Consider the following 576,716-nt stretch of genomic DNA (forward strand, 5'->3'; position numbering starts at 1 on the left):
CTAGTCGACATAACAGCTGTCGACCTTGTAAATTCCACTATCCACGTCAACCCGAAGCGTGGCGAGCGGCGGCGGTACGCGTCCTACGACCTTTTCATACCCCCACTATCCACGTCGGCGTGGAGTTGAGAATAGAAAGTGTGGCGAGCCACCGAGCCCGAAGCGTGGCGAGGGGACACGGACACCTGTGAAGCCCGCGAGGGGACGTGGATACCTGTGAAGGTATCCGCGTCGCCTCGCGGGGCTCGGTGGCTCGCTGCGCTCGCCACACTTTCTATTCTCCACTCCATGCCGACGTGGATAGTGGGGGTATGAAAAGGTCGTAGGACGCGTACCGCCGCCGCTCGCCACGCTTCGGGTTGGCGTGGATAGTGGAATTAACAAGGTCTACAGCTGTTATGTCAACTAGTGTCATTGTGAACAGGTTTAGGAGTGTTTTAAACAGTGCACCCCTATGTACCCCTACACCCTACCAAATTCAGACACATTACCTTCTGAATCCAGATAACCCCCTTCTTAGCGGCTTGCAAGGACTCGGGATTCAGACGCTAAAGCGTCTCAATTGTAGCGTGTACATTACGCTACGCTGATAGTGTAGCGCTGCAATGAGAACAGCTAGAGTGGCACGCGCACAAGCTACGCTGGTAACGTAGCGCTGAGAACAGCTAGGATAACAGCTAGAGCGGCACGCGCACAGTTAAACAGAGACTCTGGCAGGCTGCCAAGTTTCTGAAACAGACTGTGCGCGCGGTGGCGCCGTGAAACTACACAAGTACCCTTCAAACCATTAATCAGGGGGAGGGGGCGCGGTGGCGTCCTGGATACTATAGCCAGGCCCCCTTCTGCCAGGGGGCCCCCAGGGCCGGTATAAGGATTCATAGCAGCATGGACGGTGTAATGGTTACTGCCTCACAGCACTGAGGTCATGGGTTTGATTCACACCATGGTCCTAACTGTGTGGAGTTTGTATATTCTCTGCATGCTTGCGTGGGTTTACTCCGGTTTTCTCCCACAAACCACAAATATACTGGTAGGTTAATTGGCTTCCAACAAAATTAACCCTAGAATGCCTGTGTGTGCGTGTACATGTGGTAGAGAATATAGAATGTAAGCACCACAGGGGCAGGGACTGATGTGAATGTTTAATATTGAATATTCTCTGTAAAGCGCTGCGGAATATGTATGTTCTGTATAAGAAACGGTTAATAAATAATAACTGGCACCCTAGGCAAGATTTCAACCTACTACCCACACCCTTCACTGACACCAATACTCAATTTCTAGTCCCTCAAGTGAAAGTGCGGAGGTGGAGTCTAAGGGGGTTATTCTAGTTCACTCTTTCTGACAAATTCCTTCTTAGATGGACAAAACCATGGGCCTTATTTTGGTTAATTCTTTCTGACAAAATCCTTCTTAGATGGGCAAAACCATGTGCACTGCAGGTGGGGCAGATGTAACATGTGCAGAGAGAATTAGATTTGGGTGGGGTTTTACTTCAAAGTGAGATCTATATTGCAGTGTAAAAATAAAGCAGTCAGTATTTTCCCTGCACAGAAACAAAATAACTCACCCAAATCTAATTCTCTCTGCACATGTTACATCTGCCCCCCTGCAGTGCACATGGTTTTGTCCATCTAAGAAGGATTTTGTCAGAAAGAATGAACCAAAATAAGGCCCCATGTGCACTGCAGGTGGGGCAGATGTAACTTGTGCAGTGAGAATTAGATTTGGGTGAGGTTTTACTTCAAAGTGAGATCTATATTGCAGTGTAATAATAAAGCAGCCAGTATTTACCCTGCACAGAAACAAAATAACTCACTCAAATATTATTCTCTCTGCACATTTTACATCTGCCCGCATGCAGTGCACATGGTTTTGTCCATCTAAGAAGGATTTTGTCAGAAAGAGTGAACTAGAATAAGGCCCTAAAGCACCATAAACACTAGTCTAGGCCATGTTAACAATATTGGCTGCTGGTGGCCTATATTGTATGTATACAATGAAATCGCCCAGCGATGTCACCAGGAACAGCTGAGCATGCAGGTAGTTGGCTATATGGCCAAATTGACTTACATGTCAGAAGACGGCAGGGGAATTAATGATGCGTGGGAGCACACATTGCTAACGTTACTGAGTTCACACACTAGAATATATAGTTTAGATTCGAAGGTCCTTTCTGAGCGGTATCTTTTACTATAGTGTGTATGGGGCTTTAAGGTGCTCATACATTGAGCCAATTCCGATGGATCAGGCCGTTAAATCGGACCAAATCGCCTGTCCCTGACATGCCGTCAGGTCCGATGCGCGTTCCTGTGCGGCGTGGGGCAGCAGCGTGGTCCGTGCGGCGGGCAGCAGGTTCTGTGATTGTCTGCGGCGGTTTGGAGCTACAGTAGCTGTATTTTTGACGGGTGCTGGGGCGGGATGCTGAATTTTGAAATGACTGGCCGGACGTTCATTGGCTGAGAGAATTCTCTTAGTCAATCAGCTGCCTTCCATCTGATTGCCTGAGAGAATTCTCTCAGCCAATGAACGTCCGGCCAGTCGTTTCAAAATCCAGCATCCCGCCCCAGCTCCCGGCAAATGCTGCTACTGTGGTTACCAGGCACCGCCACTTCTCGGATGGATCCGCTGCCACCATTTGCTGCCCGACCCCCACTGCCACCATTTGCTGCCTGTAACGTCATTGCACGCGCCTGATTCTCTCGAGATCCAGACCACTATATAAATAGTGAGCATCCGGCGCCATTTGTCACTCGTGATTTGAGCTTGTTAGAGAGAGTAGGATAGTCTGTGTGCGGAGCTTTGTTAGGTAGGTTAGGGAGCTGGTTTTTTTTGCTGCTGGGGCGACTGCCAGTGCCTACTCGTGCAACTGTCTGCTCTGCTCTCTGGTGGTGTGTGCTCTGCACTGCCAGTGGCTGCCAGTCCAGACAGTACCTGGCCACTTCAATCAGTAATAGACATCTGTATATACTCCCAACTGCCCCCCCCCCCATGCAGCGGGACACCGACGGCGTTTAGCGAAACAGTTGGGAGGTATGCTGCTGGTGCATAATTATACTGCCGTATATATATCTCTCTGCTGGTGCATAATAAATGATTAATGATTATACTGCTATATATTTATGATTATACTGCTATATAAAAATAATATCTCTCTGCTGGTGCATAATTAATTATACTGCCGTATATATAATATCTCTCTTCTGGTGCATAATTAATAATTAATAATTATACTACCGTATAAAAATAATATCTCTCTGCTGGTGCATAATTAATTACACTGCCGTATATATAATATCTCTCTGCTGGTGCATAATTAATTATACTGCCGAATATATCATATCTCTCTGCTGGTGCATAGATAATAATTATCCTGCCGTATAAAAATAATATCTCTCTGCTGGTGCATAATTATTATACTACCGTATAAAAATAATATCTCTCTGCTGGTGCATAATTATTATACTGCCGTATAAAAATAATATCTCTCTGCTGATGCATAATTAATTATACTGCCGTATACATATATATATATATATATATATATATATATATCTCTGCTGGTGCGTAATTAATAATTATACTGCAGTATAAAAATAATATCTCTCTGCTGGTGCATAATTATTATACTGCCGTATAAAAATAATATCTCTGCTGGTGCATAATTAATTATACTGCCGTATATAATATCTCTCTGCTGGTGCATAATTAATAATTATACTGCAGTAAAGAAATAATATCTCTCTGCTGGTGCACAATTATACTGCCGTATAAAAATAATATCTCTCTGCTGGTGCATAATTATTATACTGCCGTATAAATATAATATCTCTCTGCTGGTGCATAATTAATAATTATACTGCCGTATATATAATATCTCTCTGCTGGTGCATAATTAATAATTATACTGCCGTATAAAAATAATATCTCTCTGCTGGTGCATAATTATTATACTGCCATATAAAAATAATATCCCCCCCCCCCCCATTACTATTACTTACCAGCGATGGGGGGTGCCAGGGCCGCCGACAGGGGGGTGCCAGGGGTACAGCTGACCTGGGACCTGGCCTCTGCAGGGGCCCGGGCAGCTGCCCACAGTGGCATGGCACCACCACCACACCCCCACCACACACAGTATCCCCCACCCGGCGCTGGTGGCCAGGCGCGCACAATACACAGTTCAGCCTGCAGAGCGCCGAGCCCCTCTGTATCCTAGGCTCGGCGCTCTGCAGGCTGAACTGTGTATTGTGCGCCTGGCCACCAGCGCCGGGTGGGGGATACTGTGTGTGGGGGGGGGGGGTGTGGTGGTGGTGCCATGCCACTGTGGGCAGCTGCCCGGGCCCCTGCAGAGGCCAGGTCCCAGGTCAGCTGTACCCCTGGCACCCCCCTGTCGGCGGCCCTGAATGCAAGTAGTAATGATGACGTAGACGATGATATGCCATCAACATCGTCTGCCAAGACCGATGTCCAGTGTCAAAGTACGGGGCATGTAAAATCCAAAAAGACAAAGTTGAGTAAAAGGAGGACCACAAAAAATAAATTCAAAACATTGGAGGAGAAACGTAAAATTGCCATTGTGCCATTTACGACACGGAGTGGCAAGGAACGGTTAAGGCCCAGGCCTGTATTCATGACTGGTGGTTCAACTACACATGACCATGCAAGCCCTCCTACTCCCCCCTTTAGAAATTTGAAGAGATTTCATTTGTCATCAAAAACACAGCAAACATAGCAGTATAAATCCCACTCCACTGATGGTGGACACCAGACGCACGTCTAACACCAACATAGCTGTCAAGGCCGCAGTTACCTGCTTTGCCATAGGATGACTGCTGTCGTATTTTGTCCTCAAGGCAAACGACTGTTGGACGGTCAATTGCTTAGTGAAAGACGTAGCGGTCTTACGACTTCCACTCTGGGATGATGACCGCCTCCCTGAAGCAGCAACAGCAGTAGTGGCATTAGTAGGTGTAGCACTGCAGGAGGATGTCTGCAGGAGGATGTCCCTAGGTGGGATGCTAGGACCCCTGCTTATTGGAGGTTTACATAAGCAACATATGGCAATACATTTGTTGATTCGAATAAAAAAAATTCCAGACCGTAAAGGTAGATTTATTGGTCCTCTGCCCAGGCATGACGATGGGCTTTTTCATCCCATGGACAACAACTGTTTCCCCCCCTGGTGCCTCATTTAAGCAAACCACCTCAGCATCCTCCTCATCAACTTTCTCCTCAGCGCCAGCTACATCATTATCCTCCTCTCGGTCTACAACATTGACACTTTCATTATCTAAATCAGGAACTGCACTGTGGGTGATCCTTCCAGCATATGCAGAGTGAGTGCAGAGTGAGTGCAGAGTGAGTAAGTGCTGAAAATGATGGAAGGAGCCACCTCTTCCCGTACAGCGATGGGAAGGTCAGGCATCGCAACCACCAACTCCCTTGGACTCTCCTTTGGGGTTTGTGATAACATGTCTTCTTAAGTAGGTCAGGATATTGTCATCTGAAGGGGACCGTGACACGGCCACGGTTCCTCCTTCATTTTCTCCCACACCTGTGGCTGCGAGGAAACAGCTGCGATTTCCCACACAACCCGCTGAAGTGGATGCAGGGCAGGCAGGAGGGAGTTTAGACATCTGGTCCGGACTAAAGGACCTGCCAACGATTGCTGACATTTCTACTGTCGCTGCATTGGATGCTGTCACCATTGAACAGTGGAGGATTACTTTGGTGACAGCATCCAAGTAGACATGTCAGACAGTCCTTACCTGTACTTTGCAGGAACAAAAGGCAGTTTGGAAGCCCCTGTACAAACTGGCTCTATTTTACCTGAGTTGTCCCCCCTCCAGTGTGTACTCCGAAAGCGTTTTTAGTGCAGCGGGGAACCTGGTCAGTGAGCAGCGAAGGAGGTTGCTTCCGCAAAATGAGAATGAGAAGATGTTTATAAAAATGAATTATCAATTATTCAATGAAGACCGGGAATTGCCTCCAGAGATTATAATGGGACCTGGGATTGTGGAGTCCAGCGGGGACGAATTTATAATCTGTGAGGATGAGGAAGTACACACTGAAGGGGTCGAGGAATAGGAGGAGGAGGATGATGAGTGACAGTGACATCTTGTCTCTGTAGAGCCAGTTTATACAGGGAGATATTAATTGGGTTTTTTTTGTGTGGGGGCCCAAACAAACCAATCAATCATTTCAGCCACAGTTTTGTAGGCACTGTCGCTAAAATGTTTGGTTTGTTAAAGTGTGCATGTCCTATTTCCGCAACATAAGGGTGGGAGGGCCCAAGGACAATTCCATCTTGCATCACCATTCATTAATCCCACTGCTGAGAGTCATTGATATGTGAGATAAGTGGGCTCGTCTTTAATCACATACAACTATTTGCGCTCAAGTGGTAATAATCACAGAGCTGACCAATCCCACTGCTGAGAGTCATTGATTGCTGCACCAATCGCCCACTGCTCCTTGGCTGGTCGTCACCTGTGGTCAGAAGGTTTGCAGCTGTTGCATTACTGCACCAATCGCCCACTGCTCCTCGGCTGGTGGTAACCACGATCAAGTCATCACCATTCATTAATCCCACTGCTGAGAGTCATTCATATGTGGGATAAGTGGACTCATCTTTAAATGCATACAACTGTTTGCACTCAAGTAGTAATAATCACAGAGCTGACCAATCCCACTGCTGAGAGTCATTGATTGCTGCACCAATCGCCCACTGCTCCTTGGCTGGTGGTTAACACTATCAAGCCAGATAGTGGTCTTATTGGATATTAAACTGACAAAAACAGATACACAGTCACAGAACTCAGTGCTGCACCAATTGCCCACTGCTCCTCAGCTGGTCATTGCCTGTGGTCAGAAGGTTCCACCCCTTTGCAGCTATTACATTGCTGCACCAATCGCCCAATGCTCCTCGGCTGGTCGTCGCCTGTGGTCAGAAGGTTCCACCCCTTTGCAGCTATTGCATTGCTGCATCAATCACCCACTGCTCCTCGGCTGTTGGTAAACACAATCAAGCCAGATAGGGGTATTTTTGGGGCCTAGTTTTTCAAACTGCCATCCTGTATGCTGCTGCAGTGCCACTCCTAGATGAGCTACGTGTTTGTGCCGCACACTTGTGTGGCTTAGCATAGTTATCCAGCTACCTCGGTGCAAATTTTGCCCTAAAAACAATATTGTGAGGTGTTGAGTATAGACTGGAAATGAATGTTATTGCGGTCAATAATAGCGTAGGAGCAAAAAAAAATGGTACTCTTTACCTAGAACGGCGCCCATCGCGACCATCGAATGCACTAAAAAACAGGTGCGATGCGATGCCCGCGATGGCCGCGATTTCCCATAGGGACCAATGTTAAAAGTCAGATTGGACGCGATTTTAGTGTTCAATGCCTCAATGCCCGCGATTTTTCCATAGGAAACAATGTTAAATGGGCCACAGAGCCCTAATAGTCCCCCTGAAGTCTGAAATGGCCCCCACAATTTTTAACGGCACCCCACGATCAACGTCAACCCGAAGCGTGGCGAGCGCAGCGAGCCCGCAGGGGGCGGCGGTACGCGTCCTCCGACCTTTTCATACCCCCACTATCCACGTCGGCATGGAGTTGAGAATAGAATAGTGTGGCGAGCGCAGCGAGCCACCGAGCCCGATGCGTGGCGAGCGCAGCGAGCCCCGCGAGGGGATGCGGATACCTTCACAGGTAAACGCGTCCCCTCGCGGGCTTCACAGGTGTCCGCGTCGCCACAGACACCTGTGAAGCCCGCGAGGGGACGCGTATAACTGTGAAGGTATCCGTGTCCCCTCGCCATGCTTCGGGCTCGGTGGCTCGCTGCGCTCGCCACACTATTCTATTCTCAACTCCACGCCGACGTGGATAGTGGGGGTATGAAAAGGTCGGAGGACGCGTACCACCGCCCCTCGCGGGCTCGCTGCGCTCGCCACGCTTCGGGTTCACGTTGATAGTGGGGTGGCGTTAAAAATTGTGGGGGCCATTTAAGACTTCAGGGGGACTATTAGGGCTCTGTGGCCCATTTAACATTGTTTCGTATGTAAAAATCGCGGGCATTGAGGCATTTAACGCTAAAATCGCGTCCAATCTGACTTTTAACATTGATCCCTATGGGAAAATCGCGGGCATCGCGTCGCACCCGTTTTTTATGTACCCGCGATGGCCGCGATTTTTTACCCCCGACGCCCGCGATTCTAATCGCGGGCGCCGTTCTAGGTAAAGAGTACCAAAAAAATTCTGCGATTTTAGCAGTTTTTATGCTTTTTTTTTTTTAAATCAGAACCCAAAACATTTAGGGGGCGTTTTGGCAAAATCAGTTAGAACCCAAAACCTGAAGGTAATCAAAACCCAAAACGCGAAAAGTCGCCGTTACAGAACTAGAGGTTCCTGAAAGACAATAATACATACTTGAGTGTCTATTTAGCCCCAGCCAATTCCCTTCAGTCTCTTTGCTGTTATTTCCAGCCCCCTTCTGTCCCTCCAATACTTGCACTCCGTCGTATCCCCCCACTTTATTGCTCTCCAAGGCTGAGTACTTAAGGTGCCCTTACACGCACCGATTCTGCCGATGCAATGTGTGCTATAAGATGCGCGCTCCTGCGGCATCTCATCGCACAGTACAAAAAGTATGTGCTGCACATACTTTTTGTACTGTCTTTTTATCGCATCGCATGCACATCGCATGCACAACGCATGCAATGCGATGCTATTTTAGCCCAAAACGCACAGCAGAATTGGTGCATGTATGGGTACCTTTAGACCTTTTACCTTCTGTTCCAGTCAGGCTGCTCCTCACAACCTGCAGCTCTCCTCCAGTGACGTGATAAGGAAAACAAACTTTATTGTGAAGCAGTAGAGCAGATGGTCTAATCATGGTTCTCTGCCATTGATGACAGAGATGCTCCTATGTTTTTATTTTTCTTGCCTGCTGGTGCTTAGCCCCGCCATCATTTTATGGCTTAGCCACACCCCTTATCTGATTGGCCTGCCACCTTCCAATGGCTGGCAAAAGCCATTGAAAGGTGGCCATTGGAAGTTTCCTGTCAATAGATTAAAGTAAAGTACCATCCAACCAGCTTCTGTCTTCTTTCTTACAGCATGTAACATGGCAATTTGGAGCTGATTGACTGGCACACCCTCACTCTTGAGGCTTTAATACATCTCCCTCTTAATTATTTGTCTCCAGGGATGGACCTGAGGGATGGACCTGAAGCATCTACATGATGGGAGAATATCAAACAAGTTATGGCCAGGGTGGAGTTTGTCCGCCACGATCTTCCTAGCGCGCTTCTTGACCCTGCTTAAGTATTATTCAGGGCTTGGCCACATTCGGGCAGTCGGGTATTTGGGAGTTGGGGCACTCAGGTGTTCTGGCTTGGCCACATTCATGCAGTCAGGTATTTGGGAGTTGGAGCGCTTGGGCAATTAAACCCTCTGGCGTGCTTTGGTATTTGGGGTCCTTGGGCATGTTTGGGGTGGTCGGCTGTTTAGAGACACACCAGGGTGTTTGGGCGGTCTGGCATTCAGATGCTTGATTGCTTGGATGTTCGGGCTCCTAGGCGATCTTTGAGGGAGCAGAGGCGGGTGGTGCGGTCGACGGGGAGAGCAACACGTGTTTGGGGGAGAGACGACAATGCACACCTACATGTCACTGGCATGCACGGAAATCTTCCAGGGGAGCCCGCACCCCTTTATCAAAATGTACATTTTACATGAAATGTTAGTCCAGGACTGATAGGTCGTTCAAGGGAAATCTTTAGATAAATCTTAAAATCACGTTTTTCTAGTGTGTGGGCACCTTAATGCCCCATGCACACTAGGTGATATTGTTCAAAAGCCCTTTGTGGACAATATCGTCTACTGTGTACACTCCCTATCGTTAAATATGCGCACTCCTGCGTCTAGCATGTCTGGACGAGGAATGTCCTCAATAATGATAGCCATGCTGCAGCACAGCCGTCGCTCACCATCGGCAAGTGTGTATCAGGGATGGCCATCGACCATCAATGATTTTAAATCATCAATGGTTTATGGCCGATGTTGAATACTTTTGCCTTCGATGAGGGAAAACCATATGGTTTCCCTACATCGATAGCAAAGGAGAACCAATGTTTTTTTTTTTTTTTTTTAAGGTGCCGGGACACAGAGCATAGTTCCAACCCCAACACCCGTAACCCCGTCCACATTCTGATTAGCTCACGGGCCATTAAGTAAAAGATAATGGATAACCATCAATAGCTAAAACTATTGATGGTTATCCATCACATACTTTATAACTATTGATGGCTGGTTGCAGAATCACCATCGATAGCAACTGCACTACAACAGGCAAAGCAGTTATGGTACAATATAGAGCAGGGCTGGGCAACACCGGCCCTCCAGATGTTAATGAACTACACATCCCAGGATGCTTTGCATTAGTTTCAGCATGGCCACATTACAAAACTAACGCAAAGCATCCTGGGATGTGTAGTTCCATAACATCTGGAGGGCCGGTGTTGCCCAGCCCTGATATAGAGGGTGAAATTTAAAAGGACGAGAGATTCAGAAAGTGAGAGAGTTGGTAAGAAATCTCCAGGTTTTTTTTAAAGCGGCAATCATTTACACTGCAAAATCAAACTGGTTTTGCAATGTAAATGATTGCCGCTTTAAAAAAACTGGAACGTTCTTATCAAATCTCTCGCTTTCTGAATCTCCTATCCTATTAAATGTCACCCAGTTAGTTACTCTAAACTCTGAGGCCACACGCAAAATTTCATCAAACACGGTGTTAGTACAGCCACTGCGCCTGCGCCTACGTCATGCTCCTCGTCTTTGCTGCCAAGAAAACGTGGGCGGAATAAGGAGTATGCGCACGCGCGGATCTGTGCTCACGCATGCGCCCTGCTCCCGGCCAGGGTGCTAGTCTGTGGGCGTGATTAGACTGCACATGCGCTCCTATGTGTGGACGCATGCGTCCTGCCCCCGGCCACAGTGCCAGTCTGTGGGCGGTGTCGGGCCACACATGCGCAGTGATTCTGCCGTTTGTTATTGTGGGCGGTCTGTGTGGATGTGTTTTGCGTGAGCGGCCGGTGGGTCTGTGTGGGCCGGAAATCCGTCAGAGAGCCGCTCGGAGAAGAATCTCACCGGAGGGATTGAAATCTGGTGTCAGGAGAGCGGGGAGACGCCGGAAGTGTCTGCAGCTAGGCCGCGATCGGAGAGACGGCCTGACGCCCTGATATGGATCCTGAGAGACAGTGAAGAGACGCAGGCAGGTGGCACCCGGGGATAGGGACGGACGGGCCTGGGACGACACTCGGGATGTCCTGTTACTGGTTAGGGGTCACTGTCATAGGGGTCTGCGGCCTACACAGCGCAGAGGGCCAGGCCTAGGCGTCCTGTGTGGGGGATGTGCCAGGGAATCCCTGGCTGCCAGGCCTGTCATATGGAATGTTATGGTCCTCTGTGTGTACTATGGAAGAATGGACCTCCCATTATGTGCGTCATATGGAAGTGTCCCCCCGCCCCCACCTTATGTATGCTATATATATCCGGTAGCAGCTAGTTCCCCTTCGCCGTAAGGACCTGGGGAGGAGAGGGGGCGGGAGAGGGGGCGGGAGAGGGGGCGGGAGAGGAGGAGCAAGGTCAGAACAAGACAACTTTTTTTTGAGCCGACATGTGCCGACAGGCGGTATTTCATGCCCTACCATCCACTAGGGCGTGGAGGAGGTTATTAAAGCTGTGGCGAGCGAAGCGAGCCACCGTGCCCGAAGCATTGCGAGCGAAGCGAGCTATGCGAGGGTCCATTTGGGTCCCTTCTTCTGAACTTGCTCCTCCTCTCCCTGCCTCATCTCCTCCCCAGGTCCTTACGGTGAAGGGGAACTAGTCTCAACCATATATATCCATCTCTAGAAGTATGCCCTTCTGCTCCCCTATGTGTGCATATGGAAGTGGGCCCCTCTCCCCCCTATGTGTGCATATGGAAGTATATCCGTCCATCCCCCTTATGTGTGCATATAGAAATATCGTCGCCCTCCCCCTTATGTGTGCATATAGAAATATCGTCGCCCTCCCCCTTATGTGTGCATATAGAAAAATCGTCGCCCTCCCCCTGTTGTGTGCCATATGGAATTATGTCTGTCCATCCCCCTCATGTGTGCATATAGAAATGTCGTCACCCCCTCCCCAAAAGTGTGTCATGTGGTAGTATGTCTATCCCACTTGTATGTGTTATATGCAAGTTTGCACCCCCCCCCCCTTTATGTTTGTGTTATGAAAGTCTTTTTTACCCCTTTTATGCCTGTCGTTTGAAAGGGTACCCACTCCTCCTTTATGAAAGGGTTCCTTTTCCCCCACCTCGATGTGTGTTGAATAGAGTGGGGGTATTTCCCCCCCCCCCCCCTTTATGCATGTCGTATGAAAGGGTATTGCCCCCCCCCCCCCCCAATGCGTGTCGTATGAAAGGGTACCTCCCCTTTATGTGTGTCGTATGGAAAGGGTACCTCCCCTTTATGTGTGTCGTATGGAAGGGGCACCTCCCCCCTTATGCGTGTGATATGGAAAGGGTACCCCCCCATGCGTATCATATCGAAAGAGCACCTCCCCCTTATGCATGTTGTTTGAAAAGGGTACCTCCCCTTATCCATGTTGTTTGAAAAGGGTACCTCCCCCATATGTGTGTGGTATGCAAGAGTACCCCCCCCCCCCCCTTATGCGCGTCGTATGAAAGGGTACCTTCCACCACCACCACCTTATGCGTGTGGTATGAAAGGGTACCTCCCCTCCCCATTTATGCATGTCGTATGAACGGGTACCTTCCCTCCCCTCCCTCTTTATGCATGTCGTATGAAAGGGTACCTTCCCTTCCCTCCCCTCCCTCCTTATGCATGTCGTATGAAAGGATACCTCCCCTCCCTCCTTATGCATGTCGTATGAACGGGTACCTTCCCTCCCCTCCCTCTTTATGCATGTCGTATGAAAGGGTACCTCCCCTCCCTCTTTATGCATGTCGTATGAACGGGTACCTCCCCTCCCTCTTTATGCATGTCGTATGAAAGGGTACCAGGCTGGCATGGCAATCCAAGGATGTTAGTTTTCCAACTGTTGCTGATCTGTTGGATGCCTTTGGAACTTATCTATAATAGAATTTCAATATGGTGTGTTCTGCTACATGGCAAGCTTTATAGAATGCACATTGTTTATGAACAATTCTATTTTATGCCCTAAGAAACTTGACATTGTACGCTAAATAAATACCACACACTTTACAGTAAAATTGTACAATTAGTTGGGCTTTGATCACCTTTGCATAATACTTTTGCATGTGTGGGAGTCATGTAAACCAATGTGATCTGAGTTAAATGCTCAGCTTGCATAGACTTATAGTTGGATAAATGGGCACTGATTTCTTATGGCGGGATGCAGACAAAATCCCGAATGGGTCATAATACTGCCAAGGATAAAATCCCGACAAGGACAAAATCCCGACATTTAAAATCCTGTCATGGTCAAAATACCGACATATAGAATGTACAGGTGAAACAGTCAACATGACTTTTCGTCGCAAGGTCGACATGGGTTTTTTCACTGTTTTTTGACCCGACGTGTGCCGACAGGTGGTATTTCATGCCCTAGCATCCACTAGGGCATTGTGGGAGAACAAAATAGGGTGCCGAGCGCAGCGAGGCACCGTGCCCGAAGCATAGCGAGCGGCTGCGGTTTACTTTCAACTGTGTCCATGTCGACCGTGTCGACATTCGGGTCAAAAAACAGTAAAAAAACCCACGTCGACCTCGCAACCTGTCAACAGAAAGTCATGTTGACTGTTTCACCTGTACATTCTATATGTCGGGATTATGACCCATTCGGGATTTCATACCGAATCCCTTATGGCAATTACATTTGTAGCATGAGTTGTAATGACACAATTCTGCGCAACCAGTGAGATTTATACCACTTACACTTCACAACCGCTGGATAGAACTGGGTCCGGCACTTCCACCTTAAACCCATGTTGCCCATTATACACAGAGTGATCCAGGTTTAATCCTTTTTTGGGTATGGGTCATAGGGTTGACAATCAAAAGGTCGGCCACTAATGGTCAAAATGAAAAAGGTCGACATAAGTTTTTCTCTCTCTTTTTTTTTTTTGGTATCTATGTTGACATATGTCGACATGGACACTGTTGACCTATGGCTTGCTGCACTCACCATGCTTTGGGCACACTAATATATACTCCCTCTTTGCCCACTGGGATGGTAAAGTATAAACAAGTCGGTTTAAAAAAAAAATCATAAAAAACTCATTGACCTTTGGTGTGGAGCCCTGGGGTTAGTTGGAGGCTTTTCCTAGCATCTCCCTACCTTGGGTCTCTGTGGTTCCCTGCTCGTGGTCAGCGTCTCTGCTGCGGTCTTTGGTGACGTCACCTGCCGGCACCTCATGGTTGCCAAGTCTCAGAAAAAAAAAAAAACATAATAAAAAGATATAAAAAATTATATCTGATTGAAATAGATATCAAATGCAAAAGTGCAGATTGAATGTAAAGTTGAATGGAAAGGCCAAATCGTAAGCAAAGTAAATCGATGCGTGTGTACACACCTGGCTTCCACTAATCTGCTAAAAATCAGGCTGGAAGTGGTCATCGCTGATATCTGAGACCCTCCAAAAAAACGCCAGTACACAACTGTGTTTTCCCAAACACAACCAGAAAACACCATGTTTCTTCCTTTAAGCGCTGGCTTCCTTTCAATCAAACTGCAACTTCTATGCGCACTGATATTTAGATGCGAATTGACGCCACAAAATATAAACACTGCACAAAAGCAGTTGCTCGATAATGGAATGGATTGTGAATTCCCTCGATCAAGCTGCATGTGAAGATCACAGGGGATGTCGCTAGCGACTTAGGGAGCACGTGTCACTAACGATGTAGTGGGTACACACTGGATGATCTTAACGACATGTCATTATCAGAAATTGTGTTTATTATCGTCTAGTGTGTACCAATGGTTAAGGTTTTTGTGTCATGGTAAGTAGGCTATAATAATCACTATAGAAATGGTTATGGCTTCACCCGCAAACGTATCCAGCTCAATCCTGTTTTTAAGTCCTGCACATGTGTCAGCTCTTTTGATATAAAGAACATTTTAAGTTGCAATTTATTTTTAAATGTGGTTTCACAAAACTTGTGAAAAGATGGGAGAGGCTGCATGGCACCCATTAATGCACAGTGAGATAAGTAGTGATTAAAGGGAGTTTTAAATAAACTACAATGTTATTTGCTTCACATCTTCCTTTTTTTTTTTTTTCTGTTCATGTGCAATATTTTTCCGTTTTTTTTTTATTCTAGATTGTTTTGCATAATGGTTGTTCCAGTGGAAGAGGCTGAATTTATTTTCGATTGATGGATCACTCTCTTAATGTGTGACTTCACAGTGGGGCATATTTAACTGTCTATGGGGGATTCCCGATGCCAGAAATGGCGGCGGAGCCCTATTCAATTCTGTCGGGGAAGAGAGCATTGAACAGGGGAACGAGCCCAACTTCACAAGCTGTTGGGCTCATTCTGCGGGGAATTGACATGCTCCCAGACGCAGCTCGCCGATTCCCGGTTGGTTCTCGCAGCCACGCCCCCTTCTTGGCACTCGGCAGGCAGGATATTGAATCCCACCATTTTTAAACTGACTGGTTTATACCTTACCATCCCAGTAGAGTGGTGGTTCCCAACCTTTTTTCTCTCCCGTACCTCTTGATTGGGCTTTTCATTTATGAGTACCCCCTCCTCTCAATTTAAAAATGTCCATAGCACACCCAAATTTTATAGGTAATGTATTGCTACACAACGTAAAATTAAAATATTCCCTCATCACTGATTTGAATGCAGGGTTCTAGAATGAACACTAGGCATAAAAACTCTTTGGGGGGCACGTAGTTGGTTTTCGCCAGGCTTCCACTAGATGGTTATTCAATTCAATTGTTGCCCCATATGGTTATGCAGCGGGGGACATGTTTCGGCTCACAGCCTCCTGGGGTTTGAGCAGAAATGTATGACGGTTGTCCTAACCTGAACTTTAGACTGGTTTAACTACTTTGCATGGTTGAACCTGGTTCTAATAGGTATACACCCACAGCATATGTCCCAAGGGATGGGTGGACAATTGAATTGCTCAGAAGGGCATCCAAAAAATTTGAGTACTTCCCCCTTTTTAACCTTTTTAAAGAAGTTCTGGGCAAGGAGGATGACGGTGCATTGGAGTGTGCATTGTTAGTGACATAGCAATCTGATCCACTGGTTCAACAGACATAGGGCTATTTCACACGCTCCGGCTCCTGCCGGACGGCGAAATCCCACACGGCCAGGAAGCCGTGCCGAACTAAGAAGTTCAGAATGGATGGGATGGCCACAGCCCGGCAGCCATCCCTTTCAGTGGTTGCAACCGGGCGGCCAGGCCGTGGCCATCCCGTGTGTATGGACACAATAGTGTCCATTGACAACTACTTTGCATGGCACAGCATTTTGCCATCCAGCAGGAGCCGGAGTGTGTGAAATAGCCCATATTGTCTAGTTTGTGTACCCAGCATTACAGTTGTTGAATTTGGTTTAAACAGAGAAGGAACATCTTTAAAACTGTTATGTATGGGGCACCTGTTCCACCTATAAATGACAGGGATTTAAAACGGCCTTGTGAATTGGGTGGTGTGGTTCATTAGGTTAATGCCATGCAACAGAGTCAAATGCCAGCTTTTTAGCTTTAATTGTTAGAGCTGCGGTTCCCAATGTCCCGGCTGACAGACTCCTCTAATCTTTTAACCAGTGATCCGAGGAGTCTGAAAAATCAGTTGAATTGTATGTTTCTTCGGGATACGGTCATTAGGTCGACATGGGCTAGGTCGACAGTCCAAAGGTCGACATGGGCTATGTCGACATGACATTTTTCACATTTTTCTTTGAGCCGACATGTGCCGACAGGCGGTATTTCATGCTAGGGCGTGGTGGCAGAATGAAATAGTGTGCCAAGCGGATGCGGTGCATTTCAAACTGTGTCGATGTCTACATTCGGTCAAAAAAACTGAAAAACCCAATGTCGACATTTTGACAGTCGACCTAGCTACATGTCGACCTAGTTGTTGTAGACCATACGATCCACACCCATGTCTTCAGACTCCTTGGATCACTAGTACCTGCATTCTGAAACATAACTGCACACTGATTTGAATGAGTTTCCTCCCATAGCTATTCACAAGGCGCTGAATTAAATTGACCCGTGTTGGCCATTCTACAGTAACTGACTGGGGTGCTGTATTAATTTTGTTGTCTGATGGCGTCCTAGAACAAAATACACGTTGAACAGAGTTTTTAGTACCTGATGTTCCGACAACTCTTTTAAACTGGATACATCAGGTGTTGGGCGAAATTAGGATTCAGAGTCACGCTGCAGAGGGTAAGGGGGGCATGCAATGCTCTACCGCTATTTCCAATGGGGGGCATAGCGGGAGGTCCCTATGTAATGCTGTCTTTAGTGACAGCATTGAAGAGGGATCACAGCAGAATGATCCTGACTTTAGAAGCTGTGGGGCTCGTTCTGATAACGGCCGTGGATTGTCGCAATCCCGGCCACAGATCGACAATCCACGGCCGTTTACATGGACACGCCCACTTTCTGACGATCGGCAGGCAGGACATTGAATCCCGTCTGCCGATTTGCTGTCGGGCAAAACGTAAACTGGCCTGGATCACGGCTGTCGGGAGGGATCGACAGCCATGATTTTGGATTGCATACCCCCCTAAGACTGGTGGAGAGTCGCACTGCACATGGGAGATGGACTGCTGGGAGGAGGTAGTCCGGCTGTGGTTGGGGGTCTGTGGGTCGCTGTTTCCGGTAATCCGGCACCGTGTTGGTACGGACGGTGGCGGATTATCTGTGGTGCAGCTGTAGTTTGAGAACACCTGTGTTAGGGGACTGATGCATAGGAATGAATGGAGACTTAGGAAATAGCGGTTGCAGTGCATAAAAAAATTCTAGTTTTGAGTTTCCGTTCATTACTGCGCCTGAGATTAAGCAATGAAATTCCAGATTTAGAAACTGTCATTTTTATCTGATGTAAAGTAACAAATGGAAGCTCAGAGCTTGATAATGCATCATGCTTTGAATTGCAGATCTGTTCATTCATTAAAAGATTTGCATAAGAATATTTATTCATCTTATTTATGTAGGCACCACAGAAATGTCAGTGCTGTGAAAAGAATATATAATCTCATATTACTCCTTGCCAAATGGAGGTTACAGTCTACATTCCCTAGTACACAACGCATGTATTTTGGTTAGTCAGAACCCAATTATCTCGGTATTGTTGGAATGTGGGCAGAAACGTAAGCATTTGGATTAATCCAACAAAAGCAGAAATAACATGAAAACTCCACACAGATAGAACCCGGGCTTAATCGAAGCTATGACCACAGTGCTGTGAAGTGCTGAAAATATGGCAGCATCCTAAAAATATCTTCTGTGTTTAAATATATTCTTGTGCTCTCTTATAATAGTGTTGGGATACGGTCATTGGGTTGACATGTCTTTACGTCGACATGGGTAAGTTCGACAGTCAACATAGGGTTCTTCACTGTTTTTTGAGCCGACAGGTGGTAGTTCATGCCCTAGCCAGCATAGCAAGGCACCATGCCCGAAGCATGGCAAGCCGTGCGAGGGGACACGGTGCTACGTTTTAGTGTCCGTGTCGATGCGGAGCTATGTAGGGGCATTTTCTAAGCGATTTAGTAAGATCGCTTCGAAAATGCCCGGGGATTGCTACATGTGTAGGCACCATTAGTACATCTGGTCCGAAGGGGGAATCAACTTGTTCCATGATAGGCGCTAATTAATATGCACCAGACAAAGTGGTTCTGTTGTATCGGGCAGCCAATAATTGTCGTACCCAAAGAATTGTTGGCATTTACCATAAGTCTTGGGGAGAGAGAAAGTATCGGCAAGTCCCCTCCTACCTGCTATGTTAGAGGCTGTTTTGTTGGTACATTATTTCTCTGTAATGCTTTAGTGTATAGGCCCCATTATTCACTATCGCATTTATGCCCTATGGCAGTGGCTCCCAAATTTTCTTGACCAGGGGGCCCGAGAATATCAGCATTTGTTCAAGGCACCCCTAGTCAAAAAGTTTATTTTAGATAAATAAAATAAATAGTGCTTAACGGTCACCCTCAGGTTCAGTTATGTGGTGGGGAAAATAGCTGTGGTTGTAATTGTCCAGATATTTTATGATTGCCAGCCACCAGCACAGGTTTGCCTATAACTTTGAGCATAAATAATTTGTTTTGGATTTTTTTTTTTTTTTTTTTTTATTATAGCAGAGTTTTTCGTTAACGGGGCAAAGCCGAAAGGGGCATCAACAAGGTTTATTAACATCATCTTGTCCGCTGAAACGAGGGAGTGCACCCCCCCCCCCTCCCCCCGATGTCCCCTTGAGGAGACATAAACTACTCCTACTACTCAATGGCTGCTGGGAGGAGGTAGTCCGGCTGTGGTTGGGGGTCTGTGGGTCGCTGTTTCCGGTAATCCGGCACAGTGTTGGAACGGACGGTGGCGGATTATCTGTGGAGCAGCTGTAGGCACTACTCAACGCAAGATCTCAAGCGCATTACAGAGCAGGCAGCCCTGTCCCTTTGTTGGGGATAGGGCATTGCATTCCTGCAGCTGTCAAAGTCGATAGTTGAGGGACGGAACAGTGAGGTAACAAACACAGGTGATCAAATGAGTAAGGTAACAATATCTCTGTTTCAATATAATTTTCCAGCCAGTCCAGAGTAGCTTTCCCTCATGGCCATTACACTGTTCCTCATATGTCTCATATCATATTTCTGCCTCAAAAGAGCACATCAGCAGCTGAAATTCATCACCAACTTGTCAAGTTGTAAGGTGATAAACATCTTGTCATGGAATCAGGATTGGGGCTTATGGGTTAGTGAACCACCCTTGTTCAAACTCCACACAGAAATGGATTTGGTGGAAATTGAACCCAAACCTGATTTTCTGCTGTATTATAGGCTAGAACCTTTGCTTGGTGACTGGGAAATAATAATGATGCAGTCACAGAAAATATAAATACCTTTCACTTTAGTCATTACAATGGCAAAGAGCCAAGTCCTACAATACATTGTTGGTTATGATGGTGGTAGTCTATACGCACAATGATTGATGATCATTCATGTTTATTTTATAGCACTTATATTTCTTTGTTACTTTTGGCTTACTGCCTGGGTTAAGTAAACTTTCCTGTTACATAATTGCTGAGCAGGCAGCTTGTGTTCTATTTAGGTTTTTTGTATTAGATTGAGTGGATTGTGGAGCTTTCCTTTTTGATCAACTGTAATATAAACCTTTTACAAATGGGTTTTTGGAACCTATTTCTAATTAAAACTGAACTCCGTAAAAAAAAAAAAAAAAAAAAAAAATATTTTTACAGCATTCCCCAATACTTTTTTTTAGAAGAACACGAGATTTAAAATAAAAAGCTAACTATTCCTCACCTCTGAGGTGAAGTACCGCGAGTGACCACTAGAGGATTGTCGACGGACCAGATTACTCCTTTGTGTGCTGAAATGGACTTTCAGGGACTCTGATTTGTTTCAAACTTGCTCGCTATGGAGAGGGAGTTGTGAAGACAAAGATTGGAGGCAGGAGAACATTGTGACTGGGGTGGACTTTGTGGGCTAAAAACGGTCACAGCTTAAAGTGAAAGTACACTGCAGAAGTCCATTTTGTCAGGCTTTTAACTAGTGAGCTATTTCTTGCACTCTTTTTACTGGTGTAGAAAGTTTAGGATCATTAAACTACAAAATATAACTTTTATGTAGGAAAGTAAAATGTGGTATTCAGCCTTTTCCTCTCAATACAAATCACGGTACTTGTGTCCTAGCACGGCGCTCACGATTATGATCGTAGTACATCTTATACCATCGCATGCAATATAGCGGCATGCGATTCGTTTTTTAATTGTACAAGAACCCTGATGGGTGCTTTCAATGTTAAATGCACCCCCATTGACAACGCCACCCCTACTATTAACGCCAACCCAAAGTGTGGCAAGCCCGCAAGGGGCGGCGGTACGCGTCCTCCGACTTTTTCACACCCCCACTATCCATGTCGGCGTGGAGTTGACTTTAGATAGCGTGGCGAGCGCAGCAGGATTACTTTACATGTATTCCGCGGGGCTCGCTGCGCTTTCCATGCTTCAGGCTCGTATTCAGCGTCCCATCGTGGGGCACGCCACGCTTCGGGCTCGGTGGCTCGCTACGCTTGCCACACTATCTAAAATCAACTCCACGCCGACGTGGATAATGGGGGTATGAAAAGGTCGGAGGACGCGTACCGCCGCCCCTCGCGGGCTCGCTACGCTTTGGGTTGGCGTTGACAATGGGGGTGCATTTAACATTGTAAGCACCCATCTGTGTGCTTGTACAATTAAAAATCGCATCGCATGCCATTTGCTGACATGCAATGCTATGCGATATTTCGTTGTACAAGCACTCCTGTTAATTTAACATGAATATCGCATCGCACACCACTAAGTATGTTATGCGATGGGCGCCGTACTAAGAAAAAAGTACCCAAATCACCTTCGTTATCGAGTTTAATGGTATTTGTGTTTCTATTAAAACTGTATAGTCCAACAGTACAAGTCTGCAAGCATGACACTCACTCTGCCACGTCCTATTATAGTAATAAATGTACAAAGGAGCGAAGTGCAGGATATGCGGCTTTATAAACAGTCTTTTCAGGTATGTTGTTTAGTTTAAAATGACGTAGGCTCATATATTAATGTCACACAGTGGCTGTAATTGCCCTTATTGCACAGGGAATGCACTTCAGCTTATACCCCGTTCTCACTGTAGGCAAATTCCCTGGTCTAGCATGTCGACCCGGAACTTTGCCTTTTAACACATTTTTTTTTGCAGTGTGAACAGTTCGCATACCCGGATCTCATACACGGGTAAAACCCTTCTTTTTACCCGTGTTTGATATCCGGGTATGCAGACACGGGTTGGCCCGTTCTCACTGCATAAAAACCCGCGTTAAAAGGCAAATTACCGGGTAGAACTTCTTCACCTGGGAATTTGCCTTGCAGTGAGAACGGGGCTCCGTCCCCGGCATTTTAATGCCATGTAAAAACCGTGTATTTCTCACTCGCAGTGAGAACACGGTATTATGTGATTTCTCCCCTGCACATCTGTTGCCTTGCTTTCTTCCTTTGTCTGTCTGCGACTGGTGTAGGAGGAGCAGTTTTATCTCCAGAGTTCCTTGAACTTTCAACTGTGGAGTGTCTGCGTGTGATAATGCTTTCCTGGTGACACACTTTCCAAGACTGAGCTGCATTGTTCTTAGAAGTGCTGGAAGCAGTCTCCCTTAGCTTGCTCTCTCTCCCGTTCCCATACGCGTATTTCCGAATGAGATGTCGATAAGATTACACTACTTTATATGGGTGTATTCTCATATCTAACTGATTTTTGGATCAGTATGGTGCTCCAGGCATTGTGAATACTGTGGCGTGTGAGTATTTGATTGGTAGAGGTGCGGTTGCATTGGGAAAAATGGTCACAAGGTGTGTTACACTTCTGTGGGTTGTGTGGGAAAAGTTGCAGTGCCAGCGGACATGTTCCGAAATTGCATGTCCCGTCTATGCCAGAGAATTTAATTCCTCCCAGAGAAATAAAAGAATTGGTGATTGATGCTCGGCGCAGATCATCCCATTTGTGTTCTAATCCAGTACTGGCTGTGACATTGTTGGTCCTACACATGTATATGAGTCACCTAGTCTATGCTGCGCCTTTGTGAGAAGCCTGTATGTGTGGCTCGCTGTTTGTTATTGCAACTTGAGCAATGCCTGGGAGTTTGGGACTATGCTTAAATTAAGGCTGCCTGACGACGGCAGGCGGCAAAGCTAAATGACTGTTCATTGTTTGGAATAGATACATATGTGATAACTGACTGGTGCTTTTTTCTTTTCCACAGTTTCACTGTAACTCATTGTAAAGGGAACCAGCATGGGCGCGAAAGAGAAACTGGAAGCCATGTTAAATGTGGCGCTACGTGTACCCAGCATTATGCTGCTAGATGTCTTATACCGATGGGATGTCAGCTCCTTCTTCCAGCAGATCCAAAGAAGCAACCTCAGCAACAACCCTCTCTTCCAGTACAAGTACCTGGCACTCAACTTGCATTATGTTGGTACGTGACTCCTGACTCCTTCACCCCCTACCCCCGCTGTTCATTATTCTTTGTTTTGTTTAAAGGTTGCCCATACACGGTGCTCCCGCGGGCATCTCATCTCACAGTGCAAAAAGTATGTGCTGCATACTGTCGGAACCCTATACCACACCAACTTTTTGTACTGCCTTCTGATTGCATGCATTGTGATGCGATCCAGACCATAGCGGGTGTAATCATTGCGCCGTGTATGGGCACCTTCAGCCTTTTTTTTTTTTTTTTATTGACATTAATGTTTTAATGCATAAAATAATGAATCCTGTATAAGAAACCTTGATCAGTCTTGTTTTCATGCTTTCTAGCATTAATCATGTTTTTAGGCTTTGATTTATTTTACATCCTATATAATAAAAGGCTTATACTCTGTGGGGGGAATGAAAGTGTTTTACGCACTGGCAGCCATTAGATGGCACACTACAGAGGTTTTCATGGGTTGCTCCTTTCAGACGCGCAAACAAAGCCACTGGCACTGACATTACTGTTAGGATATTTAGACATTTTGGCAGGCTGATAACTAGTCATTAAATACATGTATTACATAATGGAAAAGTGCTTTTCAGAGAAGCACACACGGAAAAGGAGGAGTTTAGCATTAGCACTGAGCATGCCACTGCCTATAAATATTTTAAATAAAAGCACAATTTTTTTTTTTTTAAATACTTTTTTTTTTATTTTAAAGAAGGCAAAGCGCCATTCCAGTAGTCACAGCATAATAAAAAAAAAACAAAACAAAAAAAGTGTTTAAAACATATTTTGGCATAAACCAGCCAACCCTGCTTTGGGTGGAATTTGAAAAGGTGGAGTAATGCGGAGTCAAGAAATGCAAAATGTGCACAGATTTGCTATTATATGGACATTTTAAGCTTTCAGGAAATGTTTGGTTTGTTTAAAAAAGGGTGTAATGTATGTGAGCACAGAATAAATAATTACTGGTATCGATGTTGGAATCTGAGCAGATCAAAAAGCTCAATATCGGAGAGGATTTAAAATGTGGATCAACAAACTAAATCAGCGGTTCCAAACCTTTTCTCTCTCCTGTACCCCTTTTTCTTCATGTATGAGTGTTCTTATATTAAGAATTAGCGGAGGTGTAGTGTGCAGTCAGCAATCGGGTCCCTCTGGGTTTGGCCGCTGGCTGTTTACTGTCTCCGGGGTTCCCGCTAACAACTGTAGGATTAACCTGGCTGCTTCCTCCACCCGTGTCAGCATGGGGCGAATGAACGCTGATATCTGAGGGCAGCGCGGGTAGCTCCCAGTGGATTGCTGTTCAGGCAAAACCACGACACTGATGACACTGCAGACTGAACCGGAAGTGATGCATCGTGGTTCATCTCCATGGCAACGGAGACTACTTCCTCCTCTTCCGCCATTACCAGTATTATTTTCAAGTACCCCCAACCACTCTGCAGTGTACCTCCAGAAGTACAATTACCCCATGTTGAGAACCACTGTACTAAATAATACTAATATATAAACTATGTAATGTACCCTATATTACCTCCATCATTCCTCTCTTTGGGGCAGATGTATTACGCCTTAACAAGAGATAAATGCAAGGGTGATAAAGAGAGATAAACGTCCAGCCAATCACCTGCTAACTGCTGTGTTACAGGCTGTGTTTGAAAAAAGTCAGTAAGGAGCTGATTGGCTGGACGTTTATCTCTCTTTATCACACTTGCTTTTATCTCTTGTTAAGGCTTAATACATCTGCCCCTTTATGTCTTAGCATCACTTATCAGTGGCTATAGGAGACTGCACTGGATGATTGTGTCGGTAGCAATATTTATTTTATTGGAGGTATATATTTTCTAGATAGTTTTTCTAGCAGTTCTTGTTTATGTATTGGTTGTGACTAAAGAGGCTTATCCTGGGTGCATGTGCTAATGGTTTCATACACCTGTAGGACCAAATTGCAACAATCCAGTCAGTCACTCAAGGGGAATGACACTCTGGATAACATTGTAAGCTGGACCACACTTTTCTTCCCCCTTCAGTAGCTAACTGACCTTCAGTGGGAGTCCTCACCCTACAGGAAGTTCCTTTCTGTCCCCTCAATTCCAATCTACCTTCTACTACTTGTAATTAACAGCTATGTTGTTAATCACCTTTGGAACACATATGGCGGTATTAAATCTTGGCTGATATTTCCGCCAGGGGAAATAGCGGCCATTACCGGAAGCATTGAAGGCGGGTTCTGAGAAATCCGATCCGACTTTAAAAGTCGGATCTGTATTGTTGGAAACACCCGCGGGTTGTCTGATTCACGGGCGTTTTTTAGCAGTCCGCAGACGTTTTCGCTGATTTGCAACTTTTCAACACTCGATAGTCCGTACATTGAATACCGACTGTCGAGTTCCTGTCGGGAGGAAGGAATTACCGTCCCGGATTCCGGCTTTCGGAACATCCCGACAGTCTGAATCCAGGATTGAACTACCCGATAATGTTTTCAACACCAATTTTTCTGTGAGTGAGATGAAATATAATTGCTGTTATTTGCATCCTATCCTATTCACTCCTACATTAAAATAGTAGCTCTGGATATCTTTACTATACCCCACTTTTCCCTTTTTAAATGAATCTGAAGTGTGAGTACTAGTGGCGCCTACCGAACACTTACATGTGTTTACAAAAATGTTTATGTCAATTTTCCTGCTCCGAAAGACTCCTTTCCGTACCAGATGCCAAACCTGTTATTCCAGTTACTTGGGAAAATTTCAACACTGAAAAATAAAATCTGTTTGGCACCTGACATGGTACTTGTTAGAAAAAGACAAATCCTTAAATCAAATAATATGCCGGTAATGGTTTACAGATACCTGTGTAAGTATCTCGGTCAGAACTACACAGCCACAAGTTCACCATAGTCTGGCTTCCTCTTACTATCCTAACTTTTATTTTCATTTATTTGAACCACTATTGATCGAATAACCAATAAATATTAGTGAACACTTTGATAACACTAGTAGTTCTATATGAAGAAGCATATTTCAGTGGTTTTCAAACGTGGGCATTGGTTCAGGTTCGGTTATAGCGTTTGCCATATAACGAAGCGCTCGCATAATACTAGTAGCCCCCTGTATGCGAAATCCTTCTGAGGTTGGCCATACTGTATTTCAGGCCGCTGAGCCTCCGTAGTCCCTACCCCACAACGCGGAGTCATCCCAGGCCACCATCATCCCATAGACCAAGGTCGCATTTTTCGTTTGCATATTGACGAAAATGTCGATATTTTTAGTAATCTGCGTTCTGTACTGAGTTAGGCCGTTAGTTCTTAGGACCCCAAACTTTTTTTTCCAGATCACCTAGCAGGGACACGGGTGTATTCATTACACACAGGCACATTTTTATAGACAAGTGGAGCTAATTATTTCACTTGTGGTTTTGCAAGGAAACCTAGAAAACAAAAACGGTTTGGCGCCCTGAGGACTGAGTCTAAGAACCTATGCTATTATAATCTATTGATATGACCCCAAATCCTCTTTGCACCATATTAAATGTTCATAAGGTGGTTCAGTAGATGCTGGGTGCCATCCCCAGAAAGTTTCATATGTAGGAGTGGATGAGCGGCACTCGTGTTCTTTGAATAATCAGGGATGTAACAATAGTGCTGGAAAGTTTACTTAAAGTTGCACACCATCAATATGCGATGCCACCCGCTTGCTGGTGCCAGGATATAAACCAGAGGTTCCCAAACGCAGTCCTCAAGGCACCCAAACGGTCCAGGTTTTAGGTATATCTATGGCTCAGCACAGATGGTTAAATCAGACTGACTGAGTTACTAATTAAGTCACCTCTGGCCAAGCCAGTATACTTAATACCTGGACTGTTGGGGTGCCTTGAGGACCGTGTTTGGGAACCTCTGATATAAACATATAATTGGATGGCAGATAAGAGCCTATCGAGTCTGTCCATGTACACGCACAAACTTACACACTAGAATTAAATATTATTTTTTTTTGTCCAGAGCCAATTAACCTACCAGTATATTTTTGTAGTGTGATAGGAAACTGAAGTACCTGGAAGAAACCCACACAAGCACAGGGAGAATATGCATACTCCATACAGTTCTGTTGTAATACATTTCACTGTGTGTGCTTACAAATGTGCCAATGTTGGCAGACTCTGAGTGCTTTGGCAGTACCCTCACCTCTTCAGTTATCTCTGGCCCATCCATCATGCTTCATAGAAATGTGCTGATATATGCAGACTAGGCCTACACATGGGCAATTTCAGGGTATTCTCTAAGCGATCTGCCAAGATTGCTTAGAAAATGCCCCTACATCGCTCCGTGTGTAGCGGCCGTAGCATAGGCGCTACTGCCCGGTGAGTAATATCCATCTAGATTGCCAGTCAGGGACAGTGTTCTCACCAGAGAATACTTAGTGTTCATTCTAGCACCCGCTATCTTTGAAAACCCATGCAGTTCCTCTTACCCGTCTGGGGTGTCGCTATCTGCTGTGTAGTGCTTCTAGCACAGTGTGGTCTGTATATCAGCACTGATATGCAAACCAGACCTGTGCTAGGAACACCTCAGCAGACAGCGACACCCCAGGCAGGGAACAGGAACTGCATGGGTTTTCAAAGATAGCGGGTGCTAGAATGAACACTTAATACTGGCCCTGAGCGATCGCTCAGCAAAATCTCTCCTTGTGTAGGCCCCATTAGGTTATCTTGGTAATTCATGCTCCAATATAAGTAACCTGTCCTCCTGTAGTGGATGCAGGATAGTTCTGTAAAAATGTTGCTACAAATGGAAATAGACTTAAGTGAATTTTTTTTTTTTATTGGGAAAAATGTATTTTGGAATTAACCATTTTGTGTTTGCAGATCACTCATGTGGCTTAAGCCAGGTAGAAAACAGGTGACCCCCATCCAATATATGCTGTGTAATGTGTTATTGGTTAGAAGTGTCTTTCATTTGTTAATGCTGGACCTGGGGATTTTCCCATCCTGTGAGTAGCACTCACTGAACATCTTTGGCTGGAGTAATCTTTACAGAGCAGAAGATTTGTGAAGCTCCTTTTTGTATGGACGGCCGGGGCTTACAGTGAGGGTCACCCCCCCCCCCCCCACCTATTGCACTAACCAAATTTGTGAACTCATTTACCTAACACAAGGGGCGAAATGTAATAGGGTGCGTTTTTTTAGACATGTGCGATTTTTGGTCAAAAACGGCCGAAATCGCACATTTTCCGAAAATCACACATTTAATAGGTTAAAAATCGCGGTAAAAAGCGCACTTTTTACCGCGAAATCGCACATTTTAAAGATGCGATTTTCAGTCACACTGAAAATCGCATCCAGATGTTTTCCCATAGGAAACTATAGAACTCGCATATGTAATAGGATGCGAGTTCTAAAGTCGCATATGGGACCTTACCAAAAAACGCAAAAAAAATAGACCAGCTTCTTGCTGGCGATTTTTACAGAACCATGCACAAATCTGTGTGATCTGTGCATGGTTCTGTCCAAAAAAAGGCTAAAAGTTAAAGTAAAAAAAAAAAACGGCGTGGGGTCCCCCCTCCAGAGCATAACCAGCCCCGGGCTGAAAGAGCCGGTCCTGGTTTCATAAAATCACAGGAACAAACAAGTTGGGGTTCCGTGCATTTTATAAAACCAGCACCAGGCTCAAGGGCCGGTCCTGGTTCCCAAAATACGGGGGACAAAATGACTAGGGGTCCCCCGTATTTCAAGAACCAGCACCGGGCCCAACCAGCCAGCAGGGTAATGCCACAGCCGGGGGGAGACTTTTTATACAAGTCCCCCCGGCCAAAGCATTTAGCCCTCTGACCGGTCAGCATGGGCAGGGGTCCTGGGGGAGTGGGGACCCCCCCAAAGAAGGGGTCCCCCCCCTCCAGAACTTACCAGCCCATGCTGAAGCCCGGGGCTGTCCTCGATGCCCCTGGGCGGTGGGCATCGAGCTGATATTTGGTGTAAAAAAATAGATAAACTATTGTTTTTTACTGTGGCACTACAAGTGCCAGCAAGCCTCCCCAGCAAGCTGGGACTTGGAGAACCACAAGTCCCAGCCTGCTGGGCATTAAAGGGCCCGCTGGCACTTGTAGTTCCACAGTTAAAAAAATAGTGCACAAAACACACTGACACACATTTTAAATAAAACTTTAATACACACATTACACACATACTAATACTTACCTATCTTCTTCCCGTAGGTAGCCCTGGTCCTGATGTCCTCCGGTCCTGTGTCGGCGTTCCTCTTCATGTCGACGTCCTTCTTGAAGTCGACGTCCCTGTCGGCGATGGCGTCCGGTGTCCGGGTCCGACGAAATCCATGGAGGAAGCTGTGGAAGGAAACCATACTCACCTGTCCCAGCGCGACGTAGTCCAGGTAAGGGTCTTGGAAAAAAAACAAACCGACACCCGAATCCAAGCGGACACGACGGAGACGCACGTGTGTTTGTTTACATCGTGCGGCTCCGCCTCCCGAATGCCGCTATTGGCCGCCTTGCGGCCTAGCGGCTCCTGATTGGCCGCTAGGCCGCAAGGCGGCCAATAGCGGCATTCGGGAGGCGGAGCCGCACGATGTAAACACCGTGCGTCTCCGTCGTGTCCGCTTGGATTCGGGTGTCGGTTTGTTTTTTTTCCAAGACCCTTACCTGGACTACGTCGCGCTGGGACAGGTGAGTATGGTTTCCTTCCACAGCTTCCTCCATGGATTTCGTCGGACCCGGACACCGGACGCCATCGCCGACAGGGACGTCGACTTCAAGAAGGACGTCGACATGAAGAGGAACGCCGACACAGGACCGGAGGACATCAGGACCAGGGCTACCTACGGGAAGAAGATAGGTAAGTATTAGTATGTGTGTAATGTGTGTATTAAAGTTTTATTTAAAATGTGTGTCAGTGTGTTTTGTGCACTATTTTTTTAACTGTGGAACTACAAGTGCCAGCGGGCCCTTTAATGCCCAGCAGGCTGGGACTTGTGGTTCTCCAAGTCCCAGCTTGCTGGGGAGGCTTGCTGGCACTTGTAGTGCCACAGTAAAAAACAATAGTTTATCTATTTTTTTACACCAAATATCAGCTCGATGCCCACCGCCCAGGGGCATCGAGGACAGCCCCGGGCTTCAGCATGGGCTGGTAAGTTCTGGAGGGGGGGGACCCCTTCTTTGGGGGGGTCCCCACTGCCCCAGGACCCCTGCCCATGCTGACCGGTCAGAGGGCTAAATGCTTTGGCCGGGGGGACTTGTATAAAAAGTCTCCCCCCGGCTGTGGCATTACCCTGCTGGCTGGTTGGGCCCGGTGCTGGTTCTTGAAATACGGGGGACCCCTAGTCATTTTGTCCCCCGTATTTTGGGAACCAGGACCGGCCCTTGAGCCTGGTGCTGGTTTTATAAAATGCACGGAACCCCAACTTGTTTGTTCCTGTGATTTTATGAAACCAGGACCGGCTCTTTCAGCCCGGGGCTGGTTATGCTCTGGAGGGGGGACCCCACGCCGTTTTTTTTTTAATTTTATTTTTTTACCCAAAATCGCATATATGAAAATGCGCACATTTTCATGACTGAAAATGCGCACATTTTCATGACTGGAAATCGCGGCAAATCGCATTTTTTGCCGCTAATTCGCATCTCATTACATATGCGAATTCGCGGCAAAAAACGCGATTTTTAAAGGTGCGATTTGGTGCGATTTTTTTTTAGTCTAAAAAAACGCACCCTATTACATTTCGCCCCATGTCTTTACATGGTTCTGTCTCCCTGCAGGTTATATCCTGAGTGTTGTTCTTCTGACTTTACCTCGACAGCACCTGGCCCAACTGTACCTCTACCTTGTTACTGCTTTGCTGCTCTACACCGGCCACCAGATTTCCAGGTGAGGAGACACTTCCTTTGTGCCGGCGCCAACAGTTCAGCTCGCGCCCCTAGCTGAAACCCCTGAAAAAGTGACTCCGTTTTGATGGCTTCAATTTGATTAAATTTAGCCGCTATACCTGACCATAGTTCGTGTGATCAGCACAAACAAACAACAGCAATTGAACATCGCCTAGAGATTTCCCGGGAGAGGGGGATAAACTATTGAATTCCTCCTTAGGGAGTCAAGAAATTTAACAGACTCATAATTGTGTCTGACAGTCACCCTTCGTGTCCTGGTGTTTTACTAAATGTGCAGAAGTTCATAATCACTGACCCACAAGCCCTGTATCTCCTGTTGGGCATGATGGACCACAAATGTGTAATCTCTCCACATGCCCAGAAGTGTGCCTATGGGCAGTATTCAATGAGGATTTTCGGCATGTGCAGAGAATCCTGTTTGGGATTCGCTGCACAGTCGCGGTGTTCGAGAGGGCTGGAGCATTCGCTGACAGCCCTCCCTGTCGCTGTATTCCCCGGAGAGCTGGCAGGGGACTGGGGTAGGGAGCCGCTGCACTGCTCCCACTCGGCATATGTAATGAGCAGGACCAGTGAATATATGAATATCTAATAGCACTGCAGTCCTTTCCAGATCAAAAATCCAAAAGGGAGTCTTTGATATACAATTTATCTTGAATCTTCGGGCGCTAACTTGTTCCACTATACCAGGATTGGGGAACCTTCGGCCCTCCTGCTGTTGTTGAACTACACATTCCAGCAGCAGGATGTGTAGTTCAACAACAGCTGGAGGGCCGAAGGTTCCCCATCCCTGCACTATACGGGCTGTATTGTAGGGGAGAATGGGGGGTGTTCAGACCTTTCATTTGTATTACATTGTGTATACTGCCTTTAGTGGCTGTGAACATATCAAACCCACGTTCCTTTTATTTTAGCCCTGTAGGTTGTTAGGTAACATATTTAATGGAAAGAAAATTGCCTACTGCTAGTGAGCTTCTAACTGTGCTTCCTCGTTGTGTGTGTCAGGGATTATGTCCGCAGCGAGCTGGAGTCCGGATATGAAGGTCCTATGCACCTGGAGCCATTATCAATGAACAGGTTTATCACTGCTCTAGTAGGTGAGTGATGTGTAGCTGCAGGATATTGTTGTATAGGAATAAAGCAACGACATGTTATTTAGCACACCAGAGGTTGCTATTCACCTTATTAGATCACAGCTCATCTACATCATACAAGTGACATTCTGTACATCTCTCCTAATACAATGTCTGTATGGTGTAAATGCAATGATGTGCATACCTCTGATCACATCCTGGTCCAACACATGTGAGTACGGGCATGGTTACAGCTGTGAGATGTTCCCTCTCCTCATTCCACTTAATAAGATTCTTACCTGATTGCCGCTATTGCCCATCCCCTGATGGCCGGCAATCGGGACTATTAAGCACATTTAAACCTCTTGTTTCCCTGATCTCAACTGCATATCGGGAACTTTTATCGTGAAAAATTTTCCCCGATGGATCACCAGTCATCGGTGGCAGCCGAGCGATGGTTATGGTCTGGAAAATAGCGTTAGAAATATGGGGACCCTTTTAGTTTGCCGATTTGACATTGAAGTGAGAATATGATGCTGAAAACTTGTTTTAATGGTCCATGGTCATCATTGTGTTGCAGGCCAGCTGGTCGTTTGCACTCTGTGCTCCTGTGTGATGAAGACGAAGCAGATCTGGCTCTTTTCAGCTCACATGCTACCCCTACTGGCTCGTCTCTGCCTTGTCCCTATTGAGACTATTGTCTTCATTAACAAGTTTGCCATGATTTTCACCGGACTGGAAGTGCTGTACTTTTTGGCGTCTAACCTGCTGGTACCCTTTAATCTCGCCAAAACGGCATACAGGGAGCTTGTCCAGGTAAAACTACAATGTCCTATGGGTAATTGCTGTTTTTTAATGTCGTTTTGCAGTAGTTGTTGAAAATCTGTTCTAGCAGTTATTGTTTTTTTAAGCACTGTATAGAATTGAATATTAATTTCTGTGGGATAGGGTCTGTTCTAGTCATAGAAAGGAATTCAGATGTTCGTTTTGGTGGCTGTTAGTGCCGGTTGTCAGTAATTTAATTTGATGCTCTGTTTGGGGGTGGGGGCATTCTATTGTAAGGGAGACGCAAACCCTTTGGCCACATATTATTCGTGCACTATAAAGCAAGGCGGCTGGAAGACCCATTAGGTGTGATTCAAGATGTACACAAATGCGTACGCAGCAACACTGCAAAAATGTGCAAATTCTGCAGCTGCCTGGATTTATATTGAGATGCCCACCTGGGTACAAAGATGCACCATCCGTCGCAGATCAGTCGATTATAGAAGTTAAGTAGCCCTTTGGTCGCGCAGCATGGCTGCAGAAAGAAGACCTGAGCCATTGCAGCGGCGTATGTGATCGCAGGCTCAGGTGGCCCCTGGCTATAACTCACTTTGAGAATAAATCCACTGTGACCACAGTCACAATACCATTGCGGGATATGCGCGGTGCCACTTAGACATGTGCGTGTGGCCGATAATCGCTCTACTGCGTACAAGTCGGATTTATGTACATCTCTGAATCAGGACCGTTGTACTGTGTGGTTTCATACCTTTGCACAGTCCAGGATCCAGTTACTGTGCTTCCTGAAGGACCGTGACTGCCCTCTCCTGTACAGGCTGTATAGTTCAGTACAGGAAACATGGCCAAAAGGAAATTGTTCTCTGGAAGGGGAAGCCACATATAAATCCAATACAAGACCGGAAGTGTGGCACATGCACAGTCATAGCAATGGTTAAATGTGTGAGCCCACAACAAATGGCAATCGCCACAGCTAATAACCCAGTGGATTGTTTTTTACATGAGATAGCAAATGTCAGTCGTGTTGTGTTTTTTGTTTTTTTTTCTCGAACCCTTCCAGTGCCTGATTCTAACCTCCCCCACCCATAGCCTAACCCTAATGGTGCCCATACACATATGCAATATGCCGTATCCGATTGCATCCCTTTTTTTCTGACACCCGATGTTGTATGCCACCTGCAATGCCACATCGGGTGCTGGAGGAGGGCGGGTGGCTGTTCAGGAGGGCTGGCAGGTGGCAGTAGTCAGCAGCTGGCGGCAAAATTTGATTTAAAAAAAAATATATCAAAAGACTGGGTGGCCCTCTGATTGGCTGAGAGAGCTCTCAGCCAATCAGAGGCCTCCCATTCAGGCAGCCGCTGATTGGCTTGTGAATAGCATTGACTCTTTTAGCTGTAGTAACTTTACAGAGTAGTAGATTTTTAAAGATCCTTTTTTGAAATATTTTTTTCACCTTCTGCCTCACGCCAGCCCTCCTGCACAGTGCTTCGGTACACCAACACCTGCCGCTAGCGCCCCTGCCGCCCACTGCACGAAACCGCCGCTGGCGCAACTGCCGATTAAATATTATGTGCAGCACATAATATCTATCAACGCAACATTTGACCGGCAGGCCCACGTATCGCATTCGTGACATATTTGATGTGCATACAATCCATCAATTTAACGCACAGATACAGTCAAAATCTAAGGATTTGTATGCAATATGGCCCTAGTGTATGGGCACCATAACAGTCAGCATATTCAGAATGACGTTTCAAATGACGACATTGTAATCGTCGACCATTTTGCCATTCTGAAAATGTCATGGTGAGGTCGACTGTTTTCCGCGTTGATATTTAAATGTTGACATGATTACTGTCGACTGTGTGAGTGAATATCAGCGTAACATAGTTCTCTTTAACTGTTTTATTATTTGATCATTCTGGATCTTCTGAAAACACCCAATCTCCTATTTGTCAGACTTGAACCCTTTCTGTTTATGGGAAACCTGCCCACTTGCAGTGGCTTACAACAAGCAGGTTAGAGGGGCACAATGGCTATCTATGCATTGTAGGTTTTCTACTGCAGGTCTCCTTTGGGGGCTTAGCAATGGTTTTACAGAAGCTGTTATGTCCCTTCCAACAGGAATGCTCTACAGAATCTCTTAACGTTTCCATTCAACAAAACAAGAGGACACGAAGTACCTGCTTTTATTGGAATTAGAAAGATTTTAGCAGCCACTAAGCTTAAACACTACTTAGAGTTCTGTTTGCAATGTATAATAAATAGTAACTTATCACTCAAACATTAGCTCGGAACTTCATGCGTTAGTGTTGATGTGCTAGAAAATGTATGTAAAATGCTTGGATGGGCTTTACAACTTTTATAAGAGGCGTTCCTGCACTGTAATTTTACCCTAGGTTGCAGTGATACTGGTCACCCATCATATTTTGTGTTCCACTACAGGTGGTGGAAGTCTATGGTCTCCTCGCACTAGGAATGTCTCTCTGGAATTGGCTTGTGGTACCGGTGCTGTTCATGGTATTTTGGCTGGTCCTGTTTGCACTCCAAATCTACACCTACTTCAGCACACGAGACCAGCCCACATCTCGTGAGAGGCTGCTGTTCCTCTTTCTTACAAGGTATAGTCAATATTTTGAGTACACTGTAACCTTTGGAATTTTTGTTACATTTTGGGAAAAAATAAATAACACTAAAGGTGCATGAACACCGGGCGTTTTTTTTCCCCCAGCGTGTATACACAGCGATGATCGCTAAAATCGCTCAGTGTGTATGCCTCATAGAGCTGTTTACAAAAATGAATTTGAGGTGAGATTGGGATGTGGTGTGGTATGACTGCCTGACAGTTGTGATCCCGACAATCAGTATACCGACATCGGAATCCCGACTGCCGGTGCCCCGACAGGGGGGGGGGGAGCTCCGAGAAGCCCCTGTCAGCCGGGATCCCCCCTGTCTGAGCACCGGCCAAGCATATCCACATCCACCCTTCACCCATAATTGGATTGACCCATTGGTACGGTTATAAAGTGTTATTTTTGGGTGTTCATAGAGTGGGTGCGATTAAGTTCCATCACATGTCCTAAAATAATCAAAACACTTCAATCAATTCTGCTGTTTCGCAATCCCATAAACAGTTAAAAATCTTTTTGGAATAAAAAAAAAGGTTTGAGACTATAATCCCTGCATTGGGCCCCAAACCTTCCCAGTTTTGACCTCCACCTGACTCCGCACAAGTGTTACTTGGTTCCAAACATCCAGCTCTGTAGGAATTCTCTTTATATCTATGAAAATGCAGCAAAAAATTGAAGCAGTAATCCAACATTTTGATGAATTTGGAGAGGTATCGATTACCCAGGTAAACAACGTTTATACCAAGGTAATTATTGTAAGCAACAGAAAATCAATTGGGAACTTCTACCAGAGAACTGCCATCATCTCTTCACCTGCGACCGTAAACATTCTGGCTGACTTACAACTCTAGAGCCCTTATCATACTTCTTAATCTAGAAAAAACAGCTGTTCTTGCTCCGCTCAGAACACCTGGCAGGGAAAGCTGTCAGGGGAGCCGTGTCCAAGATCCTACCGAAGCTGCTCGTGATCTCTTATATCCATCACCCAAGATGATGGCTGACAACCTGCTTTCTATAATCCGTTGCTGAGGTGCGGCTGATGCAAAGCAGATAACACCAGCGACCTGTCAGGCACAGACCTCAAGTTCTGGGCTGGAATGTTATTTGGTCAGAGTGTAATATTCATTGGCTCGGCCGGCTTATCACATTCCAGAGATTAGTCTGGATATGAACTTGCAGCGTATGTTTTTGTGAGTTGATGAGAATCCGCGAGTTCAATTGGTTAACACTTAATTAGAAATTCACGCTTAAAGGTGAAGTTATACTGGTTTTACAAGTACTGATCATTATCCCTTGTGTTTTATAACCGGCGCGTAAATCGTATGGGCTGCAGTAATACTTCATACAGAGTACGTGTTTATTATAGATGACTGTTAATATTGTTTTATGGATGGTATAGCAGTAAATATATATTAAGGGGGTTATTCAATCTTGGCCGCTATTTCCGCCGGTGGAAATAGCGGATGCCGCCTATTCTGTGCTGCCGTTTCCTACAGCATTGAAGACCGATTCCAACAAAACAGATTTGACTTTAAAACAAATCTGATTTTTTTGTCAGAAACGGCCACGGATTGACGAATTCATGGCTGCTTTTTAAAAGTCTGCATTCGTTTTCGCCGATGTGCCCACTTTCCAACACCCGAGAGCCGGAAAATTGAATTGTGGAGTTAAGGCCCCCATACACTATGCGATTTTGGGACGATTTCATCCGATTTCGGCACTTTGTGCCGATAATCGGGTGAAATCGGCCCAAAATCGTAGGTGTGTGATATCTGATCCGATCCGATGCGCGGTCCCGTGCGCATCGGACCGGATCAGGGAGGTCGGACGGTCTGTACATAAGATCACGTTCGACCTCCCTGTATGCATATGCCTGCCACCTGACAGGCATATGCATGCAGACACCGGGCAGCGGGTCCCTGAGCACCGGCGAGTGCTGCTGACTGACCTGGCCGGGCGGTGGTGGGGGCGGGTGCGGTGAGCGCTGCTGACCTGGCCGGGCAGTGTACTTACACATAGCAGCAGCGGGGACGACGGGCAGCGCAGTGGCGGCTATTATATTTTTAAAATACTTGTCAAATGACCGGCCGCTCTCTGATTGGCCGGAGAGCTCTCAGCCAATCAGAGAGCGGCCGGTCATTTGACAAGTATTTTAAAAATATAATAGCCGCCACTGCGCTGCCCGTCCCCGCTGCTGCTATGTGTAAGTACACTGCCCGGCCAGGTCAGCAGCGCTCACCGCCCCCACCACCGCTGGCCGCCCCCACCACCACCGCCGCCGCTGCCCGCCCCCACTACTGCCGCTGCCCGCCCCCACTACTCCTCACCGCCCTGCAGCTCCCCGGGGTTTTTTTTACATGGGATAAATCGCATGCGATTTATCCCATGTAAAAAATGGCACATCAAGTGCCAAATTGTATGTGAGCCTCCCGGGGAGCTGCCGGGCGGCTCGCAGGTAAATTGGGTCCGACTTGTCCCTAGGACAAGTCGGCCTAATGTATGGGGGCCTTTAGAGTCAAGCTGAGCTAAACTGGTCTGTCGGAATCCCGGATTGAATACCCCTCCTTGAGACAGTGCAATCTAGTTCCTAATCTGTAACAAACTAGTTTTAACTAGTTCCGATGGACGGGCCAAAGGTCATGCTTATGCAATTCTCAAAAGTTTTGTAAAGTGAAAATGTTTTTCATTTAGTGAACCCTTATAGGCATTTATATCACCCTTCGATGATATGGCTGGAAATGTCTCGGGCTGAGCTACACTACAGGAGCAGGCTCTCCCGAAAAATTTCCGTGCATGCCACTGTAAATAAAGGGTGCGCCAGTGGTGCCTCCAGCGGTGAACCACCGGCGTACCACCATTCCCCCTGTTGCCGATCCTCCCTGACGCCGCTCGGGCAGGTTCGGCTACGCTCAGCTGTTTGTGTGTTCAGTAGTCCAAACACAGGAATAGACTAACGGCTGAGCACCTGGACTTCTCCAAGCATCTGCAAACAGCTGAAGCTGGCCGCCAGCAGCCCCAGGGGAGCACGAGTTGCTGCAGATGGCAGCGGCTGCCCCTTCTGTGGTGAGTATTTCTGGGGCAGAACAAACCTGCCATGGTAGGTTTGTCCTGCCCCATGAAAACCCACCACGCAAGGGGGTTAAGGGAGTCTTTTTAGTTTGTTGCATTCAGTGCTGTAGAAAGGGGGGGGGGGGAGTGGGTACTTTTTACCTGGCACGGGTCCCGTGCCCCCTCCCCTGCTGCAGAGACCAGGCAGTAGGAGTAGAGAGCAGAGGTTGCCACAGCAGCACAGCCTCTTCTCAGTGCCGTCTGCTGAGCGGGGTAGAGAGGCAGCAACCTTTTTTTTTTTTTTTACAGGTGCATTGGCATGCCCCCTCCCATTGACCACGCCCTTTTTTACCGGGCTCCCCGGCGCTTTTAGCGGCCCTGGTTGTATTCCGAAAGTCATAAGCTTTCCAACGACCTATCACAAGGTCTGAAAAACCACAGAAATAGCATAGACCCTTATGACCGCATCCTTAAGGGGTCATCCCATTTAACCCATTTTTGAACTTGGATTGTCCCTTAAAATGATAAGTGTGCGAAAGTTTGAAGACAATTAGTTAATCTATACACACACACACACATCATTAAATTATAGTTATGTAGATGTGTGTTTGTGGATACTGAACAGAACAATTTCAACAATGGCTCCGGTGTATCTTACATATAAAGGCACATATCCTTTGTTTTAAGAAAATAAAGCAATCTGCGTGAGAAAATGTTCTCGCATAAGTCTGTCAGGTGCCGGAAGCCGTCCCATGCAACCCTGGGGAATGAAGAATATTGAGACCACTGGAGTGTCCCCTTCACCACCTTTAGTGGTCCCAGTAGAACAGTCAGGGGGTCCTCTTCGCATTATGCTTTAGTAGAAGTACTGTATGTGTATAATATGGACACAGCCAAATGGACTTGGAATTTCTTTAGGCCGATTAGAATAGGTTTCCCTGGCTGACAGAATCCTGTGGACTTCCTGCTTTGCTATTGCATCATACCCCTTTCACATTGCAAACTAGGATCTGATCCGGGATTCAACCTAGGTCACCCATTATACAGCAGGCAACCTGGGTTTAACCCTTCTTACAACCCAGGACAAATTGCCGGGTGCTTTCACATCGCGCCTAGACTCAGGTCCATACGTCACCAATCCAGCAATGGTTATGGTATAGTGAGTTGACAATGTCTAGGTGGACAGTCACTAGGTCGACCACTAATGGTCAACAGTGTCTAGGTTGACACCTATAAATGGTCGACAATGACAGAAGGTCGGCAAAAGATTAACATTGCCATGGTCAATACTGAAAATGTTGCCACCGTTTTTTTGTGTCCATGTCGACGTGGGAACCGTATCATTGTGCCGTGTCCCCTTGCATTATTGTAAAGTACAGGTGAATGAACCAATTTGGTCTCAACAAGGGATGGGGAACCTTTGGCTTCCAGCTGTTGTTGAACTACACATCCCAGCATTCTATTTGGCCGTGCTAAAACTTGCAGGGCATGCTGGGATATGTAGATCAACAACAGCTGAGAGCCAAAGGTTCCCCATCCCTGGTCTAAAAAAACAAACAAATGTAAACTCGTCTCAACCTTTTCATTGTCGACCATGTCAATGTGGACCTAGGGTATTTTGACCATTTATAGGTGTTGACCTAGATGTTGCCGATGCAGGGACTGGATACCCCCGGCAATCATCCCGGTACGAGGTGCATTTTGAAACGGGTATAAATTGACTGATTTAATCTCTATTGATGTGGTTAAAACAATTTTCATTTGTGAAACTGATATAAAGGCTTGTTTATACCTGAGTGAGCTTTTGCAGTGTTATCCTAGAGATGGCAGAACCTATTGAAGGGCAAGATTTGGTTTGAAATGTAGCACACAATGGGCGTGATTCTGCACCGCTCGCTAAGCAGCGGCCGTTCGCAGCCGAACGCCCCACCACCACAGAATCTCCTTGGCACAATGTGAGCGGATGTGTCCGCTAGCAGGGGTATGGATCATCACCAGCATTATGGTCGACATGTGTTTAGGTCGACATGAAAAAGTCTACATGGTTTTAAAAATTATTATTTTTTTTACTGTAACGTCAACATAAACACTAAAACGCATCGTGCTTCAGGCACGGTGCCTCGGCACACAATTTTATTCTCCCACCATACCCTAGTGGATGGTAGGGCATAAAATACCGCCTGTCGGCTCAAAACACAGTGAAAAACCCCATGTCGACCTAATGATCCTGTCAACATTACCTATGTCGACATAATGATCCTGTTGACTTAGGTCATGCATGTCGACCATCATGCTGGTGACCCAATGATCCCCACGTGTGCGGCCATTAGCAAGACCATCAAATGATTTCTCCTGCCTTCGGTAATAGTCAGTATGAACGGACTTTTATTTCCTCTGCAAAGCGCAGAAGACAGGACGGGCCCTAACGCCATACTGGGCGTTCCCCTGGTCCAGCCCTGTGCCCACCCCTGGCCCCTCCCTCCTGTGTAACTCGCCAAAGCCGTTCGCTGCCTGGGTTTGCACATGCGCAAACTCAGACCACCAAATTTGGGTGATTAATAGTGTTCCTGAATCGGCCCCAACGTTCACAATTGCAACAAAGTGGTGCAGCGTGAAGTCTTCCTACCTCACTGCGGCCTTTATCTGTCCAGCGCTAGAACGGAGGTTTGTTTTCTTTCAAAATTTATTATCGAAAATGACATTGAGATGAATTTCTTAAACTGTTTTGAGTAGAGTGTAGCATGAAGAGGGATAGCCACTGATAACATGAAAGCAGCTGGAGGTGTGGAATATACATGATGGAGGTTCTCTTTACCAGAAATCATGTTTTTCTTGGACTTCTTCTTGATGATTAATCCCCCATATAATTGATTTTCACTTTTTCCTATCATGTATTACCCTGAAAAGCTCGCCCGTCAGAGGACACGAAGCACAATTTATTGCGTCATTGGGATTCACAGAACCTTATCTTAAGACTCCCCATCAGACATCTTCCTCATAAATCCATCCCTGTCTGTGGTGTGGTCCGGCCTCTTGGCAGTAAACAGTGTTCTGTGCGCTACGTGACCCAGTTACTCTATATTGGCCTGCAAATGTGCAAACACTTAACATCGTTTGTCAGATGCCAATGTTTTAAGCCTGCAGAAAAGTTGACCTGCATTATTTTTTTATTATTATTTATTAAGTTTCTTATATAGCGCACACATATTCCGCAGAGCTTTACAGAGAATATTTGAACATTCACATCCGTACCTGCCCGAGTGGAGCTTACAATCTATATTCCCTACCACATGTACATGTACACGCACACACAGACATTCTAGGGTTAATTTTGTTGGGAGCCAATTAGCCTACCAATATATTTTCTGGATTGTGGGAGGAAACCGGAGTACCCGGAGGAAACCCACGCAACCACGGGGAGAATATACAAACTCCGCACAGTTAGGGCCATGACCTCAGTGCTGGGAGGCAGTAATGCTAATCATTACACCAGGCATGGCCAAACTTTGACCCTCCAGCTGTTGTGCAACTACAAGTCCCATCATGCCTTGCCACAGTTTTGCTATTAGGGAATGCTAAAACTATGGCAAGGCATGCTGGGACGTGTAGTTTCACAACAGCTGGAGGGCCACACTTTGGCCGTGCCTGCATTACATCATCCGTATTGCTGGTTGTCTGTGTAGAGGGAGATCTGTATAAAGCAAAAGTAGTTTTCTGGAAAGGCAGGGTCACGTCGCTATTTTCTGGAAAGGCAGGGTCACGTCGCTATTTGCATGTTCATTTCTAAGTGACTGAAGAAACTGGTGGTAGACACTTTATTCTGTAACGTTTTATGGTGGTATGATTTTAGTTTTCATAGTTATTGTTTTGGTTGTAGAGCTTTCACCTCATTGTTATTACCCAGACTTGTCTCACCACTGTTGGTACATTGCCGCGTAGTGTGCTGGTAAAGAAGTCATTGGTAATCATGTGGTCTCTTATGTTACTTTCCAGCATTGCAGAGTGCTGCAGCACACCGTACTCTCTCCTGGGTTTGGTCTTCACGGTTTCCTTTGTGGCTCTTGGAGTGCTGACCCTCTGCAAGTTCTATCTGCAGGGGTATCGAGCCTTCATGAATGATCCTGCTATGAACAGGTGAGCACATGTCCTAAGATTTCCATGCATCAGTCTCTCGGTCATTTAGTTATGGATTGAAGGATTGGAGCCATTTGTACACAATACCGTCATTGCAGACTAGCCCTTCAGTTCTGCCGGGTGTGGTATATGGTCCCGACAGTCATTAGCCCGACGTTGGGATCCCGACTGGCCGGACTCAGACAGCGGGGCAAGCGCAACAAAGCCCCTTGAGGGCTCGCCACGCTGCGGGCACGGTGGCTCACCACGCTCTTCACCTATTATATTCTCCCTCTATGGGGGTCGTGGACCCCCACTAGGGAGAATAGCCGGTGGCCGTCGGGACCCCCAGTGTCTGGGTTTTGACTGTCGGGATACTGCCGTTGAGGTAATGACTGTCAGGATCCCGACTGTCGGGAAACTGTCCGGCACCCGTTCTGCCGTGGGGTATTTGCTTCCATGTATTTGACTGTTCTTTACTTTTTATAGGCATTTAGCTCCTCAGCTTTATAACCAAATCTATTCTGTGACCCGGTTCTGGACAGGAAGAAATGTAGCTGCGTGGTGCACCTATAGAAGATTTATTAAAATGTAACCTTTATTCATATTTGGTTAAAAGTATAGCGAAAGAAAATTACACAAAACATAGAAGACATACATATTCTTGTTAAAAAAGGATATAAGTTATCCTTACAACGTGGGGCCCCACACTCCTTATTAACAGTTTCCACTTTGATTGGAGTGCATACACTGTCTAGAGGGTATATTAAGTATTATTTATAAATATGTGGCGGACAGTGAACTTATAGATCTCAGCTGAGTTCAAACTGGATCACCCCAATCATTGGGGAAAGAGCGGTGCGACTCCAACCAGTCTGTCAAGGTAGGTGTAACACCCTTCAGTTAGGGTATACAGTGTATTTGGCAGCGTGAAAATACAATTCAAATAGCAAGTGCTTGTGTTTGGGGGCACCGGTAGCCGCTCAGTATGCGGTGCTTACACGCTGACTGTGCGTATCAATAGCAGCGCTGATCCCACAGTCCCTGGAGTGCGGTGTGCTCTAATATGACACGCCGTCTCACAATCAGCAGGACTGTGTAACAGTTCTGATACGTTAAAGTAGGTAGGAGTGCGCCCTCAGCCAACGGGCTGTACGTTCACAAGACCGCTCGGTACCACAATTTTAAACTAGACAGATCAAAATTTTGTACATTTCAATGGGGGTGGGGGAGTGGGGGTAGCCCACGAAGTGTACGGTCGGCGTACGCTTAGCTAGTGAGCTTCGTTGTGGTCCTGACGAAGCTCACTAGCGAAGCGTACGCCGACCGTACACTTCGTGGGCTACCCCCACTTCCCCACCCCCATTGAAATGTACAAAATTTTGATCTGTCTAGTTTTAAATTGTGGTACCGAGCGGTCTTGTGAACGTACAGCCCGTTGGCTGAGGGCGCACTCCTACCTACTTTAACGTATCAGAACTGTTACCCAGTCCTGCTGATTGTGAGACGGCGATTCATATTGGAGCACGCCGCACTCCAGGGACTGTGGGATCAGCGCTGCTATTGATATGCACAGTCAGCGTGTAAGCACCGCATACTGTGCGGCTACCGGTGCCCCCAAACACAAGCACTGGCTATTTGAATTGTATTTTCACGCTGCCAAATACGCTGTATACCCTAACTGAAGGGTGTCACCCCTACCTTGACAGACTGGTTGGAGTTGCACTGCTCTTTCCCCAATGATTGGGGTGATCCAGTTTGAACTCAACTGAGATCTATAAGTTCACTATCCGCCACATATTTATAAATAATACTTAATATACCCTCTAGACCAGTGATTCCCAAACTTTTTGAATCACGGCACCCTACAGTATCAGAATATTTTTTACGGCACCCCTAGGCCAAAAGTTTGTTACCTAGCATTTCAGAAATAAATATTACATTAAATAAGTGATTAAATTTTATCCTTAGGTCCAGTTATGTGGTGAGGAACATTATTCTCTTCTGTTTACCCACATATAGAATAGAATTCCTTTATTCGTCTCACAATGGTGAAATTTCAGTGTTACAGCAAGGTGCACTGATTTTGCCTATTATATTGACTATAAATAATTTGAATTGGTTCTGGACCACCAACCTGAGGCACCCCTGCAAGTGGTCCGAGGCACCCCAGGGAGCCTAGGCGCACAGTTTGGGAACCACTGCTCTAGACAGTGTATGCACTCCAATCAAAGTGGAAACTGTTAATAAGGAGTGTGGGGCCCCACGTTGTAAGGATAACTTATATCCTTTTTTAACTAGAATATGTATGTCTTCTATGTTTTGTGTCATTTTATTTCGCTATACTTTTAACCAAATATGAATAAAGGTTACATTTTAATAAATCTTCTATAGGTGCACCACACAGCGACATTTCTTCCTGTCCAGAACCATGTATACAATCAATTGATGTCCCGTGGTAGCACACCCTCATCCGTTACATGAATTTATGCCACCAGACATTTATTGAGGGGCCACCATTTGATTCAATTTACTCTTCCTGTGCGACTACCATTTCTTTCTCTCAAATATACTATTCTGTGACCCGATTTAACCCTAAGTGCCAAGTGAATTTGTCAAAATAGGTGTAAAAATTGTCAAGCAAACTGTTTTATTTATACTAATGAACTGTAATGTTACCTTTTATAGGAAATATATTCTTTTTTTACACTTTTTTTTATTTGAATCTATATAACAAATGTGAGTGACGCTGCCATTTTTAGCAGATATTTTGCATCTCTCCAACGCAAAGGGTTAATGCAGCACATCACTAAACCGTTGACATCTGGAGCAACCATTTGTGAAAATCTAGAGTAAAGCTGCCCAGCTGTATCTGTCTCGTGAAAGCGGATTATTCAAGATCATGATGTTTGTTTTCTTGTCCTAGTGTGAGCGGTTTGTAACAGGCAGTCTTCTCCCACTCCAGGGGTATGACGGAAGGGGTGACTCTGCTGATCCTTGCCGTGCAGACAGGTCTCATCGAGTTACAAGTAGTCCATCGAGCTTTCCTTCTCAGCATTATTCTGTTCATAGTGGTGGCTTCCATCCTGCAGTCTATGCTGGAGATAGCGGACCCCATCGTCCTGGCTTTGGGAGCATCACGAGACAAGTGAGTAGCGTAAGGACATTGCAGGGCCCGGCGTCCCACAGTGCAGCAATATGTTATACAGTATTTAATCTTCCTTTTATTCTGTAGGAGCCTGTGGAAGCACTTCCGTGCTGTCAGCCTGTGCTTGTTTCTCCTGATATTCCCTTCCTATATGGCCTACATGATCTGTCAGTTCTTCCATATGGATTTCTGGCTCCTGATTATCATATCCAGCAGTATCCTCACTTCTCTGCAGGTACAGGGGATTCTTCATCTGTATAACTAGTCTGGGCTAGCTAGATGATAAGCTGATCCACATTGAGGATGCTGCACAAGGTTGTTGTATGGAGCGTGTCTTGCACGTCCCACAGAGCTGAGTGCATGCAAGCACATAGGATACAGGGACTTCTCTCCACTGGCAGGTGATGCGGCTTTGCTGGCTTCTTAGAGGGCAGTTACCCATGTCGGAGTTCAGAGAGAGAATTGGTAGAATTATGCCTTTCTTCAAACTGCTCTTTTGCTTCTAGTATATTGTTGATGCAAGTGTGAACTAGAAATGACTGGTGCCAAGCAAAGCCCACAAATAAATGTGCTTAAGCCCTGATTTTAGTCTGTTCGGTCCCCGGCGTATTTGCATGTGCCTTCAGCGACTTGCACAGTTACTGAGACATTTGCACGGGGTGGGGGGGTCTGCTCGGGGTCCCCATGCAAACGAAGCAGGCAGCTGCCTGTCTTAAGACGTCAGCCGCCCGCCCCATTCTCTGACCGGAAGGAGCAAATATAGGTCAGTCGAGAATAACATATTTTTGAACAGGGGAAAAAAATAATATTTGATGGTCGGCGACCATTGTATGATTTTGCCTCCGCACACATCCTTGTGAATGGATGTTTACGCAAAACATCTATTCACAAAGCGGCGGGGATGTTTGGACGGCGGCAGGGGGTAGGCATTGGCTCGCCCCGCGGGTGGCGTTGATTGGCTCGCTAAGCAGTGATTTTACGGAACTTAGTGAGTCATCCAGAATCAGGCCCTTAGTTCTGTTTACATAGTTTTTGAACAATCGTTGGCTGGCCCTAATAGTGTTCCCAGTAGAATGGAGGCTGGACCCTGACATGCACAGAGGGTTTCTCTTTGCAAACGCTCCCAAAAAGCAGGTATGGTCGGGGTGTAACCACGTCGGTGTCAATGTGTGTGATGTGCCCAGGATTTTCGCAGGTGCAGGGCTTCCCCCAAGTTCTCTTTATGCTATGCACATGCATATATTCACTGGTGGCAATTGGAAACCGCTTCTTTTTCCACCTGCAGGACTCTGCAACTCACAAGTGGGGACAGCACTGTGTAGTCTTTTACCTGGCTGACATGGGGCTCTTTCAAGTTCCCAATACCTATGCGTACACGTACTGTATTGGTCACTACTCTTAAGCTGGGTACACATTAGACGATCTCGTCCATTAACGATAGTTCTCTATTTCCCTTGAACTGGCTTGGTCTCACTTAAGAATCAATATAGCGCCTAAACAATATCGTTAATGATATCGTTCGGTGACCTCCTCCTGACACGGCTCCAAACATGAGCTCGCTGCCAATATAGGGCAGATCACCACTTTATCACTTCACCAGGCTTGATACATCTGCCCCAGTGTCAGGATTTGTCTGCGTAATGACGGAGGGGGTCATTAACGATCCGCGGGAGCGTGCATCATTAACGATGTGTGTACACATTAGCTGATGTGCACGAAAATAGCATATCGTTAATGATAATTGGCTAACGTGTACCCAACGTTAAAGCTGCCACAGATGTAATTTTAAGAAACCTGTACATAAATTGATGCAATGAGGCAGATGTATTAAGCCTGATGAAGTGCAAGGTGATAATGCACCAGCGGTGTTTAAAAATGACAGTTAGGAGTTGACTGGAGACTCACCTTGCACTTTATCACCACTTTATCACTTTACTAGGATTAAAACATCTGATCCAATTTTAATTAATTGCAGTAACAATGGAAACATTGTCTGTGTACAATTTTTTAATTTGCATTTAAACAAACAGAGAAAAAAACTCTAATACAAGTTCCTTCGGTAGGTAAAGTGCTCTGAATCCATTAACACATATGTCCATTAGGTTCCCTTACCATGCTTTGGTAGGATAATTGGATGTACATTATCTAGTTCTTCTCTATCCACCACCCTGCTGTGTCACCGCTTATTTCCAGTTCTCCATACGGAGGTAGCATACAATATCTGGAAGACCGTACATAATCCCACTCTAACGCTCCTCTCTCTCCGCAGGTACTGGGCACGCTCTTCGTCTACGTTCTGTTTATGATTGAGGAGATCCGTAAGGAGCCAGTTGAAAATATGGACGATGTGATTTATTATGTGAACGGTACCTATCGTCTGCTAGAATTCCTAGTGGCATTGTGTGTGGTGGCCTACGGTGTCTCAGAGACTGTCTTTGGGGAGTGGACCGTAATGGGGTCCATGATCATCTTCATTCACTCGTACTATAACGTCTGGCTGCGGGCACAGCTTGGATGGAAGAGCTTTCTGCTGCGCAGGGATGCTGTAAATAAGATCAAATCCTTACCTGTCGCCACCAAAGAGCAACTGGAGCAACACAACGACATCTGTTCCATATGCTACCAGGTGCGTAGCAGTACAAATCTCAATCTGTTGTTCTAGGGCTGATCTTTGTATAATTTTAGGTCAACTTTATATGCAGTAAAAGTAATGTGCAGTAATGTGGCATTTATTACCTATTTCTGTGATCTGTATGGTACAGTCATACAGTTCATTATCTTGCGGACTTATGGCTTAGGAGACCCGAAAGTAGTAATGTTCTCTATATGGAATAATATTGGGAGGGTTTCATAGCCGACAGGATAGTGAAGGTCCGTTTGCTGACACCGTAATTCCGATTGTTTAAATGCCTGACAGTTGGGATCCCGTTTGAAGGGACTATTCTCCCTTGTTGGGAGTCCACAACCCACATAGAGGGAGAATAGATCCTGTGGCTAGAGCAGCGAACCCGCAAGTGGCTTTTTTGGCTCGCCCCCATGCCAGAGTACCACGTTTGGGATTCCGATGTCGGTATACTGACTGTTGGCCCGTCACACCACACCGATCCGTAAGTCTGTACAGCTTCTGTAACCATGGGAACTACAGGAGTAGTCCAGTTTTTTTCCATGGTTACACAGATGTTGCTAAGGAAAGTGAGACATTCACAGCTGATCTGTAAAATATCCAGCTAATGTGAACATTGAGCCATTCTTTAAAGTTGTCTAACCCAGAAATATTGACTTGATACCAATTTTTACTTAAAATCGGAATTATTTATGAATTGTAATTTCGTCTTTTTTGGTTTGTCCTTGCAGGACATGAATTCCGCCGTCATCACTCCCTGCTGTCATTTTTTCCATGCCGGATGCCTTAAAAAGTGGCTGTATGTGCAGGAGACCTGTCCTCTATGCCATTGCCAGCTAAAGTCTCTGTCTCAGCAGTCAGGGGCTGAGCCTGGTGCAGTTGCAAATCCCGCCCCAGAAGTCAATACAGTCCAACCACAACCAGTAGATGTTACCAGGGGGCAGGTGGCGGAAGCTCCGGCGGAAAACCCGCGACAACAGAGCACTGTAGAAGCGGAGCAGGCAAGAGACACTAACTCCCCCGAGCCTCCAGAGAGTAATCCAGAACAGACAGTGGAGGTTCTGCATAAAGACAATGAAGGGCAGGCTGACCGATCGTGTCTCAGTAGGGCAGCAAACAATTCCAATACACCACAGGACGAAGACTTTAAAGAGAACTGTTTTTCCCAAGCGAGTGGCGTTTGCGCAGGATTCTGATTGTAAGCTTTGCCTCCCAATGGGACTTGTCATTTCAAAGCCAAACCCCATCCTTACCACATGCAGCATTCTGCGTTCCACAAAAGGACTTTAGCACTGACACTCATCAAATCGTATGCAAAATTTTCCCATGTGGATTTCGGTTCCTTTTTTTTATTTTCTATGTTTCAGTGCTGAAGATAATGAAACCATTCTTTCTGACCTCTGCCAACCACTGCCGATGGATGCCGATCACTGCTTATGTTGGTGGGTGCTCTCAATGGGGAAAAGTGTTTGTTTTTGTTTTACCGGTTTTATCCTCCCCATTACTGCTAAAAAAAAAAAAGTTCTGAGAATTATGGCAGATCATCTTTTTATTTGAAGTTACGAGGATTCAAGGCCATCTACATCCACACAGACGGCTCCGATCATGTTTTCTTTCCACAGAATGAACTACAGCATGGGGGGAAGGAGTCGACTCCGCCAGCGTAATTCCTTAGAAGAGGATGCTGCACACTTGCATGCTCACTTGCTTGCACTTGAAGTATACACAATCGGGGAATTTAACGAGGCAGGGACATCACTGGAAAGGTGGACCCTGCACATCATTTTTTTTTTTCTTCCAGTAGTATTGCGCCACAGTGCCATTCAGCCCTTATATGAAGTATTTTTGGAGTTCAGGTGACCACTAATTTGTGGGATGAGCTTCATATCACAGAAGGGGCAATTGAATCGCATTACTGAGGTCTTGTAATAATAAAAAAAAAAACATACAGTGTTAATGGCAATATTTGCACTTTTTGGAAATGAGTACATATCTCTTGTGTATGATCAAATACAGCAAATGCCATATTGAGGCTGGCCGTAGAGCTAGCACTTTGAGATATATATTTATAATTTTAGTTTTTTTTTTTTTTTGGTTTCTTTTCATATTTTGGCCCTGACCAGAATGTTGTGTTCAATTTTTACATTGATCTTTGCTTTAGGTGGAAGGAAAAAAAAAAACCAACAATTTTTTTATGTGAATTTTGATAAAAAAAAACAACAAAACAAAAAAAAATATTAATTTATACTAGTACACATTGGCTGTAAAAGGAAAAAAAAAAGGTTGAGGTCAATCTTTCTGATGTAAAATGTGACTTTTTATTTTAGATAACAGTTTAATTTGCTCTTTTTTTAGTGGTACATTTGGATGTAGACTGACAGACATGGCTGAATGTCTTAATAAATTATATTTAAACATGCGTTACCTTTTGGGTTTTTTTATTCTGGTAAAGAACCGCAGTGTATTTTCTATGTGTGTGTCTATCATGGAAGCAGAGGAGCAGTTGGTGCATGTTATTTGGGTGTCACTGGACTGGTTGCAAACTCTGACACTTAATCTCTCATTGGAGACCAGACTCTGATATTCTGCATGTGCAAGTTTCGATGGTGCTGTGTAAAGGTGCATAAAGTAGGGGGTCAGTCCGTGCACAGATGTATGTATGCACAACACTGGAAGGGCTGATACTAGCATTAGCATAAAGTCACAGATGTTACTGCCTCAGAAGATGCTGAAACAATCACGGCAGCATTCAATGGGTGCTTATTTCTTTTACATAGTAATATTCTTCTCACCAACTGACTTTTTCGTAATATGGAATTATGACTGCAGTAACAATTTTGACACTGACCCTCACTTTCAATTATAGTTTTGGGAAGTGTAATAGAGTAATTTGCTTGCTCTGCCTCCCCTTCTTGTCTATCACCAGCTCCAGTGATTGGCCAAATCAAGATACAGAACATTTCCACTATTTATATTTCAGGCCAGTCATGCAGGTTATGAAGAGAGGCAGCCAGAAGAAAGCACTGAAGCTGTGAGAAATCCATTGTTTAGGCCAGGCATGTCCAAACTATGGCCCTCCAGCTGTTGTGATAATACAGGTACCATCATGCCTTGCCACAGTTTTGCTATTAGGGAATGCTAAAACTATGGCAAGGCATGCTGGGATGTGTAGTTTCACAATGGCTGGAGGGCCATCGTTTGGACGTGCCTGGTTTAGGCAAATGTAAACAAACTGGAGAGAAGTGTAGGCACCTTTACAGAATATGCAGATACCAATAAGATACCACATGAGCTGGATGCAGGAATGTTATGACAGATTGAAGATTGTTATGGCAGTACGGATGGTGTAATGGTTAGCATTACTGCCTCACAGCGCTGAGGTCATGGGTTCAACTCCCACCATGGCTCTAACTGTGCGAAGTTTGTATATTCTCCTCGTGTTTGCGTGGGTTTCCTCCAGGTTCTCCGGTTTCCTCCCACAATCCAAAAATATACTGGTAGGTTAATTGCTCCCAACAAAATTAACCCTAGAATGTCTGTGTGCGTGTATATGCGGTAGGGAATATAGATTGTAAGCTCCACTAGGCAGGGACTGATGGGAATGTTCAAATATTCTCTTTAAAGCGCTGCGGAATATGTGTGCGCTATATAAATAACTGGTAATAAATCAGTTAAGAAACACTGGAGATGATCAGAATAGAGAAATGCTGTAGTTAACCGACCCAATCGTGGTTACGAGCACACGCCTTCAATTATCATATTGGTCGGCCATAACAGATAATATTGTCCATAGTCTCCTTAAACACACTTACAACATAGTTCGCTGCCACCAACCCTATAGGTGTTGGATTATTAACTGACTCAGGGAAAAGAGTAATGTCAGTAGCTATAATAGAGGCCCGTTCGCATACCATTCATTAGTCTGGCCAGTATTTTACATTGTTAAAATAGAATGTCTCAGGTATAACATTAACCCTGCATGCACCATAGGAAACAGGAGAGAAATTCACACATATAAAAACTGGAAACAGGCATAGCAGACCGTATATAGAAGCAATGTATAGCATGTTCTTCAATCCGGCCAAGTGTCTAAGCCCCGCAAACGGAGCGGCATAACAGTAGTCCTGTTCCAAGATCCGAGAGGAGAGCGATGATTCGTCAGCCTCATAGCATTGGTAAATGGACCTGTGTTCCACATAATGTAGAGTAGGAGGAAACCCCAGAAGATCCTTAGTGACACAGTAGCAACCAAGCCCGGTTAGGCGGCACTTCTCTGCAAAGCAGGGCACCTCTGGGGGGGACAAGAATCAGAGCAGCCAGCAACAGGATACATAGAGATATCAGGAGTGGAAGAAGATGAGGGGGTCCATCTCAGTCCCCTCAACCCATTGAGTAGAATCCAAGGAGGACAACTGAGCAGTGAGGGAGACAGTAGAAAGCAGCTGACACAACCTTCTTGACGAGGCACTGATTGCCCGGATGAGGTCAGAAACGGAGACAGCCATTTTATAGATAATGTGTAAAAATGGGTATATCCGGCCAAAGCTGTAAGGGACCAAAGTACTGTAAATAACTGCAACAATGAGAAGGTGGCGGCTAGCACGCCACCCAACTCCTCTCCACTGCAAGTATATTTACGGGTCACAGATAGTTGTTGCAGTAGCATAAGTGGAGGCAGGGTATATGGTCCAAGCAGCAATGTAGAAGCACCACTCCTTTCTATGCCGCAGCCCATTGTGCGCTGGTGTAGGAATTCACAAAATGGACGATGTGCCACGGAGGGCACAGAAAGTGGTATGCCGCCTCCGGACTTATAGGGAGCAGTCCAGACGCCCCTGGAGGGCACAGGATTCCTTGAGCTTTAAAGGAGGAGACTGGAGGAGGACCGCCCACCTTGTCTCCGCAACTCACCCAGCAATACTGCACTGGGAGCGGGAGGTACGCGTCCGGATGTTCTGCACGTGTGGCGGCAGGGGATGCTAGGCCGCAATCTTCCACCGGGTCACGCCGTTTCCATCCTCGACGGTCGGTAAGGAGGAACAGCTCACAGTTGTAGCAGTCTTGTGGGGCAAAGTTTGGTGTCACCCGGGCATAGGATGGGATATTCAGGATAATTAGCAGGGGAGCACAGACACTTCACGTCCTACACGCTTGCTGCCCATGCTCAAGCATTTTTATGGAGTACGTGTGATGTCATCTCCGGCCCTGATCAGCTTGTTTCTATGGCATAGGCTGAGTAGGTACTGGGTTACGCAGAGACGGCACACAGTGGGAAAATCATTTGACGGTGAGTGAGTTGCTAATAGATTTGCAGCCAATCGCTGATCTGCAAAGTATTCGCAGCCTTGCACAGGTTGGGATTTCACAGGTCTGAACCACCCCCTTAAAGCAGTAATGTTTAGTAAGATTAACTCGACCCAGTTTTGCATCACTACCAATGGTCCTATAAATTTGACTGCTAACCTGTCATATTCTTGAAAGTTTCAGAATCCTACAACCTATTACATATGACACATGGTATCCTTAGTAGCTTAGGCCCCTGAAAAAGTAAATTAAGTAAAATACCTATATGAGATGTATCATTGTTCTGAGACCAGAATAGATGAGTAGTGTTAATGTGGGAGGGAATGGGGAGTAACGTACTACATCCTCTGTAATAGTAGATGGCATTATTTCCACCTCCACCACAGTCCAGCACAATAATTCCAATAGAAAAGTCCACCCCACCACGTCACCAAGTCAATAGATGATGTAGGCGGCGCTAATGTCACTGACAAGCCACAGCGACCTCCACCTTTCTCAGGTCCTGACGGATCCATGGGTCTCCTCCACCTGCAGCCCCCTCCTCCTGCTACTCAGGTGGCATGTGTCTCCTCCCAACAGCTTCCTTTCCCGGCACTGTGTGTGATTATCAGTGAAGAAGGCCCACTAAGACGAGCAAGCTCTGTGCATGCTGAAGATCAGGTGAGAGGGAGCTGCTGACTGATGATGATGATTCATACATAGGGTGAAATGTAGTAGGCTGAGAGATTCAGAAAGTGAGAGATTTTGTAAGAAATCCCCAGTTTTTTTTCGAGCGGCAATTATTTACACTGCAAAATCAAACTAGTTTTGCATGGTAAATGATTGCCGCTTTAAAAAAACTGGAACTTTCTTACCAAATCTCTCACTTTCTGAATCTCTCAACATATTAAATTTTCCCCTTAGTGTGTGGACCAGCTATGTAGCAATCATGCATGGTCCTTAACCTGTTTCTCTGCTGACTGGCAAAAAACAGTTTCGTCAGAAGGTGGAGATATGAATCATTGCCCATTTGGGCTAAGTGACTCATCTCTAGACAACCGAGGTAATGCTGTTTTTAAAGTGCTCACAATACTCTATATATGCTATTGGCGCCAGGCTCAGCGCACTCAGAATACCAGTGGTCATATTGCCTGTTTATATAAGGAGAGGTTATGCATGACTCTAACCGCTTTCAATTAATTATATGAAGCTGTTTGTATGGAAGTGGATTGGATATTGCACAACTATAATATCCATCGTATCTTTAAAGGTCCATACACACTGGGCATTTTTGTATAACGATGATGGGGAAAATCGCTGATCGATGATGAGCATAATAAAGAGGTTTAGTTTTTATATATATATATATATATATATATATATATACACACACACAAACAATGAAAATAATATAAGCATGTAACAGCCATTTTGGGTCATCAAATCCAAGGATTATTCCTCCTATCTAAATAATAAGAACCAGTCCCTGCTCATTCTACACAAGAGAGTCCTAGGTGTGGCAGCCATCTTGGGTGTGCTGCATAGGCTATAATGTGTTATTAGCAATACATGAAAATAAGACCGTGGCGTAACTACAATTTGGGAGCCCCCTCGGCCACTAAAATGTGTGCCCTCCCCTCTCCCCTTGCCACTGCATCTGCCGCCTTGTCCATGGTCCGTTCTCCTGTCTGCGGTCCCGGCGCGGCACTCCTCTTATTAGAATGTCACATGCAAAATGGCCACCACCTTACAACAGACCGTTATTTAGGATGCAAGAGAAGGTCGCCGCCTCTTCTAGCATCCATAATAACTGTCTGCTGTAAAGGGGGCGGCCATTTTGAAAAATACATTCCAACAGGAGCCAGAGGAGTGCCGGGTCTGCAGACAGCAGGAAGCTCTGCTGGTCCCGGCCGCAGCAACAGGTAATCAGCAGCAACGGCCCCATTAACAATAGCTTCCGCAGACCCTGCGGCGCCCAAACTTACCTAGCGCCTCCATGCCACCGCGGGGTCTGCAGAGCTATTGTTACGCCACTGAAATAAGACATACAAGGGTAAAATGAAAAGTGACTGACATTATTCCCACTGCAGAATGAGGAATATGGTCTTACTATTTAACTGCTTTATCCATCGTCTCATTTACAACAATTTTAAAGTGTGGTGAAGGGAAATATCAAAAGAGGTTCCAGTCACGTGCACTACTTTACTTCTGAATTCCATACAATATATGTGTGAAGCCCACATGGATCGCTGACACCTCAGGGAGGACCTGATAACTGTGGGCTGTGGTAAGGGTTCCAGTGACATAGACTTTATTGTGGTGCAAAATACACAAATGTAAAATTCAAATATCTAATATCATAGTTTTAATCAAATTTTCTGATATGACCATTATAAATAGAAAACCATAAAATGCGGTGGTATATTAGCATAAGCGCTGTAGCACCAATGTAAATCAGGGACAACATAAACCAAAATCAAATAATATTGCATCTGTTATCAAATAAATCCTGCAAGGTGCATGGGTAATGGCAGCTAATACAGTCACCAGGTATAGGCAGCCAGCACTGTCCATGGTGGTTAACTACAAAATTGTATGTTCAGAGATGCTGGAATGATATCCTTAAAGATGGGAAGCTCCATGGTGATGGTCCGATGGCATAGTTCCACTATTATAGCCATGTGGGAACAGGTGAGTGTGTAGCCACTGTGGTACAAGGCAGGAAGCTGCTGGTGGTACATGAGCGGGGAGCTACTGGAGTGACAGATGGGTATAAGGACCATCGCTGTAGGTATTGTGTATAAGGGACACTACTGTGTGGCATAAAAAGCATAAGGGGTACTACCGTGTAGCGTAATAGACCTCCAACAATAGAGAGCATAACAGTAACTAGTGCTCTGCATGGAATCACAATTTGGCAATCCTAGATATAACAGTTTAGTTAAGGCCAACATTTTTGTTTCTTGATGTAATAGCATTTGCTGAGACCCCTGCACATAGGTTGGGGTCCCCAAACTAGAACAGCATATGTTTCCTTAGATCAAATGAGTTTTAGGGGTTTCTAATCCCTATCAATTTGCATATTAAGCTGGATGATAAATCTGGTGTTTTAGAGACCAAATTGTGATGAGTGAGGATTACCAACCAGCCTTTTAAAACCCCCTCCCCTACCCCCAAATCTCGTGGACCGATACATGGATTTTTGTCAGTGTCTTCTGGATTGTAGGCTCACAGAAGAATACAGTGTTTTTTTCAAGTGCTTGCTTGTGGTGACACCTAGTGGTTCAGTAACGGTATGGCTGCATTCAAAATTTGTTCAGTGGAAGAACTTTTGTGGAAGTTTAAAGAGAAGATCATTGCAATATGAGATGATACAGTGAAATATACATGCCCGCCATCAGGAATTTTGGGTCCCGGGACTCATTTTCTGTCCGGGGGGGGGGGAGGGGGGGACCCGGCTCCTGCTCCCCATCTCCCCATCTCCTCTTCCGCTGAGCTGCAGCCCGGAGGTCCTGGAGTGCAGGCTTCTTCAACTCACGATGCCGGCAGCCAATTAAAATGCAGCACCGGTTGGTGAGACAATCAGAGCTTGCGTACGCAAACTCTGATTGGCTTAAAAGCCGGTGCAGCATTTTAATTGGCCACCGGCGTCCTGGGTTGAATAATCCTGCACTCCGAGACCTGCTTTGTTCAGCGCAGGCAGTTGAGGGGGTTGCGGTTGGCACAATTAGCTGCCCAGGCCCTACCAGAGGCCGGGGCCCGGGACAGCTGTACCCACAGCACCCCCCTATTGGCGGACCTGGAAATATACACAATAGGTAAGTGCTATTCCACCCCACTGATATCAAAAAGTACAAAATACTGTAATGTGGATAGTGGTCATACTTTACATAAGGGATGGGAAACCTTCGGCCCTCCAGCTGTTGTTGAACTACACATCCCAGCATGCCCTGGTACAGTTTTGCTATTTGGCCATGCTAAAATTGTGGCTGTTATACCGCAATTTCTCCAACCAGGATAAAGTCCAGAGATCAAACAGGGGTAGTGAGTCGGAACAGCTGAATAAGGGGGTTGTGTATTAGAAACCCCAAAACCCTTAACGCGTTTCTGTTATCCAGTCAACAGTTTCTTCAGAAGGAGCTTCATTACCTCTGCACTCGGCACACTTTACTGTTATCAAAGTCCATGTGGATGGTAAAGTATGAACAAAGTACAAATACATTGAAAACTCATGTAGACCTTTTGTCAATGTTGACCATTTGGTGTTGGTGTAGACCAAGGGTGGCCAACCGGTCAGAGGTAAAGAGCCAAAAATTATCTGTAGTCAAGCTAAACAGCCAACAACATGCGCGCACCAAAAAAGGAGTGTGGTCGATTTGGACCCCTTGGTTGGTGTGATACACATACAGTATGCCTCCAATAGTGCAGTGCCATATATACATATGCCCCCAATAGTGCCAGATACACATATGCTCCCACGGTGGCAGGTATGCCCCCACGGTGCCATAAAGCTGGTATGCCCCCACAGTGCCACAAACTGCTATGCCCCCACAGTACCACAAACTGCTATGCCCCCACAGTGCCACAAACTGCTATGCCCCCACAGTGCCACAAACTGCTATGCCCCCACAGTGCCACAAACTGCTATGCCCCCACAGTGCCACAAACTGCTATGTCCCCACAGTACCACAAACTGCTATGCCCCCACAGTGCCACAAACTGCTATGCCCCCACAGTGCTAATTTCCCAGCAGCAGCACTCACCGTTGTTGCTGCTGCTGCCGGGCGGGGAGAGGACAGTCTGGCATCTCCCTGCAGTCCTATCATGTCGCCGAGGGGAGGAGAGCACAGCACAACACACCACGCGTCTCCTTCCCCCCTCACTTCTCTGTGACTGGGCCGTCCGCCAATCAAAGTTCGTGGCCAGCTCCTGATTGGCTGCCAGCACGCGAGCTCTGATTGGTGGATGGCCCAGTCACAAGGATGCACAGTGAGGGGTAGGAGAGATTCCCACCCTGCCGTGTAGCACTTGCCCCTACCACCTGCACGGCACCCATCGCTGACCAGCCCCCCACCGCTGCCTGCCCCTTAGCACCCGCTGCTGTCCGCCCCTGCACCGTGCCCGAAGCATCGTGAGCAATGCGAGGGGCTGCGGTTCACTTAAAACTGTGTCCATGTCAACTGTGTCGACATGTGGGTCAAAAAACAGTAAAAAAAAACATGTCGACTTTTTGACTGTCGACCTAGACACTGTCGACCTAATGGTAGTGTCAACCTTTTTGCACGTTGACCTTTTTGCTTGTTGAACTAATGGTGGCGACCTAATGGCTGTCTATCTTTTTGCTGTAGATCCCTTGTCCCGCTTCTGGACAAAACCATCTGCAGGTGGGGCAGATGTAAAATGTGCAGAGAAAGATAGATTTGGGCAGGGATTTTACTTCAAACTGATATCTATATGTATATGCCGAGTAAGACTAAAGCAGCCTGTATTTTCCCTGCACAAAAACAAACTCACCCGAATCTAACTCTCTCTGCATATTACATCCCCCCCCCCCCCCCCCAAAAAAAAAAATGCTTTTGCAAGTGAATCAGAATCAGGCCCATGGGGTATTGGTTCTAGACTCTGAGATTACACTCAAAGGGGGATATTTAAATAGTTGCAGGTGAAATAAAATAGCCTTTTTCCATCACCTAAAATTGGGGTTTCAGACCCACTGATTCTATATAAACTGCTGAATAAACTTGTACCACACTGGAACCCCCGATTTTGCAGTTTTCTCACAGACTGAGAAGTTCAGTTCATCATCAGGCATTCATGCACAAGGTAATTCCTGCCAATTGAATTGCTCTGGTACACCACACAGGGTTAATTGAATATCCCCTAAGGCAGGCATGTCCAAACTGTGGCCCTCCAGCTGTTGTGAAACTACACATCCCAACATGCCTTGCTATAATTTTAGCATTCCTTAATAGCAAAACTGTGGCAAGGCATGATGGGACTTGTAGTTTCACAACAGCTGGAGGGCCATAGTTTGGACATGCCTGCCCTAAGGTTTCCTGTAGCTAAAAGACACAATTTGAAATGAAACGGAACAGGTAAAGCTTACCTTCACTGCCCAATCTCACCGATCAGAAAATACCAGCACATCATTTACAGTAAGCAGTAAGATGACTTGGAAACCTTTTCCCGAATCCTCTGGCATAGTGGGGAGCTTATTACAATGCAAGTCTGCAGTGTCGGGTGTTGCAGTGTAATCATGTCACCGTAGTCCCGTCCACTGCCTATCGGTAATGTAAAGCAGGGGCATTTGGCCTGATTCAAACCTGATCGCTAGGTTTACCACCTCATCCCTTTAATTCCGGGCACATATTAATTACACAGGTTCTGAGGCTGGCTGACTTCAAGACTCCATTTCACCTAGCTTTAATCAGTCACAGTACCTGTGTAATTAATATGTGTCCAGAATTAAAGGGATGAGGTGGTAACCCTACTGATTGCATACCTTCCAACATGACCCTCTCCAGGAGGGACACAATGCTCTGTTCCTGGACATCCCTGGTAATGTATGATTGCCATCACCTGTGGTGAAACACCTTTCTTATCAATTAACCTGTTCAGCACAGGTGGTGGCAATCATATATCAAGAGGGAAGTCCAGGAGCAGAGATTGTGTCCCTCCTGGAGGGGGTCATGTTGGGAGGTATGTGTACGGTTCACAATACACATGCGCGAGGCCATCCTTCGAAAAAACAATTTGATGGTGAGCCTGTTAGGAAGGATTTGGGACCTATTCACATGGGTGCGAATGGATATGCACCCGTACACTAGGGTTACCAACTCATCCCTTTAATCCGGGACACATATTATTTACACAGGTTCTGTGGCTGGCTTTCACCTGGTTTTAAACTGCCACACCTCAAGACTCCATTTCACCTGGTTTTAAACTGCCTGTGTAATTAATATGTGGCCCGGCATTAGCATTTTCTACGTCAGGGCGCCTGCGTGTCATGGCGTCAGGACGCTGCACCTGACCCGGAGGAGGGGAGGCCGGGAGGGGTAGGGGTGGGACTGGAGTGCTACTTAAGCAGAGAGCTGTACAGAGACAGTCACGTGGTGATTGTAGGAGTTGGATTCCGTCCATGCTGTGCAGAGGTCCAGCGTCACACAGTGCAAGGCAGCCAAGATAGTGAGTGTTTTTTTTTGTCTATGACTTCTGTGCTGGGCATTACGGTGTTCGTGTGTGTGCCACAATGTGTAATAATGGGCATTACGGTGTTGGTGTGTGTGCCACAATGTGTAATAATGGGCATTACGGTGTGTGCCACAATGTGTAATAATGGGCATTGTGGTGTGTGCCACAATGTGTAATAATGGGCATTGTGGTGTGTGCCACAATGTGTAATAATGGGTATTGCGGTGTGTGCCACAATGTGTAATAATGAGCATTACGGTTTGTGCCACAATGTGTAATAATGGGCATTGTGGTGTGTGCCACAATGTGTAATAATGGGCATTACGGTGTGTGCCACAATGTGTAATAATGGGCATTACGGTGTGTTTCATAATGTGTAATGCCTCCTTTTTGTGATGCCACGCCGCCTCTCCATGAGGCCACGCCCCCTTTTTCGCCGCGCGGCTTCGCCATGCAAGGGTCCCGCCTACTTCAGGTGGGCCTGTGTGCTGAAAAATGCCAGGGACGATTTCTGGTCCCAGTCCGGCCCTGGCACTGTCTCACTCTCAGCTCCTTCTTCAGCGGCACCTGCAGTGTGTGACTGGCTGGCAGTAGGCTTTGAGCTGTGTGGTGCCGGATATATCAGTTATTGTGGATTATTCAGATAAACAACAGCACTATATATTTTTTTAATTTATTTAACTACTACTATACTTTATTTTTAAAGTTGTTTTGTTGTACAGGGCCCCCGCAGAGCGTAATCAGAACCAATAAACAAAACCTTCATCCAAATAATCACAGTGTAAAAATAATTATTTGTACACACATTAAATATTGGACCTGTACCACCCAAATGTTACCACTAGATGCTGCTGGTGTATTACGGAAATGCTATTATATACATACATCAAGAATGTGAAATGAGAGTTAGTGGATTATTTCCTGCCTACATTATCTGTTCAGCTCAGTCCTGGTTTGTTTGGTTTGACCATTAGATGATTTCTCTCCCCTTCGGAAATAAAAGTCAGTCTAAATAGACTTTTATTTCTGTCGGAGACCGCCGAAGAGGGGACGGGCGTTGCTGTCATGTGACGTCAGCCCCCCTCCTCTGGCAGGCATCGGCCTGCCTGCGTGCCCAGCCTATTCATGTGAATGCTAATAAAACCCTGGGCATTCTCCTGCTTTGGCCCGGTATTCGCCCCCACCCACCCCCTCTGTAGCGTATGACTCGACCAGTATTAAACTTGTCGAAAAATGACTTTTACTATTTCACGTACATCAAGGGCCAGATTAAGCCTTCGGGTGGCCTGGGTCACTTTAGGCAGAGGGGTATATACCACATGAAAAGCCTGTATTTGTCCCTTACTCTGTAGGACTATAGGTGACCTGACCTCACAGGCTCAGCACTGCCACTGATTAAAAACCCTCCCATGATGAGGCTGCTGCTGCTGTCCTCCATGGGACTGAGAAGCATGTGATGAGATCCACCAATCAGAGCTCAGCACAAACCTCTCAGCCTCTGCCCTCTTGTGCAAAAGGTCATGGGACTTAGTCAACTCACAGTAATGCACTGCACACTTGTGCAGTCAGTGTGCCTTGGCTCACAATGCTCAGCACTATTAATCATTGTCACATTGACAGACAGGTGAAGCTGCAGCACAACCCCACTCCCATGCACAAGCCTTTAGATAAAAAAAAACGGTACTTGTTTCCTAGCACGGCCACACCGATTTACATCGGGGTGGTCGTGTCGGAAAAATCGGGTTCGATTTTCGACCCGATTTTTTCATTGAATGAAATGTAAATCGGGTCCCTGGGACCCGATTTTACATTGGATTCAATGTAAAATATTCCCAACCCCCCCAAATTTACTGGCGTACACCCCACCCCACGATAGATGCCAACCCGAAGCGTGGCGAGCGCAGCGAGCCCGCGAGGGGCGGCGGTGCGCGTCCTCCGACCTTTTCATTCCCCTACTATCCACGTCGGCGCGGAGTTGAGAATAGAATAGTGTGGCGAGCGCAGCGAGCCACCAAGCCCGAAGCGTGGCGAGCGGACGCGTATACCTGTGAAGTTATACGCGTCCCCTCGCGGGGCTCGCTGCGCTCGCCACGCTTCGAGCTCGGTGGCTCGCTGCGCTCGCCACACTATTCTATTCTCAACTCCGCGCCGACGTGGATAGTAGGGGAATGAAAAGGTCGGAGGACGCGCACCGCCGCCCCTCGCGGGCTCGCTGCGCTCGCCACGCTTCGGGTTGGCGTCTATCGTGGGGTGACGACGGGGACATCTATAATGTGAAATGGGTCATATTGGCCCATTTCACATTTTTCACATTTTTTCACGATTTCAATGTTAAAAAATATTTTAACATTGAAGCCTATGGAAAAATCGGGCGCATCGCGTCGGGACCAATGTTAATGGTCCCGACCGACGCGATGCCCCCGATATTTTACCTTTCCCGACACGATTTCAATGTTAAAATATTTTTTAACATTGAAGCCTATGGAAATATCGGGGGCATCGCGTCGGTCGCGTCGGGACCAATGTTAATGGTCCCGACCGACGCGATGCCCCCGAAATTGTGTCCTAGCTGGCAAAATGGACCTGATTTCAAAGGAAATCGGGTCCATCTTATGGATCGTGTACCTTAACTTAAAGGTACACGATCCATAAGATTGTGGCCGTGCTAGGAAACAAGTACCAAAAAAACTAGCTAAAGGAGGGCCCAGGGGTACTAACCTCACCTTAATCTGGCCCTGCGTACATGGGGTTAATAAACATGAGCTTGCCATCAAGATTTGAATCTTGGTCCCAGGGGCGCCGATAGGTTGGCTGGGTCCTGGTAAAATGGAAGGGGCGTGGCCACCAGGAGCGGGTGTGGCTGCACCCCCATGGGGAAAAAAAACATGTAATTTGTGTGGGATGCGGGCCGGCATCATCATCACTCACACAGAGGGAGAGAGAGCGTGTGCTGAGCTGGGGAGAGAGGCTGTGCTGCGGCGGCAGCATCCTGTCACCTCTCTCCCCACTGCCTGCCTCTATGCAACAAGGGAGGGGAAGCAGTACTCGGAGCCCCACAGCAGACCCTGGTCTGGGTAAAAAGTACCCGCTCCCCCCCTCTTGGTGTCACTGTTCGATTGTGGACTCTGAGTCCACACTGCAGGTAGACGCTGTTACACAGGTTACGGAGTTAGACTTATTCCTGCAGACAAACGGACCTGGATGTCAACACATCAGTGCTGATCACCACACCCATCCGTTTCGTCGTAGATTTTGTCAGGGGATAGGTCTGTTCTCTCTGGCTATACCCCTATCCGTCCATCTATACCCCCATATGGTGCTCTGTTTATGCGTATATACCTCTTCTGTCCATCTATGTCCCCACTGTCCATCAGTCCATCTATGTCCGAACCATCCATCAGTCCATCTATGCCCCATCCGTACGTGCATCTATGCCCCTGTCCTTCCATCCATGTATGCCACCATCCATCTGTCCATCTATGACCCATCCGTATGTGCATCTATGCCCCTGTCCTTCCGTCCATGTATGCCACCATCCATCTGTCCATCTATGCCCCCCATATGTCAATCTATGCCCCTGTTCCTCCTTCCGTCCATCCATCTATGTCCCTGTCCGTCCATCTATACCCCCATATGGTGCTTTCTTTTTTTCGTCTATGCCCCCAGGGCTGGCTATTGCCGGCTGGGAGGACCGCATGCCGTTTTTACTTATTTATTCTATCTTTTACACAGGGCAGCATTGCACGTATCTGACCGGTCCATGTGAGGCTGCCGCATCGTACGTATTTGACTGCCATTAAAAATAGGAATGAGGATAATACGGCACCTGAATAATCGGCGATCTTAGTAAATTTCCCCCAGAGTGTGAGTGAGGGAGACAGAGGGAGAGAGTGTGAGATAGACATATAGGGAAAGGTACAGTGTATGTAAAGCCGGGTACACACTGGGAGATTCTTCTAAGCAATTTTGACTACATTTGTCTGAATCACACCGTGTGTACACAGCGGGCGATAGCGATGCGCGGCCTTCTGCGTCGCTATCTCCTGGCCAAATAGATACTGCAGGCAAGAATATTTTGAGTAGACACTATCGTGTCTATTTGGTGGCACATGCAGGCTGTACGTGGTGACATCATCATATGCAGTGACAATAGACATATCAGTAATTGTAGTGGGTGTACTGTGTTTGGAAAATCTAGTATCTTTGTTTGCGATGGACACAAATCTGCAGAGGTGCAAAGAGCTGTTGGTGATAAAATTGTCAGCTCAAGGGGAACGTGACATGGCAACATCTCTTTCTTCATCTGCCGGAGAAGACCACTGAGCTGTTTGCACCTCTGCAGAATTGTGTCCGTCTTAAACAAAGATCGCTTTAAACCTAGGATCAAGTACAGTGGACAAAATATAGTGATCTGATTCAACAAATACCGACAGGGGGCCAAATGCAATAGGGTGAGAGTTTCAGAAAGTGAGAGATTTTGGGAGAGTTTTCCCCCTTTTTTTAAAGCAGCAATCAATTACAATGCAAAACCAGGTTGATTTTGCCATGTAATTGATAGCTGCTTTAAAAAAACATGGGAAAACTCTCCCAAAATCTCTCACTTTCTGAAGCTCTCACCCTATTACATTTGGCCCAGTATCTCCTGCACGCCCCTCTCATTTTAAAAAAAATTCTGCACCACCATCAAATTAATTGTGTGAGCAAAACTTGGGATGTGTTGGAGTTTGCCCAGATGTAATGCTATCACAACATTGGTGGCAATGTCAGATAGGGCAGCACGGATGGACCTCACAGCGCTGAGGTCATGGGTTTGATTCCCATCTTGGCCCTAACTGTGTGGAGTTTGTATATTCTTCCCACACTTTCATGGGTTTCCACTGGGTACTCCGGTTTCCTCCCACAATCCAAATATTTTATTGGCTCCCAACATAAATTAACCCTAGAATGTCTGTGTGTTCGGGTACATGTGGTAGGGAATATAGATTGTAAGCTCCACAGGGACAGGGACTGATGTGAACGTGCAAATATTCTCTGTAAAGCGCTGCGGAATATGTGTGCGCTATATAAATAACTGGTAATAAATAAAGGAGGAGCAGGCCCTGCAACAAGGGGAGGCCCCGCCAATCTCAGGGGCCCAAGAGCATGGCTGCAGCAGTGATGTCGTTCTGAGTATTGTGTTCCCCCGACTCTTCTGTGCCCCTGGCTACCTGTTCATTACCTCCAGCCGCTCGTACATCTGATTGGTGCCCCAGCCGCTCGCCCATCTGCTCTGCGCACCCGACCACCTGCTCTCTGCAAACTGCCCGCTCCGCCATGTGCTCTGCCACAATCACCTCATTAGCGTGGTCATAATCATGAACATCCTGGCTGCACTACCCCCACTGATGCCGACTGCCCCCGTGGTGCTTCTATGCGGAGGAGCGCAGGCTTCTTCTACCCCTCTGGCACAATCCGGCCATTTAAAATGAGCTGCGAGATCCGATTGGCTCACCAGCCAGCGCTATATCCGAAACTCCCGCCGGAGGGGTGGGAGAAGCCTGTGCTTTAAGTGGAAAGTGGGTACAACGGCATCTCTGAGGACAATTATGACACTTATTAAAGTGTTCTTGTACAGTCTGGGAAATACTTGACTAGTGAAGTGGAATCTAGATCGGGGCACAGTACATCAACTGTCTAACAATCACTGCACTAATGGTGGATGTTGTGCGCACCTCTAATACCAGCATCATTTTTATGGCCTCAACAGTCCGCTTTGCAACTGGGTGACTGCTGTCTGACTTCATCTTCCCTTCAAAGGACTGTTGAACAGTCAATTGTTTTGTTAAAGTACTACAGCAGCAGTAGACATAGCGCTCAAGAATCATCAGGAGGAATCCCGTATACGGACTGCTGATGGCGGACGGCTCACCCCCTGCACATTCCAGCATCAGTGGTCTGTCAACAGGTGGTGACCACTGAGTGGGGTGGCTGGAGCGGTCTGCAGCAGGATCCTAGCCAGCTCCGGAGAGACACGATTCATTCAGGTCTGAGGTACAGTACATTTCCACCTATGGCATTATTTCATCATTGAGGAGAGCTGCCTATACCGACTGCACTAATAACAATGTTTGGGGACGATTACAGTACCTTTATTCAGGACTTCAAATTTTCATCATAAAATTCACAAAGCAAAGGGAGTGTGTATGTGTGTGTGTGTGTATATATATATATATATATATATATATATATATATATATAAACTGTAGATGAGGTGGCACTCCCAATACAAACGTCCTAATGTGAATAAAGTATTCAATCTCCGGTGCCCTCCTAGATGCAGGATGTGGAAGCCTGTAATGTAGTCGGGGGTTGGCGGCACTCGGAACAAAAAAGCAGACCACACGCTAGGTGTAAACCAACGTTTCAGAGCTCGGCGGCTCTTACGTTGGTTTACACCTAGCGTGTGGTCTGCTTTTTTGTTCCGAGTGCCGCCAACCCCCGACTATATATATATATATATATATATATATATATATATATATATGACAACAAATCTCTAAAATTGCGCTATTAAAATACAATTTTCAACGGTCGCTGCTGACACTCTATCCCCTACTAGTTGGGATAGAAAACACCAAACCACACCTACAATAGTGTCCTCAGCGCCCTCAATCAGTAATGTCCATCATACATTTCAATACATAATACAAAATATATAGTAAAAAATACACTTGTAGTAGTTCTTTTATAAGAAGCTTTTTTCTTTTTATTTTCAGTATATGTGACCAATACCCAACGCGTTTCGTCTCGTTAGAGACTTCATCAGGGGTTCATGATCTTAGAACTAAACTTTGACCCTTCGGGGTCCAAAAGGTGAGAATATCACAATTCAGAAAATAGGACCGTATTTAGGGTCCAGTTGAAACACCTCAGATGATGATGGGTGTAGCAGAAGCCTTCTTATGATCTCAAAACAGTATGATACTTATATACTCTGATGTTTTGACAGTTTTTATATATTTAAGCTTGAATTGGAAACTAATAGGGCAATTTCTCCTCATATTCCACAGTCCAATTGTATAATATCCAGGAAAACAGGATTTTCATTCACTGTGTCTGTGGGTGATGTGCACTCCTTGGGATCCAAACTGCATCCAAATATATACTTATATTCTGTAACACTTGGATGTTGAAAATTTCATATTGCATAATGCATATATAAATTCATTCATTCATTTTATTGTTATAATTAATCATCCAATTGTGTGGCGTTCTATAAGATATATGCACAGGGGTGAACCTCTGTTCATAATTATCTATTTTAGTCTTAAGGAATACCGTATAGTAGAGGAGACAGTCATGCCTATGACATTGCCTACAGAACTACTTCCAATTCTGATTGAGGAGGCATTTGATGATGAGGGTGTTGGTGATGTGGATTGCAGGTGCTTGGACGTAACAGAGAAAAGGGTGCTAGGTGTTGATGGACTAATTACGCTCTTAGCCAAAGTTTCGAAATTTGACTATGACTTTGATGAATGCGCTGCAGGTGACCTATAAGGGAGGATGTTCCTAGGTGGTTAATGTCCTTGGGCCAGATTCTCTAAGCTTCAAAAGTGATAAAATAGAGAGTGATAAACAGCCATCCAATCAGCTCCTGCCTGACATTTTCAAACACAGTCTGTGACGAGGCAGGTAGGAGCTTATTGGCTGGCTGTTTATCACTCTCCATTTTATCACTTTTGAAGCTTAGAGAATCTGGCCCAATGTTACCCCTAATTACTATGGCTTTACAAAGGCTACATATGGCTTCACACTAGTTGACTGTGTAGATGCATCTGATGCATCTTGGTCTTTGTAGTACCCAGATATGACATCACTTCCGGTCACACGGCTGGCCAGGCAGTCAGTGTTAGCCGGAGCTGGAATAAAGACACACCTGATTGAAGCTGCACAGGTGTCCATGAGTTTCCTTGATACGCACACATCTACAGTCTGGATTTGGGTAAAAAATAAATAATTCTATACAGAAGAAGTGTTTATTTTTTGGTCTTTTGCCCGGGCATGACAATGGGCTTTTCATCCCAAGAGCAACAACTGTCTCCACTGGTATTACATGCCCTCTACGCCATTGAGCATCGGCATCAGCAGATCATGTTGACAGACTTGCATTGTCAATGTCATGACTAGTGGCATGACTTCAGTATTAGTAGTAGGAAGTGTTTCCTCATCTTTGAAATTTCTTGTCCTCCAACACAAAGCAGCCCTGGACGGATACAGCAGACTTAGCAACACCCCACTCCACCCCCAGAACCACAGTAATGAGGATAGGCACGTCTGTAGAATACCATACCCTCCAACTGTACCGAATTTGCCGGTACAGTACAGTTTTTTAATGGTCTGTACCGGAAAATAAAAATTGTACCGAATGTACCGATTATTTGGCTGCTCCCCCCGGCTCCTCCAATATGTCCCGACTCCATCAGCCTCCTGGCTCTGGGCTCCTCCGCTCGGTGTGACACTGGTGTGCCGCTCTCCCCTGGCCCAGCACCCATTCTCAAGAGTGCATTGTGGGTCCCATGCCAGCGTCATGACATCACGCATTGGCACCGCCGACCTGGCGCACTCAGGGGAAAGGACTGTCTTAGCCCTCTCACCATGCACAGTGAGCAACTTCTGAGTGCGAAGCTGCCTGAGGCTGAGCTGATCAGTATGGGTTGCGGTGGCCAGCGCATGACTGGGTGTCATCAAACCGAATCATCCTTTTCAGAGCCTCAGAAGCACATGAAGCCAGCACTGACTCACTACACTGCAGCAAGCAAGGTGGCTGCACTTATTCAATAATATTTAAAATCTTCTCATCCTCTTATATCCTCTTCATTCCATCATGTGCATACCCTCCAACATAGCTTGGCTCCCCCCTCTTGTCCTGCATTTTAAATACATATATCTGAAAAAATGCCCAGTATACATTCAGAAAGGGGAGGTGACCACGCCCCTTTATCATGGCCACGCCCCCTTTCTGTATGTGTAATGATTTCTGCCCTAAAAATGTTGGAGGGTATGGAATACACTGTACACTCTTGGGAAGTTTAGGTGGGTCCGGTTTTCTGCCGAATTAATAGTCTGTGAAGACAAGGATGTACACACTGATGGGGGTGAGGAATTGGAGGATGAGGACAACATTTTGCCTCTGTAGGCTCTACCAGTTGTGGCAGACCCTGTCACTGAAATGATTGGTTTGTTAAACCGTGCATGTCCTGTTTATACAACAAAAGGGTGGGTGAGAGGGCCCAATGACAAGGGCAGGGCCGGCGCCACCAGTAGGCAAATCTAGGCATTTGCCTAGGGCGCCGGCCACTGGAGGGCGGCATTTGGCCCCCCCGTGCCGCGGGGGTACCTGTCCTGCGGCGCTGTGTATTTAAAGCTGGCGGCGGAGGCAGCGAGGGGTCCCTGCAGTCAATAAGAAATAACGAGCGCTATCCACCGGGCTATGCGGAAGCGCTTCTGTTGTGAAAACACTGTCCGCACGCTGATTGGCTGAGATTCAGCCAATCAGCGTGCGCCGTGCGGCCAGTGTTTTCACAACAGAAGCGCTTCCGAATAGCCCGGCGGATAGTTGACTGCAGGGACCCCTCGCTGCCTCCGCCGCCAGCTTTAAATACACAGCGCCGCAGGACAGGTACCCCCCCTCCCCCGGCACCGGGGCGTCCCCACCCCGTCTCGCCTGGGGCGCTCCGGTGCCTTGCACCGGCCCTGGACGAAGTCGGGATCCCGACTGTCAAAACTTCGACAGCCACCTGCTATTTTACCTCGTGGGGGTGAATAGAATAGGTGTCTCGCGTAGCGAGCCACCGAGCCCGCAAGGGGCTTTTTTGCGCTCGCCATGCTGTCTGCGTCCGGCCAGTCGGGATCCCGACTGTCGGAACCCCATACACCACCCCAATGACAATTCCTTCTTTCACCTTTTTTCTTTGCATTACGTGTTATTTGGCATAATTTATAAAACTGCCATCCTGTCTGCCGCTGCAGTGCCACTCCTAGATGGGCCATGAGTAGGTGCCACCCACTTCTGTCGCTTAGCTTAGTCATCCAGCTATCTAGTGCAACCTTTTGGCCTAAAAATAATATTGTAAAGTGTGAGGTGTTCATAATTGCTGATTTCCAATCAGTGGAAATGTTTACTATAGTTTTTAATAATAAAAAAAAATACAGATCCAAACCAAAACCTGCACAGGTGGTTTTGGCAAAACCAATCCATATCCAAAACACAGAGGCGATCCAAATCCAAAATACAAAACCCGAAAACTGTTCGGGTGCACACCCATAAAACATCAAAACCCGTATTTCATGTCTGCATTAGATCTAAGAAAAATACATTGATGAGAGTATGGAATAATCCTATGTGATGCTGGTGTCCTGACCACCAGGATCCCATCATCCTTCTGATATTGTAATCCTAGGAAGACGATCTCTTTGCAAGTTAAAGTAAAAAGGAATTAAACCGAAAGCACTAAACTACCAGATCTTGATCTTTCCAAATACCCATCAACAATCTCATAATCTTGTCTCCTACAATATTAAGGGAACACGTTTTCTGTGTTTCTTGTACGATCAGCAATTTCATGTAACTGTGCCAGTAATCAGGCCGGAATTGTGACATTAGTCAAAGGTTGGATCATTGCTAGACATGCACACAAAAGCGCAAATTCTGCCATTTCGCGGGTCAATGGGTGATTATGTTGTTAGCTGACTAGTGATGATCAGCCAGGTCCCCATTACTTATAAAGTAATACTACAGTGTATGGAAAGTAAGACTGCAAGACAGGGGAAGTCCTATTCATATTTCCCAGGCCAGCCGTTCTGCGTTTGTGAGCTCATTGTGGAATGCATTATGGGGGATATTCGTCATGGACTGCTAATTATACAATTTGCAAATAGAGCGATTATCCAATGACTGTGGTTTGCAGGGTTCACAGTTCCTAAACACAAAGTTACAGTTCGAGTGGCAGGAAACCGGCATTTGTGGGTGTAAAAGTGATGTTTTCTGGGTGCACGCCTGGTCACAGGGGGGGTCAAAGGGGACAGCTGACTTCCCCCCCCCCCCCCCTGCTCAGCCGTCTGACAGCTCTGATCCCTGAAGTGTCAGACTTGCAGCCCGTCTGGTAGCAGCTCAATCAGCTGCTCAGACAGCCACACTACCGTGTGTGGATCGCACAGGGCCAGCGCCACCACTAGGCAGCTTTAGGCATTTGCCTAGGGCGCCGGCCACTGGAGGGTGTTACTGAGCCGCCAAGGAGAACATGTCCCATAGAATGCTGCCAAGGACGGCAGCAGTACATCCCAGCAGGGTGCAGGAGCGGGGAACAGGTGAGTGATATCCTGGTTTAGGATATTTAATTGGTGGGAGGTAAGCCCCTTCCATTCAAGATTGCATCGATTTAAATTTGTATGGTTTTCTAAATCACTCACATGCTGGCCAGTGGTAGCTTTATCACTGGGCACATGAGGCATGTGCCTAGGGGTGAAACTTGCTGGGGGGGGGGGCGGGGGGGGTGGGCAGAGGCACAGCATGCACATTTGCATGAGAGCCCTGTTAGGCCAATGGCCAGAGGATGCCAGGTGATTCTTTCTTTTCTTTTTTCTTTTTTTGTTGTCATTAGATTTATTTAAATTTTTTTTGTAACTGGTGAGGGAGTTGGGGGCAAATGTCAGTAAATTTTGGAGGTGAGGATGAGGATGAGGTTGGCGCGGCTTTGGCAGTCGGGAGGCATCAACGTGAATTGCCTTTACAAAATGGGAGAAACTAATAATGTTGTGCCTAGTTGGCTGTCTTAAAGTCATATATTCAAAAACATGGCACAGTGCAATCTTCTGCGTATCAGCCATCTTTTGACCTCACCCAAAAGATATCCTTTGGCATGGATGGATGATGTCATCTTCATGGCTCCGCCCCCACTAGACAGGGATTGTTTAGCGTTTGGCAGTGCTATGATGATCTAATTTAGTGTAAATCACTTTACCGAGTCCTCCTTGGTCCGTCACATGTTTTGTTAAAGTGGGTGGCCGAGGGGGCGAGGGTCTAAGAGGATGCAAGAGATTTATTTTTGGGAGTCTCCTGGCCATTCCGGAGGGGGGGGGGGGGAGTATGCTCTACATTGGGGTAACAAGGACAAGAGGTACTCTGCACGGAAATCTGGGTGTGACTTAGAAGATGCGGATGGGATGTGGGCGTGGCTCTTTGGAGCCGCTGAAATGTAAAACAAGAACAGCAAATGTTATAACCAACAGTACACAACATATGCACATCAGGAAGCCGGAATTTATATATACAGTAAGGACATTTTAATCCTCTGTGATTAGGATTTATCCATTACGTTATTATTTTTTTTCTTGTTTCCTAATATGGAAAAGCAGATTTGTAACAGTATTTGTTTTCCGCGACCTGTGATGACCCTCACTTCCTATTTTTGCAACAACTCTGAACAGTGCAATGAGAGGCCTCAGTTTTGATCTTAATGTACTTTTGACTATGTGGGGGCAGAAAGAAAACATTGTAGAGGAGTTTAGCTGCAGCGAAGCCAAAGAACGTATCCTGAGCATTCCAGTCTGTAAAGTCTCCAATCTGTTGTTCTATAAGAAGAGAAACTACTGAGGCAGTTGCTGAAGGGAAACTTCCTCGCCATGACATGTGTTGGGAAATGTTGGGATTGGGAATCATTATAATGCAAAAGAAATATAAAACAATTACATTTTCTAAGCAGTATAATCTACTATATTTCAGTGTGATATGAAAAAACGCTATGGAAGCCTATGCATCAAAGCACAAAGGGCGAGATTTATCAAAGGATAAATTATGGCCAAACCTCCGAAAATGCAGTTTTCAGAGGTTTGGACGATATGCACCAAGCCCGGGATTCGATACAATCCAGAGTTTTTACGCGGTGGGCAACGTCATTTTAAAATCAGCTTTGCCTACAGTTTTTTGCTGTGAGGGATCCAACCGGATCCCTCCCAGCATCCTCGGCGGCATGCACTGCACAGATAGGACTCCAGGTCCAAAACCCGGAAGTTCTATTATCGCAAAGGAGGCTTTTACCGCAAGAATGCTGAATCCTCAATGCATACAGCGTTAGTAAAGGCTGGCATGCATGCGGAGGCTGGTGGCAAGTATTGCAACATTCTTGTGGTGCTTGCTGCATCTCGCCCAAAAAGAGAGGAGGGGGGGTACTAAGTTTCCGTTTCAGACCCATTCGTAGGGGTCCGAATTCAGCCCCGGCTTCGATGGTGGGCGGGTCTGCGCATGTGCTGAACCCCTGTGTGAATGCCTTCCACGACTATCACACTCGCCAAGGCATTTGCAGGGGAAGGGGGCAGGCAGGGGCGGAGCAGTATTTTATGGGCATCCCCATGAAAATGATGAGTGCTCCCGGGAAGGCAGGTGTGGCGTTGCCTGCTCGGCGCAGGCTGCTGATGTCATAGTATTGGTTTGGGGTGTACACTGCGCTCGCTTAGAATGGTTAATGTTTTGGGCGCTGCTTAGCCTCAGGGGTTACCCGCTTCCCCTGTGGGTCATAAATGGAAACAAGGATGGGTTGGGCTGAAGCGCTGCCCCTATGTGTAGTACTGTAATAATGAGGAGAGGTGATTTCTAGGATAAATAAATGCTTTTATTTGAAAACTAGGTGATTCATCGCGCCCTACGGGCGCTCTTCACACCGTCGTAAGGGGCTGCGCCCCCTTAATTTGTGAACGTTTGTATATGAGAAATATGGTTAGAATTGTATGAAAGATGCCCTGTATTGCAACTTAGGTGTCCGCGATTCGCGGGAGGGGGGGTCGCGGAGGGTGCCGCGAATTGCAGGAGGGGGGGTCGCAGGGGGTGCCGCGAATTGCAGGAGGGGGGGTTGTGGGGGGGTGGATGCTGCGAATCGCGGGAGGGGAGGGATTGCAGAGAATCGCGGGAGGGGGGTCGCGGGGTGGGTTGCCGCAAATCGCGGAAGGGGGGTTACGGGGGCGGGGGTTGCGGCGAATCATGGTAGGGGGGGTCGCGGGGGGTGTGCCGTGAATCACGGGAGGGGGGGTCACGGGGTGGGGTGCCGAGAATCGCGGGGGTGTGTGTGTGTGCCGTGAATCGCAGGAGTGGGGGTTGCGGGGGGGGTGGGGGGGTGTGACGCGAATCGCCACAAGAAAAAATCAAGACAGAAAGGTCAACACATGTAAATGTTGACATAAGTGTGGCACTTCATTGGTGTCCATGTCGACACATGAGAATGAATATGAAAACATTCAAAAAATGAAAAAAAAAAAACTTCGAAAACTCATGTCAACCTTTTTCATTGTCGACCATAGCCATGTCAGTGTTTTCCATGTGCAATTTAATTCTGGAGCTGCCGCGAATCGCGGGGGGGTGCCGCGAATTGCGGGAGGGGGGGTCGCGGGGGTGGGTGCCGCAAATCGCGGGAGGGGGGGTTACGGGGCGGGGGTTGCGGCGAATCATGGGAGGGGGGGTCGCGGGGGTGTGCCGTGAATCACGGGAGGGGGGGTCACGGGGTGGGGTGCCGAGAATCGCGGGGGAGGTGTGTGTGTGTGTGCCGTGAATCGCGGGAGTGGGGGTTGTGGGGGGGGTGTGACGCAAATCGCCACAAGAAAAAATCAACACAGAAAGGTCAACATATGTAAATGTTGACATAAGTGTGGCACTTCATTGGTGTCCATGTCGACACATGAGAATGAATATGAAAATATTCAAAAAAATGAAAAAAAAAACTTCAAAAACTCATGTCAACCTTTTTCATTGTCGACCATAGCCATGTCAGTGTTTTCCATGTTCAATTTAATTCTGGAGCTGCCGCGAATCACGGGGGGTGCCGCGAATTGCGGGAGGGGGGGGGCGCGGGGTTGGGTGCCGCAAATCGCGGGAGGGCGGGGTTCACAGGGGTTCCGGTGGGGGGTTGCCGCGAATTGCGGGAGGTGGGGGGTCACGGGGAGTGCCGCGAATCGCGGGAGGGGGGGCTCCGGGGGGTGTGACGCGAATCGCCACAAGTAAAAATCAACACAGAAAGGTCAACACATGTAAATGTTGACATAAGTGTGCCACTTCATTGGTGTCCATGTCGACACATGACAATGAATATGAAAAAATTAAAAAAATTAAAAATAAATCTTCAAAAACTCATGTCAACCTTTTTCATTGTCGACCATAGCCATGCCAGTGTTTTGCATGTGCCATTTAATCCTGGGGCTGCTGCGAATTGCGGGGGGGGGGGGGGGGGGGTGCCGCGAATCGCGGGAGGGGGGTCGCAGGGGGGTGCCGCCAATCGTGCAAGGGGGGGTCGCGGGGGGGTTCTTTTTGCCGCGAATCGCGGGAGGGAGGTCGCGGGGGGGGGTGTTTTTTCCGCGAATCGGGGGGGGGGGTCACGGGGGAGGGTTTGCCGCGATTCGCGGGAGGGGGGGGTCACGGGGTGGTGGTTATGCCGCGAATTGCGGGAGGGGTCGTGGGGGGGTTCTTTTTGCAGCGAATCGCGGGGGGGGGGGTCGCGGGGGTGTTTTTGCTGCGAATCGCGGTAGGGGGGGTCGCGGGGGAGCGGGTGTTTTTGCCGCGAATCGCGGGAGGTGGGGGGCGGGCGGGGGGGAGGTTTTGCCGCAAATCGCGGGAGGGGGGCGCTCACCTGGTGGCTGTGGAGTAGCAGTGCTGGGCAACATGGGAAGGCAGTGGGTGTCTGGCACTGTCTGTGGGCTCACTTGGCTGGTTCTCTGTCACATACCTCCCTACATGACCCTCTCCAGGAGGGACACAATGCTCTGTTTCTAGACTTCCCCTTAATGAATGATTGCCATCACCTGTTTTAAACAGGTTAATTTCTCAGAAAGGTGTTCAGCACAGATGAAGGCAATCACACATTAAGAGGAAAGTCCAGGAACAGAGCGTTATAGACACAGACACCCACTTTGAGTGACAGATGTAGCCAAATATATAGGAGATGTGCAAATAATCACTGTAAATTGGCATGCGTGATGGGAAAAGGATGTTCCCAGTCGTAACTGGAATGTCTTTTCTCCAAGGTGAATACCCGTCCGTCTGTCACTGTTTAAGAGCCCCGAGGGGAATGAGGGTGTCAACGGACCCCTTTAAACCATAAGCCCAACTGGGCTTATGTCTCTTTAGGCAGTTAAGTAATGACAGTTTTCTGGGTCAAAAGGTGGTGCAGTCTGGCACAACGGTGCTTAAGTTTGCAGAAGTGAGGTATAGTCTTGCACCAAGTGCTTAAGGTATGCAGGAGTGTAAGGTAGGTACGTACTGGGATTTAGCGAGGTGCGGCGTCCCGCTTGCTCGCTTCTTACCCTGTGTGTCCTGTAGTTGGAATAGCCTTCCGTGCTCCTGCTGAGTGCGCTCTACCCCTCTGTATGCGCAGCCGCGCTAGATGGGGGAGCCTGTCTGTGGGTCTGGGGTGACGCTGCAGCCGCAGCGCTCAGGTCCCCGTTGTTGATGTGTGCCTGCCCGGCTCCACTGGCGTCGGTCTGGACGCGACTTCCGGGTATCGGATCCCGCGAGATCAGCGTTGATCCCCGGAATTACGTCAGACGATGCCGGTGTGCTTGACTCGCGTCGGAGGAGACTTCGCCGTTGTTCTTTTGGTTTGCAGGGGATATATCTCTTGATGTACGGTGCTGAATGTCTTTGTATCCAACGCGTTTCGGCCAGTAGGCCTTTTTCAAGGATGATTATTACAGTACTGCTGATGTCATAGGACGTCAGCGCCCGCCCCATTTTTGGCGTTCAGCAGCGGAAATAAAAGTCAATTTAGACTGACTTTTATTTCCAAAGGGGAGAGAAATCATGCAATGGTCAGCGACCATCTAGTGATTTCTTTCCCCTTCGGCCGCATGTGCGGGCAGCACTGGGGGGGGGGTTTGGGGTTCGGTGTGGCTGACAGTCTCCTCTCCAGGCTTCTCCTAGAGAGAAGACTTTAAAAATAGGCAACCCTGGCATGGTCACGCCCCCTGCAATTAGGCCATGCCCCTGGAAAATGACTTGGGCCTAGCCATGCTCCCTTCTGACCTGGCCATGAAGACAGATGAAATATGTGGTTCTTATTAGTGTATTTTGTTTCTTTTGTTTTGTGATGGTGGGTATTGTTTTATATTTATATTTTAAATGATCATGGTGCTACATTAAGTAGCACCATGATATTATGAGGCATTATAAAGTGGAAGCTGGGCATGCCATTGCTAGGGGGACCCTGGACACAAGTTATATAGTTGCCTATCAAGTTCCCAGAGTTACCTGCTAAGAAATTGGGTCTGACCCATTTCCAGAGGGGTCATTCCATTAAGTGTCTGATGTGCGTAGTGGATGGTATAAGGGTAAGGGGCACCTGTAAACTGGCAAAATCTGAACTGTAATATGTAGAGATTTATTATTTATTTATAGTTCTTATATAGTGCAGCATATTCCGTTGCACTTTACAATTGGAAACAACAGTGATGTTGGTATCTTTACAGATATTCTTCCATTTGCAAATATAGTAGCTAGGCCTAGTCTTTAGGTTGTCCTAGCATACCCATGACCATACTTTATTTAATCCATAGCATACCTCTCAACTTTTGTCCTTCTGAAATTGGGACCTGCCACGCCAACGGTGCAGCAGACCCCAAAAGGGGGCAGAGTTGACGGATGATGGGCATGGCCTCAAGTAGAGGGGCAAGGCCTAGTGCCGCAACCCTCTTTTACATAATTTTCTAAAACAACTGGATAGCCCCCGGCTCCCTCCCTGCCCTGAATAGACGGCAGCAGCGGTGATCCCCCAACTGCCCCACCCACATGCGGGGCATTGCCACCCAGGCGCGGAACAGTCTCCAAATAGCGGGCAGTTGGGAGGTATACCATAGCATCCACAAAGTTCCTGGGAAACCACACTACTGTGGGGTACACATCAGAACAATTTGGCCCAAAATGGCCCAATTTAGATACAATCTCGACCGATTGTATGCAAATTTGGCATGTTTTGGGCCATTTCAGATCCGATCCCAATTCAATGCGTGGGTCGTACGATCATCTTATGACCCGCTCACGATGTGCATCGTTGTGTTGTGTACCCAGCATTAAACTGATTTATTAAAACATAAGGCTGATTTGATTTAATTAGCTGCAAATGACCCTCCAATCCATTTGTAATTGGAGGGAGAGTGGAATTAAGTCCTATGCTGCACATACTTTTTGTAATAGATCTCATCTCATTGCATTGCAAAACCTATACATATTAGATTAATTTTTTAAATTAGTCTTATTGTGGTCACATTCTCTCATGCACCCTGTTTTAGCTAAGACTCCATAGCTTATGTTAACCATTTCCCTAGATGATTAGTGACAGGTGTGTTGGTAACTGCTCACATATAAAAGCACTAGGTGATTCATCGCGCCCTACGGGCGCTCTTCACACCGTCGTAAGGGGCTGCGCCCCCTTAATTTGTGAACGTTTGTATATGAGAAATATGGTTAGAATTGTATGAAAGATGCCCTGTATTGCAACTTAGGTGTCCGCGATTCGCGGGAGGGGGGGTCGCGGAGGGTGCCGCGAATTGCAGGAGGGGGGGTCGCAGGGGGTGCCGCGAATTGCAGGAGGGGGGGTTGTGGGGGAGTGGATGCTGCGAATCGCGGGAGGGGAGGGATTGCAGAGAATCGCGGGAGGGGGGTCGCGGGGTGGGTTGCCGCAAATCGCGGAAGGGGGGTTACGGGGGCGGGGGTTGCGGCGAATCATGGTAGGGGGGGTCGCGGGGGGTGTGCCGTGAATCACGGGAGGGGGGTCACGGGGTGGGGTGCCGAGAATCGCGGGGGTGTGTGTGTGTGCCGTGAATCGCAGGAGTGGGGGTTGCGGGGGGGGGTGGGGGGGTGTGACGCGAATCGCCACAAGAAAAAATCAAGACAGAAAGGTCAACACATGTAAATGTTGACATAAGTGTGGCACTTCATTGGTGTCCATGTCGACACATGAGAATGAATATGAAAACATTCAAAAAATGAAAAAAAAAAAACTTCGAAAACTCATGTCAACCTTTTTCATTGTCGACCATAGCCATGTCAGTGTTTTCCATGTGCAATTTAATTCTGGAGCTGCCGCGAATCGCGGGGGGGTGCCGCGAATTGCGGGAGGGGGGTCGCGGGGGTGGGTGCCGCAAATCGCGGGAGGGGGGGTTACGGGGCGGGGGTTGCGGCGAATCATGGGAGGGGGGGTCGCGGGGGTGTGCCGTGAATCACGGGAGGGGGGGTCACGGGGTGGGGTGCCGAGAATCGCGGGGGAGGTGTGTGTGTGTGTGCCGTGAATCGCGGGAGTGGGGGTTGTGGGGGGGGTGTGACGCAAATCGCCACAAGAAAAAATCAACACAGAAAGGTCAACATATGTAAATGTTGACATAAGTGTGGCACTTCATTGGTGTCCATGTCGACACATGAGAATGAATATGAAAATATTCAAAAAAATGAAAAAAAAAACTTCAAAAACTCATGTCAACCTTTTTCATTGTCGACCATAGCCATGTCAGTGTTTTCCATGTTCAATTTAATTCTGGAGCTGCCGCGAATCACGGGGGGTGTCGCGAATTGCGGGAGGGGGGGGGCGCGGGGTTGGGTGCCGCAAATCGCGGGAGGGCGGGGTTCACAGGGGTTCCGGTGGGGGGTTGCCGCGAATTGCGGGAGGTGGGGGGTCACGGGGAGTGCCGCGAATCGCGGGAGGGGGGGCTCCGGGGGGTGTGACGCGAATCGCCACAAGTAAAAATCAACACAGAAAGGTCAACACATGTAAATGTTGACATAAGTGTGCCACTTCATTGGTGTCCATGTCGACACATGACAATGAATATGAAAAAATTAAAAAAATTAAAAATAAATCTTCAAAAACTCATGTCAACCTTTTTCATTGTCGACCATAGCCATGCCAGTGTTTTGCATGTGCCATTTAATCCTGGGGCTGCTGCGAATTGCGGGGGGGGGGGGGGGGGTGTGCCGCGAATCGCGGGAGGGGGGTCGCAGGGGGGGTGCCGCCAATCGTGCAAGGGGGGTCGCGGGGGGGTTCTTTTTGCCGCGAATCGCGGGAGGGAGGTCGCGGGGGGGGTGTTTTTTTCCGCGAATCGGGGGGGGGTCACGGGGGAGGGTTTGCCGCGATTCGCGGGAGGGGGGGGTCACGGGGTGGTGGTTATGCCGCGAATTGCGGGAGGGGTCGTGGGGGGGTTCTTTTTGCAGCGAATCGCGGGGGGGGGGTCGCGGGGGTGTTTTTGCTGCGAATCGCGGTAGGGGGGGTCGCGGGGGAGCGGGTGTTTTTGCCGCGAATCGCGGGAGGTGGGGGGCGGCCGGGGGGTTAGGTTTTGCCGCAAATCGCGGGAGGGGGGCGCTCACCTGGTGGCTGTGGAGTAGCAGTGCTGGGCAACATGGGAAGGCAGTGGGTGTCTGGCACTGTCTGTGGGCTCACTTGGCTGGTTCTCTGTCACATACCTCCCTACATGACCCTCTCCAGGAGGGACACAATGCTCTGTTTCTAGACTTCCCCTTAATGAATGATTGCCATCACCTGTTTTAAACAGGTTAATTTCTCAGAAAGGTGTTCAGCACAGATGAAGGCAATCACACATTAAGAGGAAAGTCCAGGAACAGAGCGTTATAGACACAGACACCCACTTTGAGTGACAGATGTAGCCAAATATATAGGAGATAGTGTGCTGTGAGCCTTAGACCAGATAGCATGCCTGGAATCAAACATTGATGTGATAGCTATGTGTATTGTAGCCATTTTCAGCGATAGTGTTAGGACCTGCAGAAAAGTGGGGTCCCGTGAAGGACCCCACTTGATAAATGCATTGATCAATTCATGAACCAAATCTCCACTATTTATTATCAGTTAATTTAGTGTGTGCAGAGCCCCTACAATGTCTGTTTAAACAATGTGGTCACAAGCCAAAGGGCACCCCAAAACTAGGAAAGGTGAGTGCCGATGTTTAGTGTATATATTGTTTATTAGATTCATTTTTTTAATTAGTCTTATTGTGGTCACATTCTCTCATGCACCCTGTTTTAGCTAAGACTCCATAGCTTATGTTAACCATTTCCCTAGATGATTAGTGACAGGTGTGTTGGTATCTGCTCACATATAAAAGCATAGTGTGCTGTGAGCCTTAAGGTGCGTATACACGGGGCAATATGATCGCTGGCAATATATTGCTAGCAATATATTGCTCAGCAATCATATTGCCCCGTGTCCCGTTTTCATCTGCGACCAGAGATGGTCGCAGATGAAAATTTAAACACTGCTGGGTGAAGAGGCAGGGGATGTCGCTGGTCGGAGGAGCATGTTCCTCCGACCAGCGACCATTCAGGGGCTGAAAACGGGAGCGTGCACCCGGCGATTTATCGCTGGTGCACTCTCCAATCACTGGCAATATGGTCGCTCAGCGACCACATTCCCAGCGATTTCAGCCCCTATCGCCCCTGTGTGTACACAGTATTAGACCAGATAGCATGCCTGGAATCAAACATTGATGTGATAGCTATGTGTATTGTAGCCATTTTCAGCGATAGTGTTAGGACCTGCAGAAAAGTGGGGTCCCGTGAAGGGGGCTGCAGGCTTAAATGCATTGATCAATTCATGAACCAAATCTTAACTATTTATTATCAGTTAATTTAGTGTGTGCAGAGCCCCTACAATGTCTGTTTAAACAATGTGGTCACAAGCCATAGGGCACCCCAAAACTAGGAAAGGTGAGTGCCGTTGTTTAGTGTATATATTGTTTATTAGATAATTTTTTTAAATTAGTCTTATTGTGGCCACATTCTCTCATGCACCCTGTTTAAGCTAAGACTCCATACCATATGTTAACCATTTCCCTAGATGATTAGTGACAGGTGTGTTGGTAACTGCTCACATATAAAAGCATAGTGTGCTGTGAGCCTAAAGCTGCCCATACACGCTGCGATGCGGGCTGTCCGATGTGTGCTTTGAGGTGCGCGCTCCCGCGCACCTCATCGCACAGTACAAAAAGTATGTGCTTGCACATACTTTTTGTACTTAGGTTTCATCACATTGCATCGCATTGCATTCACAACGGATGCACATGCAATGCAATGCAATGTGATCCATGCTAGTACAGCACGGAAAGCACGCCCACAAAGCAGCGTGTATAGCAGCCCATACACGCTGCGATGCCGGGCTGTGCGTTCTGTGCTTTGAGGTGCGCGCTCCCACGGCACCTCATCACACAGTACAAAAAGTATGTGCTTGCACATACTTTTTGTACTTAGGTTTCATCAAATTGCATCGCATTGCATGCACAACGCATGCACATGCAATGCAATGTGATCCCTGCTATTGAAGCCCACAACGCATGCCCGCATCGGGACGTGTATGGGCTACTTTAGACCAGATAGCATGCTTGGGATCAAACATTGATGTGATAGCTATGTGTATTGTAGCCATTTTCAGCGATAGTGTTAGGACCTGCAGAAAAGTGGGGTCCCGTGAAGGGGGCTGCAGGCTTAAATGCATTGATCAATTCATGAACCAAATCTCCACTATTTATTATCAGTTAATTTAGTGTGTGCAGAGCCCCTACAATGTCTGTTTAAACAATGTGGTCACAAGCCATAGGGCACCCCAACATCTACTTCTTATCAACTGTGTCATCATTGCAAATTCGCCTATATTGACCAAGATCAGTTTGTGTTAACTCAACGCTTTGGCAAAACACACTGGATTCTAGCTGTACAATGATTTCTATATAATTAATACCCTTTGTTAAATATTAATTATGTGCATCTGAAATACTTTTTTTTGTATTAAACGCAAATCAACTCTGCAACTTCCATCACAAGAGTTAAATTTCCAGGGGTGGATCAGGCCTAAGCAGGGAATATTTCCTCATTAGAACTGTGAAAATGAGTCAAAAGTCTGTGACTTACATGAATGACGCACTGGTCACCCAGGCAGGAAGCTGAAGATAAATCACCCATTTCTCAGATGGATTTCTACTCCACTCAGCCCAGTGTAACATTAACCAGCTTGCCTTGAAATACATGTAATGTACAGTACGCCATTCGTGTTAAGAAGCATTATAATATACCTTCGCAGAAATCACCTTGCCTACCATAAACTGGTAATCCATCTTTTAATTACACACATGCCGTTTAGAGCTTTGATTTTGTGTTTGTGTTGGATCTGTAACAATTTGATCTACAATTTAGCTTTTCTCCTTGGCTACGGTCGCTTTCATTAGCACTTTGTGGCAATCTGATTTGATTAACATTTATTTTCTAACAAGGAATAGGCCTCGATGAAAGCCGGAGAGTTATTAAAGTGCATTGATTTTTGAAGTCTCAATACGAAATCGAGCATTCCTGCTTTCTGGATGAAATCATCCAGTTAAATTGTGTGTAAATCCTTTCTGTGGTCCCCTCCGCAGATACATCATTCCTAATGGGAGTTTGGCAGCAGCCTAGGGATAAAACTGCAATTTCCAGCCTGACCTCTATAAGGAATGACTGTCAGGAGATTCTAAGATAGCCTAACGCCAATTCCCCCCACACGTGCGCACACACACACAATCCCCCCTACGTGCACAAATACACACAAATATAAAGCATCACACCGTACAGTGACCCGTGTCGACCCGGCAACAACCCGGGTCGGACCCGGGTTATTTGAGCGGTGTGAAAGGGGTATTACTCTTGAGGATATGAAACTAGCAAACCCATAGCAGTATAATAAGTATTAATATATAATGTTACAAGGTTTAACACATAAATACATAAATAGTAGACATCCCTTTAACCAAAGATGTAGTAATCAAGTGTACACACATATATATATATATATGTAGGTGTATATTTGCATGTATATTTGCTTCTAAGTAAAGATGGACTCATCCATAATTTGTACAGGTGGAATCAAGCGTGGGACTGTTATGTGTCCTGATAAAAGATGCTGGTTTCCGTTTCTCATGCAGTGCCGGGTAAAGGTAAATAGCAGTTTATCTGTAGCTCTGAGGGGTTTATACAACTTCCACTCAATAAATAATGATGCTGATTAGGGTATTCTGCTGGTTGCTCACATCTCCTGAGGTAACACAAATAATCCTTACTGCCTGGCTGCCTCTATAGCATATTCTTCTTGTCACTGTATAATCCCTCCTGCTCAGTATACTGGGCTATCGCAGTGAAGATGGCTGAGGAATGACCTTGGTCTCTCACTAGTCATTTCAGATCAGCCCTAGTATATATGAGCAGACAGCTTGTAGTCTGGTGTTAGGGTACAGGGCTGACAATGGAGTTGAGCAGGTACTAACATATCCTGGTGCTTGGTCCAGGGCCGGCTCTATCATTTGACAGTTGCCTAGGTCAGTGGGATCTGGGGGCGCCAGTAAGGGTGGGCTGCACTAAACCAAAAATGCAGTAAGAACTCTGTTATCGGGTTTTTACCTCATTTTCATATGCAGGAAAACCCGCACGCCGGGTTTTCACTGCCCCGCACATAACACCACAACCCTCCATGGATCCCTGCCGCCCCCCCTGTTGGTCCCCCGCCAACCCCCCTCACCTTTGTTTGGGCAGCACAGTGCTGTACTGCCCGGACCAGTGACCGCCTCCTCCCTGCACTATACATCCTCTTCTGGGTGCAGGGAGGAGGGGGAGAGCTCTTAACGCAAGAGCTGTCCTTTGCAATAATTAGCGCATATGTTAGTGCATATGCGATCATTATCTCTGCGGTAGCCGGCAATGTGCGGTGAAGTGGGGGCGCGGATGTTAGTGCATCCCGCCCTAAGTCTGCCTTTCACAAAATGAAGGATGTCTATGAAGAAGACATCCTTGTTGTTCTGAATGCAGGTGGTGGTTGTGGAACGTCTAAAACACCACCTGTACACTTTATTGCACTTGAGGGGCTGGAAATTGTTTATCGGTGTCAATGTGGGGTTGGGGGGGATTTTAGAGGGTTATGCTTTAGAAGATCTACAATGTCTATATCAACAATCACTAAGTCGACCACCCTTGGTCGACAGTGAGTAGTTCGACACCTAAGAATGGTCAAGTTTGATATTGACAGAAGATCGACAAACGCATAAGGTCAACAATGGGAAGGTCCACAGTATTTTTCATGTTTTTTTTGTCCCGAACGTTGACACTGTCAACATGGACACCAACGAAGTGTACCACACCCCCTCACACTATTTTATTCTCCCACCACTCCATAGTGGATGGTAGGGCATGAAATACTGCCTGCCGGCACATGTCAGTTAAAAGAAACGTAAAAAACTCATGTCTACCTTTGACTGTCGACCTTCCCATTGTCGACCAAATGCGTGTGTCGACCTTCTGTCTAAGTCGACCTTGGGTCTGTCGACCATTTTTAGGTGTCACCTACTCACTGTTGACCAATGGTGGTTGATCTAGTGATTGTCAACATAGACATTTTAGACCCAGTGGCCAGATATGGACCCCCATGAAAGACCCTTTCAGGGGGTCCATCTCTTCTACCTCTTTAGCACTGTTCTGCCATACAGTACCCAAAGGATCAGTAGAGAAGCCATTTTATAGCCTTTCAAACTAACTTAACTGTTCCCCTCTGTCAATTGCAGTTGGTTTTACTGTATGTGCCCTGCAACTGGCTCCGCAGTCCTTTCTCCTCCCCCTGCTGGCCCCGGGTTATACTGGCCAAACACAGTAATTAAAACAACATCACTCTAGTGTTCTAATGGTACATTGCGTTTGCTAAACGCATTAAAAGACTAATGAATGATTAGAAAACCCTTGTGCAATTATGTTAGCACAGCTGAAAATGGGTTAGAGAAGCTATAAAACTGGCCTTCCTGTGAGCTAGTTGAGTATATGAAGCATCACATTTGTGTCAACGATTATACTCTCAAAATGGACAGAAAAAGAGAAGTTTCATGTGAAACTCGACAGTCTATTCTTGTTCGCCGAAATGAAGGCTATTCCATGCGAGAAATTGTCAAGAAACTGAACATTTCCTACAATGGTGTGTATTACTCCCTTCAGAGAACAGCACAAACAGGCTCTAACCAGAGTAGAAAGAGAAGTGGGAGGCCCCGGTGCACAACTGAGCAAGAAGACAAGTACATTAGATTCCCTAGTTTAAAAAATATACGCCTCAGAGGTCCTCAACTGGCAGCTTCATTAAATGGTACCTGCAAAACACCAGTGTCAATGTATACTGTCAAGAGGAGACTCCGGGATGGTGGCTTTCTAGGCACAGTGGCAAAGAAAATGCCATATCTGAGACTGGCCAATAAAAGGAAACGATTAATATGGGCAAAAGAACACAGACATTGGGCAGAGGAAGATGGGAAAAAAGTGTCATGGTCAGACGATTCTGAAGTTTGAGGTGTTTGGAGGGTAAGTATACTTCCATCAGGAGGCTGGTGTCGGTAATATATATAAATATACACACACAGGGTTTGTATAAAAAGTAATGAGACCTATTTTTTTCTGACGTGACTGTATGTCGCAGCACGCATGCTCCAGGCGGGTTCAATGAAGGTGGAAGTCAGCTTCAACACGCACCAAGCGTAACTCACCTACAAGCTTCCGTGCAGTTCGTATCGTGGTTTTAGTGGACCCCTTTCCCTAGACTCGGTTGAAGCTTAAAAATGCAATGTTCTATCGAACAGCATTAAATTCTGTGTGGGACTTGGAAAATCGGTTATGCAGACGTTGGCCATGATCCAGAAAGTCCACTGCTGCCAATTTGAAGCTGCACCATGACAATGCACCAAGCCACACCTGCTTTGTAGTCAACGACTACCTTGCCCAGAACGGCATTGCAACTCTCTCCCAGCCCCCCTACAGTCCCGATCTGGCCCCAGCGGACTATTCTGTTCCCCCGAGTGAAGACAGCCTTCAAAGGACACCGCCATGGGACCACAGCAGAGGTCAAAGCGGCTTTGACGCGCTGCTTGAAAGACGTTCCGGAAAAGGACTTCCAAGGCGCCTTCCAAGCGTGGACAACTCATTGGCAAAAGGGTCTTATTTTGAAGAATTTTATTTGTTTGTAGCGATATCTTAAAAAATATATTTTTTCCCGAATTTGGTCTCATTACTTTTTCTACAAACCCTGTATATACTGTATGTATGACTGTGCTCACATCTCAGTTCAGTTTTTCAAGCTTTTAAGCTCAGTTCTCCATTTGACGTTTGCATTTTGCTCACTTTATGGCCTCTGTGTGATCCTGGACATTTAATTTATAGATATACTCTGGCTGAATACAAAATGTATCGTCATCTCCTGGAGATTTATAGTATTTTTTTCCTTTAATTTATAGGATTTTTTACACTTTTACTGGTCTGGAATTATGTGCTGCAGGAGTTAAGATGTGTTTGCAACAGCATAGTGTCAGATCCAGGTCTGAAAGATATATGACAAATCCATAGGAATGGTCCAATTTATGGAGGATACAGGGAAGAATTTGCGTTCAGTGAGAAGATGAAACAACATTGCCCCTGATTGCCTTGTCTGCGATGTTTCATGGGAGGTCTCTGTGTTTTCATTCATGCAATGTTCTTTGTACACAGGTTTGAATAATAATAATTTCCTACGCTTACTACTAAATACGTTACTACTTGTTACATATCTATAGGTTAATCAGGGTTGCCTACCCTTCCGGAATGGCCGGGAGGGTCCCGGAAATCATTTCTCCCTTCCGGCCCCCTGGAAAGGGGGGGCAATCATCCTGCATTTCCCTCCATCTCCCGCGAACCCCCCTGCAGGGGGGGGGGGCACTGATCAAATGACACAATCGCAGCATTTTCGCCTGCAGTGCAATGCCTGAAATACCGGCATTGCATGGCAGGGGGGGGGGGGGGGGGGGGGGCTAAAATGACTCTAGACACACCCCAGTAAGGCAGCTGTCCGTGGCTCCACCCCCAAACCACCCCTTTTTTCTCCCGGCGATGGTCCCGCCCCCTGCTTCACTGAGCTGGCTGCCCTCTTCCGGAGGGCAGCCAAAAAGTCGGCAACTATCAGGTTAATTGAGTGTTTCCCTGAAGGCACACTAAGGGTTGAATTTACTAAGATAGGAGTTCTATTGAAGATGGGATGTTGCCCATAGCAACCAATCAAATTCTATCTATTATCCTAGAAGGTGCTAAATAAAGAAGTAGAATCTGATTTGGTTGCTATGGGCAACATCCCATCTACAATAGAACTCCTATCTTAGTAAATTTACCCCAAATTGTCCAGGTTTTAAGGATATCCATGCTAGAACACAGATGGTTAATTCAAAATAACTGAAGTACTAACTAAGTCACCTGTGCTCAAGTATTTCTATCCTTAAAACCAGGACTGTTAATGTGCCTTCAGGACAGACTTTAGGAAACACCGGATTAAATAGTTCATATAGATTGTAAACTCTCTGGATTAAAGGCTTCTTTAATGTTTCATTGGTTATGTATTACATTGCCTATCATGTAATACTACTTATCCGACCCCACCTACTTGTGGTTGTAATGACCATTGTCTCTAGTTGTTATATTAGAAGGTCTGATACATCTTTGCAATTGTGTGATGACACATCAGTGAAGATAGTTGACAAATACAGGTCATCTTGCAGAATGCTCACAATTTAGGCCGCCCACCAATATGGAGTCCCGAACATCTCAGAGAAGAAGGGGAGGTGCATTATTCATGTTGACATGCAGACAATGGTAAGTATTGCCTGCAATCAGGGGTTAAAGTGATGGGAATGGGGTGGAACTCTAATGGTGAGGTGGAACATTTTAAACTCCACATTGGCCCAGTCATTTTCACAGAAAAGCATTCTGGCCCTGTCTCTGCCTAATGGGGGGAGGGGGGTAATTAGGTGACATAGAGAAATGAGTTCCCCCACCTCTGCATGACCACTTTAAGCCCTGCCTGCAATTAAAACCAGCTCTCTGCCCTACCGCTTATATTATCTCCTTTCAAAAAATATATTGGGGAGTCATTCAGTTTTGCAGGTCAGAAAACCCTGTAATAAAAAAGAATAAAGAATAAAAAACCTGCCATTATCATTCCTAAACAGAACATGTGCTTGCCGCTCAAACTATGACAACTTCCCCTATCCAAACGACCACTTCTGGAAAAAAGAATGTGTGTCTTTTAAAGTTTAAATAAAGTTTTTATAGAATAAAAAGGAACCCCCTGCAAGGGGCTTACATCCTTGTCAAAGAGTGAACAACTCGAAACGCGTTGGATGCCGGGAGCGTGAGCTGAAAACACACTGCCCGAACTTCCGGTTTCAAGAACCGGACAGAGGACTCGAGAGACGGAGACGCAACAAACAACTGTGACGGTGCTACACCAATCCCCACAACAGAGGAGAGGTATTGTAGGGATAATGCTGGCCTGTTCACACATGCGTGATCCCTAGAGCCACCGGTACAATATAATATAACGCAACCGCAGCTAGCGCAAAAAAAGGCTGTAAACATTTTAACCCACTAACCTCCCTGTTCCTTCCTAACAGGCAAGCATATTGTTCTTTAACTCTTAATATTCCGTGTTTATTATTTTATACAAGCGCCTTAAATTTTTTTCAAAATTGTGCATACCTTATTAAGGCTGCTGAAAACATAGCGCAGTGATATACACCATTTCCAGGTCAGAACATGCTACACTTTGGAGTGGAAAAATAAAAGTTAACTGTAAGGGTGTTAGCCGTATGCTTGGTGACTAGATTAGGATGAGGAAGATTAATTGGTTCATTAGCTCCAAATATTTTGGGGGAAATAATGTAATTTGAAGCTAGGTGTTTATAAACACAGCCAGCCAACCAGCTCCTACTTGTCATATCACAGACTGTGTTTGAAAAATGTCAGGCAGGAGCTGATTGGCTGACTCCATTTTATCACTTTTGAAACTTAGTGCATCTGGCCCTTTGACTGCCATGTATAGTCCACACACCTGGAGGTTTGAGAGCTACTGAATGGTTATGTAGGTATGCAGTATAGCAGATATATATCACAGGCGCAGTGGCGGAACTTGTGGGTGATGAGCCCAGGTGCAAAAATATAATGTAGCCCCCCTCCTCTACCCCAATCCAAATTCACCATATGCTACACAGCAGTGGGTGACAGGGAGAGGCAGAGGGTGACAGGAAGAGGCAGAATCTAACAGGGAAAAACAGTGGGTGACAGGAAGAGGGTGAGAGGGACAGCAGTGTGGCCCTTTAGTCTTCAGGGCACTGCACCTGATGCCCCAATTACAGTTCCACCTCTGCACAGGCAGGTGTACACAGGTGTATGGTGCAGGTACTTATCGTTATCCTGCAGCTGCAGCGGTGACAGTATGGATGGAGGTCTCTATGCAGCAGGCTTGAAGAAGAAGCCTGCACAGCGTGCTGGCTAATAGCTGTGAAGGGTCTGTGGGGTAAATCAGCGGGGCTCTGGCGCTGCCACCACTACATGCAGAGAAGTCTCTGAGGTGGGCGGCAATTGACATGTCCCCTCTCTGGCGGGGATAGCTGCCGGACTCAGGGCGTGCTGCACACACAAACAGAGCCGTCCTGTCACTGTCACACTGCAGGGGCTCCGTCACACTACACAGCACGGGATCCCTCTCACCCAGGGCAGCGGCTGCACAGCTAGGGACACAAACAGAACTGACAGTGTCGGCTTCCCTCCCACTGAGGTAACTGAAGGCGCACTGGCTTCTGACTGGAGGGCGCGCTGTCACTCAGGGTGCAGCGCGTAGGGACTGGGACCGCCCACCAGTAGGACAGGGAGCGCAGGGGGACACATTCAGCCTGGAGGCTGATGCTGCTGCTGCAAGGAGACAGGTGCTAAACGCACATCTTCAACACAATCATAGTGCAAAAGATGTAATTGTACACTTGTCACTAATGATGACAATGGCATTTGGCACATATTAGAACAATACAGGGTACACAGAACTAGACATTATTATTATTATTGTATTTTATTTATAAGACACCACAAGTGGTACTCAGCGCCGTACATTGGGCTGGTTGACTTTTCTGGTTGACTTCGCCCACAAATTTGCACGGGGACCAATGGTTTGCATTTCTGCGCATGTGCATACTCTGGGTGCGTGCAAAGTCGGCGAAAAGTCTGTTCGGCGAGTGCACGCTTCCAGCCTTGCGAGTGGGGGTTGGAGAGGGGTGTGGGGTGCCGGCATGGCCGTTCCCATGAAAACACTGGGCGTACACATGCTAATACATTTGTGACACAGGTGCGGGTGGGGGGACAGCTGACATAACCAGATGTCAGCTGCCTGCCCAATTCCCTGGAATTCTACATGCATATGGTTCTCCAGACTGCAGAGAAGTAGCTGGAGAACAGAGGACTGGGCTGGAACACACGGCTTGGGTCAGAAGCACACGGCTTGGGTCAGGAGCACCTGGCTTGGGGTAGGAGCACCTGGCTTGGGTCAGGAGCACACGGCTTGGGTCAGGAGCACACGGCTTGGGTCAGGAGCACCTGGTTTGGGTCAGGTGCACACGGCTTGGGTCAGGAGCACTTGGCTTGGGTCAGGAGCACTTGGCTTGGGTCAGGAGCACTCGGCTTGGGTCAGGAGCACACGGCTTGGGTCAGGAGCACACGGCTTGGGCAGCGGCATAACTATAGCACCGCAGCCCCCGCCACCACGGGGGGGGGGGGCGCTGTGCATGTGGGGGCGCCGGGGCTGCGGTGCTATAGTTACACCCCCCCAATCCCCCGCAGACTTACCTATCTCGCTGGTCCCGGCGGCTCCGTTCTTCTGCTGAGGACCACCACAAAATGGCCGCCCCCATATAGCACACAGTTCTCTGAAACTGTCTGCTGTATGGGGGCGGCCATTTTGTGGTGGTCCTCAGCAGAAGAAGAACGGAGCCGTCGGCAACAGCGCGATAGGTAAGGCTGCAGGGGATTGGGGGGGGTTTGAATGGGCGGCGGGGGATTGGGGGTGCTTGGCGGGGCGGCGGCGGCGGGGGGGGCGCCCCCCCTAACGCCGGGGGGGCGCCCAAAACTTAGTTACGCCACTGGGCTTGGGTCTGGCGCACTCGGCTTGGGTCAGGAACACACGACTTGGGTCAGGAACACACGACTTGGGTCAGGAGCACCTGGCTTGGGTCAGGAGCACTCGGCTTGGGTCAGGAACACACGGCTTGGGTCAGGAACACACGGCTTGGGTCAGGAACACACGGCTTGGGTCAGGAGAACACGGCTTGGGTCAGGAGCACCTGGCTTGGGTCAGGAGCACTCAGCTTGGGTCAGGAGAACACGGCTTGGTTCAGGAGCACTCGACTTGGGTCAGGAGCACACGGCTTGGGTCAGGAACACACGGCTTGGGTCAGGAGCACCTGGCTTGGGTCAGGAACACTCGGCTTGGGTCAGGAGCACTCGGCTTGGGTCAGGAACACACGGCTTGGGTCAGGAGCACTCGGCTTGGGTCAGGAACACACGGCTTGGGTCAGGAGCACACAAATTGGATCTAACTGCATTTTAAAGGGATTACAGACAAAATGGAGTGCTGAGGGAGAGAGCACAAATTGAAAAAAAATCCTATTCAGCTGCTGTACCACACATCTCTGCTGGTCGTGGCCCACAGGATCCTTAGTGGCCGCCCGGCATCCCTGTTGCCAAGTGACCAGCAGGGAGTGCTTGTCAGAAGTGACGGGACTTACTGGTTTCCTATTAACAGCCCAAACCTGCAGGGAAAATGAGCCGCAGCGAGTTCTGTTTCACATGGGATGTTGCTATGGGCAAACAGTCAGATACTATTTATTATCTTCTAGAAGGTTCTAAATAAATAAGTATAAGGATTCTTATAGGTGCCCATAGCAACATCCCATCTGAAATAGACATTGTGGGGGAAATTTACTAAAGGAAATTTGTAAAAAATAGGTGTATTTGTATCCAGAAATACACTTATTTTTGACATTTTCTATCCCGAAAATATTTCAATTCGTATTCGTATTGATAGCACATCAATACAAATACGAATTGCCGTATTTTCGGGATAGTAAATGTCAAAAATAAGTGTATTTCTGGATACAAATACACCTATTTTTTACAAATTTCCTTTAGTAAATTTCCCCCACAATCTCATAAGTTTATGGTTTACATCAGTGGAATCAGGGGGTTTTGTTTGTTTGTTTGTTTGTTTGTTTGTTTTAAATGTTTTAATTACCTATATGCTGTTGCCATTATTGAGGTTGTCTGATCTGTTTTATATGACCCTTTTGTATTACATTTATTTTGAAATATTATTTGTTACATTATCAGAAAGGAAAATGTCTAACTGTATATCTGCTGAAATGAGTTATTATCTCCCCGGGGCATAAACACGGTTTCTCTTAATTCTTTCTATTATGAATGACATGCTGTAAATTGCAGCTTTGTCTATGAGACAGAACAAAGGCCCATACACATTAGTTGATTTTGAGCTGAAAGCAGTTATCTTTTTGCTGTTTGAGCTCAAATGTATGGCCGGGTGATGCGCGGTGAGCGCTAATGGGCGCTCCTGAATCTTTGCTGGAATACACTGTCTGTCATCCTGTTTAACAAAGTCGTTCACCCCAGTGAAAATCGCTCAGAGCATATGCAGAGAGTGATTTTGTGGTACCCGGTGGTGGGGCTACGCAAAAGTCACAGATCTAGTTTAAATGTATTATTACCCCTATAGGTTAGTCTGTCTTATGTACCCCTCTGGAGCAGGTTGAAAAGTTTCTATATGGGCAGTACAGATGGTATAATGGTTAGCATTACTGCCTCACAGCACTGAGGTCATGACCTTAGTTCTCACCATATGGAAAAGGCCGCATCAAGAAGCGCTGTCTAGGCTGCTGCTCTGGGGGGAAGCCCTCATATGATAACAGGAAAAGAGAAAGGGGGGGGGGGGGGCAGGGGCAGCGCTGGGTTTCACCAAAAGTATTTATATATACAATGTATTATAAAAAATATATATTTAATAAAAAACAATGTAAAAACAGAAAAAGAACATTAATATATATATAAATTGGACTGGTATGTAAGATGAATAAGATTTCCTAACAAGAAAAACTAACATTCTAATAAATGTAATGTAACGTTTCATATAATTTCATTCGACACGCATTACGTACCAGTACAAAGAGGTGTGTGAAAACATCTAGAGAGAACATATCCATAGTAGATAGTGTTTTTTTCAGATCCTCTAGTACAGGTAAAATGGAAAGCACGGTTAGAATAAAAGAGTCTGATACCATTATTGTAAATATACATTTCTTTATTAACAGCAGGACTATGGGCCTTATTCTGATCCACTCTTTCTGACAAAATCCTTCTTAGATGGGCAAAACCATGTGCACTGCAGGGGGCAGATGTAACATGTGCAGAGAGAATTAGATTTGGGTGAGTTATTTGTTTCTGTGCAGGGTAAATACTGACTGCTTTATTTTTACACTGCAATATAGATCTCACTTTGAAGTAAAACCTCACCCAAATCTAATTATCTCTGCACAAGTAACATCTGCCCCACCTGCAGTGCACATGGTTTTGCCCATCTAAGAAGGATTTTGTCAGAAAGAGTGGATTAGAATAACCCCCATATCCGGACTATATTTTACTAATGGGGAAGTAATCTGACTTTCATAAATAATATTATATAGCAAGAAGGCCTTTGTCATTTCCTTACAACCAGTAGGAGTCCAAAAGGTATGATAACTTATTTTTCATTTGAGAGCATTAAACCATGTGGCCCTTGCAGGTTATTTAAGTCTACTTTCCTCCTGATATAAAAATATAGACAAATAAATGTACCTTTTTTCCATGATCTGTACATCTTTTCCCTATCAATCTCAGTCTGATTAATTGTATATGAAATTGAACATTATTACCTATATTAATGTCTTTCTTTATGGCATGATGAATGCTTATAAATATTGTTCTACTTTTTTGTAGATTTGTATAACAAAAACATACACCCCCGATGAAGTCTCGTAGTGAGACGAAATGCGTCAGTTACATGTTTTCATCTACTTTCGGAGAAAATTACTCTTATGACAAGGCACTACCATGAAAAGCCTGTTTTAATGTTTGTATTTTGATAAAAGTTTTAGGTACTTGTTCAGTTTCACGGCGGCAGTTACGTACTTAGCGTAGCGTCCCTTTCAGAATAGAGCTTGTGTTCCCGCGGCAGCGTAGTGTGTTCCACGCGACCAGCGTAGTCAGTCAGAAGTAGCGTATTAAGCTTAGGCAGTACGTATTCAGCGTAAGCGTCCCTGTCAAAATCGGCGTGGTGTGGACAGAAACAGTGTCTATTTCTAGCGTAGTCAGAAACAGCGTCTAGTTCACCATAGTCAGAAGTTGCGTCCCTATCAGAAACAGCGTGTTGTTCTCGCGTCTAAGTCAGTCAGCTGGTAGATTGAGCGGTATGCTTTTAGCGTAGTCAGTGAGCTGTTGCGTAGTCAGTCAGCTGGTAGATTGAGCGGTACACAGTTAACGTAGTCAGTCAGCTGTTGTATTCTCTGAGAGGCACATGTATCAGAGACATGGCTGCAGAGAGGCAGACAATTTTTACTCCAGACTAAGGAGGAGTCAGTGGAATTCCCTCAGGGGCAACATTTCCTGCCTGAGACACAGACCTGCCCCAATGGGCACCCAATGAGGCTCAGTATTAGGGAGCGGATGTGGCGCTGCCAAATCCACACCTACGGAAAAAAAGATCAGTCTGAGGGCTGCACAGTGGTTCAGAGGGTGTCATCTGACCTTCGTTACCCTCATCCGCTTTATATTCTGCTGGGCTGACGATCTGACTAGTGTACGTTTTTGTCAGTGACACCTCTCGGTCTCCCAGGCCACCACTGTGCAATATATTAATTTAATGCAGAAGGCCTGCGCTGTTGACCTCCTGTCGCAGCCTCAGCGACAAATTGGCGGCCCAGGCACCATTGTGGAGGTTGATGAAAGCCTCTTTGTGAAGCGCAAGGCCAATGTTGGACGCATGCTGCCCCAGCAGTGGATCTTCGGGGGCATCTCCAGACAGACCGGAGAGTGTTTCTTGACGGCAGTCGAGAGGCGTGACGCCAGTACCCTAATGGCTGCCATCGAAAGGCACGTGCTCCTGGGGACAATGATTTATTCGGACTGCTGGAGGGCCTACATGACGGACCACCTGGAGCAGGCTGGGTACCAGCACGCCCAGGGGAACCACTGCTACCATTTCGTGGATCCGGAGAGCGGGTTCACACTCAGAATATAGAAAAACTGTGGGGATCCTGCAACTGGCGCAATAAGCGCCAAAGGGAGACTGCGCAGTATCAGCTGGACTCATATTTCCAGGAGTTCATCTGGAGGAAGACACTGGGTGCAGAAGACCCCTTCAAGCGCATTCTGCAAGCGCGGCCCTGCTCCCCCAGGCAGACAAAGGTGAAGCCGCAGAGGCAACTGCGTCGACTTCGGCTGCTGTCTCTGACAATACACTGTCAGAGGAATTACTTTTTATCTTTTTTGGTGTATTTTACCTTCTTGTTATTGACTGTATTGTTCTTTAATCATTTTTTCTTGAATCATTCTCTTTAAGTTAACTAAAATCAAGTTAACAGTTAACACATGTCCTCATTACTGTCTCAGGTGCATGATTTCGGAGGTGTGAATGTGTTCCTGAAACACCGCCACTATCCATACCAGCCCAAAGCGTGGCGAGCGCATGCGGGAAACTTCACATGTATTTCATGGTTCAGTGGTTTGCTGCGCTCGCCACACTATATAAAATCAACTCCACACCGACGTGGATAGTGGGGGGTATGAAAAGGTCACTAGGACGCGTAACGCGTCCCCTCGCGGGGCTCGCTATGCTCGCTACGCTTCGGGCTGGCATGGATAGTGGAATAAAGAAGGTCGACAGCTGTTACGTCGACAAGTGTCATTGTCAACATGTTTAGTAGTGTTTTTCACACTTTTCCCCCCAAGGTCTTTTATGAACAAATGCTGCACCCCTATAACCCACTTAAATTTAGACACTAGAGCGTCTGGTTTGCCGGCGCTGTTCTTAGGCGCTGTTCTTAGGCGATGTAGTTAGACGCTGTACTTAGACGCAATAGCATCTAAATTTTAGATGCACCATTCAGACATTCCCTTTGTTAGCGGTTTGCTGGGGTGTCTACTTTACACACCCCGTCAAACCGCTAACAAAGGGGGTGTCAGAAGGGTGCGTCTACAATGACCTGTGAGCGCTGGGCTGCCGCGGAGTCACTACGTTTACAACGTAGTTCAAGGCAGCCGATGAGCTACGCTGATAATGTAGCTACCGGCAGCCAATGAGCTACGCTGATAATGTAGCTACCGGCAGCCAATGAGCTACGCTGATAATGTAGCTAGCACAATTCTAGAAATTTTGTGTTTTATATATACAAGGGACCTTTTTTTTTGCTTGGTCCTCTCACTCGTGTTTTCTTCTAAGTGGATATTCAACATAATGGACCAATATAATCAGAGAAAGTGATGGCCCCTGATGAAGTCCGCAAGGATGAAACGCGTTGGGTTGTGTTGAAAAACCATTGAAGATCCATGGTGCAGCGTGCATTAAGGACTTTTTTAATAAATATTATCAAAAGGACTCTTGTGCTTATACCTTCTTTTGGATTGGGTGAAATTAGCACCGGATTGTGCTTTATATTTCTCCCTTAAACCGGAGGAGCGCCTGTTCACTAACTATTTATATGTGTGTGTGTGTGTGTGTGTATATATATATATATATATATATATATTGTATATGCAATGAAATTAAATTCCTTGGGGCAGAGCCGGCACTACCCGCCCAGCAAGTCCTGCAAAGCAGGGAGGCACTGCGCTGGATAGGCGATCTCCTACAATTCTGATGTGGACTGCTGCTGTCGGCTGCCGCAGCCTGCGCCTGTCTGACTATGCATAGCAGCGGTGCCGGCAGCATGAAGAGCGGGCAGCACCAGGTCTCTACTCTTCCTCAGCCCTGGGCACTGCGTCGTCTCCTCTCAACATATCCAGTCTGTGGCAGGCCGTATAATCAATCTAAAATCCTACAACGTAGCACTGCTTGCATTGCCGAGAGGCTTTTAGATTGATTATAAAGTCTGCCATAGACTGAATAAGTTGGGTGCTGTGGGAAGCACAAGAGACCCTCTGCCGGGACCCCAGGCAAGCTGCTGTACATCTGGAGGGGCAGAGGGGTGTCCCTATCTGCATCAGGAGGCCCTGACACTTCATCTCTTTCTGTCCTGTGTCAGGTCAGATACTTCTACACCAACTTGTGTGTGTTTTGGTGGGGCACAGGAGGGATGTGTGATGGGGCACAGAAAGGATGTTTGTGATGGGGTCAAAGGAGGAATGTAGAAGGGAGGGCACAGAGGGGATGTGTGTGATGGGGGGGGGGGGGGCACAGGGGGATGGGCAGAGCCTGCAGGACCCAGTAAGTGGGTTAATGTGTAATGGGCAATACAGTGTGCATAATCCTGGTGCAATGTGTTTAAGTGGCACTACTCTGTTGTGTAATGTGAATAACGGACACTACTCTGTGGCGTAATGTGAATGGGTACTATTACGTGGCCGCACCGCTTGCCCACGTTCTAAATTATACTGTCTGTGTTTTTAGTGTGTGTGTGTGTTTGGTGGTGGTGGCACCAATTCCTTTTCTGCTGCAGGGCACTAAAATGTCAGGTTGTGGCATTGCTGCTACTGGGAACATTATGGGGCTGATTCTTGGTCACTCTTAGTGAAACTAGTTCAGCTCCTGCCCCGATGGTCGGTGTTTCATTTCTGCGCATGAGCAAACCCCAACTATCAGGGGGCTGTGGCAGCGCCGGTACATGGGAACGCCCAGTGTTTAATGGAAATCCCCATGAAAACGCTGGGTGTTCCCATGGGTATGTGTGCTGACGTCAGCCGCCAGCCCTGTCTTTGTCGTGGCGCTCTCATATATACAGTAAGTCAGTCTCCGCTGACGTGTGTTTGCGAAGGCAGGAGAAATCATTAGACGGTCAGCGACTATCTAATGAATTCTCTTGCTCCGGGCACATGGGAGGGGATGTGTCATCGTAACATATCTCCTCACATGGTTGCAAGGGGAAATGGCGGCAGGGGGGGCGGGTATTCACCGGTGCAGCTTTGCCGCTTACAAGTCAATTAGAATCACTTCATGTGTATGAGGCACTACTAATACGGGCATTATACAAACTTTTTGCAGCATTTGCCTTCGGCACGCGCTGTCTCTTTATAAAGCATGGGAGGGCACCGAACACCCTAGCACCGGCCCTGCCTTGGGGTAATGGATGGTGGCGCTGCCGAGACACAGCCGGACATGCATATAGATTCATATGCATGCCCCTGTTCCCTGACCACTGGAATAGACAATAAAAAACAAACAAAATAATTTTAGATACAAATCTTTAAAAACATGTGTATGTGTATGTGACGCGTTTCGAGGTATACAGGTCTGCTTCCTCAGGTAATGTGAAAGGCCCAATGCTCTCTTTTATTATTGTGGCAATAACCAAAGTCTGGCACTTATATTCTGTGGAGTATATCAAATGAATCCTTCACAATTCCTCTACACCCTTTTCACATCATTTAATCTAATTGGCTTCTGCGTTTTACACGAAGCCCAGTATAATAAAAAACACACTCTTGAGTCTACAAACTCATCCTGTGTTATCCATGGCTGATTTATGATGACTCATAGCTACAATATATATTTAAAAATTTCAATAATGTACCAAAACAACAAAAAAAGTTTAGCAGTGAATAAAATAGAAATAAATGTAAATGGATATACTAAATTCAATAATGGATGTGTCATTTTATTGGTCAGCATTCGCAACGCTCCCTTTTAGAATTTGTTACATTCATATGGGACCATTCCAGTCAGACCAGCTAGTTCTCGCTCTACCTTGCTTACCTGTTAATTTAATTGGCTTTGTTCATTTCTATGAGCCTTGAAATGAACACGATAGGAACACCACTGAAATGAGTGTGCCATTGAAATAGCTGGCAGAAGCTCAAAACTGCTAAAAACTTTACTAGCGAAATCTACTATCAGTTAAAAAAAACAATAGAAACACCACAAATTGCATTAATTTTAAGATCATTTTTTGAGGATTCCTAGAAATAGATTTGAAAAAGGCAGAACAGTTGTCTGTTACTTCTGCGATAAGTGGTCATTCATTGAGATAAATGTCTATTTAATTAAAATCCTTAAATCTTATCCAGTGAACAGTGGAAATAGTCTGTGCTTTCTGAAAAAGGCTACAAAAATAAACAAATTTGTCTAGATGGCATGAAGAGATTGGCTTAAAACAGTAGGAAAGCCATGCACGTAATATAAGATGCAATGAGGTCTGTCACATTGCTGGCAGAAGTGAGTACAGTATTGCAAAATCACTTTAATGCAGTGCCTTCAAGCAGCCTGTAGATGGCGCTATATGCTTAGATACATTTGGAAACTGGCCAATATCAACACCTCTTAGTGGGTGTATCACTGCTGAACACTACATGTATTGTACAGCTACTCTCAGATACTCTCACTGATTTAAACAGTGATGCATATGAATAGTTCTTCCACACTCTAACCGCTTTTCATAGACACTAATAGCAACATAAACATCTGTCACTTTATTATGTTCTTTTAAAAATCCATACTATGAAAGGGCCACCTTCTATGTTACATGAATGAAACATTTATGGCGCATTTGATTTTATAACACATTTGAAACAAAGGACGGCGCATTACTGTAAGCTAGAACATAGTACAGAGTTGTATTTAATGTTGATTTATCTACTTTCAGAATTGTCTAGTTTCTATTTTATTTCTAAATCGGTTGATTAATTACAGCTCAGCAGAATAACATGGGGGCCTGTCAGCATTAATGGTATATGGCACACAGAGTATGATGTCACAGAGTCTGAGACAATCTTATAGGCTGGCCATGTCACATGACTGACACTGACACTGAGAAGGGGGGGGGATGGGTGTTACTAATTACTTGGGCCCTGGCTTGCTGGAGGTGCTTGGCTGCGTCCCACCCTCTCACTCCCCCCTGTATTATACTTTCCTTGATCCAGGAAGCTGGTCCTAGCAATACCCCTGGGAAGATGGCACCACACAGTGATAGCAGACTTTGGGGTTGTGTCCAAGTCTAATTCACATGCGCTATCTTTCTGGACATTACTGAGATGTTAGCTCAAGCAGAGGAGAAGGATCCAGCTTCCAGGTCAATATAAGATGTTGTTATGTGATTCGCAAATCCCAACCAGGGCCGGCGCTACCCACTCAGCAGCTCCTGGAAAGCAGGGAGGCGCCATGCTGAAAAGGCGCTGTCTCCCTCCCTGCTCTGCTAAAGCTGCCTCAGCCCTCACTGTCACTGCCTCCTGCACGCTGCCCGCAGCGCCTGTCCGACAGCGGGCGGGCGGCAATATAAAGAGCTGCTCCCCGCACTGCGAGTGCACACAGCCTGCAAGCCGCCCGCAGTGCCTGTCTGACAGCGGACGGCAGTATGGAGAGGCTGAGCAGCTCCCTGCACCACGCACACACACTGTCCTCCTCCTGTGACCTGCCCCCTCTTCCTCACGGACACTTGCGCTGAGGCATGTAGCGCTGTCTGTGAATGCCTGGATGACATGTTATGTCCGGATCCGCCCCCTACCCATTGCTCCCTGTGCCTGTCAGCTGTCAATCAAATGACGAACAGGCAGCAGCGCCGCCTCCCCTTCCCCCTTCACCAGTGTGCTGTGCCATTGCCATTGCCAGTCCTCAACACTCCGCCCCCTCTATCTCCTCCCCTCTTCTTCCATCTCCTCCTTCTCTCTCCTCCTTTCCCCCTCAGTCACGAGAGGGGTGTAATGGTGTCCTCAGCGTCCTGCCTACGCAGATAGAAGAGGAGGGACTACACAAGAGTTAAACAGCAAAAGAACAGTGAGACTTTAATTATACATGTTTATAACACATTTTTGTTTGTTTTTTTATATTAATTTAGACACTTTTTAAATAATGGGCTGGGTTATGTGTCAGGTGGCCATACAATAGCAGCATGCAATGCGATGTGCGCTCCTGCGGGCATTTCACAGTACAAAAAGTATATGCTGCACATACTTTTTGTACTGCTTTTGGATCGCATCGCACACACATTGCATGCATGCCGTGCGATGCGATCTAGCCCATAATGTATGCGATTCTCGCAGCGTGTATGGGCACCTTTAGTGCCTGCAAGATTTTGCGGACACAGCACTGAGATGGTGTATGCCTACATGTACATGCACCCGAGATCCTCCATAGGATCGCATGTTGCATAGTGCATACGCTCCCACAATCGGGCTGCAGCTTGTTGCAATGGCAATGTTAAAAGGCGCAAAATGTATGGTTTGCAGGAGGGCGCCGGACACCCTAGCACCGGCCCTGACCCCAACCAATCTTAACACAACCCCCATAGGTACAAAGGTCAGAACTACCGTTGGTGCAGTAGGTGCAGTAAGTGCAGTGCACCAGGACCCCTGAGGACTAAGGGGGCCACTGCACCCACTGTTTATCCTTGTCACATTCTGCCTTTCCCTGCCTCTCCCTGTCACCCACTGCCATGTTGCATATTTAGAACTTGTTGGGGTTGGGGTGGAGGAGGGGGCCCAAATTATATTTTTGCACCTGGGCCCACAACCCACAAGTTCCGGCACTGTGTAGTAAGTATGCATTTTTAATAGGGGACAAGAACACACCCCTGATTAGGCCACGCCTCCATCCCCCTGCATTCTATGGCCTTAGTGATGATGTGGTTGCTAAGCACATGTCTTTAGGACATTGGATGCAGGATGGTTACATTTTGGCAACCTGTTTGAATTCTTCTGGGCCTCAAAAGATGACAGTAATATACACAGGGCCATTTCACCGGTCTCCAACATGTCTCCCAATTTGTGGGCAACCCTGCCTATAGTGTGTAGAGGCAAGACCTGCAAGCAGATCATAGTACTTCAGCAAACTATAACCCACCCATGACCAAGTAACAGGTCTCTCTGATAGCGTGATACTATATGGGGGGTGCCTGAGGTGACCATGTATGAGGAGTGACTGCACCCTTTGTGAATACCAGCCTTTCCCTTTCTGGCAGCACCCCCATGGCACGCCCGGAGACCCCAAATAGGCATGGACCTGCTTAATATCTGGTTTCCAGGTGGTAACCCTCTCATTTCTAAATCTAGCACTCTAGTTTGATTAAGAATGCCTTGTCCAAAAGTGGCCTAAATGATGTCCCAGGATTAGAAACCCTTAAACTCCTAATGTTGAAGAATGGCAGCATTTTCTGGCCGGTGCATTCAAAGGAAAACAAACGACGGACATTTCTTTCCCTCTTTGCGGAAATTTTTGCTTCTGCCATCCATTAGTGGTGCTGAAGTTTATTGTCTCATAACATAGCAGATTATGTCTCACTGAATATATGTTTATGGGTCATAAAAAGGAATATATACAAATTAGTATGCAGGACGGTTTTACTCTATTGTAATGGTATTCATAATTTTTAACTCCACAAACACAAAATCAGCAGATTTGGGCCCATTAATCCTAGAAATAATGCCTCCGAAGCCATTAATTATGTTTCTGTTTTCTGTGAAAGGAAAACAGCTGACAGAGGGGCCCGTGCCGGCGGATGTTCAGGAACGCTCTGTGGTATACGTATGGCTATATAGTCAGTGGAATATTGTGCTGCACTGGCAAAGTCATGCTGCTATAGGTAATGTGCATGTGGCAATACACAAACGTAATGGCGTACCCTGCTTGTGCCACATACAGTATGTTATAATATATCATTATTAAATGCTAAACCTGTAATAGTGAAAATTATACTTATCTCATATTTAATTATCTTTTGCTGACTGAATTTTGCCCACTATCGACATTAATGGCCATTGAAGTGGTTTTCTACTCCTGCTATTTACTGGGTTAATCATGCCAGTATTACAGGTTATGTCATATTCTTTTCAGTCAGGCTTTTTATATAATATAATATTATGTTAGTTGTGTATTTTCATGACCATGCAATGCAGCACAAAGCTGTTTGTGGATACAGAGCACAGCATACCTGTGCAATATACACCTGGAGCAACCAATATCGCTGCCCGATTATATAAATACACTAGTTAAAAGTATTTCAAAATGTCGGCTTTTGCGATGTGTGCTGTGACAGGTTTTACATTCACTTTGAGCTGTGACAGTTTTTAGCCTACAAACTCTCCACCCCATCCTCAGTCCCTATCTGCTCCTATCTCCAATATGTGTCTTCACAGCTTCCTCTCTCCATATGCAGCAAGTTTTAAACAGACCAGTGTCCGTGCATAAATTGCTTTCACTTTCTGTTATGACATATTTTAGCACACAAAGGAGTAATTTAGTGGTCACTGGTACTACTTCACCTCATAGGGCTGAGAAATAAATATTTATATATATATGGTGCGATTGTCTTGCTATTCAATCCTGATTTGATTTGGGATAGAATCGGGATTGAATCACACGGCAAGCCAAACGCATTTGATTTTATCTATATAGTACAGTTCTGTATTATACAGTCTTGCCTGCACAGTCTATTTCACTGTTCGTTGTACACTAAAGAGGAGTGCGCATCGGATCGTATCTGCACCGAATGTAGTTGAAAACCATCCAATCGATTTTCAATTTGCTTTTGAAATAGTCAGTTTAAGGCAGTGTACATGGTGCAAGTTGCAGGGGAGTATGTGACAAGACTGCGTACGTCACTTCCTTGCAGGAAAACGCATATTGTGAAATATCACCTCAAATAATGGAATATTATTATCAATATTCATTTGTAAGGTTTTCACAAAGCATTGTAGCATCACAGAATGTGGAAAATAGGGCATACAGTAATCAAAATAGGCACGTGAAAAATGCAGATGTGAAAATAAAGGTATTGAGGAATCTACTCATGAGATTAAAATATAGTAAGCATATGGCTCATCTGGGACAAAAAGCACTAGAGACTGGTTCAGTTTAGACGGTGTACTAATTTGGGATCGGCAGCAAGGAATATATCGGTCGCAATGCAGCACCCAGGAATCAGCATGCGTCCCACACTCCTAAGCCCACCCCATTGGCTAATGCTAATGTCCCAGGAGTCCGGGGATGGGTTTAGGATTGTAGGTGCTAGCTATAGACCAGGGTTGCCGACCCTCCCGAAATTTCCGGGAGTCTCCCGAAAATCGGGGTTCCCTCCCGGCCCCCCGGAAGGGTGGGCAACCCTCCCGGATTCAGGGGGTACCCCCGCTGTCCCCCGGATCGCGGCATTAAAATGCCGCAATCCTCGGGTCTCAGAGGAGGGGGCGGAGCTAAAATGACACAATTGCGTCATTTTAGCCCCGCCCCCTCCACGGAGATCACTGAATTCGCTGGTTTACCAGCATGGGGGCGGGGCTTAGTGATGTCATGCTTAAGTCCCACCCCCTGAGCGGCTACTGAATCTCTCCTCTCCGGGCTTCTCCCGGAGAGGAGAATGAGAAAGTCGGCAACCCTGCTATAGACACCACTACAGGTTGAGTATTCCTTTAAGTAAGGGATTTATATCTATATATATAATCTATAGATATATATATACTTTTTAACATACTTACCTGGTCCCTGGTGGTACCCCAATGGTCCCACGGCCTTCACGGTGTCCCACGGTGTCCACAGCGGCCTTCAGGATCCTCTTCAGTATGAGTTTGTAGGTGCACCGACGGCGTCACTGTCGCACCTGCGCATTCATGCAATGCACCCTTGGGACCGGAGATGCTGCGGAAGAGGATCCTGAAGCCCGCCATGGACGCCGGGGGATGTGGTAAGTATGAAAAAGGGGGCTGAGGGGACACACAAAAAAATAATAATAATCTGAAAAAACAAGTTTTCATGTATATGGATACGGGATACTCAACCTGTACTGCTCCCCAGAGGGATCATCAGTACATACAAGGTATATCACATACATGTTAACATGTATATTTACTGTAATTATGTGCTAAGAGGTCATCGTCCCCCCACCCCCTCTGCACTACATGGTCAGCCATGTAACCCTGCTCTGCCAAGTAGGCACTGTCTATCTATACATGAATTCCATAAGTGGACAGCTGTATTTAAGAAGTCTTATCAGGGACAGGATGTAATGCGGAGTAGACATAATAGAATTCTCTGCGCATGTGTACACCAAAGCTCCCACTCTACTGGCATGGGTTCAAGGCCACTCATGGTCAGAAGAGCTTGTACTGTACCCAAGTTTTGCTATTTATATCAGTCCTGCAGTGTTCCCTGGACATGAGGGAGATCATTTTGAGCTGAGAAATGGGTGATTTAGATTTTGGAGCTTATGGGGAGCGACTGTTGGGAATTTAAGAGTGTGGCAGATCCACCTACAAGACCACAAGACCACTGCCATTTCCAAACAGGGAACCACGTAGGCCTGTCTTTCCCAGTAGTACTCAGTACTGCCTAGATCATTTTATAGGGTTTAAACAGGGCTTAAAGTGGTCATTGAGAGGTGGTGGAACTCCTTTCCCCTGACATCAACCACCCCCCCTCCCAATTTAGGCAAACTTGAGCCAGTGCCAGGGTTTTTGGCACCACCTGCAACTATAAGTTTATGTCCTACCTCCCCTTCTTTATGAAGGGACAGTGGTCATACAATTGTACCCCCAATTTAAATGATTTCACACAGTAGCAGAATCGCATACACATTACACCACATGCAATGCCCCTTACTCACTTTTCATGTTACGCTGCACAGTAGTACTCTTTATACATGTATGCAACACAGTAGCTTTGCTTATACACAATGCCCATAGTAGTACAGCTCCTTACACATAATGCCCACAGCAATAGTACCATGTGACAGCTTGAAATCTCATATGCTGTGCCAGAGAAGAAAGCTGCTGGGACAGTCTTTTCTGTTGGAATTACTGTGCAGGTCTGTGCTGGAGGTGGAAGTAGTTGCCCCTACCATTAGAGGTGGTGGAACTCAGTTCCCCCTACCATTAGAGGTGGTGGAACTCAGTTCCCCCTACCATTAGAGGTGGTGGAACTCAGTTCCCCCCAGTTCCCCCTCACTTTAACCCCTGGGAGCAAACTGAAAAAGATTTTAAAATTGCCAAGGAAAATTATACATTTTTCTTATCAAATATATGTTCTTATTTGTTATAATTTCTGTATTTCCAAGGAAGCGGTGGGTGTGGGCAGGATTGGCATCAGAATTTAAGGGCTCACCAAGCAGAGACACCCAGATAGGGGAGAGCAGGTAAATGCTTACTAGGGCAGGATGGGCAGAGGCACATAGGGGAGCGGTTAGATTATACATAACCAGGAGTGGAGGAGGAGGAATGTGTTGAGCACCAGTCCATAAGCACCATGGCCTGGCCACCAAGACTATTAAGATGCTGGACAAAGACCCATATTCTCTCTCCTTCCTATTTAGTAAAATGAACATGATGAAAAATCCTCTGCAAGAGTAGTTGCATGTGCAGCATGCGTGGCCGTCAACCGGAATCTTGGGGCCCTGTACTATGATATTTCTGGGGCCCCCCCGCCAAATCCCAAATACACACTTCTTCTCATGAGCCTCATTTAGGGGCGCATTTATCAACCTACAGCGATGCTGGCGTGGTGACATCGCCGGGCATCGCATTGCGGTATCATGTGATACCGCAGGGATGTATTATTAGAAGGGCCCGTCCCTGCGAAGCCCTGACCCGGAAGCCAGGGGGTCTGCGCATGCGCGGTTATGCGCTGACCCCCGCCGACCCCTGTGACCACACTGCCCCGCTCGGCAGTGCGATCCCGCAGCCATAGGCTGCAATGGGCTATCGCCATATCAGAATGGCGATAGCCCAGGGATGCGAAGCCGGCCTGCCCAATGTTAATATATCGGGCAGCTTCGCATCCCCCATAGAAACCTATGGGGAATGCGGCCGGCGGCGGTGCAGGGGGGATCACAGCAGGGATCGGAGATTCCTGCTGCGGTCCCCCTTTGATACATTTAGGGGATACTTAATATTTGCGGCTAAACCCCGAAAACGGGTGTTTTCGGGGATTTAGCTGCAAATAGGGTTTGATAAATGAGCCCCTAAACCTTTCGCTGCTCCAGATCCTGTTTTCAGGCTGCTTACTGCTGGCTCGTGGCTGCTGCTTCCTGCTGGCTCCCATCTGCTGCTGCTGGCCTGTCACTTTCACAAAAGAACGCCGAGCACTAGGAGCAGGCAGGACAGGTCATTAGCAGGGTGCGAAACAGATGACCCGAAAAGTACAGGAGCCAGAAACTGAGGCCACAGCGTCAGCAGCAGGTACGGCTGTGCGCCAGCCCCGCACACACAGAGTAGATGGCTCTGAGCGCCGATTGGCAGGGCGCACACAGTAGACAGCAGTGGCACACCTAGAGTCAGTCAGACTCAGCCACACACAGATGGTGCACAGTAGACGCCTGGGCCGTGAGGGTCACTGGCAGGTCAGCTAGTACAGGTGGTGGCCATGTTGGGGCATGGAAGCTCTGAGGCCCTTCAGATTGCTGGGGCCCATCACACTTGTCCCCTTTGCCCCCCCCCCCCCCCCCCCTGCCGCCGGCCCTGGCAGCATGGACAGCAGCAGCTGCGGGCCTTGCTGGATTAGGTGGACCATCAGAGCCAGTGGTGAATTTGTCATATTTGGAGATGCATTAGAAACTGTTAGGACTCTAGTGGGGGATCAGCAGACCTGCTCCCTAACTCTGTTGCCCTAACCTGGAGCACATACGTGCAGAGCTAGGCTTCACCTGTAACCGTCCCAGCTGTAAGGGCGACTTAGGTCCGCCCAGACTCCGTTACAGTCAGGTCTTAGGAGGGGACAACCTATTCATGGAGGCAGAACAGGAGCAAGAGGATATCTAGCTAACCCCGGAATGGGCAGGCCTATGACCCCTAAGGCAAAACAATATGCAACAATGCACCGTGGTGGAATAAGAAACTAAAAAGAGCAATAATGACCAAAGGATGGTACAAGATAAAAACCAAATGCAACAATGCACAGAAGATGGAATATACCCTAATAAAACAGCAACAATGCTTAGACGATGGTACCAAAAAATACAGCAATCTCTTCCCAACTTCCTTGCACTTCATGGGGCAAGCCCCACAGTGCAGATGCCCAAGATGGTACTGGAAAACAGGAGGCAAGCGGACAGCTGGAAGAGAGCTAATAACAAGAACTTAGCTTCGGCAGGGACAAGAACTCTGGAACAACAGCTAGGGAGTCCTGAAACCAGGAACACCACTTGAAGTGCGCATGCAGGGTCCAAGGAGCTATAACCGGCATCTGTTTCCAGCAGACGCCGGCCATTTATTCAATTTTTCCGCCCCCCCGTGGCTGCTGATGTCAGCCACGTCGAGCAACGCCCCGATGCCCGGCAGGATGAAGTGGAAGGCCGAAAGCTCGGGCGTTGCTCGTCAACGACCCCGACGCTCCCCCGGCGCACTGCACTCGCCGCCCGTCCCGGTCCTGTCAGCCGCAGGAGAGGATCCGGGACGGCGGCTGCTAACAGAAACCTTGTTTAATGGGGGCTCTAAAAATACTGCTTGTAACAATGGCTGCAGGAGATGTGCACAAATAAACAGTTTGCTGCTTTCTAGAGCTCCCAGTAAAGCAGTTTCATTAGACAATTGAACCAGGATACTGCTTACCTGCAGAATGTAAATCGTTACATCATTTGTTCAACAGGGCTAACAAAACTATAACCTTTCCTATATATTTTTAGTCACTTTCATCTTTCTGCTTTATCCTGCTGGTGTGTGTAATAAAGTGACTCACAGAACAGCTCAGATGCACAGTGTTACAACAAAGAATCGGGGAATAAGAAACAAATAATACAAGGAGGTGAGGATTATAGGAAGGCAAGAAGCAATTATTATATCATCTTCTCAGCCACCTCCATATAGTATATAAGGTGCAGAGTGCACTAGTCACTGGGAATACATCTCACACATCACCTGGAGTCTATCTATCTATCTATCTATCTATCTATCCATAAATTACCTATCTATCGATGTCTGTCAATTTGTTTACCCCATAACTAATTATCTATCTACCTACCCATAAACTATCTATCTGCCCATTTTTCTAGTATATATATATATATATATATATATATATATATATGTATATATATATATATATATATATATATATATATATATATATAAACTATCTATCCATAAACTATCTATCTATACATTTGTTTTCTTAATATATATCTATTTATCTATATATCAATCCATGAATTATCTATCTATCTAATCTATCTATCTATATATGTCCAGTTGTTAACCTCTTTATTTATTTATTTATTTATCTATCTATCCAGGGGCGGATGGGCCCACTGGAACACCGGGCTATTTACCGGTGGACCGGTCTAAAACCCTCCTCCGTCGGGCCGTTTAACATCCTTCCGGGCTGGACCATCCTTTGCGCCTACTGGCTGGGTAAAGCACATTGGACCTCGGGAGTACATGTCACTCAGCAGTGGCTGCATGAAGAAAGCGCTGCAGACAGAGTACAGCACCTTCCTGGACTGCAGCCCCCACATATGTACTCAGCCTACATGTGTTCCCTCTCTCTCTCTGCACGTTCCATCTCTATCTCTCTCTGCGTTCCCCCTCTCTCTCTCTCTATGTTCCCTCTCTCTCTCTGCATTCCCTCTCTCTCTGCCTTCCCTCTCTCTCTCTCTGTGTTCCCTCTCTCTATCTCTGCATTCTCTCTCTCTGCATTCCCCCTCTCTCTCTCTGCCTTCCCTCTCTCTCTCTCTCTCTGCCTTCCCTCTCTCTCTCTCTCTGCCTTTCCTCTCTCTCTCTCTGGGTATCCCCTCTCTCTCTCTCTGCCTTCCCTCTCTCTCTCTCTGCCTCCCCCCTCTCTCTCTGCCTTCCCTCTCTCTCTGCGTTCCCTCTCTATCTCTCTCTGCGTTCGCCCTCTCTCTCTCTCTCTGTTCCCTCTCTCTCTGCGTTCCCTCTCTCTCTCTCTGTGTTCCCTCCCTCCCTCTCTCTCTCTGCGTTCCCCCTATCTCTCTCTGCCTTCCCTCTCTCTCTCTGCCTTCCCCCTCACTCTCTCTGCATTGCCCCTCTCTCTGCCTTCCCTCTCCCTCTCTCTGCATTCCCTCTCTATCTCTCTGCATTCCCCCCCTCTCTCTCTCTCTCTCTGTGTTCCCTCTCTCTCTGTGTTCCCTCTCTCTCTGCGTTCTCTCTCTCTCTCTCCCTCTCTGAGTTCCCCCTCTCTCTGCCTTCCCCCCTCTCTCTCTCTCTCTCTCTCTCTGCCTTCCCTCTCTCTCTCTCTGCCTTCGCCCCCCCTCCCCCCCCCCTCTCTCTCTCTCTGCATGCTTTCCCCCTCACTCTCTCTGCATTGCCCCTCTCTCTCCCTGTGTTCCCCCTCTCTCTCTGCGTTCCCGCTCTCTCTGCATTCCCCCTCTTTCTCTGCATTCCCTCTCTCTCTCTGTGTTCCTACTCTCTCTCTCTCCCTGCATTCCCTCTCTCTCTGCATTCCTGCATTCTCTCTCTCTCTGAATTCCCTCTCTCTCTCTCTGCGTTCCCTCTCTCTCTCTCTCTGCATTCCCTCTCTCTCTGCGTTCCCTCTCTCTCTCCCTCTCTGCGTTCACTCTCTCTCTCTGCATTCCCTCTTTGTGCATTCCCTTTCTCTCTCTCTCTCTCTCTCTGCATTCCCCCTCTCTGCATTCCCTCTCTCTCACTCTCTCTGCGTTATCCTCTCTTTCTCTCATGCCTGCACTTATTTCACCTCTCTCATGGCCCTCAAAAGACTCCACCCTCTTTATTGTCTTCACCCTTTTTGTAGGACTGCTTTCGCAGATTTCCCAGGCTATCTAGCTGTCTGTCTGTCTATCTATCTATCCATCCGCAAATCATCTATTTATATATGTCCATTTGTTTACCTCTTTATCTATCTATCTATCTATCTATCTATCTGTCTATCGATCTATCTATCTATCCATAAATAAATAAATAAATAGGGGTGTACTCAATGTCGAGTCACGACTGTCGGGCTGGCCCGACAGCAGTGACTCTGTCCTGGTCTTGGCCTGCTCGATGCTCATTTCGCAGACGGGATTCAATGTCCCCCCAGCCGAGTGCCGAGAATGGGGCATGTCCGCGAGAAGTGGCCGGGAATCGGCACGCTACAGCCAGGAGCTTGTCAATTCCCAACTGTTCTCGGCAGAACGAGCCCGAGTGCTTGTGAAGTCTGGCACATTCTGCCGAGATCCCCTGTTCAATTCTGCCAATTAGGAAGACCGCATTGAATAGGGCCCTGCCGCCATTTCCCCCATCGGGAATGGCGACTGGAGATTGAGTATCCTCCATTAACTAATCTATCTGTCTATCTGGTACTTATATGTTAGCCGGGCGCAGGCTACGCAACGCTGCCAACGTTTCTTTGGCTATGTTGGCAGCATAGCCATTGCCGGGCGTAGGGTAGGTGTGGCCAGGCGGAGGGGGGAGATGGCGGCCACTCTGCTGTTACTTACAGGGCGGTCGTCGGCCGTGTGTGCTGATGTCCTGCATGGCGGGGGAGCATCACATGGTTTCCCTGCTCCCCCAGCGACACTATGCTAATAGCGTAGTAAACTGCAACTGTCATGGAGGCCGCGATGCGGGGATCCGAGTCCCGGAGGCGGCAGGGCCAGCTGGCTGGTAAGGATAATCACACACACACACTACACACAAACACATACAAACTACACACACACACAAAACCCACTATGCCCACTATCCATGTCATACCCCCAGTGTCCACGTGGGCGTGGAGTTAACTGTAGAAAGTGTGGCGAGCGCAGCGAGCCACCAAGCCCGAAGCGTGGCGAGCACAGTGAGCCCAGCGAGGGGACGCGTATCTGTGTCCCCTCGAGGGGCTCGCTGCGCTCGCCACGCTTCGGGGTCGGTGGCTCACTGCGCTCGCCACACTTTCTAAGATTAACTCCACGCCCACATGGACACTGGGGGTATGACGTGGATAGTAAACATATGATCCTTTATGTGTTAGCAGGGCTCCAGTTACGTAATTTGCATAACTTACATCATTTGTGTTAGTTACGTAGTTTATGTAGCCAGCATAGTGGTGTATTGGTATTCTCAATACACCACTACGCAAACTACGTAACGGGCGCCCAACTAACATATAAGTACCGTCTATCTAAACTAATTATCTATCTATGCATTAATAAACTAATTATCTGTCTATCTATTTATCTAGCTCTCTATCTATCACTCTGTTTGTTTACCTAATATTTATCTTATTGTCCATTTATTAACTTCATATCTGTCTATCTATCTATCTATCTATCTATCTATCTATCTATCTATCCATCCATAAGCTATCTATCTATCTATCTATTTATCTATCTATCCAAAAAGAAACTAATTGTATATCTATTTATCTATCTATCCATCTGTTTGTTTCTTTGTCTACCTTATATCTATGAATCTATTAACTGTCTATCAACCTATCTAGAATGTATTCCCCTCTCATTTCTCTCTCGCACACATTATGACTGCCTGTGAGGAGCTGGAATGTAGTTTATGTAATAAATCTATCCCACTTTCTACAGGAAAATCATCCCGCTAAAAAAAATCAATCCAAGAAAGAAGACCTGGTCTGTACAATCCGAGGACAATGCCACCAGTCTCTGCTCTGACTGTGCTCAGGAAGAAGAGAATCTCCATGAAAGTTAACATATGTTAAACTAGTGACTGAAATGTGTGGGGAGGGTGTTACATGGTTGAGTGCTTTTGCTTTATTGCAATAGCATGTGTTGCTTTGTAGGGAATTGGACATTTCACATTCTTTTGTATATTGGTAAATATAAATGTTTGGAAAACAGCAGAAAGACAATGAACATCTATTTCTAATGTGTAAATCAGAAACATATTACGACAATTTTTTAAAAATAATTTCTGAAGGTTTTCAAAAAATTAGCGGGTGGCTTAAAATGTGACAAAATAATCATGTTTGTGTGAATCTTTTTTTATATCAACACTATTTTTACTGTTTGTTAATAAGCCATAAACTGGACATGCCGACTGCTTCTTCAGTAATGTATTGGACCCCTGTGTTTTGGCTTTGGATATAAAACCATTTTCGTGTTTTGGTTTTTTATCACACCAATAAAATGCTCATATGTTTTGGTTGTGGATTTGGATTTCATGAAAAATAAAAATAATAAAAAATAAAAAAAAAACACAAGTAAGATCTTGTAGTTGTCAGCAGTTTTTATTCAAACATTAGGATTTATATAGTAAAATTTACTAAGATGGGAGTTCTATTGAAGATGGAATGTTGCTATGGGCAACCAATCAGATCCTATCTATTATCTTCTCTAAATAAATAAGAAGTAGAATAAGTGGTTGCTATAGGCATCGTCCTATCTTCAATAGAACTCTCATTTTTGTAAATGTACCCCAATGAGATTAAAATATTTTTTTTAAATTGTAATAATGAATACAGATTGCTTTGCTCACGTCTGAAAATACGATATCCAAAATATTCCAAAATCCAAAAATTATCCGTGCGTCTGACACCTTTGTGTTATGATTATTCACGCATTAAACTATTAAAAATATTGTATAAATGAAACATTTATACATTCTGTGAGAAAGAAATCAGGGGATCACTTTGGCTCTGTCAAAGCAGCTGTTCTATAGGGGGGTGTGACCTTCTTAACAATGCACAAGGCCAATATAGTATAAATTCCTAGTATACGTGAGTATACACTGAGTGGCCAAATTATTATGACCACCCCTCAATACAATGTTGGACCATATTTTGCCCTAAATACTGCATGGATTCTTCTTGGCATGGACTCTATATATATATATATTTTTTCTCCTCTCTTCTTTCTATTTTCCCATATACTGTACGCGGACACTTGGAGTGGAAGGGGGAGGCGGGGAAAAAAAAAGTCATACTAACAGAGAGGTAAATATAAATTATAAAATCATAATGTATTATTACAAAAAAGGTGGCCCCATCCACTCTAGACAAATAATTTAATCATGCAGCAAGGTAGAACCCAATATAATACTATCAGGGAGAGTGAGCTACGAGGTAGAGGAAGGAATAAGTCCTTATGTTTAATATAGGGAAGTAATAGGGTGACACAAAACAGGGTTAATAGAAGATCGCCGCTGAAGGGTTGTATTCAAAAAAAAATTTCTTTTCGTTTCTTGTTAATGTGATGTCTTGTTAGTGTATCATTGTCATAAATTTTGTATACATCAACAGTACCTCTGTATCGGTCTATGCAGGGCCAGATTAACAATGGGCCTGATGGAGCTACAGCTCCAGGCCCACTCTCTAAATAGGCCCATTTTGTAGCTGAGGGCCAGGGCTTTCCAACGAGCCCAGCCCTGCGTCGCTAGCCCCCTGGGAACCGGAGATACCACCAGGCAAACCTAGAACGTTTTCCCAGTAGGCTAACATGGGACCCGCTAATCCCGACCTCCACCCGGTTCCAACGGTTGCCAGTTCCCCCTCCGGCATCATTGGTTCTAGAGATATTGCGGGTAAACCGATTTTTTTTTTCATTTCTGAAATGTAATTTCATGGCTGTTCATGTTGTTTGAGGACAGATTTCTCTGTTACCAAACGGCCCAGTTTCACGGGACCAAAATCATTCGAAGCCTACATGTAAATGTGTCAGTTGGTTCTGAAGATATAGCTGGTTGTTTAAAGGGGGGCGGGGGTGGTTTTCTCTCCCCCTCACACCAGAAAATGCAGGGACTAGGCTGGTGTAAAAGGGGCCAGTCTGGGAATGTTCCTGCCTGATCTTGGGACCATATTTAAGTCCCTGCATTTTCTGGTATTATTTCAAATAGCTGGGACATGCAGTGCTCTGAATACAGCCGAACAGCCCCCTGCTATCTGCCTGGCTGTCAACGGCTGTTATTTCTGCCCGGAAGTGGCTGTCCCCCAGTTACCGCGAGCATGTATTCCCCCTTGGCAATGAGCATGGAACCCCTGGCAATGAACATGTAGGTAAGCAACACTTATGTAGCATAATTTGTAATAGGCATTATGGTGTTTGGCATAATACGTAATAAAGATTATGGTGTGTGGCTTAACATGTAATGGGCATTATGGAGTACATTTTTAATGCGCGCCTTTGGCACGCAATGCCCCTATTTATGAACCATATTGTGCATTATTGCTCAATCTGTTTGGTATAGTGCAGGCATGTCCAAACTATGGCCCTCCAGCTGTTGTGAAACTACAAGTCCCATCATGCATTGCCACAGTTTTGCTATTAGGGAATGTTAAAACTTTGTCAAGGCATGCTGGGACATGTAGTTTCACAACAGCTGTAGGTCCACTGTTTGGACATGCCTGGTATAGTGTGTATTTTCAAATCAATCAAATTTATTTATTTGTCACATACAAAGTCATACATAGTACAATATGTAGTGAAAGTAGATTGGCTGAGGAAGAGTGTAGAGATTGTGTGGGGTAGGTCTAGTAGAATGAAGGAAAGTCCCGGTACTAGGAGGTCTGGTTGAGGGCTCTAATAGCCTGCAGGAAGAAGCTCCTTCTCATTCGTTCTGTGTTTGCCTTCAATGAGCGGTATCGTTTCCTTGATTTTGGCTCAATTCATGTGGCAAAATGTGAATTTTGCCTTAATCTGTGTGGCATAATGTGAATTTTGGCTCAGTCAGTGTGAATTTTGGCTCATTTCATGTGGCATAAGAGGCAAGTACAGTATAAGGGGGTTACTATTGTGTTGCATGATTTGTATAAGGGGTATATGGTGTGGTAAACTTAGGTGTCCACATAAAAGGTGTCTACCAAGTTTCTGAATTCTGTATTTTTTTTATGACTGGAGTGCTGCCTCACCCCGCAAGTATCTTAGGACATCAGCGTCCTGTGGGTACACCCGACAATATATCTCCCTGCATTTTTCCTATGCCAGCCCCCTGCCATTTCCAGGCATATATAATTAGTTGAAAGTATTTACACAAATAGAGGCACACCCATGAGCAGACCACCCTAAAAGAACACTGGTCACGCCCCCACATTATAAGGTGCTGGCCACACCCCTATTATTGCGCATAATAGGCCCTTGATAATTTTCAGCTCCAGGCCCATTTAGACCTTAATCTGGCTCTGGGTCTATGTAAATGTGTATGCTTTGTTTTTACGTGTGTAAATGGAAAATGTTGAAAATAAAGATTATAAAAAAAAGGGGTGTTAGGGTAGGGTTAGGCTGTGGCCCGTTGGGTTGGGTTTAGGAGGTGGGGGTTAGGTTTAGGCACTAGATGAGAGCAGGGCCGGGTTAACAATGGGCCTGATGGAGCTACAGCTCCAGGCCCACTCTCTACATTTTGTAGCTGAGGGCCTGGGCTTTCCAACAAGCCTGGCCCCGTCGTTTTCCCCATAGAATAACATGGGACCTGCTAATTCCGACCCCACCTGGTTCCAATGGGTGCCAGTTCCCCCTCCGGCATCACAGAAGTTTGAGGTTGATCTCAAATCACTGGGCCTTCAACCTAATACCAGGCTGGTCCATATGGGTTCATTGGTTCTAGAGATATTGCGGGTAAACCGATTTTTTTTCATTTCTGAAATGTAATTTCATGGCTGTTCATGTTGTTTGAGGGCAGATTTCTCTGGAACCAAACGTCCCAGTTTCATGGGATCAAAATCATTTGAAGCCCACATAAAAATGGGTCAGCTGGTTGTTTAAAAGGGAAGGGGGGGGTTCTCTCCCCCTCACACCAGAAAATGCAGGGACTAGGCTGGTGTAAAAGGGGCCAGCCCGGGAATGTCCCTGCATGATCTTGGGACCATATTACCAGGTAAGTCCCTGCATTTTCTTGTGTGAAAGAGGTATTATTTCAAATATCTGGGACCTCTAGTGCTCTGAATACAGCCGGGCAGCCCCCTGTTCTCTCCCCAGCTGTCAATGGCTGTCCTTTCTGCCCAGTTACCATGAGCATGTATTCCCCTTTGGTAATGACCATGTAATCCCACATGGCAATGAGTATGGAACCCCTGGCAATGAGCATGGAACCCCTGGCAATGAGCATGTAGGTAAGCAGCACTTATTTAGCATAATTTTTAATAGGCATTATGGTGTTTGTCAAAATACATAATGGACATTATGGTGTGTGGCTTAACATGTAATGGGCATTATGGCGTCAAATTTTAATGCATGCCTTTGGTGCACAATGCCACTGTTTATGGAGCATATTGTGCATTATTGCTCAATCTGTTTGGTATAGTGTTTATTTTGGCTCAATCCATGTGGCAAAATGTGAATTTTGCCTTAATCTATGTGATATAACGTGAATTCCATGTACCATAGTGTGAATTTTGGCTTAGTCTGTGTAAATTTTGGCTCATTCCATGTGGCATAATGTGTAAGAGGCAAGTACAGTATAAGGGGGTTACTATTGTGTTGCATGAGGGGGGTATATGGTGTGGTAAACTTAGGTGAATACATAAAAAGTGCTTTCAGCTTTCAGTATTTTTTATGACTGGAGTGCCGCCTCACCCCGCAAGTATCTTAGGACATCGGCGTCCTGCGGGTGCACCTTTGGAGGGCACCCACCAATAAATCTCCCTGCATTGTTCCTATGCCAGCCCCCTGCCTTTTCCAGGCATATATAATTAGTTGAAAGTATTTACACAAATAGAGACACACCCGTGAGCAGACCACCCAAACAGAACACTGGTCACGCCCCCCACATTATTAGGCACTGGCCGCAACCACTATTACTGCGTATAATAGGCCCTTGATAATTTTCAGCTCCAGACCCATTTACACCTTAATCTGGCACTGGATGAGAGAGTTAGGCTCAAGCTGCAGGGGGGGGGGGTGGGGGGGGGGGTAGTTTTAGGCTACTTACCTGACCCCTGTCGTGATTCCCTCCTTCAAGGTACCAGCATCAGCATCTTGGCCATCGGTCATCCATATTCCCTATAGAGGAATCCATAGTCATAAAGAGGTTTTATTGTAGCTTCAAGTTTGTGGAAAATGGATTTGGCACTGGTGTTTTCACTGAACACAAGCAAGCCTCGTCCTTAATATCACTGACATGCATGCAGGTCAATATGACTGAAGGTCAACATGCAGGAAGGTGGACATGCAGGAAGGTCAATGTGACTGAAGGTTAACATGGGTTAGGTCGACAGGGTCATTAGGTCGACAAGCAGGGATCCCGGTTTCCTCCCATTAAGCAAAAAAAGACATATTGTTTAGGTTAATTGGCTGTTGATACAAATAGACCCATGTGTGTGTTATGGAATTTAGACTGTAGGCTCCAGTGAGTGATGTTCATGATGTAGGATAGCAACTGAGGGCGCCATCACCCTTTGCAAAACATGTAAAAGGGTTTGAATCGTATTTTGAAAAAGGAGCTATATAACTACATTGTGACAGTAGACATGAGCAGAGGGGGATAGAGTGATACAGCATTGGGGGAGAAAATGGGGTGAGGTAAACCACAAAACTGTGATGTAGGGATCGATATTGGAAGTCATCTTTGATTTGTAGGATGGGCATCCGCCATTGAATATTCTGCTGGTGAAGGTAGATAACCATTGCATCAAAAGGAATTGATGGTTGGTAATTCTATACCAACCCTGCATCACGGGCAATTTGCAGCAGGGCTGAGAGCAGGGCTAGCAGTGTGGCTGTGGGCCAGAAGTCAGACTGTCACTAGAGGAGGCGGTGCAGCTGCAGGACAGTACACAGCCGCCACAGCCAGTAACCTGAGTGATACTATGAACACGGAGGATAGTGACACAGACTCATCCCAATCACAACTGTGAGTCCATAGCTGCTGCTGTTGCAGGGCTGAGGGCTGTGCTCTGGTTTTTATTGTCTAAGACAGCAAATTAGAGCTAGCAGTGGGCCTAATGCAGTTGTGATTGGCACTGTGTTGTAATACAGCAGGAAGGATCATTGGGCAGCTGGGGTCGAGCAAGCTGCCCATTCCAGAGGCCAGAAAATCTTTATGCAACCATGAAGATCCATGGACTTTTCTCGCCATCTAAATGGCAACAACATGCCTTTGTTTGGGGAGACTGTCCTTACCCCAAAATGGCATCAGACTGTTAATCGCCAACGGTCTGATGCCGGACTGTGTGCTACGTCACAAGACCCATTTGCGCGCGTGCAGAATGGATCCTGAGTGTGCACAGTATCATAATGCTCAGTATCCGAATTACCCCCAATGTGCTCTGTTCCCTATCAGTAGCCTGGGAGAGGAATAGGATCAAGCAGGCCACAGAGACAGCCTCCAACAGACCAAGATGCCCTGTTGTAGAGAGCAGCAGCCCCGTAGGAGCCAGGGTGTCGCAGCTCACAGCATTTACTGAAATAGATAACAATCGGAACACCATAGAAGCCTTACCATCCGATGGTGGATAACATTGGTAAAAACACCGCCATCAAAAGAAAAACATAAATGTTTGTAAACCATCGCAATTCAATTTCCATCCCTACTATGGTGATACCTGTCAGTGAGAATAGAGTAGAGATTGCCAGTTGGCAGTCCCAGATTGATATTTTGGTCCCAATTGATGTGCTACAAAAAATTATCTCTGGAATAATACTGATATTCCTGAATATCGATACTGTATATTGCGCATGTCTATAGCATGTACGGGACTCAGGGCTGCTGTTCTGGGAGAGGCATCCTGGGTGTCTTTTGATCTGTCAGACTCTCAGAGAATCTAAGAACAGCCTGATATGAATGCAGGAGAAAGCTTTGATGGGAAAGATACATCACAATGGCAGAATTTTATATATGGCAATATATGGCAGAATCTAACAATATACTCAAAGAGCCATATTGGCTCAAATAATGTATTATATTGGGTTTTATTCATTGGCAGGACCTGGGGAGAGCAATTACCTCCTAAAACACACACCCCTTTTCCCATTGGAGTATTATGCCCGTTCAGTAGACTCAGGAGGCAGTGGCCCACACTGCTCATCAGAAATAGGGGTGTGTCTTATAGGGTGTTACCCCCTCCCTTTGATCCGCCAATGGTAGGATTATAGATCGTTCAGATATAGTGGATTTGGAGGCCTTTTTCGGGGTTTTCTGTGGTCCCCTGGCACCATAAATAGTTCAAGAGATGCGGAGGCACCGAAAATGATCATATCAGGGGAAAATATCACCCAAAGCAGAGGTATAAAGCCCATATATTAAAAAGGCAGAGAGTCTCCAAATACAAAAGCCACCAGCAGCCATCAATTGGAGGAATAACTACAGAGGCAGCAAGGCCGAATGAAATAGGAGGATAGAAGGAAGCCAGTAAGCCATGATATATGAAAAGAGGGGGTGAAGCCATAAGTCAGGGAAGGATGAAGCAGCAGAGACGTAAAGCATAAGGGGAAGTGCTGCAGAGGTGTAACTAATAACACTTTCACACAGAAACGTCTGAAAATGCTGGCTTTTATTCAACATTTTCATTGCCGGGTAATTTTGCTGGTCCCAGCCTGACTCCCCACAGAAAAACAAATTGGGTTTTCCTACCTGGTAATTTGCTGAATAACACAGGTATTTCTTCTGTGTGAAAGGGTCAACCTGGGTCAAAAATCCCAGGTCCTCAACCCTGGTAAATTCCTGGGTCGGTGACCCGGAATTTGTAACCCTGGTTTATCTTTTCATATAGAAAAAGGACCCGTGTTGAATGGCAAATTACCGGATAGACCTACTTCACCGATTAATTTGGTTTTCTGTGTGAAAGAGGTATAGGGGGCGCAGAGAAGTTATATAGAGATACAGAGCCATGATAATGAGAAACAGTTCTGTGATATAGAGAGACAGTGCTGTGATCTAGAGAAGCAGTACTGTTATATAGAGAGACAGTGCTGTGATATAGAGAGACAGTGCTGTGATATAGAGAGGCAGTGCTGTGAAATAGAGAGACAGTGCTGTGATATAGAGAGACAGTGCTGTGATCTAGAGAGGCAGTAATGTGATATAGAGAGGCAGTGCTGTGAGATAGAGAGGCAGTGCTGTGATATAGAGAGACAGTGATGTGATATAGAGAGGCAGTGCTGTGATATAGAGAGGCAGTACTGTGATATAGAGAGACAATGCTGTCATAGAGAGAGACAATGCTGTCATAGAGAGAGGCAGTGCTGTGATATAGAGAGGAAGTGCTGTGATATAAAGAGACAGTGCTGTGATATAGAGAGACAGTGCTGTGATATAGAGAGGCAGTGCTGTGATATAGAGAGACAGTGCTGTGATATAGAGAGGCAGTGCTGTGATATAGAGAGACAGTGCTGTGATATAGAGAGGCAGTCCTGTGATATAGAGAGGCAGTGCTGTGGTATAGAGAGGCAGTGCTGTGATATAGAGAGGCAGTGCTGTGATAAAGAGAGACAGAGCTGTGATATAGAGAGACAATGCTGTCATAGAGAGAGGCAGTGCTGTGATATAGAGAGACAATGCTGTCATAGAGAGAGGCAGTGCTGTGATATAGAGAGGCAGTGCTGTGATATAGAGGGACAATGCTGTGATATAGAGAGGCAGTGCTGTGATAAAGAGAGACAGAGCTGTGATATAGAGAGACAGAGCTGTGATAGAGAGGCAGTGCTGTGATATAGAGAGGCAGTGCTGTGATATAGAGAGGCAGTGCTGTGATATAGAGAGACAATGCTTTCATAGAGAGAGGCAGTGCTGTGATATAGAGAGGAAGTGCTGTGATATAGAGAGGCAGTGCTGTGATATAGAAAGGCAATGCACATTTTGTCATATAATATGTGCTGCTAATTCCCCGAAACCCCCGTTTTCGGGGGTTAGCCACAAATATTAAGTATCCCCCGAATATATGCAGGAGGGACCGCAGCATGAATCTACAATCCCTGCTGCAATCCCTCCTGCCCCACTTGCAGTTGCTCCACCCATAGGTTACTATGGGGGATGAGATGCTGCCTGATATATCAACATCAGGCAACATCACATTCTAAGATGACAGTAGCCCATTGTGGCCTATAGGCTACAGACAGCACTGCCAGCGGAGAAGTATGGTCAGCCGTGGTCGGCGAAGCAGAGCACAAGGATTTCATATTTCAAAGCAACCGAAATGATTGCATATTGCAATTGCTTAGTAAGTAACAAGACATTGGTGCCCCCGTCACACTGAATAGTTTTAGCAACCAATCTTGAACACTACATGATAATAGAATTCAGAGATATTGGTTACATATACCTGCGCAGGTGTATGATATGCCCCCAAGCCGCGTCAAGGCTTCTCTGTATATTGGGGGTCCCTAGCGCTATATCTAGGTGCAGGGTGTGGCACCCCAAAAACTATCATAAGCTAGGAGGCCCAGTGCGGCATGCCAGTGAGATACTAAGTGTTAATAGTTAGTGATAGGAAGCCAAAGCTATACATAAAGAGAGAGATAAATGAAATGTAATTAAAATAAGAGAGAGAGAGATAGTGTTAGTGAGGGAAAAGTGTTAATAGAATGTAAGGGCATGCCGCACTAAAGCCACCCAGCCCAACCAGTCCAGGGGCACCACACCCCACACCCTAAATTGGGTCTACAATTAGTCAGCAAGGAGCCACATGATAATGGCTCCTTACTTGGTATATCTGAACTAAGAGCTACCTACCTTGGAGCAACCCCAGACTACTCCATGTGGCATATCAGGACCTGCATCTCCGCCTAATGCAAGCTCCTCTCCCGCCCAGATCGCAATGAAAAATGGTCCCTATAGAGAAGAAGTGCAGGGATAAATAGATGCAGAGCTATTGTAAAGAGTCACATAGCTGTAATAAAGAGATGCCGAGCTGTGATAAATAAAAAATAGTTCTGTGATAAATACAGAAATGTAGAGCCGTGATAAATACAGAAATACAGTGCCGTGATAAATACAGAGATACAGAATTGCGATGTCAAAGAGAACAAATAAGACATGCGGAGATGTATCTAAATTCCTGCATGTGAGAAGAGCTACAGATGTAGCCAGTGTTAGGAATCGCCAATATTCCCTTAGCTGGCGATCGCCGGTGGGGACGCGCAAGCGTCTCACATGGGGACGCGCAAGCGTCTTACACGCTAGCGCCTCCCCGTCAACATGGAGGCGGGGAGCACTTTCCCTGCCCATTATCACTCCAGGGAGACGGGCAGAGTTATGGGGAGCTGGGGGCAGCTGCTGTGGGCATCGGAGGATAGGCAGCGGGTGGCAGAGGGCGGCAAAGGGCTCAGTCAGAATGGGGCGCACGAGCATGCTCTTTCTCCCCTTCTCTAAAACTGCCTCTCTCTCACTGACGCTGTCTCTATCTCTTTCTGATACTGCCTCTCTCTCTCTCTTTCTCTATGACACTGTCCCTCTCCCTCTCTCTCACACACAAACACTGTCTCAGTCCTCTTGACACTGTCTCTCTCTCTCACACACACAGAGTGGAACTACTGGCGGTGCAGCCAGTGCATTGCAATGAAAGGGTCCACAGTTGTGGAAACTACTAGTACAGATAATTTATTAGAACTAGTACTATATACGACTGTGGGCCCTTTCATTGCTGCGCCGCCACATTTACTTGGCGATTTGCATCCATGTATCACTGCGCAGGCCGGATCTCCCCTGTCATTCTTGTGCATAGAAGACGCTGCCCTTCGCCATTGTACAGTGTCTGCCCGGCACCAGTGCCATTGTGAAGTTTGCAGTGGATGGACCAGCTAGCAGCAGCTAATAGTGGTGCATTAAGAGCGGTATTATTACTATATATGAGTATATGATAAATCAATTATCTGGCTCTGCTCTTACAGTATTCATATTGCCCAGCCAGATAATCGCTATATCATATACTCATATATACAGTGGCGTAACTAGAGCCCCGCAGCCCCCACGGTGGCAGAGAGGCGCTTCGTAATTGAGGGCGCTGGGGGGGCTGCGGGGCTATCGTTACCCGCTGCCTCCACTTAATGCCACCGCCGGTACCTGCCGCTGTGCCGCATCAGTCTGCGGTCCCGGCCGGGTCTCCCTGCTCTCCCTGCTCCTGCATTGAAAACTGACACTTAGAAAATGGCTGCCCCCGTACCGCAGAACGTTTTTGAGGATGCTAGAGGAGGTAAGGTGGATGGGGGGGCGCTGTCAAACTGTGCGGCGGGGGGGGGGGAGCTTCAATAATAGTTACGCCACTGCATATATAGCATATACTTATATATCATAAACTCGCATCCATCTAATTGTACTGTCTCTGCTTAATGTTACCTACCTGGCTGTAGCAGTGACCAGTGGCGCTGCTGATGGCTGCCTAGGCGCTGTGCAACTCGGTGGGCATGTGTTCCCCACATGTAATGTCTTAATGTAATGTATGTAATGCCTCCCCCCCCCTTCATCCCTGCTTGATGCTGCACTGTAAATCCACAAAAAATTCCTAGTGTGCGCAAGCATACATGGCCAATAAAGTTGATTCTGATTCTGATCCACCCCAAAGTGAGTAAACACACAAACTGGGTCAGAATGCGTGTCTACTCACTTTGGGCACTGATTCAGATATTATTACTATTATTATTATTATTATTATTATATAACATACAGTAATGTGATTTGGCTCCTACTCTGTGGCATAATGTGCTTTTTGACTCATACTGTGTGGCACAATTGGTGTCAATTTTGGTTCATTTTGTGTGGTATACTGTGAATGTTGGCTCAATCCATGTGGCATAATGTGAATTTTGGCTCATTCCGAGTGGCATAATGTGAATGTTTGCTCATTCTGTGTGGCATAATGTGAGTTTTGACTTATTCCATATGAATTTTGCCTCACTCCATGTGACATAAAGTGAATTTTGGCTCAATTAGAATTTTGACTCATCCTGTGAGAATCTTGGCTCAATCCTTGTGGCATGATGAGAATTTTGACTTATTCCTGGTGAATTTTGGCTCAAACAGTGTGGCATAATGTGAATTGTGGCATAGTGTGCAAGGGGCAACTATAAGGGAGTCTACTTTTGTGTTGCATATGCCTAATGTATTTATATTATCCGGCAGAGAGAGATTTCCGCTATTGCGTTGGCCAGGGGCGTAGGGAGAGCGGAGCCGGTGGAGCACAAGCTCCAGGCGCCGAAGGGATGCCAGGTGGCGTCGCAGGCACACACCGCAAATGACACGCTGTGCCTGCCCGGCGCCTGCCCGCCCCCTTGTCCGTAAGCCGATGTCCGCCTATAGGCATGCGGTACCTGCTAAAAGACCGGCACCCGCCGCCCGCCCGGGCTGACAAGCACTGGTACGCGATGCTGGAGGAGGGCGGGTGGCCGGCTCAGCTGGCCTGGGACTTCAACTCGAACTCGCTTCCTGATTGGCTGGTCAGCGCTGCCTCTGACTATGTGCGTGCTGCACTTACCTGTGCTCCAGGCTTCAGTCAGTGTGACCCCCCCTTATCCCCTGTGGCTGCAGCTGTGCCAGACTGGCTGTGGTTGTGCTCCCCTAAGTTGCCTCCCTGGCCCCTGCTGCCTCCCTTTGCCCCCTGCTGCCCTGCTGGCTCCCCTGGCCAATGTTGCCCCCCGCTGCCCTGGCCTAGAGTATGCAACCCCTGGCATAGAGCATGAGAGCCCCCCCCCCTAAGTTGCCGCCCCGGCCCCTGCTGCCCTCCTACTCACTCTAGAGCATGCAACCACTGGCATCGAGCTTGAAACCCATAGCCTGTAGGTAAGAAAGATTTATGTGGCATAATATGTAATAGGCATTACGGTGTGTAGTAGGCATTATGTTGTGTGGTATAATTAGTACTGGACATTACGGTATGATGTGTAATGGGCATTACGGTGGGTGGCGTTATGTGTAATGGGCATTATGGTGGGTGGCATTATGTGTAATGGGCATTACGGTGGGTGGCGTTATGTGTAATGGGTATTAGGGTGGGTGGTATTATGTGTAATGGGCATTACGGTGGGTGGCGTTATGTGTAATGGGTATTAGGGTGGGTGGTATTATGTGTAATGGGCATTACTGTGGGTGGTGTTATGTGTAATGGGCATTACGGTGGGTGGCAACACTTGTGCGAAACACTTGTGCGAAACACTTGTGGCGCCTTATAAATAAAAATATAATAATAATGATTATGTGTAATGGGCATTACGGTGGGTGCCATTATGTTTAATGGGCATTACGGTGGGTGGCGTTATGTGTAATGGGTATTAGGGTGGGTGGTATTATATGTAATGGGCATTACTGTGGGTGGCGTTATGTGTAATGGGCATTACGGTGTGTGGTAGTATGTGTAATGGGCATTACGGTGTAAAATTATGTGTAATGGGCATTACGGTGTGTGGTAGTATGTGTAATGGGCATTAGGGTGTGGCATTATGTGTAATGGGCAATGGGGGGGGGGGGGGGGGGGGCAAAACATACCCTTGCTCCGGGCACTGTGGCACCTAGCTACACCACTGGCGTTGGCAGGTATAAAAGATATCTGAAAAGTGCTGATAAAAGCTACAGATGTTTGCTGAATGCTGCAGGAATACATTTTTTAAATAAATTAAAGTTATCTGAAGGTGGAAGATGCTGTCAATAATTTTGCAAAACTGTTATATAACATTTATTTGTTTACGATTCATTTAATATGTTGTCTGTCAGCTCTTCTGCCATTCCCTGTTCTAGTACCAGCTAAGACAGCCAGAGACAAAAAGACAATTAAAATAACTTAAAATCCAATTTAAAGGCTTATTTTTAATTGTATGTATTTTTAAGTAATACCCTTTTCAGATGTAACTCGGCTTGAACCCTGGACACAGAACACGGGTTGAAGCCAGGATTTCAGGGGATGGACCCAGGCTGGCTTTTTAGGGGAGGGTTCCAGGGGAAACCATCTGTCAGCTAGGAATGCAGTCAATATCCCATATGTTAGAATGGGTTACTGCCACCTTCAGATGGCAGAAGCTGTGGGGGGTAATTTTGGGAATGCTTTGCATATAGGAAATTTATACATCTGGCAGTATCACATCTTTCCTTATAGAAACCTTATGGGGGATGCGGCTGCCGGTGGAAATGGTGGGATCACAGCAAGTATTGGAGATTTCTGCTGTGATCCCACTGTTTCACGTTCAGGGGATACTTAACCCTTGGGGGTATTCAATCACCCTGTCGGGAGATGGCTGCGGGGCTCTATTCAATGCTGTCTTCCCCTAGCTAGTTTCAGCGCATAGTGTCTAGACTCAAAACCAAATACCAGCATTGAACAGGGTACCTCTGCAAAACATGCCCGACTTTACAAGCAGTCGGCCGGGCAGTAACAAGCTCCAGGGTTCCAGCTCACCTCTTCCCAGCTGCAGCTCACGGCCACGCCCCCTTCTAGTCCCGCTGCAGGTGGGATATTGAATCCCGCCTGCAAATTCTCGGTCGAGCAGACCGAGGACGGGACAGGGTAATGGCTGTCGGGCCAGCTCAACAGACGTGGCTCATGATTGAACCCCCCCCCCCATAGAATGCCAACATCTCTGTGAGCGATGTTAAAAATATCCACTAAAAAGGCCAGCGTCGCTCACATTTGTTATATAAATTCAAATAAAAAAATGTTTCACAGGTCATTATGAGGAATAAACATGTTTGCTTGGGCAAAGTTACTTGGCACTCAAAGGGTTAATATTTATGACTAACCCCCCCAAAATGGGTGTTTTCAGGGAAATACCCATAAATTTTGTTTGATAAATGGGCCCTTAAGAGGGCTCGCAAGTCGCCATGCTGAATTTGTCGACATGTCTGCCGACATTATCACTACATTGCCTTGATAACTGTCGGCATTATTTACCCTCCACATTGTCACACATTGCCTAAAAAAATTCATATTTCAGTTCTATATAAATGTATATTATGGAAAATCGCTGTCCATTTATTTTCTGTGCAACCTGACCCTGACCAAAGGCATATGCTGGAGAACTACAAGTCCCATAAGTTCTATTGAGACAAATATTCATAGGATAAATGGATCCTGTGTGTTTCCTATCTGTGCCTGATTATAACAGCTGGTAAAGTGCAAATATTTACATTGATTTATAGGACACCTTTGTGTGGATGCCTCATCATCTGCCACCAGCCTCTGTGCCATGTGTGCCACCCTCATTAGCATGCTTATGTCACATGTAGCCCCCAAAGCTAATTGCTCCCATCTCCCATCATTGACAAAATCTCTTCCATAGAGCAGGGGAGACCCTCCTCAGGGTGTATTGCATTGCATGTGTCAGATGCCCTTTCCCTAACTAATGGATGCAATCTAAGCTCTAACAATAGGCATTAGTATATACAGCACCCAGCCAGCAGCAACTTTCTCAGGGATAGTAGGCGGGAACCAGGAGGCATGGTGGCAATCTGCAGCATGCTATTGGCTGGTGATGTGAAGGAAGAATAGCACTATGCAGATGAAGGGGCGTGGTTATCAGAGCAGGACACCCCCCTTCTCCCCATGGGGGCTGCTGGGCGCGTGTGTAGCTGTAGCAGCTTTGGGCTGAGTTTTTACTGAGGATTCCACAGGGAAGCAGAGACAGAGGCAGGCAGGGGGCAGCTACCAGCTCAGCATCCTCCTTCCTGCACAGGTCTTCTCTCACTCAGGGGCAATAGGAGACCCCCCTCCCACAGTCATTGTCCCTGCCACAGGCACTGACAGCCCCCCTCACCCCCAGTCTTACCTGGAGGAGAAGCAGCAGCAGCCCAGCAGAGTGTTGCCTCCTGGTTACTTTGTGCTACTTGCCAGCACCGGAGAGTTGGAAGAAGAGGAGCAGCCCCTGGATCCAGAACCTGGTCCTGGATGATGACAGTGGGAGCAGCACATCTGGCACCTCAACTTCACCCCATTGTTTCCTAGGCTGCCCCTTACCCCAGGCAGTGCCCCCACTCCCAGCTGCTGCTGCTGCTGCTGCCGGCGTATTGTTCTGCATCCTCCCATCTATGTGCTCTCACCATCCAGGGGACCCGGACCTCCAGCAGCCTCTGATCCTTCCCGTCCTCTCCGCTCCGACTCCTCCTGCCTGGGAATAGCAGAGGCAGCCGCGTACACAGCGCCTCATCTGCCCCGGCCGGGGTGCTCCTGCGGGGGGATCCGCTAGTACGAGGGGAGCGCTACAAGGGGAGCCGGGGAGGGAGCTTCATGTTCGGGATTCAGGAGAGCATACAGCGGAGTGGGAGCAGCATGAAGGAGGAGCCCCTGAGCGGCGGCATGAACGCTGTCCGGACATGGATGCAGGGAGCCGGGGTGCTGGATGCGAACACAGCTGCCCAGAGGTAGGACAGGAGCGGTCCTGGTGCCTGCAGGGGAGGGGGCCCTGTGTGTATATCATCGCTCTGTATCACGGCCACGTACCCAACACACGGGGGGATCACTGCTATCTATCTATCTATCTATCGATCAATCTATCTATCTATCTATCATCCATTTATGTATATTTATTCATATATATCTATCTATTTATCTATCTATCTATCTATCTATCTATCTATCTATCTATCTATCATCCATTTCTGTCTATCCATTCATATCTATCTATCTATCTATCTATCTATCTATCTATCTATCTATCTATCTATCCATTTCTGTATATTTATTCATATCTGTCTATCTCTCCATCTATCTATCTATCTATCTATCTATCTATCTATCTATCTATCTATCTATCTATCTATTTATCTTTCTATCTACCTGGCTATCCATTTCTGTCTATCCATTCATATCTATCTATCTATCTATCTATCTATCTATCTATCTATCTATCTATCTATCTATCTATCTATCTATCTATGTATCTAATCTATCTATCTATCTATCCATTTCTGTCTATCTATTTATTCCTATCTATCTATCTATCTATCTATCTATCTATCTATCTATCTATCTATCTATCTATCTATCTAACTTTTATCTATCCATTTCTATCTATTCATTCATATCTATCTATCTTTCTGTCCATTAATATCTACCTATCTGTCTGTCTATCTATCTATCTATTGGTATCTATCCATTTGTATATATTCATATCACTATATATCTATCTTTTAAGTTTTGTCTGTTACATCTGGCTATATATTATACCATTAGTCCAATTTATACCTACAGTAACTAAATATGGGTGAGATAAGATACATTAATATATATATATATAAAGTATCAGAAGTGTTCTATCGATCTATCTATCTATCTATCTATCTATCTATCTATCTATCTATCTATCTATCTATCTATCGCTCTATCTTTGTACATAAATACATGCATACATACATATATAAACACACACACACACACACACACACACACACACACACACACACACACAAACACAAACACCTCTTAGTACAGTAAGGTCACTGTAAATTCCGGCCTCTGCTTATGTCCGGACATACAGCATGCCATCTCTTTCAGCACTTTATACATTAGAAAGTATGTTTAAGTTAAGGTAACCCCCCCCCCCTCATTACCCCATGCATGTCAATGCAGCAATACATTTATCAATCCCATAATGTATTTTTTTCTCTCTTGTAAACGATGCTGTCAGTGCCTGCAATAGAGGCAAGGCATTGCGATTTACACATTCCTATAATAATACATATACACTAATAAATGACACTTAAGTAGACAGGGCCCATTTTTTACAGCCTGGCAGTGCCTGAGTATTTAGCTAGAAATTAGTAGCGGTTCACGGCTAACACGATCTGGCTGCATTCACCATGATGGGCTTCGCTGCTTTGTTGGGGCAATGTGTTTCTAATCAGCGCTGAAACCACAATCCACAAATAAATAAACTTTTCATAGACTTGGACGAAAATGAATTAAGTGAAGATTAACTCCGGGATTACAAATATATACATTGTATTTTTTATACATAGGATATTTTGCTTAAATAGACTTTCTAATTTATATTGGAAACATAATCTAGATGAAGTTTTCTATATTCAACATTATTGAGAAAAATAAAAACTACCCTGTACATGATGATACAACAGCTCAGGTTTATATATATATATATATATATATATATATATATATATATATATATATATATATATATATATATATATATATATATATATATATATATATATATATATATATATTGGAAGAGGGGGTTATCATTCCTTATGTAGTGGACGTTTTATAAGTGTGGAATTCAAAGTATTGTGGAAATATTTTATGGTTCGGTTTAAATCAACAAGGATGGGAGCAGGGGTAGGGGAATGTTATATGGTTTGGGAATGTGTGCGCTGGGGATATAAATTAAATCTCTATAAGGTCAGGGAGGGCTTCTGAGGATAGTAATATTTGGGAGAGTGAGAGAATGGGGAGAGGAGTGGGGCCAAGTCATTACTTGAGGGCTATGTGGGTTTGATGGGTAAATAAAATGTATTATAGAATATAATTAATATTACATTTAGACAGACATTTAAAGGGACATTATAGGTACATTGATATGAGATAATGTTGCAGTCCCTCAACACATCTACTGATGGACAATCTCCAGGTTCCTTAGCAGACAGCAAACTATCTATCTATCTATCTATCTATCTATCTATCTATCTATCTATCCATTTCATGATATTATGTACGGATGGGTAAGGTAGAAGTTGGGGGATACTCTGTGCCCTGTCTAACCCTCACTCTCTGGCCACAGTGGCGTGGGTCTGGCCCGGGCACACTTTGAGAAGCAGCCCCCTTCTAACCTGCGCAAGTCCAACTTCTTCCACTTTGTCCTGGCTCTGTACGACCGGCAGGGGCAGCCCGTGGAAATAGAGAGGACAGCTTTCGTGGGCTTCGTGGAGAAAGAGAAGGTAAGAGGACACTTGTGACCAAATAATGAATTCAGCCTTGACCCCTATTAGTTCTATCACCTCTGACCCCAAAACGTCATGCACCCACCACTACACCCCTTGTATATATTTTCAAATATTAAAACTATTCCTCCAAGTCCAAGATATAACAACCCATGTTGTTACTTTTAAGCTAACACATAAATAAAACAATACATATTTATAATACTGAATATATTATATGTATTTACTATTTACATGCATCTCCCAATGCAACAACTACAGTACCTGCCTGTATCATAATTATTCCTGCAGTGGAGATTTTATATATATATATATATATATATATATATATATATATATATATATATATAGTCAGAGTAAGTTTGACACCCTGCAACTCACTAAATTGTCCTCAATGCTAGAACGTTGGTATTATGTTGGATTGTTATTATTTTTACACTATAGATCACTTGTCGTTAAATTCAAATATGAAAGGAACTGTCCTGTAACTGCTTCCTAAGAATGGCAGTATTGTTATTAATAGTCAGAATTTGCTGTTCGCATGGGTGACGAATAACAAGCTTCATATACACTCTGCATTATGGGCTGATGAAGTAGTTATACTGTGGTGGGAATACAATAATCGTGATATTTGTATCCTTAATATCAGGAAACCAGCAGTGAGAAGACAAATAATGGCATCCACTACCGACTCCAGCTGCTCTATAGCAATGGTGAGTGTCTGTGGGCAGCCCCACGTATGGCTCCTGTCCTGACAGTCGGTTACTACAGAGTTAAAGGGAACTTTGTGTTTAATGCACCACTAGTTCGATATATATATGTATATAGGGAAACAGTTATACACTTATCTGAGGAACCTCTGTTAAGGTTTTAATATTTGTATAGGAACTTAAATAAAATAAAGCCTCCATAAAGAATCATTGGGACTTGGAAAAACTTTTCTTTTATTTCATCAAGAAATAATGGCTACTATATCTAGGAATGTTTCAGCAATGACTGTTAGGGGCTTTTTATATATTGGCTTATTTAATATTGTGATTATACTGTTAGAAAAATAATTTACCATATAAATATGTAACAGAGGATACTGAAGCAAAAACTGAAGTGCTGCAAAAAGTGACAGAATATTAAGGAAACTTTCCCCAACTAGAGGATATTATACCCCCAATAGAACATATTATACCCAAAATAGAGGATATTATACCCCAAATAGTACATAGTGTACCCCAAATAGAGGATATTATAACCCAAATAGTACATAGTGTACCCCAAATAGAGGATATTATAACCCAAATAGTACATAGTGTACCCCAAACATTGGATATTATTCCCCAAATAGAACTTAGTATACCTCAAATAGAGGATTGTTTTACCCCAAAAAGACGATATTATACCCCAAATATAACATATTATACCCCAAATAGACGATATTATACCCCAAGTAGAGGATATTATTCCCCAAATAGAGGATATTATACCCCAAATAGAGGATATTATTCCCCAAATAGAGGACATTATTCCCCAAGTAGAGGATATTATTCCCCAAATAGAGGATATTATTCCCCTTTCGGATGTGTCTGTCTATAACTGATGCACCGCGTTATGTTCCACGTAATTCGCTCTCATTACGACTGTACACGAGTTAACCCCTTGACTTCTGATCGGCAGCCAATCTGTAATAGTGTCACCCGCCTGCAAACTTAACTGTTCGCTGTCTATATTAATGTACCACCCGTTTTATATGTGGAGGAAGGTTTTATTACTTCTGAGCGTTTTCCTTTTAATATATATTATTATATTATTATATTATTCTAATATATTCACCAGTGAGATACAAGGTGTAATAGCGATAGGATTGGCATTAAAATATACATCTTATATCAAAACTGCAATGATAAATAGAGAGTCCCGGTAACTTTATTACATAATATATGGCGTAATGTGATTGTATGTTAATCTGTGGATGACAACTTTGGTACTTTGTAATAGTAAGAAGTATTTTTCTGAGTTCACAATGCATGAGAACTACTGTACTGTATGTGAACATGATATATATATATATATATATATATATATATATATATATATATATATATATATATATATATATATATATATATATATATATATATATATATGCAGATCCTAAGATTGATGCATGGTCCTCTCTTTTGCAGGTATCAGGACAGAGCAGGATTTTTATGTACGGTTAATAGACTCCATGACCAAACAGGTAAGATTCCACCATGGAGAATAATAAGAGTATCACTGTATCACTTGCAGTCTCTTGTAACAATGTTTGGGGTCAGAAAGGTTCTGAAAAAAATTGGATCTGCCTGCAATTAGCTAAAGCGAATGTACTCTATACATATGCTGATTCCTGTTACAATGCAGTGGCAGTCTGCAATAACCACACTGGGAAACAAAACCTTTTTTTTGTCGTTCTGAATCCAGAGAGTGATTGTATTATAGATGCGTTTTGGTTCTTACAAATAGTTTTAGGTGGTGATGATTTCCTAGGGACTGGGAGAGGGTTCGCTGTGATGAGTGCTGTAAGGTGGCTCAGTGAGTAAGGGTAGAGGTTGGCTAATGACAGATGGGCAGGTCAGGGTGGCAGTATATGGCATGCTAGCTGAAGCTGAACTTTTTAATGCAAGAATAGCAAACAAGGGTCTGATGTATAATTGCTCAGTGATGCTCAGTTCACACAGTAGAGATTACTAACCTGTAGCTCTGCAGCTGGTACAGGGACCAGCATATCATGCTAGCTTCTAGCCTTGGTTAGCAATGAATGCTGGGGCTTGTAGTCCCACAACGACTGCATATACCTGGTACAGTGAATGGCTAAAGACTCTGGTTCTGCGATCAATAACTCGTGCAAAAGGGACCTTCCCTAAATTGCGCAGCTCTGTATATGTGTGTGTATGTGTAATTTGTGTATATATATATATATATATATATATATATATATATATATATATATGCCCAGTGTTAATTTCCCTGCCGTTCTCTCGACCGAGAGCAGGCACCGTTACTTATCGCCAGTCTGTGACTGTAATCCCGTGCTGTGATAAGTGTTAGCCCAATCGGCGACAGTAATTCATGATTAACTCTTTCCACTCGGATATGAGCATAGTAACCGATTGTGATCCCTTTGCAGACCTGTAGTACAGTAATGAGGTCCAGCGAGAATGTGAGTGGTGTATTTAATGCAAAAAGTAACTAAAAGAACTTTGTATACTTTGTATAATATATACAGTATACAGTCCGCTGATTGTAATGGGTGTGAAAAGTTCTAAGCTGGTTCTGCCTTTGGTGGTGCCAATCTGTATAAGAGCTGGTGCAGTACAGACAGTGCGTGCTCCCCCAGCCCAGTGCAGTACAGTGGGTGCTCCCCCAGCCCAGTGCAGTACAGTGGGTGCTCCCCCAGCCCAGTGCAGTGCGTGCTCCCCCCAGCCCAGTGCAGTACAGTGCGTGCTCCCCCAGCCCAGTACAGTGAGTGCTCCCCCAGCCCAGTACAGTGCGTGCTCCCCCAGCCCAGTGCAGTGCGTGCTCCCCCAGCCCAGTACAGTGAGTGCTCCCCCAGCCCAGTGCAGTGCGTGCTCCTCCAGCCCAGTGCAATACAGTGCGTGCTCCCCCAGCACAGTGCAGTACAGTGTGTGCTCCCATCAACCCAGTGCAGTACAGTGCGTGCTCCCCCAGCCCAGTGCAGTACAGTGCGTGCTCCCCCAGCCCAATGCAGTACAGTGCGTGCTCCCCCAGCCCAGTGCAGTACAGTGCGTGCTCCCCCAGCCCAGTGCGTGCTCCCAGGACAGTGCAGTATAGTGCGTGCTCCCCCAGCCCAGTCTAGTACAGTGCGTGATCCCCCAGCCCAGTGCAGTATAGTGCGTGCTCCCCCAGCCCAGTGCAGTATAGTGCCTGATCCCCCAGCCCAGTGCAGTACAGTGCGTGCTCCCAGGACACTGCAGTATAGTGCGTGCGGGAGAGGGCGGTGCGTTTGATGTTTGCATTGTTATGCATTATTATTAGCGAGCCTTTTTGGGAGATTCCTCTTCTATAAAGCACACCCGTCTCATTGTAGCCTCCTTCCTTCCTGACAATGTTATGCACTTCACATTGTATTTTTGGACTTTTTCTGCAGACTCTAAAGGCATTTCCTTTAAAAGCAAAAAAAATAAAAAAAATAAAAAAAAATCTTGTAATTGCGTTTTTATCCTGTTATCCACCATAAGTGCTGCAATTATATATTCCATATAGATCAGTACATAAGGAGGATGTAACACTAGCCTGCACTTTTGTAATGGCCCTATGATGCAATAACCACATTATCTCTCTATGGCAAAAATATAATATATAAAAAGTGGCAAAAAAAAAATGTTTCAGTGATTGAATATAAACATAACTGGAAATGCTGCTTGAAAATTTTTTTTTGTATATTTATAAATATATAATTAAACATGGGTTATTGGAGACATATAATATACAGTCAGTTCTCTTCAACATAAAGTGCACTATAGCACCGAAATCCTTTATGATCTAGGAATATTACCAACATATGAAAGTGCTTGCAGCGTTTCACAATTGTTCGTTCATTATTTTCATAAACACAGTTGTATTTTCTCATTGCTGTTTATGTAGTGGATAACATGTTTTGCTAGTATTACATTTCTGTACTTTTTCTGTAACTCACACTAGTAATGGCATTGCTTAGGAACTTTTTTTTATATTAATTGTACATTTTAAAATGTTTTTGAGAACAAATATGGTTGGCAGGATTTTCCACAGAAAGGACATTAAAAGGCTATGTGAGACCCCCTGGTCTAGTATTTATATCATATCATCTATCTATCTATCTATCTATCTATCTATAGTTTATCTATTTATCTGTATCATTTTCTATCTAATCTATCTATCTATCTATCTATCTATCTATCTATCTATCTATCTATCTATCTATCTATCTGTCTGTCTGTCTGTCTGACTGTCTATCTATCCATCTATTTGATATCATATATATCTAGAGTATATAATCTCTCTCTCTCTCTCTCTCTCTCTCTCTCTCTCTCTCTCTATATATATATTACTATCCATCTATCTATATTATTATCTGTCTATATCATTATCTCAATCTATAATCTATCTATCTGTCTATCTATCTATCTATCTATCGTCTATTTATCTATATCATTATCTATCTATCTATCTATCTATCTATCTATCTATCTATCTATCTATCTAAATAAATATAGCACATAGGATTGCCTAGGATAATAGGTGCATACTTGCTGATGGCAGTGTTGATGTTCTGAAATGGAGCAGAAGCTGCTTTGTGTGTGCCCTTTTCTGAAATGAGTCCCACACAGACATGACAGATGTGACTAGAGTGGAATCCTGTGAGAAGCTGCAGCCTCAGATGCGTTTAACATGAACTAGTAACCTGGAAAGGTATCTGTGCAGAAGGCAAAGAAGCTGCACTGCAGCGAGGTCAACAGCTGATACTGTATCATTGCTCTGACACGCAAGGAAACAATAGTGTGTGTGTGTTTGTGTGTGTGTGTGTATATATATATATATATATAATCATATATGTAAAAAATATATGTGCACGTAAAGTGTGTATGTGTAAATATACACAGCATTTTAACATTTATTAATTAAGCGTTAACATATTTCATTGCATTGGGCTGAACAAATGGAGAAGTGATACCCCTTTCACATTGCAAAAACCTGCTTTCAACCCGTTTTTCTAACCGTGTCTTAAAACTGGTCAAAAGCCAGTTAAACCCCTTTCATATTGCATGACGTAAAGGTATATTGCAGTTTAAATACCGTTTTGTACCTTTCAGATTCAACCCGTTTCACCCATAGAAAGCCATACAATGTCATTTTAAATGTTTTTTTCCTGCTTGTGGGCGGGGATCAAGTGTGGTTATCATTTGTAGCAAATACCGTTTCTGAGCTGTTCAGACTGCAGGTAAAACGGCTCAGAAACGTGTAGGATCCTGCTTTTAACACGTGTCAAAATACCGGTTTTCTGTAACCGGTAAATTGACAATGTAGCTTTCACAATGCAGCTGGAACCGTTTTAAAGCACTAAAAAAACTGCAATATACCGTGTTACAGCTGCAATGTGAAAGGGGTATGAGAGAGACCTCTTGCAATCTATAGGGACACAGTAGTTGCATTTTATATATATATATACACAGTATATATATATATATATATACTCTTTCCCACTCCTTCTGTTATTCGCCCATCCGTTTTATGTTATAATTTACATATGTTTGTTTGTCATTTATTTCTTCCAATCATCTCTTTACATGTAAAAGTTGTGCCTAAATTGCGTCCATCTTCTCTTTTATGCTAAATTCCTCACCCCCATTTGCACTCTAATTGGTCCTTTACCTTTTCTCTAATTTTGACTTTTTACTGTTTGCTTCATTTTCTTTCTTTCTTGCTTTCTCTTCCTTTTTCAGCTGTTCTCTCCCTAAGAGATTTAGATAGAACGAGTAAAATGTCACCAGGCCTGAGAGTCTGTAGTCACATTCTGTTTATAATCAGTGTAGAAATAAGTATTACCCTTTATTGTAACTTAAATGGACAATTGTATCAGTGTGAATTTCTGCCAATTTAGCGTAAATACTTTTGACGTTAAGTAAATCATCCCTCCGCTAATTCTGACTTTTATGTTCTCTTCCCAACTCTGTAAATGTTTATCATTCCCTCTTCCCTACCCTCTTCACCACACCCCATTTTGTTTCGTATTCATTCCATCTTCTTCCTTTAATCTTCTCATTTTTTCTTTGCCTCTGAGTTCTATGTAGTAGTTGTCATTTTCTGTTGTTGCTAAAAATGCACTTGTTAGGGTGAGTGTATCCTCTTAATACATTATCTTATCTAACTGTGACCTTAAAATATGACCAATGGTGTGTATATGTATTTTCTACAATAAAACAATGTAAGCTTGGAAGCAGGGCCCTCCTATATCTCTGTCTGTCAGTTATCACCTAGTAATGGTTTTAGTACTGTATTCCCAATTAAAATCACAATGGAATATGCTAGCACTATATATAAATATTATCAAACAAGGAATTTTGAACCATGAAAATAATAAACAGTTGTAAACTCTCCAGGTTATATATATAAAGCCTATCTTTAATTTTGAAATATAAGTATTTAGATATACATGTATTCTTCTATCATTTACTTTAAATCAAAATGCGGTTTTCCCTGCTGCTGGGAATCATAAAATGAAGGCCTTGATAAAGTTTCAGTACTTTGAATTAGACCTCAGCTTTCTATTGGTCACATCAGTTAAATGCAAATGACTGCAGCCAATGAGAAGTTTTAATTTAAAAAAAAAGTGTAATTTTCCTGCCTAGTGAAAACAAACTTGTTATTTCATAGGTCTTTTATTCTCAGGGGTTACTATAGATACATTTTTGCAAATTACAGTGCCAAGATGATGGCTGCTATACTATATGGGACTGCTGTCCAAGGTTTACACCAGGTAGTCTGATCATTTAAAAAGAAATATATGCTCACAATCATAAATTGGCAAAATAATGATGTCATTACCAGCAGTGGAAGTTAGTTGGGAAGTGGAGAGAGCATGTCCACCAATCAGGAAGTCCTGTTCATAGTAAAGCCCTTATGTACCAAAGTTATAAGGAAAGGCCTTTATCAAACTGCGTGCCTCGCTGACATAAAAATGTGTGTGGTTACATCCTGTGGGCCTTGACGGAGCGGGCACGTATGTGTGTGTGTGTGTGTGCCTGCTATTCCCTGGATGTTTATATTCTGCCATCATGTACAAGTTTGTGAGGATTTATGCTGCATTGTGACAAATAATTTGTTGCATTGATCTGAGAGGCCATGATCCCTAAGTCTCATCCATCTATAAATACAATTTTGCCCTCTTCCTCTTTTATAGTGTGTTTTTATTTTATAACAGCGAATGAATACAAATAATCACGTAAACAAAGCGACAATTTGCATGCATGATCAGGGTCGGTGTTTGGGGAAAATGTATACTCATCACAGTGGAAAATGTGTTGTTTGGAGTCGGGGGGTGAAAACAAAGATGAGGTTTTTGGAGAGGCTGTCTCAGCCAGATGGCCTAATGTATTTTTCAGTCTGGCATCCCAACTGCTCCCTCCTGTATTACATTCTGCCATTTGTTCTGAGAAATTTACGCTAGAGCTGCTTCAAACGTGAATGGCTGAACTACCTTCAAATATGAACATATTAGCAGAGATGCATTTTATGAATCCCATGTTGATATTTCTGATTTTGCCCACTGATTTCCCGACCAAGTCGGCAAGATGCCAGCACCAAATGACGTGCAAACTCGCAATATAGATTTGCGGATTCGTATTCATTTGGCGAGGGCGTAATGAAAGAACGTAGCACGGGCCAACCAAAACTGCTGAACGTTGAACACATTAATGTGGGAATTTTTGAACTTGGATGTATTTAGAATTTTTTTTATGAAGGGCCCAGACTTCCAAGATAACTTAGCATAACCATATAAACCGCAGATGGAGACCGTTAATCCTTAAAATACATACGGATTCCTTCTGATCAAAAATTCTTAAATAGGCTGTATGGTGGCAGATGGGTTAGTAATGCTGAATAGCTGTACTGGGTCATTGGGTTCATTCCCAACCAGGGAGCTATGCTCTGCTATGGTCTAAAGAAATACTGGTGTCATTAGTAGCCATGGATAAATAGTGTGCATGTGTGAAATTAGATTGCAAGCTCCCTTAGCCAGTGTGTGTGCGTGCTAAAACCACAGTGCATTGTATATTAGTCAGATGCAGCCTTTTTTGCTGTTCCTATAAACACCAGTAAGCGTTCCTAATCGTAATATAATAGAGGGTATGTACTAATGAGGACTGCTGATTCACATGTATTTTATTCTGCTCCTAATTTTCAATCTCTTGGGTCCTGTCTTTCACACTCCCTGCAATTCTGTCTTCCAGCGGGTAATTTGATCCCTCGCATGTTCTGCAGTGGGATGCTGTGTGATAATTCTGTGTGGTTTTATTTTTCCCTACAATGGATGATGTCATTCAGTTCTACACAAGGCACAGTATGACATCATCCTATCAGGGTATAGCAGACCTGTCCTCAGGGGCGACCTGGCTATAAGTGCTGTGCGCTGAACGTTTTCAAAATAATCTTCGTTATTTAATGTGACTCTAATGAAAACCATCGCAGTTTAGGATTAAAGGTCCATCAAGTTTGCATGGCCTTTCTGTACACCCAGAGCCGCAGTTTTTTAATTGCACATATGGTTGCAGTTATAAATTCTCAACACATTCATTTGAGGCTGTATCTGCAAAGGGGTTTGAAAGGAACACTATCGTGACATATAGGATTTTTTTAAAATGTACCATTCTTTTAAATAGAATGTTTTGGTCTTTCTTCATGTGTTTAATTGAACTGGAAACACAATGTGTGCCGGTGGACTGCGTTTATTGAGTCTGACGTGGCAGCTAGAGTAGGTTTCACTTTATGGCATGCTGCGCTCTGTTCACCGAGGAAGTTGGTTTGGAATCTATGAACTATACATAATGCTATCAGCTAACTATTAATAATACATATACCTACACCTCTATACCTAGAATTAATAATACATATACCTACACCTCTATACCTAGAATTGTTTAAATAATGTGTATGTATGTGTATATATATATAGAGAGAGAGAGAGAGAGAGAGAGAGAGAGAGAGAGAGAGAGAGAGAGAGAGTATTTAGGGGTGAATTTATGAAGCTTGGAGAAGTGTTATCTATCCCCATAAAGAACGTTATGAGCAAGGTGATAATGGTTCAGCCAATCAGCTACAATATGTAAATTGACAGGTAAGAGCTGATTGGCTGAACCATTATCACCTTGCTCATAACGTTCTTTATGGGGATAGATAACACTTCTCCAAGCTTCATAAATTCACCCCTGAGTAAGATTGGAGTTCTATTGAAGATGGAATGTTACTATAGGCAACCAATCAGAATCTACTTATTTAGCACCTTCTAGGCCATGATATAATCTGATTGGTTGCCCGTAGCGGGTGCCAAATAAGTGATCGACAGTCAGGATCCCATCGGTCGTTTCTTCGACATCTGAATCCCGACTGTAGGAGCCCTACACTTGGAATCCCGACTTACATGGGCTATTTTTCCTCAAGCCCGCAAGGCGCAAGGGGCTTCAATGCGCTCGCCCCCTGTCATGTTCCTGACATTTGGGAGAAACGACCATCAGAATCCAGACTGTTGTGGACGTATACAACACCCGCCCTTGGCAACATCCATCTTCAATAGAACTCCCACCTTATTAAATAAACCCCAAAGAGAGCAGGGGGATAAACAGGCGGCACTCTGAGGCTATAACCATTGTGAAAAAGTGTATTTCATCAGGAAGGGGGTAACCCCGAAACGTTCACACTTGTTTACATTGGCTACAGTCTCGGAGTACTGCCTCTTCATCCTTCTTCTGTATTGGGGCCTACAAACCCCTAGGAGGGCACCCAAGCAAGTAAAATCAGGTAGATAAAGGAGTACCGGCCCTTCTGGGAAATAGGCATAGGTAATAGTGCCCATAAACTATGAATCTAGAATAAAGCTAATTGAGTAGTTTGGGCTTCGCAAGCAACATGTGTTGCACAATTGCATGTGAAGAATCTCATTGGAGAACACACCTGTGAGTGCAAGTTATTGTATGAAGCTACGTGATGTGATTTCTGTTCCTAGCTAATGCACATAAACTAACTTTATATATACTACACTGTCCTCTGTCTGTCTGTTATATTGCTGTTCATGGTGAACATGTGGTTCAGGAAGACTGCTATACACTGTACATCGCTGGCCACTGGCAGTATAGTGTGCAGCACAATGCAGTTCTCTGTGGCACCATAGTGGATGAGTTGAAGGCCTCAGTTCACTTACAGTACTTACACATAAATGGTCACATACTTGGAAATTTGGGATAAAATATATTTGCCCGAGCTATGCCTAGTGTCACATAAGCCACAACCATTTCATAAAATCACAGCTATTTCTGGTAATCCATTCCCCTTTGACTGCAGTCATTTTTTTTACTATGCCAGGAAAATGAGAAAGGTTAACAAGTAGGGTACAGACCAAGCAATCTCATCTCACGGGAATGGTGTCAAGTGATGACTTGGAAATGAGGCTGACTGCTGTGCCGGGCTTTTGTGGCTACACAATTGGCCCATAGATGTGTTTTGTTTTGGGTTTTTTTTTTTACATGAAGGAAAAACAATAATAAAACATTTTATGTCATTATTTTTTATCATTTATGTTACAAACATTTAGTAGATTAAATTATATGTAAAGTAATAGCATATTTTTTTCATAAAGAAAAACCTCCTAAAGTCCTACAGTCCACACTCCTTTGCGTGACTTGAGTGCAAAAACAGAGCACCTGTGACATTTAAAAATAAATTGTTAAATATCCGCCTACTGTATATGTACTTTAAAAAAAAAAAAACGTGAGTGTTTCTTTAATCAGAGATTGAGACAGGGAGTCTAGGCCTGAACACATTATGGTCTATAAGAAATTGAACTGTACATTCTAAATATTAAAAAAGGCACCTGATACACTAGACATGTGTGAATATGCTGACGTTTATATTTCAGGGATTAACACATCACGATTTGTCATTTTCTATCACATTGGTTGTCATATTGGCTGCGCATGTGCCAGACAGTGGCGGCTCCAGAGGAAGGGCTGCAGCAGAGTCCAAAATTCAAATAGGGGAGCCACACCCAATGCCAGTGAGTCCGTTTTGATTGGCAGTTGGTGTCAGTTGCTGTGCCTACCCTATTTAAATTATTAACTGTCCTGCTGCCCAATCTTTGGAGCCACCCCTGGTACCAGTTCTCTCTACCCTTCCCCGAACAGATTGGCTGGCTACAGAAGGCTACAAAGTGGTATTCCAATGACCTTCCCTAAATGGTGCCTGGAAACAGGGAGCTCTATTGGATTTGGTACTAGGGAACATGAGCCTGCCATATTGTAAATGGAATTGCGGTATATCCCCCTGGATTGACTGGGATGGGTGCTAAGTACCGCCTTTTCCTCCCTCTTTGTGTCGCTGTTTACTCTGCACCAGCAATCAGCCATATGTAACAAATATGGCTCCACAGGAGCAGCCAGTTGCACCTGGCCATACTGTTGCCGTAATAGTTATGCACATTAGCCTGGGCAAGTTTAAATTTTTCCCACTTTCTGCTTCCTAAAGGTCCATACACACTGGGCGATTATGCCCAGCGTGTATGGACAGAGATGATCACTATCTTCGCTGGGGGGAATGCCGCTCAGTGCATACACACTGAGCGGCTTTCCCCCTGCCCGGCATGGTCAGCGGGGGGGGGGGGGGGGGGGGTGGACTGCTTTGCATAGCGCAGCGCTATGCAAAGCCGTCCCCAAAGCTTTCCCAGCGATGATGCAGGAGCACACATCACTGCTCATCGCCGGGCCATACACACTGGGCGGCTTTGAGCTGAAGGCTGCTCAAACTTGCTGTTTTGATCGGCTTTCAGCTCAAAGTCGCCCAGTGTGTATGAAACAAGGTCCAGCATGGAGAATAACTAATGTTTTGTTTCCATAGCTTGTTACAGTTAAAGCTACATTTTTCTTATATATAATGAAGATTTCAACACTTAAATATGACACATAAATGCTTTTTTCCAAAAGATTTTCTGCTGTGTACAGTTTTTAAACCCTGTCCTTAGTCACAAAATACTTTGCTGATAATATACTTTTTATTAAGTCATGTTTTTAGTGGTTTGGCTGGCACTTTGTTGTTGTGTGAGCGACACTCCGTCTGGATAGAGGGAGGTCTCTCAGGGGAGAGTCTTAAAGAGAGGCCAGATTACTGAGATATAGACGCATCATTGATAGCTTTGAAGATCTGAGATATGTAAAGTTTGTTCTGGCAGATATGGCCGTAATGGTTTGCAAAATGTCTTTCTGGAGATTCAACAATTTTATGACTGGAAATGTAGAGCTGCAGATATGACAGAATAATATGCTGTGAGTACTGTTAGATGCAGGGAAGCCGATTTTATCATGTGCAGAAAATTCAGTTTGATGGGGAACAAAAACAGATTAAAAAGGAAAAGGCCTCTCATTAGCCGAAGCAGGGCTTATGTCATCTCTATGATGGGCAGCAGTGTTTGAGGCTTATTATAACCCATGTACGATTACATTTCACAGTTTTGTCTGTGGCACTGAGGGTGTGGTATACAAGATCTAAGGCATATAGGCTGACAGTAAATATTGTGACAAGGAATCACATACATTGGATATAGATGAAGTCTGGGTCTTTATTTTGTAGCAGAAGTAAACAGCATACCAGGTTAAAAGCCCGGCAAACAAGGTTACAGCATCGCAGGGATTTCCACAGATTTCACAGTCAGGGTACACTCCAAAACACCTAACGTAATATTACCGTACCGGCCTATCACTAAGCTGTCTTTCAGCACTGGGACGGGAGCAATGACCACCTGTCCTGGACACACATATAACGCTCCCCTACAGCTGCGTGCACCACAGGTTACTTTCCCAGTTGTAGTCCAAATATATAAGGGGAAATTTACTAAGATGTGTATTCTACTTCACATGTGATGTTGCTATGTGCAACCAATCAGATCCTGTCTACTATCTTCTAGAGCAGGGGTGGCCAACCGGTCAGAGGTAAAGAGCCGAAAAATATCGGTAGTCAAGCTAAAGAGCTGACATCATGCGCGCGCTGAAGGCGCATGCGCCAAAAAAAGGGGCGTCGTCTTTTTTGACCCCTTGGGTGGGTGTGATACAAATATGCCTCCAATAGTGCCAGATACACATATGCCCCCCACGGTGCCTGGTATGCACCACACGGTGCCCGGTATGCCCCCACAGTGCCAAAAAGCTGGTATGCCCCCGCAGTCAAACAAACTGCTATGCTCCCGCAGTGCCACAAACTGCTATGCCCCCACAGTGCCACAAACTGCTATGCCCCCACAGTGCAAATTTCCCAGCAGCAGCACTCACCGTTGTTGCTGCTGCTGCCAGGCGAGGAGAGGACAGTCTGGTGTCCCCCTGCAGTCCTCCTGTCATGTCACCGATGGGAGGAGAGCACAGCACACCACCCGTATCCTTCCCCCTCACTTCCTTGTGACTGGGCCGCCCACCAATCGAAGCTCGCTGGCTGGTTCCTGATTGGCTGCTGGCCCACGAGCTCTGATTGTTAGACGGCCCAGTCACAAGGATGCACAGTAAGGGGTAGGAGAGATGCGCGATGCGCGCTCTCCTCCCCTCAGAAGGAGAAGGGATTCAGGGAACCGGCAGCAGGGGGGACTGGGACAGACGGTGGGTGGCAGGCAGCAGTGGGAGCAGGAGCCGCACTTTACAAGGGGGAGAGCCGCATGAGGCTCAAGAGCCACAGGTTGTTCTAGAGGGTGCTAAATAAATAAGAAGTAGATTCTGATTGGTTGCCCATAGCAACATCACATGTGAAGTAGAATACACATCTTAGTAACTTTCCCCCATAGAGTGGTGGTGTAGCTCCCCTATTTGAATTAACATGAATAGTATACATTACATCACTCGTCTTCTCGACGGCCGTTTCGGTGCTCTGAGCACCTTCATCAAGAGGGGTCATCAAGACACACACACACACACACACACACACACACACACACACACACACACACACATTCACAGGGTAAATGAAGGGATCTAAATTCTTATTCTACACCACGACTCTTTAAATTTCATTTTATTCCACTCTGTTAAAAATTCTATCTATATAGGTGCTAGATGTATTATTATTTTTTTTATTACCATTTTTGTATAAAGCATAGGTAGAGTCTATTGCACTTCTCAATTGTTACATTGTTATTCCATTTGCTTTTTGTAAAATCAAAGACGTGCTTCCACATTTAATGTAAATTAGGGACAGCAAGTAATAAGTATATTTTGAAGTGCTGTAAACACTTATACCTTTTATATCTATAAGAATGACATTAAGACAGCAATAACAACACAAAGAATTCAGATCAATCTCATATATATATGGTAATTTTACAGAGAACCTGTCAGGTTGTAAGTAAAATAATTGTCTTACATTATATATGTTTTAAAAAATAGATTAGAGTATTACTATGATCCTGTATCCTTAGAGACAGGCCTACAAATAATACTCATATTCCACCTAAAACCCAGGTCTGACCCGGTCAACTGAAAAGGGTTTAAAATTATGTCACGGCGGTTTGAAACCCTATACACACCACATGGCTGGTCCTGGGTTTTGGAGGGTCTTCCCTATGCCGGTGCTTGAAGATGACATCATCTCTAAGTGCCGGTGAGCCAACTCTCCATAGGGCTATAAAAGGACCTGGGTGGTAAAACCTTGGTCATCCGTTTAGATTGCACCTTACCCATTGCGTGGCCCGATGCTGGTAGCTACCCAGGTTGGATTTATTTTTTATTTTTCAGGAACTCTTTTTCCACTGACCCAAATTATTCAAGCAGTGCAAACGGGGTAAATCTAATTTTGCTTCTGACCCGGGTTTTATACAATGTCAGGACTGGTCCGCAGCCTAGGGCGTATGGTCTTTATATAACAATATTTTAATATCAGGAAAAAAGGTCAACACAAACTTAAGGTCCACATGGATATGGTTGACACTCAAAAGGTCGAAACAAGTTTTTTACATTGTTGGTGTCTATGTCGATGTATGCGGACATGGACACCACATAAATGTACTGCGGCCATAATAAGGTGTATACACACTGTACAATTTTTTTTACCAATTTTGTTGAAAGACGTTTCCATTGAACCCAGTGTCCTGGACGAAAGATGTTGATGAAAGAAATTGACGACAGACAAACGACGAATGATGATGCGCATACCCGCCAGTTGTTCATTAAGATTGTTTGTCACCTGTGCATGCAGCTCAATTTGGATATCTTCCAAAAAGAGCCTATAAACTGTAGTTAGATCTTTTGTCTTTCGTCTGTCGTCAATATCTTTCGTCAACATCTTTCGTCCAGGACACTGGGTTCAAGGGAAATGTCTTTCAACGAAATTGGTCCAAAAAATTGTACAGTGTGTATGCACCTTATGGCTCTCTACGCTCGCCATGCTTCATGCACGGTGCCTTTCCTTGCGCTCAGCACACTGTTATATTCTCACTATGCCCACTTGGATAGTAACATATGAACCAAGTTGGTCTAAATCCCCAAAAATGGAAAAACTCAAACCATTTGAGTGTTGACCATGTCCATTTCGACGTTAAGCTTGTGTTGACCTCTCAGTGCCGAGCTATGGTATGTCGACCATTGTCATGTGGTCGACCTCGTAACTGTCGACCTAGATATTGCCGACCCAGGGACCGGATATACAGTATATGCACGCAGTATGATCACAGATTTAAGTTATATAGAACAGGATTGATATCATCATTAATGTAACCGTTCCTCTTTCAGAATTTGCCATTAGAAAAGCACAGTAGTTGGGGCGGCTGGTTCCCACCCGTCTGCATCATTAACTTTTGCAATGAACTTGACTTGTGCGCCTGTCTTGACACTGTAATTGCATGATTTCCCATCCTCTAGCAAACATCAGGGATAGCAAACATCATGGGGAGAAAATAAGACAGATACACGTGCCAGTCTGTAGTGGATTGGGGCCCAGATGTGCTACAGGTTCATGTTTTCACCATGCTCTGATGTCTGAATTGAAAGGAAAATTGCAAGTGTCTTGTCGGGAGTCTGACTTGGCTCTTGGATCAGGAGGTGTAAAGCTCAGATGAGAAGTCATGACAGCAATGTCAGTGCATTCACTCCCTGTCTGCTCTAGGTGCATTGTTCTTTAACAACAAATGTTTAATAAGATGCTTGCTGGGGAAGTGAGCTTAACATAGCGATCAAATGCCACTCGCTTGGAAAAGAGATACCAATTATTACCACAATCCTCTTGTAAATCATTCAGATCTAGCAGGAACTCTAGGTACACTGATATGTTTCACTGTCAGCCAACTCGAGGGGATGTCTCTGCTGACAATATCTCTAGTGTGTGGCCTTTATAATAGGTAGTGTGCTTGCCGAAACATTATTAAGGCGACTTATTCATGTTCACTTAGCGTTACATGGCGTTGTGGAGTGGAACAGAACTCCAAACTGATTTAAATTACATACAGCGGGGGGCCAGCCTGGGCCTCAGGATGTTTTTTGGGAAGCCAAAGTATTGCTAGAAAAGTAATTCGGAAAGGCTGTTGTGATAGACGTGGGCTTACAGGCTGGGCTGTGGGCAGATTAGGTTATTTGTCCATTTGTATTCTCTAGAAGTTTTTTTTTGGTACTTGTGTAATAGCACGGCACCCGTTACGTGGTTAGCATAGCATCCATGTCAGAATCAGCGCAGTGTTTGCATGGCCAGCGTAGTTAGTCAGAAGTAGCGTAGTGTTCCCGCTAGTGTAGGAAGCGTAGTCAGTGTCCCTGTCAGAAGTAGCGTAGCGTAGTCAGCGTTCCTGTCAGATATGTGTTCCTGAAACACCCCCACTCGCCAGTCTGAAGCATGGCGAGCGGCCGCTTTACGCATCCCCCCAAACTGTTCATACCCCCACTATCCACGTCGGCGTGGAGTTGATTCTATAAAGTGTGGCGAGCGCAGCGAGGCACCGAGCCCGAAGCGTGGCGAGTGAAGGGAGCCCCGCGAGGGTACGTGGAATACATGTAAAGTAATCCGTGTCCCCTCGCGGGGCTCGCTGCGCTCGCCACACTTTATAAAATCAACTCCACACCGACGTGGATAGTGGGGGTATGAACAGGTTGGGGGAACGCGTAACTCATCCCCTCATGAGGGGCTCTCCCTGAAGTGGACAATAATACTGAGACGCAGGAGCTTCTGAGACGCATCTGCATCTCAGACAGATGGAGCGCCTCTCCGCCGGCATGATCCCCTCTCCGCCAGCATCCACCAGCGCAGGGGACCTGGCGGTTACCAGCGCTGTGTGAGAGGTACTCACTAGGCTTGCCATGGACGCCAGGGACAGAGCCATGAACGCCGGGGAAAGAGCTGGGCTGCCGTGGAGTCACTATGCTAAGTATGCTAGACAGCCATTGGGCTACGCTGACAGCGTAGCTTAGCTTTCGCTGAAAACGTAGAATAGCCGGCGCCGTGCTATTACACAAGTACCTTTTTTTTTACTTGACTTCTCATTTTCAAGGTCCACCGCAAGTTGCAGTGGTGAATTCTCACCTATTGGACCAAATCAGCTATGCTCTGGCGGAGGGACAGCTGTCCGCTATCACTAATACTACTCAATCAGTAGCAGTGACCACTTCTGGGTTTGCCTGCTAGGCATGTGCGACCAGAGTTCTCACATACACACTGCCACAGGGGGAAAAGGCCGGAGGGCAGGGGTGATGCCAGAACTTTGTGAGCTCCAAAGCAACATTTTTAATGTGTCCTTGTTCAATGCTTCTATGCAGTACCGGATCATTTCTGGCACCATCGGCTGGCTGCTTGCAGAAGCCACCAAGAAGCCAGGAAATCTCTTTTCTCTGATAGACATCTTGGTCTCTGCCTTCTTCCCGAAACAGCGGAAACACGCCTCCATTTTCAGAAATGGAGGCTATCTCCAACCGCTCGCCACCTGGAGTCAGCAGTACGGGTCGGCGCATATGTGCAAAGTACTTAACATTGGCACCTTGTGCTATGCGCCGCAGATCCATCAGCACCCAAAATAAGTCCGTAGTGCAACAAGTAGCAGATATATGTAGGGTCTCTTCTTTAAGCCCCCCTGCCATTGCCCTTGCTTTGTTGTTGTTGTATTGCATGTATGGATGGCCATCGTTGCCATTGCCATCGATGGTTGCCATCGATGGCAATTCTGCAACTGGCCATCGATAGTGGTAAACTATTCAATGGATGACCATCAATATTTTTACATATCGATGGTCATCCATTGTGTTTGATTGATTGGCCTGTGGGCCAATCAAAACATGGGCGCGTGAGGCTTTGCGGGTGTTGGGGGCGGAGCTATCGATGGAGGGAAACCATCTGGTTCTCCCCCATCGATGGCAAAATTATTCAACATCGGCCATGAACCATCATTGATTTCAAATCATCGATGGTTGATGGCCATCCCTTATTGCCTGCCTTGTATGTAGCAGATGAGGCTTTGGATTGCAATGCTGTATATAACACACAAATGTAATCATACAATAGGCAAAATTGTGCATTGTGGCAGATATTAGGTTTGGGATTAAAGAGAAGTGTGAAGTGTGTTAATTATATTTTATTGTATTAGTTGTGGTTGTTTTTTTCCCTACAGAATAAAGGAACCCCAAACAGAACTAAGTAAGCAATCCCCAGATCTGTTACATCCGCAGGGGCTCATTCACACTTCCTCACTGGAAAATGGGCGCTATAATTATGCATTTGTCTTGCATACATTGTCAGTACATAAGAAATAGCTTGTGCCTCGTACTATATTTAATGCGTTTGTCTGGAATTAGCAACTAAAAGAAGTGCCTTAACTGCTGGTAGGTGGGAACAAGCCCTATCACTTGTCTCTGGTGATATCACCTAGACGAGCAACAATTTTCCATAGACCAGTAGTTCTCAAAATGTTTTGAATCACGGCACCCTAGAGAAATAGATTTTTTTTTTCACAGCACCGCTAGACCAGAAGTTTCTTATTGACAATATTTTCAGAAAAATGAAGTCATTTGGGTTTATGTCATTCTTATGTTCAATTATATGGTGAGGGACATGATTCACTTCTGTTTGTCCACATAAATTATGATTGGAAGCCACCAGTACTTTGTCCATATATAATTTGAGTTAAGGCCCCCACACACCTGAAAGACACCCAATCATACAATATTGAGGGATTGTATTCAGATTGTGTGCACACAATCGTGCAATGCATGGTACCACGGGTTGGTGGATTGGTCTTCTGATCAGACTTGCTGCATCACTTGATCAGTTGGGATTGGGAGTTGATTGCATGTGCATTTAAACACATGCAATCGGTCGTTTGATGGCTCATGCAACGGCGCCATTTGAGTGGCAGTTTTCAGGCAGTGTAGGTGCATACAATCGATTGTGAGATGACCAGTCGTATGCAGCAGCTGGATTGTACAACGGATTGTATGACGGCTTGTGAGTACATTGTGTGTCCAAAAACTACCAAGGACTGCAGGGGAGTTGAAGGGAAAATTGGACACAATCATGATTGTAAGCAGGTCTTTCTGATGTATGGCCACCTTTAGTCCTGGACCACCAACTCAAGGAATCCCTGTAATAGTCCTAAGGCACCCCAGGGTGCCACAATACAGAGTTTAGGGACCATTGCCATAGATGAACACAGTGTTACTCAGTGTCATTTTTCCCAAAGTTCCATTCTAATACAGTCTAAACTAAATAAAGCAGAGGTCAATAGGATACTGTTTTCTCTATGGGTCAAAATCAATTTCACACTGTGTTTACTGCAGGATTAAAAACCCAGGTTTTACACCTAGAGCTATTCAATTAATTGTCAATTTTACCGTGCGGTAAACCGCAGGTAGTAAGCTCACCCATAGAATCCCCTTGGTACCATGCACGGGGATGTATACACAAGCACATCCCCTCACATGTGGCCAAATGGGAAAGAAATCATTTCACTGTCGCCGACCATCGAATAGGATTCTCTCCCCTTCGGTAATAAAAGTCAGTCTGTACTGACTTTCATTTCTGATGGTGTTCGTTGAAGATGGGGAAGGCATCACCATGCGCATATCCCAACCATCAGCCCCTAAGTAGGCCTGGGGAAGGATATTAGTATCCGAGGTTAGGTTGACAATCACTACTCTATTAAAGTACTTTTCAGCCTATTACACATGACCCATTTTCCAGCCTAATGCTTATAATTGGGATTAAAACTTTTTTCTTTTTACCTGCACAATGCTTTGCTCTATGTGTGATCGGGTTTCTTTGATAATAGTAACCACTTTATTGTGACTTACTGTATATGTGACAAGCTTTGATTTATAGCGACAATTGTTCATTTCTTTCTTGCCAGTTACTGATGACTCGGCCGAAGGTTAAGGTTCAGGCGATTGTATCTGTGAGCCCTGGCATTAAACCTGGTTTTGATTGTAAAAATAACTATTTATTTTGGAAACCGCGATACGTCTGCGGAACATGTTTTATTATTGTGTAGCGGGTAAATTAGGTGGTTTGCTATTACATGTTGGTAAGCTGCGGCTGGGGAATTCTAGCATTTAGGTATTTCCTGTACTTTTCAATATTTTAATCTGGCAGGCCCAAATTTGTAAGACGGAACCTAGATAGGAATTCTCCTTTTTTATTTTATGTAGTGCTAAGTATATTTAAACATTACAAACATGTAAGCATTGCCAATATATTTATGTGCATATGATGCAGTGAAATTTGGAACCGTGAGTTACCATATTAGGGGATGTACTTAAAACAATACTTTACTATACCACAGTGATTACAGTCACCTGTGACAAAGGGCCAGATGCACTAAGCTTCTAAAAGTGATAAAATGGAGAGCGATAAATAACCAACCAATCAGCTCCTACCTGACATTTTTCAAACACAGTCTGTGACATGGCAGGTAGATGCTGATTGGCTGGCTGTTTATCACTCTCTATTTGATCAGTTTTGAAGCTTAGTGCATCTAGCCCAAAGTAATTAATCGATGAAAAGGGTGTGACTGAAATCCTAAATGAACCACTTGCCTGGACGCATATGGGATGCAACCAGAAACAAGTGGTCCCGCCCTCTCTGAGCGCTGGATTGTGGATCACTGCACTGTACTCAGAGCGGACTGGTGATGTGTTTTTATAAGCCCCTATTAGAAGCTCCTACTTCCTGCTCAGAGGGGACTAATCAGTCCCCAATGAACTACATGCCACATGCTCTTCTGCACTCCTGTGCACATATGGGAGGGCAATGGGGAAAAAATGAGGGCTCTCTGGCCACTGGGATAGGGATAATCTGGGATGGGAAGAGGTATTAATGGTGGGTGGTGGGGATTAAAGTGGGCAGAGTAGTGGACAGGAATTGAATGGGGGGGGGGGATATTGACTGGTGACAGTAATATTAGGGAAGGGATGCTATGTGCGGGTGCGTGTGTGTGTGGGGGTGACAGGAAATTTGCTGCAGTGAAGACAATCCTAGGGGGGGGGGGGGGGGTTTGAATCGATATATTGTAAATTTGCCCACAGGGTGGCACTAGACACCCACTTAGCATATTTTATTTCAATTATATTAAATTAGCTTTTTATTAGCTACTATTTATACATATTCCAAAATGTTTGTAAGGTAACTGGTTAAATGGCAAATCCAGGACCAAAGAATTCTGCATCTGGTGGAGAGAACATGTATGACCCACTCACCTTCTTTACCCTGTCAGTTGTTGACAAGATCCCGGGTGTTTTTTCACACACCACATTCTAGCCTGGAAGAATTTGGAGAGAGACCCTGACAACTGCTCAGATTGTATAGGACAGGCAGAGCAGGGCCGTCACAGCAAGGATCCATCTTCCCTCATTCAGGACTCAGAGCGACAGTACATCCATATGCATGTAAGGGGCGTGGCCGCACATGACGAACACCGAGGACTCGGGAGGGCCCTGCATAAAAGTTCCGCGCTGCAGTTGCGCGGTCCCCATTTTAGAGGCGTGGCCTGAGCGGAGAGTATTAGAGGAAAGTAGCTGTACCGCGTGTGAGAGACATGCAGGCAGAGCCCCGCCCAGCACTGGAGCCCCCGCACACGCTGCGAATGGGAATCTCCTGTTATACCCTGAGAACCAGGGGGAAGTCTGTAAAATGGCTAGCTACTCCTCACAAGAGTATGCCTAGTCTGCGGGACATTCACACTCCACCTATCCCTGTGACTACATGCAGTTGTCAGGTTGGTTGTATGGAGTATCACGGCATCAGTAGACTACTACACTACCTACGTAACATAGTAAATAATGACACCTAGTGACCATATATTGCTAGATTAAAGTAATTCAAATTACTTAAATCTGTACTGGTTTTGTGCTTAATACTGTATATAATATCAGGAATGCTAATATATAAGAAACTGTAAATAAATTAATAAATAATTCCAAGAATAAAGGTGAATCTTGAAAGTGAAAACCTGCAAAAAATTGTTGTGGGACTTTTTTATGTTACCCCCACAAATTAAGCTATTATTATTATCCTTTATTATGTGATTGTATATACATATATATATATATAGAACATGTGGGGTGTCCGGCACTCCTCGCTCAATCACATAAACGTGCCCAGGTGCCTTCCCAAGTAGCCTTGCAGCCACTAATACAACCTCCAATACAGTAGGCGTCACTCCAGGTCTTAGGTGAAAAAAACGTGATGTTTATTTATCCTTCTAACGGTCAACGCCGTTTCGGGCAGTCGCCCTTCGTCAGGACCAGAAGAAACAAAATTCAACAGTGCACTGTTGAATTTTGTTTCTTCTGGTCCTGACGAAGGGCGACTGCCCGAAACGGCGTTGACCGTTAGAAGGATAAATAAACATCACGTTTTTTTCACCTAAGACCTGGAGTGACGCCTACTGTATTGGAGGTTATATATATATATATATATATATACTTCCTCATCTTTGCGGCCAACGCTACGCCACCTGTCTCCAACAACTAAAGGTACTTTCACGCCACCCTCCTGTGTCCATGCCATCGTCCTGTGTCCATGACACCATCTATTACCTTTAGTAAGGTTGTGGCGAGCAAAGCGGAGTGAGCCACCGAGCCCGAAGTGTGGGATGGCGAGCCTGCGAGGGATACGTAAGTTCCATAGCGTAAGCGGTAACTGCAAAGACGAGGGAGTACCTATATATATATATATATATACTGTATATCACTGACTACTATGCACACACCTTGTGATGCTAGAGGGAGAGTACATTTACCTACCCAAGGTGCCTATTATATATGTGAGCGCATTCGCACACCCAAGAGTGGTATATCTAATAAAATGGGAGCTGTGTAATCATAGGAAAATTATGTATGGTCATGTGATCTAGTGTGTGATTTCCTGAATTTCACTTACTTACATTTTGTTTTCTTCTTCTAGGCCATCATATATGAAGGACAAGACAAGAACCCTGAAATGTGCAGAGTTCTCCTCACACATGAGATTATGTGCAGGTAAGTGCACTTGTCACCTACTGTCAGGGGTAGCCAGTTTGGAGTCTAAAGTAAAATCAAGAGCCCATCTGATGTCATTAGTTAACCTGAATACTACCAAATGTATATTCATCCTGCATTCAGTATATTAAATAAAATCATCTAATTTATACTTCAAAAATCATGCAAGTCAGTCTCCAGTATAATATAGTTGGTTCTTCTTAATAAAGGCATATAACTTCAGATAAATTAACTATCAATTTAAAATGTATCTTCGTATTTTAGGGCAAATGGAGATTTGCCCTATACAAATGGAGGGGCATTTTATCGTCAAGGTCAAAAATTCAGCAGAGGCCTAGTTCAGCGATTTAGCCACGTTCTACATGTTTTCGCCACTTTCTCCAGATGAAAACGAACGCAATTGAATAGGCAGCCATTGAATTAGTTCCGTTTTATTCGGCTGTTCGAAAAACGGATCTAAATGGATACCCCCCTAAGTTGGAGTTATCATAATATTGGAAAATAAGTGGCAAAAGCAGGAGGTTTACACTGTCGCTATGTTAAGGGGATTCAGTTAACTGGTTGCTACCAGTACACAACACAGAGACTTATTTTTCAGCGGTCAAATGTATGCGACTATGGCTTGTTAAAGAAAGGTACAAAGTTACTGCAAGGCAGTACTGGTGGCCATTCATCTCATCACAACCACTGGCATTATAATTTTCTATGTACGATGCACTTTCGGTTTTATGATCTAATCCAATATTTTCATATATAGAACTCAGCAACATCCATCCATTGTCACATGAACACTTCAACATGCAGTGAAGCGTGTCTGGTCTAAATCAAACTGTCATGGCTTGTATCCACTTAGGAGGCCATTTTGGTTGACTCGCAAAGCAGCAAATTTCCCTGCTTTGCGAGCTAACTAAATGTCATCCGCCGCCCGCATTATCGCCCGCCGTCCGCTGGATGGCGAATGTCCTCGCAGGCATTCGAACGGATGTTTTGCATAAACATCTATTCGCAGCCTTGCGTGCAGGCCCGAAATCATTCGATGGTCACAACCATCAAAGGATTTCTTTAGTGTTCGCAAATCTAAGTCACTCTCTGGTGACTCGGATTTGCAGCGCTCTGCTAGGTGAACAGGGCGGGAAGCGGACATCCGGAGACGTCAGCTGCCGGCCTACGGAAGGCAGGAAGCCGCCCCTGTTTGCATGGGGACGCTAATCGTTTCCCAGCATTTTCGTTGGTACACTGGGCTATTCGGATGCCCCCAGCTCACCTCCGGCATGTACAATCTTTATATCTGCAGGCAGAGGTGTAACTAGATATTCATAGGCCCCATAGCAAAAGTAAATATATTACTTAAACAGCAAAGATGAGCCCCCTTCAGCTCTGGGCCCCATAGCAGCTGCACCACTTGCATCTATGGTAGTTACGCCCTTGACTGCAGGATGTAACTTGATGCACAGTGTTGCCCCCTACTGCTCAGTTTCAGGGGCGGATTTAGGGGTGAGGGTGCCCGTAGGCACAAAAATAATGGCTGCCCCCCTGCCTAATTGTATTATTTTTATTGATTAGTTACAAGTCCTCATTTGATGATTGGCAATTTAATAGAATAATAAAAAAGCCACCAACTGTAACATATTTCTTATTTTTATTATGTATACATATTTACTAAGTATAATATATATGCATGTCCTATCCATTTACACTCTATTCAAGATGGAACCTGGTGCAGTACAGTGGAAAAATTTTGCAGTTACTGGTACATTTCAGACTGACAGTATTATCACAGGCATCCAAGTGCCGCCCCCAAACATGTGCCACCCCTAGGCACGTGCCTAATGGTAAATTCGGCACTGCTCAGTTTCATGCCTTACCGATCACACCCATATGTAATTAGGGAACATCGCCAGGTTCCTGTATTTTAGCATAGCCCAGGTTCACACATTGCACACAGCAGCAGTGTAGATGGACAGGAGCCGCTGTGATTGACAGGCACTAAACACCCACTCCTGATCACACACTCACACACCCACATACCTCCTCTATCCCACTGGTGTGGTTAGCAGTGTTTATCATCTTGTTGGGTTACTTTGCTGATCGTATGGATTTTTCCATTTATAAATACAACAGAAAAAAAAAAGAAGAAGAAAAAATCTCCGCTCACAGCAGGGGAATCATGAAGTAGTTGAAGGCAAATTATGCTATTTGTACAGTATACTTTAGACAGAAAAGCCATATTTAAAATGTCAGGCAGCTAATACCAGAGATTACCATTTGCCTCGCTGCATACAGACTGGTAAAAGATGCTGTTTATTTGCTTGGCGGACAGGCATTAAACAAAGCTTCCACTGCTGTGCGGCTAACGTTATTTACTTAACCTTTTCAGTGCTGGAAATTGCCGCTCAGCAGCATGAATGATTTAGGCGAACGGAATAACTACATTTCTTTCAGAGCACACCAATCCTATCTGCGTGCGTGTAAAGCCTGATATAAGGGTTTGTACAGGTTAGATCTTTCAGCTGTGACGCTGGCCGCGGGAAGCCAAGCTGCTATCGCCAATTAATTAAAAAATATATATAGTTTGTAGATAGCTATAAAGTAATTAAATAAAAAATACATTATTGTTATAAATTACATTAATTGTGTAAATGAAAAAAATGGAAGCAAAACTGACATTAAGACATTAAAGTAAAGAAAAAGTAATAACAGTAAATTAACTTCATAGCTGATATATATATATATTTGTGATATTAATTATTTGAGCACATATTTGGGATATTGTAGTAGGTGTACACAACTGGGATATTATAATGGGTGTAGACAATTGGAATATTATAATTGGTGTACGCAAGTGGTATATTATAGTGAGTGTACACCTCTGGGATATTATAAGGGGTGTACACAATTTAGATATTATAAACTGTGCACACAAGTGGCATATTATAGTGAGTGTACAAACCTGGGATATTATAATGAGTGCACACATGGGATATTATAATGAATGTACATAATTGGAATATTATAATCGACGTACACAAGTGTCATATTATAGTGAGTGTACAAATCTGGGATATTATAATGAGTGCACACATCTGGGATATTATAATGAATGTACACAATTGGAATAGAATAACCGATGTACACAAGTAGCATATTATAGTGAGTGTACACATCTGGGATTTTATAATGGGTGTACACAAGTGGGATAGTATAATGGGTGTACACATCTAGGATATTATAATGGGTATACTAATCTGGGATATTATAATGGGTGTACACAATTGGGATATTATAATAGTTGTATACAAGTGTCATATTATAGTGAGTGTACAACTCTGGGATATTATAATGATTGTACACAAGTGGGATATTATAATGATTGTACACAATTGAGATATAATAGGTGTACACAAGTGTCATATTCTAGTGCGTGTACAGCTCTGGGGTATTATAATGGCTGTACACATCTGGGATATTATAATGGGTGTACACATCTGTAATATTATAATGATTGTACACAATTCGGATATTATAAAAGGTGTACACAAGTGGGATATTATAATAGGTGTACAGAAGTGTTATATTATAATGGGTGTATGCAAGTGGAGTATTAAAGAGGGTATACACATTTGTGATATTATCATAGGTGTACACTTTGGGATATTATAATGGGTGTATACAAGTAGGATATTATAGTGGGTGTACACATTTGGGATATAAATTCAATGTTAAATTTAAAAATGGCAATTCATGGAGGCATTGCCAATAAATTATTATGATGACATTTTGTAGAAAGACCAGAATATATTTAATTTACAGCACAATGCAGGATATATAATGGAACATTACCTCATTAATCCTTAAATTGAAAACACCCTTCTAAAGTTATAGTGAAATTGGATTTAGCGCTGGATTACATATCCACCTCCAAAGAGAGTGAGCCGTATCAGCCCGATCTCAGAGGATGCTGGGAAATGCTGATTTTGCACAAGAGCTACAAATGGAGCTTTGGTTATAAGCATAAAATTAGAGTCTGCTCACTATTAATCAGGCAAGCTAATTGCAATGCACGACCATTTGCCATATGGTGTGAGAGACAGCCTGCTTCCCCTAAGATGAAATCCTGTCTAACCAGACATGAAATAGTGAAAGGCCGCTGTTTGTAAATAGCTTGTTTTAGAGATTTAATCCCTAAACAACTTTCTGCAGGGCTTTCTGTCAAGACTAACAGTGCAATAAAGCTTTGCAGTTATGTGACAAAGAGAGCAAATTTATGGGGCTCTAAAACAATACTTTGGGTTGTGCCTAGAATTCAAATGCGAAGCGTACTCCAGGCTTGTGGTGATTGGCTAGTTAATAACTAGCAGGTAAGGAGTTTCTAGAGTTCAGGTAGACATTTTCCTTATGCGGACTGAGTATAATTCAGTTTTAAGTTTTACCCTCTGAAGTATCTAGTAACTGTTTTAAAATCGTCTTCTATGCTTTTTGTCGTGATAATATGGAGACCAATTCAAATCATCTCTATAAAATCAGGTTTGACTTGTTATATAGATAATTAGGAATGTAGCGTTTAAAAAAAAAAAAAAAAAAGCTTGTGACAAAAAGTGTTTATTTTTAGTCACTGGCACTTCTTCATTTCCCATATTGACGATGTCCAATAACCGGCTAATGTTCATGGAAGATTCTCAGTGTAATTATACGAAACTCTTCATTGAAAAAACAAACACGATGCAATTTGTGGCAGCGTTCATCAAGTTTGCAGCCTCTGAACTTTGCAGGGAGGTGGAAAACATTGACCGTTTGCTTCGAAAATGCCAGGCGCCATCCCCAGTTACTAAACAGAGGGTACTATTTATCTCCTTTCCTGGATAAACACCGCTGTGATTGCCATATAAGGACGTGGCCATCTACAGAGTCAGTGTGCCACCACATATGGTTCAGCCTGGCCACATTCTGCGAGAGACCAGGGGCAGGCATAGAGATGACTTTGTTAGATTCTGGAAGGCACAGAGTGGCGATCGCCAAGCGGGCCTGTTTGGCTAGAGTGAGAAGATGGATTTGTGCCTGCCTTTGCCGTGACATAGCAAGACTTTCAGCAGAAGCCTATATTGCGTTTAGTTAAAGTATTATTTATTATATGTCAAAACCTTTCCACTTTTCAAGTCAGCAGGACAAATTACTTTCCTAAATTACTGCTCTATTAAGGCACACTGTGTGTATAGTTTTATTTCACAGTAAAGATTAATGAAATACGCAATTGTCTTGGCCTTTCCCAGTGGCAAAAGGCAGTCTTTTTAGGTTGAATTACCATGTTCTATATAAACTATTTCAAAGATGAATGGACAAGGGATTGTACTATGCAAAACTCATAAATCTACAATTCCTATTTTAGCCATTGTAGTTATTGATGATTTCCTTTGCAGCAGCCAAAAAAGACGCCTTTGAAAGCAATATTATTTTATATATAAGTGTTGTTTTACTGCTTGTGTTTGTTGATTAGTTTAACATTTTGCTGATCACTTATAAAGATTTTTATAATTGTTATCAGATTTTATGTAACAAAACAGGTACAAATCGCCTCACACATGTGTTCTCATACGTGTTTGCTTCAGCCACACCAAACAGCCCCTCTTGTCGCATGAGAAACTATTTGTTTGTCAAAAATGTTCTAAGATCTATGTTCTAGAGTTTTAGGATTGGCACTCAATAGTTGTAGGTGAGGTCAGCTTCCCGCGGTGCTCTGTCAACGTGGAGGACATCCACTAGCAATATGGACGGTAGAGAAAGGCACTGGGCGGACTTGTCAAAGTGTAGAAATAATAACGGACACGACGGTCACATAGGTTAGCAACATTTTGAGCGCTTAATGCTCGTCTTTGGGCTCACCTGAAGACCAGCACTAAACGGTCAAAAAGTTGCTAAAAGCACTCACCCTGGCTGGATGGGAAATGCTCTGGTGCCATCCTGAGGAATGAATAACGGTCCCCATACATGCTCCGTTGTGGGTGTACATTTTGTACTTAAATAGTACACATCGCATGCCTTGTGCATGCATTGTGCATGCAATGCGATGCGATGAAAAGCTAGTACAAAAAGTATATGCAGCACATACTTTTTGTACTGTACGATGAGATGCGTGGGAGCGCGCATCTCAAAGTACAAAACGGACTGCCGGCAAACGGAGCGTGTATGGGGACCTTAGAATAGCATAGAAATAGCGGCACCCAGAGACTTGGAAAATTCTGAGAAAATTTTATCCAATAAAATAGTTCATGGTATCCAACATTTCAGGGTCGAAATCGCCCCTTTATCAAGTTTCAAAGGTGTGAAGGTGTGCACCTTTGCACCTTGGTAAATGGTCGATTTAGGACCAAAACGTTGAATTGCCGCTATTTCTACGCTAATATATATATATATATATATATAAACTCTTGTGTTTTAGGGGACAGTTGGCTCATTTACCTGAGCTGTTCTAAAACCTAATAAGCCAGCAGCTGTGCTGAAGGAGGTTACTGTTAGTAATTAGCCCCCATGCGGCCCTAACGTGTTTTCTGCCATAGTTTGCAGGTAGCCAGGATGCAGTTAATGTTGCTGCAGTATGATCCTGCTGTCTCAGTGAGACTGACTTTGCAGCATACCCATAATTCTAAAACCCCCTCTTGTTTTTTCCTTGCTCCACAGTCGCTGTTGTGATAAGAAGAGCTGCGGGAACCGAAACGAGACTCCCTCCGATCCGGTGATTATTGACAGGTTGGAACTGCCTTTATTTCTTCCCATTTCTAAACCTCATTACAGTGTAACATCTGCCCCATGCTGCTTCTCAGAGCGGGTATTGTCCTCATGAAGGCAGCAGTGACGTTTAGGTACAGCATATTGCAATGGCATTAGAAGGGAAAGCGCTCAACCATGCAGCACCTTACCTGCCCTTTATAACATCTGTTCCATAATTTAGCACACTGCTTAATTGCTGTTCAAACTTAATAAAGGTTACTTAACCAATCACTGGGAAGTTCTGTAACCCATAGCAACCAATCAGTCATTTTGTTTTTATTAGTCTGGCTTGTGCTAGACTGATCAAAAGTTTGTATAAGTTACAGCTCGTGGTTTAAGATACGCTTTAAAGGGCAGCCAATAAATCTGTACCGTATTCTATTCAGATTTGGCTTCACAGTGATAGAATGGGATCTATACAGTGTATGCTTAACAAATATCACATTGTATTTGCAATTGATGAGTGAAGAAAAGTGGTAACTATATTATTACTATACCTACAATTAATTGTTATGGGTGCACATTAATAATGTCACTTCTGCTTTCTTTATTATTATTGATGATGATGTTTTTATGAATTATTAATTATTATTATTATTATTATTATTATTATTATTATTATTATTACTTGTTTTGTGTAGCTAAAGTTCTGTTGAACACTGGCCCCAAAATAATTTCCCATCACTAGACAGTGAGAACTCCACTGCTTGCAAACAGGTGCATGGAAGCCTGTTCTTCTTATAAAGTCATTGATGCTCAAGCAGGGACAGAATTAAGATCTTCATTGTTAGTAACTTTAGCAATTTCTGTGAAATATAAATCCCACATCTACTATAAAACTGCGCTAGTGATAACTGAGATAGTGAAGCATTTTCGTCTCATAGTTCTTCTTGTCTAGGGCTGGTTTTTCCGATATGCAGTTTGTGTCTAGTGTTGACTCTTTAAACAAGGTGATACTGTTGATGATATCCTGAAATCTTCCATTCATTTAAAGCAATGGATCTCAACTCTAGAGCTCAAGTATCTACAGCAGTGGTGTCAAACTCCAGCTGTTGTGGAACTACACATCCCAGCATGCCCTGCCAGAGTTTGAGCAATCCATGATATAAAATCTGTGGCAGGGCATGCTGGGATGTGTAGTTCCACAACAGCTGGAGGGCCATGAGTTTGACACCACTGATCTACAGCATGTCATGTTTTAAGGATTTACCTATGTAGCAACAGGATATATGCTGTAGTCATAACCAAGTAAAATTGATTCAGTCATCTCTATGACTAAAGGATGTTCTTATAATATGACAAATGCTGTTTTTTTAAGGACTGGAGTTAACTTAAAGCAAATATATCATCCATAAGTTGGAAGACTACAGCAATCATTGTTCTTATTGGCTCTTTGCTGGATACAGATAACATGAATATTAGATGGTGACAGCAATGATTTGGAACACTTGTAATATTCTTACTGTCGTTGCCTAATATATTTTGCATTCATTCAAATTGCCTGGTGTGAGCCAGTATTCAATAGAATGGAACTTAGTGGCAACGAGTGACATGAGGCAAGGTGCCTTCTGCCTCAATGATGTACATTAGCTCTAGTGCATTGATAGTTGCATACTCACCAATCACACATGGCTGCCCTGTTTTCTAGATGGCGCACAACATGATATATTTCATGTCCATGAAATTAAGTGTATTGATAATAAAAGATTAAGGGCCAGATGCACTAAGCTTCAACAGTGATAAAATGGAGAGTGATAGACAGCCAGCCAGCCAGCCAGCCAATCAGCTCCTGCCTGACTTTTTTCAAACACAGCCTGTGAAACGGCAGGTAGGAGCTGATTGGCTGGTTGTTTATCACTCTCCATTTGATCACTTTTGAAGCTTAGTGCATCTGGCCCTTAATTCGAACCCAAAAAAAAATCAGTTACAGTAATCAAATAATGCCCCTTTCCCACTGCAGCCTTAAAACGGTATTTTGCCGATTTTTGAGGGCAAAATACCGTTTAAGGCTGCAGTGGGAAAGCGCCAGAGTTGAAATACCGTTTAAAGTTAAACGGTATTTCAACCCGTTTTCAGAGCAGGGTTTTGCACGGTAATCTACCGTTTAAGATGCAATGGGAATGCATCTTTAAACGGTAGAGATGATTGCTGATTTTTTTCAGCAATCATCTCCGTGTGTGTACGCTGCCGGGCTGAAAGATTAACCACTTTCAGCCCGGCGGTACGCCCCGCTGCCACCCCCCGCCCCCCCCTCCCCTCTCCTGCCATACTCACTTGTCCACGGCGCGCTGCCCCGCTGTGTCCGGCTGGCTGCTGCTGCGGCTGGATGCCGTTAGCGACGCTGGCCGGGTCCAGCCACATGCCCCGCCTCCCTCCGTCCTGCTCCACACGGAGCAGCACTGGCCACCAATGTCTGATTTTGTAAGCCAGTAATATATAGATTGCTGGCACATGCCAGCAATCTATATATTTCTGGATCCACTGGGCACCAATGAAAATCCTAAGCCAGTAATATATAGATTGCTGGCACATGCCAGCAATCTATATATTTCTGGATCCACTGGGCACCAATGAAAATCCTAAGCCAGTAATATATAGATTGCTGGCACATGCCAGCAATCTATATATTTCTGGATCCACTGGGCACCAATGAGAATCGTAAGCCAGTAATATATAGATTGCTGGCACATGCCAGCAATCTATATATTTCTGGAACCACTGGGCACCAATGAGAATCCTAAGCCAGAAATATATAGATTGCTGGCACATGCCAGCAATCTATTTAGCACCACTGGGCACCAATGATGCTATGGGAATGCATCCTTACTGTTAACAGGCAACAATTCCACTGATTGGTTGTTGCCTGTGTAGTGTAGTGTGCTGTAAAAACGTTTTGAAGAGCTAAAACGTTTTACCTGCAATGGGAATGGTACTTAAATGGCATTTGAAACTGTAATCTGCTGCAGTGGGAATGCTAAATACCATTTAAGATTACCTGTAAACTTAAACGGGTCTGCAGTGGGAAAGCAGCATCATAGGTGCCCATTTAAGAAAAAAATATTGTTGAAGTTTATATTTATTGTGTATTGCAGTTTTGTTTTTACTTTGTATTTATTCATATATTTTATCTACCGGGCTTAGCTGAATTGAATGCTGTGTTTTGAAGCCATTCTTTACGTTTGAGGAGAGAAATTCTTTTTCACTATTTTCTTTGTCTGCTTTTTACCTTGGACTAAAATGTTTCTTAGAGGTGGAAGAAGACTACTTGCATTGTGTGATTTGCTCGGAATGTAAAAGTGTGTTTTGAATGCCGTATAAAGAGTTGCTACAAATGTAGGATGATACAATATGTTGTAGACGAGAGACCGACCATAGAAATGGTGACCTGTCTTCCTGCGGTGTGTGCGGTCAGGACTATTCTATTCCAGGTCGTCATCCCCCCCCCCCCCCGTTGATTCTTACACCCTAGCATGGTGCACTCATACAGCCTTTGTTGCAGGGTCATTCATGAATGGATGGGTATGTCTTCACAAACAACTGCCAGCATGGCCAGTCAATCATGGTGGACCTACCTGCTGGTCGCCTGTGTATACATGGAGATATGGAGCTCTGGAGGGAGGGGTGGTGAACACTGAACAATAGGTTTTGGGCCTTTGCGTTCAGTCAAATTGTTAAAGGCGTCTGAGAATCCCGGAAACTGGTGTGTTTGCCGATAAATACATATGTTTAATGTATGTATTCAATTAAATCTGTAATATTGTATACCATATGCCAGAAGTTGGCTACAGCGCTTTGACCTAAACATCCCACATTAATGAGAAATATCAACAGTACAACAGAACAGATGTTTTTGTTTTCTATGTTTTTGTTATATGGTGGCTACATTGTGCCTACATTTATATTGTTGTAGTACTGTATTCACGGAGACCAGGAAAAAAAAAAGTACAATTAACGTAATATGTTGCTCCCCCCAGAAGCAGGAGTTACCTTGATGCATTTCTCGGTTATTAAAGAGACCAGGCACCTTGCAAAGAAATTTCCATTTTTTCTCTTAGTAGCCACATTGAATTAGATGTTGGCAATTAATTAGCAGCAATTGACACTGACAACTCTTTCCTTAATAAATACATTGTAAATTAGTTTGTGGACTTCTATATTCATGAATCTGCGCAGAATAATTACAGGGTAAGATGCAGAGTGGGCTTGTCCTTAGATTATTTACGTTTCACCCAATAGTCTTGTAGGTTTGTGGAATGTGTCTGTCATCGAGTGGGAATGGTATGTGCAAGGAACTAATCTGCCAAAGACTCCCCAGAGGAAACGGCGTCAACTGGAAGCAGAACCAGTTTATGCCTATTTAAACATATGTGTGTTTGTGTGTGTGTGTGTTTGTGTTTGTGTGTGGTTCTTATGTTACATTAACACGCTTTCTATTGTTGCTGGTCTGTTTTATCCCCAGTAGAATACTTTAAAACTTATTTTAAGGGTTTCTGGGATTGCCAAAAAAATGTTGTATATCGGAAGAAATGCTGTTGAGTCTGACAATGAACATGCATTTGTATAGCTGTGACTATATATATATATATATATATATATATATATATATATAAACATACAAATACATATCTGAGCTGCAATGCTCCCTTACTCTGTATATATATTGAGGGGGGGGGGGGGCATTTCATACACACACACACAAACATATACATATATAGTGTTTTAAAGAGAATATTTGATTATTCACATTAGTCCTTTCCCCAGTGGAGCTTACAGTCTATATTCCCTGCCACATGTACACACATTTACACTACAGTTTTTGTTTTTTCAAAGCGTAATCACATTCTTGCCTACTCTACAGGATTGGCCAAATATTTGGTGGTGCTCCCGCCCCCTGGAAACATAGGCAAGGCTTCCAGAGCCAGTCTCACCCCCTTGTAGCCTCCCGCACCACCCCGTCAGCCATCCTCGAAAGTGGGCGGTCCAGAAATGCAGATGGCGCTATTTGTGCTGAAATGCGTCATCGTAGCCAACTTCCTTCACTATACAATGAGGGTAATATAGGCACTGAAAAGCCAGGGAGCGGGGCCATGATGAAGTACCACACCACTCACCCACATGGGGCAGCCAGAAATTCGATAAGTATGACTATTTAACATGCCCATGCCAATAAGCGTTTGAATTAGGGAGGATATCCAGACAGCCTTGGGGGGATTCAAACCCAAGACCACAGTGCTGTGAGGCAATGATGCTGACCACTATGCAAGCTGTGCTATATCTGTGGGACTGAGTTGGGAGCACAGTAAATATTTTGTAATAAAATAATTTAATAACTATTTAAATGTCTCAAAATATATATTTATCTATTTTCCATATCAGGATTTTTCCAATGTTTGTTTAACACGTGTCCCTTTAGTAAATGCTTATCAAATACCCCTATGGTGTGTCCTTTATACTAAGGACCTAATTAATTGTATATATCAATTCAAAAAATACATTTATCTATCTCTCATATTAGCGATTGTCTCCTACAATAAATGATTTATGTTCATAGTTTATGGTTCCGATCTTAAACTTTTTTTTTCCTTTTATTTATATCGCAGCACATTTACCACATATTATTTCCGTTCCTTGCTTGTTTATTATTATTTTTTTCCCCTCTCTTCCTTTCCTTGTTTTACTCTGGGCAGCTAATAGTTCCTGTATTAGGCTTTCTCGCTTTTTAGTTAGGGTTTACGTAATTGGATATCTCGTAGCACTGTCCTGTTCTCATTATAGACCTCTATGTATTAACCCTCCTTGGAGTGTAGAAAGTGCACAGAGCATTAACAAGGACTGACAGTAAAGAGGCATGGATCACTAGGGCGTGAAATTGTTAGTTTTTAAAATATGCAGTCTTTTATACAAGTAGCAAAGTGATTCAGCTTGTTAATTTTTTTTCCATTTGGTGATAGTTTTATTATTTTTTAAGATTATGTCAAATACTATAATACTTTTAGACAAGGTAACAATTACTGGTCCAATAATACATTTTCATTTTCCTTCTTCCAGTGATGCATTAGTTTTTTGATTTTTAATTGCCATTAAAAATATATCAGTACTAGTTCTAATTTAATAATAATAATTATTATTATTTATTTATTCATCTATCTGTGCAGATAATTATTTGTAATATTTATATGTAATATATGTGTTGGTGTTTGAACAAATCATTTATTTTAATTGATGCCTTATGGTTAAAATAAAGCAATTTTACCATCTTGTCTACAGCAGTTACGTTTAATTGTTCCAAGAATGTGTTGGTGGTTGGGCAGTTCTGTAGGCTGCCAACTAAGGTTTGTTGAAACCAAGTTACTGCTAATACAAGGCTGCGCAGCTTTTAGTTTCTTTTCAAGTTCACTTGATAAAGATTATCAATATACACCTAAAGACAAGAAGAGATAAAAGATCAGATAAAATCAGCTTTTGGCAGTGCTTTATTTTCACCAGAAGGCACCCAAAATGATATCAATGATTGGCACATTATACAGTTTGAGTTATCCCTTATCCAAAATGCTCGGGACCAGGAGCATTTTGGATAGGGGATTATTCCGGATTTCAGACTATCTTTTGTTTTTTTCATACTCACCTAGTCCTCAGGTGTCCACAGCGCCCCCTGGCATCTACCGCATCCATGTTTTGAGGCAGTCCCGGTCCCAATCCCACATTGCGCTGGTGCATCAGTGACATCATGACATCAAACGGCACAACTGCACATAAATCATTTTATAAATAATGAGAGAGAGAGAGAGAGAGAGAGAGAGAGAGAGAGAGAGAGAGAGAGAAGGGATATTTGTGTTGACATATGGACTGTGTGTTAGACAAACCATTGGAGCAGTTATAAAAGACGCGCAACATTTGTTCATGCTCTCGCATATATTTATTTACTTTATTATAAATGTGTATCCACTGAGATATTTGGCAGGTTTCATTGTTAGAGAGGGGGCATAGCCCAGCATAGAGGTGTGTGAAAGGGATGATGCTATTCTAACCTGCTCATTGGCAAAGGCCTTGCCTTGGGATCCTCATAGAAGAAAAGAGAAGAAAAAGGGTTTGTATTGGATGCACTCCTTACAGTTGATCGGATAATGTTTGGTAAATTCCTTTTTTATTTAAAAATTGGGAGCTCCTTATGGAGTCAATCATATACCAAATAAAGATAAAAGGAGCTCCCACTTTTTAAATAAAAAATAAATTTACCAAAAATTATCCGATCAACTGTAAGGAGTGCATCCAATACAAACCCTTTTTCTTCTCTTTTCTCCATTCGCAAACGTTTGGGATAGCACCCCCACTGGTGCAAATAAACACACAGTGGACCCCTGCCCAGAAATAAAAGGGCATCAATCCAATGATGTGTGCAGAACTCTAAAAACCACATATCCTTGATCCTCATAGAAGCCCAGGCCTAGGTAATTCCTCAACAATCTTTTTTTCACTTGAGATCTTCAAAGGTATATATATTTTAGAAAGTTAAATATTTAATACAAGCAGAACCATTTTCATTGTTAATTAGAACTGGAACAGTCTTGTCTAAAACCCTGATTATTCAATTGAGTGATGTGTGTATCCATAAACAAAATGGCAGTCATAACATAGTTTCACAACCTTCTTTAGCAGAACCCTCCTACAGTGTTATACAATGAATCATACGCGGTACCTATAAATTTGGAGCCACTGGTTAGGCGCCCAGCACTGATTGTAGGACATCAACCAGTGGGTTACGATATGTGGCAGCCTAGTTCATTTTACTTTTTTCATAGTAAGAAAATATCTCATTTTCAGATGATTAGAACAGGATGTTGTATGTAAGCCTCTGGGTGTTCACACAAAACTGCCACTTTTATTGTGGTGTGAAAAAAGGAACAGATACTATACAGCTTAACCTTAGTGACCAATCAGGGGATGGTAAACAAGACCACTTTCTTAATTTATAACTCCATAGACTACTGTATGACTTTTTTCATGAGGGATAAAAGCCTTTGTAAGTTGGGATCCTGATTGTCGAACTTGTAACAGTTGGGATTCTGATGACGTACAAAGAACCATCCGAATCCTGACTGTCACTGACTTATCCAGCACCCAAATTGATATCTATTTTCAATAGTTTCCAAAAAGAGATTGTACATATGAAAAAAGTGCTTCGGTAAAAGTGCGAGTTGGTATGTGAATTACATTGTGCAGCAGTCGATGGTCTTTATATCTTCAGATATATTGCACAGCTGGCTGTATGTACAGGCAGTCAGAGGACTTGCTGCTGGGGGCTGATGTCTGAGCTGGGCGAGCAAATTCAAATGCCTGCCCAGCGGGGTGTCCTGACCGACATATTAAGGTGGCGATCGATAAGTGTGTATATTTACCTAGGTTGGCTGCTTGGTCAGCCGGCATGTCGGTCATGTGTGTACCCAGCTTAAGCTACGTAGTTTATCTAAAACTAAGTAGCATTGTAACCTGTTGTACATAGCATAGTAATCTGTTGTACATAGCATATTAGCCTGTTGTATGTAGCATAGTAACCTGTTGTACATACTGTAGCACAGTAGCCTGTTGCACGTAGCATAGTAACCTGTTGTACATACTGTAGCACAGTAGCCTGTTGTACATAGCATAGTAACCTGTTGTACATAGCATATTAACCTGTTGAACGTAGCATAGTAACCTGTTGTACATAGCACAGTAGCCTGTTTTACGTAGCATAGTAACCTGTTGTACATAACATAGTAGCCTGTTGTACATAACATAGTAGCCTGTTGTACATGGCATAGTAGCATGTTGTACATAGCATAGTAGCCTGTTGTACGTAGCATAGTAGCCTGTTGTACATAGCACAGTAGCCTGTTGTATGTAGCATAGTAACCTGTTGTACATGGCATAGTAGCCTGTTGTACATAGCATAGTAACCTGTTGTATGTAGCATAGTAACCTGTTGTACATGGCATAGTAGCCTGTTGTACATAGCACAGTAGCCTGTTGTATGTAGCATAGTAACCTGTTGTACATGGCATAGTAGCCTGTTGTACATAGCACAGTAGCCTGTTGTATGTAGCATAGTAACCTGTTGTACATGGCATAGTAGCCTGTTGTACATAGCACAGTAGCCTGTTGTATGTAGCATAGTAACCTGTTGTACATGGCATAGTAGCCTGTTGTACATAGCACAGTAGCCTGTTGTATGTAGCATAGTAACCTGTTGTACATGGCATAGTAGCCTGTTGTACATAGCACAGTAGCCTGTTGTATGTAGCATAGTAACCTGTTGTACATGGCATAGTAGCCTGTTGTACATAGTATAGTAACCTGTTGTACATAGAATAGTAACCTGTTGTACATAGAATAGTAACCTGTTGTACATAACATAGTAACCTGTTGTACATAGCATATTAGCCTGTTGTACATAGAATAGAAACCTGTTGTACGCAGCATAGTAACCTGTAACTAGAAATAAAATAGATGCATCATAGCACACTGCCCTTAATCTGTGTGATACATTATTGATACATTTAATGAAATACATAAATGCACTGTAAGCACGTGGTGGAAGCTATGACAAGCAAGCAGGAAGGTGCTGTGGACCCGGTGAAGGCTTACAGGGCCACCTTTCCACCATCACCGAAGCAGTGTAATCTGCAGCCAGATGAGTTGCTACGGGTTACATTGCATTAGTGCACATTGCACCAAGTTAAATGATCCCCATTTCATTGTGTAAAAAATTGGTGTTACCTTGAAGACCGGACTTGGCATTGTACTGTGGGGGAGATTCACACCCGTTCGGTGGAGGCTGAATTCACTACCCCGGCCGAAGTTTGGGGTTTGCGCATGCGTAAATATGTGCATGTACAAACCCTGGAGTGAACGCCTTTCATACACTCAATAGCAGCCGGGAAGGGAGTGAGCATGGGGCAGGGGCATGGGAACGCCCAGCGTTTTATGGGCGTGCCCATAGAAAAGCCAGGCATACTCCTGCGAATGCAGATGTGCCTATGCCTGCTCGAGGTGGGCGGCTTATGTCACATGATGTCAGTGTCCGCCCCAAACTTCGTCGGGAAGTCAGTCCAAACAGTGGAAACATCATTTGGTGATGAGCGAGCTTGAAACGATTTCTCTTCCTTGCGGCCTCTTGCGAGTGATGCGTAAGTGAACACATCCACTAGTATGCTAATATATGCAGCGTAGCAAGCAGCTCTGAATCAGGCCCTTTGTACGTCTCAGCATCCTAATCTTCTATCTCTAGTCCACCAAATCCTCTGTTGCACTTTTAGGATGTCCTTGTATCAGTGCCGAGTATTTAAGAGGTGTGAAATTTCCAAACACCTTTTCGGGCATGTAACGTCTCTCTCGCTGACTTGGCGAGAGGTCAACTTTTTCGACGTCTCCTGTGAACCCTTATTGTGTGTTTCTGTAGCGTCCAAGGGTGCTGTGAATGTGCCCCTCTGATTTCTGAGAAGGCAAATGCCGTCTAATGATTCAATGATGTCATTTAAAAGGAACGATTTCCGTGACACAAATTCACTACTCCCATTAAAAGCAAGAAGTTATTCCGAGCAGCAAATCATGGCTAGGAGGGGGGGGGGGGGGGGGGTTTCTTCTTTTAAATTAAGATCAGGATTGATTTAACATCCGAATTGTAACTCATATTTGAATTTAAAAGCACAGCTATAAAATTCCTATGCGGGAATGGAATAAATTGTGGTTTTATTACTACAATGGGTATCCCTGTGTCCTAACCTTTTTCCTCACAGTTATTTTAGTTCAATAAATAAAACCTCATTAGTCTATCCCTATTTCAAAGAGTTTATTAAATTTTACAGGAGTAATTAGCATAAGCTGTGCTAATTTTTCTAGAAGACTAATGAGTGAGTTTGCTAATTAGGTTTGCAGAATAAGACGGCATTGCAGAAAGTAGAACGGTGTAAATTCTGTTTTCCAGGCTTTGTCCTGTCAGGATAAAGATGCTTCAGGTGTATAGATGCCGGTTTAGGTGGTACGTTTCAATCAGTCGATAGCTGGAGAGAGAGTACATCAGCACAGTCATTTCCTTCATGCATTAAAGTATTAAGGTAGAAACCAGTGTTTGTATTTTATTTTATTGTTCCCGTGACGACGCTCAGACTATCTGTTTCGGCCATGGTGGTGTAGCGATCACAAGTTCTGACTTATCATTGACATTATATTCGCATTGCTCCAGGTGATATGGCTGCCAGACTAATTCTACATGGAAGCATTCGAAAAAGTACGTCTTATAACACCATGTGGCAGAAATCTCTCCGGATTAAGGGGGTTATTCTGGTTGACTCGGTCAGATGCGAATTCGCACCCTTGCGAGTCCACCAGAACCCGCCCTGGGAATGGTGGTACACCTGCCCCACCTTCGCACGGCGGGTTCGTTCGCCCGGCATGCGAATGGATGTTTTACATAAACATCAATTCACAGGCCAGGGGGAACCTCCCACATCTTTTGCACGCATATCAAAAGTGACTCTCAGATCACTCAGATATGCATGCACATTCGGGAGGAAATGGGTGGGCAGCTGACATTCGGTGATGCCAGCTGTCCGCCCCCGGCGCCCACGTCACCAGTGATTTTCATGGGAACGCACATGAAACGCTGGGCGTTCCCATGGGCGAGTACCGCCGCTGGGAGATGCTCTCATCTAACAACACCGCCCCACCTCACCACCCGATTATGTCACCCTTCCGGCTTTATGCCAGGTTAGGCTGCTAGTGGGAAAGAGTTCGCACCCAGGTACAAAATCTCGAAAAAGGGGTTTCACAGTCACATTTTCAAATGTGCTGTATTCATTCCTAACCAACACATTCTACAGATCCATAGGTGGCCTGGAAAACATGGACAATTGGTCGATCTAGAGGACCAGTTTGGCCACCCATGCCATAACTACTATCAGAACTATCTGCTCCATTATAAAAATGTGACTATCGATTAAATAAGCAGCATCCTATATCAGAGTGTTGTGATCAGCACTGGCCTGGCCATATGGCTCTTCTGCCAGAAGGGTTTGTGGCCAGATGGGCCGGTCATGTTTTAAAATGGCCATTCAGCTCTGCCTCCCCTCACACTGAGACAGGGGCTGTACACGCAACTCCACCTCCTGGTGCTCTATTCAGCCACCTGGAGTGTAGAGATATAAGGGCATGCCATGAGTTCATGCCCCATGAGCAGTGTGCCCCACTTTTATTGATTGCCATAGCTGTTTCAGAGTCCCCACATATTTGTAGATTTCAATAAAAGGTATAAGATTCCAAATGGATGGACATTTAAATATGGCCACCCAGATTTTTTTATGGCCACCCAGAAATGCCTATTTAGCAGCTAAAGTTAAAAAACCGAGGGGGCAGGGCTTGATGATGTCCCCCCCCCCCCCCCCCAAAGCACAGCTCAAAGTCTCCTCGATGGGCTCCTCTCGGCATGCCACTGCAATGTGATACTTAATAAAATTAGTTTACTGTAGGTTTGCAATTTACTAAATAATTACAAGCATAAAGAACTGGACTCTTGTTCGCTATTAAGGCCTGTTAGGACCTAGCTGGGGGTTGCAGCTTTTGGGCAGCAGATTCCTGTTCATGGACCCTGTGGCACAAGCTGGGGCCCCACAATGTCACATACTGTATATCTCCTGTGAAATATAGGTTTCTGGATATTGTGTCTTCATTGTTCACCCCAACTGTGGAAGTCAGAGACTTTGCAATGCCTTCCATTATGTAGTGATTCATAGGAAGAACAATTTCCTCTCCGTCATTCTTATGAGGAACTTTTGTGTGTGTGTGTGTCAGTAGCACCTATGAGTTGGTGAATGGCTGGGTATAATAGATGGAGGTAATGGTGCCAGGGCACACATCCTTAACAAGATATTGTCCAGGCAGTTACCATATGCTGTGGAGGCTGCCTCGTCTCTCTGTTTCCTTTGATTCCTCTCAATAAGATTATTTCAAACACTCTAATCCTGAATCATTGACACGGATACAAAAGACCGGTGACATCTAATAGATTCTTCTTAGCTTTGCTTTGCCTCTTGTTCCGATCCTCTTTCTTCTCTCTTTTCTCCCCTGACAAAAAGCTGACAGACACTTGGGTCCCGTTCCCCCAGCAGCAGCATGGGGGGCGATGCGTCGACTATAAAAGAGGAAAAAGAAGCTGACATAGGTCTGATAAGCTACAGAGCCAAAGCACCATAGATTAAAAGTAAACGCCAGCAAATCCTACCCATTCTCTGGCTCCCCTTCGTCTTTTATTGTTTTCTTTAACCGTTTAGATGCCATAGCAAGGATATAAGGCTCAGACACAATGGGCAAGGTAAAAGAGCAGTTTTGTAGTGCCTCTTCAAGGTGTCTGACCAGTTTCCAACTTTGCGGGAAAGATTTATTTTCCATCAAACTTTTTGTATGTCATCATTGCTGGAGAGGCGGCCATCTTTGTGGGCCATTATGGATGGAAAGACGGCTTGTCAATTCAATAGGCATAAGGCACAGCACCTAAGTTAATGTCATTTTAGTTTTGGATAAGACAGGATAAAGATATATTTTGGTCATCCGCGTACACCAATGCCTCCAATGTAATGCCCCAAACATGGGAAATAAGCTAAGATTTAATATGCAGTGCTACTTGAAAATAAGAAACATCATTTAATTATGTATGAAGAGTGCATTTAATAATAAGTGGCTCAAAACTTGACTGATTAACACCACCTGTGTGCTACTTTATGCTGTGCCCATGTTACACGCCATCTATTGATTTACTTATTTGAGCCATAGATTGTACGTTGACAAGCAGGGCCCTCTTGCTTCTTATCAGCCTGTATTGTAAAGGTGCATACACACTGTACAATCTTTTGACCAATTTTGTTGAAAGACATTGATGACCAATTTCCCCTGAACCCAGTGTCCTGAACGAAAGATGTTGATGGAAGATGTAAGACCAAAGATCTAGCTACAGTTTATAGGCTTTTTTTTTAAAGATATCAAAATTGAGCTGCATGCACAGTTGACGAACAACCTTGATGAACAACTGGCGGGTATGCGCATCATCATTCGTCATTCGTTGCATAAACAATGATTTTCACCAATATCATTCAGAACGGCCAAAATGAACGAAATTGGTCAAAAAAATTGTACAGTCTGTATGCACCTTAACTCACAAAAACACAGGGTTTCGAACTTCTGTTGGCTCTGTGCCCTCCCACCATATGCCATATCTTTTTTTAAATCCACAAGTTCGTGGATAATTGAACCTGACCAAAAAGTGTTTTTTTGTAGGATTCATAACATTTATAGTCATAGAATGTTATCTCCAAACCTGCATTAACAGAGAACAATCACACATGTGATTTCCCAGCATGCAATAGACAGATCACAGGTCATTTCTAATTTTTTACTATGGTTTTAGTGCAGATTTGCACCATTGAGCAGTGCTGGTAAATACCCTTCAGTGTGGGGTAATTGATACAAATTTATAGCTTGAAGTGAGTATTGATTTCACATCCATACAAGGGAGTACTAAGTCAATAGTTACAGGTGCAAGGAGGTGCTTAGCAAGAAAATATTATGGAACCCCGCTTTAGGCGAGGTTTTGATCATAATAACATATAATCAACATAAGCATTTTCCCAAATAGAATTAGGAGGTACATAAAGCACGTCTCAAATAGTTCATATAGTATGCAGGGTTAACATGAAAATGACATCCATATTGGTGGCTTGGCATGGAAAGCTGTGAATATTTATTCTGCACTATATTCCTTCCAGTTTTCCAGAGATTCCAGAGTTTGCTCTTGTGTCGTGTTAGTGTGACCAAAATGATGTATATTATTATTATTACGTCCTGTAAAAGTGACCGGATTATTCCTGGAAAGTATCTGAGAATTGGTACAATAATGAAAGCAGAACCTCATGTATTTTTGTTTGCAATTTACCCCACTCCCCAAATGAAAACTGGGGGCTCCACTGCTGACACCAATGGGAAGAGATGTACAGATGGAGCAGCTGTCATTTGAGCTGCTCCTGGCAATAGCATCGCCAACCACCGTGTTCCTCTATCGGACAGAAGGGGGCGTGCGCACGCACGAGACGCGCGCACGCCCCGTTCTGCCCTCTGCCAGCTCCCTGCTGCTGCCCCGTCGCTGGCCATAGCCCCCATTAACCCTGCCCATCTCCCTGAAGCGCAGACGGGCAGAGAATCCGCTCCCAACCGCCGTGCTGCCAGGGACGTGCGAGCATGTGAAACCCTCACGCATCCCCGTCAGGTGGAGCCAGGTTGGCTGACTCGCGCTCCATCTGTATTAGGGTGTGAAGTCAGCAAAAAAATTGCACTATATCGGAAATGTGATTTTGGGCGTTTTTGACCCTCAAAAATCACACATTTCTAAAAATTGTACCCTTTTACATCTCACCCAGTAATGTAAATGTCCAGGACTCTGAGCTGGAATGTGAATGCATCTGCACTGGCGCTTATAGTGGCTCTCTTAGAGCGTCATGCACAATTTGCATGCACACTGGAAAATTTGCATCCTGGAGAACCAGAAATGTAATAGCATTTTCATATTCCGCACTATTTTCTTTAGCAAGTGATCTCGAAAGGCAGTTTATGTCTGATAGTCAACTTTTCACCCAGTAGACGTGACATGGCTTGTCTTGCACAGTCCCTTAGCAAATAAAAAGTTAACGTGATAAAAAAACTCTTATCTATGTTGCAAAGTTGTTTTGGTTGTTTTGAGGGGGGTTTTTTCACCCTTTTTTTTCTGAGCGCATTAACGAAATTACCATTCCAAATTATAATGCTAAGTGGGACCTTGAAAACAATTTGTTTGCCTGAAACTTCACAGGAGAGAATTGCTTGGAGATCCACATCCAGCAGAGAGATCTTCTCTTCTATAGATGAAGAGGAAAGAAAGATTGAGGACGCATTTGAAGTTAAGCTTCTCTGATGCATTTTGTCCCTAATCCTTCCTCTGTATGCGCTGCTTATTGATCTTCCATCTTCATGACAAGAGCTCACTTGGGTTTTCAAACTCAGCGCTCCATTTTTTTTTTTTGTAAGTGTGTCTTGCTGTCTGTTTGCAGATCGGGAGGCATAGGTACCATACTGTTATTGGAGTGGTACCCAGGTGTGGGCAAATCCTCGGAGCCATGCACTGAAGTTAAGGAGCCTAAAACTGTACTTATGGCATCTAGCTCTTGGAGGATGAGTAAAGTTAACATTTACGGCACATACACTTTTTTGGGGATTTCTCTTGAAGTATTTTTGATCATAATTGAACTGTATTTGACTTTTTTGCACTTTATCTATCTTCCTTCCGTGTTGGTTACTATCTTTTTATAACCTCCTAGCCAGCATTGGGTTGTTTTCCCATAGGAATTGCATATAGGCTGGCGATGGCTGTGTCCAAATGGAGAAGTATGCAACGTCACTCCTGAGTGTGGTTTAGCTATGGGGGGTATTTAATCTGTGTGGATATATCCCGACAGAGTAAATACCAGCACTCACCTATTCACTGCTGCCATTAATGACAGCATTGAAGGGCGTAAGATCAGACATAAAAAAAAAAAATCAGCTCTGTTTTGTCAGAAACGGCCGTGGATTTTCGAGTTCACGTCCGTTTTCCAACAATCCGGACTAGTCGGAACATTGAATTCCGATTGTAGTGTTAGTGTCGGATCAGAAAATGTCCGGGATTCCGACTGTCGGGACTTTCTGACAGCCAAAATCCTAGATTGAATACCACCAATGTCTATGTCCCAACCCATTAGGTCAGCATCAAAAGGACAACATAGAAAAGGTCGAAATTTACAAAAGGTCAACACAAGAACCGGTTGGCATGGGTTTTTCATTTTTTTTTTTTTTTTCAAAGTCCTTTATCAGGCATGTGGCCACATTGGAGTTTATGCCACTGCCTGTTGATCACTATGTAAATGAGCGAGTTGGGCTCTGCTCTAATAAATATAAGCCCCGCTCACAAAATGCTGGCCTCCGTTTCACGCATTGCACTCTGGTGACAGATTCACTAAAATTTCAAGGTCCTGAACTTCTACCATCTGCTGTGTATTTTCCTCAGCTCACTCCATCCACATCTTCTGTCACTTCTCCTCTTCTCACCAACTGCATCTTTTACTTACTCAATCACTCCATCCACCTTTGTTCATTATTTCTGTTCCCAATTTCCCTTTTTACACCTCGTTCCCCTGTGCCTGATCCCCATTCACCGCCTTTCTGCAAGTGGTTTCTCCTAAACCTGTCACAGGCACATTCTGGGAGCGTTCCAGCTCAAACAGACCTACAACTGTATAGATGGAAGAGTTTTGTGCACGGTGCCCTCACATAACTCTGCTTTTTGAAGTATGTAGATGGCAGTGTTGCTGTAACAGAACATACAAGCTGTAAGCGATACGCCTTCCTTTCTCCTCTGACTTTTTACTTTATGTATTCCGGTAAATAATGCTCTCATCTCCAGCAGATGTATTCAGACAGCGCAGGAGGAAGCAAATAAGATCATTTGCTTATGTCTTAAGTGCTTCTTATTTACAGACGATCTGTTACATTACACATACCCCATCATTATACCAGCGAAAACCCTTCATGATCCGCATTAGCACATAACTAAGGTAACAAAAACACTGCACATTAAGAGATGATTAAACTAATTCTCACATATAAACTCCGAGTAAAAACATTTCAGTCTGTTTGTTTGTTGTTGATTTTTACTAGTATCTGCGCTCATGTATAACTTATTAGGTTCTAGACAGGCAGCGAGGGATCCGTGCTGTTCTCATAACCTCTTTTTCTGGGGTGTTTTCTGGTTTTTACAGTGTTATTGGTTTTGGCTTGCGGCGCACACATTTTATGCAAATTATTGGGCCAAAAATATACAAAGGATGCATTTTGTTTCTTTCTTCTTGTAATGGAAGTATTTGACTTTTTATTTTGCTTTTATCGGAAACCAAAACAAGATTACTATCTACTTCACATTGAGAAGTAACATCTTGTGGTGTGTGAGAATAAAACGGGTCTACGAGAAAAGGCAGAAAAATCGCAATTTTTTCTTTGTCATTCAGGACCTGGTGTATCAAACAGCAAAACTGCATTTCAGTGAGGTATAAAACAGCAATTTGGTTTAGTTCAAAACACAGAGTATCGGGCGGGAAAATATTTTTTCCGTCTTGACATTCTCTGGTTTTGTCGTTAACAAAATTGATATTTTGCTAAAGGCAAACAAGTTGCTCCAACCAAAAGCGTAAGCCTGCAGATGGGAGCTTCCGGAAACGGCTATCCACTGCAGGGCATCCTGTGTCCAACCTGAGCGGTGTGTTTCTGAATCCTGCTGAGCTATGTCTGGTGTGGAGACCAACCTGTGCTATGTGCTGGTCTTTAATGTCTGTGGTAAACATTTTTGTTCGCCTTCCTTTCATGCTAGAATATTATACCAACAAAGTTAGGAGATATGTACTGTAGTATGCACAGTGCTTTTTGTTATATATCTTACCTATTATGTATTACATACACTATTATACACACTGTGATGCTAATGTCACATTGATGCCTCTTACATGTCCTTAATTTTGGCCATACTTGCCTACTTTTATTTTCACCTCTCCAGGATAAGCCCGGAGAGGCAACACGTCAGAGGGGCGGGGACAAAGCTGATATCACGTGGCCCCGCCCCATGCCATAAACCTCTGTGACGGAGAGGGGGCGGGCTTAAATGATGCAAAATGCCGCCCCCTCTCCGCGGACCCCCCAATTTGTGATAATTGAATAAGCGAGGAAGGGAGGTGTGGGCCAGCAAGCTGGAAACTTGCCCACCTTCCCGGGGGGGCTGGGAGGCGGACCTGATTCCGATCCGGGAAGGTAGGCAAGCCTGATTTTGGCTTCCTCCTGTCTGTGCTTGTTGCTTGCCTATACTTTGCCCCATATCGCATTTGCCAATGAATGATGCTGCTGGATTTTTTTATGCCAAAAACAATAAAAAGTAGTGATTTATATACTGTATATTTATGAATCATTCTCGCATACTCTTTAAAAAGTATTTGCTCTAAATATATAGCCACTTTGTTTGAAATACTCAACACTACTGACCTTGCGTACTGAGATATGTTGACACTTATTAACTGGAAAGAATTCCTCAGCATTTGACTTGATTAATTTCTGACAAGGGCCCTAGAGCTTCCTCTGTACAGCAGCAAGTATATGTATAATTGTGCAGGTCAGAGTCTGCACTGCCCCTCACAGCCAGCTGTGCACCATACATGCTTATAGGGCCACGTTCCTATTGTGGCAGCATGTGTGATTGTAAGTGTCAGGCCAGGACCCTGCATGCTCCGTCTATCGCTACAAGCGAGGCAGTTTTGTCTTTATTCCCTGATAAGCTGCCTCCCCTAAGCACTAATCAGTTTAATGGAGAGGCCTCCCAAATTGCACTCAGCAGGCCTCCTTCTTCCTGGCAGAGGCAGATAGCGCAGACAGAAAAATTACACACATTATTAACCCTTTGTCAAGGCGCTCCTGACAGAGACACGCTACAGATGAATGGAGCTGTTAATAAGAAGGAGATATCATTACGGCGGTTTAACACAGAGAGCGGATTCATAACATTGTGTGTCTCCGTGACCGCCTCATTGAGCCAAAAAGGAGAATGTCATTTATAAGTAGCAGAGCTTTGTAGCGCTACGTACTCTAATACATGGAGTAAAAGCAAGTAGTTCTTCATAATCCCTCACTGGGACAGGAACAGAAATGTAATGTAATTCCCTGTTGCCGATACGGAATGCGTTCCGCGGGTTACCTATATTTCTGTGTCCATTGCTCTATTGATTTTCAGTCCTACACACAGGGCTGGACCATTAGTTATCCCACCAATGCACTAGAAGCCAGGGATGTAGCAGAGTAATGAGGCACTGTGTGCCTCTATCCTCATTGACCTCATTAACCAAATGGTTGACACAGAAAAAGGTGGACACAGTTTTTTCATAATTTTTATAAAACTGACTTGTTCATATGTTACCATTCCAGTGGGCATAGAGGGAATATATAATAGTGTGCCAAGCACAGTGAGGCACCATGCCCAAAGCATGGCGAACGCAGGGAGGGGAAGCGGTACACATATGGTGTTCTCCACATACTTTACTTTTTCTGGTGTTGACTATACATGTTGACTTTTTCTTGTTTGGACATTTTTTCACTGTTGACGGATGCACGTTGACTTTTTTCATGTGTTGACCAATATTGATCAACTTATTGACTGTTGACCTAATTACTGTCGAACAAATGATCCACACTCATACACATACCTCCCAACTTTGCTGCCATAGAAGCCGGGAATTAGGGGGAGGGGTCCTCACTGCTGTGGGGTAAGACCTCATGGAAATCGATGAGGCTGCCTGGCCTCACCCCTGTTTTCCATCACTGTAAGGATATGCCCAGTGATCTGGGAGTGACTGGACGTACTGTACCTCCAGACCCTTTATACAATGAATAGATGACCTGCACATCCGCATAGCATCTATTCACTGTTCACAGCAGCAAGTAATAGGAGGTCTACCAACTCCCCCAACCATGGGTCTCTGTGGGCTGTGGGTGGAAGGGCGGGAAAGTACTGTGAGGTAAGTAGCTGTGCCACGGCTGCAGCTCTGTGCACAGACACCATGAGACATATGCACCGTGCAATTTGTTAGAGATTTAGATGAATGGGCACCTGCATAAAAATCACCAATGTACAAGAACATAAGCACCACATGTGGCTCAGAATCAGTCCTTAAATGTGAACCGGGATCATTAGAGCAAGGCACTGGGTGATGTCATTCCCATCTTCCCACCTGCGTGCATACAAGTAAGAGGCATGCTTTGTTATGCTGTTCTGTGTGCACTCTTAGAACATATTAGTCACTTGTTACCAGCCCGTCCAAATGACGGAGCTGCTTGGAGCAGAGGCTGTGTAATGCTGATGTGTGTGCGCCACTGAACGGAGCACCGTTGGGAGCCATATTGTGGCTGCTGGCGCACCACAGAGATGAGGAGCATTTTGCATTTATTCTATAGAATGTTCTGTCATGGAAGGTGCAGCAGTGATTCATGGATCAATAGTAAGTGCGGCAGAAAGATAATCTGCCTGTACATCTGTGTCAGTCTCTGACAAATCATGCTACAGTAAGTTGTAACCAGCCATCTTACTGTTCTTCTCTAAGCGGCAACCCATGTTAATCCTCTGCTGGTGTGACAGCGGCATCCTTACGGCATAGCAGGGCCGTCCAGACATTGAGGGGTTAACTCATTATCCTCATGTTTCTAGGCTGTTTATGTTCTGAACTGTGCCGCCTGCACCAGCGACACCTCACAATTTCCTTTTTGCGTTTTCCTTCCCCCCTGTCCTTGCTTGTTATTGGTTATTTATGCAATATTGACGGGGGGACATATTTATTTGTTTTCCACTCTCAGTTTTAGCCCCCAGAATATGGCAGAATGAATTCAATTATCTCCTCTGACTTACCCAGCGCCGCTGAACCCTGTGAAAAACATCTATTCAGGGAGAAGCAAGATTATTTTCTTTTACACTTGCGGGGACGGGAGAATCCGGTCATTTTAAAATGAGAAGCAGCTGTCTGCTCAGAGCTGTCATTTAGCAAAAGTACAACTTTCTCACAGAGGCCAACTTTTACAATAAACTGCGAGGAGCAGGTCGTTTCTCCAGCGGCTCACACACCTCCGCAGGAGGAGGCTGGTTCTGGGCCCCATCCAACATGATGCAGAAAAGCCTTGAAATTCTTAATGGACATGGTGAAATAATTAGTCTTCAACATGCTGGCTGTGCTTGTTGTAAAGTAATTGCTGCCCACTAGGGATGCCAATCAGGGGGCATTTTTTCAATCCCGGAATTCGGGATTGAAAAATGCCCGATCCCGGGATTGGCTTCCCTAATCCAAAAACATACAAATACAAAAACCCGCCCCAGCCACGCGCATATTTACTTACAGATGCGGTGTGGTTGGACGGGTGGGCGATGGAGCCTGTGCAGGTAGACGGAGGATGGAGCCTGGGTGGGTGGCGTCAGGATGATGGTACGTGGGTCCGGGAAGATATGCAGGCAGCCTGGGTGGGTGGGAGGGCGTGCGAGTGGGCGGTCTCATGGAGGCGGAGGCAGGATGTCAGCGCGGTGCACACCGCACACAGAAGGAGGTGGCGGCTGTTGTGTGGCCTGCGCAGCGTGACCTCTGACATCGACACGCTGTGCAGAGCCGCACTGCTCAGGACGGGAGAAGCTGGGCAGCTGCTGAGCACCCGCTCGGATGCTGCCCGGCATTAGACTGCGCATGCACAGTCTAATCCCGAAATCCCGGGATTGGAAACTCCGATCCCGGGATTGAAATCCCAGCGTTTTAGGGGCCACCCTACTGCCCACCTTAGATTAATGGTACAGAGGAGGAGATATATCAAAGCTTAGAGAGATAAAGTGGAGAGTTATGGTTCAGAGGAGAAGATGTATCAAAGTTTAGAGAGATAAAGTGGAGAGCGACAAAGGCCCTGATTCTGGTTAGCTCGGTAAGCTGCAAAGCACCAGAGACGCCGCCCATCTGAAAACCCGCCCCCATCATCGCCAACGATTCCCCTCGTTAACATGCGAGGGGAAGAGTAACGAAAATACATCCCCTCGCATGTCTCCTCTGCAGGATAAATCATTCAAATAATTTCTCCGAGCTACGTAAATGAAAGTCATTGGGAACTGACTTTTATTTGTAAGCATTGGGACGAAGACACGGTGGGCAGCTGACGTGCTCTGACAGATATCGTCCCGTCAGCCGGGGTCACTGACCATCAAATGATATTTCACCCCTTCGGTAATAAAGGTCAGTCAAGACTGACTTTTGTTCCCATCGCTGATCGACAAATACAGAGGGGTGCTGACATCATGTGATGTCAGCCTTCCGCCCCGAGCAGGCAACGCCATGCTTGCGACTGAATCGGCCCCATAATGTACTGTAAGCAATTGGACCCGTGCACGCACTTTCTGTCACGTCTTTGCTTCAACTTCCACATTACCTGCAGCAATGAGACGTGTTACTGCTAGTGCTTGGTAACATGACAATGGCGTTCTATGGGAACTCTTGCTAAGCATAATGTACTGTGCTGCAGGGCACTAATGAGCCCGCTGCTTACATTCTATTAAAGCGGGGTCGAAGCACTAGGTTCCGTCTAACTTTAATTTTTTGGTTTTCCTCAGCACGTATATGTATGAGCCCTTTCGGTTTAAAACCGTATTCAAATATATGCTGTCGCCAGCATTAAGGGGAACTGATATAAATGATTGCGCAGCATTGAAGCAACAAAGTGAAATGAAGACTAACTGTATCTGATCTATAGTAATGCATCGGAAAGGGAGGGGGACTTGAGCTCTTAGACCAGCGGTGCTCAATTATTTCTGTTAGCTGGATCATAGGTGTCACAGTAAAAGTTTTCTGAGACCCCAAAAGAGTTGATTCTCATACGAGTGTATCAGTGGCGTAACTACGTAACACCCCCCCCCCCCACCATTTTATAGCAGGCTCCACACTCAATGGGGGACAGGAGCTACCTGCAGTACACAGTGTAGAACAGCCCGGCGGCACCGCGGCAGACAAGACTGACACAACGGGAGGTTGGTGGTGGGCGGGCGGCTCTCGGCAGGCGCAGGGAGACTTTCTGCGGCCAACAGTGCATCCTGTGACAGTAATGGCTCCCGGAGCTCGTGCGCCGCTGGAGCCACCCTCCCTGTTTCTGATGCCTGATGAGCACTGGCGGCGCCTGCGACAGACCCCGTTGGCGCTTGCTCCCCCAAGCAGCCGCAGGGTCTGCCACAAGGTAGCTACGCCACTGCAATGTATTGGGATTATGAAGTTCAAAACTGATTAAAGGCCCCACATGGATTCTGACCTACAAGTCGTACAACTCATCTGATACTCCAAGGAGGTCATGTCATTCTGGTCAACACTCAACTTTGCAAATTTGTAATGGTGAGCGATTGAATGTGCATGCCACTTATGCGCATGTGCATGCCATCTGTGTGAACGGGTGTGGCAACTGGGTGTTCCCATGGTAATTTGCATGTGACGTGGTTGCGGGCAGCTGACGTCACCGGAAGTCAGCTGACCTCCCTCTGCCCATACCAGGGAGCCACAAAGCTGAGTCAGCAGAGAGTAACTTAGATTTGTGAGCGCTGTAGAAATCATTCGATGGTCGGCGACTATCAAATGATATCTGCCCCACAAGCAAGCTGCGAATGGATGTTTATGCAAAACATCCATTCGCATGCGTGTAGGGAAAATCTGCGTGCGTGCGGTGGGTGGGTGTTTGTGCAGGTGGCATTTAGTTGATTCACAAAGATGAGAATTTCGCAGCTTTGGGAGTCAACCAGAATGACCTCCCAAGTGCTTGTTTAGCTCACAGATGGCGTCAGAAATGTGAATAACAATAATGCTTTGTGTTATTATTTGGTGCGGCATGCCTTAATAAATCTACGTTAAATTGCCTTTTAATGAAACTTGCATGTTCCAGGTTCGGAAGGTGTATCTGATCTACCTGCTATGCCCAAATAGGCACCGTAATAATAAAGCAGTCCTGCCGGCACTGGCGTATTTCAGGGGATGAGAACCTGACAACAGCTCTGTGTAGCACCAATGTATATCACTTGGGCTCCTCTGTGCACTGGACGGGTGTGTACCACAAACACCTTTATTAATGTCCTTTTCATAATGTGATATATTTATGGAAACGACAACGCTTCGGTTTGCACCGAGATCTCCTGCGGTAATCCTATCACACGGCCTCACACATAGCAGCTAAGTCCCTACGTGACACCACTGAAGTCCTTTCAGAATGACATGACTTACAACATTTCTCTGTGAAATCTGCTTTCCTGCCTGTGTGTGGGCCTGTGTCAGTCCTTCCTACTGTCCTGATGCTTCTACAGGAATGCAGCCTACCTTCAAATTGTGGGGGCTAAGCTTGGCTCATAAAAGAGCCTTTGTTGCAATCCATGGACTTTTTAGCATTTCCATGGTGGGCAATCCAATCTAATGGTGGCAGGTACGGAGAAGAATGTACAGCATCTGCAACTTTCCACGTCCTAACTGAATTCAGATGTTCTGAGGTTCCTGGTTTTTCCAGATACAACTAATTGTGTTAACATTTACGGATTCTGGGAAGGCTAAAAAAAAAAATAGAGCTATAAGGGCCGAATATTCAGCTGACGCCTCTTAAATCCTCTCTTGCCAGTGATAAACATTATGGTGTTTTTTTTTTAAATAAAGCTGTATAATAAATATTTAAAAGCTGATATTATATCTTAATTGTGGCTGATAATTAAGATAATGGAAAAACTTGATTGGCAAGCCCTTGTTAATATCATTGAATAATTATCTGTATATATATATATATATATATATATATATATATATATATATATATATGGCTATCTACTCCTCACCTCTATGAGGTGCAGTACCGCCACTGACCACTAGAGGCCACTTGACCGACCAAATGACTGCTTTCTGTGCTAAAAGATGTCATAACGGGAAGTGAAAGCAATTCTTGCAGGGACACTGATCTGTTTCAAATTTGCTGGGTGAGGAGAGAGGGAGCGCCAAAGACAGAGATTGGAGGTAGGAGCAGATAGGGACTGGGGGTGGGGTGGAGAGTTTGTGGCCTAAAAACTGTCACAGCTCAAAGCTCCTGTTTAGGGCGCCCAAACCACACACTTTTTGCATATTTCTTTTCACCAAGTTAGGCTACAAGAAGAAATGTGCCCCATTACCAATCAGGCACCTGATTTGTCTGACAGAGATCACAGCTGGACGGGCATTTATATTTGCCTCCCCGTTTGTGATGTCATTGACGGTGGTTTCTGCGGTCACATAACGGGTAAGCTGACGGTTCTCCCAAACAGACATGCTGGGCCGATTTGATGTCTGAGGACAATGCCATTAACATTGTGCAAACGAGCTGATGAAATAAATCGTTCTGCGGCTGTATGAACGATATATTGCATAGTACATTCCCAGCCTCAGTGATATCATGGTGAGATAATACATTTATATCAAGAAAGAGACGCCAATAAACCATAATCAGGCATTCTAACCCAAGCTGTAACAAACAGATCTGACAATAAAGCAAGAAAGACCTGGGGCCACAGGTGGACAACTCCATGTGGCTCTAGGGATGCCTGTTGGCCATCACTGTTCTAGGCAGACTGGACTGGATTGAATTATCTGCTTACCTTGCAAACTTCCTAGTTAGTAAATCTTTGCAACATTTATGTAAAGCGTTTTATTTTGATAGACATCATTATAGTCTAAAATCTGTGCCCCAGGGGCTATACAGCTGTCAGAATAAACGCAGTTGTGATATGCATGCAGGAAAAGCAAACAATCCCTTTGATGCAGAAAGTGCATGGAAATACAGGCCACGGATGTATCCTCGTCCCCGTGCATTCATGCAGAATTTCCTGCTCAGTAGAATCCAGCCTTAAAGGGGAGGTCTGGTCACCTTGGTATAATTGCATCTCAAGAGGTCCCTTGTCAATTTCCCATTACCTCATTTAACCTGAGAGAAGACCTTTCTGACTGAATTCATTACCCTCCTCCGTGCTAGTAAATAATAATAACACACACAATTCTATATGATTATTGCAAAGATATACTCGGATCATAGCAATACTGACACTGCCTGTTTAGGCGCAGCGCCTGGGGGATAACTGCAGTCTGTTACACTCAATGCTTCTCCTGCATCGTTTGTGTTTAATCATTTGCATAATGTTCATAAACTAGATGTGTAAACCAGAACTTTTATGCAAAGTCTCCAGAGGAAAGGAAAACTTTACTTTCTTTGTATTTAAATTGATGGCATATCGTGTTTTAGTGCCAGCCTCTGTGTCTTATGGCTATCTGGGGTTTCCTACAGTGTACATTTCCAATTGGCAGCATTAAAGCATGCTTGCCTGGTGTGCTAACACTTCTTCTGTGGCTGGTCTCATTTGGCTTGTGTTGCCATAGATAGATAGATAGATAGATAGATAGATAGATAGATAGATAGATAGATAGATAGATAGATAGATAAATAGATACTGTAGATATGATAGATACAATAGATAGATAGATACTTAGATAGATACTTAAGATAAGATAGATAGATAGATAGATAGATTGATAGGGAGATACTGTAGATACGATAGATAGATAGATAGATAGATAGATATGATAGATAGATATGATAGATAGATAGATAGATAGATAGATAGATAGGGAGATAGGGAGATAGATAGGGAGATACTGTAGATACAATAGATAGATAGATAGATAGATAGATAGATAGATAGATAAATAGATACTGTAGATATGATAGATACAATAGATAGATAGATACTTAGATAGATACTTAAGATAAGATAGATAGATAGATAGATAGATTGATAGGGAGATACTGTAGATACGATAGATAGATAGATAGATAGATAGATAGATAGATAGATAGATAGATATGATAGATAGATAGATAGATATGATAGATAGATACTGTAGATATGATAGATACAATAGATAGATACATAGATAGATACTTAAGATAAGATAGATAGATAGATAGATTTGATAGATAGATAGATAGATAAATAAATAGATACTGTAGATATGATAGATACATAGATAGATACTGAATATAAGATAGATAGATAGATAGATAGATAGATTTGATAGATAGATAGATAGATAGATAGATAGATAGATAGATAGATTATAGATAGATAAATAGATACTGTAGATATGATAGATACATAGATAGATAGATAGATAGATAGATAGATAGATAGATAGATAGATAGATAGATAGATAGGTAAGATTAGGAAGCTGAAATGTCATTTGAGTCTATCTTAACAATAACAAATACTGAAATATACATATAGAACGTTTTCTTTCTTTTCTGTGTTCCATAAAAAAAAAGAAAAAATCTATCTACTAATTGCAAATCAATGAAAAGTAAACAAACAATTGAAAGGGAAAAACAGTTCTTACACAAGTATGCTGCAAGCTTATATAAATGTTTTATATGTTCACAGTACTACAATAATTAATGTGTTCTTTTTTTTGTTAAAGAAAACTGTTATCAAAGGTTAGCGTTTAGCGACATTCTAAAAATAAAACTAAGATAGGGAAACTGGTTTTGCTATTGGAGATGCTTTGCATATTAATTATAATGATATTATTTGGCATTTTGGGGTTTTTTTTGTGCCAGGATATAGCAACAGTTACAGGTTACAAAGATCATTAAACAGGATCATGCATCTTGACAAAGCAAATGAATGTTGTAAACAAAAATAAACATAACAAATCGCTGTTTTTTTTCTTTTTTAAACTAAATGATCGCCAACTTTCCTAATTTTAGAAAAAGCAGTAATTGTTCTCTGATCTCCAGTCTCTGATCTAAATGCAAAATATATCTTAAAAAAGAAGGGATTTCTGCTTCTCCCAGGTTCTACATTATATCATCGCTGATAGCTCTGTGTAAACATACACGGCTGTCCTTTTAAAACTGCCTACTAAAGATTTTTTTTTTTTTTATTTGCCAGTTTCCCAGCAAATGACAATCATGTTGCCACTCAGTGAAATTTGGACCGAATTTCACTTCCTGTTTCATAGGTCAAGGAAAGCTGACCCCAGCAGCCGCGCGAAGGTTGCTGCATTATTCATATCATTGACTTTGTGTCAGCTTCCACATTTGTGCAAAAGGATGTTTTATTCATTCATCTCATTTAGGGTCCTTCTCTGCACCTGTTCTACCATTAAGTACCCTGTAATTTGCATTTGATGCTAATTTAGTTTCATATCAGTCTGCTCCCCCTAGTTAATTTAATTTTCCGAGACCCTTTTCATTACTCCAGAAATGTTTTTGCTCTTTGCAGCTCGCATCTACACAAAGTAATTGTATAAAATGCCGCTTTTGCATAGTCTTTTAGAAGTTTCCACTGTTTAGTGTCTTAATTTGTGTAATTAGGCTCGGTTTGATTAATGCTTCAAAGGGTTAAATGAAAATGAAGAGAATCAGTTTGTTCTACAGGGTTTGAATCCATCTGTCTTCATATGTGCTCAGTATATACGCATGTGTACGATAGATAGATAGATAGATAGATAGATAGATAGATAGATAGATAGATAGATAGATAGATGTTTCTGGTGATATCTACTTTTATATAGTGTATGCACAGAATATAGAAATGATTCTGTCATACCAGAATATTTGTTGTCACCTGTGTCAGTGCCATTTTCCTGAATGCATTGCCACCCCATGGAAGAGTTGGCTCTGGGCTCAGAGCCCTTGACTTACGGGTCTGTATGCACTGCCTAATCTGCCCACATTTTAGGTACAACACCTTATCTGTCACAATATATTTCTATATTTGTCATATTGATCGATTGATCAATCTGTCTAGGTCATGGGTCTTCAAACTGTGGCCCTCCAGATGCCCTGACAGTTTTGGCATGCTCTTATAGGAAAAAATGTGGCAATGCATGTAGTTTCACAACATCTGGAGGGCCACAGTTTGAAGACCCATGGTCTAGGTCATATATATCTGTCATTATCACTTTAGAATCATTCCTGGCGGAAACCTTCAGCACGGCAAAGGCGTTCGCCCATAGTTTGGGATGTGGCCTGGTGGCAAGGGGTGTGGTCTACAAGTTGCACCACTCCCACAATGCCACGCCCCATTTTACCACTGTGGGGGCATGACCAGCAGCTCTTGGAGCTGCTGGCCATGCCCCCAGCCCCTCACACAGCGTGTATTCACCAATCCTTGCTGAGCAGAGCAGCAGGTGATAAGGGGCATCCCGCACAGCCAGTGAACTCCCACTGCATTCATTTCGGCATTATTATTATTTATTTATTAACAGTTTCTTTTATAACGCACACATATTCCGCAGCGCTTTACAGAGTACAGCTGAACATTCACATCAGTCCCTGCCCCAGTGGAGCTTACAATCTATCTTCCCTACCACCTGTACACGCACAAACAGACATTCTAGGGTTAATTTGTTGGGAGCCAATTAACCTACAAGTATATTTTTGGATTGTGGGAGGAAACTGGAGTACCCGGAGGAAACCCACGCAAGTAAGGGGAGAATATACAAACTAACATTATATGGTTTACATAAATATGGTCAACATGATCGAAAGGTCAACACACACAACAGGTTAGCATGGCGATGGTTGACACATGAACAGGTCAACATAAGTTTTTCACATTTAAAAAAAAAAAACTTTTTTTAAATCTTTTATTCTCTACCAAAATGCAGGACATTGTCAGCGACATATTATGTATATACTGGACAATTTGAACATTTTACCATCTGTCGTGTCCGAGTCTGCAAAATTGTTCAAAATATTGGGGTAGATGTATAAAGCAGTGATAAGGGAGGAGAAATGATAAATTGCTTGGTACTTTTTTACACCGGCCAATCAGCTCCTGACTTTTGCTTTTTAAACCCAGCCTGTTATTTAACAGTCAGGAGCTGATTGGCCGGTGATAAAGTACCAGGTACTGGATCACGCCTCCTCCCTTATCACTGCTTCATACATCTACCCCTTTGTCTGAAAAACATAAAAAAAATTTTTTAATGATATGTAATTCTGTTTAACATTAAACATTCCCATCCACACATCTGAATTTCTTAGAAGTCAGTCAAAAAATTGCTGTTGAGTAATATGGTAGTAGACACTTCTGGTAATTTTTTTGCCCAGAAGACAAACAAGAAAATAAATATACACGGATGTAATGTCACATGAATGGGGAACAACTGCCCCTTACTTATGCTACAGGGTGCCCCTGCCAGTCTCCGCTGGCAGGGAAAAGGTTAAAGGTTACATTTCTAAATATGTTTGTTTGTTTTAATCAAGTGGGGGATGGCCCTGACTCTTTAAATAACATTTACTGCTTTCCCCAGCATCAACGCAATACTCAAAACAGGCCTGACCTGTGGCACGGGTCACCATGAAATAATATGCCTGTGTAATTTTTAGGTTTCTCATATTTCATCCCCCCCCCCCCCCTTCACCACCTCCAAGCCTGTAATTTTGAATATCAGGCCAGATAGAGAGGGGAACACGGAGGAGAATTTGACAAATTCAACACAAATTTAAAAAAAAGGTCTGTCCTCTTGCTTGAACACAGTTGTGTAGCGTGAAGGTCACTGATTGTATTAGTGTTGCCTAAGTTATGGGGGGCGTCCACAATAATAATGTGGAACCCTGCTAGCTAGCTTCTGCGAATGATATTGTCATTAGAAATGATTTCTACTATTGATGGTTTTGTTGTGCGTCCTTTATAAGGAAAAGTAAATGTCTCTTAATGCTCTTAATTGGGTACAGATGGAGTTCCTCAGATTGTTCGCCAACCGCCAGGACCCACCATCAGACGGAAGGGGGCTCATGAAACGCTTACACGTTCGTTCTATCTGAGCCCTCCGCCACTCCCCAGTAGCTCCCCGCAAACCCCTTCCCCGCTCCCAACCCTGCCTGTCTCTCTTAAGCACGTTGACGGGGACGTGCGTGCGTGTGACATGCTTGCGTGTCCCCGTCAGATGGAGCGCATCTCTGCCAGCTCTCGCCAGTGCAGGGAATCTGGCAATTCCTAGCGCTGACTGGGAGGCGCTCCATCTGTATGTATGCATTATACTTATGATTACACTTCTACAGAATATATCACAGTTATGTTGCTATACAAGTTAAGGTGTGATTCTCAACTAGCGCAAAAGTTCTTTTGAAGAGGGTCCACATTCCTTGAGAGAGGCCTTCTCAAATATATGTCATCCTGATTCATATTTCATTTAACCATATCATTTTATTTGTTCATTCCATTAACACCCTCATCGGCCATATAGGCAAATCTGTATGCTTATAGTTTGCTCATTATTGACTTGGGACACACTGCATAGTTTTCTTTAACACCACTCTGGGGAGATGGACGTGGTCAATGTCGGGGTGATGCACTTCATGGTAAAGAGGGGTCAGGTCCATGTTAATGCTATTTGACACGACTCATTCAACGTGTTTTGTGCTTCCTCCTTTCAGCAGGAAGTGGGCGTTATATGGAAGGGTGACCAACCTTCTTACAAGAATTTTTTTTAAATACTTTATTAAGTCAAAGCTTTAAGATGTTACACGATAATGAATACAATATATATGTCGTACAAAGTTAGGAGAATAAGAAAAAAATCATTAAAACGTATCAGGTTAATGAGAGTAATAAGAATAGTACAAACATTGTGCTAGTACAATGCATAAAAATTATTATCATTCAAAAGAAATTCTAAGGTCATTGAGCAAAATTCATTCTTCATACAGTTCCTCACACAGTTTTCCGAAAACAATGGAATATGGCTTGTCTAGTAGACAGCGGAAGAGTCTCGATATTACTGGCCCAGGTGTCCAAAAAAAAATTTTTTTTGTGTGTGAGTTTCTTTTTGAAGGGAGGCTTCAAGACAGTCCATATGAAAAATAACAAATAACTTATCTCTAAATACTTTCAAAGTTGGAGGGGTTCTTCAATCCGCATCTGCAAAATGGAGGAGATTGCTAACAATAATTTTTTAACTGCTCGAGGGACTCTAGTTCCCCTCAGATAGAAGGCCAAAAATGGCCCAGTCAGGAGTATATGGAGCGTAATTGACTAGTGTTCCATAGCAAAGTGATAAATTTGCTTCCAAAATTTCTTAATGACAGGGCAGGACCAGAGACAAAGGTATTAGTCTGCATGAGAAAATGTACATTTCGGACATTTCGGACATGTTGGAGCCTCCCGACCTTATTACAAGATTTTTACTTTAGACATTATATTGGGGAGATGAACTTATTGTATTAGGTCTCTTTTAAAAAAGTGGTACAGAACTAAAACCAGTGTAGGCAATCTCTGAAAACGGAAATATTTACAGGTTCCGTAAAAAATCTGTGCTGCTTATATTTAAGTGTTCCGAGGGCTATAATATCTTGAGCATTAAGACCTGGTAAGTCTTGATAAACCACTAGGCAATAAGAATGTAATTAACACACAATTTTACATAGAGGCACACTGGACATTATAACCTTCCTACATGAGTTTTATAGGAGTCTCATATGATTATTGCTGGGAGATCCTGCTCATTCCATTATCAAACCATCGGTCTTTGGCTTCCCACCATTCCTCCCTCGCACATCATGACAATGTCACAGTGACATGCAGAACTGAACTCACTAATGCAATCACACAAGGTCATTGCCTGCTACAAGATCAGCATAGTCACTGCCTGAAATACTCTGTGCTGCATGTCACTTCATTGCAAATAATAATATTTATTTATTTAGTATTAAAAAAAAGTTCACAGACTTTTGTCAAATGCAGCTTAAAGCCACATTACATCCTAGGCAAATATGCTCTTAACTTACCCACTTTCTACCCAGCTGGAGCGCTGGGGTTTTCTGCATGGGGCCTCTGGTGAGGTGTAGGGTACCGTTTAGGAATGGTTTTCCTACTGTAGTTGTTTTCTCCAGCTTTATTGGAATTCTTGCATTTCAGTACATTTTGATTAGTTATTGTTTTGTTTTGAGTTGTTTTAGTTGTTTTAACTTTAATAAACTTTCGAAACCACCGGCCTGATTCTGGTTCACTTGCAAAACCAAATCCTCTCTCTAATGGAATCAGGCCCCAAATGTAGTATTGAGGGCCAGATGCACTAAGCTTCAAAAGAGATAAAATGGAGAGTGATAAACAGCCAGCCAATCAGCTCCTGCCTGACATTTCACAGGCTGTGTTTAAAAAATGTCAGACAGGAGCTGATTGGCTGGCTGTTTATCACTTCAGGACTCTGCTACACTCATACAATTACAATAATTATACAAAACTAATCTTCATAATAAGCAACTGATACAACAACTTCTTATATGCAGTGGTCAATAGACAAGTATAAGGCATGCAGCTAATACACGGGCAAATATTACAAGCATTGGTGCATGTATCTTTAAGGAGCGCATAAAACTTGCCGAAAGGAGTTTATAGTTTACCGATTCACATTCACCCTCCGGCAGCCTGCGCATGCAAGGGGTTAATGTGCTGAGGGCTCACCCATGCTGCAGATACTGGTATCTCCATTTGTGTCTCCATAGTGACAGGGAGCGATGAGACCTCTTTATCTGCTGAAATGTGCACCAAATCAATGGCCCATCTCTTTATAGCAGCAGCAGCTAAGGGTTATACTCTCTGCCTTTTTAATGAACCCAGCCAAATTGTCCAATCTCCTCTCACCGGCGCAGCCCCTACTCATCAGTCGCACACAATGTTTTTAATTAAATGTTCACAGGGAGGATGCTGACAGGTTCAGCTGCGGTGCTCTTTCTGCAGTATCTAATTTTATTTATTGTTACACCTATATTTTTTGCCTATTTATTATTGCCCCATATAGTGGCAACATCATACGCCACATTTTACAATCAGATAATGCAAAATGAAAATATATTTTCAACATTTGGATGATGCAGATTGATATCTGTGGCAAATGACTTTCTTTTCTAAGTATTCCTCAGCCAACATGAATCCTGGGGTACACCATTTTTTTGCATGGTTGTGTCTCCTTGGCCAATACTGGGCATCCTCTGCCCTCTGCTCGGCACCCATGTTCCCTACAAATAGTGCAGGAAACCTTTTTCTGTGTGGAAGCAATTTGTGAGTCAGTGCCTCAGTGATGTCACTCATTCCTAGGAAGCTGGAAGGCTGGATACTGGGTCAGCCTACAAAATGGCTGCCTCTTATGTATGATAGCAATGGCTACATTTTGATTATATTCGGCCTAATTCAGACCTGTTCACTAGGTTACGCATATTATCTGTGTCTATCTATGGGCGGTATTCAATGAGCCTGATTCGCCATGTTTTTATGGCGAATTTGTGCTGTTTGGCGAATTTTTGACTAAAACGGTGAATCACCCTATTCAATGACCACATGGCGAATACATTTGAAGGTTTTTTTCGCCATGATTCACCGAGTAGCAATCGCTATCTTTTTATGGAGAAGTGGAATGTGAACTTTTAAAATAAAGTGTTTTGCTTTTTACATTTGGTGTAAAAAAATCAGGAATTTTATTCTGAGGAGGGGCATGCTATTTTTATTCATGTGCTGTAAGCACATGAATATATATTTAATTTTAAAAAATATATTATTATTTTTTTTTTTTTTTACACAGCAGCCAGCAGGGCTCGCCGGAGCCGAGCCGCTCTTTACATAATTATATATTCACTGCACCCGATCGTTACGATCGGGTGTAGTGAATATACGCGTCCCCTGCTGGCACCCCCGGGGGGCAGCCTGTGCTGCCTGGCACCCGGGGAGCCCACCTCCCCCCCAACAAACGTTCTGGGGCAGGCAGAGAGACTTCCATCTCTCTGCCTGCCACCGTCCTCAGGCTCCGCCGCAGGAGCTCATATTCGCCGGTCAGGGGCATCGAGCCCCTGACTCGTTGAATACCGGAGCCGGCGAGGCTCCGTAACGTGGCGAATGTGCAGCGAATCCTAAAAAGGATTCGCTGCACCTCGCAGGTATTCTCATTGAATACCGCCCTATGTCTATTTTCTATGAGGGGCGCTGCTGTGTCTGTCATGTACAGAGGATCATCCTCTTAGTCTAGTTTTGGACATTGCTGCGTATAATTCTAAGCAGACCCTCCAAAGTCATCCTAACCACAAATAATTCATGGAGGACAAAACTTGCGTGTAGCTAGGAGCCAGCCACTAACTATGTTAATGTTCCCTGAGGTTTGGCATCACCCGTGAAAATGAAGTACACAAAAAAAAGGTCTTTGTATACAAACGTTCTGATTGCTTTTAAACACATTCCTTCGAGCACCAATCTGTACTACTCATTTAAGAACACATATCTATCACTCCTTTATAACTGCTGGACACATATCTTGGGGTTTAATATCGTTATGCCTTTAACCATACCTCACATGCCAAGCCGCAGAATTCTGGTGTGGGAATAAAATCAATTTCGGTGATTCACATAACACATATACGAAAGCTAGACAGGAAAGAAAATGGCAAGTATTATTTATCTTGACAAAGAAAGATAAAATTATGATATAGAGGCGTCACTATGGGGGATGCGGGAGGCACCCCAGTCTCAACCACCGAAAGGTGTCATGACATCACAGTGCCAACTCCTGAGCAGTAACAGAAATTGGGTGCTGCACTGTAACACTAAGTGCACAACCGGCTCCTGTTCCTATGTAGAAGACGGCACTGCAGCCAAGGCAGTTTCTGAGGGCAGCCATGATGAAAATGGGTTTGGGATACAAGACCATGTCCACTTTTTCCAGAGCGGGGCCGTACCGGGTGTCCAAACAGATAGAGACGGTGCTTTATAAATACACACCTGAGGGCATATGTAATAGGGTCTAAGTTGGAGGTCCAAGAATGTCCGGCATCCAAACTCGAACCCTATTACTCTTACCTATAACTCTGACAAACTTGAACCCTATTACATTTGCCCCTATGTTAGATTTATTGCCAAATGACAATATCTGCACCCCCAACAACTTTCTACAACCTTTACTATCCACTTTGTTTCATGTCTTCTTTTGTGTTTAAGATTGAACCTTTATTTCGTCCTAGCATGCAGTTGCTTTGCTGTATTTGATAATTAAGAAAATCCACATTGCAGGGTTACACAGAACAGCAGATTCTGCCTCAATGTAACCCTTTGGGGTTGAGTTCTACAAGCACAGTTTTTTTTTCTACTTTTCAAAACATTATGGGTATATTCAATGCCCTATGGTGAGCTATGACAGCGAGCAGTGCCGATAGCTCCCGTCATAGCTCGCGGCCCGTATTCAACTGACCCCCAGCACTCGCTATTTCCATCTTGCTGGGTCTTTTCAGCGAGGTGGAAATGGCAAGAGCAGCCATCAAAATGACAAGGCTCACGGCTATATGCATTCCCTTGCCATTCCACCGGAACATAGAATAGGGGTGAGCGGCCAGCGAGGGTGTTAGACTGTGAGGATGGCTTGTTTTTAAACCCCCTTGCCGGCGGCATTGAATACCGCCCTTTTTGTATGTGAATACATGTATGATATGAGTCAATGGTTATCTCCAAATGTCACATCACAGACGAAGACTTCAATTGAGGATGAAATGAAGGACAGATTGAATGAAATGCCTGCGTTCTTCATATACAGATTAAAATTGAGTCTAAAAGAACTATTCGTAAAAAAAGGTGGACGAAATGGAAGGCAAGGGTGACAGGTTACTTGGACCCATTTATAAAAGATGGACAGTTGGGAAGAATGAGAGGACAAGAAGGTGTAAGAGTGCAAGCAGACAAGAACTCAAGGGAGCCGCTGATGCCTTAGTGATTGACAGCTCTCCTGTTTATTCAGCCAACCTATAGTAGAGATCCCCACAGGGCTGCAACTGATTAAATCAGGAGCAGCTTCTGATCAATACTATTAGAGATTGTTGTCGTTAACTCTCCAGGAGTCAGGGCACGTATCAACTGGCTCAGTTGTTGCTGATTAGTCACTACATGGGTTTGCACATAGGGAGGAATGAAAAAAAGGGGTACGGCTCTTTTACTTAACTACTTCGCTGCCATTTGTGGAAGTGGTTTATTCCATTCCACTAGATCAACTTTTACAGGAAAATAGGATAAATTAATAAGTTAAATAAGCCTTGTACAATATTTCTAAAACATTCTTAAGTGTTTTAATGTACTTCCACAGCAAATATTTGTCAGTGTTCAAATTAAGAATAATGTATATACTCAAACAATAGCCCCTGATTCATTTTTGAATAATTCTTTGATATAACATGTGACCTATCGTTATGGTGTTGCTTTCTACTGGCAGCAGTGAGTGTTTTTAATATGACACTGAAATACATGGTCTAGATTAGGGGTAGTCAGTGTTCACCCCAGGTGCTGTTGAACTACAAATTCCAGCGTGCCCTTCCATCCTTCTGCTGTTGTAGCATGCTGAATCTGTGGTAGGGAATGCTGGGAGTTCTACAGCTGCTGTAGTGCCACCCATGGCTTGCCCATTTTAGCTTTATGAGTCTGAACCCCACTAGTTCTTTACACACTTGCAGACTTCCTAATTATTCGTTCCAGTAGATCTTGGAGGGTTATCCAGGTAGGAACTTTAACGGGGTGCCTCATAGCAAGTGGCATCACCACATCCCTGACATCTACTACCACGATCATGCATTCCTCAATGGATTGCATCACCAAGGACCAAACACTTCTCTGGGGAATGAAATCCAATAAGTTATGAAGTCTGACAGACATTTCTGGCCTGATGATACATCCAATAATACCTCATCATTTACTATGGACAAAATTCAATTAGCCCCCTCCACCCCATTTTTTTCTTTCAGGACTTTATTTCAGATTAATTTAGTCCCCATTTTTTTTGTGCCCCGAAAAAACTTTGATTTTTGCCTGAAAAGTCACATAGAATTTGTGATAAGTTCACAGACCCATGTGCTTTTTTATCAGCCTTTGTAAAAATGGGGTGATTATCGGGGATCTTTTATCATATGCCTAAGGCAGGTGATAAAAAAATCCCAGATGAGTTCCGGCATCGTTGCTTATTGAAAACTCTTACGAGCCAGGCTCTCTTCCCTCTTGTGCTTTCTCCCATGAAGGATTGGGTGGGGTTGGGTGGGGGATAGATACTGTATATGGCTAATTTGCAGTTGATCTAGCTCAACTCAACTTTTTGTGTCATATTGTGGTTATTCCACCATTTGCATCCTTCCCACTGTAACATAATTTGTTCAGGTGCAACTTTGCCCAGCTGGATTTGTTCCTATTTCTCAATGTGGCTCAATAGGGTAGTGTGGCTATCCCATGCAAAGTCTTTACCTTTTACCTATTTCTTGCAACACACAGATTAAGAACGGTGTATACAACTGCAACCAGTGTGGATGGCGTAATGGGCAGCATTGCTGCCTCGGAGTTGAATCCCCTGAGGTCATGTGTTCAGGGGCCGATTGACAATAGAAGTTACTAGGAAGACACCACCTGTGGCCGGAAGTCAGAGGGTAGAGACCGACAGACTGGTGGTGTGAGTGCATTAGGGGGTAGAGGGTACCATGCTGGTGTGGGTGTGTTAGGGGGTAGAAGATGGCAGGCCGGTGATGTAGGCATGTGAAGGAAACATTTTTGGGAGATTTTACCAGGAACCCATTATATTCCCAATCCGCTATTGTCAAATGCAGTAAAAGACACAAAGATGGCTGTAACTGTGTCCATCTCAGAATCAAGCCCTATGATCTTGTCCCTTCATTAGATCCCACCCCCTCCACAGACTCCGCCTCCATAAGGACTGCTTCCAGAAATTTCCCAGGCTGGTTTTCCATCCCAATCCGCCCCTGCATGGGTTAGATTCCTATAATGGTCCTAACTGTTTGGTGTGCTTGCGTGTGTTTCCTCAAGGTATTCTGGTTTCCTCCCACAACCCAAAAATATATTTTTTTGGTTAATTGGCGAGCAAAAAAGATTGAGCCCTTGTGTGTCTACTGAATCTGTGCATGCTAAATTAATAAGCGTTAATTAATAATAATTTTTTGTTAGCAAAGTTTTCAAGGATAAGTTCCTAACACAAGGAAGGTAGTCTGGGGCATTTATTCAGTAATAAAAACAGCGCACATGATCAGCAACAAATATTATAGGCGGGGCTATACTAGTAAATCAAAGACTCTTGGCATCCACTGTATCTGTATGTATACCGGTTCTTTCCTGTGCAAAAAAGAACAAGTAAGTGTTAACGTCTCATTGAATATGCGGCCCTCCTACCGCTTAAGAAAATAAATAAAATAAAATCCATTTTGAAAGGATCCGCTTGAGTCCCTGGGTGTTGTGCAATTTATAATAATAGGTTTACTGTAATGAAGTCTACATGATTATTTGTAGATTATTACGAGGGGCCATGGTTTATTGTATCTGTTCTAAATGTGATTATTTTTAATCACAAGAAGGAGTAAATGCCTCAGTCTAATAGCTATTTCTATTTTATTTAATGATGTGAGTGTCGGCCTGCCACTTTTCCCCCTTCAGTTTTACAGGCCAGTCCCCCAGGAGCAGAGTTGAACTAGAGGTAGGTCTCTAGTTTATGAGCAGTAAATTGAGAGCAATTAGCCTGTGCATTGATGCTACAGAAGGCTGGCAGGGTTGAAATTTGCTATATAACTCCTTCAGGGCCTTTACTATGATGCTGTGGCCTGTGGTCCTCTAGGGGTTAACACGTAGCCCCTTACATGCGCACACATTACACAAAAACGAAAAGCAGAAATTGTTGTTTAAAGATCGTCTTCCAATGATATGTGCAGGCGAGGTAAGGATTGCAAATTAAAATAGAAACAAACAAACAAACCCCCAAATGAACAGAGCAGAAAGGAAGCAGCATATTTTGTTTTGATTTATGATGGAATTAATTGAGGAAAACTGTATGTGTTGTGAATTTAATGGAGTGTGCAGAAGCAGCGATTGCGTGGAGCTGTAAATCACAGGTTAGAAGCCAGGCTGGGAGAGGACACAGCGCAGAGAACACTGGACCTGCAGTTTTGTCCCTCAGTAGTGGTATTGTAGGTAGGCATGAATTAGCCCTTCAGAGGCGCAGATTCCTTGCTATAAATCCCAGGCTGGGCCCAGCACACTCACACTGCGGGTAACACAGCACAGAGGAGAGAGAGAGAGAGAGGGGCAGCCTCTGTTTGTGTTGTTGTTAGCTACTTGGAGATGACTTGTGCCGAACGGAAAGACTCTGGCTCCATATTGTCGCCAGCAAAAAAAACAGAAACTTAAGTCGCACATGTGGTGTGGTGAGAGAGAGGGGGGGGGGGGAGCCTCTTACTTGCCTCATTACAGTGTGAATATGTGGTGGGAAAAGCTGGGAAACATAAGGAAGGAACATGGCCTTTATTTCTGTAAACGTTATTCTGCAGAGGAAAAAAGTTTTACCGTAGAACCTATCGCTGTGTATTACATTGAGCTTTCCAAAAAGATTTTTGCCAATGTTTCTCCCAGTCCATATTTTGATTACAGAGATATTGGCATATTTTAAGGTTTCATATGTTTATTATCTCTTTAATGTTAATATAAGTGTGTACTATTTACATGGCCGGCACATTCGGGGTGAGAAGTATCAAGCCTCGAAGAGAGCTACAGTGGAGAAGTTGCTCAAAGCAACCAATCAGCTTATGTCATTGCAAAGAAAGACCATGCAAGATTAAAGGCAAATGCCGATTGGCCAACTTCTTTAGTTTATACATCTTGATACATCTTTCCCTAGATCTTAATGTAAATGTGGCCATGTGTGGCCTGACACCGCTGCATGCCACTTGGCTACTAAAGTTATTTTCCTTACCTGTTGTTGTGATTATACAGGTCAATAGGTGGCAACATGTTCTTGAACCCACACATTTTTGGCACACATAACAATTCAGGGTATTTCGGATGATTGATCTTAGAGGATCAGGATTGGTCTGATTCTTCTGTTAGCTGCCATTGCTATGGTCCTATGTTGATGATCTCTGCAACCTTGTTGGCTATAGCTGTTGCCATAGATGATGAGCAACCGTCGTGGTTCTCTGATTCCAGGTATCAGCATAATACTAAATAAAAACACTGAGCTGTGCACAGCTACTCCAAGCTGGCAGATAGTTATTATGCAGCACAAAAATTAAAACCCTTCTCCGGAACCAGAATAGGAAGGAGACTCATGAGAAGGGCAGTAGATGATCTTTTTTTAAGACTTCTAGAATGATTAGTCCATACATTGTATATTTGATTTCCGCTGTCTTCTCTTGCTCCAAACAGTTGGGTGGAGCAAACCATCATATTTCAATAGGCCAGCTATAGGAAGACAACTTGGAACACAAAGCATTTGCCTTTCTATGCATGTGAAATGCAGTTTACTCATTTCTGGGGCATCACAGATGGTGTAATGGTTAGCATTACTGCCTCACAGCTCTGAGGTCATTGGTTTGATTCCCACCATGGCCCTTACTGTGCGGAGTTTCTATATTTTCCCAGTGCTTGCGTTGGTTTACTCTGGGTACTCTGGATTCCTTCCATAATCCAAAAATATATTGGTAGGGTAATTGGCTTCCAACAAAATTAACCCAAGAGCGAATGTGTGTGCGTGTGTGTATGCTCCACTGGGGCAGGGACTGGTGTGAATGTTCAAATATTCTCGGTAAAGCGCTGCGGAATATGTGTGCGCAAATAACTGGTTATAAATAAATAATAAATGCATTTCTGTTGAGGTCCTTATAACACTGCCAACTCCACCACTACTCCTTGACAGACACCCTGTTTGCACATTAGGGACACATGTAAAAATAACCTCACAGTAAGACAGGCTACTCAAGACTTTATTTGTTCATTTTATACCCTCAAAATGCTGACAAATTATATCTTGTAGGATCCAGTTACTGATCATTTACGGCACAATTACCCAAGCTGCTACTGTACCAATAAGTAAAATTTCAGAGATATCTCTAAAACATGAAATCAGCATCCACAAATTAGAAAACTGCAAAAAAAAGAACACAATTATAATATTAAAGTTCAAATCAATCTAGTCATTATAACTTTTTTTAACATATCAAAAATTTAGAAATGACTATACCTATTCCTACTAAAGTAATGTAATTTGTGCATTATCTGCATAGAATGTTTAGATTTAGAAAAACATCACAAAAAAACAAATTCACTTTGGCACATCATGGTAACATTTCTGTCAGCATAATCAGAGACACATTTTACGTTGATAAATTAGCCTGTTCAGGCCTGGTTATACAGACACTGAACGACGCCAGAAGGGAGTGAAATTATGAATGATTTCAGCAAACGGCACCAAGGAGAAGTGTAAGAATTAATGGGCTTGGTGAGAGACTGTTATTATCATTAGAATTACTGAAATGTCTTTAACGATAACCTTACTTTGGTAAAAATCAAATTATTGAAAACCGGGAAGACAGGAATTCTGAAAATTAGCCGATCAATTAGTATCATGTTCCACCAAATATCTTTAAAGAAAATGATCTCCCTATTCACAGCGAAAAATAAAAAGCATATTTAGAGACGCGGACGTGTAAGGGTCTCTAACACCCCCTCTCCAGTTCCCAGCATTAATATAATTATTGCAAACCACACTAAAACCCTTTGGGCTTGAAACTCGATGGAGTAAAGTTTCATTTCAACAGGGGGAAAAAAAAAAGTGAAGTCTCCACTTAAGAAAATTGCTTAGCAATTATATGTCACGAGCCCGAGCGGCAGGAACTGGCTTATTCTGATTTAAAACACAACAATAATACTTTTGGACAAGCTGCAAAATTTTTATTGTGGGAACAGTCAAGTATGAGATGCTTTTTGTGAGCGGAAATAAAAGGATGTTTTATCTATCGAAAATATTTTTTTAAAGGCTTTTAGGAACTGGGAACTGTTCTTGAGACTTCACTATCTTCATAGCTTTATTAATCTCGTTTTAAGAACAGTTGATTATTATGTCAGTGTTTTTTCTTATCTGTAAATGATTATACTGTATTTAAGGGTATGCACTTTTGCGATTATTTCTTTTGGTACTCTTTACCTAGAACGGCGCCCGTCGCGGGCATCGCGGGTACATTTATGGCTACCCGCGACGCGACCGACGCGATGCCCGCGATTTTCCCATTGAAAACCATGTTAAACCTGAAAAATCGCGTCGGTCGCGTCGCGGCCGGCCATAAATGTACCCGCGATGCCCGCGACGCGATGCCCGCGATTTCCCATAGGGAACAATGTTAAAAGGCAGATTGACCGCGATTTTACCGTTAAATGCCTCAATGACCGCGATTTTGACATAGGAAACAATGTTAAATGGGCCACAGAGCCCAAATAGTCCCCCTGAAGTCTTAAATGGCCCCCAAAATTTTTAACGCCACCCCACGATCAACGTGAACCCGAAGCGTGGCGAGCGCAGCGAGCCCCGCGAGGGGCGGCGGTACGCGTCCTACGACCTTTTCATGCCCTACTATCCACGTCGGCGTGGAGTTGAGAATAGAATAGTGTGGCGAGCGCAGCGAGCCACCGAGCCCGAAGCGTGGCGAGCGCAGCGAGCCCCGCGAGGGGACGCGGATACCTTCACAGGTAAACGCGTCCCCTCGCGGGCTTCACAGGTGTCCGTGGCGACGCGGACACCTGTGAAGCCCGCGAAGGGACGCGTTTACCTGTGAAGGTATCCGCGTCCCCTCGCGGGGCTCGCTGCGCTCGCCACGCTTCGGGCTCGGTGGCTCGCTGCGCTCGCCACACTATTCTATTCTCAACTCCACGCCGACGTGGATAGTAGGGCATGAAAAGGTCGTAGGACGCGTACCGCCGCCCCTCGCGGGCTCGCTGCGCTCGCCACGCTTCGGGTTCACGTTGATCGTGGGGTGGCGTTAAAAATTGTGGGGGCCATTTAACAATTCAGGGGGACTATTAGGGCTCTGTGGCCCATTTAACATTGTTTCCTATGTAAAAATCGCGGGCATTGAGGCATTTAACGCTAAAATCGCGGTCAATCTGCCTTTTTAACATTGTTCCCTATGGGAAAATCGCGGTAATCGCGGGTACCCGATTTTGATGTACCCGCGATTTACCCGCGATTACCGCGATTGCCGCGATTTTACCCGCGATCCCGCGATTTCAATCGTGGGCGCCGTTCTAGGTAAAGAGTACCTTTCTTTTTTTTACATTTTGTTGATATGATATTTTATATTAAGTGCACAATTGGTTGACGCATAGTTGGCCCCATTTGCATTCACTAAAAAATCTGCTATAAGAAGAGTTTGCAAAGTTGCGCGTTGGGCGTCAACAGTAGCGTTTGCGGCTGGGTTATGGTCCGCGTATGTCACATATACTTATGTCCCTCGTAAAACAATGTTTTGAACCGTGTATTTGCAGCAAATGCTTTCTCTAGTAGGCATTGATGAAAACAAATTTATGCAGAAACTTCTTCACTCATGTCTCCTGTATGAAAAAAAAAAGTTACTCTTAAACATGCTAAGCAATAATAATACGTCAGAGCACTGAAGAAATCACCAGTCAGCATCAGTGGGGCATTTACAATCACCCAATCACAAGGTTTTCTCTAGTGACTGGGACAATTATCATAACCGTATGCTATGTGCACCCACCCTTCCTGTCCACCAGCAAATAATACAGATTTCCCATGCATAAGTATGTCTTTGTCAGGGTCTGCATCTATTAACAATTACACGAACACACTCGACCTATGTTGAAACACCCCTCCCATCCAGATGGATACTAGGGTTAGTTTCGTAATACAGGTTGAGTATCCCTTATCCAGATATCCCAAAACCAAAATATTCAGTAGGTTTTTAGAATATTTCGGGATTTTTTTCCTCCTCGCACCATTTTTCATACTCGCCTCGTCCCCCGGTGTCCACGGTGGCCATTGGATTCGTCTTCAGCAGCATCCCCGGTCCCAAGGATGCATTGCACCTGCGCACATGTGCAATGCATCCTTGGGACCAGGAATGCTTCTGAAGATGAAGCCATGGACACCAAAATTAAGGATAATCCCTTATCCAAAATGCTTGTGCTCCCGAGCATTCCGGATACGGGATACTCAACCTGTACCAATGCAGTCCATTAGGGGTAAATGAGTGTACCCTGATCTTTCTGAACATATGCAGAATCATTTTCCACATGGCACATTGTGCCAACTAACATAACACTCGGCATCATACTTTACGACGTTCCTGCTGTGGCTACCAAGTCGGCAGTAGGCGTGTCATAGCGGTGCAGGGTGCGAATGTGTGATCATGGCCATGCCCCTGCTATACAATGGTTAGATTACCGCAATTGAAAAGTGGGAGGCATGGGTACAATGATGTGATTCATGCAAATTGCGCCAAACCCCCCCTCCCCCACACACACACAAGTACAACCCGCTTCGTGAATGACTTAAGGTGGGTGCTACCAGCTCCCATCTGTTGTATGCATTGCCTGATACCGGTAAAATAAAAAAAATACTTTCCCTGTTTCAATGATATGTTTAAAGGTAAATTGGATTTGAAATAATTTGACAACAGATTTATTTCACAAAATGAATTGATTGTATAAATAAATTAGCCAAAGGCTCCAATCTCAGATTCACATTCTAATATCACAGACACACACATCTCTATGCTAACCTATTTACTCCCCTCTCATGACAGCTGCTGTGACTGTTAAAATGATTGGAACAAAGGAGTTCGAGATTTGCCGAGAGAAAACTGACATCAGACAATGGAACCCGTTGCCATGCCTCAGATCACTGCGCTTATAAACAAACTGAATGGAAAATAATTTTAAACTTGCAATTGCAGGTAAAACGACATCAGTCAGCGGGCCCGGGCTCCTAAACATGTCACCGGCAGTAGTTTACTTTGTGCCTGCAAGAGATTACCCCTCAGGCTGCAGGGGGAAATAACAAATTCTCTTCAGGACATGAAATACGGGAAAGAAGAATATATATAATGTCATTTTTTGATGACCTGTCATCGGATGTGAGCACTATCCTAAATCACCTATAGAAGACCTATAGCTCATGACCATAGTCAGGGCATTATTCTCTTTTAAATAATAATATCTGTTGGATGCTAGTGTTTTGTAGGGTTTCAAAAAATGTCTTTATTTAAATTGTGTATTAAATGTTGTAGAAGATTATATTCAGCGTAGGAAATAAATTGTACTTATAAAATAAAGTCGAACATGAATATGCTAAAAAGACAGCAACAGACATCACCAGCGGCTGCTGCAGCGCTGACTGCCAAGTGCAGTTGGTGTGGTGGTGGTGGTGGGGCACTAAGGGGGCATGTGAAGATGTATGTAACAAACATGATGACAGTATATCACAGCCGCTGTCATGAACTTAGGACTTATTAGGCTTCACTCTACTGAGCCCGCCCCAGGCTCTCATTGGCCAGTATTACAGGCGTCTGGGTGGACTTTATTTATAAAAAGAGATGCATAGAGGGGGCAAATGCTGGTATTGATTACCCTGGCCTAGGCTTTGCAGCAGAGAGCACCATGGTACCATATAAGCATTCAGAGCTCTTAACTATACACTAGAAATTGACAGCAAATAACCATCTAGTCTGCCATTTAGGGTTACAGCAGGGGTCCGGGAACTTTTTTACCTTTTACCCCAAAATATATTTAGATATGCCGACGTTTGCTCCTTGATTTGAAAGGAAGAAAATCATATCATTGTAATACACACTGTACCCCCAGAAATTGATGATACATCCTGCTAGTACAGTACACAGCCTGGCAGCTGTTGATGATAACCATGTATGGCTGTGTGTGGTACAGCCATGCATGGTCATCATCATCATCATCAATGGCTGCCAGGCTGTAAGTGGTATAGCCATTGATAATGTGACGTCCAGGCAGCTATTAGTGTCAGTATTTCAAGATGATATAGTGACAAATTTGTTCCCCTAGACTAGAGATGGGTATACCTAGACATGAGCCTATAACCAGGCAAAGAAACTCAGTGCTGCAGCGGCAGTACAGACTGCGTGATGCCAACATGGCGCAGCAAGTAGTCAACTCTACTGAAGAAGCGGGGAACAGGGCATCAAGCAGGGAAGCATGTTATACACAAGGGCCTGACGCACTGTGTCAGCAGGTCCTTGTACACTACAGTACTGTAACACATACAGCCGGGCATGCATATAGAATCTATATATAGATTCTATATGCAACAAAATGAAATTCCTAGTGGTAATGGACGGTCGTGCCGCCAAGACACAGACGTGAATGCATATAGATTCAGGAATTAAATTTTTACCCCATTTGAGGTAATTTACCCCAGTTCCCTGACCACTGGGTTAGTGTATTAGGGTATGTAGCCTGTTGCATCCTTGCCCTGGGCCTACCCAAAGTCTCAGCAGTCCTGGTTATAGTACATCCAGTACCTTGTAAGCTGACAATACACTCCAATCACCTCGTAACAGTTAGATAATGCAATAAAATAGCATTACCATGTTTAAATTAACATAAATTATGATTATAATACTCTTTTGTCCAACTCTATTGTTTGCTCAATTAGAAATGTAACATGTATTCACAATACCATAAAAAAAGGTATGACATGATGATCACTCTGCAAGCGTCTTACATAGCAGGCTATTGCCCAGAGTGCTGCTATTTAATGAAGTGTTTGTTGACTAGACCCGGTATTGTTAGAACTTATTCTGAAGTGATTCCTTCTTTGTGCTAATGGCTTTTCAGCATCAGTATTTCATGTAATTCCCGAACCAACAACATCTTTTGATGAATGCGTTGTCCCTCTCCTGACAGCGGAATATTGTGTGCAGGAGCTCACAAGACTATACATAGTTATTCTGTGATTATTGTTTCATTCCCTTTGATGCCAGAGGGCCATATAAAACATTAGGCTATGAAGAAGGTTTGGCCTGTAGAACAACAATGGAATTAACCTGTTGAATCCAGGAGAGGCCCGTAACACCCTGGCCTACTTGGAAGGGCACGTTAAATTGTATTAACATTTCCTAAACCTGCAGGTGTTTGCCCTTTACTTACTGTAATGCAGGGATATACTGTGCTTTTTTATCCATGATTATTTTAAGTGGTTGGAACTTTGTGGCACTAAGTTGCTGCTTTATAGGTTCCAGCAGAGCACGGTTAAGACGCCATGGGGTCCAAGGCGATAAATTGGTTTCAGCCCTTTCTCTCCTCGGTTTGTCAACAACAGCCCGCATAAAATGGTTTGACTAATTGGAGACACTCAGTGCCCACTAGGCCTAAAGGTCCCCATACACGCAGCGATAGCAGAATACAATGCGATGCGTTATCGGGTGGAGCGCATCGCATGCGTTTTACATGCGATGCGATGTGATCCGCAGGCAGTACAAAAAGTATGTGCAGCACATACTTTTTGTACTGTGCGATGCGATGCCCGCGGGAGTGTGCATCACATCGCATTGCACACTGCTTATCACAGCGTGTATGGGGACCTTAAGGCAGTAAGCTAGCTCATTGCATGACAATGCTGTTTAGGATCTCAGCAGAGCATGCTGGCAAGTACAGTATAGTCCAATGACAGCTAGATCCAAATGTTAAAGATAAAGTTGAGACGCTTTTCGAAAGAAACTAATCAGCATCTGTTTGACAGAAGCTTATTGGTTGTGTAACCCCTGGTTAAAATGCCTGTATTAAAATTTCATATCCTATGTTAAATGACAGTAAATATATTAACTACATGTAATGTATGTGTATGTTTTTAACAATGTTTATATATTTTGGTATGTTGATGATACTGTGCATGTCATGTCAAAGTTCATTGATGGCAGTGGACTTGTTTGCTGGACACTACATATGTACATTTCACAGAGTTAGCTGACAGTTGAAGAGAGGGTGTAGTGATGGGAGTGCTTTGCCCTGTCAGACAAGGAGGGGCCGAGTGAAAGAGAAAAGGGGAGAAGTACAGTATGTGAGGACTCTATGACAGCGTTGCCGACTCTCCCGGAATGTCCGTGAGACTCCCGGAATCATGGGGCATCTCACGGACTCCCGGAAGAGGGCCCCTTTCTCCCGCAGCAGCTGCCCGTCTCTTGCGCGATATAAAGTGCGCATGCGCTAGATGCCACCGGCGGCAGCAGCAGTCAGGCCAGCTCTTCCGGGATCCTGCGGCTACATACGCTTTCCGGGTCCGGCGGCCCCCTGTCCCTGCTGCTGCCGACTGTGCCTATCCTGTCCCCAAACGGGAAGGAGCAGCGCTGAGCGCAGGCGGCGGCCGGGAGCTCAGCAGCGGAGACAGCAGGAGGAGAGGATGGCCAGTCTCCTGTGTCTGCCGGAGCCCCTGACAGCATTGCAGCTGCGGCGGCTGGACAAACACAAGTACAGCGTGTCCGGCTGCTCCCTGGTGGAAGATGCACATCTGGAAGTGGCTGGTGACGAAGGTGCGTGTCCTGAGTGTCCTGCTAGCTGTATATTTATATATAAATAGCTCATTTTAATCCTTGCTGCTCTGAGGGGTGGTTAACGGAGGTGTTGGGCTGCTTCTTTGTGCTGCCACCTGCACTGAAAGTTGCCAGCCAGCCAGCCCATGACTTTGCCTGCTCTCCCATTACTAGTCTGTCCCTACTACTCATTCCTTGCCCTCCTCCTGACTCCACTCTGCCTGGTCTCCCAGCACCATCCCCACTACACTACTCCTTCCTTGCCCTGTCCCCTGACTCCCCTCTGCCTGGTCTCCCAGCACTGTCCCCACTACACTACTCATTTCTTGCATTCCCCTGACTCCCCCTCTGCCTGTTCTCCCAGCACTGCTCCCACTACTCATTCCTTGCCCTCCCTCTGACTCCCCTCTGCCTGGTCTCCCAGCACTGTCCCCACTACACTACTCATTCCTTGCCCTCCCTCTGCCTGGTCTCCCACCACTGTCCCCACTACACTACTCCTTCCTTGCCCTACCCCTGACTCCCCTCTACCTGGTCTCCCAGCACTGTCCCCACTACACTACCCATTCCTTGCCCCCCCTCTGCCTGGTTTCCCAGCACTGTCCCTACTACCAATCTGGCTCTATGCTTATAAAAATACTGTAGTCGCCCCCTGGTGACGCAAGGCCCGCCCCCTGGTGACGCAAGGCCCGCCCCCTGATGACGCAAGGCCCGCCCCCTGGCGACGCAAGGCCCGCCCCCTGGCTTTTATATTTCTCCCTGAAATGATTTTTCAAAAGTAGGCAACCCTGCTCTATGAAAAGACTGCCCTGTGCTTCATATGGAGAGCTGTGAGGTACCTGTAAGTGAGAGACTGAGGCCTGTACTCTCACTAGGAGAAAGGAGAGGCACAGGAATGCCTCTCCTTTATCCTGACAGTCGGTATTTATTGCCCTACCATCCACTAGGGCATGGTGGAAGAATAAAATAGTGTGCCGAGCGCAGCGAGCGTTGCGAGGGGTTTCGGTGCACTTCAAACTGTGTCCATGTGACAGTGTCAACATTCGGGTCAAAAAACGGTGAAAAAGCCCATGTAGACCTTTTGACTGTCGACATTGACCCATGTCGACCTAATGCTTGTGTCGACCTAATGTCCTGTCGACCTAGACCCACGTCGACATTGACCCTTGTCGACCTAGGCCCATGTCCACCTTGCTGCCTGTCGACCTAGTGGTGTCGACCTAATGCTTGTCGACCTAGTTGCTGTAGACTGAAAGATCCCAACCCTTACATACACAGCCTCTACAATGTTTAATTAACAGAAGGAACGCCGGATAGAGGACACAAGCAGATAGTTGTACGATATAAACCCACTGACTGCAATAGCCACTTCTTTATCAGATCACAGTGAGGAATAATTTTTCCCTAGATGAAAAGGATTTTTGTTTCCATTTCATAAATTGAGGTACAACGCGCCATCCATTAACTTTTATGGAATTGGAGCTCCAAACAAATAGTAACTACCAACAAAGGAACTTTTATATGCATATATACTACTAGAACTATACAACACAATGATCTGTGCACAGACTGAGAAACATTGATATATCTGGCTGTATTGTAAAATGCATTTTATTTCTGTTACCTTCTGTATATTCAAGATATTTGGAGTTGCAGTAATGCTATTGCTCATCACTGGGACTCATCAGCAGATAGTGTAAAGCGGGGGGCTCTGTAACTATTTGGCAGGTGAAGGAGTTCCAGTGGGAGGAATGAGAAAGGAGGGGAGCGAATCGGGTCTATATTGTTACATGTAATACAGTTAATGTATTCATTATTTACTTTTGGAGTCAGTTGTGGAGTTCGGAGAGAGTACTGTTAAGTAAAGTTACCAATATTGAGAACTTTAAAACCCATAACTCTATTTTGGCCTGGAAGAAGGATCACAGTTGCTTTGGCCAATTTTTGACTGAATCTCCATTCAAGGCTTCATACTTTTCTGCCTTAAAATGACAGCCATGCACTGGACTATTGCCTGTTCTGGGTTACCACATGGAATCAAAGAGGTTAATAAAACTCCCAAACCACCTAAAGCCTTTTATTCCTGGAAATCAGATCTTTCACTCTGTTTGTCCTACAGATAAGAAAGATTTCCATAAATGAAGACTTAAAAGATTTCCTTTGGAAATCCCTTATCCTGTTATACTTGTCCCACCATTTCCACATTCCTCGTCATTCTGGCCTCAGTGTCATGAGCACTGGAGAGAAAGCTCGTCAATGAGAGAAATGTTCCGTGTGTGTCGTAGAGTCACATTACCCCCATGTGGTCAGCGCTTTGCCCACACTGATAACTTCCTATAATTATTACAGTAGTGGATCTTGGGCCTTGTAACGTCGTCCATCATAACTATGTAGGGTTTGTTCCCAAGAACCAACTTATTGTGGAAGACCCAAATAATATGCTCATGTCTATTTATGTTTTAATATGATAGTTATAAAGTCCCTGATTTTTGACTTTATCTAGACCAGGGGTGGTCAAACCTGTGGATCTATAGTAGTAATGAATGCAGCATGTTTTAAAATGTGACAGTTAGTAATGACTACAGCTGTGCACCAGCTAGGTGATTTGGAAAACGTGGACCGTTGGTAGATCTCGAGGACCAGTTTGGCCACCCCTGATCTAGACGGTTTGCACAATAGAGACACTTACGTTATAAATGTAACCGTGGGGGTAAAGACTATTCACAGATCAGTGGTGTAGCTACGTTTTGGGCGCCCCCCCACCGTTAGGGGGAGGGGGGGGCGCCCATACCCGCCGCCGCCCCGTCGAGCACCCCCCGCCGCCCCGTCGCCCCGCTGCCTATGCTAACCCCCTCCCCCTCCGTCTTACCTATCGCGCTGGTCCCGGCGGCTCCGTCCGTTCATCTGCTGAGGACCACCACAAAATGACCGCCCCTGTACAGCAGACAGTTTCAGAGAACTGTTTGTTATATGGGGGCGGCCATTTTGTTGTGGTCCTCATCAGAAGAACGGAGCCGCCGGGACCAGCAAGATACATAAGTCTGCGGGGGATTGGGGGGTAGGTAACTATAGCACCGCAGCCCCCGGCGCCCCCACATGCACAGCGCCCCCCCGCGGTGGCGGGGGCTGCGGTGCTATAGTTACGCCCCTGTCACAGATATATGGCCTGATTCAGATGTCCGCTGTAGTCCGAATTTGGGGCATGCTCTGACGCCATGTGACATCAGCTGCCCGCCCCAAGTAGGCATCACACTAGTGGGGGTACACCCTGTGTTTTTCTGGGGACGCCCATAAAATGTGGACGTTCCCCTGCTGCTGCCTCTTGCCCTTCCCTTACTTGATGAGTGTGATACTCGCTGAAGGTGTTTGCAGAGTGGGTTTGTACAGGCTCATATGTGCGCAGACCACCACCATCAAAGCAGGGCCAAATTTGGAGCCGAACAAATGGGTCTGAATGGGACCCAGAATAAGACCCTGGTATAGGAATACGAGCTCCATGTAACAATGTTTGACCATTGTACTATTGTTTATACTAGATGAGAGTTAGGGACTTGTATGTAACAGGACACATTGTCAGCGTTTCCTCAGATGAACCTCTATAGTGATTCACTTAAGGTCACAGAGGAAATGTTACTTGAGTCTAGGACCCGTATACTGGAGACAAAATATATTCTGTCTGACTGTTGTTTGACGTTTAAGGTTTCAGAAAACCATAGAAAGAGAAACAATTCTACTTTTTATTAATATTAGTTGTAATACGACTATCAATAGGAACTGTTATGTACGTCACAGGCTGTGCTCAGTCATACTACTGTGTAAATTACCATCCAAATTATCATAAAAACTTTTATGAAACATTTTATTCAAACCTTATCTCAGATGTAATATTAAGACATTCATCTAATTGCCCACTTGTACATAAACAATACTTTATTAGTTTTGCAAACTCCATTATGTATAATATAGCCATAGTTGTGGAACTGCTTTGATAGAGAGGTATAATCATATGATGGGCACTTATACATAAATATTGTGACAATGGATCACATACACTGGATACGATGAAGTCTTGGTCTTTATTTTGTAAACATGCTTGGGATAGGCATATTGATATACTTACAAAAAAATAAGGATCAAATATGGTTCTTATCTGCCGTCAAATTCTATGTTTCTATGTTTCAGGTAAACAGCATACCAGGTAAACCGACTAGACAAGGATGATAACAGCATTGCAGCATACAGCTGTCACAGCATAGTACAAACTCCTAAGTATGTTCCAGTGGTCCCTACCATAGACCACACCCCCTGCCTATCACCTGGGCTGCTATTCCACCCTCAGGAACCATGACCTCCTGTCCTTGGAACACTTATATCAGAAAGACACAGGTGCTGCTAATCAGCTCAATCCTGATCACATCAGTTAGGAAACCTGGACTGGATCTAATTTTCCTGCTGCTGCTCTAAAACCTGGTCTGGACTTTTCACATTATCCTCATGTGGTAATTTGCTGTATCTTCCACAATATGTATAATGAGATATTAGTTGACCGGCAGAGAAATCTGTATACACCTACAGTACAAGCAAACAGTAATCAAGCTACATATTGATAATTGGCACATAACAATATACTTTCATTCATTAATAGCTAGAAAGGCAAATTCATTAAATCAAAGTAACCTAAAAAAATTAGTCTATAAAACTATAACCATTAGATACCATCCTGTTCTTGTAACATTGGCCAGGTCAATATAGGTCTTGTCAAAAATAGCAAAAGTTAGATTGTAAGCTCTGCTGGTTCGGAGAAGTTTATTTGGGATATTTCCTATGTGTGGCTGTACCCTCCTTGCCCTTTTGTGATAATCCGCCATAAACATGTTTGTGTTTGTTGGAACGTGGAAGAAGAAGAAGAGAAAAGAAACAACAAGAGTAACAAAAACAACATTTCCCGAAGTGATTTACATATAGACATTTACCAGATGACACCTAATGTGGCTAATAGTGAGCACACAGCTACTAATAATGAATCCTGCTGAGCTACAGATCAAGCACAAGGAGAAGTGTCTAAAGGACCTTTCTTATAAGTGAGCGCAGTGTGACTTTGTTCTTGTTGTGTTTCATAAGTAAAGGCAGCAAAGTTGGCGTTGCCGTCGGCATCACTGACACACAGCACTGTGGTCTTGGGTACAGTACCCACCAACGCCCGATCAGTGCAGATATTTTACGTTGTCACTGTTTTTCTGGGTTTCCTACATGTAGTCCTGTTTAATATGTTTGCGCTTTATAAACAACGGCTAATTAATAAATAGTAAATAAGAGGAGATGGCAGCAGATATAATATTATGCAGTATTAATTAAGCTGTGCCAGTAAATGACTGGTAAATTCTCCTGTGAACCTGTGGTTTCACATCAGTCATTGTGACTGTGAGTCAGACATTTTCCACAGCATGAATTTCTCGCAGTCATTACCTACCGATACAGTCCAGTCTCACTGTTGCTGCGTCATCGATTAATGGGGTAACGCGGGCTCCCCAGTGTGGCCTATCCAGCTTCTATGGTTTTAAACATCCTCTCCAGGAGATTCTTGATTGGAGGTCCAAGGTACAAAATGTGGCGATATGCAATAGTAGGTTGTGAGTCACATGATCTAACGGTGAAGGGAGGAGCTATAATGATGTCATTTGCATTAGAGTCCTACCCCACCACTACAGAAGGGAAATGTGCAAGATCCAACAGAGAAGCATACTTTGCCAGAAGTGCGGGGGATCTCCCAAAGATTCATGAGTGCCTCGGACATTCCTGGAGAGTAAACGATTGTAACAATGATGGCCATTGGATTTGCCGACAGAAACAGTGTCTCCATGATATATAGATGTTTCCATGATGTTTAGAAGACAATACTAACCAGGAATCACCCCATTGATTTACAACCCAGTTGTTATCCTTTAAATCTAATTTCTGCCTCAAACATTGACCATTATAATCTAGACATATATAACACTAACTACTCCTCACCTCTATGAGGTGAAATATCACCACTGACCACTAGAGGCCACTTGATGGATGAAATTACTCCTTTGTGTGTTTGATGTCATAACAGAAAGTGAAAGCAATTTTGCAGGGACACTGATCTGTTTCAATCTTGCTGGATACGGAGAGAGGGAGCTGTGAAGACAGTGATTGGAGTTGGAAGCAGATAGGGGGCTGGGGACTTTGTGGGCTAAAAACCCGTCACAGCTCAAAATGAAAGTGCATTGCAGAAGATTGCATTTTGACATACTTTTAGCTAGTGTAATATAAACGCTCACAGAAAAAACCCCACAAATAATCCATTGCATTTTTTTTTTTATTGTGTACATTCCGATGCTGTAACGTGAGTGTTACTGTTAGGATAGCTGCATCCTGTGACAGTGTTACACCTGCCTGGTGTGGGAGAGAATGCGAGCACCATTTTTTTTGTTATAAGTTGTACCATTGTATTTATATGGTCTTAAGAGTACCTTGTTGCCTAGCAACAACACAGATGACATTAAACATTTAAAACTTGGAAGAGAAATAATTCAGAGAAATAACAGCATAGTATGTGTAATGGTAATAACTATGTGTGATTTTTTTTTTTAAAGATTGTAGCTCTCCCGCTGAGTTACGAGTAATTCAGCATGGTGTAATTTTTTATTTTAACCAGTATGATTGCATGCAATTTTTACATAAACACATTAAACAAGGTTTTGTATAGCAATAACTTGGCTTTGGCGTCCTTCAGCGAAGGGTATGCCTTCATATTTCTCCAACAAATGTCCCTCAGCATATATGTATGGATTCTTTTAAAACAATAATTGGAAACAGAACTGAGCTGTTGGGATCATTACAGACATCAGGTTTAGATGAGGGATAAAAGGTGTCTTAACATGAGAGATTGTTTTAGTTGCATAAATATCATCACCCGCTCCACTATGCTTGGTACATCAGTTTTAATCCATGGTTCTTAAAAGCAGATGCCTCCATGTCCTGGCCTATTGCCGATCGTCTATCTGTGACTTTATGCAAATGTTGCTATAAAGCCATTCTCTCAGATGCCCACTGTCAACGCTCAAAGACGCTGAAATACTGATTGTACGTCTTTCGATAAACCTTCAGTTTTGCCATCAACACTTGCATTAGCCGTTTGATAGGTGCAGATTCTCTGTTTGAGTATGGCCGTTAGTTGAACGCCTGTGTACACAACTACCTTCAATGGTACTGTAATGCCACACCCATAGGATGACCCTCTCTCTGTGTCTGCAAACTGACATCAACCAGTCACCGCCCAATACATTTCCAAGACCTTTCTGAGACTCCCGTGTACCTCAGTCTCTGGTCTGACTTTGTTCACACGCTATCTGGATGAACGTGCAGTAGGACATAGACACTTACACAGAAGAAAACATAACTCCACTGTCCACACCGGCAGTGTGTGCAACTTAGAATAAAAACCAATGTGGCATATTACAAACATTTAGAATTGGATAAAAAACACAGCTACCTTGAACCACCCAATTTGCCAAGAAACGCCACTTTGTGGTGAACCACCGCAGATTTTCATCAGATGATGCTTCTGTGGTCAATGAACTGCGACTGTACCACCAAAATCTAGAAAGTACTGTAGTATATGATAACTGTGAGAAGCATTCATTCACTAACATAGAGAATTTAATGTACCGTGTTTGACTGACAAAATGTAAATACTTCCTATTATAGGTTAAAAATGAAAGACTAAGCATCGGTGATTGCTTCTGGTTCACCAATGCTTAGCACGTCTTGCATTAATCTACTTGTGGAATGAATATGTATTTTATATGTTTCCATCAGTCTATATAGAAGCGTAACACTAACTTACATGAAAAATGGGCTCTCTGGAAAAGTTGTTGGCACCACACCAAGCAAATCGCATCAGCCAAAATAATGATATGCAAATGTTATTATGAATAAGTGTTTTAAGGCCTGTGTTAGATTTATAGTCATATAATGCATCTTTCTGCGATTTCTCAAGAAAAATAAACCGGAGAAAGAAATGGAAAGAAAAGTTTTGTTTTATTAATTTCAAAAGCAGAATCCTAATATTCCCATCTAATTAAGTCTGGCTTGTTAATCCATCCACTCTTAAGATTGCAGCAAATCTTTATACATTTGGACAGGTAGCTACAGGAGTAGAATCCCAACCAAGTTGAATGTGTGAACTTTGGTGAGGATGTACTGTTGTGATCTATTACATGGCTTGGATTGGCTATTTCTTAATCTACCCCTCCTACTTGAGAGTTATTTACACATATAGGGTGTTATGAAGAGGAGAAATGCATTGCTTTTCTCCAATAGGTGACACCATCTTGAGATAATACTATCTCTAAGTACCTATACACCAATGAAGCCTTCCTGGGTTTGCTGGATCCCCACCAGGTTTATGTTTTAAACCTGGAACAGGCATCACTAGCCTGCCTGCGAAACAGAAGAACGCCATGGCGAAAGACAACAGTGGAGTGTCCTGATCAGGGTATGTTTTGATGAATACCAGTGGTATCCATATTTAAGTCTCTTCGAGAAGCAGTTACAAAAGAAGATTCCACTGGCTGCAGGGAGTATTAATAAATCAGTTTATCAGTTACAGGTAGTTGTAGGCCAGCTCACTTCATCTCCTGCTTGTCAGCGCGGAACCAGATTTGAAAAATGAACAAATAGATTCTCTGACCCTAGTCGAACAGACCTAAAAGGGTTATGGTGGGGAAGTAGAAAGGGACTGAGGTATATAGGATTTTCTTCCAAACCTATATAAAATATAACGCTTCCTCTCTTGTGTTTTTTTTACGTTGCCACACAATGACAGGTCATAAAATAGATACAGTGCGCAGACACTTGAATTGATTGTGTAAATTTAACTCATACAGTTATGTAGAATACCATATTTAATATTATGGAAGGTAAAACTTTTTTGCTTTTTACAGAATAAAATAGAACTGCCGGTATCCGGCATACCCCGTTGCAAAGTTAACATTTTCAATACCTGTCGATTCTCTAGTGCAAAAAATGTTTATTGCTAAATGATCTTGGCAATGGGATTAATGGCTTGTGACTGTAGTTCCAGTAAAAGATGTAATATGATCCAGGAACAAAATACACTTAGGCTAGTATAAAAATCCATTTCACTGCGAGCATTATGTTCCGGGTAAGAAACTCTTATAAAACCTTCAAAGCTCTCTAATCCTAAAAAAAAAAAATTGTTGCTTTATTGTGACTTTTAACATAAGCAGATTCAGAACCATTTATATAGGGCTTGTCCACTTTCATACACAATGCATTAGATATAGGTCCAGAAGCTGTAGCGGAGTTGGTCCCACCATTGCCAGGATGCAGCACACCCTATTTGTCATGCGGTATCCCCAAGTTTTTGATCAACCATCAAGTTCAGCTAATGTGCACATGCACAGAGCTTCCTCAAACACACACGCACACAGTAAAACAATTGAGGTTGTACTATCCAATAGTTTCCATGCAGTCATCATATCACTGGATGTGATGACGGAAGCCAAGCAACAATACAGATCCAGATTTCAGTTGTCCATCCCTACTGACTTCCCTTTGTTCTGACCACAGTATATTGCCATTATATTGGACTGTCCCACCTCAGGCCTTACTCCAAGATGTCTTATTCCAAGTGGGTTATTAAATTTGACCTGTCAACAGATCATCTAGCACAAATAACATTCCCCTTGAACCCTTTTTTCCCTGCGCAAGAGTAGAGTGTGACGTTACAGAGGACCCTGGCCAGGCATTGAGTATAGTGCATTCTGACAGCACAACTTGGAAGACAAGTTCGTCTTTTAAACTAGTTTGCTCATTCTTGGACCGGCTCTCTCTACACGTCCCTGCCCCACAGCTGTGCAGGCTGGAGGAAGCCTGTGTGTGTGAGAGAACATAGCGCTCTGGGTTACATATTTCCCTGTTTTTACTGGGCAAATGTAAAGGAACAGCTGTTGTTGACTGTATTTGGATTATTACATAAGGGCCAACCAAGTAAGGAGTAGTAGGTTCAGAGGCATAGCAGAAAACTTTAAAATGATTGGGAGTACTCACGTTATATTATGTGGTAGCTAGACAAATATTGCCATCTGTGGATCCGAGCCAGATTAATTTGTGTTTTGCATCCATCTCCATTGGACAATAATCCCCCAATTATAATAGGGGTATGCTATAGACCACCAAATATAAACAAAAGGTAAGAGTCTCTTCTTTTAAACCAAATCAAACAATCCTCAAATCAGGGTCAGGTATTAATTATGGGGGATTTTAATTTACCCGACATTGATTGGAAAAACGAAACAGGTATATCAGCAAGAAGCAGTGGGTTCTTAAGCTTACTTAAAGACCAGTTTATTACACAAACGGTAGAAACTCCAACTCGTGATGAGGCACTCTTGGACTTAGTATTAACAAATAACACAGACTTAGTTTCAAACACAAAAGTAATTGAACAATTAGGGAACAGTGATCACAATATGGTTTCACTGGAAATCAATTCAGTAAATTACATCAAAAAGGATCTGCAAAAATACTAAACTTCAGAAAAGCGAACTGTGATTTATTCAGGGAAGCCCTAACAGGAATCGGGTGGGAAACGGTTATGGAGGGAAAAAATGCAGAGGAAATGTGGGATACTCTAAAAAAGGTGCTTGATTCACTAACTATTGAATACATTCCTAAAGTAAATAAAGGTAAATTCAATAAAAAAAAGCCACCATGGTTGGACAAAAAAGTAAGGTCAGCTTTAACAATAAAACAAGAGCATTTAAATTCTATAAAAATAACTTGAATGAGGAGGCGTTCCCAAAATACAAAGAATCAAACAAAACTTGTAAAGGGGTAATCAAAGCAGCTAAAAGATTATATGAAGAGCGCATAGCCACTGAAAGCAAAACCAACCCAAAGAAGTTTTTTAAATACATAAATTGTAAACGTTTAATTAAGGAAAACATAGGCCCACTAACTGATACTAGTGGAAGAAGTGTTACTGAGGACAAGGGAAAAGCAAAACTGTTAAATGAGTTCTTCTCATCAGTATTTACTAAGGGAGAGCAGACTGTGGAAGGAAAATTTACCACAAACGGGACAAATAAGCCAGATCTCATTGTGGATTTCACGCCAAAGGAAATAGTACTGAGGCTAAGCAAACTCAAAACAAATAAATCACCAGGGCCAGATGGGATTCATCCGAGGGTATTAATGGAATTAAGGGATGAACTAGCTACCCCCCTACATTATATCTTTAGCAAGTCACTATCGTCAGGTATAGTACCAAAAGATTGGAGAATAGCAGAGGTAGTGCCAATATTCAAAAAAGGAAGATCCCGCTAATTACAGACCCGTTAGTTTAACATCAATTGTGGGTAAAGTATTTGAAGGATTTTTAAGGGATGGTATCCAGGAATATTTAGACCATCACCGTCTACACAGTACTAACCAACATGGGTTCGTGAAAAATCGTTCATGCCAAACTAATCTACTAGGGTTCTATGAAGAGGTTAGCAAAAACCTCGATAATGGAAATGCTGTAGATGTGATTTTCCTAGATTTCGATAAAGCATTTGATACTGTCCCACACAAGAGATTGATTAATAAAATGGAGAACCTAGGATTGGGTGAAAATATCTGCAGATGGGTAGGGAATTGGCTATGTAATAGAGAACAAAGAGTGGTTGTGAATGGTGCCATATCAGATACGATACCGGTACTAAGTGGAGTGCCCCAGGGATCGGTTTTGGGGCCCATTCTGTTTAACATTTTTATTAACGATATTGGGATAGGGTTACTCAGCAATGTATCCATCTTTGCGGACGATACAAAACTTAGCAAAGTCATTAAATCATCAGAAGATGTCACCATGCTTCAAAATGATCTTGCAATTCTAGATGAGTGGGCAAAAAAATGGAAGATGAGGTTCAATGTAGATAAATGTAAGGTTATGCACCTTGGGAGACACAACCAGTGTGCAAGTTACAACCTTAGCAGAGAGGAACTGGGTAATTCCATACTTGAAAAGGATCTAGGAGTCCAAATAGACAGCAAACTGGGATGTAGTGCTCATTGTAATGTAGCTACAAAAAAGGTCAACAAAATTCTGGCATGTATTAAGAGGGGAATGGAAACTAGGGACTCAAGGGTAATTATGCCACTGTATAAAGCATTGGTGAGACCTCACCTAGAGTACGGAGTGCAGTTCTGGGCCCCACACTATAAAAAGGATATCATAGAATTAGAAAAAATCCAAAGGCGAGCAACAAAGCTTATTAGGGGAATGGAGAATTTAAGCTACGGGGAGAGATTAAGCAATTTGGGACTATTTACATTGAAAAAGAGACGTTTAAGGGGGGACATGCTTAACATGTACAAGTATATCAAGGGCCAATATAAGGAACTGTCACACACCCTCTTTTCTACTAGAAAGGAATCTAGGACACGAGGGCATGAGTATAGATTAGAAGAAAAAAAATTTCATTCAGCTAGTAGAAAGAATTTCTTTACGGTCAGAACAGTCAAACTCTGGAACTCTCTTCCCAGAGAGGTGGTAACGGCTGGCTCATTAAATGCGTTCAAGGCAAAGTTGGACAAGCATTTACTGGATAAAAACATCCATGGGTACAAATAAGAAATATAATCTGTCTGTAAAATATCAGAACCTACCAAATCAGCAATGGATATCTATACCAGGTTGAACTAGATGGACGCAAGTCTTTTTTCAGCCTTACCTACTATGTAACTATGTAGCGGCAATTGGACATTTCATCATTGGACTCCGTGATTTTGAGGACTATGCCAATCATTCCAGTGCAGGTTAAATTCACTGCCCTTATATGGTACCATGCCCGTTTCTAAATATGCCTTTTAAACATGTCTTTTAATATTAAATTGTTTATCAATTCACTTTATTTTATTATTATTTGAGTGCTTCTTTTCTTTCTTTTTCCTACCGCTCTTATTGAGTGGGCCTCACATCCAAAATAGGTTTCATGCAAACATGTCTGTGTGCAATGAAAATATGGTTGTTGGGTTTTTTTTCGGCCTTTTGGCTAAGATCAACTGTAGTTCTGTCATGTTCTTAAACTGGGGGTCCTGGGTTGGTGGTCCAGGACCAATTCAAATTACTGGTCAATGTAATAAGCAAAACCAGTGTTTGTGGCTTCCAATCATAAAATATGTGGACAAACAGAAGCAAACCCTGTCCCTCACCACATAACTGAAACAAAAGATGACAGTTAAATAAAATTGTTTGATTTAATATGTTTTGTTTCTAAAGTACTCAATACGAAACTTTTGTCCTAGGGATGCCATGAAAGAATTTCTGATACTCTAGGGCACCATGATTCAAAAAAGTTTGGGAACCATTGCTCTAATGTATGGTGAAGGTGCCCCGATTCCTGGCCAAATGGCCAGTTATATGGATTGAATGATGTGAGTGTCCAAATGTTCTTTGTAAAGTGCTGGAGAACATTTAAATAACTGTTAATAAAATAAACAAAAATAAACAAAAATAATAACTGAGTGCCTTCAGGTATGCTGAAAAAGTATTGGTGCAGGATCCATCTATGCACAGTACAATGCCCAACCACAAAGCGATCATTATTCCAGGAAAAAACTTTATTTGTCTTAGCCTTAGCAGACAAGCAATACAAATTCTTATACCGGCTGTAAGACAAGAACAGTCTGCGGACGCTTACTTATTTACTGACTCTAGCACTTAATGCATTATACACTTTTGTTGCATGTTTTCCTATGTTGTTTTTTTATTGTCTGTGTTCTATTTTACCCCTTATTGTCAGCCATTTCCCCGTGTTCTTTCTTATAGGTTCCCTCCTTTTTCAAGGAAGCGGAGGGGTTTATTTTCTAAGATGGAAGTTCTATTGAAGATGAGATGTTGCTATGCTCAACCAATCAGATACTATCTATTATCTTCTAGAAGGTGCTAACTAAATAAGAAGTAGATTCTAATTGGCTGCTATCGGTAATATCCCATCTTCATTAGATCTCCCATCTTAGTAAATTTACTCCAGAAAATAAAGTTCCCAGTGCAGTTGTGCCAGTGCCTCCCCAGCTTCTGAGAACCATCTTCCCCTAAGGACCAATATGGCTTTAATGGGTTGGGGAGAAGAGGAGCTAGATGGTCCAAATACCCGAAATACCCAATCCCCCACACTTACACAGCACAGAAGACGGTGATTGTATCACGCACCTTGGGCATTAGGAAAGTCTTGCATCGACAACACCAGCTGGTAGCGTAATTCTTATCATAGACCCTTACCACCCCAGGAAGCCACTTTTTAAAGGGATATGAGCAGAAGCTAGGCGTATGCTTCTCACACAAAGCCCAGGGTAATGTGTAGAACAAAGAAAGTCTTCCCATGAACAATCAGGAATCCTGACACAGCCCACACCAGTGTATATACTTAACACCGAGCCTCTCTGCGCCTCGCTGTGTGCTGTACCAGGCAGACAAGACAGAGTTAATCCAATAAAATAAATATAAACTAGTCTCCGAGCTGTCAGACAGAGCTGGAAAGGTCGAGGGTCACTGAGCTGCAGCACAGGAACCATAATCGATTATATGTCAAGGTGGTGCCTGCATGCAGGGAGGAGAAGTGCGCGCTGCCTGGGTCCAATTTCCATAATTGCTCACTGCCTTTCGTCTACAACCTTTCATGAAACACACAAAATATATCACTGAACCGTATTGATTAGCTATTGGACTGAATAATTCACTTAGTATTTATTTGCTGACCCCAAAAGGTTAAAAAATGCACTAACATGACGTACGATATATATATAATTCATTAATCCGTCCCTCGTCTATTTTTTTTTTTAGCACTGGAGCAATAATGTCACAGGGAGGAACAGATGTTATTTATTTCTGTCCAAGTTTGCACCCCTTTAAAAAAAAGTGGATGATGAAGATTTATAGATAACTGGTTTATAGTTTCCAAAATAAACTCTGTAGCATTCTCCATGATTTAATTCATTGGCTGCGTTACCGCGCCATGTCATGCGTGCTCTCCCAAGAACCGGAATTGTGTTCTGCTGTAGACGTTGGACGCCTCTTTTTGGCACCAGTATCAATAATAATGTTTTCAGAGCTGCCCTCAAACCATTGTCACTTCAATCGCCTTCCCAACTGCTTTGTAATTCCTTTATTTTATTTCTCCCCTGCTCCAGAAGCTGTACCTGTCATATTAAACAAAACTGCCATGGTAATAGGGAAAGCGAAAAACTCACATCTCCCACCGAAACATAAAAGAGGAAACTTAAAATCTGTCAGCATCTCACTGGAAAGCGCATATACGCAGAGAACAGCCCGCTTTGTATATTCGCAGATTCACTTGACACACAGGGAAAGAGGATTTTCCGTGCATTTGTAAACATGAAAGACAGGATCAAATATTTAATATGAGGTAGTTTTATTTACATGGGTTTTTTCCATCATGTTGATAAGCAAGTTTGCAACATCTGGCATCTGACATCAAAATAGTTATTTCGCACAGGATTTAACTATTAATATTGTTTCAATTTAAATATTGTACAGCTTTGACATACAGTTCATAGTATATATATATATATATATATATATATATATATATACTAGCTGAGCCCGCTCGAAGCAAAAGCTTGAAAGCTATTCTGCTACCTTGTGATTGCCTCTGCGTTTCTGTATGTGTGATTGCTTCTGTTTTTCTGTATGTGTGAAAGAGGAAGAGATGTAGTTTCACTCGCTGAAAGCAGATGGCAGCGTTTCACCTACACACGGACACTAGACATATATGGGCAGTACGGACGGTGTAATGGTTAGCATTACTGCCTCACAGCACTGAGGTCATGGGTTCAATACCCACCATGGCCCTAACTGTGCGAAGTTTGTATATTCTCCCCGTACTTGCGTGGGTTTCGTTCGGGTACTCCGGTTTCCTCCCACAATCCAAAAATATACTGGTAGGTTAATTGGCACCCAAAAAAATTAACCCTAGAATGTCTGTGTGTGGTGTACATGTGGTAGGGAATATAGATTGTAAGCTCCTCTGGGGCAGGGACTGATGTGAATGGTCAAATATTCTCTATAAAGCGCTGCGGAATCTGTGCGCGCTATATAAGAAACTGCTAATAAATCAATAAATTATATACATATATATATATATCTTATATATACATTATCATGTGGATAGGAGCCAGTATGTGCGCTTGTCCCTTGTCACTAAATTTAGCACTGGGGGTTGTTCCTGACCAGAAGGCAAGCTGAGGGTTCACACCTAAGCATTCTGGGATATTCACTGTCAGCATAGTACAATGGGCTTTTATGCCTCCTCTAGCCTTGATACATAATGTAGCTGCCTGTTATTTTCCTGGCTGCCTAGTTAGATATAAATTGTATACGGGCAATCATTTATTTTGCATTTGCTTTTAATATATATGTTTGCATAATTTAAATGATGTCTACGTACTGGTATGAAACAACAGGGAAAATCCAGCCAGCTGGAACTATTACTATTGTATGTTGCTACATGAATAGGTAGATTCATCTGGACATTATATGGATAGTCTCATGAAATACCCATTGAGATAGGGCTGGGCTTAATGGGCTCCATTGCCAAGGCATCAGTGGCGTAACTACAAACATAGATCCCCCTGGGAATTTTTGGTGCGTCACCCAAAGAAAAGTTAAACCCCCCCCCCCCCCCCCATCCCTGCCATTAATGGATACATTTTGAGCATCTCCCATAGCAACGTTGGCACTCACAGGGAAAATAAAAAAAGGTTTGCTTGGCAATTTTCACACCTATTTTGACAAATTCCCTTGGCACTCAAAGGGTTTAAACAGTAGGTCTTTATTGGTCCATTAATAAACTTCCCTGGCATCCACCTGTTACCTTTTTTGATTAAAAGTTGGACTATTTGGCCTCAGAAACGGGTTTGAGAAAAACATACTGTAAGCTGTAAGATTCGTTTGTAGTCTTCAATCCCTTCAAAAAAGAGCATGAATTTAAACCAGGCTGGCTCGAAGTAATTAGAGGCCAAAACTATATATACTTAGATTGACATGTCAGTTGCAGATCATTAATGATAAAAAAGAAATGTTAATAGGAGAAAAAAAGCAAATGTTATCAAAGGCTCACATTATAAGGACATCAAAAGATCTAAACGTCAGAACTTGATATAATGAAAAGACTAATCATACACTCAGACAGCTACTCAGGGGACGGTAAATTGGGAAAAAGTGTAAGATTGTCAGATTTATCATTAGACGATACATATGTATGAATGTTGTAAGAAAAAAGCTCATAGCAATTTATAGCTAAAATCTTGGAAATGTCTAATTAAAGTTTTAGACAAAATTATCCCCTTCATTTTTCTTCGTGAATTTATTACAGTTTGCCTGCACAAAGTAGAAGCAGCCATTTTGTGAGGTGAGCAGACAGTGTACCTAAAACGCCACCTATCAACCAATGGCATTACTAGAGCCTGGCAACAGTGATGACAGCCATCTTGTTGTGAACATGCAAAATATTATGAATTAGTGACATCACTGTCCTAATGATATCACATACATAATCGGCATTCTCTGTCTGAGAGATATTTCGTAATGTCCCCACAGACTCCCGCGCAAGTGGGTTGCCCTCCCACATCCACCCACTTCACTTCATTGGTGATTGATGACCAAGTTCATAGCAAAACCCATACTGGAAGCAAGTATGCTTATATACGATATTTAGTATATATTAGTATATAATTAATATAGTAAAATAAATAACAGGCAAATATTTTAAATTAGACATACAGCTTAGAACTGCTTAATGACATGTTTGTTTTCCCCTAGTTGTCGGTTGCCACACCTTTTGTAATTGCAGAACTTCCGTTTCTATCATCCCGACCAAACAAAAAAAGAGGTTTCCTAACTTTGTGCAGACTCTTTCCTGACTTCCTGACTGTATCCTCCAAAAATCTTACAGCATTGTTTTTTTAATGTTTCTTTTCTTTCTTTTTTTTCGGGAGAGTCGGATGGAAATGATGTTTGTGTAAGAATAGGAAGACACACAGTGTGTATTATGGAGTTAGAAGGGAAGAAAGCGATGATGTCAACATTACCTTATGTTTATAGATGGCTGAGCTGCTCCGTATCCAGGATCTGGGGTTAGAGGTGATTTAGGCATGGCAAAGGCTGCCGGTTTTGGTGTTGTGTGTTTGAACAGACTGTGTTTCCTCTATTGTTAAATGGAAGGAAAAAAAATCTATCATGAAACTGTAAATGTGCTTCAAGTGCGGCTTTTAAGTTTGTAAAAGGTGAAAGGTCCTGTCTTGGCGAGATAAAGATAAATTGCTTTACAGAATCTGCTTTACAATATAATGTGCGGAAACCGGGAGTCCGGTGTTTTGTGTGCTTGAGTTCCATATTGTTCTTCCATATTATTTTGATTGAATAAATAAAGCCTATATTTATATCACTTTTCATAAGCCATTTTGACAAATTTAAAAACAAGGAAGTCACACATATACACTCACACACACACACAAACACACACACACACACACACACACTTAGACTGTCTGAGGCTCATTTGGGTATCTTCTGTACAGTGGCGTAGCTAGTTTTGGGTGCCCCCCCGCCGTTAGGGGGGGGGCGCCCATACCCACCCCCCGCCGCCACCGCCCCATCAAGCACCCCCCGGCCGCCCCGTCGCCCCGCCGCCTATGCTAACCCCCTCCCCCGCAGTCTTACCTATCGCGCTGCGCTGGTCCCCGCGGCTCCGTTCTTCTGCTGAGGACCACCACAAAATGGCCGCCCCCATACAGCAGACAGTTTCAGAGAACAGTGTGCTATATGGGGGCGGCCATTTTGTGGTGGTCCTCATCAGAAGAACGGAGCCGCCGGGACCAGCGTGATACGTAAGTCTGCGGGGGATTGGGGGGGTTAACTATAGCACCGCAGCCCCCGGCGCCCCCACATGCACAGCGCCCCCCCCCCCCGCGGTGGCGGGGGCTGCGGTGCTATAGTTACGCCCCTGCTTCTGTACATTACAATAACTACTAATCACTTCCCTCTTGGAAACTCTTGGAAACTCAAATTGACGCCTTAATTCATTAGTGACACCCAAATTGTCCTTATTTCATCCTCTTTGATATTATGCAACAATGTACATGTTATATTTGGCATATATTTGGGGCAGTACGGATGGTGAAATGGTTAGCATTACTGCATCACAGCACTGAGGTCATGGGTTAGATTCCCACCATGGCTCTAACTGTGCAGAGTTTGTATATTCTCCCCGTCCTTGCGTGGGTTTTCTCTGGATACTCCGGTTTCCTCCCACAATCCACAAAATATACTGGTAGGTTATTTGTCTCCTAACAAAAATTAACCCTAGTATGTCTGTGTGTGTGTGTGCATGTGGTAGGGAATATAGATTGTAAGCTCCACTGGGGCAGGGACTGATGTGAATGTTCAAATATTCTCTGTAAAGCGCTGTGGAATATGTGTGCGCTATATAAGAAACTTAATAAATAAAATAAATAAAATAATATATCACTATAGGAAAACAAAATGACATTACTGAGGTTTTCTATGTATTATTGGTTAACCAAGGGTCACTAATGGCACTTACAGGTAAAAGTATTGTACAGCTCCATGCACATTTGGTGATATTGTGAACAATTTAGCTCCGAAAGTGACTTCTGAGCGATATTATTCACAATATCTTTTAGTGTGTACACTTAATATCGTTAACGATGCGCGGTTGTGGTTTGGCCATGGATATTTTCTTCAATAATTTCAAGCAAAGTTGTTGTGACTTGAGTGAATATAACATGATGGCACCAACTCTGTGTGTTTGGCTTAGCTTGTAAATAATAGAGGTCGGTTTATGATCAATCTAAACTGTAAATCCCTGCAGAATATTTTGATTCGCTATTTAGATTTGTATCAACAGCTGCAAATCTGCCCCCCCCCCCCAAACTGTTAGGAGACTCTAGGAGATGTCTACTACACCTTCATCCAAAAGGCCCCTGTAATTTATTCAAAAGCACTGCAAGAAGCTTATAAAATGTTATAATTTCCAACAATGTCATATTGGGACGTAAGTGTTACGTAGTCTATTTTTTTCATATTGGATCAACCGTGCAGTACTTTGTAAGGAATATGCTATTAGCGCTGTGTTTATCTACAGTTGTGCATAACTCTCAAAAGTGTCCCTAGTGGATGAGATTGTAAATTTAGTGACCCTTTAAAATCAACTGGCAACCAAGAGACAAAACTTAAAATAGCTGGATGTATCGGACTGAAGATGTTGGTGCACAACTGGATGTGTGCCAGTTGTATGATGCACTCTGCTTCTTGTGTACCTAGCCCTGGACCCCTATGGATATCTGTGATCCAATAATTAACTTGTATCAATGATGCTGGTGATCCTATCCCAAAATAGTTTAGTGCAGGTATGTCCAAACCTGCAGCCCTCCAGCTGTTGTTATACTACAAGTCCCATTACGCCACAGTTTTGCTATTAGTGAATGTTAAAACTATGGCAAGGCACGCTGGGATGTGTAGTTTCACAACAGCTGGAGTACCGTAGGTTGGACATGCCTGGTTCAGTGTTTTTCTCCATGATTGAACAAAATTTATATTGGTGTTGGGTAAAATGTTGGAGTAATTTTGTCCCCAGAAAAAAAGTTATTTTCAGAACGTAAATGCTCTGATCTAAAAATATGCAGTGTGGTTTACGTTTTAAGATCAAGGGGGGGGGGGGGGGGGGGGGGGGAGTGCACTTCCATATTGAAAAAAATACACCAAGATTTTCCAGCTGATCTATTTATACAAATTTCAAAGGTTTCGCATAGGGGTCAAATCTAGGCGCTGCGTGGGAAAATCTTTATACTGCCAGCACAAGAGAAAGATCACTGCAGGGCTGTGGTTTCTGTGAGTTTGCGTTCCAAACATTGCTGCAGTGGTGAGAGAGCGAGAGGAAGAGGAGCAGAGCCAGATAGCGCAGGACAGGGAAACGTACATACTAATTAATAAATAAGTGGGGAAAGTTACAGAAGACATCTAAACACTGCATTTCACACTATTCACTTTTTCTTCCTCCTTGTCAAACTCAGAAGAAATCTGCATTTACCCTTGTTGCAACATTCTTAATCACTGTGCAATTAAATTTGTATCAAGTTGCCAAGCCCAGGCAACATTAGGAGACCCATGCGTGTGTTATTGTAAGTTTATTCAAATGTTTAAGCCAAAAATGTAGGAAAAAAAAAAAAGTTTGAAGACTTCACATGTTATTCTGGAATACAGTAATTAGTTGTCATATGGTTTCAATTCTGGATTGTTCCATTTGTTAAACATTGCGTTGAGGAGAGGGTAGGGAGGGCTCGCTCAAGTATTTTGTTCCTTACGTAATAGATTGCAATAATATTTATCTTGGTGTTGAGATTACACTGAGACGTGAGCGAGAAAGGGAAAATGGGTAGGAAAGGGGGTTCCTGTAAAAACTCGCTGTTACCTGTTTTCAGGGCAGGCGACAGGGGGGGTCAAGGGGGACACCTGTACTGGGCCCCAAGCTTGTGAGGGGCCCCAAAGTTCTGATGGGCTGTAAGCATAGCTGCGGCAGTGCAGTGCCTAGAAATGGTTTATAAGGCACCTACCTGGAATCCTGTAAGGCTACTTACCCAGACACCCCTCCAGTATTAGTGAATTTTAATTGTGTCTTTTGTAATAATAAAAAAACACATTCAATAAGCGGTATACAAAAAATGTTCTACTCAAGGGGGCCCCAGAGATATCAGTGTACCGGGCCCCAAGATTTCTGTTGCCAGCCCTGCCTGTTTTGAAGAGACTGTTCATATAGCCTGGTGAACTGTCAGGTAATCCCACTCATTTTATTTGTGCAGTAAACAAGACAGATTTTTTGTAGCTCCTAAATGGTTCTTCCTCCTGACCTATCAGGTGTCTCACTCACTACACACCAGTGATGTTCAGGCCACTGGCACTTCAATGAAAGTAACGGTGGTGGTACCAGGGAAGTACTTCCATATAAGCGTTCTCACTGAACAAATCCATCCATTTACTAGTTAATGTTTTATTGCACAGTGACCACTAGCCTTAAATGCTGCATTTTACAAGCCTTTCCTTTTCTACTCTCATTCCCAGATATGTAATTAATATTCCCTTTCGTAGTAGTTCTGCATTGTGCACATTGGTTGAGTTCTTAAAAGCAGATATCCCAATCCGGCGATGTGCCAGGCATCCATCTCTATAAAGTGGATTTAAGTCTAGGACAACAGATGCAGGGAAACTTGCGACTCTAAATATCAGGAGAGAATAGAAGGCAGCTGGGCGTGACCCCTCGGCTGCTGTTTAAAAGGGCAGCTATTAGTTCCATGTCAGTTCTCCTGTTAATCCCAGCAGAGTAATCGAGGATGTTAACTTGACAGAAACCTGCTAGGGCTAATAAGGTTAAGGGGAGGCCGTCAGTTTAAAAAATACCCCCATTCACTAAATAAATGAAACCATCCTATTTACACACTGTCAGATGCTGCTGTGCATATCTCAGGACACAGCTACATACCCCTCTATGTTTCTTTCAGATGATTTCGAAGGGTTGTTATTATTATAATAATACAACTGTATTAAACATCTGATCTTAATATATGTGTATGTGAGTTCTGATGTTGTGTATGTGAGTTCTGATGTTTTATAATACAGTAGGTGCGTTTTGATGTAGTCACTTAATAGGTGAATTTCAATGCCTTTACTTTAGTGTTCTGTATGAATTTTAGAGGTTACTTATAGTGAACGCAATATGACATATACAGATTGAGTATCCCTTATCCGAAATGCTCGGCACCACGAGCATTTTGGATAAGGTATTTTTTTTTTTCGGTTTTTGGAATATTTTTTTTCCCCATACTTACCTGGTCCCCTGGCGGAGCCCCGATGGTTTCCCGGCATCCACGGTGTCCCACGGGCCTCAATGGCAGCCTTTGGGATCCTCTTCAGTGGCATCTCCAGTCCCAGGGGAGCATTGCGCGACCGCGCACTCGCGCGATGCACCCCTGGGACCGGAGATGCCGCTGAAGAGGATCCCGGAGGCTGCCGTGGACATCGGGAGATGAGGTAAGTATGAAAAAAGGGGTGGGGGATAAACAAATTACGTTTTCGGAATATTTTGGTTTTTGGAATACACGGATATGTGAGTCCCAACCTGTAGTAACAATATGACATATACTGTTATCTATTATAACATTTATTAAATATGGCAAATAGTTGGAGCTAAGAAATTTAAAGCATTCATGAGAGCTGATGGACAGGTAAGCAGTCAGGATGAGCAAAGACAGAATCTGATTGGTTCCTCTGTGTTGCATCACCTTTTGTGCACCAGTACCTACTTCGTCTTCTGCCATGTCATTCAAAATCAAAACACATATGTTCAGCAAAGCTTTGGGGGTGGGGAGGGAAACTTGAGAAAATTGCTGTGTAATTCAGCATGTTTTTGTGTGTAGAATATTCCTACAAGGACTGTATTGTCGCTGGGCCCTGTTATGCTTTAGGGAGCCAGGGTGTGAGTGGAGATTTCATGGGTTGGTGTCAGACAAGTAGTGTGATAGCCCAGCGCATCACTCAGCTGGAGAGAGGAGACTGTTCCTTGTAATTGGCTGCTTACTGGTGTCTGCCCAAGCTGCTGCGCCCGGAGGCCTGTTCTTTCACCGTATGTCTGGTGTCAAAAATATGACACCAGCTGGTCAGTCACAGTGTATACCATCAGAAATAAAATACAGCCAACCCTTTTCTGTCACTCGGCACCCATGCATACAGCTTTCCGGGTAGCCTAACATAATTACAATGTATAGCAACACGTCTGAGCTTTCATGATCAATCAGATCACACATCTATGCTCATTATTGCACTTCTAATAACTGGTCTGCACAGTAAAACATAAATTGCATTCAGTCTTCAATTATGGCAAGACATTAAATCATACTGTAGTTCCCGCTTCTCCGTGATTTGCTGGAACTGCTTTTGATTTGTTTTGTTTTTATAATAACTACAAGCAGAGGCGTAACTAGATATTTGTAGGCCCCATAGCAAAAGTTTGTAAGGCCCCCCCCCCCTATTTAGCAACTGATGGTGATAAATGTATGGAAATCATATTACTTAGATGGTACATATGGGCCCCCTTCAGCTCTGGGCCCCATAGCAGCTGCACCCCCTTGCACCTATGGTAGTTACACCCTTGACTACAAGGCTTGTACATGTCCCCTTTAGGAAAGTGGGAAGTGCAGACGTGTGACACACATACCCTCCAACTGTACCTTTTTCGCCGGTATAGTACAGTTTTTGGTACTTGTGTAGTTTCTGAGTCTGAGTCCCCTTGCGGGGCTCGCTTCGCTCACCCACGCTGCGGGCTCGGTGGCTCGCTACGCTCGCCACGATATCTAAAATCAACTCCATGCCAACGTGGATAGTGGGGGTATGAACTATCCACGTTGGCATGGAGTTAAGTTACTGGCGCCGTGAAACTACACAAGAACCCAGTTTTTTTATGGCTTTCAACTGCCCGTTGTAAGTATAGGAAAGGGGACATGGCCACACTTTGTACCGGATTCTGCCCTGGTGATGTTGGACGGTATGGACTCAGAGGATCATGGGATTGGGGCTATATAGTGGCGCTATTAGCTGCATTGAATAGACAGGAGTTTACATATAATGACCTGATCCACAGCAAATAAGGGAATCTCTTGAATAATCCTGTAGAGTAGGCCAGTATTATGTATTTATTTCTTTACTAGCAGATACTTATATTGTACCAGTCTATACCGTTTACAGGGCCTAATTCTCTAATTAGAGAATTTGGAAATTGAGCGATTATCAACAATTGCGCATGCGTACCATTGCATTGCGCATGCTCATGGGGAAATGCGTATGGATCGTAAACGCAATGTAGCCGCATTGTCACTGACAGGAAGCCAGCGTTTACAGGAGGAATCCTGATGTTGCCACGGGTGTGTCAGAAAAAAACACAGATGTGCCCAGGTGTTTTTGAGAGAGGGTCTCTGACTTCAGCTTGAGGGGGGGTCTCTGAAAACGTCTAGCCCGTCTCAGTCACAGATTAGTGGAAGAAGTACAGGAAGTATAAAACTGCGCTACATATGAAGAAACAGTGTATGACATAAAAATGTGCAATTTAATATACTGAAATACATATATAAAAAAAAAATATATAATAAAGCAATAATAGTAATAAAATATTGTTTAAAATACTGCAAATCAATGGTCACTCAGTGCATTAGACATGAGTGTATGGATAGTCACCCTTCTTGTGTGGTCCACCAATACTGGGGAAGTCCTTTTGGTTATTGGAATGATGATGGAAAATTGTAATATCCAGTAAATGGGAGGTGGGAGTTTCTTCCTCGCCTTTGCCAGAGATGGAACCGGGTCTATTAGGAGGTGGCCTTCCTTCAAAGGTGGTATTGCCGCGGTGAGTTGAAGAGATCCAAGCCACTTGATTCAATGGTGGTGGTAATAACATCTGCTGGAAAAGTGGTGTCCATGTGTTGGTGGGCAGGATGGGTGGCTTATCCAATGGTGCAGTAAATTTCACAAGAACCCTACGCGTTTTGCTGCAAAAAGCAGCATTTTCAAGGATGTCTTGCTCTGTTTAAGGTCCGGGTTTAAATACCCTATTAATGGGGGGTGATGTCATACACCTACCGATGTGTATGACATCACCCCCCATGATGCAATCTGCCCCACCTCCACTATGTGATGTCACCAGTTTATGCATCACCATGCCCAGTGCATTTGTTTCCAAATCTGCCATTGCAACTACTGTTAGTGTTAGCTTCAGGTGGTCTAAGTACAGCTGATAGCCTCCCAAAAACAAATGCTGCTCTTTCAAAAATTCCTTCACAAATGAGAAATTCAAGAGCATTGTACCATAAAACAACACCAATATCTGATGTAATCTGATGTAGTCACATTATAGCAAGAGAAGTGAGACTACCAACTTTTCCTCTCACTATTCTCCCGTCTTGCTCCAATCGGCTTCCACATCATCATTCTTTTGTCATGCACAAACGAAGCCTTATAAAGCGACGCTAACTAACCATACTAAAAAAAAAAAATTATAATTTAGCATATTTCATAGTTGCTATAGAAACCTCTTAGCTCTCACTTGTGCTAATTAGCTGGATTTTACACATTTTATATTTAGAAATGCAAATCAGGTTTCATGAATTATTACTTATTTTTCATTTATATTTACAGTAGTCTTACCTCAGCCCGTGCTGGGAGAGGCTGGGATATTAATTAATGAGCTGCACATAGGAACATGGCATTTTATTTTCCCAGGATACTGAAGAAGGGGACTATTTAAAGACTGCAGCCAGCAACTCACGATTTAAAAATGGGGCCAGGCATCACCAGTACTCCCAGTTGTAATCAGGGGATATTTTCGGTGCCGTTTAACAGCTGCTTAGCTGTATAACATTTTTGCAATCTTTGACTTGACCCAGTTCCTTAACATATCACTTAAAAGGATGAAAATATACCTCTCAAGACCATTATTGAATTTAAAATAGAAAAAAACCCTTACACAAAGCTTGCATTGTGCTGTATCTTAAAAAAAAAAAGTTTAAAACAAACATGTAATTCAAAACTTTATCACTCTACAAGGGGAAGCCAATTCAGCACAAAGTACCTCCGAAACATTCTCTGGAAGACACTTTGGTCGGTGTTTATCAAAACTTGGCAGAGATAAAATCTTGAGCGATAAAATACTAATCAATCAACATCTGTCATTTTTCAAACACAGCCTGCAAATTGTAAATTGGAAGCGGATTGGTTAGTCTTTTATCTGATTCGCCTTCATTCACCTTAGAGCTGTGCAGGAAAAAAGTTAGCATTGACTGCCTATGGAATTGAGTAGTGATGGGCCCAGCATGGGATCACCACAATGTAACTGTTTATACTAAATTATAATGTTTAACACACTACGGGGCTGATTCAATTGTTTCCCCTGTGACTGCTTCCAGACAGAGAAATCCAATTGTTGCTTCATTTGGGCTTGAGTGCCAAGGAGCCTCCTCAATGGCAAGAAACAATTTGTGAAAACTCTGTGGTTTGGACATCCTTATGCCTGTTTGGGCATACAAAACACGTAGTTTAGGTGGGTGTAACTGCTGTACACGACTAAACCTGGATTAACTGGGTGCAACGCACAAGATACTGTAATTAGTGGATGCCCGGAACACAATTCATCTGCTCCATCGTGCACCCATTAAGTATAATGGCAGCCATAAAAATGGAGTTCCAAATCAGCCTAAGACTTAGGGTGAAATGTAAAGTATATCTTTGACCATATAAAAGTTGAGACCCCTTGTAATAAGTGGAAGCACTATTACTGGCCATTTATGGTTTTATCTGTAGCCATTACTTATGTGTTATATATATGTGTTATATACATATCTGGCAGTCAGACGTATTATTTCTTATTGTATATACATTGCAACACAGTTTCGAACTCTGGATTCTGAAATGAAGATCACTATTGCAATAGATAACATCACCACTTTCCAGTTGATATAAAGGAGTTCATGTAAGTGTTCCCCTGTACATGTACCACTTCACTGTGAAACATATGCCCTGGGCTTACAAAGGCTTATGTCACATACTCATGCCTGGCAGCCAGCCAGCCAATCAGAAGTGGTTCCCAAGTGCTGATCACTCAACGTCATCATTCTCATCATCATCTTCAGGTATTTGCACCCTCCACAGAACACCTGCAATTAATACATCTGTCGCCAAGTTAGGTATCCAGGCTCAAGATTCAGGCAATGAATGCATTTTCTACATACATTTTCAAAATCATTTCAACTAGTAAAATATCTGCTGGCTAGTCCCAAATTGTTCCAAATAAATTCTTTGAATTAATAATCAACTATGTACCAGATTAAGAGAACCGTCCCCTTTTTCTGTTAATATATATATATACATACATACACATATATACATACACACCGCCCCAACACCAAAAAGACACACAAACGCACCTACACAAACAAAAACATACGCACACACACAAAATGATCTGCTTCGTTTTCCCCAGAACATGGATAAATGGTACGTCTCCTACTGGGATGGTAGCATTTTACTTCTGTCTGCAGAAATAAACACCCTAATAATTATTGTAAACACAATAACAGGCTTGTTAGCATCACTATGTCAGCTTCTGAATAAATGATGCCCCCAACATTTTTAAAAAAGCGTCTTCCCCACTTGATCCCCTGTATGATAATTCCAGTTGAGTCTTCAAAGTAGTTTGTAATATTCGCTTCAAGTGGTGTCTGCTGTATTATTCATATAGACGGCAGCCTTGTAGTCATGGAGCATCAAAGCGTATGCAGAAAAGGATTACTACTAATTAACAGTACTGGGATAATTGTAACAGCATTTGTGTTCTATGTGCCAGCAGAAGTCAGTAAGGTGGACTGCTAAATGAAACTGTTTCTTAATTATTATTGCTATTATTGTGATTAGTATTTCTATTTAGTGTATCATGTGTAAATATGTAAAGACGATAATAGAAATGTCATTTGCTGTTACCTTTTCCCCTGCCATTTATCACATTTGAGTCTATTTATGAAGCTGTGATAAACCCTTTCTCTGGCATTTTCATGGAGAAATTACAGATTTCTCCTATGGAAATTCTCTTTCCACTGTCCCTTAGACCTAGAATAGCATCACAACCACTAGCTCTGAATATATATATATATATATATATATATATATATATATATATATATATCAACATAGCAGGCATGTCCAAACTGCGGCCCTCCAGCTGTTGTGAAACTATACATCCCAGCATGCCTTGCCATAGTTTTAGCATTCCCTAGTAGCAAAACTGTGGCACGGCATGATGGGACTTACAGTTTCACAACAGCTGGAAGGCCGCAGTTTGGACATGCCTGCTCTAAAATAACAGTGTTCTGCTCCACATATATCAATTCCTAGGGCCACAAAGGTCCTATTAAGGGCACTCACCAAATTCTTCAAATAAATGGAAAACTTTATTACATCACCATTTCCATAGTAGGTATCGCAGGTAAGCTGTTAGAGGTACCCTGGTCTCTGGAAGTGAAAGGTTGTCTACAGTTGCAGTCTTGATAAAGGCCATAAGTGGCCAAAACGTCGACCTCTTACAACTTACTGTACCTGCGAGTAAGGAGATACCTACTATGGAAATGGTGATGTAATAAAGTTTTTTATTTGAAGAATTTAGTGAGTGCCCTTAATAGGACCCTTGTGGCCCTAGGAATTGATATATATATATATATATATATACACACACACACACACACACACACACACACACACACACACACATACGGATATTAGCTCTACACATAAATGTTACCCTTCATCAGGAGAACCTGGTATCCAGGAGAAAACATGGTTATTGTCGAGGAAAATCCAGGTGTTCTTGACTAATTCCTGCTTTCTCATTCTGAATCCGAACTCCAATTTGGCGTATCCCATCAGGACCTAAAGCTATGTCCATCCTAATTATATAGGTTTTAAATAGCTATTACAGTGACTGAGAGGGGTTTTTCAAGAGAGGAGAGTACCCGCGTGTAGCCTCCGCTGCGGGTCCTCTCCTCTGATGGCGTGTAGACTGACATTGTTCTTGGTTTGGACTCACTATAAGTTTCTTCCGTATTGATATTTTTATATCACCTTTACATGTGGTGACTTTTTATTGATTGTTAATGATATATTTTATAGTATGAGAGATTCTCAGCTATTACTGTACTAATAGTTTTTAGATTATCTTTAAAAAATATGAAGAAGATACTCAGCACTGTTCTCTACAGCACTAGTCTGCCACAGTGGGCTGTTCCTGGTCGGAGGTAACCTTATCAGTGCAGGAAGAAAATCAGTGCACTGTGGGACTAGGTTAGCCTCTATTTTTTTTTTTAAATGATTCTTGTGCACAAGAGAACAACAGGCCCTTGTCTGGCAAAATGGCCACTACCATAGGAGAGACCTCCTGCCCACCTCCAAGACTAACAAATAAAAAGTATGGGCTGTCATGAGACCCAGGAAGAGTATTTCCAGTTTTATAGATCTAATGGAGCATCAGAGAGTTTCCGGGCAGCCAGCTAAGAAAAATACACTGTGAGAGGATGCGGCTCAGGGAGAAGGGAGCCTGTCACAGCAGTGTGTCTCAACTCCGGGCTTCCGTTTTACTGCATCATTTCTACATCTGCTGCTTCGTTTAAAGTAGATGGGAGACGTGAGAATCTCTGGGATTCCAGGATAAAATGGGATAACCCTTTGCGTGCTGTCCCGGGAATTCAGCAAACAATAATTTCACTAAGGAATTCGGCAAAAAGTTCAAATGATTTGAGCCCAAAAAGTTTAATAATATTTGCTGTAATGTTTAAGCATTCAAACATTTTGTTCCAATTTCTGAGCCATTTAAATATACTCTGGGGGGGATACACTAAAGGAAAAATGCGGTAAAAACCCCATTATTGGGGTTTTATTGCATTTTGGTATTCAGGAAGACCCACACACCGGGTTTTTGATGTGGGAGAGGGGCGGCTTCTTACCACGATCCGCCACTGCCCCTCCGTCCCACACTTACCACCACGCCCTCCCCCCGCCCTCACCTGTGTCCAGACAGCACAGTGCTGTGGTGCCCGGATTAGTGACCTCCTCCTCCTCCCTATCCTTGTATATCCATTTTCGGGTGCAGGCAGGAGGAGGCGGAGCCCATCCAGCAACAGGCAGCAGCCAGGTAGAAGGAGGGGGGAGCCGCAGGGGACCCGCTCACCCTCCACCGGCTGCTTCGCAAAGGGCAGCTTTTATCGGAAGAGCTGCCCTTTGCGATACTAATCGCATATGTTAGAGCATATGTGATTAGTATCACTGCGGTAGCCGGCGGAGGGGGGCAAAGTGGGGTGGTGGATGTTAGTGCCTCCCCCCTCTGTTCCTTTGTTCATGCAACTAGTGTGTTTGTACAGTGACCTATTTATTATTACCAAATATTTATATAGCGCACACATATTCCACAGCGCTGTACAGAGAATATTTGAACATTCACATCAGTCCCTGCCCCAGTGGAGCTTACACTCTATGTTCCCTACCACATTCGCACACACAGACAAAGGTTAATTTTTGTTGGGAACCAATTAACCTACTAGTATATTTCTGGATTGTGGGAGGAAACCGGAGTACCCGGAGGAAACCCACACAAGCACAGGGAGAATATAGAAACTCCACACAGTTAGGGCCATAATGGGAATCAAACCCATGACCTCAGTGCAGTGGGGAAGTACTTCTCCACCCAAGTTTAATCAAGTACACTCCATATGTAGGTTACAAAGATATGACATATATGGTATAAGGATGCAAACCAAGTCACAAGTGGTTCCATAAAAGATTGGGGTGGCTTGTGATATACTTGAGGTTTATTCTGTATGATAGATGATTTACAACAGTAGTAGCATTATAATAATCAATTATGATATAGAAAAAATCGTACTTATGACTAAAGATTCTCTGTGTATCTTTGTGTAATAAGTAGACACTATATAAAAACCTGTAGCTAATAATTTATTTATTTTACATAACCCATGGTTTTTTTTTGGACACAATCAAGAATGTTCACCTAGTCTCTGTTTATTAAGAGCAGCATGTTCCTTGGGGGCACAATCAGGTAATTGTGCCTTTCTTGGTGTACAGTACGTGGCACTAGAATTCAAACCATAAATATTTAACTTTTCAATTGTAAAATGCTGATATACCAAACAATTTGTATTTGTCCCTGTGATTGTGAAGTAACCAAGGGGGAACTGTAATACGCTCAAGATGTCTTAACAATTCAAATTATTGCAACTTTAACAAAACAGGGCAGACTCTCCAGGATCACATGAATGCCCACAGCAGGGAAAAATAGGTTATTATAGTTTCCCTACTATGTTTATGGAAGGTAACATGATGGTACTGAGTTTAGCATTGCTGCCTCATAGCACGAGGGTCATGATGACCAATCATTGCCCTATGTGAGTGAGTTTCCACCAGTTACTCCATCTTCCTCTCAGGTTCCCAAACACACTTGAAGGTTCTGTGTTAGGCAACATAGACTGTGGACTAATGGAGCGGAGATATGAAGGACAGATCTTCTGGCTGTATGGCGCTGCATCATACTTTCTACTTTCATAAATAATAATTACTGTAATCTACTCTGGAAGTAAAGGAGCATTTCCCAGCTAGCTCGTTTGGATGGAGCTGAAATTGATAAAGAGAATATGAAGTCAGTGGAAGTATATATTAAAGTCATGTTAAGTGAATGTGCACCCACCGGATTAGATTCATCTTTCGGATGCAGTTAACCTCTCTGTTTTGATTGCCTACATAACACGGTTTGTCTGTGTCTGACAGAGAACCTGCCCTGCTTTTCCCCGGCTGGCTCACACAGGGGTCAGCTAATCTCCTTTCCTAAGTGGGATGGATGCAAATCTAACTCCCTCTGAGCTTCCTCGCTAATTTAATTCTCTTTGGGGCTTTCATGTTTAAACCTTGTAATGGATCAAGAAAAGCAGAAGGTTGAGAGGTTGTTATTTCAGGAAAATGAAAATGGACGTTACACACTGATAACCTAGATGAGTTTGGCGTATCTAACGTCCTCACCTGATGCGTTCTGCCTCATTGCGGAATGGTGTGCTAATTGAGGTGCTGTGCCGCTTACAGTTTAAATATCCAATAATTCACTGTACAAGTATGTAATAAGCATTTATTCCTCAACGATGTATTTAAAGGGTTCTGATTGTCATCGTGCAGTTATTACCATTATTTATACTGGTGATGAGCGGCAGACTACGGTGCTTCTGGAGGAGGAGGCGGGTGTCTAGAGAGGCAGCGACTGGAGCACTCCAGATAGTCCTGTACTTCTACATGTTGGTAGCACTTTTACAGGACACCTTGCACTCAGAGGGTAGGGCCGGCACAGGGCGCAATGCCACCATGGTAAGGCATATTCAGGTATATAAATCTCTGCCCCGGTGCAGTCTACTTTTCCTACCGGTAGGACACAGTTGCCACATTTTTTTCACAAGCCAACTAACTAACCAGTATGTTTTGGAATGTGGGATAAAAGAGGAGCAATCGGAGGAAATCAAACTATGTAATTGCATCCCCCGACCATACTGATTTTTAGCATCGACAAGAGCGATTGGACCATGGTGGCACAATTTAAATCATGTCATTGAGCCTCCGGACCACTCACTTCACTGCAATCCAGAAGTTTTCATTCTCTCTCAAAAGTGCTGGAGAACCCAATATTGGCGAGTCTCCTGAAAGTTCTGAGGTGAGGCGCTTACTGATTCAGACCATAGAAGAGCTGACTGCACCTCAGTGATGTCACCAGGGCCAACTGCCAATCTGGCAAATTCCAGGCCAATCGGGGCACAGAGAGATTGCTGCGCCTTTGATGTCACAAATTTTTTAGTGCTTTTATAGGCTACACCCATATGTGACTGCCCCTGCTGTGTCTATGTGGCAGATAAACTTTAACAACAGTGTTTGTCTTTGTTATGCGCCTTTTCTCGTTTGATAGGAGCTAATGATCGTGGTTATTTTTATGTCAGAAGAGCTATGTAGCTTATCGGCCATATAATGACTTTGGTCTTACATGAAATGATTTTGTGGTAATTGTAAGGGAAAGGAAGACCTTTTATTTTCACGTAAATGTTTAATTCCTTCCCCATCGTTAGAAAGCATCTTGTCAGCAGTAAACCTGAAAGAAAAAAATCTCCACAGCAAGCATACAAAGGGAGAAGATGCTAGCGCAGCATTGTCTGAATTAAAGATGGTGTGTTTAATAAGTTCTATATGCTCCTAATTGCAGTAAGAGCCACAGACGGATTGTAAAATCCCACGGTGCACCTCTTATAATTCACATTTATCCATCCGCATAGGATTAGCGCTGTGAATGCTATCCACACTTACCCATGATGCTTTGTGTTGGTCATGTGAGTTAAATGGCATGTTTCCCAAGTTTCTACTAAAATAGCAGTAAATGTGTTTCAGTGTAAAGTGTCTCGTCATGTTAATAGTTCTTAGTAAATTGTTAAGGTGCCCATACACTGAGCCGATCTGGAATCGGGCCATGAAATCGGCCCAAATCGGCTCAATTTGATGTCCCCTCAGGTCCGATGTGCATCAGACCCAAGTGGGTGGTCGGACCTGCTGGCCGTCCGACCACCCAAACTGGGACCTCCTTCCCCTGGGTTTCGGCAGCTTGTAGTGGCAGGCAGTGGCTGGAGCTTGTCGTGGCATTTTGCCGGGTAGCGGGATGTGGCTGCTGAATATTTTGAAATGACTGGCCGGACATTGATACACTGAGAGTCTCAGCCAATCAACGCCCTACCAGTCATTTCAAAATATTCAGCAGCCGAATCCCGCCGTCCCGGAAAATTGCCACTACAAGCTCCAGCCACCGCCGCTCGCTCGGACGGACCCCGCTGCACGACGCTAGGAGCTGCCTGCTCACCACCAGCAGCTGGCCGGATCCCGCTGCATGCACCCCACCACCGCAGCAGCTCCCCGGGAGTACATGTAATAAATCACTTGCGATGTCACATCGAGTGCCAGATTGCATTTGAGCCTCCCGAGGAGCTGCCGGGGGGTTGTGGGCAAACTGGTCCGACTTGTCCTTAGGACCATTCGGCCCAGTGTATGGGGCCTTAAGGCTTCATTTTTATGAACTTTGGCTTGGCTTTAAAAATGGCTCCCCACACTGTGCGTAGGCAGAAATTGTGCTTTATATACTTCACCCCATAACGCTACACTGGGACCTGTGACTTTAGCATGGCTAAGCAGAGAATAGTAACGTCCCAGCCTGGCAGACAGCATTTAAGGCGAACAGTTAAACCTCAGCCCAAGCTGTCATTCTTACAGGAAAACATCCATCATCTTCCCGCTAGTCCTCAATAATCACCTCCTATTACAGGCAGATTGGATCTTCAACCTGTGGCATAGAGCCAACTCTCCCTGCCGTTCCCTACTTCCTGCTCTGTGTCCTGGTATTCAAAACACTTCAGAGTCCAGCTTCATATAATGGGATATTAAACGGAGCCTCGTGTTGATGTGTGTTCAGGGGAACAGAAAGATTCATTTAAATGGACAGGGTTTTTAACTTTATATAGTTATTTGACCAATAATTGAGGAACCCATTCCTATGTGTCCTGTTTTTCACAGGATGGTCTTTTCTGTTTGTAGCTTAATGATTCTTTTAATAACATTTACTCAGTATACTTACTGTTACACATATTATTTTTTAAAGTGTTATTAATAAATCATTTGCTACATTATTTATACCTCCTATAGCTGCAGTAGCATGGTGCTATGCAGGACTGGAGCATAGTTCTCTGGGGCACCCCTGCACAAGGCCAGTGCTTTGTCGAGAAGCCTGGTTGCACAGTGTCCCCCTTCCGCACTTACAAAGTTAGACTTTTTTCACGTATTAGCCCATGCACTGAAATATGGGGGTTATTCTGGTTGATATGCACGCATGCAAATTCGCATGTAAGGCAGAATTTAGCTTATTGCGCGTGCGTAACGGGAAAATTGCGCATGTGCAACTTTGATCGTCCCTGCAGATTTGAAATCTTGTAAACAAAAATACGCTTGCAAACGAATCAACCAGAATAAGGTCCAATGTCTGCAGTGGTCAACTTACATAATAGCTTAAATATATGGTAGTTTTAATATCGATGTGTTCCACCTTTCCCCGTTAAAAGTGTATGTGCCATTTTGTGAACAGAATATTAATAATAAACAGACATATAGGACAAATGCAATAAGTTCTCGGCCCCAAATTAGTGCTAAAGAGACCCACCATTGCAGAATTTAATAGAGTGGGTCAACTTGTGGTTGGGGGACCCCAGTGCAAAAATATAATTTGGGCCCCCTGCCTTCACTCCAATTCAAGTTCACATTTTTTCCGCACGGCAGTAGGTCACGTGGAGAGGCAGAGGGAGACAGGAAGAGGCAGAGTGTGACAGGGAAAAACAGTGGGTGACAGGAAGAGGGCAACAAGGGTAGCAGGGCCCCTGAGGACTAAGGGCCCCACTGCACCTGCTGCACCAATGTTAGTTCTGCCTCTGATTGAATAGAATATCTAGATAATCTGTTATCCAAGCCAGCGTGTTCTTTATGGGTTAAACAGGAACAAGAAGACCCCCGAAAAGAGCGGAGAGAAAAGTTGTAATTTCTTAAGCTTTCTGGACTAAGCGGATTCCATTATTAGAATGCGGGAGATACTGGTATGTATCCCCAAATTTAGTGCTGTAATCAGTGACCTGAAGGCTCCCCTGGGACAAAGAAGTCGCCCAGACAGACAAGAAATATGGGTCCAGTTCTGACATTATTTATACAGCAAACAATTAACTATCATTATTCACGCTCTGCCGGCCTGTTCTAGCTTTCCATAGATTTATAGTCAAATATGGTTCACAAACAGCAGCCCTGAGATATTCTCCCTGCGCAAACTAATTTCCAATCAATTTTTCATCCAACTGTGTGTGATAACCCAGGCGGCGCGATCACTAATTCCTCCTTTCTTCTCTGTCTGTCTGATCCCAGGTACCTGTGATACTAACGTATTCATCTCTGTATACATCTATTTATCTTCACCCTCAATAAATCTGTCTCTCTCTCTCCACACTCCCTGTCTCTGTGTGCAGGTTCCGCTGTATCTGCACTGGCTGTCTTTCTTTGTGAGGAAGTCATTAATTTTCCTGATAAGAAAATCTTTTTACAGCCTCGGGTCCCTCTCTAGAAAAGTAATTCCTTCTGTAAGTCACAGGGGCCTGTCCCCTCACCTCCCATCCAGAGCGTCTCTCCCTTTATACCAGAGAGGTAAATAGCACCTAGAACAGTCTGCAGGGAAAGTTCTGGCTCAATAACTCATTCCAACTTATTTTTATGCTACGTGAAGCTGACAGTGACAAAAGACAAAGGAATTATAGTCATTACGAGAACATTTACTTTTTTGCAAATTGTTTAGTCTAACAACTTAACTCCGGGTATATCATTGCTTCCACTTTTCGAAAATGGAAAATGATGGCAAAACGATCTATTTCCCGTTAGTGTTTTGTGCACGGGAAGGTACAGACACGAAGCAGAGGGTAGAAAATGTATACTCTAGATTAAGATTAATTATCATACACTTTCTATAACTCACATTACCTCCAGTGCAGTAATTGGGCCTGCAGAGTTCTTTTGTTTTGCCCACAGCCATCCCTTTAAACTGTCTGTTATTCCCAGGGGTGGAGAGAGAAGGTAACGCATAAACATTTTATTGAGACTCAATATAGTTGTTAAAATATGCATTAAAAGGCAGCAATGACATGTTAACTGAATAGGGAATATGATTCTGTAGAGTTGACTAGACATAGTATTTTGCAAGAAGTTTCTCTTATGAAGCTCTATAGTGATGAAATGCGTCAGCTGGTGGCTTTGCGTGTTATGGTGAATGAGGGTCAATGCACCACTCATTCCCTGTGCCATATTATGCTCTGTTCACATAACACAGTAATGGGGAACCTCAGGCCCGGGGGCCATATGTGGCCCCTGTAGCCGATCTGAGTGGCCCGCCCACCCACCTGGCAGCTTTGCCGGGAGTCAAGTACAGGGGAATTCTCGCGAGAGGTCGGTCGTTCTCGCGAGATTCCTCTATATCAACAGCAGCCGGAGACTGTCAGTCCTATTCAGCGGCAGCCGCCGGAGCGTGGGACAGATGCAGAAGGACAATTTGTAAGATAAATTTTTACATATGGCCCCCGAAGGATATTTTCCCCATACAAACGGCCCTTGGCAAAAAAAAGGTTCCCCACCCCTGACATAACATATAAATATATTTTATGCATTCAGCCTTGTGGGGGTGATTCAGTTTTACTCTGTAAAATCCGAGTTCTGTACGGAGACTGATGTTGCAGGGCTGCGCACGCGTATCGGCAAAAATACGCATGTGCAGACCCGCCGAGGCATTAGCACTGAGTGGTGGGTAGGGGGCGGGAAGGGTTGATGCCACATGGGAACTCCCAGCGTTTCCTGGGCGTGACCAGAAAAAACATTGAGTGTGCCCAGAAAAATGCTGGACGTCCCCATGCAAATGAAGGCATGTTGAAGCCTGCATGGGTCAGGCGGTTGGTGTCACAGGAAGTCAGCGCCAACCCCAATTTGGCCTTGTCCAATTCAAATTAAAGTCAGTCTAGACTGACTTCTATTTGCGAATGGGTAAATAAATTATTTGATGGACAGCAACGATTGAATGATTTTTTGCCCAAGTGTACACATCCCTTTGCATGAAACCGTGCACATTCAGTCGGTGAAGGGAGGGCGTGCGTTTGCTCCCCCGGCGGGTGGTGTTTATTGACTCGCTAGGCAGCGGATGTACGCTGCTTCACGAGAGGGTCTGAATCAGGCCCTTTGGGTGTAGGTGTGTGCGTGTAATTTAACCACTAAATTAAGTATCAATAAAATGATTATGCACTATGGGCCTTATTCTAGTTCACTCTTTCTGACAAAATCCTTCTTAGATGGACAAAACCATGTGCACTGCAGGGGGGGGCAGATGTAAAATGTGCAGAGAGAATTAGAGTCGGGTGAGTTATTTTGTTTCTGTGCAGGGTAAGTACTGGCTGCTTTATTTTTACACTGCAATATAGATCTCACTTTGAAGCAAAACTTCACCCAAATCTAATTCTCTCTGCACAAGTAACATCTGCCCCACCTGCAGTGCACATGGTTTTGTCCATCTAAGAAGGATTTTGTCAGAAAGAGTGAACTAGAATAAGTCCCTATGTTTCATTCATGTTCTGTTACTTTTCCTCTACCTTGAGCTATCGTAAATGCGTTTTCAAATAGGAATCGAGTATGAACTCCACTCAGAAGAACATCCTGTTCAGTGTAACCCTGCACAGTGAATTTCCCCTGACAAGTTCAGTTTTAACACTTTCATTTTCAGATCATACAGCTTAGAGCAAACAGAGATCACTATTTTAATAGTTTCATATAATTTCCTTCATTTAAGAAATGAACAGAAATAATTTTAATTTATAAAAATAAATACATAAAGAACTAAAACACGAGAGATTAGCCTGTCGGGTGAACTTTTTGCTGTCATGACCTGCATATTTTATTTGGGGGCAAAAACCTGGCTAATATTATAAAAATAAATTCATTTTGCTAAAGGCATATGATCCGAGAGAACAGGTTCATTGTCCCTTCCACCTGCTCCCTTTACATAAACCCCCATGTATTTAGGAAATCGAATTCCCTGCCTTTAAGAACCAAAGGACTTGATTTTCTGCTTGACAAGAAGTTTCCCCCCTGGCAACTGCTCGGAGCAGAGGTGGGGGAGAGGAAATAATACAGCGAGGCCTGAGAGGGTGGGGACTTTCTTTGTTGCTTTTTATATTTATTCAGGAAAAGCTGACAATCGCCCCATATTAATGAACAACACCATCAATCAGAGGCTGACAATGAGCGGAAAAGAGAGGTATATGTCAGGCGGATAGCAGATTGGTTTTTTCTTTTTTTTTTTAGCTAACTGTTTATAGCACATTCAGTTGGCAAAACACTAACCCCCGAGACACAAATAGTATATAGGGATTAGGGGGAAGAGACCCAATGCCATCTCGTCGTCCTAAAAGGAAAGCACTTGGCCGTTTGACGCCTTTGTTCCTTTATTTATTTTTCCTTTGTGCTTATCACGTTACTCGTCGCAGGACAGGAATGTATGTGCGGCACACGTCAGTCGCTCACTTCACCCTGCACGGACAACATACTAAACAATCGAACGAAAACAATAAGATATGTTTTTGCTTAAAGCTCCTTCTCCTGGCACCATATAAACTCCCGCAGTCCACTGGCAGAACTGTTCCTTTTTTTTTGCACTAATAATTCGCAGATGATAATTATACTAATGTCTCCAAATATCTGCTGCTACCACACGTGTCTAATTTCTGAGACCTCTTTCCTAGTTTTTCAGAGATTTGTCCTAGGAAATGTCTGTCCCTATAAAAGGTCCTTAGGTTTTAATTTTTAGTATCTGATCAGCGGAGTTCTAAACTTATGTTTTGCTGGACAATCCTAAAGTTGGCATGGTCTGCAGAGATGGGTTTAAAGGTGTATAAATATCCCATAATATGTAGGTAATGTTATTGTATTATCACAGTATAAACTTTGCCCGCATTGGATACACTGAAGGCCGCTTCGGGGGACTCAGATGAGGCCACGCCCCCAACACAGGGAACCACCCAAGATTTGCAGGTCTGCGGTGAGGAAAAGGAGCCAACCGACACACATACAGTCATTAAGCCCACCCCACCGCATCCCACCTCACTAGGAAGTTGGCGGGATGCGGGAGAGCCATCTACTCTTGCAGGGTTTGGGGGGTATTGCAAGTCCTGTACATGTCATTATAAGTACACATCTACATGCATTTTAATTGCACTAGGACAGATTTAATAATTTTTTCAAAATATTTATATTTCATAATTAATTTGGAAAACATAGAGGTTAAATTATAAAAAATGGCTTGACCCAGGCAGACCAAATCTGCCCATAGTTGTACAACTAATGTCTATGGAAGATAAAGAGCTTTTTAGCTGGGGTTTGATACGAAATCCCAACAAGGGGGGGGGGGGGGGGGGGGGGGGCTCGCCACGCTGCGGGCCAGGTGCCTCACTTCACTCAGCACACTAAATTATTCGCCCTCTGTGGGTGTCATGGACACCCACAGAGGGAGAAATTGTCGGGATTTCGGCGGTTGGGATTTCGGCGGTCGGGATTCCGGCGTTGGGATTTTGAACGCTGGGAATCTGGCCGCCGGGATTATAACTGCATCCCTTTAGCTGTAGACAACGGGCGTATATGGGCGTATATTGCTTACGTGCATAGCCGTACAACTGATCTCTATGGAGAGCTTTAGACAACGTATAATTGAAGGGTTTCACTCTGTAACACTGTATTTCTGTTTTCCCAGTTCCAGGTAACATTGGAGTTTCCTAGCAGTAGGAGCCGGTGTATATTTTATTGTGAAGGGGTTACCCGTTGAAACAAATTCATTTACACATACAAAGTTTGGCAAAGCATCTGGTTACTCTGCCTATACTTGTAAAACAACAAAAAAGACCCCCAATTCTTAGGTCTGTAACTTTTTTTTCTTTTTTCGCTTTTCTGTGCATCAGCATAAAAACAGGAACATTGTGATCCACAAACGGGGAAAGCCGTAAATAAAATATAATTGCTCTGACAATACCCATTTTCCTGGCACTGCCTACGATCCTTGTTTCTTGTTTTGTAATTATTTAGTTCTGGGCAGACATATGGTTTCCATTACAAAGACCTCAGATCGCGAACGTACTGAAAATAAATAAATAATAGTAGGGGGGAAAAAAAGAAATATGAATAAAAACATTTATGTCTTTTCAGAATAGAAGCCTGTTCCACTTCACCCCCTGCAAATGTTTGTGTGTATATATATATATATATATATATATATATATATATATATATATTCTGTGTTTTTACGTAGCTTCTCCTTGTTTTTGGATAATAAAGTAGAACCAGTGTGTGATAATCAGTACTTATTAATGCTGACTTGGTACAGAGATAAAATCCCCCCATACCTCGCATCACCTTTATCACCTTCGCTGGGCTCAGATCCCATACTGTGTGCGCACTGAATCATTAGGGCAGTAAACACAATAGACCCTATTCAGGGTGAAGTATTCCACACTGCGAGGAGAGAGATCAGCTTCATTTAAATGAATGGGACCACAGTCTTAACCAGCATGGAGCAACAGTGTCCTAGCATATGGAACAAGGGGTTTTATTTGCCAAGAAAGACATCCAAAAACTGCATGCTGAAGTGTTTTATATATATATATATATATATATATATATATATATATATATATTATATCTATAAGCACTATGATGGTGAAATGACTAAAGGAGTGCACATACACAGGGCCAAGTGCACTGATGCCGTAGGATGTGTCTTTGCTGTAGAATAAAAAAAACATTGTTTAACCTTTTGGGTGGCATGACCGGAAATTTTCCAGGCTCAGCTGCGCTGCCGCAGCGGGCTGTCCCGGAACATTTCTGGGCATACCACTATGCTGTAGTAGGTGCGCACCAGTGGTGCCTCCAGCTGTGCATTCACTTTACAGCAGTGACGAAGGCGGCAAGCTCAGGGATGATCGGGGAGGCTCGGAAGGGACTTGGCAGCACTCAGGAGTTCGGGTGCCCAAGTCCTCCCGAGCCGCCGCAAACATCTCCGAGCTCCGGGATACAAACGCCGGAGAGGAGGTGAGGGGGTGCCCCTACGTTTTGTGGTGGGTTTTGCTGGGGCAGAACAAACCTGTCCTGGTAGGCCATGTCCTGAAACTTTCCCATCCTCCAAATAGATTAATGAACCCTGCGGTAAGTGGGTGGGGTCAGAGGCAGATTTAGACCTCATGGGGTCCTAGGCAAGATACCGGTTTGGGGCTCCCTCCATCCAACAATCCATAGCACTATAATTTTGCTGCTGATTGCAGGCGGCATCGATAGAGGCCATTGGCGCATGCACAGTCTATTAATAAATGCGCAGTTTTGTAAACCCCAGCATTGCGTACAACTCTGAATCCGTTTCTAGGTCTTTTGGAAGAAGGGTTAATACCTGTATCACATTTAAAGTAAACTCTCCAATTTGCAAAAAAATTGTATCCTATAAAAGAACCCCAAAGAGACTTGGGCAGGTATATGTGATTTCCTGACATCACGCAGTAGTCATGTAATTCTCCTCTGGGAATGTTTTGGATGGCCTAGATATCGTTATGGGCCCTGTGGGACCTGCTGTGACCTTGGAGCAGTTTTGAGTGGCTGCTAATTGTCTATGTGACCTTGTGTGGCATTGCAGCAGCCAAGTAGCGGCAGCTGTGCCAGCTGTTTGTTTTGCCAGAACACTTAGAGCCTGTGCATCAGTTGTTACAATCGTGTGTAAAGGAACCTTGGAAAGCAGCTTTCATGTGCATTAAGGTAGTTGGTAGGGCCGTAGAGAGAGGGGCCGGGCTCATGCACTCTAGGCCAAATTTTGTTGGCGTGGCTATGCCCTCTATGTATAAAAGGGGAAGGGGGAACGGGATAGAGACCGCACCAGTATTGTTGGGCACTATGTTATGGTAATTATTAATTGTTAATTATGGTCTAACCTGTATACTTTGGGACTACTGACTTTATGAGTGTAAACTCACAATCGGTCACCACACCCTTGAACAAAAGTTTCTCCGGGTTAAGCGTGACAGTCAGTGGTGCACCCCGAGTTTTGAAAATAGGTCAAATGTGACTGTTAGTTCAAGGGAGAACCAAAAAGAAAAAAGAAAACTCAGTTTGGGGGCACCCTTGCGTCCCAAAATATTCTATGTACTATGACTATTCTTTAATACTTAACTTTTATTTCATTCATTAAAATTATGGACCACCTCTCATCAGTTATCACACACCGCGAAAATTATGAATATTTTAAACTATCCATGTTTTAATACTCTATATAAATTTATAACAAATTGCGGATCAGTACATTCACCAACATGAGAAATTTAAAAAAACCTCAGAAAATGTAAAAAAAGTGACCATCATATATCCAGCCACTTCTTACCCATTAACTCGGGTTGGTTGTGTGGTTAAATCATTGGTCATTATTCTCGTACCATCTCATTACGCAAGAACCCTGTTCCACTGCGTGTTGTTTTCTCAGGATTTATGACAAAAAGGAGAAAAAATAGATAGTCCGCCCTCTCAGACTTGTATCACTTCTGCTGTTCACCCTTCATGCCACAGGCGGCAGAGGAAAGGGAATGAGAGAGTTTATTGTCCCGGGGTTTAAGACTGAAATAGATAAGATAGCCAACCGTCATACCGATATGGTTACCCCTGGCAACCCTGTTGTCATGTAAAGCATTGCAAGGTACTTCCAATGGATCCCAATCGGCTTTTGGTTCGCTATGAGAAGAGGGGAGTATATAACTCTACAGGTAATAGTGGTCACCCCTGCCAGCGAGACTCCACCTCTGCTTTTCTCCCTCTTGTAAACCAAATTTTGTTGGCGTGGCTATGCCCTCTCACAAAACATCCCCCTTCCAATGTAAAAATGGTATGAGCGACGCTTCAGAGGAGACTGCAGTTTCCCTGGAGCCACCACAGCCCAGAGCACAGCAGTATTTGCCGGACTTGGGCGAGAGACTGCTGCCACTAACAGTTAAAAAGTGGAGGAGAAATTGTCCTATGTAATTAGTATACCCTCCATCATCAGCGTCCCTGTGGAGGTAACAAAGTAGTAAACCGCGCATCTTACATAATCCTACTTACAGTATCAGGTACTGTCTTTTATAAGACAAATTCAGAAAGTCATGTACCTCTATGCCTCTAAGGAAAAATCATTGTTTACCTTCTTGGCATAAACCATAGAAATTCCAGAACAATCAGATATTTATGTTCATGATTCATCAGTTGGGTAAGCCTTATGGTCTACAAATTCAGTCCGTCTATTTAAGACTCCGTTATTTACAGCAATAGGAGATTTAGGGCCTAATTCTGATTTGGAACTAAAAAGGAAGGGGAAAAACTTTAGGGGTGATACAGACCTGCTCGTAGCGGGCCGAATTCGCTCTGCTGGGTGATGTTTTTGATTTGCTCATGCGCATTTATGCTCATGCGCAAACCCTTGGAGCGAAAGCCTTCGGCGGGTTTCACACTCGCTGGGGAATTCGCTGACTGGGGGTGTGTCCAGGGGGGGCGGATCCAGGATCCAGCCCAGCATTTTATGGGCATGTCCACAAAAACGGTGGGTGCGCCACATGAAAACGCTGGGCGGACACCTGCTAACGCAGGCTTGTCTATGCCTGCTTGGCAGCTGTCTTCACATGACGTCAACGTCCGCCGGTCTGAATCAGGCCCTTTTCACAGTAGACTGACCTAGTACAAGAGTCTACGGTACTTGTTTCCTAGCACGGCCACACCGATTTACATCGGGGTGGTCGTGTCGGAAAAATCGGGTCGATCGCATCGCATGCGATTTGGTCGCATGTGATGCGATCGACGCGACCGACCCGATTTTTTGATTGAATGAAATGTAAATCGGGTCCCTGGGACCCGATTTTACATTGGATTCAATGTAAAATATTCCCAACCCCCCCAAATTTAACGGCGTAAACCCCACCCCACGATAGACGCCAACCGGCGGTGCGCGTCCTCCGACCTTTTCATTCCCCTACTATCCACGTCGGCGTGGAGTTGAGAATAGAATAGTGTGGCGAGCGCAGCGAGCCACCGAGCCCGAAGCGTGGCGAGCGCAGCGAGCCCCGCGAGGGGACGCGTATACCTGTGAAGTTATACGCGTCCCCTCGCGGGGCTCGCTGCGCTCGCCACGCTTCGGGCTCGTAGGGCTCGCTGCGCTCGCCACACTTTTCTATTCTCAACTCCACGCCGACGTGGATAGTAGGGGAATGAAAAGGTCAGAGGACGCGCACCGCCGCCCCTCGCGAGCTCGCTGCGCTCGCCACGCTTCGAGTTGGCGTCTATCGTGGGGTGACGACGGGGACATCTATAATGTGAAATGGGTCATATTGGCCCATTTCACATTTTTCACATTTTCTCAGGATTTCAATGTTAAAAAATATTTTAACATTGAAGCCTATGGAAAAATCGGGGGCATCGCGTCGGGACCAATGTTAATGGTCCCGACCGACGCGATGCCCCCGATATTTTACCTTTCCCGACACGATTTCAATGTTAAAATATTTTTTAACATTGAAGCCTATGGAAAAATCGGGGGCATCGCGTCGGTCGCGTCGGGACCAATGTTAATGGTCCCGACCGACGCGATGCCCCCGATATTGTGTCTTAGCCGGCCATATGGACCTGATTTCAAAGGAAATCGGGTCCATCGTGTGGATCGTGTACCTTAACTTAAAGGTACACGATCCATAAGATTGTGGCCGTGCTAGGAAACAAGTACCGAGTCTACTCCGTGCACCCCCAGCTACAAAGCATGGGGCCAGTGTGAAGTCTCCAACCAGGCCCTGCCCTCTCTTACAATTCCCTTACCAGTAGCTCTTTCCTTAACAAAGAACTGCAAACCAGACTTGCCTACTTTTAAAAACTAGTTTCAGGAAGATTATAGGTGGTAGTAGAATTTAGCACAGCGCCCCGTTGAGGGGGCGTGTCATGCTCCACCCAAATGGCGTGTCTAGTTCCATATATGGAGAGATTGTGAAAAGAGATTGTGAACGTGGCACCTAGAAGCGTGGGTGTGTACTGCTACATCTGAGAGGAATCTTTTAAAATTACTTATATCCAAATGTAGATGAGCCCCAAAGCAGTTAGAAAGATATACTACTGTATGCTTGGTAAAGTGCTGGGAAATGGTGCTGATGATTCAATGTAAATGTATCTATCTCTCATTCCTTTTATCCCCAAAAAATATAACAGTGTAATGTGGGCTAGGAGAAATGAGGGAGATTGCTAGACTAATGAGGGAGAGAGGGAGATTGCTGCTATTTCAGGGAGTCTCCTGCAGAATGCAATAGGGTAGACAACTATGCTGTAAACACAATATGAAGTTTGGGTTATCTATCAAAGACAAGCTTTTCAGAGCTACTTAAATTGGGGATTCACGTTCCCATGCTGGATTATGGTTTACAGCTTCTTTTCTTTTGGGTGGTGCACATGATATCCCTTTTGCGAAATACACCGCTACCTAAATAACAGTTATTCATGCACAAATGGCTGGATTTCAGGAGAACATGTTTAATAAACAGGACCACTACTTATTTTCTGAATAGCATTATTGTATACGAATAAAGATTTCGATTGTCATTTGTCAGTGAGCGAGGTTCATGTGTATCAGTTGACTTGCCTGAGATCACAAGGAAAACAATAACACAAATTGACATTGCATTTACACACTACACAGTCAGTCCCACCACCATAGATGGATGTAATTCTGCTCCTATAACTAAACTCTAAAGGTTAAAACCAGCTCTCAGTTGGAGCGATCCTCAGGCTAGGTCTGGAGGGCCTCAGTCACAGTGCTATGTTAGTAAATGGTTTCAATTAAACTGAAAAATATGTCCAGTTGTGAATGTTGATTTTGGCTCGAGCGGCATTACAATGCAGTAATAAAAACACAGATATTACTTCCACCGAAACGTTTAACAGCGAAGGTTCTCATTTCATTAGAAGACAACAAGTCATGTTCCTTGGCTTGTTGTATAAACTGACTCTACGCCCAGTGCTCGCAATAACCTAATCACTTTGCCATAATCACAGAGCGGGAATTAAAATGTTACATAGTTCTTTTTTTTTTTTACTCTTGCATGAATTCTTGTAAAATGACAAATTCTACACAGCTGCCAGATGTTATCATCCATAACATTTTTATGCAAGACATATTTTCTTATATTTTCTTGACAAGCGAGCGGGACAGCTGAGATTTTTCATGCCGTACGCAGTTATAAGGGAGCAGTTTTGGATCCACCTGGGTAAAATTGATGTCACTGTCAGGGTTGCTAGGATTATAATTGTGTTAGAACAGTGATTCTCAACTCCTGTGCTCAAATCCGTGCAGACTTATTAGAGTAGAAATCCAAGCCCCTAACACTAAGATTGGGTACATTCAGGGTTGCGTTTTTTTTAAATCCAGCAACGGCGGCCGCAAACCAACCGAAAAATTAGCGCTCTTGTGCTCAGACTCCACAATGCAGCGATGCTGTTGGCAGCAGCAGCAATGCGGAAATTGGCCACAAAAATTACCACTGCGCCATTTTTCCAGAGATAGTAGAAGTCTGAGTGCTTTAGTGCTCAGACTCTACTGCGCTCTGCTACTCACAGCACAGAGGAGGGGGCCCGGCTGGAAAAGGCTTCACACTGGCCTCCTCCTCTCTTATAATAATAATAATAATTATATATATATATATATATTTTTTTTATATAGCACCCTTTCTCCAATAGGACTCAAGGCGCTTAACAGATAGAATGAATGTAATACAGTACAGGAATAATGAAGTACAGAAATGCTTTTAATAAACAATTATTAGGGGAATGAAAGAAAGGCTTGATTAAACAGCAAAGTCTTGAGTCTGTTTTTGAAGCATTCCAGAGTAGGGGGCCTCTCGAACTGTGCAGGGAAGGGAGTTCCATAACGCCCCTGGGTACATTATAGCGCATTTGTATGCTGTACTTTTGCTATTGGCCTGATCCTGGGGGGGGGGGGGGGGGGGGGGTGGTTTGCTACTGGCACATTACTAAAGGCTGCAGAAGCCTTTAGCCATGCGGCGCCTCACTGATGTTATTCGTTCCTAGTACACTGATAGGCTGCTTTCTCTATATGAAGTGGAATTGTTACATCTGCACTGCAAATAGAAGACATGTCATTTATAGTCATCACAAAAAATGTGTATTTGTCTTAGTTTATTTTTTATTTTTAAGTCATGATGAAGACGTGCAGACCTGTTATCTCAGTATCATAACTAATTCAGCAAACCAAACAGTGGTCGCCTGACCGTAATGGTACAGGGATGACCTGGCGTACAGTCCAGCTGTCAATGGCACACTCAGCCATTCTAGAGCAATTTGGGGCAGGATTTGTCCTATTTTCTTCATAAACTGAACTTTTCATGACTCTGGAAGCTCCCAGATGGAATTAACCTTCCCTGACTGAGTAACCTGTGCTAGGATGATCAGAAATGGGAAATCCTTTGATGATAGAAGTGAATATTAAATAATTTATTAGCTACATTGCATCACACTGATCTTCTTTTCTTACGGCCTTTATATCTCCTTCACTGGTATAATGACAATCTGTCAGTAATTCATAATGCGTCCACCCCTGTGTGCATGTGATAAACCTAAAGGAAAATAGTTATAAGAGGCCACACATTTTGTGTTACTTCAGTCTTTTCAAACATTGACAATATTACAGTGAATTTGTTACATATTATCCTACTTTTACGAAATGCTGGGCAGCCGATGGATTGATTTGCGCTGAAATTCATCATCATAGCCTTAATCCCACTGTACCATGCCAGTAATTGTGATTTTGAATTGCTCCATCATGCCCCTCGCACTACCCGACTGTGCTTCGTCTTCAGCACCCCATAAATTCAATCCACTTGGAACTAATGAGAGCACTCGGGCACTTTATGTCCTCAATCATTGTGATCTAGTTGCCTATTTGTACATATAGAACCATTTTATAATATACTGTAAGCAGTGCCGGTGCAAGTCACCGGAGCGCCCCAGGCGGGATAGGGAGGGGGGCGCCCCGGTGCTCACCTGTTCCAACGGGCGGGGGGATGGCTGCGTTGCGGCCGCCACGTTGCTCCATGGTAAGGTGCGTTGCGCCCGGGTGATGCTGCCGCTGGGTAATGCTGCGCTGCTGGCTGCGTAGGTTCACAGGGGGGGGGAGGGAATGTTTGAGCGAAGCGGCCGTAGGGTCACTTCACAGGGGGTGGGTGATGCTGCGTCGCTCACAGAGAAATTTCTTCGAAGGGGGAGGCACTTATCTCCATCCAGGGTGGGCTGTTTACAATTGCCGCCCTCCAGTGGCCGGCGCCCTAGGCAAATGCCTAAGGCTGCCTAGTGGTGGCGCCGGCCCTGCCTGTAAGCCCAGAAGCGTTTGTATTAGCAAATCAGTATATGGTAATTTTAAGGAAGTGTCAGTGTCAGGAAGTTTTTAGTGTCATGTGACTTCCATAAGGGAGTCACATGACACTATTCAGAACTGGTCCTGACCATTTTGGTGCACTAAGCAAGATTTTTAGCTGGCACCCCCAATTCACATGAAAAGAGCCCCCCATCTGCAAATGCCCCCCCCCCCCCCCCCCCCATCTGCTCACTGACTGACGTGGTCACTACTCTGTTCCTCTCCTCACTTCTGCCTTTGGTATTGTGACAAAGCAAACAAAGCACTGTCTGATAGTAGTTCCTCCTGGTAATGTGGGACGGCAGTCATAAATGCTCGGCACCTCCGTCCTATACATCTGACTGTATGGCCCATGCCCATGGTCAGTGAAAATATTAAGGGGGAAATTTACTAAGATGGGAGCTCTGCTTGACATGGGATGTTGCTATGGGCAACCAATCAGGTACTATCTATTATAAGTGGTCTATATATGTCATTGGTGGCAAGAATGCAGTTTCTGCCTCACAGCGCTGAGGTCATGGGTTCAATTCCCACCATGGCTCTAACTGTGCTGAGTTTGTATATTCTCTCCGTACTTGCGTGGGTTTCCTCCGGGTACTCCGGTTTCCTCCCACAATCCAAAAATATACTGGTAGGTTAATTGGCTCCCAACAAAATGAACCCTAGAATGTCTGTGTGCGCGTGTACATGTGGTAGGGAATATAGATTGTAAGCTCCACTGGGGCAGGGAGTGATGTGAATGTTCAAATATTCTCTGTAAAGCGCTGCGGAATATGTGTGCGCTATATAAGAAACTGTTAATAAATAATTAATAAATATCTAGAAGTGTCTCTGCTTGGCGCTAACTATTTTTCCAGCAGATGATATGAGGAAGTAATTGTTCACTTCCTTGGTATGTTAGTTCTCTTACATTGTTTGTGATACAGTATCAGAATCATATAAAGTGGTGCGGGCCCTGAGTACTTTTGGGGTGTGTGGCCTTATAGCAGTAGACTTGACCCCTACATAAAAATAAGTATTTTCCCACTGAAAAGGGGGGTTCTAAGGGGTGGGATCAGTGTGATCGATCCCCCCCTAGCGCAGCCTTGCTGAGGGGAGAGCTTCTTCTCTGCAGGCCTTTCCAGCAAGACTTAATTAGCACAAAATGCTGCAGTCTTCGTCTGAGTACTACTAGCTTATTGCAGTATAACCCGTAAACCTCTCATTTCTATGACGTTTCCTACTACACATTTACAAGCTACGAAAATGCAATCCCACCAGTGACAGAAATGAATGATCCAATTGCTTCCATCAATGCACAGCCCTGGGGTATGTTGTATGAAACCATTTTTACCAGGCTCTTTTGCAGGTGTGTTAACCCATTTGATTGTTTTAATTCACTATGGCCCTTATTCTGGTTCACTCGCAAAGGCAAATTCCTTCTTAAATGGACAAAACCATGTGCACTGCAGGTGGGGCAGATGTAACATGTGCAGAGAGATTTAGAGTTATTTTGTTTTTGCGCAGGGAAAATACTGGATGCTTTATTTCTACACTGCAATATAGTTCTCACTTTGAAGAAAAACCCCACCCAAATCTAATTCTATCTGCACATGTTATATCTGCCCCCCTGCAGTGCACATGGTTTTGTCCATTTGATAAGGAATTTGCCTCTAAGAGTGAACCAGAATAAGGCCCCATGTGGGCAAGGGGGGGGGGGGGGCAGATGTAACATGTGCAGAGAGAATTCGATTTGGGTGGGGTTTTACTTCAAAGTGAAATGTATATTGCAGTGTAAAAATAAAGAAATCAGTATTTTCCCTTCACAGGAACGAAATAACTCAACCAAATCTTATTCTCTCTGCACATGTTACATCTGCCCCCCTGCAGTGCACATGGTTTTGTCCATCTGAGAAGGAATTTGCCTTTGCGAGTGAATAAGGGCCTATCTATCTATCTATCTATCTATCTGTACATATATATTATACCATTAACAATAACACATATTATACACAGCTCTGATTTGCAGGAAAAATCTGTGATTTCTATATGAGACATTTCGGATGCACATATCATACAGCAAAAATAGCACATATTAAGGTGTAAAATTGGGCATTAATTCAATATTATGGTGCGTGCATCATTCCCAGGAGTGTGAACAACTCATTACTGAGCACATATATTACAGATGCAATAGGATAGTAGGCATCATATCCAGGTTGAGACTTTATTAATCGTCACACGTAGTAGACCCAGGTCTGAGAACAGCCGGTTTTGGTGGCCTAGTACGCGACGCCTGCGCTGCCTGCTGTAGGGAGAGGCGCAGAATTCCTCGCAAGTTGTTGGCACTTTCTCAGTTTGTTGCTTATTTATATTAACACTTTTCAATTCACTGCACCGCTCAGTAAACAGCTTGTGGCAGTTTGATGTTTGTTAATGAACTGTCAATAAACACATGGGAAAAGGAAAAGAACTTGCAGGGATTGTGTTTTTTTATTTTTATTGTAGCTGTTGTGATTACTGCTATATTTGATTGTTGTTTTATGTCTTGCTAGGCTGTGGCTCAGTGAATATGAGTTTGCTCAGTCGACAGCAACCTCTTGACACGCTACAAAGGGACACAGACTGGTTGTTTACAGGATAGAGTGGCAATAGTCATTACGGGCACTTGTAAAGTGGTTTAAAACGCTGTTGTTAACATTCCCCCAACAAAAGACAAGCACTCCATTCTCAGACCAGAAATTCACTCAAGGACCTGCTGGGAGGCTGGTGACTATCTATCTCTTTTGAGAGCCTAAAGACCGGTGTTTGTGTGTGGGATCGCCTGGAGAAGCACAAATAATGAATGCCTTTGGTACGGGTAATTGGCCCGACTATCTTTAGGCTGGGGCTTTTTTTTTTATCCTGTACTTTGCTGAAGTGGTTAATGAGCCACCAAGTGCTGAAGAGGTAATGATATCTTGTATTTATAAAGTAATTCCCTTCAATTATCCCACAGGCTCCTTAATGCAGCCTCTTCCGGGGTGAGAATGTGTCTCTGGAAGGGTGGTGTAGGAGAGGTTAGGAGGGCACATGCAGTAGTGGGTCCTGTGTCTAATCTGACCTTGTAGTTCAGTGAATCAGTGATTGGCCGTACTGGCTGTGTTTTTTGTTAGATTCAATTAAATCTTTATGTTTTCTTGTCCAGTGTGTTATACTGTTCCTATAGGAAGCTACAACATTAAATTTATTGCCTTATTCACACCCGCTTGCTAGGCAGCATATATTCTCTGCCTAGCAGGGTAGCGCCGCCCCCACCAAACGCCCACCCCCCAGCTGCAAGCACCGCCCGCATCCCCTCAGTAGCATGCAAGGGGATGTGTCCGAGAACACATCTTTTCCCATGCTGTAGAAGGGAAGAGAAATTATGTTGATGGTCGCCACCATTTTTGTGGGCACGCCTATAAATCACTGGGTGTTCCTCTGCATCCACCCCCTGCCCTCCCATCCCGGCTCAAATGCCTTGTTGAGTCTGAAACTCGTTTGCGCATGCTCAAACCCCTAACATCAGACGAGGGAGCGGATTCTGCCCGCATTGAGCGGGTCTGAATCACCTTCAGGCTGAACTGAAGCATGAGTCTAGTTGCGCCCTTAAAGATGTCACTAACTCCTAGCACTGTGATCTCACAAATCTCACAAATCCCACGATACAAATATTGCTTTGTTCCCCCTGAGAAAGCACAGTTTAATAGTCTAAATCAGGGGTGTCAAACTCAAATTCATCGGGGGCCGCATCAGCAGTTTGGTCACCCTCAAAGGGCCGGTCCTCCAAAAAGTACAACTGACAGAAAACTTGTACAAGGTGTACTTTAAAGCAGTATGAAACAGGACATGCATATAACAATAATGCGATAACAAAAATGGTGGGCCATCAAACACAGAGCTATGCTGCAGAAATTTAATTCCACATCCAGTACTAATTATATTGAGGAGCAGGGTTCAGTGGTAGACAGGGACAGAAGGTACAGAGCTGCCTTAGGGATGCTAGAGGAGGTGACACCATTTTGGGAAAGACATTTTAATGTGGGCTAGCAAGATAGACACGCAGTGACTAGAGGAGAGCATGGCCTGGTGTGTAAATGTCACCCTCAGTGACAGAGATCCCCACGTACAGCGACCAGCCCGAGCTATAAACTACTAACCTATTTCAGTCAGCCGCCTCGCACACACGGTTACCGCTACTACCAGCAGTCCAGCACGGATCGCCAGCTGCGTGACGTCCCAGTCCCAGCAACCAACTCCGGTGAGCGAGCGAGTGCGCGCGGGGTGGGGGGTGGGTGAGAGGAAGTGGCCTAGGCAGGAGCTGGGAAACACTGCCCCTGCGTGCTATCTCCTCGCGCGGGCCACATGACGAGGTCTGGCAGGCCGGATTTGGCCCGCGGGCCTTGTGTTTGACACCCGTGGTCTAAATGATCCTAGAAAATGAAAGATATGAAGCTTTAGTTAGAATGATCAATGTTTTTTTTTTTTTTTGAGGCCGCTTTAATTGCATCAAAGACAAATCACTGGCTGTTTTTGAGTCTTGATTCTCTTAGCAGGGAGCTACTAGGTTGCTGAGTGCCTGCCACGGAAATGAGTATGGTAAAATATCCCAGGAAAGTCAGGCTAAAACAAAACTTGCCAGATGAGCAGAGAAAGGCATGATTAATTCTCTTTGATGGGATGTAAAGCATTGCGAGTTCCTCACTCTAGGAGAACGGCTGTAGTTGTGCAGGTCATTGCTCGGGAAGGAGCACACATCTCTCCATTGTGTGATTTACAAATAGGATGGTATAGAAAGGCAAGAGAGACGCATACAATGCCGAACAGAGAAGAAAACATGAATGCCCCCCTTTTTCTTTTTTGTAAATGACATATGGAAGTAGAATTGCATTTTGGCCCGCCGTCTGGAACTAGCGAGAGATTACAAAGAAAACCTTCCCAGTTTTGCAATCTGTTTATACGATTCCTATTAATGCTTCTCAGTATGTTGTGTGTGTGTGTCTTGAACAAGAGTCTGGGCTCCTTCAGCTCATGTATATTTGATACCAGGTTCCTGCCTAATCTGATAAAGTGCTCTCTGCCTGTGGTGTCTTACAATAAGCCGACTGCATTAGTGCCGGGAAAAATCAATATCGATTTATAATTTACCATCGCAAAAACCTATCACTTTTTATGACCTGCATCCAGACTCATTAATATTACATTAAATGTTGCCTCTACCCATAGTGCAACGGGGTATCTGGAAAACAATAAGAGGATTTGCTGTCCCAGGTGTGGCAAGTCCGGCTAATAAGGAGAGAGCGTGCCCAACACGGAGATATGAAGAGAGGGTGTCTTCCCCTGAGGGATATGAAGAGAGGGTGTCATCCCCTAAGAGTTATGAAGAGAGGGTGTCATCCACTAAGACAGGCATGTCCAAACTATGGCCCTCCAGAGGTTGTGAAACTACAAGTCCCATCATGCCTTGCCACCGTTTTTCTATTAGGGAATGCTAAAACTATGACAAGACATGCTGGGATGTGTAGTTTCACAACAGCTGGAGGGCCACAGTTTGGCTATGCCTGCCTTAAAAGATATGTGAAGATGGTATAATCCCCTAAAATTACATTGAGTACATCACCCACTAAGAGACATGGGAAAGGTTCTTCAAACCTTAAATTGTACTAAATGATATATAGAATTTAATTGCACCCTTCACCCAGCCAGTTTGCACCCAGATTCAAACAAAAGTGCTTGCTACCTTATGGGATAGTGAACTATTTTGTGCAAAATCGTGCTGCCATAAAGTGAGGCTGGTGCTGCAATGATTTGCCTAAGTGACATAGGGGCAGATGTATTAAGCCTAGCAAAGAGATAAACTAGAGATAAAGTGGAGAAAATGTGGAAGGAGATAATGCACCAGCCAATCAGCAGTGTTTGAAATATGACAGTTGGAAGTTGATTGGCTGGTGCTTTATCTCCTTCCACTTTTTCTCCACTTTATCTCCAGTTTATCTCTTCGCCAGGCTTAATACATCTGCCCCATAATCACTAGCAATTGAATTATCCCCCCCCCCTCCTCAGGTATCTGATTGGTTATGGGCATCTTTTCCACTTTTGATAGCATCTTGCACCATGTAGAGGGGACTTCATCCCCTATCATATTTGAAATAGGGCATTATTCCATAAAATATATAACTTATTTTTTAGTATGTAAACAAAGTATTTGTCCTAAGGGAAATATGGAGAAAGTATTGTCTTGTTTCCACTCTTAAGCTGCGTACAGACGGAAAGATTTAGCAAATGATCCAATCTCATTAACGATTTCCTCATAACTCCTGGACAAACGATTTGGGGTCAAATAGTGAACAATTGTACAAACGATTACACATAAACAATCATTCTTTAACGATATGGAGGGGAGTGGGAGCCGGTCAATCAGCTTTACCAAATTGTTCATCGTGTATACACATGAAACGATTGGTACACATCGCTAACGATTGGTCTATGATCTTTCTGCATGCAGGAAAACCATAGACCTCTACCAACGACCGGCATCGATATCGTTCATACACACGGAACGTTTTGAGCGATTGGTCATTTCAGTTGGTTGGGAATGCCCAGATCTTTTGCCAATTCTATCCGTGTGTATGCACCTTTACATTTCACCTTTTTGTTGTCTTTGCAGTCATTCACCAGTGGGTGCAACCAGGGGATTTTTTTGTGGTAGACATATTCCACGCATATAGATATTAATGATCTTCAGCATTAGTGTGAGCACTGCTTTCCCCCTCTCACTGCACCAAAATCCTTCCCCGCCTCTGCTCCATTTTTTTCTTCAGCAAAGCTGCATTGTAAGCTATGTATCCTGTAAGTTGCGGTGTAATGTATCCTGTAAGTTGCGGCGTTCCGTTGCTGTCACATAATACGGCAGCTCCCCTGTGTAAACACATTTGACTGGTGACTGGTATTTGTGATGTTGCTAATACGTGACCTGAACACTACGGTTACTGTATTTTCTGTAGCTGACAATGCTAAGTGTATGTAATATAATGCACAGCTAAAGATTAGGGACAAGAATTTTTAATCTTACCTAATCCTATAATTAATAAAACTTCATATACCATAATTATCAATTTTCCAACATAATTCGTTTATTTTTTTTCCAATGGAAATTTGAAAGGACTGTTTCACCGAAAATAATTAATTTTGAGTGCAATTCAAGGAGGTACAATAAAAAAAAATTCAAAAAAGCTTTGTTCAACTAAAATGTGGTTTGCGAGACACCAACTGGTCATAAGGGCTCTCTTACTATTCGGCCTGTTTCATCGGAGCTTCGGCCATCAGCAAACGCTCAAATGAGAATATTTGAAGGACCAGCACCTAGGAAGGAGAGGGCTAGGAGATCCCAGAGAACCTTAGGAAATGGAACATTCAGTCTAGGCCATGTATATACATTTAGATGAACAAGAATCAAAACTACTTTCATGGATGATTCTTTAAACTTCTGCTACGTACTTTGATAGGTAAGAAATGGTTGATTGAGAAAACATCTTGTACTCATCTCTGCTGCAAATAAATGAACGTCTTATAATTCTTTACTAGTCCACAGGAACACACGTATAACACACACACACACACACACACACACACACATATACTTTATTCTACTGGTTTTAAGCTCTTTACAGAAATTGTAGGAAGAAAAGAGCGGCAATATTTATCCTGGCATAGCGACAAGACTTTTTATGTGTATTATTATATTTTCACTCTCTACGTTCTCGTAATATTTTCCAGGAAACGTTTCCCTACAATGAAAGAATAGAAGAGAGGGAGGTAGAGAAAAAGAGAGAGAGAGAGAGAGAGAGAGAGAATCACAGTGACAGAGTATTTTACAGGCATTTATAGGGGAATGGGATAGCGAGATGATAAGGGCAAGTTTCAACAGACTTTTTTTTTTTACACATTAAGGAAACACTGTGTGCAACATATTGTTATGCAGGAACAAAGTCGGCACAATATCCCCTGCCTCCAATATTCACACCATAGTAAAACTTACAGCCTCATCCCAAAAGGCCATGCCCATTTACGATTTGTACGTCAGGGCTATTGTACCAAAGCGGGTACTATTGTGACATATGGGTTTGGTTAATTAGATGTTAAACAATATATTGTAACCAATGGGTACGATTTAAGTAAGCATGAGGTCCCATTGAATCCCTCACACAGACCAGATGGGTACAGTAGGAATATCGGGCTTGTCTTTTGCTTGCTCTTCCATTCTGACGCAACCTCGTGTAATTAAATCTGCCCCATTCATTTCATCAGATCACAGTATGAGAAAATAGCATCATCGAGAACTCATGTCACCCATACAGTTGGTGACCTAAGGCTGCTTACTTAGATTGGTATCACTGGCCAACCGGCATTCGCTCTCTCCGTGACATCAATGTCACCTGCAAGAGGACAGATTTGAATTATATTATTATATATATAATATTGAATTATTACCCAGAACAGCCATATACGTTTTGCTTTAAGATCTGTACACAACATTCCACCCACCACTGCATTAGTTTGGTGACCTACAGTAGGTGTGCTCACCCCCACTACTATATTGGCAAAATCAGGTGATGTGATTCCCAGACAGATTCAATGAACACCCAAGAACCAGTCAAGCACTATAAGAGTGCATTTGAATTATTACAAAATACAACACATCAAATGAAATAAACAGATAAATAACAGGATGAAAAAGGAACACATAAAATAAAAAACTACAGGACAATGGAATAAAAGGAAACAAAAAAAAGCAACATCATAACAGTATTCAGGTCACTGGAACATTGGTGCAATTTAAATTTTCCAGGAACAAGAATTGCATCACTAATGGCTTTGTGTTTTCTTCTGTCTCAGATAAAACATTGGCATCGCTCATGTCTGCAGAGGCAGCACGTTAAGGAAATAAAAACAGCAATATTAAGCGTAGGACTAGGAAGGCACCAGGAAGAAGCCGTGTGTTATGTAGTGAGGATGTTCTGTGTGCATTCAGCATCATCCGTGATTGGGGTTTTAAAAGATGCTCCAGTTCTCTGCCTGAGTGACAGGGCCTATTGATTTTTTAGGCTCCTGCCGTCATCAGTCTTCAGCCTTGCAGTGCCCATATGCTGAGGTCAGGGCGAGCTGGAAGGGGAGGGGGAGTGTGGGAGGCAGCCCCCCCTCCTTCGCTCCCTCCACACATCCAAAAGTGAAGGGCCGTTGAAAGAAAATCAATCATGTCATAAGTGGGAAGCATCAAAAATGTTCCCCCTGTATGGAGTAGGCCCATCAGGCTGTCTCCACTCGGGAGCTGAGGTTAGGCACCTGTCAAATCAAGCTAGGTGAAAAGTATTAGATATGCCATTTAACCCCTGGGAGAGCACAGGACTGTGTTTTTGCACTGGGTATGACAAGCCATGCATCCGCACTTCATTTCTGAGACAAGTTATCTCCTCGCTTCTGTGCTTCCTTTAGCCAGTCTGGAGAATACTCTGTACTCTGGCTGGCAACTCATTATGGAGCAGACCACAGCAGCTACAAGTGCTGGGATTGCTTACTTATGTTTGCCTTCATGTCTGTGCCCAAAACACTGTCAGTCTTTCATCACCTCACGGATAAGCTGCAATCTGTGGGCAGAACTTGTAGTTTATATTAAATCGCTGCCCTCTTACTTAGCATCTACAAAACTGTATATATTCATGTAGAGATTATTGTCAGACAGTATACTGCCGTCTCTAGGGGCAACAGATTTCAAAAGTCACGGAAAATTGGACACCTGTGGCAGAAGATGACCAGATAAGGACTATCAACAGTCATCTTCCCAACTTCATTTTACACCATACTGTACCTGCTAATAGACCTCTTGACTTTGAGAGGATCATTATCGGGGATTGCAGTTGCTTTAGGCCTATACAATCTGTGACTACAGGCTGTTGTATTGCTTCACTGTAAATCTCCCTAATTGTTACAAAAAGAGACTTTATTCCCATTTCAAAATTTTAAAGATTTAAATAAAGGTGATGTCCATCTTAGTGAATATTCTTAAATGCTTAATATTAACATTCCAACAATAGGGCTGATTTCTCCTTAGCCCGGACCATGCGAGATCGGCCGTATACACCATATACTATTAGCAGGTCCTGGAGCCCCTAGACAGCTGCCTAAGGGGGATATTCAATCTCCCGCAGCCATCTCCCGACAGGGGGAGATGCTGCAGCGCCCTATTCAATGCTGTCTACCCCAACAGCATTGAACAAGGGATCTCGGCAAAGCGATCCCGACTTCACAAGCAGTCGGGCTCGTTCTCACAGAAACGGCCAGGAATTGACGAGCTCCCAGCCATGTCCCCCTTCTCATTGAATCCCGCCTGCAAATTCTCGGGCGAGCAGACGGAGAATGGGACAGGGCCACGGCTGTCGGTCCAGCCCAACAGCCGTGACCCAACATTGAATACTCCCCTAAAACTTTCGAATGGTAGAGAAGCCTTGACTGTATCATAGATGTCTACAAAGTGCACTTACGGTACACATCACCGGTATTGCTCAGCTACCATGCAAAACAATGCGATTTGGTGGAAATCTCTAGATACCTCTTTAGAATCAATATGTTCAGAGTCACCAATAGGATTTAGCATTGTTTCAGTGCTGTCTAAAGCTTTGTAAATAACTTCAATTATTTTATTTATCTTCCATTTGTCTAATTTCCTCCCTTCCTTATATCACCTAGTTATTATCCTTATATTACCTGCAGATACTGAAGTTCTTAATTTACTAAGAGGCAGTACACAATACTTAAAGTAAATAAATAAAATAATCTCAGGGTGTGTGGTATATGCAGGGGTTTCACTGAGTCAGATGACCCCTCTCCAGTTAGAGAGACCTGTAGATCATCACAGAACTTGACTTTTGACCTCCTTCCCGGTTCTAATTGCTTCATTATATCATTGGAAGCGGAGAGGAGCCATAGGGATTAAACGCATGTTGCGGCAACATAGGTGAAATATAAAATAAATGTACATGTTTCAAATGCAAAATTTGCTTTAAATATTACCAACCAACCAACAAATTGCTTTTACATGTAGTCAATTCAAGCAAGTTTCTGATTGGTTGCTAAATAAAATGCCCTCTGTCTATAGATATTGTTTGTATGTATGATTAATAGAATATATAGTGGTTTTTTTTATAGAAAGAAGCTTATCGAATATGCAAAATTGATCAAATAATATGCAGTGCATGAAAAATTAATGAGGCAGATAGGAGAATAATTATACCGGTTGAGTATCCCTTATGTAAATGCTTGGGACCACGAGCATTTTAGATAAGGTATTATTGTGGGTTTTGGATTTTTTTTTTTTGCATACTCACCTGGTCCCCTGAAGGTGCCCCGACGATCCCCCCATGGTGTCCCCTGGCTTTCAGGGCGTACATCGGACTTCTCTGCAGCGGCATCCCCGGTCCCAAGGATGCATTGTGTGGGTGCGCCACAAAAAAAAAAAATAAAAAAAAAAATATTCTGAAAACCTACAGTTTTTGGAATATTCGCGGATAAGGAATACCTGTATAGGGTTTTTATTTTCATAGGTCTTAATAAATTGTGGTCTTCAAACCAGCGTAATTCCTGATGCTACAATATTTAAATGTATGTTCCATTGGCAAGGCCATTTGACTTGCACAAATTAAAACGAAAAGGTGCTTGGCCACTATCACAGTTCAGTCTTGGCATCACAATCTACTTTACAAGGAACAAGGATTTGTAAAATGAAAATATATCATTTAGGTTGCATATGGGAACGGTGAAAGAATGGTGTATACCTATTTCTTTAGTCATTAATAGGCTAAACTGCATCCCGGAGACTTCCATTTGTCAAAACACAACAAAGGACGCTTGGCATAAGTGTTCGATCAGCAGGTGCAGTCCAATCTTGAAAAAATCTTCTCAGAACTACAGGGAACTTTTGTGAAAATCAGCCGCTTATTTTAAAATAGATCTTGTATGAAAATGTATGAAGCATGTTGACCTAGATTTGTCACCAGGTGAGGAAACTTTTCCACAGCCAAAGAATCTTCGATATCCTGTCTCTGGAGCATATTGGTGAATATGAGAGGATTCACAAAATGGCGTCTGTTCTTCTCTATATGTACTTGGTAGCCATTTTACAGAAGCCATTTGCAATCTTTTATTGGCCCAGAACAAACTTACATTTTTATTTACAATTGTATATCAACAATTGTACTGAGACTGTATCAAAAAATGAAAATATGTTGCCAACGTACTAAGTTTTTTCATTATAAATACTTAGTGAATTGTTAATTTGCATATTAGCTTCCCTTAAATAGGGGGAAAAGAAAATGATGCCCAATGTGAATTATTATTCTTATGATTATTATGTTATGTCCAGTTTGTACATGTTTTTAATATCCCTTGATAAATGAGTGTGTTATTATATTCTCATCTGGTCTAGTAGGCCAAAATATTTTTTTATGCAGGCTGCCATATAAACTTTATTGAGAAGAAACTTTAGTGACAATTAGCAGTTTAAGCATAGTATTACATGGGACAATAAATTGCATTACCCCTGTACTTTCTAGGCTAATGCCTTGTAGTACTAAAACTCTCACCTATTCTCCTGTCTGCACCCAGCATTTGGTGTCTATTAGTGATCAGCTCCAGGGATTGAAAGGACCTTTGACTTGTACAAATGGCCATTAGGAGCCAGGAACTGTCCCTTCTGACACAGGAACTCAGTCATTAGCTCCAGTCAGTCTGTGACTTTCTGAAGCTCCTGTTACAAAGTAAAGAGATGTAGTGGCCAATGGGACAGGAGCCAGGGAGTCCCAGGGGGATCAGAGAAAAATGATTTACACTACACAGTGCTGACAGGAAGAGAGATATTCTGGGCCAGAGAACTTGCAATCTTTTCCTGACTCAATCTATGCTTTTAATTGTATTGCTTCCGATTATTAGTCATAAGTTGTCTGCCTCCATTGTATGTAATATAGGTGACAAAAATTATCTATCTATCTATCTATCTATCTATCTATCTATCATTCAGCTACAGCCCATCGTGCGTGACCTACCTGAATGGCATATTTTCTCTTCTTCTCTCATTTTCTTTCTATGTTTTGCCATTTTTCATATTGATTATCGATTGGTAATCTATCTAAGTGATGTCTGTCTCATATATATCTCTGTATCACTGAATCTATCTATAATAATATCCAGCTTTCTTCCTATGGTACAAGATACCACTAAACGTACTCACTTAAAGTCACATCGTTTGTTGTAAAGAAGTAAAATAGCTTCCAATAAATGCTCAGTTGCTTATTGTATTCCTTTCTAAAACTATTCTTTAAGCAATTTTTTTCTGTATTCGAAATTAGTTATAAAAAAAAATATCCCCCCAATAAAAGGCAGTTTCAGACCCGTACGTTTTAGGCCGAATTTGGCCCTGTCCCTCATGCTCGGGTTTGCACATGTGCAAACCCCGAGAGCATAAGGCTTCGGCAAGTTTTAGGCTCACCTAGATGTGCGCTCCAGGATGGGGGTGAAGGGGGGGCCAGGGGGCGGAAACAGGGTAACGTCCAGTGTTTTATGGCCAACCCCATAAAAACGATGGGCGTTCCCCTGCACATGCAGGTGTGGTGATGCCTGCTTAGGACAGGCGGCCGACATCACATGAGTTTCTGGCCATGTGGCCGCATGCAAGCTCTAAATCAGGCCCTCTGTCATCCTCTATGTTACTCTATATTCATTGTAAACATATTTGTGCTGGGCATCTACAGGGTTTGTATAAAAAAGTAATGAGACCAAATTCGGGAAAAAATATTTATCGAAGATATCTCTACAAACATTTAAAATTCTTCAAAATAAGACCCCTGTGCATTGACGCACATCTGCCAACGAGTTGTCCACGCTTGGATGGTGCCCTGGAAGTCCTTTTACAGAACGTCCTTCAAGCAGCGCGTCAAAGCCGCTTTGACCTCTACCTATGGTGGTGTCCTTTGTTCGATAGGGCTGTTCGATAGAACGTTACATTTTAAGCTTCAACCGAGCCTAGAGACAAGGGTCCACTAAAACCACGATATGAACCACACGGAAGCTCGTAGGTGACTGACGCTCACTGCGAACTGAAGCTGACTTCCCCCCACCATCGAACCCGCCTGGAGCATCAGAAAAATAGGTCTCATTACTTTTTATAAAAACCCTGTATATTTCAACACTAATGTAGGGAATAGAGTTTATAAAATGTAATAAAATACAAATTCTATACCATATATAATGACCCATATTTGAGAGGTTCTCCCACACACACTTCTAACATATCCCTGTGTGCAATAATCTGGCTTTTATAGCATCGGAGCAGATGCACACTTGCTTTCATGTTAGGTTATGTACTTTTATATGTCACCAAGTCAGCAATGTTCCATCGCGTAGTTATACATTACATATATTGTGAAATAAAGCAGCTTTTTAGCATAAACACTCATTTCACATAATTTCCCTAGGTGACTATAGTCTTCTTGCCAATTTCCGACTTTAATAAAGAAAACCTAATTAGTGCAGAACTGTTGATTGGTTTGCTGGTGTAATTAACACAGGTGATGCTAATGACTTGCAACGAAACCCAGTGGTTTATGGGAGAAATAAACAGTGGAAAACGGCAGAGTTTTTGCACGTCTGGGAGACACTGCACACTTCATAGCTTGATCCCGTGGAGGATGACAGATCCAATCCCTGGAGGAGAAGGAAAGGTTCATTAGTGGGTTAATTATGACTTGGAACATTTCAGAGCACTGCAGAACTGAATGACAGTGTTTATATTTTAGAGGATGAGTGTAAATTGGTGTATTTAAAGGGCATGTATTACTTACAAAATACATATTTCTATAATGGGGTATTATTTTGGTCTCCTTCCATATCTGCTATCACCATCCTTGGGAGTAATAGCCTTACAAATGTTTATGCCTGCCCTGGAGAAATAATGGGAGACTTTTCCTGGTTGTGTTGGTGTTTGGTCGTTTTTGAGACGGTTCCCATCGGGTGATATATAAAGTCATAAACGCTTCTGTTGGTTGCTGACCAAAGTCAACATTAATGTCTGCAAGAAAATCTCCTGGCCTGATTTCTGCAAGCCAAGGGCTGTGTGTACAATGTTTCTACTTTCATAGGGTTAGAGTAACTATGTTTGGCTATGTGAGTTGTTTTGAAAACGGAAATGAAATCTGAAAGAAATAAAAAATGAAGGCACACCCTCAAGTCAGAGTAGTTGGCTATCGCAGTGCATTTTTTACGCCATACCAAGCTTTAAAGTAGCAACAGAATACAGTGCATTGGTGGACTCGTACTGTAGACCATTGGGCTGTTGGCGATTAATGTGTAGCTCTGTGTTTCCTGGCTGTGTGGCACAGGTTATTAATATCTTAAGAGATCTTGAGTTGGAAACAAATCAGCAGATTTAGAGGGGTATGCAATCCTCCGCCGCTATTTCTGACGGGTAAAATTGCGGCGGATGCCTATTCAATGTTGTCATTACTGACAGCATTGAAGAGGCATCACGGCAGAACGAGCCTGACTTTAAAATCTGTCAGGCTCGTTCTGGCCGCATCTCTACAATCCATGGCCATTTATGTGGACATGCCCCCCTTTTTGGGAATCGGCAGGTGGGACATTGAATTCCGCCAGCCGATTTGCTTTCGGGCAAACTGCAAATGGGCCAGGATCACGGTTGTCGGGACGGACCGACAGTCGTGATCCGGGATTGCATACCCCCCTTAGGGTCCTCAGTCATTTACAGTTTTCTCAGTTTATATGAATCCCTGCTAAGGTCTATGCCCTACCATAACTCCTCCGGTCACACCACTGGTAGAAGCTGCACAATGGGGTTGTCTGGAGGCAGAAATGGAGGAAAAAGTGGAAATTTGCCAATCTTTCGTTCTTAGTCATATACAGACTCATAGCTCGTTTTTGAGTCGCTAATACGCTACTCAGTAGGGATTAGTGGTGGAATAGTGATAGAAAGGATAAATACCTCCAGTAACTCAACCTCCCCAAAGGCTCTTGGTCTTAAGTGCAAAACAGGGCTTGATGAATATGTAGAAGCGCAGGCACTACCAGTTTACTTGACAATGGAATATTTTTAGTTTTGATTTTTTGGAAGAGAGATTTACAGTAAACACTCAGATTCCCCACTCTATAAATCACTGCTAAACCTGCCTTGTTGTCGGTTCTAAAGGAGAGTGAATCAAGTAGCCTTTAATCTACATTATGTATTGAGGTCACATTGGGCCACCAGTGCCCCAATTTAAATGCTGCCAGTGCCGGCCCAGTGGCTATGCTGAATCCTGTTGGAGGTGGCAGTCCCAGTCAGTGGGGCACCCTATAAAAATAGAAGCATTCATCTTTAATGGGGGATTGCAGAAGCTGAAGCTTACTCAGGCTGGCTGCCGGATCTGGACACCCTGGACCCGTCAGGCCTTCATACAAATTCACCACCACAGACACCCCAAAATTCTATTTCTATGCAAACCATAGGTATTGCATACAAATATAAATTAGTCCAATAGAGCAATCTAAGGAAAATAAATAAATTGTTAAAAATCGTCTACTAAACAAGCATGTCATTGGCGAATCTAGGCCTAGCTACTGCCCTCTATCCCCTCTAAAAGTGTCCTCCTGATGGGTTTGCATAACCACCGTACCTCAATGTATTGAGAGTAATCGGAGAGCTATTGTCAATGTGCAGGATAGGCGTGACAGACACAGCAATGCATCACCGCTGCTCCCTTCTCTCTGTGACACTTTAACGTTATCTTGTTTTACCGCATCAGCTGAGTGCTGCCGCTGCTGGCAAATTAAACTGTGAACTCACAAAGTGGGCAGCAATAAATACAGATGATGGTAGTTCAGTGTGCGCAGATCTAGTCACTGGCCTGCCTCGTGAAAGCAGAGTGACAAAGAGAGGATGTAAACAATGCAGAACGACTTTAACATCTTTAGTGCCTTATCCGGCTCAGAGAAACGTTATATCATCTTACAGATGCAAAATCAATGAGATCACGACATTGAAATAAATATTTGTAATTCTTATTTAGTTACACACTACTTATCTGAACCAGTGGAGCCCTAAAGAAATAAGCGTCTGGTAATAACCATGGAGTATAAGGTTGGATTTCAAGTGTTATTTGTGTAATTTGAAATATCGTATGCATTGCTTTGATAGCACCTTATTGCAGGCTTGGTGCATCTGTAGCGGACAATGGGCCGGACTCAAATGTTTTTTTTTCTTTTTTAAAGAAAACATTCTTATTATTATTAATATTTATTTTTTATCAGATTACAGTCAGAGATGGTTAAATTGAACAAAGGAAAGAAAATAAACTTTTTGTTGGGGCACTAATTAATTAATTGAATAAAATATTAAAAACTTTTATTATAACTTAAAATAGACATACATAACATATAAACTGACTGTAAGTATAGTTTAAAACTCTAAGAGAACACCACCAGATGAATACATTTAACAATCCTATATATATTAAGCATGGATGAGGTTACCATAGCGCTGTAACAGCCTCTGATCCTAAAATTTTGTGTGGAGTAACACTCCCCAATACCTGTGCGGAGTTACACTCTCCAATTGTTCTATCAGAGATTAACAAATGCTGGCCAGGTGGGAGGGAGGGCGGGCATGGTGGGGCTGAAGCGGTGGGTCACATAGGGCAGAGTCCTACTTTTTCTTCACTAGCAGCTTCTTTCCCTTCTTGGGCTTAATCTCATCACAACATTTCTGGAACTTGAGTCAGTTTCTGCTGATCCACCCAATCCTTTATCTCCAGAGCATCATTCAACTTCTTCAGTGTCTCGTAGTGCTTAAGGCCTCTGACCTGTAAAGGGAATATTTCCTCCTCTTGCAGACCTCGATTCTTGGGCAGGGCCTAGTCCAGCAGAGGAGCATCCATGGCAGCTCTTTTTTTGCTGCTTTTCAATTCTTTTTTCTTCAGGAAGTTTTCTTCCTCCGTCCTTCGTCCTTCTGGTTATACATATTTGTTCAAATACCTGTGTGGAGTAGCACTCCCCAATTGTTCTATCAGAGATTAATAAATGCTGGGCAGGTGGGAGGGAGGGCGGGCATGGTGGGGCTGAAGCGGTGGGTCACATAGGGCAGAGTTCTGCTTTTTCTTCACTAGCAGCTTCTTTAGCTTCTGGGGCTTAATCTCATCACATTTCTGGAACTTGAGTCAGTTTCTGCAGATCCACCCAATCCTTTATCTCCAGAGCATCATTTAACTTCTTCAGTGTCTCGTAGTGCTTATGGCCTCTGACCTGTAATGGAAATATTCCTCCTCTTCCAGACTTCGATTCTTGGGCAAGGCCGAGTCCAGCAGAGGAGCGCCCACGGCAGCTCTTTTTTGCTGCTTTTCATTTCTTTTTTCTTCACAAAGATTTCTTCCTCCGTCCTCCGGTCACTCTCAGAACAAGCGCAGATCCGGACCTCAAAGCAAAGACGTCCATCCTTTGACTCCAGAAAGATTATGGTTATTAAGGGTCAGCAATTCATTCCCCCAATGCAGGAGCTGTTACACATATAATTGAGGAGGGCTGTAGAACATATGGAGCCCACCTGGGGCTCCTCGTATGGTACACAAACACTGTGACGTCCATTCCCATCTTCTGTATAACAACTCTGGGGGTTCCCCTCAATGCGAATCAGGTGACTTGAAGGGGCGGAATCATCTCCCAGCTCCACTGAGATCTCGTGATGAGGGCACGGTTTCACCACCTCCATCACATGCTTGGACTCCTTGTAAACGTGACGGCGTGCAGCAGAGAGCCTCACCTTGACTCATGCACAAAACTGTAATACCATAGCACAGATGAAGTGTTACCAAAAAAGGCTAGTGACCAGGGATCCGGGAAGCTGGGGAGCAAGGTGGGAACCTTGTCTTTGTTGACACTAGGATTGTGCCACCTATGATGATGTTCTCACCTTGACCCATGAGAAGAATGACCTTGACTATGCCCCTTGCAGCTGGATTGCTATTATCTTGAAATACCCTTTTTTTGACCCTCTAGTGGGAGGTAGGTTAGTTACATCCCTTGACAGCAGAACCACTCCAAATCCTTGTTACCATGAACAGTAGATGAGACATGAAGCAGGTAATCTACATCACATTAATGCTTCAGATATAAAAAAAAACATAACAGTGATATAGAAGTACAAATGATGCTGCTATGTAAACGCGACAACATACAAATGATATGCACAACGCTCACAAATCTTGGCGTTCACGTTAGTGGAAAACTTTGTCTTTATTATCGCTGTCCTGATAAGGACAGAGAGACTTTTAGAGTCTCCTTTCTTAACAACAGAGAAGGGTGCGGAAGCCGCTCAAAGCTCTTTGGGGATCATGGGACTTGTCTGCCCAGCTCTATAATGATCAGAGTTGAGTTATGATGCTGTTAGAGGCCGTGGTGTCTGCAAACTGCCTCCTCGGAGCATCTGCCTTATCACTCACAAATCTGTGAATTCTCTGTCACCAAAGGAGAAAGCAGAGGAGAGTAACCAGGCTCATTTCAGACCTTCCCCTCGCCTCTAAGCCCTGACTTTTCAGAGCCATTACAACGGAGATTATCATATTTAAAACCTGTGATGACACCATGGTACCCATCGCTGTGATTAATATGCTCATTAAAAGACGCCGATGGGCTAGTCTAATTAGAACATGGATCTTCCTAAAGGACGTTGCAGGGTCGGGAATATGAAGAATTTCTCATAACGTAAAGTAGGGATTAATTATGCTACTAAATACTACCTTGTGAGATTTACATATGGGCCTGATCAGAAACACGAGGTTATAGGCAAAGTGCAAGTGCTTAACAGCTTTATTACGAAAAGGAGCAAATATATTGCAGTAGTATGGACTCCAGCAAAGCCAAATAGTTCCCTGCCCTTTATACCGATGGTGGTTCTCCTCATGTACAATTAGGTTGGCCCTGGGCTGCTCATAATGTTATGCAGCCTTATGGCTTATGTGTGCTCCCCGCATGTCACTCCTGACATATCTCTAGCGATTACATGCTGCACAATGCATGTCACAGCAAGTGTGTATACTCACACATCATCAAGGGGGATATTTACTAAGATGGGAGTTTTATTTCACTTGGGATGTTGCTATGGACAACCAATCAGAATCTACATAATATGTCAGTGCTTGTAAATAAAGTCATAATAATGGGGTGTGGCCAGTACAGGAGGAGACGTGACCAGGATGCAAGTGACATGACTAATGCTTCACTATCCCACTCCCTAACTGACTCGCTACACCTGTATTACACATATATACTGTATGCTATGCCACAAACACAAGTGGGGGGATAACAAGTTGTGATGTAGGGTGTGGGGCAGGGTCCCCAGTGAGGACATCCCAGATAGGCCCAGATAGGCCAGTAAGGCCGGGTACACATCAGAATGACATGGTACGCCAGCCAACAGCACAACCGACGGCACAAGATGTTGGTCAGCTGTACACATTGAATGATATAAGTGATATATCGTCCACGGTCACAGCATGCCGTCAGCCTCCGGGTTGTCCCATCTGTTATGATGAATATCAGGTGGGATGAACCGATGTCAGCGGACTGGAGCATGCAATAGAGGTTACACATTAAAAGAGGTCTGGCGGCCTGATAATTCGATGGGGAATGATTTTCCCCCAGTGTCCACGGCTGCATACGCTTTCACTGCCGTGCACACGGATGGGGAAGTGCGTTCAGGGGGCGTGCCTTTGACGTTGCGGTGGCTACATGCTCGCTGGGCTCCCAAATCCTCTAAATTCACTTTAAAGGAGTCATTGTTGTTGTATAATATTGCAGGCAAATGTTATCATCTTCTTCAGACAAAATAGTCTTCTATAAAGACACATGAACACTACCTCTCTCCCTAGCAGCAAGTGGCAGTAACCGATGGCATTATTTTTATGCTGGATCGTTGCAATGCTAATAATTCTGTGCTGTGCACTCCAGTCCACGTTAGGTATAGCTTTTCATTAGAACAGGCATGGGGGAACCTTTATCCCTCCAGTTGTGGTTGAACCACATATCCCAGCTACAATTTAGCTATTTGGCTATGCTAAACCTGTTGCAAGGCATGCTGGGATGTGTAGTTTAACCACAGCTGGAGTGCCAAGTGGATTAAAATACACATACATTTTCATAAGATAAAATGCAGCAAGAAGTTGATTGTCAAGTTGATTGTCATTGTACAGGAAGCCCCTCACACTGCACGTACGCTATCTATTGTTAAGGTCGTACCTTGGGGCAAATATACTAACGCTTCTAAAAATGGAAAGAGGTGAGGTTGCCCATAGCAACCAATCAGATTTTGCCCGCCATTACTCTTTTGCAAAGAGTAGAATCTGTTTGGTTGCTATGGGCAACACAAAATCTTTTCATTTTTACAAGCTTTAGGCAATTTACCCCATTCTGTATAGAGATAACAATGGCAAGTAACAGTAATACAAATTAAGAGGCCAAAGGTCCAGAAGACATTACAAGAAGGCTCCAGCAATAAGCGATGAGAGATTCTGTAAAGTGCACTGTAATAAAATCAAAGTGAATTTCACAGAGCAGAAAGGATATTCTGAAAGGATATACTGATACTCCAATCAGGTAAATCCGTGTTTAACAAGTCTGAATACAGAACATCTCTCTCTCTCCCGTGCATCTGATAAATGATCTCTCCTGACATGTGCTGTAATCCATTCCAACTATCTGACATCCCTGTGAATAATAGCACAAACTAGCGTCTTATCATTAGATGGGGTGAAAGAGATGTGTTTCTATCCAAAACGTAACAAGCTGACATCGGATTCACTATGGCTGGAAATTGATGTCCTTATTCGTTACATTGTGTATAATGGGTTGAATCATATTCCTTTCAGTGCCAGTTAGTGCTGCTTATTTATAAAGCATGTTTCATAGCTTAAAGACGGCATTGTACTATCTGCTAATCCGCTAGAAACAGACGTCAGCAGATAAGAAACACCAAGAGTAATGAAGCCAACACACAGGGAGATTTCAGGGCATTTCTAAGCGATCTCACTAGGGGGTAGATTTATTAAGCTCGGTGAAGTGATAAACTGTCTGTTTTTTAACACCGACCAATCAGCTCCTACCTGTGAAGTTACAGGCTTGATTTGAAATATGACAGGTAGGAGCTGATTGGCCAGTTGTAAAAACCAGACAGTTTATCACTTTACCGAGCTTAATAAATCTACCCCTAGATCACTTAGACAGTTCCCCCACATCGTGTGTAGTGGCCATAGCTATGGTGATGCTTGCCGTCGCTATTGCCTGGCGATTATTATCCACCATAGCCCTAACTGTGTGGAGTTTGTATATTCTCCCCGCTCTTGCGTAGGTTTCCTAAGGATACTCTGGTTCCCCCCCCCCCCCCCCCAAAAAAAAAAATATTGGTGGATTAATTGGCTCCCAACAAATACAGTAGTAACACTGGTGTGAATGTGTGCATGTACATGTGGCAGGGAATATAGCTTGTAAGCTCCACTTTCTGCAGGGCGCTGCGGAATATATGTGCGCTCTATAAATAACTGACAATAAATCATAATACTAGCACAGGTTACAATTGTTCTTCAGGTGCTGCCTATCACATGTACAGCATAAGTCGCACAAGCTCATCCTACAGGGATCAAACTGTTGTCATCTTCTGACCTTGGACCAGTTTCAGTTTTAGACTTGGTAAATGGCATTGCTAGCATATTTATTATTTATTATTGTTATTTATAGTTTCTTATATAGCACAGCATATTCCATTGCGTTTACAATTGGAATCAACAGTGATAAGAAACTGGGTGATTACAGACAAACATAGAGCAGGGTTGCCTACTTCCTGGCTGCCAGTTGAGGCAGGCATGGGGGCATGGGCCACTGGCATGGCGGGGTAGGGGTGGGGCGTCCGGCAGATGATGAGAGCGGGGGTGTGACCAATGTAATCGCGTCCACATGGCACACCCCCCCCCCCCCACTGTGCATTGCCAGTATTTCAGGCATTGCACTGTGGGGGGGCGGGGCTACAAAGATGTGAATCGTGTCACTTGGTTAGACCAGAGGCTTACCTACCTTTCTGGGGGGGGGGGGGGGGGACACACAACTTCTGAGAGGGTATGCAACCCTGACATAGAGATAGGAGGGTAGGAGGGCCCTGTTCGCAATTTTACAATCTATAATAGGGAAGTAGGAAGGATACACAAGGATATCACATGGATAAATCACTTTAGTATATATACTAAAGTGATTTAGATTAAACTACCCTCTAGATCAGGGCTGGGCAATTGTGGCCCTCCAGATGTTGATGAACTACAAATCCCAGCATGCCTTGCATCAGTTTCAGCATGGCCACATAGCAAAACTAATGCATAGCATCCTGGGATGTGTAGTTCATTAACATCTGGAGGGCCGCAATTGCCCAGCCCTGCTCTAGATGAAAATGAAGTTTCTGCCTTTTGCAACATGTACTTTTATATTGTAGGAACTCGTTACTATGTGCACACATTGTAATATTTCTGTAACAAATAAAAAAAATACAAATAGATTTTCCTGTCAGTATATTTGTATGTACCCTCTTATGACCTTAGGTCAACACACAGCCAGACACAATCTTGACGACTGTCATTAATAGTAAACCATTTGTATTAATGTGACTGTGGTGTGTCGTCTTGCATTGTCACACTTGTGTTCCTGTATCGGTTCGTGTGAATGCCTATTGTGCTTTTTTGGAGTATTGATGGGCCAGGCGTCTGACAGCGTTGTTTATCTCTGCTCAGTGTCCCCGCCCCGCAAGCTGCTACTGACTTTATCAAATTACTTCTCCCAAGTCCCAGGGTACCATCAACATTACTTCAAATCTGTCACAACTGGCATGCTGCAGGCTTGCTTGAAAGGATGGTTAACAGGTCTGATCGTTGGCACAGATGTGTGACATAAACAAACAAATCTCTTCTCTGGGCTTTGTTAATTCTTCTTTTGCTTGTGAAGAGATGTGAGAGGAGGAGAAGGGGCTGGTAGGGAAATTAGCAGGATATCGATACCTACTAGCATCCCGCCTGTCCTGCAGTCATTTGAAATTTGGATACTTAAACAAACAAAGGGGTCATATAAAAGGGCAATCTTGGACAGCGGACAGGAGCACGGGGATGGTGTAAAGGGGTATTAAACTGGAAGCAACCTGGTATGTTTAATATTTAAGTCATTCATTGTGAGATTTCAGTCACACTTTAGAGAAATTGCATTATTATCATACGTACTGCATATATATTACACACTGCTGTACAAAGAGGGTACTGTATATCATCATTCACACTTATCCCTGCCCCAGTGTGTTTTACAACATATATTCCCCACCACACATGGGCCCATTATATTAGAAGCTTTTGTATTGTAGCTGGAAACCAGAGAACCCACCCAGAGGACACCTATGCAAACACAGAGAGAATATACAAACTCCACACAGATAGAAAACTGCCCCAAATATAGATTGTATATATATAGATTGTAAGCTTGCGAGCAGGGCCCTCCTACCTCTATGTCGGTTTGTTACTACCCAGTTTGTTTTATCACTGTTGTTAATGGAATATGCTGCGCTATATAAGAATCTGTAAATAAATATAAGCCATAAAGCCAACACTCTGCGGCAGCATTGCTAACCACTGGTATACATATATTATGGGATTACTTAATAATAAAATGTACTTTACACTATGGCAGGCATGTCCAAACGATGGCCCTCCAGCTGTTGTGAAACTACAAGTCCCATCATGCCTTGCCACAGTTTTGCTATTAGGGAATGCTAAAGCTATGGCAAGGCATGCTGGGATGTGTAGTTTCACAACAGCTGGAGGGCCGCAGTTTGGACATGCCTGCACTATGGTATACTGCCGTCACATTCTAATGACAGTGTGCACAGACTTTCTTTAATTAACAAAACTAGTAAAAAATCTTGTCAAAATGACCTTCTGGCTGTGTATAGACATATCCCTCATCCCAAAGATATCTGGGAATGCCATCATTAGCTTGACCGTGTCTAGGTTGACAGTCAAAAAGTCGATTGCTATTGGTCGACAGTCAGTGAAAATGTTGACATGCATTAGGTCGACATGGTCGAAAAATGTCAAGCAAAAAAGGTTGACATGAGGTTTTCATGGATTTTCTTTTTAAAATGAATAGTGTGCCGAGATCAGGCAGACAACATGCCCGGTGCATGGCGAGCGCAGCGATCCTTTTAAGGGGACGTGGTACACTTTTATGTCGACATAGACAACCAAAAGGTCGACCTTTTGCTTGTGTAGACCTTTTGACCATGTCAAACTTTTTGATGTGTCGGCCTTTTGACTGTCAACCATTAGTGGTCGACTTTTAGACTGTCGACCTAACAACCAGTACCCAGATATTACCATGGTAAGCAAATATGCCAAAATACGGAAAATCCAAAATACTTACGGTCTCAAGCATTTCAGATATGGGAGACTCAACTTGTATAAACTACCCTGGTTATATAAATGCCAGGCGATAACACACAGAAGAAGCACAAGTAGGACTAGCATTCATATTACTGGTGCCCGTCCTTGTGTTTCCCCCCTATATCCCTATAGATTGTAAGCTTGCAGCAGGGCTCTCCTACCTCCAAGTCTGTCTGTTGTTACCCAGTTTGTCTTATCACTGTCTACTATTGTAAAGCGCAACGGAATCTGCTGCGCTATATAAGAAACTCTAAATAAATAAATGTATGCGGATTGCCATAGAGTGGGGCAGATGTATTAAGCCTGGTGAAGAGATAAACTGGAGATAACGCACCAGCCAATCAGCTGTGTTTGAAATATGACAGTTGGGAGTTGATTGGCTGGTGCGTTATCTCCTTCCACTTTATCTCCAGTTTATCTCTTCACCAGGCTTAATACATCTGCCCCACAATCCCATAAACTGGAGGAACATGAAGGTGTGTAAACCCTCATTTGATATAAAGCCATTATTATATTTGTAATAGATATGCATCGTCCAAACAGGGAATGTCCATGAATAATGGCTGTATCTGACCACGTATGTGATTATTATTGACTGACTTTCAGCACTGGACACATGTATACATACTGTAGGCTTTTGGCCAAATCTGACTGTGATCTGACTACATGGTGGTTGGATTGTGCCCTGTACGGCCTTCATTATAAAAAGGACATGCTACAGAGATAATCATGGCTGAAATCAGCAATATTTGGTCCACTGTTGGCTATTGAAGGAGGGTTTAGGTTACAGAATGCACCTGAATAATAAAGACAACTCCCAGTTATAAGAAACCTTATAGATATAAATGTAGATGTATATCTGATTATATTTCAGCCCTGTGTGGATAAGCGGAGGCTGAGACAGATTAGTTTTGAGTGATCCCTGATTTGCTGTCTTGGAAAATGTTTGAAATCTAGAACATGATCCATCTGCAGTGCACATACTGATCAGCTGTTGAAGAGGATCTTATCTCCTGTGGATGCACTTCCCATTGTGTGAAGGGGATTATGACAAACACTTTCCTTGCTTCAGATTAAAACAGCCTGTAATCCCACCACGGAATCTCAGCCACCCAGACCCTACCGGCTGCTGCGTAGCATCTCGGCAGACCCAGAGAAAATGATGTGTAATCAGGTGGAAAATTTGGCTATTTGCATCTGTGCAACAGAGAAGTCAACTTTCACTTCCCTTATAGGAGACCAGCAAGCGGCCCATGACAAGATTCACACTCTCATTAACTCCTTCACTGTCAGAGAGGCGCTGGAACAGCTTGTATGTAGTAGGTAGTAGAATAGGATTTACTCACTGACACCTATTCACAGTTAAACACACATTCATACTGTACTTCATGTAAGCATTTAACAATTACAATGCCAGCAGAAGCTCTCTATAAACATTGCAATTTAGCATGATGTATTCAGGTCAACTATGCAGGCGGACGTTGAGGGAGGGACGCTGACATCATCAGCAGTTCCGTTCTCCCCACAGCGTTCACAGTGCTGGGTAAATCCCAGTTTATGTGGCACTGCGCAAGGGGGGTGGTGAATTAATTTGACGGTTGTTCGGGGTGGCGTTTACATGATCGCTTTGCCCCGAACACTTGCAGCCCAGTGATTAGGCCTATGTCAGTCCCTTTGTCTCTCTTTGCAAGCCTACCTTTGTACATGGTGCATATTGCACCACTGGGCAGAGGCAGCCATATTGTGGGCTGAGCCGTTATTACGATGTAGCTTATCAATTGGCAGTCCGGCCAACCTGTGGCTCCCCATCTGTTGTAAAACTACAAGTCCCAGGATGCCTAACCAGGGACAGTATGCTGGGAATTGTAGTTTCACAACAGCGAGAGCCACAGGTAGGCAAGGCCTGTGCTAGGACATGGCGTCTGATTGGGTGCCGGACGGGTTCCCGACAGTCGGGATCCCGACAGTCGTTTACCCGACAGCCGGGTGCCCGACAGCCACCCACTATTTTCCCTCGTGGAGCGAGCCCGCAAGGGGCTTTTTTGCGCTTGCCATGCTGTCTGACTCCGGGCAGTCGGGATCCCGACGGTGGGATAATGACTGTCGGGATCCCGACTGTCGGAGTCCCGTACCACACCCGTCTGATTCAGGTGTGATTGCAGTAGCTATCGCTGATGCTTACATAGAATAATGTATGATGGGGCGGGTCCACGATGATGTGATCAGGAAGCCACCCCACCGGGCAGGCCACCTTGCCATTGGTCACAACCACATATGCGCCTACCGTAGGCAAGTATGATATTAGCAATTAGTCATGGATATTGGTTCACTGCGCAAAATGGCTACCTTTGCTTACACTTTACATTAGGGAAACCATGGCCCTCTCCCCAAGATCTCCCACCTAAACAGGGAAAAGTAACCCAGCTGTGGTTCCCCCGAATGAACAAACCTATTGAGCAGTCTGACAAGAGCTGCCACGAGCTCTATTATTAACCCAATGCAAATTGAATGCAGACACCCTGATCTGAGGTTGTGGTAGCGGAAGGCTTGCAGCACTGATAGGAAGGGCCTGTGATGGATGTTTGACTACACGCTTCAGAGGATTTCTGTTTACTGGTGCAGGGACAGATGGATTGGCCAAAAGGATCCCCATACGTGCCACTTATCAGTGTAACATTCTTGTTTAACAGCTCATGCATGGCTGCACAAACCAACAGACAGCCCTTCAGGTGTCTTCCTGCGCTAAGTACAGTTCCTCTGCCAGCAAAGGACCCTTAAAATAAATTAAGTAGTGAACAAACGCAATGTTGTTTTGGTTTAGGTAGAACATAGTAAGCCTTCATCAACAAGGTCATTTATATCAACTATTTGATGTTTTTTGGGGGGGACTGAACTCATCACCAGCATACAGTGGTCTGAACTAATATTTAGCCCATTAGCAGTAGCTAACCTATGACATCACTAAAGGAGAAAAGGACAACTTTCTTGTGACCTGTCTGTCACCTGATCGATACTAAATCACAAAACTGTTGCATGAAAAGTGTGTAAATCTACTATAAGCAGTGATTGTACATAGGCAAGCACTGTTAGTGTGTGTGTGTGTGTGTATGTGTGTGTGTGGTAAAGGGGATATCGGTGCCCAGAATCCCTTAAAAATAATATAAGTGGCCTTATAACTAGGATGCCATAGCATTATACAAGTACTTACACTTACACTTTAACTCTGATTGTAGACATTTGCCGAAGTGACGAGCTACAGTATATTTGCTATCTATGCTATATTTACCATTTGTAGGATATTCTTTTACACAGGGGCGTAACTATAGCACCGCAGCCCCCGCCACCACGCGGGGGGGGGGGGGGGCGCTGTGCATGTGGGGGCGCCGGGGGCTGCGGTGATATAGTTAAACCCCCCCTCAATCCCCCGCAGACTTACCTATCGCGCTGGTCCCGGCGGCTCCATTCTTCTGCTGAGGACCACCACAAAATGGCCGCCCCCATATAGCACACAGTTCTCTGAAACTGTCTGCTGTATGGGGGCGGCCATTTTCTGGTGGTCCTCAGCAGAAGAACGGAGCCGCCGGGACCAGCGCGATAGGTAAGGCTGTGGGGGATTGAGGGGGGGTTTGCATGGGCGGCGGGGTAGGGGTGCTCGGCGGGGTAGGGGTGTTCGACGGGGCGGCGACGGGGGGGGGGGCGCCCCCCCCTAACGGCGGGGGGGCGCCCAAAACATAGCTATGCCACTGCTTTTACACAGTGATAACGGTAACATTCCTGTATTGAAAACTCGTCACCCTCCATGCTCTGGTCATGGACAACAAATCCCAAGTGAATGTACAAATATAGTGTTGCGTTGCATCCCACTGAGGCCTTTAATCAGATTTGATCGCAGTACAAATTTGTTTGGAAAATGGGCAAAACCATGTTCACTGCAGGTGGGGCAGATGTAACATGTGCAGAGAGAGTTAGATTTGTGTGAGATATTTTTTAAAAGCATATGCAAAAGCATAACTCAAAATTGGTTATCATCGGAGCAATGCACCTCTGTGGAACGGCTATTGTCATTATTTATATAGCACACACATATTCCGCAGCGCATTACAGATAATATTTTAACATTTTTGAATATTTGAACAGCATGATACAGTGTTACAGATTGCTAGTTAATGCTTGTTCTTCTATTGAGACATGTGGTGCCCAATAAATCAATCTGATTTTAATGTATTTATTATTTATTAACAGTTTCTTATATAGCGCACACATATTCCGCAGCGATTTACAGAGAATATTTGTACAAACACATCAGTCCCTGATGATTGGAATAAATTAGGCCTTAAATTTATTTTTTGTCTGCAAGGCATCCCCTAACCCTCCACCCCCCAGTTCTTGCACCCTAGGCTGCAGCCTAATCTGCCTATTGGTAATCAGGCACTGCAATATTCACCTTTTGAAAAACAGAATACTGAGATACTTGAGTTTAGAAAAATTCCACAATTATTGCTACTAAATGTAATGACTAGTGAAGGAGAGCTGCTGCCATCCAATCAAAGCTTGTCTATTCATTCAAACTTCTTCATGGTGACGATCCCTGGATAAACAAGTATTACCAGCAGAGGTGGGGATCCTGACACAGGAACCCCTGTGCTTTACAAGATTGGTGGAGCGTGGTTCCTTAAATTATCCTATTGCTGATGGCAATTCCCGACATGATATGTATAATGCAATATGGGATTTAATTTAGTGCAATATGGGATTTAATTTAAGTGAAAACAAAGAACACTTCACCAGTTAGGTACATATATACGAAAAGGATACTTCATATAAGACACATTTTTATATACATGAGTTGTTTTTTGCTCATGAGATTCCTGGTAGTAATTCACTACTACAGCCCTCTCACTATACCTAGCATATAAATTACATTATTGCCTCCAGCAAATAATTACAGCCTCTGACTCCCTGATCTTACGCTCTTTGACCTCTCTAACACTCATATACGGACTAAAATGAAAAGGACTCCCCCTGCTGGAGACTTCTGATGGTAGCAAAGATGGGCCCAACACAATAATTATGTACACCACTACGGTACAAAATATCTAGGTCAACACCAAATGGTCAGCACGGACGGTGTAATGGTTAGTATTACGGCCTCACAGCGCTGAGTTCATGGATTTGCGTCTAGATATCTAGAGGTGGTGCCCATTACTGGCAACATTCTTGAGTGAAAAATTAGGATAAATTAAAGCCGCACCCTGATCAATAAAATAATATCCATTTTACCCGATACACACTAAAGATATTACAAATGTTAATTTGGGCCATTCTGAGCAATATAGTTTTAATATTGTCCAGTGTGTATGCTCAATATCGTGTAACAATGAGCGCTCCCGGGGATTGGTGACAATGTCCTCTGTCATCCATGCATGCAGCTCAATATTGACTATGACTAATGGGGAACGGATGACATCACTAACAGGTATCATTAATGATATCGCGCATGGAGCGAATCGTCTACCTGGCTTTATTACTCCCTTTCTTGTTCCGTAAATTAGATTTTCATTGTCAGGTATGTATGGCCAATATAAGATATGCAAAAACCGAGCCCACTTTGTCTGTGGCAGTTCCAGTGTATAGCTTAGACTGGTACATGAAAGCGCTCTATGTGTTAAATAAAATTGATTAAAATTAAAGAGATGAATAAAGTAGTAAAATAAAATTTGAGTGGACACCTGTAAGAAAAAAAATTTTGTTAGTTAAAAACAAATGTTTACATTCCTTTTGGAGTAATTTTAGGAGTCCCCGGACTTGATGCCTAACTGTCTCTACCTTTATGAGCAGATGGCGCAGCGTGGCGGCTGCAAATGGAAATGTCAGCAGCGGCTTCTAAATCCCGTCCGTGTGTGGCGGTTGTCAGCAGTGCAGTTGAGTGCGGTCGGGGTCCCGGCGTGGCTTCTTCTTCGGCGACTGCTGGATATCGGGGGTTTGGCAGTGGGGATTAACTCCTCTGCTCCAACGCATTTCATGCCACTGCGGGCACTTTGTCAAGGATGCAAAATTTTAAAAACTTACTTTTTTCTTCTCAAATTCTTCCTACAGGAATTCAAATTCTTCCTAATTGTTCTTACAGGAGATGGAAGTTAAAACTTTTGGTGGGAACCACATGTTCTCTTTACTTCTGGTGTCACTTATTAAAAATCGTGCAAAAATATGTGATTAGATTTGCATTTGTAAGTGTTGTAAGTGTTGTTTGTGTGTGTATTATATTTCAAAATGCATTAATTCTATCTCGATGTTCAAATCACGTGGATGAAGGATTTTTAATTCGAAGATCCACTTTGTTTCATTTTTTAAAAGCTCTTTGACTATGTCCCCTCCTCTCCAGTTTTGATTTATTTTTTGTATTATAGTAAATTTTAATCCCATGGGGTTTTTTTTGGTGGCATTCCAAGAAGTGATTTGACACACTGTGTGTGTATAGTCCTTTTTTTATATTGTTAATGTGTTCAGCTATCCTGATCTTTTTGTTTGACCAACGTATTGGAGTTTACAGGGACATTCCAACAGATATATTACACCTTCTGTATCACAACTTGTTCTATTTCTTATGTTGTATTCTTTCCCCGTATGGCATGTATAGCCAATACTTGGTTAGTAAAGTGGTCATTGGTGGGGCTTGATCAGGGCCGGATTATAATGGAGGCACAAGGGGTCAGTGCCCCTGGGCCCCCCTCTAGCTAGGGGCCCCCTGTGTTGGCATGTATTTTTCAAAAAAAAAAAAAAAACATTTTTTTTTTTTTTAGCTAAAGGTTTTGTGCATGGGAGTGGGGTAGTGCTGCAGCTTCACCTATCTGCCAATGTGACAATGATTAATGGTGCTGAGCATTGGGATCCAAGGCACACTGATTGCACAAGTGTGCTGTGTATTACTGGGAGTTGACTAAGTCCCATGACACTTTGCACCAGAGGGCAGAGGCTGAGAGGTTTGTGCTGAGCTCTGATTGGTGGAGCTCATTACATGCTTCTCAGGCCCATGGAGAACAGCAGCAGCAGCTTAGTCATGGGAGGGTTTTTAATCAGAGGCAGCACTAGGACTGTGAGGTCTTCTACAGAGTAAGGTGCAGAGGGACAAACACAGACTTTTCATGTGGTAAGTATGTATGTGTATGTGTGTGTGTGTGTATATATATACAGATGTGTCCACATACATCTTGGTTTTATTGCGCCATGTATGGCACAATTTGGCAGACTTTGGACTCTGCAAAAGTCACACTTTGTGATTTTTCTAAAAATTCCCACCTCTAATCTATTACTTTATACAAATTCTACTGCTGCAAACAATTTTCAGAATCCATCCACTTTGCGGCCAGTAATGACAAGTGCAAGGGGGCCCCCTGTCTAAAGTGCCCCGGGCCCCCCGAAGGCTTAATCTGGCACTGGGCTTGATTATGCAAATTTGTATCCCTAAGTGGGTGGGACAATGTGTATGATGCAACAAATGACATCATCACCCCCTGGCCAGTCAGATGCCTTGGATTGATAATACATTTTATGTCATTTTCTTAGGCTAGCTAGTGGCCCTTGGGAAGCGTTATTTACACCCCAGTCAGGGATATCTCTGTATAATCCACGAGCCTCCCGGAAACTGCAGGAGAGTAGGAACCATGTTTTAGTGTTGCTTGTGTGCGGTAACACAATTCTGTATTGTGTTATCATAATAAAAAATACAGCTATCATTCACGAGAGGATATTCCAGTACTAGCAGCAGACTGAAAGCACGCAGGTGGGGCACTGCAGGCAATAGATTTTAGGATTAGTAACACTGTGGGTATATATAATGATGACTCACACTCAAACCCTTAGATGTGTCTGCTGTCTGCTCGCTCCAGGTACAGAAAGTCACGATGAAGGTTATTGGTATGCCAGCCGCGTCTCTTTGTATTGAGAGGGATTATTCATTCATTTAACCCATTTGCCGATCTGGTACACAGGCTACAGAAAACATTGACAGTACTTTGCTGATCTTATCTCTCTTTCCAGGCCACATATTCATTGACCAGGCCACATATTCATTGACCAGGCCACATATTTACATGCATCTATATTGAATCCCATTTATATAGACTCTACATTGGCTGTAAGGATCAGTGATCCCTATTAAGCTTCTGTCCAGTAGCCACATGTTAGGTACATCATTTTAAAATAGTTCAATTTCTGTTGAACGTATTCCATTGTGCTTATTCTTTCCCTGAGATCTGTATGACTGTTATACACTAGCGCAAACAGAACAAGACAGGTACACAATTCAATTTAATTGCTTTTAGAATGTCCCAAGAAAAGGAAAATAATATTTTTTTTTTTACTCGTAAAACTTCAGAATGTTCAGCAATAAGTCACTAAGAATGCACGTTCCTTTGTAATATTTACTGTTTAAATAATTCATTTGCAGAGGGAGGGAAAAAATCCTCTCCGGGCTATGGTATCTGCAATTAATTATTCATTAATAGCTTGCTAATTGCACCAGGCTGCTGAATCCAGAAATTCAAGGGTGGATTTGTGAGGAAGAAAAAAAAAAAATCACAAATTCTTCAAAGGCGATTCTTGTTTTAAAAGCAGCATTACCGAACTCATGTAGTACTGCACATAGCATTAAGGTAAGAACATAGAGACTGATGTTCATCCTTTATCTATAGAGAGTTATTATACACAGGAACAGGGTCGCCGGGGGGGGGGGGGGGGGGGTGTGCTGTCCCGGGCCGTAGACTCTGGAAGGGCATGGGCAGCTCACCTCATCCCTCCTCTCTGCTGCCTGCGCTGCGCTCAGTGCACTGAAAAAAGTACAGGCTTCTTCAAAGCAGGAAGCCAGCGGTCAATTAAAATGCTGCATCGGCTTTTGAGCCAATCAGAGCTTGTGTACCATTAGTCAATCAGTGCCGGTACAGGAGCTCTGATTGGCTCACCAGTCCTTGCTGCGTTTTAATTGGCTGCCGGCGTCCTGCATTGAAGAAGCCTGTGCTTCGGGACCTGCAGGAGGGGGTGAGGGAGTAGGCGTTGGGTGGTAAGTGCGCGCGGGGGGATGAGGGGGAGATGGGGGGAGTCCAGAGGGGCCCGGACTGGAAATCAGTCCCGGGCCCCAAAATTCCTAGTGGCAGCCCTGCACAGGGAAATTCTGTTATTTGGGTAAACTGGCACCTTGTCAAGTCGATGTTCTTTTTTAAGACTTTGGTAATGCCACATCAGTGACTAAAAAATTGTCTTTTAAATGCTGCGCTTAATCAGAAAATCATTGATAAATGGAGACTTAGAACTTGTGGTTGTAGAATGTTTCAATGCTTGTTTTCTGGGGTGTCCATTCGCTCCTTTGCGCTGATCGCTAAGCGATTATGCACTGCGTTTCAAAGCCGCCAGTTGAATTGTTTCTGGGATGCAACCCTGAAGCTGCCATGGCTTGGACCTGGAAAACACCAGTGTTTTACAGTTCATTACTGTAAACCTCTGCTTTTCCCACTTCATCAGAAATTATTCAAAGACGCGAAACACTCATGTGGAACTGTTAAACACATGTGACAGGAACCCGAAGTCTGCATAGATTATAACATGAAGAAAATTACAAATGTTACTACTCCACTGGGGCAAGAACTGATTGAATACTCTATAAAGCATGGTAACCAATCAGCACTGAAGTAACATCTATAATTTGCATAATATAAAATTATACAGAGCAGCTGATTGGTTGCCATGGGCCACTTCTCTGGCTCACTTCTCCTCCCTTATCACTGCTTTATACATCTATCCCTGACTTGCCCCCCTCAGAGCCTGCATACGGGCCCCTTACTCTCTTATAAAGCCCCTGAGCCTAATGAATCAATAGATTTATCCTAAATATTGATTAAGCCTGTGCACTAGAGTCCACCTGAATACAGGTACAGTAGACTCCAGTGTGGTCCAACTTATTCTGTGACTAAAATAACTGTAAGCTAACAGGCAATAAAGACATAAAATATAAGTAGGATTAAATTAGGAGCTGCAGAGGTCACTTATTTGACAAACAGTGCCCTATAGATAAGCTTCCATCTCTCCATTACAAAAGTCTCAGTTACTTAAGTCAGGACAATAAAAAAAAGCACACAAAAAGCCTAATGGCTCAATTGAAACATCTTCAGACATAACATTTCAATGCCGATAACCATCAGAGAGGTCCGCGTCAGTCCTAGCATAGACAGAATGTCAGCTGTCAATCAAAGCGTGGGCCGGTCGGGACAGATTAGGTCTGAATGGAGGGAGAGAAAAGAGGCTTGTCTGCCTAAGCCACAACTATCTGCTCCTTTCAAAGAGCCACAATGAAGAATCTGCTGAATAGGTGGCGAGTATCAAGTATTATACGCCTCCCTCCCCATCCTTAAGAATTCTGGGTCATATAGTCCCATGGGAACGAGCGGCAGTAAGAGTCCAATGTACCTATTCAAGTCAGTTGTACAGCGAGGAAATTTTATCTCACTTTCGCTGCCCTATTTTCCTTTCCTAAAATCAGACCGGTGCTGTCTGTCGATGGCGACTGGTGATTTGGGCATAAGGCAAGGTGTCTGTGGTGTGAGTATATGATAGTGGGGGCCGGGAGGGGGTTCCTGTATCTAGTGAGAGGGTTAGGGGGGGGATGCATGAATATCTATTTACATTTAAATAGAAACACAGCAATTGACGACAGATAAGGGCCATTTGGCCCAACTAATCTGCTAATTTACAAGACAACGGTTGGCTTCGGATGCGGGCGAGATGGCGGGTCCTATGTGTAACCGCGCTGCTTTTCGCAAATATATCAGACACGGTTTTTGTCTGAATGTGGTTTTTTTTTCTAAACCAGTTTCATTGTCGATCTTATGGTCATAGTTATACAAGTAATTATGTGCATCTGTTGCTGTGACATATAACTGGAATTATTGTACCCTCTGAGACCATATAATCTAGGTGACAGAACTTAAATGTGACATATATTATCCTTTTTAATTGACAGCAATTGTTGACAGAACTTACATGTGACATCTATTATCCTTTTTAATTGACAGCAATTGTTACATTCATATAACATAAATAACAAGTCTCGCTTGCATGAAGTGATGTCATATCTAGGTCTGCATTGCTGCCGCTGACAGCTATATATTCCATCATGCGACACTTTAAATATGAGTCATGTGGAAGGTATGTCATATATCATGATAGTGACATCACTGTTCTAAAAATATGTTATCAGTTTCAGGACCAACATCACTTCTCCAAATATAAACCTTCACCCACACACATCATTGGGGGCCTTGTGCATAGTTCCAGTAACAGTACCATGGTTTTAAGGATTTGCTCTAGAAATTTCCCTGTTTTGTCATTATCAACCACGCCGCGTGTCATTGGTTGTGTATTCAGAGTGTTTGTGAGTGACATGCAGGGCAGACAAGGATTCAGTATGAATGGAGTTAGCTAACCCAGGAATAACCTGGGTCCAAGGCGCAGTGTGTCTGCACTGGGTTGGAACCATGTCCGAAACCTGGGTCGGACCTGGATTTTTGGGGAAAAAATTACTATTAGACTGTGGTATATGTAACATGCTTAAACCACTTTTTTTTTTTAACCTAAGTCTCTGCTCTGACCTATGTTTTGGAACACAGGGGAAGATGTATGAAGCAGTGATAAGTGAGGAGAAGTGATAAAGTACCTGGTATTTTATCAGCGGCCAATCAGCTCATATCTGTCCTTTTTTAAACCCAGCCTGTATCTTAGCAGTCAGGAGCTGATTGGCCGGTAATAAAGTACCTGGCACTTTATCACTTCTCCTCCCTTATCACTGCTTTATACTGTACATCTTCCCCACAGTTCACATGGGTGCAGTACCCCCTGGGGTCTCAGATAGAGCTAGGCTTTGCACCCTGATCTCTCCATGCTGTAAACGGGAACTGGGTCCAATGACCTGGACTAGCCATTTACACTGCCTGTTAATCCAGGTCTTTCCCAGAACAAACCGTGCAAGCTAGACCCTTTTCCACAGCCGTGACCCAGGTTGGCAGAGCAATAACCCAGGTTTAAGTGGAAAAAGCATAGAATATACATCTTCCATCTGCTATATTTCCTAGATAAAGGACAATATGCATTCTTATGAATATTGGTTTACCTCACAACATGGTCGCCTCCAGTGTTGCATCGTGCCTCACGCCTCAATTAGGTCACTATTGAATTTGCAGGATGCGTTCTCGTGAATGAATATTGGTTTGGCACAACAGAATATGTTGACGACTAATATCAATGCAAAGTTATCTGAATGTACGACCAAGTGTTCATGTGTATCTTCTTTTAATGTAGCCATTAATGACTTGAATGTGCTGCCGTGAAAAACATTCACCTTTGATGACATTATAGAATAAACACATTTAACAGCGTGTTAACTTGCTGAAGTATCATTTTCGACGACCTCATTAGTGTCACTTAATTAAAACTTCTTGCTCATGACTTTGATGTTGGTGCAGGCATACAAAAAAAAAAAAGATAAGGCAAATTAAAAAAAAAAAAAGAAAAAAAGAAAGATACGGAAAAAGGAAACGTCAGGAGCGGGCTGGGGAGAATCAGGGGAGGGAGGGTGTGCCGCAACAGATAAATATCAGAGGCTGCTAATGAATACCAATTATAGACCTTTCTCCCTGCAAACACGCAGGACATAATATAAAACACAGCAACTTTTTTTTTTTTTAATCAAATATAATCAGCCGGCTGAAAATTTACCTTTTAATAATCTCTAATGCTTACTGATCAATTAAAATATTGTGGTTTTGTTTGCATTTTTTCTCTCTTTTTTTTTTTTAATAATGAAACCCTGAGCTTGAGAAACATCTTAATGAGCACTAATTAGCAATAGTCTATTGTCACTGTAATTTGATAATTAGGCAGTGGGCAGGGCTGGAGTGTACATATATCTAATTATGAAGGCCTCTGAACTCAGGGCAGGAGAGTGGACGGTAACCGCTTCCTGCTCGGCTACAGGATTTACATATACAAATAGCGACTGTTTGTTAGGGCACAGGCGGTGAATTATAGCCTGCGGCAGGCTAACCTCTCCAAGATTGTGCACAGTACCTGAGGGACGACGCAAAGCAGCTGAGGTCTTGTTTTGTTTCTGACAGACTGTGTACGTCCTAATACAATGTAGGCAAGCCCCAGTGCCATTATTACCACAGAGCAGACACAAATATGCATAAACTTCATTCTGTTCCCCTGGGCCGCTCACCAGCGCTCTTTTATGCGGGGGTATTGGAAGTGTCAGAGGGAACAAGAAACAAAACAGACAAAAACAAATTCATTTCAGGAAAAAAAAAAAAAGATTAAATGTGGAAACATAAGGGACGGTTTTACAGATTGTGGGGCCCCGGCCTTTGTCAGAGTTCTACACGTCTAGTCCCCGCGCCTTCATGCCACCTGACTTTGGCAAATAAGCAGCTAGCACAAACCGGCCGGCAAAAAAAATAAAAAAATGTAGTAATAAATATAGTATCGATAATAAACATTTAGTTAAGAGAGTGAGGTTTGAGGTATTTGCAGGTTGTTTTAGTTAGAGATGTGCAGGCTCTGATTTACTCTGATTTACTCGGATTTCAAAGCACGATCTTATTGGCTATCAACTGTCAACAACTGTGATTTGCTTTAAAATCAGAGTAAATCAGAGTAAATCGGAACCTGCACATCTCTCGTTTTAGTAGCTAAAACAGCTTTGCTCAAAGATGCCTCATGTGGTGATGTAAATAATGCGGACCTTCATGTGGCTGTAATTGTTGAATAGGGGACTGCATAATAGGCCTTAAGCCAGGTACACACTAAACTACATTTTGACCCAAATTTGCTGGTAACGACCATTTGTTAAGCCAAACTTTTCAAATCGTTCAGTGTGTACACTCTATATCACTAGTGATGCAAGCTCCCACCGGTCACTAGCAATGTTCTCTGACATCTGTATGTGGGGAGTGTCTCTGACGCCAGCGTCAGCCATTTCCAGCCCGTCACATTTTTACAGATAGCAGTCTCTTCGATGTATCTGGAATTGCGAAAAGATGGTGGTTAGCAATCAGTTCACAATTCATTTGCAAATTTCCACAGGCCGTTTTCTCTTTCAGCTTTCTGCTCACAGTCCATTAGGAATTCTCTGATGCTTAATTAAGCCCATCTTTTGTAAGATCGCACAGTGGGCCTGATTCTGGTTCATTCACAAAAGCAAATTCATTCTCTAATGGACAAAACCATGTGCACTGCAGGTGGGGCAGATGTAACATGTGCAGAGAGAGTTAGATTTGGGTGTTATTTTGTTTCCGTGCAGGGTAAATACTGGCTGCTTTATTTTTCCACTGCAATATAGATATCAGTTTGAAGTACACATCGCGCATACATCTATTTCTCACTGTACATGTTCGATCTCCCCCCGCCTCTGCAGTGCACATGGTTTTGTCCATTAAAGAGAGAATTTGTTTTTGCGAGTAAACCAGAATCAGGGCCAGTGTGTATGCACTATATCACAGGTTCTCAAAGTCGGTCATCAGGACCCCACACAGTGCACATTTTGCAGGTCTCCTCACAGAACCAGGTGAAGTAATTAGCTCCACAAGGGAATCTTTTAAAATGTGTCAGTCTGTAATGAATGCACCTGTCGGGTGACCTGGAAAACCTGAGGGCCGAGTTTGAGAACCACTGAACTATATCGTATGTCCGGGAGTTCCAGGGAGTTAATTTGCATGTCATCTAGTGTGAACCCAGCATTAGTTTCCACGTGCCAATCTCTTAAAAAATAAGATGATCGTTTATGTAATTTCACGCAAAAGAATAACAAAATGTGATAAGTAAACTTTTCCCATCAATCGCATCTTAAGAGAGCAGCAAATGTGAATACGGCTGTGGCATACAAGGGGTATTGTTATTACCTCTTATGAAACAGTTAAATCCATGTATTGGAATTTGTAATGTAACAAATGTGTTGGTCTCAGCTTATTCTGGGGCTTGCTGATTCCAAGTCTCACCTGGTAAAAAGTCAGCACATTTTCCATGAAAGTACGGGGGGGATGGGCCTATTAAACATTCCTATTGGTTCGGGCCTATCGTGCAGACTCCATTGTGTATATCCATAAAAAGTGTATATTCAGTAGTTACAATAAAAAAAAAAACTCTGCTAATGTCTAGATTGTTGTAAAAAAAATAAAAACATTGATCATCTGAGAGAATAAGAGACCTAAGGGTCCTGCAGGTTTGATGTGTATGTAGCTTTTGGTTCAGTAACTGCTGGGACTTGTAGTTCCCCATTAGCTAGCGAGCCACAGATTTCTAATGGTTAATGTAGAATAGCAAATTACACTGCAAAATGTATTTGGTAATGAAGTAGTCATTTATCTGACGGGGATTGAATTAGGTCCTGGTTTCTGTGTGTTTTCATTATACATTGCTGTGGCTGAACCACAGTTCCCAGCATGCTTTGCTGGTCAGCAGATTTTCTAGGAATTTTGTGAAAAGAATGGATTCCAAACGTTATGACCATTTTTCAGTTTTTCAAAATGTTGTCAGACGGGGTAATAACCATTATGAAATAGAGAGGTAACGTTTCCGAACCATCTGCTGACGAGGGGGCTGAAGAAGAAAAGACAGAGCAGCTTTAAGGCATGTGTGTCTTTAAGTCTCTTTTCTAGTAAACCTTCAGGTTTCTAGCTTCCTCGCTTTTAATTTCTCCCTCCACCTCCTCCGAGAAATGAAAACTTAATTCAATAATAAATGAGCTTAAGGACTGCAGAAGAGTCACTTAACTTAAATCTTTCTGTAGAGGTTCCCACTCAGGCATCGTGAAGGACAGTAAATCTCACTGGAGGATGTGGAGCGGAGGGGAGAAGATGTTACAGCTCTGTTCAACCTGTAACAGGAGAGATAGCGAATGTCAGTGCTCTGCATCTAGTAAGGCAGCAGGGGCCGTCCAAACAGCATTGTAGGACCCCTGGGCAAAGCAATGCATTTGGGGCCCCTCCAGACCCATTCATGTGAAAAAAATAAAATAAAATCACAACCCACCCCTCCTGCGGTCCCATGCCATCTGTCAGCACTCTGATTGGCTGATAAATCCAGCCATCCACCAATTAGCATGCTGACAACCATTCACTGTCTGGCTGCAGGCTGTGGAGTAGGAAGAGAATGCTGCCTGGTTTCTCTGTTTGTGTGTGTGTGTGTGTGTGTGTGTGTGTGTGTGTGTGTGTGTGTGTGTGTGTGATTCACACACAAACAGAGGAGGACATTTGTACGAGGGAGTAAGGAACTACCCATAGATTTTAGGGATAGCCCTGATTTAACCCTGTATGGGGGTTGCTGAGCTGTTGGATTTACCAAGCCCTAGAAAGCGAAGCTGGCATTGGCCCATAGTGGACTAGGGATACGGTCATTAGGTCTACAACATCTACAACATGCAGCAAGGTTGACATGGGTTAAGGTCGACATGGGTCAATGTAGAGATGGATCTAGGTTGACATGGGTCTAGGTCGACATGACATTAGGTCGACGCAAGCAGTATGTCGACATGGGCTAGGTCGACAGTCAAAAGGTCAACATGGGGTTTTTCACTGTTTGTTTTTTACCTGAATGTCGACACAGTCGACATGGACACAGTTTGAAGTGCACCGCATCCCTTCGCATCGCTCGCTTCGCTCGCAATGCTTCGGGCATTATATATATGTGTATATATATATATATATATATATATATATACATACACACACATACAGGATATAAACAGTATACGTGCACACAAACACATGTATACAGTGTAGACAGTTTGCCACATGACTCTTTTAGCATTTAGCATTTAAAGCCCCTTTGTTCCAACCAGAGTATTCTCCTAAATCATTAAAGCGGTTTATGGAAGGAAGGCGACAGAGGTTCCTGCAAGGAGATTATTGCAACCTGTGATCACTTGATGCCACAGACAGATGGGGAAATGATAGGGTTCATTGCAAGTCTGTGTGACACAGATGGTCGGGGCCTGCCGAGGTTATGACCTGGCTATAGTGTACAGGCCACACTGAGCTTTACTCATCCTTGCTCCTTTCTGTTCTGTAAGAGAATTGTCAATATCACTTTTGCTGAGTGAACTTCCTCCTTTTTCATGGCATTTCTAAATGATCTTACACTTCTGTGTCAATGCTGGACCTCAGGTGAATAAGGAAAGTTCCAGATACCACCCCTGTGGGCCAGTCCAGCCCTGGGCAGGGAAGCTGTGACATATGAGTCGGGAGGGGATGTGTATAAAACACATCAGAAAGTTGAAAAGTTGCCCATAACCAGTGGCGGCTTTTACCATTATGGAGTAGGGGGCTGCCTCAATGCAGCCCCCCCCCCCCTCCGCTGCCGTCCCGGGCCACTGCCACCATCTCCGGACGCCACGCACCCCTGTCCCCTGTACGGGGCCAGAGCATGCGCAGTAGCTTCATACATACTGCGCATGCGCTGGCCCAAGCCTCCGTGGGCTGCCTTTGCAGCAGCCCCGGGAGGCTTGATCAGGTTCCCGGGTCCGGCGCATGTGCAGTATGTTCCGCGATACTGCGCATGAGCAGAACCCGTTTTGGGGGCTGCCGCGCATTTGCGCAGAGAGAGGCATCCCGGAGGGAGGGAACACCTTGAGTGACTGGCAGGTCAGACTTCCAATAGGAAGTCACTGCCAGTCACAGTGATGTCACTGCAGTCTCACAGACTGCATCTGGCTTCACTTTAGGCAGAGACAGTGGCGGATTTTACCTGGGGGGGCTGCAGCCCATAGGTAAAAACCGCCACTGCCCATAACTACCAACCTTTTACAGTAGTTATCATTTAACTGGCACAGTCCTTGGAAGTGTGGATAGAGTCAGAAATGCAGTTTGTAATGTAGAGACCATGGCCCTGCAGTGTCAAAGCCGGGTTCTCCAAAATAAACTACTCTATGGGCGGGATTCTCTAATAACTCCGGCTGCACATCGCCGGCACTCACAGTGTTAATAATCACATATGCAGTAACATATGCGATTATTAACGCAAAAGCGATGGCCGGCGATGTGCAGCGGGTCTCCCCTCCCTCCCTGAACCCTTACCCGGCTGTGTGAGGGCTCCGTTTCCTCCTCCCCGCACCCAGAAGATGTGCAGGGAGGAGGAGGTCACTGGTCCGGGCAGCACAGCAGGATGCTGCCCGGACACAGGTCAGGGGAGGGCAGCGCGGATCGGCGGGGCGGTGGGAGACACGAAGGGAAGCCCATAGGCTTCCATTGGGTTAAGCCATCTAGAACTGGCGTAACCCCCCCGGAGCAAAGCCCCGGTGGTGGGGCTTTGCTGCATATGAAAATGCGGTAAAAACCCCGAAAACTGTTTTTTTTTACAGCATTTTTAGTTGGGTGAATCTCACCCATTGTATCTAGAGATGGCTTGGAATCACAATATAAGAGGAGAGGTATCCTAGGCCTTGGATAAAGTGGGAGATTTATTAAGCCCGGTGAAGTGTTAAAGTGGCTGGTTCTTTATCGCTGGCCATTAAGCTTCTAACTGTCATTTTTAAACCCAGTCTGTAGCTTGACAGTTAGGGGGTGTTTGGCCGGTGATAATGTACCAGCCACTTTATCACTTTTCTGGTCTTAATAAATCTGCCCCAAAGTTCCAGCAAATCAGCTCCTAACTACCGTGTTACTGGCTGTTTGAAAAATGACAGGAGCTGATTAGCTGGTAGTTTATCTCTCTCCAACCTTACAACTCTCCACGGCTTAGCACGTCTTCCCCAAGGAGAGAAAGATAAAGTATTATACTTTTTTTAAAGTTGCAGGATGAAATAAGTGAAAGACAATTGGAGATGGACAAATTGTTTAATATCGACTACGCCGTTTGCATTGCATGATAAAGCACAAACTATTTTATCTCAGGGAATAAATGGATTGCTGAATTATTATGAGAAGGAGTTAGCAGACATAGAGGGTCCCTCTAGCCCCTGCCAAAATACCTTCTTGGGGGGAGGTGTTTCTGGTTCAAATCCCCATGTCATCTCCTTATGTCACCTCATTTGCCACCCACATCACAATCAGTCTGCCGAGGGGATTTGTGATTGACAAATTCGATATGCAACAGTGCATGCTTATAAGACAGCGGCAAATATATTCTTGTAATCATTTCCCTGTAAATATATGTAGAATCGAAATAATGGCAGGATTAGGATAATATCCATCCACTGCTTCAGCAAACAGCCTGATTCCTCTGCTGGTGTAATAGTCATTCACAGGGGTCCTGGCTCTGATTATAGCCCCCATCAGTAATTTATTAAACTCGGTTGGGCTGCCTTGTGTCCTGACCTCTGAAATATGAATAGAAGGTGATTTCACCTAGCTATTGTCTTGCAGCGCCAAAATAGCCCAATTAAAAACCTTGACACGATACCAGAGGAACAGATGCAGGTCCTAAAGGTTATTCATTATTTCTATTGTCAGCTGTTTGCTGAATCTGGGCCAAATGAGGATTGGAAGACTAGTGTGGCCGATGTCTGGCTGGAGGTTCCAGGAAGAAAGTCACTGATACCAAAGTTCTCAACAAATGCATTTATAGAGCATGATGTTAGAGGCTTTCACGTTTAAATGCCAGTTTAAAATCAAATAAAGATGTGTACACCTACTGTGGGAGGGGCCACATGATCTGCAGGGGCCCTACTAAGTCTGACAACCATACATTAAAGTGTTACGTGACTGGTGACCACTCCCATAGCTTTAATGACAAGACGTTAAATGATGTTAGAGGCTTTCACGTTTAAATGCCAGTTTAAAATCAAATAAAGATGTGTACACCTACTGTGGGAGGGGCCACATGATCTGCAGGGGCCCTACTAAGTCTGACAACCATACATTAAAGTGTTACGTGACTGGTGACCACTCCCATAGCTTTAATGACAAGACGTTAAATGCAACAGCAGAGTAGTAAAGTGTACGGTACAAATAACTTTCTTTTCCCTTTTATTCTTATTGTGAACATATTTACCCCCAATCTAACAATATATACAGTATTAGATTTTGTAATATTCAATATAATTTCTAAATGTGTTTGAGTTGTAGATGTTGAGTATCCCTTATCCGAAATACTCGGACCACGAGCATTTTGGATCAGGGATTTTTCCGGATTTTGGAATATTTTTTTGTTCATACTTACCTGGTCCCCTGGTGGTGCCCCAATGGTCCCCCGAAGTCCACGGTGTCCCATGGCGGCCTTCAGAATCCTCTTCAGCGGCATCTCCGGTCCCAGCGGTGCATTGCGCGAGTACGCTGGTGCGCCGGTGCCGTCACCGGCGCACCCACGCACGCGCGCAATGCACCCCTGGGACCAGAGATGCCACTGAAGAGGATCCTGAAGGTCGCCGTCGAAATCAGGTGATGAGGTAAGTATAAGTAAAAGGGGCTGGGGGGAACCCCGCCCCCTCCCCCAAATATTCTAAATATTCTGAAAAAACACAGTTTTTTGGGGAATACACGGAAAAGGAAGACCCGACCTGTTCAAACTCCAGGAATTAAGTAAACCTGTAATTATGTAGCATTGGTAACACCCAAAACTGAATTTATTTTTAATCCTTGCTTTAAAAACTGCGGCAATAGTCAAGAATTTTTTGGGATGGAAAAGTTGTTTCTATTTGAATTAGGAGAACATTCATGTGAACCAGAGTGCTGTGAATGGGCAGTGATACAATCACTTTACACCCAGCTTTTGTTAAACAGCCATTGTTTAAATATTAAATTGGGAATGCGCCTTGCCAGTTGCCTGCAAGGTTCCCCCCATGTTGCCTAGCTTCATGGCCTAGGTCATCTGGGAAATCAGTGTAAATGCACCCAAAGGCAGTTATTAAGATATACCCCTCTGGGGGCACAGCAGGTGGAAAAACTATTCTTACAGCAGATGGGACCAATGGGAGAAGACGAAATTAGAGCAGTGCCAAGGAAATTCCCCATACAATATGGTCTTGTGCAAAATGCCACACGCAGCTGAAATGTATAAAAGAAAGGTTCCTTTACCATAATCGGGGGGGGGGGGGGGAACAAACAAGGGAACTAGCAACGTAACACAACCTCTTCAAAATACTTGTTACCGATTGCTGTGGGATCATCCTCTGACAGTGCTTCAGATGTGTCCTCAGCTCTTCCGCACAGGACACTGAACTACACAAGTGTCATATCATCCTGTTAATCAAATTACTTATGAACTAAAATTGACAGTTTTCATTAATTATAAAGGATTATTCTAATTGCAATTCAAATTTATTCATTTAGAACAGAAGGCATTCAGTAATATTTCAGGCAATTTGCATATTAAATGGAGAGGGTCGTCCATTAAGTATGGTAATGTATGCATATTTCCTTATTTTTAAGTTCTGGGCCATATGCAGCCTTCGCTACTTCAGCAGGTGAAAAAAACAGAGCGTGCTTAATTTGTTCAACAAAAACACAGGCCGTAACACGGTCGCCTGGCGCAGAACACCTATGTACTTACTTCTACTTTGCTTTCTTTAAAATATTTTTTTTTTTATAAATCTTCTCCCCTCTAAAAATATTTTTTTTTAGAAACCTGTCCCGAAAAAAAAAATACTTTTTTTTTTTTTTTCTCTTTCGGCACAGCTGTTCAGGGTTGATTGAAACGCGCTGCCAGGGTAGCTGCATGTTCATTAATTTCCTGAAGACATTGAAGCAGGCATTAAGGATCGCTGGTAGGAGTCCTTCACAGTGTCATGTGGAACAGTCAGGGGGCTAATCGCCAGCCTTGTAACATCAACCAGATACCCCCCTCTTGTGGCGTGAACCTTTCCCCTTCTAGTGACAAATGAACCTGTCTGGAGCACAAGCACAAACTACGCACACGGCCGCGTTGTTTCCATTACTCACGCCAACGAGGGTCTTACTTGCTGAGCAGCGGGAAAAAAAAAATCTACCTAATATTAATAAGTACCTGGCTGAATCTGGAGAGTGAGAGAAAAAAAGAAACATTACATAAAGTATTATTTATAGGCCCTGCTTTATCAACACTGCCTGGCACGTGTTGGGGAATGGGGGCCGCTGGGTTTTGGCTGGCTTCCAGGTTTTACAGGATGGATATAAAAGGACAGACCTTGTAGTAGGAAGAGGGCTAAGCAGCAATAAGTATTGGGGGGAGGAGGACTTATAAGGCATATTGCTTTGGATAAGTCACTTTGACTCTATATGCAAACACATGTATTGTAAGCTTATTGGGGCAGGGAAATGGTGCTCAGAAAATCTAGTGTAGGCCCTTGTGTGTATCTGTCCGCTTACATATGGATTGATTGATTCATTGTATTTTGCAATAACCTTAATGGTTATTGCTGGCCGCAGCTGATATAGTTCACTATATCAGCCGCGGGTCCCCCCATATTTATATTGGTAAACAATATTGTTCAGTGACATCAACAAGACCCTCTAAACATGTGGTTTTTGGCTATAAAGCCAAATTGACCTGCATGTTCTGCTGACGGGATGGATCATTATCCTGCTCATTGATAACTATATTGACAATACACTAGAAGATATCGCTCAGAACGCCCTTTCTGAGCGATAATATAATATCTTTTACTGTGTAAAGGGAATAAGGGCCAGATGTACTAAGCTTGAAAAGTGATAAAAAGGAGAGTGATAAACAACCAGCCTAAGTGCCATGTCACAGACTGGGTTTGAAAAATGACAGGTAGGAGCTGATTGGTTGGTGGTTTATGACATCTCGCCCTATGTCATGTAACACTAAGGCAGTTTTGGATAAGGGCCTTTCATCAGTACTCTGGCTCCAGCTTGCACATACAATGTAACACACTGTGTTGTGTGTGCCAGAAAGGGTGGTCCCAGCCCACCTTACTGACTTTAAATGCTGTGACCCGCTACCAATCCAGCCCTGCTCCCGCTCATACACAGCAGTGAGCGTGCAGGATGGATGATCCACCTTGTTCTCTCTCCACTCTCTTTAGTTGACTTGACATGCTCATCTCTTAGCAGCCCACAGTGTACCGATATGGATAGCCCAACAAAGGGCGAAGTCTCTTCTGCTCATACACAAACCTTCATTGGTTAGAACCATTGATGCTATGGCATCACATAGTATAATACCATCAAAGACTCCTGAAGTGTTCTCCATCGATGGCAAGCATCACTGAAGGCCACACGGATGGCAATACCTACTCTAGTGTGGGTTGCAGAGGGTCTCATAAAAGCTCCCCATACTGCATTACTTGTACCACCCTGTTGGTGGCGCTACTGCTGTAGTATCATTCTCACTTACTGGTATTCATCTATTCTATATTTTGATGTGTCAGGTAAGTAGATGTATACAGAACATCAACACATACACACCAGCTATGAGTGCAACAAAACACTTTGGCAGCAAGTGCTAGGAATTCATCAGTCAGTTTTGTTCTAGAAAGTGATTCAAGTGCAGACAAAACATTCAGGTACTGCAGAGATTAGCAGGTAGTTCTTAATCAATTATTCATGGAGACAAAGAAATAAACATGTAAATAAAATATAGGGCTTTAGAGGGAAAAGTCAGCACTTTGTGCGTGTTTAAGCATACCGTGGAGCCGAGAAAATGGCTGGCTGGCTGGCTGGCTGCAGTGTTCAGCATCTCGATGACCCAGATCATTGGAAGCTCAATGTTGGGTCGTTTCACAGAAAACAAATTATTATTTATTTATTTACTAGCTGAAGCCTGTCAAATTGACGGCTCCTGAAATGTCCTGTCACTTTGAGCCAACAAACTCTCAAACCAAGTCCCTATCTGCTTCTACCTCCAATCTCTGTCTTCTCAGCACCCTCTCTCCATATCCAGCTAGTTTGAAACAGAGCAGTGTCCCTGCGAAAATAGCTTTCACTTTCTGACATCGTTTAGCACACAAAGAAGTTTTTCGGCCTGTTGTTTGGCCTCTAGTGGTCACTGGTGGTACTTCACTTGATAGAGGTTAGGAGAAGTTAGCTGTTTATATATATAAATATTTATTAAAACTTGCTTGTATAACTCCAGCATACTCAGCTTGCTTTACAATTGTTACATGTCATGGAAGGTCGCTGGGTGCACGTCAGTAGAAAATACTTTACACCTGTACAAAACAAGTAAAATGCTAAAAATAATGGATTTTATTATAAACCTAAAAGTCCAGTGTATCCAATATACGCATATATGTTTTTTTAAATACATTGCTTTCTTTTTTACATCATACTTGCTTACATTAAATGAGAAATTCCTGGGAGGGAGGTCCAAGTGTGTGTGGGTAGTTGTTCATGAATAAATAAATTGTAAATATTCAAAAGTGATAATATAGAGAGTGATAAGCAACCAGCCAATCAGCTCCTGCCTGACATCTTTCAAACACAGCCTGTGACATGGCAGGTAGGAGCTGATTGGCTGGCTGTTTATCACTCTGGATTTTATCACTTTTGAAGTTTAGAGAATCTGGCCCTCAATGTGAAAATCCACTTAGAGCCAGATGTATCAAGCTTCAAAAGTGAAAAAATGGAGAGTGATAAACAGCCAGCCAATCAGCTCCCACCTGCCATGTCACAGGCTGGGTTTGAAAAATAACAGACAGGAGCTGATTGGCTGGCTGTTTATCACTCTTCATTTTATCACTTTTTTAAGCTTGATACATCTGGCCCTTAGTCAGAAATGTCCATAAACATATCTGTCAGCCAGGGGTGTAATTGTAGTGGGTACAAGGGGTGATGTTGCTATGGCACCCATAGGTTATGGGTTCCACTCCACTCTTTTTTCCCCCAAAATTTCTCAGAGGTGTTTCTTATAGCAACCAATCAGATTCTTGGGAGTAAATATACTTAAATGGGAGTTCAATTGAATATGGGATGTTGCTCATAGCAACCAAGCAGTTGGTCCTCTACCACTACATTTTGTGATGGGCTCTTCTTGCCACAGTCTAACACTGTGACTGGGGTCATTCTTCTAGCTGTTGACTTTCCCCAGACCTCCTGGAAGGAGAGCACAATTTCCAGAGTAGGAAACGTGGTGGGCCTGTATCGAATCATATCATTCCGCTGATGCTAGTCCCATCCTCATTGGTTCATCATAGAATTATGGTTGGTTGACCACAGCTGTGTAATGTGGCAGGAGGTAGGCTGAGAGCACACTCTACCTGTCTGACTTTGTTATGTAGAGGCCCAATTTTATCAGCCCCCTGCGCTCAAGAAAATACAAGAGTACTTGATTTTAAAGACGTTGAGAACACAGTGTTAGATACATAGCTTGCCTTATACAGCAGGGATCTCATTATAGTGTTTATAAGCCCCAAGTCTCTCTATTCTCATTATCCTCCTCCCTGCTAACACCCCCTATTCAGATATCACAAGTATTGGAGTAAAACTACTGTTCCTATCGACCCCTTACTGTGATAAGTAATATCTACTGCAGCAAATCATTTTAAACACCAATCCTTAACCTAGAAGTGTGTGTTGCTTGTCTTCTATTATAGCTGCTGCTAAAAACTTAATTCTCTATTTCCCTCTCCCCTACCAGTCCCCCCCTCCCAGCTAGATTAACCCATATGCTACAGCAAATCAGAGATTAATACCAGCATTTGCATATTACTTGAGATGGCAATGGTTACACAAAATAGCTTCAATACCCTTAAATACTCTGCACCGAGCACTAGATGTTGCTGTTACCCAATGGGTTTTCACTTTACATACCTTAAAGCACAATATGCATTAAAAATGATACACCAATTACATTATGTAACAATTATTAGCTGTAAGCATGCTGGATCTGTGTTGTTTTTTTTGTATTCCACTGTGAAATGTTTTTGTAAGCTATTCCTAGGTCACTTAGATTTGTGAATTCTGCAAGGAGAACCGAGAGTGTGGGTAATAGGAAAGGTGATGACTTAGCTACTTTGCAAGGACAAGGTCAGTCAGTCCTAGGTTCGTACGTTATATTCCCTATGGAGCTATCCAAAGGATTATTTTGTATTGTGACATTTAAAACCAGCACTACCTCTCCAGCTCCTAGTGACTCAAAGTAGGTGATGTTAATTAGAAATGGGTTGGGTTCTGCTTTATTTAATGTGAAAAAAAAGAAACACATGTGGTATTCATATACTGCTAGAATTCCAGTTTAGTGTCATGTATTGTTACAGTACTGTATGTGCGGTTTCATGATTTGTAGAATAATGCATAGACCAGTCCCAAACTTGTCTGCTCTCCTCGTTCTTTTTTAAAATGTTTGATCTCTGTTCTAATGTTGGTTCTGACTTGGGAGCGTGGCCAGGGATAGAAGTTTCAGGGGAGACTCCGGTGGCGGTGTTGGGGGGTTAAAGAATCACAGGGCAAAACAAATAGGGGTCCCCTGGATTTTTTTAAACCAGCACCAGGCTCAAGGGCTGGTCATGGTTCCCAAAATACAGGGGGAAAAAACAAGCAGGGGTACCCCGTATTTCAAGAACCAGCACTGGGCTCAATCATCCAGCAGGATAATGCCACAGCGGCCAAAGCATTCATCCCCTGACCGGTCTGCTTGGACAGGGATCCTGGTGAAGTGGGGACCCCCAATGAAGGGGTCCCCCCCCTCCAGAATTTACCTGCCCATGCTGATGTCTTCCCGGTGCCCCTGTGCACCAGGCTGATGTTTGTGTAAAAAAAAGAATATACCATTGTGTATTATTGTGGAAATATGAGTCCCAGCAAGCCTGCACCGCATGCAGGGACAAAGTGTGTACAAAATATAAAGATACATTCTTCCTAAAACATAAAGTGGGGAGTGATAAACTACCAGCAATTTGGCTCCCAATTGTTCAAGCGCAGTCTGTAACATGACAGTTAGTGGCATATTGGCTAGTAGTTTATCACTCTCCACTTCATTTTCAAGGCTAAGTGCAGGGGTTAAAGTGAGGGGGAACGGGGTGGAACTGAGTTCCACCTGTTCCACAGTCCTGTAAAGTAATTCCAACAGAAAAGCCTGTCCCAGCGGCTTCTTCTTCTGGTACGGCGTATGTAATGTAAAGTTAAGATGAACAACTGTGGACATTATGTGTATAAGGGGCATTACTGTGTGGTTTATATGAATCAAGGGCACTACATGCGTTGTAATGTGTATACGATTGTGCTACCATGTGTTCTGGGACCGCTATCCCTTTATGGGTGGTAGGGCACAAATTCCTTGGCACTGGTCTAGGCTCTACCTAACGGGGAGGGGGGGGGGGGGGTGTAATTGTTCCACCAACTCTCCAGGACCACTTTAAGCCCTGGCTAAGTGTATCTCCCACAAAGCACTCCTTCACTTTTTCTTGTGAATTTCTACCCCAGACCCATGTGGCAGTTAACCCTAACTAAAAATGTTGGCCTACCGTACAAAACTACCGCCATTGGAAATGAGCCCAGCAGATTGATATATGCAAAGAAGTGCAGTATGGTACGTTTGCATCTATTAGATAAAATATTTAGAAATGTAAATATATAATTTTATTGGTTGACTATATGCTGTATATTTTATGAATTGCCGCCTGACTCTTAAGCCGTATATACATAATTGCAGTATATATTATCCAGCGTGATGCATTATTATTTGCTTTACTTTTTTGCTTTTGGTTTTTCTGTAATGGATTTATTGCATTTGCTGTGTTGCATGATGATAATACTGCGCAGCCCCATAAAAATAACTAATTGCTGTAATTATTTGGGCAGCCCATAAAACAGCCATCCAGGGTCAGCCTGTTAGTCAGACCCGCACCCGCTTTGCCAGGCTGATGTGTGCAAGCTTCTGGCAGCAGGGATACGGGAATTAATCCCGAGGCCTGTACGATAGGAAAGCGGCTTCCCACACCGGCCTCAGTAATGAGCCAGAGAAATGGTTTTATGGCTGTTTAATAAAGCACAAGACAAATGTTGCTCCTGTATAGAGGTGCCTGAATTACACAGTTCAGCAGCTCAATCAGCAGCACAAGGCTGGGCTGTGTTAGGAAGCCAAGCGGCTCTTACCGGCCATTTCTCAGTAAGATAAATATGACAAATGCCAAGACTTCCCCTGAAGTAAATATTGTATATGATAAAGGACTCTGCCAAGGAAAGCTGAGGGATGGCTTAATCCCTGGGTACCCATTTATAGTGGGATGTCATAGCACTGCTAGCTGAACAAAAAGATCTTCATGTTACATAGATTCCGGAATAGAATACCAAAGCGGGAAGTGGTCACCAGGAGACTACTGCAGCCAATAAGAGAGGCCCACTAGAATACCAGGGCATCATCACCTACATGTACAGTTGACAGGGATTTTATGATGTAACCAATATATATGAGATTGATGCTTATCAATGCATGAGTTGGTGACATCATCCATCTGCAAATCTCCTGCAGGGATGTCGCTACTTCCTACCGAATAAAGATGCTAAAATTCAAAAATGGCTTTATCTAGTGTGCGTTCAGTAACAAGATCCTTGCGGGGTAGGTACCTGGTGCAATGCATGAAGGGACTAACATGAGCTCACCATCATTGCTGCAGGATGCTGTAGAGTACATAACTATAAATTCAATGGGTATTAGAAGTGACCAAGGACCAATTGACCAATCATATTTGACCAATCATTTCTCTATTGCATCCTAGAAAATGATAGACAGAATCTGATTGGTTGGATTGGGTAACGTCACCGCTTTTCACTTTGAGACGCTTTAGTAAATTTACTTATTAAAATTCAATCCCTCAATATCTTCTAGAATGGTTCGTGGCAGAGGATTGGATAAATATGGCTGGGTTAAGGCATTAAGTGAAAGGGGTGTGGCCAGTGTTTTGTGGGTGTGGTCAGTGTAGCATTAGCATGTACAGCCACAATACCTCCTGAATCACATATAAAAAAAATATTGCCTCATTTTGTGCAGAAAATAGAAATACAGTTCTGCTAACTATGATTTATGTGTGGCAAGCTGTCATGATGGACCTATTTTGATGGACCTATTTGTATGCGGAGGCCTGGGGCTGTAGACCCATCCCCCCATTATTAATCTGGACACAATATATGTGCAGGAGAATGAGATAGTCCTTCAGTATACAGGACTATACCTACAAAATGGTATCACTAAATTCAAAATATAAAAAAAAAAAGAAAAGAAAAACCGACTGGCTTGTAGATCTGGAAGTGATAAAACACAGCATGTCATTTTAGCTTGTTCGCTATTCCTCACACGGACAACATAAAGGCTTCTGCCTGTTGCATTACACATCTTACAGCTCTCAGCCTGACAAAGAATCTCAAGAGCTGGAAAGTATAAATCCAGGTACACACAGAAAATTCACTGGGAATGAGGAGATTGGCAGCTGGGGAGTTTGATCGCCAAGAAATCCCCTGTGGGGCTATTTGCAGAAGGATGAACCGAGTAGGAGACACCTCATCTCGGTAAATTAGCAGCAATGAAGCTGGGTGGCTGTATAGCTGTGCGCACAAGCGATTGCTGCACAAAGGTGCCGGTGCAGGAGGAGGTTATGAAGAAAGCACATGTTTTATTTTGCTAATATTTTCACTCCACTGTTTGTGTTAATGTAAACGTGACTTCCAGGGAGATTGTGCGTCTTTGCTCCGGGTCACTGAATCACAGCGCTGTCCCAGGAGACCGCAGCGGAGTTGGCTGCTTTCTCAGCTCTGATCTTAGAGAATTAAAAAAAAAAAAAGAGAGAGAATATATAGAATTCTTTATTCTGTTCCCCCTTGTTTCCCACCTGATTTAACAGACAGCGGCTGCCTTATTTATTTTTAATTTCTGTAAAGAATCCAAAGATAGAGCCTGATATTCTCATGTCTTCTCCGCTGGAGTCTGAATGCGGCGCTGACAGATCGCAGTGTTTATGTGGACGTTAGGGATTACATCTAAGGGCCCGATTCAGTTCTGATCACTAGGCAGCGTATATTCCCTACCTAGCGAGCGAGGTAAATGTTGCATCGTTGAACGCACGCTCCAGCACTGAGCGAATTCCGAAGGCATTCGCCCCAGGGGTTTGCACATGTGCATATCGGCCAATTGGGCAGATGTATTAAGCCTTAACAAGAGATAAATGCAAGGGTGATAAAGAGAGACAAACGTCCAGCCAATCACCTGCTAACTGCATACCTCCCAACTGTCACGATTTTAGAGGGACAGTCCCGATTTTCGGGTCCTGTCCCGCTGTCCCACCCGCGGCAGGCATTGTCCCGCTGCGGGGGGGGGGTGACAGTTGGGAGACCCCCAATCTAGTAGAATAGACGCTGTGCGCATGCGCACAGCCTCTATTCTCGTATGAAAATGAGGTCGCGGCTAATTAGCATAAGCCGCGCCCTCATTTGCATACGCCACGCCCCCTTTCGCGAGTGTCCCTACTTCATTCGGACAGAAGTTGGGAGGTATGTAACTGCCATGTTACAGCCTGTGTTTGAAAAAAGTCAGTAAGGAGCTGATTGGCTGGAGGTTTATCTCTCTTTATCACTCTTGCATTTATCTCTTGTTTTAAAGCTTAATACATCTGCCCCAGAGGGCGAAATCAGGGTTGTCTACTTCGTGCCTATCCTCTCCGGGAGGAGGGCAGCCAGTTCATTCAGGCAAGGGTGGTCTGGGCCATGGTCAGAGTGGGGTGGAGGCGGGGTGGCCGGTGAATGATGAGAGTGGGGGGGGCGGGTCCAACATGATCGCATCCTTGTGGCCATGCCCCGCCATGCAATGCCTGTATTTCAGGCATTGCACAGTGGGGGGGGGGGAGGGGGGGAGGCTAGAAGATGCAAATCATATCACTTGCTAGCACGGACCCCCAGCGGGGGGCTGCCCGCATTCCGGGAGGTTTGCCTACCTTTCCGGGGGTCCAGGAGGTTGACCCGATTTCCAGGCTCCTCCCGGCCATTCCGGGAGGGTAGGAAACCCTGAAACATATATACATATATATATATATATATATACCTTGTATATCTTGCATGCGTGATAATATTGTGCAAACGAGCACCTCAGCAGAAGGATACAAAATTATACAGTTTACTTTCAAAAGAGGGTAAATAAATACATCATATAGAACACCCTGAATAAACTATAAAAGGATATTAAAATGTTGATGCGGCCATAAAACCTTGTCTTGCCTTTCAGTTAATTTATATATTTCTAATTTGTATTAAAAAAGTGTGTTCTGGCCTGGAAGCTGCACACACTGTACAGTAGATTGACACTGCTAATTGCAGGACCATGAACAGTGACGGTCTCCTTTTACTTCCCTCTGTACTCCATGCAATAAAAAAGTCACAGCGAGTTACTGATTTGCAGGAGGTATTATGCCTGGGATAGGAGCCCAAGGGCCAACAACAGCTGGGGCTTCTGTGAATTTAGCTAAATGCTGCTGTCATCTTGAAGCAATAACCACACAAGTGATCAGCTTATGATGTGATCCATCTGCAGGGAAAACCCAAGAACCAGTGAGTAGCAGACCACCAGGAGACAGCTGGTGTCTGGGGAGGGTTCCTGGGAGAGCTGGTATCTAACTGCCAAGCCGGCAGCAGAATGGCAGCGCTGCTTCAGACACAGTACCACTGTCCAATCGCGATGCCTCTTTTGTGTCTTATTCTATACATCTATGGCAGACGCTCCAATCAGTACAAAATGCTTTGCAAATGATCGTTCCACTTAATTTACTATTTCTGTTGCCTGGAGTGAATTACTGTAAAACACATTTCTCATCACTTAATTCATTCACACAGATAACTGCAATTGTAATCCGTCCATCTGTAGGGTTCCCTCAGTGCATGCTCACTTTTCAGTATTTGCATATAAACATTGCTAAACTATGGGGGTAATTCACACCTGATCGCACGACGGACGATTAACGTTACATTGCGCATATGTATGGTTCGCAGTATGCATGCACGGTGCCGGCTAGTGATAAAGGGCCTTATTCTAGTTCACTCTTTTTGACTAAATCCTTCTTAGATGGACAAAACCATGTGCACTGCAGGGGAACAGATGTAAAATGTGTAGAGAGAATTAGATTTGGGTGAGTTATTTTGTTTCTGTGCAGGGTAAATACTGGCTGCTTTATTTTTACACTGCAATATAGATCTCACTTTGAAATAAAACCCCACCCAAATCTAACTCTCTCTGCACAAGTAACATCTGCCCCACCTGCAGTGCACATGGTTTTGTCCATCTCAGAAGGAATTTGTCAGAAAGAGTGAACTAGAATAAGTCCGGCTTCTTTTCCTATCCGCTTGCAGTTCGCAGGGTTATTGACAGGAAGGAGGCTGGGGGTGGAAAATGATGGGAGAGTCCAGGCAACTCGCCACCTTCACCATATACTATAGCATGGCTGTAGTTCTTAAACTGCAGTGAATGAAGCTTCATATGGCTGCAGTTGTTGAAGACTTCGTACACATCAGGTGTGTGAAGCTATGTTACATTACGGACCTTATTCAGGTCCGTTCGGAAGGGCTTATGCATTCACACGGGTGCAATGTTTTTTGACTGCGCATGCACATTTCTGCGCATGTTCAAGCACCGGGTGCGTGCGCCCACGGCGAACAAACTCTTCGCCCATCCTTGAGGGCGGGGGGCGGGCGTGGCGCGGCTGGACCATTAGCATATGTGAACGCCCACCCTTTCAAAGGCGTTCCCATGAGACCGCTGAACATTCTCATGCTAATGCGGCTGTGACGGACATGCGGGGTGGGGGGGGGGGCGGGCAGCTGACATCACTGGACATCACAGCTGCCCTCCCGCTTCCTTCTGAACGTGCAGGCATATGTAAGGTTCCTCAGAGCAACCTTACATATGCGTGCACCTTCCACATGTTTCGATAGTCGGCGACCATCGAAAGATGTTGGAGGTTCCCACTGACCTGCAAATGGATGTTTATGTGAAACATCCATTCGCGCGCCTTGCGAACGTAAGCTCCCTGTGAATGGTGGGCCAGTATACCAGAATTCGCAAGGTGGGATCTGGTTGACTCGCAAGGATGCAAATTTTCATCCGAGCGAATCAACCAGAATTGCCCCCTATATGTCTGGGCCGTAAGAAGAGCTGTGCGGGTAGTATGACGGCATAGATCAGGAAAGCCTTGGGGTGGTCCTGGCTATACCTGCTCTTGACTGCAATCTTCTACCCTAGTGCCATGGGAGCTCACTTCTGCTCGGAGCATCTGTAGCCAGTGAGTGGGTGTAATGATGTCTGGGTCTATTAGTAATAGTGGTGTGATCGCCATCTAGGGGGCAGGTGAAGGACAGGCTGCATTATCCCTGTTACCGTGCTGTTAATGTACAGTATATACATGTAGGTAGCAGTAAATCAGATGGGAGGTTAATGTGGAAATTGATTACATAATAAGTGAAGTATGACATAAGAACCTGTTGATTATACTGATATTTTAAATAGGAATTTGTAAGTCTAAATGCCCCTATACACTAGTCCGATTTTCACCTGATTCCGATGGATCAGGCTGAGAAATCAGTGGATAAGTGGCCAAATCGAATGTGTTTAACATTCGGTGCTCGGTCCAGTGCAGATCGGAGTTGGAGGGCGGACCTGCTTGCATGTCTGACCTCCGATTTGGACCTCCCCCAGCAGCGGGGAACAGGATCGCATGTTATACGTCACATGCAGAAGGACCGCATGCCATGTGTTGCATGTGATCCAGCCGCCCAGGAAGGTGCCGTCATTTTCTGGCCACACACTGCTGCGACATTTCCTAGTAGTGTATGACCACCTTAAGAAGGGATGTTCATTAAGGACTACCCCTTGTGCAAAGTAAGGTTTTGTGATCAGAACCCGATACACTTTGCCAAAGCAGCGAGCGCTTGCCATTTCCTTATTGCTGACTTGTATACTATAAGCATATATCTTAATATTAGCATAATATGTATATGCCACTTCACAAAAAGAAAAACTGTAAGACTGAATTAAGTCCAAGAGAGCAGGCATACAAAGAGTTATGGGTCCCCCGATGTTGCATTAGCTCTGTGCTCGCCTTCGTGTGACTGTAACACCTTGGAAGGTTTATGCTCCTAATAATTACTATTGTGCTTACAAGACATTCTGATTATATTTCATCACCAAGGGGGAGATTTGTCACAGTTACACAGCGCTCCTGCTGAGGAGAACATCAGTCAAATGGAGGTGACTGCAACAAAGTAAATTGACCCCTTTTTTAAAGGCATCCTGATATTTACTCTTTTAATATGTGATGTGCCGCCGTAATCGTCAGCATCACTGGGCAGGTTAGACTGGCAGAGTGTGAGGTGACTAGCCAATGGGGCTGTAGCTCTCCCAAGTTCCAGGGAATCGGGAGGATGTAATGTGATAGCATCTAGAGCAGGCTTTAGAAGCCTGGGAATGAAAGCCTTTGATTGGCAGGCGTGACATTGTCATTCAAATATTTTTGAATGCGCGAAAGGTGGAAATATTGGGATCTTTCAAACCTTAACAACTGTTTGAGATTTGGGGACCAATTCTGAGATGCATGAAAGTCAGCAATGTGTGTGACCGCACCACTGCATACCTACACTTGGTTATATAGCTGACATCACTATCAGCCTGCACTTACACTAGCCCTCTCATTGTTGCAAGAGATATGTCTGAAAACAGATGTATATAGATGTATATATCTATGTATGCACAATTCCATCCACATATGCTTGGTGAAAACCCACATGCCAATGATGGTCTCGAGTAAGGCTCTATGCTGGCCCAGCTCCCCCTCATTTGTGACTCATGGTGCCACGCAATAACCACTGGCACCAGGAAGTAGAGCACTGCTTAGAGCTACCTTAGTCTTCACCGGGTGGCTGTGCAGCAGCACTACCAGCTGCATGGTGCTGTTCCAGGCACTGTGTAAGCCAAATGTAGACCCTATGGGGCAGTAACCTTGCCAAACTAAGGGTCCGCCACCCTGGACAATGGTTTCACTTGCACACCCCTAGTTACAGCCCTGTGCCCACCCCTAATAGTCACCCAGTTACACTCAGACACATGTGGAGACATAGCTGAGATGCTTGTGAGACAGAAACACCCCTAGATGCGTTTGTTCAGCTGCAAAAGATGTTGTGCTGCTACCGTAAGCTCCACCCACAAAATGGGCCAACAGATATACCCACGCTCATCGTTGCCGTGTCAATCTCCTCATGCAACATGCGTGGCACAATCTTGTCTCTACGCAGGTGTGTCTAATTCACTCCCGCAGCTCGCAGAAAAGCATTGAGCAGTGATGTCACAGCATGGGGATTCTACGTGCGCCAAGCACGCACGAGCGGCCCCTTGTTATACAGTGGCAAAGAAACACATATACTAATTTGCTGTATAATATATATGGAGACTATAAATACATAGTTAGGCATTTGATTTAAATTGCCCTTAACACCTGCACACAACAGTGGCAACCGTGTTGGTTAAAGCCATAATGCACAAGACTGCAAAAATACATGCATATGTATCGGTTGCGCTGTTACTGAATGACAGGCAATGGGCACTTCACGTCAAATCTCTATGCTCACCAGTGACCAGAAAATGCAGAGTACCTCCCTTTTAGGAGCAGGGTTTCACATGTGGGTTCTAACGGTGCCCCAACATGGCTACCTGCAGCAACAATAAGTCTAATGGAGTGAGTGATACATAATGATGGTTAAAGAGAGCGCATAATAAAAATGTTTGTATTTTTACTTCTAGTTTTCCAACTGCACAGACAGGAGCAGAATGGATTTGTTAATGTAGAAACTCACTGATTTAACATCAGCTATACCATTTAACCAGGTTATTGCCATTGGAAAGCTGCTTGAAAGAATTGGACTAGACCATGTGTAATAGATCATGTCGGAAGGTATTCATAAATGTAATAGTGGGTTTCGTTATAAGCGTTTCAGCAGCATCTCACAAGAGTTTCTTTTAGAAATAGTTTAAACAGGATTTGTGTCTTAAGTGCACAGCATTGAAAGGGTATTCACACTCTTCACTTCCCCATTCATCCCCGATAATAGACGGCCTCTCCTACCGCTGAGCTGCTGTCGTACAGAGGTCCCGATGAAATAAGCGTGTAAGCTGTGGAGATGATTAGAGCAGCTGTCTGCAGTTGTTCATTAATATGACATTAACTAGGAAATTTCTCACACATCCCTAAAATAGAACTTGGAGGACCTGTAATGGTGTTATCACTAATAACTGAGAGGTGAACAGATGCAAATTATTTTTTAATACTGGGACAAGGGTAATAGATTATAGTCTAGGGTTAAAATAAGTCAAATGCCAGGATTAAACGTAAGATCTTCAGGGCAGAGATTATGCTACCAATTATTATAAGGGATGACCTTATAGTGCTCCTAACTTTTCGGGTATTTGGAGTAGAACAGAGATCTTTAGAGATGTACGCAAAAGAACCGGCGTCTTCGCGAGCCCCAGGGGCTATGTACTGGCTTCTGAGTGGCCCATTGGTCACACAATATGGCCGCAGGAAGTGAGACGCCAGAGCCTCTGCTACTGCATATGGAGACGTATGTTGAGACACAATGTAAAAAACGGATAATGGTTAAACAAAAAAAATGTATTGACCGCAGAAATTCTAATCATCAAAATAAGTCATGAATTCTGTCCATGACCATGTGGACAGCCATGCAGATCATCACTTACTTTGAAAGTCTGTGCATTTACACATGGGGGCCTTATATAATCACACACGGTGCACTTGGTGTGCCATAACCAATCACGCGTCAGGTTTCATTTGCAAGCCTGTGATAAAACATGACCACTATTATCTGATTGGTTGCTTTACCTAACAGCACATTTCACCATTATTATAAGCTTGCAGCTTTCGGTAATAAGTGTGACAAGATATCACACCCTACTCTGCATGCTGTTGTAGCAGTCCTCCCACTAGCGTAATAATACATTTTCATGCCACGTGTCCTGATTTCATTTTCATTTGTTAGACAGTGGAATCCTGACCTGCAGAGGAGATTAAGTGAACAGATTCTTCCAGTAATAAATATTACAACATATTATAAGCCTAGGAAAGGATTTGCTTGGTGTTTTGGGATTTAAGAGTGCCGAAGGCTGAACTATTTACAAGGGCCCTAAGATTGCTCCTCTTTTGCAACATTGGGACATGCTGTAATATTTTGGTCTTGTAAGGAGTTAAGCTGGCTTAGTAAGGCGCAAACATGGGTGGTAATTGAAATGACGGCATCCCCCGTAATAGCGCTCTGGAATGGCATATCTAGAGATTATAGTGTAGTACTCACAGTAATCCCAACAAAGATAAACACTCTTCACTGTATATACATCGCTGTGTCTGGGAGATCTGCAGCTCTCTAGGAGGAAAAGACGGACACACGTCTTGGATCCTCCGCAGCTGGGGAGACACAGGTTCCTCAAGTCTACTTGCCTACGCTACAATATCGGGGAAACTCATGACAGTCCGGGATCTCTCCATGATTTTGCCTACTTCTCCAAAGAAGTGGGCCATCCACAATTTCCAGCACAATGTCCCTAGCCACCTGCGTTAGGCACTGTCGTATTAGTGTGTTGATAGCTGGTGTAGTGTGTGCATCTTTCTGCTAAGCCCTTCCCTTGTGTACAGCCATGACCGCATGTGCATGGACTAAAACCCCCAGTTTGAGGGTCTCCAAGTAATTGCAATCAGTTCTGCATTATGAGTGCGACACAACCATTATGCAATGCTACTTCTTTGTGTGTCTGTATAGTCGCCAACTACGGACGCCCGGCACATTTCCAGGACACTTTGGAAACCATGTGTCTGGACTGCAACTGCACCTCTGCACGTACATTCCATGGGGCACATGCACTCTATGGCTTTTTATCAACAAATGGATATATTTAGTGTCATCTTTGCTAAGCCAGAGCTTATTTACTGTTGCACCGCAGGACATCTCTAACTAATTAACGAACATCATTAGTGTTGTAGTGGAGCTACAGAAGGTATAATAGATTTTTGCTTTGGTTGCATAATTAACCTGGTTACAGCCTTAATTTTAGGCTAGTCTGCATTTTATTAGCTGTGTTCCATCCTCTCAGCATGTGTCCTATGTATGTGCCAGTTATAAGCATCTAGGCCCCATGAATACTGTGGAGTTTATTTACTGGGGAGTTCTATTTCAGACAGGATGTTGCTATGGGTAACCAATCAGAATCGACTTCTTATTTATTTAGAACAGGGATGGCAAAACCGGTCCTTGTGATCTACCAACGGTCCACGTCTTCCAAATCACCTCTCTGGTGCACCGCTGTAGTCGTTACTAACTCACATTTCCCAGACTCTCTAGCTGGTGCACCGCTATAGTCATTACTAACTGTCACATTTCCCAGACTTCCTAGCTGGTGCACCGCTGTGGTCATTACTAACTGTCACATTTCCTAGACTCCCTAGGTGGTGCACCGCTGTAGTCATTACTAACTGTCACATTTTCAAACATGCTGCATTCATTTCTACTATAGACCCATTGTTTGCCTGAGACACATGAACTGATGGTAGATCGGGTGTGGTATGGGACTCCGACAGTCGGGATCCCGACAGTCATTATCCCGACGTCGGGATCCCGACTGCCCGGAGTCAGACAGCATGGCGAGCGCAAATAAAACCCCTTGCGGGCTCGCTGCGCTCGCCACTCTGCGCTCGCCACGCTGCGGGCACGGTGGCTCACTGCGCGAGCCACCTATTCTATTCTCCCTCTATGGGGGTCGTAGACCCCCACGAGGGAAAATAGCGGGTGTCCGTTGGGCACCCGGCTGTCGGCATTTTGACAGTTGGGATCCCGACGTCGGGTAAATGACTGTCGGGATCCCGACTGTCGGGAACCCGTCCGGCACCCTGCAGATCTGGAGGACAGGTTTGGCCAAGTACCAACTAATCAGCGCTTAACTGTCAGAAGCTGATTGGTTGCTCTCTAGTTTTTCTCTGCAAGCTTTGATACATCTTCCCCTCAGAGTGAGAGAAGGATAATTGTCAGGGAACAGTATGAACCTATTTCTCACACACATCAGCGATATCAATTACAGGTTTGAATATGGAATGTTTCTAATGTAAAATAATGTTAGTCTACAGCCTCAGGCCATACATCTTTGCTCCGATTCACCTCCATCTCTATGCAAGACCGATTGGCCTATTACTCAAGACGTGGGTGAGAAATTATATTACATTATTATACCATCCTGGCAGCGGCTGTATGACTTTCTGGTACTACCACATACTGTAGATTGTCTGATTTATTGCAATGACAGGTACTGTAACAGTAGGCTGTACGGTGTAGGGATATATAGATTATCTACACTGTTATCCAGACATAAAAGCAAAACTATTAACTATGTATAATAAATAAGATACAATCAGTCTCTGGGAGATCTGCAGCAGATGTAATGCCAGGTACATATTTAGCAATTACCGTGGCCGCAGGAGAATGATGTTGACTGTACACACTGGACAATATATATGCAATATCATTGGCGATATCGATATCATCCATATCGTTGATGATATATCACCCAGTGGGTACTAAGCTTAAGTCTCCCATCACTGGATATCTATTTAGCACTGCCAACTCTAGTACAGGTTGGGTATCCATTATCCAAAATGCTTGGGACCACAAGCATTTGGGATAAGGGATTTTTCCAGTTTGTGGAATATTTTGTTTTTCCATACTTACCTGGTCCCCTGGTGGTGCCCCAAATGGTCCACAGTGGCCTTCAGGATCCTCTTCAGTGGCATCTCCGATCCCAGGGGTCACTGGTGCGTCCATGCACTTGCGCAATGCACCCCTTGGACCAGAGATGCCGCTGAAGTGGATCCTGAAGGGTGCGGTGGACATAGGGGGACGAGGTAAGTATGGAAAAAAGTGGCGGGGGGAACCCCCACAAAAAATATATATATATATATATATTCTGAAAAACCATAAAACGGATAAGAGAGACCTGACCTGTAATAATGTCATAAGAGAGAGGTTTCCAAATGGTCCAGGCTTTAAGGATGACTATGCTTTGGCACAGGTGACTTACTTAGGGGTGTGGATTATTAGTACAACCAGTATTAGGTCCGCAGTCAATATTGACATGCACATGATAGACAGGATCACAATGTCGACAATGTCAATTGTTGGACTTGAAAAGGTCGACATGTACACAAAGTTGACACAGTGAAAATGTGAGCAAGGAAATGGTTGACTTTTTATTTTTTGGTGTCATTTTGTATGTTCAATAATATAAAGGCCAATTAGTAGAAATGTGTACCCTGGCGGGCTCTGTGCTCATATAAAACCTAATTTTACTGATGGTATACTGCATTGCTCAGGAGCTGCTGGCTTGTGGAGTATCGTAATATTTTTATGAATGTCTTTCTATCCGCTCCCGCTTTGAAATCTCCCGGACTTCTCTGCTTTGCAGCAAACGCCCCTCTGATTTATCACTTGACCTAACTTTCTCTCCGTGCCCCTGACTACTTATATTTCTGTGCCCCACTGATCTGTTTCCTCCCACCAATTACCTGCGCCGCTGCTCGTTTAACCCCAGGAGTACGTGTAATGAAACCTCTGTGGAACACATATTGAACACATAAAAACTATCACAAAATTAACATTAGTCTCCTCACTGGGTCTAATGCAACCTTCAAAGGAGCACTTTCATTGGGTCAAGTGAGACCATTTCCTTGGGAGCTTTGTGGCACTTACAGGTTTGTAGCCTCTTACGCTGGGTGGCCAATGACCATTGGACTTGTAGTCCAACAGGAATAATAGGTTATCTTCCCCTAGAACTATTGATATTATTTTGCCTTGAAATTCACCTAAAACTGAATGTGCAGCAGGTGAAATAATGTTTTTCTCATTCATTATTACATTAAGTAATATGATGTATCATACTAACCATATGTCAGTATTAATAATTTATATTTTAGTATTTTACCAAATGAATAGCAATCCCTTCTTAATGTCATACAATTGTTGCTTATGTGATGTACTTTAAGCCTACAAATACAATCACTATCCCTTTTTTATACACAGCTATGAAAGTGGCTGTTGCCACATTGCTTTCTTGGTCAGTGTATAATCTTATGGCTTCCATAGACACTAATAAATGAATGCCAAAATTTAACAAAGTATTTCCTTTATTTTGTAAGACATAAGGGTACTCATATGTTAGTTGGGCGCCCACTATAGTTAGTACGCTCATACCCCCACTATCCATGTCAGCATGGAGTTGATTTTATATAGTGTGGCAAGCGCATCGAGCCACCGAGCCCGAAGCGTGGCGAGCGTAGCGAGCCCCACAAGGGGACGCGGAAAACTAAGCAAATAGCTTAGTGGGCGCCCAACTAACATATAAATACAGACATAAGAAATCAGTATTCATTTATATTGTCCATCCAAGATACTCATTTATTAGGACAGAGGCGTAACTCTGGAAGGCAATGGAGTCAACTGTCACCAGGCTCATGCTCCCAAGGGGGCACCACTCCTCCCCTGTGAGTTTGAAACAGTTAATTGAAAGCTGTTGATATCGCTTCTGTGCAGTGGCGTAACGAAAACTTTTGCTCCCCCCCCCGCCGGGACAATTTTGCCGCTGACCCCCGTTAAAAGACCCTCCTGGGGAGCTGGCAGGGGGTCCGTGCGGCGCGGAGGTACCTGTATTCAGGGAGAGCCTGAAGGTCCCTGCGCCTGCGGCGCTGAGTATGATGTTGCCGGGGTCCCTGCAGTGAAGTGGAAATAATGCGCTATCTCCGGAGGAGATAGCGCGTTATTTCCACTTCACTGCAGGGACCCCGGCGGCGGCAACATCATACTCAGCGCCGCAGGCGCAGGGACCTCCAAGCTCTCCCTGAATACAGGTACCTCCGCGCCGCACGGACCCCCCCTGCCAGCTCCCCGCTGCACCCACAAGCAGTGGGGAGCTGGCGGAGAAAAAATAGCGCCCGCAGACCCCCCGCGTGTCCCCGCCACCGCGGGGGCTGCGGCCTTATAGCTATGCCACTGCTTCTGTGGCCAACTGCCCCTTCTAGCAGGATCACAGACATGTCACACTTACGCCACTGTGTGAGGATGTTGTAGTTAGTTTAAATTGTACCTTTTGTCTTTGCCAGTGGTTACCAAATTGGTTCCTAAAGGGGGAAATTAATCAAAGTTTAGAGAGAGATAAAGTGAAGATAGATAAAGTACTAACCATTCAGCTTCTGTCATTGTACAGGATGTGGGTGGGTTGTACTAACAGGAAAATGTGGTCAAAGCTTTGAACATGTCCATAGCTGTGAAACGCAAAACTTTCTGGAGCTTGTTTACGACCTCCTAATAGAAGCCTATGGGCTGTTACGCATAGTTCCCTGAGAGGGATCCAATAAGATTCCTCCCATAGCAACCAATCAAAAACGACTTATTATTTTGAACCTTCCAGAAGATAATAGATAGAGGGCTAGATGCACTAAGCTTCAAAAGTGATAAAATGGAGAGTGATAAACAGCCAGCCAATCAGCTTGTAACTGCCATGTCACAGGCTGGGTTTGAAAAATGACAGGTAGGAGCTGATTGGCTGGCTCTTTATCACTCTCCATTTTATCACTTTTGAAGCTTAGTGCATCTGGCCCCCAATCTGATTGGTTGCCCATAGCAACATCCCAACTTCAATGCAGCTGCCAAGTTAGCAAATAATCCCCTGTACAGTATACATACCACACTTAAGCTAGACGCCTCCTTGCATTCATCGTGTAGTTTAAGACATTTCAAAGCTATCATGTCTATTTTTCTGATTCCCAAACCATTTACTTATAACATTTAATATTTCCCTGTAATGTAGCCAATGGCATCATCGGGGAAATAAATGTACATGGAGGCAAACAGGAAACCAGTGCAGGAAAACATGCAGATATTTAGGCTCATGTTCACAGCAGATAAATAGACAACATGGGCTGGGAACAGGGGGGTTGATCTGTGGGAAAACATCATTAAATACAGATGTGGGAAACAGATGCAAATTGGAGTCAGATCTGCAGAAGCGATTTGTAGTGTAGGTTTGGGGCGGCGTGTTATCTGTCAGGATTCACAACTAATAATAATCCTCATAACTAGATGCTGCAGGCGACATCCTCAGCACAACTGGACTGGAAAGACAACAAGTACTGAATGCACACACAGGAAACACACTTGGGGGCAGCAACGCACATTAAATAGATAAGACGTGATTCATAAACAAGTTGTTATCATTCACTGTTATTGCGACACTAGATTTCACATTTGTAAATAAATATGTAAGCACCATCTGTACAATGCTAAGTAAATGTACCCGTGCCTAAATCAGCCAGGATCATCACTAACATCCCTGTGTCAGTGTACAGTACATCCAAACATGGGGAATAGGGGGTTTGTTCCAGAACTTTCATAGATTCTGCTGCCTGTACAATGAGTATGTGTTACTTATGTGTGACATAACAGCAGTCTCCCTGACTCCCTGAAGGGTCCAGCAATCTCCCTGCTCCATCTTACTCCCAGAATGTAGCTAGTATATGGAAATTTACAGTATATTGAGCCATATCATATCTCCCAACTTTTCATACCTGTAGGGAGGGACAGCCATGTGTGCCAAAGGCGCGTTCCTGGATATAGGGGGTGTGGCTTAGTGACAAGGGGCGTGGTCTATAAATAGCACCATTCCCGTGAGACCACGCCCTGTTTTTTTGCCACTGTGGAGGCCTGACCAGCGGCTCTGTAAGCCCCAGCCTCTTTGCTGCTGGAATAGACGTTGTTGGGAGATATGCCATATATATTCAGGTAGGGATAGCTATTGATGTGGCCGCCATCGATGGTTGACATAGGTGGCCATAGTGTAAGTGGCGACATACTAAGCAATTGATGACAAATCAATGGTTTTATCTATGGAAGGCCAACCCCTTTTATTTGACTGACTGGCCCGTGGGCCAAACAGAACCTGGTGGTGGGGCAACACGGGTGTCTGGGGAGGAGCTATGCTCCATATCACCTCAACTTGGAGTAAAAAAAAAACAACCACCAATGTCATGTCCCCGCATTGGTTGTAACAGGCACGATGATCCCTATGACTACATGCATTTCAAATATGGCTTCTCATGGCCACTTGCATGGATCCGTGTTCGAGCAAAGCACAGTACATGAACAAACCCTGGTATGTGTCAGGATGTTTTCATCCAATGCTTTAACATAGATGTTGCTTACACAATCGCCCGGAAATGATCAGTCAGAACTAGGCAGGTATGATGTGTAAAGGGAAAGTAAGTATTCTAGGCAAGTGTTCTACAGTACCTTGAACTCAGATGCTGGATTTTCCAGCACCTTAGTTTATTTTATGTAAATCCACCTCACTTTGGAGTATGCATTATTCTATTATTCTATTATTATTCTATTATTGCAGTCATTGGGGGGTAAGCATGCTATTAGTGTGACTGCTGGTATTTGGAAATATAAATGTATAGTATATACTGTATGAACTTCCATAGTGGGGGAATCTAGGGTTCATCCAAGGAGTGCCTGCTGGCTCACATAGTGCATTTATTACTGCCAGTGTTCCCCAAGCCTGTACTGCCTCTGATAAAGCAGGCGTTGGGTAGCAGCGTGCCAGGTATGTATGAGATTGGTGAGAGCAGGCACTTTACTCAACAGCATGATGGAATTTTTTTTTTTTACATATATTAATGGAGTGGAACTTAGGGTGTTGAGAAACTGGTTCTTTGACTAGGTCCCCATGGTAACTGGCTCTGCATTGTACTAGTCTTTTTACTTTTCAAAATCTAAATATGGTAACCATACCTCTGACAATGTTACCTGCATTGGGGAGAACTGTGGCTTTTTGAACTGTGCCTACTCCATTCAAACCATTGACAGCAACAAAATGCATGGTCAATGGAGAGACCTTCACTGACCTGTTAAATGGAAGTAAAACGACCGCTTGTTAAACATATCTGCATTTGGCCTGTAGCTTTTCTGGTGCTAGAACTTGTAGACCATTGTGATTAGTTTCCTAGCAGTATTCTTTTTATATTTATTTATTTATATTTAATCTAAAAAGTTCATGCCATAGTATCATTCTGGTGTCTTGTAATAATGGGCCAGATTCAGACCTTTTTCACTAGTGTGCCATGGGTTGTTACCGATCCACCTGTCGTCTGAACATGCAGTCATATTTTGACTATGTCATCAGCAATTGCATGTTCTGAGCAGGGGTTATGTGACGTCACTGAACAATATCGTTCAGTGTTTAAGCGTCAGTGTTTAAGCGTTAGATCATTATCGTTAATGATATCGGTCATGGAGGAATTGGTAGTGAGTACCCAGCTTTACACTTATACTAATCCAATTACAGGTCGGGTCTCCCTTATCCGTGTATTGAAAACAGAAATATTTAGAAAACTGTTTTTTTTTTTTCAGAATATTTTTGGGTTATTTGTTGTTGTTTTTTTTCCCCCAGCCCCTTTTTCTCATACTTACCTGTCCCTCGATGTCCACGGCGGCCTCCGGGATCCTCTTCAGCAGCATCTCTGGTCCCAGGGGTGAATTGCACGAATGCACAGGCGTGCCAGTGACATCACAGGTGTGTTCGTGCACTCGTGCAATGCACCCCTGGGATCGAAGATGCCGCTGAAGAAGATCCCGGAGGCTGCTGGGGGACACCAAGGACGTCGGGGGACCATCAGGGCACCACCAAGGGACCAGGTAAGTATGAAAAAAATCCCTTATCCAAAAGGCCCATGGTCCCGAGCATTTCTGATAAGGGATACTCAACCTGTATCGGGAAAGGCCCCCTCAACCACTGGTGGTGGATAGAAGCCATGTGCATGCCTGCAGCTTTTGTTCATTGGATAAAGGGACTGGTGGCATTTCCAAATACACACAGAGCATTGGACATGCCACCAATATAATTAAAACAGGCCACACCCCCTTTTTATCTAACACATGTCCCGCTCCTCAACTCCAGGAAGTTTGTAGATATGGAAATTGACAAATACTAGCTTGGTTACCAGCATAGAAACAAGTTATAAGAAAATAATAACTAAAAATGTTGACACGTCGGGCCTAGCATAGTACATAGCGAATGGTGGTACATTGACTTTCATAACCCATTACGTACTGAGAAACTTTCCTTAATTGCAGAGTCCAGTCCAGCAGTGAAATGGTCCCAGCCATGCTTTGCGGGCTGCCTGCCAGTAATATGGTTATTGCCCTCTCTCCAGTGTCAATCTGGCATTTTTCACTAGGCCTGAAACTCCCAAGCAAGCTGCCTACAGAGGTGCCCCTGTGCTTGTATGTGCTGGCGGATCTCCGCTGTAAGCCCTGTGGAAGACTAAAGGGTTTAGAAAGTTCTCAGCCTGAGATAAATAAGCTGTCAATTCACGAGAAGTGAAATCAATCCTATGCTGTTGATTTTGGCACTGGCGCTTGTAAAAAGTCAGAGAGACATTTCTCTGGCGAGTATGAGCGCCGCATGTGTTAGCTGTTAGCTTTCAAACACCACTCCGTGCTGCTGATGGCATTTCCAAAAGGTAAACAGAAATGTCAAAATACGAGAAATTACCGATTAACCCAGCTGCATTTTTTTGGGAGTAATTTGAGCAGGCATTAGCAGGGGTGTAAAGTAATGCTCCGAAGACGTGGGAAAATGCAGCCGCTTGCAGGAGCGATGGGAGCTCGCACTGAGTACAGATTCTGCAGCTGCTGGTGAACTGCAACACCAGGAATGTTCTGCCGGTCTCATACTGTATGTATGGCCTGCAGCCTGCAAGTCAGCAGCCTGTGATGCCAGCATGTGCTGTCCCCTCCTGTGCTGTGCCAATACCAAGGTGTAAACAGACAAAAGAATGTTACACCTCATAGAACAGGCATTTCCAATCTATGGCCCCTCCAGCTGTTGTGAAACTACAAGTCCCATCATGCCTTGCCACAGTTTTGCTATCAGGGAATGTGACATTTATGGTAAGGCATGATGGGATGTGTAGTTTCACAACAGCTGGAGGGCCACAGTTTGGACTTGCCTGTCATAGAATGCTTCGTCGGCCGTTTGACAGAACACTGCAGGGGAGATGTATCAAGCCTTGCAAGCAACCAATCAGCTTCTGTTATTTTCAAATACTGTGAAAGATAACTTTTTGGTTGTAGCATACAAAAAAAAAACGTTACTTTATTTCTCTCGGTACATCTCCCCTGTGTATGTTTAAAAGTGTGTGTGTGTGTGTGTGTGTGTGTGTGTGTATGTATGTGTGTGTATAGCATTTGGGAGCCTAGTTATTACTGGTTACCAGTAGGTGGCAGTAACTATCCTGTTGCGCTGATTTACCATGTTATGGCTCCTCTGCGAGTAAGCTTTCATTTTCTCTGGCAACATAACACTACCAGCAAAAGGAGGAAGTGCTATGGCCATGTCTGCCAAACGTAGGTAGGCCCATGTGCGTTATGCTCTTACACTAGGATCCAGCAAACTCTCTCCTCACCACTTATATTCATAAATATCTCCAACATGGTTTGTGGGGCTCTGGCTAAGTAAAATATGACCATTGCTTCTCTTCCTGCATGGCAAGGTATCCAGCTATTGCATATTATGCTTTGTCCACAAGGGGCACTATTCATAAGGTAATTCTGAGCTGTAATGTGACAATATAAACATTTACAGTTCGTGATCAATTCATTAACAAGCACATCTTATGCGTGACATACAAATATGTATGCGCTGTGTGTAGAATAATTTAATCATTTGTATTTTTAACAGATAACCTAAAGTGTGTATTTTTTTTTACAAAAAAAGTGTTGCACTCCAAAGTGAATAGTTTTGAGACACTACTGTATATTAAACCAATAGTGATAAATCGGTGATAAAGTGGAAGATGTTAAAGCACCAGCCAATCAACTCCTCACTATCAGTTTTCAAACACAGCAGATTGGCTGGTGCATTACCACCTTCCACTTTATCACTGCTTTATCACTTTACCAGGCTTACTACATACTGTATGCCCTAAAATACTTTACATTCAAGGCATACACCACATTGTTTTTTTATATATTTTTTTTATTAACTGATAACTGATTTAAAGAAAGCATAAAGTATAGAAATCAAAAAGAAATAAAACTGAAGGAAAGTAAAAGTAAATCCACAGAAGACCATTTCTTTGTTGCCTCTGAAACACTGGCGTTTGAAGCTGACCATATAACAAAATGGCGATTCCCTGTTCTGCCTATCCAATACACCAACCGGCAGACTGATAATTGCCGGCATCTTGGGGGATCAAGAAAATGTTAAAATCCCTGACTTGCTGTTTTCAATCATATTTGAGTCGACCCAGGTGCTGGTAGAACAGGGAATTTCCCAGATAGAGGCATATACGGCCACCTTAAGGCCCCTATCCACTAGTACAATATGGTCACTTTTCATCTGATTCCGAGCTTCCGGAACGAGGGATTGGATGAAAAGTGGCTCCGCGCGTTTCCGTGCTACTTGGATCAGAACTGTTAACAAGACAGGTTCATAGCCAGTTACCTAAAAAAAAAAAGCTAAAACAAAACTAGACTGTTACAGATTACATATGTTCAAACACCTTGCACTCCAAATTATATGTTTTCATTTTTATGCTAAAATGCCAACTATTAAAGAGGGCAATAAAACAACGTATTTGCAGATAAACAGCTGGTGCTATTACTGATATTCTCCACCATAAAAGCTGAGAACCTCCGCATCTCTGTCGCGCTTAAATATGACAACAGCTGTATTACCGGATGGCGTTTTGTCCATTTATTTAAAGAATGACATTTATATTTTTCTACGTGCGCCCCTTTGCGATTTGCGCATTGCAATCTACGTACTGTCGGGTAGATTGTTTACCTGTCGTTTAAGGTACAATTTTTATTCCTCCCTTATAAATTGTGTGTGTGTGTGTGTGTGTGTATGTATGTGTGCCCATTGTCACTGTGAATTCTGTGTACCTTCCGTGTGTGTGTGTGTGTACTGTGTGTTCATCTATCTGTGATTCATTCCGAGAGCTGTTTTAGCCTTCATAAAATATTCATGGTGGTTGTGCATGCTGCTATAATTGCCATCTCAAGCCCTGAATTATTTATGGGTTGCACTGTACTCTGAGTCTCATTTACTGATAGAGAAGATAACACCAAGCAAGAGGATTGTGAGCCTTATAATGCCTCTTACTTTGCATTAAGTAGCGGAATTATATTACTGGAGGTAGTCGGTGGCGGCCCCTTTATTCCCCTCCTCTCTTTATGATTTTTTGTATTTATAGTATGCTAATTGCCGAGATGCTGTTAAGCGGTGTAACTCCTGTCGGGCTTTACAGGAATCAAGATGTGGCTGAAATGATTTAGTTGTTGATTCAGGAATCATTGTTCTCTGAAGGAAAAAAAACAAACAAAAACACACTGGAACCAAGAACAGATTTAATCTGGAATTATTTCTTACACGGCCCGAGCCATGGACTAGGGGGGTTATTCTGATTCAATCGGTCCCCCGCATGTTCGCACGGGGGACCGATTGTTCACAACTGTGCATGCGCATAGGTTTTATGTGCATGTGCAGCCGCTGTGTGTGAGCGCTGTGGGCAGGAGATACGGAGGGGAGTGGGGAGGCTGGCCAGGGAATTTGCCTATGAGATTGCCCAACGCTGGGCGTTCCCATGGTAGTTCCCCAATGACACGGATGTGGGGTGCCGGGCAGCTGAAGTCAGCGGATGTCTGCTGCCCGCCGTGTCCTCGCACAGGGCGCTTGCAGACCAGAGACACCCTAGAGGTCGGCGACTATTGAATGATTTCTCACCCAAGGCTGAGAATGGATGATTATGCAAATCATCCATTCGCTTGCCTGTGGGGGTTCGGGGAGGGCAAGCGGCCACGCGGGCAGTGGGCAGCGTCAACCAGAATGAGGACCCTAGGTCTGTGTCGCTTTATTTTAAATCAAACTGAAACCTTTAGGGGAGAGAAAAACATAGAAGGGTATTTTGTTGGCACTTCTGGATTTGTCTCTTGCGTCAAAAGTCCATACGCACGGCAAGATAGCAATAGCTGTGCACGTAAACATAGAAAGTGCTTTTAAAATGTATTATATCACCTATAAAAATACCATTAGTAAAAGCACATAGTGCCCGATGAATCAAGCTTAAAAATGTGATAAAGTTCAGAGTGATACACAACTAACCAATTAGCTCCGAACTGTCATTTTTTAAACCCAGCCATGGTAGTTTGGAGCTGGTTGGCTGGCTGTTTATTACTCTCCATTTTATCACTATTTATAGCTTGCTACATCTGGCCCTTATTCTTGAAATCACTGGAATAAGTTAAATACAAATGAACATATTAGAAAGTACTTGTGGCTTACACGTTATCTCCCAGTATTGTCCCTGAGGTAATGTTGCAAACATTTGTACAAATTCCCCACCCATCCAAAATGTTTTCAATTGCCATTCACATGGGAACGTACCTCCAAACTTCCAGAGATATCAGTCACACATACTGACTGGCAGAACAGACCCCCCCTGATCACAACTGTACATTCCGATAGATAGGAGCTATGTTTCCACGTTGAGTAGAGGCAGCCATCTTGTGGAATAACCCAATATTTATGAGATTGTAGTCTACATCAATCCGTTAGACACCATTTATATCACTGAGGCGCGAGGCACAAAGTCGATGACTTCATTGCTATTAATATTGGTGCAACCCCACCCAAAAAAATGGCTACAATTATTTACACCATGATCTTTTAGATGGCAGTTCGATCCCTTATCGCAGTTGTGACCTTGCAGTTTATGAAAACCAATTTCCTTAGTAATGAGCGCATAATCTATAGGTAAGTAGTTTTCTAAGATGCAATAGAGGAATGATAGACAGAATTTTATTGGTTGCCATGGGCAACATCACCTCTTTTCAGTTTTAGAAGCTTCAGTAAATATACCCCTGTTGTCTCTGTAAATTTTGCAAGTCTAATTGGTGTGAAATAGTTTGGCCTCTCCACGTGTAAAGGTGGCATGTCTCTCGTAGATGTCCTCACTGTCTCCCCAAGCTACTTCTCGCCCGTCCATTTGTATCCAGAAAATAGTGGCACCCTGTAGACAAGCTTCCATTAATTTATTGGCGGTCTCACAAGTTATTAAAAGTGACGCGTGTGCGAGCGGGGCCAGCGCGGGTGATTAGGTTTGGGGCTGTGAGCTGTTGACAAGTGCAGGTTAATGAATGACGGGGAACGCATGCTGCCGTCTCTCCCCTCGTTACTCAGCATTAGCCGCATTAATAGCAGTAATTGGATAGATTCATCATTTCAAATGTTTTAATAAATGTTTGGACAGCACCTGATCGGCTCTGTCAGACTCCCAGCGGCAGGAGAATGTGACATGGCTGCCAAGTAACCATTAATACAAGCAGGAGACAGAGAGTCAGACAAAGTCTGACACTCCGAGCTGAGAATGAGACACTCTCATTGGGAAGACTGGATTATTGCTCATTTTGATTTATGGCAAACATTTATATTAGCACTAGTGGATTCAGTCCATATATTTCTCGTACTGGAATTCATTATACTTGTAACTGTGGTGGAAGGGTGAGAGTATTTATTTCAGAGGTGTATATATATATATTTTTAGGGGTGTTATAATTTTATGTTTTTATTGCAATATTTTTATTTTCTTTATGTATAGGCTATTAACTTTTTAAGGGCTGGTAAGGAATGCCACTGGTTTACTGGGTAATCCTCATCTATCATGCACCCTTTGTTATATTACATCTTTCATTGTGAAGGGACCACAACATTTCTGCCGCTCCATATCATAATACAGTGTATATTGACATGTACAGGAACAGAAAACACAGCAATAAAACAACATTATACTGTAGGTAAGACAGGGCAGCAGAGACTTCAGGAGGGCCCAGGTGCCGGAGAATGTGGCCTATGAAGGGGCGTGTATAAATGCACCAGGGGGCTTGGTCATGTCATCACAGTGCAGTATGGTTAAACCTCTGCACTTCTGGGAGATTTCCCATATTCCGTACCCACCCCCCCTCTTTGAGTCACTGGACACAGGACAAGGTTAAGGCTGCTCACTGAAGGGCTAATGCAGTGCAAGGCAGTTCCTGTACCCAAAGAAAGGGTAGGCATGTTCCATCCAACAGTTAGTTTAAGAACTCGGTGGAAAAAAGACAAGGAGCACATGGTTCGTGTTTCATGGAGATCAAGAGGAAAGAGGATCCTGCCTGTGAGTGCTAAGGAGCTGACACAAGGCCTTTTAATGTTTACAAATATGTACCTTGTAACCCTAAAATGTGTTATAAACTGTGATCTGTTGTATAGTGGATACGTTGGTTGTTGTTAACACCCAGAGATCCAGCTGTGAATCTTGCACAGCTTTGTACATCACAGCGCTTGTCCTGTTCCCATTTGGAACCAAGCTGCGGACAAGCCCTCACGGTTCAACCAATCTTATAGCTAGATTCACAAAGTGTGAGAACCACATCTTAAGGTGTTAGGTTGACATAAGCCAGACATTATTTATGCTGGGCATACAGTATACAATAATCTGGGCAATACGCTAGTTATAGGCAGATTGCCCAAATGTTTTCGCTGTGTACTTGCGCGACCGATCTCAAACTTGTGCTGCCCGATTGCTCCTCCCAGAGTATTAGAACATTTCATTCTTAATTCCTGCCCTCCCAGACACTTGCATTGACATCAGCTACTTTAATGATTCCTCAGAGTTATTTCCCTGCAAAGAGATGTAATTTAATATTAATATGTGATTGTAAGTGGTCTGTCTGGAAAATAAGGGCCGTAATTTTTTGGGGGAGTGATAATAACTGGTGATAACTCAACCGTTGAGTTGATTTGTTCTACTAAATAATAAAAGGATAAAACAGTAGCCAGACACACTGGCCTAACAGTTTATTGGGATATGAATAATTTAATGGTGAGTTTACATGTGAAAGTGTTCCTTGATCTCTGAACCACTCACTCTCCTCAGTCCCCCCCCCCCCCAACCTTCGCTACCTCCCACTGTCCTCTCTAGATGAGATGATCTTGTTAGCTTTGAAAATCCTTGAAGAGCTCTTCTGCTGTGGTCGAAGGTAAATATGCTTGCACAGCGAGACTGTCTGATTGCTATATAAATAGTATGGACAGGCACCCAAGTGGTTGGCACCAATACTCATACTTTCGGTTCACAACTCTGATTTTGGAGTTCAGCCACCCAGTTAAGGTTTTATTAAATGAGGATTTATAGAGGCTAATGTAAGACACGAATATAAGTGTAGGTTAATCCTCCAGAACAAACACCACAATGTGCAAATGACATTGTGTAGCAGCTGAACCGCTTTACACCACCCGCAGCACGTGGCACAACGAAAAGAACAAGTTGCTGAAAATTTGAGGATTATGTTGTCAGAGTTATTGAAATCCTCATTATCATTCCAGAAGTATTTCATTGAGCAGCGGCTCATTTAGCAGTGCAAGATATTTTCCTTTATTCTGAGTGTTCGGACTCCTATTTGAATATTCAAGGACTCATGTGGTCTATGTGTCATCATAACCCCCTTTTCTGTAATGTTTGGTGGGAATGGGGGTCACACTATCATGTTTCTCAATATTTATTAACATAGACACCATGGATAAATTAGTGGTTTGTACAGCGGTGTAGTAAATTTTGTGAGTTTTCACCATTTGCCTAGGTGGGAATGGGGAACTATGAAGCACTGCTGCAATTTACTAAATGATCTTTTGCATGGCCACCGCCTCACCCCCCGAGTTTCACTGCATCTTCGTGCTCTTCACCTGGTGGGTGGCAGCCTTTAAGCTCTTTGGAAAGGCCGCCGCCCATCCAGGGCTTCGACATCGTCTTCAATCTTCAGGGGCTGTCGGATTGCCTCTTCTAATATTAGCTAATGCAAGGGGGCGGGGTCATAACGTGACAAGCCGTGATTGGCCTGCCGTGGACATCTTGGATTTAAAAAAATGGAGCCCCCGTGCTCCATGTCTGTGTATAGATTTTTATAGGTTAGCTTCATATAGCAAATTTTATCTTCCGTTCATCTATATATATATGAAAGACGGTCAGATTACATGCACAAGTTTCTAACATAAACAATTTAGATATACAGTATATGTATGAGATGTATGAAATGGGCTTCTAAATCGAAAATTCCTTTAATACGGGGTGATTGTGCAGCAATATCGCTAACAACAGCCTATGGAGCACATCGCTAACCGCCCATCATCCACTCCTGTGTTGTGAAAATCGGTTTAAGGCAGACAAAGCAATTAGGCAGCAGCGCATGATTGAATATTACAGCTTTCAGCAAGTAAATGAAGATAAGTTCTGTTAATTATGTGGCTTCTTCCCTGTGCTAATGTGATAATAAAGTACTGGGCCTGTCACATTTCTAGCAAGCCAGTGACCCCTCACTCTGCATGAGCAGCGGAGAAGATGCAAATACAGTGAATGGAGGGTATTAGCTGGATAGAACGTACCACTGTAGTGACAGGGGTGAGGGGAGAGGGCACTGTATCTCTGTTCTGTTCTAAGATCCACAATCATTCCATCCACCCCTTATGACATATCAGTGTTGACTTACACAACTGACTCTTCAGTTAGGAAGGATGATAGCAAATTTTACAATTACTTTGCATTCCTTATTTATTAACAGTTTCTTATATAGCTCACACATATTCCGCAGCGCTTTACAGAGAATGTTTGAACATTCACATCAGTCCCTGCCCCAGTGGAGCTTACAATCTATATTCCCTACCACATGTACACACACACAGATATTCTGGGGTTAATTTTGTTGGGCGCCAATTAACCTACCGGTATATGTTTGGATTGTGGGAGGAAACCGGAGTACCTGGAGGAAACCCATGCAAGTACGGGGAGAATATACAAACTCCACACAAATTCCTTAAGGTCAAATGGACACCTTCAATTAACTTTAACGAATGTGCTAGTCCGCACCTGCACCTTCATGAGGCTTTTACATAACATATCATATATATATATATTGAACACTCTTTTTGGGGAATTAACATGTTGTGCACTCGTCCTGGCACAGGCGCGTCGGCGGTATTCAAATGTTACTGCTGGGGGGTAGTGTGCTAAAAGACGAGAAAAGTCACCTGTTTGTGCACCCAAACTGGACTTTTTCTCCCATTTGGGTGCACACCCACATTGGGCCCATTAGTTTTGTCGGGTTAACATGCATTGCACACCGAAACCCAACCTTAATAAGCATGTTAGCCATGATGCAAATTTGAATATTGCCTCGTGATCTCCTATCACTTTAGATGGGAGCAGAGGCATAACTAGACATTCATAGGCCCCATAGCAAAAGTTTGTATGGGCCCCCTATTTAGCCACTGTTGGTAATAAATTAATATAGCACATATACCTACATATGTAAAGATGGGCCCCCTTCAGCTCTGGGCCCCATAGCAGTTGCACCGCTTGCACCCATGGTAGTTACGCCTTTGGATGGGCGCAATAAAACATTTTGAATTCCCCCCTTTATGTCCAATTACATTGGTTTATTCTGTGCTCTGATGTTTACTATGCACGGTATAGTAGCGACCGTGCAGCTTTGTGACTGTAAATAAATGTCAAAGTTTGAAGTAATCCTTTATTACATCTCTAAGATGCAGGGTTGGGCTCCTGACAGAATAGTTTGAGGTTGTGGGCAGGAAGAGGAACAACGCTGTTTTTTGCCAGCCTTCTTCGCCCCATTCTGGTATACACTGAGTATCTGGTGTCTGTGTAACGTACATGCTGGATTGTGGAATGAGGGAGTGCTGACAGCAAAGTCAGCCAGGTGGGGTGTGTGATGTCCTCCCCTCTTATTTGGCTGGAGCACTTGCCAGTATTTCTCTGGTTCTAAGCAGAGATGATAATACTTGTCTTTCACATCCTTGTAATTGTTAGCGAGTTTGTAATGATAAGCGCCACCCGCTCTAATGCATCCAGTAAGTAAGGCTACTGTAACGTACGGCAAATTTAAACCAGTAAAGACAGCTCTTACCAAATAGTTTATTTGCATATTATAATATGAATTTCCAAATACAGAACTGTCTAGTGCTGTAAAGCTGAATGAACTTGGATGTTTAGGACTTTTTCACATATGCGCCATAAAAATAATGAAGCACAAATCCTTGTACTCTGTCATCACTGTAACAGAGCGTTAGCAGTTTGCTCATTAATGTGTGTTAAAGCTTCAATACATCAGACTGATATTTACATCCGTTCTGGAGTGTGGTGTACTGTATTTTCTCCACATCATTCTGACATTCATAATATTCATGTGAGAGTGTTGACACGACATGCACCATGTTGACATGAGAATGTCAGCATTGATGTGATTTCGACATGATTAAAATGTTGATAAAACATTCTAGGTGGTCTAATGGTAACGTTTTGGGTCAAGCGATGAAGTCAGCAGGACTATGGTAAATATAACCAACCATGGTCTCTGAGACTTAACTTTCCCCCTAGAATCAGTTTGGTTGCTTACTAGATGCATAGAAATCTGATTGGTCAGTAGCCGCATCAGGGGTCAGGTTGTTGCCGAAAGCGTACTTAAATCTCGCGTCTTTCTTTATTGTTACAGATAAAAGTTCCATATAAAGTTTAATTATTGGATAATCGTGGATTGAGTTAATCTGCTGACGCATGATGTCGATGCTCACAATGCCAACAGCGGTATCTCAAGAGTGAGAATCCCGACTAAGTACTGGGGTTAGGGTTATGATTAAGGTTAGGCACTAAGGTTAAGGTTAGGCTTAGGGTTAGGTTGTGTGAATAGTGGGTTAGGGTCAGTAACGTATTTGAAATGGGTGCAGTGTTGGGTGCACACGGGTCTCTGAGTCCCAAAAGGACCCAAACCACACACACGGCACGCCTTTTTTAAATACTTACTACCCCTCCTCCTTGTATCTGGCTTTGTGTGCACAGTGGATGGGACACATGTAACATGTGCAGAGAGAGTTAGATTTGGGCGAGTTATTTTGTTTTTGTGCAGGGTAAATACTGGCTGTTTTATTTGCACTGCAATATAGATTTCCGTTTGAAAACACCCCACCCAAATCTAACTCTCTCTGCACATGTTACATCTGCCCCAACTGCAGTGCACATGGTTTTGCCCATTTTGAGAACAAATTGGCACTGCAATTAAGTGTGAATTAGGCCCAATGTATGAACAATGTATAAGTCTTTTTTCAATATGGAGACTAAGCAGCTATTTGGTTAAATCTAAGTGCAAGTATATATTTTTTTATTTTAAATATTATTTTACTGAATGTGTTTTCTTTAACTTGCTTTAACTTATATCCTTGGGAATACTTTGTTCCAAAAGTGACCTTTCAAGGCGCCCCAGTCCAAAAGTTTCTTATTGATTGTTCAATCTGAACAACGCAATTGTAGATGTACAATGGCCCTACGAACATTCATCTATATTGCTATTTTTATTTGCTTTACAATGAATAAAACCATTTAAAATACATAATTTTTTGACGCTTTAGTTATCCACTTCAATAGATGACAGCCCCTGTGTATTGAACAATGATACACAACGTAATTTCTCAATCAAAACTTAATTTAAGTGAAAAAGTTAAAACTAATTTTGTTCAAGGGTTGTTTTGTTATTTCCTTTTTGTTTTATGTTACCATAAAATGTAGTCATAACTGTGTGGTTTTTGTTAATGAGATTTAAATGAATGGATGGAAATGGATTTTGCGATATGTAGATATGTCTATCGATGTTTTTTTTCTATTCTGACTTCAAGCCACACATCCTTCAGACAAATGTTTATAAAACCTTCTCTTTTTCCTTTGCAGATTCTTCCTGAAATTCTTTCTTAAGTGTAACCAAAATTGTCTGAAGAATGCAGGGAACCCTCGTGACATGCGCAGATTTCAGGTACGTCCAAATATAATTAATATGAACAACAACTGTCATCACCACTGAGAACATAATAAAGTATATGGCAAATAAAGAGACCATTTCAAATACAGTATATTTAGACTGTTAATTGCAGTAGCAGTGTTTCCGTGATCCTCAAGTCATGCTTACAGACCAATTCAGGAGTCACATGACATGGGCACCCTGTTCTAGAGCTCTGACCAATCTCAGTAGACTATGGCGTAATGTCTATTGCGCTGCAGAGAGTAGAAGGCCTGCACATGGGCCACGTCCCTTCTGAAACTGCCCCCAGCCCCCTATCTAGGCACATTTTTCTCCAGTTGGCATCTCAAAGATCACAGATCATACGATTGGGGCCGGTGGTTGCACTAGAACAGGCATATCCAAACTCTGGCCCTCCAGCTGTTGTTAAACTACACATCCCAGCATGCCTTGCCATAGTTTCAGCATTCTCTAATAGCAAAACTGTAGCAAGGCATGCTGGGACTTGTAGTTTCCCAACAGTTGGATGGCCACAGTTTGGACATGCCTGCAATAGAACAACACAATTCAGGATTCCCACCAGTTAAACCTTTTTGGTTAACACCATCTGTTTTCTTAATCCAAATATTGTGTTGCATTAATGAAAGTCACTCCTTTAAATGTCATTTAAATCATTAGATGACTTGTGCGTGGGTGTCATCTATAAATGACACTGTTGCTGCACTGCTCCACCCAATCTGTTCTGTGTTCTTAGTCCCCCAGCACTGACGGTATACACCCTGGATTATGCTGCCTTGTTACTGATCCCCACGGAACAGGGAAAAGTCAGATGGAGACTAAAACAAGATGTCGTTTTAGGCGAGGTTGGGTGTCGCTTTTATAATCTGAAAAAAGGCATGTAAGCCACAAATATGCTCTTCTGTAGGTACGCCAGCATTTCCACAGTCTTTAATCATTTCAGTTATTTGGAGACTGAGCAATGTTTTATCGTTACTGTTATTTAACTTTTCCCATTGAAAGTCATCTCTAGTACAGCAGAGAACGGTCCTCACTATTATGGTAGAGCTACTGTAATTAAATCCTTTCCATAAAATCTTTTCATATATCCCTACTCTGCTGCACACAGTGGGGCTGTTACTGAGTTGGACACAACGGGTGTCCGGAATACAAGTATAGATGTTCCAAAATAAAAAATGAAATGCATTGAGTTTATGCAAGCCGAACACAGATTACACCTGGAGACAGTGGCGGAACTTGTGGGTGGGGAGCCCCGTTGCAAAAATATAATTCCTTTATTCCAATTCAAGTTCACAAAGGGTGACAGGGAGAGGCAGGGGAGAGGGTGACAGGGAGAGGCAGGAGAAGGCAGTGTGTGACAGGGAAAAACAGTGGGTGACATGAAGAGGGTGACAGGGGCAGCAGTCGACCCCTTAGTCCTCAGTAGACCTGGTGCACTGCAACTGCTGCACCAATGGTAGTTCTGCCTCTGCCTGGAGAAAACAATAGGTTGATGCAAGGATAAAACAGTAGTGAATGCGCCAGGTTAATGAACGATAAAACAGTAGTATATGTGCCAGGTTGAGAAAACAATAGTACATTAATGTGCCAGGTTGATGCAAGGATTAAACAATAGCATATGCACCAGGTTGATGCAAGAATAAAACAGTAGTGAATGCGCCAGGTTAATGTTAGGATAAGAGAAAGGTGCTCTAGATTATGTGAGTAGTAAGGACTGCATTGTGCCCCTGCACTACCCCCCCCCCCTCCCCCCTACACAATATAGCCATTTAGTGACAGATCACTAAGGAAACTTAAACTGCATGATGACTGGTGGTGGTGGTATGCTGTATATATCTCTACATGCCACGGCCAATTCCTCTCAGTATACCCGTGTTTAGTAGTCCCTGATTATGGCACCATGAAAGCTGGCATAGCTGCTAACGGAGGTCCTCACATGAGGTAATGCATATTTCAGTGCTTATATCACTAAGCACAGTATAAATGGCTAATTATACTGCTTACACTACAGGAAGATGACATATGCTCTCATTTTGTTTAAATAAATCAAAAAGTTAAGTTAGGTATTATAAAAGTGAAGTAACATTCCAATGAATTTCTCTTCTGATGCAGATAACTGGAACCAGTGATTAAAATAAGAATATCTGCATCTTCATTAGTAGTAGTAGTACGTTTATTTATAAGGCGCCGCAAAGTGTCCGCAGCGCCGTACATAGCAAACAAAAAAAAAACAAATTACAAGGTAACGTACAGGGTGTGTTGAAAGATACAGTATAAATAGGGGTATAGCTGGTAGAACTAAAATCAGCATCAGTTCAGAAGTAGGTGTCAAAATTGTCAAGGAGACTGAAGATGAAGTAGAGGAAGGGAAGAACAGGACAGGAGCACAGGTGAGGTAATGAGGTAGGGTGAGTACGTGAGGAAGGAGGGCCCTGCTCATAAGAGTTAACATACTAAAAATAGGTGGGTGGACGAACGAAATACAATAGGATAAGTAGGAACGGAGGGGAACAGAGGCAGGATAGGAGGATCAAAAGAGGTTAGGAGGAGGGATAGGCTAGTCGAAAAAAGTGGGTTTTGAGGGAGCGCTTGAAGGAGGTAAGGGAATCAGATAGCCTGATGGGTGGCGGGAGGTTGTTCCAGTGCAGGGGGGCAGCGCGAGAGAAATCTTGGACACGGGAGTGGGAGGAGGTGATTAGGTGAGAGGTCAGCACTATCCCAGGGTTGCCGACTTTCAAATGCTCCTCTCCGGGCTTCTCATTACTTTCATTACCCATTAAGGGGGCGGGGCTTGACTGTGATGTCATTAAGCCCTGCCCCCATTGTGGGAAACAGCCGAAATCACTGATCTCCATTGAGGGGGGGGGGGGGCTAAAATGACACGAGTGTGTCGTTTTAGCTCCGCCCCCTTCTCTGAGACTCCCGGTAATTCTGGGAGGGTCGGCAACCCTGCACTATCCACATGTATCTATAATGAGAGTGGCACAAAGGTATAGAGGCGTAACTCTGGGAGGCAATGGAGTCATCTGCTGCCAGGCTCCTGCTCACAATGGGGCACCTCTCCTTCCCTGCAAGTTCAAATCAGTTAATTGAAAGCCATTGATATAGCTTCCTTGGCCACTCCCCCTCCTACCAGGAACATAGACATCACACTCTCTTTTTAACCATGGGGGGGTCACCAATATTTATCTTGCCTCCGGGCAACTGGGACGAACTTACACCACTGCAAAGGTAGATGGGAATTCTTATTGTAATAGCTTTGTATTTTACACTGTGCAGTGTAAAGTAACAGTTTCATCCCCTCTCACTGCCCACTTTCACCCCATCTATTACGGCACTTTGAACATCGCCATAACATTACACTTGAATATTCAGTTACTTAAGAGAATTCGGAGAATTCAATTAATGCAGTTAATTAAATAGCAAACTACGAGGGAAAAGGTAATATTTTATTTCAGAGGAGATCAAAGCAGGGTCTGGGAGACTAAATGGGCATGACATCATCTCTAGTCCATTTAAAACCCATTCCACCTTCTCCTGGTGTGCAGATTGCTTGTCATTTGGTTTAATGTGTAAACCGAAGCATTATTTTTGCATGTAATAGGTTTACAGAGTGGAAACTAATGCTTGGGAAAGGTTTAGGGCCCCTTCGCACGACCAACATTAAAGGGACACGTTAATCAGGACGCAACCAGTTCTTCAAATGTGTATTAGTTGTGGTGAATAATATAATGATGTCTCTATCTATATACAGTATGTAGGCCATAGTCACTTTACTGGATTAGATGACTTGTTTTATGCCTTCTTACCTGTTATATTGAACGCCTCCTGGTCTTTAAGGCTCAAATAACATTTTCTCCTAATATGAATCTGAACCCTGGCAACATATGTGGACGCTTCATATCTCTGCAACAAAAAATAGGGACAGTCCAGCTTACAGGGTGTAATCTATTAGATTATGGAAAATGCTTTAGCGGAAATATGGGCATAACATGGGCGGTAGGTATACTGGTCAATGCTGGGGGGGGGGGGGTTGCACAATATATTGCACTTTGTACCCCTCCAGAGTATCGCAATGTTGTCACTGCAGACACAAATCCAGGGCCGGCGCTACCCACTCAGCAGAGGATGCAAAGCAGGTAGGCGCCGTGCAGGAGAGGCGCTGTCCCTGCTGTGCATCCTCTGCTGTCCTCCGTGCCTGCCGGCTGCTGCTGCGCCTGTCACACTTCATCACAGGCAGCAGTGCCGGAGGCACAGAGATCCCTCCTTGCTCATTATCAGCTGGTCATCGGCAGGGTCCGAAAGGGGGCGGGGCTACACTGACGGAGGGGGCGTGGCTACACGGGGCAGAAGGGGTGGAGCTACAAGGGAGCAAGGCTGACTGAAGACACCAGGAAACAGGAGAGGATGAGCTGCCAGTGCCACCATTGTAAAGTGTGAGTGTACTAATGTCGGTAACTGATGTGGGCACGTGTGTAGGCAGCACTACTAATGTCAGCAACTGGTGTGGGCACATGTGTAGGCAGCGCTACTAATGTCAGCAACTGGTGTGGGCACATGTGTAGGCAGCACTACTAATGTCGGCAACTGGTGTGGGCACATGTGTAGGCAGCGCTACTAATGTTGGCAACTGGTGTGGACACGTATATAGGCAGCACTGCTAATGTCGGCAACTGGTGTGGGCACATGTGTATGCAGCACTACTAATTTCAGCAACTGGTGTGGGCACGTTTGTAGGCAGCACTACTAATGTCGGCAACTGGTGTGGGCACATGTGTAGGCAGTGCTACTAATGTCGGCGACTGGTGTGGGCACGTATATAGGCAGCGCTGCTAATGTCGGCAACTGGTGTGGGCATGCATATAGGCAACGCTACTAATGTCGGCAGCTGATGTGGACACGTGTATAGGCAGCGCTACTAACGTTGGCAACTAGTGTGGGCACGTGTATAGGCAGCACTACTAATGTCGGCAACTGGTGTGGGCACGTGTAGAGGCAGCACTACTAATGTCGGCAACTGGTGTGGGCACGTGTAGAGGCAGCGGTACTAATGTCGGCAACTGGTATAGGCATGTGTACAGGCAGCGCTACTAATGTCGGCAACTGGTGTGGGCATATGGTTACACAGTGCTACTACTGTCGGCTACTGGTGTGGGCACTACGTATAAGCAGAGGTACTACTTTCAGGCAACTGGTGTGGGCATGTGTATAAGCAGAGCAACTACTTTTGGCAACTGGTGTGGGTGTTATGTATAAGCAGAGGTACTACTGTCAGCATCTGGAGTGGGTATATGGTTACGCAGCGCTACTACTGTCGGCAACTGATGTGGGCACTACTTGTAAGCAGAGCAACTACTTTTCGCAACTGGTGTGGGTGTTATGAATAAGCAACGCTACAAATGTGGGCATATGCAGGAGTACTCGGGGCATTATGTGTAGCATAATGTGTGTCAATGTCATATGGGCATTATAGTGCATGGCATATTATGTAAGGGGAATTACAGTGTGTGGCATAATGTGTAATGGGCATTATGGTGTTCTGCATACTGTGCAAGGGGCAGCATGATGTGTGCCATTACGAATAATGTGCATTACTGTGTGTGGTTTCTATAATGTGTTATGGGCTTTGAGATGTGAAGCATAATGTGTTATGGGGATTATGGTGTTATTGGTACTTTTATGTGACCACGCCAATTCCCCATGAAGCCACGCTTCTACAATTTTGCACGCGCCTTCGGCGCGCACTGTCCCTGTTTTTTCACACATGGCACCAAAATGGCTAGTTACGGCACCTGAGTAAGATTGTGCTACTGTGTAGTGTAATTTGGAGTGGGAGCATTATTGTGTGGCCACACCCCTCCCTTTGTAAAGTTTGGGTGGGCGCAAATTTATAGTTTGCAGGAGGGCGCCGAACCCCCTAGCACCGGCCCTGCACAAATCCCTCAGAAAATGCCCGCTGCAGCCGTTTCCAAGTGATTTGCACATATGCACTACTAGAAATGTCCATGGGAACAAGGCACGGCGGCCATGTTCCCAGTTCCCAGTAATATTCTATACTATAGTTTTATTCGTATTTACCTTTGTTGACCAACAGATCTGGAGAGCAATTTCTTTCTTTTGAACAACTGGGGGTAGATGTATTACAGCTTCTAAATAGACAAGTGGTGGTATTGCCCATAGCAACCAATTAGATTTTGTTACATTGTATAATAAAGGTCTCCTGCCACATCCTGGGTCTTAAGGTGGTGTATTTAAAGCCCCTTTCTAATTAAATCTTTTAGAAACTGCAGTTTCCGCATTATTTTAATCCTGACTATATAGTAATTGACTAATGTAGGAATTTCCACAGAAATCTCCTGCAAAAGGTTGCGGACCACAGCCCCTACTATTTGCAATGAGTACTGTAGTGTACGTAAGGTGGGTACACATGTACGCGATCAGCAGACCATCTTACTGTATGGACTCACTGGGCAGCTGGCCAGAACACCACAGTTCTAAGGCCTTCGAGCAGGGACTGGCTGGCCTTAAGGCATTTGCCTTTTGGAATGGTGCCTCCAGAGCTTCTTCAGCGGAAGGTAGAGAGTTATGTCCAGCTGCTCTGATTGCAAATTACACAGAATGGCAAGGCGGGTGCCGGATGACTGACTGGCCGTCAGGATTCCGACAGTCATTACACCGATGTCGGAATCCCGACTGCTAAAACTCTGACAGACAGGCAGTGGCTATACTCCCTTGTGGGGGTCCACGACCCCCATAGAGGGGGAATAGAATAGCTGGTGAGCTTAGGGAGCTACTGTGCCCACAGCATGGCGAGTTTGTTGCACTCGCCACGCTGCCTGAGTCTAATGACTGTCGGAATCCCGACTGTCAGTGTGCTATACCACACCCGGCAAGGCAGCATTTTCTTCCTGTCTCCCGGCCTGCAGCCAGACAGTGGGTCCGATTCAGACCTTCAGTGGGTCCGATTCAGACCTTCTCACTAGGCTGCATGTTTTTGCAGCCTAGCGAGTAGAATAATTGGATTTGGCAAACCTTTAACTATTAAACTGTACATTAATATTTGGCTATCCGGTCCCGGTCGTTGCTTGAGTGTTATACACCATTTATCGGTTTATGCTCCTGCCTCAGCAATGCCTACACACCTATACAATTAAACTGACGTTCTTTTGATATCGGAAGAATGGGCAGATAATTGTGTACATGTGTACCCAGCTTTATATTCCAGCTCTATGGCTCCTCATTCAGAGATTGCTCCTATGCTAATGATGTAACATAATTCCATAGCCCTTTTGGCATTATTTACAAGGTCCAGGACCTTAAATGAGAAGTACAATGTTTATATTATCTCGAGTCTTTGAAACCCGGCGCATTGTTAATTGTTCATTACGGGGCTGCACTTTCCCAGCACAACAGAGGCGTGAGATGAAGGTCTGTGGGTAGCAGCACTCTTATTAGTCTGAGGTTGTCAGTATGAAAAGGTGATCTGTCTATTTCAAACCGTGATTAATGTTATTCTGTATCAGAAGCATGCTCCAGCTTTTAATCTAGATTACAATCACGGCGGCGGCGTACCTGTATAATTACCAGTAGATGGCTATTGTTATTAGATCCGAGTCACCCTGCTGGCACGCTGCAGTCAGGAGCCACGTCTCAGAGGATGCCGGGCTGCCAGTGTTCTCCACGGGCAGAGATCCGTGTAGGTGAGTGGCAGCGACATACTGGAGGCTGCTGATCTCTGGACCTGTAACGACATTCTGTCAGGAGTGCCATCTTCACAGCAGCGCCGTCCTGCAACGTGTAAACAGAGATTGCTTAATTACGCAGGTCATGTCAATTAGAGTGACCTTTGCATTTTCCTGGAATTAATGACGTTCTCCCATGCACAGGAAGTACTCTGCGCTCCATTAAGTCAGCAGTCCCAGATAATTCCATAATAAATGATTTAGTAGGTTAGAACAAATACAAACAGCAGTACAACTCATTCGCTGTCTTCTTCATTTCCATGCCAAGGAGAGAGCGTAGTTTCTATCTGATCATAGGACTAATGTCCTGTTTATTACAAGGAGTTATCTATGAGTGGTCTTAACACAATGTGAGATCATATAATTTTGTGTCAGGATAAGATATGCGATGGATTCATCAGTGTCTGCACAGCGGCATAATTGCTGCATAGACTTTACAGCCGCTGCTCTCACTGTGGTCTGCATACTATAATGAAGGAGGGAATTTATTGTATATGTTGGGAGGCCTGTTGTCAGCTAACTTATTATTTATGTGGGCAGGCAAGGCATATGTTTACGGCTGCACAGCTCAATGGCAGCAAGGGGCCTGATTCTGACTCGATCGCTAAGCGAATGCGGCAGATAAAAAGGGGGTGGACGCTGACTTCACGTGACGGCAGCCGCCCGCCCCGTGCAGGCTTCACCACTCCTGCATTCACATAGGGATGCTCAGCGGTTTTCTGGAGGAACCCACCATTTTTGTGGGCACGTCCAGGAAATGCTGGGCGTCCACATGCGACAGATGCACCCCGCTGTGTGCAGATGCCTCAGTGACTGGCGTTCACACATTGGGTCTGCGCATGTGTATATTCACTGATGCATTTTTATGTCAGGTCCCTAGTAGCGGCAAGTACAGATGTCCCCAGTAGTGCCAGTTACAAAAGTCCTCAGTAGTGCCAGTTACATATCATGTCACAGTAGTGCCAGTTACAAAGCATGTCCCCAGTAGTGCAGTTACATATCATGTCCTCAGTAGTGCAGTTACATATTATGTCCTCAGTAGTGCCAGTTACATATCATGTCCCCCAGTAGTGCTAGTAATTTAACTGTCCCCAGTAGTTCAGTTACATATCATGTCCCCAGCAATGCCAGTTACATATCATGTCCCCAGTAGTGCCAGTTACAGATCATGTCCACAGTAGTGCCAGTTACATATCATGTCCCCCAGTAGTGCTAGTTACATATCATATCCCCAGTAGTGCCAGTTACATAGCATGTCCCCAGTAGTGCCAGTTACATATCATGTCCACAGTAGTGCCAGTTACATATCATGTCCACAGTAGTGCCAGTTACATATCATGTCCCCAGTAGTGCCAGTTACATATCATGTCCCCTAGTAGTGCTAGTTACATATCATGCCCCCAGTAGTGCCAGTTACATAGCATGTCCCCAGTAGTGCCAGTTACATAGCATGTCCCCAGTAGTGCCAGTTACATATCATGTCCCCAGCAATGCCAGTTACATATCATGTCCCCAGTAGTGCCAGTTACATATCATGTCCCCAGTAGTGCCAGTTACAAAAGTCCTCAGTAATGCCAGTTACATATCATGTCCCCAATAGTGCCAGTTACCAATGTACCCAGTGGTGTCAGTTACATATGTCCCTAGTAGTGCCAATTACATATCATGTCCCCAGTAGTGCCAGTTACATATCATGTCCCCAGTAGTGCCAGTTACATATCATGTCCCCAGTAGTGCCAGTTACATATCATGTCCCCAGTAGTGCCAGTTACATAGCATGTCCCCAGTAGTGCAGTTACATATCATGTCCCCAGCAATGCCAGTTACATATCATGTCCCCCAGTAGTGCTAGTTACATATCATGTCCCCAGTAGTGCCAGTTACATATCATGTCCCCAGTAGTGCCAGTTACATATCATGTCCCCAGTAGTGCCAGTTACATATCATGTCCCCAGTAGTGCAGTTACATATCATGTCCCCAGCAATGCCAGTTACATATCATGTCCCCCAGTAGTGCTAGTTACATATCATGTCCCCAGTAGTGCCAGTTACATATCATGTCCCCAGTAGTGCCATGCTTTTAGCAAAAAAAAAAAAAAAAAGTATATTTTGGAAACTATGGTTTCCAATGGAGGAGTTGCCAGCAGATCATGCCCTCGCATCCAGCAGCAAGTACGGGGAGAATATACAAACTCCGCACAGTTAGGGCCATGGTGGGGATTGAACCCATGACCTCAGTGCTGTGAGGCAGCAATGCTAACCATTACACTGTCCGTGCTGCCCCAATGGACATGAAGCGCACATATGAGACAAGGTTCATGCTTCCAGCTTTTTATCTTGTAATGAAAGGTAATATACAGTGGGCATCAAAGGGTTTGAACATTATAACAATATAAAAGCAAACATCAACTTTTTTTATTATTTGACTTAATTGTAGCGTTATTTGCTTATGATGCTTAAATGACTTCCACCTCAACTCAAGTTCACAATATGTAACCTTGCAGTGGGTTACAGGGAGAAGCAGAGGGTGACAGGGAGAGGCAGAGGGTGACAGGGAGAGGCAGAGGGTGACAGGGAGAGGCAGAGGGAGACAGGGATAGGCAGGGGGTGTCAGTGAGAGGCAGAGGGTTACAGGAAGAGGCATAGGGTTATAGGGAGAGGCAGAATGAGGTAGAGGGTGACAGGGAGAGGCAAAGCATAGCAGAGGGTGACAGGGAGAGGCAGAGCATGGCAGGGAGAGGCAGAGCAAGGCAGAAGGTGACAAGGGCAGAGGGTGACAGGGACAGAGGGTGACAGAGTGTGACAGGCAAAAACAGTGAGTGACAGGAGCAGCAGTGGGCCCCTTAGTTCTCAGAGGGCCCCAGTGCACAGCACCTGCTGCACCAATGGTAGTTCCACCTCTGGTTGATATGTTACTAACCTGTAGTTATCAGGGACCTGTAGTTGGGCCTGTCCATTGTACTTCCTCCTGTTGCACTGATGCCTGCCGTTTGGGCTAATTGACCAAGTTCTGAAACATGGCGCAAGCCATTGTGGTGCTATCAGTAGAGAATATCTGGATCTCTGATTCTTCCCAGCAGCCTCCATTCCCTTCCCCTCTCTCTTGTCACAGGTTTTAGTTCTTTACAGATGGGTCTGATGCCTGGGCTTGTGCAAGGTCAGAGACGGCAGTAAAATGATAGCAGTGATAGCAATCATGATCATTTTTGCTGCAGACCTCTGCACTGACACTAGCTTTTATCAGATCCACTGTCCCTGTAGGAGGTTTTGTTATATAACTCTCCATTAGGTTCTTATCAATGTGATATGTGGTGTAATTCATATATATATATACTGTATACACAAATTATTATTATTTTTTTAATTGTGGATACCTCTGATGCGATGTAGCCACTTTTTCATCAGTTACCATGCTGGCCTTCACAATGTCGGCACCACAATGTAGAAACTAGCATGTCGATGGGCACTGCTTCGATATATGTAGAATGTTGACGATCACAGTGTGGACACTCCGCATGCTGATGGTAACGGTTCGGCTGTAATGTTAAAATACTCACCTAAACGCCGATATCCTTGCGGATGCAATGCATGTCCACACGGTAACTGACGACACAACATATCACACCACCACTGATAAAAAGGGCCTTATGGGCAATATGTAGCAAGTTTAATGGATCCCATAGGAAATGAAGTTGTCAGTCACTTCTGAACAACCTGTATAATTCTTACAATAAATCTTGGCCACAAAGCATTTGATTAGTTCAATGTTACGTAAGTTTCAGAATTCTGCGAATGTTCTGTCGGGGATTCCCAAGCAGCCAAGCCGTTTTATCTCAAAACAACAGGCTGGCATTAGAGCAGATGATTATAAATACTGACACACAGCAACGCGTTCCCTCGCAGCACGTTTAACCATCTGCCTGCTTGGCCACATCTCGCCAGCTTGAATCTGTTTTGCCATGGTGGTGCTGCACGTGGGTGCATGTTGTCACTTCTCAGAGTTGGAAATAAACAAAAGAAAGCTGCTCGGATTATTTGTATCTGTTATTGGAGGGGAAAAAAATCTTTACATTTTTATGTAGAAATAATGATTCAAAACATAGAAGATGGCAGCGGCTGCATTTATATTGCTTGTCTGTCTGAGGGAATCTTTGTATCGCGCAAAAGAGCCTTGCGAGAGTGATGAGAGCAGGGTGCCTGATTGACAGATCTCTGAGTGAGGTGCTGAACCTTCTCACAAAGCATTCTGGGATTGTGGTAAGAAATCCTGGTATTGTAGCGCCTGTAGCCTGAGTGATGTCATAAGCGGGGCACTCTCGCTCTTTGTACAGCATCCTCCTTTTAGACTGCCTAATTTTTGCCGGGAGAGCACTAGAGTGACTCTAGAGTGCACAGACTGCCCTAAAAAAAGGTGCAGCGGTCATTTTTGGGGGGGAAACGAGCAGCATTGCTGCCTTCATCGCTGGAGGGTAGGTATTAAAAAAATGGGTGCGGTGTGGCCCCCACTGGGACTCAGAGGCCTGTGTGCATTGCGCACATTGCACCTATTATAAATACGCCACTCAATGGGGTTTATTCAGACCGGAACGCTGCTTTGCTAAATTGCGGAGCCCTGCGCTCAGTTGTGCGCCGCCTCGCCGTAGTGAAATCCTACCCCGCCTGCGAATGGCTTAGCAAGGCTTGCAAAAATTAGCTGGAACAGCAATTAGCTGCAATTCCATTTGTGACTCACTCACCACCGAATGATTTTCCCAATGTGCGCAGTCTGTGCGTAGCCCAGGGCAAGACCGGCAACTGCGATAGAAACAGGCTGATCGGGGCCGGAGCTGATGTTACACAACTTCCCTAGAAAAACCTGGGCAGGTCTGAGTTTTTCCTGACACTCCCCGAAAACGGATAGTTACCACCCCCAAACTCCAGCTTGTCAATCAACTTGCGTACAGCCAGCGTTAAAAAAAAGCAGGATATTATAGCAGGAAGGCCTTGTGAATGCGTATTGTGGGACGTATGCATGCGCAGTCCATCGATTATAGCCCAGCCTTCAAATTTGCGACTGTACAACAGGTCTGAATAGCCTCCAAATCTTCACAAAAGCAAAAGGCCAACATGACTATAAAAAGTTCAACATGAATTGTCGTCGATTTTTTTTTTTTTACTTTTCGTTACCTTACCATGCATGTGGACTGCTTGGGAACGGTAAAGTAATACCCCTTTTACACCGCCGCAAAAACCTGGGTTTTTCCCTCATGGACCCGGGTCAGCAGCGGTGTAAAAGTGGTTAACCCATGTCCCTTTACACAGGACTTCTACCCAGGTCCTGACCAGTGTAGAACACGGCCAGGACCTGGGTAGAGGGCAGTGTAAAGTGTAAATGGGTATGCCGGGTTATCCGACCCGGCTTCCGTTTGCAGCAATGGGGGAAGCCCAACCTCCGGACCGCAGTATCCTGCGGTCAACATGGAGGTTGGGCGGGGGGCGCACACAGCCTCCGCTGCAGTCTGCTGTACTCTGCAGACAGCAACGGAGGCAGGGAGGAGGTGGATGGATGCATGTGTGCGGCATCCGTTCACCTTGCGGACGGGGGTGGTGCACGGGGGCTGAGGGCATTCCAGCAGCTTACCTTGGTACTGGGCCTGCCTCCAGCGCGGCTATGACGTTACGGGGATCCCGGCTGGCGGATTTCCCGGCGCTCAGAGATGATGTCACCTCCGAGCGCCGGCTCGGGAACCGACTCTGTCCTTAATTTGTGTATGTGAAAACGTAATTGTTGTTTTGAAAGTCATCTGCATGTCTGGTAACTGTCCCGATTAAGGACAGCCAATACCGTCTGTCACCATGTTTAGTCAGTTTCTCAGAAGACTCTGAGCAAGGCTGCCAATGTATTGTCTTACTAGTGCATTGTGGGCAGGAATGGGGCGTGGCCATGGACTAAGGGGCTCTCTGCAGAACTATGCTAAGGGAGTATGGTCACACCCTCATAAGGGCTTGGTTATGCCTCCCTCCATTTCCAGGCCCGCAGAGCAACCCCTTTAAAATGAACAGGTCCCTAAAATAATTGAAGCGTATTTATAGGATAGGCGAGTGGTATTGTAGGCCCAGTTAAAGTTCTTAAAGAGCTGGGCGTAGCCTTGGGATTTTGACACCCTCCCATGTCTATAAGTGCCACTGCGTTCAATTCCACCGATTTACCTGTGAAAAAATAAATGTTGAGATGTATACATCTGTACACTTAACACTAATATTAAATTGTGGACAAAAAAAGTCAAGTCACTGCAAGTTTCTATGGAAATGTCAATCAAACTACCACAGGAGGTACCGCAAGATGGCTACGTGTGAGATAAGAATTTGTTCTAACAACTTTTGACATACTTCTCATTTCTAAATGAAATAGTAACAAACGATCTCATTAAATAAATAATAGGTTTCTCTGTTTACAACTGTACTATGTCCTTAGCTCACAGCAAAACATAAAAGCATTTGGCAATGTTATGGTTAAAACACAAACGTCAACAGGGATCACCAAAGTGGCAAAAGGCGAAAAAACAGGCTCAGCAACCAGACATGGGGTCAGTACGATGACCTCATAAGCGTGTCACTCCTGCGTGGCGCTCAAACCAGAGTACAGTTTCTATGATAGATTTACAAAGGGACCTGGGAAGAATGCCAGAGGAAGACAAAATTATTTTTTTTTTTTATCCCAGTGTTGGCAGCTAAAACATTAGGTAACTGATTCATTAGTACTAGTCTATTGGTCTCTCTCTCTCATATCTCAAGTGAGGTGATTCTAATTAAATGAATCTGCATGTCAATCTATCGGTGATCAATCAACACGAGCCCGGTTGCCCCCTCCTCTGCAGGTGAGAGCTGGCGGCTGACAGGCGCTGATAATGTAGGAAAAAGTGCGCTGTCTAGCTAAGTTAATTAGTCAACATAATAGGTGGATTATAGAGGAAATGAGCAAAACTGCAGGATTGTGTATGTTCGCACAAAGTGCCAGACAAGGTTGCAATTAACAGATAATTATTATATTTGGGTGTAAAATGAATAAACACATCTCTTTAGGGCCTTCATAGCTAATCTGTCCATGGAAGGATTAATGGGGAGCAGTGGGCGCAGAGCACCAGATTCTGTCCTTTGCAGAAATATTGTCTCGCGCAGCGCAGATTACTGCAGGGCCTGTTTTCAGGGTAGATTTCTCCAACAGAAGCATATTTTTTTTTTCAGTCTATCTTTATTAAGTATTTAGGGGAACTATTGTCGCAGTTGTAATTTACAGACAGATTTGTAGAACGCTTGGCATTTTTATCTCACGTATTTCCAGCGTAATCTGTTTCATTGTTGAGGGGATTTTTTATTACGCTTGTAATCCCAAAACAACTTGCCGGCGTTAACTATTTAAAATAAATCAGGGAAAGTCGACGTTTATCTCAGAAAATGAAATAGAGGACAGGAAGCCATGCATTCTCCCTCAAGCAGAGCCCTCTTTTATTTTTAAAACCATTTAATGCTGAACAGGTTTTTGTGAGGTAATTTTTTTTTAAAGAGTATAAATGACATGCATCGCAGCAGAGAAAGCGCAATTTGTCTGCCTTCAGAACGCCATGGACATCACCAGCATAGGAGGCAAGGGATGGAGTAGATGGTGGATCAAATAATTTATTGTATTTATTTCATTTCAGATATTTGTATAGTGGACACGGTACCCAGTGCCGATATTCACGAAATGGAGCGTTTGTTTGCTATTGCACATGAATGAAAATCCCTAAAAACTTACAGTATACAGTATATAATACATGTGCATTCATCTCACAGTGTGTATATACAGTGACTGGGAGGTGGCTATTCAGATGCACAAAAAAATGGTCTGTCTTGTGGGCGTGTCACAGGAGTGTTGCTGATGTCATGGCATAGTGTCACAGGAGTGTTGCTGATGTCATGGCATTGTGTCACAGGAGTGTTGCTGATGTCATGGCATCGTGTCACAGGAGTGTTGCTGATGTCACGGCATCATGTCACAGAGGAGTGTTGCTGATGTCACGGCATCATGTCACAGGAGTGTTGCTGATGTCACGGCATTGTGTCACAGGAGTGTTGCTGATGTCACGGCATCGTGTTGCAGGAGTGTTGCTGATGTCATGGCATCGTGTCACAGGAGTGTTGCTGATGTCACGGCATCGTGTTGCAGGAGTGTTGCTGATGTCATGGCATCGTGTCACAGGAGTGTTGCTGATGTCACGGCATACTGTACTTAGACACTTCATCATGTCTGTACTCCATAAGAGCGGCTAATACTAGCATTAGCAAAAAGCTGCAGTAGCAACTATGGCAAAATCTGAAAATGGTCACAGCATTTTGCAAATCAGGACTAGCACCAAATTTTGCAGTGCTTTATAGAGTATTTGCCATTCTCATCAGTTCCTGTCCCAGTTGAGCTTACGATCTAAAGTCCCTATCGCATGGACACACACGCACTGAGCGGAACGTTTGTGCTGAATACTGTTAACTTACTACTATGTTTTTGGATGATGTGGGGAAACTGGAACTCCTGGAAACACCTACACAAATACAGGAAAAACAAACTCCAATAGCTTGTCTCCAAATGTTTTCATATTCTCTCAGAACTATAGATTCAGCATATATAGCAAACATGACATAGATCGTCTCTTCTGGAAACACAAGGAACCATAGTTTGCATACTGCCATGCTGGATTGGCTGCGGCATACCAGTATATTAATTAGCATAATAATTGCATAATCTGCACTTCAATCCCTGGCAGCACAAAGGTTTTTTTATTTGCTTGTCATTGTACCTAATGCTGGGTATACACTGGGTGATACATACTGTATGCTGGTTACAGGAACCCCCCCCCCCCCCCCCCCTCATACCCTCCCCGGATACCAGCGGACCCCCACATTTCCCCGGTGCCAGAGTTATGAATTGCTGAGACTCGGGGGGGGGGGGGGGGGGGCGCTAAATATGCAAATTGTAATGATTTTAGCTCCTCAGAGACCTGCGAATTGCGGGATTTGCATTACTGGGGGCAGGGACTGATGATGTCTCCATCACAGCCCAGCCCCCAGAAGTGCTGCTGAAACACTCCTCTCCGGGGTTCTCCCGGAAAAGAGAATATAAAAGTTGGCAACCCTGCAATATATAATTTATGCATATCCCTTACCAAATTGTTAGATCAGTCGCTTCGCCAATCTACCAGTACAGTGTGTAAACCACATAATACTGATACAAGCCAGGATGCAGTGCTAAATAAATATAAATGAATTCATTTACAGATTCCATTGAACAGAATACACACAAGAGTTTATATTTTGGGTATTGACCTGTGTTTATGTCCTTTTACAGGTGGTTGTTTCCACTACCGTCAATGTGGATGGTCATGTGCTGGCTGTGTCTGATAATATGTTCGTGCATAACAACTCTAAACATGGAAGAAGGGCGCGCAGGTTGGACCCTTCGGACGGTACACCTTCCTATCTGGAACATGGTAAAATATTTTATTGATTGTCCTAAAATAATGTATCTGTGTAATTCCAACCAGAGCTTTAGTAATGTAACGGTGAAGTGATGCTGCTGCTAATATTATTTTTTGTATAATATTATCACATTTCTTAATATAAATGGGTAGAGACAAAGGGCGGTATTCAATGCCGCTGGCGAGGGGGTTAAATGGCAAAGAAGGCCGAAAACAAGCCATCTTCGTCGTTTAACCCCCCGCGCTGGCCGCTCACCCTATGCAACATTCTGGGGGAAATCCTCGCTGTCAGAGGACAGCGAGGATTCCCCCAAACAGCAAGGTTCGTGGCTAATGCTGGGAGCCTGCTGCATTTAGCCACGAACCTCGCCATTTTAGTGGCCGTACACGCCGTTTCCACCGCGCTGTAAAAACCCAGCGAGGTGGAAATGGCGGAAGCAGGGGGTCAGTTGAATACTGACCCGCGAGCTGTGACAGCGAATAATCAGCACTGCTCATCGTCACACCTCGCTAAAGAGAATTGAATACCGTCCAATGTTGAATCAAATATAATTCTTTGTTTTGGTCATCTAAAAACAGAATTTGATTGATGAATAATTGAAATCTCTTCTATTTGTAGCATTCATATATATATATATATATATATATATATATAGCGTGGTGATGGCGGCACTCAAATAAATGACACGAACTGCCAGGGATACCCCTGGCAGTTTGTGTCATTTATTTGAGTGCCGCCGTCACCACGCTGTATTACAAGCTTCATTGCTTTGATCTCTGGAGGGCACCGGTTATTTTGTTTCTGGTTTTCCGACACACCATTGGAGTGCCACACCAATCCAAAACACTATATATATATATATATATATATATATATATATATATATATACATTCCATTTTAAAAATGTTCTTTTTACGGTCCCTTTGCAAGCTGTAGAGTAACCTCCTTGAGTCACTTGTGAAATGTATGCTATACTGTAGTTGGCGTAGTTGACAAGACCTTTAAAATGTCATACAACTAAAAATCGCAGTTCTCATTTGCACCAAGGGAAGCATCAGTGTCTCATCCTTTTCCCGGTGACTAAAGACTTTAGTCTGGAACAGGGATAGTGCAAGACCCCTCAGAGCAGCTGGATGCAGCACATTATTATTCAGTGATTGAATATGCTACAAGGCAAAGCAGGGGAACTCGTCACCCTGACAGCATTCCGGGGAGAAGTGACTAAATTACTTTATGTACCATTAGTGCTAGCAGATACGCTGAACTCTCTCCCAGTGTTTATGCAAATGAAAATGAGCACACTCAAGAGGTCCTGGCAGGCAAAGAGGAGACTGACAAGATGTTAAATGTTCTTCTTTTTAAATGGCCGGTTCAATTTATTTTGTTCAGCCTTCTCCCCGTGCGGAGTCCTTTATCTATGCATTCAATATTAATATGTTTACATCAGACAAATCTTTTCTTCTGGTGGCATTCAAAGGGGGAAAAAATACACTCAAGAGACGGAAAACAGAATTGTACTTGTCTCTTGTCAAAGAGGTTGCACTCATTATAACTTCGATTTGTATTTCTTAGCAAATGTTACAGTCTCATAGAGCTCTAATTGTGCTAAGAGTTAGTAATGCCTTTTCAAAGAATAATGGCCCTTATTCAGATCTGATCGGAGTACAAATTTGTTCTCAAAATGGGCAAAACCATGTGCACTGCAGGTGGGGCTGATGTAGCATGTGTTAAATTTGGGTGGGGTGTTTTGAAACTGAAATCTTAATTGCGGTGTAAAAATAATGCAGCCAGTATTTACCCTGCACAGAAATAAAATAACTCACACAAATCTAACTCTCTCTGCACATGTTACATCTGCCCCACCTGCAGTGCTCATGGTTTTGCCCATTTTGAGAACAAATTTGTACTGCGATCAGATCTGTAGAAGGGCCAATATGTATTTCTGATGCCCCTACATTGCTTGATGTTTAGGGGCCACAGCGACAGCGATCTGTGGCCCCGCATGTCGCTGTCGCCAGGAAATTAATATCCAACATGTGGGATTAATCTAGTAATTCTCACCGGAGAACACTGGCCCTGATAGATCGCTCAGCACACAGCGCTGTGAGCTGAGCGATCTTGCTGAGAGTTCTGAGTGCGATCTAGCATCACTCAGAACACTTAGAAAATCTTCCCGTGTGTAGGCCCCTTTACAGTTGAACTGAGTATCATGGCTGTGGATCAAATGTTCCACAGTGTCTATGTTGACAGTCGATAGGTTGCCCAGGAATGGTCGTCAAGCAGAAGATCGACATGTGAATAGGTCAATATGCACAAGCTCAACACAGTCAAAAAATCAACAAAAAGAAAAGGTAAAAGTGACAATGGTTGACTCTTGAAAAGGTTGACGTAGGTTTTTCAAATTTTTTGTCTACATTGTCGACATCTATTGACATGGACTCCCAAGTAGTGTAATGCATACCCTTGGATAGCTCGCTTCGCCATGCTTCCAAATTGTAGTCTACGTGGATTGTAAAGCGCGAGAGTCCAAAGTAAGAAAAAAACATAGAAAAAACCCATGTGTCGACCAATCGACATGTCAACCTTTTGTGACGACCTTTTGTCAATGTCAACCTAGCATATTTTGACCTTGTGCCTGTCGTCCAATCGTTATTGACCTATTGGCTGTTGACCTAGACAATGTTCACTAATCAAGCAGAACCCCAGCTATCATGCCTTGTAGCTGGGGATACAATTCTCAGTGCACTCTGATAAATATCAGCATAGCTCACAATATGGCTGCCTACAGTATTCGCAGGTAACAGGTGCCCTTTAAAATCCTCTGGGAAACTAAGAGAAATGTCCCCGTTCCCTCAGCAGTGACAGTAGGCTGTAACTTTATTTTAGCAGATGACATTGTTGCTGCTCTCTCAGTGACTGCATTGCAACAGACCTATCTTAGAACAAGCCCTGAGGGCCCCAAAGCCACTGGAAACATAGAATAATGGAAAATTAGAATAGAGAAAAACATTTTTTGGACTCCAGCCTGGAGCCTCTTGGGGTCTGTGTATAAGTTGGAATCGCTTCCAGGATCCACCCAAAAACTAAAATGAGACAGTTCCTCCATCAGCTGAATGTGTTTATGTGTGTCTCTGTCACACACATACACACACCCTGTGTGTATATGTGCCCAGAAACGCCAGCACAATGTATACATATGTGTTTTCATAAATGTATACCATATGTGTTACAATAAGTGCTGGAGTTTTGTGTTACCCAACAACCCATAATTGCAAACTGTTATTATTACAAATTCTTAGTTTACACATAAAAGTAATGTGTTATTACATGTTAATGTATAATAGCGTTCATCCATGTACATTCATCATATTATTTAATGACAAAGTATTAATGCTATTATAAAACAGACATTCGATGTACATCTAACATGTATATACCGGTACATAGTAGACCAAATTCCTAGAGGAAGGGGGGGCGATTAAAAGTGGACAACTTTCCTGCAGACCATTCCACATACTTAAGTAACTTCATTTACTGGTGTATATTACAGGGCTATTTTTTAGCAGACTCCAGCAGGAACTGAGGCCTTTATTCTAGTTCACTCTTTCTGACAAAATATTTATTAGATGGACAAAACCATGTGCTCTGCAGGTGAGACAGGTGTAAAACCCCACCCAAATCTAATTATCTCTGCACAAGTAACACCTGCCTCACCTGCAGTGATGGTTTTGTCCATCTAAGAAATATTTTGTCAGAAAGAGTGAACTAGAAAAAGGGCCACAGTTCCTGCTGGAGTCTGCTAAAAAATAGCCCTGTATATACACCAGTAAATGAACAAGGGCCACAGTTCCTGCTGAAAAATAGCCCTATATACAGAGGCGTAACTAGAACTCTTTGGGCCCCATAGCAAAATTTTACTATGGGGCCCCCCTCCCCCCCTCCTGAAATGAGACAAGGGGAGACAAGTTGATGGGGATAAAGAGGGGTAGGGAAAGTGAGAGAGAGAGAGAGAGAGAGAGAGGGGTGAGACAGGTGGCTGGGGAGGGAAAGAGTGCAAGACAGAGGAAAAAAGAGAGGAGTGAGGGAAAATCTTCATCTATCCCACCCCACCTGACCAGGCATCCTGTTCCCCCCCCCCCGACCAGGCATCCTGTGCCCCCCCCCTGCCCTTCCACAGTATAAAGTGTCTTGTTACAGGACCTCCATATCGGTGCTGGATCTCAGCAGCGCAGCGTGTCCACATCAGTGGGTCCCCTCAGCAGCGCGGATGTCAGGCAGGCAGCCCGGGTCCCGCTGTCACCCCCGCTGTCGCCCCGGGGATGCCGGTACTAGCACCTTTCTCGCGCCGGGGCTGGTCACCAGATAGTGATGTTGAGCCCCGGCAGCGTCATAGAGAGAGGGGGAGAGCAGAGGCTGGTTTAGCCAGACCAGCTCCTCCCCCTTCATAGGCGACACCAAAGATGCTGCGGAGGGGGAGATGAAGTTAGCATGGGGAGCCGCAGTGGGGGTTAGGAGAAGATAGGGACGGGACGGCAGCACTGCGGCTGCCGAGGCACTAGATAATAAAGATCTAATGGGTGCAGGGATGCCTGCTTAGCCCTCGGGCCCCCCAAAGGCCCGGGCCCCATAGCAGTTGCACCCCCTGCACCCTCCATAGTTACGCCACTGCCTATATATAGATAGATAGATAGATATACAGACAGTATATACTGTATAAAAATTGCAATGTCCAGCCTGTCGAGCGCCTTTACGTCTATAAAGCTGTGGCCAGGAGCTCGACAATTCCTGGCCGTTCTTGGGAGGCGATCCCTGTTCAATGCTGCCTGGGAAGACAGCATTGAATAGGGCCCCGCCGCTATTTCCCCCGTCGGGAATAGTGGCGGGGGATTAAATACCTCCCATAGTGTGCCGATAATATGAGGATTTTAGGAGGAGAATATATTGTTGCGCAGACATCAATCGCTTTTAATGTGTCCGAGCTTTGGAAATCAGCGCACATGCACTCATGATAATGCCACAAGAATCACATAGGTGGGTGAATCAATTGGGCACATCCACTCGTTGGCACTAGAGGTACGCTAGCTGCAACATAGCCAGTGCCCCTAGAAAATTACTTTGGGGAGTTATATCTGTTAATGTGAATGGATGCACATCTTCCCTGGCTTCGGAAAGAATCCCTCTGTCTCCTAGACTGACTGGCTCCTGAATCCTACTGTTATTTGTCTGCCCATGATATCCGGCTACCTATCCTGCCCTTCTAAATGTCACAGGATATAATATGTACTGTGCATTGCCATTCTATTGCAGATTTCAGGGCTGTAAAACAGATATATATGTTTAAATGGACGAAGGAACTGTTGGTGTATATGTTCAGTAGTACGGCTCTATCATTGCGCAGGCCCCCCGCAGTCTGCGACAAGGGTACCAGATGGATTGGAGAGTGGGTTAATCCTATCACAAGGAATCTTCTATGACCATCTGGATAATCCTGAGCTCAGAATCAATGGCTGTGAAAGACAAGAGAGAGGCCAAGATTAGCGTACACGCAGCACTTTCCAGGAGCGCTGTTCATTTCCGAGCTGGGACCCTGGCTATTTATGTATTACTCAGTCAATATTCTGTGTAGATCCGTGTGCTGCAGATTCTCCACACCCAGCTATATCTAGCAGCTGCGCCATCACTCAGTGGCTGTCTCTGAAACAGTTAAAGGTCTTGCACCCATCTCCCAGCCTCAGAGTTATGGTTTTGGAAAGGGGTGAGGGGAGTATCCTCTAACATGGAAAAATATTTCTGTTTCCTAATAGTACTTAGAGTGGATCTGTCACCGAGAAGCAATCGTCATGTAATTCAATAGCAAATCAGAACAAAAAGTCTGTACAATGCATTTGTGTCAGACATTCTTCTAAAAATATTAACCTAAACTATTCGGCAGAAAGGCCCATTTTACACGACCCAGTAAGCGCGCGCTGCCCTGAATTAACCTCCGCTACATTGTAACATTAACAGGAGCTGCCATGTTGTTTACCTCATCAGAGGAATATGTAACGACTGGATGTAGATGGGTAGGGTGTGGTATGACTTCCCGACAGTCAGTATACCGACATCGGAATCCTAACTGCCGGTGCTCCGACAGGGAGGCAAACGCAAAGAAGCCTCTTACAGGCTCACTGCACTTGCCACGCTGCGGGCTTGGTGGCTCACTGCGCTCGCCACAGGTTCTGTTCTCCCACCATGTGGGTCGTGGGGGAGAGTAGACCCTGTCAGTCAGGATCCCCCCTGTCGGTGCACCGGCAGTTGGGATTCCAATGTCGGTATACTGACTGTCAGGATCCCAATTGTTGGGCAGTCATGAAATAGGTCGACATGGCTAAGCTCAACAGGGTCGGAAGGTCGACACAAGCAGTAGGCCGACCATGGGAATGGCGACAGTCAAAAGGTTTTCACAGTTTTTTGAGTTTTTGAGGTTTTTTTTGTCCCGAATGTCGACATGGACACCATCTCAGTGTACCGCGTCCCCTTCCACCATGACGTAGTGTATGGTAGGGCATTGCTGCCTTGTAGCACTAAGATCATGGGGCTTACTCACTAAGATGGGAGCTCTATTTCAGATGGGTTGTTGCTATGGGCAACTAATCAGAATTTACTTATTGGTACTTGTGTAGTTTCACGGCGCTGGAAGTGCAGAGGCTCGCGTGCCGCTCTAGCTATGAAACTTGGCAGCCTGCCAGAGGCTCTGTTTCACTGTGTGCGTGCCTCTCTAGCTCTGTCTGACTGAGCTCGTGCCGCTCTAGCTGTACGTAAACAGCGTAGCGGCCGGCCAGCAGCAGCAGCGCTGCCCAGGCGCTGACAGGTCAATGTCACTGTGGCACTTGTAGTTCCACAGTGAATTAGGCAGCGCCTGGGCACCGCTGACAACAGGGGTATGTTAAAGTGGACACCCCGGCAAAGCAATGCCGGGGCTTCTAAACTGTATGCGAGATTCAGACGCAACTGCGTCTGAATCTCGAGTCACATAGATAGCCGCTAAGAAGCCTGAAACCCACCCTCAGTGCCACTAGTGGACGCCACAGCTGTGGACCGTGTAAATCCCACTATCCACAGCCACCCGAAGCGTGGCGAGCGGCGGCGGTATGCGTCCTACGACCTATTCATACCCCCACTATCCACGTCGGCGTGGAGTTGAGAATAGATTAGTGTGGCGAGCGCAGCGAGCCACCGAGCCCGAAGCGTGGCGAGCCCCGCGAGGGGACGCGGATACCTTCACAGCTATCCGCGTCCCCTGGCGGGCTTCACAGGTGTCAGCGTCCGCTCGCCACGCTTCGGGCTCGGAGCGTGGCGAGCAGACGCTGACACCTGTGAAGCCCGCCAGGGGACGCGGATAGCTGTGAAGGTATCCGCGTCCCCTCGCGGGGCTCGCTGCGCTCGCCACGCTTCGGGCTCGGTGGCTCGCTGCGCTCGCCACACTAATCTATTCTCAACTCCACGCCGACGTGGATAGTGGGGGTATGAAAAGGTCGTAGGACGCGTACCGCCGCCCCTCGCGTGGCTCGCCACGCTTCGGGTGGGCGTGGATAGTGGGATTTACACGGTCCACAGCTGTGGCGTCCACTAGTGGCACTGAGGGTGGGTTTCAATAGTGTTCCCCTAGGGCCACGTCTGAATCCAGGCTTTCCGGCTTCTTAGCGGCTATCTATGTGACTCGAGATTCAGACGCAGTTGCGTCTGAATCTCGCGTACAGTTTAGAAGCCCCGGCATCACTGTGCCGGGGTGTCCACTTTAACATACCCCCGTTGTCAGCGGTGCCCAGGCGCTGCCTATTTCACTGTGGAACTACAAGTGCCACAGTGACATTGACCTGTCAGCGCTGCTGCTGCTGCTGGCCATCCGCTACGCTGTTTACGTACAGCTAGAGCGGCACGAGCTCAGTCAGACAGAGCTAGAGCGGCACGCGCACAGTGAAACAGAGCATCTGGCAGGCTGCCAAGTTTCATAGCTAGAGCGGCACGCGGGCCTCTGCACTTCCGGCGCCGTGAAACTACACAAGTACCTACTTATTTATTTAGCACCTTCTAGAAGATAGATAGAATCTGATTGGTTGCCCATAGCAACATCCCATGTGAATTAGAACTCCCATCTTACTAAATAATCCCCCATGAGTTCAATTCCTGAGCAAGGCAATCTGGGGTTTATTTACTAAGACGGGAGTTCTATTGCAGATGGGGTGTTGCTATGGGCAACCAATCAGGTCCTCTATTTTAGAAGATGCTAAATAAATAAGAAGTACATTCTGATTGGTTGCCCATTTGATAGCGGTCAGTTGTAGTTTCACCATGCAGAGGTACACCAGTACTCCAAGCGTGCGTGCTCTGGGATATTGTTGTCCAGCAGCGACTCCTGGCCTCATTATCTGCACCTTCAATGCAGGCAACTCACATCTCTCCTCCAGCTATGACGTTTATCAGTAAGATGGGGTCACACTGCACCTGTGGCCTTCTTATAACAATGGGCCACCAGCATTGATCTTTTTGGATCAATGTGGGATTGTTGCTTGCAGATTGATACAGTGTGAATATGGTTGGGGGGAAATGAGCATTTGAAGGACGATCTGCTAATTTGCACCTATGCCCCGGAGAGCCTATTTGTTGACAGAACACAGCAAAAAACACTTAACTAACAGCAGAGACAGCGCTAGAAAGATAATCATCCCAGCCATCTGATATCACACTTACTGCATCGGAACCTGGAAATGATATTTTACAATAAATCGATATGCATTGACCATCCTTACTAGTTCTTATACAACATACAGTGCTCATGATATCGGTCAGTGATTGTTACGTTTCTCAGTGACATGATGTCATTGACTGATTGATTCACTGATAAATGGTATCATAAGATCTCCTGGGTGGAGAGGAGACCTGAGGAGATGGAGGTCTGTCAGAAGAACACACAGATATGGTAGGTGTAGAGATTGTAGTCAGCATACTGGTTTGGGTGCACTCCATTTGTCAAAAAAGTCCAAAGACTAAAAATGTGTCAAATGATTCTGGGACACTTAATTCCCACTGAGGGGTAGATGTATGAAGCAGTGATAAGGGAGGAGAAGTGGCCCATGGCAACCAATCAGCTGCTCTGTAGAATTTTATATTATGCAAATTATAGATGTTACTTCAGTGCTGATTGGTTACCATGAGTCACTTCTCTGGCTCACTTCTCCTCCCTTATAGCTGCTTCATACATCTAGCTAGGTTGACTAATAAATGATCCTCCCATGGGTGTTTGTAGATTCTTGCCAGGGTTAACTAAATATCATGTACAGCCCTTGTAGGATCCTGAGGACACCTGTGTCCCTTGAAATCTTCCTCATTGTCAACTTGAGCTCTGGGGACGCGGCAGAGAGTGTTATAGAGGAAAAGGTGCCCATAGCTCCCGTTATAGTGCACATAAGACAAGAATGGCAGCATTTGAGTTTTCTATTCTGTATGAATCACTTGCACAATAATGTTTCTAGTCTTGTTTTGTTGGTTTCCGAGGCACGATGACATGATGTGACTGCTGGGTGGTGTGGAATGATGCCATTAAGTGCATAGGTAGCAGGGTGGTCTCCCCTGCAGTACTCATAAGTCAGGGTGGTTTCCCCTGCAGTACACCAATGTCAGACTCAGAGTATAGACTATTAACAAATATCTAGTATTCTTATTTATACGAGGGATATAAATGAACTAATATAGGCCCTTATTCTAGTTCGTTCGGACGGATGCGTATTTCGGAAAGGAACCGAGTGTTCTTAGCCCCGCCTACCGTAAGATGCAGAGCGAACAGACCGCGAGTGGATGTTTCATGTGAACACCTCCCCCATCTGTGGGAACCTTCCCTCATCCTCCGATGGTTGCCGACCACCGAGTGCTCCAGACCACTCGGACATTTTTCCGTATGAAAGCAGGGATATGGGCGGGCAGCTGACATCCGGCTATGATAATGCGTCACGGCCGCATTATCATACGTACGCCCAGCGGTTTCCTGGAAACGCCCATGAAACGCCGGGCGTACGTGTATGGTAATGAGCCCAAACAGCCCTTCATGCCCCCTCCACCCCCTGCTCGGATGGTTCCGATCGATCATTTTCTGCACGGAACTCACACCGTGTTCAGACGTGCGAGGCATTCGCACGTGTGCAGAAACACCTCTGCACATGCGTAAACACCAAACATCGGCTGTCCCAACCGCACACGCAGCGGTCCGACTCAATCAGAATAAGGGCCATAGTGTAGTTACAGACTTCACAGGGAAGCGCTTGAAAGTGTCTGGGTAGACAGTTAATTGGTTGACACTAAAAGGTTGACATGCACTAGATCAGGCTTTCCCAACCACGGTCCTCAAGGCACACCAACAGTGCAGGTTTTAGTGATATCCAGGCTTCAGCACAGATGGTTTAATCAGAATCCCTCAGATACTAATTAAGTCACCTGTGCTCAAGCCTGGATATCTAAAAAACCTGCACTGTTGGTGTGCCTTGAGGACCGTGGTTGGGAAAGCCTGCACTAGATCAATGCATTCAGAAGGTCGAAATGCACTGTCAACATTGGCACAAAGTCGACATTCAATAGGTCAAAACTGACACAAGTAAAAGGTCATATTACACATGAAAAAGTGAATTTTTCTAATTTTTTTCATACTTTACTATCCATGTGGACTACTATTGGGAACAGTAAAGTGTGCCGAGTGTGGGTACACGCTACAGTAATTGGGGCTCCATGTTGACAAGTGTCGATATCGACGCAAAATTGTGAAATCCACATGTCAACCTTTTTACATGCTAACCTTTACGGTGTCAACCTTTTGCTTGTGTCAACCTTTTGACTTATTACAAGTCTACCTTATGTCTGTGTCAACATTTTGACCTTAAGCCATTGACTGTCTATCAAGACACTGTAGGCCTTTTAATCCACACCCAATTTTGTCAGTGAATACAGTAAGACGAGGACTGGTAGCCACCTGTGGCAATGCTATGGGCAATGCTGTGGGCAGGAGGATTTTGGTCACTTACAGGACAGTGACCAATATCCAAACTCTGCAACTCATTGTCGTCTTAGCTGACAGTATAGTATCCGGGCAGTAACAAGACATTTACAAAGGAAACAGACATAATCTTTCTTGGGCTAAAATTAGCTGCAAGCCGTTTAAACTGTTTAAAATACTCACAGTATACGGTGTGTCTCTGCCTATTTACTAGATGCTACCGTGCTCCGAGCACCTGCAGACCGAGCAGGTGTGTGATGTGTAAAAACTGAATTAGTGTTTTGCTACTTATTTTAAAAACACACCTGTTGTTGTACTGGTTACTATTGTTATTTGTAGTTTTTTGTATTTGAAACATTTTGCTGTGGATGACTATTTATAAATTGTACAACTGCGATGTAAAAACAAAAGCAAACTTTGTTGCAATACATAGATGATAGGGAACAACCACACAAGACAGATCTAGTGACGGAAGAGTTATGTTTTTGCAACTGCCGTAAGGCGGGTAACAATTTTTGGTGGTGCGTCCGATGGGGCGCACTGAGACAGATTTGCACTTCAGCAAGATGCTGCAAGTATTAGGGGAAGATGCCATCACAATTGTGCACTCAGGTTCACAATGTGAGATCATGGACAGCACCCAACCGTATTGTCCTTTGGGCCAAAAATGTGGCCTATCCCAGTCAGTGGCTCATTGGGATTGCCACTTGTTATGTATGCACACACAGCTAATAATAATCATTTATTTATGTATATATCGCTTCTCCTCAGCAGGACTCAAAGCCCATAGTTCAAAGGTCTTCGTATTACAGAAAGTCATGTAATGGGATTGTGCTTTGTCGGGAGCAGTTGTCAGCAGGAGATTTTTGCTAATTATGAGGGGGAGATGTATCAAAGCTTGGAAAGAGATAAAGTAAAGAGAGATAAAGGGCCTGATTCAGACCTACTTACTAGGCTGCGTTTATTAGGATCCTAGTGAGCAGGTTAAAGCCGTCCTGAGGAACACATATCCCCCCCCCCCACACCCGAATCCTCTTGCTACGCTGCGCGCTGATGTGTACACTTACACAACCACTTGCAAGCGCCCGCACAGAGGAAAACTCCTTCAATGGTTATTTGCCTTTGAATGATTTTTCCTCTGCTCGCAGCCGAAAGGAACCACAGGACTTAGTATTCGGCTGCACATTATTCTCTGAATTGAGGGCGGGCGCTGATGTCAGCCACCCGCCTCGAGCAGGCAGAGGCACTGCCACTGTTTTTATGGACACATCCATGAAATGCCGTGTGTCCATCCCAGAGCGCCCCCTGCCTGTCAATCACTGTGTGAGTGCCCCAGCGATTGAAAATATCATGGGGGTCGCAGTAGCACTTATGCACATACACAGACCCTAACCATCGACATAGGGGCCGAATTCGCTGCTGTACGAGCAGGTCTGAATCGGCTCCAAAGTGTCAACTAATCAACTCAAAACTGTTATTTTACAGACTGTGTGTTGTAAAATGACAGGTGCTGAACGGCTGGTACTTTATCTCTCTTTACTTTATCTCTATCCAAGCCTTGATACTTTGTCCCAAAAGTGCAAATTTGAGTAAAAAAACAACCTGCAGAACCAACCTGCAACCTGCGTTTTGGGGGGTTATTCTGGCTGATTCGCAAGGCTGCGAATTCGCAGCCATGCAAGTCCACCAAACCCCGCCTTGTGAATGGTGGCCTGGTCGCAGCCCATTTGCGGCGTGTGTTCACACGCACTGACTGTAAATGGATGTTTTACATAAACATCCATTCGCAGCCTGCGGGGGAACACCACATCATTCAATGGTCGCCTGATGTGGAAGGCAGGCGCACATCTAAGGTTGCCGAGTCCCCTGGCCCACCGGCCGCAATGTTGGGTACGTGCACCCAACAATCTGTCTGCCGTGTCCGCATGCACCCGGCGCATGCACATTGCAAAAGCATCGACCTAGCATCATACTTGCCGACTTTTCAAATAGCCTCTCCGGGAGAAGCCCAGAGAGGACAGCCGGATCTCCAGGTCAGGTGGCGGGGACGGGGCTGATGACTGAAAGCTCTGCCCCCTATCCATACAAACGCTGCAATTCGCGGGTCCGCGAATAGGGGGTGGGGCTAAAATGACGCGATTTGCATCATTTTAGCCCCACCCCTTACCGCGGACCCGCGGAAATTAGTGAGGCACGAAAGGGGGGTGCGGGAGCTGCCTGGCAATTGCCGGAGGATTGCTGACCTTCCCGGGGGGCCGGGAGGGGGACGCGATTTTCGGGAGCCTCCCGGCAATTCCGAGAGGGTAGGCAAGCCTGCCTAGCATGCAAGTGTACAGACCAGAATAAGATCCGTATTTCAGCAGCATTGCATAAAAGCCTTTAATTCCCATTTCAAGCCCTTTTAAATTCCCTGCCATCCCCACCATGCCGCCTACGTACTCCTGGCACACCAGTAAACATTGCCTGTCCCCAGACAAAGTTCACCTCCTATAAATGAAATGTAAACCACTTAATTTGTTAGATTTTTAGCACTTGTCTGTGTTTTCCTAGCAAATCCCCAGGCTCTTGCCCTTTCATGAAGTCTACTAGGAGCGCTAACATGCCAGATCAGCTGCATGAGAGACAAAATGACATTTACATGCCTCTCATAAGCAATCATGCTGAAGGGGTCCTTAAACAGGCAGGGCACGGTAATATTTAATAAACGGCACCAGGCAGCATCCACAGCATTTGCATTTTGCTGCTGCTGCACAGTACGTTTGGGATAAAAGCTTTTATTTGTGAAGTGATCATTATTTTAACAAAGAGGAGCTGCTTGATAATTTCCATTTTAACTCTCCAATATGCTATCAGCGATTCGGGACTATTATGCTAAATTGTGGCTGTAATCATGTTATTGTCATAGATTGAAGAGTTGGGTGTTCTCCTCTGATGGTTTAACAAAAAAAAAAAAAGCACAATCACATTTATCTTTCTACTACTAGAGAATTATTTACTACTCTACAATGTGCCTCGGTACGCCCGGGTAACACATAATTATAATTTTTGTTGGTTTTGTACAGCACTGAGGAATAGGGTGGCACTACATTTAATCTATGAATGCAAAGGAACATTGTTGTCTAGATAATTAAATATTAACGTCCTAGAAATACAAGTTATTTTGCAGAAAAAGTCTGTTGGTAACAATCGCTGATTTACATGGAAAGATTTTTAGAAGGTGAAAACAACTAAAAATAATTCAGATAACCAAAGGCATGGGCATTGAGCAGGGACTAAGTAAAAACCGGATCCGGACAAGACACTTGAACGCGGGACTGGACACTACATGCTCCGGAATACAGAGTTTGATGTCAGGTCCGGCATCCCGGGGACTTGTCCGGGGGGATGCCTGTGATAGCTTTCACCAGAGGCATGGGGAAGGGGAAATGACAGCCTCCCCGTGTGGTCCGGACCGTTCCGGTTTTGATACATGCCCGGACCAAACAGGGAGGCTTTATTCTCAATTTCCTCTTCTCTCTAGCGACAGCTGTCACAGCCTGCCCCCCCCCCCCCCTCCCCCCTCCCCTGACAGGACATCTCCGGAACGGTATAAACGGGGAAAAAGTAGCATTCAATGACTGACCACAGCTGAGAGTTGAAACATTATATATGCTGTGTATTGCTGGTACTGTGAGGGAGATGTATGAAGCAGCAATAAGGGAGAAGTGATAAGGTTCCTGGCAATGTTCCCTCTAATTTTACGAAGGCTGTGTGCGGCAAAAGATTTTGGCTGTGCAACTTTGGAAGGAAATTAAAAATTTTGTGCGTCACTTATATAGAACTGGAAAATGACGTTCAGCATTTGTGTTAACTTTACTACAAAATGAAATTAAACAGTTAAACATTCAAAACACAACACACAATGTAGTTAATGGGTGAAACACATTAGTTGAGTCCACAATTGCAAAAAGGGACCACTGCTGTTTTGTGCGCTCTGTTGTAATGTCTGTGCGCATGCTCGTCAAGTTGTGTGCGCGCGCACGTGCACACAGCTTAGAGGGAACACTGGTTCCTGGTACTTTATCAACGGCCAATCAGCTCCTGACTGTCCCTTTTTAAACCCAGCCTGTAACTTAACAGTCAGGAGCTGATTGGCCAGTGATAAGTACCAGGCTCTTTATCACTTCTCTCTTATCACTGCTTCATACATCTACTCCTGTATATTTAATTACATCTGATATATTTAATTGTCAATTATCAGCTAAAATCTGATAGCCACAGTTATACAACAGCTTTGGTGATCATAGTGTTTGTTATATGTTATGTAGATATCTCTGCAACTTCATTAATTCATTACTATATTGTGCTTTACTGTATGTATACATTGTGGGCCTTATACAGAATTACAAGTAAATCCAGCTATGAGATTCAATCCCAGTATTTACCCCAGTAAAATGGCAGTACCTGGATTTGCTCCTGATTCTGAGTGAGGTCCAAAATCTGTTACTATATGCTCTCATGCAATGTGTCATATAAGCCTCCGGCATCATAATAACATAAGACGACTTTCTCCCCATTCTCTGTCTTTTGAAAAGCAGCTACACCATGTATCAAAGCCATTAGTCCGAGTGAGGGATGGACCACGGGAGGTGCCACTGTCATCATCATCGGAGACAATTTCTTTGACGGCTTACAGGTCATATTTGGAACCATGCTGGTATGGAGCGAGGTAGGTGTCTCCTAAATCCAACTAGGTAATGACTTATTGCGTCACATAGCCTGTAATGGAATCCCTCAAAATGGCTTCTTCACTTTTGCCCCATGTGCACAAATTTGTTAAGCCCACAAAATGGCTGCCTCCATAATGTGTACATTTTAATAGCCAGTGCTAGAAGTAACTAGAAATACAGTATATGTATATATATATGTCCAGATAATATATAATTCTATGTAAATTTCATAAATTCTATGGTGATTTCTTCTATTATCAGGCCTTGTTCTTCCCTGTGGAACTATGCACACTTATGTAGATGTAGGAACGGGATATCGCATAAATAGCTGAGTGACTGCAGGGTCGTGCTTCTGTGGTTCCACAATTACTTCCAGTTTATCCCGAAGTTTCATTTATATGTAGCATAATGTATAGACATTATGTTAACAGCCTAATTCAGTCCTGTTTGCCAAGCTGCGTTAACTCAGAGCCTAGCGAACAGGTAAACGCTGCACGTTGGGTGAGCGAAAGCCTGCCCCCCCCTTCGCCGAGCAAATGGCAGTGGTTTCATGTGATGCTTTCACCTCCATTCGCATGCAGCCGAATGGTCAAATATTTTTTACCCGTTTACAAATAAAAGTCAGTCTGGACTGTCTTTTAGATGCCACAGACATGGCTGAATTTGGGGAGGATAGGCTTCGACACGTCTGTGTTCACAATTGGGCACCCAGCATTTTTCTGAGCGCTGGGCGTTCCCATGTGACAGACCACAACCCACTCCCTTCCTACACCTGTCTGTGCAACATCGGTCCCCATTACCGAATTAGGAAAATAGGGAACCAACCTGAATCACCTAAGCGTCATGTAAATCACGTTCCCATCTTGAGGAATTGAGGGTCCTCCTTTTGTAAGTGTGAATTTTTTTTTTGTCAGAATTCCACTACAACAATCACCTGACAGGACAATGGCGGGCTCTCTGCGAGACGTGTGAAGACAGCGAGAGAGCAGTTCTGATATAACCGAGAGGCAAAGTGCAAAAATCTTATATTAGAGAGAGCTTTAGAGCATAAAAAGCCTCCTAAAAAGGAAACTCCTTGCAATTCCAGGGATTTGAGAACAGTGCCTACCGCCATTGTTATCCGAAACATTACACGCGTTGGGGTCGCGGCTCTGCTACATTTATTACAAAAAAAGACGCAGCTAATGAGATTCAGAGCAGTGAAATCCCGACGTTTTAGGGCTAGAAGAGCTGAAGATGTGGGCTAATTGATACATTTGGGTTTTCGCGGCTTCTGACGACCCCCCACCTATCCTGTTTCACATGTGGTTGCAATATCAGTTTGTTCTTTTCTGTGAAACTTGAGATTCATCTCTCCGCTATTCTCACAGTTGTCCCTCACGCTGTTACAGTCCACTTTTTATTTCACTTTTAGCTGACAGTTTAAACTTTTCTCCAAGAGGGAAACAATAGCCCTGTTTTGTTTCACCTTGAAAGACCCTGAGAGGGAGATATGCTAGTTACGGCGAAAAGGAGCTGCTATATGTTATTAACGCCTTACATCATATTGAAGACCAATTATTGTTATTAATACCTATTTATTTACAATAGTGCCAATATGTCTGTCAGAGAGTGATAAACACAGGGGTCCAAATGTAATGGGATATGACAATCCGAAAGTGAGAGATTTTGGGAGAGTTTTCCCATTTTTTTAAAGCGGCAATTAATTACACGGCAACATCAACCTGGTCTTTCGGTGTAAGTTATTGCCGCTTTAATAAAATGGGAAAATTCTCCCAAAATCTTTCATTTTCAGGATTCTCTCACCCTATTACATGATTCTCTCTTACCTTTGGCCAAGGGTGTCCATGTATGGAACATGCAAACTGCATTTCCCAGCGCCGCAAAGCAGCAATGCTAACTACTGTGAGACTGTGATACTCAGTGGGGGCAAATGCAATGCCAATTTTTTACCAACAGTCAGATCTGGCTCCTTAACTTCTGCCTATTGGTTTCCTAACAGTCCATGTGGTAGCATGGATGGTGTAATGGTTAGCATAACTGTCTCACAGAACTTGTCAATTCCTAACATTGGTTTGTGTGTATTTTGTATGTTCTCACTGTATAAGTATGGGATCCCACCCAGTACTCAGGTCTCTTCCCGCCATCCAAAAATACACCGATATTTTGCGGGCAATATTCTGCGGATGCATTGCTATTGTGGAATAGCTTCACTATATAGTAAAGCGCTTACACATTACAGGTAGCCCCCTGGCTGCGAAGCCAGACGCAGACCCACCATCCTTTGGGTCACAGAAGCTGCGTGTGACATCTCCCACAAATGAACAGGACATGCCAACGCAGGACATGCCTGCCGGCCCGCTTCCAAAAAATGTCTCCCGCTGCCCCCAAAGTATTGTAAACTCTATATGCTTGCTGGCAATTTCTGCAAAAACTGTTGCTGGTACTTTTAGAATTAGTGAAGCAGAAGGAAAGTTGTCTGTCTGTATTCACTATAACACAACTGCAAATGGAAGCCATTTTGAGGGCTGTGGCAGTTGTCATAAGGATTCAGCTATACAGGTTGAGTATCCCTTATCCAAAATGCTTTTGACAATGAGCATTTTAGATAAAGTATTATTCTGGATTTGGAATATTTTTTATTTTACGTACTCACCTGGTCCCCTGATGGTCCCTGACGCTCACAGTATCCCCTGGCATCCACGGCGACCATCGGATTCATCTTCAGTGCCACTGAAAATGAATCTGATGGCCACCGTGGACATCGGGGGACGAGGTGAGTATGAAAAAAGGTGCGGGGAAACAAAAATACAGACGGAGCCCCCGTCATTCAGCTGGGGGCTTGGGATAGAATCGCCAGCCTCTGCCAGCAGTCAGAAAGGGGGGCACTCCCCGTTAGTCCCTGCCGCCTCCCCGTCGGTAGCCGCATCCTCCCCGCACAACCCCCCTAACCCTGTCCATCTCCCTGAAGCGGAGATGGGCAGAGTTTCCAATCCCCGCCGCTAAGTGACTGGGACGCGCCTCCCAGTCAGCTGGAGCCCCTCTCAGCCAGCACTCGCCAGCAGAGACATTCTGGCGAGCCCTGGAGATGAATGAGAGGCCTCCATCTGTATATATATTTTGAAAACTGAAGGTTTTGGAGTATTTCGGTTTTCGGATATCCAGATAAGGGATACCCAACCTGTATTTATTTTAGATATCATGATATAAATACAAGAGAACCCCACAATAGAGCGTCGGTGTGCCCAGTCCTGGCCACGCTTCCTAAACCCGCAACGTCATGATATCACAGCTAAAGGGTGGGGGGGCCATTGGCTCCAGGAAACAGAGCTCATCCTGGAGTGTCCTAAGGATGTTCCTGGCAGGTCCGCAGACTGCAGGATGCCTGGCAGGTATGTTCCTTGCTGTTCCAAGCACCCAGCAAGCCACATGGAGTTACCATTGGAAAGTGATGGTGCTGCACATGTGGCCAATCACACATCCCCGGTTGTGGCCCCAGCTGTATTAAAAGAAATATTGTTTCATAATGGCATGCATACATTCAGCAATATATATAGTCACTAGATGGCACTGTGCCTTTGAAGTCTATAACCCCATATGAGATGTATTTTCAAAAGATATCGGCCAGAAGAGTCGTTGTGTGTCATTTAATAAAACTTTTAGTGTGTATGCGCCATATCGTTAATGACGTGCGCTCCAATGCATCATTAACAAAAAAAAAACAACACACCCCCTTCTTCCTTGCATGCAGCTCAATCTGACAATATGCACAGTGACTGCATGCACAGCGGCGTACCCAGTGATGTCACTGAATGATATCTTTAAACTATATTGATCAGTGTGCATGTGCTATACCATTTATGTACTAAGCTTCAAAAATGACAAAAAAGAGAGTGATAAACCACCAACCAATCAGCTCCTGTCTGACATTTTTTAAACACAGTCTGTGACATGGCAGGTAGGTGCTGATTGGCTGGCTGTTTATCTCTCTCCATTTTATCACTTTTGAAGCTTAGTGCATCTGGCCCCTTGTGTGCACGGGACATATGATTGATACTTACTGTATCTTTACCACTAATGAGACTTAAATGTGACATCCATTAATGCATTAATCAGTTAACTTCTCTCTTCTCTTTCACTGCAATTAATCAACATATTTACATTTTCAAACACATTCCTACATATATATATATATATATATATATATATATATATATATATAGCAACAGACAGGTAACGACACTCAGAGGATTTTTAAAGGAAACAATGACACCAATGTGTAGCAACGTTTCAGTCTTTAATTCAGACATTTTGGAGCCTGACAAAGGTCTGAACTAAAGACCGAGACGTTGCTACACATTGGTGTCATTGTTTCCTTTAAAAAATCCTCTGAGTGGCCCTTATTCTGATCGGTGCGGCCGGATCCAAATATGCGGCCAGGACCGTGCGTCCGAAACCCCGCCTCCATACGGATCGCCAACTCCGTCCGTACGCGGTTAGAAGCTGTCCACACGGACCGCCCGTGTATTTTTCATGAATACACCTCCTCCCTCTCAGGAAACCTCCCCCATCATTCGATGGTCGCAGATCATCGAATGCAGGACCGAGTGGCCAGGCAGCTCCCGCAACCTCAGACCACACGGGCATTTCTCCGTGCAAAAGCAGGGATCTGGGCGGGCAGCTGGCTTCCGGCAATGTCATATGTCCGCCCCCTACACGTGCGTCACAACTGCATTACCATACGTACGCCCAGCGTTTGCATGGGAACGCCCATGAAACGCGGGGCGTATGCATATGGTAATGAGCCCAAATAGCCCTTCACGCCCCTCTCCACCCCTGTTCGTAGTGAACACATTTCATGTGGAATTTGGACGTGCGTTCCGTTCACACATGCGCAGATATGCCTCTGCACATGCGCAGACACAAAACATCAGCGGGCCGAACGCACGCGGATATTACCGCACCAACCAGAATAAGGGCCAGTGTCGCTACCTGTCTGTTGCTGTATGCAGTGTGTGTTTACTCACACTTTAGAAGACACCAGAGGTATTCGTGGAATTTATTACAGTGGAGTGCCGATCCTGGACTTTGTACAGGTTGAGTATCCCTTATCCAAAATGCTTGTGACCAGGAGAATTATGGATAACAGATTATTCCGTATTTTGGAATATTTTAATATTTCAATTATGTATTTTGAAGTATCTTGTATTTATGCTGTATAAACACATCAACCGCATGAAATACACACAAATATATTTTATTTGTTCAAAATACAAGGTTTCAAAACATGAAACAAAATGTGTGTACTATATCAGATATTGAATTTAAATGTCAAGCAATCATTTACTTGCACATATATAGTGGCAGTTACATATCATGTCCCCTGTAGTGCTGTTACAGATGTCCCCTGTAGGTTTTTAGCAAAAAAAAAAAATACACTTTCTGGAACATATGGTTTTCGGAATAATTCGGATAACGGATATTCGGATACGGGATACTCAACCTGTGTATGCATATATATATATATATATATATATATATATATATATATCTATGTCGATTTGTTACAACCCAGTTTGTTTTATAACTTTTTCCTATTGTAAAGCACAACAGAATTTGCTGCGCTATATAAGAAACTGTAAATAAATAAGTATGTATATATATATACACACACACACACACACACACACAAATATATTTATATATTATACCTCTGTTCCTTTTTATACCTTGATTAAATACTGTGTGGACCTGTGTACTGAGGAAACATTGAGGTCAACCAATATTTCCAGGCCCTCCTAAAATAGCTTACCGCTGTGATGTGCCTTGGAATGGCTTTCTAGCATATCTTGGGCCACAAGAGAATATCTGCAGAATTCCGTAATACACTGAGAATACATTAACATTCACAGTGTAAATATAGCCCTCAGCCGCTTCAGAAACTCTTGATGTGCAAAGCTGTAATTCTTAATTCTGCGTCACGTTCTGAGTCTGCTTTTCAAATTAGATCTGGGATGTCGCTAACTACTATCTGTGGTATTATTTTAAAATCCTATTGGTATGTTACACTGTTGACATGTAATCTGTGATAAACGGGCGTGGTACTAAATGTTGATATTCGGAATGTCGTAGTCACAATATCAGCATGGTCTGAATGCCAACATTCAACATGATGACACTGACATACTGTAATGTCGATAAGAATGTTGATATTGTGAATGTTGACAATCGGCTTATTGACATAGCTTCTTTTATCCAGTTAGGCCCACCCGCGGCCTTATTCTAAATAACAGTATAACACACTAGACAACTTTTTCTTAAATCCCTGGAAAGGCATGTTCAGCGACCGCGGTTGATGTCACTGAACGATATCGCTAATCAATAGCTTGGCGAGCGGCACCACTGATTAAGGGCCAGATGCAGTAAGCTTCAAAAGTGATAAAATGTAGAGTTATAAACAGCCGGCCAATCAGCTCCTACCTGCCATGTCACAGACTGTGGGGCAGATTTATTAAGCTCGGTGAAGTGATAAATTGTCTGTTTTTTTATCACCGGCCAATCAGCTCCTAACTGTGAAGTTACAGGCTTGGTTTGAAAGATGACAGGTTGGAGCTGATTGGCCGGTGATAAAAACCAGACACTTTATGACTTCACCGAGCTTAATAAATCTGCCCCTGTGTTTGAAAAATGTCAGGTAGGAGCTGATTGGCTGGCTGTTTTTCACTCTCCATTTATAACTTTTGAAGCTTACTGCATCTGGCCCATAGTGAGGCAGGTGAGGAGTTTGGGCGGGATGTATTAAAATACATCGCCGCCCTTCGCCGCCCCCCCCGCCGCGATGCTGCCGCATATGTACTAAACTATGCGGCTGGCATCGCGGTGCGGTGACGGAGGCCCCCCGCGATATCTGTACACTGGTGTGCGGGCGGGTCTCCATCACCTTCCTGCCCCCACGCTCTCCCCTCACGCTGGGGACAGCTATGCATGCTGTCCCTGGCGCTTCCTCCTCCCCCCTGCAGCCGGAAGGATGTCCGGCTGCTTCACTAGGGGGAGGCAGGGCTTACCTTCCGGGGTCCAGGAGGACCCTTCAGGAAGGTAAGCCAGAGGGGGGGTCGGCGAATCGGCGGGTTTGCGTCAGCGGGCGGCGAAAAGAAGCCCATAGGCTTCTATAGGGTATACCCTTCAGTGCGGTATCATTTTTGATACATTGGAAAATGCGGTAAAACCGGGGTTTTACCGCATTTTCCATTTGATACATCTCGCCCTTTGACTGGGGCGGTACAACGCAGAATCCTCCCGTTGAGCATAAAGTTGGCAATCTACCTAGTTGTCTAGTGTGTATGGGGTTTAATGTGAGATATATTTGGTAAAATAGGAATTTTAGTATACTCCTGCTGTGTAAAAAGTATCAGGGTCATTGGTTACAGCAATACGTCTGACACCCTTATTATTATGAAAGGGCTGCAGAGAAGCACGAAACGTTAGTATTTGATTGTCATTGAGCTTCGCTAATTAACCAAACCTTTGTACGGGGTCATTACATCAGAGTTATGGTACATAACAGACATTGACCACACTTCACTCTTTAGCAATGACTTAATCATAGCATTGAGTTAATCAGTAACATTTGTGTGTCTGAGGTATATTATCATCGTCTCCCACATGTTACATAGAATCGCTGACAAGTTAATTACATCTTTTGCGCCTTTGTTTATAAAGAAGTGACAGAGAGATGTTATCGGGGATGGGAAACATACAACTATGTCTTCATTTGGCTTAATTCAGTTTCTTTTGTTTCCCCAGTTGATCACACCTCATGCCATCCGCGTGCAGACCCCTCCCAGACACATCCCCGGAGTGGTGGAAGTAACATTATCCTACAAATCCAAGCAGTTCTGCAAAGGGACGCCCGGGCGGTTCATATACACAGGTGGGGCTCGTGAAGTGACGCAGTTCTGCAGTTGTACCATTAATTAGAATGTTGCCTTTGCTTAGCTGTTCCTGGTAATTTATTGTGTAATACTGTGCCAGTCTATGCACAGTTAAAGTGGTTCCATTACCTGCTTTCCCAGGTGACCGCAATGATGTCACTAATTCCTAGTGAAATTACCTGCTGTTATTGTATATTACAGCGGTTCTCAATCTGTGGGTCCTGACCTCAAAGTGGGTCCCTCCCTTCTCAGCATGGGGTCGCGACTCCATGTTGCTGACCATCAGGCTGATGACTTTTCTAATCTCAGTAAATGATTCAAGAAGTCTGAAAAATCTGTTGAATTGTCTGTTATTTTAGACTCCTCCCATCATTTTGTGCCTCCACAATGCTGCCATGTAGGTGCCGTCTGCTGACTACACATGTGATGTGAGTGCCTTCTGCAGTAACTTGCTGGGGTCCTGTCATTATTTTTGGTGTAGGATGGGATCCCAGAGCAAAATAGTTGGAGGACCCCTGGTATATTAAATGTTTCCCTCCGCTGTCAGCATATGATGGAGACACTTTCATAACTTCGAACATTTACCTCATAGTTATCCATAGTGTATTATTACTTTTTTTTCTGCTACAGTGTGTGTTATGTCCCCAATACGACATGTTCATCACTTGTGTCCACGCCTGCTTGGAGCGGCAGTTGACGTCACATGACATCAACGCCCTACCCGAATTCAGCGATCTGCGGGCATAATAAAGTCAGTCTAGACTTTTATTAGCGAACAACAGAAATATCATTAGATTCTGAGCAACCATCAAATAATTTATCAGCCCAGCGGCTTCATGCGGAGAGATGTGTTTACAGCATTTACCTGTTTGCTAGGCTGCGATTAGCAAACAGGTCCGAATGAGGCCCTAAATCTATCACCTCATAGACACGTGTTACCCAGGGCCTCATACATCCTCTTTTGTAGGGTTTTCTTTTGTTTATTGCACTTATAGAAAGCAGATTATCTACTTACTAACTACTGATCCATCCTGCAGAACATCGCATACACAGATCCCTAACACAGATCCCTAACATCAGATGTGTCGATCGCATCACAAGCGACCAAATCGCATGCGATGCGACCGACGCGATGGACCCGATTTTTACATTGATTCAAATGTGAATAGGGTCCCTGGGACCCTATTTTACATTGGATTCAATGTAAAATTGTCCCCAGACCCCAATTTTAACCCCCCTGATGGCTCAAATGCCCCCATTGTGAACTGCACCCCACTATTGACGCCAACCCGAAGTGTGGTGAGCGCAGCGAGCCCTGCGAGGGGACGCGCATAACTTCACAGGTATACGCGTCCCCTTGCCACACTTCGGACTCGGTGGCTTGCTGCACTCGCCACACTTTATATTCTTCACAGGTATCCGCGTCCCCTCGCGGGGCTCGCCGCGCTTCGGGCTCGGTGGCTCGCTGCGCTCGCCACACTATTCTATTCTCAACTCCACGCCGTCGTGGATAGTAGGGGTATGAAAAGGTCGGAGGACGCCTACCGCCGCCCCTCGCGGACTCGCTACGCTCGCCACGCTTCGGGTTGGCGTTAATCGTGGGGTGCCGTTCACAATGGGGGGGCATTATTAATAGCCATGACGGGGGCATATACAATGAGAAATGGCCCATAATGGCCCATTTCCCATTGTTTGCTATGTAAAATGTTGTTAATCGCGTCCATCTCATCTTGTGCCATTATAATGGCACAAGACCGATGCGATCAACGCGATTGCAATGTTAAAAATATTTTAACATTGAACCCTATGGCAAAATCGCGTTGATAGCGTCGGTCGCGTCGCGTGCCATGTTAGTGCACGCGACCGACGCGATCAACGCGATTTTGCCTTTGACGGCAAAATGGACCTGATTTCAAAGGAAATCGGGTCCATCGCATTAGTCGTGTACCTTAACTTAAGATTGTGAGATTGTGGCCGTTCTAGGAAACAAGTACCGGACCTTTTTTGCGGCACCTTGTGTCTTGGGGGTGCTACGCCAATGTATTTCTGCTTCGCTCTAAGACTATATACACATTTATCTTAACTTTAAACTACCTATACTCTGAACACAAATGGAGCCTGAAATCGGGATCATTGATTTCTATGCTAATGGATGGCCTGTACATTGAGATGCTGGAATAAAGCATTTCATATGGTAAAAAAAAGGAATAATAAAGCAACCAAGATTCTCATGCACTTCCTTTAAAACCCCTTCAGTGGTGTTTTTTTTTTAGGTAGCACTCCCCACTGGGCAAGTTTTTTGGGGGGAGCGCTCCCTAAAAAAACCTACCACTGTTTTACCAGGGGCCAGGCAGCGCCGCTGAGAACTATATCAGCCACTGCCCGGCCCTGCCCCAGGCAACCCTACCCTGCCACCTGCAACCCGGCGTGATGTTACAAGGTCACTTCGCAGACTCGCACACAGCTGGGGGGGAGGAGGCGCAGACGTTGCTGAGTTCAGCAATCAGCTCAGCGGCAATCCTGAGAATTGTCCGGATTTGCCAGTCTGGGCACTGAAACATAGCCCGGAAAATTCTCGGGAATGCCAGGGTTAATTTCCATTTATAGGAACTACCAATTGAAGATGGAATCTATTGTGACTGGCGGCTGGCAGGGAATACTGGGCAGTGCCATGGCAGCAGATTCTCCTGCTGAGTAGGAGAACCACTGCTACTAACTGGTATTATGCATCACTGTCATGTTTCCTCCAGTGTTTTGAGGTTTTGTGTGTAGCAGGTATGTCCCACTGCAGCGAGACGTGAATGCCTCAGCCTGCCCCTAGCTGTTCCACCTTAGTAACTGATCAGCCAGGCAATAGAGATCAATCATAGAGGAACTGAGGCCAACACAAACATATCGACAAAAGCAAAGCCAATAAGAGCTGGCGCAGAAACTTCATTCATCATCTGAGTGAGAGAGGAGATAGGAGAGAGCGCAGCCATTGCCAGGAATTATCTGGGGGACAGATCTGAGATTCCTAAGTCACATCATTGGCATCTCCTCCTCAATACTGCCCTGAGTCTCCTCCTAATCTTTATCACTGAATCTATTTTTTCATCACTTGTCTGATGACTGCATAGAAACGCTTCCTCCATGACACTACTGTACTGCGAGTAACCCTCAATTTATAGCACAGTACGGAGATTAACCACCAATGTACAGCACAGCACTAAGAGTAACCACCAATTTACTGCACAGCACTAAGATAAACCACCAATTTACAGCACAGCACTAAGAGTAACCACCAATTTACGGCACAGCACTAAGATAAACCACCAATTTACAGCACAGCACTAAGAGTAACCACCAATTTACAGCACAGCATTACGAGTAATCACAAATTTACAGGACAGCATTAAGAGTAACCACCAATATACAGTACAGCACTAAAGGTGCCCATACACTGCTACGATGCCTCGCAGCAGTGTACGGACACCCGACAACCAGCGAGCCGCCGGCAGGGACGCATGTGATCTGTTGTGATGGATCTCATGTGTCCCTGCTTCCCGCCCACCTCACCGCCAGGAGGGAGGTCCCAGAATGGGTGGTCGGATGGCCAGCCCGTCCGACCACCTGGTCGGGTCCGATGCGCACGGGACTAAGCATCGGACCTGACTGCGTGTCAGGGAGAGACGATTTGGTCCTATTTAACGGGCCGATTGGTCGCCTCAGTCTATGGGCACCTTAAGAGTAACCACAAATTTACAGCACAGCATTAAGAGTAACCACCAATTTACGACACAGCACTACGATTATCCACCAATTTACACACTGAGCAATGTTCGCCCATCCAATCACTTTTCCTGGGAGTGGACGACTTTCCATAGCAGCGCGCTATGGGAAGCCATACATCCTGTTGCTCAGCTGCTGGTAATATCAGCAGATAAGCGCTGGTGGCCCCTGATAATGTGGGAGCTAATGGTCTGACCATACTGGGCGGCTTTTGAACTCTAACGGCAAAACTGAGCTGCTTTCAGCTCAAATTCACCCAGTGTGTATGGGCCTTAAGAGTAACCACCAATTTACAGCACAGCACCAGAGTAACCACTAATTTATAGCCTAGCACTAAACATTACCGTCAATTTATAAGCCCAGCACTAAGACTAACCCTCAATTTATAGCCCAGCACTAAGAGTAACCCACAATTTATAGCCCAGCACTAAGAGTAACCCACAATTTATATCCAGGCATGAAGATTAACCACCAATTTACCATACTGTTCCAAATGTTATTGTATCACATTCAGGGCCTATCTCTTGTCTGTACGTACTTGCCTATGCAGCTGTGAATGTTTAGACTACAGAATTGGTAATTATCACAAGTGAGTCTGGTGCCCAGAAAAGAAGACCCCCACCTTAGCCTAGAAAAGAAGACCCCCACCTTAGCCTAGAAAAGAAGACCCCCACCTTAGCCTAGAAAAGAAGACCCCCACCTTAGCCTAGAAAAGAAGACCCCCACCTTAGCCTAGAGAAGAAGACCCCCACCTTAGCCTAGAAAAGAAGACCCCCACCTTAGCCTAGAAAAGAAGACCCCCACCTTAGCCATCGCAACCTGCAGATTGTTGCACCTAAATGCGGTGTGGATCCAATTGCTTTCTGTTACCAGCAGTCATGCAATGAGCTACCCTATTAATGGTGCTGGAAAGGTTTAACTCTTATCCCCTCAATTTTTTTTTTCTTTTTACTGGGGACAGTTTAATTTTTTTTCCACATGAATTAAAGCCTTAACCTGATCTCCCCATCACCCCCCACCCCTCTTTAAAGTAATCAGAAAATTTATAGAGCAGCGGATAAAATAATAAAAAAAAGGTTGTAGGATATCGACCCCATGAAAATAATAACACGACTCATCCGTAGGAAGAAGAAAAATGAAGCAGTGAGGGGGGGGTGGGGGGGGGGGGTGTCTGGAGCGTGCTGCTGTGTGTATTGATCCAGAGGACAGAAGCACACGCTCTTCTTCTCATTAGCTCTCTGGCTCCATGGTCTTGTTACATGGACACCGCAGCGCTCACAAGGAGGTGGAGAGGGGGGTGGGAGGAAGGATCACAGCCTCTGACCAAGAAATGGGAAACAGATCCGAAGCAGATATGGCAAAACTCACTGTCACCTTCCCGCTGTGACAGGACGGCTCCTTTTTCATCCTTCCCGACTTGACATAGGGGTAATTATGCCACTGACATCCAAAAGGCGATTTCCCAAAGGATAAGGCCTCCTGGAACATGTGTCCATCACTTTATAATGGATCTGGCCTTTTTAGAAGGGTTAATGAATTACTGAAGGCTGGCACCAGTAAACTACACTTCAGAGCTCATTTAATAAAAGGTGCTATTTCCATAACCGTGTGATAACATGAAACAGCCAATGAGACTTCAGCTGTCACTTTACTAACACAGTTCAGAACATGAACACAAACTTTTGATTGGTTGTTACAGGTTACACGACGTGTCTATACATTGCGCCAATTTTTAAAGATACTAAAAGTGCAGCATTGAATGGATTATATTCAGATACAACCCAGATTTGTCTGCCTGGGGGGTAACAGTCTCCATAGATCTGCTGGGGGAAATCTTTGCTATCCTCTATAACATCCTCCCAACCATTGTCCTCTACGCTTTGTGAGCAGATAGTGAGACATTCATAAGATGGTCGCCTGATCTGCTCACAATCTGCATACGAACCGATCGCGATCTGTACTCAGTTGAAGGGATCGTTTTTAAATCCTGACTGCAGCAGGTAGGATCGGCAAAACGACCAGCGGGGACGTGCATCGGATCGCAGTCGGATCTAAAACATTCCAAAACATACTCAATTTACATACAATCGGTCGAAATTGGGGGAATTGAGGCCACATCGTTCTGATGTGTGCCCAGCATGAGAGGTACATTTACTAAAGCTTTTAAAAATTAAAGTAGGTGATGTTACCCATAGCAACAAGCCAGATTCTGTCTATCATTTCTTATGGGGAACCTTTGGATCTCCAGCTGTTGTTGAACTACACATCCCAGCATTCCCTGCTAACGTTTCGCTCTTTGTCCATGCTAAACTGTTGCAGGGCATGCTGGGATGTGTAGTTCAATAACAGCTGAAAGGTCAAAGGTTCCCCATCCCTGCTATATTGCATTGCATCCTAGAAAATGATAGAATTTGTTTGGTTGCTATGAGCAACACCGATTTTCATTTTTAGAAGCTTTAGTAACTTTTCCCCTAACACTCCAGGTTTTAAAGTTAGCTATTCTTGAGCACAGGTGACTCAAGAACCTAAATACGCTGTTGTTTTGATTTAACATCTGTGCTCAGGCATGGAGATCCCAATGACCTGGACTGGATCGTTCCTTGAGGACCGAGGTTGGGAAACACTGCTGTATAATGATCCCACTATCCCTGTTTCAGATGCCATAAGCTAGCCATTGGCCCGTAGCCTTCACTGCTTCTTTCTTATAGTTTACCAAGATGTCCTACTGAGTGGTCCAGTTCTACAAGTGGGCTTAGCATGGTTTCTAAATATAAATGATACTCATACAATAATAGGGATGTCCATGGTGGTGTGCAAGGCTTAACTTCATTCTTTCACTTACTGTCAGATCAGGGAGAAGCTTTGGGTGTTATACTAATTTACTCGCATCCCCCGTGCGTTCACATAGGGGACCGATGGTGTGCGTCTGCGCATGCACAGATGCATTTTCCTGCATGTGCAGACGCAGGGTGCGTGCACCCACAGCGAACAGTCTGTTTGCCTGGACAGCGGGCAGGGGGGGCGGAGAGGGGCGTCGGGCGCTGGGCAGCTCCATTAGCATATAGGAAGGCCCAGCATTTCATGGGCGTTCCCATGAGATGCTCATGCTAATGAGGCCGTGATGCTGGTGCGGGGAGGGGGGGGGGACTGGGGCAGGCAGCTGACATCGCTGGATGTCAGCTGCCCCGCCATTTCCCTCCCAGCGTGCACACCTATGTGAGTGACTTGAAAGTCACTTTTATGTGCGTGCACCTTCAACATCTTTCGATGGTCGGCGACCATTGGAAGATGTGGGAGGTTCCCCAGCCTGCAAATGGATGTTTATATTAAACATCCATTTTTCAGCCTGTGCGTGGGAACACACACTGTGAGGGTGGGGGGTTGGTGGACTTTCAAGGCTATGAATTCGCAGCCGTGCTAATCATCCAGAATAACCCCCTTTGTTTCTGAATCCTCTTAGCGTCTTTATTCACCAGCCTTTGTCAGCGTGTTATGGAATCTGATTGGATAACCATGTCATCCAATTAAGTGCTTTCCTACACATACAGTACATGCTCACTGTTAACATGTACCGGAGCTGTTGGGTGTTTGCACTGGGGATATATATGTAGGTAAGGGTGATTCCTGGAACTTCTGTTAGGTATGTGATATTTGCGTACTCCATCCTTACATTTACAAAGTTGGAGGATTTATATTTAAGAAAAGTGTTAACAAAGCTTTTGCCCCATTATTAAGCCTTTTCTCACGTATACTGTTTTAAACTCGCAACTTCTTATATACTTTTGCTACTTATTTCATTGTAAGATGGCATCAGCGGAATACCATTTATTCCTCCTGCTGCTGAATTGAGACAATTTATTAATTATAGTACATTGTATGAATAGGAAAACTTGATACAAAGTTTTCAGATGTCATTCTTTATGGGTATTGAGCCTATCTCAGTTTAGTTTTTCCAGTTCTGACGCTGTATCTTGTATTTTTCTTGCCTTGCCTTCTGGCACTGTTTCATCCTTCTGCAGCGCCCATTGTAGTCCTTAGACACTGCGCTACCTGCTTCTGCTGCCTGTTTTATGCCTACAGCTATTGCCTGAATATCTGCAGCTGTTTCCTAATCAGGCACTTTGGGGCCAATTCTCCTCTAATACGGGGGGTTACAGTACTCACAAATCAGGACCGGCCTCGTCCATGTGTCAAAGACACAGCTGCCGCTTCTTGTCGCAGGTTGAAAACTTAAAAAACCAAATTTGGTTCCTTTTCTAAACAAGCCACAAACCTCAATCTACACTTAACTTCCAAAATGAGAAATTTATGAGGAGAGAAAGCAATAAAACGGTTACAATCTGGCGTTTGGTCCCTGTCTGTCGGCTCCCAGCTGCCCCTTTTCTTCCAGTATGTGGCTGCCCTGAGTTTATTAAAGGTTTTACCACTTCTCACTTCTGCTTTCTGCTAAATGGCGGGGATAAAACATCTAACTGCCTGAAGAGTTGTCTGTGTCACAGCGTGTACATCTGTCTGCGGCATTCTGAGGAGATATAGGGACGTATGCACGCAGAGACTTATACTGGTGCACTACCAGAAAATGGCTGCAATCTGCTAGATTTCTGCTGACTGCCGTTGTGCAGTAAAACTGTTCTTGCTGTTTAGCCTCTAGCCCCCTAGGTCCTGATGCATTACCATCACTGTAAAGATGGAAAATAATTTGGTATGTGCGCAGTACGTGCTTGCTCAGAGGAAAGGAATACAGAACTTAAATTGCAAAAACACAGATTACGCCTCAGTAGTTACTATAGTTTACCATGCAACAATAGTATTGTTACATTACTGTTTGTGCCATATTATTAATATAAAATAAGGGGTTTTCCAGCTCTATAAAATAAAACCTTAGATTTGGCTAATTAGCACCCATACTTCTTTAATGGGATCCCCCACTTTGATCAGGGCCGTTATATTCTACCATCTGCATAGCAGCAAAGAGAAAAGATGTGCTCTCCACTAATACTGCAAGGAACTGGTATCTCTACTTCACTGATTACAGGAAGGAGAGAAGGTGACTTGCACCAACCTGTAACCAGCCAATGGCAGTGATTGTTATGTGAGAGCAGTAATACCACCATTAACCTGCTTGTGACCCAGTGCTGTAACCAAAGCACATCTTACTGGCCACTGGTTGACTGATTTCAACCACTTATGTTACTAGTATGAGGTGGAGAGTTGGAGACACTGGATTTGATTGGGCAGTAGTTCCTGTGCTGTGACCATGTACTTAACCACCAGGCCCAATGGCTGCTCTCTCCAGCCTGTACTGTTAGAAGCAGTGGGCTGGCCCTCAGTACAGACACTGTTAGAGACCTTAGGGCCTTCATGGTATGATGCTTAAAGAGCAGAGTTGTCCAGAAATTAATAACCCCTTAAGGAACTATAATAACATTTTAATAGTGTACAACATGAACTAGAGACAAAATCTATTTTTATAGTAACTTAGTTTTATGTGTAATTATTAAAAAGAAATCTCCAAATACTACATTTTTGGGGAATATATTATTTGCCCAGTTCAGTTCCATTTTCCAAAATAAAAATGGGGCAGATTTATCAACAAGGGATATTCTTGTTATTACTCATTTGAAGGATAAATAAAGCTCCAGTCAATCAGATCCTAACTGTCATTTTTCAAATACATGACAATTAGCTGGAGCACCATTTATCATTCATAACAAGTGATAACAAGAATATCACTCGTTGATAAATCTGTCACTATGGATGAAATGTAATAGGGCGAGAGAATCAGAAAATGAGAGATTTGGTAAGAAATCTCCAGGGTTTTTTTAAAGCGGCAATCATTTACACTGCAAAATCCAACTGGTTTTGCAGTGTGAATGAATGGCGCTTTAAAAAACTGGAGATTTCTTACCAAATCTCTCGGTTTATATTTCTTCTACATCCAGTGCTTTTCTAAATTACAGAATCGGCAAATCACTGCTGACCGCCGCTCTATTAGGTAAGGTGTATGTGTTAGTAGGAGAGCCAATCACAAGCCGTAATTAGTGGTTCAAGAACCCAACGGTACATTTAATTCCGTAGATGATAGTGCAACTTTAGCAGAATACAGTGTTAAATATAGGAGCCACTTTCCTGTGTGACAACCAGTGCACCAAAATGGGACAGTAGTTAGGGATATGTGAACAACTGGCCTGACGTGACTTGTATTACCTACATATAACATATTCTCTATATAACATATTCTATCCAATTAAATATTAGTATGTAAAGCAAGAGGCAGCCCAGCGAACTAATTGTGGGAGAACGGAAGCTCTAATTGGCTTAGAAAGTAGTAAGTACGTGGGATTACCACCCAGTGTACAGTAAGTGGATAAGCAGAAATGAGGTTCATGTGTTCTCAGAACAAAGCTGAAGATGATGGTTTAATGGGGGCTTGTCAGACGGTATGAGAGCTGATTAGTAGGCTCCTAAATGAGGACCTGACTAGAGAAGAAGAACGCAGGCAGACCCAGACTTCCCCATTTATCCAGCTTGGTGCCAGAGCAGAGGGGTTAAGCAAGGTGTGCAGACAAGGAATTATACCCTCCATTACGCGTCTCGCTAACATGCACCGCTGTGTATTCTCACCAGCACGCAGACACTTTCAAAGGCCCAATATATTGTGTCAGCCTTCCACTTTAAACCTCAGAAGCATTACTTCTGATTATTTAGCTTTTAAGTGTCTGCTCTGTGCTTGGTTCTGGGGGGAGATGAAATCCAGGAATCAGAAATCAATGCTAATATAATCAGGAAACAGTGGAAGATGCTTCCTCGTGTTACAGAGGCTCCAGCATCAGCAGTATATTTCACCAGGCCTGGAGGAGGGGTGGACAGCTGCGCCCATTGCTCACAGTCAGAGCTCGGAGAGTGGGAAGATCGGGGTTAATGTGAAAATGCAGACTCTCCATGTATCAGGAGACCTTGTAATGTAACATGGAAAGCTACATATGTTGTATTTAGAATGTGGAGGTGTTATTTACATTATACATCCATAATCACACTAGTGTAAATGAGGGGATGTTACCCAGGTTCCGTCCAGTGATGGCAATGGGCACGGCCTGATTAAAGGTTCCAGGTGCCCTAAGCTAATACACATGTTACCTCCCAACTTCTGAACCCTCTAAAGAGGGACACTCGCACATCGAAAAGAAGGCGTGCCCTATACAAATGGGGGCGTGGTCTATGCAAGGAGGGCACCGTCTGGCCATGCCCCCATTTTCCGCCCTCTGCGCTGCTGAATAGACACTGCCGGCCGCGGGCAGGGGGCAGGACCATTTTAAAAAAAACGGGACAGTCCCGCCACAACAAACGAGACAGTTGGGAGGTATGCTTCCCACAGCAATCTGGCAGTCACCTTAAGAACCTTACCTCCCACAGTACATCGGGACAGGTGATAGATAACAAGCATGGAACAAAGTTGGCCTTTATTTTATTCCTCAGCTGTCACCTGCAAGCCCCCCCCCCCCCCCTCCCCCTCAGTCCTAGCCCCCTAGGTTGCAGCCTAACCAGCTTATTGGTTAATCGGGCCTTGGCAATTGGCAAGATCATAGTGTTGCTAGAAGTACATCAGCATTGAACACATTATTTCCCATTGGCTAGAGCAGTGGTTCCAATACATTTTTGAATCATGGCACCCATGAGTATCTGAATGTTTTTCACAGCACCCCTAGGGCAAAGGTTTCAGAAAATCAGAAAAAAAAAATTTAATTGAGTATATTATATTTATTTCTGATCCTAAGGATCAATTGTGGTAATGGACATAATTCACTTCTGTTTGTATTACATTGGCCATAAATAATTTGAAATGGTCATGTACCACCAATTGAGGGCACCCCTGCAGGTCCTTTAAGGCACCCGAGGGCACGGCACACAGTTAGAGTCTATAATATACAGGGTATCACTGATACGTGAATGGATGTAGGGATCAAGGATGTGGCATATCATATGGCCTTTTACCCATGATTGGATGCAGGTGGGGTGCCATTAGAAATGTCTATCCCTAGTACCCAGAAGAAGCATGGCCACAATGTGTGAGCATGGCCAGAACATTCTGATAGCCCCATCCAAAGATGCTGTGCCACTAGAGGGGACACGATTACACCATATTGGTGTATATGTTGAACCCCCTATCAGGGGTCTTGGGGCAGGCGGTATGCGGTGATTAGATGGACACGTGAAATGGCCAACATACCCAAGGTCGGCATGGTACTGTGCCTGAAGCATTACCAGCAGATGTAGCACACTTATAAGGTGTCTATGTCAACATATGTTGACACAGACACAGAAAAAACTCATGTCGACCTTATTCAGGTCGACCATGTCTATGTTAACCATAAGTATGTGTTGGTCTTTTGTCAATGTCGACCTTGGGTATGTCAACCATTAGTCATTGTAGACCATTAGTGGTCGACCTAGACATTGTCTACCATTTATACTGTAACCGGTTCAGGCATGGGAAGAGTCTTGGTGTAAAGCAGTGGCGGGGAAGACGCGTGCAGTGAGATGGCAGAAGCAAGTAAAGGGCAGTGAGTCCTGCTGGAGATGGGCATAGACCGGATGTTACTCTTTAGCATAGGTGTGGTTAGTGGTGAGATATAGGGAGGGGGCGAGGATAGAGGTCACCTCTGTTGGGACTCCATGTATGTGCTGCTAGGAGGATGATAATGCCTCAAATCTCCTGTGCACAATAGATTATACTCTTCCCCCCCCCCTCTCTCTCTCTCTCTCTCTCTCTATATATATATATATATATATGTATATATATCGGTCTATTTATGAATGATTGGTCTTAATGGACCATATAATTATGCACTTCTTTTTAAAAGAAATTAAAAAAAAAGAGAACCATAATAATCAGAAGAAATGCTTGTGTGCCTAAGGCCATACAGTACATTGCATCATTTATAATAACAAACCCTAAACAGAACCTGCTGCCATCTCCCTGGGAGTGAGGGGTAAACCTGTATTCACAACAATGCAGCCAGGATGCAATGACACAGGTGCCTCAAACACACCACACTGGTTCCAGGTCTCCAATCTCATGGTTCAGATCATAGAATGGCCTCACCCAGCGCCAGGGACACTGATGCTTTCCTGGAGAATATAGAACGCATAGAATGCAGAGTTGGTTCTCTATAGGCTATTGGATTAGAAGACATTAGTGCATAGGGACAGGTGAAAGTAAATGTCCTTGCTAGGAGAGCTGCAGCCTAGGAATACATTTATTCTGTAGATAATCTTTCAGTGGCTGCGCCTTGCTGGGAGCCAGTAAACCATCACAAGCTTGTTACCTGCTCAGAACAGAGTAATATGTATTGTCGCTCAGCAATTGTGCTGCTGCAATTCACCCCCTCTCTGCCTGACAGTGTTTATCTAAAATACTTTCCCCGCCGAGTGTTCTGGTCTCAGCAAACCATGTCTTATTGGGCGACCTTTTCATTCCCAGTGAGAAGGGCTGAGCTCGTCAGATAAAAGCAACGAGGCAGAGAACAGGAGAAACGCAAGTTACAAAAAATCGGGGCATGATTGAAAACAAGATGTGTTAAATCAATGCTCTTTATCACCTGCCTGTTTTCTGGCAATTGCTGCTCTCAGCTCATTCGGAGCACAAACGAGATGATAAAAGTAGTGTCAGGGAGCTCGCTGGGGTACGAGGAACGTAAACCTGTTTATCACACATGCTCAATGCATCTCCACTCCTGTGCCTGATAACCAGCAATGTCACAACTCCCAGGCAGAATCGTGATGAACAATTACCAGTAACCAGAGGAACTGGGACCAGAGGGAGGAATGTGAGCATTGGAGCCAGGCCTCGCAGCACAGATACACAGATAGATAGATAGATAGATAGATAGATAGATAGATAGATAGATAGATAGGGGTATGGGTAAAAACCAGACCAGGACAAGACCTCCGGACCGCCTGACCGGACATCAAAATCTGCATTCCGGAGCTTGTAGCGTCCGGTCCGGAGGGTGTCGTGTCCGGGGGGGCTGCCTGTGACACCTGTCACCAGGGGGAGGAAGGGGGGGGGGGGGTAGAATAAAGCCTCCCTTTATGGTCCGGGCATGTAGCAAAAACCGGACGGTCCGGACCACATGGGGAGGCTGCAATCTCCACTTCCCCATGTCCCTGATGATAGCTATCACAGGGACCCCCCGGACAAGACACCCCCCGGACGGGACAGCCCCCGGACCGGACACTACAAGCCCCAGACTGCAAATTTTGATGTCCGGTCCTGTGGTCCGGGGTTTAGTCCGGGTCCGGGTTTTTACATAGTCCCGATAGATAGATAGATAGATAGATAGATAGATAGATAGATAGATAGATAGATAGATAGATAGATAGGTTCTTGTTGCACCAATATAAGATATTGAATAAGAAACATCTATCCCAGGTCCTACTTTAGTTTTGCTTCCGAGGTATCTCTTAGTAGTTCGCTATGGTCCTTGGTCATCTCTCGATTTCATCTACAGCAACTATCGCCCAACACTGGAAATCCCCTTCTCTTCCACGTTTGCTAAAGTCATCTCCAAAATCCAATTTAATATTCAGATGGAAACCAGAGATGTCCCGTTCTCTGCGTCTGCCTCCTCCCCCTTCATTAAGTAGTTTCCCTGGCACACTTATGGAGCTCCCCCCCAAAACTCGGTCACAACTGACTCTTGTCCCTCATCCAACCTAAATGAGACCCTGGTAGCCGTATTCCCCACCTGAAGGGCTGATGCTTATCGGTGTGCTTCTTATATGTTCTACAGTATTTATTATTTTATTATACCCATGCCCATTTCTTTATCTCTCGGTTTTTGTTTTTTTGTGGGGTTTTTTTGTTCTTGTGTTTTGACCTATTAGTTTTTTCATATATTATGTACCACATGCAGGTTGATATTATGCATTTGGGTATCCAGATGGCTGACAGACAAAGTCCACAGTCAATAGGTTGACACTAAAAGGTTGACATGCACAAGATTGACATTGACAAAAGGTTGACACACACAGAAGGTCAACATGGCAATGGATGACACATGAAAAGGCCGACATGAGTTTTGGGGGATCTTTTCATATGTTTTTACTTTTACTTACTTTACCATACACGTGGACGCCGACTGGGAACAGTAAAGTGTGCCGAGATCAGCGAAGCTCTTAGATCAAAGCATGGAGAGCAAAGGGTGCCATGCGAGGGGATGCAATACACTAATTGTGGGTCAGGTGTTAACACTGACACTGTGTCAACATTTTTGTCAATGTTGACCTTCTGTATCGACCTGACTGTCAACCTAGACATTTTCTGGGAGCTATAGCCCACGCATGCATTTCTGTGCCCTATCCTGAAGAGGAGGAGGAATGCGCTGGAGGGGCTCTCAGTGGCAAACGCAGGATTTTCAGAAGGGGGTTTCCAGAGGGGCAGAGCAAAGCACGGAGATGGACACTTAGGTGACCCAGTATATGTCGGGTCAGTTAAAGTATTATAGATAGACCAAATGTATATAAATAATAATAATAAATATATATATATATATATATATATATATATATATATATATATACATACAGGGGGATCAACAGCAGTGTAGACCCTTGGGCATAGCAATGTATTGGGGCACTTACCGATCCTCCAGCGTTAGGGGTGGGGCGAAGCTTTGCCCCGGGTGGTAGGGGGTATTATATCAACTGCTCAGCATGTAGGGCCTGGATCAGTAATTTCCACTAATTACCCCTTTACTGCACAGATGGTGGGAGATGGGGTGGGAGAAGGGGGCATTGGGCTGAATGAAAGGGCCCTGATACATAACTTCCAGGGTGGTAGAGGATGTTTAATATGCAGAGGAGGGGTGTATAGTGGAGTGGGCTTATTATTCATAATTTTCTGGTGGGAAGACAGCTTGCTTGACTGCAGATATCTCCAGTTCCCAGAAATAGATTTCTTAGATTTTAATGGAATTAAAAACTAGAGAATCCCACCTACCAAACTGTATTGGGGACTAGGGGATGAGAGTTCAGTAGGCAGAGCAATCTGCCAACGAGAATATAAAACTACATACCAGGTGTGTGGAGCTGGAGCAGTAACCAGCTGCTGGAAGGTGGATATCTCTGGTTCTGGGAACAGTAGAGACAAGCTTCTAATGTCCATCAAAGGAGGAGAGTCCCAGCTTTTGGAATATACCCTCAAAAAAACTCTAGGTCAGACAGAACCTGAAATATCTGACTGGGAAGAGCAATTAATAGGCTTGGATGGGGACCACTGTTTTGAAGTCAGATATCTCCGGTTCCCAAGGGCCGATTTTTAAAATTCTTATACCCATGGAAAGAGGGGACCCTCAGCTTTCAGCCTAGCATCCTTAGACTCCTGGGGGGGTTTCTGGGTACTCAGAAACCCCCCCTGTGTGCGCTACTGGCTCTACTTGGTATAATGTGTATAAGGGGTTCTAAGTGGCATAATGTGTATTAGGGTCTCTACCGGGCGTAATGTGTATCTTTACCAGCCCGTCAAAGTGATGGAACAACAGAACAGTAATGTTACTGATGGTGGCTTTGTGTAGTGAAATAAAGCAACATGCGCCATCTAGTGGCCACCGGCGCACAAAACACTCAAATTTCCCTCATAGTGGTGAGGAGCAGCATTAGTCTTTCATTATATCGGGGCAGCACGTACTGTGTAATGGTTAGCATTACTGCCTCACAGCGCTGAGGTCATGGGTTCGATTCCCACCATGGCCATAACTGTGGTGTTTGTATATTCTCCCCGTGCCAGTGTGGGTTTCCTCACGGTACTCTGGTTTTCTCCCACATTCCAAAAAATATACTAGTAGGCTAATTGTCTCCCCCCAAAAACACCCTAAAATGACTGTGTGCGCATGTACATGTGGTAGGGACAAAGTTATTCTGTAGATATTCTATTCATGTACAGATATCAGATTGACGTGAGGTAGACATTACATGTATAGACAAACAGGTAATCAGACAGAGATATAGTACATAGATTTTTTTTTTTATAGATAGATAGATATATGGATGAGATATGAAATATTGTAGATACATGTAAGACAGATGTGAGGTGTTCTAGCGATAGATAAAATCGAATCCCACTTTAAGTGGAAAACTATCGCTCAATTCCCAGCTCGGCAAGTACATTAACAGATAGATATACTCCCCATACACAGATTGCTGTGCTGTCGCATTTTATGACACAAAAGAGGTCCCAGATGATTGTTTATTGATCTCTCCAAAGACTCCTCTACTTCTCCTGAGCATTCAGCTCACATGTCTGTGCTGTGTACTCCATGCGGGTTCTGAAACTTAGCCGCAGAACTTTCTTCTGGAACAGGAAAGGGGGGGTCCGCACTCTTTTTTTCTGTTAAAATTGTCTTGGAGTAAAAACGTGTTGTTGTTTTTTAACCAGTTATCTTTCAGTTATCAAATGCCAACATAATCATCTACTTGTTGGTTTTATTTTTTGTTATTGCTCCTATAGTTTTTGAAAGCAATAATGGCTCCAAAATGCGATTGTTTTTTTTTTTTCCTGAATCCCCAAAGTGGCTTTGGCAGCAATCAATGAAAAATAAAAAAATTGGAATACAATTTTCTGTTTTGGAGGAGGAATAAAAAAGAAGCGGATCATGTTGTCTAGAGAGCAATGAAGAACCATCGCCGTTTCGGGGATAAAAAAATATTTACTCATTTATCTTAATTTATATGTCATAGGGACCTATTTATCAAATTAAAAGACTTTAATTTATATTTGGTAGTATTTGAAAAAAAAAAAAAAAGATGATACATATCTTGCCGATACCTTGAAGCTGCATAAAACAGTGACTTATAGCATTGTAGGATTGTCAACCAGTCTAGTGTCCCTACTGCTTATTTATCAGCCGGCATTGCTAAGTCACAGTGTCCATGGAACCTGATCCTAACCTCCCAATTTCTCCATATAAAAAAAAATATAAACCCTTTGAGTGCCAAGTGAATTTATCAAAATAATTGTGAAAATTGGCAAACAAACATGTTTATTCATTATATTGACCTGTAATGTTACCTTATATAGGAAATATAATCTTTTTTTACAGAACATTCTTTTTATTTGAATTTATATAACAAATGTGAGCCCCGCTGGCATCTTTAGCAGATATTCTGTACATCTGTCACAGAATTATTGGCACTTAAAGGGTTTATATGTTTAAAAAAGTTACAAAAAAATCTACGTTTCAAAATATTGTAATAATAGAGGACTATTTCCATTTCCTATATACAGTATATATGGTAGCTAGCGAGCTGTTGCAGGAGAGCCCCCCAGCGGTGGCTATTTTTGACAATATCTTGGCTTTGGGGCATGATCAATAGGCTGTAGCTGAACATCTGCACAGAATTTAGTAATAATCGCCATGTATAAATGCACCACACAGTGGACTAACAGGCTTCTGGAATATTTCACCTACATGGCAGATTTCTAGTTCTATAGGTTTAGCCAAGTACTACATTTAAGGGTCATTCAATTGTGTTTTAGCTTATATTTATGCAGATATATAAATTGCAATTTGGCATAGATTTGTCTTCATTCTGTAAAATATTGTTGCTTGCAACAACCGGCTTCAAAGGCATATTTGTTTGTTACTAAAGTCCTGATGATGTATTTTTCATTAAGTACATGCATTCGTTTAGTTTACCACTGAGATGGGTGATTTTGAGCTGAAAGTAGCTCAGTTTTGTCGTATGAGCTTTTAGCTTAAAAGTCTCCCAGTGTGTACAGACCAGCGATGAGTGGTGAGCACTGATCCTTGCTCCTGCATCATCGCTGACCACCATAGCTCATTTGCTGGTATTACCAACAGAAGAGAGATGGGTTGGATGACTTTTCATAGCTTCCTGCTATGGAAAGTCATCCACACCCAGGAAAATCATTTGGATGGGCAAAAATCGTTCAGTGTGTATGCACTGAGCGATTTTCAGCCTAGCGATTTTTTCCCCATTATCGGTCTGCAAACTCGCTGGGCAAATAGCCCAGTGTGTATGAACCTTAAGGTTTAGATCCACCCAATATTGGGTATCAGGTTGCCTGGTCTGCATTGTCATTGTGTACTTGTTGAATATGATGTCCATACTTGGTGGATCAGGAGCAATCTTAATTCTTCCCTGCCCTAGTAATATCTTGGTGCCCTGAATCCAATATACCTTAATAAGATTTTTTAGTCACTGTTGTATTGTGGGTTAAATGATGGTGTCCTTAAGAATCGTGAAATATGTGCAGACGTTTTGTAATCTTTCACCGGGTTTTACATAAGTATGATCACCATATTTATATGTCCACCATGACAGGCCTGGTGGAAACCACCTGTCCCAGCAAAGAGAAAACTGGCATGATTTCTCCAGCTAAAACTAGACCTACTGTAGCCTACTTGACTCCACATCAATGTGAACCTGCCACATATACACAGTCAAAGTATCGATTGTATGGCCTGAACCAGTATTCAACTCTCCAATTCATTAGGAATCAGTACCGTCATCGAGGCACGTTGTGTCTCATGCCTCAGCTCCAGACAATTTATAGACTACATTCAAAATGTGTGGGTGGTGGGTCCACTTTAAGCCTGCAACCAATTAGAGTTCAATTATGCTGGATGTGATGCCGTAGTGCATGTTTCAAACACATTTTGTGTTAAAAAAAAAAAAAAGTTTGCCCAAGTTCCTAGTACTTATCTTGATGGCTGTGAATTCGTAGAAGTAATTATTGGCTTTTTACTCACCTATCTGAAGTATTGTATTCTGTAAATGGATTTGTGGCCACTTTACCAAAGACGTTCTCTTTTTTTTTTTTCTTGCTTTCTTGAATTTTTTTTTCTATTTAACTCTTTTTTTTTTCTTTTCTTTTTTTCCTTTTTACATACAAAAGTATGAGCTGTCAATCAAGAGTCTTTAAGGATTATTTCTTTCGCAGAAATGATTGATCGCCATTTAGATTTTCAAGTTGACAAGTTAAAGGATTTTATTGGTGTAATTATGCTCATGCACTCAGTCTCTTTCAATTTAAATGTCCTTTTAAAAATCCGGAGGATTCTCTGCCTGTCTATGGAGAGGGGGCAGTGAGATATTACAACGCCTTCCATTACCGCGGGGTCAATTAGAATTTCACACAATTTCTCTAATAATCTTTTTTTTTTTTACGTTCTGGGGGAAATGAATTCATTGAAGTGCTTGTGTATTTTATTTATTTTTTAATAGATGGACACATTCAGGGAGAGAGATAGTGAGTGCCAATCCTCAGAATCATGTTTAAATGTAGAAGAGATAAATGATATCTTCTTATCAGCTGTCAGCGGCAGGAATTCCTCTTCATACCAATGGAGGCAGCAAGGACTCTTAAGTTCAAAGCTCCATACATTGGGGGTTATTCTAGTCCATTCTTTCTGACAAAATCCTTCTTAGATGGACAAAACCATGTGCACCGCGGGGGGGGGGGGGGGGCAGATGTAACTTGTGCAGAGAGAATTAGATTTGGGTGGGGTTTTTCTTCAAAGTGAGATCTATATTGCAGTGTAAAATCATGCAGTCAGTATTTTCCCTGCACAGAAACAAAATAACTCACCCAAATCTAATTCTCTCTGCACATGTTACATCTGCCCCCCCTGCAGTGCACATGGTTTTGTCCATCTAAGAAGGATTTTGTCAGAAAGAATGAACTAGAATAAACCCCATTGTCCTGAAGAAACAGTATCCTCTCTGAACAAAGAATAAGATAAGACCATTGTCTGTTACTTCTCATTCTAAATATTGGATATTCTTATAATAAAGAAGTGATTTTGTGGCTTATCGGGTAAGGGGCGTGGCCTATATGCAGAGGGTAGGGCCTTGCATCTTTTTTAGAAGGTGCTATGTAGATTCTGATTGGTTGCCCATAGCATCATCCCATTTGAAATACAACTCCCATCTTAATAAATTTCCCCCATTGCGCGGTGCACGCCGACGTGGATAGCGGCGGTATGAAAAGGTTGGGAGGACGTGTTCCGCATCCCGTTGCGGGGCTTGCTGCACTCGCCACGCTTCGGGTTGACGTGGATAGTGGGGGGGTGTGCTAAATCGCATTGCATTGCGTGCAATTTGCATGCAATACGATCCATGGCCAGGGGTGCCGTGGAATTTAACAAGTACCATCGCATCGCATGCAATTGCATGTGATGCGATGTGATCTCTACGCAGGCGTACGTAGTCAAATTTAGCCTCAAAGTCTAGAAAACGTCCGGTTTCCACCCACAAACGCAGCCTTCCCGTCAATCAACTTGCCACCGGCAAGCAATTAAAAAAAGTATCAGGATGTTATCGCAGGATGTTCTTGTGCAAGCGCACTACAATCTGTATGCATGCACAGCCTATCAATAATCGCCCAGCCTGCAAATCCCCAGCTGTGCAATCAGGTCTGAATTACCCCCATTGTTTTAAAGTCCATGCATAGAAGTCATCCTATATTGAGGATTTATGTTCTGTATATTTTTATTTTCACTTTTCTTGTTTTAATATTGCACTATAAATTGGACCTATGAGATATTACACTCTTGTCAATGATTTCGCGTGAGCAGTGGACGTCCCATAAATTCATTGAGAAAAAGCTGCTGTCCATCTTCTCCTAGAGCTTAGGGTGAATACTGTCTGCTTTCAGCATTTCACATGTAAATCTCTGTGCACATTTTAAATCTGCTCCACCTGCAGTGCAGAATAGTGTGCACCCAGCTTGACCCCTGTGACATGTACAGAAATAGTTCCATCGCTAGGTACTTCTACTGGTTTGTGAGGTTGGCTGCGCTCACCTCCCGACCTACAGTAACTGTTACTGGAGCAATTTATTCGCTGATGCACCTGCGACACTGCTGTATTATTTATACAAACCTGTTTAATTGTCAGTTGATCAGCCAATACAAGGTGACAGGCCTGACAATTGTATAGGTTGCGCCCAATATTGCTTGCGTTTTTTTCTATAACATAAATAATAATTGTGCCTTGCACACCTCACTCCTTGAGGACATTTTGGACAGTGTCTTGCAGCCAACTCTTTCAGCGTAAGTAAAATAAAGTGTGTATTTGGAGGGTCTATTGGAAAATGAAGTATGGTGATCATGGCTTTTTAGCTCCACAGAATGACCAATGTGGAAAAAATACAAAAATATGCCAACATCATCCCCAGATCTACTGTAGATAGTAAAAACATTGGGCTGAACTGCACTATGGGGGGGATTCTGGTCAGCTCGGTCAGCTGCGAGGGCCTGTAACACCACTCCACCAAATGCCCGCCCCCCCAGCCCTCCCCTCCCCCCTCCCATGCCGCCAAATTCCTACATCGGCTACCATCGCAAAAATAAACTGACTAGTGGGAACTGACTTTTATTTGTGAGTGCCGGGACGAAGACGGTGCAGGAGGCTGACGTCATGTGGTGTCAGCCACCCGCCACCGGCAGACTGTCCTTGCCCACGTACCCATGGGAATGCTCAGCATTTTCATTGGGACGCCAATGAATCGGGAGGCGTTCCCATGGACGGTCCTTGTCCCCGCCACCACCTGCCCCCGTCCCGCCCCGATGTTGCAAGTCGCCGATGCCATAGCAACATCCCATGTGAAATAGAACTCCCATCTTAGTAAATTTCCCCCTCAGTGTGCTGTTTTATTCTGTAGTTAAGTGATAAATGACCCTTTCCCGTGTGTGTCTCTTTCAGCTCTTAACGAACCAACCATTGACTATGGCTTCCAGAGACTGCAGAAGGTGATCCCCAGGCATCCGGGCGACCCAGAGAGGCTACCGAAGGTATAGTCATTTTCTGTCCCTCTACCACTTGAGTTTTCCTTAAGGACATTTAACTGTAGAATGAATTGCATTGAGAAACACACATATCCTATGGTCCGTAACCGATCCCTCTGAACCGCATGCCGGTATTTCAGAATCATTAAGTAACCTGTATAATAACCTTAACCCAGCTTTTCACTATGTAGCTGTCACTGGAGGAGAGATGTGATTATTTATTAACAGTGACTCGCATAGCAATAGCACATTCGTTTTACAATTGGGAAGAGAAAAGCAGTTTATGTAAATGATGGGGATGTGTACTGGGGGGGTCACTCTCTGTTGGATGCCAGCGGAGCTAATGCTGGCCCAGATTGCAGAGGAAAGTTATATGTATTATTACAATTCACTGCTGCCATTAGGTAGAATTTCAGGGATCCTACCACAGCTACATGTTCTTGCACCTCTCCATCTGCCAACATCTCTTATACGTCTCTGCTCCTCAAATGCACCTAATTTCATGAGCTCACCTCTCGCCTCTTCCAAACACATCTCACACTCTTTCCTTTATACACAAATCAGCCCCGTCCCTCTTAGCATACTGTGTATTCCCTTCACTGCTAACACTTATGTACCTGTCATCCCCCCCACCATTCACCGTACCCACACCCACTTACAGCCCCCACCCCCTAGCACACTGGGAAAACAAATCTTCGGTCAGGCTGAGTGCATGAGTGATGGAAAGCATTATGGTCTTTAGAGAGTGGTTTATGAATTATACATCATAATACAATTACATGCCATTACAGCAGTTGGGGGGGGGGGGGGGGGGGCGGGGGGTGGCTGGCTATATCGCAGAGGATTGGAATGCAAAGATTTTGATTGGCTGCAGAAAATGAATATTAGCAGCCTGGGATGACAGGACGAGGCATATGGATGAATGTACCCTTAGTCTGGAGTATGAGGAGACGGGCATAGCCTAAAGTCACTAAAAATAAGAAGAATATAACAGAAATAAGCTCAGTTAGTCCAGTAATTAAAAGTGATTATAAATATTTTCCCATTTATATGCGGCTTTCAATATTTTATGGACTTTCATCATTGTCATCATACAATGAATGGTTGTAAAGGTAATGGTTATGTGTCAAGAGCTTTGTACCAGTGAATTATGTAATCAAACCATCTGATCATTTATAAGTGGTCATTACCATATTGCTTGAATATTGTGATGATATCATAATGATGTAAGTAGATCTGGTTTACATAGTTACATAGTAGGTAAGGCTGAAAAAAGACTTGCGTCCATCTAGTTCAACCTGGTATAGATATCCATTGCTGATTTGGTAGGTTCTGATATTTTACAGACAAATTATATTTCTTATTTGTACCCATGGATGTTTTTCTCCAGTAAATGTTTGTCCAACTTTGCCTTGAACGCATTTAATGAGCCAGCCGTTACCACCTCTCTGGGAAGAGAGTTCCAGAGTTTGACTGTTCTGACCTTAAAGAAATTCTTTCTACTAGCTGAATGAAATTTTTTTTCTTCTAATCTATACTCATGCCCTCGTGTCCTAGATTCCTTTCTAGTAGAAAAGAGGGTGTGTGACAGTTCCTTATATTGGCCCTTGATATACTTGTACATGTTGAGCATGTCCCCCCTTAAATGTCTCTTTTCCAATGTAAATAGTCCCAAATTGCTTAATCTCTCCCCGTAGCTTAAATTCTACATTCCCCTAATAATAATAATGGTTTCCTGAGTAAAAGTGAACATTTGATCGTGTTGACAAATTTGTGATTTGTAAATAAGAGCTCCAATTGGCCAGGCATGAAAATAGATCCTGATCCTTATAGCTTTTTGCCATATGACCAGATTCCAACAAGTGTGCAAACCATAGATTGTGAAACGCTTATTGATTGGTTCACCTTGGACATCTTGGCTTATCTGAATAAAATTAGATTGGGTGTCTGTGGAGAGGAAGCACCAAATATGTCTGTGCTGAACCTACCTTCATATCTCAAAGTCTAGTTACAATACTTAATAGTGGCCACAATAAGTGTGTTCCACCTGAATTGCCAACATTTCTATACCATCCAATCATATTCTCAAAGGTTCAAATTGATGATATTTCTTACTAAATGTTCATCGTCTGTTGATCCTTCTGGCAAATTCCTTCTCAAATGGACAAAACCATGTGCACTGCAGGTAAATGTTACTTGTGCAGAGAGAATTAGATTTGGGTGGGGTTTTACTTGAAAGTGAGATCTATATTGCAGTGTAAAAATAAAGCAGTCAGTATTATCCCTGCACAGAAACAAAATAACTCACCCAAATCTAATTCTCTCTGCACATTTTACATCTGCCCCACCTGCAGTGCACATGGTATTGTCCATTTAAGAAGGAATTTGCCAGAAGGAGTGAACCAGAATAACCCCCATAGTCCAAATAGGATAGATAGATAGATAGATAGATAGATAGATAGATAGATAGATAGATAGATAGATAGATAGATTTTAGGTGGCTTGTGATACCCATAGAAAAGTCTGATTTTGCTATGTTTAGAATGTCTTTGGCCTAGAGCCAAATAGCAAGATAGTCAAAATCGCATAGTCAAAATAGTATAGAAATAGGATAGAAATAACATAGTCATAATCGTCCATTAGCCTGAATCTCGTCATATTTATGCTGTGTCAGGGTCTTCAAAGCACAAAGCAATACTCTGCTTATTCTTTAATTAATAACTGTTGTGGTGGTTGTTTATGTGTGTGCCTGGATTCCCCGATGCTATGGCTGGCCTAACACCCTTGTTCTCTGATTTTTATGTGTATTTATGCAGAGGCAGTTTATGCATCTCTGTCCAATCTGGGAACCGCGCGTGTAGGAGAGCCCGGTCTGCATTGTGCACTGGGGCGTGCTCCTACATACATGTGTGATTACATGCAGACACACGGGAGCAGGCCTCCGGTGGAGCGAATTCTTGCTGAGATTCTGTCCCATCGGCTCACTGGTGCAGTAACAGCACAATTGTTTAGAATTTATTTCCCTCGCCATATGGTCCGCTCATTACCATACACTCAGCGTCCATATGGAAGCCTGGGATGTGAACTCTGCTCGGTGGAACTGCCAGATGAGCATCTCTGTTTGTGTCATCTGCCATATTTAGGTTGTTATGGCAACACAACATCAATAAAAAGAAGACGTTGGCATTTCTCTCTCAATATCCTGCCTTAACTCCTTATTTTAAAGCAGGATGGCCATCAGCTTCTTTTGTCAATTGCGGTAAATCATCCGCTGCTCGTGTAATCAGACACGAAATAATGACAACACAAAAGTGTCTATTTAGTAGGGCCTGTGTGCTGTCACCCTCAGCAACCAGTTAGATGTCTGCTTTCTTTTTTTTATATTGCATCAGACAAATGTCAGCTAGAATTTGATTGGATACATCACAGTTGCATGGGTTGACCCTATTAAGGTTGACATTCATTGGTTCAACCACTGAAGGTCGACATGGCTTATGTCGAGCCATGAAATCAGTCAAACGTGTCTAAGGTCGGCGGGGTTGGAAGGTCGACCCAAGCATCAGGTCGACATGGTTGACAGTCAAAAGGGCGCCATGAGTTTTTCATGTTTTTGAGCCAACATGTGCCGACAGGCGGTAATTCATGCCCTACCATCCACTAGGGCGTGGTGGCAGAAGATAATAGGGTTCAGAGCGCAGCGAGGCACCGTGCATGAAAGTATGGCGAGCAGACATGGTACACTCAGACTATGTCAACATTCAGGACAAAAAAAATCATGTCAACCTTTTTACTGTCGACCTTCCCATGAGAATTTCCTTACACTTTCTATACCTTTCACTGAATTTGGCAAGTAACTGCACAGCTCTGGTGTAGATGAAACAGCTGTAGAACAAACATACAATACAAAGGGAAATTACTTCCCTACTGTGAGGGAATGAGTTGAAGTTTATAGCAGTAAACTATTGAAGTGACTTCCAGTTGTCTTTTAACTTGTCCACCGGTAATTGTCACTGCTATTTATTATATTGAGACAGTCATACAATCTAAAGGGGCACACACTGGTGATTGCAGACCCATTTCTCAGCGATCTGACTAGATTGCTGAGAAATGGAGCACGGATCGCTCCGTGTGCATGCCCTGCAGCGAGGGTGATGCTCGGTCCGGTGCGTCGCTATCGCCTATTAGCAATAAGCAAAACCTCGCTCAGCGCGATCGCTCAGCACACAGCATTGCGGGGTGCTTCGTGCATAAGCCCGTCACTCAGCATGGAGGCCGGCGTCCACCACACTCCACACTTGTGGGTTCCACTCAGGCCCATTGCAGTCACCTACCATGGCTATAAGATTAAGCCAAAGTATTGAACTTCCATATCGCCACAATTTGCACACAATGGGGCAGATGTATTAAGCCTGGAGAAGAGATAAACTGGAGATAAAGTGGAGGTAACTTAGAAGAGTTAACGCACCAGCCAATCAGCTGTATTTAAAATATGACAGTTGGGCTCTGATTGGCTGGTGCGTTATCTCCTTCCACTTTATCTCCAGTTTATCTCTTCACCAGGCTTAATACATCTGCCCCAATGGACCTTATTCAGGTCCGTTCGCGAAGGCCATTCGTTCGCAGGGATACTGTTTTGTTACTGCACATGTGCATATGCAGGGTGCGTGCACCCACTGCGAATAGTGGGATTGCTGGGTGCATGCTCCCAGGACAGTGGGCGGGGTGGGGCGGGGGGAGTAGGGTAGCCCCCTTAGCATATGTGAACGCCCAGCGTTTTATGGGCGTTCCCATCAGAACGCTGGGCTTTCTCATGCTAATGAGGCCGTGACATGGGCGCCAGGGGCGGGCAGCTGACATCACTTCATGTCAGCTGCCCACCCACTTCCTTCTGAAAGTGCTGGCATATGTAAGGGTGCCTCGGAGCAACCTTAGAACTGCGTGCACATTCCGCATCATTCGATGGTTGCCGACCATCGAATGATGTTGGCATTCCCCTGCAGGCTGCGAATGGATGAGTATGTAAAACATCTATTTGCAGCCAGTGTGAAGGAACGCTCCTTGCGAATGGTGGGCCCGTGTACCACCGTTCCCAAGGCAGGGTTAGGTTGACTTGCAAATATGCATCCAAGCGAATCAACCAGAACAGCCCCCAGTGTGTGTGGCTAAATTGGCCATCAGCTGCACAGATCAGGTTGAGGGCAGACAAACCTGCATCTGTATGGACAGTTTTATTCACTTTCCCGTCACATTCCGATAAGAAGTTTGAAGACGCTACTCATCCAAGTGGGGAGAATTAGCAATCCTGACCCCTGCAGGCTACAGAGAAGTGTTACACCTTATCAGGTCCCAGCTATGCAAATCCATAAAGAACCTTTGAATTAAGAATATTCAAAGTGTTCCCTCATTAATCACCAGAGATATACAGTAGTTCTACAACATACAAGGTATCATTTCAAAAAGAAAAATGTTTTTTTCCTTTTTTAAATGTATGAACAATCAACATAATGCCCAACAAGAATGGAATAATAGATCAAATCATTTGGTATAATAATAAAAGACAGCAAATACTTCTGTAGGAGCTGCGAGAACATCAGAAGATGCACAAGCCTCAGTTTCCTCCTGTCTGTTTCCTCAGCGCACTGGTGAATTACTGATTCAAGCACCAAGCCAATTAAGAGACACCTTACAATAATGGGAGTCGTCAGCAAGATCCTTAAATATAAATCATTTTCACCTCCCCAGCCCTCATGATCCGCTACAGCTCTGTCTCTCTGTCTCAATTGAAAGGGAATGTTTGCAGTCTCAGTTCATCAGCTCACATTAGCCTCATGCTGAATATTTAAACACAGAACAATTTATACTCACCATAGAGAGAGAGCCAGCCGCCTAGTTGAGGGCTCAACTCGTTGCAATTTAGTAAATCAGCCATTTAGTTGCTGCCGTGTTTCCCCCCTGCTTGCCAGAAATTAGTGTGCCCAGCTCACGGAATGAGCAGATGCCAGACCTGGGAAACGCACTTTAAGATGTTCAGTCATTTTATTATATATAGTGTGGACCGAACAGTGTAATAAAGCTGTGGTGTACATGCCGCCATTGTTGAGGTAGTGGAGCAATTATTTGCATGCATCTAATGAGGCATACACACTGTCTAGATCGCTTAGGGGCAGATTTATTAAGCTTGGAGAAGAGATAAACTGGAGATAACGCGGAGAAAAGGTAAAAGGAGATAACGCGCCAGCCAATCAACTCCCAACTGTCTTTTTCAAACACAGCTGATTGGCTGTGCTTTATCTCCTTTTACCTTTTCTCTGCGTTATCTCCAGTTTATCTCTTCTCCAAGCTTAATAAATCTGCCCCTGCGAAATGAAGCACAAATCAGTCCATGTGTACACAACATAGCAAGTTAGCAACGCCAATGCATGGTCCCACCGCATTTAGCCATCACCAGCTCAGATCTTTAGCGCATGCAGGCAAGATCTAATTAGAATGCCTAGCAATTGCATACAAAGCACTAATTAGCACAGATACTGTAGCTTAGCACACGTCACAATGTGTGTATAGGGCAATCTAGATGCCGGGAAGTTAAAGGGAAATGGCTGGATCGCTTAGCACAAAAGGTTAGCACATCTCAACTTGTGTATGTCCCTTAAGTCGCAGCCATTGTGTTTATGCAGAGATATTGTGATATTATCAGGTGCGTATGCAGAGAGTATAGTGAAAATGTTGTAAGCGGTGATGGGGAGGTATCTTAGCGCATGCATGGAGACAGTCTGTATTATGGGGGTCTTATGGTAGTGTCAAAGGCATGTCGGTGAAAGCAGTTGCATACACAGATGCTCGACTGCTAACCTAGGAGGCCATAGATGGAAGGAAAATTGCACCTTGTGCAGGGCTGGTGTAAGTTTAGATGTTGCAACCGATGGTGGAGTTTAAGGATGCAACAATCAGTATTACTATATGTACGGACTCTTACAATGGGCGTCCCACTCCTGGCATATTGGGACGGCCAGACATACACCAGCGGTGGACTCTGTAGTGTCATAGGCATAAAGGTGCAGCTGCATATGACACCATGGGGCAGATGTATTAAAGCCTGGAGAAGAGATAAACTGGAGATAAAGTAAATGGAGATGAAGCACCAACCAATCAACTTCCAACTGTCATTATCAAACACAGTTGATTGGTTGGTGCGTTATCTGCTTTCACTTTATCTCCAGATCATCTCTTCTCCAGGCTTTATACATCTCCCCCAGTGGCAGAGTTGACTGATGTTTTCCAGTTCATGGAAACGGCCAGGACTTGTTGACTGAAGGGATGGCAGCAGGGCGTTCTCACCGGAGCACAAATCAGAGGGGGTGTGCAGGCAGAATTGTGGGCAATGCTGAGTTGTCCCGAAGTGTAAGTACGCCAGGTCCCAGACTGATCACCTGCACCTGTTTTAAGGTTGAGGCCAGAGCGCACCAATATTGATGTCAACTCTGAGACCAAGCGTACAGACATGGGCTGGGCAGATCGCTCGCACAGATGCGTACGCCAATGTGTATGCTTCAGTATAAGCATTTAGCCTCACGCACGCAATGCAAGAGCAATTACAGCCACATTGCCTTCATTTGTGATCAAGCCGGAAGTATTTATCAGTTACTTCCAATACTGCACTTATTGCACATGTGTGATAATGCCGCCCTTATGCAGGGTACCATATCTGCTTCAGATATTGGGAAGTGATGGCACGGTGAATGACAAGAGGTGGTGTTGCCCATAGTAACCAATGTCATCTGTGACATTACAATCCAGAAACTGAAAGCTAATGTTTACTTGTTATGAGCGATACCATCTTTTTCTTGTCTCCCATGGATGCTTCTGCGGTATAAGGCAGATAGACCGGAGAACGCTGCATAGCCTTCCTTTGAAAAGGCCATTAGCCGGCAAGTCCCGCACTTATTGGACAGACAGTTTTACATAAGATAACTGATTGAGGGACGTCGCTGCGTTTCCACCTGCTCATGTTGTGAAGGAGTCTTTGGAGACAAACACCTCAGGGGCTCAGTTTAGCTGCTGATCCCCTTCCTTGGCTAGAAGCTGAGCTTTGGCTCATTAGTGTCTCTCCCTGGGGCTGGGAGCTCAGCACCGTGGTTATGCCGTGTGATCCATCATTGTAAAGTCATCTGTCCCAGGCAGCTGTGCATAGGCCAGCCGATCGAAGGAACAGCTCTTACAAGTCTATTATTGCAGGCGGGACAGTAATTGAGCAGCAGGGATAGAAGGGAGCAGCTCGGGGAATAGGACAGAAATCGGAACTTGATAGTATCACAGGGAAAAATCATTCATCTCAAAGCATCGGGCTTGTTCTCGTGAAATCAGTTTTATTGGGTTTCTTAGGAATCTTTAGCATAGAGTGTTGAACATGTATCTCCCTTTGGGGATATATAAATCCTTCTAAAGAAGACAAGAGCTGTTTCCCATAGCAACCAGATGTTACTGTAGCTATCATTTATCTAGTACATGCTATAAAATGATAACTAGAAAGCCATGACATGATTTTCTGTCTCGCATTGTTGTGGCCCCACCTCCCACATTTCTTGGCTTGGGGGATATAATAACTATTGTGATGTCAGGACCCCTGTAGTTGCCCGTAGGACCTCCCCCAATGGGCGTCCCACAAAAAGTTAGTATGCCCCATTGCAGAGTTCCCAAAATTAGATTTCTTAGAGCAAAAAATCGGCATCCTTTGCATCTTCCTGACATTTTGGAAAGGCGAAAACGCCTTGTTAAAGCACGATGTAGTCTGGATACCGGTGGTCAGGATCCCAAAGTTCACGTTCTCAACAGTGGAATCCTGGTGGTTACAATGCCAACATATCCCAAAGTATTATGGTTATGGTTAGTTGCTGGGCACTAAAGGGAAGGTTAGGGTTAAGGCGGCTATCCACCAGTACAATATGGCCACTTTTTACCCGGTTCCGACGCATTGCTACGACGGGTCGCATTAAAAGTGACACATCGCATGTTATTTTCCTGCGTTTGTGATGTGAGGCGTGTTGCCGTGCACCTCTCATCGCAGTTGTAGATCAGACGGGCTGCCGTGGATATTTGTCGCAGCCTGTAGCCCTAAAAGGACAGAATACAGGGGGTTAATCTGGTTCACTCGCAAAGGCACAATCACACTCTAATGGACAAAACTATACGCACTGCAGGTGGGGCAGATGTAATGTGCAGAGGCAGATGTAATGTGCAGAGAGAGTTAGATTTGGGTGGGTTCTTTTGTTTCTGTGCAGGGTAAATACTGGCTGCTTTATTTTTACTCTGCAATATAGATATCAGTTTGAAGTGCAAACCCCACCCAAATCTAATTCTCTCTGGACATGTTACATCTTCCCCCTGCAATGCACATGGTTTTGTCCATTAGGGAGTGATTGTGCCTTTGCGAGTGAACCAGAATAACCCCCACAATGTAGCATATTCATTCCTACATCCTGGTAGCTGCCAGGTGAGTTGGCGGGGTATTGCATGCGATACCTCGTCCTAGTGAATGGGGACCTTTAGGCAGCGGGAGGGCGGGTTAGAGCTAGAATACTCACAGGGATTCTTTAGCATGCTGACGATCTAACCACGACTGCCAGCATTTTATATCCAACCTGTTAAAACAAAGAGTCTTTGCTATTGTATAAGACTTTCTTCTATCCAAAGTTCCTAATACCTAATTGTAGAATTTATCAACTAATAAGATCCTAATATACTTCATCATTTATTATAACTGTGCTATAGTCATTCTGGCAGCACAAATATCTACTTTACATTTATTTTCATTGCCTTTTTTGCAACAGAAGAAGTGTTACAGGTGCTCATCGTCACACATTCTACTCATTCACTCTGCATAGAATAAAATGCAATAGGTACATGTTTTAACTACTGAAAACAAGGGCATACATGGGCACAGAACCCTGTATTGTACATGTATCTTCTGAATTAAAACAGTTTTGAGATGGTGTTTAGTGCGTTAGTTCCGGTTGTCATTGGAAAGATTGAACAATTTATTGCATTTAAGGTTAAGAAATGTCCTGTGCTTCTTAGTTTATATTGCTTACTTTATATTGCCCTTTCACATTTCCTCATTAACTTAGTGCATCATTTACACTTCACCTAATTTCATCTGGAATATCATATGTTAGGAAAAATAATTTCCTCCATTTTTTTGGAGTCCATTGATGATATGGATGGATGATGTGTCAGCCTGTTTACCCATATAAATATACCAATATCCCCCCTGCAAGAAAGAGGAATCATTGTTAATCTCAGATACTGTTAGACACATTGTACTAGGAGTGTATCTAAGAAGTGATTATAGTATAATTTATAAATATGACCCTACTACTAGTCTAAGGCCTATTATTTAGCATCTGCTGGTCTAACTGTTATGCCTGAAGGTGCTGTTAAATGTCCCTTGTGAGCATATGTGCCTCACCTGTAAAACATTTCCCAGGTTGCCCTTTGGATATAACTACCCCAGATTGGTGTCTACATTTCCTCTATGCTAAATGCAGGTCTGTCTATGTGTACAGCAATTGCTCTTGGAGTAGTGACTGTCTGTACTCATCATCTATATATTGTAGAGCAGAAAACAGAGGACACGGGGCCTAGACATGTCATTCAGAAGCGGAAATGTTTGGTATACACAAACAGTCGAATCCTATACACTTTTGATTTTTTTTGTCATCATTATTAACAGCATCATATGCAATTTTCACAGTCCATCCTCCTAATATACAGTAATCAGACACAGCTAAAGCTTAGAGTACTCAGCAGGGTGTAAATAGGTGAGATCAGGAAAGCTGCTTTGCATTCACAAAACGCAGTGTTTCCCAAGGAATAACCTCACGATCTGATTGAGCACCTCCCTCTTAAGCACTGCACCCTGGGGAGGTAATTTTATGGCTAGACTTGCACAATATCTATGATTACAGTTTTACGATCTGACATTGCGATACCATGGTTATACAACACCTTCTGCTGGGGCTGCACATTCTAATGGCAAATCTATACCTGCACCAAGAGCACCGTCGCTCCAGCACTTTATTTATCATACAGGAAATCCCCCTCCTGAGTTCATATGATCCTATGGATTGGGTGTCTACCTCCACCTTCATCCTATGCACTTATTGATTCAGCACACAAGTCCCGGCTACAGCTAAGCTACCAGAATTCACAACCACACGTCCATTTAACTGTGTGATTCAGAGTTTCATAATGCCCCTTCTAGTTGTGATGCAAAACAGCTGTGTTTATTGTATTCTGTGAGCTGATGGAAAGAAGGTTGGAAAGAAAGCATTGTATTTATTACTGCTGCCTGCTGGGCGGGGGCGAGAGCATATGTTATAAGATCCGTCATTTTTATCCGTTCTCACGTTCCTGAAAAGCAGTGTAAATAAAATGCAGCCATTAACCATCTCAGCTTTGGACCAAACAAGCGGCCTTTCCCGGCGTAGTGTTATTCGCCGGTAATGTATTCAATGTGTTTTTCGAGATCTCAGAGTGGCATTAAATAAACAGTAATGGTTCTTGTGTCCCTCCTAGCACCGTACCGAGTAAATGGGTTGGTAGGGAAATCACCTCTGGTAATTGTAAGGTCAGCAAACACAATTCCATCCTTCATCCTTTCACAGAACGCAAAACACAATAAATATTACAACTCACTTTTAAACATGCCTCAGCTCGGAAATTGCCCCAGCAGCAATGCCCTTTCAATCCACTAACATAATGTCATAAAATATGCATTTCAAGGTAAACATGCAATGACATTATAGCCAGGCTCTCGGCTCTTGCAGTAAATGAGAGGTTAACTCTAGAGTGCCAATCCCATTATTGAGAGAATTTAGCACCTTGGACAGCTCTGTAAAAATCTTTATTGCTTTTCTGACCCACTCGGCATGTTTTGCCTGTGTGTTCCTCGCCTCTCTCCTCTGATTGAAAGGCAATATATTAGATCCTGAACACAAACACGCCTCAGGCCCCTTCCCTAACTGGGAGTGCGGTGACACGGGGAGACTGTAATTTTCTGGTCACTGTACTCCAGGGCTAAAAAAAAAACAGGCGTTGCTGGTTCACTTTACAAAACTACTGAATGTTCCCGGCCACCTTCTTCAGTTTTAACTCTCTCCATAAATCTTTTTTTTTTAATTTATGATCTTCATCTACCTAGTGTTAAAAATTGGTAATTAAGATTTGGTGGAATGGCAATTTGAGTATGGCCTATTCCAGGGACTCCCAACAATGCAAGCGTCTTCCCCACAACTAGTGCTGTGTGGAGGCTTCTTTCACACAAGTAGAGAGTTGCAGCTTGGCTTTTTTAAATGAATATGAGGTTACCCCCTGTTACTAACATAATGGTAGGGAAGAGTGGTTGGGGGTGAATACACCAGACATGAGGGGAATCCTAACATGGAGGGGTTTTAGCGATGACTTGTACCAGTGATGTCACTAGTACCGAGAGAATTGATTGGCTTTATGCTGGGTTACAAAATAGCAGCCTCCAACATGCACAGGGAATGGTTGCTATAAACGTGAAATACATAAACCACGCACATGCAAGGTAAACAAAATAAATGCGGGCAGAAAAATCAGGAATAGGGAGGGCCCTGCTGGTTACACCATCAATACTAGCAGGGTCTTACTTCCTTTTAAAGTGCACTAATGCCTACAGAGGTATACAGTAGCTATATCACTTTTATTAACGGCATTATGACCACTTTGTGTACCTGGTGGATAACATGCTCAATCGTACACGTTCTCCGATCATTGTCTGTGCTTTCTCTATATATAGGTGTAAAAAAAGCAGCATCCCTCTTTATAAAACAGATTTTTATTTTTCTATTTTGTCAATCTTTAAATGCCAGAAATGTTGACTTGGTTAATAAACCAAAGTTTCCGTGATCTTATTTACAGACATCATTGTTGGCATGTCTCTTCCTTTCTCCCCCGGGCTGGATAAATACAGTGATAATAATGTAGAAATGTAGATCAAAAACATACAGCCTAAAAGCCGCAATTCCCATTACATTACTCTAATGTTTTCATTATGTGTTGCTAATTAAAAAATAATCCAAAAAAAGCTACCGCTTATTACTGATTTATACGGCTTATTTTCTCAGCCCACTTTGATTTACTTTGATGTCCTGTGAAAAGTTAAGTGAATAGATTCCTTACTCCAGCATCAGACAATACACGGTGCTGCCATGCAGGTGTTTTGGACTTGATGGGAGCAAAGTAACGGCCGCAGCCTGTTCCTGGGTATTTTTGGCCGACTGATCAATAGTTTGTTTGTCGATAAGGAAAAGCAATCAGCATAGAGATAGAAGTGGGCTAAAGGTGTATCATACTTGCGTACATTTGAAAAATTATTCAGGGAGATTGTGAGAGTAACACTTATAAGCACAGAGGGGTACTGCTACATCTGACCACAAATGACCAAAAGAAATCATTTAAACTGCATGTAGCCATAGGGATCATTGGGGCAGATGTATTAAGCCTGGTGAAGTGATAATGTGGTGATAAAGTGGAAGGTGATAAGGCAACAGCCAATCAGCTGTGTTTGGAAAACTACTGTTAGGAGTTGATTGGCCGGTGCATTATCACCTTCTACTTTATCACCTCTTTATCACATCTTTATCACTTCACCCTGCTTACTACATCTGCCTCATTGTGCCTTATAACTAATGCAAGGATATGGTCGCACTTGAATTTATGTAGTGCTGTATTCTTTTTTTTTCTCAAGAATGTAACAGCTCAATAATTTGGGTAAGGTGCAATCAGGGAGATTTCTAGACTGTTCAGGGAGTCAGGGAGATCTCTTTTATTTTAGGGAGTCTCCTTAAGCATTGGGGAGAGCTGGCAAGTATGAGTTAAAAACAACAACAACAACAAAAAACCCTGGGCCCCAATGTACGTGCGCCTCTCCCATCTCTCCCAGCCTGGTTGCCCTAGCACGCTAGGCAATTCATCTTCATACGGTGCAGAATTTTAAATTGAAGAAATGCTAATATGTATCTAAAAGCGTGTCATCTGAGAGTTTGAAAGAGGTTTATGGTGACAGCAAAATGAATGCAATTAGATCTCAATTTTCTGATGAGAAACTGCTGGGGAATGAATAATACCAATTTGATTTTTTTGGGTAGGGGCCATCAGTGACTTTTTTTTTTTCCAGTCTTGTTAAACTTTTTTTAGAACTTTAATATCAGATGACTTTTCCATTCAGAACTTGCAGTTGCTTAATGTTTTCGCTTTTATGCTTACCCCCTGACATAGGGAGGGAGTTGGACAAACAGAACCTTCTTTGGGAGAAGGGACAAGAGCTCCCAAATCAGATTCTAGCAATAGGAGTATCTCTAGCTGTCGTTAAAGTACCTGCTGGGGCTTGTAGTTCAACAGATTTTGTATCATTTGTTGAAAAAAATAATATGACCACAAAACATTCTGTACAGATTCTAAACCCTGTGCCGGGCCAGTGGAATATACTTCTGTGAACAACTGGTGCTCCACATTGCTACATTACATTGGGGGAGATTTACTGTACTAAGCCTTGGAAAGTGTTAACTTGGAGAGAGATAAAATACCAGCCATCAGCGACGGACTGGGCTGCATTATCGGCCCTGGCATTTGTGCACGCACGCGACCTTTGTCGCGGGAGTGCACACACCCGGCACGCGCATGTATGTGCACACATGCACCGTGCATGCTCGCTCTGCCTCTCCCAGCATACAGGAGAGAGGGGAATAGAGGTGAGCGATGTCCTCGTCTCTCCTGGACCTCAGCGGTGCACAGAGAGAGCCACCAAACCTGCCGCGAGTCCAGCGGCTCTCTCTGTGCGCCGTTCAGAAGGCGGAGCCTTCACCTTACAAGAAGAAATCATCCCACCTGGCCCTGCCAGCCATTCAGCTCCTAAGAGAATGACAGGAACCAATTGATTGTACATTTTGCCCCATAGCATGAAACTAAATTTTGTGCGTTTTGCCCCCGCAAAGTAGCGTGTTGTGGTCTGTATATATGATGATGCGCACCACATACAGTATATATATTAAGATAGATTAAAATAGACTGCATACTGTAAATGATTAATAATTAACTCATACATCATTCCTATTGATTTGATACACAATAATATTTGTATTTCGGCCCCTTGTCTTTCTGTAGGAGGTGATCCTGAAAAGAGCCGCAGACCTGGTGGAAGCTTTGTATGGAATGCCCCACAACAATCAGGTAAATAGTAGAAACAAATCATTTGTGAAGGTGCAAAATACCTGCATTTGGCTGACATTGTATTCTATAAGATGCCCATGTATATGTATATGAGTGTGAATGTATTAAACCACAAGACTGCTTATAATAAAGATCTGAACTACACACAGGGAGATTTGAGCAAGAGATGTGTTGGTACTTATGTAATATCTGGGCGCCCGATTTTTTGATTGTATGCCTTAACTTAAGGCATACAATCAGATGCGATGGACCCGATTTTTTCGGAAAAATCGGGTCCATCGCAACGCATGCAACCAAATCGCATGCGATGCGATCGACCCGATTTTTACATTAGATCCAATGTTAAATGGTCCCTGAGACCCGATTTTGCATTGGGTCCAATGTTAAATGCCCCCAGATCCCATTTTTTATTGTATACCCACCCTGTTCATACACCCACTATCCAAGTGGGCATGGAGTTTATTTTATATACATTAACTTAACATGTATTCCGCATCCCCTCGTGGGGCTCGCTACGCTCACCACGCTTCGTGCTCATGCCCTCTTAGATAGTGGGGGTATGAACAGGGTGGGTATACAATAAAAAATGGGGTCTGGGGGGCATTTAACATTGGACCAATGTAAAATCGGGTCTCAGGGACCATTTAACATTGAATCCAATGTAAAAATCGCGTCGATCGCATCACATGCGATTTGGTTGCATGCGATGCGATCGACCCGATTTCTCTGACCCGATCAAAAAATCGGGCACCCAGATAATACATAAAGACCGATGTGTTCTTAGTAATTTAGTGTGGGAGATTTCCCACAGTCTAGATCTCCCATACACACAGAGATTTGCGTAGTGCGATTTGGTATGGAAGATTTGTGTTAAGCTAAAAAAAATTACATATAAATAATGGGTGGGTGTGGAAGTGAGGGTGATGTAGATCGATCAGATCGTTTCTTAAAACACAGGTGATTTGCAGTCACTTACTAGGCGATCTGACTAGATGTATACTACATGTATGAATGATCTGGACCGCCTATAGCGACGCGCGGAGCCGCGCTTCACCATCGCTATGGGGCATACATACTGAGCGATTTGTGCTTAATTTTGAAGCGATCTAGCCAGATTGTTTTGAAAGTAAGCAGAAATCTCCCCTTGTGTCTAGCCCATAAGTATAATTGACAAACCATGTACATGCCACTTTTTATTGGCTAATTTACGCCCTTACAGATGGAGCGCAGCTCTTTTAGCCGGGGACCATCGCCACCCGCTGCCAGCCGTTGCCATGGCGCTCGCGCTTAAGACATGCCTCGCGTGCAATGGAACTCCCCGCCACCATCGCCTGTTCCCACTGTCGCCCCCAACCCCGCCCCCCTAACCCTGCCCGTCTCCCTGAAGCAGAGACGGGCAGGGTCCAGCCGCCGAGAGCCTGGGACGCGTGTGTGCGTGTTAGACATACGCGCGTCCCAGTCTGATGGAGTCCCTCTCCGACGGCGATCGCCAGCGGGGACGTTCTGGCGAGTGCCGGGCCAGCATGAGAGGGGCTCCATCTGTATTTTGCTTTTTTTAAAAGGGACAATAGCAATATGCTATTTCTGTGTGTATTATGCGGGTTACAACTGGTAATACTCCTGTTTTGTCAGCAATAACAAATACCATATTTCTTTATTTCTACACTCAGTCAGTTTTTTAAATAAAAATAAAAGTCTATATAAAAGATCAATATACATTTTCCTAATCTCCACAATGCATATATATATATAACATGTACCAATCTTCTACACACAATGGGGGCAGCTATTTTGTCACCTACCGAAGTCTCATGTCTTGGTGACATAATTATTTCCTATGGAATGGAAAGCCTGATCTTACATAAATATTTCTGCTTACAAAATGGCTGCTTTCACAGCGTGTGGAAAACATTTATGCTTTACAGCATATTGATGTGTGTTAACAATTCATTTTACTCACTCTCTTCCCGTGGTGCCTTGTTTAACAGGAAATTATACTGAAGAGGGCTGCTGATATCGCAGAGGCTCTGTACAGCGTTCCAAGGAACCACAGCCAACTTTCCAGTCTGGCCAACTCCTCCGTACATCCCAGCATGATGGGCGTCAACTCCTTCAGTGGCCAACTGGCAGTAAATGTGTCCGAGCCGTCTCAAGTAGCCAACCAGGGTAAGATGGACTAAGAGCAAATTGAATTTCATAACACAGAACATACAAATTGATTGAAATTCATTATTTTCCATTTGACAAGATCACAACAGTTCTTGTAATGTAATGAGTCATGGTAGCCTGTGGACTTTATAGGGAAAATATGTGTAAAAGTCCAATAAGGTTGGCAGTAGTGGTATTCGGTGCCCTGTGTATTTGTTGATTGTGACATTACAAAGATCTGTCTTTTAATTAGTACCGATTAAAACTGTGAAATCTGATTGGTTATTGTGATCTTAGCACAGCGTTGTGTGATCTGGGGTCCTGAGGTCATTGAAACCCATCAATATTTTATTTTACATCAGCTGTGAAAGCAACATCGACTATTCTTATTTTGTTAATACTACATTCATTTGAATATTCCTGAAAGGTATTGGAAGTTCTTATAGAATAAATACACTTAATGAAATCTTCTGTTCTAACCTCTGAATTTCCGCTCTCATTCCTCAGGTTTCTCTCGCAATACAAGCAGCGTTTCCCCCCACAGCTATGCGCCCAGTACCACCCCCCAGCAGACCAACTACAGTTCTGTCACCACCAGCATGAATGGCTATGGAAATACAGCCATGTCCAATCTTGCCGGATCACCCAGCTTCCTCAATGGCTCCGCCGCCAACTCACCCTACGCCAGTAAGTGCTTGTTCCTTACTTTAGAAGAAAAGGTGCCAAACGGTGAACTCTAGTAAAGGATCACCGGATCTGCATATTGACTCTTCTCATCGTCTTGTCTTGTAGTTGTTCCATCTAGTCCCACAATGGCTTCATCCACCAGCCTTCCATCCAGCTGTAGCAGTTCCTCTGGCATCTTCTCCTTCTCTCCAGCCAACATGGTGTCAGCCGTCAAACAAAAGAGCGCCTTTGCCCCAGTGGTCAGACCACAGGCGTCTCCACCTCCCAACTGCACCAGTTCCAATGGCACCAGCCTACAAGGTGAGAGTAGATCCCTACACAGATGCTTTCACCAGGCATGTATTTCCACCATAGAGGAAAACTGGAGACTTCATATGGGATGTCTCTGAAAATTCACACCATAATATTTGTTACCCATTACACTGTATCCATTGGAAACACACAGTGGAGGCAGCCATATTGTGGGCTAAACCATTATTATGGAAATGCAGCCTATCATACAATACAGTATTCCAGATGGATCGGGCTAGTCAGGGAGACATAACCACGCCCCCAGAAGGTGTGGCCATGCTCTCTTGTGCAGGGTACAGCTTCAGCAGAGGACACCAATATTCACAATTCTGTTTCCTGGCCCTTATTATGAATGCTAATAGGTACAGTTTGTTAGGCTGCATTTTCATGTCCATAATATAATGGCAAATTGTCACTCTCCAATGAGGTTAACCTTTACTATCCATCCATAATACTTTTATTTTGTTTTACAATGTAAAAATTGGAGAATCCCATAAAAAATCTATGAAAATATACTTATATACATTCCTGCTCTGGTTTTGGGGCTATTAATATTATTAATAATAATTATAATATTACTATTAATATTTTTTTAACATGAAACCAATATAAATAAAATATTAACATTGTTATTTTAGTCATACTATCAATCGCTACTGTTGGTTACAGTTGATTAGTAAACACTAAGGTTCCCATGTTCAAGCTCTTCAATATAGATTTGTGAACCCAGAACGGATGCTATAGGCAAAATGATAAACTTGTATTGTCTGCAGTGATATCAAAGTGGATACCATAGTGGAATCGTAGGATCAAACAGACATATATGGTTAAATATTATTTTCACTGTGGCTGTTTACTAACAATGTGTAACTTCTTAGTAATTGCAGCCAATGAGACATTAGCTTTCATTGTCTAACTTGCTAGATAGATCAAAGCTGTTTGATGATTAGTTGCTTGGGGGTACTCCGAAGTATTTACAAATTGTACCATGTGACAACAGAAGTGACAGGTCATATGTTGTTAATGCACTGAAACCAGGCTAGCCATGACACCAAACAGCCAATCAGCAGCAGCCTAGGAGCAGAGAGAGACATGCAGTGTGCGTTTCAGAGGGTACGTCAGAATGCCATTTTCCCAGGTGACTAATTTGCCCTTTTGTCTTCCCTTATCAGACCAGTCTTTTGTGGACACTGGCAAGTTCCTCAGTTCAGGCTCTCTGCAGGGCTTGGCCTTCTCCTGAAGTATGTGACCAATTCTTCCCATTTTCTGCCTCTGTCGTGTTTCTGTGTTCTGTCCGTGTCTGTTGATTAGAGATAAGACGCATTGTTACATACACTTTGTTCGGACATGGTCGTTTAGTTCCACATTGCTTATTATAAACTGTTTGCACAGAGCATTATGCTGTGGGACCAACATCAATGCCCTTGTCTACAACACAAATGTTCATTGAGAAAATATTTACTGTATCTGAGTGCAGCAATCTTCTGTACAAAGTACAAATAAAGCCACTACTGAATATTAATGTATAACAAAAGCTGTATGTTACTGAGCTGAGTAATAAACCTGAAATACCTGCAGTGTTTAGTCTTAGCTATATACAGGCCCTCCATCAGGAATTTTGGGCCTGGGACTCATTTCCAGTCCGGGCCCTGGTCCCTGTGCCCCCCCTCTCACTTGACTTACCTTAACCCGGCTCCTGCTCCCCATCTCCTCTTCCACTGAGCTACAGTCTGGAGATCCCGGAGCACAGGCTTTTTCAACTCAGGGTGCCAGCGGACAATTAAAACGGCTGGTGAGCTCTGACTGGCTGCTGGTACATGAGCTCTGATTGGCTCAAAAGCCGGTGCAGCATTTTAATTGGCCGCCGGCATCCTGGGTTGGATAAGCCTGCGCTCCAGGACCTACTTGCTTTGTTCAGCGCAGCGGAGGCAGTCGGGGGGTTGCGGTGTGCAAAATGAGCTGCCAGGGCCCGGGACCAGCTGTACCCACAGCACCCCCCTATTGGCAGCCCTGGCTATATATGTTCACCATGCTCTCTGCCACTCCTCTGCAGCAGGATGCTAGTGCAACAGTGACGTAGTGGGGTGGCATCACTTTAGTTCATAGTGGTACAGAAGATTGTCAGAGTGACACCGAACAGCGTGTTTTCATTTAAAAGTTCATATCAGATAAAGACAGTTTGGGCATTTAGTTGTCCATTTGAGGTGAATTCATCCGCTCCTCTTTTTTTGCTAACCTGTTTTTGACATTGCTGTCCATAAAGCTTGTCAGCAACCTGGGGTTTGTGTAATGACTCCTTAGACGTTCTCTGGAATTTGTCCATACAGAGACTCTGTGGCAACAGTGGTCCTTTTGTCATGATATGTATTGTTACATTACACTTTTCTCACATATAACCAGTTCCACAATTCTACTGCATTCGATGTCTTTTGTCAAAGTGGTTGTATTCTGTCCGTGTTCAGTTCTTATAGTAGTCATTTGTGCTGGTGATATTTGAAAGAGGGGTGTATTCAGAGCCAAATATGGAAGCATCTAATTGGTTGTGAGCCAGAGAAGGTGGAATTTGATTTGAGTACTCATAACCAATCAGATGTCTTCTTATATATCATTTTACTCCCTACGCCACCCAACACATTTGTCATTCTCACTGAAAAGTAAATACCAGTATTTATATGAGGACAAAACCACAACCCTCTTGGAATCTTAGTATACGTAGACCTTAGTGCATAGGGGAGAAGTGTTCTAGGACAGAGTTCTTGTCAGAAACCCTTACCCAAAATAGTGTGTTAATAGTTGCTAATGGTTAAAAATAACCCTGCTCCTGGCTCTATTTCTGGTGATGGAATATGAGATGTGGTGCAAAATGCACAGAGAACAGTAGCAATGTATGCACCTGTAACTGCTGCCCAGCATCACAAGGGTACAGAGGACAACTCTGCTTGTGCATACTAGTGCAATCTGCTCTTGCCCAGTACAACAGGATATGACGAGTCACTACTCTGGGCAAATTCTGGGATTGCAACTCAACTCCACAAGTCCTTGACATTTCAACTTTTTTGTTAATGTCGACCTTTTGGTGTTAACCTGTTGACTATTGACTTAGATACTGTCTGTGCGCCACCCGGATACGGATTTTTAGGTTTCAGTGGAAGTCAAGTGTGTTCAAACTGAAATCTCCCCTTGCATGGCAACATGGTTTGTTCCAGACACAAAGGGGCAGATTTATAAGGCCTGGTGAAGTGGAATGTGATAACGCAGCAGCCAATCAGCTCCTAACTTCCATTTTTAACCCAGGGTGAGGTGTACTTAGCCTTGAAAAGTGATAAAATGGAGAGTGATAACCACCCACCAATCAGCTCCTTTTTTTAAAACCCAGTCTTTGGCATGACCGTTAGGAGCTGATTGGCTGGTGGTTTATAACTCTCCATTTTATTACTGTTCAAGCTTAGTACATCTGGTCCTCAGTCTGTAACTTGACAGTTGGGAGCTAATTGGTTGGGGCATTATCACTGGCCACTTTATCACTTTACCGGGCTTGGTAAATTTACCCCAAAGATACTTGATTTTTTTTGTGCTTTACATATCAGACCAATAGTGCCAAATGTAATGCGGACTTCAGTGATAATATAAAATAACTACATCCCAGAAAAGGTCACTTGTTTGTACCTTAACTACACCACCGCGCCATTGAGTGTACACATCAGACAATATGTTGTTCCGATGTAGCAAATCGTACTGATATCGGCCTTATGGGTACCCAGCCTTAGTATTACAGGCTGAAGGGAAAATTAATCTGTTAAATAGTTTGTTCAGTATAGTCATCATTCAGAAGATAATATTGGGATTTATGTTAAAGAACATATCACTGTATTTATTATAAAATGTAATTGTCATTGTTTATGTGTTTATTTAATAATGGTTTTAAAATCCATGTCAGTGTTTTGGATAGTTCTGTTCCACTTAAAGTATCTGTAAAAATAGTGCATTTAAGAATCACCCATAATTAATACATTTAGTAAAAGTATATGCGTTTAAGCTACTCCCCTACATAAAAGAGGAAACGTGGCATTGTAGTGGTCAGAAATGTTGATGAATGAGATCTGTCTACTCAGGACTCAGTATACTGGGTCACTTCTTCTTACTTCGGGGGTTGTTTCAGTCCTATTGCCCAATATCGCCTGTTGCTTTTATGTTGTTTAGATCAATCTTGCCACATTCAGCTTCTTCGTGTCCATCTGCAACCATGATTCTCTTATCTGTTGTCATCCCACCACCTCTTCTCTGTACTGAATATCGCTAATCGCTCTAATACAATGCATCTTGTGATGTGTAAAGAATTGCAAACGTTAGATTTAGACTGCTGTTGAGGTAGAGGGGGAATAAAAACCCTAAACTTCAGGCTGTGAGTCCTGGTGGCTGGAGCATCACATGTTTCCTCTGGAGCTGTGGGTTACACCACTTACAGTAGATGTGGCGTTACATACTGTAGTCTCAGCATGGTATAGCTTTATATGTTGGACTTTTTTTATTGTGTTACATTAGTATTAATACGCCTCTTTTCATGTCTCTCCAGCTATCTCCGGCATGATTGTACCTCCCATGTGAAAAAACAACAACAAGGATCTCACCTGGGAGTTCATCGCTAGAGAAATGACACTCTACAGTTTGGGAAGAACTTCTCTCTGACACTCTCTCTGACCGAGAGCAACTTTTAACTCAGGCCTCTGTATAGAGGAAACATAAAACTGCAGAATTAGACAATAGCAGAACATACACAAAAATAAAGACTTGGAGATCATAAGAAATGTCTGTCGCCCAGGTCGCTGTCATGGATCTCTGCATTGCTAAGTAGTGGGGGTAGGGTGGGGGGTGGGGGTTTGGGAGTCATGACACAATGGCTGAAAAAGACCCTTGAACTTTTAATCACCATTATTGTGTGCTCAAAATACCTTACCAATGTCCATGGATAAGATATGCACCAAGAGCTTCCAGATATCCTTGTGGTTGATCTTCTGAATGGAATCTTCTACAATCATATGGCTGGATCGCACCATAGGGGGGCAAGGGATCTTTATAAGAAGACCGTTTTAGGGCTGTGAAGAATAGTCCACTTTTTGCTATGTGTTTTGTAATTTTGAAATGTTGATGCTGGTGATTGAGAGAGATCTGTTTTTAGGTCTAGAGCTGGGCATCTTCAGCCTGAAGCCATTGTAACTTGTAAACAATGACAATGAGCAGAGGGTGGGCAACGTAGCGTGGTTCATTTTTTGACTCTCTTGCCATAGTGTGAACCATTTTTTCCATCATGTCCTCTTCATTTTGCAATTCATTACCCAAAACTTGTTCTTTGGTTAGCCATCCACTTCGTCATTTACTGGGACCCATTTTATACACGGCCTCCTGGGAGAAGTTCAGCTAATAAGTAGTGATAGTACCTGGTGGTGTGCTAGCAAGAAGATTTGCTCCTCAAACTTTCCATCCTCATGTTCCTACCTAATCTCATTATTCTAGAATGAGCAGCCTCTGAAGTCTACATCGGGCACTCACACCATAGAGAAGACCTCTCCTACCACATATCATGGGAGCCTCGCCAGGTGCCTACATAGCCATGTACTTAGTTATCATTGGGATTATCCAGCTGTTTTAACTATTAAGATTTGTTACCACCTCCTACCTATTCCATTTCAATTGAAGTGCAATTCACTAAAGTACATTAGCCTATAGTTTTTGTTTTCGTCTTGTTTCGTTATAATGACCAACACAGTCACAGCTACTGAGCTTTGATGAAGAAAGCACAAATTGAAGAATCAAAGAGTTGGGCTGTAGATTAGCAATGAACAACCTCTCTGCCGAATGATACAAACCATGTAGCGCGAGGAGAATCAGTGGATGTTTATTTCTCATGTCCCCTTCGTTTATTTCGCTGTTGTGCTCTGTGTCGAGTTATGAATAATGTATGCTAATTTGTGATTCATTTTGTTTAGCTTTTTTTACAATTTTATTTTTGTTTGCCAAAATTGAGTCCTAATTATACGGGAAAAGTTGTCTTTCTGAGTTTTGATTCTGCCAAAACAAAACGAACGTTAAAGAAAACAAAAGTTGTGATTATGCCTCAGACCTCATATAAGAAAGGGACATGATTTTTTTTTTTTTTGAAGACGATATCTTGTTTTTATTATATTGTTTTTAAGGGGAATTTGTAAAATATCCATATAAATAATGTATTTATCTCTGGAATTTGTACAGCCCTGTACCCAATTTATTTTATTGTGTATGTTACAATGTGAAAAAGTGCCGACTGTTATTTTTTTTTTATTGTTTATTAAGTTGAATGATAAAAAGTTTTTTTCTTTTATTTTCCTTTGTCCATTTTCTCACTTTTATGTTAAAACAAATTTTAATTTCCATATTGACACCTGAATTGAATTGGAATTTTTCCTCATATTTTATGACGTCATAGATTTTGTTTTTATGCTGATGAAAGAATGTACGATTGTTACATTAGCGCTATAGCTGGCAGGGTGCATTCAGTTTTACGTAAAGCACATGTTCAACTTTACTAATAAGCAAACATAAAAAAATATTCCCTCACACCGTGTAGAGGTGGCAGAAAAATCTGCAAGGTAGGGGTAACGCAATTAGTAATTGTGTGAACAGCCCGTGGCCAAGTGTTACTACTGCACATCACCCATACAGTCTACTAGTTTCTGCCCATGTTAAAATATTATAATTCCAAGACATATATACAACCACCCCACCCCCACTCTCCGCATCAGTAAAACACTGATGGTCTATATACTCAAAATAACATAATAAACAGACATTTATTTAAACTACTCATCTCATACACACACACACACACACACATACAAAGATTTGTCTTTAGAATTCAGTCTGCCTCATAAGTATTAATAATTGCAAAAGCCATAGGACAGCACAACTTACATGTACCTCAATTTGCACCTGGGCAGGTACATTTCCTGGTGGTGAATGGGATATGGCTTTTCAGACTAACGTAGATGCATTGCAAACTCAGATGCTTTATCACATCCATCGGAGGCAGGTGAAAATTTTGATGGTGTCTCCGATGATAGCATCTAAAGAGGCACCAAGTGAGTGTCCCAGTAATTGCACAGACAGACACAAGTTTGTACAGCAGGGGAAGAGCTGATACTAGTTTTAGCATAAAGCTACAGGTGCGACTAAAGCAATAGATGCAGCAATAGTAGCAGCATTTTGTGTTATACAGAATCAGCCTCGTAACGAGCAGCATCCAGTTACACTGGCACGGTGCCTTGCCCAATGTGCTTTGCAAGACGTTTTGCCACCGTACCTCAGAAATGAGGCCTTATGTGCACTAACATGAATATTTACTATGTTTTGTGTATATTTTGTCCATTTCTGAAATTAAATAGTTAATAGCATACCAATTTTATACTGATTTATAAATGATGCTATATAATTATTCGATATACTTTGCTTTGGAAAGTCTTTTATATCTATTTCTTTCATGGAGATTGTCACATCAATTTTCCTTACTGGAACCGACTTCAGCCTACGCAAAATGGCCGTCACTTTTGTAGGTGAGGGCAACCATGCACAGCAATAAGCTTCATCTATCACCAACAGCTGCACTGAAAGTTGCTGGAGAGCCACCCTCTTTATGGGTTTGAAAGCTGGTTTTCACAAATGGCTGATAAACATAGGGTCACAAAGGCACAATTAAACTAGCTCTGTTCCATATTACAGTGTTGCACAAGTACAATATAGATTACATTGTTCTGAGAATTAGCTTGACCTACCAGGATATACAGTATCATAAAGGCCTTCATACACTATGCGACTTCTCCTAGGGGAAGAGTCACATGCGATACCCCTTGAGCCACCCGGGAGCTTCCAGGTCTGCAGGAACACATATGATATCAAAATGTGGTCCTTTTGCACACTATATATATCGTATATGATCCCATTCCCTATTGCCAGGGGCTGTGCGAGCCGGAGGTCGTACATGTAGCAGGTCTGAACTCTGACTCCAATGCACATGGGACCACGTATCGGATGTCAAAAGCATGTGATTTTTCCACTCGATTTCTTGTCACGATCCATCGGAATCGAGTGAATACTGGCCAAAATCGCACTAGTGTATGGCCAGCTTTTGAGGTTGAACCATAATGTGCAACTTTCTCCCTCAGTTCCCATATGTATTGCCACAGGGCATTCACTTTGGTGCTAAACTTACGCTATAGGACAGGATTAGAAAGCGGTTTGTGCTAAGACTGAATGCACCTAACGGCTGGTCTTTGAATTCATTTACTCTGATTGGCTGGATATTTGTTTTTCTTTTTGAATTCATTTACTCTGATTGGATGAATGTTTGTTTTTCTTTTCATTTGCTCATATGCATGTTCATAGAATGTGGGACGGGGGGTTTTATACAAAGGTGAACATACTTTCTTTCTGAAGTTCTGCTAAATCAATTTACCTGCGTCCACGTGAATAGAAACCAGCAGTTTGAATGCCTTAAATACAAATCATAGCCATTCAACCCTCTGCCCATCACCGAGAACAAAAACAAAATGGAAAAGCACAAAAGAAACATGTTTTCATATATTAAAACAATTTAACCATAACCATTTTTATTTTTGACACTGAAAATGTTGAGTGGGAGCAAATGCCTTAGGCAATGCTAAATGGACCATTTTAATGAAATACCTGATGGCAGGGATCCGTTTTACTGGTGAGAAACACAAATAAAACATTATCTACATATTGTACCATGAACACTACGGCTTTCCCCTAACTAGTCCTCTTACTTAGTAACATGGAAAGCCATATTTTGGTGAGCATTGAAGGGTAACACTCATTGAACTAACTTATGGATGCTGACAATTTGACATACTGGTATTAATTTATAAAATCAAGAAGTTTAAAATTCTAACTTACCTTTCCCTCCTCCAACCTTGGCATAGCAAATCAGCTCTGTAGGGTGAAATTAGTCACAGTCTCTGGTAGACCACAGTATTGTAAGGTCCTTACACCCCAAGTCCAACCCATATCTTAGTGTATACAAATGTTGATACTGTAGTTAGAGATCTCTCCTAAAGAAAACTATTAGTCTTAAATTATCAGAATGTTTTTATTAAATTCAATAGAAAATAATCCTATTAAAAACCAGATGTTTCATTCTGGGGATTTCTGAAAATAAATTAGATGGACAGATGTAGACACATAGCATATTTGATGTGTCAGTGGATGTTTTATTGAGGTTTTAAATGTGTAAGGGGCGTTTTAGAGTCACTTGTACCTCTATATAATTCTTGATGATTGATTCATAGACTTTGGCTATGGACGCCCAGTAATGACCAGAAAGATCAGTGGGATGATGGACATGAGGGGCTGCCTATGATGGGAGAGGGTAGAGGGTGTCAAACTGGTGGCGTAAGGGGTAGAGGATGGCATGTTGGAGTGGGTGTGTTAGGGGGTAGAAAATGGCAGGCTGGTCATGTGAGCGTGTAAGGGGGCAACTTTTTTGGAAAAAGGCAACATCTTCGGTCTGTAAAAGAGAATGCATACCTGGTCTGAATGCTCTAGTGTCTGTTCTACATGATTAGATTACACTTGTACTTTCCTCCTAAATTATAAGTTTTGTCCACTTATGACAACCCCCTTATCTCCCAGAACTGGTGTGGGTATGGTGCGGTTTCATTATCTAAGATCTTGGCCAAGGGAGGTTCATAGTGGCTTTGTTGATGGGATGACCCACATCGAAATGTTTCTTGAATATCAGAATATCAACAGGAGAGAGGGAGGGATGTTTCCCTGCTATTAAATTCTTTTGAAGGGGGCACAAAGTCACTACTCATTGAGGAAGTGGTAAGGATCTGAGTGGATGGTCTGTTGTCTTGGGAACTTCCCAAAATGTGTGATTCTCCCAGTAGGCAAGTATGCTTAATACTATCAACTGCAGCCCAAAAAAAAGACTTTAGTCCTTCAAATTCAGATGGCAAAAACAGAGGACAAAATATAGGTACAATGTTAGACTTGTGATATGAGAGCACACTCCCAGAATCCCATTTCCTCCTTCTCGATAGTCAGTTTTGCTTAGTAACTAATCCCATCACCCAGCAACAGCTAGCATGGGTTTCTGGGAGTTCACATGGGTGCTTGCCCTAAAGCTACACTGAAATACACCTACAAAGAATGTAAATAAGCTCAGGATAAAAGTACTTTTTGTGTACGGGGCGATCACCATAAAAGCATGCAACCCTCTTTGTACCATTTGGGCCTAAAAATAATCCAGGTTATTACAGGTCTACTTCTACAGAACTGCTTAAAAAAAAGAATTATGGGCCTTGCTCTCATAATGTTACATGGCTGTTTGAGTTTTGGGTTGTCTTTCATCATGTACATATTAAAAAACAAAATGTCTGCATTTTATCCAACGTATGAATCTCACCTTTTAAATAGGAGCACTGTACAGTTCTAAGGGGGACGATAGAGATTCTTCATTTTTTTTTTTTTTTGCTAAAAAAAAATTCAAGCTGTAATAATTTTTGGACTTTCACAATGTTTAATTAAAGTTACTTCCTGTCTGTGTATCTCGCCTTTCACTCTTTTCTATAATAAAGAGTTCTTACTCAAGCTCTGTCTCTGCCAGCCGCCATGTTGGAATTTAACCGGTCTATCGAAAGAGGGGACAATCGAATGAAATGGTATTTCTTCCTGCTATGTTCCTGTGCAAAGTTAAATCCAGAAACAGGCAATTTATATCCATTATACATGTGTCTTTAAAGCCAAATAATACAATGGTTGGCCTAGATATTGTAGCTGTTATAGATGTTGCATACCTGCAACTGTTCATTATGTGTTACTTTCTTTGTTAATTCTGTGCTTTTTGTAAAGCTCTATATATTATTAAGGAATTTTCATTTTAGTTTCCTTTATATTTTATTATTATTATTATTATTATTATTATTAGTTAGTTATTAGTTAATGCAGTCTTTAATAATACAGTACAGAAACAATGAAGTACCCAAAAGCATTTCACTAAATTCAGAGAAGATGGAGGTACTAAAGGGGTATTAAGGGAATGCTTGAACAAACAGGAAAGTCTTGAGTCTGTTTTTGAAGGATCTAGAACTATGGGGGTTATTTTGGTTCACTCTTTCTGACAAATTCCTTCTTAGATGGAAAACAACATGTGCACTGCAGGGGGCGGATGTAAAATATGCAGAGAGAATTAGATTTGAGTGAGTTATTTTGTTTCTGTGCAGGGAAAATACTGACTGCTTAATTTTTACACTGCAACATAGATCTCACTTTGAAGTAAAACCCCACCAAAATCTAACTCTCTTTGCACAAGTAACATCTGCCCCACCTGCAGTGCACATGGTTTTGTCTATCTAAGAAGGAATTTTTCAGAAAGAGTGAACCAAAATAACCCCCTATGTGTGAAAATGAGTTCCAAAGAATCAGAGCCGCATCACTAACAGCTGGACCCCCAGAAGAAGTATTCTAGGTACTGGTTATCACTCTTGTCTACTTTTCTCTATGTAACAGAGATCAGCTGAACGGTGTCATATTTAAATCATTCATGCAGCGCAGTTTAGAAGATGTAGAGGCCTCACAGAAGGAAGTCGGAAAGATGAAACAATGGCCCTTATTCAGATCTGATCGCAGTACAAAGTTGTTATCAAAATGGGCAAAACCATGTGCACTGCTAGTGGGGCAGATGTAACCAGGGCCGTCTTTTCGTATGGGCTTAATGGGCACTTGCCCTGGGGTCCCAGGTGTATAAGGGCCCTATGCTGATAGCTGAGGATCCCCTTTTTCCAGGGATACCAGAATTTTGAAAATCGGCCCTGGGGAACTGGAGATATCCAACTTCAAAGCAGCAGTCCACATCCGACCTGTTAATTGCAATTCCCAGTCATATTTCTCAGGTTCTCTCTGACTTAGGGCGGGATTCTCTATCACAGAAATGCGGTAAAAACCCCGTTATCGGGGTTTTTACCGCATTTCTGTATTCTCTAACCTCCCTCCGCAGTGTCACCGCTGCGGAGGGAATCACCAGCAAAAGCTGGCGGTTCCCTGCAGAAGCCTATGGGCTTCTTACCGCAGCGGTGTGTGAGGGTTCCATCACGGATCCCTCCCAGCATGCCCTGCGGCCGGCGCGTCAGTCTGCGCATGCGCAGACGGACTCCCGGGTCATAGACCCGAAAGTCCAGCAACGGCGCCGCATCGCAAGGGACAGCTCTTATCGCATGAGCTGTCCCTTGTGTTAATGACCGCATATTTTAGAGAATATGCGGTCATTAGAAATGCAATGCCGGGCGAAGAGGGCTGCGGATTTTAGAGAATCCCGCCCTTAGAGTTTTTCTGTCGACACTAGCGGCTTGTCTCTATCATGCCCAGAACCTGGTGTACAGTTTTATATTTTTGTCAATGGATTGCTCTGGCTCCTGATATCTGATCCCCAAGTACCCAGCACCTCCTGAAAGTTGGGACTAGTTTTTATATATAAATATATATATATATATATATATATATATATATATATACATGTTGAATGTAAGATAGAGCACCCCCTGCCACCCGTGGGACATCAAAGATGCTGCTGATAGCACCCCCCACCCCTAGGAGGGGAGAATGGCCCCAGTGCATTGCTTTGCCCAGGGGCCCACACTGCTGTTAAGATGGCCCTGGATGTAACATGCGCAGAGAGTTAGATTTGTGTGAGTTATTTTGTTTCTGTGCAGGGTAAATACTGGCTGCATTATTCTTACACTGCAATTTAGGTTTCAACACACCCTACCCAAATTGAACTCTCTCTGCACATGTTACATCTGCCCCACCTGCAGTGCACATGGTTTTGCCCATTTTGAGAACAAATTTGTACTGTGATCAGATCTGAATAAGGGCCAATGCATTTAGCTAATGGTCCACATGATAGACACTTTTACATATTCCAAGAGTTGAAGACTCCCACAGAGGCTAATACAGGAGTGCAATTTAAACAAGCTTGGGATAGACATAAGGATATTAATCCTTTGAGTGACAAAATCTCTGTGAGAGATATTCAAAATATCTGCTAAAAATGTCTGCGTCACTTGCATTTGTTATATCAATTCAAATTAAAAATGTGTAAAAAAAGATATTTCCTATATAAGGTAAACATTACATCTCATTATGATGAATATAAATGCTTGCTTGGCAATTTTAACACCTAATTTGACAACAAAAAATAAAAGGCGCAGACTAGATAGCCCAAGTGGTTCTATGTGTCTTCGTTACTCCTTTGTGTTTTGCAAGTGGTCATATGAAGGTGAACAACTCGAAAGGCAAACTTTTAGCAGTACCTGTTACACCATCTCCCTTAAAGTTACATCTTTTACACCACTGCAATGTTTCTATATTTTTCTTCTACTCCTTATTTGCATACTGTTGCCCATGGTAAAAGCATGGCCAATTGGAGGAAACAGTATTGTCTTCTTTGTATTTAATACACTTAAACGTTGAAGTAATCTCAATCTTTTCCAGAATCAATTTTATTTCCCTGCATGCACAGTTGCATAGGGTTAAAAGGTTACACACATGTGCGTTTTTACAATAATAAAAGAAAGGGTCACATATGAACAGCTACAGTGGAGACAGCGGAGTGGAAGGTAAGAACATTGTTGACCACCATCCTGATATCTAGATCAATCCTATCAATACACCTTGGGGCAGATGTATTAAGCCTTAGCAAGAGATAAATACAAGGTTGATAAAGAGAGATAAACGTCCAGCCAATCAGCTCCTTTCTGACTTTTTTCAAACACAGCCTGTGTCATGGCAGTTAGCAGGTGATTGGTTGGACGTTTATCTCTCTTTATCAACCTTGCATTTATCTCTTGTTAAGGTTTAATACATCTGGCCCCATGTCTACAAAATCAATATATTTTTTTTAAACCCTACACTGTGGAGATCAGTCTTTACAAAAGATCGATCTTGGATGTTCATTCCTAAGTAGGATATGTCAAAAAGAGACGGGACAGGTATAAAGAAAATGTATACACCTAAAGCAGTGACATGTTCCGCATAACATTATTTCACTCCTGATACCAGTTACTACAATTTGATCCAAGACTAAAGAAAAGAGCACATCCAGTAGCTAATTGGATCGCTATATTATGTAGGTTGCTAGTAATTGACAGACAATGTCTTCTGTATATTGCTAAAAGATAATGCAAATAGATCATGAAAAACATTACTTAATATATTTAAGACTGCTATGTATTTTGTTTGATCTTCCATTAAATTGCACAGTTTATAGTGGAGTCGGCATTTACTGGTGTGGTCTTGTACTAGAGGTGAGATAAGGTGTCCTCTAGAATATGACCAGTCAAGAACCCATTTCCTTTATCATACAGCCTCTAGAAGTTCCTGCAGTTAAAAGCAGAGCCTCTGCCCCTTGTTAAGCCCTGATACCGTTATATCAAACGTCTGGATTTTCTTTTTATCTCCAAGTCCCTCTGAGATGCAAAAAACCGAGAGGCGTAAGTCAGGCAAACAAGTGGATTTAAAGAGCTTTGAGAACTAATATCTGAAGCTCGTGAATTCTTTTTTTTCCCTAGTACAGCAGCTTTAAGCTTTCTCAAGCCTGCCCCCGAAGACCTGTGAATAATTAATTTATCATTTAGAAATGTGGAGGGTTTGATGCTGTCAAAGGAGTTCTGCTTTTATCTCCTGGTATCTTCATCTCGGGTTCTGCGGAGATAGAAGCTGGATCTGATTTGCACAAAGTTCCCATCATGATTAGGTGGATGTTGCATAATGGGATCTGGAAAGTGATTTGGTTGTGCATTGACATGGCCACTAAAGAAAAAGCTCTCATGATTTCCTAATAAGGATATGTCTCTTGATTTAATAACGGCGTTGTCACATTTTTGTGACAACAATCAACACATGGACACGCCTCAAATAATTACCAGTAATGGCCAGAAGGCGACCTTGTATTACGGCAGGATAATCATGGTTGTATATGTTTCCTCCACTGTAGCATTGTGGGAATAATGCTGCGCCACTGCTGGAATACCCCGCAAAGCCAGACAAGGAAGTGTTCTCTAGGTGCAAAAAAACAAGACTGATCTTGGTTAAAAGACAACCAGTCACCCTGTATATGAAGCGGGGTCCTCTCCTGTAATAGAATGGGAGCAACCGAATTACTCCTGTTACCTGAAGCCAGGGATCACCAGAAAGCAGCCGTTGTCACATTCTGAGCTTTACTGTTCATTTCTATGGAAGTGGACTAGATGAACTGACATCTCATGGCTGGGACCCAGGGCCGGTGTAAGGTTTCTCGGCACCCTAGACAAAACATCAACCTACTGCCCCCTTGGAGACACAACTCACCAGAGGCAATGGAGATGCCAGCACTGTAGGTGCACCTGCATGTACTGCAGCACCTACGCGGTTCACAGCGGGATCCAAGTGTTACCACTGCTCTTCCAATGGAGCGCTGTGGTGCAGCTACATAGTTCACTGGCTATATCCCAGGAATCAGACTCGGGGGTGCCCCCCCAGATCCAGGCACCCTAGGCAGCTGCCTAAAGCTGCCTAGTAGAAGAGCCGGCCCTGCAGGGACCTCTGTTCCATGCTCCTTAGTACTGGAACCCCATATTTAACACCTAGGGAGAGAAATCCCTTTCATGTTACCTAGTGTTCCCTGATATGGACAAAACAAAAACAACTGAGATTTCAAAATTGTATCCGTTGCATAATAACTATGATTAAACTATCACTGTTCTAAAAGTAAATATGGGAAACAAAACCATGTAATAATAGGACATGGCGTGTGAGGCTGTAATTTCAGCAATGCTGTCACTCCCCGGACATGCAATTCACACACATTACATTGTCATCTCTCCCTGGGTATTTTATCTGCTTTAATTTTCCTACGCCTGAGGCATTGCAATTAAGTTCTAATTAGGCCCCACAGGGCTAGAAATAATGGCGGCTGCTGAATAATGCGCGCAGAGTGCAGGGGGCTTTGACAGAATCATCCAAGAAATTAGTGATATTGTATAAATATGTACCTGCACCTATCAGTTGTTCCAGAAACAAAAGAAATGACAAGCTAGGTTCCACCGTGGATTTGCCGAGGTTAGAAATAAGACTAGAAAAGGAATAATTAAATACGGACAGTACATAATGATTAGCATGTATCAGCAGAGAATCATGATAAATATTAAAAAGTGGTAACAAAGAAAATGTAATCAGGATTGCCTCATCATGACACTGTCATGCGGTGTTGAATTGGGCGTGGCTTTGTGTAGCAGATGCCCCACCTACTTTTCAATGCAAACTGCTTTATTCAATCCTGTCCACCTGTCCACCTGTCCACCAGTCCACGACATCGATTCATGTCAATTTAAAATTCATAAATATCGTCTTGAACAAATTTAGTCCATGGAAAGAAGCTTTCAAAAGAGGCCAACCATTACAATAACTGGTGTTATTAAAACACTCAAATAGTGGTTAAAGTGGAGAGAGATAAAGTGCCATACAATCAGATCCTAACTCAGGGGCAGCACAGATGGTTTAATAGTTAACATATTGCGTTGGTTTCCTCCGGGTACTCCGGTCTCATCTCACAATCCAAATGCTGGTACGTTCATTTGCTTCCATAAAAAATTTTTTTAACCCTATCTTGAATGTGGGTGCATGTACATGTAGATTGAAACATCCCCTAGGGCAGGGACTGATGTCAATGACCAGATATTCTCTGTGAATATCTACAGAATATGTGTGCACTATATAAATAACTGGTAATAACTTCTATGTTACAGGCTGTAAAATGACATTTAGGAGCTCATTGGTTGGTAGTTTATCTCTCTCCAAGGTTTGATAAATCTCCCTCAAAGTTATCTTAAATAGTTGTGATCATTGCCAGCATATAGGACTTCCTGCTTGGACATGTCATGGCTAGGGTTGCCACCTCAGTTATCATCGATTCCTGGGGACCCCCCCTTACTGAAATGCACGCACCTTCCCGGAAAAGCGGGCGTGACCTCGTAAAATGGGTGGGGCCTATTCAAAAAGTGGGCATGATCTCTGTTTATTCAAGTGCCTATTGTTGCACAGCCATGACTCCAGCGCAAAACAATCAGCTGCTGGCTACCTTAAGAGGGTGGATACACAGGCATCAATCAAACATCAGATTATACAAAGAAATAAAGACCCATATAAAATATGCCGTATTCATTAAATTATGGAATTGCCCCATAAGTCAAAATAGGCGAGCACCATCAAAGCCCAAAAATAATTCTAATGTGCAGTACTATCCCATCATAAGCAGGGCCGGCGCCACCACTAGGCAGCTCTAGGCATTTGGAGGGCGGCAGTTCGCCCCTCACCCCCAGCATATAGCTGGCGGCGTCGGCGTCCCTGCAGTGCTGGAGCGGGCAGGGGTGTCCGTGCCGCGGGGGTACCTGCGGCGCTGTCACTGTATAAAGCTGCTGGCAGCAGCGGGGTCCCTGAATAGAGAATAACTAGCGCTATGCGCGCGACGGCGCAGGAAGCGCTTCTGGGTTTGAAACCACTTGCCGCACGCTGATTGGCTGAGATTCAGCCAATCAGCATGTGGCAAGTGTTTTCAAAATCAGAAGCGTTTCCCGCGCCGTCGTGCGCATAGCGCTAGTTATTCTCTATTCACTGCAGGGACCCCGCTGCCGCCAGCAGCTTTATACAGTGACAGCGCCGCAGGTACCCCCGTGGCACGGACACCCCTGTCCCCTCCAGCACTGCAGGGACGCCGACAGCATCCACCACAGGTACCACCCCCCCCGGGCACCGGAGCGCCCCCACCCCGACTCGCCTGGGGCGCTCCGGTGCCTTGCACCGGCCCTGATCATAAGTACACAAAAAAGATACCTATCCAAAAAAATATTATAATGAGCAGAAAATACTCAATGTACAAAACATACACACATATATACACACATATGAGCACACTGCTTAACTGTTCACCTAACTGTCAGCGGCTGGGCAGGGTAGACAGCTGGAAGCGGAAGCCGGCAGGAGGAAGACTAGTGACTGTCTGAGCCAGTGATTGGTGGATCGCCACCGCCGGGAGCAGCCAGCAGCAGAGGACACGTGTGGCCAGCAGCGCTGTGGAGGTGGAGGACAGGTGCACCCCATCCCTCCAGCGAGGTGGGGACCCCACACCTGATCAACAGACCTGCGGCGGGAACTGCAGACAGACTCGGTGCCAGCGTGTCGGTCTGTCAGGCAGCGGAGGCAAGCGCAGCGATGGCAATCTCCACTGGGAGAGGCTGTGGAGGGCTGGAGGCTTTTCTAGACACCTGGATTACGGGAGAATCCCGGAATCCGGGAGACTGGAAAAGCCTCCTGGAGGGTTTCCACCAAAAACGGGAGAATCCCAGAAATCCGGGAGAGGTGGCAACCCTAGTCATGGCCCTGGCCCTCTTGACTACTGTTTCTGCGACTCTCAAGAGTCATGCACACACTGTGCAGCAAAGCTGTAACAGGACACATTCTGTATATATAAATGACATATGCAAACTACTCATTCCACACAATTCCATAGTAAATGTACAGTATATTGTAAGTAGGGATGAGAGAACACAGCCGAACTTCCCGTTCAGATCCAAGATCTGAGTCTGGATCAGGTTTTCCAACCAGACTTGGATCCCACATGGAGGCAAAACGTCATAATCCCACTGTTGGATTCTCTTGGGTTTTGGATTCTATGTAAGTCACTGCTGATTGGTGCCCTCTTCACTCCAGCATTGGAGAGTGTACCGGACATGTGTCTGTCTTCAGTACACTATTGTGAGTGATGTGAGGCTGTATCAGTCCAGGGCAGGGCCAGATTAAGACTGGTGGGGGCCCTGGGCAACAAATGTGTGGGGGCCCCCCACCATTAAAATTTTTTGTTGATATTTGTAAAAAAAAAAAAGTGCCTGTCCCTGGGGGCCCCACAGACTGCTTTTTAAGAGACTGCCCCCTTATGTGTGGGGGCCCCGAGACAACAATCCCTGACACCCCTTGGATAATCCTGCCCTGGTCCAGGATTACCATGTCTGCTGTATCAGTCCAGGGGTGGAAGAAGGATTTAACATGTAGTTAAAAACAAAGAGCGCTTTTGTTAGGAGTTGCCAATGGCAGAGTTCCCAAATGGATGGAGTCCCAACAGTGGTAAGTGTCCTGGGTATCGCTAGAGGGATCGGTCCCGGATGGAATAACGGACCAAACTGCAACCTCACATGAATTTGCGACCAATTCAACTAGGGTAATGTGCCAAGGACATCCAAGTGTGGGGGCCAAATTGGTCAGATCCAGTCCAGGGGTGCCCTGTCTGCTGTATCAGTCCAAGGGTGCTGATAAGTCTGCCGTATCAGTTCAGGGGTGCTTATAAATCTGCTCTTTCATTCAAGGGGTGCTGTTCAGTTTGTCATATCAGTCCAGGGGTTCTGCTCAGTCTGACTGATCATTCCAGGGGTGCTGCTAAGTCAGCCGTATCGGCCTAAACTGGATGAAAAACAATATTGTTAGATGTGAGGTGTTCAGAACAGACTGAAATGAGTGGAAATTAATGTTATTGAGTTAAAAATACTGTGGGAACAAATACACCTCCAAATTCTGTTATTTTAGCAGTTTTTATGAATTTTTTTTCAAGAGAAAAAAAAAACAGATCCAAAATCAAAGTCTGCAAAGGTGGTTTTGGCAAAATACAGATCCAAAATACAAAGGAGAACCAGATCCAAAATGTAAACATAAAACCCTAAATATGGTCCGGTGCTCTTCCCTAGTCTTAGGTACAGATGGAGTCCCTCTTGTTAGAGTGGCCTCCGGCGCGACTACAGCCATCGCCGCCCTGTGCCGTACACCATGATGGGGTGCACGCGCGCCCCATTCTCGGCAATGGGACATGCGAGCGAGTGAGAAGCTTGCGCGTTCCTGTCCGACGGCCAGCACTCCACCAGCGCTCGCCAGCTAGTGAAATTTGGCGGCTCCATCTGTAAGAGTGAAAATAGGTCATTTTAGGTCCTGTAGAAATGAATTATGTCATTCCCTGGTACATAAACATAAAAGGAAATTAACATTTTGAGTGTAATGGGAAAGGATTAAAATAGACTTAGACTTTAGAATCCTGGACTTAGTTATTATGCAACAAAGTTCTCTTTTATAAAGTTCCACTTGAAACTACTGGGAGCCTTAATAAAGTGACACAATTAGCATATTTATTATTAATTTGTTATTGATATTAAAATTATTTTATTTACATGTGCTCCCTTGATAATGATTATTACTTTATTCAATTGTTTAAATCAGGGGTCAGGGAACTTTTTTACCTTTTAAACCAAAATATATTTAGGTACGCCGACGTTACCCCCCTTGATTTGAAAGGAAGGAAATTCTCTTGTAATACACACTGTACCCCCAGAATTTGATGATATATCCTGGTAGTTCGGTACACAGCCCGGCAGCCATTGATGATGATGATGATTACCGTGTATGACTGTGTGTGGTACAAAATTTTTCATCATCAATGGCTGCCAGGCTGTGTGTGGTATAGCCATTGATAATGTGGCATCCAGGCAGCTAGTAGTGTCAGTATTTCAAGACGATATAGTGACAGTCTGTGCAAATTTTTTCCCTTAGACTAGAGATGGGTATACCTGGACTGGAGCCTATAACCAGGCAAAGAAACTCGGCACCACAGCGGCAGTACAGACTGCGTGCTGCTGAGATGGCGCAGCAACTAGTCGACTCTACTGAAGAACCGGGCGGACTTGGAGGTGGGGCCCGGGTCATCAGGAAGGGAAGTTATAGAAAGTTATACACAAGATCCTGACGCTGTCTTGTACACTAGAATACTGTAACACACACATCCGTTTATGCATTAAGAATCTATATATAGAATCTATATGCAATGAAATTAAATTCCCTGGGGGTAATGGTTGGTCGCGCTGCGGACACAGCCATGAATGCATATAGATTCATATGCATGACCGGTTGTGTCTCGTGAGTGTGACCGTCCATTACCGACAAGAATTTAATTTTACCCCATTTGGGGTCATTTACCCCTGTTCCCTGATCACTGGTTTAAATAATGTTCCAGAAATGTTAATTAGGAGCAGCATATAACTATGTCCAGTGATTTTCTGCATTTCTGACACAGGTTTTTTTTAAGGCAATACAGGGGGTGGGAGGATCGTTTCTGACGTCGGAAGATTAAATACTGACGGTCGAATTGACGTTGGATTGGCCGTGAATCTGACTGTTGGAAACATGTCGACAGTTGGAATCGAACATTAAATTCACCCCATAGGGCGGGATTCTCTAATAACCCCCGCAGCACATTGCCGGCACTTGCATTGTTAATAATCGGATATCCAGTAACATATGCGATTATTAACGCAAAAGGCGATAGCCGGCGATGTGCTGCGGGTCCCCCCTCCCTCCCTGAACCCTCAGCCGGCTGTAAGAGGGCTCCTTTTCCTCCTCCCTTCACCCAGAAGTGGTGCAGGGAGGAGGAGATCACTTGTCCAGGCAGCACAGCAGGAGGCTTCCCGGACATAGGTGAGGGGGAGGCGGCGCGTATCGGCGGGGGGCGTGCGGGGCGGCGGGGGACGCGAAGGGAAGCCAATAGGCTTCCATGGGGTTACGCCACCTAGAACTGGCGTAACCCCCCGCAGCGAAGCCCTGGCGGTGGGGCTTTGCTGCATATGAAGATGCGGTAAAAACCCTGAAAACTGGGTTTTACTGCATTTTGTGTTTGGTGAATCTCGCCCATAGTCATCAATTCACATTGTTCAACATATATATTTGACATTTTAAATTATTATCATTTTTTTTTTTTAGAATAAAGGAACTCGCACCTGGGAGCAATGTCCTTTTAAAGTGAAAGAAAGGTGTATTTATTTTGCAGTATTGCAAACACAGAGCAGATAGCTAAATGAGCAGATGACACAGATGTATGTATTTACAGGACTGCTTAATCCCTGTATAGGTCACTGCTGACTCACACAGTTGCACCAGTATTGGTATGCTCTACAAGCAGAAAAGCTGCTAGTAATTTACAACAGGCGTACAGACAGGCAGATGGATGGGGATAATGAGATCCACTATCGGCCCCCAGCAGGGAGAGGACGATGTCAGATACAAACTGACAGATTATGTTACCTATTACTACAGTACATGTCGGAAATCATTACCTTGTTACAAAGTGAGAGAAATATATAGGAATCTGACTGCTGGGGCCTGAACTTAAAGGCACAATATTTATATATCACCAGCAAAGTTAGATATATTTCTAATGTGTTCTATACATTAGTATAAATTAGTGCATTAGTGGGATTCTTAGTAGCAGAGTGCCTCGGCCCAAAGTGTTAATGTTTTGGGGCCCTAAGCATCCGTGTACCATATTCTGTAGGGAAAGATGTCACTTTGGGGGAGAATTGGCTTGGGCTGGCCTGGGGGGGGGGGGGGAGGGGGTATTGGCTTGTGCTGGCCTGTGGGGTCCCATGATTTGTGAACAGTGGGGCAAGTAGAAATAATTTCCTAGTGGCACCAAAAGTGGGCATGGTCATGTGTCATGAGGGGCGTGGTCATATGAAATCAGACGAGTGGTTATATGACAATAGGTGCCACATAATGCCACAGACCATAATTAATCTTACACATTATACCACATGCCGTAATTCCCATTACACATTATATCCCCCACCATAATGCCTACTTCACATTATGCCCCACACTGTAATGCCCATTACACATTATATCCACCACCATAATGCCTACTTCACATTATGCCCCACACTGTAATGCCCATTACACATGATGCCACACACCATGATGCCCATTACATATAATACTGCAGTACCACTTACCGACATGCTCATTGCTAGTTTATTTGTCAATGCCAGGGGCTTCATGCTCGATGCCAAGGAGGTTTCATGCTCGTTGGCATGGGGATTACATGCTTGTTGCTATGGGGGATTACATGCTTGTTGTCAAGGGGGTTTCATGCTCATTGCCACAGGGGATTAAATGCTCTGCCAAGGGCGGTTCATGCTCATTGCCCGGCTGAGCATGAGTGGAGTCATCTTGAGTGCAATAGGCAACTGGTAGATAGTAGTCTTTCCCTTAGAGAATTGTGGTTACAATTTAACTGTTACCCTAGCTGATGAATTGTAGGACATAAGGCTCAGATTCATTTAACAGTGTGTATAACAGTGAGTACAGCTGTATCTGCTTTATCTGCAATGCAACAACTCCACAGGTTATGTTATTCATAGATGCAAATCACCTGCTGGTGTGTACACAAAATCTGCTACATCCTCAAGTCTGTACACACATATTTACAACATAATAATGCTGCCACACCCCAAGATGGTAAGACAAATGTCTCTTCAGTGGGCACTGCAGAATAAAAAGGCTTGGGCAATGGTGGATTTAGACCTCTTTGGGGCCCTCCTTGCTCAAACAATCCATAGCACTATATTTTTGCTGATTGCAGGTGGCATCGATAGAGTACCTTGGCATGTGCACAGTCTACCGATAAATGCTCAGCTACATGAACATCGGCATCGTGTACAAATCTGAATCAGGCTCTAGCTGTTTTTGAAGTAGACTTAATACCTGTGTCATGTTTAACGTAAATTGTCCACATACAGTGGATGAAACCATTCTGTGTGTCTAAGCATTTTTTATCCTACCAAAGAAAATTAAAAGGACTTTGGGAGTTTGGGCGGGTCCGTGTGATGTCATGACATGTCGCGGTGATCTCTCAATGCTCCTCTGGGATCATTTTGGATGGCCACGGTATTTTGATGGGGCCCCCTGCGCCTTGCTAGGTCCTAGGCAGGTGCCCAAGTTGCCTTGTGAAAAATCAGCCTCTAGGCTGTGGCATTCCCTTTGGGGCATTGCCACACTGTCAACATGCTTGGCCATGCCTTATAAATCTCCCAATTGCCCGGACAGACCTCCATATGACATAATTATTGAATTTTTTTTACATTAATTTAATATAGAGCTACTAAAGCACTATATAAAGTGTGATAATTTTACTGCAGTCAGTACCTCTAGATCAGTGATTTTCATGCTTTTTACCTTGCAGCACACTAAATAGGATTTTAAAATTGCCAAGACACGCCATGAGTTCCCCACAGTGCAGAGGCAGAACTCTGGGAGACAATGGAGTCATCTGCCGCCGGGCTCCTGCTCCCAAGGGGGCACCTCTCCTCCCCTGCATGTTTAAATCAATTAATTGAAGCCATCAATATTGTTTCCGTGGCAGAGTTCTGATATATATGTTTTCTCTCTCTATATAGATATATAATTCATAACAGACATATACATATTTTATATATGATGTGTGTGGTTGTGGGGCGGCGGGGGACTCCAATGTACATCTTGCCTCCGGGCAACTGGGACGAACTTACGCCACTGCCAAAGGGCAAAACACATTGGCCCCCACAGGAAAAAAAAACTATTGCCCTCCATATAACACTTTGAACTGGTGGTGGCTGTAAACTGGTTTGGGCATCACTAGATCTGGGGGCACACTTGAGAACAGTTCAAGGCACACTAGTGTGCCACGGAACAGTGGTTGAAAAACACTCCTGAGTATTAGCTATAATTTCCAGTATTTCTTCTTGTTCGATATGTAGGGACAGCTGAGCAGTGGATGGAAATCTATATTATAGCTTCAAAACATTTAGAACACAGCAGAATTAGGACCATTTTACCAGGGCCTGTGTCTGCTGTGAGCTGCAATTTGATTCAGCACCCATTAAACTCAGGAATACATGTGGCCACACATGAAATTAATAGCGGTCATTGTACAGTAATGTCATAAATGTTTTATTTGTGCCACAGAAGAATTTACCAATGAAACGGGCGCACACCAAAGATTAACTGGCTGCCTGGCCTGCGCTTCCTGGCAACCAACCCCCCAATCTACAACAAATATCAGGGTCAGCAAATGCGGAGAGGTCCCAGGAACAGGGGATAAGTTATGGATGAAAAGAAACCATATCAATTACACTTACCTAAGTCAGCAGCCTATTTGAATACCATTAGGACATCCCCTAATTAAAAACATACATATTGGGGATATTATATGAGGCTATATAGATTTCTGAGTGCAATAGTCTCATATGTTTCCTAAGAATGAGGTATTTATGTTTGACCCACATAAGTGATTGCTGCTGCTCTCTGCCTAGGTTAGGCAAACAGGGCTTAATAACATTTAATAAAAACATTGCACACAATTTTCACCTGCTGCCTACAAGAAAATATGCCTCTGTGATGCATGGGTGTGGTATACTTCACCGACAGTCGGGATTCCGACAGTCATTACTCAGATGTCGGAATCCCGACTGCACAGCGGGATGACGCAATGAAGCCCCTTGCGGGCTCGCTGTGCTCGCCACCTATTTTATTCTCCCTCTATGGGGGTCGTGGACCCCCACGAGGGAGCAATCGGGATTCCGACATCGGAGGAATGACTGACGGAATCCCGACTGTCGGGGAGCCGTCCGGCACCCGTGATGCATATTCTATGAATGAGCATGTACTGTGTCATACTTACCTATTTTCTGGCTGCCCTTTCCAGGAGAGGGCTGCAAGCTCAAGGGGGGCTGGGCTGTGGGGAGTGAAAAGGGGTGGGGGCGGAGCCACACATGTGGCTACTTGTTTGTGGGTGTGGCCAGAGCGCTTGTGTCGTTTTATCCACGTCCACCGCCATGCAATGCCATTTTAAAGGCATTGCACAGCGGTGGGAGGGGCTAAAATGGCGCGATTCACATCATTTGACCAGAGCCCCCCCCCCCCTTTGCGGGAGGGTTGCCCTTCTTTCCGGGGGGGGCCGGGAGGGGGACCCAATACCGGAACCCTTCTGGCCATTCCGGGAGGGTAGGCAACCCTGCTGTATGTGTGGTGGGGTTTCTGGTGGAGTACCCTAGTAGTCTGGTAGTCATAGGCTGGCGATACCCCTCACAGCGCTGCCTCTTTCTGTTGCGGCCAGCTGCGAAGGGTATCGCCAGCCTATGGGCTTCTCTCTGCAACGCTGTGTGAGGGATCCATCACGGATCCATCCCAGCATGCTCTTCAGCGGGGCCATCACTCTGTGCATGCACAGAGGCTCACCATAGCTTTCCAGAGAAGGCTAGTTGAAGAAGGCTCCATCTGTACTGTTGTTTGTACAAAGGCTAAGGACAGGAGACTCACTGACTGGACAGACTGAAGCATAGACAGTACTGAGGGCCACTGACATTACTATAATGCAGTCCAATAGGTCAGATATACACAGTGGCAAGAAAGTAAGGCACAATTACAATGTACACCTTCTTTCTCCTGCCAATCAGGCATCTAATGGGATTTACCTCCTCTCTAAACTGTGTGCTAGATGCATCCCGTGACATAGAGGAGACACTCAGCAAACCATTGGTCTCTACTTGTGTTCCTCTTTGCATATACAATATATCCATAAGAGTTACAAGATGCAGTTTGATATTGGTTCCGCTTGTACTTCTCTGTGCATCCTGGAGGCAGCATTGTGTTCAGCCACAGAACAGATAACAGCAGTTAAACTACCCCATGCCTGAGACTGGCAGTCAAAAAGCTTTTCTGTGCCCTTCCCAGCCCCAGGCATCTAATGTCAAAGACCAGTTTTGCAATGACTGAGATAACGCTCAACGTAAATGACTGCAATTACTATTGTTCGGTCTTTTCAGCCACGTAAAGTTATAGCCGTACTTAGATAAGTTTACAGTTACATTCTGCTAATATACTTCCAGCATTTGTGCAACGTTATTGCAGCTCAATTACACCAATAACAGAAAATGATTACAGCTGTGTAACAATATCGTGTTATTGCTGTAATATTAATAAGCTATTATGTTGTCACTCTTTACATTATTGCATATTTCCCTGCAGTGAGAATAATGTTTATGTTCTTATAAATAATATATGGGTGTAAAGCCCATACAACTCACAGAATATGATAGCAAACATGGAAATTGGATGCTCAAATGTTTTAAAGGGAAAATACAATCAACAGTCTGACTTAATAACGTCTTTATAATGTTTCTTTATCGTTGTCTTTTTCATACACATCTAGGGGCAAATTTACTAAGATCGGAGTTCTATTGAAGATAGGGTGTTTCACAATCAGGATCTATTTCTTATTTATATATCACCTTCTAGAAGATAATAGACAGATCTGATTGGTTGCTCATAGCAACATCCCATTTTTAATAGAAATCCGATATTTAAATTATACAACACTGTATTCCGTATTGCTTCTTATTCATATTACACCACACAGCAGTGCCCTTTATACACATACTGCACCTTATTCACATATATAATACAGGAAGCAGCGCTATACCATAGGATGGGGATGGTAAAACAATGATAAATAAATGGAATAAATAAGGATGCTGTGTCACACTAACCAAGAATCATAATAAAATAAGGTCTATACATGGGCAGGAGTTAATATATATATTATCCACCAGCCCTTAGATATATTTCCATCAGAGAATGGGAGGTTCAGTTAAGCCCTTTTTGTAGCACCCAAATAACATTCATGCTGGTGAAAAGTCTGTCGGTGAGTACTCACTTCCCCCCAACTGTCCCCCCAAGGCAACACATATGCTCATCGGAACTACCCTCTTTCCCTAGACAACATAGCGGCTAACAAAGGGCGGGATGCTCTAAAAACAAATGCAGTAAAAACCCCATTATCTGGGTTTTTACTGTATTTTCATATGCTCTAAAGCCCTTCTGTTGGGGCAGCACTGCGTAGGGAATTGGAGGAGAGAAGAAAAAGTTGCACTAAACCAATGAGGAGTTTTAGCTGTTTAAGGTGGGTATATTTACCAATGCAGTTCACCAGGGGATTTTTATAACCTATTAGGATTGCATTTGCAGCGATAAAATGATATGAAGCCTGGCTATATTCTGTGTATGACTGCAGCTGTATCTGTATACAAAATGCTATGCTACAGTATTTTAATGGAAAAAACTGCATGAAATATTGCTCGGAGCTACAAAGTCACACAGCACTCACGTATTATGTGTAACACAACTTGAAGCACATGTATGTGGTCACATCAGTATTTCACTGCCCCACCCAGGAACAATTCTACAATTCTACCTGCCTGGCAACATTTTCTGTGGAAAACACGGTAGACTATCAAGGAATTCAAGAAAGAAGGGGAGTGGGTAACATTTTTGACCCAGTAATACCACTTTCACATTCCAAAAATATCCTGGGTCAATCTCGGGTTGTTGCCGGGTCATCCCGGGCAGTGGCAGAACTTGCGGGTTGTGGGCCAGGGTGCAAAAATATAATTTGGGCCCCCTCCTCCACCCCAACCCAAGTTCGCAATATGCAACACGTCAGTGGGTAACAGGGAGAGGCAGGGGAAGGCAGAGTGTGACAGGGAAAATCAGTGGGTGACAGGAAGAGGATGACAGTGTGCACCGTAGTCCTCAGGGGCCCCAGTGCACTGCACCTGCTGCACCAATAGTAGTTCCGCTCCTGGACCCGGGTCTCTGCTCGATGTGAAAGGGCCTGAATTTCTCAGGTCCAGCAACCCAGCATTCTGATCCAGGTAAAAGAAGGATTAAACCCAGGTTGGACTCGGGTTTCTGTGCAGTGTAAATGAGCGTGGTGACTTCAGTATCAACGTAGACACTGTCTACCCTTTATACTATAACCGCCAAAAAGTGGGCACAGATTTCTAAAAAATCGTGAGATGAGGCCACATTGGAATTGTGCGCATTTCAGAATCGGGACAAGTGTTTCCATCTGTCCATCCTTATTTCCATGGATTCCGTTTGTACCCCTTAATTGAATAATGAAGATACATGCACATATGATAACAACTGTATCCATGTGCATTTTATGGGGCATGGAGGAATCTGACCTGTGCCAAGCCAACATTCCATAATCAGCAGCGTAGTTTTGCTTTTACTTAAAAAAAATATTTTTATAATCTATTCTAAGCGTTTGCAACTTTGTGTAGTTTGTAGTTTGATTGCATCTCTCGCCCTTTGACATTATCTAATTCGGTTTTACTCAAAGCACTGTGGGGCAGAGGCTTGCAAACATATCCTGCAATAGTATACGGGGCAGTGCACAGCTGTACAGAAAGAATGATAATTGCAGTCTTATAATTACGTATTTAATCAGTTTTAAATAGGACATTTAATGAGGGCAATCTGTTTTAGAAGGGCAGAGTGAGTTCAAGTTAAGAAGTAGATTTGTTAAAGTAAGGAGAGTAAGACCCTTAGTGAGGGGTATAACTCCATTGTTAGACATATTTTTTAACACTTAGGGGGTAATTCACATGGATGTTGCTATGGGTAACCAATTAGAATCTACTTATTTATTTAGTACCTTTCAGAATATAATAACGATATCAAGATGTTGGCTTATACACAAGAAATATCAGTGTAAGACATGTGAAACAGGTGAAGGACATATTTAATGGTTATTTATGGTTGGTGTTTATCCTTCTCCATTGTATCACTTTTGAAGCTTAGTGCATCTGGCCCTGAGTGAGATGGAAAATGTGTATTCTCCTATTGCACCCTGGATGTGGATGTTCATAGACGGCAAATTATTGGCCAAGATGTGTGTGGCCCCAGAGATCCTTCTATAATCCAGTATCTGCCTAAGGTATCGTCCCCACCAATGGAAGGAGGGGGGGGGGGGGGGGAATGAAAGTAGCAGAGCTGAATTCCAGGTAAGCTTTTTGGAGGTTCTGGGTATAAGATTCCACAAGCCAATAGAAAAGAAAAGGTCCACGGCTGGTTTGGGGACAGGTCCACAGTGGATACTAGTGTTTAGGCCAGATGTGTGAGAGGCGATCAGATAAAATCCAGAATTGATGCACAGAATATATATATATATATATATATATATATATATATATATATATATATATATATATATATAGATTCTGTAATTCCGCACTCCCAGCCAACAATGTAACAAGTCGCGGTGCTCCTTTAAGGTGACACAATGTGTCCCAATGTATAACAGGGTTGGATATTCCAATAAGGGCACTCACCAGTAAATCATGAAAAGTTTATTCAGGGTACATTACCAATCAGGCATAGTAGTCAGTCTACGTTTCGGCCACCAGGTGGCCTTTCTTAAGACAGGTCAGCTTAGACATCCACACAGCACAAGAGTCAGGATACCAGTATCCTGACTCTTGTGCTGTGTGGATGTCTAAGCTGACCTGTCTTGAGAAAGGCCACCTGGTGGCCGAAACGTAGACTGACTACTATGCCTGATTGGTAATGTACCCTGAATAAACTTTTCATGATTTACTGGTGAGTGCCCTTATTGGAATATCCAACCCTGTTATATATATATATAGATATATGTACCTTCACCCCCTCATGCAGTCGGGCCTATGTGTCTCCAATCCCGGTATGCCCACACACCCGCCCACCGATGCCTGCCTTCACCCTCCCTCTCCGACAGTCTGTCACACTCTCTCTCCTTCTCTCCTCCATCTCTCTCTCTACCCAACACCTTCTTTCTCACTCTCTGTCTCTGTCCATTGCTTTTCCTTACATCCTATCTCCCTTCCTGTCTATCCGCCTTTCTCTCTCCTACACCCTTTCTCTCATGACAGTGGCAGTGGGGGGCCCTTTCAAAATCTCGCTATGGGGCCCACACGGTTATAGTTACGCTCCTGGTGGCGTCACTAGGTGGGCTGGACCCCACCCCCGGCAATTACCGCTGCTGTCCGCGGACCCGCTGACAATTACCTACTACAAACTAGCTTTTGGGACCTGCCTGCTTTTGTCACTTCAAAACAGCAATGAAAACCAATGGGGTGGTCAAATGACTAATTAGCATTAAGTAGGACAAGACAATCGGGCCTACGGACAGTGGTGGATGAATCTGGCCACCATGACACCGGTCACTGTAATTTGTATCATCTAGCCTTCAGGCCTTCAGAAAGTGGCATATGTAGTACAGGTTCTGGAATACTATCCTGGGAATCAAGAAGAGATCCTTGAAATTTGGAAATCTTCCTGGCACTCTGGCACAGTCAACTCCAATATATTTTTTGAAACAGTATTTCCAACCTGTATCCAACTGATAAAAGTTTTGGTTTGAGCTTCGCTGTTACAAAATCACAGGGCTAATAAAAACCTTGGACATCTGTGTAATTAAAATCTCCACCTGTTGATGAAACGTGAGTCAAGTGGATTCATTTTGTTCTTGGTACAATGGAACAAGTGTAGGGAATGCAAACAGGATTAGTCGAACTGGAAACATTTGAAATATTGGGCTGAGCATTTGAAGCAGCTGTCAATCACAGCTATTCTGTATAAGATGTGATTCTCTTATGGCATTTAAAGAGTCTACAATCTGCAAGCTGGATGTTAATTATGGAGATACTTCTATCAGCAAGGTCAAAGTGTAAAATATGTTTTATAGCAACAGTCAGTGCAGCCAATTTAATAACATTAATAATGCTGCATTCTGTTGATAGCAGTGCCCCTGTATGGCTGCAAAATGTAACACACATACTGTATGTAGGATGCACTGTAGCTGCATTACTGTGTAGGCAGGGCATAAAGTGGTCATGCAGAGGTGGGGGAACTCATTTCTTTATGCCACCTAATTACACCCCATCCCCTCCCCCCATAAGGCAGAGACAGGGCCAGTGGTAGGGTTTTTGACATCCCTCTGCCAACTAGAATGCTTTTCTGTGAGAATTACTGTGCAGGGCCAATGTGGAGGTTAAAATATTCCACCTCATGATTAGAGGTGGTGGAACTCAGTTCCACCCCGTTCCCCCTCACTTTAACCCCTGTGTGTAGGAATGAGTGACTACAACAATGCTCATTTCGTGCCTAGTGTTTTTGTACAGTACAGTATATTAAATAAAACTACCTGGAACTATTGACATAATAGTTCTAGCCACTGTGAGCACTGCACAGTGAATTGGTTCACACAAGCTTTCTTCATCTTAGACATCTCCCAGTTCTTCCCACTTATATTTTAGGGGCTTGTGTGCAAGCATGGGTGGATTCAGAGCGAGAAACACCCGGGCACATGCCCCCCTGTCATTGACATAGCTCATTTTGTAGCTGAGAACCGGGCTTTCCAATGAGCCTGGCCCCGCGTCGCTAGCCCCCCGGGAACCGAAGATATCAATTTGCAAAGCTGGAACGTTTCCCGCCATAGGATAACATGGGACCCGCTAATTCCGACACCCACCCGGTTCCGATGGCTGCTAGTTCCCTCCCTAGCATCATAGAAGGTCGTGGTTGATCTAATTTGAATCCAAATCGCTGGTCCTTCAAACTGATATCAGGCTGGTCCATTTTGGTCATTTGATTCCAGAGATCTGGCGGGTCTTTTTATTAATTTATTATTTTTTATTTTTGAAATGTAATTTCATGGCTGTTCATGGTCTTTGAGGGCAGATTTCTCTGGAACCAAACATTCCATTCGAACCCCACTCAAAAGTTCTTCAATTTGATACATGTAAATGGGTCAGTTGATTTAGAAGATATTGCCGGTTAAAGGGAGGGAGGGGGAGGTTTTCTCTCTCCCACGCACCAGAAAATACAGGGACTAGGCTGGTGTAAAAGGGGCCAACCCAGGAATGTCCCTGCATGATCCTGGGACCATATTCCCAGGTAAATCCCTGCATTTTCTGGTGTGAAAGGGGTATTATTTTAAATAGCTGGGAAATGCAGTGCTCTAAATACAGCCGGGCAGCCTCCCGCTTTCTACCCGGCTGTCAATGGCTGTCACTTTTCCTGGCCGCAGCTATCCCCTAGTTACTGCAAGCATGTATTCCCCCTTGGCGATGAGCATGTAATCCCACATGGCAACGAGCATGGAACCCCTGGCAATGAGCATGTAACCCCTGGCAAGAAGCATGTAACCCCCTGCTAGGAGCATGTAATCCCTGGCAAGGAGCTTAAACCCCTGACAATGAACATGTATTCCCTGCCAATGAGCGTGAAACCCCTGGCAAGGAGCATGTAACCCCATGGCAATGAGCATGAAACCCCTGGCAAGGAGCATGTAACCCCATGGCAATCCAGCCTCTCTGTTCCTACATTCAGCTCTTTCTCTTGCCCTACATTCAGCTCTTTCTATGGTCCTACTTCCAGCCCTTTATCTGGTTCTACATCCAGCCCTTTCTCTGGTCCTACATCCAGCTCTTTCTCTGACCCTACATCCAGGCTCTTTCTCTGACCCTACATCCAACTCTTTCTCTCATCCTGCATCCAGCTCTTTCTCTGGTCCTACATCCAGCTCTCTCTCTGTTCCTACATCCAGCCATTTCCTACATCCTACATGGCCCTACTTGTATCTCTTTCTATGGTCCTACATCCAGCTCTGTCTCTCTGTTCCTACATCCAGCCATTTCTCTGGTCCTACATCCAGCTCATTCTCTCTTTGTTCCTACATCCAACTCTTTATCTGGTTTTACATACAGTACAGCTCTTTCTCTGGTCCTACATCCAGCTCTTTCTCTTGTCCTACTGTACATCCAGCTGGTTCTCTGGTCCTTCACCCAGCTCTTTCTCTGGTCCTACATCCAGCCCTTTCTCTGGTCCTACTGTACATCCAGCTTTTTCTCTGGTCCTACACCCAACTCTTTATCTGGTCCTATATCCAGCTCTTTCTCTGGTCCTACATCCAGCTCTTTATCTGGTCCTACATCCAGCTCTTTCTCTGGCCCTACACACAAATTTTTCTCTGTCCTACATCCAGCTCTTTCTCTGTTCTTACATTCAGCTCTTTCTCTGGCCCTACATCCAGCTCTTTCTATGGCCCTAAACCCATCTCTTTCTCTTTTCCTACATTCAGCTTTTTCTCTGGCCCTATATCCAGCTCTTTCTCTGGCCCTACATTCAGCTCTTTCTCTGGTCCTACATCCAGCCCTTTATATGTTCCTACATTCAGCTCTTTTTCTGGCCCTACATCCAGCTCTTTCTATGGTCCTACTTCCAGGCCTTTATCTGGTTCTACATCCAGCCCTTTCTCTGGTCCTACATCCAGATCTTCATCAGGTTCTACATACAGCCCTTTATCTGGCCCTATATCCAGCTCTTTCTCTGGCCCTACATTCAGCTCTTTCTCTGGCCCTACATTCAGCTCTTTCTCTGACCCTACATTCAGCTCTTTCTCTGGTCCTACATCCATTCCTTTATATGTTCCTACATTCCGTTCTCTCTTTCTCTGGTCCTACATCCAGCTCTTTCTCTGTTCCTACATCCAGCTCTTCCTCTGGCAGCCCTATATTTAGCTCTTTCTATGGTCCTATATCCACCTCTATCTCTCGTCCTGCATCCAGCTCTTTCTCTGGTCCTACATCCAGCTCTCTCTCTGTTCCTACATCCAGCCATTTCTCTGGTCCTACATACAGTACAGCTCTTTCTATGGTCCTACATCCAGCCATTTTTCTGGTCCTACATCCAGCTCTTTCTCTGTTCCTACATCCAGCTCTTTCTCTGGCCCTACTTTTATCTCTTTCTATGGTCCTACATCCACCTCTATCTCTCGTCCTGCATCCAGCTCTTTCTCTGGTCCTACATCCAGCTCTCTCTCTCTCTGTTCCTACATCCAGCTTTTTCTCTGGCCCTACTTTTATCTCTTTCTATGGTCCTACATCCACCTCTATCTCTCGTCCTGCATCCAGCTCTTTCTCTGGTCCTACATCCAGCTCTCTCTCTCTCTGTTCCTACATCCAGCTTTTTCTCTGGTCCTTCATCCAACTCTTTCTCTCTTTGTTCCTACATCAAACTCTTTCTCTGGTTTTACATACAGTACAGCTCTTTCTCTGGTCCTACATCCAGCTCTTTCTCTTGTCCTACATCCAGCTCTTTCTCTTGTCCTACATCCAGCTGGTTCTTTGGTCCTACACCCAGCTCTTTCTCTGGTCCTACATCCAGCCCTTTCTCTGGTCCTACACCCAGCTTATTCTCTGGTCCGACATCCAACTCTTTCTCTGGTCCTACATCCAGCTCTTTCTATGGCCCTAAACCCAGCTCTTTCTCTGTTCCTACATTCAGCTTTTTCTCTGGCCCTACATCCAGCTCTTTCTCTGGCCCTAACTTCAGCTCTTTCTCTGGTCCTACATCCAGTCCTTTATCTGGTTCTACATCCAGCCCTTTCTCTGGTCCTACTGTGCATCCAGATCTTCATCTGGTTCTACATACAGCCCTTTATCTGGCCCTATATCCAGCTCTTTCTCTGGTCCTACATTCAGCTCTTTCTCTGGCCCTACATTCAGCTCTTTCTCTGGTCCTACATTCAGCCCTTTATATGTTCCTACATTCCGCTCTCTCTTTCTCTGGCCCTACATCCAGCCCTTTCTCTGTTCCTACATTCAGCTCTTTCTCTGGCCCTACAGTACATCCAGCTCTTTCTATGGTCCTACTTCCAGCCCTTTATCTGGTCCTACATCCAGATCTTCATCCGGTTCTACATCCAGCCCTTTCTCTGGTCCTACATCTTTCTCTTCCTTCCCCTCCATCATCAGCCTGCCCAACCAACTTTCCATCTCTGTGTGATCCTCTTGTTTCAGACTAACTCATTCTCTTAATTCCTCTCTTCTTGTTTTCTCCTACTGTATATATATCTGCCTGTTTTCCAGCCGAGATACAGTAAAATGATGAATCTGTTGTGGACATTATGGGGTAGTTTCAGTTGGGAGCAAGTGTGGTGAATTGCTCTTGGAAACACCAGCAACTGCACCTCAGCTGTGACTGTGATTTGAAAACTTCTGGCAAATGTAAGATCAAAGCCGTTGAGATCTGAAGATCAGAATTAATTGAAATGTACAAATACAAGAAGGAAGGGTAAATAATAAACAACCACCATGTGCTAATGCTACATTCAGGGGCCCACTAGACCTTTGTGGGCCCCATAGCAAGATTCTGAAAGGGTAACCTGTGCTGCATGAGAGCAACAAGAAAAAGGGAGGGGTTTGCGTTGAAGGGTGGTCATGAATGGCGATATGGGCCACATTTTTCCCACACAGTCAACACTCTTGTACCACATTACGCCCCTTGTATAATATTTTAACCAACACAGTAATGCACATTGTACCACATTGCAACCGACACAGTAATCTTCCTTACACCACATTACACCTCAAAAAGTAATGCCCATTGCACCATATTATTCTTTGCTCGGCATTACACAGCCTCATGCACAGCAAATACACCCTTTCATATGCCACAGTCATTGTTCAGCTTCACCCAGTCTCATGCACAAGGACAAAATCCCCTGTTTCCAGAGTCACTGCCCACCACCCCCATTACATGCACCACCACCCCCATGCCTAGTACCTACACTGCATTATGCTGCCTCATGCCCAGCATATATAGCCCCATGCTCACAGTCAGTGCCCAGCATATAAACCACCACCCCCATGCCCAGTCACTGGCCTGCATTCCACAGCCTCATGCCCAGCACATATATCCCCCATTCTCACAGTCACTGCCCAGCACATTCCCCCCCCATGCTCAGTCCCTGCCCGACATTACACAGCCTCATGCCCAGCAAATACACCCCCATGCCCACAGTCACTACCCAGCACATACATCCCCACCATACCCAGTCACTGTCCAGCATTACACAGCCTCATGCCCAGCAAATACACCCCCATTCCCACACTCACTGCCCAGCACATACACCCCCACCATACCCAGTCACTGCCCAGCATTACACAGCCTCATGCCCACCACATACACCCCCATGCTCACAGTTACTGCCCAGCACATACACCCCCTCCATGCCCTGTCACTGCCCAACATTTCATAGCCTCATGCCCAGCACATACACCCCCCATGCCCAGTAACTGCCCAACATTACACAGCCTCATGCCCAGCAAATACACCCCCCTTCCCACAGTTTCTGCCCAGCACATACAACCCCCATGCCCACACAGTCACTGACCCATGTATGCACCCTCACCCCATGCCCACAGTCACTGGCCAGCTCATTCATACTGCCCCCCATGCTCACAGTTACTGCCCAGCACATACACCCCCTCCATGCCCTGTCACTGCCCAACATTTCATAGCCTCATGCCCAGCACATGCACCCCCCATGCACAGTTCCTGCCCAACATTACACAGCCTCATGCCCAGCAAATACACCCCCCTTCCCACAGTTTCTGCCCAGTACATACACTCCCCCACCATGCCCAGTCACTGCCTGACATTACACAGCATCATGCTCAGCAAATACACCCCCATTCCCACAGTTTCTGCCCAGCACATACAACCACCATGCCCACACAGTCACTGGCCCATGTATGCACCCTCCCCCCATGCCCACAGTCACTGCACGGCTCATACATACTGCCCTCCCATGCCCACAGTCACTACCCAGCTCATACATACTGCCTCCCCATGCCCACAGTCACAGCGCAGTGGTACAGCCTCACATACACAGATGCAGTAAACAAACAAAGCAGCATGCCTGTGGAGAAGATGGAAGAGGAGGAGAGCTCCCTTCTGCAAAGCCTAACTGCACACACATGACTTAGCAAGAGATGCTGGGCTGACTACAGTTAATGTGCAAATGAGTTCTCCGCTGAGGCCCATCCACCGGAATCCTCTGTGAAGGAAGGTCACATATCACGAATGAGCCAATAATCATACGATAGGAGCCCATGCCTGCACTAAGTGACTTTACTTCTGTGTAAGGATCCTGGCACATCTACTGATATGTGTGGACACCAGACCACACATGTGTATGAGGAAATTAGGCAGAATGTAGCCCATAGGCTACGTTGGCTAATGCCATCTAATAATGTGGCCAAAGCTATGGTAAATCTCATCAGCTATCATCCCCATAGAAACTTTAGAAGGACCAACAGCGCCGGGCTAACCATCTAGGGGTCAATAGCCTCATTGGCTGGTCCGTCCCCAAAAGCCTAGCTCGGCAGTGCACACCGAGAGAGGTGACCGGGTGGAGATACAACCCAAGTCTGTCCTTGGAGACCTCAGCAGATATCTTCAAACATACATTTTGGGGATATTCATTTTTTTTGCGGGTTCAGGTGTTTTAAGGGGATTTCCTGCCAAAATAAAATAATGTCTTGGGAGTTTACTTTTTCCATTGAATCGCTCACTAAGAAAACCTAGATCTTCCTTTGTTACTGTAAGAACTCAATGTTTAATTTAGATAATTAAAACACCAGTGTTCTGGAATCACTGCAAGCGAGTGCTTATCAGTAGGGACAGCTCTCTTAAATTATTTAATGAGTTACAGTGAGCATCACTACCAACTAATGGAGGAATGTGTAAATTGCACTTCGTAAATCATTCTGCAATCCTTAGTGGCACAAAACGTGTTAATTCTCTGGCTGATGTAATTCCAATGTATCACAACTTTCTACTTGGGTTTTATTAATTGGTTTGATTACATTGATTTAAAGAGGCAGCCTGCAAGCTGTGGATTCACAAGCTAATATTGATTTACTAAAGTCCATTTAGTAACACGGCTCCCTGCGCTCTGACAGCTGCTTGGTGATTATTCTGTAAAATGTCATTCCAGCCACCAAACGACATAAGGGTACATGCTGAGAAAACACTCTATTTAACATGGATTCCAGCAAGGCATGCTGGGTGATGTTTTGCAGCAAAGCTCTCTGGGAAATCAAAGCATTATTATATAGTAATTTCTTCAAATAGACAAAGCTTAGCTAGAATATACTTGAGTACCACCAGACAATGGGGAGATGGGTTCAGCAGTACTCGAAATGAAACTTCTTACTGAAGATTCCTGTTGAAATCTCAGACAAACACTGTTGTTGTTTTTGGACAGATGATTTGTGAATAACTGATTATTGTAACCATGGATACAAACTGCAGCCTGAACAAGAGACCATCACTGGAAATTTGGCACAGTTGATAACTATGCTTTACATCTACTTCTATACTTCCGTGTAACTCATTTTATGATGAGCAGGTCGGGGGCAGTGACAGACTCTGACATCAGATAACCCCATTTCAAATTAAGTAATCACCGCAACGTGTGGGTCTACAAAGGGTGGGATTAAAACAATGTGAAATGATGCAATTTGTATTATTTTAGCCCTGCCATCTCCCCTAAGTGCCATGATTGGCGTTATTTGCCTCTGCGGTTAAAGGAAGCGGGGCTCTGGGGAGGATACAGGGTACTTTCCTACATTTCAGGGGGGCCAGGAGGGCCATGGATTTTTTTGAACCTCCTGGCCTTTTCGGGTGGATAGGCAAGTATGTCTACAACTAGACATTCATAAATATACCCAGTGCTATTTTTCAGCAGGAACCAGCAGGAACTCAGTTCCTGAACCTCTAATTAAATATGACATCATCAGGAACTGCAAATGTACTTTCCATAAGATAAGTTTTATTTTTTTATCTGTGAGTACCTTCAGGGGCGGATTGGTCCGCTGGGAAACCAGGCCATTTCCCAGTGGGCCGGCCCAAAACTCATTAAAATGGGCTGGCCGCGCTCCCCCCCTGGGCTGCCTGGGCAGCAGCCGCGGCACTTTGCCCAAATGGCCGCGGGAGGGCTGGTACACATGCTCACAGCACCTCCCATGAGCCTTTAAGCTGGCCCCCGTTCCCCCTCCGCCCAGCTACCCAGCTAGCAGAAAGAAGAAGCAGCAGGTTCTGCTTCGTCAGCAAGAAGAAGCAGCAGGTTCTGCCCCCCCCCCCCCCCCCCCCGGGCATTACATATACATACACCGCCGCTGTAATCTGTAAAATAGTTTGGGAGGCACTGATAAGCGTGCCTCCAAAACAAGTGTACTATAAAGGGATAAGGGGATGAAGTGGGGGGTGGGGCTAAACCAGGTGCTAAAAATTAAAAATTAAGGCAAAAGCGGCACTTCTTGAAGTGCTTCTTGACAGGGGCTGCTGTGATTGGACAGCAGATCCAGCTGCTGTCCAATCACAGCAGCCCAGGTCAATTAAGCTAATGGATGTGCCACTTTGGCCCTTCCCTCCCCTGGCACTGGCTCCCTGTCCCTGTGTCACAGCCTCCCCTCTCACCTGGTGCGGTAAGTATAGTATAATTTTATTTTTCCCGGGGCAGGGGTGGAGGCGGTCATCTGGCGCGCAGGGGAAGGGGGTTTTATGTCGGCGGCAGCTGGTATGTCTGCGGCAGCTGGGTGGGGAGTGTTGGGTCGGGGGTCATCTGCAGCTGGGCCAGGGGGGAAGGGGTGCATTGGTGTCTGCCTCTCTGTTCACAGCCACCACCGCACGTCACTGGTTCCTATTATGCTATGCCACCAGAACTGGCTTTAGTGACGGAGATATAAGGATGCCTTTTAAAATCAGCACTTCAATATTCTTTTCATTATATGAAAAAAAAATTAGACCAATTAGATAATTTTGAAAAAAATAGCCATTCTTTAAGAAATCTAAAAAAAAATTTCAATCGATTCAGGCGCCAGGCCAAAATGGGTTAATAAAGCAGTACAACTGTAACTTGCAGTTTTCAGAGCTGTAGCGTGAATTTTTCTTTTTGTTTTGCCATAATCTTACGAAAAGTCAGTCTTAAGGTGCCCATACACTATGCAACTTCTTCCCTCAGAGAAGTCGCACCCAATCCCCCTACAGCCTCCCAGGACCCTCCCAGATGGCAGGATCGTATATGATATGTCACATACAGAAGTACTGCATGCGATCCCTGCTCTCCGCCGCCGGGAGCAGGTCCAGCTCCGATCTGATGCGCACGGGACCGCACATCAGATCGGATGACACACACATGCTATTCGGGAATATTTCACATGATATCTCAGCCTGATCCGCCAGAATCATGTGAAATCGGTCCCAAATCGCATAATGTATGGGGGCCTTTACAGTTGATTGGTTCTTTAAGGTGTAAATAGTTTAGCTATTTAGACTAAATGGTACTTGTGTATTATCACGGCGCCCACGATTTCCATCTTATGGCATCTTATACAATTTAAAACTGTATACCATTGTATATGGCATACGATGAGATGAGATGAGATTTTAAATTGTATAAGCACACTAATGGGTGCTTTCAATGTTAATTGGCCCCCCTATAAGATTTTTAATTGTATAAGCACCCTAATGGGTGCTTACAATGTTAAATGCACCCCCACGCCACCACCACTATCAACGCCAACCCGTAGCGTGGCGAGCGGCGGCGGTACGCGTCCTCCGACCTTTTCATACCCCCACTATCCATGTCGGCGTGGAGTTGATGTTATATAGTGTGGCGAGCGCAGTGAGCCACTGAGCCCGAAGCGTGGCGAGGGCAGCGAGCGCAGCGAGCCCCGCGTTTTACTTTACATGTATTGCGCGTCGCCTCGCGGGGCTCGCTGCGCTCGTCACGCTTCGAGCTCGGTGGCTCGCTGTGCTCGCCACATTATATAAAAGCAACTCCACACCGACATGGATTATGGGGGTATGAAAAGGTTGGAGGACGCATACCGCCGCCCCTCGCGGGCTCGCTGCGCTCGCCACGCTTTGGGTTGGCGTTGATAGTGGGGGTGCATTTAACATTGTAAGCACCTATTAGGGTGCTTATACAATTAAAAATCTTATATGGGGGCCAATTAATATTGAAAGCAACCATTAGGGTGCTTATACAATTTAAAATCTCATCTCATCTCATTGTATGCCATATACAATGGTATACAATATTAAATTGAATAAGATCGGATCCCATCGCAGCACATCTCATCTCATTGCATACCATATTAAGCCTTATGGTATGCAATGCGATGGGCGCCGTCAGGGCCGGTGCTAGGCACCGCAGCGCCCCAGGCAGGGGGGCGCCCGTCGCCCTCCTGCTCCACGGAGAGGTGGGGGTGTGCAGGCGGCGAGAGATGGAGGGGGTGCAGGCGGCGGGAGATGCGGCGGACGCACAGTTCCTGCGGGCGTGGAGTAACTCCACGGGGGGATAGGGAGCAGCGTGGAGTGTCTAGCTCCACAAGCGGGGGGGCTCTCCATGGGGTGGTAGTGGCAGGAGATGCATCGCTCGGGGGAGGGAGAGCAGAGAGGGAGACCGTGGTTTCTCACCTTCTCCTTCATCCGGGGGCTGCTCCCAAGTGGCCGCCCTCCAGTGGCCGGCGCCCTAGGCAAATGCCTAAGGCTGCCTAGTGGTGGCGCCGGCCCTGGGCGCCGTGATAATACACAAGTACAGACTAAATATACTGTTTATGATTTATTTATGTTTATGCATTTATGTTTTATTTGATTATATCCTTTCGGTTTTGATGTGAGAATTTCTCTTATTTTAAATATTTTTATTACTATCCAATCCACATCTTCTACTCCACTCATTTGCTCAGCAATATGGGATAATGGTGAAGTGGCAGGAACAGGTGCTGGGGTCCCGATAATATCTATTCACGAGTTTACTCTTTAATGAGCCAAACATTGTAGAACACATAGAGGAATGTGTGTTATTTATGAATAGCAGCGAGATATAAATCTGGGGCAAAACTAGTGCAAATATATATTGCCCTAGATTTATCAAAGAAGAAAAAAATCTCGTTAGCTTAATTAGGAATGTGTTTTCTTGATGACTTTTTGCCCGAGATTTGCAGTAGAGAGACTTTGATAAATGGCTCCTATAGATTCTTTGCTTGTTCTTTACCCAATAAGCCTCCCATGACTCCTCTTGGCTTCTGTTTGCCCAGGGAAAAAATAATTTTCTCTCATTAGTTAATTAAGGGATTTTATATGTAAAATATAGCCACAAAACAAGAGATAAGGGAAAATCAGCCATTCATCATAAATATTGATTAGGAGCCACAGAAACATAAATCAAATGGATAAAGTCACTAAATCAGTGATACACTCTGTAAAGGGACAGATACAGGATTAATCAAGCAGTAACGAGCAGCGGTGATTAATTGTCTTCCTGTAATGACATCACAGGCGCCTAAAAAGAAATACATCATTAGTATAATATTCACCAATTGAGATATATATATATATATATATATATATATACTCACACACACAAACACACACACACACATGCATATATATATATATATATATATATATATATAAAATTATATAAAGAATGTTCAGTCTATCTTCATACATCATTGAATTGTATTGTATTTATTTGGGAATTCTTATCACTGCTTAATATGAAACACTCAATTGACACATTTGACTATGTTAAAATAAATAAAAAACAACTCTAAATCCGTATTTTAATTATTTACAAATAAAAAAACAGACATTTAATTAATTTCCTAAGTATTCATGCTATTTGTTAAGATTCATCTAAATAACCCTTAGAGCAATAAGGTCACATAATAAATGGACTAGAGACCACTTGTGTACAGCTAAAGGTGCATACACACTGGGCGATTTTGCTCAGCATGTATACAGACCAATGATGAGGAAAATCATCTGTTTTAGCGATGGAAAGCCGCCCACTCCGTCGCACATCTGTTGGTAATACCAGCAGATAAGCGGGCGGGCCAGTGATGATGTGGGACTGCTGCCCAGTACACACTGGCCGGCTTTCGAGCTGAAAGCATTTCAAATGGGTAGACTTAGCTCCATTCAGCTCAAAGTCGCCCATTGTGTATGGGCCTTTAAACCCTTCACTGGTGTTTTTTTTTAGGAAGCTCTCCCCACTGGGTGAGTTTTTTATGGGGAGCACTCCCTAAAAAAAAAACACCACTCTCTCCCCAGGTCCGGGCAGTGCCGCTGAACTGTCAATCAGCCGCTGCTGGCCCTGCGCCCCATCGCCCTGTCCCTGCTACTGGCAGCTGGCTTGTCATAAGCCGGCGCCGGAGATGTCAATAGAAAACCCGGAGGGGAAGGGGAGGAGGAGGGAGGAGGAGGAACAGCAGAGGGGAGGGAGCCGGACAGGACCCGACTCTAAACAGTGGCAATCCCGAGAATTTTCCGGGCTTGTCAGATTGGGCACAGCCCGGAAAATTTTCGGGATTGCCACTGAAGGGGTTAAAGCATTTCAGTCTATTTAAAAATCAACCTGTCTGGCAAAGGTCCCACCATAGATATCTCCATAGAACATTCAAAGCAAATCCCTCACAAAGTCCAATTAGGAGAATGATATCAGAAGATTTCAAATATATTTACTATCTCCCAGATCACTGTCAAGTGTAATCATAAATTCATTGATTATACTAGATAAAGGACAGCTAGAACCCTATTGGTTGGCATGAGCGACTTCCCCACTTGTCATGTCTAGGTTTGATACATCTCCCCTGATCCCCTATCTGGGTGGAATGCCCCAGTATGCAGGTATTCTGGACAACCATAATTAAAATTGTGATTGTAGGGGAGGTACCCAATGATCTTAGATTTTGGCTCTTTAACTTCATAACCTTACCTTTCTATCTCTAATGGTGTGTACACACGGTCAGATGTGCCTTAAGATCCTATCCACGATCTGATCAGATAGGATCGTGGATAGGATCTTAAGGCACATCCAATTTGCATCCAATCTTGACTATATAGTGCAGATCTGTACTATATAGACAAGGCAGCCAAGACTTTCTAGCTTCCGATACGTGAACGCGCATCGGGATCGGATCGGGATCGCAAGGGTTAAAACCCTTGCGATCTGCATCCGATTCCGATCCGATGCCGATCCGATGTTGACTATATCGTCAACATCGGAAAGGAAATCGGACCGTGTGTACACACTATAAGTAAGTCTCTAACCAAACACTTTATAATGGAGCAAAAGCCATTGTGCTGGTATACTGGATAGCATTACGGGTGTGGTATGGGGTTCCGACAGTCGGGATCCCGACAGTCATTAGCCCGATGTCGGGATCCCGACTGCCCGGACTCAGATAGCATGGCGAGCGCAAAAAAGTCCCTTTGCGGGCAGGGTGGCTCGTGTAGCGAGCCACCTATTCTATTCTCCCTCTATGGGGGTAGTTAACCCCTACGAGGGAATATAGCGGGTGGCCATCGGGCACCCGGCTGTCGGCATTTTGACAGTCAGGATCCCGACATCGGGTAAATGACTGTCGCTCACATTTGTTATATAAATTCAAATAAAAAATGTGTAAAAAAAGATTATATTTCCTATATCAGGAAAACATTACAGGTCATTATGATGAATAAAAAATTTTCACACCAATTTTGACAAATTCACTTGGCAGTCAAAGGGTTAAGGAACATGGATTGCAAGAAAAAGACCAAACCTTAATCCCATCAATAATCCTATAGAATTGTATTAATATTTCTGTTCACCATTGGTCACCATCCAATCTGATGGAGTGTGAACCAAATTGTAAAGAATAATGAGTGAAAATTGCGTTTTTCTGTGACATTATAAAGTATTTTATGTTGAACAGGTGCTACACTAATCAACATTCCTGGATATATTCATTTTTTTTTCTTCCAAATATTTTTTATTAAGCACTTACAATACATACAGGAAATGTACATTTACTTATATCGAGTGTCAAGAAGAGAATAACATATTGTACTAATATGTAACAATATAATGTACATTGATGTTTTGAAATAATAAAAATGACATTACGCTCTATTAATTATGTTATTACCTGAGATCTAGAGGCATAATTCTAGGAGGCATCTGCTGCCGGGCTCCTGCTCACAAGGGGGCACCTCTCCTCCCCTGCAAGTTTAAATCAGTTAATTGAAAGCCATTGATATAGCTTCCTTGGCTGACTCCCCTCCTAGCAGGTTCACAGACATCACACTCTCTTTATTTTAAACAAAATATCCATGGGGGGGGGGGGGGTCACCAATATTTATCTTGCCTCCGGGCAACTGGGACGAATTTACACCACTGATGAGATCAGTGCCAGATTAAGCCTTTGGGGGGCCCAGGGCACTTTACACAGGGGGGCCCCCTTGCACTTGTCATTACCGGTCACCAACTGCACGGGAGAATATTACACTGTCAAAACACAGAGTAAAGGCAGCATAAACTTGGTCATTGGGTATCTGCAAGGGGATATATATATATATATATATATATATATATACATACAAATGTAATATCCTGTTCGTGACGCCAAATCAAATATATATCCGTATAATTCAATCTTTGTCGAGATATACAGTTGGTATAACAAGGTGCATTATGTTAGTGTACATTTCCATTTAAATATAAAATAAAATCGACATATGGAAACTAACAATAATAGAACAACAAAAAAGAAAAACAACAAATAAAAGTAAGAAAAATGCTCTGGTCCAAGAGCTGGTCCTGGTTCCAAAAATACGGGGGACAAAATTACTAGGGGTCCCCCGTATTTTGAGAACCAGCACAGGCCCAAACAGCCAGCAGGGTATAACACAGCCAGGGGAAACTATATTAGTTCTCCCAGCCAAAGCATGACTGATGACTATGGGCCCACTGCTGCCCCTATCACTCTCTTCCCTCTGCCTTTGCCTGTCAACCACTGCCCTGTTGCAAATTGTAAACTTGGGTCAGGGTGGAGGAGGTGGGCCTTATTCTGATTGACAGCCTATGGGGGAACACCCACATCATTTGATGGTTAACGAATGATGTGGAGGATGCACGCATATCCAAGTGACTCTTGGATCACTTAGATTTGCATGCACACTCAACAGGAAATGGGCGGGCAGCTGACATCTGGTGATGACAGATGAACACCCTCCCTCACACACCCGCACCACCAGCTGATTTCCATGGGAACGCCCATGAAACGCTGAGCATTCCCATGGGCAATCCCCCGACCCGCCGCCCCATGCAGGGCCGATGCCACCACTAGGCAGCTTTAGGCATTTGCCCAGGGCACCGGCCACTGGAGGGCGGAACTGAGCCGCCAGGTGCCATAGAAATCAGAAGCTGCCAAGGACGGAACTCATATCAGCACGGTGCAGGGTCACTGAGCGGTGAGCAGGTGAGTGAGTGAAATGCCCCCCCCCTCCCCCAGGTCATCAGCGGCAATCTATTGCTCACCCCCAGCTAGCCAATCTTCGTGCGGCAACCCCCCCCCCAATCATCAGCAATCTAGTGCTCCCCCCCAGCTAGCCAATTGCCATGCGGCAACCCGCGGCACCCCCCCCCCCCCTCCACGGAGATCAGTAATCCTCGGGCAGTACCGCGCTGAAATCCGTCTGGTGGCGCGAGTGGGGGGGGGTTTCAGCCTGGGGCACAGACGGGGCTTGCACCGCCCCTGGCCCCATGCCCCCGCAATCTTGGGTGCATGCACCCATCGAACACTCTGTTTGCCGTGGCTGCATGCACCCTACGTCCGCACATGCAGAGAAATGCATCTGTGCATGCAGTTGCAGAACATCGGTACCCGTGAGAACGCACCGGGGACTAAACGAATTAGAACAACCCCATTTGTGTAACCTATTAGTGCAGCAATGTGCAAATGCATCATTTCTTTTCTTTCATTACTGATTACTTTGTGTTGTATTTCTAGACGAATATACAGCTACACAAATCACTCTATTAAGCCTACTAGAACACCCAGGCAATAGTGACATTTCCTCCCACATATTCTGAGTCACCGGTATAATTCTCTGCTGTCATAATGCCTGTTACAGATATAGGACCTTGTATTCGCCAGAATTCCCATGGGTCCACTGTATCTGAAGATTGACAATAAACATCATCATCAGTGATTCCCATCCATTAGATAACACATGATACACATATACAGTATTATGGATACAAATACATATTATTGCCACTCTAAACACAGCACCGAATACACTAGGAGAATCCCACAGAACAATGTTCATTTTACATGTTTCTATTTATTGCATGATAAGCAGATGACAGCGCTAACATACTACACACTTGGATTCCGGACATCACAAAGGCATAATTGTTAGTCCCTTCCCACTCACCAACTATACAGACGTAACTTAGGTTTTACTCCCTGGCATTAACTTGAAACATTACTTGGCAGCTGAAAGATGGGTCTATTTACTAAACCTGGAAGACAAAGTTGAGAGAGATAAATGTGACAATGAAGCACATGCACTGGATCAAGATGAAGTCTGGGTCTTTATTTTGGAGCAGGTAAACATATCAGGTACACAGGATAAGCAAGGCTGGTTACAGCATTGCAGCATACAGGTGTCACAGCACAGTACAAACTCTTCAGAAAGATCCAGACGTCCCTACTGTAGCCAACACCCCAGCCTATCACTTGGGCAGTTCCACAATCAGGAGCAATGACCCTCTGCCCTGGAAACACTTTTGTTAGGAAGCCACAGGTGCTGCTTGGTCACATCAGGTCTCTTGCTGCTGTTGCTGTTCTAAATCCTTGACTGGATCTTCCACATTACTTTCATGTGTAAAGATGCTGTCATTGCCACTTAGGGCCTTATTCTGATCGGTGCGGCCCGATCAGAATATGCGGCCGCGACCGTGCAGGCGAATCCCCGCCTTCCATACGGATCGCCACCTGCCGTCCGTACGCGGATATTTGGCGATCCGCATGAAATTGGACGGGGATACGCCTCCTCCATGGTGGGAGCAGCCCCTGCATTCGATGGTCGCCGAACATCGAATGCAGGGCCGCACGCTCCACCAGGTCCCGCAACACAAGACCACACGGACACTTGTCCGTGTGAAAACATGTATGGGGGCGGGCAGCTGACATCCGGCGATGTCAGATGCCCGCCCCGTACCCACGCGTCACGGCCTCATTACCATGCATACGCCCCGCGTTTGCATGGGAACGCCCATGAAACGGGGGGCGTATGCATAGGGTAATGAGGCTAAGTAGCCCCTCACGCCCCTCTACGCCCCCTGTGCGGCGTATTAAGAATCCGTGCGGCGAAATCGCCTGCACATGCGCAGAGTGACCTCTGCACATGCGCAGTCGGAAACCATCGGCGGTCCGACCGCATGCGGAAAAATCCGCACAGAGCAGAATAAGGGCCTTAAAGTACCAGACAATCATCATATAATTGCCATGTTATAGACTATGAGTAGGGATGCAAATCCCGGGGCATTTTTTTAATCCCGGGAATCGGGATTGAAAAATGCTCAATCCCAGGATTCCCGGGATCCCAGGATTGTCATCTCTAAGCAGTTTAGGCAGGTAGCATGCCCCCCACTCCGGCCACGCCACACATTCATTTACTTACATGGGAGGGTGGGTGGGCGGCCAGAAGCAGGTGGGTGGTGGCGGCAACAGCAGCAGCAGAGCCGCCCGGAGGGCAAGACTCAATTGGTGAGGGCTGAGGGATCACTCTGGAGTGGATATGGGCGGTGCGGCCTGCGCAGCGTGACGGTCAGAGGTCACTCTGTGCAGGTCGGACTGCCTATACCCGCTCCAGACTGCAGGCCGGGGATCGGGAACTCCTGGGCAGCATCTGAACACTCTCGCTGACCGGCATAAAATATGCGCATGCGCATCTAATCCCGGAATCCCGGGATTGAAAGGTCCAATCCCGGGATTCAAATCCCGGCTTTTTTAAGGCCAAATCCTGGGATCCCTGGGGACTATCTTCATGTACAGGCACATTGGGAAGCTGACAAAAGACCCATACATTTAGTGGTCTCCAAGCAGGAGCAGGTAGTGGTCACACCATCAGAATGGCAAGGCAGCCTTCTCTACCAGCCTGCAGCCAGACATGGAGGGGGAAATGTACCAAAATGGATTCGTAAAAAATAGGTGTATTCGTAGGCAGAAATACACCTATTTTTTACACATTTGTATTTTCGGGATTTACAATCCCGAAAATACAACAATAGGTATTCCTAATGATGGGACATTCGTATTTGTATTTACAAATACGAATGTCTACACCATCGATAGAATACGACAGGAATCACCATTCAAAAGAATGGTGGTTCCTGATTTACTAAGCAGCCGTATTGATAATACGGCTGCTAATTGGTGTAAAACAGGCACGCAAATACAACAGGAAAATACACATTGATTTCCCTGTCGTATTTGCTTTAAGCCTGCACGGATCAGTCAGATCTGTGCAGGCTTTAGTGTAAAAAAAATAGAAAAAATAAATAAATAAATAAAAAAAACAGCGTGGGGTCCCACCCACAGCTGTAACCAGCACCAGGCTGAAAGAGGCGGGGCCGGTAATTAAAAATCAGGGAACCCGACAAATAGGGGTTCCCCGATTTTTAACAACCAGCCCCAGGCTCCAGGTCCGGGGCTGGTTCCCAAAATACGGGGGACAAAATGACTAGGGGTCCCCCGTATTTTAAGAACCAGCCCCAGGCACAACCAGCCAGCAGGGTAATGCCACAGCCGGGGGGAGACTTTTTATACAAGTCCCCCCGGCTAAAGCATTCAGCCCTACCGACCAGTCAGCCTGGCCAGGGGCCCTGGGGGAGTGGGGACCCCACAATAAAGGGCTCCCCCCCCCTCCAGGACTTACCTGACCAGGCTGAAGCCTGGTGCTGTCCCCGGTGGCCCTGTGCGGTGGCCACCGGGCTGATCTTGGTGTAAAAAATAGAACAATAAACTATTGTTTTAAACTGTGGAACTATGAGTCCCAGCAAGCCTCCCCTGCAAGCTGGGACTTGGTGAACCACAAGTCCCAGCCTGCGGGGCATTAAAGGGCCCGCTGGGTCTTGTAGTTCCACAGTAAAAAAAATAGTTAAATAAATACACACAGGGCCGGTGCAAGGCACCGGAGCGCCCCAGGCAAGTCGGGCTGGGGGCGCCCCGGTGCCGGGGGGGGGGGGTGGGTGGGTGGGTGGTGTGTGTGAGGTGTGGGGTGGTACCTGTCCTACCGGCGCTGTCTATTTCAATCTGGCGGCGGAGGCAGCGGGGGTCCCTGCAGTCTATTAAAAATCACGAGCGCTATCCGCCGGGCTATGCGGAAGCGCTTCTAGTGTGAAAACTCTGGCAGCACGCTGATTGGCTGAGATCAGCGTGCGCCGTGCTGCCAGAGTTTTCACACTAGAAGCGCTTCCGCATAGCCCGGCGGATAGCGCTCGTGATTTTTAATAGACTGCAGGGACCCCCGCTGCCTCCGCCGCCAGATTGAAATAGACAGCGCCGGTAGGACAGGTACCCGGGCGGCATTTTCCGCCCTCCAGTGGCCGGCGCCCTAGGCAAATGCCTAGGTTTGCCTAGTGGTGGCGCCAGCCCTGAATACACACTGACACCTGAAAAATAAAAGTTTAATACATACATTACACACACACTGATACTTACCTATCTTGATCCCGTAGGTAGGTCCCAGAGTCTTGATCCGGTGCCTTGTCCTGGTTCCGGATCATGTCGTCTTTCTTCACCATGTCGATCTTCATGTCGGCGTCAGGTCCGGGTCCGAAGAAATCCATGGTGGACCTGTGGAAGGAAATCCAACTCACCCAGGTCCTCCATGGAAGTTCTTCTGGCATGGTCCGACGAACTCCAGGCATTCTTCCATCTTCTGGCTTCTTATTCACGCTGCCGGCGACTCCAGCAAAGCTCCCCGACTGTCAGAGCCGCAGAGATGTTTCCTCCTCGGCGTCTGGACTAAGAATGAATTCTAGCCAATCAGGAGCCGCCTAGCGGCCAATCAGGAGCCCGGAAAGTCTACCAAGTCAGCTCGGTAGATGGTTGGAGCTATCCACCAATCAGAGTGCTGACAGCCATTCACTGTATGGAAGCATGTGGACAGATGGCACAGGACTGCGCTGTTAGTTCCCATTCATGACTGCTGACCACTGCATATATTGTATCCAAATCTGCATTAGAGTGTTAACAGGATATGAGTCCTTGCATCAGAAAAAAAAAAACTCAATACCACCTACAGTATATTTTCAGTCCAGGCTCTCGCACTTCTGTGTGAATCATCCCATAAAAGTATATTAATATCCAGATCCTACTCAAACTATGATGCTATTCAATTGGAATTTATAAAAGGGATCTAAGCTCTAAAATACTATAGCAATTAGATCAGATTGGGGGTTATTCTAGTTCATTCTTTCTGACAAAATCCTTCTTAGATGGACAAAACCATGTGCACTGCGGGTGGGGCAGATGTAACTTGTGCAGAGAGAATTCGATTTGGGTGGGGTTTTTCTTCAAAGTGAGATATATATTGCAGTGTAAAATCATGCAGTCAGTATTTTCCCTGCACAGAAACAAAATAACTCACCCAAATCTAATTTTCTCTGCACATGTTACATCTGCCCCCCTGCAGTGCACATGGTTTTGTCCATCTAAGAAGGATTTTGTCAGAAAGAATGAACTAGAATAAACCCCATTGTGACCAGGGTACTGTTGAACAATACACTGTTGTAGTCGATTTACAGAGCTGTATGTTTTCAGGACGGTGTTTCTAAAGCATGTGTGTGCATGTTCCACAATTCCCCTTGGAGGGTGACGGATTCTCACCTTGAAAGGGAGCAGGGTGAGGAAAGCTGGCGAAATAAAATTAAAGGGCTTCATCGAAAAATGCTGAGATGTTAATTGGGTTGTGTCCCATAAGCTTGGGGACAGAGTGTTAGAGGCGTTAAGAGGGCTGAAGTTTAAAGAGCCGGTGAGACAGGCCTTTAATTCCTACACCTCGCCCTCATTACTCCGCCAGCTCGGATACCTAAGGCTTTATGGGAGCTTAGAGATTCGTAAAACAAACACGCACTGCAGCTAATTGGGTTATTACAATGGAAAATTGTGACCTGCTTCTCACAAGCTTTCAGTTAGCAGAAGGAGAGATCCCAGAGTGTGCGAGAGGCGGACTCACGTGAGAGTGAGACAGGTATTATGCGTGGAGAGTAGGGTAGCTGGCCAGCATATTAATAATACAAGTATAGCTACCTGGCTGTGACAAGGTTATGATAAGGGGAAAAGAGAACAGCAAACCTCTTTGATGTGCAACGTAATCGGAATGTCCAAAAAGTCCTTTTTGGTAAAGGTGCACCTTGTCTTTATTTGGGTAAAATTCATTAAACTTCTGTTATTTCAAAATACTCCTGACTATGTTGCCTTAAAATCATATATTTGTGAGGTGCCATGGGTCACCAAATCAGCTTTCTGCAAGATACTGTAAGGAGAGACAGGGAGGGATGATACAAAATAGCTGACATTTCCTCTCTAATTGCACTCAGAGATAACAGCCATCTTGCATCAAGTTAATATGGGATCTGTTTATCATTTGCAGTTAGAGTGTGGCAGAAACTATCATTATGTATTGTTATATATCAGTGATACTAAATTTAGCACAGTAGTGTACCATTTACACATACTTGCCTATTTTTGAAAACTAGTTTCAGGGAGATTATAGTTGGTAATAGAATTTTGCACAGCGCCCCATTGAGGGGGCGTGTCATGCTCCACTCACAGTGCATGTCTAGTTCCATGTATGGAGAGATTGTGAAAAGAGATTGTGAATGTGGCACCTAGAAGCGTGGGTGTGCACTACTACTGCTGAGAGGAATCTTTTTTTTTCCAAAATATTTTTATTGAATCTCATACAATAAAGCAATAATACAGCACATCCAAGCTCGGATGATGATATTACAATAGTATCAATGAGAATCCAAAAACATTTTCTAACATTTTCTATAACGGTTCACTATATAGGTAGGACGAGGAGTACTTCCCAGAGTCATTCAGAAAGACGTTAAGCAGTGTTGTTGATAATTTTTAACAGGTCATTTTTAGGATAAACTCCCCATTTATCAACCCGGCTATATCATTAAATTGACATACAGTAGTGATCAAAATGTCTGAAATCAGAAATAAAGTAAACAAAAAACAAACAAACCAAAAAATTTGAACCAAAGCCGTCCCGGACCGCCGACCCATCCACGGAGAGATTCAATCGGTGTACAAATTGTGAGGAGAAGGAGAATCAGGAATTAGGAGTAGAGGAGAGGGTGGAAGAGTGAAAAGGGAGGGAGGGAGTGTATGTCTAGGTTAGTGTAAGGGGGTTTGATCAATGATCAATGATTGATGATAATGGGTGGAGCGTTCTGCAATTGTTGAAGGGAATACCAGGATGTATTTTGAAAACAACCCTGAATGGCCTGTTTAGTACGGGAGGGGAGGGGAGGGTATGAATGAATTTGTTCCAACAGGTAAATAATTTGGGGGTGAGGAGTTCCTTATGAAGCGAGGTCTCCAGCCAGTCCATTGTGAACAGGAAGAGAAGGCGCGCAGTTGCCATTTCTACCGACGGGCCAAGCTTTGTATCCACTGCTGTGAGAGGAATCTTTTAAAATTACTTACATCCAATTGTAAATGAGCCCCAAAGCAGTTAGTAAGAGCTACTATGCTTGGTAAAGCGCTGGGAAATGGTGCTGATGATGTAAATCTATCTATCTCTCATTCCTTTTTTCCCCAGGTAATGTAACCGTGTAATGTGGGCTAGGGGAAATGAGGGAGATTGCTAGACTAATGAGGGAGAGAGGGAGATTGCTGCTATTTCATGGAGTCTCCTGCAGAATGCAGGAGTGTAGGCAGCTATGTATTTACCATGTTGGGGCTGATCTTCAAATGGTTATTACCATATAAGGGTTTAACTTAAGTGACACCATCCTGAGTTGCATGGTAAATTGAAGAGACCTTCATAAAGATGGCGGTAAATGATGGAAACAAGGTTGTCATCACAGAAATCGCCGAACCCTTGTGGAGCCATCTGAATAAATCTAGTATTACTATATTAATGCAAGCAGATCCAATAAGCCGTTAAGATAGTTCATTTTAGAGGCACACAACTTTTTAGACTGCCGCTGTCTCCTCAATGTGTATTTGAACAGGAAAAAGCTGTTTGCCGATCTGTCAACATTACCCATTTCCAAAGGCCCTTATTCATCTTTTCCCCGAATCTTTTTCTTTCCACATGCAATAATCCCGATTGAATTTATTAACTAGTTAATTATAGGAAGGTTTCATTTATCTTGGCCGTTGAAGCCTAATAGGTACTTGCCAGTTACATCACAAATATGCCAATAATTATGGCTGGTTATTAGCTCTTAGCTTAGCAGTACGATTATAGGAAAATAAAACTCTACTAAATAAATAGAATTATCCTTGAATTATTAGAGAACCTTTCATAAAAGGAAATTTAAATGAAATATTTTTGAAAGTTTCATGTTTTCATGTAGTTGCTGAAGTTATGATTAACTTGGGCAACTTCATTAATATCTCCGAAGTTCCCTTAAATCCAAGATCCGAACCGGGATTCTGAACATAGTTCACCGGGGTGCAAATGTCGTACACTTTGACCCAGGTTATTCACCCCCTCTGGAGACTGGCCACATCCCTAAACATGGGCCCCTATCACTGCATTCCCCGGTAGGCCCTTCATGCTTGAGTCCAACACTGCAGTCAGAAAACCTGGGTAACGTCTGTTTCCACAGCGCCCTTACCTGGGTCATTCCTGGGTCTGAGTCCCAGGTCATTCAACCTGGATTTTTGTTAAGGGAGCCGCTTCCACTAGAAAAAATCCTGAGTCGATGTGCATACCTGTGCAAAAACCTAGATTTTTCAAGCTAGAGGAAAAGGGGTAATAGTCTGCAAAGACATTCCAAAATGCACAAATAATTAGACTGTATGGGCCATTAAATGGTTAAAGCTTCGCACGGGGAAACCCCAAGTTACTGAAGTGAACAGGTGTTTCGCGTAGTAAAGAGGATTAACGCTAAATCAGAATGTTCCCACATGGCAACATTCAGCTTGTCATTCTCATTTCTTCATTAGGTATCATTCTTATACACCAAGTACGGCATTAATGATTACAGCTGGTTCTTGACAAATTGGGCTGTTAAAAGAGGTGGTGTGATGGGGGGGCAATAGCTGTGCTATAAATAAAATACCTCTTTTATGAGTAGTCCTCCAAGGCATTTGTGAGACTCAGGGAACATATTAAATAAAAGCAGAAAAAGTAAAACATACTGAATGTATTCATTTGCATGGTCTTACCCAGAATTCCTGAGCACAGGCAACTGTAAGGGAAGGAAAGTGCTTTCAAATTGTTTACTGTATGACTATGGTGTTTTTTTTTAATGTTAAGTATATAAAACTTAGATGTTAAAATGATTTTCAGATAATAGATTGTATACGGCAAATCCAATGGGATGGAGATATAGAGAAATTTTTCTTAAGAAAAGAAGTTATACAGAAGTATGGGCAGGTGCATTTAAGAGACTCAGAAGTCCGTGTACCCCTCCTCTGTCTGGGCGCCTTCTCTCTGTCTGCAGCTGTGCAGCGCTATAGAGTGTAAGGGCTCAAATTCTAATGTGCATGAGCTGACCTCCAGAAAAATGGTGCGGGGGACATTTTTCTTGCAATTTCTGCAGCGCTGCTGCTGTTTTTGTGGGACTCTGAAGGGGTGAGTTTAGAAAAAGAAATAAAATAGGTGCAGACTGTGCGGTGAGGGCCCCCCGGATTAACACAGCACCTATAATAAATACGCCACTAAGTATGGGCTAAAAACCAAAGATTTTTAAGTTAATAATAATTTTTAAAAAAAGTATATTGTAGAGCTTTTTATGGATTGACTCTAAAGGCCTGATTATGAGTCCACTTACAGTTGAGCACCTGAGCAGGAGCTATGTGTTAGCAGGATACCTGTACATGTGCTGTGGGTGTTTCATAAATGTGGGTGTGTCATAAGTCAGTAGACAGAATTGAGGGTTTTTCAGAGTTGCAGGTATAAGGAGATCCATTTTCACACAGACCTTTTGCTCCAAGGATAGTACAGGTGCAAGTCCACATGTATAGCAGTGACTGCTACTTGCACAAGCAGATGAATGGAAGCAAGATGGTCAGTTACATACAGACAACTCTGAGTATAGGTGGATATTTACTGTTCATTTCCAAGCACGTAATGTGGTCACCGCTAAAACAGATCTGTAACTCTGAATATGCTCCTAATAATGAAGCCTCCGTGACAATACTTATTGCTACCATATGTTTTAGAAAATATACAGGTGTAGGGGCAGATGTATTAAGCAAGGTGAAGTGATAAAGTGGAAGGTGATAAAACAGCTCCTAACTGTAATTTTTCAAACCAAGCCTGTAACATGACAATTAGAAGCTGATTGGCTGGTGAGTTACCGGCCAGTTCATCACTTCACCAGGTTCATACATCTGCCTAAAAAGCTGGTATTTCAGTCCTTTAAGCTGCTGTGACATCACCAGCTAGACCCAGGGCCGGCGCCACCACTAGGCAAACCTAGGCATTTGCCTAGGGCGCCGGCCACTGGAGGGCGGAAAATGCCGCCCGGGTACCTGTCCTACCGGCGCTGTCTATTTCAATCTGGCGGCGGAGGCAGCGGGGGTCCCTGCAGTCTATTAAAAATCACGAGCGCTATCCGCCGGGCTATGCGGAAGCGCTTCTAGTGTGAAAACTCTGGCAGCACGGCGCACGCTGATCTCAGCCAATCAGCGTGCTGCCAGAGTTTTCACACTAGAAGCGCTTCCGCATAGCCCGGCGGATAGCGCTCGTGATTTTTAATAGACTGCAGGGACCCCCGCTGCCTCCGCCGCCAGATTGAAATAGACAGCGCCGGTAGGACAGGTACCACCCCACACCTCACACAAACCCCCCCCCCCCCCCCCGGCACCGGGGCGCCCCCAGCCCGACTCGCCTGGGGCGCTCCGGTGCCTTGCACCGGCCCTGGCTAGACCCCTTCTTATTGGAGACATGTACTAGACCTTGGAGAGTAATAAAGTGGATAGAGATAAACAGCCAACCAATCAGCACCTAACTATCATGTTACAGGCTGGGTCTGAAAATGACAGGAGCTAATTGGTTGATACTTACATTTTGTACAAGGCTTAGTACATCTCCCCTTATAAATCTAAACAGTAACATAGTAACATAGGGCCTTATTCTAGTTCACTCTTAGAGGCAAATTCCTTCTCAAATGGACAAAACCATGTGCACTGCAGGTGGGGCAGATGTAACATGTGCAGATAGAATTAGATTTTGGTGGGGTTTTTCTTCAAAGTGAGATCTATATTGCAGTGTAGAAATAAAGCAGTCAGTATTTTCCCTGCACCGAAACAAAATAACTCACCCAAATCTAATTCTCTCTGCACATTTTACATCTACCCCACCTGCAGTGCTCATGGTTTTGTCCATCTGAGAAGGAATTTGCCTCTAAGAGTGAACTAGAATAAGGCCCATAGTAACATAGTAATTAAGGCTGAAAAAAGAAGTTAGTCCATCGAGTTCAACCTATCTAACTTGTAACTACTGACTTGAATAAATCATATCTATAGGATTCCCTTAGTGGCCAAAAATGCATCCAGTTTTGAATTAAATTCATTAACAGTAGTTGCTATAATCACCCCCACCGGCAATAAGTTCCAGAATTTTACTGCTCTAACAGTGAAGAACCCTCTTCTTAATTCAGTACGGAATTTCTTTGCCTCAAGCCTCAGTACATGCGCGCCTGTCCTAAGTATAGGCCTGTTAATGAACAAATCATGTCCCAGTTCTATATGATTCCCAATCCTGTATTTGAACATACTAATCATATCACCTCTCAACCTCCATTTCTGCAGTGAAAACATATTCAGCCTGGTTAACCTATCTTTGTATTCTAGTGATTCAAGACCTTTTACTTGCTTAGTCACCCTTCTCTGTACCTGTTCCAATTCATTTATGTCCTTTTTAAGGTGCAGTGCCCAGAACTGAACACAATATGCCAAGTGTGGTCTCACCAATGCCTTGTAAAGAGGCACTATCACATTGGCATCCCTTGAATCCATTCCCCTTTTAATGCATGCCAGTGTCCAGTTTGCTTTTGCTGCTGCACTTGAGCAGTGTGCACTATTACCCAATTTTTCATCTATGATGACCCCCAAGTCCTTCTCTACAGCAGAATTTCTTATAATAACTCAATTTAGCCTTTTAAGTAGCTTGTTAATTTTTGTTCCCATAATGAATTACGTTACATTTTTCAACGTTAAACTGCATTCTCCACCTTTCCGCCCACGTTTCCAGTTTATTTAAGTCACTTTGTAGTGTTTCCACACCCTCTCCTGAGTTAATTTCCTTACTCAATTTCGTGTCATCTGCATACATTGCAATTTTACTCACTATGTCACTACCAATAGCATTAATGAATATATTAAACTTTGGACCTTACCCCAGCTGGAATGTATGCCATTTACCACCATTCTCTGTCCCCGATTGTGCAACCAGTTTTTAATCCAATTACAAATTTTATATCCTAACCCTAAATTACCTAGTTTCATTAATAACCTTTTATGAGGAACTGTGTCAAAAGCTTTAGCGAAATCAAGCAGTATTTCCACATATTTCCCTAAGTCCATCTCCCTACTAACTTCTTCATAGAAGCTAATTAAATTAGTCTGACATGATCTATTTTTGACAAACCCATGCTGAGCCTTACTTATCACTTTTTCCTGTTCTAAGAAATTTTGGATACTATCTCTTATTATTCCCTAAAATATTTTTCCCACAATGGATGTACGGCTGACCGGCCTATAATTTTCAGGGTTAGTTTTGCTACCTATCTTCGATATTGGTACTACGTTAGCTATGCACCAGTCCGTGGGGTTTATTGATTCCGCGAATATCAGATATAATGGTAGTGCTATGACAGAACTCAATTCTTTTAGTATCCTAGGGTGTATTTCGTCCGGGCCAGGAGATTTGTTGCTATTTAGGTTCTGTCATCTATTTTTGACTATTTCCTCACTCAAACATACAGTTTGGGAGCAATCAAAAGCCAAGCATTTAATCTGTGGGAGATCTTCTGAAGATTCTTCCCTTGTAAATACCGAAGCAAAAACTCCATTGAATAATTCCACTTTCACTTTTCCTTCTATTGCCAGGGTACCCTGCTTATTTTTTAGTGGGCAAATATTGTCCTTCCTCAATCGTTTCCCGTTTATATAACTGCAGAATTTTTTGGGATTAGATCTGCTATCTGCAGCTATTTTACGTTCAGTCTCTAATTTTGCCATCTTGATTGTATTTTTACATTTCTTTTTACATTCTTTATATGCGGCAAATGATTTGGGTGTCCCATCTTGTTTAAATGTTTTGAATGCCCTCCTTTTTTTAGCTATTGTTATTTCTGGTTGGACTTTCAATAAATTCATACAAATACTGTAGTGGTAATTTAGGGCATCCAATAAAACATTTCCCTTAGCGGTACTAGTTGACCTATCCTTCCAATTTATTTCTGGGTAGTTAAAGTCACCCATAATAATAATGTCCCCTAAGCTGGCCGCTTTTTCCACCTGTAACAAGAGGTCTTTTTCCTCCTCCTTATTTATGTTGGGTGGTTTATAACATGTTCATACTATAAGTTTTTTAGCCCCTGTCAAAACCTATTTTTCCCCAGCATATAATTTCCATAATTAAGATTTTAACCATGCCCATAACATTAATATAGTCTGAGATAAATATTATTTTATCTCATAACTCAGGAAAACATTGCATATTAACTTACATATTCTAGCTCATATGCCATGTTTGGTCTTAAACTGATTGGAATAATAGTAGCCATCAGATGACAGTTATTAGAACTCCATATCATGTTGCACTCACATTTTACACAAGTTATAAGTTTACATTAGAGTAATCATTTAAGTCAAGCAGAAGAGGTGTGGCCATTGTTAGAATCTCTGAACCATTCAGAGGATACAGTAAACAAGGGGCGTGTCTGCAGGCTGTTGGTAGAATGTAACTGAATGGTCCTTAGAAAGACAAAAGGATCCCCCCTCCCCCTAGAGAGATTTCTTGGAAAGTAAAGGAAATAGTTACAGTTAGTTGCTATTGGAATTTTGACCAGATAAGATGCAATGCAGCACTCCTGGAGAGATGGACAAGATGGATACATGACGTTAAGTATATACATGTAAAGCTGATAGAATTGTGTACTAGGACCCACGGTTATGGAAAATGGATTATGTTAGAAAGTTTAGGAGCAGCTAATTTCCAATCTTTGTTATCTTCTGATATTACATGTGCTCAGGCCCAGATTATGGCTACATACAGTTACACAAAGAAAGCTTGTGTCTGTGTTTAAGATTGACCTGTGTGAATAATGTTTAGCTAGGATCATTGAGATAAGGCATTGTAATAATATATCATACATAGATTTGATGGTTAAAATGTGCTGTGTTATAGCCTGTTATTATGAATCGTGAGTGGAGTATATGTTGATCAGCAAGATCTTGGTGTGATGTGTTGACCCTGGATAAATGGAGTTTTACTGTGTTGGAAGTGTGATGTTTTGATCTGTTAAGAAATGATGTGTTTTGCTTGTTAGATTGAGATACTATCCTGTATCATACAAGAAGGTTAGGCAGAATGAGGCCTGGAATTTCTTTTGTTAACATGTGCTCTAGCTGTGGCCTACAGTATGGCCTTTGTGTAGATAGACGGTTCCAGAAACTGTTCCTGATATTTACAGGAACAGTGTGCATTGAAATAAGTTAACATCCGTAGTTACGGCCCTGTGTGTTTGAACTAGCCAATGTGTGTCCTATTTTGGTTGTGGAAAAGTTTTAATCAATTGTGTGTTTAGGGCCTAGAATGGATTAGCTTTGAACTGTTTCCACCTAAGTGTGTGAAAGCTTTGTGTAATACCCAGTGAGAATATCTAGATAAACTGGCGGATAAAACCTATATGAATGTAGTAATGTATTTTGCATGTGTTCACTTTTATCGTATATATATGAGCACTGTTTGGATGGCGAGTATACTGCCATGTGATGGGATTTTGGTATAGCAAGGCCTTGGATTGTATAGTGCCATTTAGGTGCTCTATTCAGAGTAAATACATTGTAGCTTTAAAATATTTAAATTGTGTATGCTGTAGGTTTAGTGTGTTTGCTGAATGTGCAAGTTATATTCCGGATTGTAAGTATTGCATGATGCAGGTTTTTGATCATCATTGTCTACCCTAAAATGGCCGATCCCATGCGGCCTTTTCTAACATGTGATCTGGCCACAAGATGGCCGACAATCAGGCTCTTTCATGCTGCTGTATAGCCACGCCCCCAGCACTGTACCCACATACACACATATAACACTTAGTTTACCTATACACAGGATGCTGGTGTTATAAACGTATTAATTGTAATATCTGTATTATTATATTGTACAATCAGTGATACAGTTTCATCCGCTTGCATTCATAAATAATATTCATTGATTATATTTCTGGACATTCGCTTATTGATCGCGTGCGACATGAATAAATTAAGTATACTTTGCATATATAAATAAATGGAAATTCATACCCCTTTGATATTACCTGTGATTTCTACCCATACCGATTCTACCAACTCCATTGCGCTCTCGTTTATGTCTTCCCTTATATATGGTTTTAAGGATGGTTTAACATATAAACAAACCCCACCTCCCCTTCTACCTAATCTGTTTTTTCTAAAAAGACTATAATCTTCTATGTTAGCCTTCCACTCATGTGATTCATCCCACCAAGTTTCAGTAATACCTATGAGATCAAAATCTTCCTCCAAAACTAGGGTCTCTAGTTGCCCCATTTTACCAGTTAAACTCCTGGCATTCAGATAAAGGCATTTCATGTTACCTGTTAAAGTTGCAGAAGGTTCCTGAAATTATAAATCCGTATCATGGACAATATTTGCACTTGGCTGTCTGTCTCTCATACACTTTTCGTATATCTTGTTTCCTTTTTCCTCCCTTCCCTTTGCTTCCTACACAATGTAGCTGTCTTTGTGCTCTCTATTCTACACTCATTTATTGGTTTAAGGTTTCTTACTACCCTCCCCCCACCCTCCAAGTTAAAAATCTCCTCAAGCTTTCCCACCATTCTACCCCCCCCCCCCCCCCGAGCACCTCTGCCCCCTCCTCGATCAGGTGCAATCCGTCGCGGCAAAAGAGATGGCGCCTGACCGAGAAGTCCGCCCAGTGACTGTCAAATCTCTCCTAGGTTAGAGAAGCGCTTAATTCGTAACACAGCAATTTACTGCTCAGTGGTAGAACATGGTGGCCATACAGTTTTCAGTCTAAACTCTTTGGGGTAAATTTACTTAGATGTGAGTTGTATTGAAAATAGGTTGCTATGGACGGCCAATCAGATAAAATCTTGCTATATAAATAGGAAGTAGAATCTGATTGGATGTTGACCATATCAACCAATCAGATTCTACTTCCAATTCATTTAGCATCTTCTAGAAGATAATTCGTAGAATTTGATTGGTTGCCCATAGCAACATCCCATCTTCAATAGAACTGTCATCTTATCAAATTTACCCCTTTAGCTCTGGTTCAGAGTCACATGCGATGTTTCCGCATTCGCATTGTATGCATGGAAATAAATGCAGCGCTCTACTTCCATGAGAGTGGGCTGCATTTCTACCTCTGCATTGCCCCTGTATGTCTCTGTCAAAGGAGATGTCATTATTATCATTGAATATTTGCACCAGCCATATCATTGGTGCAAGAGGTCCATCTGAAATTTAATCTTTCCATACACAGAGCTCTGAATAGCCCACAATTCCCACTTGTGAAGTGCAGTGGTAGGGGCATGGAAACATGCAGCTCATGGAATGAGCCAATGCAAGAAACCTGGCAGGTAAGGGGGCGTGGCCTGACTGGCAATGTGAGCGGGTGCGGGGATTAGGAGCTCCGACAAGATCCTGATATATATCCTGCTCCCCGACCCCTGGACGCTGTATTCTTACCTCCACTGGCTCCGGAGTTTCTCCTGCGTCCCCGGCGTCATCTGAGATTCTGCTGTGTGGAGGACGGAGAGTTGTGCAACTGTTTGGTCCTGCGGTGATCCGGGTCTCCTCTTCCTCGAGTGCGGGCGCCATCTTGGTTTCTCCGACAGCGTTGTTCTGAGATCCTGCAGTACGGCCCCGTGGCTTGACAGCGCCGGGGCCCTGTCCGGTGTCCCAGCAGGTGGAGGTGACTGGCGACCCTCCGGTGGATTGTCGGCGGATAGCGGGAGCTGTCTCAGTCGGAGCGTGCTGCTTGGCCGGCCGGAGACGCTGACGCCATCTTACTCATCTGGTTCCTGGGCTGAGGTACCTGGCCTGACTTAACCCTGCAAATGGAGCCCCATAAGCACCCCTGATTTATTCGAAATTGCCAAGGTGGGATCTATATTGAAGTGAGTTGCTGATCCCTTTCACAGACACTAGCTACTGGCTGAACTATATACTTGTGGACATGAACTGTCTATCTGATTCCATTTGTGCCTTGGAGGATTAATATTGGTGGCCCTACATTTAATTACACTGCTTCATTTACTGTCACTTTTTAGCGGTGTGCTAGCCACCGCCTGTCTCCCTTAAGACTTCTCCGAGGCGATTGGCTTGGATTTCCTTCCGCTTTGTGAGCCTCCCTGCATTATGGAAATATCGCAAATCCTGGAGGCCATTTCTGCATCTGAGCGGAGGCTTCTAAACCTGTTTAACACTTTGATGGAGGATGTTGCATCTCCGTTTGAAGAGCCTGTTAATGCCCTTGCTGATGGATGCGCTTCAAATAACGCTGATCCCCAGCGGAAAGTCCTGTCTCTCTCCGCTGCTCCTGTCCGGCAGGAGAGTAGAGTTGGGGGGGGGGCTCAACTTATGTTTGATGTTCATGGAGTTCCTATGACTCCCCTGCCTGCTCATGCCATAGACTTTCCTGAGACCCCATTCAAACCGGTGGATTTAGATCTCTCTACACCTGCCTGCCTCATTCACGATATGCTCTATGTACAGGGCCCTGATTTACTTCACCTGCAGGTCACGTTTCTCTGGAATACATATCTGGAACGCTACCTTTATTCCTGAATGATCTGGACAAATACTATATGTTCCTTTATATCACTCCTGGAACCTGAGGCCTGGCCGGACTAGGGTCGCAGAGTCTCTGATATAAGTGGAGATGGAAATGTTTCTTACGCCTTGTCCTATAATTTGTTGCGCAATACATTCATATCCTGTTTGCGATCCCTCTAAGTTTTATGTTCCCCTAGTGTGCTAGTAACATCTGTAATAAGATCCTTATTTCTGAATGCTTATACTTCGATATTGTTACATGCCTATGTCTGTGACTCTTCTGATCTCACTAATGTTTATCGTACTGTTATTTATTCCTTACTATGGGCGGGATTCTCTAAAATCCGCAGCCCTCTTCGCCGGGCATCACATTTCTAATGACCGCATATTCTCTAAAATATGCGGTCATTAACGTAAGGGACAGCTCTTGCGGTAAGAGCTGTCCCTTGCGATGCGGCGCCGTTGCTGGACTTCCGGGTCTATGACCCGGGAGTCCGTCTGCGCATGCGCAGACTGACGCGCCGGCCGCAGGGCATGCTGGGAGGGATCCGTGACGGATCCCTCACACACCGCTGCAGTAAGAAGCCCATAGGCTTCTGCAGGGAACCGCCAGCTTTTGCTGGCGATTCCCTCCGCAGCGGTGACACTGCGGAGGGAGGTTAGAGAATACAGAAATGCGGTAAAAACCCCGATAACGGGGGTTTTACCGCATTTCTGTAATAGAGAATCTCGCCCTATATCCGTTTGTGGACTCTGTTATTGAGTGGGAAGATATGGGAGTCACATTTTGACCTGTTTCAATTTGAGCTCTGAGACCACTACCCCCGATATATCCTTTATATACTATCCGGTAACTAAGGGGAGGGGGGGTAGTTGGAGTTAGGTAGGTTAGTATAGTTTGGGGAGCTAGTAGGGTAATTATGGGATCCAAGTACGCCTTAGTTGGGGGTGGTTTGTACAGGGTGGGGGGTTTATGGGAGGTTTGTTTTGGTTTTATGAGGGACTTATTTTAATAGTGTTAGTGGGTTAGGTTTCCCGGTAATAGACTTCCATGCTGATGTGTTCCTTACCTGCAGTGTTACAATACCAGCTATGACGCAACTGTGAATATGACTTGTTCTCCTCTATAGGCGAGTGTGCCCGGATGGCGCCTTCGGGCTACTCCAATATGTCCTTGGAAATGAGTGTATATCCTGTCTTCGCTCACATACTGTATCTTCTAGTGTATGTTTGCAATATGATTCATCACTTTGTGATATTTGTTTTTATGTCTATACCGGGATTTTGTAAGGTTATTTACAAGTTTTGAAAACTCAATAAAAATATGTTATTTAAAAAACCTGGCAGGTAAGATGGGCGAGCGTGAAACTTTGGCCTTGAGGGACCACTACGATATAATTGATATAACAGACTCATGGTGCAATGAGACACACGACTGGGCTTTAAACATGGAGGGATATACCCTATACAGTAAAGATATGGACTATAGGAGGGGGTGTGCCTTTATGTAAAATCAAAAATAAAACCATGTTTAAAGGAAATAGCTTTGGGGATAGTTGAGGATAACACTGAGGCCGTGTGGGCAGAGATACTTGGAAATAGCAAAATCTAATGAATTCCTAATAGGGTTATTCTACAAACCCCCTGACTGAAAAGAAAGGGATGCGACACTTCTTTTACAACAAATCAATTGGCAGAACAGTGGCAGGTACTGATTTTGGGGATTTTAACTATCCAGGCATTGAATCGACTAAAGAGCCTAGCACTTCAGCTAAAAGTGGGGGTTTCTAAACTAAAGGGCCCCATACATCAGCAATCACAATTAATGGTTTTCCAGATCCAGTGATTTTTTGGCCAGATAAATGGTTTCTACAATCTATTTGTCTTGCCTACACATTACAGATTTATTTCAGTGATCGGCAGATTTTTCACATCTAAAGATTGCATCTTCATATCTGGAAAGTGCCCATACATCACGTCAATCGATTGTCATTTCAGATGTTACTTCTTTTCATAATGTAAATAGATGAAGAAGACGAAACGGAAATGCCCACACATAAAAAACAACCGCAGATAATACCAGATTATTAAACATGTTTAAAAATCTGATTCAGCAATCGATTGGCCATCCTGATCAATTTTTTGATCGGGATCGCCAAAAGGGGGAGCCCACACATTAAAGATTAATTGTGACAATCATCTCCAGATCTGAGGATTGTCATAATTAATTGCTGATGTATGAGGCCCATTACTGAAGGACCAATACTGTATATTCCACAATCAGTAGAAACATCTACTCGTAATAAGTAATAGAACATCTGGAAAATAGTGACCACAACATGGTTTCACTGGAAATTAGCTTTTGTAAACAACAATATAAGGGACCATCTAAAATACTTAATTTAAGGAAAGCTCATTTTTAATTTTTTAGGGACTCTTTAGAAGAGATAAAGTGAGATGCTCTATTTAAGGGGGAAAAACACAGAGAAAATGTGGGAAACTTTCAAAAAGTTGCTGGATAGTAACAAAATGTATGCGAGAGGGAAATAAGAGAAATGTCAACAGAACAAACTGTCATGGTTGAAGAAAACAGTTATAAACAATAAGAGGAGAGCATTTAAAATATACAAGGCTAACAGGGACAAGAAGGCGTACAAAGTATTAAATAACATTTGTAAAAGGAAAATTAAAGCAGAAAAAAGGGAAAACAAAGGGATTACAGCCACTGAAAGCAAAACAAAACCCAAAAAGTTTTTAAATACATAAATAGTAAAAGATTCTGAAAATAGAACATACTGTAGGCCCCTTAAACAACGTTAATGGAAATAGCATTACTGAGGATAAAGATAAATATGATCTGTTAAATACATTTTTTTCATCTGTCTTTACTAGGGAGGATCAGGCAATGGAATCTACAGGCACCACATAAAACTAAGGAATTTTATTCTGATTGACTCGCCAGGCTGCGAAATTTGCAGCCTTGCGAGTCCATCAGACTCCACCCACAGTAAAGGTGTACTGCGGGTCCATCCGTGTGCGCAGTACATTCATGCTGGTGGAGAGAAGATTTCGTACGCTCCAAAGGAAAGGCTTTTTTTTTACGGTCAAGGCAGTAAAAGTATGGAACTCTCTTCCATTCGAAATGGTGTCAGCAGACAAAATAAATACATTTAAATTAAGGTTAGACAAGCATTTATTGGATAAAAACCTCAATGGGTTCAACCAATAAATATAATTTAGCCCAAAGTGTAATTGAAGTAAAAAATGGAAAAAGGGATTTAACATTTAGACGCCAACTTCTCAGGGGTCCTGTATAAGGTTGAACATGATGGACTTAAGTGTTCTTTCAACCTAAACTACTATGTTACTATGTCTCAATATTTTTGGTTGTGCAGGTACCACAAATATGATGTAAGTTCTATGTTAAGTGTAGTATGTGGTAGGCTCTATATCAGTACCCTATGGCAAACATATAACCGAAAACTAGATATTACAACAGGAATCCATATGAATGATTTTATGGTTACCTGATCTAGATTGTCACCACCCATTTTTGTGACATTTGGCAGGTGAGTCATAACTCTTAGGGCGGGATGTATTAAAATACATTGCCGCCCTTCGCCGCCCCCCGCCACGATGCTGCCGCATATGTACTAACATATGCGGCTGGCATCGCGGTGCGGTGACGGAGGCCCCCCGCGATACCTGTACACTGGTGTGCGGGGGGTCTCCGTCACCTCCCTGCCGCCATGCTCTCCCCTCACGCCGGGGACAGCTATGCATGCTGTCCGCGGCGCTTCCTCCTCCCCCCTGCAGCCGGAAGGATGTCCGGCTGCTTCACTAGGGGGAGGCAGGGCTTACCTTCCGGGGTCCAGGAGGACCCTTCAGGAAGGTAAGCCAGAGGGGGGGATCGGCGAATCGGCGGGTTTGCGTCGGCGGGCGGCGAAAAGAAGCCCATAGGCTTCTATAGGGTATCGCCTATAATCATTTTTGATACATTGGAAAATGCGGTAAAACTGGGGTTTTACCGCATTTTCCATTTGATACATCTCGCCCTTATAGAGAAAACTTTCATGGTTGGAAACTCCATTGAACAAGGCCCTCCACTGTATTGGTACGAAGGCCTGCGGCCATAAGGGAGGAAGATAGGAGTGCTCATCCTTGCTTTACTGATGACATCATCATGCCGAACATCCAAACGTAGCAATGTCATCAGGGGGGGTGAGAAGCCAAGTGAAAGAGGCCTGTAGCATTTGTTAAGATTAACGAGTAGAGAGAACAAGAAAGATTAAAATAAGTTGATGGTGGCAGGAGTGAGATAAAGACCTAAAAGGGGGCAACTTCTCCTAGGGGAGAAGTCACCCCTGATCCACCCTTGAGCTACCAGGGGACCTTCCTGAGAGGCAGGATTGCATGCTATATATCGCATGCAGTCCTTTCACATGCGATGTATCACATCAAAATGTCCATGTCGACCACTATTGGTCAAAAGTGACTAGGTCAACACCTAAGAATGGTCAACATACCTTATGTCGACAATGACAGAAGGTTGACACAAGATTACGGTCGACATGGACACTCAAAAGGTCGACAGGAGTTTTTCATGTTTTTTTTAGACCGACTTGGTTCATGATTTACTATCCAAGTGGGCATAGAGTGAGGATATAATAGTGTGGCATGGTGAGTGCAGTGTTACATACAGATGGAGCAGCTAACATTGGAGATGCTCCTGAGGATTCTAATGCCATTCACCATTTGCGAGCCCCGTTCCTTTGGAGCCCTCCGCCGGCTTCCCGCTGCTCCCCTGTTACCCCCCGCAGCCGCCAATAATCCTGCCGTCTCCCTGAAGCAGAGACCGGCAGGGAATCATCTCCCGGCCACCCACCGTGCTGATGGGGATGCGCAAGTGTGTGAGATGTTTGCGCGTCCTCGTCAGATGGAGCGCCTGACCGCCAGCCTGCTCCAGCTCAGCTGGTGAGTCCCTGAGCTGGCTGGGAGGCGCTCTATCTGTATGTTGTCAGAGACACCTAAAAAATGTGAAAAACTCATATTGACCTTTTGCGTGTTGACCATGTCGACCTTAAGCTTGTGTCCCTGTCATTGTTGACTGTGGTAAGTCGACCATTTTCAGGTGTAGACCTAGTCACTTTCGACCATTGGTGGTCAATCTAGTGGCTGTCAATCTAGACACTGTCAACAAAGCAACAAAGTAGCTACAGTAAGAGTCCATTCAAGCAACTGACTATCGGGTCGACATGTAAATCACCAGAGATTTAGGGATCTGCATTTGAAATCACTAGATGAATCACTGAATTGTAAAGCCACAAGAGACTTTGGAGTAGATGTATGAAGCAGTTATAAGGGAGGCGAAGTGATAAAGTGCCTGGTAGTATCATCGGCCAATCACCTTCTAACTGTCCCTTTTTAAACCCAGCCTGTATCTTAACAGTCAAGAGCTGATTGGTGATAATGATAGTACCAGGCACTTTATCACTTCTCCCTTATCACTGTTTCACTACCCCTTTATTATTACTCATCGCGTGACTTCTAGGCCAATGTGATGTCGACCTGTTTAGGGCGCACCCGCTACCCATGACCTGCACACATTGGGGACAGTGATTTCCAGGTTAATCCAATCGCATCTCAGGAGAAAAGTTCTGTCACTTGCCCCTACTGAACTGAATATTGTCTCCGCTTCGGCTCATAAAATCGTTAGACCGGCTGTTTGCTGGTGCCAGTCACACTACTCTGTCTCTGTAGTCCCATTGTGCCAGTAGATGTAAATTAAATGTAAAATATCTGGAATTAAAAATGTATAGTGCTCCTGACAAAGTATTGAGGAAGCGAGAGCTGAAATCAGACAAGTCTCCCACCTTCAGCATCTATATGTAATACATCCCTGAATCTGAGTATTTGTAATATGAATTATTAAGCAAAGTTGCCGCTTTGATTTTGATGGTGAAGGTTTTTGATGAATGTGGCAGTGTAATTACTTCACATTCCAGTAGAAAAATATTTAATTTTATTTACTCTGATAAATAATTAAATTGTTGCCATGATTGCGTTGTTTTAAAACTTCCTCCTGCTCGCTGCTGTTTGCATCTCTCTAATTAAAACTTGGGCGCTGGCATCCAGGCTGCTGTGCAGAAAATAAATACTGACATGTAAAGGGAGAGAATGTAAATAAATAGAAATCCAAGTGGGATATGAAAATGTAGGAAATACATGAGAGCGGTTCTTGTGTAATATTACAGTTTACAGAGATGCTGTTTAACTGTTGAGAGAGGGAAGCAGGCCTTATGCATAGGGCTATAGGCACACAGAAGGGAACGACAGATATACTAGTGTATTCATCAGCAATACCATTAGGTGTACCAAGGCATCCTCCTACAGAGCCAGCACTTCAGGGGTACCTAGATGTATCAGACCTTGGGGAGAGTGATTAATTGGTCTATTTACTAAGCCATACCTCCCAACTGTCCCAATTTTCACAGGACAGTCCTGTTGAAATGATCCATTAAAATTGTTCCCCAAAAATAATTTAGGGGACCCCCCAGCAGGGGCGGGCTGGGCCAGGGGCAGGGTGCCATGTGCCCCCCGGGCCGCTCTAACTAATGCCGCGGGCCGCCTCGTATTTTACCTCCTCCTGTCATGTCCTGCAGGCGGCGGTGCCGCGGCTACAGGAACATGGCTGCCGGCCTCCTAGGATACATATGTGCAGGACCCGGCCACCTGTAACTTCCTCTGTCCTGATTCCTAGCATTGCAGTGTGCGGATACCGCATGTGTGACGTCATGACGCTGGAGCCACTGGAACGGACGGAGGAGGACAGATAATCGGAGGATGGCCCAAAGTGGGACGGTAAAAGCAAAGCAGGGCAGAGAGGTGGAAGCCGCAGCAGTGCAGCACAGCTACGGACCCGGGGCGGCGAAACTTGAAAGGCACTGGCAGTGCCTGTGACAGGCAGGTGACATTATGTTTTGGGTGTTATAATGGGGGGAGGGGAGGGGAGCAGCCTGTGGTGTCCATTTGTTATTATACAGGGGAGCAGCCTGTGGTGTCCTGGTATAATTCTACAAAGGAAGCAGCCTGTGGTGTCTTATTCTTTTAATATGAGGGGGGGGGGGGCTGTGGTGTGCATGTTATGCAGGGGAGCAGCCTGTGGTGTCCTGGTATAATTATACAGGGGGAGCAGCCTGTGGTAGCAGCCAGGGGAAGCAGCCTGTGGTGTCCTGGTATAATTATACAGAGGGACCAGCCTGTGGTGTCATGTTCTTTTTATGCAGGGGGAGCAGCCTGTGGTGTCCTGTTATTTTTACGCAGGGGTAGCAGCCTGTGGTGTCCTGTTCATTTTATGCAGGGGGAGTAGACTGTAGTGTCCTGTTCATTTTATGTGAGGGGGGGGGCAGCCTGTGGTGTCTTGTTCATTTTATGCAGGGGGAGCAGCCTGTGGTGTCCTGCTGTTGTTATTATTATACATTTTTATCTGAGCTGCTTCCCCCCCCCCCCCCACCCCCCACCTCACCTCACCTCTGATGGAGCAACTGTTTTAAGTTTTTTGGGGGGGTTGTCTGATCATGGGTCACAAGCTTAGCTCTGCCCTCTTATTAAATTGTTCTATGTATTTTTTCGGGAGTTGGATCTTCAGGAACCGACGATGCATGAGGAGGCAACCCTAGCTGCGCCAGCCAGCCGTGGATGGTCACGTGATTCATCAACCTCTCTCTGTGTCCTGCAGGGCTAGCGAGTGACAGCTGACTGCTTATTTTTATTTTCATTTATTATTGTTCCTTATTTATTTTTATCTTATTTATCAAGAATTTACCACATAAACCATACGCTCCTATCTGTTCTATATTGTCCACCGCTCTGGCCGTGCATGGTATTGTTGGGGGATAAAGGGGGAGGGAAGAGAAGGGGGTAATCCCCTGTGAAAACGAGCATGTAACCTCTAGCAGAGCATGTTAACCCTATGTGGTATAATGTGTAATGGGCAATTCTGTGCTTGGTATAACGTGTAATGGGCATTATGACGTGTGGTATAATATGCTATAGGCATTACGGTGTGTGGCATAATGTGAAATGGACATTATGACATGTGTAATATGTATTACGGTGTAAATTTTTGGCACGTGCACGGCCCCTGTTTTTTATTTTGTCTGTCTCCTATATTTTAAAAAGATTTGTCGAGCCCTGTAATAGGGTCACTAATTGGATTTTTTTTTCTAAAAAGTCAGAGATCGTCTTGCTTCTCTCACTTTCGGCGGTTGCCGGACGCGGTCCCGACAGTCGGGATCCCGATAGTCATTTACCCGACGTCGGGATCCCGACTGTCAAAACGCCGACAGACGGGTGCCCGAAGGCCACCCGCTATTTTCCCTTGTGGTGGTTCACGACCCCCATAGAGGGAGAATAGAATAAGTGGCGAGCGCAGCGAGCCCGCAAGGGGCTTAGTAGCGCTCACCATGCTGTCTGAGTCCGGGCAGTCGGGATCCCAACATCGGGCTAATGACTGTTGGGATCCCGACTGTCGGAACCCTATACCACACCCCTTTCGGCAAGCTCAGCCCCTGTTACGTTTCCCTGCAAATGTTTCTTCAGTATAGTGTTGTGTTCTTTTGTTTTTATAACATTATTGTCAAACTATTATCGTGATCCATATTTTTATACTGGTACTTATGGGCCAGTGCTCTGGACTTGCCCCCCAGGCAAAAAGTTGCCAGCCAGCCCCTGCCCCCCTGGCATTTAGGGAGAGCTGGCAAGTATGGTATAGCTTGCTATTGATAATGTTTAAATGGAATTCTCATCATGCCTTTATTGAGTGGGCAGGCACACCCATGGCCTGATTAAGAGTTTCAGCAGCCCTAGGCTAATACAGAAGTGCCCGCCACCCACATACATTAATTATATCTATTTTTTACCTACGCTCTCATTGCTAGGGGCTTCGGGTTCGTTGCCAGGGGTTACATGTTTCCTGCCAGTATTTACTTGCTCCTTACCTGGTATTACATATGGTCATTGCCTGGGGTTACATGCTCACTACCAGGGGGTTTCTTGCTCATTGTCAGGGGATTTTTTTTGCTTGTTGTCAGGACAGGTTACATGCTCGTTGCCAAGGAAGTTACATACCAGTTGACAGGAGGTTACATGCTCGCTGCCAGGGGGTTTCTTGCTCATTGCCAGGTTTTTTTTTCTTGTTGTCAGGTGTAGGTTACATGCTTGTTACCAGGGAATGCACATGCTCATTGCCAAGGAAGTTACATGCTTATTGCCAGGGGGTTTCTTGCTAGTTGTCAGGGCTTACAGGTTCATTGCCAGGGGGTTACATGCTCATTGCCAGGGGTGGGTTACTGCTCAGAGAGCTCAGGCGCTTCCAGAATCCTCACTTTTGGGTAATGCTGGGTGAGCTGTCTTTCCCTGGCAGACATTAGAGGTCTAGTAGGATCTCCAATGTCTGTCTACATGAAGGCCACGGCCATTTTTGTGAGGCCGTTTGCAGATTCCATGCCTTCCATCACAGAATCTTCAGAGACCCACACCCCCACATAATCCAGTCCACCAGGCTGCAGCCTGATCAACCTATTGGTTGATCAGGCCCAGGGCACACTTCTCCTCCCAGATTTCTCCAAGGTCTCTTATCCAGGCTCTTGGCCACAAGTTTTAGAATCAGAAGCCAGGTCTCACCAACCTGGGTACAGGCATCCAATCCAGGTCATTGGATTGGATGCCATAAACCTATACTGGGCATTGTAACTATTGCTATTGTGATGATAGGACAGTGGGACCTACTGCAGTAATCACTTAACATATTCCTGATCAAACTGCATTCTAAAAGATAGGAATTGCAACATAATAAATGTATCTGGTACAGAGGAAATCGTTAAAGACATTGATTCATTTGTCAAATCGCTCCATGTGTACGCACATTAAATGTGTAGTTTGGAATAGAGAAGAGAAAGGGGGGACATGATAGAAAGTTTTGAATAAATCAAGGGTTTTAACAAGATCCAGTAGGGAGACATTATTCAAAGGTAGAGAAGTAATAGATACGAGGACATGCACTGAAAAATTACTTCACAAAAGGGTAATGGATAAGTGAAATAGCCTCCCGTTGGAGGTGGTAAGACAGTAGAGAAATGTAAACATGCATAAATTAGACAAAGAATAAAAGATCAAATAGGATAAGAGGTAACATATAAAGGCGGAACTACCTTTGGTGAAGCAAGTTCAGTGCACCTGGGCCCCTGAGGACTAATAGGCCCACAGCTGCCCCTATCACCCTCTTCCTTTCACCCACTGTTTTTCCCTGTCACACTCTGTCTCCCCCTGCCTCTCCCTGTCACCCACTGCCATGTTGCATATGGTGAACTTGGGTTGAGGTGAGGGAGGGGGGCCCAAATTATATTTTTGCACCTGGGATCATCACCCACAAATTCGTCACTGGGTAACAATATGGTTAAAAAAAATGGCAGTCTAGATGGGAAAAGTGCAGAGTCGTAACTACAACTTTTGGTGCCCTTTGTCAAAAAGAGAACTGGTGCTCCCACATTTTTTTTAAGGTGCATGCCTTTATGGGTAGAGCCATGACAAAATGCATCCTAGAGAAAACCCATGCTATAATGTCCCTTACCACATTATATGTGTGACTTCAGATTTCTCCCATTCGATTACGTTCCACCACTAAAGAGGGGTGGGGACAGACACAGCTTGTTGCTACAACGAGAGAGCTATTGGACCTACACGTTACAAGCTATGGCACCATTAGGTCTTAATGAAGAATTGAATTTGGCAGTGTTTCTCTAGATAGGGATCCGGCAGTTCAATGAGCTTTATAACCAACAATATAGATTATATCTATCTCTGCCATTGTATATTAATGACTATGTAAATTTTTGCCACCTCTATTTCTTATTGTCTATGTCTTTTTGATCCTTTTCTGCTTATTATCCTTGTTTTCGTGATGTTGTTATGTGTATTAGCAAAACAAGGGTTAAAAACTGTTCAAAGTGGCGCTGATATCAGCGCCACTTTGAACAGTTTTTAACCCTTGTTTTGCTTGTATGTTTATATCTGGTGGTCGTTGAATGACACCATAAAACTGTTTCACTGGCTGCTTTTGTGTCGTGCGCACTTAATCACTTAGCCTTTTTGCCACTTGTTATGTGTATTGTTTATGGAGGTGTGGTGGTTGCCGTGGCAACGTTATGCCGGCGTTTTTCTCTATTTTGATTACAGGCTGTGATGGCACAGTAGTGTCTCCCAGCAGGTGTCCGCTGTATTGGCACATTGTTGTGAGATAGCAGCTATTAGCTGCAGATCAGCGGTGTTTTTAGTAGCGCTTACAGTGGGAGATGCATTGTCACGGCAACCGCTTATTGACTTCCGGCGCCTAGGAACCCATTCTGCTTCCCCAGGCACTAGGAACAGGCAAGTTAGTTCCGGGTCCCGTGGAGACTTCCGGGACGCCGTGGGAGCATGCCTGCAGTGCGGGAAAGGTGAGTTTGGAGTCCTGGCGCGAGTTAGTAATTATTCATTATGTGATTCAGGTGTATGTCCATGTTTTATATGCTTTGAGGATTCATTGTATGGTTGATGCCCTATGAGGAAGGTGATTTGACACCGAAACGGCCCGTCAGGGCTAAGCCTGTGGAATTGAAGTGTTAAGCTGTCTCATGCTACTGCCACGGATGTGCTGAGTATAATGAATTCTTATACCTTGCTTCAATAAATCGTTTTTATCTGCATGTTATATGCTATGGTGTGCTGGACCTGTCTGTCCTTGGATTGGAGTTGTCTGATTAAGGACTGATACACAATATTCATTGAATGTCCCTGCACCCAGATTGGTATCCCTACTTGGAGTGTGCGTATCCCCTCTACGCCCTATATATATATATATATATATATATATATATATATATATATATATATATATATATATTTTATACACACACTTATAGAACATTGCAAGAAAATAGGTTTGGACATAAATACGGTGGGTGTGGTATGGCGGTCTGACAATCGGGATCCCGGCGGTCTCGACATCGGAATCCTGACTGCCGGTGCTCCAACAGGGGGGCGAGCGCAAAGAAGCCCCTTGCGGGACAAGGGAGAATAGCCCCTAGCGCAGGGCTGAGCAATTGCGGCCCTCCAGATGTTGAGGGACTACACATCCCAGGATGCTTTGCATTAGTTTTGCTATGTGGCCATGCTGAAACGGATGCAAGGCATGCTGGGATGTGTAGTTCCTCAACATCTGGAGGGCCGCAATTGCCCAGCCCTGCCCTAGCGGGATCCCGACTGTCGAGCATTTAAACTGTCAAGATTCCGACATCAGAGTACTGACCATCGGAATCCTGTCAGGCAGTCATTCGGCACCCAAATACAGTTTATACCACATTTATGCACTTAACTTGAAAGCTATTTTTAATTCAGTTGCAACACCTTAGAAATTAACACATTTGAATATACTGCCATACCCATGATTCAAACCCATAACTTGTTCCTTTTTTTAAACACCCTCATCACTGAGCTATTTGATCCTGGATAAAAACTATGAGATTTCTATCTATATGAAGTGACATATCATTTGTAGAAAAAACAATCATCATTGTAATTGCTCAGTTGCAATGCTGATCATTTTTTCACAAAGTGGAAGGGGATCTTCAAATCGGTAGACTTCTCTAGCTTCTTTGCAGGGCCAGATAAGAGGCGTAGCTAGGGTGGCGCCAGCGGAGCTTGTGCTCCGGGCGCCAACGGTTTGCATGGAGCCCTCCTGCTGTGTCCTGTGCGGTGCGTGCCAGCCAATGTGCGCTTAACAGGCGGGCGGGCGGCTGTGGCGGGCGATGTACGGAGTGAGCAGCAATGACTCACTGCATGCTCTCTCCGTACATTGCCCGACACGGCCGCTCACCCGCCTGTCTGTTAAGCACACATAGGCTGGCACGCACCGCACATGATTGCACGCATGTCGCGCTGCCGCCAATCCCCCCAGTCATGGCCGTCGCTGTCACTCACGTCACAGCAGTCAGACCCTGATGCTGCTGCCCCCGACTGTGGCCACACCACCCTGTGACATGAGCTCCTGGTGTCCTGGCTGTACCCTATGCCACTGGGCCAGATAGCAGAGTTAATAGAGTGTCTGACTGCAATGCCACAGGCAATAGGTCTGAATCCTTGGTGTATCATCGTATTGAAATATAATAAAGTATAGTGTGACTAAATAGCAAATAGCTCTCAAGTTAAGTTCATGAATGTTGTATAGATTTAAGTAATGGAAGGGGTAGAGGAAGAAGATGGAAAGCCAGGAGATGCCGGACAAAGGGGGTTATTCTGGTTGATTTGTTCGGATGCGAACTCAAGCAGATGCTGCCTTGCGAATGGTGGTACGCCAGCCCACAATTCGCAAGGCATGTATGTTTGCATTTGCTGCAAATGGATGTTTTATATAAACATCCATTCGCAGCCTGCGGGGGAACACCCACGCCATTCCATGGTCGCTGACCATCGAATGTTGTGGAACGTACATCGCTCAGAGCAACCTTAAATCTGCGTGCACATTCTGAGGGAAGTGGGCGTGCAGCTGACATCCGGCCCATTAGCATAAGAACGCCCAGCATTCTCAATGCCCCACTCAACCCCCCGCCCTCCAATTGCAAGGATGGGGACGTGCACCCAGCGAACAGTGTGTTCGCCGTGGCCACACGCACCCAGCGCATGCGCAGAAATGCACATGGGCAAAGAGAAAACAAAATACTGGCGTTCAGAATTGCTACAGCATTTTCCCAATGGTGAAAACATGGCAGCAATCTTTGGTAAAAATTCTTTGACTAATCCTATATCTAACCCCCTCCCACAGCCTTAGGGCAGTATTCAATGAGAAAAATTTGCTATGTTTTATGGCGAGTTTGTGCTTTTCTCGCGTTGGATGGAGACTTTTGCTCTCAAAAAGCGGGTAACCCTATTCAACGTGCACTTCTCGCAGTCTTTCTGAGTGATTTTCGCCGTGTCTCTCCGTGTAATAATTCTCCATCTTTTCATGGAGAAGTGGAATGTGAACTTTTTAAATAAAAGATTTTTTGTTTTAATTTGGTGTCAAAAAATCAGGAATTTTATTCTGAGAAGGGGCATGCTATTTTTATTCATGTGCTTATAGCACATGAATATATATTTTAATTTAAAAAAATATATATATTTTTTTTACACAGAGCAGCCAGCAGGGGGCCGGGAGCCGAGCCATTCATTAGATATTCATATATTCACTGCACTCGATCATTACATATGCATGATCGGGAGCAGTGAATATACCCGGTCCCCTGCTGGCATGGGGGGGGCAGCTTGTGCTGCCTGGGTCCCGGGGAGCCCACCTCCCCCCCAAATACGTTCTGGGGCAGGCAGGGAGACTTCAATCTTCCTGCCTGCCACCGTCCCACGGCTCCCTGCCGCGGACGCTCGTCCACTGCAGGGGTTAAGATTCGCCGCGAGGGGCTACTCGCCCCTCCAACATTGAATACGGAGAGAGCGAGTGGCAGCCAGCCCTCTGGAACACAGCTGCACACGGCGATATTTCTCATTGAATACTGCCCTTAGCCTAACCGTCACCTTTGACAGCCTGACCCCATAACCCAACCCCCTCCACTGACAGCCCATCACTCCCCTCTTGTAGCCTAAAATCCCCCCCAGCTCATTGTCTAACCTTAACCCTCTTCTCCTGTAGTTTAACCTTAAACCCCCCCCCCCCCCTCCACACACACACACACACACACACACACATGCAGCCTAACCCTCGTACTTACCTCCTCAAATTGTCAGAATTTCCATCTGTCAGGATCCTGTTGCCGGTATTCTGACGATCTGGATTGTGCCTGAGGGGGTGCTGACTGATCCCCTCCCAGGTGCTAGATTTTTTTCACATGCCAATTGGGCACCGCTTCTCAATTTACAAAACATAAAAATTCGGATAATACCACTTAGCCTGCGCTGGTATGTTCCAATGATGATAATCCTTTATACCGCCATCATTCCATAAGGGCATAAAAGGATAAAAATATATATGTATATAGTGAAGTACAGTTGGTTTTATTCACATACATAAAAAAACAATATATTATAAGAATTGAATTCATAAAATAGATAAAAAGTTTAGGATACTACTGGGAGGAGGCCTGCATACGGTGGAGTTTAATGACTGCTGGGATAAGCGACCAGTCCTTTTGCTATGCACCACACAGGGAGGGAAATGTATCCAACCTTCTAAAGAGTAGAGAAGTGAACAAGTGGAGAAGTTGCCAATAGCAACCAATCTGCTTCAAGATAGCATTCATCAAGTACATTCTACAAAAACAAAAACATAAGAATAAGCTGATTGGTTGCTATGGTAGACTTCTCCAGGGTCTCTTTTTGGTATCAGAGCATTATGCTGGGAACATTTAAGGGTATCCTCCCAAAGCACAACACTATAATACAACACTACCACATATAGGGCCAGATGCACTAAGCTTGAAAAGTGACAAAATGGACAGTGATAAACAACCAACCAATCAGCTTCTCCTGTCTGACATTTTCAAACACAGTCTGTGGCATTGCAGGCAGTGCCAGATTAAGCCTTCGGGGGGCCCGGGGCACTTTAGACAGGGGGGCCCCCTTGCACTTGTCATTACTGGCCGCAAACTGCATAGGAGAATATTACACTGTCAAAACACAGAGTAAAGGCAGTATAAACTTGGTCAATGGGTAACTGCAGAGGATATATACAGTAGATATAGATAGATAAATATTTTATATATATATATATATATATATAGAGAGAGAGAGAGAGAGAGAGAGAGATGTGTGGTAAGTGGCACTCCTTTGGACTTCACAAAAATGACTATGCAGACGCAATCAGCTCCAACATTTCAGATTTTACTCAGTTTTCAAGGATAGAACCATTTCTTTGAGTGCAGCACCCGGGCAGTTGTCATGTGTATCTTGGAGTGCCGGTAACAACGTATCTATTTATATATCTATATCTATCTATATCTATATATATATATATATATTATATATATATATATATATATATACACACACACACACACACACACACACACACATACATACATACATACATACATACCACATGAAAAGCCTGTGTTTGTCCCTGTGCTGCCACTGATTAAAAACCCTCCCATGACTAGGCTGCTGCTGCTGTTCTCCATGGGCCTGAGAAGCATGTAATGAGCTCCACCAATCAGAGCTCAGCACAAACGTCTCAGCCTCTGCCCTCTGGTGCAAAGTGTCATGACTTAGTCAACTCCCAGTAATGCACTGCACACTTGTGCAATCAGTATGCCTTGGCTCCTGATGCTCAGCACCATTAATCATTGTCACATTGGCAGATGGGTGAAGCTGCAGCACTACCCCATTCCCATGCACAAAACCTTTAGCATGTATTTTTTTTTTAAAAAATACATGCCAACCACAAGGGGCCCCTAGCTAGAGGGGGGCCCAGGGGCACTGACCCCTTGTGCCCCCATTATAATCCGGCCCTGATTGCAGGTAGGAGCTGATTGGCTGGCTGTTTATCACTTTCTACTTTCTACTCTATCACTTCAAGCTTAGTGCATCTGGCCCATATGCATTTGAATTACTTTACATTTGCATTGATTTACTCCACCAGCCTCCAAACTGCAGCTGGGATTTTTCAAACCTTTTAAAAAGAAAAATTGGAGGGGTTTCCCATAGCAACCAATCAGATTCTCACGTTTATCCAGTACATTTTACAAAATAATAACTAGAACCTGATTGGCTTCTATGGGAAATGCCTCATTCTTTCCTTTTTATGAGGTTTGATACAACTGGAGGGATTGACCATAGCAACCAATCAGATTCTCTAATTTATCCAGTATATTTTACAAAATTATATTTCAAACCCATAGTAGCCAATCTGGTTTGAAGTGCCATTTTGTAAAATGTACTAGATAAATGTGATAATCTGATTGGTTGGGCAAACTCTCCAATTGTATAGAAGCCAAACTATATGAAAGTTTGATAAAACTCTTCCGACCTTCACCATTTTTACCATCTCCCAGCTTGGCCTCTCACACTGACCAGCTCTGCCTATCCCTAGCGATAACTTCTTCTTATGGGCCTGTGCCCTTTTTCCAACCTTCGCATCTATAAAAGTTTGTATAAGAGTTGCATAGATCAGGTAGACAGTCTGTGTGGACTTAATAATGCCTTCTATTATGAATTTAAAGCCTGAGGAGTATATTTTAGCTCACAGCGTTGTGCTCAACAGATGAACCACAAGCTGCCTCTCTGAACTAAATATCAAATATTAATGGACACTGCTGCAGACAACAGAAAACCAGTGAGGATTCCAGCGAGGCGAGAGTTAAAAAAAATCTCTTTATTTTTGCATATATGCAGTAACCAGATGTAGAGAGATGAGGTGAGTTACCTAGGTCCATCTTCTCGCTGTCATATCCGCGCTCTGCACCTTTTGCCTGTCTTAGGCAAGGCTAGGCTGAAGACAACAAAGAGAAATCATTATATTTCCTGATAAATAAACCAGTGGCCTATATTCCTCGGATCACTCCATGAAGAACTAACCAGAGAGCTTCAATAATGTATCCCCTGAGCAGAGCTGATTAATTCATGAGAACACATCCCGCCTGCTCCACTTCCTTACTGCTATTTGGGGGAGCGGGGAGGGAGTGCTGCAAAGTCAGGGAAGGAAGATCTGAAATGGCTGCCAGACGCCTGCAGGGACGAAAAGCCTTAAACCACTGGGAACATGCCAATTTTCTCCAGTTTAAGAAAAAGTGTGTTGGACCCAAGAGGCCTTTTAGTTGCGGGACTCAGATAAAGTCACAGTCCTCACAGCCTGGTACGGAGTCGTACTTCAGAAGCAGGAAAAAGCTAGAGTACTATTCCTGAATGCTGTTTGGGACAGATGATCATTGATGCTGCCAGATTTCAGAGAGCCAGCGATGTGTGATGATTCAGGGTCCGGGGAGACAGTACTTCTTACATCTCGTACACATTGCCATTAACATACAAGCGCTCTGTACATGATCTCCATATTTCTGTTCTGGAGCGTGGTAGGTGCGCCGAAAAAAAAAGATGTCAATGTTGCGCAGGAGAACTTTGAAAAACGTTTGAAAAGTATTCAAATTAAACTTATGTGTATGAAGTTAAGCTTTGGGAGGGAAGGTTATGGTTAGACACTAAAATGGGGTGGGGGGTGGGGAATGGGGTTATCCACTAAGGGGGAGGATTAGGGTTATGCTGTGGGAACGGTGCATTATGTATAGGCACTAACTGGGAGCTTTAGGCTGCAGGGGGAGGTTAGAGTTAGTCATTAGGTAGGGAGAGTTGGGGGTAAGGGGAGAGGGTACCCATCCCCTGTCTGGATTATCCTCATTGGGATGCCGCTGTCTCTCTGACCACTGGCATTATGACTGCGGGTCATGCATATGCATACCATAACTCTTGACCAACACCAGGGGGTATTACATGGAGCTGAGGTAGTCATTTGGGTTGACGGTGCCAATCACTCTGTCCAAATCACAAATGGAAGTCCAGCAATAGAGTCCCAGATCATCAAGATTCCCTCAACCTGTTTAACGGTGGGTGTCACAGGAGTTTATTTACTAAGCTACGACTTCTAAAATCCACCACTTCTCCCAGGGCTGTCTTTTCGTATGGGCTTAAAGGGCACTTGCCCAGGGGCCCCAGGTGTATAAGGGTCCTATTCTGATAGCTTAGTATCCCCCTTTTCCAGGGATACCAGAATTTTGAAAATCGGCCCTGGGGAACTGGAGATATCCAACTTCAGCAGTCCACATCTGACCTGTTAATTACAGTTCCCAGTCATATTTCTCAGGTTTTCACTGACTTAGAGTTTTTCTGAGAGTGTATTCCAAAAGCTGAGACTTTCCCCTTTCTGTCGAGACTAGCGTCTTGTCTCTCTCATGCCCAGAACCAGAGATATCAGCCTTCCAGCAGCCAGTCCCTGCTCCAGCTCCAAACGTCTGGTGTACAGTTGCCAATGGATTGCTCTGGCTCCTGATCTCTGATCCCCAAGTCCCCAGCACCTCCTGAAAGTTGGGACTCTAGGTTTTTATACCATTGAAGGCTAAGAAATCTATTTCCAGATAATGGCGATATCTGCAGTCAAACAAGTTGCCTTTCCACCGGAAAATGACAAATATTAAGCCCACGCCATTATCCAACCCTCCCCTGCATATATATAACATCTCCTACCTCCCTGGAAGTCATTTACAAGGGACCCTTTATTCAGCTCAGTGCCCCCTTCCACACGTTAATGTTCACCCTCCCACCACCTGTGTCCTCCAGGTCCTACATGTTGAATGGAAGATAGAGCACCCCCTGCCACCCGTGGGACATCAAAGCTGCTGCTGATAGCACCCCCACCCCTAATAGGGGAGAATGGGTAAGGGCCCCAGTGCATTGCTTTGCCCAGGGGCCCACACTGCTGTTAAGATGGCCCTGACTTCTCCTGCATGTTTTAGCCTGTAATATAAATGGGTAATACTTTTCATAGCAAACTGTGACATATTTTGCTATTAGAACCATTCGCCAGAAGCTTTTACAAGCCTCCACTTAGTAAATAAACACCACTCTATGAGGATCTATCCTTTCATCAGACAGTACATGATGAACCAAACATGATGAACCAAAGATTTAACAATTCGATTCATTGGTCCATAAGACCGTCTTCCAGTTTTCTGAATTCCACTGGTGCTGATATAGGGCCCAAGCAATCCTCTTTTTTATTGCTGCATAACAGCTGTAAGTTCTCACCACATCACTTGTGCCCTGACATTTTTATTTTATTTAATTTCCATTGTTTGCTTTGTACCATTTCAGGCTATTATTCACTGCGATCGGAGTGTTCTAAAACTTTTACACCATAAACTTTCTAGAAGGACTAAAAGCCATTCCCGGTAAATCTGTATGTTTGCCCAGTTTGGTCAGAGCTCCGGGCCCAGGAGAGACAGACAAATTCTGGGCAGAGACATGATCATGTCTCTTTAGGGAGAAAAAGAAAAACACAGTGGGAAGGAGACATTTCTTCTCCTCCTCTGTTCAATGGACCCTGCTGAGCCCACCAGATAGTGATGGGCCAGGGCATTTAGTACTTGCTCCCCACTAGGCGCCCCTGATATTGCTGCTTTTGTTAATGGATTATGCACCTGTGTAGCCAGTTACTATTTGTTGTGTGGTCTTTGTAAATGTCTACTCACTAATACCACCATGCCTAAATTTTCTTTAACTTGTTGATGAAGGGGTCATTGTAGGAGCTCTTATACGCAGTGGAAGTAGGAAGACCATGTGTTCCACAGCTCCGAGCAGCTGCCCTAAGATGGTATTCCAGTACATCCCCATTCCTGGTGTTATAATGGCACCCCTCCATACCCATTTTTAACTGTTTTATGTGAGGGTGATCATATGCGAGGAAGGGTAAGGTGCCCATACACGCACCGATCCTGGCGTGCATTCTGGGCTAAAATAGCATCGCATTGCATGCCTTGTGCATGCGTTGTGCATGCAATGCAATGAAAAGCAAGTACAAAAAGTATGTGCAGCACTTAGTTTTTGTACTGTGCGATGAGGTGCTGCGTGAGCGCGCACCTCAAAGCACAGATCGCACCGCCGGAATCGGTGCGTGTATGGGCACCTGTACAGCCACCTCCAACTGCTGACCACATGCCATCATTCTCTCTTATAAACAAATGTCCCAATCCCCAATCTATCTCCGGAACGTGCCATGCCTACTCAGATATTGTTTCTCTGATGTACTTTACTTCAAGTCTCCACTTTAATCACACTTCCAGACCTGATAACAGACCAGGTGGCGCTTTGAGTGTATTTTTCCCTGTGCCTGTTCACATTAAGCCCTTAGTTTTCTCTACAGCTTAGCTCTACTCCATTCATCTTCTCAATCTTGTATTTCAATGTTATTTTGACTGTGGCTCAACATTCCAATTTCTGATTAATGTATACGTTGTATCTAGGGTTGCCACCTCTCCCGGATTTCCAGGATTCTCAAGAGGCCCAGATCATGCACTCTCTAATGATTAGACGAGCCTCTGAGCTGACCACACCCCCCTCTGAAGGCTACACCCTTAAACCAGGGCCTCTATATCTGCATTCTCTGGTGGGCCCTTCATGGAAGCACTGTTGTTTTTTCCCCAATTTTGCTGCTCTTCACATTCCTAAGATTTTTATTTAAGACTTTAACATTCCTCATGATAATCCAAAGAATAGCGATGCCCTGAGATTTCTCTAACTTCCAACTTTGCCCTCAAACCATGGGCCACCTGTCCCACCTAGTGGCTGAATTGGATCTGATCTGCCATACCTGTGTGTTATCAGTAACTTCCTCTTTGCCTCTTCATAAATGCCACCTGCAGCCTGTGCAGCCCATAGAAGACCTTTATGGCTGGCCGGGGGGAAATTGCGCATGCGCAACCGCACCCCTTTCTCTTCCCTTGCAGCCCTAGAAGTAGAGCTGAGCTGGCAGAAAGGCTTCCCATTGGACTGGATTGGATATCTGCATGCGATTAGCAGATAATGCTTCCAATAGGAAGCCTCTGCAATCAATGGTCTTATTGGTGGGGGTTCATTTTTACTGGGGGGCTGCAACCCTGCAGCCCCTAGGAAAAATCTGCCATTACCACCAACTAATTTACAGCTTGACTACATTACTACCATCTTGAAGTCCGACAAAGTCTACATATCCTGTATCTCCATGATAAACCAGTATTTATCATAATGTTCCTTTTCTTTATTGGAACTTAGCCTTTCCTCATTGCAACAACACTCCCCACAGTTCTCAACAAAGAAGTCCCTCTGACTATTAAACACCCCCATGTCATCTGTGCTCCCAGCTCTTGAACAATTATAAAACCACATGCTGTAAGTTACTGCCATATCACTTAAAATCTGTCAAGAATATAACATCCAGACTGATATTTTGCACTTTAATGTTTTGCTGATACAAGTTTGTCTTTACAATCCTAAGCAAACCTTCCTCATCTCTCATATTGGGGCAGATGTATTAAGCCTTAACAAGAGATAAATGGTGATAAGGAGAGATAAAGAGATAAAAGGAGAGATAAACGCCCAGCCAATCACTGCTAACTGCCGTGTTACAGGCTGTGTTTTAAAAAAGTCAGCAAGGAGGTGATTGGCTGGACGTTTATCTCTCTTTATCACCCTTGCATTTATCTCTTGTTAAGGCTTAACACATCTGCCCCATTCTGTCTCCTAGACCTAGTTGTCTCTTAAAGGGAGTTTATTCAACCTTTCTAAAGTCAATGTGTAGCCAATACCAGCTCATCACATTCAAAAGTCCCATACACACTAGATGATATATCTTTAATGATATGAACAATGACAATATCATCAATGATATATCGTTCATCTCGTGTGTATGCATCTAGTGGTTACGTTTGTATGAAACCCCCCCACTCCATTGTCTGTAAGCACAATGCTGACTATATCATTAACGATGCACGCTAGCAGCAGGGGCGGGTGACACCACTACACAATATAGTTAACTATATTCATTGTGTGTACCGTACGTGCTATATCATTGGCCAAGAGCTCCGAAAATATCTATAACTATATCGTTCATGGAGCTCATTAGCTAGTGTGTATGGAACTTAACTATTCGGTATCTAGTACGTTGCAAAGAATGACAGCAACTATCCGATTGGTGGCAATGTTGTTCAGAGCAATGGGGGTTATTCAGACCGGATCGCTGATGTGAGAATTCATACGGCTATCGATTATCGAAAGATTGCACATGTGTACGGATTGTAGCATGCATGGCGCGACGCCAAACAGTGGAAAATCGGCGATGACACAAGGCTTTGCCAAGCTGATTGACAAGAAGCCGCCATTTGTGGGTGTCAACCAGCCGTTTTCTGGAAGTGTCAGAGAAAAAACAGGCGTTCCCAAGCGTATTCAGGGAGGCTTAGTGACATCAGCTCCAGCCTCGATCAGACTGTTTCTATCGCACAGTTGGGGAAGGGTCAGAGTTACGCACAGACTGCATACACTGGAAAAAAACATTCGATAGTGAGTCGCACATGGATTTGTGGCTGGCTGATGATCAGCGAGACTTTCCCAAGTTAGACGCAGACTGGCATGAGGCAGGTTTTTACTTTTACCCATCAGCGGCTGTAAATTCCCAGGGCAAGCAATTATCAATAGACTGTGCATGCATGAGGATCATGGTACACATAGGCTAGGCCACCCTGCAATAAAATCCTAATCATTTTTTGTCGCTGGCCATACGCAAGTTGATTGACAGGAAGCCGGCATTTGAGTGTAGTAACTGTCGTTTTATGGGAGTGTCCGAGAAAAATGAAGTCATGTGACATCAGCTACAGCCCCGATTCGACCACTACTATCTCAGTCACTGAGTAAGTCCTACGCTACGCACACTGGAAAAATCATTTGATAGTGACCGAATGGAATTGCTGATCCAGAAAATTTTCGCAAGCCGTGCTAAGCAAATCATAGGCTTGCACAGGGCAGGATTTCACTCTGGCTGGGTGGCATATACCTGATCACAGGGCTGGGCAATTAAGCAGAGCAGCGATTAGTTATGAATAATCCCCAATGTTTTCTGCTTTCAAAGTATATCATTCGACAATATTTAAATTAAAACTTTTTAAATTAATAACCAAAATAAATCAATTCGTATAAGCTCAAAATACATGTAAAAAAAATTTCATATAATAAGATAATTACAGCCATACCCTTTATCAAAGCCGATATTTATATGATCAAAGAACAATAAGTGAAAAGCGTAGGTTACGTACTATGTCCGTAACCTGCGTACCCTTTATTCCTAGCTACATGCGAACAAAACGTAGCGCAGCGTAGCGTACCTTTACAGTGTATTGTACACGGATGAATCAATGCATTAATATGAGATCCCTTCGCAGTACTTTGTCTCTAATCTGCGAATACACTTTAAGGACAATGTCCGTAATATACCTTATCGCTAGATGCGAATAATAGACGAGACCACGGTATAAAGGTGAGGAGATAGATTCTCCGTAAACAGTGTATTTAGTCCCTAATGGACAAAAGGGGATTACAGAAATATGAATATACAGGTTAACACGTGATACACTTATCTAACAATAATAAATACTTTAAAACACTTACAAAGATGCAGCAACAGATACAATCATAATCAGCCACATTACATAAAACGTGAATACAAATGTTACCGTCAGGGAAATAGCGCAGCGCAGTCCGGTCGGAGCTCGCTATATTCAGATTGAACTATAGCCCGGTCAATGGTAAGGGATAGAAGCAGTGCCGAAGTGACCGAGGCCACCCAGGGTCACCTAACTTATAGGGTCAGAAGGGGGAGGTCAAAGGCCGTTCCTATTGGTCCGGGTTCGAATGTCCAGTCCTCAGTGATTGGGGCAAAGTAATACAACTGGTTTGCATAGGTGCGGGGGGGAGTGAACTTTGGAGTCCTTTGTGTGTTGGCATCGTCGTCAGGGGTCGTAAATAGCAGCAAGAACCGGTTATAACTGGATTCTTTTCACACACACATTTTAACAGGAATAGTCCTTGGAATATGGATTTTGTCCGTAATTATCGGACCGTATGAATTGCAAATTATTCGCAATGACCGGAATACTGCACATGGGAAACGGAACGTAACGGTACCAAACATTATACAGACAGAAGTATGTAATGCTGATTAAACTATGTGTAGTGCTCTAAACCTTTAATTAACTGTATTTTATTTGGTGTAAATATGGTATTATGAATTTATGTGTAATAGTATGGCTGCGCTTCTGGTCCACTTTGTCACACAGACTCGGGTATGTATACTTTATTTGCGCAACTCTGCGAACCAAAATGCGGCCATACTATCCTAAAATTGCGTGTGTAAAACTCGACATTGACACCTTGCAGTCAGGTACTTAAACGCTCTTCTAGGAAAATTGACTGATCTCTTGGGAATCCGGAAGGAATCTGAATTTGGAGGAGACAAATATGAGACAACAATGACATAAGTATTTCAATAAATAATGCATATAATGCATAATACAAAAATCTTAAAGATTTTATAAATGAATATAAACAAAAAGAAAATGCTTAAAAAAACAATCCACAATTTATACAATAAAAAATCCACTCATATTAAAATAAATATATATATATATATATATTTAACTATATTCAATTAATAAAAATGTCTGTGTATTCATTTTATTTATAGCCAAACATATATGTAATTGAATATACTATATACCACAGGTTGAATCTCCCAGATCTAAAATGCTTGGGACAGAATTATTTTGGATATTGATATTTTTTTTTTGTATTTTGGAATATTTGGATTCTATATTAAGATATCTTAGGGATGATATCCACGTCTAAAAATTAATGTATTCTGAATCATTCGCTCCCCCATGCGTTCGCACAGGGGAGCGATGTTTTCAGTCTGCGCATGCGCATACTGGTGTATGCGCATGTGCAGGGTCCCTGGGTGAACGGACTCGGTGACTTGCATAGTCACCTGTATAGGTAATCACCTATTGGTTGCACCCAGTGGAACGCATATATATTCTGGTTACTCAGGGCTGAATTCAATTAGTTGCGGTTAATTACGGCGGGCTAATTGATCCTTGATACTTACTGTAATTTAGAGTGCAAAGAAAAGGTGCTCTGATTGAATAGCTCTGGGTGTTAAAGCCGAGATTACCGCCTATTTCCCCTTAAGGTAAATTACAGCAGCTAATTGTGGGCCCAATTCAGACCGGATCGCTGCCAAGCGAATTAGCAGTGGCCAGTTAATGCAGCTGTTCTCTAGCATCTGCTGCATTAACTCTTCTGCTCTTCTGGCCGGCTGCTCACTGTGGCTCTGTTCCTGGCAGTAACAGGCATCCACGACTCTCATAGGGATGTGCTCACTGCTCTGTTAAAAATGTAAAAGGCCAGTAGTGCCAAAACGTAACGCCACATTTGGGGCCAATTACAAGTTTCTCTCTTTACCCATTGCCAGAGAATAGGCACACCTACAATAACCCAGTTGAGTCCAATTTTATGGCTCACTAGTGAATTTCCTGATTCCTAATTCCCGAGTTCTGATCCTTGTTTGTTCCTTGCTAGTTCCCTGCCTGGTTCCTGCTTGTACCTGTAATGCATCCCAGTCTGCCCACTACATTACTGCATGCCTAACGGCAGTTCTTGTGCCAGTGCATACTCTCCAACATTTGAAATGAAGAAATCGGTACACATTCAGGAAGGAGGTGTGGCCTTGAACAAAGGGGCATGGCCATGGGCAAAAGGGGTGTAACCACATCCCCTTTCGGAATGTGTACTGTGCACCAACTACTACACCCGCCATGGCTATATGTACCCTGGTTACCTATGCTGATGGTGCCCCCTGGTCCCGTTGCCTGTGCTGGCGCACTTTTGCTAACACATGGGGCGAGCACATTTTAAATTTCCGGACCTATTTGCTGTGATTGGCCGCAGTGCCTGCGCTCTGATTGGCCACAGTGCCTGCACTGTGATTGGCCGCGGTGCATTGAGGCGGCTACCTTTGGCTGCACTGCTGTCAGTTTGAACGCCTAACTGCACTGCAGCCATCCCCTCTTCTCCCGGTGCCGCCGGCACCTTCAGTGACACCAGCACATGGTTGTTTACCTCCATGCTGCCTCAACTGTGACAGCTGAGAGGGAGCCACCAGAAAACCGGTACATTCGGTACACATGCTTTATCCGGTATTCAGATCCAAGCTGCAAATGTCCCACTAAGAGAACAAAGGTGGCTTAGATCAGTGATTTTCAACCTTTTTACCTTGCGGCACTCTAAATAAGACTTTAAAATTGCCAAGGCACACCGTGAGATCCCCACAGGGCAAAACACATTGGCCACCACAGGAGAAAAACAAACCTATTGGCCCCCACATTAAAAACAATCACACTGGTGCCCACAGGTAACAAAAATAAAATACATTGGCCCTTTACATGAAAAGAAGAGACCAGTAAATAACATTTAAACTGGTGGTGGCTGTAAATGGGTTTGGGCATCTCTAGATGTGGGGGCACACTTGAGAACAGCTCAAGGCACACTAGTGTGCCACGGCACACTGGTTGAAAAACACTGGCTTAGATTATCTCTCTGTTAACTGGGCAGGCCCCTTGTGGCGCAGCAATGATCCTTTAGTTTATAACTGTACACACTTCTTGGAAGACTGCACACGTGACATCTCCTGCAACAGCCATTCTGCGTCTGACACAAGAGACCCAGTGAGTGGGACAGTTCTCTGTGCAATTCAGAACTCTTGCCTCTGAGCTCAGGTGGAACAATGAAGCATTCGATGCAGCATGTATTAGAGGACAGTCGGAACAAGTGAAGAGGAGCAAGCTTCCAGAGAATTACCATCATCCCTTGATGATCCTATAGGCTATATCCTTGAGTATAAGGGTGGATCTCACAGAGGGGGAGATTCATTTTGGGATGCTGTAAGCATCCCCCGCCGGGTTATCGCGGCGGGGGGCATCGCCAGAAAAATCTGGCGATGCCCCATAGAAGCCAATGGGCTTCTATCGCAACCCTCCGCCGCCCTGCGCCGACCCCCCGCCACCCCGCATCGCCCCCTCCCCCCTCACCTGTGTCTGGGTAGCACAGCGCAGTGCTGCCCGGACCTGTGACCTCCTCCCTGCACTGATCCTCTTCCGGGTGCAGGGAGGAGGAGAGCCCGGCGCAGCAGCAGCAGCGCCGGGTGTGGGAGGGAGGGGGGAGCCGCCGGGACCTGCTGGGACCCGGCGACTCTCACCGCAAAGGACAGCTCTTAACGCAAGAGCTGTCCTTTGCCTTAATTATCGCATATGTTACAGCATATGCGATAATTAAATATGCGATAGGCGGCGAAGGGGGGCGGAGATTCTTAGAGAATCTCCCCCAGAGAGAGAAAGGCAACAGTCTCAACACCTAATGGTCCTAGTGGTCATTTCATTAGGGTCAAGAAAGTTCAAAAGCTCTTGTGAAACTTGCAGACTCCTCTCTGTATAATCAGCATAGATGGGAATAAAGTTCCTACTGCTACAATTTGCTTCTAAACTCAGAATGTCACCATGCAGGTTAGCACTCTCCACAGGGAGTCTCCTTCTACATGCTCCCATCAGCCGAATCCTTATTTGGGAATACCAGGTTTATGTTTACACGTTCCCATCTTACATTGGAGTAAACCCCAAATTCTGTCATGGAGTTCTCAATGCCATCAGAGGTGACAGCATTGAATAACCCTACCCATCGGGTCATTCAGAGTACCACCATCTCTCAGGATCACTCTTGGTCAGCATCATATCAATCCTTTTGAGATGTGTTCAGCGTACTGACAGCCAATTACTGTGTGGAAGCAAGTGGAGAGATGGTGCAGGACTACAGGAGGGGCATGATATGATTTTTTTTAAAACAAAATTTCCTTTAAGGGATGGGTAGGGGCCCCAGTGCATTGTTTTGCACAGGGCCTACAATACTGTTAAGCTGAACCAGGCTAAGCATGTATGCAAAGTCTTCTCCTGAAAACCAATTGTATTGTAAGTTTAAAAGGACACATTCAAGCATGATGAGATTGCATTCTTAGGATACAATGGGGGAAATTTACTCCAAAAATACTCCACTATTTGGCATATATTTGTAGGCAGGTGTATGTAAATACGACTGCCTACATGTATTTTCGGCATTTACTATGCCGAAAATACACCAATTGGTATTCGTATTCATGGCACATTCGTAATTTACAAATATGATTGTACAGTTGTCACAGCCCGGCGCGGTGCCAGGCCCGGCACCGGCTACTCACCCCTCCGCGTTCACCGGTCCTGGCGCCGTGATGGTGCGGGGCTGGCTGGATGCAGGCGGCGGGTAGTCCGGAGGCTCCCCAGTCTATTGGCGGGTCCGGCAGCAGCACAGACGCCGGCTCCCGGGACTGGGCGCCGCCATGTTGGGCAGGTCACGTGATCGGCACTCAGTGCTTCTATTTGATACCTTCCTCCCCCACTAGGGGGCGGGACCTTGCTGGGCTGAGGTATAAGTTCCAGGAGGCTCTTAGCCTCATTGCTGGAACAACTCGTCAGCTGTCAGCATCTCTCTGCAGCTCCACTGGTTGTGTGTGGTTCTGCTGATCCTGCTCTCCTGCCAGATCCAGCTCTCCTGTCCCAGCTCTGATCCTGTTCCTGCTCCTGTGTGTTAACCCGTTCCTCCCTGCTATCCTGATATTCCAGTTCCGTCATCATCTCCTGTAGCCGTGTCGGCAGTCTTCAGTTTCAAGCCTCGCCTTTTGGACAAAGTTGTCAGTTTACGTTTAAACCAAGTCTGGTCCTTTTCAGTTCTCGTTTATTCTTCTAAAGCCAAGTGTGCCGTTTTCAGTTACAGTAGTCATCCAGTCAAGTCGTCAGTTTCTCCGTCAGCATTCTCTGGTTTACGTCATCCACATCTCAGTTTTTGCCTCAAAACATCCCGGTACTCCCTACGACCTTCCTACTCCTGTCCCGATCCCTAACCTGAGTGGCTCATCCTGTCCGCTCCATCTAGGGCACCCGTGGGTGCTCCAAGTGAGGGGCCGCGACCTGCTGTCCAGACGCAGCGAAAACCAAACTTCCTTGCGGGGGTCCCTGGAGAAGTCCGCTGGGCAGTTAGACTCCGCGCCCTCGCTTTGGAGTATTCGTCAAAACCCACTGCCCAAAATATATGCAGAGGTCGTACATCCAACCTGCCAAGTTCCAAGGGCGTCCAGCCCCAGTCTCGCCTGAATCTGAACCTGAGGTGGGTCCTCAAGATCCTCCGGCCGTGATAGTTTGTTCCAGCCACATGGATTCCGCCTCAGGACCCAGTATTGGGGCCGATTTACTTCAGCAGATTGCGGCCCGTTTGGAGGGGCTGGAGAATACACAGAGGCAGTTGGCTCAGGGCCTTCAAGACATCGCGCACCGACAAGATCTTCTACAGACATCCTTACCTAAGGCATCATCTCGGCCTCCAGCTGATTCTGCCCGTTCTCAGTCTGGCGCATCCTCTGCCTCCAATCAGCTCCATTTGCCTTCTCCAAGCAAGTTTGATGGAACACCCAAGCAGTGCCGCGGTTTTTTAAACCAATGCGACGTCCATTTTACTTTGCAGCCTGGTCTCTTCCCGTCAGACAAGACACGTGTGGCATACATAGTTTCTTTGTTATCCGGAACCGCTCTGGACTGGGTCTCTCCCCTGTGGGAGAGGGACGATCCTCTTCTATCAAACTATCGTGACTTCATTGCTCAATTTCGTCGTATCTTTGACGAGCCCGGACGCAATACTTCCTCGGCTATGGAGATCCTGCGCATACGACAGGGGAACCGCTCAGTAGCTCAATACGTGGTACAGTTCCAAACTTTAGCATCGGAAGTTAGTTGGAACGAAGAGGCTCTATTCTCAGCCTTCTGGAGCGGTTTATCAGAGCGAATTAAAGACGATCTGGCGACACGAGATCTTCCCGAGACTCTAGACGAGTTGATCTCCCTCTGTAACAAGGTGGATCTACGATACCGTGAGAGACAGACGGAGAAAAACAAAGGAGAGCGTCCCCGTACCTATCCTGTACCTCGTCCTCCTCCTGTGCCCACTCCAACTCCTGAAGAACCGATGCAGGTGAACCGGGCTCATCTGTCAGTCGAGGAGAGGCAGCGACGTCGACGAGAGAATCTTTGCCTATATTGTGGCGAGGCCGGCCATCTAATCGCCCAATGTGTGAAGCGTCCGGGAAACTCTCGGTCCTAATAGGGTCCGGAGAGGTCCGATTAGGACAAGTCCAAAACTCTCCGACTTGTCTAGATTCCTTACTTGCGGTTCAGCTCTTCCTCAAGAAAAACATCAACGTCTCAGCATTATTAGATTCTGGAGCAGCTGCTAATTTCCTGTCTCAAGAGTTTGTTCAGCAACATAAAATCCCGTTATTAGAATTAGAGACCCCGATCCGCTTAACCGCAGTCGATGGTAGCCCCATTCCACAAGGCCTGATATCCTGCTGTACTACCCCTTTGACCCTTCGGGTAGGCGTACTCCACCAGGAACAAATCGAATTCCTGGTCATTCCCCGAGCCTCCTTTTCCATGGTCCTAGGCCTTCCCTGGCTAAGAAGACATAACCCGCAGATCGACTGGTCTTCCATGCAGATCCTTTCCTGGAGCTCTTCATGCGCTAAATCTTGTTTGAATAGAGTAGTTCCTCTCTGTAATACCGAGACTAAACCACAATTTGAGGTTCCCGTTCCCTATAGATCCTTCCTGGACGTATTCAACAAGAGGGCGGCCGACATCTTACCACCTCATCGGAGGTGGGATTGCCCTATTGATCTGATACCTGGATCCAGTCCTCCCCGCGGACGCATTTACCCCCTATCCTTGACTGAGACTCAGGCCATGTCAGATTATATCACCGAGAATTTACAGAAGGGGTTCATTCGCCCCTCCTCTTCCCCCGCGGGAGCCGGATTTTTTTTTGTAAAAAAAAAAGACGGCTCTCTTCGTCCCTGTATAGATTATCGGGGACTTAACGAGATCACTATTAAGAATCGATATCCTCTGCCTCTCATTCCCGAGCTCTTCGACCGAATTAAAGGTGCTAAAGTTTTCTCCAAGTTGGATCTCCGTGGGGCTTATAATTTAATTCGCATCCGAGAGGGGGATGAATGGAAGACGGCCTTCAACACCAGGGATGGGCATTACGAATATCTCGTAATGCCCTTCGGACTTTGTAATGCCCCGGCCGTCTTCCAGGACTTCGTGAACGAGATCTTTCGGGACCTTCTATACACGTCAGTTGTGGTTTACCTCGACGACATCTTGGTCTTCTCTCGGGATCTGGACACCCATCGGGATCAAGTCAAGGAGGTCCTAAGTCGTCTCCGTCAGAACAAATTGTACTGTAAACTGGAGAAATGTATCTTTGAACAGACTGCCGTACCTTTCCTAGGGTACATTGTGTCTGGGCAGGGTTTACAGATGGACCCCGAGAAAGTAGCGGCTATTCTAGATTGGACGAAGCCCACAACCCTACGTGCGGTTCAACGCTTCTTGGGGTTCGCAAACTACTACCGCAAATTTATCCAAGGGTTCTCTTCCATAGTCGCCCCTATCACGGCCCTCACAAGAAAAGGGGCTAACCCTGCCAACTGGTCCCAAACAGCCGTAGATGCTTTTGAAAAATTAAAACAAGCTTTTATTACAGCACCTGTCCTCAGACAACCTGACATGAAACACCCCTTCATTCTTGAGGTCGATGCTTCATCCGAGGCAGTAGGAGCCGTTCTCTCCCAGTATGGGGAGGATGGGAAACTTCATCCCTGCAGTTTCTTTTCCCGCAGATTCGCTCCAGCTGAGCGTAACTACCCCATAGGAGAACAAGAGCTACTCGCGATCAAACTAGCCTTGGAGGAATGGCGATACCTTCTAGAGGGGGCGCAACATCCGTTTACAGTCTACACCGACCACAAGAATTTGCTGTACCTTCAGTCAGCCCAGTGCCTCAATCCTCGCCTGGCCCGGTGGGCACTCTTCTTCACCCGGTTCCAGTTCAAATTGTCCTTCCGTCCTGGCTCAAAAAATACCAAGGCAGACGCCTTATCCCGGTCCTTCTCACCCTCTGAGGAGGAGAGATTAACGCCACCAGTGCTGGACTCCATGGTCTTTGCGGTTACTCAGTTGCCTACTCCTCCGACCGGCAAAACTTTCGTGCCCACTGAATTAAGACCGAAGCTGCTGAAATGGGCTCATCAGTCCAAATTCACAGGTCATCCCGGTGTTCATAAAACATTGGACTTTCTGCGACGTTCTTATTGGTGGCCCTCTCTTCGCAAGGACGTTCAATCCTATGTCTCCTCATGTCCAGTGTGCGCTCAACATAAGTCACCTCGCCAGGCCCCTGCTGGAAAACTCCGCCCACTGTCCATTCCATCCCGTCCCTGGTCTCACCTCGCGATGGACTTCATTACGGACTTACCCTCCTCTGAGGGTTTCAACACCATTTGGGTTATCATCGACCGTTTCTCGAAGATGGCCCATTTCGTGCCCCTCAAGGGCTTACCAAGCGCCCCATCACTAGCCCAGTTGTTCATTTCTCACGTCTTTCGTCTTCATGGCCTCCCAGAAGAGATCATTTCGGACCGCGGAGTGCAGTTTGTGGCGAGGTTCTGGCGTGCCCTCTGCTCAGCTCTTAATATTCAGTTAAAGTTCTCAACCGCATACCACCCCCAAACAAATGGGCAAACTGAGAGGGTAAACCAGGACCTCGAGACCTTTCTTCGGTTATACCTCTCCTCGTCTCAGGATAATTGGGTGGAATTGCTGCCCTGGGCCGAATTCTCGCATAACAACATGTACCACAGTTCTTCTCAAACTACTCCTTTTTTCGTGGTTTACGGTAGACACCCCCGAGTACCTGAGTTCCCTCAATTGCCTGCCACCGAAGTACCCGCTGCTAACACCTCTTTACGTTTCTTCTCGGACATCTGGAAAAATGTCCATTCTGCCCTACGGAAGGCTTCCGTTAAATACAAAAAATTTGCAGACATGCGACGATCTGCTGCTCCCGCATATCGGGTGGGCGATCGAGTTTGGTTATCTACCAGGAATTTGCGACTCAAGGTGCCCACCATGAAATTGGCCCCGAGATTTATAGGCCCATATACCATCACGCAAATAATTAACCCAGTGGCCGTCCGACTCAGGCTTCCATCTTCGTTGAAGATCTCCTCCACCTTTCATGTGTCCCTGCTCAAACCCCTGATTCTGAATCGTTTTCGGAAGACTCCTCCCAGATCCCTCGCTTTGAAGACTCAGAAAGGGGTGGAGTTTGAGATCAAAAAGATTCTAGATGCCCGTCAACTCCGGGGTAGACTGCAGTTCTTGGTAGACTGGAAAGGGTATGGTCCGGAGGAGAGATCGTGGGTACCAGCAGAGGATGTTCATGCGCCAAACCTGGTAAAGAGTTTCTTCCTCAGGAACCCAGCTAAGTGTCCAGTGGCCACTCCTAAAAGGGGGGGTACTGTCACAGCCCGGCGCGGTGCCAGGCCCGGCACCGGCTACTCACCCCTCCGCGTTCACCGGTCCTGGCGCCGTGATGGTGCGGGGCTGGCTGGATGCAGGCGGCGGGTAGTCCGGAGGCTCCCCAGTCTATTGGCGGGTCCGGCAGCAGCACAGACGCCGGCTCCCGGGACTGGGCGCCGCCATGTTGGGCAGGTCACGTGATCGGCACTCAGTGCTTCTATTTGATACCTTCCTCCCCCACTAGGGGGCCGGACCTTGCTGGGCTGAGGTATAAGTTCCAGGAGGCTCTTAGCCTCATTGCTGGAACAACTCGTCAGCTGTCAGCATCTCTCTGCAGCTCCACTGGTTGTGTGTGGTTCTGCTGATCCTGCTCTCCTGCCAGATCCAGCTCTCCTGTCCCAGCTCTGATCCTGTTCCTGCTCCTGTGTGTTAACCCGTTCCTCCCTGCTATCCTGATATTCCAGTTCCGTCATCATCTCCTGTAGCCATGTCGGCAGTCTTCAGTTTCAAGCCTCGCCTTTTGGACAAAGTTGTCAGTTTACGTTTAAACCAAGTCTGGTCCTTTTCAGTTCTCGTTTATTCTTCTAAAGCCAAGTGTGCCGTTTTCAGTTACAGTAGTCATCTGGTCAAGTCGTCAGTTTCTCCGTCAGCATTCTCTGGTTTACGTCATCCACATCTCAGTTTTTGCCTCAAAACATCCCGGTACTCCCTACGACCTTCCTACTCCTGTCCCGATCCCTAACCTGAGTGGCTCATCCTGTCCGCTCCATCTAGAGCACCCGTGGGTGCTCCAAGTGAGGGGCCGCGACCTGCTGTCCAGACGCAGCGAAAACCAAACTTCCTTGCGGGGGTCCCTGGAGAAGACCACTGGGCAGTTAGACTCCGCGCCCTCGCTTTGGAGTATTCGTCAAAACCCACTGCCCAAAATATATGCAGAGGTCGTACATCCAACCTGCCAAGTTCCAAGGGCGTCCAGCCCCAGTCTCGCCTGAATCTGAACCTGAGGTGGGTCCTCAAGATCCTCCGGCCGTGATAACAGTATATAACATCGACAGTAAACGAGTAGGAATCACCTTTCAGTCGAATGGTGAATCCTTATTTACTAAGCGGCCGTATTTGTTCTTTGTTCCAATCAATCCTGGTCATCACCATCAAGGCTGAAGCACTTTCTGGAACATTCAGATCCCCAGAAGAAGAAATAAACTTGAAAATAAACCAATGCTGAATCCTGTTTGCTTTGTATCTGTAACCAACAAAGTAAAGCTACCTCCTGGAAAAACATTTCTGAAATAGATCTACAGTATGGGCCTTATTCAGATCTGAGCTCAGTACAAATTTGTTTGGAAAATGGGCAAAACCATGTCCACTGCAGGTGGGGCAGATGTAACATGTATAGAGAGAGTTACATTTGGGTATGGTGTGTTGAAACTGAAATCTAAATAGCAGTGTAAAAATAATGCAGCCAGTATTTACCCTGCACAGAAACAAAATAACTCACACAAATCTAACTCTCTCTCTACATGTTACATCTGCCCCACCTGCAGTGCACATGGTTTTTCCCATTTTCCAAACAAATTTGTACTGAGCTCAAATCTGAATAAGGACCTATGTATGAAACTACTCCAGTTGGCACAATGATCAGGCTTCTCCCGACATGAAGGTTTTGCAGAGCCTGGCATTCACTTCTAGAGTCCGCAGTGATGGTCTCTGTATCTGTATCCTGCAGAGGGTGTGTTCTCTGGTGCCCTTTTGGCTGGCTGCCCAGTGTGGCTCTTTTCCCTACTGTGTTTAAAGTTTAAAGGGTAAGCCCCACTTCATGTTCCTCCTATACAGTGAGTTCATCTGTAACACCATCCAGGGGTGGACTGGCCTAAGGGGGCACATGGGAAACCCCCGATGAGCCCCACTGGATGAGGGTTAACCTTCTAGGAATCAGGCTCCAGGCTGTTTACTTGCTGTATACATTATATAAATCAGGGTTGCCGACTTTATCAGCCTCCTCTCCAGGAGAAGCCCGGAGAGGAGACTTCCAGCTGCAGTTCTGGGGACGGGTCTTGAGCGTGACATCATTAAGCCCGGCCCCCATGATGTAAAATACCCCAATTCACGGATCTCCGTGAAGGGGGCGTGGCTAAAATGACGCGATTGTGAACATTTTAGTTCTGCCCCCTCCTCTGAGAGACCCGCAGATTGCTGCATTTAAATCAGGTCCGGGGTAAGATGCTGCAATCGGTGGTGGGGGGGCGGGGTGGCGTGGGGGTCCACCAGAATCCGGGAGGGTTGCCCACCTTTCCAGGGGGCCGGGAGGAAGACCCGATTTTCAGGATCCTCCCGGCCATTCCGGGAGGGTAGGCAACCCTGATATAAATGTGACATTATATGGCACATAACAAGCAAGACAAGCACCCAGGTCATAATCATTAAATAAGGGTGTGAACCTCCGTCAATAAATTTCTAGCTGTGAGGATATCTAGAACCAGTCAGCGTGTGATTCTAGCATTACCTTAGTCATTAATCCACTTCATATCATAATTAAACTCAAGCATTCACATATTATCTTTCACACAGAGAAATGCTTGACCCGATAATTTGCTTTTCTGTGTGAAACGGGGGTCTGGCAAAACAACCCGATACTCCAAAAAGAGCTAAAGTGCATGCCTTGCGTGTCAAAAACTTAGGGTGTGGCTTCATGGGGAAGGAGCATGGCCACCTAATAGTACCAATTCACATTATACCACACAGTAGTGTCCATTATGCACACTGCACCAGGTAGTGCCCCTTGAACAAACTGTGGCAGGTAGCACCCTTTGGACACACTGCGCCAGGTAGCGCCCATTGGACACACTGCACCAGGCTTATGCAAACCATTATGTCCATTATACATTGTCTTGCTTTGCACTGTGTGGAATTGCCAGGCTCATAGCTAACAATGGCGTCCAAGAACTTTGGCAGTTTGAAGAAGAACATAGTTTTGCCATGCAAATCTATGGTAAATAGCATAACGCTGTGTGAAGATAGTGAGATATGTGTACTGCAAAAAAGTAGTGAAATTGTCTCTTCCTGCTTTCTCCCAGAATGCCTTGCACCACTACCTGTTCTGTTGTGCAGTGAGAAAGTAAAACCATTACACAATGGGCAAGAGGAATATTATTACGTTGTTTGCATTTGTAAACAATATAACAACAGCATTGCAAAATAAATCCATATCACAAAATGTTAACAGTAAATTGCAACTAAAGGCCCATACAAACCAGGCAATTTTGAGCTGAAAGCAGCTCAGTTTTGTCGTTTGAGCCGCCCAATTTGTCTGGACAGGCAATGAGTGGTGCGCATTTCCGCAACATCGCCAGTGGCTGACGTTCATCTGTCGGTATTACCAGCAAACTGAATGGCTTTCCATGCGTCCCGCATGGAAAGCCATTCACAGCAGCAAATATCGCTGTGCAGGGGGGAAATCATTCAGTGTGTATGCAGCCCAGCGATTTCAGAGATCATCGATGTCCATGTACACTGGGCAAAAATGGGCCGGGGCCAAAGATTTGGATTCATCACCGGGATTTGGATTTCGCTTTGTGAAGTGGCGGTGAAAAGCTTTGGATTTGGAATTTTTTAAAAATTGGTAAAAAAAAAACGGCCAAATCACGGAATTTTAGCGTTTTTTTTTTTTGTCCCTAGAGTAATATTAACCTCAATAACATTAACTTCCAGCCCTTTCCAGACAATTTTGACCACTTTACAGTTCACAATGCTTTTTAGGCCAAGCTCTGCAGCAAGCTGGCTGGTTATTAACACACGGAACGTCTGACAGTATAGTATGGGTGCAGTACACACAAACAATAAAGATAAAAATTGTTTTACAGTACATTTGTACTGTTATTTTTTTGTAAAGCACAGCTTGTATAATGCTGCGTGGAGGCAGAACAATCAAACACGGAACTTCTGACAGTATAGTATGGGTGCAGTACACACCAAAAAAATAAAGAAAAGCTAAATTTATTTTTATATTGTATTTTTTTTAATGGACGGGGCTTGTATAACACTGCGTGGAGGCAGAACAATCACACACAGAACTTGTTCTGACAGTAGTATATGGTGTATTGGATTGCAGTGAAGCCCATCACACACCACAATGAAAACAAATTTTAAAAGCTGACTGACAGCCTGCCTGTGTACTGTACCCCACTGCACTGACCGACTGACAGCCTTCCTAACACACGACCAGTACAATATAAGTATATAATATAACCAAGCACAAACCCCAGCACACAAACCACTCTGCACTATACAACACCGCTCTGGACAGCACAAACCCCTCTGCACTGTACAACACCCCTCTGGACAGCACAAACCCCTCTGCACTGCACAACACCCCTCTGGACAGCACAAACCCCTCTGCGCTGCACAAACCCCTCTACACTGTACAACACCCCTCTGGACAGCAAAAAACCCTCTGCACTGCACAAGCACAACACCCCTCTGCACTGCACAACACCCCTCTGGACAGCACAAACCCCTCTGCACTGTACAACACCCCTCTGGACAGCACAAACCCCTCTGCACTGCACAACACCCCTCTGGACAGCACAAACTCCTCTGCGCTGCACAAACCCCTCTGCACTGTACAACACCCCTCTGGACAGCAAAAAACCCTCTGCACTGCACAAGCACAACACCCTTCTGCACTGCACAACACCCCTCTGGACAGCACAAACCCCTCTGCACTGTACAACACCCCTCTGGACAGCAAAAAACCCTCTGCACTGCACAAGCACAACACCCCTCTGCACTGCACAGCACCCCTCTGCACTGTACAAGCACAACACCCCTCTGCACTGCACAGCACCCCTCTGCACTGTACAAGCACAACACCCCTCTGCAAGCACAACACCCCTCTGCCCAGACTCCTGAGCGCAGCTTGTGGAAGCGTGCCTTTATAGATTTGGCATCTTGCGTGAATCCTACACCAGATTGCCGCATTCGGCAGCACTTGGGTTTCCAAACAAAGCCGGAAACTTGCGAATGCGGCTCGCGGGGCGTCGAGCCGGCTGAGTTCGGTTCGGTTCGGATTCTGGAGAATCCGAACCGCTCATCTCTACTTTAAAGTGGCACAAATGTTACCTGGCACGTACATAATTCTTTTTAAATAAAGCCTTAAGCCACTCTCTTTCAGGCACTTGTGGATGCCTTTGTGTATGTAATGTAACTATCCTTTGTATCAAAATCAGCGCTGAGTTTCTGAGCTGATTATAAACAATGCAACATCTGCCCCCTGCTGTCCAGCAAAGGAAATTCAGAGGAAAAAAGTAATAGTTTGGTCTACATCGTTGCACATAGATCTTAAGGGCCCATACACTGGGCCCATATACAGTGTGTATGGCCGGGCGGTGAGGACTGATGCGCTCTCCTGCATCATCACCGGCGGCTGCTGTTTGTCTGTGGGTTTTACACCTTACCATAGTGTCCTGCTATGGAAAGCCATTCACCTCCTGTGAAAATGGCTGGCCAGGGGCACATCGCTTAGTGTGTATTCAGTCAGGTCCGAATTGGGCCTACTATACCATTACTGTATTTATAAGGTAAACTTGGGCAAATTGAACTTACGGGCTGATTCAAAGATTTCAAACTGCCACACAAATCCGTTTTTTCCATTTTTTCCCCCGCATTTTCAGCTGCATGCCCATCTTTGAGCAATCCGAACCATATACATCTCAACCGCGTCTCAGTGGGTGTAACTGCGCAGTAATGGGGCTAGCATGTCTTTTGTGAGTGTAATGTTGGTGTGTGACTGGTACTCTGGTGAGCATACAACCAGGTCTGGTTGGTTTCAGATGGATCTCTTGCACTGATAGTGATGGCGGCTACACATATAGGCAGATGAATGAGAGAGGTGCAGTGGCATCAATGTAGCCTACTATGAACACAGACGGAGACCTCCATTAGTACTCCTACAAGTAAATGTGATGCCTGATTGGATGTGGATGGAAAGGCATTTCGGTACTTATACTGTATGTTAGTTGGGCACCCACTATAGTTAGTATGCTCATACCCCACTATCCATGTCAGCGTGGAGTTGATTTTATATAGTGTGGCGATGGATGGTGTAATGGTTAGCATTACTGCCTCACAACGATGAGGTCATGGGTTCGATTCCCACCATGGCTCTAACTGTTTGGGGCTTGTATATTCTCCCCGTACTTGCGTGGGTTTCCTCAGGGTACTCCAGTTTCCTCCCACAATCCACAAATATGCTGGTAGGTTAATTGGCTCCCAACCAAATTAACCCTAGGATGTCTGTGTTTGAGTGTACATGTGGTAGGGAATATAGATTATAAGCTCCACTTGGGCAGGGACTGATGTGAATGTTCAACTATAGCGCTGCGTAATATGTATGCGCTATATAAGAAACAGTTAATAAATAAATAGCTTAGTGGGTGCCCAACTAACATATAAGTACCGGCATTTCTTACTACTAGGTCTAGGTACAATGCAGGTCATATAATTATAGCCCAAGAGTATACAATCTAGTAATTGAATGCAGTCAGCACAAAGTTGAAGTTGTTTGACAAAATTCTTTTATAATAAAGGTTCCGTAGTGAACACTTAACTTCCTCTTTAAAATCGCTACTTAGTTACTACCAAACCTATAATGAGATAAATAGCAGCCAAGCCATATGGATAATGGTCCCTTTTCTACCACATAGGAAAATAGCACAAAAAGAAAAAAACCAAGAAAGAATGTTCAGTATTTTCTGTTTTGTAATTGGAGGATATGAGAGGACTTTAGGAAAAAACACGACTCTCCCTGCATTCTTTCTGCTTCTTTCCCACACTGAACTCATGAGCCCAAAAAGAGAGAAGAATTTGCTGTGAGTTATGTGGTTTTTCTGGGTCTCTGCAAGATTTTCTTACAGTTCCAGAAATTAATTTGTGGCTAATCAGAAGAATCTGCATGCCAAGTAGAGAGAAACCTCAAAAATGCTTTAATTGGGCTGGGGAAGGTAGCGAGAGAGAGAGAGAGAGAGAGAGAGAGAGAGGGAGGAAAGAAAGCTATCATATGAATAACACACTGTTCGAAAGGAGTTTGTTAGAACATTACTGTTTAACTAATTTTGTTATGTTTGACTTTTAGTGCTAAATTTGTTCCACAATTATCCAAAGAAGAATCATAAGGAACGGAAGACAATTCATTTTCTAGATTAATAAATCCGTGTGAACAGACACAGACATTCTGTACACTGGACACAACTGCAGCCGTGTTACAAAATGTAAAGGAAAAAAGATTATGCACAAACTCTACCTAAGAACTTTCTACCTTCAGTCAGTCGCCAATCATTATGGACCAACAAAGTCTTTTTTGGGGCTAATTCAGAGGTGGACTGAGATGTGGCTGGAGCAGGGTTGCCGGATCTTTTAATCTCCTCTCCGGGAGAAGCCTGGAGAGGAGACTTCCAGCAGGAGTTCGGGGGCGGGGCTTGACAGTGACATTTTTGGTACTTATGTATTATCTGGACTCCCATGTTAAATGCACCCCATTTTTTCATACCCCTACTATCCAACTACGCATGGAGTTGATTTTATATAGTGTGGCGAGCGCAGCGAGCCACCGTGCCCGAAGCGTGGCGAGCGCAGCGAGCCCCGCGAGGGGATGCGGTCTCATAAGAAAAACGGGAGCCCAGATATTACATAAGTACCCATTTTTAAGCCCAGTCCCCATGATGGGAAAGGACCCATTTTGCCGATCTCTGCGTTATGACACTTTAGCCCCACCCCCTCATCTTAGATAAGCAGATCAGGTTATTTAAATGGCGCAGTCAGGGGGGAGGAAGCCTTGATCAGGGGGGGTAAGCGGGGGTCCCACAGAAACTGGGAGGGTTGTCCACCTTTCCGGGGGGCCAGGAGGGGGACCCGATTTTCGGGACCCTCCCGGCCATTACGGTAGGGTAGGCAACACTGGGCTGGAGATACATCTACTGTATGCAAATGCTGCTACAAAAACCTTCCCTGGTGTACAACCATGCATACAAATGTTCAAGAGACCTCTCTTGGCAATAAGGGCACCTTTCAACATACCATCAGTCGCACAATTGAAACTCGCACCATCCCTATGCCAAGTGCAGTATTCAAGTCCTTATATGGCCTCCTATACAGGTGAGCATCTGTGTACACTACTGCTTTCCCCGACACACTTCTGGCACGCCCATAATAGGCCTATATGATGGAAGTGCATGCTCTCAGGAACGGCTATTACTTTTCCGTGATACTTCTGATACTGTACTTGCATCTTTATCGCAACAGTGCCTTTGTGTGCACACGTTTACAGGTTGTTAGTCCACTTGATAACTGTGCATAGTTAAAACAGTAAAAATGTTGCATCCTAAATAATGCTTGGCCTTGCATCATTTACATATGAACTGTTGCCCATTTCCAGGTGTCAGCAATGTGGGTGCACTTCCAATGAAGGTATCTCTTGGCTAGCTCAGCTACTTCCCTACTTGGTAGCAAGTATATAGGATCTGCACATATGCCACTTTGAAATTGGAGTTAAAATAATACATTACGCAATGCATTTAAAGTGGCCACAATTGCGCTCGTATCTGGAAATCAAGTTAACTGTATTTAATGTGACTATACTGTACATGCACTGGTAGAAGTAGTCACCTTGTATCAGGGCTGCCATCAGGAATTTTGGGTCTCGGGACTCATTTCCAGTCCAGGCCTGGACTGTAACCTGGCTCCTGCTCCCCCATCTCCTCGGAGCTTCTTCAACTCAGGATGCCGGTGGCCAATTAAAATGCAGCATACTGGCAGCCGCTTTGATTGGCTGCTGGTACACGAGCTCTGATTGGCTCAAAAGCCGGTGCAGCATTTTAATTGGATGCCGGCTTCCTGGGTTGACTAAGCCTGCGCTCCGGGACCTGTTTTGTTCAGCGGACTGAGCGCAGCACAGCAGAGGCAGTTGAGGGGGTTGCAGTGGGTAAAATGAACTGCCTGGGACCTTCCAAAGGCCGGCCTGGGACAGCTTTACCCACAGCACCCCCCTATTGGCGGCTCTGCATAGTATATGTCCTGTCAGAATCCCATTTGTTCTGCCTTTCAGCTGCCAGCTCTCCTCTCAGGATCCAGACACCGACTACCCAACAAGGCCAAAGCCCGTCCCCAAAAACCGGGACGTTCCCGCGGTAAGCGGGACAGTTGGGAGGTATGCCAAAGCTATCTTTATAGGTCTCAAAACAGCTAATCAGCTCCCTGGGTAGAAAGTTTAGCTTGAAAGTTTTTATGTCTCCCTCCGTTAGCTAGGATAAATACTCTCTTCCCACAGACCTCATGGGCTGGTCACTAACTGCTCTGCTTTATGTTCTTTATCTAATTAAAGTCGTTTGTATCCAATGAAATTAGAATTACATATTTGTGTGTTTGCACACAAGGAGTTGATCATACATTTAGCCAGCAAGGTACAGCCACGATCTGATCAGCAACTATCTTTCAGTGCAAACTTTTGAATTCCTGCAAATGACATCATCTTGACCTGCAAATATCCTACATTGGCACAAAAATAGATGCTTAGGTTACAAAACATAATTTGTGCTGCTATTAGCCCCATTGTGTGGTGGTTTGTTGGCAAAGGAAACCAAACATTTCAGAACTCCAGGAGGCAATGTTTTTTTTTTTAACCTTCTGATTCTTTACAGCATTCATCACTGACACAATGAGGACAGAAGGGTCACAATACACTACATAGGGCAGTATTCAATGAAAATATTCTCCGTGCACGGCGAGCATTTTTTTTTGCTCGCCGTGCACTCTCCGTGTTCCGGAGGGCTCGCTGCCACTCCTGCTCCCCCTATTCAACGTGTTAAAGACTCGCCGCCACTCGCGGCGAGTCTTAACCCCTGCAGCGGACGAGCGTCCGCGGCAGGGAGCTGTCAGGGAGCCGGGGGACGTAGCAGGCAAGAGAGATTAAAGTCTCTCTTGGCTGCTGTAGGGGATATGGGGAGGGGAGCAGGGCTCCCCTGGACCCAGGCAGCACAGGCTGCCCCCCCTATAGCCAGCGGGGGACCCAGTATTCACTGTACCCGAACGTGCTTCGGGTGCAGTGAATATATGAATATCTAATGAGCGGCTCGAGCGCTCCGGCCCCCTGCTGGCTGCACTGTGTAAAAAAAAAAAAAAAAAAAAAATGTAAAAAAATATTTTTTTTAAAATTAAATATATATTCATGTGCTATAGGCACATGAATAAAAATAACATGGCCCTTCACAGAAAAAAAAAACATGATTTTTGGACACCAAAATTAAAAAAAACACCCTTTTAGTTTAAAAGTTCACATTCCTGCTCTCCATCAAAAGATGGAGAATTTCTACACGGAGAGAGGCGGCGAGAATAACTTAGAAAGACGGAGAATATTTCACATTGAATAGGGTGGCTCGCCTTTGGAGAAAAAAAACCTCTCTCCACGGCGTGAAAAGCACAAACTCGCCATGAAACACGGCGAATTTTTGTCATTGAATACTGCCCTTAGTCATAATACCTAGATAGGAAGAACCTCAAAGCAGCTCGTCTCTCACGTGTATACTGTGTGTGTGTGTGTGTGTGTGTGTGTGTGTTCTATTTCTGTGCAAGGTTAAGAAATAAATATTGAGCACCCATATTAACCATCTATGTGCAGGTTATTGGACATTACAATGTATAAGCTTACTGGACATTTATAGCGCCACCTTTCAGCGAATTCCTTTGTGTATTTAACATATGACTACTGCATCACTTTAATTATCTGTAGTTTAAATTCTGTCTCATCCAGAGTTGTAGAACGCACTCCGGGGCCCTCTGAAGTGAAGTGGGTAATATTTATAGTAAATATACAACAGTGCCATCTACAACAATCATTTCACATATTTCCGGAACTGTCCCTATTTAGGTAGGATAGGCCTGATCTGCAGGGACTAGGCCAAATCTGCGGGGACTGTACTTTCATCATGCTAATCATCAGTTGTGAAGGGTGGCGTGCATGACTGCTGTCTGTGCACACTGCAGTGAAAGGTTTTCCCTGGTACGGTAAGGAAGTTGGGGCAGCCTTATGCATTGATCTAGACCTACAGTGGTTGACACTTCACTAAAGCAGAGATATATCAAACCTTCTTAAAAGGGCATGTGGAGAAGTTGCCCTCAGCCAATCAGGTTTGAGCTGTCATTTTACAAAGTATTTTTGATAAGTGATAAGTAGAAGCTGATTTCGAGGCACAATTTCTTCTCTAGAAGGCTTGATATGTCTCCTCCTAATGCTAGGTACACACCAGAACGATGCAGATCATGAGCAGACCGTAAGACGATCCTACGATCGTCACACGATCTGTTGAAGCACACAATCTGCATATGACCCGATCCGATCCATATCCAGTTCAATGGATCTTATTCAAATCCTGACTGCAGCAGGTAGGATCTGAAAAATGACCAAATGACCAGCGGGGATGAGCATGGGATCGGAATCGGGTCGGAAATGGCCCAAAACATGTTAAATTTACGCACAATCGGTCGCGATTGTATCAAAATCGGGTGAATTGAAGCCAAATTGTTCTGGTGTGTACCCTGCATAAGACTCAAAGGGAGGAGTTTATACTGTATAATGTAACACTTACATAACTGTCTTTGATAGTATTACCAATGTTCCTGTGTAGCCCTATGGGATGTGAGGGTAAACTGGTGTAACTGCTTTCAGTCCTGTAGTCACGATGCAGCCATCATGCTGAACGGAATCCTCCCCTCCCTTCCCCTGCTACCCCCTTCCCCTCCCCAAAGAATACTGAACTGGAACGGTTTTATGCATCTTGAATATATTTATAACTTTACACATATTAAAATACTTATATATCCAATAAATAATGCTGCTTTTCTTGTTAACCGACCTCACACATCCCAGTAAGAGTAGCGTGCGCTGCCTTCTCCCATGTACCTCTGCGCTTTTTCTCACTGAGCTCTCTGCTTTGTGTCATCCAATGTTTTGCTAAAATATTTCTATGTTTCAGCATTTGTTTTTCATTAGATCGCCATTAGCGCAGTGGTTATTTCTGTTCTATTTTATGACACTTAACCCTTATGATCCAAGCTACATTTGTCAGCACTGTATAATCCTGGGGTTCTTTAGCGTAATGATGGCGTCTGCTCCACACTGCAGTGGCCAGGGGGTTAAGATGATAGAATGTGCTGTGGATTAGGAAAAACAGCTCCTCATTGAGCCTGAATTGTTTTCTATACCCTCCTATTTAGTGTGTGTGTGTGTTGGGGTGTGTGTGTCGGGGGGGGGGAGAGGGGGGGTTGTTAAGCCCACATTCTGAGGGGGGGAATTCTTTATTTAAAGATGTTTTTGTTGGCATCGGTGTAGAATGTGTCAGTTTCAGGGTCATTATTTCCCAGAGAGGAATATCTATCGTCAAACCGAGGTACACCCCTGCCTCATTAATATCCGCGTGACAAGATGTAGAAAACCCCTTATGTAGTACTTTTCTGTCTTTATTACCGAACAAAGACATAGCATCTATTATATATAAGCTCTTCAGACATAGGGGGTTATTCTGGTTGACACGCAGCGCTGCTTCATACCCAGCGATGCGTGTCATATTTCACCCGCCCAACGTTCGCATATTCCACCGCCCCCCCATTCACTTAGATTTGCGTGCACACTCACCAGGAACTGGGCAGGCAGCTGACATCCGGTCATGTCAGCTGCCCGCACCCACGTCACCAGGCAATTTGCATGGATACGCCCATCATTTTCAAGGGAACGCCCATGAATCGATGGGCATTTCCATAGGCGAATCCCCGGCTCACCGCCCCACGCAAGCAGTCTTGGGTGCATGCGCCTGGCGAACATTCTGTTTGGTGTGGGCGCATGCACCCAGCGCTTGCACATGTGCAGAAATGCACATGCACATTTAAAAACATTGCTTCCATGCGAATTCACATGCGAGCGTGTAGAGCAGAATAACCCCCATAGTTTGTAGAACTCGTATAGTAGGTTTGTCAGCGTTGTGAAGATTTAAATGTTACCTGTAAACTGTTTTAGAGTATAGGCAGCCATTTTGTGGTTTAAACAAAGGCACTCATGGCCTCGTTTCTCAGTGATGTCACTGGTCACTAGTAGATTATCATGAATCCTAGTTTAGATTACAACATAGACCAATGACACTCACCGTTTTCTGTTGGCTAGGACCCCAGAAACGTATTTATCAATAATGTGGAATCCTGTGGAATGAGTTGAAATGAGCTTACCACAATACTCATGCGAGCATGAATTACATAATACATACACAACATGGCCATCGGCAAGAACTTCCAAGGCAAGGACAAAGAAATGGAAGGTCATTTCCAGAGAGACAATAAGTTGCATCTACAGATACAGTCTTCAAATATATTGCTGCTTTTCGCTGTCATTGAAAATCATTTCAGGACAATCTACGAGAAAAAGTAGCTGACAGTGATTCCCCCAGAATCCAGGTTATTTCTCCTCCCCTTGAACCTCCCTTTGCTTTCTAGACACCAAAATGAATTGTTACGGAACACTATCTCTGCCATGCCAGTTGTATCGCGGATGTATGTCATACGGAGTATATTACGGAATATATTAAGTATGAAGCCCTTGTTTAGTCCCCAAAAATGTCCATTTGGTATTTAGCCTTTTCAGTACATTGTATTTGTATAGCATTGAGGTCCCCCCTAATTCCTTATTTTAATCTTTCTTTCTCATATTTCTCTCTATTCTTTTACAGTCTTTTCTCTCTCTTGACAGCGTGCCACTCCGTTGCTGGCAGGATACCTTTACTTCTTGCCACTTTGGGCCTTATTTTGGTTCATTCTTTCTGACAAAATCCTTCTTAGATGGGCAAAACCATGTGCACTGCAGGTGGGGCAGGTGTTACTTGTGCAGAGAGAATTAGATTTGGGTGGGGTTTTACTTCAAAGTGAGATCTATATTGCAGTGTAAAAATAAAGCAGTCAGTATTTTCCCTGCACAGAAACAAAATTACTCACCCAAATCTAATTCTCTCTGCACATGTTACATCTGCACCCCCTGCAGTGCACATGGTTTTGTCCATCTAAGAAGGATTTTGTCAGAAAGAATGAACCAAAATAAGGCCCTTTATTCTACAAAAATTGGATCACCTTTTTAAATATATATATATTATTACTACAACTGACAGACTTTGAAATGTTCAGTAATCAGTATGCAGTATGTTTGATATCTGTTGTGGTGTATTCTGTATGTCCTATGTATATGTGATCCACTGAATAAACAGTATTCTAAAAAATTTAAAGAAAAGGAAAACTTACCTGCTGCCATCACTATGGGGTCCACACGAAGTCTGATAAAATGCCCCTGGTCATGCCAACCGTTTCAACCTGTCGACCTTCTGTTTCTATAGGAGTTGCTACCTTGCTGAGACTTGTAGTGCTACACAATGAGAAAACATGCAATGTGCACTATTCCATCACTATAAATTATAATGATGCAACATTTTGCAATAGATTTTGCCAATATAGATTTTTTTGCATAATCTTGGACAAAATTAGTGGCTTACCCATCATGTCCTGGTAACCTCAAATAGGTTAAGTCCTAACTCCCTAACATTCTAATGGTTCAAGTCTAGGGGGCAGCAGAACATCCCCAAACCAGGCCAAAGAGACCACGGCAAGGCAACACGATATCACAGAATAGCAAGTAACGTGTTACGGAAGGAGTGTATATATTGATCATGTTCCAGGGGTAGTTATTTCTGATTGTATGGTTTTGAGATACAAAGACAAAAATTCCTACTAAATATGCGAGGTGGCCATTTCCCTAGTGATTTTTTACCATGTTGGAAGCTCTAGAAAGGTGAGTATTAAAACAATGCACCCATTAAAAAGGACATGACAATTGTCTACGTACACAACATGTGTTTCTTTCTTTCATATTTTTTTCCCAACATTTAATTTATTTACTAACCACATGGACATCTACAGGGAAAGTTAACTTTTCCCAAAGCGCAACGAGCAAAGCAAGCCCGTACGGGTCTACTTATGTACTGATGGTGGTCACATAAAATGAAATAGACAAGATTTGGCTGGATAGAAAAAGTAAAAAAATCGGGGGGGGGGGGGGGGGGGGACACAAAGAGGTGTGGTTTTTTTTTAGGGAGCGCTCCCCACTGGGCGAGTTTTTTGGGGAAGCACTCCTTAAAGAAAAACACCGGTGTCCCCGGGTTCGGGCAGCGCCGCTGAACTGTATATCAGCCGCTGCCCAACCCTGCCTCCCAGCAACCCGGCCCTGCCTCCGACAACCGGCGTGACGTCTGTGCACTGTCATAGACTGTCACACAGCCGGGAGGGAGGGGGTCGGTAGGGGAAGGTGACGCGCCGCCGAGCAGTCAGCTCTAACCAGCGTCAATCCCGAGAATTTTCTGGGCTTGCCAGTCTGGGCACTAAGGCATAGCCAGGAAAATTCTCGGGAATACCACTGAAGAGGTTAAACTTAAAACCCATAATTATTTGCAGCGGGAAATATATTGATTTTTTAAAATAAGCAGAGTCCCATATTCATGGTCTAAACTAGCTAAGTAAAGTACCAGTAGTAGTGTTTAAGGCACTACAAAATTTGGATAAAAAAGTGTCAACCATTTCTGTGTCCATACCTCCTAACTTCTAGCCCGTGTGAAATGGGACACTCGCGCATGCCCAAACAGGGGCGTGGCAGCGCTGAGTAGGCACTCTGTGCATGCGCACAGCGTCTATTCTCTTTAGGTTGGGGGGACTCCCAACTGCCCCCCCCCCCACCTCGGGACACTGGCGGCCCCGTGCAGGACACGGGAACGTCCCCGAAAACTGGGACGTTCCCGCGGAAAGAGAGATGGTTGGGAGGTATGCTGTGTCAATCAATCTATTTGAATCTATTTGGTGCCAATTGACTGCTGGCCATAGCATTGTCAATCTATTCTACAACACCCTGTCCAGTGTCATTAACAACTTCCCCTCTGGGCAAAAAATATAAATGGAAAATGAAACCTCTTTTTCCTCATGATTGAATTCACCATTCGCATACAGAAACTGAATTGTGCTTGGTAAATCAGTAAAGAACAACAAGTATAATGGACAGTGATGTACTGTAATGCATGCATGTCCAAACTACGGCCCTCTAGCTGTTGTGAAACTACAAGTCCCATCATGCCTTGCCATAGTTTTTGCATTCCCTATTAGCAAAACTGTGGCAAGGCAGGCTGGAGGGCCATTGCTTGGACATGCCTGATAATGTAATTGCATTACGTCAATATTCAGCAAACTCTAGACTTTGAAAAATGTTCCCCTTTTAAAGTAGTCTGTAGTGAAGGACTCCTGTTGCCATCCTTTAAAAAATCCAGGCAGAGCCGGCCTTAGGCATAGGCAAACTAGGCAATTGCCTAGGGCATTTGGAATGCCTAGGGGCATCACCAGCTTCTGCTGATTAAAATGATATGCATCATGCCTATATTCTGTGTGTAAGTGAGGCTGTATCTGCATATGAAATAGTGTATTCAGGGAAGCCACTGTAACATAGCATACCGTATGCAGGTACAGCCACAGTCACACACAGAATATAGGCATGCCGCATGTCATTTTAATCATTTGAAGCTCCTTGTGTGTGCTGGTCATAACAATGCAAATAAGATGAATTTTCAGCAAAAAAGACACCCATTGTTAGCAGAACTGACCAGGAGCTGCATGGCTTATTGAGTCAAGATGTATGAGGAAACATCTGTATCCAAGCAGAGGGAGAGGTCACAGTGTGCGAGTGCTATCTGCGAGTGGGTTGCTTGTGCAATAGTGTTCGGCATATGTGTAAGGGGCATTATGTGTGTCATGTATAAATGCATTAATAATGTGCAACATATGTGTAACAGGCATTATGTGTGTGTATAAGTGCATTAATAATGTGCAACATATGTGTAAGGGGCATTATGTGTGTCATTATGTGTATGAAGGGCATTAATAAAGGTTGGCATAATGTGTAATAATTATGGTTATAAGGACATTAATAATGTGTGTCATGTGTAAGGGGCATTACTGTGTGGAATTATCAGGGGTACAGAGAGAAAGGGGTAGGGGGTACAAATTACCCAGGCCAAAGTCTGATGGAAGGGTCCAGTGGGGGCCCTGGGCCCCCTCCCCTTAAGTGACAGCAGCAGCTGCAGCTCTTCTCCTCTGCCCAGCACACACTGCTTTGTGCTGGGTTGCAGTGTGGCCATGGAGGTGCTTAAAATACAATATTTTCTCAGTATTTATTTCTAAGGGTATAATGTGAATAATGTGAGGAGTAATGTATATAAGGTAAAGTTGTACTACTGTGTGATGTAATGTGAATAAGGGACACCATCGCAAGATATAATGTGAAAAAAGTTGCACTACTGTGTGGCATAATTTGAATTGGGGGTACTATTGTGTGGCCATGCCCCTTACCAGCAAGAACATACCCCTGTTTGTGTACACTGTTTCTATTAAAAATATTGTGGGTAGGAGCACCAAAATGATTACTGCTATGATGAGGGTTAATGGTGCTGGGAAAGTGGAGCAGGGTCAGAGGCAGAACTAGTGGCGGTGCTAGGGGGCACCAGCCAAAATCTTGCCTAGGGCGTCATTTAGGCTAGGGCCGGCTCTGAATCCAGGTCCAACATTTTTTCCCTATCAATAAACAATTAATCACATTGCAATTCTTAGGGGCTTTTGTTATCAGCAAGGTGTACCTGTATTATCTCAGTGAGTCATAGTAAACTTATAGGCTGTATTCTTAAACATTAGGGAAAAATAATTTCTTAGCATGTCAGCATTTCAGCTGCCCCCCCCCCCCCCCCCCCAAAAAAAAAATTTGCTGATTGGTCAATTTGGTACTTGTGTACTATCACGGCGCCCATCGCATCGCAGACCATAAGGCATGCGATGGTATGGTATCCGATGCAATGTTCCTTGATGTTCCCCGATGTCATACAATGTTAAAATTGTATGGCATTGTATATGGCATACAATGCCATACAATGCGATGCGATGCGATTATAAATTGTATAAGCACCTTAATGGGGGCTTACAATGTTAAATGCAAAAAAAAAAAAAAAAAAAAAATGTTAAATGCACCCCCACGCCACCCCCACTATGAACGTGAACCCGAAGCGTGGCGAGTGCAGCGAGCCCGCGAGGGGCGGGGATACGTGTCCTCCGACCTTTTCATACCCCCACTATCCACGTCGGCGTGGAGTTGATTTTATATAGTGTGGCGAGCGCAGCGAGCCCGAAGCGTGGCGAGCGGACGCGGAATACATGTAAAGTAATACACGTCCCCTCGCGGGGCTCGCTGCACTTGCCACGCTTCAGGCTCGGTGGCTCGCTGCGCTCGCCACACTATATAAAATCAACTCCACGCCGACGTGGATAGTGGGGGTATGAAAAGGTCGGAGGATGCGTACCGCCGCCCCTCGCGGGCTCGCTGCGCTCGCCACGCTTCGGGTTGGCGTTCATATTGGGGGTGGCGTGGGGGTGCATTTAACATAGGGTGCTTATACAATTTAAAATCGAATAGGGGGCTTATACAATTTTTTATCGCATCGCTGTGCATCCGGTGTATGGCATGCGATGCGATTCAAAGTCGTGCGACTTAATATCGGGGGCGCCGTGATAATACACAAATACCGGCAATTTTCATACAGAACCAATGTTTCATTAGATTACAAAATGGGGAATATTCTTTTTCCACAAGTATTTTCAATGAGACTTTTCCGCCTTGCTTGGACTTATTCATCGGGCAAGGGTCTAAAGAGAAACTTTGGTGTCCGAAATTGTAAAAAGATGGAAATGTGTAATATCTATAAAATTTGTCCCTCAGCGAAGTTTTACATCCAAGCCTCTAATTAATTTCTACCACAAAGTTACTTGTTTGTTATTCATTTCATTCCCTCTCCTTGCAGACATTTCAAATTTCGAGTAATTTGCAAAGCTTTTCCGAGCTTCCTCCTCATCCAAATCTATTACATCAAAAGGTCCCTGAACATTTTGGCAATTCCCATGCATTTGTAAGTAATTTACCACTTTCTCTCTGAATAAAAGCAAAACATTTCTCTTTATCTGATCCATTGTGGTAAATTATTAGGCAATCATGTCAATTAAAGTATCACTCCACCTAAGGGGATAAATTAAAACAAAACTTTTACAAACTTTCTGACCAGTTGTTGTCTAAATAAGCTTCCTCTAAGTAAAAGTTTGTTTTATTTTAACTCTGAAAATGCTTTTCTCATATACTGATCACCCTGGGACAGAGTGGCTAACGGGCCCGTTTAATATTTGATCACCTACTGTATGCAATGCGATCTGAGCAGCATTTACCGCCAAGGATCATATTGCAATATGCAATCCTTTCACAGGGATGTAGATGCCTGCAGGGACAGGGGCCAGTGACATAACTAGATACATGTGGGCCCCATAGCAAAAGTTTGTAAGGGCCCCTATTCATCAACTAATGCTGAAAAATGTATACAGCACATGATACTTTGACAGGCAAAGTGGGGACCTCTCAGCTCTGGGCCCCATAGCAGCTGCACCCCCTGCACCTATGGTAGTTACGCCCTTGACACTGGCTCTGAAAGGAGTCCGTCCCTGAGATCTGCTTAGCTGAATGCTAGAGGGTCTGCGCATGCATGGTCATTGCTGACCCCAGTGTCAGATTAAAGCAGGGGCGGTCGCCCCGGGGCCCCCACACATCAGGGGCCCCCACACTTACGGCACAGCTGCAAAATGATGCCGGGCAGCCAGTGGAGTAACAATAGCCCCGCAGACCCCGCGGTCGCGGGGAGGCGCTGTGTAAGTGCGGGTGCTGGGGGTCTGCAGGGCTATTGTAACGCTGCCGCATAGACGGGAACCTCGTCGGCAGCGCTCCACACCCCCCCCCCCCCCCCGTTCGCCCATGCCCCCCTCGCACATCTTCTCTGCGGTGCGGTCCAGGCTCCCCCCTTGCCTACAGCTGCTTTGGAAATGGACTATCATAAAATGTCCACCCCATACAGCAGACAGCTCTGTGAAACGGGGGCGGACATTTTGTGATGGACCATTTACATAGCAGAAGCAGGAGAGGAGCCGGGACCGCACAGAGAAGATCTGCAGGTCCCTGCTGAACGGAGGGGTAAGGTGGCACGAGGGAGGCATGGGCTGACTGGGGGAAGGTAGCTAACTTTACTGGGGGGGGGCATCGTCGGCATGATATGTGGGGGGCCCCCACAAATTTGTTGTCCAGGGCCCCCACAGACCTTAATACGGCCCTGGCTGACCCCGCTGACTGCATTGCGTTCCATAGCTAATAGGCTACAAGGGGCTACTGCCATCTCAGAATGGCGGTAGTCCAGAGACCCACTGAGATACTGCCCGATATTGATACATCGGGCAGCATCGCGTCCCCATTTGAAGGGGGATGCGACTGGCGGCGAGGCAGTAGGGATCACAGCAGGGTTCGGAGATTCCTGCTGTGGTCCCTCAGTGATACATGCACGGGTACTTAATATTTACGACTAACTCCTGAAAACGTGTGTTTTCTGGGAATTAGCTGCAAATAATTAATAGGAAATGGGCCCCTAAATGTTCTTAATTGGGAAGGCTCAGTATCAGACTGTGGCATGAAGAAATTCAGTGGTAGGGGTCCAAGTTTGAGCTTAAAGAGGCACTTGGCTAACCATTAGAGAGGGCATGAAGAATGAGCCCTTTATATAGAAGGGGACATGGGTGTGTCAAGATCATGAAAAATACTGTATGACTAGGAGGGCAACATTAAAGGGGAAGTGGGGGAGGGTGGTTAGCAGTGCAAGAAACATTTGCTCATGCTGAAGGCACGTGTGCACCCAGAGAAGGGGTGTCGCCTTACAGAATATCGGCTGCATGGGACACAAATGCAATTTGTTAAAACTCAAAAATAAAGATCGCTACTTGTGTACTTTCACGGCGCCAGCATGGTGCCGTGCGTCTGTGTCCCCTTGTGGGGCTCACTGCGCTCGCCCACGCTACAGGCTCGGTGGCTCGCTACGCTCGCCACGCTATCTAAAATCAACTCCATGCCAACGTGGATAGTGGGGGTACGAACTATCCACGTTGACATGGAGTTTACATCTGGCGCCGTGAAACTACACAAGTACCTAAAGATCAGTGACAGAGGGGCGGTGGGTGACAGGGAAAGGGTAATAGGGAGAGGGTAACAAGGGAAAGCAGAGGGGGATGGAGAGTGGGTGAAAGGGATAGTTAGAGGGTGATGGAGAGAGGCTTGATAAGCAGAGGGTGTCAGGAAGAGGCAGAAGGTAACAGGGAACCTGGGATACGCAATGAATGACATGAGGACAAGGTGAGACACAGAGTGACAAGCAGAGGGTGACAGGAAGAGGGAGAGTGAGGGGAGCTGGTGAAAGGGAGTGGTAGTGGGAGACAGGGAGAGGCAGAGGGTAAAGGGTAGAGAGCTGGGGAGAGGTAGAGAGAGGTCTCTGTATGAGGGAGTAAATTAGGTTGAAGAGGAGGGGGAAAAGAGAGAGAGGGAGGGGAGAGAATGGTCAAGGAGAGAAAGAGAGAGAGAGAGAGAGAGAGAGAGAGAGAGAGAGAGAGAGAGAGAGAGAGAGAGATGGTATCACCTGCACAAAGGAGCACTACCACAAAAGTAATTATATTGGAGCAAACCAAATACCAATGGCTTTTTACACCATCTATGCCAAAAACACTTGAAATTAGGCCCTAACTATTCATGTTTGAGAAACATTGGGGTTTATTTACTAAGATGGGATTTCTATTTCAGATGGGATGTTGCTATGGGCAACCAATCAGATTATATCTATTATCTTCTAGAAGGTGCTAAATAAATAAAAGTAGATTCTAATTGGTTGCCCATAGCAACATACCATCTGAAATAGAACTCCCATCTTAGTGAATAAGCCCCATTGACTGTGGTTGGCCACCCCACACCTAGCTAGATGTCATTTGCATCTCATGGTAGAAGCTTAAGTAGATATAGTACAGAAGAGGAGAGACTGGCAATGGCCATTGACATGGAGGGCATGAGGGAGGCTGACAGTGTTGAATGGGGCAGATAGATCAAGGAGGATGAGAGGAGTAAAGCCCCTTAGATTTCCTGGTGAAAAGGTCAGTTCTGACCATGGTAAACAGGGCCATTACTGGGTTGGAAGAGTGGCGCCACTATCTTTGGCACAGGGATTGGTGGTAGTAGCATTCGTGCTTTGTGGCACCTATGTTTGGTATGCAAGCTTACAATTAATGGAACAGAACACTGCATCGTAGAAAGCTGCCACTTGCGGTATTCTAAGGATGCTTGAAGTGCCCGGCTTCTTCTTGGTCCCTGCAGCATGCTGATGCATAGTCACCCAAACCATTTCTGCCCTGCTGAGTGTTGGCAAAAGCATTTATTGTAATGAAATACGGAAGGGGGTGGGGGGAGAAGCTTGAATGAATATAGTCAAATAGAGTTGTCTGGAAGAGTGGTGGTATGGGGTAGATAATACTCTCAAGGGGTTTAAAGGCAAAGAGATGGCAATGGCAGATTCACCATTGGAAATACCCCCCACATGCACCACTGCATTTGGACTGTTGTAACCTCCTATTCTCTGGTCGCCTTCTGTCTCCCAACTATCCCATCGTACATCTATCCTCAATGCTGCAGCTTGTCTTATCTTCCTTTTGGGGGGGGGGGGGGGGGGGGGGGGCTGTTCATATTGAAGTGAATTAGTTTTTAATGTAATGGTTTTTCAGTATGGCGCTAAAGACACAAGGTGACACCATATTGATAATAATAATAATAATAATAATAATAATAATAATAAATGAATCATAACAACAATAATGTTAAAATGTAGTAGCATAGTGATTCTCTCTGGTCTGTTTGTGGGATCATCATCTTCTGGATCATGTCTCTTTACCAGATTACAAAAGATCAGTGCAAATGTGCCAGAATGTAAACATGACATCACTAACGCAAAAATAATAACATCTATCCCTATTTTTTTCTTCTTACCATCTAATAATATGAAAATGGCTATTTGCAGAAAGGGTAGCAAAGTCCAAGGGGAGGAGAGAACGTTGGTGACCTCTCTCCATATAGTATAAATCTGTGGTATAAGGTGTCTTGTGCAGAGAACCTCCTCCAGAACCTATTGAAAGTATCACGAAACACAGCTTCCAGCCGAGAAGGAACGTAATACCAGTGATGCAATACTTTGTAAATACTCAATTACTACAATTTTAACACAAATGGTTCCACATTTCTGACCACTCTTTGTTGTCACGAGTTTTCCCCAGATCTGGTTCCAAGACAGCTTGTGGGAGTCTTGTGTAGGGTCAGGATCTGCACAGAGGATCCCCAAGAATACCAAACCCCTTGGTTGAGAGGCACCTCCATACTGGTAGTCTCAAAGGAGGTTAAAGGCCTACCAAGTCCCTACATTTCTACAAATTTTATGAGTTTGGACTATAAACATAATTAGAATAATTTAAAGATGATATTTTCAAGTTATAAGTATTTTCTTCTTGGACCAGTGAGTGACATGCACTCTGTGTTGCAGAGTATTGCAGTGGAAGGGGTAACAAGGGCAGAGTAATGCAGCAGCATTATGGCTTATGGAGACTCACCCTCGATCTCCGGCTGCTGTAATCTTCAGCACTGCCGGGGATGCAGAGCACCGCTCGTGGCTGTGCTCTTTGTACAGGGCTCAGGGTCGACGAAGAACCAGTCGGAGCCCTGGAACTTGTAACTTCCTCTGCAGGTGCTGTCCTTCTGCTGGAGAGTGACGCCGGGTCCTTTGCAGAACTCTGCGGTCATCCTTCGCAGTGCCTTCACGCCCTTCTGTTTCTTCTGAGGCATGAAGAAACAAAAGGAGGTTTTTCTTTTGGTCTCTCTTGTCACATGTTCCACGCGGGTTGTTCCTCCCTGGTTTTCGGTCTTAACCTGGCAGCCACCGGGGTCCTCTGCTTCTCCTCCTGGGTCCTCACAACAGCTGGGGTTGTCCTTGGCTCCACCACTACGTAGCTCCTTACTGTCAGCGGCAGAAAGTATGTCCCCCTCTATCCAGCACGCGGGTCATGTGACCCCTTTGCTCCCCCCTAGTTATGGCCCTGATTTGAGTGCCAATCCAACTGGTCAGAATTTGTATTCATCATAATGACCAGTAATGTTTACCTTACATAGGATATATCATATTTTATAAACAACATTTTTTATTTGAATTAATATAACAAATGTGAGCAATGCTGGCATTTTTAGCGGTATATTTTGCACATCTCTCAAAGAGATGCTGGCACTCAAAGTGTTAATATTACTACAGTGAATATAGAACTGCCCATACCTAGCATATCTGGTAATACAGTGCATCTGAGTTCTTGCTGTGTTCGCACCATGGAGAAGAAGAGGTGCACATATCTCTATATTTATTTGTAACACAGGAACTGGCTACACACAGTCATGTGGGTGGCACTGTCCAATCAACACAGTATCATTTATGTAGCGAATCTTCTGCATTGCAGGTGTAGACAAAAGATTTGGTTCAACGCTTGCAGGGGTACTGTAGGTACCCCTGAGAGGTGTACAGCATGGGGATCAGGTCGATTGGATGACAGTAGTTACGTAGGTCGACAATCAATGAGTCAGCACATGAAAAATGGTAGACAGGCTTTAGGTCCACATGAGGTTTTTAATGTTAATTTTTTTTGTTTTTGTTTAAACTGACTTGCTTCATGATCCATGTGGGTATAGCGTTAGATTATCATAGTGTCCTGAGGGCACTGTTCCCAAAGCATGGCTTGCGAGGGGACGCGGTACACTTTTACGGGGTCCATGATGTCAGATTTCGACATAGACACCAAAAAAAAAAGTAAAAACTATTGTCAACCTTTTCCTGTGTCGATTGTTTTCGAGTCAATCTTTTTTGATTGGTGAAGGTCGACCTAAACCATGTCAACCTTGTCAACATTTGCTTGGAGGCAAATGCTTAAGACAGAGCTAACATGACATGAAGCACACAGAACACAACCAGTAGGGGTCAGCATTGAGACAGACCAGCAATACGAGAAGGAGAAGATACAAGGGTTCCTCAAGTGATCCCTACCCTCTCTCTATCTCAGTTCTGTGCCTTCACCATCAACCTTGTACGCCCTTGTTCTGTTTCTCTGCACAAATAGTTTTTTTTTGTACGATTTATTATACCAACTATCCGACATTGCAGTTTTGTGGCGCCTTATACATAAACGGTAATGATATTAATATTTTCTTTAATAAATCTTTTTTATTGAAGCCACATGTCATTACATAACACAACATACATTTCCAGTTCTCAGCACAAGTATTATGACAGTTAACACAAACAGCATGAGGTAACATTATCTAACAATTGGCATAAACGCTACAATGTGAGACTAGGATATGGAGGTTTAGGAAAGAAATAAAGGGGGGGGGGTGAGAGAAAGGTAGAGGCCATGATGGTACATAGCTCGAAGAAAATAAGATTAAATATAAAAGTACCGAAAAACTAAACAAATGGCCTAAAAGGCAGAAAGATAAATTACCTATGGAAAATTATGGTGTAGACTTTAAAATGATTCAAGGCTCCCATGTGTGCAATATGAAAGCAGAGGATTTGTGTAGAACACGGGTTCCAGATGGCTGACAGACAATGTCTAGTCAGACGGTCAATAGGTCAACACCAAAAGTTAGACATGCATTAGTTAGACATTGACAAATGTTAGACATGCATTAGTAAGGCATGCATTAGTTAGACATTAACAAAAATGTGCATTATTATACATTGGCAAAAGTTAGACATGCATTAGTTAGACATTGGCAAAAGTTAGACATGCATTAGTTAGACATTGGCAAAAGTTAGACATGCATTAGTTAGACCAGTCTCCAACCTTAATCGAGCGTGAGCTACTCGAGACAAAATAAACCTCCTGAAGAGCTGCTAAAATTTGTCCAATGCCCCTGATACTATGCCGCACACTGTAATGCCCCTGCACAATATGCTGCAGATTGTATTTCTCAACGCTTTATGCCACACACCACAATTCCTCTGACACATCATGCCGCACACCACAATGCCTATGCTACTATGCTGCACACTGTAATGCCCCTTTTGCTACACATTGCAATGACCCACACACCTAATGCATGCCTCCCAACTTTACCAGCGGACATAGGAATGCATGCGCGTGCCTCCTGCACGTGGCCGAAATTTTGGGGGCACTGTTTTTGTCACTGTGAGGGCATGGCCAGTACTGTGTTAACTGCTGGTCATTCCCCCAGCCCCTCTGCCTGCCTGATTATACGCATGCACAGTGTCTAATCCTTGCTGGACCGTCACAAAAAACGGGGCGTCCCGCAAAAATCAAGACAGTTGGGAGGAATGCATTGTGTCACACCGCAATGCCCCTGACAAAATGCTGCATACGATGTCCCACAGTAAGGTTTCTAATAAATTGTAAATTCCCTTAATGCCCGTGGTCAATACACATTGCCAAGGGGTCAATACTTATAGGGTTTAACGCTCTTTGCCAGGGGTTAATGCTCGTTGCCAAGGGGTCATCGCTTTCCCACCTCTGTCGTCTTCCCCTAGACCCCTCTGTCTCAAAGGAGACAGATGCTAGAAGTCATATTTGATGTCTAGCATCTGACAGAGAGCAGGTGCTTCCTGTCAGACGCTAGAGGCTAAATATGACCTCTAGTGTCTATCTCCTCCGAAGCAAGGAGTGGGTGCCTGTGTGGGAAGGCAGAGGAGGACAGCAGTGGATAAAGTCAGCAGCAGAGGAGTGCGGGGAAAGGCGGCGTCAGCAGCGGGCGGACAAGCGGAGAACAGTGGTTGAGCCACCTGGATTGCTCAATGCATTAGTTAGATATGAACAAAAGTTAGACATGCCTTATTAGACATTGGCAAAAAATAGACATGAATTAGTTAGACATTGGCAAAAGTTAGACATGCATTAGTTAGACAATGGCAAAAGTTAGACATGCATTAGTTAGACAATGGCAAAAGTTAGACATGCATTAGTTAATAACAGAGGAAGGTGGCACTCACCTGTCAGGGATACAGATTCTAACAGCTGCTGGTCCCCAAAGAGGGGGGCTGCCCTCTTAATGGAAATATGAACACATGGGGGAATGGAGACCTGCGCTTGATTCAATTCACGTGTGTGGATAAATCGTAAACTTCGTAGAAACACAATCTACCAGTGGGTTCCATAGAAACACAATGCACCTGTGAATACACTATGCAAAAGTGAACTATGGAACAAATGTAATGACACTTAATATAATGTGCAAGCAATTCATTTGCATAATGTCTCCAAAGATTGGTCACAATGCCAAAATTGTATTAGAGTCCACGTTTACAAAGCTGGTGCATAACAGAGAAATCTTTCCTATTTTATTTAAAGGATAAATAAAGAATATTTATGCCGTGCTGTTTTAATGTGAGCATAAAAATCCTTTCATACCGAAAAAGAGAAAAAATAATAATAAACAAAGGGGGGGGGGGTGAGGTATAATAGGTGGTGCTCTTGGGGAAAAGGGCAGAATCACTGGTGCTTGTCGGTAACAAGAAGATGCAGTGAGAAGGTTCACAGGTTGGTGGTGCAGAGGGCTGGTGTCCCATCCCCTCTGCGGTGCACCTATAAACTGTGGGTGATTTGTTGATCCTCCTCAGCGTCCTTGTTGTCCGTCGACGTGCTCCTTCTGCCAGCTGTGGCTGGGTTGGCGCAGCAACCGCACAACCAGCCTGGGTCCACGGAACCTGCAGGTGTGCGACTTCCGGGTTGCGGTATTGCGAGATCTTGGTCCCCGGAGTCACGCTCACTGCTGGCTCTGTGCACTTCACTCACAGCCGGGAGGAGACTTGATAGTTAGTTGTGATGGGTGCTTGGTAGGTGTAGGTTGACGGCTCAATAATCAAATCTAAATAGACATAGGGCAGTATTTAATGACAATATTCTCCGTGCATGGCAAGCGCTTTTTTTTCCGCTCGCCATGCACTCGGCGTGTTTTTGCGGAGATTCTCCATGTTTGGAGACTCTCCGTCACGGCACTTTATACACTATTCAATGTGACTGAGACTCGCCGTCCCTCGCGGCGAGTCTCAGCCAATCCAGCATATGAGGTGACTCTGCAGGGAGCCTGAGGACGGCGGCAGGCAGGGAGATGGAAGTCTCCCTGCCTGCCCCAGAACGTATGTGGGGGGGAGGTGGGCTCCCCGGGAGCCAGGCAGCACAGGCTGCCCCCCGGTGGGTGCCAGCAGGGGACCGTGTATTCACTGCTCCCGATCATGCATATGTAATGATCGGGTGCAGTGAATATATGAATATCTAATGAGCGGCTCGGCTCCCGGCCCCCTGCTGGCTGCTCTGTGTAAAAAATAAAATAAAAAATATTTTTTTTTTTTAATTAAATATATAGCAAAATATATAAAAATAGCATGCCCTTTCACAGATTAAAATTCCTGATGTTTTGACACCAAAATTAAAACAAAAAAACTTTTATTTTAAAAGTTCACATTCCACTTCTCCATGAAAAGATGGAGAATTGCTACACGGAGAGACACGGCGAAAATCGTTGCTCGCTTTTTGAGAGCAAAAGTCTCCGTCCAACGCGAGAAAAGCACAAACTCGCCATAAAACACGTTTCTCATTGAATACTTCCCATAGTCAAGGGTTGAGGTCTTTGAGAGTAGATTTAATAGAGCTAAGGATCTGTATAAAATGCTTTTCACATTGACATTTTACTTGTGCCGTTACTTTTGTCACTGTTGGACTAATGCATATCAAACTTTTGTCAATATCTAACTAATGCACGTCTAACTTTTGGTGTAGACCTATTGACTGTCCGCTAGACATTGTCCGGGAGCTATACCACTATACCATACCTCCCAAGTTTGCTATCCCTGAAGTTGGGACCTGATGGTGCGGCCATTCCAAAAAGGGGTGGGATTAAGGATAAAGTGGGTGGGGCCTCGGGTTAAATGGGGGCATGGCCTAGTGCTGCGAACCCCGTTTTATAATTTTTCGGCGGCGCGCCCAGCGATCTCCGAGTGACTGGGAAGCCCCCTCCCTGCCTCCCAGTTACCTGCACTGAAGAGATGCCATGTGCAGGCGCACGGTACCTCTTCAGCGATCACTGCTGACATTGCCACACACAGTCGGGGACAGCGTGACAGTCTCCAAATAGCGGGACAATAGATAGCTGTAATTGGGACAGTTGGGAGGTATGCTACACATAAGCACACACTGAACTGGTGGTAAAAATACAGGTGTGACATGACCGTATTCAGGGTGCCTACAACATGTAGAGTATGCTGAAACATGGCGCCAGCCTCTCAGATCCTGCGGCCATACTATGCAACCATAGCGGCCTTTATAGAAGGCTCTGCGACCATCGCTGCCAGTGGGCATCTTAATACATTTCTGGGCAGCCACTGCATTGGCAAATACTGGTTTTGCAGCTGCTAATACACCAACATACATCTCTGAACCAGACCCAAAGCCTAGTAATTGCCCTCTAAAGCTGAAGCCCCAAATAATGATGAAAGTGAATGAACATTATGACAGTCCTGTTTATTAATTAGAACACTGGCTGCAGGATTCATAATCATTAATGCTCAGTAAAATATAATGGTGTTCTATAGGAACATCTGTCAGAGCACTGTGTAAGTGCCGCTTTAAGGCACATTAATGAGCACGTCTCACAGCGCCTCTGAAGCAAAGCCATACTACTGTACCTACACAACAGGCATTATTTCTATACACACGTGAACACGTAGCCTTAAACTACAGCATTAATTAACAATCTCTATCACCCTCTCTATAATAGCCAGTGGGTGTCCTTGTCAGTGAGTGGCCTGAAGAACATATATATAACTGCAAACTTTAGGTTTTGAAGCAAATCCAGTTAAAGCACCAAATCTGCACCTGGACAAACAATGCTGCAATGCAATTCAGGAACAGTACCCGGACAGCTTTATTTTAACACTGCGGTTTAGAGACATGAGCTATGCACCACCCCTATTTTGAATCTGCCGCCTTCCCCCAACAACGCACCACAATATTGCCATGGTACACAGTTCCGACTTCTAACTGGATGTATTTATTCTGAGCTGCACGCACGTCACAATGCGTAGGGATTTTGTGGATTCCAGCAAACAGTGCTGGGTCAGGTATCCGCTTGTGGATGGATATTGCTAAGCGTATGGAATGTTTAATCTGACCATAGACCTTACTATACATAAAATTTGCATTTGTGGGCGTTTACTAGGCGGAAGCTATGCAATCACAAGAAGCTCTCATGCATCTCGGAGGGAGGAGTGTCATGGGTGTGTCAGCTGTCTTCCATGGGAAATATGTTTTAGCTGGATCTTTTGCCCCAAGCATGGGGCTGGTATAAGCCCAGATTCTAATGATGCGTCTGCCTCCAATTCTTCATGCAGATAGGAAATAGGCTCACAATCGAGGATTCACAATGTTCTTCCCAGAGGCGTAAGTTCATCCCAATCAACCTGAGGCAAATTGGACTTTGGCACCCCCCCCTTAAAAAATAAAGGGCTTCAGCTGTGCTGTGTGAGAATGGCCGGTGGGTCAGGGTCAGACCCACGAACATTCAGTATAAGCGCTCACTGGTACATCACATCTCACAGTCCAGCAGCAGTAGCTGCAGGTGCACCATTGCTTGCTGCAGCACAGGTTGAGTGGTATCAGGCAGGAGCCATCCTGTCCTCTATGGCAGGTGTTAGCAGGGCTCTTGGGATAGGACAAATTAACTAGGTGGGTGCATCGCAGAGCTCTGTTGGAAGAGCAGCAGTAATATTTGGATCCCACTGTGAAACACACTGGTACTTTTATACATGCAGGTGCCCCTTCATGGCTTGGAGCCCAGAAGCTGGTGCCTCCAATGTCTCTGGGAGTTTCATCCCCGGTTCTTCTTATTGCTGTTTATTATCTTCAAATTAGATTTAGTTGTATCAATTGTTTACTAGATGCTTGACCAACATAATTTTGGATCCTCTGAAATGCTGGCTTCTCTGCAGATTTAGGGGGCTTGTTGTCCAAGCCCTTACACTGTCTATAAGTGTAGTTTGGGGGATCCTGGGAGTTTTAGTCATGTGTTATCAACTCAGCACCTTTCTCTCTATCCTTTCTGTCCTATGTGACCTTTTTTCCCTCAGGAGGAAGAGACCCATCTGACAACTTAAGTGCTATGGCTTGTCACAGGGAATTTGATCAGAAATGTGCCTCTCACTCACGGTCTGTGTTGGAGCGTCAGCCTCTCTAAGGGAAGCTGCGTGTCAGCACTAGACATGTTTAGATGGGAATGTAACTGAAAAGCCGTCTGTTACGATTTTTCCATGGCCTGTCTGATCTTCCAAAGGGGCTGTGACAACACTTTTACTCACATGACGAAACAGAGAAAACAGGGGCTTTTAGAGAGAGTGTATCTCTATCTGCTGTCAGATAGATTCAGGTGGCCGGGCTCCCAGTAAGCCAGTGATAAGCATTATTAAAAAACTGGGTCATGTTTTCATACTTCACACAATGACCCTTGGGGGAACGGAAGGGCATGAAGTAACAAAATACAGCATGATGAGTATATACTTTTCATGGGTGCGGATGTAACATTTACCAATTGATATGTATTTGCACCCAAGAAGTTTCCTAACCATATAAAACCAAGCGTCTGCAGGTTTTCCTTCATCCACATCAATTGCAAATCTTTTCCCCCCAAAAGATAATCAAAATGTTAATTTATTTTTAGTAATTTGATTAAGTTAAGCCCATATTATTAAATATGCATTTAAATATTTTAGTCGCAAAAAAACACCTAGGGGGTGACAAGAATGTTGTTGGTCAACTCTTAAGTCACACCACACAGATGGGCACCTTTTAAGTTACACCACACAGATGGGCACACCTTAAGAGGCACACGACTGCCTGGAGAGGTGTGTGCAGCGCCCGGCATTCGACCCCTGGCTTCCTTGTATGTACAGATGTTATGGGGCACGGGATTGCCCAGGGTGCCCTGGTGAGGCACAGGCTGCATATTTATCAATCTGGCATTAAACAAATAATAATAATAATAACAAGATTTTGCCTATTAGCTAAAACAGAAGATGGCAGACAGACAAGTTCCTTCTTGTTACAATATAGCTGCATTCTATAGAATGTGTAACCTATAGTATGGAAGAAAAGCTAGTCATTTTAAATACTCTAAATAAGGGCGATTTAAGCTGCACTTACTAGATTGCTTAGAAATGACGCATGGATCGCTCCGTGTGTCTGCCCCATAGCAATGGCGATGTGCGGTCCTGCAAGTCGCCAGTGGCGTAACTATAAATTTTGCTCCCCCCTGCCAAAAAGTTTGTGCCCCCCCAGGGCTCCTCTCCAGCGTGTTGTACCAGCGTGTGACGTGATGACGTCACATGCATAACGGAGAAGCTGAAGCAGGATAGAGGGAGAGTGACCAGCAGACACTGCTGATTCCCTTGGCTCCGACTCATCCCAGGCCTCCCCAGCAAGCCCATCCGCCCACCCATCCTGTACACAATAGCCAATAGCCGGCTCTGTGTACAGTCAATTGAATCAGTGGGGGGACTTGTCTTCTCTGCCATGGCCGCACCCGCGCTGCGTCTGACTCTCCTCCGGTGCTCAGCCAGCGGACAGTGGCAGGCAGCAGCATGTCAGTGCATCCAACGGGTGCTGGCGCCCACATAGACCCCACTGTGGCTTGCTCCCCCAAGCGGCAGCTGGGGCTGCCTTACAGTAGTTACGCCACTGCAAGTCGCTGTGGTATTTTGAGGATCGCTCACAGCAACGTTGGCGCTCAAAGGGTTGAGCACCTCACTCAGCACAGAGGGGGTGTCACTCCATGGGGGTTATTCTGGTTGGCATGCAGCAGCACTGCATGCCACCTTCCACCCGCCCGCCGTTTGCATATGCCGTCGCCCCCCCCCCCCCCCCCTTGCATAAACATCCATTTTCAGCCTATGGTGAAACACCCACATCATTCGATGGTCGCCGATGTGAAAGGTACACGCAAAATTAAGACACAGGTCTCTTGTATCCCTAAGGGGAAAATGGCGGGCAACTGACATCCGGTGATGTCATCTGGCCTCTGTCAGCACCCATGTCACTGGGTGATTACCATGGGAACGCTCAGCATTTTTATGAAAACGCCCATGAAACGCTGGGCGTTCCCATGGTCTCGACTACCCGCCGCCGACCCCCGCTCGCAGTGCACATGCACAGAAATGCGCATGCGCAGATGAAAAACATTGTGCTCGCATGCATGCGTATGAACCAGTATAACCCCCCCCCCCCCCTTCTCCCCCATGTGTACGGGGATTAAACGTTGAAGTTCAGAAAACATAAGTACAAACAACTGTTAATTATTTTTATCATGCAGAAGTAATGCTCAGATATGCATAAAGCGCTTTAAGTCATATCCATATATGGCAAGTTCTGATGTTACTGATTACATACTGTGATTTGGGATTTAATATGGGGAATAATGCACCCATAATATAAACAACAAAATACAGACTGGAGATTTTTTTTACCAAATCTCTCACTTTCTGAGTCTCTCACCCTATTAAATTTCTCCCTTATTATCATAATGTCATTTTTTTTCTTGCTCCAGAAGCACAGTACCTGTTCAACAGCTTATGCCAGACGCCGGGTAGCTGACAGTGATTTCTATTATGTCATTCATACATAATATATGTCAATCACATAATATATCCTATGGAAGAAAAGAGAGTAAAGTACAGGGTGAATAATTCAAATGTGTTGCAAAAAAAGAAAAAAAAACCCAGTAGACTTCAAAATTAAAACTGAAATGTTAAGAATCTGAGATTTTGTAAAAGTTCTGGATTATTAATAGCTGGTTGCAAAAGTCTTTCTGATGTGAGGTAAATGTTCAATGCAGGAACTTCGAACAACATTAAAAATGTCACCTTCACATAGTAAAGAAATATTTGAATACTTTTAAAGGTGATGCCTGTAGTATCACACATACTACAGAAGAGGGAGCTATCCGCATCAGAGTATAATAGCTGAGATGGGCCATAGGAATGTATTAGAGCACATTTCTCACAAATGAAACCAGTCACTTAGCAAATTTTCCTATATAAATAATAAAACACATGAAACATCTTGTCATAGGTTGTTGATAAAATGCAATGCTGACATTTATCTTATTCACAGATATAAAACGGAAATTTTCTTTCACTCTATTTAAAATGAATGGTGCCTGTTTAACTTATTAAATTACAGAGGAACACAGCATAGTGTATTACACACATAGGTCCAAAGCTAATAGGGTGCGATTTTTTTGGCCAAAATTCTAACAACAATAATTTGCACAAATTCCTGCACATGTAATAGTGTTTTTCCTGTTCTTTTTCTATTAAATGTATCTTCTGCACATCGGGATGCTAATTATACGGCCTACACACATGCCGATATTAACCCCTTCCCGACACATGACGTATATATACGTCATGAATTCAAAGTGCCACTGCGTCTCGAGACGCAGTGACAGAGGGACGATGTCTGCTGTCCCTGACAGCAGACATGTCCCTGCATGCCCAGGGGGGGCGGCGATGCCGCCCCCCCGTCGGCGATCGCTGTGATTGGCTGTTCAATGTGAACAGCCATTCGCAGCGTTTTCCTGTGTTACCGGCGAATCAGACGCTCGGTAACACAGGTGTCAATCACCGCCGGGTGTGAGGGGGCATGAGGGGGTCATCGGTGACGACGACACCTCACCCCACCTGCCCCCCAAGGCTGTGATTGGTATGTCGGACCGACGGACCAATCACAGCCAAGGCGCGCCATTTAAACTAACGGTGACTGCGCTGCAGACGCCATTCCGGTCTGGAATTGCGTGCAGAGCGGTCACCGGCCACTCTCTCGTGATATACATACCTGAACCTTGCCTGATACTTACCTGATCACCGCTGATCACCGCTGGTAGCGTGCTGCCAGCAGTTGGATGCTTCCTGGATCTTGTGACTTCCTGTGTCCTGCTGCTGCAGTGTCATAGAGTCACAGATCGTGAGAGATAGTGACAGAGAGTGATAGAGAGTGATAGAGAGTGCTATATTTTGTGTCTGCTGCACCCCTTTTGTGCTGATCAGTATATCTGTGCTGATCAGCAACTTTTTTGGGTTGTTTTTTTTATATATATACCTGTCAGTTGCACCAAATGTTGTGCTGCCTGTGCAACTGACTGCTGCCCCCCCTTTTGTGCTGATCAGTTTAAATTAATTAACTGATCAGCAACTTTTTGGGGGTCCAGGCTTTTTTTTTTATATATACCCTGTCAGGTTGCACCCACAGTTGTCTGCCTGCTGCCCCTCACTGCTAATCAGTGTCGCATCACTGCATCACTGATCTGCAGGTTTTTTTTGGGGGGGGGGATTGCAGTGGGGTTTTGTTTTTACACCCACGTTGCTTTTGTGGGTGCTTTTGTGGGTGTCCTGTGGCCGCTAATCAGTGACATACATCACTGAACAGCATTTTTGGCACAGGGTTGATATCATTTTTTTTCTGCAGTTTTTTTAAAATTTTTTTTTTTTTGGAGAGTGCTGTGGTATTTTTTTTTTTGTAAATTGTTTTTACACCTGTTGCCTTTGAGCGCTGTTCAGTGACGGACGTTACTGACCAACATCTGTGCTCAATTTTTGGCGCAGGACCTTTTTTTTTTTTTTAACCCCTTCAATTTTTTTTTTTTTTATTGGGATCAAATTCCTGTATAAAGTATTTTTTTTTTCTGCACTACATACACACTACACACTACATACCCCCCGTGTTGAAATAAAGTTTGTACCCCCCCAACACTATACACGTGTTGAAACATTACACTTACAGAAACACAAAAATAAAAATGGCATCCCAAATGTCATCCCAAATGTCATCCCAGTCATCCAGAAGAATGTATTCAGCGGAGGAGGCATATGCCATGCTTGCCTCTGACTCTGACACAGCCAGTGATGCAAGCGGGGAATTTGAAGGATTCGTCTTAAGCTCCTCTTCCTCCTCTAGTGATGAGGGACCCCCTCAAAGACGCCCCCGTAGAGCAGCTGAGACCCCCCCCCCCCAAATGATTGATCCCGTATGGACCCCACCACCAGACAATTTTGAGCCCCAGGTTCCTGAGTTTTTGGCCATCCCAGGAATCCAATTTGATTCAACAGGTCTCAGAGAAATTGACTTTTTCAAATTATTTTTCTCTGATGATTTTATAAATTTAATGGTGGACCAAAGTAATTTATATGCCCAGCAGTTTATTGCTCAAAACCCCACGTCATCATTTGCTAGGTGGACCCCTGTAGATGCAGTAGAGATGATGACGTTTTGGGGTCTGGTGTTACATATGGGCATAGTAAAAAAGCCAGAAATTAGGCAATATTGGAGTACAGATGTTCTGTACAGCACCCAACTTTACCGTATGGCCATGACTCGGACTCGTTTTGAGATAATCCTTAAATTTTTACATTACACCGATAATGCACAGTTCCCACCCAGAGATGATCCCACCTTTGACCGGCTATTCAAAGTCAGGCCGGTCATTGATCATTTCAGTGCCAAATTTGCAGAGATGTACATCCCTGAAAAATTTATTTGTATCGACGAGTCCCTTATATATTTTAAAGGAAGGGTTAAACTCCGCCAGTACCTTCCCAGTAAGAGGGCAAGGTATGGCATAAAAATGTATAAACTGTGTGAAAGCACCTCAGGGTACACCCACAGGTTTAGGATATATGAAGGGAAGGATTCAAGAATTGAACCGCCAGAATGCCCCCCCTCCCTCGTAGGTGTTAGTGGAAAAATTGTCTGGGATTTAGTGCACCCCTTCCTGGATAAAGGTTATCACCTCTATGTGGATAACTTTTACACTAGCATCCCCCTGTTTAAGGCCCTTGGTTCAAGAGGTACAGCAGCTTGCGGTACTGTGCGCAAGAACCAAAGAGGCCTCCCAAAAACGCACATTGCCCAAGTACTGAGAAGGGGTGAAAGCAGGGCACAATCCACCGAAAATATGTTGTTGGTCAAATATAAGGACAAGAGGGATGTCCTTATACTGACAACAATTCATGGAGACAGTACCACCTCCATCCCTGTACGAGGTACCAGTACCCACACCTCAAAACCTAATTGTATCCTAGATTACAATAAGTACATGGGCGGAGTGGATCTTTCAGATCAGGTACTGAAGCCGTACAGTCCCCTGCGGAAAACAAAAATCTGGTACAAGAAGCTGGCCGTGTATATCATCCAGATGGCACTGTATAACGCTTACGTGCTATTCCGTTCTACCAGCCAGAGGGGGACATTTATGCACTTTTAAGAGGAAGTCATAAAGGGCCTAATATTTGGGAACCAGCAGGCAGAGGGCCCCAGTACTTCTAGTACTGGCCCCCGTATTGTACCAAGGCAGCATTTTCCTAACAAAATCCCCTCCACTGCAAGAAAGGGCAGGACACAAAAAAGGTGCAAAGTTTGCTATAAAAAGGGAATAAGAAAGGATACTATTTTCCACTGTGAAACTTGCCCCGACAAACCCGGCCTATGTATAAAGGAGTGTTTTAAAATATACCACACATCTATGGATTATTAGGTTCATCATTTCACCGTGCTTCGGGTGTCTTGCTAATGCCACATAGCACCCACCATTCATTCCACCAGAATCTGAGCTGCAAAATCCAAAAATCACTCCTTCCCTTCTGAGTCCTGCCATGCACCCAACTGGTATTTTTTGGTCACATATGAGGCATTGCCATACTCGGGAGAAATTGGGGCACAGATTTTGGGGTGCTTTGTCTCCTTCATTCCTTGTGAAAATGAAAAATTTGGAGCCAGAACTGCATTTTTGTGTAAAAAATGTAATTTTTCATTTGCACAGCCCAGTTGTATCAAAATTGGTGAAACCCCTGGGGGTTTGAAATGTACACTATACCCCTAGATGAATTCCCTGAGGGGTGTAGTTTGCAAAATGGGGTCACTTGTGGGGGGGTTCCACTGTATTGGTGCTTCGGGGGTCTTGCTAATGCGACATAGCACCCACCAACATTCCACCAGAATCTGTGCTGCAAAATCCAAATATCACTCCTTCCCTTCTGAGTCCTGCCATTTTTTGGTCACACATGAGGCATTGTCGTACTCGGGAGAAATTGGGGCACAGATTTTGGGGTGCTTTGTCTCCTTCATTCCTTGTGAAAATGAAAAATTTTGAGCCAGAACTGCATTTTTGTGTAAAAAATGTAATTTTTCATTTGCACAGCCCAGTTGTATCAAAATTGGTGAAACCCCTGGGGGTTTGAAATGTACACTATACCCCTAGATGAATTCCCTGAGGGGTGTAGTTTGCAAATTGGGGTCACTTGTGGGGGGGTTCCACTGTATTGGTGCTTCGGGGGTCTTGCTAATGCGACATAGCACCCACCAACATTCCACCAGAATCTGAGCTGCAAAATCCAAAAATCACTCCTTCCCTTCTGAGTCCTGCCATGCACCCAAATGGTATTTTTTGGTCACATGTGAGGCATTGCTGTACTCGGGAGAAATTGGGGCACAGATTTTGGGGTGCTTTGTCTCCTTCATTCCTTGTGAAAATGAAAAATTTGGAGCCAGAACTGCATTTTTGTGTAAAAAAATTAATTTTTCATTTTCACTGCCCAGTTGTACCACAATTGGTGAAACCCCTGGGGGTTTGAAATGTACACTATACCCCTAGATGAATTCCCTGAGGGGTGTAGTTTGCAAAATGGGGTCACTTGTGGGGGGGTTCCACTGTATTGGTGCTTCGGGGGTCTTGCTAATGCGACATAGCACCCACCAACATTCCACCAGAATCTGAGCTGCAAAATCCAAAAATCACTCCTTCCCTTCTGAGTCCTGCCATGCACCCAAATGGTATTTTTTGGTCACATGTGAGGCATTGCCGTACTCGGGAGAAATTGGGGCACAGATTTTGGGGTGCTTTGTCTCCTTCATTCCTTGTGAAAATGAAAAATTTTGAGCCAGAACTGCATTTTTGTGTAAAAAATGTAATTTTTCATTTGCACAGCCCAGTTGTATCAAAATTGGTGAAACCCTTGGGGGTTTGAAATGTACACTATACCCCTAGATGAATTCCCTGAGGGGTGTAGTTTGCAAAATGGGGTCACTTGTGGGGGGGTTCCACTGTATTGGTGCTTCGGGGGTCTTGCTAATGCGACATAGCACCCACCAACATTCCACCAGAATCTGAGCTGCAAAATCCAAAAATCACTCCTTCCCTTCTGAGTCCTGCCATGCACCCAAATGGTATTTTTTGGTCACATGTGAGGCATTGCCGTACTCGGGAGAAATTGGGGCACAGATTTTGGGGTGCTTTGTCTCCTTCATTCCTTGTGAAAATGAAAAATTTTGAGCCAGAACTGCATTTTTGTGTAAAAAATGTAATTTTTCATTTGCACAGCCCAGTTGTATCAAAATTGGTGAAACCCTTGGGGGTTTGAAATGTACACTATACCCCTAGATGAATTCCCTGAGGGGTGTAGTTTGCAAAATGGGGTCACTTGTGGGGGGGTTCCACTGTATTGGTGCTTCGGGGGTCTTGCTAATGCGACATAGCACCCACCAACATTCCACCAGAATCTGAGCTGCAAAATCCAAAAATCACTCCTTCCCTTCTGAGTCCTGCCATGCACCCAAATGGTATTTTTTGGTCACATGTGAGGCATTGCCGTACTCGGGAGAAATTGGGGCACAGATTTTGGGGTGCTTTGTCTCCTTCATTCTTTGTGAAAATGAAAAATTTGGAGCCAGAACTGCATTTTTGTGTAAAAAAATTAATTTTTCATTTTCACTGCCCAGTTGTACCACAATTGGTGAAACCCCTGGGGGTTTGAAATGTACACTATACCCCTAGATGAATTCCCTGAGGGGTGTAGTTTGCAAAATGGGGTCACTTGTGGGGGGGTTCCTAACTTTTAGCATCTTATGGTGCCTAGAAACCTACATGGTGCCTAAAAAATAATCTCATAAAAAGGAGGCTCCAAAATCAAGTAGGTGCTCCTTCTATTATGAAGCCTGTGGTTTGGTCAACGTGCACACTAGGGCCACATATAGGATATTTATGAAAACAAAAGAATTGGGGGAATCAATTTTTAGTCACATTTCTCTAGTAAAATCTACTGTGTTCCTTAGAAAAATGTATTAAAATTGCAAATCTGCAAAAAAAATTAAATTTTGAAATTTCACCTACACTTTGTTTTAATTCCTGTGAAACACCTAAAGGGTTAACAAACTTCCAAAATGCTGTTTTGAATACTGTGAGGGGTGCAGTTTTTGAAATGGCATCATTTATGGGGGTGTCTCACATACAAGTCCCTCAAAGTCACATCAGAACTGAACTGGTCCCTAAAAAAATCAGTGTTTGCTATTCATATTTTAAGCCTCCTAGTGTCCAAAAAAATTAAAAGGATGTTGAAATAATGATGGAAACATAAAGTAGACATATGGTCTATGTTAGTTATTAACTATTTTGAGTGGTATGATTATTTGTCTCACAAGCAGAAAATTTAACATTTTGAAAATTGCTAAATTTTCCATTTTTTTACGACATTTTGGTATTTTTCACAAAAAAACACAGACTGTATCGACCCAAATTTACCACTAACTTGAAGTACAATGTGTCACGAGAAAACAATCTCAAAATCACTGGGATAAGTAAAAGCAAAAAAAAGTTATCCCCACTTAAGTGATACCTGTCAGATTTGAAAAAAAGGGCTCTGTCAGGAAGGCAAAAACAGGCTGTGGCGGGAAGGGGTTAAGGCATTTTCTATGCGATTTTGCTTAGTTTGGCAAAGTCGCTTATCAAATGTCCTCACATCGGTGTATGTGTGGGGGCTATATCGGCAGCAGTGCGCGTCCCCGCGTGTCTTTATCGCTGGCCGAGATTGATGGACAGTGTCCATCAATCTCGGCATCGGCAGGGTTCTCCCACCGGAGAACACTGGCGCTGTCTGCTCGCTTAGCACACAGAGCTGACAGCTCGCTCTGTGTGTGGGCTGTCAGCTCTGTGTGCTATGCGATAGCATAGCTAGGTAGCCCTGCACACATCGCTATGTGTGTAGGGCCCATTAGACACACAAACAGCTGCATATATAATTTATGTAATTGCGATTTTATCTGCATGAAATTTTTTCAGAAACACTATAGAGGGTACACACGGTGCACTATTTTTCTATTTGATTTTGCTTATAGAAGCAAAATCGAATAGAAAACCTAATGGTTTTTCTACATTCAATGCAGATTCATCCCAGTGCGCGCTACCGTGTAGTGCCAATGCAATAGAAAAATGGTCTTGTCAGGCAGATGTGTATCATATAGTCGTATGCATTTTGAATACCACTTGATTCGAACCCGATTAGATCCCAATCGAATCAGGATCGATTCGCAAGCAAAATCGCACCATGTACCCACTATAAGCCAAACAGTGTAACATTATTTGTTGCACGGTGCAGACATGGCATTAGTGGTGCACAACTGACGGACTGTACAAGCATAGCTTCCGGAGTCTGCACATGAAGCGGTTTTGCCTCCCACCTCTGTCCTCCCTCCTCTATCTCCCAGTAAGTACCACGTTGGGACTCACAACTCGGCTTGCAGCAGCCACAGTATTAGCTATGGGGGGAATGTGCCGCTGTGTAGTGCCAGGTGCAGGTTGATCTCCCCCTCCACCCCCAATTTCAATCCTCTTCTCCTCCCAGGGCTTCCTCACTGATCATTCATGAAGAGTCTTTTGTGAGGCACAGCATAATACTGCTCCACCCCCGTTGCCTTACCGTAACCCTCCCCCATTAGTGCCTAAACCTAACCCCTGTACCCACCCCTTAACCAATTGCACTCCCCACCCCCGAAGCCTAAGCCTTATTCCTCCCACTATTACCTAAACTCCTCCCCCCTTTCTTGCACACTACCGCTCTCCATATACTCAGCAATGTCGGCTGTCAGTGTTGTGGCCTCGGCACCCGGATACTTGTCGAAGTTCCAGGTTGGGATGCTGGAGCGAGTATACTGATCACCGGCATCCTGATGTATATAGAGGCATAGCTTGGACGCATAGCTCTTGGTGCAAGTTCATGTAACGGTGATTCCCCAATATATACACAACCATGCAGACGTTGTCCCTAACAGGGAATAAACACTCAATAGCAGCATTATGTGTGTGTGTGTGTGTGTGTGTGTATATATATATATATATATATATATATGCACACACACACACACACACACACACACACGCATACAGTAGATATGTTTCATTCATTATCTAATTTACAACAAACAAACAAAGAAAACATTTAACTTACTTTTATTGAGCTCCCCTGGCTGCACTCAACCCTCACTATGTAGTGCACACTGCCTGCTAGTCAGCTCCTCTCTTCTAGTTCTGGGAGGCAGGCAGTTTGCTGGTGCAGGGAGTCTTTTAGTTACACAATTGCACCGTCCCAAGGATGGCAGCTGCCCCAGCGTTGATCTGTGGTGAGTCCTGGGGTCCATTCTCAGAGGGGAGCCCGGGGTTGTGGGAACCCTGTGCTCTTATTCTGTGGGCACGCCCATGAAACACTGGATGGGCCTGTTGAAAGGCACCCATCTGCCCCTTTAGACAGTGAGCACACGGCGAGTGTAAAATTTTCCGAAGGCGCACGCTGTCGGGTTTTCATATAAGCATAAATCACACATGTGGGAAAAACTGAAACATAACTACAGCGTTATACCAGCGTTAAACTGAAGTGAAACTGAAGGAGACCACTCTATCAAAACTCAGCATACTAAAGCCCAACAAACGTGAGTTCACTTGCACTCCTCACCGTTCACCTCACTATACAACCAACTCATGTTTAAATGTGGTTTGTAATGCTATAATTTGTTTGACATTTTAATCAACTTGGTTAGAATTGTTGGTGTTTGCACCAACATACACTATGTCACTTTTTAACTTTCATCAGCTAAATATTTGCTTTACTATTACCTGCAATTCTGCTGCTTTATCTCTCATTCTGCCACCCAGGGCCGGCGCTACCCGCTCAGCAGAGCCTGCAAAGCAGGTAGGCGCCGGACCTGAGAGGCGCTCTCCCCTCCATTGACACTACTCCTGTCGAGTGTCACAGCTCATTCACTGTCTCACTCATTGTCTCCCAAATGTTTTAAAACTAGAATCCGATGCAGCGCTGCTGCTCTCCGTCCTCCACATACATTGAGAGCGATACAGCGTGTCCTTCCTGCTTGTGCTTGCACACTCACTGTTTCTCCTGGCGGCTCCTCAGTCAGGCACGCTGCACACTGATCAGTGCAGCCTACAGGGCACCGTGCCTAGGACAGAGAGAGGGAGCGCCGATCAGCATGGAGCTCCCCCTCTGTGTCCTATGCTCGGCGCTCTGCAGGCTGCACTGTGCAGTGTGCGTGCAGCCTGACTGAGGAGCCGCCGGGAGAAAGAGTGAGTGTGCTGTGCAGGAGGTTGCCAGTGACAGTGTTGCTGCATGTGAATGTGCTGTAATAGAAGGGGGCACCCGGCTATCATCCTCCCCACCCTTGGAGATCTGCCAGGCATCACTGTTGGACCCCTGGTAGGTCTCTGTTACTGCATCCCCCCTGGTCCCTGTCCCTGTGTCCTACCCTGTCCCTTTGTCCCCCCAGTCCCTGTGTCCCCCAGTCCTTGCACCCCCCCCCCCCCCCCCGGTCAATGTCCCTGCATCATCCCCCGATCCCTGTCCCTGCATCATCCCCCAGTCCCTGTCCTTGCATCGTCCCCCGGTCCCTGTACCTATCACTGTGTCATTCCTGGTCCCTGTCCCCTCTTCCCTGGTCCCTGCCCCCCAGGGTCCCTGTGTCCCCAAATTATATGTCAAGTTTGGCTCAATCCTTGTGGCAAAACGTGAATTTTTTTTTCTTTAAATCCATGTAGCACAGTGGTTCCCAACCTTTTTTCTCTCCCGTACCCCTTGATTAGGCTTTTCATTTATAAGTACCCCTCCTCTCAATTTGAAATTTCCACAGTGATTATGACTGGAAGTGAGCAGTATGCGTGGAAGTAAGCGGTAGCCGTGGACTAGTATATGGTCAGGAATCAGGTCCGTCTTTGTCTGGCCGTTGGCTGTGTATTGTCTCCAGAGTTCCCGCTAACGCCTGTAGGATTAATGCTTATTCCACCCGTGTCAGTGTGGGGCAGATGTTCACAGGTAACTCTCAGTGAATTGCTGGTTGGGCAAAAGCACGAGACACTGATGACGCTGCAGATGGAACTGGAAATGACACAACGTGGCTTGTTTCCATGTCAATGGTAGACTTCTTTTGCCATTGGGAGACTTTTTCTTCTTCCGCCATTACCAATATTATTTCCAAGTACCCCCAACTGGTCTGCAGAGTACCCCCAGGGGTACTAGTACCCCAGGTTGGGAACCACTGATGTAGCATAACATAAATTTTATCTCAACCTGGGTGGCAAGATGTGAGTTTTGGCTCAATCTGGATGGCATGACATGAATTTTGTCTCAAAACGTGTTGCATAATGTGAATTTTGTCTCAGTCCGGGTGGTATGATGTGAATTTTAGCTCAATCTGGGTGGCATAATGTGAATTTTGTCTCAGTCCGGGTGGAATGATGTGAATTTTAGCTCAATCTGGGTGGCATGATGTGAATTTTGTCTCAGTCCGGGTGGCATGATGTGAATTTTGTCTCAGTCCGGGTGGCATGATGTGAATTTTGGCTCAGTCCGGGTGGCATGATGTGAATTTTGGCTCAGTCCGGGTGGTATGATGTGAATTTTAGCTCAATCTGGGTGGCGTGATGTAAATTTTAGCTCAATCTGGGTGGCATGATGTGAATTTTGGCTCAGTCCGGGTGGCATGATGTGAATTTTGGCTCAGTCCGGGTGGCATGATGTGAATTTTAGCTCAATCTGGGTGGCGTGATGTGAATTTTAGCTCAATCTGGGTGGCATGATGTGAATTTTGGCTCAGTCCGGGTGGCATGATGTGAATTTTGGCTCAGTCCGGGTGGCATGATGTGAATTTTAGCTCAATCTGGGTGGCGTGATGTGAATTTTAGCTCAATCTGGGTGGCATGATGTGAATTTTGGCTCAGTCCGGATGGCATGATGTGAATTTTAGCTTAATCTGGGTGGCATGATGTGAATTTTAGCTCAATCTGGGTGACATAACGTGAATTTTGTCTCAATATATGTTGCATAATGTGAATTTTGGCTCAGTCTGGGTGACATGCTGTGAATTTGGGCTAAATCTGGGTGGCATGACGTGAATTTTTGCACTTTCATTTTGGCATAAAGGTGCCTATACACAGAGCAATCCTGTTTTGCATGGTGACGGGCAGTCCCCCACATCGCAAAGCACAAAAAGTATGTGCTTCTTTATGAACTAGATCGCATCGCATCTATTTCAAACCGACGCTGCTTTAGCATATCGCAGATGTTTTTAACCAGATGCAGCACATCGCTACATGTATGAGCACCTTAACGTGAAGTTTTGCTCCATCCGTGTGGTATAATGTGATTTTTGGCTAATTCCATTTGAATTTTGGGTCATTGTGTGTCGCATAATGTTTAAAGGGCAAGTATTATGGGGTCTACTATTGTGTTGCATAATGTGTATTAGAGGTATATGGCGTGGCACACTACACTCAAGAACACACCCCTTTTTCCAGAGCGCGAGCAACAACATTGACTTTTCCATACCCCACTTTAAAAATTCCACTTCGACCACTGGTGGACATTATGGGGGACATTTACCAAAATGGATTCGTAGAAAAAAGGTGTATTCGTAGGGAGAAATACACCTTTTTTTTACGAATTTGTATTTTCGGGATTTACAATCCCAAAAATACAACAATTCGTAGTCCTAAAGATGGAACATTCGTATTTGTAGTTACAAATACGAATGTCTACACCATCGATAGAATACGACAGAAATCACCATTCAAAAGAATGGTGGTTTCTGATTTACTAAGCAGCCGTACTGATAATACGGCTGCTTAGTGGTGTAAAACACCCACGCAAATACGACAGGAAAATAGAACACCATTTTCATGTCGTATTTGCGTTTTTGCCTGCACGGATCAGTCAGATCCGTGCAGGCTTCGGTGTAAAAAAATTGAAAAATTATATAAATAAAAAAAAAAACGGCGTGGGGTCCCCCCCACAGCCGAAACCAGCACCAGGCTGACGGAGCCTGGAGCCGGTAATTAAAAATCAGGGAACCCGACAAATAGGGTTTCCCCGATTTTTAACAACCAGCCCCAGGCTCCTGCTCTGGGGCTGGTTCCCAAAATACGGGGGACAAAATGACTAGGGGTCCCCCGTATTTTAAGAACCAGCCCCAGGCAAAACCAGCCAGCAGGGTAATGCCACAGCCGGGGGGAGACTTTTTATACAAGTCCCCCCGGCCAAAGCATTCATCCCTACCGACCAGTCAGCCTGGCCAGGGGCCCTGGGGGAGTGGGGACCCCCCCAATAAAGGGGTCCCCCCCCTCCAGGACTTACCTGACCAGGCTGAAGCCTGGTGCTGTCCTCGATGCCCCTGGGCGGTGGGCATCGAGCTGATGGTTTTGTGTAAAAAATAGAATAAAAACCATTGTTTTTTACTGTGGCACTACAAGTGCCAGCAAGCCTCCCCAGCAAGCTGGGACTTGGATAACCACAAGTCCCAGCCTGCTGGGCATTAAAGGGCCCGCTGGGTCTTGTAGTGCCACCGTAAAAAAAATAGTTAAATAAAACACACTGACACCCGTTTTAAATAAAAGTTTAATACACACATTACATACATACTGATACTTACCTTTCTTGATCCCGTAGGTAGCCCTGGTCCTGATGTCCTGTGTCGTCCTCCAGGTCCATGTCGGCTGTCTGCGTCGTCCTCCAGGTCCATGTCGACGGTCCGTGTCGTCCTCCAGGTCCATGGCGGTGTCCGGGTCCGAAGAAATCCATGTTGGAGCTGTGGAAGGAAATCCTACTCACCTGTTCCTGCGCTGAAGAAGTCTTCTCTTGATCCGACGTAGTCCAGGTAATCTTCCTGCTGTCGCCGGTCCCCGCTGTCTGCGCTGTCCGTGCATCGCGCTGAGGAGAGATGCTGAAGTTTCATATTCGGCGCCTCTCCTCAGACTGAATTCTATTGGCCGCATAGCAGGCCAATCAGGAGCCGAGAAAGTCGGCTCCTGATTGGCCTGCTAGGCGGCCAATAGAATTCAGTCTGAGGAGAGGCGCCGAATATGAAACTTCAGCATCTCTCCTCAGCGCGATGCACGGACAGCGCAGACAGCGGGGACCGGCGACAGCAGGAAGATTACCTGGACTACGTCGGATCAAGAGAAGACTTCTTCAGCGCAGGAACAGGTGAGTAGGATTTCCTTCCACAGCTCCAACATGGATTTCTTCGGACCCGGACACCGCCATGGACCTGGAGGACGACACGGACCGTCGACATGGACCTGGAGGACGACGCAGACAGCCGACATGGACCTGGAGGACGACACAGGACATCAGGACCAGGGCTACCTACGGGATCAAGAAAGGTAAGTATCAGTATGTATGTAATGTGTGTATTAAACTTTTATTTAAAACGGGTGTCAGTGTGTTTTATTTAACTATTTTTTTTACGGTGGCACTACAAGACCCAGCGGGCCCTTTAATGCCCAGCAGGCTGGGACTTGTGGTTATCCAAGTCCCAGCTTGCTGGGGAGGCTTGCTGGCACTTGTAGTGCCACAGTAAAAAACAATGGTTTTTATTCTATTTTTTACACAAAACCATCAGCTCGATGCCCACCGCCCAGGGGCATCGAGGACAGCACCAGGCTTCAGCCTGGTCAGGTAAGTCCTGGAGGGGGGGGACCCCTTTATTGGGGGGGTCCCCACTCCCCCAGGGCCCCTGGCCAGGCTGACTGGTCGGTAGGGATGAATGCTTTGGCCGGGGGGACTTGTATAAAAAGTCTCCCCCCGGCTGTGGCATTACCCTGCTGGCT

At 44.4% G+C, this 576,716-nt stretch overlaps 3 protein-coding genes and 1 long non-coding RNA gene across 8 annotated transcripts; 2 read left to right on the top strand and 2 right to left on the bottom strand.

Moving 5' to 3' along the window:
- The first annotated feature begins 11,012 nt into the window (after positions 1-11,012).
- RNF145 (ring finger protein 145) lies at positions 11,013-50,963 on the top strand. 2 transcript variants are annotated; one of them, XM_083181695.1, is made up of 11 exons: positions 11,013-11,268; positions 23,016-23,231; positions 30,998-31,106; positions 32,129-32,220; positions 32,777-33,012; positions 35,428-35,603; positions 42,654-42,794; positions 45,739-45,921; positions 46,009-46,156; positions 48,191-48,547; positions 49,276-50,963. In XM_083181695.1, the coding sequence occupies exons 2-11, from the start codon at positions 23,048-23,050 to the stop codon at positions 49,738-49,740; spliced, it is 2,091 nt and encodes a 696-aa protein (XP_083037821.1). In that variant the 5' UTR covers positions 11,013-11,268; positions 23,016-23,047; the 3' UTR covers positions 49,741-50,963. The 2 variants fall into 2 exon arrangements, with proteins under 2 accessions (XP_083037821.1, XP_083037822.1); XM_083181696.1 differs by lacking the exon at positions 11,013-11,268 and adding an exon at positions 22,415-22,553.
- Positions 50,964-130,426: 79,463 nt separating this feature from the next.
- Positions 130,427-440,466, top strand: EBF1 (EBF transcription factor 1). 4 transcript variants are annotated; one of them, XM_083181698.1, is made up of 17 exons: positions 130,427-131,207; positions 133,586-133,742; positions 134,395-134,458; positions 135,923-135,978; positions 157,884-157,957; positions 164,630-164,698; positions 347,936-348,017; positions 365,121-365,262; positions 380,847-380,980; positions 388,785-388,911; positions 411,413-411,501; positions 426,679-426,744; positions 428,733-428,910; positions 429,400-429,579; positions 429,685-429,879; positions 431,043-431,111; positions 434,444-440,466. In XM_083181698.1, the coding sequence occupies exons 1-16, from the start codon at positions 131,074-131,076 to the stop codon at positions 431,108-431,110; spliced, it is 1,815 nt and encodes a 604-aa protein (XP_083037824.1). In that variant the 5' UTR covers positions 130,427-131,073; the 3' UTR covers position 431,111; positions 434,444-440,466. The 4 variants fall into 4 exon arrangements, with proteins under 4 accessions (XP_083037824.1, XP_083037826.1, XP_083037827.1 ...); XM_083181699.1 differs by having other exon boundaries at positions 130,428-131,207; positions 380,850-380,980; XM_083181700.1 differs by lacking the exon at positions 431,043-431,111.
- Positions 137,609-156,457, bottom strand: LOC146074019 (uncharacterized). Its single transcript, XR_014473352.1, has 3 exons — positions 156,176-156,457; positions 140,151-140,232; positions 137,609-137,902 (listed from the first exon to the last, which is right to left on the bottom strand). It is a non-coding gene; the product is annotated as an uncharacterized LOC146074019 (long non-coding RNA).
- Positions 282,806-329,876, bottom strand: LOC146072158 (cellular tumor antigen p53-like). The gene is given in 3 exon segments (XM_083179492.1): positions 282,806-283,001; positions 283,003-283,424; positions 329,784-329,876. Coding segments are annotated over 3 exon segments (711 nt in total).
- Positions 440,467-576,716: the final 136,250 nt, after the last annotated feature.

This window comes from Crinia signifera, chromosome 4 (assembly GCF_055691185.1).
Source record: "Crinia signifera chromosome 4, ASM5569118v1, whole genome shotgun sequence".
Classification (NCBI taxonomy): Eukaryota; Metazoa; Chordata; class Amphibia; order Anura; family Myobatrachidae; genus Crinia; species Crinia signifera.

Excerpts from the sequence above, each read along its gene's own strand:
- EBF1 (XM_083181698.1), top strand. The coding sequence starts at position 131,074 with ATGTTCGGGATTCAGGAGAGCATACAGCGGAGTGGGAGCAGCATGAAG. Across the intron at positions 135,979-157,883 it reads TAGACTCCATGACCAAACAG|GCCATCATATATGAAGGACA; the intron begins GTAAGATTCCAC and ends TTCTTCTTCTAG. Across the intron at positions 426,745-428,732 it reads GAATGCCCCACAACAATCAG|GAAATTATACTGAAGAGGGC; the intron begins GTAAATAGTAGA and ends CTTGTTTAACAG.
- RNF145 (XM_083181695.1), top strand. The coding sequence starts at position 23,048 with ATGGGCGCGAAAGAGAAACTGGAAGCCATGTTAAATGTGGCGCTACGT. Across the intron at positions 23,232-30,997 it reads ACTCAACTTGCATTATGTTG|GTTATATCCTGAGTGTTGTT; the intron begins GTACGTGACTCC and ends GTCTCCCTGCAG. Across the intron at positions 48,548-49,275 it reads TCTGTTCCATATGCTACCAG|GACATGAATTCCGCCGTCAT; the intron begins GTGCGTAGCAGT and ends TTGTCCTTGCAG.